At 41.6% G+C, this 576,716-nt stretch overlaps 3 protein-coding genes, 1 non-coding gene and 2 pseudogenes across 4 annotated transcripts; 2 read left to right on the top strand and 4 right to left on the bottom strand.

Annotated features, from left to right (window-relative positions):
• The first annotated feature begins 123,659 nt into the window (after nt 1-123,659).
• LOC124789425 (uncharacterized protein PF3D7_1120000-like) lies at nt 123,660-394,942 on the top strand. Its single transcript, XM_047256770.1, has 3 exons — nt 123,660-123,718; nt 202,183-202,369; nt 393,596-394,942. The coding sequence occupies exons 2-3, from the start codon at nt 202,186-202,188 to the stop codon at nt 394,333-394,335; spliced, it is 924 nt and encodes a 307-aa protein (XP_047112726.1). The 5' UTR covers nt 123,660-123,718; nt 202,183-202,185; the 3' UTR covers nt 394,336-394,942.
• On the bottom strand, nt 180,561-180,634 carry Trnai-uau. Its single transcript has one exon. It is a non-coding gene; the product is annotated as a tRNA-Ile (tRNA).
• On the top strand, nt 280,316-280,433 carry LOC124790530 (annotated as a pseudogene).
• On the bottom strand, nt 394,678-424,507 carry LOC124789426 (2-iminobutanoate/2-iminopropanoate deaminase-like). The gene is made up of 5 exons (XM_047256771.1): nt 424,367-424,507; nt 402,367-402,527; nt 400,727-400,795; nt 398,714-398,769; nt 394,678-394,812 (listed from the first exon to the last, which is right to left on the bottom strand). Exons 1-5 carry the CDS (start codon nt 424,429-424,431, stop codon nt 394,753-394,755), a joined length of 411 nt encoding a protein of 136 aa, XP_047112727.1. The 5' UTR covers nt 424,432-424,507; the 3' UTR covers nt 394,678-394,752.
• Nucleotides 424,508-511,801: 87,294 nt separating this feature from the next.
• LOC124791167 lies at nt 511,802-511,918 on the bottom strand (annotated as a pseudogene).
• Nucleotides 511,919-520,594: 8,676 nt separating this feature from the next.
• LOC124789398 (2-iminobutanoate/2-iminopropanoate deaminase-like) lies at nt 520,595-573,306 on the bottom strand. Its single transcript, XM_047256733.1, has 5 exons — nt 573,138-573,306; nt 552,864-553,024; nt 543,638-543,706; nt 532,409-532,464; nt 520,595-520,724 (listed from the first exon to the last, which is right to left on the bottom strand). The coding sequence occupies exons 1-5, from the start codon at nt 573,287-573,289 to the stop codon at nt 520,665-520,667; spliced, it is 498 nt and encodes a 165-aa protein (XP_047112689.1). The 5' UTR covers nt 573,290-573,306; the 3' UTR covers nt 520,595-520,664.
• Between the last annotated feature and the right edge of the window lie 3,410 nt (nt 573,307-576,716).

Here is a 576,716-nt window from a genome sequence, read left to right as displayed (position 1 = left end):
CACTCACCTATAATGGACTGATGTGTGGAGCATAGAAACTCTTTACAGGAAACAGTATTCACACTATCTTTTGTGTTCTTGGTGTTTTTCTAGTAGAAATACACACATAGAGACGTGCAACCACACAGACATGCAAATGCACATTTCTTGGCCAGGGTGACACTGAATACTGATTACCGATCATTGAAAACAGTTGCCTGGGCTGATGGAGATGGTGGGCAGTAGGAAAGGACGTAATGAGGCGGTGGTGGGAAATAAGCAAGTCTATTGACAAGTAACTCATGGTAACAAGGTGAAAGAAGTACAGAGGATGTAAGGCAAGACAGATATACACTGAAGCACCAATGAAACTAGTATAGGCATGCGTATTCAAATACAGAGATATGTAAAGAGGCAGAATATGGTGCTGTGGTCGGCAAAGCCTATATAAGACAACAAGGGTCTGCCACAGTTGTTAGATTGATTACTGTTGCTAAATGGCAAGTTATCAAGATTTAAGTGAGTTTGAATGTGGTGTTATAGTTGGCGTACAAGTGATGAGGCACAGTATCTCCGAGATAGCGGAGAAGTGATGATTTTCCCATATGACCATTTCATGAGTGTACCGTGAATATCAGGAATCCCATAAAACACCAGATCTCCGATATCGCAGTGGCCAGTAAAATATTCTACAAGAACAAGACCAATGACGACTGAAGAGAATCATTCATGACAGAATTGCTGCAGATTTCAGTGCTGGGCCATCAACAAGTGTCAGCATGTGAACCATTTAACAAAATATCATCTATATGGGCTTTCAGAGCCGAAGTCCCACTCTTGTATCCTTGATGACTGCACAACACAAAGCTTTACGCCTCGCCTGGGCCTGTCAACACCAATGTTGGACTGTTACTGGCTGGAAACATGTTGCCTGGTCAGATGAGTCTCATTTCAAACTGTATCGAGCAGATGGACGCGTACAGGTGTGCATACAACCTCGTCAATCCATGGACCCTGCATGTCAGCAGGGGCTGTTCGAGCTGATGGAGGCTCTGTAATGGTGTGGGGCGTGTGCAGTTCGAGTGATGTGGGACCCCAGATACATCTAGATACTACTGTGCCAGGTGTCACATACATAAGCATCCCGTCTGATCACGTCCATTCATTCACGTCCATTGTGCATACCGATGGACTTGCACAGTTTCAGCAGGACATGCGAAACCCCACGTGTCCGGAATTGCTACAGAGTGGCTCCAGGAACACTCGTCTGAGTTTAAACACTTCCGCTGGCTGCCAAACTCCCCAGACATGAACAATATTGAGCATATCTGGGATGCCTTGCAATGTGCTGTTCAGAAGAGATCTCCACCCCCCTCATACTCTTATGGATTTATCGACAGCACTGCAGGATTCATGGTGTCAGTTCCCTCCAGCACTTCTTCAGACATTAGTAGAGTCCATTTTGTGGCACTTCTGCATGATCGCAGGGGCCCTATTTGGTATTAGGTGGGTTACCAGACTGTGCGGCTGGTCCCGGCGGAGGCTCGAGTCCTCCCTCGGGCATGGGTGTCTGTGTTTGTCCTTAGGATAATTTAGGTTAAGTAGTGTGCAAGCTTAGGGACTGATAACCTTAGCAGTTAAGTCCCATAAGCTTTCACACATATTTGAACATAGGTATACCAGTTTCTGTGGCTCTTCAGTATAGAAAGAGGGAAAGGGAGGAATTGGAAGAAAAGAGGTGGATATGAAGAGAGAGACAGGAAGGGGAAAGAAATAAGGGGAGGGTGGAAAAAGGGGGTGATATATATATAAAACAAAGATGATGTGACTTACCAAATGAAGCGCTGGCAGGTCGATAGACACACAAACTAACACAAACAAACACACAAAATTCAAGCTTTCGCAACAAACTGTTTCCTCATCAGGAAAGAGGGAAGGAGAGGGAAAGACGAAAGGATGTGGGTTTTAAGGAAGAGGGTAAGGAGTCATTCCAATCCCGGGAGCGGAAAGACTTACCTTAGGGGGGAAAAAAGGACAGGTATACACTCGCACACACGCACATATCCATCCACACATACAGACACAAGCAGACATTTCAAACTGTATCGAGCAGATGGACGCGTACAGGTGTGCATACAACCTCGTCAATCCATGGACCCTGCATGTCAGCAGGGGCTGTTCGAGCTGGTGTCTGCTTGTGTCTGTATGTGTGGATGGATATGTGCGTGTGTGCGAGTGTATACCTGTCCTTTTTTCCCCCTAAGGTAAGTCTTTCCGCTCCCGGGATTGGAATGACTCCTTACCCTCTCCCTTAAAACCCACTTCCTTTCGTCTTCCCCTCTCCTTCCCTCTTTCCTAATGAGGCAACAGTTTGTTGCAAAAGCTTGAATTTTGTGTGTATGTTTGTGTTTGTTTGTGTGTCTGTCGACCTGCCAGCACTTTCATTTGATAAGTCACATCATCTTTGTTTTTAGATATATTTTTCCTACGTGGAATGTTTCCCTCTATTACACACACACACACACACACACACACACACATATGATGTGACTTACCAAACAAAAGCGCTGGCAGGTCGATAGACACACAAACATACACACAAAATTCAAGCTTTCGCATACCAACAATTAAAGGGAACAGCCATGGGTACCAGGATGGCCCCCTCGTACGCCAACCTATTCATGGGTCCATACACACAAAATTATAGCTTTCGCAACCAATGGTTGCTTCATCAGGAAAGAGGGAAGGAGAGGGAAAGACAAAAGGATGTGGGTTTTAAGGGAGAGGGTAAGGAGTCATTCCAATCCCAGGAGCGGAAAAACTTACCGTAGGGGGGAAAAAAAGGACAGGTATACACTCGCACTGTGTATGTGTGGTTGGATATGGGTGTGTGTGCGAGTGTATACCTGTCCTTTTTTCCACCTAAGGTAAGTCTTTCCGCTCCCAGGATTGGAATGACTCCTTACCCTCTCCCTTAAAACCCACATCCTTTCGTCTTTCCCTCTCCTTCCCTCATTCCTGATGAAGCAACCGTTGGTTGTGAAAGCTATAATTTTGTGTGTATGATTGTGTTTGTTTGAGTGTCTATCGACCTGCCAGCGCTTTCGTATGGTAAGTCACATCATCTTACCCACATGAGGAAGAGGAGGAGGGGAGGAAGAAGGATAAGAAAAAGGCAGTGCACAGTCTGGATGGGAAAGGAGAAGACAGAAGGGAAATGGTAAGGTGAGGCTTTGGGAACGGGTTAGCCAGAGGTTTAGGTGAGGGGGATTGTGAGAGCACAGGATACACTGGAGAGACAGTTCCCACCTGCATGCTTCAGAGAAACTTGTGTTGGAAGTGAGTATCCAAATGGTCCTCTTAATGAGTGGCTGTTGAAACCATTTGTGTTGCGGTGTGCAACATGAGTGACAACTGGATGGTCAAGCTGGCAGTTTGTCACAGTTTGATGGTGGCCATTCGTGTGAGTAGACAGTTAATTACTTGCAATGCCCACATAGAATGCTGTACATTAATTTCAGCATAGCTGATATATAACATGGCTGATTCCATACATGGCTCTGCCTTTTATTGGATATGAAATGCCTATCACTGGACTGTGGCAGAAGGTGGTGGGTGGGTGTATGTATGTATGGGTGTATGGGACAGGCCTTGCACCTGGGACGGTCACTAGGGAATGACTCATGGGATGCGTGATTGGGAGCAGGATTGGAATAGGGATGGAGGTCAAACCTCTATAGTTGAGTGGTTATTTTTTATTAAAAATTATGATTCAACATTTGCTAGTTAGTATTTTCATTTGATAAAACACAGGCAAAGAGGGCATTCCTCACTAAATGAATCTGCTTGTATTGAACATAGGCCCCAATATGAGGAAGAAATTTCTGGGGATGTATGTCTGAAGTACAACATTGTATGGAAATGAATCAAGGACTGTTGAGGAAATGGATAAGAAGATAATTGAAGCATTTGAGATGTGGTGTTATAGAAGGATGCCGAAAATTAAGTGGACTAATAAAAAAAATGGGGTGATTCTATGCATAATCGATGAGAAAAGTAATACTAAGAAAACTCAGACTAGAAGAAGGGACATGTTTTGTGACATCATGAAATAGCTTCCATGCTACCAGAGGCAACCACGGAGGACAAAAACTAAAGATGAAGAGACATATCAAAAATGTCAATTAAATAATCGCAAACATTAGTTATAAAATCTACTCCATGATGAAGAGGTTGGCACAAGAAAGAATGTTGAGATGGTCTGCATCAAGCTGTCAGAATACTGATGAGCAAATGGAACAAAAAAAAAAAAAATTAATGCAGAAATGTTTATTAGGAGATTTCCATGCAGTCAGCCCTCCTAGGCAGCTCTAGGCAAATGGTGAAGTGGTGACCCACCTACAGTGATCGTCAGGCTCAACTCTTCAAAACAGAGCCACCTGAGAAGCAGGGCTCCTACAACTGTCTCCTTGCTCAAGGAAGAATGGCCCATTTGCGAGACTTGTGCTGACACTATTTAGGACATGGTCAGCTTTCCTCAGTGATATCAAGGTGGTTGTGTATAGCTGTTACGGCTACAGCTTGGTTGAATCTGGTGATCTGAGCTTTCAGGATATGAAATGTGTCCTCATTTTTTATTTACTTTGTCTCCAGGTTCCATATCTGTAAAGAAAGTACATTTTTACATAAATGCAACATAGAAATATATTGGTTACAAGTTAACTCTGGGGTATGACTGAACATTGTGCCTTGTATTTGGGCAGTGCAATAGTCACTGTAGATGAGTAGCTATGATTGGTTGTCAGTGTAGGTGAACTTGTGCTCAAAGTGAGAAGGTGAAGTTTCTGGATGCTAGCTGTAGTCACACATGCTCACGAGGTAGGAGATGGTGCAGGAAATAGTTCTAATCTCAAAGTATTTTGGTGTGTGACTAAAAAATTGCATACCCTGTTGTAAGGGCAATTACAACTGCAGCACAGGAAGAGATAGCAAGTGTGGTGCCATAGCAAAGAGCCAAGCACATACTCAGGATATGTGCTGGGGATGGGGGGAGGGGTGGGGGTGAAGAGGGGGGGGAGTGGGGGGGGGGATGTGGCACTTCAAATCATTTTGCAGCAAAAGGCAGAAAAGCTTTGAGATATCATGAGAAATTGCTCTGGGTACACTTCCTACATGCCAGTATCTGTTACCATTTCTGGCTTTCCTCAAAATGATACTGAATTTGAATGTCTCCCTGTGTGGCAGAGCATAATGTGAGTTGTGTTTGCAAAGATCAGATTTTCCCACCTCTTTTTCTTTTGTTTGGTTAAGGGGGAGGGCATGGGGTGATACATAGTACAGCTGTTCTCCCATCTCCCACTCATTGGGTATGCCCTCCTCTGTTATCTCTCACAATACTGATGTTCTGTGCTGATGCGGTCTTTTTGTGATACAGTCAGCTTATAAGCTGAGTGGAGAGAAGTCTGCAGTAGAGTTTAGCTAGGTAATGTTTTGTATTGAGATGATTTGGTGAGGGAAGTCAAGTAGAAAGATTAGAGATATAGAAAGGTTCAGTATGGAGGTACCTGTGGCAGTAGCAATTAATCAAATAGTTGGCCAAGAGATTTCACACTGCTTCTGTAGCCCAGTATTTCCAGTGGCATCCATATAGTGTGCTATGGTATGGTTTGTGTTCCTTGTGAGCATAATGTGTGTGAATTAAGAGTGTGAAACCACATATGGAGTCACAATGTTAGTCTTGCAAGACTTGCTGTCTTTTGGTTTAGGGCCTGTAGGTTACAAGGGTGAGCATGATTCGGGGTTTCTTCAAAGGGCTGGATCTGGAACATACTCACAGAGATGGCTCTTGTGAACAGATGGAATTTAATGTTTACAAGGGAAGTTCTTTTTATGAAATGGTGAAGCCTTTAAACTTTGGAATTGTGTCTTCCCCTTTGCTATATATGAATTATTTAATAACACCCATGGGTTGGTGTCATATTGCAGAGGGACTACTTTCCAATTAAGTACAGCCACTTGCCACTCCATACCTTTGATATTGTTTTAAAACTATTTCCAGATAAATTTCAGCCACTTCACAAATGCAGGAAACATCAGTTTGTGGTGGGGGTTGTTCCAGTATGTATGGAGTTAGCAAATTGTCTGTGCAAAACTGCATCAGTGTTTGAATTTTACATTGTGACCATGTATGGAAGAAGCTTCTCTCATTCGTGCCTGTTTTCCACGTAATGGTTCAACATTATCCCAGTTGCCAAGTGTGTGTGTTCTATCCGTCCAGTGCCTGTGAGATGCATGGCACTGTTACAGATTTTCCATATATTCATAAAGCTGTACAGCTGACCTATCAACTCTGATATAAAGTGGGCACCCTTATCTGTGATAAGAATTCTAGTTGTGCTAAAAATTAAGTAATTACAGTGTCCTCATTGCTTGCATCGCAGTATTGGGTAACTGATCTGGAATATCTGTCATAGCCAAGTACAAAGAAACACAGTCTATGATGGTCAGTCATATTTATTTTGTGCCAGAATCTTGCCAAAAATACCATACATGTCTGAGCTGACCAGCCTCCAGTAATTTTCTCAGTGATGCTTGTAGCTGATTGCACTCTGTTTGCCAAGGGTATTGTATGCAGTCTCCAATATGCTGGGCTATGTCACGACTGTGCTATTGTTGGCAATCTGTCCCACATGCCCCATCATCATTCAGTAATGAGCTTGCCTGAGCACCTTCTTACACAAGCTGACTGGCACTACAATTTGCTCGTTTGCCATTGTCTTGACAATACAGAATTCTGTTGTCCAAAACAGTCTACCTCCAGAATGTTTACTGCTGGCAATCTGTGTCATAGTTCTGGTTGCTATTCCATTCTTTGCATGTAATTCTAATTTGTTTGTTTGCACAGACACTGTGACTCAGTTCATCTGCATTCCTGTGGGCCTTAAGAGATCAATGTATAGAAGTTGCATAATCGCATTGCCAGTCATGTTAGGTGGTTGCTGAGATAGCACAGGCCAAGTGTCCATTTAAGAGCAGTGTGGTCTGAACCATTTTGAAACAACACCTGTAGAGTTATCAGTGGAAATATGTTGTGCTGCATTTTAGAGCAGCAAACATCTTTCTGAAATGGTGTGATTTCTCTTGGTTTGTTTTAACTGCCAGGATACATTGGGTACCATATGTTATTCTCTTCCGCCACCTCTTAGCATACACTCCAGTGCATAAGACCTTGTGCTCCACAGAAGATTAATGTGTTTTGGTAGTTGAGATATATCAGGTGCTTTACATCAGAAGATTCATGTTATAATTCCCAACCCCCGCCCCCCATGCCCTCTTCAGCAGGTGTGTCATTTGTTTTGTGAACTATATGAAACTGGCCAAAAATCTTTGGTAATAATTGAACAGGCCAAAGAAGAACTGCAATTCCTTTTCTGTTTGGGGATGGGGATCTTCGCACTGCTTCGAGTAGCTGAGGGTCTAGTCAGATTAACTACTGGCTGATAAAATGCCCTAGGTACCAGACTTCATTTAGTGCAAGGTTTCATTTCACTAAGCTCATTGTCAGATGTGCATCTGTAAGGTGCTCTAGTACTTTTGCAAATGGGTGATATGTTCCCCAATATTTCTAGAAAACGCTATTACATCATCCAGTTACACCACACATGTACTAGGGTTCAATCTGTGGAAATGTAGTGGGTGCCTTCCTCAACCCAAAAGGAATTCTGGATATTGGTAATGCCACGAAGGGACACTGAAAGTGGTTTTAGGTTAGTGTTCTAGTGCTACGTCTACTGATGGTATCCATAATGATGCAGTATTGACACTGCTGCAGGTTTTCTAAGATCTCCATTATGTTGGGGAGAGGCTACACATGACCTGTTGTGTGATGGCTTGAGTGATGGTAATCACAGTAGAACCAATAAGTTCCAGATGTTTTTGCACCATTTTTAGTTAGCAGTGCTATTGGTGAAGCCCATAGACTGCTTTCCTCTGTGATACTGATGATTGATGCTGTTCTCCACCACTAGTTTAAAGTTGACTGTAAGTCAATACAGCATCTGATAAACAGGCAGTGCATTCCCAGTCAGTATACAGTGCTGCATAATTGGAATTCCAAATTCAACAGCTCAGCACATTCTGTTAACATCTCCACAAATTGTTCTCTCTCCATTTCCTGTAAATGCATTGTTTTTGGTATAGTGAAGTGTCATGGGCAGATTTCCCAGTGGCATTTCCTCCTCTTCTAGTCCATCCATTTCCTTTGTCTCCATAATGGCCAGTATAGTACTACATGATAACTTTACTTCCTAAAGAGCCAAGATTCTGTTTGTATGGCATAGGACATGCTTGGTTACATGAAACATGTGCTCTTGCCCAGTTTCTCATTCTCTTGTAGGAGCTCTACAACAAATAATACGTTTAGTGGCAGTCCGATTCCTGCAGACATCCAAAGTATCATCCCCATTACCTGTAGAATCGTTTCTGGGGAGTCGATCTTCAGGAACCATGCATGCAGTTTAATTGGTTTCCCAGTGCCTTTGGAAATGTTTTTTAACAGTGTAGAACTCAGCTGTAGTGACTAGATGAAATTCCTGTCTATCCCATGAAACAAGATATCATATTAATCAACTATGCCCTGATTTGGTACAAGGAAATCTAGAGAACTACTTTTTCTCCATGCCAGTAATGTATTCCTAAGTCTACCAATACAGAACCCATTGTACTCATTTTACTGCCATTCTCTCCACTTTTCTCACACCCAGCTAGGTCCCATGACTGTTTATAGATACCTGTGATTCTTTAGTGAATGAAAATATGCACACCTTCCTCGGTGGTCAAACAACGTTCTGCCACTTTCACTTTGTATTGTTTGATAGCGGTTGTATTCTCTTGAAGTGCTGCCCAGTTGGCAGAGTGCCTCCCTCCCAATCCTCCCTCTGAACATGTCCCATTTATCCACACCTATAGCATGCCATTCCAGTATGGAAAATATTTCACCTTTAACAAGGCAGTGTGGCAGAATCAGCCTGTACCAAAGCTGTGGTGGTCACTACAGCTTCTTTTAATGATTATAGGACTTCTGCCCTACTTTGTGTGATATATCCACTAGTAGCTCTCTCAGAAATGCATATACTTCACATTGTGGATAATGGCCTCATTCACACTTTTGTTATTTGTTTGTTCAAAGATCATGGCATTTACTTTTATTCTACTTACCTATTTTATGAACTCCCCAAAACTGTCACTGTTGTTCTGCTATTATTTTCAACTGTTTCCTATATTACTGCCTTCCCTCCCAAAGTACATAAATGGTGCCTGCCTCCCTCAAGTTCTCATAATGTCCTGCTAATCGGTTTATGACTTTGCTATTCATAACATATCTTTCTCACTCAATGTTCCCAAAGCTGCTGCTACCTTTGAAAACATTGCAGCATATTGATAGGACTTTCTGGAAAGTGGTATAACCACTTTAATGCTTCTACAATTCAATGGTAAGGCTTGCAGAACCGATCTCTTTAGAACTTCCATCTTTTTGTAAAGCTAAATTATTACTAGGCATGTGTACTACTTTATTAGTGAATGCTGTACCATGTCATGGGTACTAAACCACTCTGTTGCAGCACCTGCTGTCATTATTAGTAATTGTTTCTAATGTATCTAAGACCACAGAAAATACAATACATAAGCACAAACACTGTGCTGCGATATTTACTTGTGCTATGTTGCATATACTGTTGGCAATGTTTGCAGAAGCTTTGGATTTGACAGCTGATCTCACTTCGTAAGTCAGATTATAATGATCCAGCTTGCTGCAGATGCAGTCAGTGTAGCCAACTGACCTCAATTGAGTGTGTGGCAGCTGTGTGACGGATCAGTAGAGCACTGGTGTAGGGCTGGTGCCAGCAGACAGAGCCTGACAATCAGAGCACAGGTAGACGAAATCAATTTGTTTATTGATAGACATATATGCGTCAGGAGGCATAGTTCGTCCACTTGTCTCTCATAGGCAGAGCCATGTGAACAGTGGGGCAGCGGTGCATTTAGAGAGATTCTAATGTCTCAGTTCATCAAGCTGGAGCTGCCCCAGAAAACGGGCTATCATGATTTGGCCAGAGCGGAAGAATCTATTTATCAGCTGTGTGCTGGCTTCAGTTGTGATGTGGCCAGTTTTCCATGGTGGCACTGGAAAGTAAAGTAAAGTCAAGTCATATGGCATAATTGGCCTGGCCCCGAGGGTCAGTTCAGCCACATGAACTGTAAGGTGTTTTCTATACTCAGGCACCTTTCCCTTGCAAAGCATGCACCTTGTGTGGTTAAGTGGAACTGTTCTCTCTCTCTCTCTCTCTCTCTCTCTCTCTCTCTCTCCCCCCTCTCTCTCTCTCTCTCTCTCTCTCTCTCTGTGTGTGTGTGTGTGTGTGTGTGTGTGTGTGTGTGTGTGTGTGTGTGTGTGTGTGTGTGTGTGTGTGTGCGCTGAGCTTAATGTCCCACTCCAACAGAGGACATTGGTGCAAAGACTACTGATCAGGACTTTGATTTCACACCGCTACCCCTATCCCCCCCCCCCTCCCCCCTCCCTCCAGAGGTCTCAGGTCTTTCAGGAAAAGTTATCTCCATAAGGACACCGCTACGGTGTGGCTAATGGCTGTATAGTACTTTAGTAGAGCTGTCCATGATGTTTCCTTTGTTGATGCTGCTGAGTCTGCGTTGTCCATGTGGCTTCTTGTTGTCTAGGCGATGATTCCTTTGCTGCTCTGGGTCCAAGAAAAGGTGTGGGTTTTTTAATTATTACTGGACTATAGAAAAATGACGCAGTATTCCACGGTTTCTTTGTATCAAAAACACATTTATTGCCAAAACTATATACACAATTACACTCAACCGCGGCCAACACTCAAGTGGCCGAAAACCCGTTGTAGACCAAAGATCACGGTCATAAGCTATAAAGAACATAAAATTCCAATATCGATTATAGATCGCAACACCTAACTTAGTATTATCTTAAGCAAAAGCTTTTTTTTTAACATGACTTTAGTGTGTAATATAACAAAATGATGTCTATTTGTCAGTTCCATTACAATAGCCCCCCAAGAATTTTGTAAGTATGAAAATGCGAACCAAATTCTGACACCAGAATAATGGAACTGCCAAGAACATGATTTTAAATAAATTAAAATTTTTAATAGGACTGTTTCCTTTGAATAATGCTAACACTGAAATTGTTATACTAAGTAAAGGAAAACATACAATTTTTAACCTTAGAGTAAATGAAATATAAAAGAAGATTCACAATTTTCACTTAAAAGAGTCCATAATGTTGTAGCACTTCACATGAAACCATTGAAAGACTGTAACTTTTAACTGCAGGCTTGTTTTATTTACTTTTGTTGTCCATTTTTCACACTACTCACAGTCTGTCCCACATTGTCCATCTGCACATAGGTGACTTCCGTTAAAGGGTCTGATTTCTGCTTGTCCTGCAGTGCATCTGTTTCCAAAGCTTAGCTGTTTGTATCACTTCATTGACTATAATGCCATGTTATCTAAAAATCACATACAGAGATCACCTTTGGCTACATAATGTTTATAGGTAAGTACATGGTTAGGATACATAGTTAACCTTTTGGTAATGTTTATCTAGTGGGAGAAGTTTACAGTATCTGTCTGAGTAATACTACACAGATATGAACTGGTCCAAAAAAGATCCTTTAAATAATAATAAATTCAATAAACATGTAGTACAAATGCATTAACATATTGGGTGTAAAATGTCTTATCACAAAGACATTACTCCAAGGATAAAAAAATTAAATTGTTTTCAAAAGTAGAGTTACAGGCAGTTTGTTACAAGGGTTCATATTCACAGTAAAAGTGCAAAGGTAGAATCATGGATGAAATTTTAGGAATGGTATGTATTTATCAAAATTAAAAAATATTGCTGCCTTTGCATTTGCAGTGGTTGAGAGAGAAATATACAGTAATTCATGTGGTTTACTGAAAATGATTGTCTCCTTGTAGAGTTGGACATTTCAAGCACTTAAGTGTGTAGTAATTAGGACTCTGCCTTTAAGAGTAAAAAATTTAAAGAACTTAATTGTTGCAAGACAGATTTAGTGCTGATTAGTGGCTTGCATTTTAAATGACGTCTCAACAAGTGTGGTGTGTGAGTTACACAAACTAAAATTACACAAATTATCAAACATCAATCAAATTGCATAAACATACAGAAATATCAAAAACTAACATGGCTAGCATATTACACAGAAAATTCATTGCAAACACTTCATACAGTGAATACATATTAAACAAGTAATAAACATTTTCAAGGGCACAAAACTGTATCAAAATCAGACAATTTTTTATATACAAAATTTCTAGTGAAAAACTTTTGTTTGCGTCACCTTTTAACTTTCTCAGACTAGTGTTATCCATTTTGTTTATACAATTTCAATGAAACAATGTTCCTTAGCCCGAGAACTTTCCTGGATTTAGGATACACCAACCGGTATGCATTTGGGTGTGGATGCTCTACAATCTCGAATGGACCCATGTATATATCAAAGAATTTCTTTATTTCAGAAGTTAGAATTTTTGATTTCTCATGTGATTTTACTAAAACATAATCTCCAACTTTAAACTTGGATGCTTTGATCTTACCATCATGTCGTCTTTTTCTCATTTCCCCCTGTTTTATCATGGTTTCTTTGACTATGGCTTCACATTCATGCATAGTCATCATTGTGCACGGTGGAAATTATACAAGTTCAGTGATAATGTTGTCTGGTTTTAGATGAAACATAATTTCATGAGGTGAAAATCCTGTGGAAGTGTGCTGCAAGCTATTCATAACATCTTCAAAGTCTTGTACATGGTCATACCATGTAGGAGGTTTATGACTGCAATATGTATGACATAAACGACCAATCTCGCACATATACCTCTCAGCTGGGTTTGACGACAGATTATATACAGATATTTGAACATGTTTGATTCCTGATTTATCAACAAAGGCTTTCCAAACTTTAGACAAAAACTGAGGACCGTTATCCGACAAGATTGCTTTTGGTTTCCCCACGTTTAAGAAATAGTCTTTTTCAACTTCTGTAACTATCTGTGTGAGCTCATCAAAGGTTTTATTCAAATGTACAAGTTTCTTCAATTGATTTTTACAAAACTGTTTCATAGTCCCCTGTGTTTCTCTATAATTTGGTCCATTCAGGAACTCGCTCTTTATCCTGGCTTGTTCAGTTTCAGACCAGAACCGTTTTAAGAACTCAATTTCAAATTCTGCATAAGACATTTCAATAGAAAAATTTTGATTGGCCCATGATAAAGATTCCCTCTCCAAAATTTTTTTAACAAACTTAATTTTGAAACTTTCACTCATATTGGGGAAAAAAATTGTCTCTACAACTCTGCAGAAAGTCAACAGGATGCAAACTACACTCATTAGAAAAGTTTTTAACTGGAATATTGGATAATAAGGTACATGTGTTCATAGAAAAATTTTTGCTAGCTACATCATTGCTAAATATTTCAAACTTCTGGTTTAACTCTGATGCTGTACTTTTTAGTTCACTAACGTTTGTCTTAGTTTCAATATCGTGGAGTTTTACTGTGTTACTGACTGTTTCCATTTTATCATTCACAACATTTAGTTTCGAATCTACTCTACTTTCAAGATCTACCGCCATAGCTTTTACATTTACACAAACTGTATCTATTTGACTATTAACATTAACAAAACACTTTGCATTTTTCTCTCTGTCAGTGACCAGTTCATTTTTTACAGACTGAATTTTGTTACTTCTCCCACATTAGATTCTACCGCCAAAATCTTTGTTTCTGCTTTGCTAAGTTTCTTGTCTATCTTTGATATATCGCTGTGAAGTATATTACCCCAAAGTAAGACATTATCAATTTTTTTGTTCATTGCTCCCTCTAGACGCGACACTTTCTGATTTATAACCCGAAAACCATCCGCGACCCTCTGACTCATGTTTTGCAATTGTTCTTCATTAGCTCGTTAGCGGGCTGCAACAGTCTGATTTAAAGCTAACGATTTTTCCATCATTTGTAACAGTGATTTAATGTCCGACGTCTCACGTTCTGATGAATTAAGACTCTGATCCGCTTCTTTGACTGACTCATCTTCCGTTTTTATTGGCATGTCTACGTCCCCAAACACTAACAAATTTTCACAATCCTGCTCGGATTCAGCACCACTTTCCTCTTTCACAATGGTCATTTTCGTGAAATTTCACACACAAAATAATAAAAGGAATAAACAGCACTAAACAAATGTACTTATCTTTTCAGTCTGGGACCTCACTCGTGTGGTTAGTCCATTTTACTGTTTCGTTTCGTCTCTCTTTACTTCCATGTATAGCACTTCTTCGTAGGACATGGTCATTAGACTCCTGCAAAACAGATTTCGTCAATCCATTACATATAAATGTCTTAATCCCGGCAAAGAGCCCCCAGTTGTCATGAACCCGCTCTACTGTGCAGGAAAAGTTATCTCCATAAGGACACCGTTACGGTGTGGCTAATGGCTGTATAGTACTTTAGTAGAGCTGTCCATGATGTCTCCTTTGTTGATGCTGCTGAGTCTGCGTTGTCCATGTGGCTTCTCGTTGCCTAGGCGATGATTCCTTTGCTGCTCTGGGTCCAAGAAAAGGTGCGGGTTTTTTAATTATTACTGGACTATCGAAAAATGACGCAGTATTCCATGGTTTCTTTGTATCAAAAACACATTTATTGCCAAAACTATATACACAGCTACACTCAACCACGGCCAACACTCAACTGGCCGAAAACCCGTTGTAGACCAAAGATCACAGTCATAAGCTACAAAGAACATACAATTCCAATATCGATTATAGATTGCAACACCTAACTTAGTATTATCTTAGGCAAAAGCTTTTTTTTTTTTTTTTTTTTTTTTTTTTTTTTTTTTTTTTAACACGACTTTAGTGTGTAATATAACAAAATGATGTCTATTTGTCAGTTCCATAACAGCGTACACTGGACCCTGAGCTATTGCAGCCGATTCTTCCTTCCCTGGCTGTATTTCCTTCACCCTGCCCTCCCTCTCTATCCTCATTCCTTCCCCATTCCCCTCTCTCGGTTTTCCGATTTATATCAACCTGACTATCTACCTGGTTCCCTGTATGGCTTGCAATTTTGTTCCTTCTGCCTGTTCTTTCATCTTTTTTGGCATTTAGGTCCCCACTTGAGGTTTGACCTCCACTTCTGAATTTTCTGTTTTTAGTGTGAGCCAGTTGGGGAAGAACTCCCTCCCTAGCACATACTGTGTGGATTCCTCTCCCCCCTTCCTCTTCCTTCCCCTCTTAAGTCCCCACTGTAGCCCCCCTCCACCCTGCTAAGTTAACAGCATGTGTAGCCAGTCTGTGTGGTGGGGCTGTTGCGTACCCATCCGGCTGAGCCCCCCAACAACACAGGAATCGCACTACAGATACCTGAGCTGTTCCCTCCCCATGTATGCCAAGGAGTGGTTGCTTGTCTTCTTGGGGCATCAGAACTCCCGGCTATGGCCGCTGTGCCAGGTGGCCCTTGCTGTGACTGGGTGGCGCCCATGGGGGGAGCCCCTGATCAGAGTGGTTGGTATCAGGCTGAATGCTTAGTGCTTGAAGTGTATCAAGGTGCAAAAATCTGACAGCCATCTCTTCGAATGGTGAAGGATCATTGAATGCTGCTTTGTGTGACCTGGCAGCTTTCCCTTCCCTGGCTACACCATGAGAGGAGAGCCATGCTTTTCATCTTGGGATGAAACACTTTCCCCGCTACCTCATCTGTACTAGGATGGATGCGGACACATTCACCATCACAAAGCCATTGTTTTTTGTGGAAAATATCTAGGGCAATTTTGATGAAGTGGAATCTCTCAGTAAGATGCGGTCGGGCTCCCTGTTGATCAAAGCATCTTGTGCCACCCAATCTGCAGCTCTTTGTGCTTGTGATCATCTCGGCAATGTCACAGTGTCTGTTACCCAACTCCAATCTCTGACTATGGTCCCAGAAGTCATTTTTCATAGGGATCTCATCCTGAAAACTGATGAGGAACTGCAGGCTAGTCTGGAGCGACACAGTGTTGATTTTGTTCGACGTGTGCTGAAGGATCACAAAGAAAGCTGCACCAACACTGGCACTGTCATTCTGGCTTTTGAGGGGAATACCCTCCCAGAGGAGGTCAAGATTATGTTTTACAGACGTGACACGAAGCCGTATGTCCCGCCATCCACTGACATGCTTTTGGTGCTTACATTTTGGGCATACGTCTTCCCACTGTACTGCGGATCCCCTATGTGGTGATTATGGACACCCACACCATGAGATAAGTCCCTGTGTGTGGCAATTGTCATGACTGCCACACCCCTTGAACGCTGGATTGCCCAGCTTACAAGAGAGAAAAAAATATCTAAGAGTACAAGTCCCAGGATTGCCTTTCTTATGCTGAGACTCGCCAGAAATATGAGAGACTCCATCCAGTGTCACTTTTTTCAACTTTCCTCTCTGTTACATCCTTTTGCCCCTCTTACTCTTTCCTTACCCTCGTCCCGTCCCCATCTCCCATCCCTCTCCCCCTCCTGTGCAATCCCAACGACCTTCCGTCTGGGAGCCGCTCCCCTTCTCCGGCCAAAGAAGTGTTCTCCTTTTTTGGCACCTGCCCGTGATGGAGCTCCGCTCCAGAACACCTCTTCCTGGCATCTCTCAGGCTGGTAGCCTTCTACCACAACTCAGCATGAGACACACAATCTGTACACACCCCAACATTGCCTGCTCTCTTTCAGTTACAGATCTTCCACATGCCTGTATTCCCCCTGTGCCCTGCCCTCCTCCAAAGAGAAGAAGAAGAAACTTAAGTCCCAAGACAAGCCTTCCCACGGGGCCCCTGGAGGTGCCATCTCCCCCCTCGCAATCTGAGTCTGATGTCCTATTTGTGGATGTCGCCCCACCTGTGTCGGTGACGGCCACTGCCCGAGTGACATGACCTCCTCTTGACTTCTTTATGTCTAACCTGGACTCTCGCCACATCATTATCCAGTGGAACTGCAACAGATACTATTGTCACCTACCTGAAATACATCATCTTGTTTCCTCGTATTCTGCATTTTGTCTTTCTCTTCAGGAAATACACTTCCGTGATGACCACTCACCAACATTTCATGGTATCGGGTTCTGTCAGAACTGTGCTGGCCCCACGGTAGTATCTTGCAGGGTCTGCACTTTGGTTCACTCCGATGTCATAAATAATGACCGGATCCCCCATTGTACCAACCTGGGAGCAATAGTGGTTAGACTGCAAACGACTCCGGCAATCACCATTTGCAATATCTACTTCCCTCCAGGTGGGCCACTTCCTTATGTTGAACTGTCTGTCTTCACAAGCAACTCCTGCCCCCATTTCTCCTCCTTGGAGGCTTCAATGCCCACCACCCACAGTGGGGGAGTGCCACTTCAAAGGGTAGGGGGTCTCCTAATTAACCAACTTATTACAGACTTCTTTGTGTCAATGATGGTTCTCCTACCCACTTCGCTGCGGCTCTTGGCACCTTTACTGCTATTGATCTCACGACTCACGATCTCTTCCCCTGCTCCCATAGCTTCCTTACATTGGTCATCCCATGATGATCTTTGTGATAGTGACCACTTTCCAGTGATTCTATTGTTCCCCTGCCGCTGTCAGGCCCCCACACTGGGCATTCTTAACAACCAGTTTGCCTTTATATATGTCTGCTGTGCACTTCGACACCTACCTCTTGAACTGCATTGATGTGGTTTTGCAAGAAGTCTTTACCGCTGTTCTTCATGCTGCTGGAACTGCTGTCTCACTGTCCAGGACCGCTGACGGGTGCTGCAGAGATTTAAACGACACGCTTCACAGACCAACCTCTTCACTTTTAAGTGTCTCCATGCTAAGGCTTGTTACCTTATTAAGCAGAGTAAAAAGGAATTTCTGGGAGCAGTATGTTTCCTCCCTGGAGACATATGCCTCTTCACCACAGGTTTGGTCCAAGCTCCGTAGACTTCGGGTTCACCAGTGACAATCAGCTGTCCAGGGTCTTAACCTCCAAGGTGCCCAGTGCACTGGTCCATTGGTTCTTGCAGAACACCTTGCGACAAACTTTGCAACGATGTCAGCGTCCTCTTCCTATCCTGCTACCTTTCTCCGGCAGAAATGTCATGTTGAACAGACCCTCCTCTGTTTCAAGCTGCACCGTGCTGAACCCTATAATGAACCCTTCACTGAATGGGAATTCTTGCAGGCTCATACCTCTTCATGAGACATGGCCTGAGGACTGGATTCCATCCACAACTGGATGATCCAACACTTGGATGTTCCCCAGAGGCAACATCTCCTCAGGGTCTTCAGTGGCATTTGGCTCACAAGAGCTATCCCGTTCCAATGGTGAGACAGTATAGTTATCCCAATACTTGAGCCCAGGAAGAACCCAACATCTCTCGATGGCTACCACCCAATTAGCCTCACGAATGTACTTTGTGAACTGCACGAGAGGATGGTTCGCTTCAGATTATGTTGGGTACTCGAATCTCGGGGCCTTTTGTACCTGTATCAGTGTGACTTCCAGAAAGGATGACTTCCAACTGACCATGTACTCATATTGGAAACAGCAATCTGAAAGGCTTTTACTAACCACTGGGACCTTTTCACGGTCTTCTTTGACCTATATAAGGCATATGACATGGCTTGGTGCCATCACATTTTAGTTAACCTCCATGACTGGGACTTCTGTGGTCTCCTTCCAATTTTTGTCTGTGAGTTTTCATCTCGCTGGATCTTCTGGGTTCGTACTGGGACTTCATTCAGCGCCCCTTGGATACAGGAGAACAGTATCCCACAGGGTTCTGTGTTAAGTGTCACACTTTTCCTCATAGCCATCAATAGGCTTGTAACCTCTGCTTTTGTGCCTGTGGTTACCCTGGCATTGTACATCGATGATTTTTGCATCTGGTGGAGCTCGTGCTCAGTAACACTTGTTGAGTGCCAGCTCCAAGGTGCCATCTGACGGGCCTCTACATCGTCCATCTCCTGTGTCTTCCAGTTTTCTCCATCCAAAATGCAGGTTATACATATTTGTCACTGACCCACAGTACATCCTGATCCAGAACTTTATTTAGGTGACCGGCCTTGTTTTTGATAAAAACCTGACATAGTTGCCTCATATTCACCACCTAAAGACTTCATGCGTGCGTAAGCTTAATGATCTCTGCCTGCTGACCCACACATCTTGGGGTGCAGACCGTACCACTCTTCTCCATCTTTACCATGCTTTGGCGTTATCTAGACTAGATTATGGTAGTCAGGTTTATTGCTCAGGGGCTCCTTCCCCTCTACAAATTATTGACGCTATATGCCGTTGTGGGGTGCATTTGGTTATGGGTGCCTTTTTCACTAGTCCCGTTGATGGTCTTCTCACAGAAGCTGGGAGTCCCCCTCTACAAATATGATGGAACCAACTCCTGGTTTCTTATGCAATCGCCATTCGCCAATTCCCTGACCATCCCGTGTACCCTGTCCTCTTTGCAAACAAGGGATGTCTCCTTCCTGACAACCACACACAGGTCGGATTGCCAGTTGATATGTGTCCTACTTCCCTCTGTTGGGATCTCCATCGCCACTCACTGGAATGTGCCCCATGTATTTCCTCCCTCACCACCTCCCGGCCTCCCCTTGGATGGTGCCTAGACCACAGATTGGGACCGACCTCTTCCAGGGTCGTAAGGTCTCTTGCCACCTCTGTTTTTCTGGTGTCGTGCACGTGTCATACTTGCAGATTTCCGGGATGTCACCATCTTCTACACTGATGGTCCTAAGACAATAGATAGGGTGGGATAATTTATTGCTGGGATCATGTAGTGTGTTGCAGCAGAGCTTCTAGTGATTCACAGAGCTCTCCATTTTTTTTCTCAGGCCTCCTTCCACAGTGTTTTAATTTATAATGACTCAATGAACAGCCTGCAGGTTATCAACTGATGCTTCTTTTGTCGCCTTTTGGTCCCTGCTATCCATGACCTTCTCCCTGCCCTTGGTCGTGCTGCCTGCTCAGTTGTCTTTCTCTGGGTGCCAAGTCATGAAGGCTTCTCAGGGAATGAACTAGCTGACCATTTGGCTAGAGATGCAGACACTTGCCTCTCATTCCCAATTATGATTCCAGCTGCAGATATGCAGATCTCCATCAAATCTCTCTTTGCCTAAAAGTGGAATGACACCTGGTGTTTATGCCGTCAATGCATCGGTCATACCAGTCTCACCAATTGTTTCCTCCTGTGTAATCAACCATCTCCACAATGTGCTTTTGGAGCCAGATGAATGGTATTCCATGTATTGGTGGACTGTCCCCTTCTTTTGGCCCTTCATGCTAAGTATAGTCTTCCAGATTCCTTAATTTCAATATTAGCAGATGATTCACAGATGGTTGATCTGGTCCTCAGTTTCCTGCATAAAAGTGGTTTTTATTTCCAGATATAAGGTTTTACTCTATTCCTGGAGATAAGGTTTTGCTTTACTCCTAGAGCAGGGGCATGGTGGTTGTGGTTGGGATCTCTCTTCATGTGCTTTCAGTCTGGGACACCAAGACCACTCCCCTTGGAAAGGCAGCTCTTTTTTTCCAGATCTTATATTTGATCTCAACTTTTATGCCTTTCACTGTGTGTGTGTGTGTGTGTGTGTTTTAACTTCATTATTTTATAATTTGACCGCCCTGACTGGATCTGTCCACTTTTAGTGGACCCTCTTTCTTCTGCGAGTAACTTCAGAATTGCAAGACTGATGACCTCACTATTTGGTCTCATAAACTCTCAATTAATCAACCAGTCAATTGTCTCCTCTACCATGGAGGCAAACAGAAAACTGTCAGTAGCACACAGCACACCCAGACAGTCACCCACCCAAGTACTGGCCATGCCTGGTGCTGCTTAACTTTGGTGACCTGACGGGTATGCACCCATGGGGTGGCCTGTGTCAGGTAATACCAGTGAGGTCGCATATTGGGTCCCTGTCAGATACTAAACCAAATTAGTAGCTGAGTTAGCTCCAATTTTAACAGTGATATATACCCCAGAGCTCTACAATAATGTGTCTTGTGATTGGAAAACAGCACTAGTCACATCTGTCTGCATGAATTAGAAAAGAAATGATCCACAAAACTACCGAGCTGTCTAAGTGATGTCTGTCTATTGTAGAATTCTAGAATACATTCTGAGCTCAAGCATAATGAGGTGTCTCAAACAGAATGACCTCCTCCATGCTAGCCAGCATGGGATCCAATAATATGTGTCGTGCAAAACCCAACTTTCATTTTTCTGACTTGACATTATGAAAGCTGTGAACCGAGGCAGTTAGTTATGTGATGTGTTTCTTGATTTCCAAAAGACATTTGACTTGTTACCACACCAATATTTAATAACAAAAGTATGATTAGGTGGGGTATCAGACAAAATATGTGACTGTGTAAAACATTATTTGGGTTGGGTATAACACATTATCTGGGTTGGAGAGAGACTATCAGATGTAGGAGTAACTTCAGGCATACCGAGGGAATTGTGTCGGGACCCTTGTTGTTCATGTTGTATATTAATGACCTGGAAGACAATATTAACAGCAAACTCAGGCTTTTTGTGGATGATGTAGCTATCTAAAATGCAATATTATCTGAAAAAAGTTGTAGAAATATTCAGTCATATCTTGATAAGATTTTGAAGTAATGCTCTTTAAATGTACAGAAACGTAAAATTATGTCCTTAAAAAAACATATCTTCTGATTACAATGTCAGTGATTCATTGATTCGTATTTAAAATCACTCAACACATACAAATACTGAGATGTAACAATTTTTAGGGGTATGAAATTGAGTAATAACATAGATTCAGTTGCATGTAATACAGGTGGCAGACAGACTTTAGTTCATTGGTAAGATACTGGGAACATGAACAGTTTACAAAGGGAACTGCTTACAAATCACTTTTGCATACCATTTTGAATTTTGTCCAAGTGTGTGTGACCCATACTGAGAGGACCAACAGGAGATATTGACTGCGTACAAAGAAGGGCAACAGAAATGGTCAAAGGTTTTTTGACTTGTGAGAGACTGTCATAGAAATTATGAAAAGCCTGACTAGGCATATGCTTGAAGATAGAGACCAATTATTCCATGAAAGCCTACTTACATTGATTCAGGAGTCAGTATTAAGTGAAGATTCTAGAGATATTGTTCACTACCTATGTACAATGAGGTGACAAAAGTTTTGAGATACCTCTTAACATCACTTTGGATCTCCTTTTGCCTGACGTAGTGCTGTGACTTGATGTGGTATGGACACAAGAAGTTGTTGGAAGTCCCCAGCAGAAATATTGAGCTATGCTGCCTTTGTAACTGTCCATAATTGCAAAAGTGTTGCTGGTGCAGGATTTTGTGGACAAACCGATGCCCCATAAATGTTCAAGGGGACTCATGTAGGGTGATCTGCGTGGCAAATTCATTCGCTTGAATTGCCCAGAATTCAAAACAGTCACAAACAGTTGTAGGCTGTTGATATGGCACATTGTCATCCATAAAAATTGCATCGTTGTTTGGCAAAATGAAGTTTATGAATGGCTGCAAAGGATCTCCAAGATGTTCAGTTGGACCAGAGAACCTGGTCCATTCTATGTAAAGATAGCCCACACCATTATGGAGTGCAGAAAGAATGAATGCTTAAATGCCGTTGTGCATGCTGTAATTAGTCTAACCTTATCTTCTTGGTCCCTGTGGGACAGTACACTGAGGTGACAAAGGTCATGAGATAACGATGTTCACATACAGATGGTAGTAGTATCATGTACACAGCTTGCACAGTGCCTTGTTGGCAACTTGGACCCATGGCTTCACGGGGTTTGTGTCACACTCAGATTCTACCATCAGCTCTTACCAACTGAAATTGGGCCTCCTCTAACCAGACCACAGTTTTCCAGTTGTCTGTGGTCCAGCTGATGTGGTCGCGACACCAGGAGAGAGCTGCAGGCAATGTCATGCTGCGTTCACATCGTCATCTGCTGCCATAGCCCATTAACGATAAATTTCAATGCACTGTCCTTATGGACACATTTTTCATATTTCCAACATTGATTGCTGTGGTTACTACATGCAGTGTTGCTTGTCTGTTTGCACTGACAATTCTATGCAAATGCTGCTGCTCTTGGCCATTAAGTGAAGGCCGTCGGCCACTGCGTTGACGCTGGTGAGAGGTAATGCCTGAAATTTGGTATCCTTGGCACACTCTTGGCACTGTGATTCTCAGAGTATTGGATTCCCTAATAATTTCTGAAATGGAATGCCCCATGCATCTAGCTCAAACTACCATTCTGCATTCAAAGACTGTTAATTTCTGCCGTGCAGCCAAACAGCCGTAATCACGTCAAAAGCCTTTCATGAATCGCCTTAGTAAAAATGACAGCTCCGCCAATGCTTTACCCTTTTATATCTTGTGTAAGCAATACTACCATCATCTGTATATGTGCATATCGCTATCCCATGACTTTTGTCACCATAGTGTATCATCCCATAAGGACCAAGAAGACAAGATTATCCTAATTACAGCATGCACAGAGACATTTAAGCGTACATTCTCCCTGCACTCCACATGCAATTGGAACAATGGGAAACCCTAATATGTAACCTCTCTCATGCAATTCACAATGGTTCCTAGATTATTTGTGCAGACACTGACGATATAGATGCAGGTGGCATGAAGTATGGTTGGCGTGGATGCAGCTGGTCCTGGTTTGGTGGTGTGACTTGTAGGCTGTGAAGGGTTATTACAACATTGGCTGGCCCCTGGCATAGTCCTGTAGTGGGACTAACATCTTCATGGAAAAGTAATAGTAGTTATTAATTGCTAGGCATTGTTGTTGCTCTACAGACAATAAGTAATGCAATTAAAAATTGACATGTAGTAGACTGACAAATATACAAAGTAAAATAAATTTTGTAATTATTTGGTTGGTAGGGATCATCCAAATTGTGTATAATCTCCTATTATTGACAGATAGAAGGAAAGTTTCCACAGAAAATAATGTTTAATAAAAAAATTGTACATATTATTCAGAACCAAATCATCAGAGAACCACTTTAGACTTTAACAACATCAAACAGTCCTCATACTTGCTACAGTATTGTTATTGTGAATATGAAGGACATTATTGCACTGGAGGTACAGTGACAACAATGTCAGTTACATAAGAGATATTATCACAGCTTTAATACTTAAAAAAAAAACGACAAGAAGGTACACAAAATGAAATCTAAAGAAGCATGCAACAAAATACTGTGTTACATCAAATGAAAATTAAAGATGGAGTCTAATGTTTATATCGATACACACTGTTCCTCCAAAAGATGTTTCAGAGTTGAAAGATCATCCTTAAATTATGTCTCATCTCCTCATGTTGTTTTATTTATTAATCTGTTTCTTAACAATAATGTTGCTACTGAATAATGTCCTAACACTTTTAACAGATTTTATTTAACTGCTGTATGTTTAATAAAGAGTTTAAAATGGAAAGAAATGGGAAGTTAACCTATAGAGAGAGGGGGAGGGGGGCAGGGGGAAGGAGAGGTAGAGACAGAGAGAAAATGATAACAACTTCTACCACCCATATTCTTAAGAACAGAGAAGGCCTTGTGCCAACGCCCACACATGGTGCATCATCCCAACTACCCCTCCCTGCCCCAAAACCAATGCCCCACCTGTCCCACCCCACCACATACACATACACACACATTATGCTTAGTTCAGTCATATTCCAAAACCAATCCCCCACCTGTCCCACCCCACCACATACACATACACACACATTATACTTAGTTCAGTCAGATTCCATGTATACCTGTACAGTAACCACCTATACAAACTTTTAAACAATTCCTTGCAGTGAACTAATTTTTGTAATTCTTTTTGAAAGCTAGAAAATGATTTCTTCGTTCTCTTGCTGGATGTCTTAATTTAGAATTTGTGTGTGTGAACGTATCTATTGAGATTCTTGATTAAGTTTCCTTGGCAGATAGAATATTCCATTGTTTTTTGGGCCTGCATCTGAGTCATCAACATTTCCTCTTTCAATATTTTTATTGTGAACCTTACATCCATATTCAAGCATAGTTGCCAACTAATATTTGAGTGTACAAGCATGCCTATTTATATGCTGATAACAGACATATTTGGGCACTTGGAACCCAGTCACCAGCTTACCTTGAAGATAGCTCTAAGGGTCAACCAAAATATCACAAGAAGTGTTGATTTGTGGATGCATGCCCACAATATGATTAAATAAACATGTATGTCTGTAGAAGGTATGATTTAGTAGACACTGATCTGAGAACAAAACAGTGAGCACTTTCCCCCGTGCTGGCTGTTTTGAGTGTGTAGCCAACTTTAGTTGCAAGACTGCAGTTTTTCTTAGAAAGTTACATCATATTTGCAGTTAATGCAGTTTTCCTTTGTACTCCTACTTACCATAGCTATGTCTCATTTTCTCTCCATCGTGAATTTTGTAGTTATGGTATCCTTTGTGCTAAAGATTACTTTCTAATATACAGCAAAATGTAAATTTAACTTGACTTTTCTACTAGGTTGCCTTGTTTTTTAGTCATCAATGTATCTTGCTGCTATTACCAAAGAGAGTTGTATCTTCAAGTACACACTTTCAGCAGTTACTCATAGATGGATATATTAAATTAATTTTGGCCCCAGTGTGATCCTTTGAGGAAGTGTCATGTTCTAGCATTTTGTATTTGATAGGTGTTTCACTGACAGTTGAACTTTACCACAGGTCCATGATATTTGCCCTCATCTTACCATATTTATTAGGATTAATAGAAACCACTTAGTTGCCCTTCTTATTCATCACGTATTTCATGATGTTTTGTGGTGAGCTGTGACACAGAATTGATGTTCTTTAAAATATAGTTTGTATCCAAATATTCACACTGAATCATGCAAGCACAACTCTCTCTTTAAAAAGAAAAGAACTACTGTATCAGATCTTGTATTTCTGATTTTATGAAATCAAACAGTGATTCACTAATATGAATACAGAAAAATGATTAAACTATTTCTCATGACTGTTTTTGTTGTTTTTATGAATGACTGCTGAACAGAAAGTGGTTTGCAATTTTTTGCATCTGTTTTGATTTGGGCACAATACTTGTGCACTTCGAATACCCATGAAAGTCTCCAACACCAAGCAGTTTACCTACAAACTCTGTAAAAAAAAGGGTCCACAAGCAGAAATTGCAATCAAAAGATGATGAAGAAAACTACTATTAACAGAATAAAGCAACACAAGAAGAAACAATGACAAAACCATCAACTCCTGGAACTAGAAATTATTTGTTCTGTAAAAAGATAGGAAATAATTAGAAGAATGGTTAGTTTAAACATCATGTTTGTGCTGGGATCATTAGGAACAGAGTACAGTTTCAAGTTAGACAAGTATGGGGAAGGAAGTCAGCCACAGCTTTGTTTAATGGGCCATTCCATCATTCACCTTATAAGTTTATTGCCCTTAACTGTGATAGTGAAAGTTCATTTTAATACTACTGTGAATTTATACTTGTCCTTGCATGCTAACTGAAATTACTCCTTCTGACCAACAATCTGGTTTGTTATCGATTTGAACAGTTATATCCAGAATCTTTTCCAATGTGGTAAACGGTAGACTGTCTTGTAGTCACTCACTCCATGTCCAGCATTCTGAATAGACTTATGTACTCTTGGTGATAAAATCTTCAATAAGCTCCTGTCTAACATGAAACAACAATTGCTACCGATTCAAAAGAAAATTCAAACAAACCTCATTAGACACATTTCCTTGTTGGTTTGAGTGGTTGGATTCAGGAACTAAAAGGTTCTTGTAGCCATATGGCAATTAGCAATGTTTTTTTATAAAGCTGTATGACAGATAATAATATACTATAAATAGATGAAGTGTGGTGGATGTGGTTTTAGTATGATGTGTTCCACTCCATGTGCGATCTGTCATCAGGTTGATATAAGTGCCCATTTTTGTCTTATAGATATCTTGCAGTCACCTTTCTTGAAGTTATTCACTGTTCTGGACCTGTTATTCAGTGATGCTAGACCTTGTCATCAAACTTCTTCACATTTTGCAGTGGGTGGGTGCTGAAGGAAAGCTACAATATAATCAAGCTAATAAAATGACATCATCACTTTTGCAATAACTCTTCAGTATCATAATCATAATGTTTCCACTATACAGCTTCATTTACAATTGAGGGTGGAACAGATTTCTCTTAAATAATGGCTCAACATTGATCACAATAGGTATTCATGTATTTATTTCACATTAGGAAATGGTAGTTTTTATATCTTCTTCTACTGTCCTGACAATGCCATCACCTGCACCCTGTGCTTGGTGACTTCCAAGGTACTGCCGAGCCGAAGCATAAGAGCCTCTCCACAACAGGTGGAGATGCTCACTCGCTGTTGCACTTTGTTGATGTTCTGAGTTGGTACCTTTTACACTAAATCCACACTGAACAACTACCTAAACAAAGTATCCAGTTTCCATGAATATCTTTTGTTGGTTTGAGTGGTTAGAAGTGGAACATGTTATTCTGCAGAATTGACATGTTACACCACATAAGATTTAGCATTTATTCAGGGTGTTACAAAAAGGTATGGCCAAACTTTCAGGAAACATTCCTCACACACAAATAAAGAAAAGATGTTACGTGGACATGTGTCCGGAAACGCTTAATTTCCATGTTCGAGCTCATTTTAGTTTCGTCAGTATGTACTGTACTTCCTCGATTCACCACCAGTTGGCCCAATTGAAGGAAGGCAATGTTGACTTCGATGCTTGTGTTGAGATGTGGCTCATTGCTCTACAGTACTAACATCAAGCACATCAGTACGTAGCATCAACAGGTTAGTGTTCATCACGAACGTGGCTTTGCAGTCAGTGCAATGTTTACAAATGCAGAGTTGGCAGATGCCCATTTGATGTAGCCGTGGCGCGGTACGTTTGTATCGAGACAGATTTCCAGAACGAAGGTGCCCCGACAGGAAGATGTTCGAAGCAATTGATCGGCGTCTTAGGGAGCACGGAACATTCCAGCCTATGACTCACAACTGGGGAAGACCTAGAATGACGAGGACACCTGCAATGGACGAGGCAATTCTTCGTGCAGTTGACGATAATCCTAATGTCAGCATCAGAGCAGTTGCTGCTGTACAAGGTAACATTGACCACGTCACTGCATGGAGAGTGCTACGGGAGAACCATGTACAGCATATGCAGGCACTATCAGCAGCTGATTGGCCTCCACAGGTACACTTCTGCGAATGGTTCATCCAACAATGTGTCAATCCTCATTTCAGTGCAAATGTTCTCTTTACGGATGAGGCTTCATTCCAACGTGATCAAATTGTAAATTTTCACAATCAACATGTGTGGGCTGACGAGAATCCGCATGCAATTGTGCAATCACGTCATCAACACAGATTTTCTGTGAACATTTGGGCAGGCATTGTTGGTGATATCTTGATTGGCCCCCATGTTCTTCCACCTATGCTCAATCGAGCACGTTACCATGATTTCATATGGGATACTCTACCTGTGCTGCTAGAACATGTGCCTTTACAAGTACGACACAACATGTGGTTCACGCACGATGGAGCTCCTGCACATTTCAATCGAGGTGTTCGTACGCTTCTCAACAACAGATTCGGTGACCGATGGATTGGTAGAAGCGGACCAATTCCATGGCCTCCACGCTCTCCTGACCTCAACCCTCTTGACTTTCATTTATGGGGGCATTTGAAAGCTCTTGTCTACGCAACCCTGATACCAAATGTAGAGACTCTTCGTGCTCGTATTGTGGACGGCTGTGATACAATACGCCATTCTCCAGGGCTGTATCAGCGCATCAGGGATTCCATGCGACAGAGGGTGGATGCATGTATCCTCGCTAACGGAGGACATTTTGAACATTTCCTGTAACAAAGTGTTTGAAGTCACGCTGGTACGTTCTGTTGCTGTGTGTTTCCATTCCATGATTAATGTGATTTGAAGAGAAGTAATAAAATGAGCTCTAACATGGAAAGTAAGCGTTTCCGGACACATGTCCACATAACATATTTTCTTTCTTTGTGTGTGAGCAATGTTTCCTGAAAGTTTGGCCGTACCTTTTTGTAACACCCTGTAGATGTAAAAAAAATTTTCCTTCGAAAAAACCATCGTAATCAAGCAAATATTAAGGTACTATTAGCAAATAAATAGCAACTATTTAGTAGAACTAAAGAAGCAGCAGCTTTTTTCAAAGTAACAGCTTCTTTACTGATTTTCTTGACTAAATTTATATGGTGTAAGTGCAAATAGCATTTAGCAGTACAGAGAGAGTTTATTGTTAATGCAGTATACAGATTAAATTTCAATGTTATCTTTATCTTACATTAATGTGTACCTTGACTCATTCCATATTCTGTAACGTTCTCCTTCTTGATGGGATCTGTGGATGAAGATGAATGAATGAATAAATACAGCTGACAGTTTACAGCATTGTCATTCATTCAGTAATATCTTGATTAGAGTAGTCTGTCTTGGAGTATACGATGCAACAGCTCAGCTGGTGCTCCGGCCATTGTGACCCTGGATTACTACAGCAAATAACTTCTTTTCTGGATAACTACAAATTTTTGTTGGTATTCGTATCTTGTAATTTTGATTTATTGTTGGTATCTCTTCATCATCACTTCCTGTGTTTGATAAGCACTTATTTTATAATATTTTGCAGCTGACTTACTTCTAATATTCATATACTCATATGGATATTCTTGTATTAAAAATACCTACACTCCTGGAAATGGAAAAAAGAACACATTGACACCGGTGTGTCAGACCCACCATACTTGCTCCGGACACTGCGAGAGGGCTGTACAAGCAATGATCACACGCACGGCACAGCGGACACACCAGGAACCGCGGTGTTGGCCGTCGAATGGCGCTAGCTGCGCAGCATTTGTGCACCCCCGCCGTCAGTGTCAGCCAGTTTGCCGTGGCATACGGAGCTCCATCGCAGTCTTTAACACTGGTAGCATGCCGCGACAGCGTGGACGTGAACCGTATGTGCAGTTGACGGACTTTGAGCGAGGGCGTATAGTGGGCATGCGGGAGGCCGGGTGGATGTACCGCCGAATTGCTCAACACGTGGGGCGTGAGGTCTCCACAGTACATCGATGTTGTCGCCAGTGGTCGGCGGAAGGTGCACGTGCCTGTCGACCTGGGACTGGACCGCAGCGACGCACGGATGCACGCCAAGACCGTAGGATCCTACGCAGTGCCATAGGGGACCGCACCGCCACTTCCCAGCAAATTAGGGACACTGTTGCTCCTGGGGTATCGGCGAGGACCATTCGCAACCGTCTCCATGAAGCTGGGCTACGGTCCCGCACACTGTTAGGCCGTCTTCCGCTCACGCCCCAACATCGTGCAGCCCGCCTCCAGTGGTGTCGCGACAGGCGTGAATGGAGGGACGAATGGAGACATGTCGTCTTCAGCGATGAGAGTCGCTTCTGCCTTGGTGCCAATGATGGTCGTATGCGTGTTTGGCGCCGTGCAGGTGAGCGCCACAATCAGGACTGCATACGACCGAGGCACACAGTGCCAACACCCGGCATCATGGTGTGGGGAGCGATCTCCTACACTGGCCGTATACCACTGGTGGTCGTCGAGGGGACACTGAATAGTGCACGGTACATCCAAACCGTCATCGAACCCATCGTTCTACCATTCCTAGACTGGCAAGGGAACTTGCTGTTCCAACAGGACAATGCACGTCCGCATGTATCCCGTGCCACCCAATGAGCTCTAGAAGGTGTAAGTCAACTACCCTGGCCAGCAAGATCTCCGGATCTGTCCCTCATTGAGCATGTTTGGGACTGGATGAAGCATCGTCTCACGCGGTCTGCACGTCCAGCACGAACGCTGGTCCAACTGAGGCGCCAGGTGGAAATGGCATGGCAAGCCGTTCCACAGGACTACATCCAGCATGTCTACGATCGTCTCCATGGGAGAATAGCAGCCTGCATTGCTGCGAAAGGTGGATATACACTGTACTAGTGCCGACATTGTGCATGCTCTGTTGCCTGTGTCTATGTGCCTGTGGTTCTGTCAGTGTGATCATGTGATGTATCTGACCCCAGGAATGTGTCAATAAAGTTTCCCCTTCCTGGGACAATGAATTCACGGTGTTCTTATTTCAATTTCCAGGAGTGTATTTTATTAGCCATGCTGTATCACAAGAATAAATGATTTGTGGAAACCACAAAAAACATAAATCAGGATGATCAAATGGATATTTAAATCCCAGTTTTCCAGAATGTGTGTTTGCTGTCTTGACAGCTGTACTTCCTTGCTCAGCAGAAAGCATGGAAGGAAACTGAACTCTGTAGACATTAAGTATAACCTGCCAAAGACCACAGATCAAGGAGCTATGAATGTGAAATACTTTTTATAATATTTAAGAGACTGAGATGATTTTCTGGTACCTATGAATCTTCGATTGTTTCCTTTATTTGTTTCTACATACATGAGGTGCGACAATAAAGTAATGAGACTGATGTGAAAAAAATGTTGCTTACCGTTTTAGTCACGTTTAGTGTTGTCTCCTTCAAAGTAGTTCCCTTCTGATGGTACACACTTTTTCCAGCATATCTGCCCTTGATGGTAACATTTCTGGAACTCATCTTCTGTAATATCCTCCAAGGCCCTCGTCACAGCTTTTTGGACATCTTGTGTTGTTTGAAAATGGTGCCCCCTTGACCGCCGTTTTGACTCGTGGAAATAGAAAAAAAGTCGCACAGAGAAATATCAGGTGAATAAGGTGGCTGTGGTAGTACTGAAATTTGTTTTGAGGTTAAAAATTGCTGTACTGACAGAGCAGTATGGGATGGCGCATTATTGTGATGCAGAATCCAATTATCAGCAACGTTGGCACGGACACGAAGAACTCTTTTACAAAGTCTTTCTAAAATTTATTTGCAGTAATATTAGTTAACTGCTTGTCCAGGAGGCACCCACTCTTTATGAACAATTCCCTTGGAATCAAAGCACACAAGCATGCATTTCACGTTTGACTTTGACATCCGAGCCTTTTTTGGTCTGGGTGATCCCTTTGAGCACCATTACGAACTTTGGCGTTTTGTCTCTGGATCATACTGAAAAAACCAACTTTCATCACCAGTGATAACATAGCTCAACAATTCTGGATTGATTTCCGTTTGCTCTAACAGATCGGCTGCCACATGTTTCTGTGTTTCTTGCTGTTGTGGTGTGAGATTTTTGGGAACCATTTTTACACAAATCTTTCTCACACCAAGATCTTCAGTTATTATTAGACGAACCATTTCTCGATTGATGTTCAGTTCTTCTGCAATCATTTTCATGGATAATCTTCAATCAGATTGTATGAGTTCACGCACCCTGGCCAAGTTGGCATCCATTCGTGAGGTTGATAGTCGTCTACTGTGGTCTTCATCTTCAACATTCGTTCTACCTTCACTGAACATTTTATGCCAATGAAAAACTTGAGCTCTTGACATAACCACCTCTCCAAAAGCTTTCTGAAGCTTACTGTAAGTTGTCATCGCATTTTCACCCAATTTAATGCAAAAAGAAATGGCATATCGTTGCTCAATATTATGCGGTTCCATTTCCATGACGAGAGACACAAACACGTGTTAACTTATTATAGAACATCTCACGACTGAGCAGTTTCATCAATGTGCTGCTTGGACTAGAAGCATCTTATAGACCAAGGTCAAAGATATTGTGCCTATGCAAGCCTGCAGGGTTGCCACATCTTGCAAAGAAAATCAATCTCATTGCTTTATTGTCTTAGCTTGTACAGTAGTTTCTGCAAACCACCGTAAAGTTCATGACAGATGTTACTTCAAACCATTATTAATCACTTTTTTTTTCTATTCTATGAAGGGTGATCAGAAACTAAATTTACAAGGCTGATATTACCATAGTTTTGTCTGTTATAGAGAAATTATTAGTGTGCGGTAATTCTGATATATGCGGTTGACTACTGTTCAGTGTTTAAGATGCCCGCAACCCACAGTACAAGTTGCAGATAAACACAAATGAAGACTCATTTGGAAAACTGACCTCGTGAAGAAATCAACTCAGTTACTCAATTTATATTTGCAATACATGTAATCATAGCTTAAATTCACAGGCTGCTGGTAGAGCAGAGAGACCATAATTTCTCATCATCACATTGCAAAATGTTCTCAAACATTTGTGGCCAGTAGAGAAAATGTCACTGATAAGGATCACATCGGTCAGTCCAACACAGCATCAGCAGATCTGAACACAGCTCATGTGGAGGAGTTGTTTCAGGGCAACAGGAAGATCACATGATGGCATGTGATGGGAGAATTGGATATGTCATTCAGAACTGTTTGTCATGTGTTCTGCAAAATCTGACCAACTGACACAAGGAGAAGCACGTGGGGGCAAGTCCAACTTTTACAATGGTTCTTCACAGAAGGGAACAGTTTTTTTCACAGCCTTGTCAAGGGTAATGAATCATGAATCCACCAGAACACCCCCAGCAGTAAGTGATCTTTGGGGGGTGGAAACACTCCTCCAAAGACAAAGAAGTCGGAGGTGCCCCTGCCAGGAAGGTGATGCCACAATGTTTTGGGACAGCGCAGGTGTCATACTTGTGAGTGTTTGGAAAGAGGGAAGGTAGTGACATGATTGCATGAAGCAATCGGGCGGAAACGGCCAGTACTTCTCACAAAGGGAGTCATCTTCCTTCACACCGACATGTGACCTTTTACAGTCAAGAAGACCACCATGCTGTTGAAGGTGCTGCTGTTGTGCTGTTGAAGCTGTTTTGCTGGGACATCATTCCTCCCTACAGCCTAGACCTCACCCCAGATAACTTTCACCTTTTTCCTCTGTTGAAGGATCACACAGCAGGCCAACGATATGTGTCAGATGAGGTGGTGAAACACTTCGTGACAACATGTTGAACAGGCAAGGACAGGATTTTTACCAGGAGGGCACATTCAAACTCATCCTATGAAGTGACAGGCACCTAAACCCATATGGATACTGTGTCCAAAAATAACCTAATGTATGTACGATCAGTTGTTATGTCAGTTGTTTGAAGTAAAATGTACAGTTTTCACTGCAGGCTTTGTAACCTTATGTTTTGAGCACCCCTCATATGTATGCATGAAATGAAGGAAAGAATAGTTATCTGTGTGCATCTCTACATGCCCTAATTGCAGTTAACTCTCTGATATCTCAGGTTTTCTCTCTGATATCTCAGGTTTTCTCAACATGATTGTTAAATAGTGTACTTCTAGAGGTAGATCCAAGTTATTGTTTGCATTTTATGCACAACATTTTAGTGACTCAGTCATCTTCTTCAGGTGCTGTGCATGGCACTGTTGTGTAGACTCCATCCTTGAACTCCACAACAGTGTAACATGCAGCATCTGAAAAAGACAGGTGAGTTGGTTGTCAAAATATTGTATATAAAATGGAAACAACTACTCAGAGATGAACAGGCAGAAGTACGCCATTATTGTCTTAACTTTGTACCCATGATCCTATTATTAGGTATATGACTGTAGGAGGAAGGCAATGGCAGACCACCTCCGCCAGGACCTTGCCTAATGCAGTGGTGTGGGTCTCCCACATCGTCCCCTATGCTCTGTCAAGGGGTATGGGACTTCATCATCGTCATGACTGAGGCAATAGAACTGTTGGACAGTATACCTTGAATAGCAGTTCTCTGAGCAGGATTTCACTTGATCAACATTCACTTTCTTATGCACATTTGCATTTACATTCATATAGTACATCTGTTACACTTTTGTATGCAGCCTGCTTAACCTGGTACCCTCCTAGCAGTGTGCCTCATATGTTCTCCACCTTTATAAGGACTGTGAATATTGGGGCACTATACTAGATAAGTCGCAGTAGAGTCTTGTGTGCAGTTCTTTTAAAGATGCACTACACTTTGCCAGGATTCTCATACTCAATCTAACTCCACCAATCACCTTTCCTATTATTAATTTCATTTTAGTTCATTTCATAATATCATTCATAGAAAAATGATTTACCACTAGTACTATGACCAGATTCTGTCAGGTTATTTAACCTGCCATTTAACACAGCACCAGTAAATACTGTCTCAAGTCATTTTGCATTTCCTTACAATAACTTATGTATGAAACTCTCCTGTCTATGTGTGTAGCAGTGTCATCAGAGACCAGTCTGATAATGATATTTACAATATGTGATTAGTCTTTTTATGAATACTGAGAAAATTTGCAGTCATATTGAGCTACTCAGCAAATGAAGTTCTTTACATAAGACTGAAGCCCACAGTAATTATATATAGACACACACACACACACACACACACACACACACACACACACACACACACACACACACACCACAAGGCACTGAGGAAAATGTAGTAAAGCTGAAAGTGAAAAAATACCATCAGTAGATGTGCATATAAAAAAATTAAAGATTTTTTGTATTGGAAAACTTAATAATATAACTTCTTATTAAGTTTTCCAATACAAAAAAATCTTTAATTTTTTTATACGCACATCTATTGATGGTATTTTTTCACTTTCAGCTTTAGTCAGTGATTTACATTTTCCTCAGTGCCTCGTGTTGTATGTCTGTCTGTAGAATAATTTTCCGTGCTTTCACCAAATTTGTAGAACTGCCCCAAGTGGTGAAAGTGGTAGACGTTTACAATATATTTTTATGAAAATACAGATAGAAAAGATTTTTATTGAGAAATTGTTGGCAGACACAAGCCCAAACAGTCACACAAAGGGTTTTCTTCATCTAAGTATTGAAACAACATGGTTGTAAGAAAAGGGACTAACTAGGAGTTAAGTGGCAAAATCATCAAGATCCTGAAATTCACATCAGGGCAGTATAAGAAGAAATAAACTATGTAATTTTAGCAACAGATGATATTCAAGAATGTGAGCAGTTACTAAGAATTAAGGTGTCATTGAGTAAAAAAATAAGAACCAATACCACTGAAAATAAACATGTGGTTGTGGAAAACAGGGCAGCAGCAAAGATAAAGGAGAGGAGACACTTAACGGGAAGATGTATCAAAGGCAAGAGTAGCTTCAAAACACAGAATATAAATGAGAAAGGAAAATTAGATAAAACTAATAGAGGGTAGGAGAAAAAGAGGACAACCTAGAAAATGAGAGGAGCCATTAACATAACATGTGTGTGGGGCGGTAGGAACTAAATTTGGTGGGAACCTAGCTCATGCTGCAGAGTAAGTTATCATCTGAGATACTAGTGTTTGATGAAAGTGATTTAGCCTCATGATGCAGCACACTCCAGATTCCAATGTTGCAGAGCATATTGTGTGATAGAATTTAGTCTGCTACCAATATAAATATTCTGTTTGTGTCCATCCAGTCTCACCAATAGCTTAGAGGTATGAGGCTAACATAGCAAACTAAACAGTGATTACTAATCAGTTGCTATTCAACATGATTGTGTCATATTCTGAAAATTCTCTTGTGTTTTCTTACTGTGGCTACTTTTCCTTCTGCTATTTGCAGATTCTTTCCCACTTGTCATACCTGTGCTTCTATTATCCATCTGCCATTTCACCCTCGATTAGTCAAGTGCTTCCACTTCTGAATTTCAAGTTCTTGTTTGTTTCAAGTAATTTGTTGTTGAATTCTCCCACATTGTCTTGTTGGACACTGACTGCATCTCTCCTGTTAAATTTTCTATGTATGTTTATGAAAATAAGGAATTTTAAATTTTGGTGTAGGGCTGAAAAGACAGATTTATTTGTTGTTGTTGTATTTAGTCCAAAGGCTGGATTGATGCAGCTCTCCACAATAGTCTATTATGTGCAAGCCTCTTCATGCATGAATAATTACTGCAACCCAAATCAATTTAAATCTGCTTACCATATTCATCCCTTGGTCTCCCTACATAATTTTTACACTCCACACTTCCCTTGAATTACTTGAAGCTTCAGAATAAGTCACTGTCAGTCATGTTGTGCCATCAATTTCATTTTTCCTCAGTCCATTTAAGTACCTCTTTATTAATTACCTAAGCTGCCCATCTAATCTTCTGCATTCTTCTGTAGTACCAGTTTTCAGATACTTCCTGCCCTTCATTTCTGAATTGCGTGTCATCCACATTTCATTCTGTATGAAACTACACTCCAGACACACAACTTCAGAAAAGACTTCTTAAAAGTTAATGTTATGTTAGATGTTTAAAAAATTCCTCTTTTTCAGAAATACTTTCTATGCTGTAGCCAGTCCACTTTTTGTATCCTCTCTACATTGGCCATCATTAGCTTTGTTGCCACTTAAATAGCAAAACTCATCTACTGCTTTTAGTATTTAATTTCCTAATCCAATTCCTCAGCATCACCAGATTTGATTCGTATATATTCCATTGCTCTTGTTTTACTTTTCTTTAAATTTATCTTATAACCTCTTTTCAAGACACTAAGCCATTCAGTTCAACTGGTCTCCAAAGTACTATGCTGTCTTTGATGGAATTACAGGGTCATCGGAAAATCTCTTTTCTGTAGACTATTATTCCATTTCTCACTTTCTCCTTGCTTTCCTTTATTACTTGCTCAGTGCACACATTTAATAACATCAGGGATAGGTTGCAACCCAGTCTCACTCCCTTCTCAATGTCTGCAACCCTTTCAAGTCCTTCGACTCTTACAACAGCTGTCTGGTTTCTGTATAAGTTGTAAATAAACTTTCACTTCCTGTATTTTATCCCTGCTATTTTTAGAATTTCAAAGAGTATTCCATACATCACTGTCACAAGTTTTCTCTACATATGCAAAAGCTGCAAACATGGGTTTGCCTTTCCTCTCTTCTAAGCAAGTCAAAGGGTCAGCATGGTATTGCATGTTCCTACAGTTCTCCAGAACCCAAACTAATCTTCCCCCATGTCAGCCTGTACCAGTTTTCTATTCTTAGGATGCATGGTATTTTTTATGATACAAAACACCAATTGTAAACAATGCTTCTTTCTAATATTTTGTCCTGCTGCCAAACATTTTCAGCATTGTATTTGGTAATTTGCTCTGACAGTGGCTATTTATGAGACAGTTGTTGTTTACCACTAGCTTGTATATGCTTGTTATCTTTATTATGGGGAGGAAGTCACAAAAAAATAGAACAGGGAGACAGCCGGGTAGAGGGTGTGAGTGCATTGAGGCCAGGGTGATTACAAGAGTGAAGGATATGTTGCAAGGATAACTCCTTAGTTAAGAAAAGCTATGCTGGCACTGGCTGTGAAGCAGCCATTGAATTCGAGCACAATCTACTTCACAGCGTTTTCTGCCAGTGGGTGGTCAACCGTACTCTTTGAAACAGTTTGTCGACAGCCATTCATTCTGGTAGACAGCTGGTTGGTAGTCATGCCACATAAAATGTTGTGCAGGAATTTCAGCAGAGCAGTTACATGAGATGGCTGCTGTCGCACATGGCCCTGCCTGTGACAGGACAAGTCTTGGTATATGAATGGTATATAATATGAATATGAATGTATATAATAATTTGTTTCCCAGTTGTAACTACATATGGAATAAATAGTAATATAGATAGTAAAGTAGTATATTACAAACTGAACCATACAAAGATAGAAACTTCTCACGGGATTTACCAGACACTGCATTACATGTATTAGAGATTAGCTTATAAAATCATTTTCATGATCTTCAAGATCTTCAGTTACTGAGTAGCAACATTTATGAATTAAAAGTGCTCTAAGTTCTAATTTAAAATTTAATAACCCTTTAAGTCTGAAATGTACTGAGACAATGCATTGCAGAGCCTAATACCCAAAAAACTTTATGCTTCTTGTGTCGAGATCATTGGTATTCCTTGTGTTATAGTTGTGACAGTCAGAATTTGTGTGGAGATTGTTTAGATTTGCTTTGGTTAAGAGTACATTTTCAATATATAGAGTAATGGTAGAGTAAGTGTTCCTAATTTCCTGAAAAAAGGTCTGCAGTGAGCTTTTATAGGACTATTTGAACAGCCTGTTTTCGTAAGATAAAAATTTCTTTTAATTTAAGAATAAGAATAAGAATCTTTATTAGCCGTTCAGTATTTTCTTATACAATGGGCTTCATCAATAAGTTCAATTACAGTATAAAGATGGTTATACTCTCATAACAGTGTACGTATAAATCATATGAATGTTAGTGTAGTACAATAACACACATTTGGAATTTTGTATAGTGTTAATTTCACAATAAAAAAGAAAACATTATACAAATTTATATTAAGCAGGCCGTATTCATGTTGTTGACACGATGTCATTATCCTAAGATATTGATACCAATATAGAGCACTCAAAATAGGTCTATGCCTATGTGTTAGATATTGTTTTTCCAAATTTAGGTCCTACTACAGGCAGAGGTACCTTTCTCTATGTTAAAACAGCAAATCTTCTGTATTACAATCTTTATATTCATCAACTGAGTAAAATGTTTTACCTTTGAGCCATTGACCCAAATTTATTTTTAGATACTGTTTGTACAATTTTAGGGAACATATTAAACAGTTTGAGGCCTATATATTTATAACTGTTATGTATCTTGGACAATCTAGACTATGGCAGATCAATTGTGGGATTTCGTGTTGTATTATGGGTGTGGACAGATGACCGAAGGGGATATTGAGCTATGTTTTCTTTTACATGTAATAAGCAACAATAGATGTACAAACAAGGAACTGTCATTATGTTAAGTTTTTTGAAATGGTCACTGCATGTATCCTTAGGAGATAAACCCACTATACATCGAAGAGCTTTTTTTTTGCCATCTAAAAATTGATACTGAATTGGGATAATTTCCCCAGAGCAGAATAACATATGAAAGATGGGGGTGGATATAAGCAAAACATGAATACAGCAGTAAGTTTTGGCTGACATTATTCCTAAGCTTATAAAGTAGGAACATAGCACGTGCTAGTTTAGAACAGACATATGTGATATGTTTATCCCAGCTAAGTTTCTGGTCAGTCATCATTCCTAACATGTGAATTTTAAAATTTTCCCGGCGAATTGACTGTTCAAACAAATTTCGGGCTTGCAGCCGGTCATTGTTTATACTTTGCACGATATTTCAACTGTGCACCTGCCAGTCATCTTCAGTTGAGCCATCGCAGCCTGGCGAAAATGTCCTCTGTCCCGCAATATATAGCGTACTGTAATTATTCTGCACATGTGTCGAAAACTTGATAGATGAACCACACTGCCTGCCGGCAGCGCCCTCACTGGTGGAATAGCAGACCCCCCCCACGATATCTTGTAAATTGGGGCCTTTCGTAGTAACAGATTGTCCTTAACGGATCCCACAAGGTCCGCAATCTTCGATGGTGGGCGGAAAACCACTTTTACCTGAAATTTTCGGAGGATTCTTGCTATTTTAAATGAAGTGTTGCCAACGAAAGGAAGAAAAGCTAAATATTGTTCCAGCATGTTCTCCTCTTTATTCACTTCCTGCTTCTTAGTTTTAACTGTTAGTGCCCTGTTAATCTGTCAGATGGAATACCCATTTTTGCTGAATACTGTCTTTAGGTGGGCGAGTTCTTGAGGTAAGCTATCTAGATCTGAGACAATATGAGCTCTATGAACAAGTGTTTTAAGCAAACTCATAGTTTGCGATGGGTGATGGCAACTCGATGTTTGCAGGTACAAATCAGTATGAGTGGGTTTCCGGTAAACTGAATGCCCTAGAGAACCATCATTCTTCCTTCAAACCAGGAAATCCAAGAAAGGCAAACAACCATCTTTCTCTATTTCCATGGTGAACCGGATGTTGATATGAATGGAGTTGAGGTGATGTAGAAACTCCATTAATTTATCTTCTCCATGAGGCCACACTATGAAAGTGTCATCCACATACCACCAAAAAATTGTTGGTTTCAGGGTAGCTGATTCAAGCGCTCTCTCTTCAAAATCCTCCATAAAAAGGTTGGCCACCAAAGGAGACAGGGGGCTACCCATGGCGACACCGTCAGTCTGTTCAAAATATTCTTGATTAAACATAAAATAAGTTGAGGTCAAACCACACGCACCGTGAAAGAACGCTGCACTGAACATAAACGTTATACCCGCCTTTTGCAGCCAAGCAAGTCTGCTATTGATGGACATTGTATTTCTACTGGACATTCAATGGAATATGAGAAAACAATGATTTTGTCCACAGCAACGTTTTTCTGGGACTCCATTATTAAAGAATCTGTAGAAATACGACTGGCAGAAAATCTGTTAAACCATGACAGCGGCTACCAGCTGGACAGTGCATGGAATCCCATCATCTCCATGATTTTCTCAAATCGAAGACGACAGAGTGCGTTGACGGCCGTGGCAAACAGCAATGCAGAGGGCGACTGAGTTCCGCTATTCTACCAGCGAGGGCGCTGCCAGCGGGCAGTGTGGTTCATCTATCAAGTTTTCAACATATGCGCAGAATAGTTACAGTATGCTATATATTGCGGAATGGAGGACGTTTTCGCCACTCTGCGACGGCTCACCTGAAGATGACTGGCAGGTGCCCAATTGAAATATCGAGCAAAGGATTGAACGACGACCGGCTGCAAGCCCGAAATTTGTTTGAACAATCATTCATAACAGTTTAACATACTTATTTTCTTTGTCTGATACCTTCAAATTAAAGAATATTTCCTCAGTTTTTGTTTCATTTATGTATAGGGAGTTTGCACTAAACCCATGAACCGATTTTTCAAATATTATATTATTTTTTTCTTGTACAGATTCAAGAGTCTGTCCTGAATTGATAAAAGTTGTATCGTCCGGATAGAGAACTGTTTTACAGGGTAAATACTGTGGCATATCATTAACATACACTACAAACAGGAAGGGCCCAAGCATGGAGCCCTGTGGCACACCTCTTTTTATTGTTTGTGGGTTTGACAGCTGCCCATTTACACTAACAAATTGTACTCAGTTCCTTAAGTAGGATCCTAATAATTTCAGGGTGTCCTCTTCCGTGCCGCAGTGTCTAAATTTCATGATCAAAGTACTATGAGATACAGTGTCAAATGCTTTACTTAGGTCTAGGAGCCATCATATATATCACTAACAATATTTCCAACCGCTTTAATTGTGGTCAGTCCAGACCTGAATTCATACTGTGAGTTACTTAACGAGTTACTCCTCTCAAAATAGTGATTCATTTGTTGGTGGGCACAGTCTTCGATTATTTTAGATGTTATTGGGATTAATGAGATAGGGCAATAGTTACTTGGATTTGATTTATGTCCTTTCTTAAATATAGGAATAGTTACTGCTATTTTCAAACAGTCAGGGAAAATCCCTTGCTGTAATATACGGTTAATGAGAGTGGTTAGAGGAGACAGAAGATCACTTAATATCTTCTTTATTACAAAGTTTGACAGACCATAGAAGTCCTCTGCTCTGGAACTACTTGGTTTGTCTAATGCTTTGCTAACATCATTTTCAGTTACTGTTGCCCAGCAGAATTTATGAACTGTGGTTAGCACACTGGACTCGCATTCGGGAGGACGACGGTTCAATCCCGTCTCAGGCCATCCTGATTTAGGTTTTCCGTGATTTCCCTGAATCGTTTCAGGCGAATGCCGAGATGGTTCCTTTGAAAGGGCACGGCCGATTTCCTTCCCAATCCTTCCCTAACCCGAGCTTGCGCTCTGTCTCTACTGACCTCGTTGTCGACGGGATGTTAAACACTAACCACCACCACCACCACCACCATAATCCTGATGCTGTTGAGGTATGGTGTGAACCAATTATTTAGTCTCTGTGGTTTATGAGCTTGGTTATTATTCTGTTTTTTCACTAATCTGGGACAACACTCGTCAAGTATTCTTGCAATTTCCTCTATAAATAATTTGCTTGTGTTATTCACACACACATCTTTGTATAAGATGTCATTCCAGTTAACTGACCTTAATTTAGTTCTAAACTCTCTTATGTTGCATTCGTTCATAGGTCGAACAGTTTTGTGTTGTTCATCTGGAATGCTGACTGGGACTGTAATCCATAGGCCATCATGATCAGCTGGGCCTAACTTGACTACTGCAATTTCAACTTTATTTTCATGGATATTACCTATTATATTGTCTAAACATGCATTATATCTAGTAGGCTTATCATTTAGACAATAGCAATCAAAACCTCTTAAGCTATCCAAGAATTCCAATATGATATGACTCTGTTCCCTGATATCCATATTAATATCACCAAAAATTAAGATTCTTTGGTATTTAGGCTTAGTTAGTAAGACTAACAGTTTTTCTTTAAATTTACTATAAGTTCATATTCACTAGAAGATGGTGTGCGATATACAGCTGCAACAATAGTATTATATTTAGGTACATGTACAACTGCAGCCTCAAAGGTGGTGTCTATACACAGGTCTGTGACATCCATAGTAAAGTATTGTAGATTTAGTCCATTATTAATATTTATTGCAACACCCCCATGTCCAATTGTTGATCTGCAGTAACTACTAGCTAAGGAGTAACCAAATGGAATATTGAGGTCAATTTCTGATGAATATAGCCAGTGCTCATTTACACTAAGTATTCCACAGTTGGAAGTTTCTAACCAGTACTGCAATTTTCCCAACTTCTTTCTTAAAGACTGTATATTAATATGTAAAAACAGAAGACTATTTTTGCTAACCCTGGGCAGTGAAGAAGAGGGTTCAGATTGTCTTCTTAAGGGCACTTCTACATAGCTGATATCTTGAGTTGTTTGTATGTCTACTGCTGGTAGCAAGGCCCCATTTTGACAACGTTCGGATACATCTAGTTTTCTGGGCTCAGAGTGAATGAATTGAAGACTATTTTGATCCTGCTGGAACATATCTGTTAATATTTTGCCAGACAGACCAGCAGGCTTTACAGGTTTCCCTGGTCCAGCAGTTTTGGTAATCAGTTCCGAGATTAATGAATTAGGTTTTGAGCTCACCCAGAATGATAATCCATAAATCATTATAATCCCTGAATCATTTTACCAAACTGTGTGTAATTTGTTTTCTTTGCATTCAGTGTAAGTGTATTTCCACTGAACCAAGTCTCAATATTTTTTAGGATTTTATCAGTTGTGGAATGTAATGACTTTTTAAAGTCACTCACTGTTATACTTGTGTTATTGGCATGTAATGCAGTTTTGGATGTATCATGTTGTAACTGTAAGTAATTCACATGTATAAGAAAGAGTAGTGGCCCTAAGATTCTGCCCTGGGGTACTCCAAAAGGAATTTCTTTTGCTTTTGAAACTAACCTTATTCTTTTATTTAAACTAACAGTGGTGAGCTCTACAATATGAGACCAATTTTTGAGATATGCCTGAAACCACATTTTAGCTCTTCTCCTAATACCTAGTGCTTCCAGCTTATCGAGAAGAATTTCATGGCAGATGATACTGAAAATTTCAGACAGATTTAAATTGATTCCTGCTACACTTTGGCTTTCCTCCAACTTTTTAATTATTTCTTAGGTGTAGTTTATGATGTTCTTTGCTCTGTTTTGCAAAAAAAAAAAAAAAAAAAAAAATCATGTTGATTACTATTCCAAAGTACATTGTTGTTTAGGTAAATAGTGATACTTGATTTTTTTCAGTTTCTCTAATGTTTTGGAGAAAACAGCAAAAAATGATATTTAATGGTACTTTTCTATTTTATGTCTGTCTCCATTTTTGAGTAGTGGTCTCACTTTTGAGACCTTAAGCTCTGAGGAAATACAGCTTCACTAAAGGATAAATTTGCAGCAAGTGCCACAAGTTTTGCAGTCTGCCAGCCTTATGTGCACATTCCATTTCATATCACTTTGCAGCATTATACCTGGATATTTACTTCATGTTACTGCATCAATCAGAACACTACTAATACTATACTCAAATAATATAGTATAATTTTTCCTACTCGTCTGCATTAACTTGCATTTTTCTACATTAGAGCAACCTGCTAACCATCACATCACATAGAAATTCTGTCTAAGCCATCCTATATTCTCCTTCAGTCACTCATTACTGATACTTTCCCATACACTACAGCAGCTTACAGTCACAGATTATTAGTCACCCTATTTGTCAGATTGTTTATGTATATAGAGAACAAGAGTGATGATATCACACTTCCCTTGGGCCCTGCTGACAATATCCTTGTCTCTGATGAAATCATACTTTCCAGGACAATGTACTGGCCCTTTACTTTGAGGAAGTTGTATGTGAGCAGAACAAAGAAGTAGTGAGTTCAAAATGTGTACTGAATATGTCTCAAGATACAGAAAAGGTGAATGAAGTAACAGTGGGCCAATAGCCAAGTTTATTGTGCGAGAGTGCTAATAATGAGCTGCAGTAATAATCAGTTTATCAGATGTGAGAGATGGATTTGGAAGAAATTGCAAAATGCACATGGAACTAAACAAGGGGGTGGGGGGATAGCATAAAAATAAAGAGGGCTAGAAAGAATAAAGGATGTAAACAGGAGAGGGGAGGAAAGAATGTTGTAGAACAGAAATGGAAATGATTGTATGGCATTGTTGGCCGGGAGGCCCCATTCCGGGGAGTTCGGGCTCCGTATTGCAAGTCCTTTTTAGTTGACGCCACTTCGGCCACTTGCAAGTCAATAATGATGAAAATGATGATGACCCTGGCCCCCTGTGTGGTAGGTGGTAATGCTACTGCTACGCTATGGAGACAGACTGTAGAACAGAATTAAGAAACTAAGGGAAGTGTTAATTTGATAAATTCATAGTTTAATTTGAAAATGGGCTGTTTCTACCAAAAACAAGAAAATTATTTTTTCTGTAGTTTGTGGACTATTAGGAATTGTTTGAACTGTTTGGAAAATGAACCATTTATTTTACTGTGATATTATTCAGTACATATCCTTCACAAGCACATGTTAATCGATATCCACCTTTACCAACTAAAAATGATTGCATTTTCCCCGAAAACATGTTTCATCTAATCATATCAGGAATCTTTAGTTATTAATACAATACTTGTTGTCACCCAGCCCTGCAGCCAGGCAACTAGCGCGAGTTTTGGTGTTCTCGTAAAGATAAGTGATTTTAGATTATAAAACATATAGTTTAGTACTGATTACATGGTGAATAGGTATATTAGTGTGCCTTTATGTGTACCATTAAAGATTTCATTCTTATTTATGTAATATAGCCGAAATCGCGAAAAGATCGTACAGTCGTATTTTCTGTTTACATTTTGCTGCAGCAAATGTATAGAATTTCATTTAGTTGTTCTTTGCTCTCTCCAGCAATTTAGCTTGGATGCTGTAGTAGCATGGGAATAGGGGAATAGGGGAAGTAAATGAGACTCATCAGTGGTTTTGTAGGATTTGTAGTAGAGATAGGAAGATACTAGAACAGGAGGGGAAAATTGCCGCCCTTCAGTCTGAGTTAGACAAAGCCAGGGGAGATCTTGACAGGATTTATTATTAATATTATTGTTATTGTTATTATTATTTCTTTCCTTTCTCAGACGTTATGTCTGGTTAAAAATGGAAAGTGACGTGGACCTTGATCAAGCATGACTTCCTTTTAACTGTACAGTATATGTTACATTGCATTTAGGAACTTTCAGGTAATTGAACATATATCAATAATTACAGATTTCTGTAGTTGTATATATACATCTTTGTTTTTAGATATATTTTTCCCACGTGGAATGTTTCACCTTCTGTGTGTGTGTGTGTGTGTGTGTGTGTGTGTGTGTGTGTGTGTGTGTGTGTGTGTGTGTGTGTATATAACTTCTGCACAATTTCACTGCAGTAATGTGTTCATTGTAAATAAGTATTATAGTAGTTGTATGACACGTTTATTACCTTATAAGTAAATAAAAAACTTTTATTTTAAATTCAGTGCATTAGTATTTGTAAAATGACTCTTTCATATAGTGTTCATTAAAAAAATGACGATCATTCCACTTGGGACCTGAGGAATGGTACATTAGCTTATTTGTTTTAGTTGTAAATATTTGTCATGTATCGTTGTTTTTGTGACATGTTCTACATCCTGGAGGACCTACTCACTACAGATCAAATGGAATGAAAGTAAATCTAATCTAATATAATCCCCCAACTCTGCAAAATAAATCTTCATGCCTCACTGATTTGATGACAGTTTGTCTTTTCTATGTGCATGTATTTCTATTCTCACAAATACAATAATTTTAACTTAATGGACCCTGCTAAACAAGTCATGTCATATAGTTCTGTCCATTATTTAACCCAAACATAGTTTATTTTAGTATCCACTGCATGTTTCACATACAAATTCTCAAAGTACAAATGTGTGCTGTTGTATGTTTGTGTGGAATTAAACTGAAATTTCTTGCTTAGTTTCTCAGATAATTTGTACAATTATTTGTGAGTGTTTATTGGTAACACGGTGGAAAAGCTGCTCACAGACCATAATACTTTAGTCTGAATTGTAGGTAATAACCAGGCTGTGCTCTAGAATTGCTAATTCTTTATCTTGTTGCACCAACTCATTCCACCACACCATTGCAGGGTAATTTCTGGTTTACACACAAATCAGGAACAAAGAATGCAATACAAGTCCTTCAAGTGTATGCCTAGGAGCTCTTTGATTTCCTTGCCTAATTCTATGATGATCTTTACAAAGAATTATTATTTATCATGGACCAATGGCCTTGCTGCAATGGTAAAACTGGTTCCCATCAGATCACCAAGGTCCACTCAGCCTTTGTGAGGTAAACTGTGGAGCTACACTCTCTCTCTCTCTCTCTCTCTCTCTCTCTCTCTCTCCTCTCTCTCTCTCTCTCTCTCTCTCTCTCTCTCTATATATATATATATATATATATATATATATATATATATATATATATAGGGAAACATTCCACGTGAGAAAATATATCTAAAAACATGATCACTTTACTTTTAGCCACTTCCCACAGGTTTTAACGTCATTATTTCTTCGTCAGACAATTGTTAGCCTCATTTTCACAGTCTGCCAACACAAAACCACTCCTTTTAATACATTTACACGCAGTTTTTTTGATGTTTTCCCGAATTGCTCCACCCTTTAACGTGTTTTGGTGGCAACACAACCACCTAACCTTTGTGTACATCGTTGTCTACCAACCCAAGTTCACCACAGGACATAGCCCAGCTTTAACCAACACTTTTTCGCCTTTTTTCACACCAGATCTCCAGTTGCTTTCTAGTTCACATTTATCTCTCCCCATATATTTTTATTTTCATTTTCATTTTAGCCTCATGTTACACTTTCCACCTTCTAATACCATGTCACCCTCACAACATCCCCACAAAGACCCCATTAAGTTTTATTTACATTCCTTCCACAAACATGCCTTCGCCCTAGCCAGATTACACGCCCATATTTTATTTTCTCAGGCTTGACTGACATTTGGCATTACCCCCAAAGGCCTCACACTTAAAGTTCCCATCTCTGGCTGTAACCCTTCTTTCCATCAGTCCCTATACCAGTTCCAAACTGAACAATCCATTGCCCTCACCCACCTAATCCTTCATAAAAGTCCTCAATCTTGTCTGCTTGTGTCTGTGTATGTGCGGATGGATATGTGTGTGTGTGTGCGAGTGTACACCCGTCCTTTTTTCCCCATAAGGTAAGTCTTTCCGCTCCCAGGATTGGAATGACTCCTTACCCTCTCCCTTAAAACCCACATCCTTTCGTCTTTCCCTCTCCTTCCCTCTTTCCTGACGAAGCAACCGTTGGTTGCGAAAGCTAGAATTTTGTGTGTATGTTTGTGTTTGTTTGTGTGTCTATCGACCTGCCAGCGCTTTTGTTTGGTAAGTCTCATCATCTTTGTTTTTAGATATATTTTTCCCACGTGGAATGTTTCCCTCTATTATATTATATATTTTTTTTTTTGCATGTGTAGTTAGTAATATGCCAATCTCTCAAGGTATCTTGATTGTTCCAGGTGGAAGTCAATCTCTTGCCAGCTGTGAAGATCTAAGTTCGAGCAGCTTCAGTTCAGCAAGCAGAGCATCTCTTGATGCTCGCTGTTCTCCATCTCCATCATGTGGAGGAGAAACTGCTCTTGTCTTCCCTGGAGATTCTAGTGGCTCTGTATAATCTCTGTTTATTGCTTATACATTGCTTTTACAAACCATTCTCTATTAGCAAGAATTGTGGTTAAAGGTCAATCAACAAAAGGCACAAAAAAAAACATTCCTTCTTTTTGCTCCATAGTTAGCTATTAGTCACAGGTATACCAAAGGGACTTATTACCTTCTTTTCAAGAAATTATGAGTGGAGACCTAAGGAAAATTGTATTTCATGCAGAATTATCTGTTAGTGGAAATGTTTTAAATGTTTAGCTAACCAAAGAGACTTGTGCTTCTTTGCAAGGAATCATAAATGTAAAAGGACATAAATACAAATCGTGCAAAATCATTTGCCATTGAAATTTGTTTTTACATGCCATGTATCTTTTCAGAAGGCTGTTTGATATGTTTGACACATTATCCTGTTGATAACTTACAACGCAAACCTGCCAGATCTTATCAAGGTGAATAAAGTATTTTACTTTTGAAATAAGTAAAGAAACACAATAATGAAATATCTCAAGACAATTCGATAATACTCATCTGTGTTCTTCTTGCTTTTTATAAGGAAAAGGTGTTACAAAGATGTTGTAACATGAAAGTTAATGAAGACATTACGAAACTTTGTTTCTGCCATTAATGGAAGTGGTGGTAATTATCGCTTTTCAGCACCACCAAGTGGAGACAAAATTATAAATTTATAATTGATATATTCATAAACAACAAAAGTAGGAACTCACTGACTGACATCATCATTCACGTCTAGACCTCAGTCATCTTTCATGTCTAGACCCACTGCATGAAAGAAAAAATGATAATGTTCTTCCAGAGTATATCTGACAAGACTATCAGACATTTCCACAATTCATCCACATTAATTTGTTCATCAAATGTGCCTGACTTTTATGTATTCATTTTCCATCTTGAATATCAGATCAATGTCCTTCCCTGATAGCAATTTTCATTGCATCCTATATTTTGAGCGTTGCAGCTTGACTTTTTATTCCTGTATTTTATATAAAAGTTACTTTGTTAATTAGGGCAGTAGAGTAACTAATTTCACAACTCTGTATTTCTTGTGTAATTACATTCATATGAACAAAAACATTATTTACTCTCTAACAGCTCTTTGTTAGTAATGACTATTTCTGTACACTAACACTTCTTCAGATATTATGTCTGCTGCTAAGAGATGACTGAGATGTCTTATCTGATGATTTTGGCTTAAGTGGTGGTGAGTGGATAACTGAGTGGAGAAAGTTTATGATTTGGTTACTCACAATAGAAGTGTTGTGACACATTAGTGGTCGAAGAGAGTCAAAACTAATTGAACATATCTACAGTGTGCATTCACAAACCAGGAGAGATGAAATATATAAACAACAAAACATGAAATAAAAAAATTAAAAGTAAGAGTCATAGATGAGTGTGAAATACTTCTCTAACAGAGCAATAGCAATCTCCTCAGGCACCAGTTTATGCAAAATTCTTTAGTGTATCGTACATTTAGTCCAATTTGCTGTTATTTTTTGTAGTTAATCATTATACATTGCTGTTTCTTTTTTTTTCATTTTTTCACTATTATTTTCACACTTACGTGTACTGGTTCTTCTTTTATTTATTTTGATTTTAGTTTATGATGCTCTTCTCCTGTATTTTAGTTCATGTTTCTGTATTCTTTTTGCATTCCTTTTCCCTCTTCTTAACTAGTTTCTCTTGGTTTCATGGGGGGTAGACTGTGCCAACTAGTTTATCTACATTCTCTGTAGCTTTCTTCTGTATTGTCCCATATGAAGCACAGGGTTTTAATTTTTTTTTTCAGGCTGGTTTTTTCCTGTCACATTCACAGCTTTGGAAAATATTGCTAAAATTTAAATCTCACATAACTATTTATTTTATGAACAACAACTTTTGAAAGATACAGTGGTATGCATTGTAAATATAAAAGCTTGCCCATAAAATGGTTTCCATTTTAGAATTCTAACTGATCAAAAATTTTGTTGTCACTCGTGAAACAAATACAGATTTCATGCAAAGGAGCTTGTGTCAGTAAAATATTTCTGCATATTGTCATGCAGTAAACTATCAACAGTCTTAGCAGAAGTTGGTCTTTGATGACAAAATTGTTAAAATATCTAGGAATGCATGCATATATACATGTTGAAATTGGTCATATTTTAGCTCCTAGTGTTTTGTGAGAATTATGAAATAAGTGCCATTGATTGAAGTAGTTGCATAACAGTGGTCTGATCAAAGTAAAGTTGCCCTGCACCACTGTGAAGTAACTGTGGATGTTGTTCATTTTTAAGATGTTTCGTATTGCAATAACAAAAATGATATTTCATTCATTATTTGTTTCTTGTAAGACACTGGCATTAATAATGTCTTCATTCCATATAATATTCCAGACTAAAAATATTACTGATTTGTGGAAACTGTAGTTCCTGATGACTGATTATGTTTCCTTTAGGATTTAATAACAGATGTTTAGTCTTGTGAAACAAGTTTCGTTTACTCTGTAAGCATTTTTGAATGACTGAAGATATTAAGCAGATATTATATGTTTTTCATGTTAAATAAATTCACGATTAAAATAAAAAATGAGGAATATATTGTAAATTAAAGCGTACATCACATATACAAGTGCTGTGGACTGATAGTTCTTAGAATTTTTTAGTCATTTGACCTATCAGACTGTTTGCTGTGTTATTAATTTTTAACTTGTAATATATTTATCATAAGATTTTTGCATTGTATATAATTCCTCAGTTAGTTTGAAACCATTGCTACCTGTCAGTTTTGGGTAGAATCTTTATTACATTTATCAACATATCACAGAATTCGTTAAATGTAGAAAATGGGTAATTTAAATGAATATTATGTTTGCCAACAGCAATGAAAAATTAAGGCATGTGAACACATTGTGGAAGTTGCAGGTAGGTTTGTATCAAGCTGATTAATGGAACCTATGTACGCCAAAATTTAATTTTTAAATGGTTTATAAACATGTAATCTAAAGTGGAACAATATTTTTGATATATAAAAATGTTTTTAAAAACCTTTTTGTACATTAGAATGATTTTTGTCTTATATTGCACCAAAATACAAAATGTGATTTGCCATATTTTGTATTATATCACTTGATTTAAATTTTGTTTCACAGTTTAGCAGACAAACAATTCTTTAGCAGATGGAATTAGTTTGTCCAGTGTGGTACATGAAATAGCAGAAGTTTGAAATTATAGAATGTATTGTACTCATAGTACAAACACATCTGTTTCAGAACTTTTGAATTAAGATATGTATAGACAGACTGTCAGCAGAGGCCTAGACCACAAGGAGAGCAGTACGGTGTCAAGTCACTACTCTAGAGTAACTCTTACTGGCATGCTCATGGCTATTACAAATTTCACAAGTTTAACTAAAGTTGATTGAAATTAAAGTAAACAACAGAAGTGTTTACATATATTTTAACATTTTACAGCCATGGATTTGTAATGTTTTTCACCTGTTTATGTGATTTTTGTTGTTGCTTAGTTAGTGTTTATTGATATTATTAGTAACTGAAACAGATGCACTGTCTGAAGTGTTCCATGAGAGTAACCTCTCTTAATTAATTGATTTTTAGTTGTGATGATGTTTCTTGGCCCTTTTTTTGTGTCTTTATTCATGCTCTGTCAGTGGAGGATGTTTGCTATTAATATGTTGAAGTTGAATATAGTAAGAAAGTTCCAATTAAATAATATAGGACTAAAGGAGACCACTTACTGAAAAGCAGAAAGCAGAAGTGTGTGGTGTGTGTGTGTGAGGGGGGGGGGGGGGGGGGGTGGTTCAATGTTTCTGCTGTTCGGTGAGTGGTCTCATTTACCTCTGAATTATTTATCTGTCAAAGGTGAGACATTCTTCGCACAGAATAAAGTGGAATTTTCGATTCCCATCACTTGCATTAGATGTTTGAATGAAACTGTTATTTATTCACTGTGCAGTCAAAAGATTTTTCCTATCTTGGCTGGATGTCCTGTTCTGCATGTCTACTGATGATTTCTTTTTTTTTTTAAATGGGAAATCTAAGGCTGTGAGTGAAATAGATGAGTGAAATTGTACTGAGCATAAACGTAGTGTATCCATCAATTGATTCACACCATTAAATTTACCATAAAATTAAATTGCACCATGGTGTATGCCCCATAATAAAATATGTAATGTCTCTTTAGTGCCCACTTTTTTTACAAGTTTTCAGACTACATTTGATCCAGCATAATTAGTAGCATGTGTCCCAAGTGATAAAGAATTATTTTATAGCCCTGATTATCAGTTTTTAATGCCTATCAACTTCATCCCTTGGCTTACTGGATATCCACTCCTGGCTCACCCATTTTGCAAAAAAATTTTTGTATATACAGGATATTTCAGTTTTTTATTGTTATTATTATTATTATTATTATTATTATTATTATTATTATTATTATTATTATTATTAATGATACAAAAACAGCTACAAAGGAAGCAAATGAGATCACTACACTGGATTTCATGATGTATCAACAGATAATGCACACAGATCTCAGACTTGTGGTTATTATAGTTGGCAGATGGATATTTTATCACTGTCAATGCTAATACTGAGATCTTTTGCCCCTGTATCTAGTGTGGCAAGAACCCCTGGCATCACTTTTGCTAGTTCATGCCTGAACCATTAAAGTTTGATTTTCAGGTCTCAGTATCTTGTAACATTTTCCAGCTGTTTTTCATGAAGTCTGCTGTATGTCAACAATCCACACTGTATTTTCTTTCCTTGATTGTAATGTCTGGCATATTAATCTGAAATCAGGACTCCCATAGTCATCTGGATTGTTCATTTTCATCCCTTTCTTCTGGCTTATGATCCCATCAGTCCCTTGCCAATGAGATATGCCCCAATGTTGTGATTTCATTTGTAGTATGTATGTGTAAACATTCATATCAGGATGTTGTTGATTCTTTCATCAGATTCTTTGCAAAGTCTGCTTATTTCTCAGTTCTGGCTTTGATAGCATTTGTTCTGATAGGTTACACATGGGTTGCCAGAATCAGCTCTTCTGTTGCCTTTTTCAGGGTTCCATTGGTCTGCCATAGCCAGATCTTTCCCTTCTTTACTTTGTTTTTGATCTTCTAAAACTGTGTATACAACACGTCATTGCACAAGTTGTTCATCTGCATTTGCAGACCTGTTTTCTAGTAGGCATTCTTGTTGCACTTTCCAGATATTGGCTTCCATCAGAGCACTTTCCTCACTTAGACTGCTATCTGCTTAACTTGCAGAAGTCCTCTGATACATACACAATGGACTCTCTCTCTCAAATAAACTGCTTAGCCAGCTATGGGCAATATAGATTGCCTTGCAGTTTGTATCAGATTTAATGTCTTCATCATTGAAGGGACATTAAAACTAATTTTCTTGTTGAAAACAAGCATTGAACAAAGATTAGATGCCCAAAACTCACTAAATTGCTGTTAGGACATGCTGCTTAAACAATATTTTTATGTGCTCGCATTCCACTTATGCTCATGAAATGACCTCCTTTACATGCTGCGATAAAACTCTAACCATACCCTGTTTATTTTTTCATGAGGCCCATAAAAATTTTTTTTAAAAAAACACCTAATGATCAGTTTTGAGTGCCTTCAATTTTAACCAAAGATTTGACTTTAGATACATAAAGATCTCACTTATCACAGAATATAATTTACCTGAAAACTTATTCTGTAGTTTTGTATCTGCAAAACCAAAGATATTAATAGCACTCTCAAAATAATTAATGAAATATAATGTGAAAGTAAACCACTTTCACCTATCTCGGCAAACGTATAAAAGAACATTCATTATTGTAAGAGGAACAGCAAGTAGTTGGTGGTACAATGAGGAAAATGTCAGCTGGTGGGAAGGGCCACAATAATACAATTAATATAGCTAGAAAGTCAGTTGTTGCATGTGTCATAGTGAGGCCCATAAATCTAGACATCATTTGCCAACTTTTCATAATCTCTTATTATTTAAAGCTTTAATAACAATCCTTGTAATACATTTTGAGACAGCTGTCAGGATAAGAATGCTTTTGAATAAATTTTTGTATGTTAACACATTGTATAGCTGTAATGTGTGGGATGGTCTAGAGGAGGCTTTATCTAGCAGTTGAGATCTGATAGCTAATAATAATAATAATAATAATAATAATAATAATAATAATAATAATAAAGTGGTGGTGGTGGTGGTGACGATGATATTACATGTTATCTAAGTGAAATATCAATTTCCAAAAATTAAAAAGAAATTGAAAGATCACTTATTAACAGTTGGTACAAGAGAGGAAAAAATATTTGAAGGTGGATAGTTAGCTTCCGGTTTGTGAATAGTAAAGAACCTGAGTAATTGATGTAGATGAAACAAAAAAAGATACTTTCTACATTGATCAATATGTCCCAACTGGAGGAACATCATAATCAAACAGTCTTTCTCACCTATAATGGAACAGATGGACACTCCATTGCGAAGGTATCAATGAAAAGAAGCCTGTCAAAAATGTAAAGTAATGAACTGCTAATTTCCCAGTTTCTGAATGATCCTTCTGTGCTTTGGATACCCAATGTGACTTACTGAAGCCTCTGTACCTACTCACTTTCCTTATAACCTTATGAAGTGCTTATGTTTATTTAATAATGTGGGATGTTTATTCATTTATTTTCGTGTGGCTTCATTAGTTCCACCATCTCAACAAACACACCTTCCTATATCTGAGAGAGTTTTTTGGTTAATCTTCTTGTATTTTCTGTGTATTACATAGTTTGATTTCATAATTTACATTTTTCAATTGTAATTAACTGTTAAAAGATGCTTGTAGCATTTTGGCAACTTCTTATATTTTCCTCTTCTGAGTCATCTATAAACCATTCTCTGGAGTTTCACTGAATTTTAAATGAGAGGCAGAGGTGTTTAACATAAAACTTTCACATTCTCATGGTGCAGTTTAATTGTAGTTTTAAGTTAGCTAGCAGAGATTTAATATGTCCAACACAACTATTTTGAGCCTTTCTCCCCTTTTATTACCATGTATTCAAAAATGTAACATTCCACAGCTTTAAAGCAGATTTGTTTTAAATAAAATGGGCATATACATCAGTATTTGGTGGTATATTTGTAAGATACTAATAAAATTCAACTACTTACAAAAGGTGAAAAAGAAAAGACATTGAAGCTAGAGAGGGTAGACTATCATCATGATGTATAGTTCCTATTCCATCAATTACTAATCCAACTACTTCATCAGGAACTTCATGATATTCTGCAGAAAAATGTCATTGAGGTATTGTTGCCCTATGGCACGAGTTACTAATCCAACTACTTCATCAATAACTTCACTTTTTTCTGCAGAAAAAGTTCACGTTCTTTGTACAAACCCTCCAGTCTACTGTATGTTTCACTAAATCCTATCTGAAACTTAAAACATCAACAGTTTTGATCTCTTTATCATGATCCCCTCCTCCTCCCCTTTTTTTCCTCCCTGTCATTCTTGCATTACTTTCAGAAACGTCTGTTCCAGTGAAATGTTGCACCAGAGAAGTGACATGAGTGAAATATTGTGTGACTGCAACAACCTCTTTCAGGTGATTTGTCACAATACATTGCATTGTGTATTTTTTGTCTCTCAATACTTCTGTAAGATACACATTGCTCCTTTGTTGTTAGAACTTTGACTTGCAGGAAATGCAGAATGAATAGTGATTTTGGTTTTTACTATCTCAGGTCCAATGTTGCACTTGGATACAGACTCCTCTGTGATGCACAATATCAACAGCAAAGAGTACTCTCAGAAGCACTGTTTTGGCTTTTTCTTTCAGTTGTGTACTGTATTTTGTGTTCGTAGTTTCCCATAACACATTCCTTTTATTTCGCTTATTAAGTCATTAGTAATACTTTTAAAGTTAATAACAGCCATCATAAACAAATGTTTTGAGTTTTGTAAACAATTGGATCATTGTTGCATTATACTCAATATATTTAGTATGTTCCATCACTCTGTTATTCCATTCTTCCTTTGGCTATAAGTTTCAGTCAAAGATTCATTACCCTCTTTACTGTATGGCTGCCTGCAACATAATAATCTTCCATTTGCTTGATGAATGCAACCATTTTGATTACTTTACAGTTTTTGTTTTTTATTGCCATGGTACAATCTATAACATAACACCTCTAATACTTAAACCAACTTTTATGTCCTTGTGTTCTCAGTTAATATTAATTTCAAATGTGATCAGCAAATGAGACACTGCCACAGATTTTAAAAATATAATCATAGTGTTTTGTGGAGTAAATGGCTAAAAAAGATCTTGATTTATAATCTAAGATCAGATTCTCCTAAATCTTTGTAATATGTTACAACTTCATAACAGCTGTAATTACTGCTTCATCTAGCGATGACACATTTACATTCAACTGAAATAGTTGGTTTTATAGAAGATATTTATTTTTATTTTCTGATTAACAATATTGAATTGTAAGTTTTCTCTGAGGCTGTAATAGAATTCTCAATTTGCATTTTTATTGATAAACAGGCTTGGTAAATAGTGTATTGTTTAACATTCCATAGAGTTTCATTTTCAGTGTGTTATGTATGTGGTTATATCAATAACTTATCAAGGCAGCAAGAGTTTGTTATATTCTTTAGTTTTAATGATTAATCTTTCATTGCATGAATTTTTTTACAGTAAGACTAATATAAATTTCTGAAAAAACAGAAGAACATTATTCTGTAGCTTGTCTGATTCAGTGTGCACCAATCTTGTGTGCTTGATTCCTGAAAGTTTTGTTAAGATTTCATAAATATTTTTGTTTGAGTGCAATAGAAGGGTTCTACATTATGAGGAACATATAGGCTTCAGTAATTGGTTGTCAGTGGTATTTTTATTTCCCACAATGTTTCAACAAAAAATTTTGACAATCACTTTACACTGATAAGAAACCATAAAAGAACTAGAATAATTTGCATGCAGCTGTTCTGCAATTTATCATGGTAGATGTTACTGGGAATCTATAGAGTGCCTACTGATGAAGTCTCCTCTTGTGAGTTTATTATTGACCATTGGTTTTGCTAAATTTCTCAGCATATCAGAGTTTATTTAGATTAAATAATCATGACATAATTGTATCAAAAGCAGACTTCACCTGAGAAAACTATAAAATTACAGTTGTGACATAGTTTTGATAAAGCAGGAGAGTCTCTTCATTACATGCAAGAAATATAAATTACTTTTCCATCAGGCACAATATTAAATACCAATAGCTGCATAAATGGAGTTAAAATGTCAGTGGGAACATAGTGCTTACTTTCCATGTTTGAACAAAGAATCTGTTCCTTCCTTGTTCATTGTGGAGTGTCCTTTACATACATGGTTGTGAATCAGTACACACACATCAGATGGACAACTTTATTTTCAGCGAGATTTTTGTTGATACCATTGGAGGCAGTCAAGTAAAAAATTGAGGAAAGCCAAATCATAGTGAGCAGTTGCGAAAAGGAGGGGTTGGAGGATATGAGTTATGATTATCTGCAGTTCATTAGATGCTAATGGCGTACTTAAAGACTCTTCACGATACAACTTTTTAACAGCTTAATCATGGGTTTGGGAAAAGAATGCTATGTTTAAGTGCTCCACCACATTTTGAAATTAGTTAGTTCAAAAATAAAAAGTTATGAGGATGTCAGTGTTTTATTCAGCTAAAGCAGTGTCATGTATGCCAGTGGCTGGTGGTACATATTTGCTGTGTCGTTAAAACTAGGTAGCTTTCATTTTAAAAATTACTAAAATTGTCACATTTACTTTTCAGAAATTCAGACTGAAGCATTTCTTACATTCCTAAGCAACAAATGAGTTCATTACTATCAAACATTTCCCTCCATTTTTAAAATGTGTCTGACTAAGCGGACTGATTCACTAACAGAGAGGAAATATGAGATGACTCAAAGTCTTTGGCCTGTTTCTCTTCTTTTTCTTCTTCTTCTTCTTCTTATAATTATCATTATCATTATCATCATCATCATCATTTACAATTATTAAATTTGTCTTCAGAGAAAACTTTAGAACACCTGAGATTGATATACAAGCTTGTGACGTGAATGTCAGCAAAGAAAAGAAATCTTTGTCACTAGTAGTAGTTCTTCTAGAGGTAAGGTTTTTGGAGGGTATGTTGCAAAACTTTTCATTGTTATTCAGGCATACTATTATTACTGCTTATTAAATATTGATGATACGAATTCGTTTCTGTATTGTATTTCTCAAAAGAATTGTTTGATAGAAAATGCTGTATGCTGTAAGTATCTCTGCTACTGTCAGCATGGTCACAGCTGTCACTTTTATGATATGCAGTTACTAATATTTGAAGCTTATGTTCCTTACTCAGTGTGTGCGTGCTCAAACATTCATGATGCACACTATTCTCCCTTCGCTCCCACCCACCCACAAACATATTTAAAATTTCCTGCAATAATTAAATAAAATACTGCATACATGGTCAGCTTTCATAGCATAGATCATATGCTTTGCAGGTGTGTGTGTGTGTGTGTGTGTGTGTGTGTGTGTGTGTGTGTGTGTGTACATGCGCATGCTCGCATGCATCCCCCCTCCCACGGTTGTTGTTTGTACTAAGAAAACTGAATATGTGTGCAGTTATTTTATTAAATTATTGGAGAAATTTTTAAACATATTTTACATTTTTTGTAATTATAATAATAAGCTTAATCATCATTAATATCACTAATATCAATGTGTAAATAATGTGGATGGTTTCTCATAGTAACAAAGTGTTTGACTGGGGATCAGGGTTTATTGGACATAAACTAGAATCAAACCTGTAAGAAACCTTAACCCTAATATTACTTTTTTGGAATGTGCACACATCAGGAAATGACATAGTACTGAAACTATTTTAGAGGTAAAATACTGATAGTTTACTTATATTACAATGGTAAAATTACCAAACACGCTTATAAATGATAAAAATTCTTTTGATCATGTTAAGACCTCAGATCTCCCTGTCAGAAGTACCGTATGAGCTTTACTGTCTTTCAGTATCTATGTTATATATTCTAAATAGCTGGTTGATAAAAACAGTTTTGATTGTAATCTGTAAGCTTAAAATTCACATTTAAGTACCTTTAATAAAGAATTACTAGAGCATAATGTGCAAATGGAATTATTTTCTACAGCCATGTTGAGTGTGTGTAGTGTTGGTAATGTGATAGGGAGACAGATATTTCTGCCATGAATGTCTTTCATTACCATACATCACGTCCTTTTCTTTATTAATTTCTTTAGAAAAAAATTTATAGGTTTGTTTTTATTATGCTGGGGGTGGTACTTGTAGCTGATCATTTTATTTTGTGGGTGAATGACAATAGATGTATCACAATACATGTACCATATCTGCATCAAATATTTTAGATTTGCTCTCTAAACATTTGCCTTTGTTAGCTAATAGCGGAAAATGCCCATGAATTCTATGATTGTTTATGGATAAATGTCTGCAGTACTATACTTAAAATGTTAGTATCTCTGTTTTCCAGGAAATGATTGGATGCATGTGAACTGGCTTCCATGTTTTTGTTGATCTCTTTACATAAAATAATTATACGTAATTATTGCTTAAGTCCTCATGTAATATGAAAAGGCTTTAGTGTTCTTCTTTTTCATGGTATTGGAAAGAAAACAGTCTGTGAAACTGTACCTGTTTAAACAAGATTCAGTAAAAGAAAAATGCTTCAAGTAGAATCTTTCTGTAAGAGAAAGAAACATTTTCTAATAAGACTTCAGTAATCATTAAAGATGTAAATACTTACATGAATTATTCATAGAATTATGTCTTTCTTTTTTTAACTTTTGTGCTTATTTTAAAATCCACATTCTTTCAAACTGAACATTTATAAATAAAGTGATATTTTAAGAACAAAATATGTATTGCTTGAATGTAACAAAGTATGAAGAGCTCACTTTGGTAGTAAATATTGCATATCTTGTCTAGTTGTTTCGAGTGCATTGCAAGGTACAAAGACTGTGTGATTATTATGAACGGTTGTGTTTATGTGTGTGTGTGTGTGTGTGTGTGTGTGCACAAGCGTGCGCACATGCATATGTGTGCAGACATGCCTCCTCAGTCGTAGAAGTCGTAGATGTGTACAGGCATGTTTGTGAACAAATGCGGACATGTGAGTGACTGAGAAAGAAAGAGAATTGTATGTATCATTATACACTGATTTCAGTATATACTATTTTTTAATATCTGTAGTACTTGTGAACGAATTTTATGATTTTATACCCAATAGATAAATTTGATACAAGTGAAGTGTTGGAAATGAGAAAAATGAGATAGTTTGCTAGAATATTTTTCCCCTCTCTTGTATATTTTGCTATAAATGTAAGCTCTGTATTGCATTAGAAGCATATTTAATAAAGATTCTTATATGACAATAAATTTTAATTTCATTGTGACCTTTTTTAGCCTTTTTAAGCAATTCTATTTGTCAAATTGAAGGTTATATTTCACTTTGTCACATCTCAATCACAATAAAACAGTTCAGCAGGTGGTGTTAATTGAGCGGTTCTGGCCTCATTAACATGGACAGAATGTAAATACTTTTCCCCAAGAATGACTTAGTGTGTGTGTAAACCCTTACTCAGAACCTCATAGTTAATGTTACAGATGAGCCTGTGGGGTTTCATAAAACTACATTTCCATGTTTTATTTAATACATGTTTACTTAGAATGGACAGCCATTGCTTGGTTACTGTTTTTTTTCTTTTTATCCACTTCTTCACACACTTATATTTGAATACATTCTCCATATCCATGTAGGCTTTTGAGAAAGATGTACACATACATCAATATCACACATTTGCACAACCCCCCCCCCCCCCCCCCCCCAGTGGCGTGTGAGTGCCAGTTGAGGGAGGGGGGAAGGGGATGGGGTGTTAAGCATCACATTCTTTCGTGTTTCTCATGAATAACTCGAAAACCTAGTCTCCTAGCAAAAATCTTTCCCACTTTCCCAGTACAAAATTAAACACTATTAAATTTTCTACAAAAAAAGGTCCTATTCATATTTTCCTCTAGGATTATATTTTCTGCACTGCAGGAGATGTAAAAAGTCAGAGATTATTGAAAATAGTGGTTTAATGGTATAAAATTAAATGGAGTGGTTTAAAGACAAATACTAAATGTGTATACCACATGTAATCCCCGTAGACCCATATTAAGCGATAAATTGTGTTCCAGGGGTGTGCCGTAGACCCATATTAAGGAATACATTGTGTTCCAGGGGTGTAACAGGGTGGAGGGGACTGGGTATGAAGGGTGGAAGCATGAAGGGAAGTAGGTCACCAAATTGTGGTCATGTAGTTCCCGCCTTCATAGATCTGCAAAATGAAGAATGAACAGAAAATTCACACTCACTCTATCCCACTACCTCACAAGAAGCAATCACAGGGTGTTTCACAAAGGTACACCGACATTCCTTAGTGTGCTGTAGGAATCACTGGCAACATAGTGCGCAGCATGTCTGGGGAGTCTTCATTTTCCTCAAAGAGTGTTAACACTAAATGGAATAGTAATTCAAGAAATGTATATGGACAAAATGTACGCAAACCTCTGTGCACTATTCTACAATGCTGGAGGAGAAATTGATTCTTATTCGTTTCGTGCTGCAGCAGCAATGTTCTTCCAAGAAAGACAACTTCCCCCACCATGAAAGCTCTTGATTTTCACCCTGTAGTTGCTTCTTGTGACATAGTGGGATATAGAGAGCAAGAAATCACCTACACAATACAATTTGTAGATTTATGAAAGAGGGAAGTGCATGACTACAATCCAGTGACTTACCTTGTCTCACACGTATTCCTTCCACCCTTCTCCCCTTCCTCCACACTGTTACAGCCCCAGAAAACAATTTAAACAATTTAACCATTAATACAACTCTACTGCTCTTAGACATGGCACACACATTTAATATTTGTTGTTAACACACATTATTTGACAGTAAACTAATTTTATAGCATTAAAACACTATTTTTATTAATTGTGATTTTCCATCCCCTGTAACACAGGAACTATTTTCCTAGAGTGAAAAATTTTCTAGGAAATTTAATGTTGTTTAAGTTTGCACTGTGAAACATTTTCACTGGAAGTTGCAGTATTGGAGCTTACACAAGCAACACATAAAAAAAGTTACCTTTTACGGCAAACCCCCCCCACACACACACAGCCTCACACTCACACCCCACCAGTTGGGATTTTTAGTATGTTGTTTATGACACACCCTGGGCAAAACTTTGTGGCTATATAATGTTTTGCCCTAATTTTACTTCATTGACAGGACTATCATAACTGTAAGACAACCAGATATCCATCATGTTGTGCAAACTGCACTGAAGTGTATGGTAGAGGACATTCCATTGTACCAGTTACAAGGACTTCTTCATGTTCCATTGCTTTATGGAACCTAAAAAGAATGGTGGGCTTAAATTCCTCTGTGCACTCTGTAATTGGTTTAATATTGTCTTTAAGATTCACGTGGGAGTAATACATAGTGGCTGTTGTATATTCCTAAATTCTTAACTTAAAGCTGGTTCTTGAAAATATCGAAATGAACCTAAAGAGGATAGTTTTCATTCTCCTTCAAGCATCTGACTGTTCAGTTAATTCAGCATAAATATAGTGTTGTCCCATGGATCAAACAAATCTGCAGTCATTTGTACTGCCATTCTCTGTATACATTCAGTATTCACTGTCAGTCCTGGTACAGGTCCCACACACTTGAATAGTATTCTAGAATGGGTTGTGTTTGTGTTTTAGAAGCAGTCTCCTTTGTAGCCTGACTGCATTTTCCTAGTGTTCTTGCACTGAACCAGTCTGCCACTCCCTTTACCTGTTACTGAGCCTATGTGATTACTCCATTCCAAATCCCTACAAACTTTCACACTCAGGTATTTGCGTGAGCTGATCAATTCCAGTAGTGACTCACTGATATTATAGTAACAGAACACTGTTTTTTTTATTTATTTATTTTAATGGACAGTTGAATGCTTTTGAACATTTAAAGCAAGTCTGAGAATCTCTGCACCATTTTAAAATTTTATCAAGATCTGACTGAATATTTGTGCAGCTTTTACAAACAGTACATCGCTACTGGTAACTGCAGCATATGCAAAAAGTCTGAGGCTACAATGAATGTTGTCTGCTGTTTCATTAATACCAACATGACCAACAAGGGCCCCAACACACTTCCCTGGGGCACACCTGAAATTACTTCTACATCTGTCAATGATTGGCTTGTGTATGCAACATGTGGATATTTTCCATTAATACTTACCATTAATACATGAATGATATACAGGATCAATAGTATTCTTACGTCCCACACTTAATAATTGCTCTTAAAACTTTGTAAGTAGGATTTCAAGGGGTTTTTCACCACTGGTCTCATTATTTTATTTATATCAAATTTGAGAGGTTACATAAGGAAAAAAACCCACATGCATTTTATGAAGTTGTATTGAATTTCATATGTTATTTGACTTTTTACTATTTGTAATTAAATTTTCAAGGACAAGGGGCAGGCTTGGAAAGCCCAAGTCAAACCTCAATAAATAATTATGAGAATGAAGTTATTCACAGTCAGAATGTTATTTGTCGTACAGACATGGAAAATGTGAATTGAAACTTCACGCACATACACTTTTTTCATTATATTACCTCTCAAATGTCATATAAATAAAATAATGAGACCAGGGATATAGATTACAAAATTAATGTTTGCAGGATTCGAATGAACCATCACCTCATCCATGACCCTCTTGCCAGTAGTGAACGCTAACCACTTGACAATGAAGACTTCTTAGGCCAGTTCCTTTGCATTGATAAATCTGCAGTCATTTGTACTGCCATTCTCTGTATACATTCAATATTCACTGTCAGTCCTGGTACAGGTCCCACACACTTGAATAGTATTCTAGAATGGGTTGTGTTTGTGTTTTAGAAGCAGTCTCCTTTGTAGCCTGACTGCATTTTCCTAGTGTTCTTGCACTGAACCAGTCTGCCACTCCCTTTAACTGTTACTGAGCCTATGTGATTACTCCATTCCAAATCCCTACAAACTTTCACACTCAGGTATTTGCGTGAGCTGATCAATTCCAGTAGTGACTCACTGATATTATAGTAACAGAACACTGTTTTTTTTATTTATTTATTTTAATGGACAGTTGAATGCTTTTGAACATTTAAAGCAAGTCTGAGAATCTCTGCACCATTTTAAAATTTTATCACGATCTGCAGCTTTTTACAAACAGTACATCGCTACTGGTAACTGCAGCATATGCAAAAAGTCTGAGTCTACAATGAATGTTGTCTGCTGTTTCATTAATACCAACATGACCAACAAGGGCCCCAACACACTTCCCTGGGGCACACCTGAAATTACTTCTACATCTGTCAATGATGGGCTTGTGTATGCAACATGCAGATATTTTTCATTAATACTTACCATTAATACATGAATGATATACAGGATCAATAGTATTCTTACATCCCACACTTAATAATTGCTCTTAAAACTTTGTAAGTAGGATTTCTAGGGGTTTTTCATCACTAGTCTCATTATTTTATTTATATCAAATTTGAGAGGTTACATAACGAAAAAAAAACCACATGCATTTTATGAAGTTGTATTGAATTTCATATGTTATTTGACTTTTTACTATTTGTAATTAAATTTTCAAGGACAAGGGACAGGCTTGGAAAGCCCAAGTCAAACCTCAATAAATAATTATGAGAATGAAGTTATTCACAGTCAGAATGTTATTTGTCGTACAGACATGGAAAATGTGAATTGAAACTTCACGCACATACACTTTTTTCATTATATTACCTCTCAAATGTCATATAAATAAAATAATGAGACCAGGGATATAGATTACAAAATTAATGTTTGCAGGATTCGAACGAACCATCACCTCATCCATGACCCTCTTGCCAGTAGTGAACGCTAACCACTTGACAATGAAGACTTCTTAGGCCAGTTCCTTTGCATTGATAAATCTGCAGTCATTTGTACTGCCTTTCTCTGTATACATTCAATATTCACTGTCAGTTCTGGTACAGGTCCCACACACTTGAATAGTATTCAAGCATTTACATAATATATGCATAAAACTTCTCTTGCGATTTTCTCAGAATTGCCAGAGTAGTCATCTTACTACTTAACATTATGTGGTTTTAATGTTATAATAAAGGTGTACAAAGATTGAAGTAAATCCGTGATCCCAATTTTGTGGGCTCCCCTTGTTGGATTTTACATAGATAAGTGTAATTGATATAGGTCAATAGTTCTGTGGATCAGTTCTTCTACCCTTGTAGATGGGTTTAATCTTTGCTTTCTTCCAAGCACTATCAACAGTTCGTTTTTCAAGGACTATGTGGTATATTATGGCTAAAATAGGGGCTAACTCAGGCATGAACTTTGTATAGAATCTGATACGGATTCCATCAGTTCCTGAAAATCAGCTGCTTCTCAACACTTCTGATAGTAACATTGAAATCACTCATCTTTTCAGTGGTGCAAAAATAAACTAGGGCAATTCTGCTGTATGCTCATTTTTATAGGAACATTTGAAAGTGGAGTTCATCATTTCTGCTTTTACTTTGTTACCCTCAATTGTTTACCACTAATATTGGTGACTCTGATGTCCTTTACATATGACTAGATTTTCGTTCCGTTTTGTAAGGGATCTTTAGATAAGACTCTAGTGTTGTGGTTGTTGAAGACTCCATTCTTTGCTCTTCTGATAGCCAAATATATTTTATTTTGCACATATCTGTAGCCCTACACTTTGTTTTACATATATTATGCAGTAGTCTCCATTTCTTTAGAAGTTTCTTTGTGGAGGTTATATACTATGGAGAGCTGCCACCTCATGAACTGTTCTACATTCACAAGTATCCAAGACTACAGGTCAACTGTATTTCTGAACTTGAACTATAGTTCCTGTTCATGCTCATTCCCAGAGCTAAAGTTTTTTTTAGTTGTTCCCTGAGAAACGCCACTACTGCCTGTATCTAGTCTAGTAAACATATAAATATCTAGGAAAGTTCTGGCAGAATGTGAATATTTAGGAGTAAAGGAGACCTTTCACCAAATAGAGGTGTCAAGTAAGTCATCGAGAGGCACACAAAAAAGAGAAAAAAACTTAGCCAGCTTTCGAAAGAAACCCTTTGATGAGCTAGAGTACAAATAATGTGTGTGTGAATGATCTCACTTACTCCTAAATACCTACTAAGTGAACATTGTTTTAGTTGTCATTCTTCATCTAGTAATTATTGTTACAACAACTGCCTCAAGTCTGCTGATACCAGTGGCAATCTGGATATCCTTAAAGAGGTCAGGTCTGTTTGTTGCTATTACCTCTAATATGTTTTTGCCATGAGTTACCTGTTGCAAGTATTTCTCAGAGAAAGCAGTTAGTCTTGTTTTGCACTATGTCTTATTATGCATGCCACTTATGAAACTTCTAACTATCCCAATCAGTTTTTGAATGATTAAAGTATCCTCCATTGATGAGCACACACACCAGCTAACTGAGTTTTTCTTTAAAATTTTCAGTTACCATAACAAACAATGGAAATATTAAGACTTCTTATTGTACTTGCTTTACAAAATTTTATTTCATCTACACACATCAAAAAACGTTTTGCATCACCTCGGTTCTGAGAGTTCCAGAACTTGTACAGAAAATTGGAATTGAGATCAACATAAATATAATTTCCACCCTTTTTATTGGTCATGAAAACCACACATTGCATGTTGTACCACCATACAGCAAGACCTTCAGAGGTGGTGGTCCAGATTGCTAATAACCAGTAGCACGTCTTCTTGTATTGATGCATGCCTGTATTCGCCATGGCATACTATCCATAAGTTAATCAAGGCACTCTTGGTCCAGATTGTCCCACTCCTCAACGGCTATTCAGCGTAGATCCCTCAGAGTGGTTGGTGAGTCACGTCGTCCATAAACAGTCCTTTTCAATCAATCCCAGGCATGTTCGATAGGGTTCATGTCTGGAGAACATGCTGGCCACTTTAGTCAAGCGATGTCATTATCCTGAAGGAAGTCATTCACAAGATGTGCATGATGGTGGTGCAAATTGTTGTCCATGAAGACAAATGCCTCGCCAATAATGTTTGCACTATCAGTCGGAGGATGGCATTCATGTATCGTACAGCCGTTACGGTGCCTTCCATGACCACCAGTGGCATACATCAGCCCCATTCACTCCAAAACAGCAGGGAACCTCCAACTTGCTGTAGTCGCTGGACAGTGTGTCTAAGGCGTTCAGCCTGACCGGGTTGCCTCTAAATGTGTCTCAGACGATTGTCTGGTTGAAGACATATGCGACACTCATCAGTGAAGAGAACATGATACCAATTCTGAGCGATCCATTCGGCATGTTGCTGATCCCATCTGTATCATACTGCATGGTGATGTGGTTGCAAACATGGATCTTCCCATGGATGTCAGGAGTGAAGTTGCACATCATGCAGCCTACTGTGCACAATTTGAGTCATAACACAACATCCGGAGGCTGCAAGAAAAGCATTATCCAACATGGTGGCATTGCTGTCAGGGTTCCTCCAAGCTATAATCCATAGGTAGCACTCGTCCACTGTGGTAGTAGCCCTTTGGTGGCCTGAGTGAGGCATGTCATTGACAGTTCCTGTCTCTCTGTATCTCCTCCACGTCCAAACAACATTGCTGTGGCTCACTCCGAGACACCTGGACACTTCCCTTGTTGAGAGCCCTTCCTGGCACAAAGTGACAATGCGGACATGATCGAACTGTGGTATTGGCCATCTAGGCATGGTTGAACTACAGATAACATGAGCCATGTACCTCCTGCCTGGTGGAATGACTGGAACTGATCAGCTGTCGGCTCCCCTCCATCTAATAGGTGCTGCTCATGCATGGTTGTTTATATCTTTAGGCGGGTTTAGTGACATCTCTGAACAGTCAAAGGGACTGTGTCTGTGATACAGTATCCACAGCCAATGTCTATCTTTAGGAATTCTGGGAACTGGGGTGACGCAAGCCTTTTTTGAAGTGTGTATGAAAGAAGTGTTTGTTTAAATTTGCACAAAGGATAAACTAATTTCATTAAACTATAGAGGAATTACAGTGCAGGATCTAAGTCTTGAGTATATATGTCACAATAATACTGTTATAAATCTGCTGTAAATATCTACAACACTCATGTCTGATTGACCTTTAGGCTAGTATTAATCAATATTTTTAATTATATTATAATCTTTCGAATTGGAATGTCTATGTGCATGTGACATTTACTATTTTTGACTAGAGTAGTCATTCCACCAACTAATCACACAAGTTTGTAAGTTTTGTAGAAGTTGTAATTCTTGTTCCTTAATTTTTGATGAGGCTGTGGATAAGTCTCAGTCATGAGGGCCGTGACCACCCTATGGAATGTAGATAATTTTTTAATTTGTGTTTCTGCTGGGAGAAGATGTTCGTCTTCAATTTTAGCCTGGATTATTTGCTGTTTTCAAGGAGTTCATTTTGTGATTTGGTTTGAGATTTTTTTGCTGAAGTTAGATGTTAATGTGTTAGTAGTGAAAAGAATAGCCTTCCCAATAAGCAGGGTGTTATCCACCACAGTTTGTGCACTTACATGAGTTGCCTTTTTTCCTGCAGCCACCTTACGCAGTCTTTTTATGCATGCCAAGACCTCTTGCAGCTAAATTATTGTGTTGATTCATTTGTTCTATTTATAGCTCCCCACCTTGATTTTAAGGTAGATAGGATTTGTTATTGTGTATATAGGCTGTGACTTTTTGGAGTTGGTTTGAAAGATTATTGATATGCCATGATGTTGCACCTGCAAGACCAACAACACATCATACATCCCAGCACTGGTGGTTGCCCACTTGCCACAAAGCCACTTTTTGCTGAAAAATAGATTTCCCAGATTTTCATTAGGCAGCTCTAGCAGTGCCTCCAGAGGCTGTGGGAACCTATTTGCTTCATCAACACATGTGACTGATAATAGATCCCAAGATAACCTTCTGCCAGACTGTATTAAGGCCACTCCATTACCATCCATTGACAGTTGACTCTGAGTCAGGATTCCAGTTCAGACATCCAGCCCACTCTGAAACCACCATCTCTGCCACTATGAATAATGCCCTGGCTTGCTGTGTTGCTGCTGACTGATCTGTCTTCATTGCTGTGTATGTCTGAAAACTTGGCTCAAATTATTCTTGTAGAACATGGACTGTAGACTGTTCCAAGAGAAATTTAACTCCATGCATTGATGGAAGAACTAAATGTTTAGTTGAACTTTGCTTCAAGACAGTCTCAATGAGACCTAGCATATTCCTTTTGTATTATGGCCTTCACTTAGTGACATTCACTTGTCAGTTTTGTATCATTGTTTGTTGGAGTAGACAAACAGTGTTTATTGGTTTTGTTAATGAACTTTTTGAAAAATATTTGACATTGTTTGTGTTGCCTATGGCGGATGCTTCAACTATAAATGAGGGTATCCTCAGTCATGGTCTGTCGTTCATCAGTTCTTGGTCATTTTCTGATTGATTTTTTCCTGCTTTTGTGAGCTGGTGCTTGACTATAATTGGGAGCATTATGAGTAGAAAGTTTATATTATTTCAGCAATGATGAACTCAAAATGACTGCTTTTCTCATTTTCTTGTTGTTATTGTTGTTGTTGTTGTTGTTAGAGAAATGAAATTCCAGTTTTCCTATAATCACTCTAGTTTCTGAAGTATGTAATGTTGTTGTTGTTGTTGTTGTTGTTAGAGGAATGAAACTCCAGTTTTCCTGTAATCACTCTACTTTCTGAAGCACGTAATATACAATACAGGACAACTATTATTTGAGATTACAGTAACCAGAGTTTGGCACTACCAGGATACAGTGGTAGACTGGCTGAGGCTGTCGATGGTGAGTTGTCAGAAACCATTGAAATCAACAAAAGTGACGTATCAACAACAAAGACAACATGACAGAATGACAAGTCTGCAGAGTGAACCAAATTGAAAGATTACATGTAGCAATATCAGAAACCAAGAAACACTGAGCACAATGAACAATACGAAAGTGCATTGGAACAAGAGTGAGATCTGGGCCCTGCATTGCTAGCCTTAGATCTTTGCCATGGGTATCTATAGCCCAGCATTTCGGGCATGACCCAAGCTGTGTTTGGGCGGCAACAACAGTGTTCACAAATATAAGGAGTGTCACTAGGTCCATGCATTCTGTTGGGCTTTCGAACTCATCAGGCTGGGATACCAGAGAGATGATTGTCAATTTATGCAGCATTTACTACAACATTTGACTTATAAGTTTAATATAACCTCAGTTTCACAAGCTTATATTAGGAGCATCCTATGTTGAATTCACTTTTTTTATTATCACTATGTAGAGTGTCATACACTATGTGATCAAAGGTATCCGGACACCTGGCTGAAAATGACTTACAAGTTTGTGGCACCCTCCATCAGTAATGCTGGAATTCAATATGGTGTTGGCCCACCCTTAGCCTTGATGACAACTTACACTCTCACAGGCACATGTTCAATCAGGTGCTGGAAGGTTTCTTGGGGAATGGCAGCCTATTCTTCATAGTGTGCTGCACTGAGGACAGGTATTGATGCCGGTCGGTGAAGCCTGGCACAAAGTCAGCGTTCTAAAACATCCCAAAGATGTTCTATAGGATTCAGGTTAGGACACTGTTCAGGGAAGTCCATTACAGTGGTGTTATTGTTGTGTAACAACTCCGCCACAGGCCACACATTACGAACAGGTGCTCGATCATGTTGAAAGATGCAATCGCCATCACTGAATCACTCTTCAACGGTGGGAACCAAGAAGTTGGGTAAAACGTCAGTGCAGTGTAGGCCTGTGCTGTGATAGTACCACACAAAACAACAAGGGGTGCAAGACCCCTCCAAGAAAAACATGACCACAACATAACACAACGACCTCCAAATTTTACTGTTGGCATTACACACACTGGCAGATGACGTTCACCGGGCATTCGCCATACTCACACCCTGCCATCAGATCACCACATTGTGTACCACGATTCTTCACTCCACCCAACATTTTTCCACTGTTCAATTGTCCAATGTTTATGCTCCTTAAACCAAGCGAGGTGTCGTTTGGCATTTACCGGCATGATGTGTGGGTTATCAACAGCCGCTCGACCATGAAATCCAAGTTTTCTCACCTCCTGCCTAACTGTCATAGTACTTGCAGTGGATCCTGATGCAGTTTGGAATTCCTGTGTGATGGTCTGCACAGATGTGTGCCTGTTACACATTATGTCGCTCTTCAACTGTCGGCAGTTTCTGTCAGTCAACAGATGAGGTCGGCCCATACGCTTTCGTGCTGTAAATGTCCCTTCATGTTTCCACATCAGAAACAGTGGACCTAGGGATGTTTAGGAGTGTGTAAATCTCACGTACAGACGTATGACACAAGTGACACCCAATCACCTGATGACGTTCGAATTCCACGAGTTCCGCGGAGTGCCCCATTCGGCTCTCTCACAATGTCTAATGACTACTGAGGTCACTGATACGGAGTACTTGGCAGTAGGTGGCATCACAATGCACCTAATATGAAAAACATATGTTCTTGGGGGTCTGGATACTTTTGATCACACAATTGGTGTAAGTAGCCTAAACTAAAAACTCTGTCCAAACAGGCCAGGAAGTCCCAATTGTACTGAATGGCTGCTGTGTCATCCTCAACCCACAAGCATCACTGGGTGTGGATATGTAGGGGCATGTGGTCAGCACACCACTCTCCTGGCCGTACATCAGTTTACAAGACCGGAGCCACTACTTATCAATCAGGTAGCTCCTCAGTTTGCCTCACAAGGGCTGAATGCACCCCACTTGCCAACAGAGCTTGGTAGACAGGATGGTCACACATCCAAGTGTCCAGACTGACAGTGCTTAACTACGGTGACCTAATGGGAACCGGTGTTACCACTGCAGCAAGGCTGTTGGCCTGTCATATGTAGAGTGTCATTCATATCTGTTGCACACCAGTATCTTCATACATACTCTACAAACCACTGATAAATGTGTGGCAAAGGCTGAATCACATTGTGCCAGATATTAGGGTTTCTTCTCATTTCATACAGTGTACCAGGAAGGAGGATTGCTAAATGCCCCTGTGGCTGCTATAATTACTGTAATTTATTTATTTATTTATTTATTTTGTGGCCCCTGCAGAGAAATTCATAGGTTGCTGTGTATATTTGTACATTTTTTACTTCATACTTATACCTGAAACATTGTAAGAAGGCTTTTGGGATATGCAGTAGAACTCTCATTGCTTTGAGGTAAAATAAATTTGTACACTATGACTAAAATTGTTGATTTTGTTTGACTGTTGTTACAGCATACAGTAAACTGTATGTTTAGTTGCTGAGAATTTTTCCAGGTTGAATGGGATTGAAGAGTTCCATGGACCACGGCCATACAATCTGGAAAAATTCTCAGCAGCTGAAACATCTGGTCGTGAAACCCTTGATTTTATGTTTATTTATTGTACTAAGAATAATTTGTAGCTAATGTATTAAAAAACAAAATCTTCCAGTGACAATTAATAAAGAATTACATTGTCATACATGCAATACATACATTGTTGTGTTTGTGGTGCCTGTCATTCAGTGCAGCCTACATCAGTCTGCATCGTAACCTTAATGCATACACTGCTTTGTCAATGTTTGTCCCATCTTCAGTGTCTTTTATTTTGTTTTCTTTTGTGCATGTTTGAATTTACTGTGCAGAATACGTTTTAGAAAAGGAAATACATAGTCTTATCATTGGCAGAAAAAATAAAAGTCCTTGAACAATTAGGCAAATGTGTGAGTGGTAAGCAGTTGGCTGAATGTTTAGCTTGGGAACATCAACAGTTTCAGACATAAAGTAAAATGGGTATTCACTTTGATACTTTTTGTCTGTCCTTAAGAATGAAGATGAGAGTTCATTGAGAAAAGTGATGAAAACAACAGAAAGCAAAGAGCTTGAAGAGGACGTATGTAAGTGGTTCTTGCAGAAGCAAGCACTGGGAAGCCCTCTTTGAGGGGTGACTGCAAAAAAGCAAAACTTTTAGCTGAGAAAATAGACAGTTTGTCTTTATTTAAAGTGAGAAGTGGCTGGCTATGGAATTACAAGGCAGGCCACAGTATTCATGAGTTGGATTTAAGTGGTGAAAAACTATCAGCAGTCCTAAAAGCAGCAGAAAATTTTATTAAAAAATTCAAAATTGAAGCAGAACTGTATAACCCTGAATTTTTATACAGCTCAGATGAGATAGGCCTTATTTGGAAAGCCTTGCCTGAAACAATTTTAGCTTCTAAAACAGAAACTAGTGCTCCAGGGCATAACGTTACCAAAGACCATATTACCATGCTGAACTGTGCCTACTCTATGGGAAACAACGAATTGCGCCTTCTGTTAATAGGAAAACTGAAAAAAACACAGCTTTTCAGAAATTAAAGAAAAAAAATCCCATCTGTTACAAGAATCAACCAAAGGCCTGGATAAGTGCTACTTTTTTATGAATAGTACAATTCAGTTTTCGTACCTGAATTAAACAATACCAAAAGGCAATGGGGAAGGAGAGCACTAAGGTCATGTTAATTCTGGACAGTGCACACACCACCTTACAAAAAGCTTTCTTGATAGAGAAGATGGACATTTCAAAATCCTATACCTGCCACCAAACACAATGAGTTTGTGGCAGCTGGTGAACCAATCAGTTATCAGAACTATGAAACAACATCACAGAAGACAACTGTTGAGGAAGCATTTGATAGAAGATGGAAATGAAGAAGGCATTGTGTCTCATCACCAAAAAGTGAATTTAAAAGACTGGTCTTATGTGGAGGCGAAAGTATGAAATTTGGTGAAGACTGACACATTAAGAAGCGCGTGAGATAAATTGAAGGGAATTTCAACCAAAGATGAGGTACAGAAAGATGAAGGTGAGAGGAAGAAGTGTGAAAAGGGAGAAAGAGAAAGAGAAGTGGCAGAGGACAAAATGTCACTGCTGCACAGAGTGGGCGTGCGTTTTGAGGCACCATATCATAGATTGCGCAGCCCCTCCCGCTGGAGGTTTGAGTCCTCCCTCAGGCATGGGAGTGTGTGTTGTTCTAGCATAAGTTAGTTTAAGTAGTGTGTAAGTCTAGGGACCAATGACATTAGCAGTTTGGTTCCTTAGGATTTCACTCATTCGAAGTGTCACTTGACGTCACAAGTAATTTTTATTATTATTATTTCCTGGATTTTCTGACTGCAGTGCAGAGGATGAAGGAGAGTGGTGTGCTTGTGAGACTTTGGATCCTGTATTTTAAATTCTCAGTGATGATAAAATCATTCAGAATGTAAGAGAAGGAGCTGATGGCCATGCCAATAACATTGTCACTGATCCAGACACTGGACCATCAGCTAGTAAGCTGTTTGTGTATCTTGACACTGCACTAATACAGATGGAGTGGCAGCCTGAGTGACCATATACAGCTGCTCACTATCAAGCAGAGGTGAGACTCGACTGCACAAAAATGATTGAAGACAGAAAAACAACTGACTCTGACATGTTCAAGAACTGATATTGTATGTAAAATCTAAATAACATTGTTTTGTAGCAATTAAATTAATATTACAGTAGTATGTATACACAAATTTAGTTTTTCTCTTCTTTTTAAAGAAAGGATCTATTTTCATGATTTATCCTATTATGCAGATATATTATTATCCATGTCAGGTCTTATCTTATGTCATTTGGATGATTGGATTTCTGCTGCATTTGACATCTGTCTATAAGTATCTGATTAATGATTTTCAACATTTCTGTGTTGCTTTCCTAGGGGTCAAATAAACCTGTGAGCATTCTAGTTTCCTTTCTCTGTATGTATCAATATCTCATGTTAGTTCTGTTTGGCATGGGTCCCTCATGTTTGCAAAACTGTATTTGATGGGAGTGTTCTGTAAGCAGTCTCATCTGTAGAGTGACTGCATATTTTCAGTTTCCTGCCAATAAACTGAAGTTGGTGACCTCCTTTACCTATATTCAGCCTACATGATCATCACATTTCATATTTTCAGATACACACTTGTATGAGCTGACTGATTACAATTACTACTCATTGATATTTTAATCATAGATTACTATATTTTTCAATTTTGAGAAGAGCATAATTTCACATTTCTGAACATTTGCGGTAAGTTACCTATTTTTGCACTGCTTTGTTATCAACATTTGACTGGACATTTGCGCTACATTTTCAGATAATATTTCAATATTACTGTGTATTATCTCCAAAAAGTGTGAGGTTACTATTAATATTGCCTGTCAGGCCATTTACATACAACGTGAAAAACAAGGCTCCCTGTAGTAACCAAGCAATACATGAAACTGATCCAAGTAACACAAATATGACTTTATTCATAAACCTCTGAACAACAACAGAAATAAGCCTCTTACAACTTCACATGTAACAAGACAAAAGAATCATGCAGAAGGAGCCACATAAGTGATACACAGAACTCTGATTGACTGGTGCAAACTAAAAAAATATAATGGGAGTGGGTTAGTTCTGCTCTAAGCATATATGGGCACGAGTCACTGGTAGGTGACAAGGCAGAGACCAACCCATCTGCATGCTTCCTAAAGGTGGCCTCTAGTGGCCAGCCCGCACTGATACAGTTTGTAATGGGATACCCTCCTCTAATGTCAATTATTTTTTATAGAAATAACCGATACCATTTATACCATCGATTCTTGTACAGGCGATCATTATCTCAGGTGTTTAACTGAATGAACTTCATATGATTTTGTATATGATGTGTTATGTTTCAGGCTAAAATATGTAAAAATAAATCAAGTTTGTAGTACTCTGTATGTACAGTTAAAATTATTCTTCTTTTATAAATATTTGAAATTACAAAATTTCTGGTATTGTTAAAATTCTTATTATTTAATTGCACAATCTGATGATAATTATGAAATTTATTTCTGGACTCATGTATAAAATAATGATATGACTTAGTGATGATTCTTCTTTCGCCGAGAAAGTTTGTAAACTATTTGGAATATTGTGAGTACTGCAAAATGTAGTAGTAGTGGGAATGCCTCTGATGGAAGTAGACGTTTCTCTAAGTTTGTCAACAACAATGTATTTTTTGAAAGTGGAAATTGTAAAAATGGTGTGATATTTAATAATGTGACAAAGAATAAAATTCAAGAAATATACAGGCAAATCTTCATCAATTGTTCAGTTCAACAACAACCCACGTTGTGTACAAAAATGTACCCCTAGACACAAGAATAGGAGCCAACAACAAGAAGAGAAGATGAAGAGAAGTAAAAAAGTTTTTCTTTTGTATATCTTACACCTCTAAAAGCTTTTGAAAATAACGAAGCGACTAAGAGAATTTTAATAGTGATGTGTGGAAGGGTAAGATTACAAGTTGGCAGTTGATTTAAGCATACATGGATGGTGGCACTACTTGGTGCAATCACACTCACATGCACTAGTAGCAGGATACAGCACATATCTCCCTCATGTGAAGAGGGCACCCAGTTGACAGAGGAGACACCAGTGGCCCGAAAGACACACATCCATTGGATCAGGGTGGTGGCATGGTGGCAGTCAGCGCTGGCAGGGTCTGCAGGATGATGTGCCAGGCAGGCACTAGAGCATAGGGCCAGAATGCATGAAACACTAGCATGCCCGAGGGGGTAGGCCCATGTGGCACCTGAGGACAGCACTGAGGAGGAGGGTGCCATAGCCCTCTCTGTGTTATCATCAGCAGGTAGGTCCCAGTGTGGATGATACAGGTCTGGATGCACTGGGTATAATGGCTAAGGGATAGCGAGAGAGCCGGTGGAGATGCCGCAACCAGAACAGCAGGCTGTGGCAATGGACCCGAGACTTGAGATGGATCGGTGCCGGCACCCGGTGCCCAGCACTGGAAAGCTGGAACCTCAGGACCCTGCATGTGGAGGAGGCAGCCAATGGGATGGGAGCACCTCCACAGTGTAATAAAACTGGTTATGAAGAGGTAAACGTACTAAGCAATCTTGGATTAGATGTAATGACCGATACCATATTGAAGAAAAAAAAAATCCAGTACTACATAGCTCTGGGACAATATTGAATGTCAACGTTTATAAACACTTAATGCGATTACAACAATGGTTATGGACTTCTCAAACAAGATAAACAATTATTTGTATTTAACTTATGAACTGTATGTTCCAAAGATGATTTTGTATAAATAGATAGTAAATTTGTTTGCGGTATATCTTTGTTTTTTAGTGTAGTTGGTTGTACACATTTGAAATGCGAATATGGAGAACAAGTTGTCTGTGTTTTTTTTTTTTTTATTTGTACTGTAAAGTGAAATAACTGAAAATTTATGTGTAATTCGCCAGAAAGTTGAAGAATTGTCTGATGAAGTAGTTGATCGAAATTTTGTTAACAATGTTGGTACCATGTTTTGCAACATTCCAATAAAACACTTTTCAGGTGTAGTTTACATCCTATAAATCTTCTGCAGCATTGCAGAGAGAATTTTGTGTCTAATATGACTGTATTACGTAAATCAAGTCTCTTAAGAAGTTTCTGGAAAGTGAAGCATTATGTTGGACAAATCAGTATACTAATGATGACACAACCTATGCCGACTTTTAGAAAGAATTTTTAGGTAGATTTTGGTTAGACTTGGAAAAAATGAGGGAAATACAACTACAATAGACACACACATTTTGAAAGAGGTAGTAACCAAAATTAACATAGTAATAATAACAACACAAGGGAACATAGTAATCACAATGGTAGCAATTATCATCAGAAGGAAATAAGACAGAATAGACACACACACACACACACACACACACACACACACACACACACACACACACACCAAATTGCAGAAACAAAATGTTTGCTGTCATATATAATAAACTATGTAGTTTTAGTTTTTCATACATTTTTGTTCAAACAATCTAAATATGGTAACTTATTATTTTTGCTTGTGCTGTGGTGTTTTTCTACTGGTTGTAAATAAGTTATTATTTGTATTTTATTATGTTCTTTCATGAGAAGTAATTAGCTTCTTTTTACAGTGTTATTTGTCAATTTTTAGAGTAATATTTTAACTAACTAATTATTTGAAAAGCTGACGCTTTAAGTGCAAGTCTCAATCAGTTCCCAAGCAATTATTCAGTTCTTAATATAACTAATTTTTGGGGATGGTGTGTGGTTAGCATCACACCATTCCTTGCAAAATAACTGCAATTCCTTGTGATGTATATAATTTACTTGTGTTTACTATGATACATTTTTTTATGTTTAATATTATTTTGTATGTGTATTTAACTTTCATGTTAGCTCATTGAATCAGTGTACCTTATAAAAGAGCAAAAGAAGTATTTTAAATGTAACAGTGACAAATAGTTAATGAACAGCACATTAGTGCAGATTTCAGTGTTGTTCGTAGTTTTGGCATAATTACTGGCCAATATTTTTTTTTTTTTACATAAGTAACTAAATAATTCAGTTGTCAAGAAAAGATGTAATAATGAGGTAGTTGTTTCATCCTGTATTATAATTAGAAAGGCTTGAAAAGCAATTTTTCATATGCTATTGTATAATCTATTATGTGATATGAAACTAATGAATGCAAAATGTTTGTAACAATAAGAGACCAAAGAACAAAACAAGTGATAAAATTGATAATGTTGAACATGGACTAGGTAGGGGTCTGCTGACTTTGATAGACACACCACGTGGCGAGTGGTGCCTTCCCTAGCTGGGTGTATCCATTATTAGTTTCTGGTGCACTCTACTTGAACTCTTTCCTATCCGGGTTCTGTTCCCACTGTACTCTTCAATTCTTTTTACTCTTTTCTATCCAAGGTCCATCCTACTTTCTGTCACCTCAACTTCTGTGGATGAAATGATATGACGGTTCTACACTTAAAACACCTGCCATTTTGGGCACAAAAAGGAAAAATTATTGCAAAATAGGGCAAGAAATAATTTTTGTTGTAGCATATTTTTATATGCTGAGGATTAAATGTTCTGTATGAAAGGTAAATTTGGAAGTAAGACATAGTAAAATGTTGTTACAAAAACATTTCATTTGATTTACGGAAAAGAGGAATCACTTCCAAGCTAAGTATATTAATTTTGTCCTGTGGTCTGAAGTATTTGGCTATATTTTCTTTAAAGCACTTCAAATAACTCTATATGGACTAAGACTTTTTCTTTTGGTCATAGGACATTACCAGTCAATGATATTTCATGTACAGAAGACAGATTTATAAATGTTGGTATACTGACGTTTTCATGAAGTACTATTTCTACTGTCATACCAATATGATAAAATCACTGTTATTTGTACCATCTTTTGCTTATCTTATATATATTATATGATATTTTGTAATAATTTGAGAGCTACAGAATAGGTAAAAGGTCAGACTTTGAAAATGTTTTGAAAATTTTAGAAGAAAAGAATTTTGTAAAGTGAATTTTGCTCTTAATCTCATTTGAATGAAGCATTGATCCTAAGATAGTCGAAATGCTATATATGATGTAATGGAGAACTGATGAATATTGATTTGTTACACTCCAAATTATATCATGTAATGGAGAACTGATGAATATTGATTTGTTACACTCCAAAACTTGTTGGCATAACTATTTTTATTATTTTGCATCAAAATTTTTCTCGCATTTTATGCTTTTGAAATTTTGGGGCCAGTTGCATAAAACTGGTTATGATGAGACAAGTATACTAACTGATCTTGGATCATGTGAAATGACTGATACTGTATTGAAGACAAAGAAACCGAAAACCCACAACATGTATACCACTGATGTATATATGTGAAGTCCCATGCTTTTTGACAGAGCGTAGGGGAATGAGACCCGCTCAGCCATACTAGGCAAGGTCCTAATGGAGGTGGTTTGCCATTGCCTTCCTCCAACTGTAAAGGGGATAAATGATGATGATGAAGATGACACAACAACACCCAGTCATCTCGGGGCAGGTGAAAATCCCTGACCCCCCCGGGAATCAAACCCAGGACCCCACGCTCGAGAAGCAAGAACTCTACCGTGAGACCACGAGCTGCAGACTCCACTACTATATAGCTATGCAAAAATGTTGAAATGTCAACTTTTATAAACACTTAATGTACAGGGTGACAATTATTGAACTACATGAAATAAAATCGTCATAACTTTTGAACAGTTTGCATTAGGATGTTCAGACTACACGCTTGGCTGTGGGAATGATGGGAGTTAGTATGCACACGCTCACACAACTAGCTGTTGTCAGCCATTTGCAAGTGAAAATGTCATGGTACAGGGCAAAATTGTAATATTTGGGGGACTGATAATCCACATTTTGCAAACAAGAAGTCACTTCACCCTCAACAAGTGACTGTGTGGTGTGATTTGTCTAGTCACGGAATAATCGGTGTGGTATTCCTTGATGGCACGGGGGCTGCCAAATGGTACGTGACAGTTTTGGGAGATGATTTCACCCACATTATCCAAGGTGACCCTGATATCTACAGGATGTGGTTCATGCAAGATGGACTCGACCTGAGTGTTTGATGTCCTGATGTCCTGGAGGAGCAGTCTCGAGACTGCATTCTGACTCTTGGGTACCCAGAGGCCACTGCCATGGGCCCTGATTGACTGCCATATTCTCCACATCTGAACACATGCAACTCTTTTTTTGTGGTGCTATATTAAAAACAAGGTGTACAGGAATAACTCCAAAATCATTGCTGAGTTGAATACAGTCATTCAGGAAGTCATCAACAGCATCCATGTTTCAATACATTAGTTGGTCATTGAGAATTTTGCTATTTGTCTGCTCTACATCATCTCCAATGACGGCAGGGATATCAAACATGTCATAACCTAAATCTGAATATCTGTAGTGACATTTACATGTCAAATAAAGTGTGTGCACACCACAGTTTGTAACTAATTTGCATTTTTTTCATATAGTTCAAGAATTGTCACCCTGTAATTACAACAATGATTATGGTCTTCTCAAAAAAGACAAACAATTATTTGTATTTTATTTATGAAATGCATGTTCAAAAGATGATTTTACAGAAATAGATCAATATATGACGATAATTTCTTTGCTACATGTCGCTAGAGGTAAATCTTCATTTTTTAGTGCAGTTGGCTCTACGACTTTGAAGTGTGAGGATGGAGAACAAGTTATGTGTGTTTTAGCAGTTAGTTTTGTGAAATGAAATTATTGAAAATAAATGTGTGTTTTGCCAGAAAGTCCACCAGTTTTCACATAATTTTTGTAGAAGCAACCCAATCATCCTCTAGATGATAGTGGCAATTTATCTGGCCACCCCTGTTGAACAAACTGAACCACCTGGCAGAGAACCAGTTTTGCAGCAACAGCAGCTGCTGTGTATGAGCTTGTAATTGGGAAACTCTCAACCATACCCTGCATTTCAGTATCAAGAAGGAAGGAAAGCCATTCCTCATGATCAAAGTTGGGATCAGGATTCACATGAAGGCAGGACAAGGTGTCTGCATTGGCATATTAGTCATAGGTTAAAAATGGATTTAATAATTGTAATGAGACAAGACAGGAGCAAACATTGTAGGTGATGTGCTGCCTTGTCAGGTAAGGAAATGTAGGTGAAACTTAGAGCAATAAAAAAAGAATGAAATTTATGGAGAGCATAGACTAAGGCGAGAGAATCTTTTTCCACCTAAAAGTAACACTGCTGGGCTGGAGTGAGAGATTTAGAAGCGAAAGCAACAGGCTGTTCAGAGCTGTCAGCATATCAGTGTGCTAGGATGGTGCTGAGGCCCTACTGTGATCGATCCATTGCCAAAACTATATCCTGGTCCAGAGAGGACATAGCTATACATGAAGCCAAGAATAGTTTAGAGTTAAACACTTGAAAAGCACGTTTGCAATCCAGGCTGCAGCAACAAGGCACATTCTTGCATCACAAGGCATGCAACAGATGGCCCAAGTGGCCACTACTGGCAGGAATTTATGGAAGAAGGTTATCTTCCCTAAGAAGGCCTGAAGTTTCTTCGTAGATGAGGGGTGAGACATAACAGCAAAGATGTGGTTTGGCAGAGGGTGAACCCCAACCCGCAAGACCTTGATACACCTTAGGTGGGATCCACAAGAGGAATACGGCTTTGCACAAATTTGAGTCTGTCACACCAAAAGCCAGAAAATGCTGTCTGAGGCTTTTTTCATAAGCTTCCCATACTCGGCTGAATCAACATATGGAGGAAAAGTGGGTGAGCAGATCAGTGGAGTGGTACTCTGTCTGTTAATGAAAGCTGACAAAGTGATCGCTGTTGAAGTAAGCTGTTCAATCAGGGTCAGTGGCACAGTGTCCATAATGACTAAACCTGATGAAAACCCACTTAAAGACTGGACACATGGGAAATGTCCCATACTCATCGCCAGTTGTGTAGTTACCGAGTAATACATCAAACCAATCCAAGTAACCCAAATATGGCTTTATTCATGAACCTCTGAACATAATGAAAGTAAACCTCTCGAGACTCCACATGTAACAAGAAAAAATAACCTGACAAAAGATGCAACATAAGAGATACATAGAACACTGGATGTGAGTAGCTCAAACTAAAGGAACATAATGAGGGTGAGTCAGCACTGCTCTGCACATATAGAGCTGTGAGTCACCAGTAGATGGCATGGCAGAGATTGTGCCATCTGCATGCTTCCTACAGGTGGCCTCTAGTGGCTGGCACATACTGGTACATTTGGCAGTTGATTTAAATACACATGTGGTGACACTACACTCAGCACATTCATACTCACATGTGATAGTAGCTGGATACAGCAAATTCTCTATAGGATCTGAGAGGGATTCTGTCAGAGTCTGGAGCCTTCATTTAATTTTGGTGATCGAAGTTGTTTCCTAACACCATTTACTCAAAAATTTGTATCACACAGCAAGCTAGCCAGTCTGTGTTGACGCCTCAAAAATCTTGTACATCTTTTACCATCACTATCCTTCTGATGATTATTAAGCGTTTTAAATAGTTAATAATGACTCAGTTCAACACTGCTAAGTTTGTTTTCCATTTCATTAACATTTATTATTCTTAAACACTTGACTGTCAGCTTGCAAGCACTAACTTAGACACACATTATAATGCAGGTCGGCAGTGCATATGGGCTCTAAATTGCCTGTTGAAGATTAGCAAGTGGCCATCCACAACATAACAACTAGATGAATATCTTATGTTTCATGGTAACAATGATTATAACTAAATATTTGGCTAGTAAACTGAATGTATGAACATTCTGACTGACATGGAAGTTTACACAATGATTCCTGGGCACAGACACACTAAGATGTAAGTTTACATAATAATTACTTATTGCAGACTGACTTTGAACCTGATCAACATGGTAATTTCACTCTTTGAATGCTAGCTGTCGACTGTCTCTGCCTTTTCATTCTTCCTTTGTAAAGAAATATCTGTAAATGGAATTCAGCATTTTCATTGCTACCCCCCATTTCAATTCCTGTGTCATCTGTGAGTGACTGGACAGTAAATTTGGTGCCACTGATAGTGTTTAAATATGGCTAGAATTTCCACTGGTTTTGTGAGAGATCATCATATAAGATTTTGCTGTGGTAGCTACTGATGGCCTCATCAAAATGTGTTTCATTCAGCATCTCCCTCTTTATAGCCCTAAGCTTTGTCTTACAGCTGTTGCACAGTAACTGCTCTTTAGAGGTTTCCTTACAGTGAATGTGGATGGTCTGCCCCATTGTAAACTATTCTATGCAGTGCTTCATCAACTTTTCTTCTAAACCTGAGTCACAAGTTGTTATGAATGCTCATACACAAAACTAAATGTTTTGATTTCCTCCTTGAGATACGACACTACTGCATCTTTATCAAGCATGCTGAAGATGTAAAGGTTTCTACTTCCTTTATCTGCCCTTAGTAATATGTTAATCATTGTTGCTACAACTGCCCTGTGATCACTGATATCAGCTTCAATGAGGAAATCCTTGAAGATGTCAGGTCTGTTTGTTCCTATTAGTGGGTTTCTGAACTATCTATTCTAGGTGGTTTTCAGACAGTATTTCATATTATTTCACAGACTTTTTTGTTATGGCCTCCACTTACAAAACTGTAATTATTCCAATTGAGTGTTAAATGGTTTAAGTCTCCTCTGATGGTGGCAGTGTGATAGGGAACCATGTGTATCAGTGAAATAAGATTCTCTTTATAGTTTTAGGTTAGATCTGTGGGTGAGTATGAATGTCAATGAAATGCCTAAATTGTAAGTTTATTTCCATTTTGATACTGGGTCTTGCCCAAGCAATCTATATGCAGCTTCAATGTCTATCTGCTACAATCAAGACATGACATAGATTTTCCATTAGCTCTGTCTGCACACAGAATGACCCTGAAAATCTCACTGCTCTCTATTTTGGTTTTTAGCCTGCTTTCTGTACCTAGTATTATGTGTGCTTCGCTGCTTTTCAGAGATGTTTCAAACTCTGGGACTTTGTTATATATGCTTTGGCAGCTGACCACTGGAATTTTAATAGTCTCATCTGTGGTTAACATTTATTTTGGACTTACACTATTATCTGGACTATGGAAAGATGTCTAATTTAAAAATAACTTTTTTTACCTCCATCACAGTCAACTACTGTGGGGACACATTAGTTCTGAGGAGAATATTGCAAGTTGTAAGCTTAATTGAAATTTCATGAGCAAAGATGATCATCTCCACCTTCTCTGCCAGTTGCTGGAAAGATCCACTGATGACCTTCAAATGCAGATGACAGGCACGTTCCAATGTGGCACTCAGTATCTGCACTATATGGTAAGTACCAACTTTCCTTCTCATAATATTGTAACTGTAATGTTTGCATTCTGTTCCTTCAAAAACTGGTGGAATATACCTTTCAGCTTTAATGAGATCATCAGGTAGTCATACTGAGTGCTCAAGGTGATCCTTCACATCCCTTGCTGCAGTTTTCCTAAGTGAAAGCTGTATGCTAGTCTTCTGTTCTTTCAGTTTTACAAGTTTATAGTCCTAGGGGTATTTTTATTAAGAATGGTGAGTCAATCAGCAATTTCTGGGTACTATTATCTCAAGAGGTATTTACACTGCTATCAACAGAGATACAGTGTGCAAGATTTGTTATGTCTAGCTCACAAGCTGGGAGATGTGTATCTGTGAGTACAGTATGTTTGAGACTTGTTCATCACCTGTCAGATAGTTATTGTCAGTGACCAGTTGATTTATCTGTTGATAGTTGTAGAACTGTCTTTTTGATTAAATATTTTGGTAATGAGGACAAAATTTTTTAGGCTTCCATTGTCCCATCCTGGCCATCACAGTGATCTACTGGCATGGAATGAAAACAAACACAACCAAGAAGAACACCAGATGCACTTGGGTGGCACTGTTAGGGTTTTGATCAGGTCTAGTCCCTTAAACTTTTGCTACTTGGGAGGGTCTGCATGTAAAATGAGTAGTCACAGGACAGAGAAACTTTGTGGAAAGATTTGTAAGGAGGAAAAGAAATAGCAAATATACCAGTGAAAGAAACACTTTTAATTTCGACAGGAGACGGTAACATTGTTAATTGCATTCCATGTTTACATTCCAGTTTACAAAAGTTGCTCATTGTGACAACCATCTGTATCCATCACAGCCTGGAATCACACTTGATATAGCTCTATTGCTGCCTGAAGCATCTCAGGTGGGATGTTGGCTACCTCCCTCACTATTCTCATTTTCAACCTCCATCATGTGTTAGTGTCCTGTTGATAAATCCTGTCTTCAGGTAACCCCACAGCCAGAAATTACATTGGTTCAAAACTGATGATCTTTGTGGCATTATAGTTAGGAACAATTGGCCAGTGGTTTGATTTTCTCCGAATATGATACAGAGTGACCATGTGACCTCACAAGCAATGTGAGGTGGTGCCCCATTGTGCATTGAAACAGTTAAGTCCAAAGGATCTCTCTCCCAAAGTGCAAGGCTCACACAATTGCCAAGCAGTAGTGTGTGCAGTTCATACTGCTTTTCCTTGGCCCTTGAGATCCAAAATCTTCCTACATAGCCATAACAGTACCAGCACCTAACATAAGTCATGACACTAACACTACTAACAATATAACTCCTGCAACAGACTGTCTGAACATCATTACTTTAAAGTACTGTACAGTAAACTATTTAGTTTCCTGTCTACATTGGCTCAAGTAGCAAAAGTTTTATTACAAACACCCAGTACATGGATTACCATGCTGTATAATGAACACCAACATTGAAATTTTCTGAGGCTACAGTGCACCCAACATAAAGCAATTTGCAATAAAGTTGTCAGTGGACTCGACTTTGATTTACAGATGTTCAGATTGACACAAAAAAAGAAAAGTTATATGTAAGTTCCAAAATAACAATGAGAGATAGTGTTCTATCTTTCTAATGGAATTCTATCTAATAGCAAAATTTCAAGCTTGCTTCTATCCTTTGCATCAGTCTTAAAAACTCTTTTTGCATCTAATAGTAGTGAGACTGATTGATAAATCATAATAAAACTTGTAATTTCTTGCATTTGTAATGTGATCCAAACAATGTGACTCAAAAGTTTAGTGCCTAAAAACCATTATTATTATTATTAACATGTACACAATGCTGTAAAGAATGTAGTGGGTGTATGTGACAGTTTCTGATGAATGAAGATCATGTTCTATCATTTAAGGACTATAAATATCATATCAATAGACACTGTAAGAGCTGATGGAGAGATTATGGGTGCAGAATGGCTGAATTATTCACCAAAAAATGGAAACAAAATCAACACAGTCCACCATTATTCAGATCAAAATAAGTAAAATATACGGGTAATTGAAGTACTCTAAAATGGAGATTGAGCAAGGTGATGCAGTGGTTAGCACACTGGACTTGCATTTGGGAAGATGATGGTTCAAACCCATGTCTGACCGTCCTGAGTTAGGTTTTCCATGATTTCCCTAAATCACTTCAGGCATGTACCAGGATGGTTCCTTTGAAGGGGCATGGCCTACTTCCTGCCCCATCCCCACCTAACGTGATGGGACTGATGACTTTCCTGTTTGGTCCCCTCCCCCCAATTCAAGCAACTGACCAAAAATGGAGAGAAAAAGATCAGAATTATCAAAGAATATTTTGTTGTTGAAATGATTAAGAGGTAAATATGGCTACTGAAATTTTATGATACAATTGAGCTATTTCCAACAAATACTCTAATGATTGCAAGAGTAGAAAGAATACCAGAGAAAGAGTTGGAGGGAAGAGGTTGCAGGACACTACCACCTGGATTATATTATAATTAGACAAATACACTCCTGGATATTGAAATAAGAACACCATGAATTCATTGTCCCAGGAAGGGGAAACTTTATTGACACATTCCTGGGGTCAGATACATCACATGATCACACTGACAGAACCACAGGCACATAGACACAGGCAACAGAGCATGCACAATGTCGGCACTAGTACAGTGTATATCCACCTTTCGCAGCAATGCAGGCTGCTATTCTCCCATGGAGACGATCGTAGAGATGCTGGATGTAGTCCTGTGGAACGGCTTGCCATGCCATTTCCACCTGGCGCCTCAGTTGGACCAGCGTTCGTACTGGACGTGCAGACCGCGTGAGACGACGCTTCATCCAGTCCCAAACATGCACAATGGGGGACAGATCCGGAGATCTTGCTGGCCAGGGTAGTTGACTTACACCTTCTAGAGCACGTTGGGTGGCACGGGATACATGCGGACGTGCATTGTCCTGTTGGAACAGCAATTCCCTTGCCGGTCTAGGAATGATAGAATGATGGGTTCGATGACGGTTTGGATGTACCGTGCACTATTCAGTGTCCCCTCGATGATCACCAGTGGTGTACGGCCAGTGTAGGAGATCGCTCCCCACACCATGATGCCGGGTGTTGGCCCTGTGTGCCTCGGTCGTATGCAGTCCTGATTGTGGCGCTCACCTGCACGACGCCAAACACGCATACGACCATCATTGGCACCAAGGCAGAAGCGACTCTCATCGCTGAAGACGACACGTCTCCATTCGTCCCTCCATTCACGCCTGTCGCGACACCACTGGAGGCGGGCTGCACGATGTTGGGGCATGAGCGGAAGACGGCCTAACGGTGTGCGGGACCGTAGCCCAGCTTCATGGAGACGGTTGCAAATGGTCCTCGCCGATACCCCAGGAGCAACAGTGTCCCTAATTTGCTGGGAAGTGGCGGTGCGGTCCCCTACGGCACTGCGTAGGATCCTACGGTCTTGGCGTGCAGCCTTGCGTCGCTGCGGTCCGGTCCCAGGTCGACGGGCACGTGCACCTTCCGCCGACCTCTGGCGACAACATCGATGTACTGTGGAGACCTCACGCCCCACGTGTTGAGCAATTCGGCGGTACGTCCACCCGGCCTCCCGCATGCCCACTATACGCCCTCGCTCAAAGTCCGTCAACTGCACATACGGTTCACGTCCACGCTGTCGCGGCATGCTACCAGTGTTAAAGACTGCGATGGAGCTCCGTATGCCACGGCAAACTGGCTGACACTGGCGGCGGCGGTGCACAAATGCTGCGCAGCTAGCGCCATTCGACGGCCAACACCGCGGTTCCTGGTGTGTCCACTGTGCCGTGCGTGTGATCATTGCTTGTACAGCCCTCTCGCAGTGTCCGGAGCAAGTATGTCAATGTGTTCTTTTTTCCATTTCCAGGAGTGTATTATGCATTAAATGTTGGATTCAGATAGGAATTTCATAATCATAGCTGTTCAGACAAAGAAAAGTAGTGTAAGAAAAAAAGACATCATATGAAGACATGTGCGGTAACACCAAGAAACTGACAAATTGGGAGATTATTTCCAATTTCTCATACACTATCCTTGCAATTGTTGAGAAAAGAATTGGGGATATGGTAATAGAAGAGAAAAAGATCACAGAGAAGCTGGAAATACATTACTACCCATTACAATTACAACACCATGGAGATGGTATGCAACAAATAAGAAATGCCAAGTTGGTGCAAGTTGTACTATAAACTTGGATAAGCAAATGATTAGCAAGCAAAGTGGGCAGAGTGCACTCAAAATACCAACAGTAGTGACAGGGACTTAATTGTGAATGGCTACAGCACAATGGGGGAGGTGCAATTCAACAGCTGAAGCCTACACACAAACATATATCTCATGTAACTTGTAAGCTACAGCTAGCAAATCTGCAAATGACTCATAATTTAATGAATATAGATGTACAAAGTCAACAGTTACTTACTAATGTACCAAAAAAGCACTAATCACATAAACTAAGGGTCAACCAAAGCAAAACATGTCTGAACACATGCTGCCAGAAGGAATCTCATAAAACAAAAAAGGATGAAAGATGTAGCATAGCGGACAACCTTGATTACTATGATACTGACAGTCAAAATAAAGAACATGTCTCATGTGGAAATTATGTGTCAATTCCCTGAGACAACCTGTTAATTGATGTTACCTACATATAACAGTTTCTTCTCTTCCTCCTATGGCTTTACTGAGTAGTGAAACCTTGGCAGATAGTTTTCTTTTTCTGCTCATTGTGTGATACAAATAGCTTGTGGTTCACACAACCCTTACAAGTACACTTTTTAAGGAGAATTTGGCTTTCTCATTTGCCTCTTCTGTAATAAATTTAATGGCATTTCACATCATCATAAGTGCCTGATTATGAAGAACTTTCACTGCACCTGTGGTGTGTCAAGCATGTAGTGCTGTGCCCTGTGCCACATAGTAAAGATATAACAACGAGAATAACCAATGCCAGGTTTGGCAGGTGACAGATAACTGAGGCCCCTTGAAAACATAAAAGGATGGAGCCATCCAGCACTCAGAAGGAGAATGCATTTCTGCACATGGGCCAAATCATTTTGTATGACCTCTAGGAGTAACACCTTCAACATTCTATACTAACAAAATGTCATGCAACAGATTTCTCATTCTGATATCACTTTTTAATGTTGATTGTTTATGAGAAGAGCGTGTTACCAGAGTCATTGCAATTCAATGAGTCTACTTGCAGTGGCCCTCAGGGCAGCACTTCAATAGCTGCCCTGGAACTGTATGCCAACTTTGGACAGTGATTCAATATATAAGACAATCTGTCACCTGTTACACTCATCTTGTACTCTATTTGCCATTCTCTGCTCACTAGGAGCTAGCAATAGTTCCCCTTGGTTTGTGCATTTGTTAATTAAGAACCAGTTTGTCCCTTAGTGGACTACAGTAACGGAACATCCACTGTATATGAGAGCTGGTATAATATCATAAGTCCATTCATAGATTGTTTGAGTTGGACCCTACTGTTCAAGTGTGTCTCACTAGTAATTCCTTTTAGTTACAATTGAAAGGTAGCTTACAAGGAAAGATTCATATACAAAGTTTCACATGGAATATTAAGATTTTGATAGTGAATAATTCATCCATGCCTATCAGTTTAGTTTGCGATTTCATCCAGAGAATTTGATTGTTGATAGATTGGGCTCATCAGAAATTTTTTTATATCTTGTTCTTTTAAAAATTTTCCTTTTGTAATCATAAGGCACAAAGAACAGTAAATAATGTTGTAGATGATGTAGAAGAAACTTTGGGCAGTCTGTCTGAGAAATAAGCAAACCAGTTGTCTGAGTCCTTGATGAGTTTCCTGAAGTTTTATCAAGTAGCCTCTGTATGTCCATCTTTTTAGAGATGGTTGTGGGACACAGCTGTCGAATAGAGGATGTCAAATTAAATACCTTTCAGCTGTCAAATTTTCAACCTTGTTTTCTTTGGCAACTAGTTTCATTGTTATACTGCACCATCTTCAAGCCCCCGATTGACATGAAGGAAGAATCTACCCCCAGTTGTAAACAAAACAGGGGCCAGCAATACTGCTATTAGTAGATATTTGCTACAGTGATTACTTCAACCATCACCTGCCAACTATTTATTAGTTAAAAGAGAATGCCAAATTCAACATATTTCAGCTGTCAAATTTCCAACCTTATTTTATTTGGCAACCAGTTTCAGCATTATACTGCACCATCTTCAGGCCCCTGACCATCATGTAGGAAGACTCCATCTCGGTTGTGACCAAGACAGGGGCCAGCAATACTGCTATTAGTATTAATTTGTTACAGTGATTACTTCAACCATCACCTGCCAACTACCACATTGTGTTTTAGATCTTTTATTGGGTTCTCTTATTATCCTGTGAACTTTGAATAGAGTTGGTTATTCTTTTAATTGACTCAAAACTTTACTCCAACAGTGTTTATCTGAAGTGCGTTAACACCTTGAGATCTGAGATGCTTTCCTATATTTTTGAACCAAAGCCGACAGTTCAGAACTATGAAACTTTGTTTTCTCCTTCCAAGGGTTGAAAGACAGTTTGTGCTTAACCAACTGAGTTGAGTTTGTTTTGCAATTCCAAAGATTTGTCAGTACTAAATAGAACTGTGTTTATGTCTATTCGCATTTGTTTGTACCTGGGCTGTTTACATGTGTACTGCCTACGGCAGACACTTCACTGGCTCTCATTGAAAAGATCAAGAAGGGGTTCATGCTAGCTAATGTTATTGAGTCAGTAATGGGGGCAGGATTCATTCACCACCAAAGACTAGAAAAAATGTTCAAATGTGAGTGAATTCCTATGGGACCAAACTGCTGAGGTCATCGGTCCCCAGTCTTACACACTACTTAAACTAACTTATGCTAAGAACAACACAAACAACCAAGCCTGAGGGAGGACTTGAACCTCCAGCAGAAGGGGCTGTGCAATCAGTGACATGGCACCTCTACTCTGACTGTGCGGCACCAAAGACTAGAAATCAGTTTCAGTACAGAGGAGATTTAAGATACGCAATGAGTTGGTCACATATACTATGAGCCATCACCTCACCCTGTAGTTCAGTTGTACCAGAGACCAGACAGATGGATGCCAACCACTTAGGTAAGGTACTGCATTCCACAGTGCACCATATAAAAACAACACCCAGACAACCAGACTTTCAATAGCCATGGAGTTTAGCACCTGTTTGGTGTTTTTATTTTTACAGCAAAGGCAGAATTTGAAGAAATGTTGTAAGTGAGCATCATATGCAGATCTGACAGCCCATTAGCATTATATTCAGTGAAAAAGAAAGATGGCAATGGCACCTGAAGGCCCAGTGGAGATTACTACACTTCAAATGAATGGACCATTCCCAGCTGTCACTCAGTCCCCATTATAACAGATTTCCTGAATGTGTTAGCCAGAGCTACAATATCCGGTGTGATTTACTGTAAAAAGGCATATAATCAGATCTCTGTGGCAGAAGGAGTCATCTCCAAGACACATTTTGGCCTTTTTGATTACCTACACATGCAATTTGGTCTAAAAAGTGCAACCCAGTATTTTGTTTATGGCATGCTAAGAGAGATACATTTCTGTTTCTTCTGTCTCAATGATAATTTGATATTTTCCCAAATAGCTGCATTGTGTGAAAAACACTTTAGTGCAGTGTTTGACTGTATGCATAAATAGCAGCTGACAACACACTGAGGTCACAAAACTCATGGGGTAGCGATAACATACAGATGGTAGTAGTATCATGTACACAAGGTATAAAAGGGCAGTGCATTGGTGGGGTTGTCATAGGTACTCAGATGACTCGTGTGAAAAGGTTTCCAATGTGATAATGGCCACACAATACGAATTACCAAACTTTGAACACAGAATGGTAGTTGGAGCTAGATGCGTGGGACACTCCATTTTGGAAATCATTAGGGAATTCAATATTCCAAGGTCCACAGTGTTGAGTGTGTCAGGAATACCAGATTTCAGGCATTACCTGTCAACGCGGACAACGCAGTGGTCGACGGCCTTCACTTAATGAGTGAGAAGAGCGACATTTTCGTAGAGTTGTTAATGCTAACAAACAAGCAGTGGTGGGTAATATAACCAAAGAAATCAAGGTGGACATACAACGAAAGTATCCGTCAGGACAGTGCAGCGAAATTTGGTGTTAATTGGCTATGGCAGCAGATGACCGACACAAGTACCTTTGCAAACAGCATGGCATCATCTGCAGCGCCTCTCCTGGGCTTGTGAACATATTAGTTGGACCCTAGACGACTGGAAAACTGTGGTCTGGTCAGATGAGTCCCAGCACTACTTCGAACTGAAGAGGGGGGTACAGTCTGTTGTAGCCCTGTTGCTGTATGCTTTGGTGGCATGGGAGGCCAGCAACTGTGGTGTCACCTCTCTAGGTTTATGTTACATTAGTTGTCCTGTGTGGAGTGAATATGGATAAACTCTAAACTTGAACAACGACTGATGTAACGCTTTTGACTGATAACATCATTACTTGCAGGAGTTTTCATTTTCAGGGAGATGTGAAACTGAACGACATGAAATTTTGAAGAAAGGACGTCTAACACCAGCGTTACACCTTTTTCAGAAAGGTAAGTTCAAAATGTGTGCACTTAAAAGTTCATGATATGAGCAGCACAAGTACACTACTGGCCATTAAAACTGCTACACCAAGAAGAAATGCAGATGATAAACGGGTATTCATTGGACAAATATATTAAACTAGAATTGACATGTGATTACATTTTCACGCAATTTGGGTGCAATGATCCTCAGAAATCAGTACCCAGAACAACCACCTCTGGCGTGTACAGGTACAGCTGCCCATGCAGCTTCAACATGATACCACAGTTCATCAAGAGTAGTGACTGGCGAATTGTGACGAGCCAGTTGCTCGGCCACCATTGACCAGACGTTTTCAATTGGTGAGAGATCTAGAGAATGTGCTGGCCAGGGCAGCAGTCGAACATTTCTGTATTCGCAAAGGCCCGTACAGGACCTGCAACATGCGGTCGTGCATTATCCTGCTGAAATGTAGGGTTTCGCAGGGATCAAATGAAGCATAGAGCCATGGGTCGTAACACATCTGAAATGTAACGTCCACTGTTCAAAGTGCCGTCAATGTCAACAAGAGGTGACCGAGATGTGTAACCAATGGCACCCCGTGCCATCACGCAGGGTTATACAGCAGTATGGTGATGACGAATACACGCTTCCAATGTGCGTTCACCACAATGTCGCCAAACACGGATGCGACCATCATGATGCTGTAAACAGAACCTGAATTCATCCGAAAAAATTACGTTTTGCCATTCGTGCACCCAGGTTCGTCGTTGAGTACACCATCGCAGGCGCTCCTGTCTGTGATGCAGCGTCAAGGGTAACTGCAGCCATGGTCTCCGAGCTGACAGTCCATGCTGCTGAAAATATCGTCGAACTGTTCGTGCAGATGGTTGTTGTCTTGCAAACGTCCCCATCTGCTGACTTTGGGATTGAGACATGGCTGCACAATCCGTTACAGCCATGCGGATAAGATGCCTGTCATTTCGACTGCTAGTGATACGAGGCCATTGGGATCCAGCACGGCCTTCCGTATTATCCTCCCGAACCCACCGATTCCATATTCTGCTGACAGTCATTGGATCTCGACCAACGCGAGCAGCAATGTCGCGATATGATAAACCGCAATCGCGATAGGCTACAATCCGACCTTTATCAAAGTCAGAAATGTGATGGTACGCATTTCTCCTCCTTACATGAGGCATCACAACAACGTTTCAGCAGGCAACGCCTGTCAACTGCTGTTTGTGTATGAGAAATCGGTTGGAAACTTTCCTCATGTCAGTACGTTGTAGGTGTCGCCACTGGCGCCAACCTTGTGTGAATGCTCTGAAAAGCTGACCATTTGCATATCTCAGCATCTTCTTGCTGTCGGTTAAATTTTGCGTCTGTAGCACGTCATCTTCGTGGTGTAACAATTTTAATGGCCAGTAGTGTAGTTATGTGCTAACCCTACAAAACTAAACCTATTCTGCTTGCCATGTTTGCCCTTGAGCACAAGAGCTGACGATTTCGACCATCGGAAGAATCTGTCTAGAAGTTTAGCACAGCGTGTTTCTTCTGAAGATAATCTAAGTAGTGTTTTTGAGATAAAGAAAATATAAACAACTGTTTAGTATTTCAGAGCTACTTAATGAACATCACAACAGAGACATCATGAAAATTGTAACTGATGTCACAGTTCTTTTTTGCAAGCAGGAGCATACCACTTTTAGAGGTAATGACGAGACGGAAGATTCCCTGAATCCCGGAAATTTCGGAGCCGTTTTTAAACTAGTGCTAAATGGAAAAGAGGATTTCAAAGCAAACTGGAAGAAAACGGGCTATTTACAGGGATTTTCAAAAATTATACGGAACGAACTGATTGAATCTATAAACGAGGAGCTTTGTGAATATATACATTCAAGCTTGGATAGAACCTCGTTTTATGTAGACATTGTGGACGAAGGAACAGACGTTTCAGACAAGTCACAGTGCTCTAGTAATGTTAGACTAGTGGATTCCAACGGCGTCATTCAAGGCCTTTTTCTTGGTTCATATGATGTTAGTCAAGCTAGAACTGCTGCTGTTTATTCATTGTGTTAAGTGTCGTGTTTCGTAATTATGATATGAAGAACAAAACGGTAGCCCAAATTTACGATGCTGCTTCCGGTCTGGCAGGAGAATTAAATGGTCTGCAAACAGAGGCCCGTGGAATTGCATCCCAAGTTCTTTTTACTCACTGTTTGGAACATCGTTTAAATTAGGATATGATACGAGCGTCTAGGGATTTTCTGACGACGCCTCAGAGTATTCCCACTTTCTTCCACCGGCCTTCCAAACGCACAGCAATTCTCGACAGTATTGTTGGTAAATGTATTCCTTTGAACAATGAAACAAAATAGAACTGTGATGTCAGAATAATAACTAACATTCCCGAAACTGTCCGAGACTAATCAAGGCTTTAAATAAGTAACTGACAGTCTAGTGCAACGACTACAAGAAAAGTCTGGTTTTTTTTTTAAAAGCTTCCTAGACTTTGACTGTTTTTCTTCTCTCTGTTTTTCAAAGTATTTTGAAAAACTGAACTGTCATCCAACATTCTTAAGGGAAAAAACCAACGATGCACAGATTTGTAACAATGTTTTCTCGGAATGCATAGCCCACATAAAAACTTAAGAAATGAAGGTAAATTGATCGACTTTTTAAGTTCAACGAAACGCCCGATTAAATCGAACCTGAAGCTTCCGTGAATAGAGCTGAAATAATGGAGGAATGCACTGACAATCTATTGATGTCAAAATACAAACCGCTGGCGGCGGATTTGCATATAGGCCTACGTGGCATGGACTAGGGTCGGCACCTTATGGGAGGCGGCATTTTATGCTCCGTACTCTTTCCAACCTTTTACGTTTTAAAATAACTGCGCTTGCAAACGTCAAAATTTTTTAATATTGTTAACCCTTATGCGGTCGCGCGGCTTTTCGTAACGTTAAATAGTCGCGCAGGCTGTTGCTAACACCCCAAATAAAAGTGGCTATAATGACATTGCTGTGCAGTGTATCACTGATATGAATATGTTTACTTCACAAATGGCTATTTAGAATGCTATCTCCCGGCACATTATCGTTTTATTTAATATTTCTTCAGTGTTAAATTGGGTTATTTGAAGCATGCAGTCATTCTCATTTTCTTACAATATTTTGTTTAATTATTTATTTTTGTTATTCTTCAAACTGTATTACAGGTATAAGACATTATACATATAATTAAACATTTGTTCAGTCAACTCATACAAACATTTTACGAAATCAGTCACTATCACTGACTGCAAGGGGTGTGTTATCGTAACACTTTTCACACACATTTCTCATGTGCTTTACACACATAACTTTCAAACATCTAGCACAGTGCGGCTTAACTTTTATACCTTTACTCTGAGGACAAACTGTGCAGCGCCTGGCATTTAGTACTCTTTGTTCAGAAGGTGGTGCATTGTTGCTGTCTTCAATTCCCGCCATTTTAGCGGCTTTCTGTCTAACTTGTTTAGGCAGGGAGAGAGTGGCTGCTCTGTTGAACACTATGGGTTTCACTACTGACCTTCCGACATCACTTAAATACATTCTTAGGGAAATCTTCCCATTGTTATTATTTGCGTATATGATGAAGACGTTAATGCAAGAAGTATCAGTCATTCGGAAAAATAGGGCATGTGGCCAGCGTCTAGTTTTTCTTGAGGTTGAATAAGTAGCGCATATTTCATCTATTGAGTCCACACCTGTTTTGGTCTTATTGTACATTGTTATAATTTCTGTTTCCTTTCCTCCGCAGTATTTGTGTCAATGGCACCGTCATGATGTAATGATGAAATGAGAATAACGTTTTTCCCCTTCTTTAGCACATAGAAACTATGGTGATATCCTTTCTGTATCCGAAAAGACTGCTTCTAAGTTCACGACCTCTCGTGCAAATAAAGTCTGGAGGGAGCTCCCTCTTATTCTTTCTAAGAGTTCCTACTTCTGTAAGTTTCTTTTTCAGGAGCTCTTCAGCCATGGTATAGAACAAAACCAGTTGTCTAGTGTCACATTGCGTCCTGTACCTTCGATAGGCCATACAAGTCTATTTACTATCTCCTTAGGTGGGTCTGACAGTGCAAAGGGACTCTCTGGCTGTTTCCCAACATACACTACTGGCCATTAAAATTGCTACACAACGAAGGTGACGTGCTACAGACGCGAAATTTAACCGACAGGAAGAAGATGCTGTGATATGCAAATGATTAGCTTTTCAGAGCATTCACACAAGGTTGGCGCCGGTGGTAACACCTACAACGTGCTGACATGAGGAAAGTTTCCAACTGATTTCTCATACACAAACAGCAGTTGACCGGCGTTGCCTGGTGAAACGATGTTGTGATGCCTCGTGTAATGAGGTAAAATGCGTACTATCACGTTTCCGACTTTAACAAAGGTCGGATTGTAGCCTATCGCGATTGCGGTTTACCGTATCGCGACATTGCTGCTCGCGTTGGTCGAGATCCAATGATTGTTAGCAGAATATGGAACCGGTGGGTTCAGGAGGGTAATATGGAACGCCGTGCTGGATCCCAACGGCCTCGTATCACTAGCAGCGAGATGACAGGCACCTTATCCGCATGGCTGTAACGGATGGGGGCGTTTGCAAGACAACAACCATCTGCACGAACCGTTCTACGACATTTGCTGCAGCATGGACTATCAGCTCGGAGACCATGGCTGCGGTTGCCCTTGACGCTGCATCACAGGCAGGAGCGCCAGCGATGGTGTACTCAACGACGAACCTGGGTGCACGAATGGCAAAACGTCATTTTTTCGGATGAATCCAGGTTCTGTTTACAGCATCATGATGGTCGCATCCGTGTTTGGCGACATCACGGTGAAAGCACTTTGGAAGCTTGTATTCGTCATCGGTATACTGGCATATCACCCGGCGTGATGGTATGGGGTGCCATTGGTTACACGTCTCGGTCATCTCTTGTTCGCTTTGACGGCACTTTGAACAGTGGACGTTACATTTCAGATGTGTTACGACCCGTGGGTCTACCCTTCATTCGATCCCTGCGAAACCCTACATTTCAGAAGGATAATGCGCGACCGCATGCTGCAGGTCCTGTACGGGTCTTTCTGGATACAGAAAATATTCGACTGCTGCCCTGGCCAGCACATTCTCGAGATCTCTCACCAACTGAAAATGTCTGGTCAGTGGTGGCCGAGCAACTGGCTCGTCACAATACGCCAGTCACCACTCTTGAATAACCGTGGTATCGTGTTGAAGCTGCATGGGCAGTTGTACCTGTACACGCCATGCAAGCTCTGTTTGACTCAATGCCCAGGCGTATCTAGGCCGTTATCTTGGCCAGAGGTGGTTGTTCTGGGTACTGATTTCTCAGGATCTATGCACTCAAATTGCGTGAAAATGTAATCACATGTCTGTTGTAGTACAATATATTTGTCCAACGAATACGCGTTTATCATCTGCATTTCTTCTTGGTGTAGCAGTTATAATGGCCAGTAGTGTATGTTTGAAACATTATTCCGAGAATGTTGTCGGCTTCTACTTAATCCTAGCACATTTTCTCCGTGAAAATGCCAGGATCCCCGAAAAGCTGTGATAAACTAATCAGCAGTTTCTTAGATACTGTAACATGTGTGGACCTCAGGTATCAAGTCAACCCTCCATTACCGTAATTAACATGAAAGGTCTGTGGTCTTCAATATCTGAGCTTTGATTTAATGACACCCGCTTAACAAAACATGCTGATACTGGGAATGTTTTACATTTTTAAACACGTATTTATACAAACAGAACAGAAGCAGCTTATCTAATAATGTGTGAAATACATATCGCAACAGTTTGAAAATTTTATTTATTTATTTACTTTGTTATTTTTTTTGTCGAAACAAGAAAATGAAACCAACTTTTCTCCCATTTATTGTGCTGCAGCCTGCACGATATCAAAGTTCCCACACTGTGCAATCGAATAGTACGTGGCACTGCAAATTTTATGTTAAACTTCTTAACTAAACTTTTTTTCTTCTAGGAAAGGTTATTTTTATTTTATGTTGGAACAAAAGGTGAATTTGCGTGTAGACATGACAGCAGTGTTCACAAAAATGACAACACACTACTTCAACTGCCAACAAGACTACTTAAACTTTGTAGTCTATCTTCTCTGCCCACAGAAACCGCTAAAATGTTATAAGAGTAAGTGGGATAAGAGTCAATCCAGCACACCTCACTGCAAGAAACTACAAAAATTATTTGCTTTTTAAATTAGAAAGACAGTGTCAAGAATATTCAGAACGTATTTGCGTCCCAGCTAAAATTCCGGCGACGTAGGAAACACAAGCAAAAAAAAGGGACTGTCCCGTTTTCTTTATGAGACGAACTCCAATTTCCAGCCAGCAGGTGTGGTTCCACTGTTCACTGACAACGGGGAAACAGACAACAATGAAATTAAATTATTCTACATTGTCGTTCTTTCATAGCACAGTTACGTCGAATAATACGAGTTGGTCATTTCATCGCTCCGTGTTTAAAGGAAAAATCTATGTGCTCGTGCGCCGTGTTTAAAGTAAAAATCTTTGTGCTCATGTGCGGTGTAGTACGATTGGAACTGGTTACAGTCTTTTTTTCTTTCCTTTTACATATTTTTTTTCTTTCGTTTTGACTGTCGTAAGTGCCTTAACATGAATAACAACGAAAAAAGCAAACGTGCAAAATTAAGTGGGGCGGCATTTCGGAATTTATTGAAGGGAAGGCGAGAACGAGAAGCCAATGCTCTAAAAACGCTTGACAGAGTAGATAAATTTTTCGCAAAAAATGTTGCTGGTTCGACTTCGAGTTCAAGTAGTGCGGATGTATTTCTGGCACTGCAGCTGTTGTAGAAGTAAATACAGACGAAAGAAAAGCTAAAAACGAAGAAAAGCAAATTGTTCCTGATTTCGAGTTCCACAAAAAACTAAGTGTCGAGTCAGACATAACGAAAAGAAATAACCTCGTTAGTGAAGATCCAGCAGAATAGTGTGTCAATGAATCAACAATCGACATTCTCTTACAACGTAGCGTTAATCAAAATTGTAACGGTGACTTTTCTAATTCAAGATCAATAGCCGATGAAACCAGATATTTGAAAAAATGTATTTTACCGTGAAATTTTAAATGGTGAATCACGATTCCATTCATTACATAATGGTCAATTTATGATGTCTCTTGAACTTATAGCCGAGTTTGATCCTTTTCTCGCAGAACATATTGAACGATATGGAAATCCAGGGCAGGGACATACAAGTTATCTTTCTTCATCATTCTTTCTGAACGAATAAAAAGAACTACCGTTATAATAGTAATATAAAACAGGCCAAATATTTCTCTATAATAGTAATTTCTAATGCGGACATTTCACATATTGATCAATTACCTTTCATATTAAGATATGTAAACGAGAATGGTGTACCTTTTGAACGTTTCCATCTATTTTTACCAAACCCGGGACGCAAGTCCGAAAACTTAGCTGAGGCCGTACTAAAAGTCCTGCCTACAAATTCCAGTGATATTATTGACTGTAGAGGCCAGTCATGTGACAACCCGAGCAATATGTCAGGAACCTACACTGGTCTGCAGGCACGCATTAAAGAACGAAATACGAAAGCAAATTATGTGCCTTGTGCAGCACATTCTTTGAATTTAGTTGGCACTAGTGCTGCAAGCTGTTGTCGGGAGCATGTTAATTTTTCAAAATCTTTATAATTTTTTCTTTGCTGCTACATAGCGCTGGGATAAACGTCTTTCTTTCTCGAAACCAGGAAGCAAAACGGTAAAAAGCTTATCAAAAACACGTTGGTCAGCAAGAGAGGAAGCATGTATAAGTCTATATGAAAACTGAGAGGGTGTTATCAATGCCCTCACACATATTGCCAATAATACATTTGAAAAACCACTTGTACGAAATGAGGCTTCAGCTTTATTGGATCATCTCAGCAGACTAGCAACAGTATTCATGATGACAGTTTGGAAGGACATACTCCAGAGATTTAATAGAGTAAATCTGAAATAGCAAAGTGTAAATATTGATACCAAAATAGTGTATGAATTATATGAATCACTTGTAGGATTTATTGCATCTATTCGCGGCATGTACGACTATCACTAAAATAAATCCATGGAGATTGTGGCTGATATAGACTATCAATGCACCTATAAAAGATCACGAAAACGCAAACTTCATGATGACGAAGAAGCGGACTCTGAAGAAGTTTTTCTGACTGGAAGGGAAAAATTTAGAGTCGAAACCTTTCTCCCAGTACTCGACAACGCCGAATTAGTGAGGAGGAAAGAAAGCTATAGAACACTATTGGACTCATTCACAGTTTTCAGTAACCTTAAGAACAGTTAACCTGACGATATTGCTGAATGTGCAGCAAAACTCCAAGCGTCATATGACACAGATTTACTCCTAGAAATCTTTTAAGATTAGTGATATATCAGTCGAAATAAGTAAATTTTTACGAAAAGAGCTGTTACAGTCCGTCTTTCCGAATGTTGAATTTGCTCTTAGAATATTTTTATGTATGCACTTACAAATTGTTGAGCACAACTCTAGTTTTCGGCTCTTAAAAGACGGAAATCGCACCTACGTTCTACTTTGTCTGTGGAGAGATTGAGCACTTTCCCCTTTCTGCACATCGACGCCGATTTCCTGACTGATAACCGTCTGAAACTATGGGATCAACGAGTTTTCTGCCGTCAACGCCAGACGCAAACTTTGCTGGCTGGTGAGCTTGTTTATTCACATTAATTTTAAAAATTTAATATTATCATGTGATTTTATTATAACTCAGAGCACATTTATTGGATTTACAAACTAAGTATTATCTGTTTATTTTACAATTGCCGATGGCAGAATGCGGAATTAAACCTCGTTTACGTGCAGACGTGACCAAAGGCGCCTGACAAAACTTAACAATACCCGAATGACCCAGGCCGCTCGGCGCTGCACTGTCAAATCATACTGATACTGTAGTATGTTGACAACTGATGCGTATTCTTGGCGTCTGCTAAAATGTATAGTTAATGCGGAAATATACGTTAACGGAGAGTACGCTCAGATGAAATAGTGTTAATAAATACACTCCTGGAAATGGAAAAAAGAACACATTGACACCGGTGTGTCAGACCCACCATACTTGCTCCGGACACTGCGAGAGGGCTGTACAAGCAATGATCACACGCACGGCACAGCGGACACACCAGGAACCGCGGTGTTGGCCGTCGAATGGCGCTAGCTGCGCAGCATTTGTGCACCCCCGCCGTCAGTGTCAGCCAGTTTGCCGTGGCATACGGAGCTCCATCGCAGTCTTTAACACTGGTAGCATGCCGCGACAGCGTGGACGTGAACCGTATGTGCAGTTGACGGACTTTGAGCGAGGGCGTATAGTGGGCATGCGGGAGGCCGGGTGGACGTACCGCCGAATTGCTCAACACGTGGGGCGTGAGGTCTCCACAGTACATCGATGTTGTCGCCAGTGGTCGGCGGAAGGTGCACGTGCCCGTCGACCTGGGACCGGACCGCAGCGACACACGGGTGCACGCCAAGACCGTAGGATCCTACGCAGTGCCGTAGGGGACCGCACCGCCACTTCCCAGCAAATTAGGGACACTGTTGCTCCTGGGGTATCGGCGAGGACCATTCGCAACCGTCTCCATGAAGCTGGGCTACGGTCCCGCACACCGTTAGGCCGTCTTCCGCTCACGCCCCAACATCGTGCAGCCCGCCTCCAGTGGTGTCCCGATAGGCGTGAATGGAGGGACGAATGGAGACGTGTCGTCTTCAGCGATGAGAGTCGCTTCCGCCTTGGTGCCAATGATGGTCGTATGCGTGTTTGGCGCCGTGCAGGTGAGCGCCACAATCAGGACTGCATACGACCGAGGCACACAGGGCCAACACCCGGCATCATGGTGTGGGGAGCGATCTCCTACACTGGCCGTACACCACTGGTGATCGTCGAGGGGACACTGAATAGTGCACGGTACATCCAAACCGTCATCGAACCCATCGTTCTACCATTCCTAGACCGGCAAGGGAACTTGCTGTTCCAACAGGACAATGCACGTCCGCATGTATCCCGTGTCACCCAACGTGCTCTAGAAGGTGTAAGTCAACTACCCTGGCCAGCAAGATCTCCGGATCTGTCCCCCATTGAGCATGTTTGGGACTGGATGAAGCATCGTCTCACGCGGTCTGCACGTCCAGCACGAACGCTGGTCCAACTGAGGCGCCAGGTGGAAATGGCATGGCAAGCCGTTCCACAGGACTACATCCAGCATCTCTCCGATCGTCTCCATGGGAGAATAGCAGCCTGCATTGCTGCGAAAGGTGGATATACACTGTACTAGTGCCGACATTGTGCATGCTCTGTTGCCTGTGTCTATGTGCCTGTGGTTCTGTCAGTGTGATCATGTGATGTATCTGACCCCAGGAATGTGTCAATAAAGTTTCCCCTTCCTGGGACAATGAATTCACGGTGTTCTTATTTCAATTTCCAGGAGTGTAACGTGTTCAGTTCTGTCGATAAATACGTAAAAGCTTTGCTAATGCAGTTAGAAAGAGCTATGGTGAGAGCAGTAGCTGCAATACAAAACTGTTCACCCCTTACGTGGATTAAAAGTATTGTGTACACTTACGCAGCATCTAGCTACACAGACCCTAATGCTTTACACGTTAACTATTAGATTATAAAACAAATTTGATTTTTCCACACTAGTCTGTAGAATTATGTAATAGCAAAACCAGTTCTGTGTTTGTTCGTCTGTATTTAGTTATTAGTTTTCTTTCATCTGCTACACATTCAAGTTATTAGATCGTAAAACTACAGTTAATTTTGAACTCATTTCCGTAAAAGCACTTATTAATTTCTAATGTATGACACGTTCGCTTCAATTTTTAGATCGTAACACAACCTTTTTATTTTAATTTTCAACGAGTTCGTGTAAAAGAACATATTGAAAGTGAATGTATAACAATAATCCGTTGTCTCGTACACGCTCTTCTGAATTTTTAGGCCGTAAAGGAAAAGTTATTTTCCTTGTGTTCGTTTCTGTTGTCTTTCGACAGAAGAATGTGTTAACACAATGCAGTTTTAAGTTTGTTTTATCCGCTGCCGTACACCAAGTACAGTTCAGGAACCATATTACATTTTGACTCAGCTTGACTAGACTGCTGACGCGTCCTTCATAACAACGAACAGCAGAGTACGGAAACAGCTCATAACGCTCCCACCCAAAACGGCAATTGTGAAATGATCTGGTAATAGTTATTATTTAAAACGGGTTTTTTTGGGAAGGGGGTGCGCATATAATATGGTATGCCTAGGGGCGCAAAATGTTTAAATCCGCCATTGCAAACAGGTGTACTTCGAGGTATTGCATAATATTGCAACACAGCTGGAAAGAAGATTTTCACACCCTGGTAAACTGTTCCTTCATAAATTAGGCGATGCTACTGAATTCACTGTGCCCAACGCTCCTATGTAGATTGGATTCATTATGACGCGTTCTTCAGTCGCTCGCGTTTACGTGTGCAACTGGAGACGGCATTTTCTTCACAGCATAAAGAAACATTTCACTCTACCCTCCTCCGACTACAGCGACTGGGGAAGGTTGTAGCTTTCTGCTGGGTTCCGGGGCATGTCGGCATTGCTGGGAATGAAAGGGCAGATCTCGCAGCCAAGGAGGCGTGTCTCGCCCCACAAGTATCTCAGTGTACTATCCCCTTGCACGCACTCACCTCGCTGTTGAGCTCACGGGTCATGCGTCGGTGGGAGGATGAGTGGCTGGAAGTGACTGACAATAAGCTCCGTATAGTCAAGCCCACAACGCGTGTGTGGTGTCCTTCCTTTCAGCCCCATCGACGGGACGAGGTTCTCCTCACTCGGCTTCGAATAGGCCACAGCCCTATGACGCATGGCTTCCTGCTCCGGCGAGAGGACCCTCCAATGTGTGGTGCTTGCGGCGTCCAGGTTTACTGTGCGCCACGTTTTATTGGATTGCGTTTTATTTTCTGACTAGCGGGTCGCGGCTGACTTGCCAGTGGACCTGCCATCTCTTTTAGGCAACACTCGGACGAATGTGGTTAAAGTTTTAAAGTTCTGTGCCCTGTTAAATGTTTTTACAAAGATTTTAGGGAGAGGATTTTAATTTGCTCACTGTGTGACAAGCTCGCCCATATTTTATGTAAGTGGCCAGCCAATAACAATTTCCTGTGACATTCTTGTTGCTATGTTTCCACTTTCCTTAGGTTTTACTTTCTTATGTAGCATTTTCCTTCTTTTCCTGCTTTCTTTGAGTGTGTGCTTTAGTTTTCTTAGGTCTGTCCACATTCGTTCCTTTTAATGTGTGTCAGGGCGCTGATGACCTCGATGTTGAGCGCCCATAAGCCCCAACACCCCACCACCACCACCATCACTCTGTCAGCTCCGGGACATTAGCAAAAGAATGACAGAATGAAATGAACCAAATTCTTCCAAAATCTTTCAAACTATTTTGTCTAGCTGCACCATTCCTGGAACAAGTGTTTCACTTGAAAGGAGTATTTCTTGTATTATACGCGTAAAAACATGTTTGATGAACAACATGGTCCAAGATCGCATATCCGCCCATGCTTGTACCTCAATTGGAAAGCCAGTACTGCGAACTCTTGAAGGTCGAGACACGTGATATGGCGATGTCATCGAAAGATTCGGGAAGGCGGAGGATCATCAAGTTAACTTGCTCTAGAAGTAACAACGCTCAAATTCCCAATCAGTTCGTTCGTAAATAAAAATGAGTGCCATTATTATTATTATTATTATTATTATTATCATTATTATTATTAGTAGTAGTAGTATGAGGAGGAGGAGGAGGAGGAGGAGTGGTAGTCGTCGCCATCTAGAGCCGAAGAATCTGGCACACCTGCCTAATATCTTGTAGGTCCCCCACGAGCACGCAGAAGAGCCGCAACACGACGTGGCATGGACTCGACTAATGTCTGAAGTAGTGCTGGAGAGATCTGACACCATGAATCCTGCAGGGCTGTCCATCAGTCCGTAATAGTACGAGGAGGTGGAGATCTCTTCTGAACAGCAAATTGTAAAGCATCCCATATATGCTCACTAATGTTCATGTCTGGGGAGTCGGTTGTCAGAAGTGTTTAAACTCAGAATAGTGGTCCTAGAGGCACTCTGTAGCAATTATTTACGTGTTGGGTGTCGCACTGTCTCCTGCTGGTTTTGCCCAGGTCCTTCGGAATGCACAATGGACATGAATGGGTGTAGGTAATCAGACAGGATGCTTACGTACGTGTCACCTGTCAGAGTCGTACCTAGGCGTGTCAGGGGTCCCATATCGCTCCAACTGCACACGACCCTCACCATTAGAGAACCTCCATCAGCTTGAACAGCCCCTGCTGACATGCAGGAAGATCTGCAGCGGATAGGCACTTGGTGCAGGGAGTGGCAACTGACCCTTAACATAGACAAATGTAATGTATTGCGAATACATAGAAAGAAGGATCCTTTATTGTATGATTATATGATAGCGGAACAAACACTGGTAGCAGTTACTTCTGTAAAATATCTGGGAGTATGCGTGCGGAACGATTTGAAGTGGAATGATCATATAAAATTAATTGTTGGTAAGGCGGGTACCAGGTTGAGATTCATTGGGAGAGTCCTTAGAAAATGTAGTCCATCAACAAAGGAGGTGGCTTACAAAACACTCGTTCGACCTATACTTGAGTATTGCTCATCAGTGTGGGATCCGTACCAGATCGGTCTGACGGAGGAGATAGAGAAGATCCAAAGAAGAGCGGCGCGTTTCGTCACAGGGTTATTTGGTAACCGTGATAGCGTTACGGAGATGTTTAATAAACTCAAGTGGCAGACTCTGCAAGAGAGGTGCTCTGCATCGCGGTGTAGCTTGCTGTCCAGGTTTCGAGAGGGTGCGTTTCTGGATGAGGTATCGAATATATTGCTTCCCCCTACTTATACCTCCCGAGGAGATCACGAATGTAAAATAAGAGAGATTAGAGCGCGCACGGAGGCTTACAGACAGTCGTTCTTCCCGCGAACCATACGCGACTGGAACAGGAAAGGGAGGTAATGACAGTGGCACGTAAAGTGCCCTCCGCCACACTCCGTTGGGTGGCTTGCGGAGTATAAATGTAGATGTAGATGTAGAAGGGTCCATGGATTCATGAGGTTGTCTCCATACTCATACCCGTCCATCCGCTCGATACTGTTTGAAATGAGACTCATCCGACAAGACAACAGGATTCCAGTTATCAACAGTCCAGTGTCGCTGTTGACAGGCCGAGGTGAGGCGTAAAGCTTTGTGTCACGGTCGTCAAGGGTACACGAGTGGGCCTTTGGCTTCCAAAGCCACTATCGACGATGTTTCGTTGAATTGTTCTCATGCTAACACTTGTTGATGGCCTAGCTTTGAAATCTACAGCAATTTGCGGAAGGGTTGCACTTGTCTCACCTTGAACGATTCTCTTCACTCGTCGTTGGTCCTGTTCTTGGAGGATCTTTTTCCGGCCGCAGCGATGACAGAGATTTGGTGTTTTACCAGATTCCTGATATTCATGGTATACTCGTGAAGTGGTCATACGGGAAATTCCCCACTTCATCGCTGCCTCTGAGATGCTGTATCCCATCGCTCGTGCGGCGACTATGACACCACTCTCAAACTCTCTTAAATCTTGATAGCCTGCCATTGTAGCAGCAGTAACCGATCTAACATCTGCGCCAGACACTTGTTGTCTTATATAGTTATATAGGTTCGCGCGGCTTCCCCCGTCTCAGGTTCGAATCCTCCCTCGTGTATGGGTGCGTGTGTTGTCCTTAACGTAAGTTAGTTTAATGTAGATTAAGTAGTGTGTAAGCTTAGGGACCTATGGCCTCAGCAGTTTGTTTCCATAGGAACTTACCACAAATTTCCATATTCTTTTATATAGGCCTTGCCAACCGCAGCGCCGTATTCTGCCTGTTTACAGATCTCTGTATTTGTATACGCATACTGAGCCGTGCTCCCCTTCCTCAGGTACATCTGCCAGAGGGGGTTACGGAGCTTAGCGTGCGATCGCTGGTAGCTTTCGGAGAGAGAGGACGAACGAGTATACGGGCAGTTGGTGGAAGGCGGCCCGCATGGACGGCCGCATTTCGCGAGCGGGATTGTATCGTACTGTGAGCTGTTTGGAGGTGGGAAGCCACGCCTAGTCGCGATTTGTGTTGCGACTAGTCCAGAAGGGCGGTGAGGAGATGTGCTTGGAGGCATGATGTTCCGCCGTTTGTATTATCGAGTTCCCAGCTTCTTGTGGTAAGATTGCTCTTTCCTTGTGCACTGCACACCCCTTGAAAAGGACGTGGTGGTTTAAACTGTGACCATTAGTCTGCGAAACCTTGGCCGTTGGTATTCGAAGCTGTCCTCACGCATACTAGACTTGGTTGCTAGTACGTGCCGGTTGTTTGCTATTTATTTTGCTGCCTCCAAGGTTGCACCGGCGGGATAGCCTCCTGGTAGAGCGACGCTCACTATTTGAATCTGCCTATGGTCGCGTGTGTGTGTTCACCGTTAAATGGTAGATGGTCAGCCTTATCTGCAAGTTTGCACTTGCAGATTCGTGTCGTGGCTTTCTTGTAGTGTTCCCCGAATTTTCCTGTTGTTGTTGTTACAAACGTGCACTGTTGAATGACAATTAGTTTAGCGCTAAGCAACAAGAGGAGCCTTTCGACAGAGCGACGTTGTTTGTTCAATGAGTCTACAGTTGAAATTACTGTTATAACCAAATACGTCGTTGCTCTCTGATTATTAATAACTTGGCAGAGCGCTGTTGATATTTCCTGTTGTTATTAACGTGCGCTGCTGAATGACAATTTGTTTAACGGCAAGCAACAAGAATAGCTTTTCGACAGAGCGCCGTTGAGTTCTCAATCAGCGTACAGTTGAAAATACTGTTATTACCAAATGTTTTACAGCCACTAGCAGTTGTACTCTGGGCTTGTGACTTGGTTGATTACATAGTTTTAGTTTTATATATATATGTATGTTGCTGTTTAAGCCCCTTTTATGTATGTGTCGCAGCAGGTCTGGCGACTGATTATTAGCGTTGCCAGCGAGTTAACATAGTTCTAGTTTTATATATATACTGCTGTTTACACTTCCTTATTTTTAATGTATGTGTATGCTGGGTCACAGAAGGTCTGGCGACTAAGTATTACTGTTGTCAGTAACACTTGTTACTTGTTGCTTCAACGATTATCTTGTTGTAGTCCTTTATCTATGTTAATATTTAAAGGGTAAAATAATTATGGGCATTTAATAGTCTTACCTGCAGCAGGTTTACCTGGTAGCTTACCGCCATCAGCTGTAGTATTCTGAGCTTGTTGCTTGCTTGTTTACATTTTTCTAGTTTTATGTACATACGTGCTGTTTAATTGTGTGTGTGTGTGTGTGTGTGTGTGTGTGTGTGTGTGTGTGTGTGTGTGTGTGTGTGTGTTTGGTTGCAACAGGCTTGAGAATTCACCTATCATTATTGAGAATTGTGCCCCAGTTGTTGGTTTGATTGCGTAGTGACCATAATTTTGGTATACCCTTTTATATACATTCTTCCGACTTAAGGTTTGGGAAGACAAGAAACGTCTGTATTTATGATCATTGCAGGGCCGACATTGGTTTCCATGTTCCGCACCCAATCCTGATCCTGTACACTGTACCTTGGGCACGTATTTGGGTTGAGGGAGTTGCCTATTCTGAAGCGCGCCACTCGCTGTCTCTGTCGGAGCCTGTATTTCTCGATCCCCCGGAACGTGGCCTAAGCCCTTGCGCTCCCACACCTACTTAACGATAAATCCAGACTTGAGTAGGACCATATCAAGTGTAGCAGAGCATGGTTATTTCCGGGTTACGAGCGGAGCGTTTGGGTTTCATATGAGCATGGCCACCAGGAGCTGTCCAGGGTTGTCATACTTAAAAATTGACCAACTGCGTTATGAGCTCGCCATTCGTCAACAGTCAACCCAGGGGCCATAACCAAGTTAGTAAATAGGCTACAACCTTTATTACACGAGCCAGTAGTCATTTCTGCTGACATCCTATGGAAGGTTGACGAAGTTATACCTATGATTGAGGAGGCTGTTGACCTGCTCGAGCAGAACTTTAATTTTTGGAGAGTACTCAAGTCACTCCGGAACAAAGGGCAAGAATTCAGGCCCAACTTTGTCACTGGCAGGCCAGATCAGGTGATTTTAGCTCTGTACAAACCGATAAACGGCCCAAGGAAGAGATAGACGAATTAGCTAGCAGAATTACTCAGTTGGAAGCCAAAGCCAGTACTATTGCTATAGAGGAAGAATTCGAAGTTATGCATAACCAAATACTCCAGCCAGGCAGTCCCCAACAGCAAGGTGCTGGTGTACCGGAGGAAGAAGTGACGGTACAGTTTGCCAGATTGCCGAACCCAGTCATGCATTTGCTCTGAGATGTCACCCAGCTCGCCATTGACAATATTGACCGAATTAAGCATTTTCTCTGCTTGGTCGTGCGTCTCCAGCTGCATACTGAGGCGTTGGGGGTGCTGGAAGCTACCATTTTGCGTTTGTCATATCCGCTCAGTGTGGGGACCCCGTCTGGGATCTTCTTGGAAGTACTGCGAGAACGACCTACCCTCGCCTACCTCCAACGGACTACTATTACATCTAAGCTTTCACCTCATTCCCGCAACGAATTGGAGCGCCGGTACTGTTGGCGCATTCAGAGACCATCAGAACCATTAGTACAAGCAGAGAGGCCTTATTAGTGCCACGACCAGGGCACCTGAATTTTCATCTGAGCTACCACAATTGCCTCATCTGTTAACTGAGCAGAGGTGTTTCAGGTGTGGATCTGACACCCATCTCGTCAGGAGTTGCCCCAAGCAATGTATGTATATGTTTGGTCGCGACAGGAATGACAATTAACCTATCATTATTGAGAATTGTGCCCCAGTTGTTGGTTTGATTGCGAAGTGACCATAATTTTGGTATATCCTTTTATATACATTCTTCCGACTTAAGGTTTGGGAAGACAAGAAACGTCTGTATTTATGAACACTGCAGGGCCGACATTGGTTTCCGATGTTCCGCATCCAACCATGATCCTGTACCCTGTACCTTGGGCGCGTATTTGGGTCGAGAGAGCTGCCTATTCTGAGGCGCGCCACTCGCTATATCTGTTGGAGCCTGAACTGCTCCATCCCCCGGAACTTGGGCTAACCCTCACACTCCCACTCCTACTTAGCGATAAATCCAGACTTGAGTATTGCTCATCAGTGTGGGATCCGTACCAGGTCGGGTTGACGGAGGAGATAGAGAAGATCCAAAGAAGGGCGGTGGGTTTTGTCACAGGGTTACTTGGTAAGCGTGATAGCGCTAAGGCGATGTTTAGCAAACTCAAGTGGCAGACTCTGCAAGAGAGGCGCTCTGCATCGCGGTGTAGCTTGCTGTCGAGGTTTCGAGAGGGTGCGTTTCTGGATGAGGTATCGAATATATTGCTTCCCCTATTTATACCTCCCGAGGAGATCACGAATGTAAAATTAGAGAGATTCGAGCGCGCACGGAGGCTTTCCGGCAGTCGTTCTTTCCGCGAACCATACGCGACTGGAACGGGAAAGTGCCCTCCGCCACACACCGTTGGGTGACTTGCGAAGTATAAATGTAGATGTAGAGTAGAACCGCATCATATACCAGTTTATTTGGCGCTTCAGTGTAGTAGTGCTGCTCGGTAGGAACGGTAGGTGTGCGTACATTAAAAGGGAAGGAAAGGGGATTTTCCAGTACGTTTCCTGGCCTCCTCATAATTTAACCCCATGATCCACCACTGAAGAATCTGAAAAAGTGCTCGCACGTGATGTTCAGGGACGGTGCAGCGCTCCCACCATTACAACCGATACTCCGGACCTTTCCAGGTACTAAAACGTGATGAACATACGGTGCAAATAATGTGCAACGACGATACACTGAAGCTGTCACTGGAACGGGTAAAACCGGCGTATTTGCTGATATCCCCACATAGGAATGGGAAACCGAGGATGCGATTTTAAGTCAACCCAGTGATGGAACTGTTCATGCACTTCTAGGAGCGCCCTCCCGCAGGGAGCACCAAGGAAGCCGACAGTTACTCAAGATCAGGCCGATTGGTGCGCTATACTGTAAACACCCGCAGATGCCGGGAGCTCTGCGCTAACGAGGGGGAGCTATGTGTGAAGCGTCGAATTCGAATAACGATTCAAAGTGTATATTGTTCTTTGGTCTACCCATTATCTTTTCCCTTTGTTTTGAAGTTTGACAGTCGCGTTTTTACTTACTATTTTCAAATTGTATTTAGTTAATCTTGAGCATCAAACCAGTTGGTTGCAGTATGTATGTATCCCTGAATTGTTACTGCTTGGGTGATGGAAGAATCCTACGATTTTTGTTAAGTTTCCATATATTCAATAAAATCTTATACTTCAGGGAATCGTCAATCTCCTCTGTTTTTCAGTGTGATTTGCCACACTGAAAATACTGGCAAGGAGACTACTATCGCCGGCCGCTGTGGCAGAGCGGTTCTAGGCGCTTCAGTGCGGAACCGCGCGACTGCTACGGTCGCAGGTTTGAATCCTGCCTCGGGCATGGATGTGTGTGAAGTCCTTAGGTTAGTTCGGTTTTAGTAGTTCTAACTTCCAGAGGACTGATGACCTCAGATGTTGAGTCCCATAGTGATCAGAGCCATTTGATTTTTTGAGACTACTATCCTTTTCATCAAAGTGCATGAAGCCATCAGAAGTACTGCAGTGGCGCCCTTACGGTAGATCGTAGGGGGAGGGGGGCTAGACGTGGAGGTATGGTATATTTTTAATATTTTGGAAGACGAATAGCGACTTGTAAGTAGCCATAAAAATTTTCAGATCCGACCACGTTAAAAACCAGTATAACATCGACTTTCAAACCGTCTTCTTGAAAGAAAAACACCTGAGTACACTATATTTTGTCCTTTCCTTGAGAACTGGGAGAGGGGGAGGGGAGTGGGGCGTCACTCTTGCCCCTAGGTATGGGCGCACTTGGTACTAGCCAGTCTACAGTCTACGTTTTCTTCGTCAGCACAAATACTGGGATTTTTAATAGTTACACTAAAAAAAGAGCTCCACAAATTGAGCAAACCAATAATGTGTTGGTCCACCTCTGCCCCTGCTCTTATACAAGCAGTTATTCGGCTTGGCATTGATTGATAAAATTATTGGTTGTCCTTCTGGGAGATAGCGTGCCAAATTTTGCCCAACTGGCGCTTTAGATTCCCAAAATTCCGAGATGGTTGGAGCGCCCTGCCCATAATGCCCCAAACGTTCTCGATTGGGGAAAGATGTGGGGATCTTACTGGCCAAGATAGGGTTTGGCCAGCACGAAGAAAAGCAGAAGAAACTCTCGATGTGTGCAGGCGGGCATTATCTTGTTGAAATGTAAGCCCAGGATGGCTTGCCATGAAGAGGGAAAAAACAGTTAATAGAATATTGTCGACGTACTACTATGCTGTAAGGGTGCTGCAGCTGACAACCAGTGGGATCCTGCTATAAAAATAAATGACACCCCACACCATCATTCCTGGCTGTTGGGCCTTATGGAGGGCCACGCTCAGGTTGGTATCCCACCACTACCTGGGACGTCTCCAGACATGTCTTCATCCAGAAATCTCTTTGACTGGAGCAGAACTGTATTCAGTAGTAAGTCCGTCTTCAAATCGAACCCCAGCGGCCAGCGAGACGTGTCCAGAGACAGGCCGGAAAGCAGTGGGTACCAATCTCACTATTGCGTACCACATGACACGATAACCAGGAGTGTTGGACTGGGGTGCCATTTCTTGTAGGACAACTTTGGTTGTAACCGATTGCACGCTTACAGCACAGCGGTACATCGACGATATTCTATGCCCCATTTTGTTCCCCTTCATGGCAAGCAATCCTGGGCTTACATTTCAAAAAGATAATGCTCGCCCACACACGGCGAGAGTTTCTTCTGTTTGTCTTCCTGCTGGCCCAAAACCTACCTCGGCCAGCAAGGTCCCTGGATCTCTTCCCAGTTGAGAACGTTTCGAGAATTGCGGGCAGGGCCCTCCAAGCACGTTTGTAGTTGGGCAGGTGTGTACTGACTCTGGCGGCGTGATATACTTGTGCCATGCGAAGTATTTAGCCTTCAACACTCGCCACGTCTCCACACAAGGGAAAAACACTTTATACTTTTAATGTAACACAAGCATTATTATAGTAATATCTTTAAATTAATTATACGCAGTACCAATTGGACAGAATTGGGTACGGTATCCCTGAAGAGGACATCCAACAATTCTATCAATCAGTGCCAAGCCGAATAACTGCTTGCATAGGGGGCAGAGGTCGACCAACGCGTTACTGACTTTCTCGATTTCTGAAGCTTTTTCTCTTGTATCAAACAATTTTTCTGAAATTGTAATTTGTTTGTTTGTACATGTACATTATGTGTACTAATTTCCATCCCATTCGGATAATTCCTTAATGGAGCATCGATTTTATTTATTTTTTTATTTTTTGTCTTAGAATGTATGCGCTGATGTAGAAAAATCGTAGGATACTTCCTAATATCGTGTCGGATCTCTTACCTGGCATTGTGCAGCTACACGACATGGCATGGACTCAACAAGTCGTTGGAAATCCTATGGAGAAATATTGAACCTTGCTGCCTCTATATTTCTCCATAATCGCGGAAGTACTGCCAGTGTAGGATTCTGTGCACGAACTGACCTCTCGATTATGCCCCATAACTGTTTGACAGGATTCATGTCGGGCGATTTGGGTCGCCGAATCATTCGCTCAAATTGGCCAGAATGTTCTTCAAGCCAGTCGCAAACAATGTGTCCCGGTGACATGTTTGGGAACATTAATGATATGTCTGCGTAAGCAGAAGAAACTAACGATCAAAGTCCGAAAACAATTTATTGGACTGTTCAGTTAACCAAAACAAATTCTCCAAGCATAACACCAACACAAAACAGTGATCCGTCTTCGAATCACAACTACATACAAGAATAATACAGAAAACAACTGAAATAATTTCCTACTAGTCTCCGCCAGAGACTTCTCCGATATACCAAGCCTAATCCAGAGATCAGCGAGTAGATCCAAGCCAGGCTGCCGGGGCGGCAGCTATGCACGTCTGCTGGCGGTCGATGAACTGCCATGTGCGGCCGAGCGCCGGCCTTTATAGCGCCTCGGTGGATGAGTAATTCGGAACTATTTTCCATCATGTGGTTTGACGTGTGAAAATACACTCCTGGAAATTGAAATAAGAACACCGTGAATTCATTGTCCCAGGAAGGGGAAACTTTATTGACACATTCCTGGGGTCAGATACATCACATGATCACACTGACAGAACCACAGGCACATAGACACAGGCAACAGAGCATGCACAATGTCGGCACTAGTACAGTGTATATCCACCTTTCGCAGCAATGCAGGCTGCTATTCTCCCATGGAGACGATCGTAGAGATGCTGGATGTAGTCCTGTGGAACGGCTTGCCATGCCATTTCCACCTGGCGTCTCAGTTGGGCCAGCGTTCGTGCTGGACGTGCAGACCGCGTGAGACGACGCTTCATCCAGTCCCAAACATGCTCAATGGGGGACAGATCCGGAGATCTTGCTGGCCAGGGTAGTTGACTTACACCTTCTAGAGCACGTTGGGTGGCACGGGATACATGCGGACGTGCATTGTCCTGTTGGAACAGCAAGTTCCCTTGCCGGTCTAGGAATGGTAGAACGATGGGTTCGATGACGGTTTGGATGTACCGTGCACTATTCAGTGTCCCCTCGACGATCACCAGTGGTGTACGGCCAGTGTAGGAGATCGCTCCCCACACCATGATGCCGGGTGTTGGCCCTGTGTGCCTCGGTCGTATGCAGTCCTGATTGTGGCGCTCACCTGCACGGCGCCAAACACGCATACGACCATCATTGGCACCAAGGCAGAAGCGACTCTCATCGCTGAAGACGACACGTCTCCATTCGTCCCTCCATTCACGCCTGTCGCGACACCACTGGAGGCGGGCTGCACGATGTTGGGGCGTGAGCGGAAGACGGCCTAACGGTGTGCGGGACCGTAGCCCAGCTTCATGGAGACGGTTGCGAATGGTCCTCGCCGATACCCCAGGAGCAACAGTGTCCCTAATTTGCTGGGAAGTGGCGGTGCGGTCCCCTACGGCACTGCGTAGGATCCTACGGTCTTGGCGTGCATCCGTGCGTCGCTGCGGTCCGGTCCCAGGTCGACAGGCACGTGCACCTTCCGCCGACCACTGGCGACAACATCGATGTACTGTGGAGACCTCACGCCCCACGTGTTGAGCAATTCGGCGGTACGTCCACCCGGCCTCCCGCATGCCAACTATCCGCCCTCGCTCAAAGTCCGTCAACTGCACATACGATTCACGTCTACGCTGTCGCGGCATGCTACCAGTGTTAAAGACTGCGATGGAGCTCCGTATGCCACGGCAAACTGACTGACACTGACGGCGGCGGTGCACAAATGCTGCGCAGCTAGCGCCATTCGACGGCCAACACCGCGGTTCCTGGTGTGTCCACTGTGCCGTGCGTGTGATCATTGCTTGTACAGCCCTCTCGCAGTGTCCGGAGCAAGTATGGTGGGTCTGACACACCGGTGTCAATGTGTTCTTTTTTCCATTTCCAGGAGTGTATTTCCGCCGCAGTGGCCGTGCGGTTCCGGGCGCTGCAGTCTGGAACCGAGCAACCGCTACGGTCGCAGGTTCGAATCCTGCCTCGGGCATGGATGTGTGTGATGTCCTTAGGTTAGTTAGGTTTAATTAGTTCTAAGTTCTAGGCGACTGATGACCTTAGAAGTTAAGCCGCATAGTGCTCAGAGCCATTTTTGAACTTAACTTCTGAGGTCATCAGTCGCCTAGAACTTCGAACTAATTAAACCTAACTAACCTAAGGACATCACACACATCCATGTACGCAATACCACAGCCATTGTATATGAGCGTATCACCAACCCCTAACGTTTGTCGCCTCAGTGTATTTCAATTTGACTGACGCTTTTCATGTGATATTCAACAGAGGGCAGTATATTTTTCGATGCCTTCTTTTTCATTTTCGGTTTTCATTCATTTATGAGGTGCGAAAAACACGAATATCGGTCATTCAGTTTTCAAATCGTTCAATAAGTCATTACTCCTTGCAGTGGACAAAATTGCAAGGAAACCCACGGTCATATACCACTGTTCACGTACTACAAGTTGTTGTTGAGCACTAAAAGTCTAGAGATAACTTTGTTCACTGCCGACAACACTCTCGCCCCGCACCGTAACAGCGCATTATGGACACGTTCATGTCCAACCGTGGTGCTTATTTGCACCAGTGAATGGCTCACATGTCTTTGAGTACGAGTTTTTCCAACTTGTTCTCTATGGAGAGACCCACATTTGTGAGTATTACAGTTGTAATCAACAGGGTTCCCTACAAGAACTTAATTTGACAATGCAAATGAGGCAGGGGAAAAAAAAGTTGAAGAATAATTAACAACAACGAAAAAAAATTATAGACAGGTTCACCTTATTTATTATGTATATATTGTAGCCATACGTTACGAGTTTTTGAATCACAAGAATAGCTATACATACAGGGTGCTACAAAAAGGTACGGCCAAACTTTCAGGAAACATTCCTCACACACAAATAAAGAAAAGATGTTACGTGGACATGTGTCCGGAAACGCTTACTTTCCATGTTAGAGCTCATTTTATTACTTCTCTTCAAATCACATTGGCAGGCCATTTTGGTCAAGCGGTTCTAGGCACTTCAGTCCGGAACCACGCGGCTGCTACGGTCGCAGGTTCGAATCCTGCCTCGGGCATGGGTGTGTGTGATGTCCTTAGGTTAGTTAGGTTTAAGTAGTTCTAAGTCTAGGGGACTGATGACCTCAGATGTTAAGTCCCATAGTGCTTAGAGCCATTTCAAATCACATTAAACATGAAATGGAAACACACAGCAACAGAACGTACCAGCGTGACTTCAAACACTTTGTTACAGGAAATGTTCAAAATGTCCTCCGTTAGCGAGGATACATGCATCCACCCTCTGTCGCATGGAATCCCTGATGCGCTGATGCAGCCCTGGAGAATGGCGTATTCTATCATAGCCGTCCACAATAACGAGCACGAAGAGTCTCTACATTTGGTATCAGGGTTGCGTATACAAGAGCTTTCAAATGGCCCCATAAATGAAAGTCAAGACATTGAGGTCAGGAGAGCGTGGAGGCCATGGAATTGGTCCGCCTCTACCAATCCATCGGTCACCGAATCTGTTGTTGAGAAGCGTACGAACACTTCGACTGAAATGTGCAGAAGCTCCATCGTGCATGAACCACGTGTTGTACTTGTAAAGACACATGTTCTAGCAGCACAGGTAGAGTATCCCGTATGAAATCATGATAACGTGATCCATTGAGCGTAGGTGGAAGAACATGGGGCCCAATCAAGACATCACCAACAATGCCTGCCCAAACGTTCACAGAAAATCTGTGTTGATGACGTGATTGCACAATTGCGTGCGGATTCTCGTCAGCCCGCACATGTTGATTGTGAAAATTTACAATTTGATCACGTTGGAATGAAGCCTCATCCACATAAGAAATTTTCTGTCGTTCCTCACTGCAGTCAGAAGATGATGATGAAGAATTGCCACACTTGTGGAGAATGTTGCACATCTTCCATGGCCCGTTCGCGTGTGATTCAGGGTAGCCCAAATTGCCCGAGGCTGGTGGTTTCTTCTGGATACAAAGCAGTTTCAGGCAATTTTATTGCCAGCAGGGGTTCCATTCTACATCTACATCTACATAGTTACTCTGCAATTCACACTTAAGTGTCTGGCAGAGGGTTCATCGAACCATTTTCATACTACTTCTCTACCATTCCACTCTCTAATGGCGCGTGGGAAGAAGGAACACCTAAATCTTTCCGTTCGAGGTCTGATTTCTCTTATTTTATTATGATGATCATTTCTCCCTACGTAGGTGGATGTTGACAAAATATTTTCGCATTCGGAAGAGAAAGTTGGCGATTGAAATCTAGTAAATAGATCTCGCCGCAAAGAAAACCGCCTTTGTTTCAGTGACTGCCACCCCAACTCGCGTATCATATCAGTGACACTCTCACCCCTATTGCGCGATAACACGGAACGGGCTGCCCTTCTTTGTACTTTTTCGATGTCCTCCGTCAATCCTATCTGGTAAGGATTCCACACCGCGCAGCAATATTCCAGCAGAGGACGGACAAGTGTAATGTAGGCTGTCTCTTTAGTGGGTTTGTCGCATCTTCTACGTGTTCTGCCAACAAACCGCAGTCTTTGTTTCGGCTTCCCCACAATATTATCTATGTGGTCTTTCCAATTTAAGTTGCTCGTGATTGTAATTCCTAGGTATTCAGTCGAATTGACAGCCCTTAGATTTATGCGATTTAATGTATACCCAAAACTTATCGGATTCCTTTTAACACCCATGTGGATGACCTCGCACTTTTCTTCGTTTAGAGCCAATTGCCACTTTTCGCACGATACAGAAATTCTCTCTAGATCATATTGTAATGGGAATTGATCGTCTCATGATTTTACTAGACGTAAATTACAGCGTCATCTGCAAACAATCTAAGGGGGCTGCTCAGATTACCACTTAGATCGTTTATATTAATCAGGAACAGCAGAGAGCCTATGACACAACCTTGCGGAACGCCAGATATCACTTCTGTTCTACTCGATGATTTACCGTCTATCACTATGAACTGTGACCTCTCTGAGAGGAAATCACGAATCAAGTCACACAACTGAGACGATACTCCATATGCACGCAATTTGATTAATAGTCACTTGTGAGGAACGGTATCAAAAGCCTTCTGGAAGTCTTGGAATATGGAATCGATCTGCGATCCCTTGTCGACAGCACTCATTACTTCATGGTAATTAAGAGTTAGCTGCGTTGCACAAGAACGATATTTTCTGAATCCGTGTTGGTTATGTATCAATGAGTCATTTTCTTCAAGGTGATTCATAATGTTCGAGTACAGTATATGCTCCAAAATCTTACTGCAAATTGAGGTTAGTGATATGGGTCTGTAATTCAATGGGTTACTCCTATTTCCTTTCTTGAATATTGGTGTGACCTGTGCTACTTTCCAGTCTTTAGGAACAGACCTTTCGTCAAGTGAGCGGTTGTGAATGATTGCTAAGAAAGGCGCTATTGTGTCTGCATACTCTGAAAGGATCCTGATTGGTGTACCATCTGGACCAGAAGACTTGCCTTTCTTAAGTGATATGAGTTGTTTCGCAACACCTAAGATATCTACTTTTATGTCACTCATGCTAACAGCTGTTCTGGTTTCGAATTCTGGAATATTTACTTCGTCTTCTTTCGTGAAGGAATTACGGAAAACTGTATTTAATAACTCTGCTTTAGTGGCACCATCATCGGTAACATTTCCATCGCTATCGCGCAGTGACGGTATTGACTGTTTTTTGCTACTGGTGTACTTTACATACGACCAGAAGCTCTTTGTGTTTTCTACCATACTTTGAGACAATGTTTCATTGTGGAAACTATTAAAACCATCTCGCATTGACGTCCGCACTAAATTTCGAGCTTCCGTGAAACTTAGCCAGTCTTGTGGATTTTGCGTTCTTCTGAATTTGGCATGCTTTTTTCGTTGCTTCTGCAACAGTATTCTGACGTGTTTTGTGTACCATGGTGGATCAGTCCTGTCTCTTATTATGCGGTATGAATCTATCTATTGCTGTCGATACTGTATTTTTGAATTTGAGCCACAAGCAGATACAGGCAGCTGATCAGTTACTTTCTATTTTTGTTGTATACTATGACTGAAATGCTGTTAAATTTTAATTTATTGCTGTTACCGTAATTTCATTCCTCATTTATTATTTCACGCAAATCGCAGACAAATCTTTAATCTTTTAAAGCAGATGAAGCATTGTATTTCTTTGTAACGTCACTTCGTAAAAACATTTCCGGGCTAGGGCTGGTGCCATTCTGCTCCTCAGTGGATGTCCGACAACGACAGCGACAAACTACCATATAGAACCGGATGGGACATGTCTTGGGCAGTGCACTCACACGGCACATAGCAAAAGGGACAGTATCGCCTCAGCAGTGCTGTATCAGTTCTTATGCCATTTGTTTGCTGCTCGTTTCTGTCGATACTGATAGTAAAATAACACTGATCACTTTTCCCATTTTCTGTAATAATGATATATTTCAAACCTAAGCAAATTTTACAAACAATAATTTCTCCTTTTTTTAAAGAAAAAAGTTTACTTGAAAACGAAAAAAATCTTAGTACTGCTGCTGTGGCTAATTGATATTTCGGATTTTTTGCTCGGTTATTACAAAAAAATAAAATGTTGCTATAATCGAGACCAAACGAACACCAAAAAATACTGGTTATTCAGAACTAAAGCACCGGTATCTGTTTTCACCGGTCGGTTTTTCCATCCCTAAAATGCTCTCTGCCATGCACTTCATAGTCGTTTACAGTGTGTGTGTAGACATAGACGTAGAACTAAGGTAGCGGAGACAGCGCAGGCGCAGAATGTAGCGCTCACCGTCCAGGTCGGCTAGAATCGATGTGCGCGCATTTCTGCCGGGGCGTGCGCTGCGACCACCACGAGCCGGAGACTCTTCTGAGCCTGCGAATGTAAGTCCGCGCGTCGCCGCTTGGCGGCGCAGCTGCGCCCGCAACTCTATACAAGCGCCACTGATGTAAGTTACTCTGTCTGCTCTGATCTTTTTTGTCTCTGTACTCCTCGAGCAACTACTGTGTCCCATTTAGTGATGGGCTGAATCGAGAACTCTGCTCTCGATAGTCAAAAAGAACGAAATAACCACATGACAATCTAGATTTTTTACGAATACAGTTAGATGCTAGAGGAGACCCACGCTTCAGCCTCGCAGCCGGTAGTATCTGAAAAGTTCTCGGTTCCCGGATGTTTGTTTATCTTGCCTGCGTCTGTAATGTGTGATTCATCAACTGCGCCTCTAATAGCAACAGTGGCTACTCCTGTCAAACCGAAACAATGAAATGAATGGAAAACTAGATAATAAAGAGCGCTGTAGTATTAATAGCATTCTTAATACGCCAATGAACATATCGAAGCCACAGCTTCATCATCAGGTTTTCTGTTGTCATGTAACCTTCACTGCGCTGTCAACATGCCAGAAACGCGTATCTGTGAATTTTGTTGATTTCTTTTGTTTCACATCACAATGCAGCAACTCCCATATGGTCAAGTTTTCGAAATGTAGATTAGCATAGTTAAAATGCTACAAAGACCCCAGACGGATTTTCTTATTAAATTTTCCGAAATAGTTTTAGTAAATGAAGGAAAGCTACATCCCTTTGTGAAGTTAGTTTTCCACGTAACACTTAACTCTTCGCACGAAAATAATTTAATTACTGTAAAAAAGTGATTTTTTTCGCCTATTATAGTCTCATTTTTCACTAGATGATGTATTGCTTATCCTTTCATTACCGGTCACCCCGTCACGTACTAATCTGCGATGTAGTATGTGGATAGCCCCGTTTCATACGCATTTATACACTGGGAAAACAACCATATCATTTGTTTTCTTTTGCAGCGTAGGTTAAATAAGTTTTCATAACTTACTTCTAGGGTTACATTGAAACCAGGGAGATCCGTGCGAAACTTTCGCACTACTGTAGTTTCAGATAATGGCAGCATTTGGAATATGTGTAGGCATTGTTACAAAGGTAGTTGTGGGAATGAAAAAGTGTTCAAAAATGAACCGAATAATGTGAAATTATGATCATGAATGTATGATACATCCTTGCATATATATTTCCATGAGCTCAAAAATGTGTTTTGCATTCGGAATGTTTGTCTCAGCTTGTATGACAGGCAGAGATCATGGACTGTCTCTAAGCTACATAATCTATAACTTTAACTCTACAAACATTTTCAGTTACAGTTAGGCACGTTAGGCCGTAGCAGTAATAGGCGAATCACAATTCAAGGCAACAATGACAAAGATCTTTGTGCTTTCGGAAAGTGTAATCGTTTAGAAAACTCAACTCGCACGACGGGCAGAGATAATGGACTGGCGCAGTGGTCACCGTTATTGTGTGACAATGCTGTCTACAAATTATTCAGTTAACAAGTACTTTAAAACATTTAAAATGGTATTCGTATTAAAATAGTATGACAAGCGAGTCTCTTATCCGTAATTAACAAGTTAACTTCGTAAAATATAGGTATGAAGCACGGTATCCATGATGCCCTTTCGTCTATGCTAGTTACAAGTCTCTTATGTTCTAAAATTTTCCACAAACAGTAAGTTTTAGCCCAAAATATTATGTGATATCGAGATCTGGTTAAAATCATTTCTAATGCTACCTCATTCATCATCGCACATTTAGTATGTGTAGACGAAAAGGGATGTTTACTTGGAGAATAATACATATGGATCATATTAAGCGACTTTGGAACTATTTTTCCTAATATTTTATCCTTTCTCTATTTTCATGATAATTTTCGGAAAATGAATATAACAGATATTTTCAGAGTCTATGAGGTTGTGTTGATGCAAGTACAAAGTATGCATGATCCAATATTTTTAACACATCCTTCAATGTAATGTTCCCATCTCTGTAACAAGTGAACAAGTGGAAGCCGTTGGCCGAACTTCAGTAGAGGCAATATTTTGCTTTTCTCTAGATCATGCGAAAACCTAGAATTTCGATTGTTGGATTGTCCAACAGCAGTACGGTGCCGCAGCTAAAGATAGTGAAGCACCCACACTAATCGCTGTTCCTCATTGAAGAACTGCCAATTAATGTTTCCTTATATCAAGCGTATTTCATCAGTGCGGTCTTCTTCGTTGGGTTTTTCTCCGGTAGCTGTTCTTATACCGTTTCAGCGGGAGGAGTCCGAATTGTTCCGAAACATCGCACAACAGTATTAGTCTTCTAATTTATCAGTTTCGTACATCAAAGGTGATGATAGAGGGCTTGGAACAGTGTTTCCAGACAACTTAACTTCCGTCAAACGACATTACCGTTTCATTCTGCGCGTGGAACTGAAATTTTCTTCAGGAATGCTAACCCTGCAAGGTACACAGGAGAACTTCTATGTAGTTCGGAAAGTAGGAGGGAGATACTAGCGGAAGTAGGGCTGTGAGATCATCGGTTTTTGTACTACAATGATTTGCATTGACAGCTATAACGTCTTTCTCTTCGAGGCGATCAAGTTCCAGTTTCATGACACAAAAAGGTATATTGCGTACTTTACAGAATTTTGGCGCAGCAATCGGCTTCAACGTGATGGGTGCCTTGTAGCTTTTAAGGCTACTTGTTGCTTCGCAAAAAAAGTTATCTACTTTTTTAATATTTCGAAACAGTCTTTGAAATTTTTAGTTTGCAACATAAGTATGAATTTGATTCGCTCCTTCATGTATTGTGACGTGTATTGTATAAATCAAGACCCAAGACATTTCTTCCACTACAAATCTGGCCTGTTTGGTTAATTACTCCGTTATAAATTGACATTTGTCTGGTATCCGTTGGTCGCTGTAGTTAAATAGCGAACTCTGGCATTCAGTTAACTTCGGCGATCTTAATTTCTTGTGCACCTGTAAATTAATTACAGAGATTGACGAACCTGTGTCAGTTCGAAATTTCAGTGGCACATAATGTACACTTACAATCGCAGATAGAACCTTGTCATTCTCGGAAAAGGTAGCATTCATTTTATGTTTTATCCGTGAAAGTTGATTGAATTGCTCGTGTTCATTCAGAACACGATTTGAATTTTTAATACGAATCAATATTGTGTGCCTGAGTGTCATATTGCGTTGCCTGATTTGCTTAAAGTAGCACAATCCGGATTTGTGACCTGTCTACTTACAGTTAACGAAACGTGCGTTTTCAAAAAAACAATCATTGTTATTGTGGTTAAGACCTTCACGTGATCAAGAACGTAATTTTCCTCTAGTTAATTTCTCATGACTTGTTGGTTCCATCGCGGTTTCATGCCCTTTGACTTCCATGAACAGCCGCGCTCACGGCTTTCCCGGGAGGGCTGCTTTTGTGTATAAACACACTAGCGTCTTCGTACTGAAGCTCGTCAACTCATACTAGCGCCGGCCGAAGTGGCCGTGCGGTTAAAGGCGCTGCAGTCTGGAACCGCAAGACCGCTACGGTCGCAGGTTCGAATCCTACCTCGGGCATGGATGTTTGTGATGTCCTTAGGTTAGTTAGGTTTAACTAGTTCTAAGTTCTAGGGGACTAATGACCTCAGCAGTTGAGTCCCATAGTGCTCAGAGCCATTTGAGCCAACTCATACTAGCGTTTGTTCACATGCCCTGATTAAAGGCAAACAGTCCTGCAATGTCGGATTAGACAAATTCAAAAGGGCTTTCTAAAACTCATTATCGGGAAGTGCACACTATGCACGTCACGAATGAGATAATCAGTTTAAGTGTATCGTCATGTCCACATAGAAATTCTCATTCTCTAGTTAAGTCCTGTAACTGTACTGTTCTCTCTTTGTAAACCTGAGCCTTTTCCTGCTTTACATTTTCAAGTTTTATGTCATTATGTTGTGCCTTTACTTTTATCTTTTTGTTATAAAGTTAATCAGCAACTGAAGAGCTATAACCATTTGCGCTAGAAACGTGCTTAAGTGTGTTGGGTTCATCAACAATATTATTTTTTAATCAGGAGAATCTCTAAGAATACTATCAGTCACAGTATGGAAAAATGCATCTTGTATTTGTAAGGGGGGCGTGAAGTGCCATGAATGATTACAATTCTTGTTGTGAGCTTTCTAAAAATATTAAAGTAATCTTTTCCATTACTGGCAGATATTTTCAAATCCAGAAGGTTGATTCATCCGTTTTTCTTTGAATTAAATGGTAAACTTAATACTAGCGAGCAAAAGATTAAACTGATCATATGGTTTATTTACGTTAAGTAGAATGATTGTGTCAGCAACATATCTCCTGTAGTAGACTACGTTCTTAACTAACGCTATTGTTCAACAAGGAATTTATTCTGTGTGTTGTTGTTGTTGCAGTCTTCAGTCCGAAGACTGGTTTGATGTAGCTAACCATGCTACTCTATCCTAGGCGAACCTCTTCATCTCCCATACATCGCTACACTCCATACTCATACTTTCAGAAAAAGAGTTCCTAACACTTAAATCTACATTATTGTTAACAGCATTCTTTTCTACAGAAAGCCTGCTCTTGTCATTGCCAGTCTACATTTTACATCCTCTCTACTTTGGCCATTACGAGTTATTTTGCTGCTACTTTAAGTGTCTCGTTTCCTAATCTAATCCCCTCAGTATCATCTGATTTAATTCGACTACGTTCCATTATCGTTGTTTTGCTTTTGTTGATGTTCATCTTATATCCTCGTTTCAAGATACTGTCCATTCCGTTTTATTGCTCTTCCAAGGCCTCTGCTATCTCTGACAGAATTACAGTGTCATTAGCAAACCTCGAAGTTTTATTTGCTACTCCAAGTTTTTTTTTGGTTTCCTTTACTACTTGCTCAATGTACAGATTGAAAAACATTGGAGATAGGCTACAACTCTCTCACTCTCCCTTCTCAACCATGGACTCCTTTTCATGCCCCTCGACTCTTATACCTACCATACGACTTCTGTACAAGTTGTAAATAGTCTTTCGTTCCCTGTATTTCACCACTGCTGTATGCTACGCCATATGGTTCATGAAAATGTTTAAGTTTCAGCAAAAGTATGTTAAACCATTTACTTGACAGTAATAATTACGACTGAAACATAAGTAATTTTGAGGAATACAACTGTCAGATCAATAATTCAATGATTTCTAGATGACACAGTTTTCTACACTTTAGGAAGTTATTCCTAGTCAAATCAATAGTTTCTTTGCAGGCACATTAGTGTACGAATTTGTCTACCAAGAGACTTAAGCTAAGCCCCTACTGCGATATCCCCACTTCAGTATCTGCACTGGCGTGGCAGCGTTGCCACGTTGCACTGTACTTAACTGGTCGACGGTGTCACGATAATAGCCCATGAGAGGAAAGAAAAACTCGCCATGTGAGTCAATCTGTCAGAAGCAGGGAGTTCAAATCAGCTAAGAAATGTGCAGGGATTAATCCAGCATGCAGTTGCCACGGGCGGCTGTCAACTGATTACAAGTCAACAACACTTGGAATGATATGCAAGGCATTAAGTACTTGAACTCAGCGTAAGCACTGGCCCACCCTGCTTACTACCGCCTACAGGTAAATACACTACTGGCCATTAAAATTGCTACACCACGAAGATGACGTGTTAAAGACGCGAAATTTAACCGACAGGAAGAAGATGCTGTGATATGCAAATGATTAGCTTTTCAGAGCATTCACACTAGGTTGGCGGCGGTGGCGATACCTACAACGTACTGACATGAGGAAAGTTTCAAACCGATTTCTCATACTCAAACAGCAGTTGACCGACGTTACCTGGTGAAACGTTGTTGTGATGCCTCGTGTAAGGAGGAGAAATGCGTACCATCACGTTTCCGACTTTGATAAAGGTCGGATTGTAGCCTATCGCGATTGCCGTTTGTCGTATCGCGACATTGCTGCTCGTGTTGGTCGAGATCCAATGACTGTTAGCAGAATATGGAATCGGTGGCTTCAGGAGGGTAATACGGAACGCCGTGCTGGATCCCAACGGCCTCGTATCACTAGCAGTCGAGATGACAGGCATCTTATCCGCATGGGTGTAACGGATCGTACAGCCGCGTCTCGATCCCTGAGTCAACAGATGGGGACGTCTGCAAGACGACAACCATCTGCACGAACAGTTCGACGACGTTTGCAGCAGCATGGACTATCAGCTCGGAGACCATGGCTGTGGTTACCCTTGACGCTGCATCATAGACAGGAGCGCCTTCGATGGTGTACTCAACGACGAACCTGGGTGCACGAATAGCAAAACGTCATTTTTTCGGATGAATCCAGGTTCTGTTTACAGCATCATGATGATCGCATCCGTGTTTGGCGACATCGCGGTGAACGCACATTGGAAGTGTGTATTCGTCGTCGCCATACTGGCGTATCACCCGGCGTGATGGTATGGGGTGCCATTGGTTACGCGTCTCGGTCACCTCTTGTTCGCATTGACGGCACTTTGAACACTGGTCTCTACATTTCAGATGTGTTAATGTCTGTGGCTCTATCCTTCATTCGATCCCTGCGAAACCCTACATTTCAGCAGGATAATTCACGACTGCATGTTGCAGGTCTTGTACGGGCTTTTCTGGATACAGAAAATGTTCGACTGCTGCTCTGGCCAGCACATTGTCCAGATCTCTCACCAACTGAAAACGTCTGGTCAATGGTGGCCGAGCAACTGGCTCGTCACAATACGCCAGTCACTACTCTTGATGAACTGTGGTATCGTGTTGAAGCTGCATCGGCAGCTGTACCTATACACGCCATCCAAGCTCTGTTTGACTCAATGCTCAAGCGTATCAAGGCCGTTATTACGGCCTGAGGTGGTTGTTCTGGGTACTGATTTCTCAGGATCTATGCACCCAAATTGCGTGAAAATGTAATCACATGTCAGTTCTAGTATAATACATTTGTCCAATGAATACCCGTTTATCATCTGCATTTCTTCTTGGTGTAGCAATTTTAATGGCCAGTAGTGTACGTCCGTCAGTGTGTCTGGCAATGCTACGCATTTGCGCGACCTCTTTGGTAGGTTTCCACAGAATTCCTCAGTGCTACCTACAGAAACTCATCTGCCTCCATCACGATGTCCGCTGGCGGGTATACTAAATCACTGCCCCCCCCCCCCTGCAATGGCCAAACAGGTCTCTGGCGATAACCAGAGAAGCTGCAACGACCTTGGTACTGAATGAGCCACTGCAGTAGGCAACGCCGATGCTGCTGACTCCACCGGCCGGCAGAAGGGCATGGATGATAAGCCGAAGCTGTCGGCAGGGGTGGGGGGTGGGGGGGGGGCGAGGGGCTTATATCTCGTCAGCAGTGGAGATGAGGCTACCTTCATTGGCGACAGGGGGAGGAGATAGGAGGTAGACGAGGCGTACTGATCAAAATCCGTGGGCTCCAGATTAGCAGGCATAGCTACATGTCTCACTGGGGCCCGAGACTTCAAGTGAGGAGGACAGTGGATTGACTGCATGGAGGGAGCGGCAATGGGGAAGCACACCACTGGAAGAGGGAGCCCGCACCTGGAACAACCCTACCACTTGGCTGACTAGAAGACAGTGGCCGTGATGTCCCAACAGGGCAGGATGCAACTGATTTGAATGACACATCAGCCGCTCTACATCGACATTCGCCACAAACAATTTCTGAGGTTTGTGGCCCACCATGGCAGCTTCAGCAGGAAAACTGGTGGGCCGTGGTGCACCATGGCATGCGACTCAGGGTGCATCAAATCCAGGAAACCCCGCAGCTTGTGTACATCCAAATGTTCTGCCCGACTGTACCCACTGACTGGAGTTGCCCAGTATGTAGCCAGAAAACTTGACAATGGATCACCACGGAAAGTGACAGTTACTGACTTCTTCATCAGGGTCTTGAATACATACGCAAAGCACTCCAGCTCCAAGTTAGAAGCCAGGTGAAATGGGGCAGCAGTCAGACGCCAGATACTGTAATGAATTCAAATACTCAAGACAGATTGGTCCTGGGGGAACCCTCAGTGGTAAAAATAACTGACAACATACAAACAGTGGCAGTCGATGATGCAGAGGACGCTTGGCTATGTAAGGGAAATTGGACAATGCATCGACCACCAATAACCACATGCTGCACAAAAACGGATCCACAAAATCAGTGTACACTCTATCGCAAGGGTGCTCCAGGACTGGCCAAGGAGAGAAATGGCACAGCATTACAGCTTGGTTCTGTGCGTGGGCGTGCAAGTCCATGCCATATGTTCAATTTCATCATCGATTGCCAGCCAGCAGATGTTTTATTGGGCCACTGTGTCCATATAAGTCATACTACAGAGTGATGCATGCAGCAATTGGAGTATGTGTGGGTGCAACCAAAGGAGGGGGGGGGGGTGGAGGCGACCTCTCAACAGCATTGCTCCTCTACGGCTAGCATGAGGACCACCTGGGCAATGTTGATTTGATCACGTACCAGAAAAAATTTACGCCATGCTGGATCAGCACTTGAAGAGACACGCTCTGCCTAACCTATCTAGACCAGTGTAAGGATTTTCTGGAAAAATAGGTCAGCAGCTATGGCGGTCACGACCTCTTGTGCTGTCAATGAAAGATCCGATAGGGTTTGCCGAATGGCATCATCTGACACAAACACAAGAGCCTCCTAGCGATTGAACTGCAGATCGGACCCACCCTTAGCCATGGTACCACTGCTTTTCTGGGCAGCGGAGTAGTAATGAATGTTGTAGCCATAGGTACTGAGAAGGAGGACCCATCTCTGCAGTCGGTAGGCATTCCTATTGGGCACTATGGAACGAGGGCCAAATAATGGAAGCAATCGCTTGGGGGCAGTGATGAGGAAGAGCCTTTAACTCTGAAAATAATAGCTAGTGTCTCCTTTTCCAGCTATGACTAATCACGCTGCATTGCAGAAAGTGTCTTCACTGCACAAGCGATGGGCTGTTGGTTACCATCTGGATTCTAATGGGGTAGGACTGCACCAGTGCCATAGTGGCGCATGTCACAGGCCAGCGTTAAAGGTTCACCTGGCGTAAAAGAAACAAAGAAAGCACAAACACTGCTTGAGGGACTGAAAAGCCCATTGACAATCTGCAGACCAGACAAACTTAACGACTTTCTGTTGAAGCCAGTTCACAATACGGCAGATGTGCACTGCTCGGAGAAAGAAATGAGCGTAATACGAAATGTTACCTAAACAAGACTGCAACTCCTTCAGGTATTTAACGGCTGGCAGGTTTACAATGGCCCTGATCTGGTTGTATGCCAGGACATCCGGATTGCGCGGCTGTCGTTCTCAGCATAAGTTAGTTGAAGTAGTATATGAGTCCAGGGACCGATGATCTAAGCAGTTTGGGCCCTTAGGAATTCACAGTCATTTTTATGTCAGGACAAGGACATCTTTGCTAATAAGATGTTCCAAAAATGCACCGTTGGGGAGAAAAAACTGCACTTTTCCAGCTTGCAACGAAGGCCACTCTTTAGGAGGCATTGGGAAACCGACTGAAGGCTTCGTAAATGCTCATCTCTGGTAGGGCCCATTACCCATATGTCATCAAGGTAACTGCCACAACAGGGAATGCCCAAAATTAACTGCTCCAAATACCGTTGATTAATTCCAGGCACAGATGGGATTCTAAAAGGGAAGCGATTAAAAAGCCCAAAGGTGGTGCTGAGGACCAAGAAAGTCTGAGAGAATACGTCCAATGGCAACTACAGGTAAGCATAGCACACGAAGGAAGAGGAGCAGGAGGAGATTGGTCGTTAACATCCAGTCGATAATGAGGTCATTAGAGACGGAGCACAAGCTCGGATTAGGCAAGGATGGAGAAGGAAAGCGACTGTGCCCTTTCGAAGGACCCATCCTAGAATTTGCCTTAAGCAGTTTAAGGGAATCACAGAAAACGTAAATCCACAGCTTTGGATATGGATATGAATCCGCAACAAGTTTCGCGTTGACTGTCTGTGAAAATCGCCGCAAAGGCTCTCGGCGCACGTGAAGATTGGCAGCGCGGGATTAGCCGAGCGGTCTGGGGCGCTGCAGTCATAGACTGTGAGGCTGGTCCCGGCGGAGGTTCGAGTCCTCCCTCGGGCATGGGTGTGTGTGTTTGTCCTTAGGATAATTTAGGTTAAGTAGTGTGTAAGCTTAGGGACTGATAACCTCAGCAGTTAAGTCCCATAAGATTTCTCACACATTTGAACATTTTTTTTTGAAGATTGACAGCGCTGCGATGGCACTGCGCCGGAATCGTCAAAGGTGTGAACATAAGGCAACTCGGCAGAGCGGAAGCCACCTGGGGTACCCCACGGAACGCCAGGGACTGTCTGTCACACACACCTAATTGCACCATTCACTTCCGTGGCAAATGTTGCTAATGCACGCTTGTGCGTTGGCGCTCGACCCGGGGGTAAGCCACTTCGAATCCTGGTGGTGGCGCAAAGTTCGTGATCACCAGTCTAGGCGCCAGTCTACCCAGCGTTCTGGTTTAAATACCAAACCACTCCACAGTGTTTCATGAAGTGAGAACATGTGACACTGTTGATGGTGATCCATCTCTCGGATGAGGACATCAAGCTTGGCGGTCTCCTTGATGCTGTTCATCAGGAACAGACTATGTGCCGGCACCAGGTTTCGGCCTCTCTCTTGTCTCATCATCATCTTCGTCATCACGCAAAATAGGCATTACACTCACGCAGTACATATACAGGGTGTTACAAAAAGGTACGGCCAAACTTTCAGGAAACATTCCTCACACACAAAGAAAGAAAATATGTTATGTGGACATGTGTCCGGAAACGCTTACTTTCCATGTTAGAGCTCATTTTATTACTTCTCTTCAAATCACATTAACCATGGAATGGAAACAACAGCAACAGAACGTACCAGCGTGACTTCAAACACTTTGTTACAGGAAATGTTCAAAATGTCCTCCGTTAGCGAGGATACATCCACCCTCCGTCGCATGGAATCCCTGATGCGCTGATGCAGCCCTGGAGAATGGCGTATTGTGTCACAGCCGTCCACAATACGAGCACGAAGAGTCTCTACATTTGGTACCGGTGTTGCGTAGACAAGAGTTTTCAAATGCCCCCATAAATGAAAGTCAAGAGGGTTGAGGTCAGGAGAGCGTGGACGCCATGGAACTGGTCCGCCTCTACCAATCCATCGGTCACCGAATCTGTTGTTGAGAAGCGTACGAACACTTCGACTGAAATGTGCAGGAGCTCCATGGTGCATAACCACATATTGTGTCGTACTTGTAAAGGCACATGTTCTAGAAGCACAGGTAGAGTATCCCGTATGAAATCATGATAACGTGCTCCATTGAGCGTAGGTGGAAGAACATGGGGCCCAATCAAGACATCACCAACAATGCCTGCCCAAACGTTCACAGAAAATCTGTGTTGATGACGTGATTGCACAATTGCGTGCGGATTCTCGTCAGCCCACACATGTTGATTGTGAAAATTTACAATTTGATCACGTTGGAATGAAGCCTCATCCGTAAAGAGAACATTTGCACTGAAATGGGGATTGACACATTGTTGGATGAACGATTCGCAGAAGTGTACCCGTGGAGGCCAATCAGCTGCTGATAGTGCCTGCACACGCTGTACTTGGTTCGGAAACAACTGGTTCTCCCGAAGCACTCTCCATACAGTGACGTGGTCAACGTTAACTTGTACAGCAGCAACTTCTCTGACGCTGACATTAGAGCACGAAGAATTGCCTCGTCCATTACAGGTGTCCTCGTCGTTCTAGGTCTTTCCCCGTCGCGAGTCATAGGCTGGAATCTTCCGTGCTCCCTAAGATGCCGATCAATTGCTTCGAACGTCTTACTGTCAGGACACCTCCGTTCTGGAAATCTGCCTCGATACAAACGTACCGCGCCACGGCTATTGCCCCTTGCTAATTCATACATCAAATGGGCATCTGCCAATTCCGCATTTGTAAACATTGCACAGACTGCAAAACCACGTTCGTGATGAACACTAACCCGTTGATGCTACGTACTGATGTGCTTGATGCTAGTACTGTAGAGCAATGAGTCGCATGTCAACACAAGCACCGAAGTCAACATTGCCTTCCTTCAACTGGGCCAACTGGCGGTGAATCGAGGAAGTACAGTACATACTGACGAAACTAAAATGAGCTCTAACATGGAAATTAAGCCTTTCCGGACACATGTCCACATAACATCATTTCTTTATTTGTGTGTGAGGAATGTTTCCTGAAAGTTTGGCCGTACCTTTTTGTAACAGCCTGTATGTAGTATTACAAATTTTGTAATGGAGCATGTTGCATAAAAGTAAACAAAAACCAATGACCAGAAATGACCTCCCTTGCCGCCGTCATCAGCTCATGCAATTCCGCGGCCTGGGCAACATCGACTAAAGAAGTGTGAGGCAAGGTAAACGCCCTGGTCTGAATCTCTGAGTCAGGCGCTGAGCGGACAGTCACGTCCTGAACTAATAAGTCTGCGAAGAGGCAGCATATGTGGGATACTCAGAACGGCACTTGCACGAGAGACCCTGCAAATCGGCGATCCAGGCCGTGTATGACTGACTGCCCCGCCACTCGTGGTACTGCTTAAACTGCAACCATGCCGCCACCACATGTGTTTGATGTCTGAAATACTGCGTCAGCAACCGACAAAGCTCGTCAAAGGGAAGTTTCTCGAGATCAATGGAGAGCTTCAAATTCTGGACAACTTCGTATAAGCCCGTGCTGCTGGAAAAGAACAAGGCAGCCTTATCAAATGGAATCTGGCAGTGCAGCAAGAACGGGCACAGGTCATTCTCCCACCTTTCCGTAGACTCATCGAAACTAGAAAATGGCGTTGGGGGTGGTAGGGGCAGAGAAGGAGACTGCAGAATGAGTGCATAGCCCACTGCTAGCCATTGAGTGATGCATCTCTGCATTCTGTTTCATCAGCCCCAGCATCTGCACCTGCTGTTACTTTTGTAGATGCAACTGTACCTGCCAGCGTTGCAGAAATGCCAGGTCCATGGTGGCTCAAAATTAACTCCAGGAGAAGGGGGAAAAATAGGCGAATCACATCACTTTAGTATCTACACTGACATGACAACTGCTACATTATGCTGTCGGTGCAAGTACTTCACTAGCCGACAGTGGCTCAAAAATAACCATGGAACTAAAATCCATGAGAGGAAACCAATTGTTGCTATGTGAGTCAATCTATGGGAAAGAGAATGTCTATAGAGACGTACATGGGAAAACTCAGCATGCGGCTGGTATAGGTGGTTGTCAACTGAATGCTAGGCAACAACTCTCAGCATGGCGGGCAAGGCGAGGTCCACAGTAGTTGAACTCAACTTAAGCTCTGGCCCACCCATCAAACTTCCTTCCACAGGTGAACACCTCCATCAGTGGCTCTGCACATATTACACATCATGTGTGCCCTCTGTGGCAGGTTTCTGCACTATTCTGCCGCGCTACCAATACCGGCTCTTCTGTCGCCATCGCCATCTGTGCTTGTGGGCGTAATACACACCTGTAGGTAATTTAATTAATTTTGCGGCTCTTTTAATCATCAAATTTTTGGAAAAAATGTAGATTCAATAATAATTTTATTCACCTTCTTGCTAATTAAATAACGTGGACTGCCAGTGTAGTTCACAATAGGTCCTATTGGGTGCCCTGTTACGTGTGTTTACGATTGACAGCATTTGTGTCAGCATTCCAAGTGAAGCAGCACAATTAGGAGACTCGAATGTGGAAGGGTGGCAGTTCAAACCCCTTTGCGACCATCCAGTTTCAGGTTTTTTTTATGTCTCCTCCCCCTCCCCCCCCCCCACCTCCCCAAATACAAAGGTGGTTCCCTCACAAAGGACATTGCCGATTTCCATCTCCATTCTTCCCGTATCCGAGTTTGTGCTCTATCGCTAATGACCTCGTCATCGTTGTAGCTTTGACTCCTAAATTCCTTCCTTTGTTTCTGACGGCGCTGTCTCTAAGATATACACTCCTGGAAATTGAAATAAGAACACCGTGAATTCATTGTCCCAGGAAGGGGAAACTTTATTGACACATTCCTGGGGTCAGATACATCACATGATCACACTGACAGAACCACAGGCACATAGACACAGGCAACAGAGCATGCACAATGTCGGCACTAGTACAGTGTATATCCACCTTTCGCAGCAATGCAGGCTGCTATTCTCCCATGGAGACGATCGTAGAGATGCTGGATGTAGTCCTGTGGAACGGCTTGCCATGCCATTTCCACCTGGCGCCTCAGTTGGACCAGCGTTCGTGCTGGACGTGCAGACCGCGTGAGACGACGCTTCATCCAGTTCCAAACATGCACAATGGGGGACAGATCCGGAGATCTTGCTGGCCAGGGTAGTTGACTTACACCTTCTAGAGCACGTTGGGTGGCACGGGATACATGCGGACGTGCATTGTCCTGTTGGAACAGCAAGTTCCCTTGCCGGTCTAGGAATGGTAGAACGATGGGTTCGATGACGGTTTGGATGTACCGTGCACTATTCAGTGTCCCCTCGACGATCACCAGTGGTGTACGGCCAGTGTAGGAGATCGCTCCCCACACCATGATGCCGGGTGTTGGCCCTGTGTGCCTCGGTCGTATGCAGTCCTGATTGTGGCGCTCACCTGCACGGCGCCAAACACACATACGACCATCATTGGCACCAAGGCAGAAGCGACTCTCATCGCTGAAGACAACACGTCTCCATTCGTCCCTCCATTCACGCCTGTCGCGACACCACTGGAGGCGGGCTGCACGATGTTGGGGCGTGAGCGGAAGACGGCCTAATGGTGTGCGGGACCGTAGCCCAGCTTCATGGAGACGGTTGCGAATGGTCCTCGCCGATACCCCAGGAGCAACAGTGTCCCTAATTTGCTGGGAAGTGGCGGTGCGGTCCCCTACGGCACTGCGTAGGATCCTACGGTCTTGGCGTGCATCCGTGCGTCGCTGCGGTCCGGTCCCAGGTCGACGGGCACGTGCACCTTCCGCCGACCACTGGCGACAACATCGATGTACTGTGGAGACCTCACGCCCCACGTGTTGAGCAATTCGGCGGTACGTCCACCCGGCCTCCCGCATGCCCACTATACGCCCTCACTCAAAGTCCGTCAACTGCACATACGGTTCACGTCCACGCTGTCGCGGCATGCTACCAGTGTTAAAGACTGCGATGGAGCTCCGTATGCCACGGCAAACTGGCTGACACTGACGGCGGCGGTGCACAAATGCTGCGCAGCTAGCGCCATTCGACGGCCAACACCGCGGTTCCTGGTGTGTCCGCTGTGCCGTGCGTGTGATCATTGCTTGTACAGCCCTCTCGCAGTGTCCGGAGCAAGTATGGTGGGTCTGACACACCGGTGTCAATGTGTTCTTTTTTCCATTTCCAGGAGTGTATTTAGCTACAAACTCCATACTTTGATTGCATTCACAAGGTACTATATTTATTATTTCTATTACTTTATACTGAATCTTTAAAGGGTTACAATGTTGTATGTTTCAAAGACAATCTTAAAATAAGAGCTACACTTTGTACTTTACATTTCTTTCTATTCGCACTCAACATAGGTAGCGCAGCGGTTAGCCCACTGGACTCAAATTCGGGAGGATGACGGTTCAAATCTGCATCCAGCCATCCTCATTTAGGTTTTTCGTGATTTCCCTAAATCGCTTCAGGCAAATTCCAAGATGTTTCCTTTGTAAGGGGACGGCCAAATTCCTTCCCCATCCTTCCGCAATCCAATGGGACCGATGACCTCACTGCTTGGTCCCTCCCACTCCCCCCCCCCCCTCCCCGAATCAACCAACAAAACCAACCAACCTTACTACTCGCAAATGTTTGACAGATCGTTGAAAAATTCAGTTTACCCGTTCATTATAGCATGCAACTGGCCAAAATAATTGTACATGGCCGGCCGAGGTGGCTGAGCGGTTCTAGGCGCTTCAGTGCGCAACCGCGCGACTGCTACGGTCGCAGGTTCGAATCCTGCCTAGGGCATGGATGTGTGTGATGTCTTTAGGTTAGTTAGGTTTAAGTAGTTCTAAGTTCTAGGGGACTGATGACCTCAGATGTTAAGTCCCATAGTGCTCAGAGCCAATTGTAGATGTTTTCAACTCTCGACTGAAATCCAGAGTTGTTTCTTGATTAACCTTTTTGCCTCTACAGTGTCTTTTTGGACTATAATTAAATTGTGACCTGATTCTTTTTTGCAAAACTTGTGCACATCACTATTTGGTAAACGAGTCATCCACTGTTCATCACGGTTTATCCGAAGCATTTTTTACTAGAGACTCATGCATTTTATAAATCTTCTAAGTACAAGAATTTCAGAATTATGCATTCTGCTACGAAATGTCCCCCCCCCCCTCCCCCGTTAGCTGAGTGGTCAGCGCGGCGGAATGCCACGCCAAAGGGCCCGGGTTTGATTCCCGGCTGGAGCAGGAGATTTTCTCCGCTCAGGGACTGGGTGTTTTGTTGTCCTCATCATTTCATCCCCATCTCCGACGCGCAAGTCGCCGAATGCAATAAGTACTTGCCCTCGGCGGCCGAACTTCCCTGAATGGGCGGCTCCCAGCCCACAGAGCCGTAAGCTCATTTCCATTTCACTACGAAATTTCCGTGCCAAGTGCAGTTAAGCATTCGCTCGTCTATATGATGTTCGACAAGTCGAGTATATCACCATGGTATCTTGCAAAAATCAAACATCATCAGAAATAATGTACTTATATAAGAATTTCTCATGCATTATAGACAAATTTCATGTATTAAGCTGTATTTTGTCGAAAAACTAATTTACGTAGCAAATTGTTGGCTTTTTTAATGGAGGATAATATGATTCAGAATTTTTGATTCTGCTGTCGTATAACTAAACAAGGTAGGTCAGTGTAATCAGCTTCATACCAGTGCAGTCCCTATCCTCTATCTCAACACAGAGGGCCTACGTATTATTGGCTTCTCGTCTGCCTAGCACTGAATCAGTAAAGGTCGCTGAAATTGGAGGTACTAATATGTTGATTCCTCTTACTGCAAACTTTGGTGATCAAATCATACCGTCCGCCATAGATGTGACATTGGGGTCGCTACTGCTTAATGCTCTGCTGCACTTAGGTGACAAGTACAAGGGTCACTCCAAAATAAATGCACAGTATTTTTTTTAAATCCATCTTTTACTCTACATGTTTAAAAGTTTTACAGTGTGTAGATACATCCTTTAGGAACAATAATTTCATTTCTCTACATAATTTCCATCCGTCTGAACTGTCTTACGCCATTTTGGAACCAGCGCCTTCATACCCGCACGGTAAAATTCTGGACCAACCTGTTGGAGCCACTGTTTGGCAGCGTGCACAAGGGAGTCATCATCTTCAAACCTTGTTTCACGAAGAGAGTCTTCCAGTTTCCCAAAGAGAGAACAGTCACATTGAGCCAGATCAGGACTATAAGGCAGGTGTTTCAGTGTTGTCCATCCGAGTTTTGTGATCGCTTCCATGGTTTTTCGACTGACATTTGGTCGTGCATTATCGTGCAACAGCAAAACATCCTGCTTTTGCCGATGTGGTTGAACCCGACTCAGTCGAGCTTGAAGTTTCTTCAGTGTCGTCACATATACATCAGAATTTATAGTGATTCCACTTGGCATGATGTCCTCAAGCAAGAGTCCTTCGGAATCGAAAAACACCGTAGCCATAACTTTTCCAGCAGAAGGTATGGTTTTTTTTTTTTTTTTTCATGGGTGAATTTGCACGATTCCACTCCATTGATTGCCTTTTCATCTCTGGTGAAAAATTATGGAGCCATGTTTCATCACCTGTCACAATTCCTCCAATAAATTCATTTCCACCATTCTCGTACTGTTCCAAAAGTTCGCTGCATCCCGTTTTTCTTGTTTCTTTGTGAGCCACTGTCAACATCCTGGGAACCCACCAGGCACAAACCTTTTTTAACGCCAACACTTTCAGTATTCTGCAAACACTTTCTTTCCCTATCCCAACGTAGAGTGACAATTCGTTCACTGTGATTCGTTTGTCAGCAGTCACCAGTTCGTTAACTCTCTGCACATTGTCTGGAGTGTGTGCAGTACGAGGCCTGCCGCTGCGAGGACAATCCTCAATATTGCTGTGCCCGCTTTCATCACGTAACCTGCTTGCCCACCGACTAACTGTACTGCCATCGACAGCAGCATCTCCATACACCTTTTTCAACCTCTTGTGGATGTTTCCCACTGTCTCGTTTTCACAGCACAGGAATTCTATGACAGCACGTTGCTTCTGACGAACGTCAAGTGTAGCAACCATCTTGAAGACATGCTGTGACGGCGCCACTCACGGGAACAGGTTGAACTAAGTTTGAAAACAAGCGGGAAGGATGTATCTACATACTTAGAACTTTCTCACATGCAGAATGAAAACTGCATTTTTACGAAAATAGTGTGCATTTCTTTTGGAGTGACCCTCGTAATTTACAGGAGTAAGTATCATTTATACATGACCTCTTAGGCCAAAGTGTTCCCCTTGGTCTGACACATGAAGCAGTCCCGCCGATGACGAGCCACACACACTAGCGACATATTACTAGCAATCTCAGTAGGGCGCCTACAGTGAGTCGCTATCTTCGATCTTGCTACACATCAGCGATTTACCAAGCAATTCGAAGGAATATTTTGAACACCACTCTGCCGGGAAGCTCTGTTACATGAATATTATCAGCTATGTTTAACGACATAGCATACAGGGTGTTAGGGTGTAAGTGCAGATATTTTTACCAGTGGCTCAGGACAGTGTAGTGAACAACATTAAATAAGTATTTGCTTCATTTTCAGACTAACAATTGTACCTATTAGGAGCAGTATGTTTTTAGATTGGTTAGTAACTCTAAGTACATATGGCAGGAGAAAGCCATTAAACTTATTTTCCTCTGGTCAGGTGTTGAAGTTCAGGTTAAAAGACGCAAAACGGAGAGTCTATACTGACAGGCGTAGTCGACTTAGGGGTGCATTTACGACCATGCATAAACAGGGCATGTATCTCATATGAACAGAAATGTATTGATCAGTAAAATTTATTTAGTGTACTTATGTGAAATTGAAATAACGTATAACTAATTTTACATCTCGGACCAGATTGTATGTGAAAAAAAAATTTCCATGTTCTTTAGTGCTACAAGATGAGATTCCCAGCTACAACATGGGATTCCCAGATGATAACGGAGACACTTTGCAGTATATTTCTCCATCCTACGCCACTTTATAAATTACATTTTCACCTAACACTGTATTGTACATGCAATTTTACGTGTACAGAAAGGGTAGCTTTCAATATCTGTACTGCCTGCCAGCTTTTGGCCTGTCGGCGCTTACAGAATAGAGGCACGTGCCCTGAAATCTTTCAAAAACGATTTGACAAGAAACTATTCGGTAAAAAAATTTAACTTTTGCTTTACCTGTAGCTTTATGTCTCAAGTTCATTGTGATGTGCCCATCATTTCGTTAAAGATCATATGTACGTAGAAGTAAGACATTGCGCGAAATTCGAAAAAGTTTGTAATGATAAATAGGGGTCACTATGATTTTGCATTTACTCGATATTGCATAATATACTGCTGTATATGAAATGTAGCTAACATATTGAATCTTTCTTGAGACTCGGGTGGAGATTTCTATCTGACACCAGTCTTGAGAAAATTGATGTGATGTAGCACACTTATTTGCTGTCGTGCCAAGCCAGCGATAAAGCCAGAGTGAAAAATCTGCAACATTCCTCATATTTTATAAACGGTTTCAGATATCGAATGAGATTTTGGCAAATGAGAGCACGCAAAGACGACAGTATTTTGCCATATGATTATTATGCAAAACTTCATTATCTGCCATGTTAGTCCACTAACTACAGACTTTTTCGATGCACGAATGTAATTTTTAAGGACTATCGATAGCTGTTGAAATGAGAAATGCTATTGGTTTTGAAACATCATAAGTGAAGACATTATATGTTTATTTTGTGACGAGAATGTACTTTTCATAAGATACTGACTTACTTTTCCTCAGTTTCTCACTTAATGAACCACTGTTTCCGAACTCTCTTGCACTTTTGTCTGCACAACAGGTTAGTGAGTTGAGACTGTGTAAACTCTTGTGTGTTTTGGCAAAAGAAGCAAATTTTAATATGGCAACAAGAGAAATGTGTAGGTTTTACTCAAAATACGCCACTCGTGACACTTCTTTGAAAGTTAGAGTTGTTTAACAAGCCAGGCGAAAATGAATCGGAGCATTTTCGGCAGAATTCTTTTTAGATATTAATCAAAGCAGAGGTGGTAGATCTTTTTGAATGGTCACCATGCAAGAGTGGACATCGAGGGGCCGCGCTTAATATTTACAAAAAATGTGAGTGTTGGCTTCAGCTTAAAACGGCACTTCCCCTCCTGCTCTCGGCATTTCCCCCTCAGCAGCTACCAATAACCCCCACCACTACCTCTCTCCCCACGTTTGCCCTGCGGTCTGTGCATCTACCGGCCACAGTATTCTGTGTGGACACTACCAAGGATTTTTCCTTGGTGGGAGGACTGGTACAGGCCGTACTCAGCCTCATGAAATCAATAGAGCAGCTACGTGATCGAGTAGTAGTAGCTTCAGGCCTCCAAAACTGACAACTGATGAGACAGAAGTGTGCTGACCACATACTCCTACATACGACTATATGTCTGTGACTCGTGTAAATTCACACCTGTGTGTTATGATATAGACTGTGACAAAATCCCTAGTAGTCTTATATGTGTTGTAGAGGGGACTTAGTAAACAAAGTTTTGATGAGGAACCCTCATCAGGAAAAGTGCCATTTGGGTGTAAAATAAGTTCGAAGAAAGGATTCTTCGCAGTACACCATAACGGAGATAGTGAGCTCCTATCCGTGTGGTCTACAGAAGGTAATGCCGTGTGCAATGTTTCGAGTATTTGTCGTCTGGTTCTTTTCTATGTGATGAAGAACATCCTCTCAAAAGTCGAGAGTACGATGTGTCCGTGGAGCACCACAGTCGACCCTCCTAGTTCGAACATATCAGCTTCTCGCAGTCCTTGTTGCAGTTGGAGAAAATTACTATGAGGTGGACTGAGACGATCCATAAAATGTTTTCAAGACATGCATTGTGCAGCTCTACCTCTATGTCCAGCTTCACAGTAAATTATCAGCATCTCTGTGCACTCTTCAAACGTGTATTCCGCCACCCTGTAGTGTCTCAGTCGTCGCTACTGCTCAATTGTGGACTGACAAGTGAGCAGAACGCTGAAGCAGTGATCGTAAAGAGATGGTACGTTACGTCAGGTGATGGACGATGACGCCCTCCTCTTAAGTTTGTGTGGTACCATGAAACGAAACATTTGAAAGTGATCCTATTTTCAAACAACTTATTTTTATACCTAAATGGTACATTTCTGGACGTGGATTTCATACCAAAACTTTTAACAGCCACCTTACAACTCCTAGAGGTCTGTGAAACACAATGTATAATGCCGGTAAGTACGAGTAACGGAACGGGTTTAAAAGTGAAACACATTAGCTAGAACACGTCGTAAAGCAGGTAATTTTAAATTTTATTGAGAACTGTATGACTTGTACAACCTTACTGCAAACATTGATGTTGCAGTGGTGCATACTGTTATCAATCTCAGCACCTAGAATTCCGCCATCTGAGATTTCAGTAAATGTAGAAATAAAATTTTCACTATTTAATTATCTTCTACCATTTCTAAAGAAGTATTTAGATTAATATACACGTCGTCATCACTGAGTGCGGAATAGGGCTGTGAAGGGGCATTGTGTCTAAAGTTCCCTTCCTGAATCCCAAATCCCCTGGACATTACAGGCGTCATGCGTGAGGGTACACCATTGTGAACCAAGAAAATGCCAGCCCTTAGGTTTGAATGTCACCTCTCCGAATGCCAAATCTCAATTTTCGAAGTCTTTGGTAGTACACGTAAGATGTTATTTATGTTCCTGGTCCCATGGGACCCATCAATAGCACACTTATTTGATACGAAAACCGATTAATCGCGATATTTTGTCGTTGTGTCCGTCATGTAACCTATGACTGCTGTGACACAGTCCTGTCATATGAGATCAATCTTCTTTATTTCAGTGTCGCTGCTACAACACACACATCGTGGTGCTGTGGTTTATATACTAATATTAGTGAACCCAACAACACTACACAGTTGCTAAATATTCCCGTGAATTGTATTTAGATCCTAACCTCCTTCCGCCCCATCACTCTTGACCATCTCCTCCCCTCCCCCTCTCTTTGCCCATATCGACCTCTTCCCACCTCTCTTTGTCCATCTTCCTCTCCTTCCCTCTCAAGCTGTCCATCTCTTCCTCCTCCCCCACAATCTCTCTCTATCTAGTCCTCACACCTCTCTCTCTCCATCTCCTTTTCCCCTGCTGTATCTGTGAAGATAATATCTTCAATGACAGTATTTTCAACAATTTTAATTTGTGAACGTGTAGGAACTCCAAAGTGTCGAATAATTCAGATTTCATAGTATATTCTAATCATAAGCTGATAAGTCATAAATACAACATTCCTCTTTTCTCTTAAAACTCACTGGGATCAAGAAAACAAATCAATATGCTGTTTCATATACAATTTTTGTTTCAAATTGTATATAAGGCCAAAGAATATTTGAGGACGAAACAATTTGTTTAATAGTTTACCTGCCATGATATTTAAATCAAAACTAACTTAGAGGAAGAAAACGAAACAGCACATTTTCAAAGTACAACATTTTCTTCCTTGCATTCGGTTGTAGCAGAAACTCTGTTCATTGTTGTTTTAAAAATATACATCCAATGTCCATCAGAATGTTACTAGAGTATCGAGTAACAATTTCAACTAAAACGGTAAAGAACTTTTAGTTTGTTAACAATGTTTCCTCTTTAAGTATAATATCTATATTTGTATATTACACATATTTAAAGCTATACAGCCAGTATCTGTCTAAACGTACATTAGAGCATCATGTAAAAATTTGAAAGAAATTGGTCAATAACTTATCAAGATTTCTGAGAACAACGTTTCCCATTTATTTCTTACATATATTGTATAGTCTGCCTCATTAGTTGAGTGGGCAATGCGCCTGACTGCCATGTAGCAGGCCTGCATTCGATTCCGGCCGGCTCGCAGATTTTTTCCCCTCGGGGACAGGGTGTTGTCGCCATCAGCATTTCATCATCACTGATATTCAAGTCGACGAATGTGATGTCAACTGAAAAGATTTGCAACCCGGCGGCCGAATGTCCCCAAATGGGGACTCCTGGCCATCAACACCATAACATCATTTCATTTTTCATTTCATTACACACATATTTATGTACCATATCTAGTTAAAATATGTATCCTATGTCTGTCCTGCAGTTTATTAGAGTGTCATGTAAAAATAAGAAAGAAATCTATCAAGGACTTTAAGGGACTTTTACTAACAACATTTCTCTATTTATGTATTAGATACACATATTTGTGCCACATGTCTTTAAAAAACCTGTAGCCTACATCCATCTGAGCGTATTATGTACACATTTAATTAATCTTTCCGAGATTTTTGCTACACAATATTTTTTCCTTTCATGCATGGCTCATATATTTATGTAGCATTAATATTAAAAACATACAGTTTATGTCTGTCTGAACGTTTATTATAGCACACATTGCCCAAGTATTTCTGAGATTTTCAGTATCAACATTAATCAAAGTTGTAGTTTATCATTGTTATCAAAAATTTCGAAAAGTTCTTGACCAATTTACTCCAAATATTTACACAATGGTCTAATAAACGTTCAGACTCACACAGGCTAAAGAGCATTTTTGTGGTATATACATACATACATACACACACACACACACACACACACACACACACACACACACACACACACACACACACACACGTATATATATACAGGGTGATTCAAAAAGAATACAACAACTTTAAAAATGTGTATTTAATGATAGAAACATAATATAACCTTCTGTTATACATCATTACAAAGAGTATTTAAAAAGGTTTTTTTTCACTCAAAAACAAGTTCAGAGATGTTCAATATGGCCCCCTCCAGACACTCGAGCAATATCAACTCGATACTCCAACTCGTTCCACACTCTCTGTAGCATATCAGGCGTAACAGTTTGGATAGCTGCTGTTATTTCTCGATTCAAATCATCAATGGTGGCTGGGAGAGGTGGCCGAAACACCATATCCTTAACATACCTCCATAAGAAAAAATCGCAGGGGCTAAGATCAGGGCTTCTTGGAGGCCAGTGATGAAGTGCTCTGTCACGGGCTGCCTGGCGGCTGATCCATCGCCTCGGGTGGTGGCGCTCCATCCTGCTGCACCTTCGAAGAAAATGGGACCAAAAACTTTATTGGCTGAAATGGCACAGAAAACGTTCACCTTAGGCGAGTCACGTTCATACTGAGTTGCTTCCCGCGGATTCTCAGTGCCCCATATACAGACATTGCGACGGTTGACTTTCCCGTTAGTGTAGAAAGTTGCTTCATCACTAAACACAATCTTTGAAACGAAAGATTCATCTGTTTCCATTTGAGCAAGGATAAAATCACAGAAATCGATTCTTTTAATCTTATCAGCTGCAGACAGTGCTTGAACCAATTTCAGACGATAAGGTTTCATAACCTTTTTCGTAGGACTCTCCATACAGTTGATTGTGGAATTTGCAGCTCTCTGCTAGCTCTGCGAGTGGATTATCCTGGGCTGCGAACAAATGCTTGCTGGATGCATGCTACATTTTCATCACTCGTTCTCGGCCGTCCAGAACTTTTCCCTTTGCACAAACACCCATTCTCTGTAAACTGTTTATACCAACAATTAATACACCACCTATCAGGAGGTTTAACACCATACTTCGTTCGAAATGCACGCTGAACAACTGTCGTCGATTCACTTCTGCCGTACTCAATAACACAAAAAGCTTTCTGTTGAGCGGTCGCCATCTTAGCATCAACTGACGCTGACGCCTAGTCAACAGCGCCTCAAGCGAACAAATGTACAACTAAATGAAACTTTATAGCTCCCTTAATTCGCCGACAGATAGTGCTTAGCTCTGCCTTTTGTCGTTGCAGAGTTTTAAATTCCTAAAGTTGTGGTATTCTTTTTTGAATCACCTTGTATATTATATATATATATATATATATATATATATATATATATATATATATATACAAGGTGATTCAAAAAAGAATATATATATATATATATATATATATATATATAATAGAACGCCAAAAATGTTGGAAAGTTCTTGACCGATTTACTTCAGATTTTTGCATGATGCTCAAGCGTTCGGACAGACACAGGCTCCACATTTTTAAATATATGTGGTATATAAGTATATACACAATATATGTATGGGAAGGGTTGTTAATAAAAATCTCGAAACGTTCTTGAAGAAATTACTTCAGATTTTTACACAGTGCTCTAATAAACGTTTGGAGAGACATATGCTACATATTTTTTAAAACATACAGTATTTGAAAGTAAACTATTATATGCTGATAAGTCATCGATTTATTTCAGTTTTTACATGGAGCCCTAATAAACATTCCCCTTTATATATATATATATATATATATATATATATATATATATATATATATAATCTGAAATAAATAATAAATAGATGAAGAACTTTTCAAGATTTTTGGTAAAAACTTGGTAAAAGTATATTTACTTATATACGATATGGCTATCTCCTAACCATTTGCAAGTTATTTTAACGTCCATCGACTGTTATAGATGCAGTCTACTTTCCATACGAGTTGTGAATAGGATTTGGGTCCTTGTATTTTAGACCCACTATCTTCAGAATTTCGAAGAGTATAGTTCAGTCAACAGCGTCAAAAGCTTCCTCTGAATCTGCAAGTGCTGTAAACGTTGGTTTGTCTTTCATTGGCCTGTCTTCTAAGGCATGTCGATGGGTCACTATTGCCTCAAATGTTCGTACATTTCTCCAGAACCCAAACTGATTTTCCCTCACGTTGGCCTCTACCAGTTTCTCATTCTTCTATAGAGATGCACACAAAGATACTTACAAATATATACTTATACGAAATAAAGAATTGGGAGAGAAACGGAAGGGGTGGGTGGGAATTCGTTGCTTCCAACCGCACAGGGCATTGCGGGAATGCAATGGCGAAAACTGAAAATTTGTGCCGGACCAGGACTCGAAACTGGACTTGCCACTTCTCGCTGTAACCACTAGTTGCTTTAACCACTTCTGCCATCCGGACATAATCCATGGCTGACTCATTTTCCAAGTTATTGCACGCTGCAGTGCAGCATTCAAAAATGGCTCTGAGCACTATGGGACTTAACTTCTGAGGTCATGAGTCCCCTAGAACTGAGAACTACTTAAACCTAACTAACCTAAGGACACCACACACATCCATGCCCGAGGCAGGATTCGAACCTGCGACCGTAGCGGTCGCGCGCTTCCAGACTGTAGCGCCTAGAACCGCTCGGCCACACTGGCCGGCAGTGCAGCGTCCTTCGTCCATTAACTCTCTATAGGCAAATTATTGATTCCTTGAGTATGATAATAGTGCATCCGCCCTGAAACAAATGGCAAGGAGCCGTCGAGTTCTTACAGAAATGTATATATTTCGATGGCGACTTTTCCGCTAGACATGTCCGACAGAATAGACCCACTCAAATAACAGAATGTTATAAATTTTTATTTGTGGGACATCTACAACTGTTCTGCAACATGTTCATGGTAAACAAATCCGTCACAGATCTATGAAAGAGAAACCAAAGTTCATAGCACAGTTACACTGAAGCTCTATAAACTAGAAACATACAAGAAAACAAATACACAGGGCTGCAATGACATCCAAAGCAGCTGGGAAAAAATAAAAACTGGTATTTTAGAAGCAGCAGAAGAAGTAATAGGAAAAGAAAAGACAGAGAAAAGGAAGGAATGGATCACTAATGACCTCCTAAATATGATGGAAGAAAGAAGGAAATTAAAAAATTCTGTGAAGAAGGAAGACCAAGAGAAATACAAGAGTCTGAAAAACAGAATCAACAGAGAGGCAAAACAAGCAAGAGAAAAATACCTTGATGATCTCTGTATTTCAGTTGAGGACAACATGAGCAAGGGAAATATCGACAAGGCCTATAAATGTGTGAGACATTGCTTTGGAAACAGAAGAAACAAATGTAGGGCTGTGATGGATGAAAATGGCAATATGTTGGATGACGATGATGAAGTTGCAAGAAGATGGAAACAATATATAGGAAAACTGTACAGCGGACAAGACCTGTCTGAAAACATCATGGAAGAAGAAACAGAAGTAGATGCACACAACATAGGTGAACCTATATTAAAGGTAGAGTTTGAACTGGCTCTGAAAAAATTCAAAAACAACAAATCGCCTGGTATAGACAATATCCCAGCCGAACTTCTGAAATCTGGAGGAGCAAAACTGAATCAGGAGTTGTATAATCTTGTTTTCAACATGTACGAGCAGGGTAAAATTCCTACAGACTTTGAGAAAAACATAATGGTCCCCATTCCAAAGAAGACAAATGCTACACTCAGCCTAGTTACTCACGCCTCTAAAATATTAACCTCAATTATCCTAAAACGCATAGAACAAAAAGTCGAAGCTACGCTCTCCGAAGACCAGTTTGGATTCCGGAAAGATAGAGGAACCAGAGAAGCAATATTTGCTCTAAAACTAATAATAGAGAAACGACTAGATAAGAACCTGAAAACATACATAGCTTTTGTAGATGTAGAGAAAGCCTTTGATAATGTTAAATGGGATAAGATGTTTGAGGTACTCAAAAAAGTAGGAATAGACCATAAAGATAGAAAAATGATATGGAACCTGTACAAAAACGAGACAGCAGTTATCCGTGGACGGATAAAACAAGAAGAGGTGCAGATACGGAAAGGTGTCCGGCAAGGTTGCGCACTATCCCCTGTTATCTTTAACGTATACATTGAAGAGGCGCTAAAAAAAGTAAGGGAAAATTTACAGACAGGTGTAGTAATTCATGGCCAACGAATAGATATGATAAGATATCCTGATGATATAGCTGTCCTGGCTGAAAGTGAAGAAGATCTTGTAGTCCTACTGAATAGAATGGATAAAGTTATGGGTAAAGAATATAATATGAGAATTAATAAAGCAAAAACAAAAGTAATGGCATGCGACAAAGAAGATCAAGTGAAAGTCCAAGTTCATGTAGGCAATGAACTGCTTGAACAAGTTGTTAAATTTACTTATCTGGGCAGTAATATTACCAGGGATGAAAGGAGCAAGGCAGAAGTGAGAAGTAGAATAGCTCAAGCAAAGGCTGCTTTTAACAAGAAGAAAAACATATTAACATCTAAGAGCATCAGGCTTGAAACCAGGAAAAGATTTTTGAAATCATATGTGTGGAGTGTGGCATGCTATGGGTGTGAAACATGGACTCTCGGGACAGAGGAACAGCAGAGGCTAAATTCTTTTGAAATGTGGTCCTGTAGATGCATGCTCAAAATAAAATGGATCGACAAGGTCACAAACGAAGTGGTTCTGGAAAGAGCAGGTGAGAAGAGAAGCTTCTGGAGTGTCATTGTTAAAAGAAGAGTGCAATTTACAGGCCATCTATTAAGACATAAAGGACTCCTGAACACAATCATAGAGGGATATGTCGAGGGAAAAAGACCAAGAGGAAGATCACGACTGAGGTACATGGATCAAATCGTGAAAGATGTGGGATGTAACACCTATAAAGAAATGAAGAGAAAAGCTGAAAGACGCACAGAATGGAGACAAGTTGCCATTGTAGCTGTTGCAAACCAATCCTTGGATTGACCACTACAGAAGAAGACTACTGCTAGGTAGGCCATTGTTCAATCATTTTATTTGTTTTTTAGTTTCTAAACGCCACTCTTAATTTTTTTTTAATTTTCTAATTACTTAATGGAGATGTCGTTTTATTTTAAATTTCAGATAAACCTGAAGACGGGGCTAAGACCACGAAACCATGGTACTGTATAATGACTTCTGTCATGAAAGACATCGGTCTAAAAAGTATTGTACAATTATGGTGGATTTTTTTACCAAGAGCAAATAGCATGTCCTCAGCATGTGATACCCTTGAAGTCCCGTCATCAGTAGTAAAATCTGGTACTGGTTAGTTACATACTATTCCTATATCCACTCAGCATTTAGCTACGGAATTCTTTTCTACAGAAGAATTGCATGAAATATGAACATATTTACCAAATTACAAAATGGGACAATTAGAGGAACAATGGAAAACAGTTATTAGGCTCAATGTAGGGATATGTTCAAAACGTTGGAGATGGTTAAGAAGTACTTATAAGTGTTTGGTAAAAAATGTGAAACACATAAGCTGCAATAGAATTAGCTCTCCCATTTCACAACACACTTACTGAGAGACAAACTGGAAAACGAACTTCACTATCATGGTGCTAATGTTAGCTGATAGTGCGTGTAATGTGTACAGCGACTGAAGTAAGAATGAATTAAGAGCATAACGCTAGTATTTTGTATTATAAAGTAACTTGTTTGCAAGAATGTTTAAACAAAGCAGCGCTTTGCTAAGTCAAATGAACAAGGCCATGCTGTTTTTCACTGACAAGGCTATGCTTTGGAGGATAGAAGCTCTCGTACCCGTCCGGCCATCATAATTTAGTTTTTCCAGTGCTTCACCAAATTAATACAGGCAAATGCCATGATAGTTTTTCCAGTAAGGCGACAGCCATCTACCTTAACTAGTCTTGTAAGTATGTAAATGCCTGTGTATCTGAATTAGGATTTCTGTTTGTGAACTATACTAACACATAATGTCTAAACTCCTCATAAAAGAGATCTACAGTTAATAACTGTACTATTACTATCTGTTCGATTTCCGAAGTAGATTGCATTGAAACTAGGTTATCTGTACTACTATATGAAGACAAGCTGCCATTTAACATTGTTATCGAAAATCTCGAAAAGTTCTTGACTGATCTACTTAAATATTTACACGGTACCCTAATGAAAGTTCAGACAGACATTAGTAAATATTTCGAAAATTCTATTTAAATATTTACACGGTATCCTAATGAAAGTTCGGACAGACATTAGTAAATATTTCGAAAATTCCTTGAACGATGAACTTGCGAATGGACATAGGCTACATACTATTTAAACATGTATGGTGTATAGATACAAGTATATATGTAATACATAAAGGGCAAACGGTATTAACAAAAATTTAGAAAAGATCTTGACCAGTTTATTTAAAATGTTTACATGGTGCTCTAATAAAAGTTCGGACTGACATAGGCTGTAATTTTTTAAATACATATAAGATACAAATATATATGTAATATATGAAGATGAAACGCAAGTTAGCAAAAATCTCGAAAAGTTCTTTACCCATTTAGTTCAAATGTTTACATCGTACTCTAATAAGCGTTCGAATTGACATAGGCTACACATTTTGTAAATATATATAGTATATAGATGCATCTATTGTAAATAAAGGGAGCTGAAAGTTCAATAAGTTCTTGGCCAATTATTTCAAATTTTGAAATGATGCTCTAATAAGCATTCTGAAGGACTTCTGCTGTATATTTTCTAATGATATGTAGTGTACAAATATGTATTTAATATATAAAGGGAAAAGTTGTTGACAAGAATCTAGACAACTTCTTGATCGTTTTAGTTTAAATTGTTGCATGATACTCAGCTGGCACTCAGATAGACATTGGTTACATATTTTTTTAAACAATAATGGACAGATTTTGTGTTAAAATCAAATCTGCAAAAGAAAGTGCTGTGCTGTGAAAATGTGTGGTTTTGTTTCTTTTTCACAGTCCTTTTATCATGGCATGGGAACTATCAGACAACCTGTTTCTTCCATACATATTCTTTTTTTGGAGAAAATTTTAAACAAACCCTTATAGACAAGAGTGTGTTATTTTATTCTGTTGGTTGCAGTCAGCTTTAAAAGGAAATAGAAGTGTAATTATGGCTTATCGCCTTATGATTATAGTACTACTATACCATGCAGTATGAATCATCTGAAACTTTGCAATCCTATATCCGTTCTGAGATTAAAACTATGAGAAATATTGTCATTGAAGCTTGTAAAGTTGATGCATTAAGTTGTTCTGAAAGTGGTGCTGATATTCAAGATAATAAAAGCAGATTAAAAGCTGTGAGCTATCTGGGGAAGTTATCCTTGCAATACTGAGCAACTGTTTCACTGGGTATCCAGTGTAGTTTACCAAATTGCCAACAAGACTAACATTAATTATAATCTTTCAATAGTCACATTACGACAACTGGTGATATATGTACAAAAAGAGAATTTAAATAAAAAGAAATAAATCAGTTTATATTTGGACATTTATTTTAACATTGATCATTGTTCCATTAAAATTTCAGCATATTAAACTTGATTCATAAATAAACTGGTGCATTATTTAGGATTGTGAAAATGTGAGTTTGTAGTCTTACGGAACACATCAAATATGGAGCCAAGATTGGCAGACAGGACACAACACTGCATTCATAAAATAACACATGAAGAAGGTTGAAACATATGCAAGAGGAAATTAACCACAACCAACTGATTCAATTTTCACCCAAAGAAGTTACAGTCATAGCGCAATCCTGTCTGTCATGAAATTACCACAGACTGATATACTAAATTCATACAAATTGTCTGTGAAATCTTCTTGAAAAGAATATCCGAGGGCTACTTTGATGATTACACCACTTGCTTCACGTGGTCAACTTGGTTTACACAGATACATCGAAATGCAATTTACAAAATAAAAACCTCAAACTGGTTACTATCATCATACTATTAACCTGATGGGTCAAGCAATAATAGAAGCACGTAGTGCTGCTCTCACAAAGTACACCCGATGTGGGTTGAACATAAAGAAAAGTTACTATATTGATAAATATTATCAAGACAAGACGTTATAATCTCATGCACATTCGCATTTAAGATTGACAATCGGAAGTGACCAGAGAGGCAGCTTCCTATACCAACATGACAAGGGATGGACATGACCATACCAAGAATATAAACCTCTTTGCTTTTAGAAAGCGTAGCTACCTGTTCCGATATTGGTCCTACTGCTTTCTAGCAGACAGGCTTGTCCGCTACCATCAAGCATGCAACTAGAAATGAATTTCCTCATCTCATTCATCCTTTCACATATAAGGGAAGGGGGATGACAGCATCTTGTCAGATACACTATATAAAAGAAAGCGGATGTAGGTTCTATATGAGACTGTGTGACATGAATTACATATAAACTGTGTTTTAAAGTGTAATAGTGTGACAGATCGTTTTTGTTTATGTGTAAAAGTAATACATTCCACTGCTCAGTCTCCTCCCAGATAGAATAAGAAACACCAAAGTAAATTTAGAAGTGGAATGAATGCCGTAAATGACAACAGAGTTAAGAAATTAACATGAAAGGAATCCAACAGAGACCTTTCGAGCTACCATCCTCACAGATCCAGCAGTTGGAGAGGTCACTCTTCTATCCCCTATACTAATGGTCTCAGCCGATTTAGCCATTCATTTTAAGTGATTTCCCAATCTAGGTTTTGTTTGCAATAACACACGACATGACACACATGCCATCATGTCATCCAACATGGCATTCATCATGTCATGCAAAATGAAACAGCGAATCAACAAAGTTTAGGATGCACACATCCCCACTCTTGGATACTTCATATTATAGGTGCATCCCATTCTCGGATACTTCCAATTTTTGTAGATGCATTGTGCTCCCTAGAGGTACATAAATTTTCGTCTATTGTTCATACACCTCTCATTATAGGGCTAACAGGGGGTGGGTTTGGAGGAGAAATGGTCCCTTCGGGGGGGGGGGGGGGGGAATCAGCCCACCACCGACCAGAAATAAAAAAATTATTTTAGCATCCCCTCAGAAATAAATCCACCCTCAGAAACTTAATCCCCCAAGAAAAACTTATTTAGCTATTGCATGTATACTCTTCAGCCATATGACATTATAAAAATGTTTATTTTAACTTGAGACAATTAAATGCCTAGAAAACGACGCATCGTACGAAAAAAATGATCTAGATGAAAGTTTGATATTAGTAAAGGGGACTTCTGCCTGCATTATAACTGGCCACCTCCTAACGACCCCTCCTGCGTGGGCGCGGTCCACTTTATGTTTTCAAATGGTTGTTGTTGTTGTGGTCTTCAGTCCTGAGACTGGTTTGATGCAGCTCTCCACACTACTCTATCCTGTGCAAGCTTCTTCGTCTCCTGGTACCTACTGCAAGCTACATCCTTCTGAATCTGTTTAGTGTATTCATCTCTTCGTCTCTCTCTACCATTTTTACCCTCCACGCTGCCCTCCAATGCTAAATTGGTGATCCCTCGATGTCTTAGAACATGTCCTACCAACCAATCCCTTCTTCTAGTCAAGTTGTGCCACAAACTCCTCTTTTCCCCATTTCTATTCAATACCTCCTCATTAGTTATGTGATCTACCCATCTAATCTTCAGCATTCTTCTGTAGCACCACATTTTGAATGCTTCTATTCTCTTCTTGTCCATACTATTTATCGTCCATGTTTCACTTCCATACATGGCTACACTCCATACAAATACTTTCAGAAATGACTTCCTGACACTTAAATCTATACTCGATGTTAACAAATTTCTCAAACGCTTTCCTTGCCATTGCCAGTCTACATTTTATATCCTCTCTACTTCGACCATCATCAGTTATTTTGCTCCCCAAATAGCAAAACTCCTTTACTACTTTAAGTGCCTTATTTCCTAATCTAATTCCCTCAGCATGACCCGATTTAATTTGACTACATTCCATTATCCTCATTTTGCTTTTGTTGATGTTCATCTTATACCCTCCTTTCAAGACACTGTCCATTCCGTTCAACTTCTCTTCCAAGTCCTTTGCTGTCTCTGACAGAATTACAATGTCATCGGCAAACCTCAAAGTTTTTATTTCTTCTCCACGGATTTTAATACCTACTCCGAACTTTTCTTTTGTTTCCTTTATTGCATGCTCAATATACAGATTGAATAACATCAGGGAGAGGCTACAACCCTGTCTCACTCCCTTCCCAACCACTGCTTCCCTTTCATACCCCTCGACTCTAATAACTGCCATCTGGTTTCTGTACAAATTGTAAATAGCCTTTCGCTCCCTGTATTTTACCCCTGCCACCTTCAAAATTTGAAAGAGTATTCCACTCAACATTGTCAAAAGCTTTCTCTAAGTCTACAAATGCTAGAAACGTAGGTTTGCCTTTCCTTAATCTTTCTTCTAACAAGGGAAACTCCCCATCGCACCCCCCTCAGATTTAGTTATAGGTTGGCACAGTGGATAGACCTTGAAAAACTGAACACAGATCAATCGAGAAAACAGGAGGAAGTTTTGTGGAACTATGAAAAAAATTAGTAAAATATACAAACTGAGTAGTCCATGCCAAGATAGGCAACATCAAGGACAATGGGAGTCAAGTTGCGCCGTGGTCCCGTGGTTAGCGAGAGCAGCTACGGAACGACAGGTCCTAGGTTCAAGTCTTCCTTCGAGTGAAAAATTTAATTTTTTATTTTCAGTTTATGTGACAAACTCTTGTGTTTTCATCACTGTTTTGGGAGTGATTATCACATCTACAAGAAAACCTAAATCGGGCAAGGTAGAAGAATCTTTTTACCGATTCGCTAAGTGTACAAGTTAGGTTGGTCGACAACAATATTTCTGTCATGTGACGCACATGCCGTCACCAGTGTCGTATAGAATATATCAGACGTGTTTTCCCGTGGAGGAATCGGTTGACCTATGACCTTGCGATCAAATGTTTTCGGTTCCCATTGGAGAGGCACGTCCTTTCGTCTACTAATCGCACGGTTTTGCGGTGCGGTCGCAAAACACAGACACTAAACTTATTGCAGTGAACAGAAACGTCAATGGACGAACGGACAGACCATAACTTTGCGAAAATAAAGAAAGTAAAATTTTCAGTCGAGGGAAGACTTGAATCAAGGACCTCTCATTCTGCAACTACTCACGCTAACCACGGGACCACGGCGCTGCTGAGCTCGCATTCTGCTTGATGTTGCCTATCTTGCATATGGACTACTCAGTTTGTACATTTTACTAATTTTTTTCACGGTTCCACACAACTTCTTCCTGTTTTCTCGATTGATCTGTGTTCAGTTTTTCAAGGCCTATCCACTGTGCCAACTTATAACTAAATCTGAGGGGGTGCGATGGGGAGGTTCCCTTGTAAGATAAGTCGTAGGGTCAGTATTGCCTCACGTGTTCCAACATTTCTATGGAATCCAAACTGATCTTCCCCAAGGTCGGCTTCTACCAGTTTTTCCATTTGTCTGTAAAGAATTCGCGTTAGTATTTTGCAGCTGTGACTTATTAAGCTGATAGTTCGGTAATTTTCACATCTGTCAACATCTGCTTTCTTTGGGATTGGAATTGTTATATTCTTCTTGAAGTCTGAGGGTATTTCACCTGTCTCATAAATCTTGCTCACCAGATAGTAGAGTTTTGTCAGGACTGGCTCTCCCAAGGCTGTCAGTAGTTCTAATGGAATGTTGTCTACTCCGAGGGCCTTGTTTAGACTCAGGTACTTCAGTGCTCTGTCAAACTCTTCACGCAGTATCATATCTCCCATTTCATCTTCATTTACATCCTCTTCAATTTCCATAATATTGCCCTCAAGTACATCGCCCCTGTATAGACCCTCTATATACTCCTTCCACCTTTCTGCTTTCCCTTTCTTGCTTAGAACTGGGTTTCCATCAAAGCTCTTGATATTCATGCAAGTGGTTCTCCTTTCTCCAAAGGTCTCATTAATTTTCCTGTAGGCAGTATCTATCTTGCCCCTAGTGAGATAAGCCTCTACATCCTTACATTTGTCCTCCAGCCATCCCTACTTAGCCATTTTGCACATCCTGTCAATATCATTTTTGAGACGTTTGTATTCCTTTTTGCCTGCTTCATTTACTGCATTTTTATATTTTCTCCTTTCATCAATTAAATTCAATATTTCTTCTGTTACCCAAGGATTTCTACTAGCCCTCGTCTTTTTAGCTATTTGATCCTCTGCTGCCTTCACTATTTCATCCCTCATAGCTACCCATTCTTCTTCTACTGTATTTCTTTCCCCATTCCTGTCAATTGTTCCCTTATGCTCTCCCTGACACTCTGTACAACCCCTGGTTCTTTCAGTTTATCCAGGTCCCATCTCCTTAAATTCCCACCTTTTTGCAGTTTCTTCACTTTTAATCTACAGTTCATAACCCATGGTAACCCACCATTTTTATTGCATATTTCGACTCGGTGCCAAAAAATAAGTACAATTTACTCAAACCTTTGTTTTCTATTGGTTGGAGATGGGGCTGTAATCTACAAATATCAAGAGTGCCCAGTTTTGCAATTAAGAACTGACGCATTTGATACTACATTTCATTTACGATGTAAACCTAAACCTCTGTGTACTTAAGATGGATATTTATGTTCGAAATTTAGTTTAGAGTAGCAAACTCGATTGTACAGTACAATATGGCTATCCATTTCACTGTCTGGTTAGAAACTACGTTTAGTGTGACTCAGGAACAACTATGTGGATAGAATAGTTTTCTGTTCCGCTTGGGATGCTTGGTTTCGGTGAGTAACCCCTCCTCTCACCACTGGGGTGCTTGATTTCTCTGAGTATCCATGGATGGTGCCCCTGTCACTACCACTTCATGGTCATTTTACTTTACTGCACTGGTTGTGGTTTGTATTCTGCTGGTTGCCGTGTAGCCGCCAGCGAAATAGTTACGCCGAGTGGATGTTAACACACACGAAAATCAATCAACCTGATGGTGGGGGTCGAGGACAGCCACCGAAATCAAGCATTCTGATGGTTTGGGGACTCACCACAATCAACCCAGTAGGGAACAGAAAAGTGGGTAGCTTATTTACCGGAAATGTCAATGTCTTAGTCATATTGTTTGTACTGTACGTTTGTAACACTCAAAAAACGTCTGAGCATAAATATCAACCGTTAGCACACAAAGTTTTACATTTAAATCGCAAATGAAATGCAGAATCATATGTATCCGTTATTTATTGCAGAAACAGGCACTATTCATCGATAACAGCGCCATCTGCTACGAATGGAAAACAATGTTCTGCGTAAACGGTGCGTATTTTTTTAATAGAAACCGAATAAGCAATAAAAATGGGGGCCTCCCACTTGAAAATAAAAAATTGACCCCACCCACGCAGAGGGGGGGGGGGGGGGGTACATTAGGAGGTGACCAGTTGTAGCACAGATTTACGCTTTACTAACATTAACTTTTTTTGCCTACAACATTTTTTTGTGCCATGCGTCGTTTTCAAGATATTTGGGTTTCTCGAGCTAAAACAAAGACCCTGTACACTGTTTATTATGACTGGCGAATCTTCTACTTTTTTTAAGCACAGGACAGGGTCTTTAGCCTATAAATTGCAACATGCAGGAGTGCCAACATCTTGCAGCTAAGAGAGCACACTACACTGGAGAAGTAGGCTTAACTCGTAAAAAAGCGAGAATATGTCAAGAGGTTTTGTTTTAAACGTCCTGGAAGGTGCCAAATAAGTCGGAAAGCTAGCTCCCTTCTTTTACAACTCTAACTCTGCCCACGAAATATCACCTTTTTTGTGCTATGATAGGAGCATTTTTCAAGCTAGTTCCCAACTCTCACTCTACCGTAGTTTTGACATTAGACTGATATAGCTCGGCAACCGATGCAGATTTTTTGACTCTGGTGACGACTGATAGGTATAGATTGTTTTTAATTGCCTTTCGAACCCCGTTGCTTGAGATAAGCACCGTCAGTCTGGCTCCTTTAGGTTACCTGCCTAGTGTCGTTGAAATTGTCCGGTATAGTCTGCTGTGTCCTTGGAGAACACAAGCCTGACCACAACGTCTAGGTCACATGTCTGTGGCAGGTTTTTGGTGTTGTATTTTTTAATTTTTCATATTTTTATTATTTTGTTATCTTGTTTTATATTTTTTAAGTTTTGTTTAATTTTTATTGTTTTTATGGACTTGGAAAAGCAGTTGAACGGAATGGATAGTGTCTTGAAAGGAGGATATAAGATGAACATCAACAAAAGCAAAACGAGGATAATGGAATGTAGTCGAATTAAGTCGGGTGATGCTGAGGGAATTAGATTAGGAAATGAGACACTTAAAGTAGTAAAGAAGTTTTGCTATTTTGGGAGCAAAATAACTGATGATGGTCGAAGTAGAGAGGATATAAAATGTAGACTGGCAATGGCAAGGAAAGCCTTTCTGAAGAAGAGAAATTTGTTAACATCGAGTATAGATTTAAGTGCCAGGAAGTCGTTTCTAAAAGTATTTGTATGGAATGTAGCCATGTATGGAAGTGAAACATGGACGATAACTAGTTTGCACAAGAAGAGAATAGAAGCTTTTGAAATGTGGTGCTACAGAAGAATGCTGAAGATTAGATGGGTAGATCACATAGCTAATGAGGAGGTATTGAATAGGATTGGGGAGAAGAGGAGTTTGTGGCACAACTTGACCAGAAGAAGGGATTGGTTAGTAGGACATGTTCTGAGGCATCGAGGGATCACAAATTTAGTATTGGGGGGAAGCGTGTATGGTAAAAATCGTAGAGGGAGACCAAGAGATGAATTCACTAAACAGATTGAGAAGGATGTAGGTTGCAGTAGGTACTGGGAGATGAAAAAGCTTGCACAGGATAGAGTAGCATGGAGAGCTGCATCAAACCAGTCTCAGTACTGAAGACCACAACAACAACAACATGGCTACTCATTTTATTCATAAACGCATGACACTGTATATGAAAAGTAACCATAAATACTTAATACAGACAAACACCGTCCGAACAGTCCTTTAAGGCAAGCCGCCGTGTCATCCTGTGCCCTTTGGCTTAACCGGATGCGAAGTCCGCCCCTGGTAGCTGAGTGATCAGCTTGACAGAATGTCAATCCTAAGGGCCCGGGTTCGATTCCCGGCTGGGTCGGAGATTTTGTCACAATCATCATCATTTCATCCCCATCGACGCGCAAGTCGCCGAAGTCGCGTCAAATCGAAAGACATGCACCCGATGGGAGGCCCTAGTCACACGACATTTACATTTACCGGATACGATTGTGGAGTGGCATGCGGTCAGCACACCGCTCTTCCAACCGTTGTGTTTCGTGACCGGTGTCGCTAGTTCTTAGTCAATTAGCTCCTCAATTTTCCTCACAAGGACTGATTGCACGTCGCTTGCCGACAGCACTTGTCAGACCCAGATGGTGACCCATCTAAGTGCTAGCCAAGCCTGACGAAGCTTAACTCCGGTGATCTGAGGGGAGCAGGTGTTACCACTAGGACAAGGCTGTTGCACTTATTACAGTGCACAAAAAAAGGCTTACATAAATGCGATACCGAAATAAATATTAAATTTTGTGTGAAGTTTATAATAATAACGTTTGTAAATAATTTATATTATATAAACTTACGGTACGACCATATTACATAGAGAAACTTACTTAAAAGCTTACATGCCGAAAGCTGAACGATTCGTAAAAAAATAATAAACTACTGAAAAGCATACATCTTGTTATGATCTCTGATCTGAACATTCTTGCAATTGTTTATTTAAAGTATGCAATAATAAAACTGTAAATTAAGCGAACAGCCTTAGAGAGCATCGGACTCTTTCTGGTAGATCATTTATATACACTGAAGCACCAAAGAAACTGGTATAGGCATGCGTATTTAAGTACAGAGATATGCAAACAGGCAGAATACGGCGCTGCGGTCGGCAACGCCTATATAAGACAATAAGTGTCTGGCGCAGTTGTTAGAGCTGCTACTGCTGCTAGAATGGCGAGGTTATCCAGATTTAAGATGGATTGAACTTGGTGTTTTATTCGGCGCACGAGCGATGGAGCACAATACTGAGGCAGCTATGGTACACTTATCGATACAATGTTGGTCAAAAGCAAAAATTTTCTCACAGTCCATAAAGACAGTCCTGATCATTCATCATAGTATTAATTACAATTTTATGCACAAAGTCTGAGCAGTAAAAGAAAATGCACACGGAAGTAGTGGATTTCCATGCAGTCTTCAAGAAGTAGTGTTGTCCTTCCAACATAAAGATAATGCTGACTCTTAATATGCAGACAGGTAATGGTCCACAACAAAGCAAACCCACAGCAGAGTCAGTCGAAGTTAAAGAATATTGGTAGGTAGTTCATCACAGGGCAGACACACTGTAGTCTTGGTAGAGAATATGGTATTGTTGGGCTATAAAAGGTACGGACCCACTGCAGTCCTTGTAGAGACGGCCAGCAGCCACCTTTGCGACTGTGCAGGTGCACAATCACCATCAAAGAGTCTTGCGGACAATATAGAAAGTCCATAAACCACCAATTGTGCACTCACAAAGTTTTTGGAATTGTCCTTAGAACCAGCAATGCTGTTAACCAGTCCCTTGCTGAATTATTAACACATGTGCAAACAATAACAGTCTCAACTTCTCACATATTGTGCATATACTATGACCAACAGAAACGTGTGCAGTGAAATGAAACTTAATTTGAAGAACTGACGTCTATACAATTATAAATTTACAACATAAGAATACAATTACAAAGTTACAAAATACATCATTAAAGAACATAAAAGTACAAATAACATTTGTAGTAATATGGGCTTTACAAAAGAATAGAAATAAACTTGTACATCAATGTTACAGGAATTATGACATAAATAAATGAATAAAATAATGAGAATAGTTTTCGAAATATTAATTTCACACATGAGCATTAAAACAGAACAGAATAAATAACATCTAAACATCTTTACAAAGTAAATAACACATTATTAGAAAAATTCTAAAACATAACTCTTATCAGATAAACACATAAAGAACACAAATACACAAGGGTACACAAACACATAGCGGAATAACACTAAAGGAAAAGGTTTGCTTTCAGTGTTTTGCAATCAAAACTTTCCTTACTTCTTGGAGATCTCCCTTCGTTCATCATTATTCCCAAAAAGTCCTATCTACACCTGTTGTCCCTAAACCGTACTGTTTTCTTCATATCCACTTTCAAAGTAATTATTATTCATTGCACACTACTCATTTTGGCCCAAATCTTTTTCATATAACTTCTCAATGCATTTCTTCCAATTCATCATAACTCATTCTCTTATATAGCTTACTCCCTCTTACGCTAACTTAAATCTACTGAGCTCAGATGCATAAACTAAGGGATGAGGCAATGAAGCAACACAAAACAATTAACACAAACAGCAATGACAAAAAATGCAAATTGGCAAAGCAAGCAGCAGTATATCTAAATTAGCAAAGCAAGTGCAACATTACAACTAATATGAGCCAATGTGCAGCAACAAGAAAAATAAATCGGTAGTAAAACTGGCTTAACAGAGTCATACAAACTGAAATTCAGTAGCACTATGCCTGGCAAACAGCAACAGCAAATGCAATAACTTACACCTAAATATGACATAGCTCTAGCAGAAAAAATAGTACACTAAAGACAACAATGCAGATAGGGGAAACGTCTAGTCACATCTTAGTGTCTATGTCATTAAAGTGGTGCACCACAACAACTTATTCTTGCAAAAAAATTACCAAGTAGTTGAAAAGAAAATTATGTATGCAGTTACTGTTATTAGTCCCTTCTTATTGTTCTTTCCTTTCCAAGTGCCCCTTTCTCAAAAAATGTGGATCATAAAATTATTATTTAATAGATCAGGTGACAGAAAGTGTTCACATTAGCAAATGCATTTAATTTTATTTTATAAAACCAATGCTGCAACACAGCTGGAAACCAGATATCAAATGAAATAAGCAACTATGTAAAGCAAAGCATAAAAACATCATGGTATTTCATAAGTCAGTAGAAATTCTCTCAACTCTCGTTGAAAGACACTTGTCATAATCAGGTGTGCAGATGTAAGAATATTTCCCATCAATTCATAATCATTTCAGTAAGTAGCACAAACTATGTGCCCCACAGTATAATCATATGTTTCCAAGTAATAGCGTGTCATATTTGCGATGCTTTCTACAAAGGAATGTCAATAGCAAGTTTAAAGGCCTCTTTTTTTTTACCTAATGGCTTTTTCTCCAGGCAACTGGCGCATAGCAGGGCGCTCACAATGCATTACGTCAAGGTCACTTAGCTTTCTTACCGAAATATTTACGACAGCAGTTTGCACTACAGTGACAGTCTCATATAAAAAAAATTTCACAGATCGAAAAATTACAGTAGAAATGCGTAGAAACGAAATGTTATGAATAGCAGTGTTGTGATACATTCACACATGTACACACAAGTCATAACTCTTAAAGTATGATTCTTGGTTTCCAACATCCTTTTTCACAAACCAGAGTCCCTAACCACTACTCATCATTCCTTACCTTATTACACATATACATATTCGTTGACACTTCTTCAATATTTCATCATAATAAATACCTAGCATAATCAAATTCCTCGTATAGCATCAGCTTATTGATCATAAACATATCTCAACAGCATAATACATATCTTCATCGTAATAATATCGTACTACCTCAGCCAAATCTCAAAAACATCGTAGCTTTCTGCAATAATTTCAAAACCTAAAAAAAAATTCTCTGCTCATTTCGATAGTGTCATCTGCCTCAAACCCACTTTAAAAATCATGATCCCATACCAAATACATAATTCAAAGCTCTCATAGTATCACAATGGTTCCAAAAAAATATGAGCAGTTCACAAAGTACATACAAAATACAATTTCATAAGTGTGACGTTATCCAACTGTGTGATTACGTAAACATTTGTCACTGATGTAGTAAAAAAAAATGTTTGTCTCTCTCAGTTAAATGATCAGATAGCTGTGTAATTTATGTGTTAGAGAAATATGGTACTCATGTGTAAAGTTGTATAAGCTCCTAGCGCTCGCTACACACTTAGTACAGAAAGTAGGCGTGCACCCCCCTGAGGATTAATGTAATTATACCCTCAGGTGTTACAGATTGCAGCAATGGAATGAAATGTATCACGGAAAACCTTTGTATCTTTGTGATTCAAAAATCTTTAAAAATAAATGTTTTAGGTATAAAATTAATCACTCAAATACGTATACTGTAGCGCTAAACTAGTTTGTGGCACAACTTGTCAAGAAGAAGGGACCGGTTGGTAGGACATGTTCTGAGGCATCAAGGGATCACAAATTTAGCATTGGAGGACAGCGTGGAGGGTAAAATCGTAGAGGGATGTAGGTTGCAGTAAGTACTGGGAGATGAAGAAGCTTGCACAGGATAGAGTGGCATGGAGAGCTGCATCAAACCAGTCTCAGGACTGAAGACAACAACAACAGCGATAAACTGTGTGTCTTGTTGTAAGATAATCCCTGTCATTACTTTAGGGTAAAAAAATGTGCCAAGTGTCGTAATTATCGTCGTCTGTAAGCAAAATTCTGTAGAAGTCAACGTACTTACGTCATAATAAACTAAAGCGAAATGCCATGCGTATAGATATCGTAGTTACTACGTACAGTACCGTGATCAAGAAAGTACTATGCTGCAACGTATTGTTGTGCTACGAAAAAGGCTGTCTCATTGTAGCTATACCACAAAAGTTACTACTAAAACATGTTTTCCTTTCCAGAAGAATTCAGAGAAACTGTGCAGATATAAAACAGATACATCGCAAAAGCAACAATGTAAATTGTGTCACACATTAGTAGCGTCGTGATATAATCGTGTGGCTGTCAAATAAACTAACCACTGTGTCATCTGGTATCTCTCAGAAAGTTCTTTAAATCCAGAATGTATTTTCAAGTAAACCAAAATGTTGCATTAAAATCTCATTAGCAGTACCGGTATGTGTTCTAAGTATGTAAGCCTTATAGTCGTTATGTAATCGTGCAACTAACAAGCAGTAATGTACACACACAATGACACTGTGTCGTCTGTTCACTATAACAATGCATTCGTAATTACTGTTTAAATAGGTTCCCTAGGTTCTAGACTGGATAGTTAACTTCAAAACATTGTTGCATGTTAACAGTTTCTAAGTGTGACAAAGCGTACTAGTAACGTGAAGTGAAAAATTTTAAGGCAAAGGCTAAGGTAAAAAGCAGATTATCTCTCAATAAAGGGTTTTACATGTGAAATGTGGTGCAATCTTTTACCCTTTCTAGTGTGCAGAGTTTGAACTTCAAAGCAATTATCATGTTGTATACATCGGTAAGGAATGCTAAAATTTTTCTCAAGGTTAGCGTCTATGTTATTTTTCTCTGAGCCAGCCGGCGCACGTGGCTGCCTATGGTGCGAGTCATTGTCTGTCTCTTTGCTGGCGCGCGTCATTATTGGGACTTGGAGATCTAACTTCTACAAATTCACCTTGTCGAGAGGGCCCTGCCCTGTTTGAATCCCGCCAGTTCTGATGAAATTCAGGTCTGTCGTTACGATTATATCCTCTGTCGTCATGTTGGTAGGTTCCATAATTTCTCTTTTGTCGGTCACGTGGTGGAGAATTTCTCCCTGAATCGTAACTGCGCGATGCGTCTGAAGTTATTCTGTCTCCCTTGATAATAATTATTTTCGTTCCCATATTGTCTGTTTCTATGGTTATCTCTGTCATATTCATTACTACGGAAATGCGATCTTTCTCTGTAACTATTATTCTGCCAACGGTTGCCATATGGGCGGTGTCTGTTTTGGTGACGATTTGCGCTGTAAGAATGGCCTTGTCGCGTCCAGTTATTTCTATCATCGCGGAATTGTGACGGATGTGACCTGTAATTGTTGTGTTTCTGTTTTCGCGTCCCGTGATTGTCAGTGTCAATATCCAATTCTTGTAACAATCCCTGAAAAGCTTCAATGTCGTCTTTGCAACGTCCTGCCAAAATAATATGTCGTAAATGTTCAAGCAATTTGATTAAGCAAATGCGGATGAGTTCTGAGGGGCTGTGGGTTTGACAGATACCGATTCTTATGCAACATGTTTTCAAAATATTTCACAAGACTGGAAAATTCAGATTGTTCGAAGTATCTCAGCATTATGATGCTATGTTTTACTTGGTCTTGTTTAGCTTGAGACCAATATGCTGAGAGGAAGGCATGACAAAATTCTCCTTCCCTCTGACAATCGTGAATGACCGATCGCATTCTTATAGCTGTTTCATTCTCTAATTAGCCACACATAAGTTCTAACTTGTGCTCCAATGACCAGTTGGGAGGAAAACAATGAGAGAATTGATGAAGCCACGCTTGTGGATGAATGTCTTTGCCGGAATTCTTAAATGTTTTGAATTTACGTGTAGTAATGAACAGCTTATAGTCAAAATCATCGTGTCGGCGAGTCGCATATCGGTCATTGTTACGTCCTGTCGGCGGTTCCATCTTAAAATTCGGGGTATCTTGCCAATTTCTTTCATAATTTTCGAAATGCCCTGTGTTATTATTTTGCGGCTTTTCCGTGTTTCTAAGTCCCTCTTCTCGTGTAGGAGCGCGAGTCTCTTCTGAAATATGTAATTCTTTTATTACTTGTGCCAACTGATCTTGTACTTCCCGGATTCCTCTTTTGTACTGTGTATTGATTTGATTTTGATTTTGTTTGAATTTTCTGATTTGTTCATACTCTTCTGTGTCAGTGAAGGCTACGGGTTTTGTGTCATTCAGATCATCATCATCTACCTTTGTAGATAAGTTAGTGAACTGATCCGAAAGTTCGGCTACTTTCTCCGATAATTAACTGATTTCCCCAGTGTGTTTATCTGAACTAAGTTTCAGAGTGTCCATTTGTGTTGAAAGCGTATCTACCATGTCCTTTACGTTTCGTTGAGTTTTTGCTAGTTGCGTAACCGAATCGGTAGAAGCAACTGAGTCAGTTTTAGCTTGCAAGGTGTCGTGATTTTCATGAACAATAATTTGCAGTTCTTTTATGGCAGCTTCGTGATTCTGTAATGCATTTTCTTGACGCGAAAAAATAGGTTGGAAATGCTCACAAATTTGTGTTTTTACGTCATTACAGACTTTTTGACATTTCGCTTCGATTTTAAGTAACTCATCAGTTAAATCTTTACGAGTTTGTTCAATCGTTTGCTCAATTGTGTTTAACTTTTCAAGATTTTGTTCCATTGTGTCTAACTTGTGTAGCGTTGCTGTGTTCATTCCTGATTTTGTTCCATTCGTTGCATGAATTGCAATAACAATGTATTAGTGTCTGGAACTTGTTCCTTTGTGCTTTTCGGCAGTGTATAACAGGCAGCATTCGCATTTTGAAAGGCAGAAAATGTGTCTTGACTTGATTGAGAAACGGGTAATGACGCAAAACCTGAATCTGCAGCATTTGCAAAATTTTGTCCTGTCATTTCGGATTCCTGAGGCGAGCTGTTGCCGACCGATCGATCGACAATGTTTCCCTGTTCACTAATTGTTTCACTGTCTACACCATTATTTGCCACCTGGTCCATTTCCGTATGCACAATTACCAAATTATTACTTTGAATGTCCGTTAATTCATTACACAGTGGTGCTGATAAGCTACGCTCGTCGTCACTTTAATTTCTCAATTTACTTTGGACCCTAATGTTACGTTTTTCACACGCCATAATTATCACGTATTTCACACGATAACGTGAAAAGCACAATTTGAAGAGCAAAAATAAGAAAACACATTAACATAGCATTGAAAATAATATCTAGTTAATCGCAAGCGCAGCTGCGAAATACTTGGTGCAAATCTACATGTATGCCAGAACTGTTTTACTGTACAACAATGAAAAACTAGAACTACAAAGGAGATTCTCTCTGCAATTACGCGCCAGCAATAAACAAAAGCTACACTAATTACACAAACTACAAGAAAAAATCAGAAGATTCCAGTGAGGTATCCTCGGCTAAGGGTCGACATATGAAACGTCCCCTTAGAAAAATTTTTGAATGATTGTGCTGATAAACCCCTTACGTTATATGATTTTCAAATTGCTGAGCATAACTGAACGTACTCAGACATTTCTCTCTTTACTTGTTCTGATCAACACTAAACTGAAACACAATATTTTAGCGCAACGCAGTCTGACTTTCAATAATCTCTACAAAAGAATGGCCCTGACTAACGACAACCTATACCTTTCATGAATCGCTTACCTGACAAAAATCTTCGTTACTCGAACTACTCAATACAGCGAGCGCCAATACTGCAAGCTGAATAAAAGATTCTAACTACTGAAGGCACTAACTACTGATAGGCATAGTTAGCAAATGAAAGATTTTGATAGAGAACAAACAATGTATTTACCTTAATAATATTCAAAAGTCATCATATTTATATCAGTTCATGATATACAGTATTACAAATTTACTGTCTCTGATGGACACACGTCCAGATCATCCGCTCTCAAAACTCTGCCATCTGTCTCCCCACACCCACCACTGCTGGCGGCTCACCTCCAACTGCGCAACGCTACGCGCTGTTCACATCCAACTGCCCATCACTATAATAGCGAATATTACAACAATGCCAACCAGCCACAGACTGCACATAGCACAGCCAGTGATTTTCATACATAGCGCTACGTGGCTTTACCAATATAAAAACCTAAACAGCCTACTTACACGCTGGCTACCAAAGTCCCCAGATGTGAACATTATTGAGCATATCTGGAAATCCTTGCAATGTGCTGTTCAGAAGAGATCTCCGCCCCGTCGTACTCTTACGGATTTATGGAGAACCCTACAGATTCATGGAGTCAGTTCCCTCCAGCACTACTTCAGACATTAGTCGAGTCCATGCCGCGTCGTTTAGCGGCACTTCTGCGTGCTCGCGGGGGCCCTACAAGATATTACGCAGGTGTACCAGTTTCTCTGGTTCTTCAGTGTATATTGTAGACAGTAACGGTCCTATCACACTTCCTTTGGGTACTCCGGAAATTACTTTCACATCTGTCGATTTTGTTCCATTAAGAGCGACGTGTTGTGTCTGTAAGGAAGTGTTGAATCCAGTCGCAAATCTGCTCCATGCTCGATAAGCTCGTATTTTTTTCACTAAACGGCAGTGCGGGACGGTGTCAAATGCCTTTCTGAAGTCAAGCAACACTGCATAAACCTGAGCGCCGTTGTCCGCTGCGCTGTGGATCTCATGGAGGTCCAGAGCGAGCTGAGTTTCGCAGGATCTCTGTTTGCGGAATCCATGTTGATTTTTATAGACGAGATTTTCCTTCTCCAAAAACGTCGTAATTCCTGAGCATAAAACATGTGCCATAATTCTACAATAGATTGACGTCAACGATGTAGATCTCTAATTGTGTGCATCTGTCCTATGGCCCTTCTTAAAAACGGGAATGACCTGCGATTTCTTCCTGTCGCTAGGTATCCTTCGTTGCTCAAGCGAGCTACGATAAATGACCGCTAGAAAGAGAGCAAGTTCTTTCACATACTCTTCGTAGATTCTTATAGGCATCTCATCTAATCCTGACGCCTTTCCACTACTAAGCGATTGTAGTTCTTTTTCTGTTCCGAGATCGGTTATCTCAATGTCTACCATTTCGACGTTCCTACGACGATTGAAAGGAGGTTACGAGCTTCCGCGGTGAAACAATTTCGGAAGACCGAATTCAGTATTCCGACTTTCTCTCTGTTATCGTCCCCTTCGGTGATAGTTTGGTCACTGAGTGAATGAACAGATAATTTTGACACTCTTACTGATTTTACATACGACCAAAACCTTGTAGGGTTTTTACTCAGATCAGTTGACAAAGTTATACTCTCAAAGTCATTGAACGCTTCTCTCATTGCTCCCCTTACGCTCATTTTTGCTTCGTTCAGCTTTTGTTTGTCAGCTAGGTTTCTGCTTCTCTTGAATCTTAGATGAAGTTCTCTTTGTTTACGTAGAAATTTTCTAACACAGCTGTTAAACCATGGTGGGTCTTTCCCATCCCTTAATCCCTTACACGGAACATACTTATCGAGGACATATTGCACGATTGCTTTGAATTTTTTCTATTTGTTTTCCACATCTTCGTCCTGATCGCCGAATATTTGATGTTCACTGCCCAGATACTCTGAAATTTGTATCCTGTCACTCTTGCTGAGCAAAAATATCTTCCTACCTTTCTTAACATTATATGTCAGACTTATTGTTATAGATGCTATCATAGCCTAATGAGCACTAATACTGTGGTGTCACCGCCAGACACCACACTTGCTGGGTGGTAGCCTTTAAATCGGCCGCGGTCCGTTAGTATACGTCGGACCCGCGTGTCGCCACTATCAGTGATTGCAGACCGAGCGCCGCCACACGGCAGATCTAGTCTAGAGAGACTCCCTAGCACTCGCCCCAGTTGTACAGCCGAGTTTGCTAGAGATGGTTCACTGTCTGCATACGCTCTCATTTGCAGAGACGACAGTTTGGCATAGCCTTCAGCTACGTCGTTTGCTACGAACTAGCAAGGTGCCATATTTAGTTACTATAATTACTATCTTCAAGAATGTATTCTGAACAGATAATATTGTGAATCATGTACCGTCAAGAGCGATGTTCATCATTAATGGATTAAAGTCAAGTATCAAACTAATTACGTCCGTTTTCTGAATTCTCATTCCTTGTCATGTTCCAGACCTCACGTCAGTGTAGTTGTTCTCTCCTCACCCCAGCCTGCGTGAGCTAAAACGCGTGCATTTCGGCCTCCATTCGTGACACGGTGATGGCTCTTCTGCTAACACAGAAGATGCCTTCCTCTGCGTTAAGTAATTTGATAAGGTCAAGTCTGTTTGTTGCCAGGAGGTCTAAGACGTTTTGCTCACGAGTTGGTTCTCTATCTGCTCAAAGTAATTTTAGGACAAGACATTCTGCGTCCTTGTATGTTATCTCTCATGCGACAGCGTTGGTCTGTCATTTTTCAGCAGGACAATGCTCCTCCACATGACACATGTCTCTATAAACAATATCTATGTGAGCAAGATTCCCAGATCTGTTCCCGATAGAACATGTGCGAGACCAGCATTCCCCAAGACCCACTATCCAGGATATTAAGGACCAGTTACAACTACTGTGGGCCAGTTTGCCTTAGGAGAGGACGTAACAGCTTTGTGGCACCCTTCCCAAAGGAATCAGTGTAAGTATCCAGACCAGAGGTAGTGCACTGTGATACTGGTAAGTGGCCTCATACTGCCAATTCTTAGTAAATTTGACTCCATATTGTAATCATTGAATTAACATCACATACCCTCTCAAGTCTGACAGCGTTTCCTACTACCGTTCTGGGTGCCCCAGTTTTTTGTCAGGCAGTGTGTATTATACACTCATGCTCATAAATTAAGGATAATTGCAGAATGTGGTGCCACACAACATGGCATTACACAAAACTGACGCTACTAGCATAGGCACTTAGGGAACACACACGACACAGATCTGTAAGTCCACGGCATTGGTGATAAGTTGAGAAAACAGTCACGAAACACATGTGCTACAAAACGCCACTGTTTCTTGTGCATGTACCACGACATCAATATAGGATATGATCACAATGCACAGGTACACAGGCCGCACAACGGGTTGGCATACTCTGGATTAGGTGGTCGAGCAGCTGCTGGGTTATAGCCTCCCATTCTTACACCAGTGCCTGTCGGAGCTCCTGAAGTGTTGTAGGGGTTTGAAGACGTGCAGCGATACATCGAAAGAAAGCATCCCAGACGTGCTTGATGGGGTTTAGTTCTGGAGAACAGGCAGGCCACTCCATTCGCCTGATATCTTCTGTTTCAAGGTACTAGTCCACGATGGCAGCTCGGTGGGGCCGTGCGTTATCACCCATCAAGAAGAAGGTGGGACCTTCTGCACCCTTGAAGAGGCGAACATACTGGTGCAAAATGACGTCCCGATACATCCGGCCTTTTATAGTTCCTCTGTCAAAGACATGCAGGGGTGTATGTGCACTCCACACCATCAAACCACGACCTCCATACAAGTCCCTTTCAAGGACATTGCCGCGCGGGATTAGCCGAGCGGTCTAAGGCGCTGCAGTCATGGACTGTGCGGCTGATCCCGGCGGAGGTTCGAGTCCTCCCTCAGGCATGAGTGTGAGTGTTTGTCCTTAGGATAGTTTAGGTTAAGTAGTATGTAAGCTTAGGGACTGATGACCTTAGCAGTTAAGTCCTATAAGATTTCACACACACTTTTTTTTTTTCAAGGACATTAAGGGGTTGGTATCTGATTCCTGGTTCACGCCAGATGAAAACCCAGCGAGAATCACTGTTCAGAATATACCTGAACTTGTCTGTGAACATAACCTGGGACCACCGTTCCAATGACCATGTACTGTGTTCTTGACACCAGGCTTTACGGGCCTTCCTGTGACCAGGATCAGTGGAATGCTCCTTGCACGTCTCCGGGCAAATAAACCATGTCTGTTCAGTCGTCTGCAGACTGTGTGTGTGGAGACAACTGTTCCAGTGGCTGCGGTAAGGTCCCTAGCAAGGCTACCTGCGGTACTCCGTGGCCGTCTACGGGCACTGATGGTGAGATATCGGTCTTCTTGTGGTGTTGTACACTGTGGATGTCCCGTACTTTAGCGCCTGGACACGTTTCCTGTCTGCTGGAATCGTTGCCATAATCCTGAGATCACACTTTGTGGCACACGGAGAGCCCGTGCTACGACCTGCTGTGTTTGACCAGCCTCCAGTCGCCCTAGTATTCTATCCCTCATAACGTAATCAATGTGTGTTCTTTGAGCCATTTTCAACACACAACCACCATTAGCACGTCTGGAAACGTCTCCACACTCGCTGCACCGTACTCTGACATGCACCAACACACCTCTGCCTATGTGGAATGCTGCCAGCGCCACCGTGCGACGACCGCAGGTCAAATGGACCCCATGGCCATACCCCGAGGTGATTGGAACCCGCAAACCGCCCACCTGAGGTATGAGCATTATCCTTAATTTATGAGCATGAGTGTATTTTTACGGTCGGGCAGTGTCTGTTTTTTACAGAGTCTGTACAGTTCAATGTAAAGTTGCTTCGGACGTGCGTGCATGTCCGGAGGAACATTGCATCGAACTATACCGACTCTGTAAAATACAGACATTGCCCTACTGTATTTCATGTCAAAGCAAGGCAGTCTGACGAGCAAAAACAAGGTCTCTCCCTTTGCGGGAATCATATGATTTGTAAGTAAGCACAATGGGTCGTAGACAGTAGGACATTTCGAAATCTGGGTGTGGCCGTGAGTCATGCAAGAATAGCGAAGGCGGTTAAGGCGACCACTCTCGTAAACTAGGAAATCCGGGGTTCGAGTCCCGGTTTGGCATAAATTTTGGTCTGCTGCTGGTAAATCGTATAGCTGGTGAAGAGCCGTATTCGCAATTTGCGAATACATTTGATAATATTATATTTATGTTTTTTGTCAGTATGGCCAGAAATGTGTCAGTTTCATACCGTAAAAACAAAAATTATCTATAAGATATTGGTTTCTCTACGCCCCGCTTGAGACACACAATCGAAATGTTAAAAAACTTCCTGGATGTGCTGTGAATTCTCGTGTGTGATGGGTGCTAATTTCTGCGACAGTGCTGAAATACGTAAGTACGGTGTACTTCTCAGCTTTGCCGTCCATGTGAGTCAGGCTTCGTGACACTAACAGAATTGAAAATTACCGGGTCAGTTGACAGCTGGAATGTGTTCTGGCAACTGTAGCACAGGACGTCATTGCTGTGGAGCGGCTCAATCGATCGCAGCTGTTTTGTGTACATCGCAGTAGGCGGTTGACGGCCAGGAGCGATTACTATCGAGCTCTGGTCCGTCACTCCACCGCAAGGCTACCAATTCCACGAGTTTTCCCTAAACAATTCCCACCTGTCACAGCAAGCACTGAGATCACTATTAGAAAACGATGAAAAATGACAACTGGGCACTCGTCCTTCAGTACTTGCTGCAATCTGTGTCCAGCACTTTGTAACAGTAAATTGAAGGTCGAAACAAAGAGCTTATGCATGGAAGAAAAAGTGCTTTTTAAGCCAGAAGTTCGCATGTAGATGCAATTTTTGCTTTGAAACAGCTTCTGGAAAAATGTAAAATGTATAACACAGAGTTTCGCATGACATTTGTAGACTTCCAAAAAGCTTTTCATAATGTAACAAAAAATTATTTTTAGGCAGCGGGGAAAGAGAAACCATATCTTCTACCCCAATAGCAACACGTTAAAGTCTCTACCGTAACAAATCGACACTACGAGCTCTGTGTTGTCACCTACCAACAGCTTCTACAGCTAGCAAGAGATATGGGCAGTTTTACTATAGGGCTAAATATTATTTTATGCGGCAACAGATATTATTGATTTTATTTTATCTGCTTATGGCTACACCAATACATTCAGTTGAGACTTCCAGGCCTAAGTTTACACAAATAGCTGAGATTTCACTGACAGTTTCTAAACAAGCAAAATAAAGACACACACACACACACACACACACACACACACACACACACACACACATACTGAACAACAATATTTTAATGCCACCTATACTACTTGATAAATAAAATTAAGACCCCAGAAAGGGAAGAGGAAACAAAATGAAACTTCACAAGCTGAGGTGGTATGTAATGTTATTTTGGTGATTAAAAAATCGAGTGAAATTTACAAAGAACATGGCATTATGAACCTACTTATCAGAATGACGTTGCACCCCTTCTGGCCAGGATGCACGCAGTGATAAGCGTGAGAAGGCTGTCAGAAAACCGTTATTTCCTCTCTTGAGGCAGAATGGACCACAGCTGTTGTAACTGGCCCCTAGTATCATCGATATTGCCACAGGGATAGAATTGACTTCGGAGCAAGATCCACACATACTCTACCAGGCACAGACATGGGGATCTTACTGGCCACTGCAATATCTCAATAGCAAGCAGACAGTTCAGAGAGGCACATATCCTGCATAGATGAGCACTGTCCTGTTGAAAAATGGTTCCACGATAATGTCGCACGGGAGGTAACACATAAGGGCTCAGGACGTCCATGAAGTAACATTGTGTCGTCAGAGATCCCACCGTCACTAACGCCTGTGGCGTGAAGTCCTACCCAATGACTCATCACGCCAGGATACCAGGAGTAATATCGCTGTGTCTCTCCATAACAGTTGCAGAAAGGGACCTCTTCACTGGTCGGCGCCATAGTCGCCGACGATGGTCGTCTGGGGTAACGCAAAACCGCGATCCATTGCTGAACGCAGCCTATCAACATTCCTCGTTCCTGGTCACGGCACCACTCCAAACGCAATTGTGGTGTAGATGAATTACAATGAAGCGCCAAAGAAAGTCGTACAGCTATGCGTATTCAAATACGGAGATATGTAAACAGGCAGAATACGGCGCTGCGGTCAGCAACGCCTATGACAGAAGTGCAACTCCTCCGCAAATTGCTGCAGACTTCAGTGCTGGGCACCAACAGGTATCAGCGTGCGAACCATTCAACGAAACATCATCGATATGGGCTTTCTGAATCGAAGGCCCAAACGTGTACCTTGAGGACTGCACGACACAAAGCTTTACGCCTCGCCTGGGTCTGTCAACACCGACGTTGGAGTGTTGATGTCTGGGAGCATGTTGCCTGTTCGGACGAGACTCGTTTCAAATTGTATCGAGCGGATGGACTTGTACGAGTATGGAGACAACCTCATGAATCCAAGGACCCTTCATGTCAGCAGGGGACCGTTCAAGATGGTGGAGGCTCTGTAATGGTGCGGGGCGTGTGCAGTTGGAGTGATATGGGGCTCCTGATACGTCTAGATTGACAGGTGACATGTACGAAGCATGCTGTTTGATCACCTGTATCTATTCATGCCCATTGTGCATTCTGACGGGCAATTCCAGCAATGCGACACCCCACACATGCAGAATTGCTACAGAGTGTCTCCAGGAACACTCTTCTGAGTTTAAGCACTTCCGATGGCCACAAAACTCCCAGACATGAACATTACTGAGCATATCTGGGATGCCTTGAAACGTGCTGTTCAGAAGAATCTCCATCCCCTCGTACTCTTATGGATTTATGGACAGCCTTGCAGGATTCATGGTGTCAATTCCCTACAGCACTACGTCAGACATTAGTCGAGTCCATGGCACTTTTGCGTGCTCGCGGGGGTGCTACACGATATTAGGAAGGTGTGCCAGTTTCTTTGGCTCTTCAGTATATGTCTGATCTTGCGGTCAATGGAGGAAATGAGGTGTTCCTCCAGTTTCTTGTCTGTTCTGATTCTCTGAGCGTCCTACACTCTCTCCAAAGTTTGTACCCAGCAGATAAAGTACTCCATAATATCCAGTACGCTCTCCTGCAACTGCAACGTCTGGGGAAGGAGGTGTCATTCTGCTGGGTACCAGGGCACATGGGTATTGCAAGGAACTAAAGGGCGAATCTAGCTGCCAATGAGTCGTCTAATGATCCTCAGTTATTTCAGTGTACCATCCCCCCGCATGCTACGACCTCGCTGTTGAAGTGCAGAGTCATACGTCAATGAGAAACGAGTGGGTGGAAGTGACCTACAGTTAGGTCCGTGTAGTGAAGCCAACAACTCAGCCGTGGTCTACCTCCTTCCAGTCAAGTCTTCGGGACGAGGTCCTACTTACTCGTCTTCGCATTGGCCACAGCCCTGTGACGCATGGCTTCTTACTTCGGCGAGAGGACCCTTAAAAGTGTGATGCTTCTGACGTGCAGATCACTGTGCGCCACATTTTATTAGTGTGATATTTTCCGACCAGGGGCCGCGGAAGATTTGCCGACGGATCTTCTCTCTATTTGTACTAACGCTCAAACGAATGTGGTTCGAGTTTTGAAGTTTTGTGCACTGTCCAACATCTTTCCAAAGATTTTAGGGAGATGGTTTTAATGCGTGAACCCAAGTTTTTCTAAGTGGTCAGCCAGTCACAGTTCCCTACGCTTTTCTTTTAGCTCATGTATGTTTTGTTTTCTCTGTCTTTTAATTTCATGCATATCTACTTTCCCTCTTTCTTAGCTGTTTTAGCGCATGTGAGATAGAGTGATTGTGTGGTCGTTTCGAATGCATGATTGTGCAGCAATTTTAGAGTTTACCTCCACTTTCGTTTGTTGTAATGAGTGTAAGGGTGCTGATGACCTCGCCGTTGAACGCCCGTAAGATCCAAACAGACACACACCCTGTGCTGTTAACTGCAGACCACGCATGGGACGGTGGTGGCCAGGCATGGTCGAGTCGGAACTTGACGACGTGTGTGCCCACCCTCAGATCCCAACGCAGTCCAACATCGGCACAATGTCGTATCCGAAAGCTCCACGAACCTGTATGTTGCCCGATTTGACGAACCGGGCAAATGGAAACCACAATGAGGCCCTTTCCAAATTCTGTCAGATGTTGATAACGCTGTCTCACCCGCGCACGCGGTATCTCCGTGTCCTTCACAATAATCTCTCAATATCTGTCACTGTTTACGCCCCTTACATATCCTATCTGGCCTATTTATTCTAAATACGGACAACAGTAGTGCTGTCTGGTGGTGGTATTACCAGCCACAGAGAATTGCAACTCGAATCATTTACATATATGCTGACAGTGGGTTAGTGAACGAATTTACAATGACATCTGACAATGTTGATTGGGTGCTTAACTTTTTCGGCAGTAGTGTTCGAGTATTAACTGGTGTACCACGATCAAGTTATGATTGAAATTGCAATGAAATGAACACCCTTAGCTGCTTACAGGCGTTGACATACGTCAACGGGGACAGCTGAAAATGTATGCCCCGACCGGGACTCGAACCCAGGATCTCCTGCTTATATGGCAGACGCTCTATCCACCTGAGCCACCGAGGACACAGAGGATAGCGCGACTGCAGGGATTTATCTCTGGCACGCCTCCCGCAAACCCACATTCTCAACGTATTGTCCCGCACTACATTCTTAGTGCCCCCGCCCATTATACTCATTACTCGCGGCGCGTTGCCGATTCCCGTAAGAGTTCGGGCACTGTTTGTGCATTCGCACTGAAGAAGAAGACGGTCAAGTGGCCAGTGAGCCTTACCATCTTAGTATATATATAGTTAGGGCTCACCGGCCACTTGAGCGTCTTCTTCTTCAGTGTGAATGCACAAACAGTGTCCGAACTCTTACGGGAATCGGCAACGCGCCGCGAGTAATGTATAATGGGCGGGGGCACTAAGAATGTAGTGCGGGACAATACGTTGAGAATGTGGGTTTGCGGGAGGCGTGCCAGAGATAAATCCCTGCAGTCGCGCTATCCTCTGTGTCCTCGGTGGCTCAGATGGATGCCGGCACGGTAGCTCAGCGTGTTCGGTCAGGGGGTTAGCTGCCCTCTGTAATAAAAAAAACTGAGTTAACGGATCAACAACGAACTTAAACGGATGTCTTACGACGTCCGCCACGAGCAGATGCAACGAGCAAAAGTGAACAAAATGAGACTCAACAAAAAAAAAAAGAAGAGATGGATAGAGCGTCTGCCATGTAAGCAGGAGATCCCGGGTTCGAGTCCCGGTCGGGGCACACATTTTCATCTGTCCCCGTTGACGTATGTCAACGCCTTTAAGCAGCTACGGATGTTCATTTCATTGTAATTTCATTCTAATCAGCTGCATGGTCACCGATGGTATCTGTCCGAAAGAACAGATACCATCGTAGTATATACAAGTTATGATTACCTACGATCGCGCGCTGAAAATAATGCCCTCCGAATTTTTTATGCGAACACTCAAAGCTTTTCAAATAAAACGAACGGTGTTAATATTATACACCATTATTCTTCATGTCCACATATTTATTTCCGAACATAGTTACCCTTGCGACGAACAGATTTCCCCCAACGACAGAACAGTTTGTTGATACCGTCACTGTAGAATGTTTGACTTTGTTCATGGAGCCACAACATCACATCTGTTTGCATCGCTTTATCACTGTCAAAGTGAAGTCCTCGAAGATGTTTTTTAAGTTTTGGACACATGAAAATCGGATAGGGCCAAGTAGGGACTGTATAGAGGATAATCGATGACAGTGAACGCCAGGCTTTGGATTCTTGCAGATGTCGCGGCGCTCGTGTGTTGTCAGACATTGTCATGATGAAGGAGAGGGTGGTCCATGTATGGACGAATTCTTCGAATTCGTACTTCCCGTTTTGTGGGGGTGTACCACGCTGTTTGTCACGCGCCGACGTACTTTCATTACACACTGTTATGGTAAACGTTACATTTCGGATCCCTCTGGCGGCAAAGGGTTGCAACTTGCGTCAGCGAAGCGCAGAAGTCGACGGAGTAATATGACATGTAAAACCTCAACCGATATTTAGAACAGAATAGAAAAATACGGAGGCGTTACTTTTGAGCACGCCCTCGTACATTCACAGTTGTCTTGAGTAGCGACACAACAGAGATAATGAAATTACAATGAAATCCAGACCATTAGCTGCTTACAGGCGTTGATAAATATCAACGGGGACAGTTGAAAATGTGTGCTCCGACCGGGACTCGAACCCGTGATCTCCTGCTTGCATGGTGACGCTCTATCCGACTGACCCATCTTTTTTTTATGGTTCAAATGGCTCTTTTTTATTATTGTTATTTTTAATCTCATTTTGTTCGTTTTTGTTCGTTGTATCTACTCTGGGCGGACGTCGAAACACACCCGTTTCAGTTCGTTGTTGATCCATTAACTCAGTTTTTTTTGTTACAGAGGGTAGCTAACCCTCTGACCGAACACGCTGAGCTACCGTGCCGGCGTGGAGCCATCGACGACACAAAGTATAGAGCGACTGCAGGGACATATCTCTGGTACACTCCCTGTGAGACCCACATTTCCAACTTGCTGTCCGAAAGAACAGATACCATCTTCATACAAATAAGGCTTACCGGCCAGTGATCTTCTTCAGTGCGGATGCACTCACATTGCTCAAAAATCTTACGGGAATCGGTAGATTGAATGCCGCGAGTAGTGAGACGCTTGCAGCAACCGCAAATTAAAATTCACGCTTTGTGCTTAAATTAATTTCCTTATGTATTTATGTTAAATCGCGAGTGCTGACCAGTGTATGACTTACTTTCTTTTTACTCTTCATGGCTTTGTATGAACCAGTTTCACTGGGGTCGGTAGACAGATACAGAGAACTCTAGGCCTTTGTCTCTGACGTCATTCTGTTGTAGAATTTTAGAATGTGTTTTATGCTCGCATAATATGACATCTCGGGAGAACGATTATCTCCTTTGTAGGAATCAACATGAGTTATGAAAATACCGATCGTGTGAAACGTAGCTCGCCCCGGTCGTCCATGCCGAAAGCAGTAGACACTGGTGTTCCTTGACTTCCGGAAGGCATCCGATACCCTTCCACATTGCTAACTGATGAACAGAATATGTGCCTACGGAATATCAGACCAGCTGTGCGATTGCATTGAAGCGTTTCTAGCAAACAGTACCTGCCATTCTTGGAGGAGAGACATCTTCAGACGTAAAAGTAGCCTCGGACATACACCAAGGCAATGTTAGAGGACCATGACTTTTCACAACATGACCTAGTGGGCAATGTCAGAAGTTCTGGGAGGCTTTTCGCGGATAACGCTGTTGTATACGGAAAAGTCGAAACGCTAGAAAATTGTACCGAAATGCAAAAATCTCTGCAGAGGACCGACGCATGGTACAGGGATTGACAAGTGACCCACAACACAAACATATGTAACGTATTGCGCATGATAATACGATTGTAGAACAAAAACTAGAAACAATAACAGCCACAAAACTATCTAGAAGTATGCGTACTGAGCAACTTAAATTGAAGCGACCACATAGAACTAATCACAGGTAAGACTGATGCTAGAAATTCATTGTAAGAATCCTCAGGAAGTGTAATCCACTCACAAAGAAGGTACCTTACGAAACACACGTTCGAGGAATATCTTATATCGCTCGTCAGTCTGAAATTCGTACAACATAGGATTCATAGAGGAAATAGTGAAGATCCAAACATGAGTAGCGCGTTTCGTCACAGGTAAATTTAGCAAACACGAAAGCGGCACTGAGATGCTCAGCCAACTCAAGTGGCAGACGCTGCAAGGGATGTCTTCTGCACCAAGAAGTGGTTTTACTGTTAAAATTCCGAGAAGCGCACTTTCCGTGAAAGGTCAGTGAGTATACTGCTTCCACTCACGTAGTATAATCTCACGAAAGAACCACTGAAGTGAAAGGAGGGAGATTAGAGCTCATGTGAACGGTTACCAACAACAGTTCTTCTCGAAAACATTCGCGATTTTAAAGAGGAAAGAGGAGAATGCTAGTGGTGCGCAAAGTACCTCCCGCCACAGACTGCATGATTGCGGAGTATAGATGTAGATGTATATGAAAAGATATGGCTACGGACTGTGGCTGTTGCTGGATCGTGATGGAGAAGGTGACAGTTGTTTGCGAAGTGCTGTTAAGTTGCGCTGGTAAACTGTCGACAGTCTTCTTGTTGCCGCTGCGAATTTCACCGATGAAGAAGGGTCAAGGATGATAGAGGAAGATAGCGGAGGAAGTAAGATTAGAAAGTACTATGTGGAACCGTCAAAAGTAAGGGTGCAACAATGATGGACAAATTTGGGACAGAGATTGATAATAAAGAGACTCTTAAGATAGTGTGGAAGGAATACTTCGGGCACGTGCTAACTCAGAACGGATTTGGAAATGAGGATAATAGGCTAAAGCAGGCAGAAGTAAACTCTGAGGGGAAAAGGACTTTACATGGAAAGAAATGGAAATGGCGCTGGACAAGATGAACGGCACGAGGTATGAACGAAGTAAGCGTCGAAATGGCAGCATAGAGGTTGAAAAACGGTGGGTGTATCGTCTGATGACCGTGTTGTCGATTGAGAAGAAGATTGGAAGAGGGCACTAATTGTCCCTATATTCAAGAAAGAGAACAGGAAGGATTGTAGAACCTACAGGAGAATCACACTATATCTTACTGTGCCAAGGTATATGAAAAGATCGTGGAGCATAGAATCTGAACAAGGTCCGAGAAAAACAGAGAGGAACAGCATAGTCTCAGATCTTGGAGACCTCATATTTGCAGCGAGCGCCACTATGAATTTGGGGAAGACCTTGTCATGGTCTTTCTCGATATAGAACAGGCATTTGATAGCCTCTGTAGAATAATGGTCTGGAAGGTACTAGGAAAGAAAGGAGCGGAAAAAGAGAGAGCAAGCAGAGTGGAGGAGATGTACTGTGGAATTCTGAGTTTTAGAAAGTGGGAAATGAAGAGACGGATTGGTTCCAGCAAACAAGTGTTGTGAAGCAGAGCAGTGCATTGTGAAATTTAAAATTTTCCCGGCGAATTAAATATACGAAAAGATTTCGGGATTGCTGCTGGTCGTGAACTTCACTCCACGATATTTCAACTGGACACCTGCCGGTCACCTACAGGTCAGCCATCGATGATTGATGAAGACGCTCTTCGCTCCACCTTATATAACGTGCTGATAGTATTGCCGTGCATGCGTCCTCTTATTATATTCTTATGCCCCCCTTTTTTATCGCTTTTTATGTGTGTCTCTTCATCTTTTTATGAGAACTGTCGTTCGGCTGAAGAGCGGCTGCGCATATGGGGCTATGGGTCTGGGGAATGAAATCACAATAAAGAAAAAAAAAGCGTCTTCGTCAGTGCTCGAACACTCACCTGAAGATGACTGGCAGGTGTACAGTTGAAATATAATGGGCTGTAGTTTACGATGACCGGCTGCAATTCCAAAATCTCTTTGAACAGGGTATCTCCACTTTATTGTCGTCTTTGATGAATAATGAGTAAGGTGGCAGAAAAAAACTGGAGAAGACAAGACGAAAGCAATGGTGTTCGCATATGACTTAATGATCTGAGGAAACAGAGATTCAGGAACAGCTGCGTGCTTGTGAAGAAACTGTGAGACAGTATGACATGAAATTTAATGTAAACAAATCTGAGATCCTCATTACTATTAGAAAGAAAGATAAACCAACTAGCGGAATAAGGGTTGTAGGTGAACAGTTGAAAGAGGTGGAAAGTGTCTAGTACTTGGGAAATGTGATAGAGGAAAATGGAAGCAATGAGAAAGAAATCAGCGAGCGTGACCGACAGGCAGAAGAATTCCTGTGAATTGTTAACAGCCTGCTTTGGAACAAAGATGTCCCACAAAAAGCAAAGAAGTAACATTTGGAAGTTACTACAATCGCATTGCTGACCTATGTGTCTGAACTATGGGTAATGAAGAAAAAGATGCTTGAAGACAGACGCAAACCAGTCCCCGCATTTGCTTCATGGCCAGTTCTAATAATTGCTTTATGTCAAGTTAGTTTTTCTCCTGGGGTGGTGGAGGGGGCGGAGGGCACTATAGTTTGATAACCACAAAAATGTCCGTTTCTATTGTTCTTGTGTACAGAGCACACCAGAACAATCCAGAACGAGTTTGCAAGTCTCTCGCTGCAGCGCAGTTCGAGGAACCTACAGCTGCCCTCTTCGCACAGCTGACGAAGAGTGTAGTTTAGGCCCTCCATTCGGCTCCAGACCAGAAGGCCCCGATCAGTTCTCGGAGTTCTTATCGACAGCTACACTGAGCCCCGAGGAGTGAGGCTAGCTGTAAACTCCCATTAATCTCCAACAAGACGCTAGAGTGGTGTCAGATACCAAGCGACAAATTCAGTTGGCGCCGACGTGAGCAACCAATTGCAGATTACAGACAAATGAAATGAAGTTCCTCAGAAGTAGGTGGGAGTAAGAAGGAGAGTCAAAGTGAGGAATGAAGGGTAAGGGAATTAATGAAAGGGGAACCCTTGCAGAGCATGATAGCAAACATCAAGTCTAAGATGGTATGGGCACTTAAAGAGAATGGAAAACAATAGAATTCCCAAGAAGATACATGAAATGGAGATACGAAGGAGAGGAAGACCATGGGATGGACGGCTGAAACGTGAGAAGACCAAGGGATAGACGGCTGAAACGTGAGGAGGAATGTGTTGAAAAAACCTTCGAGGACTAGATAAGAATGAATATAAAAAGACTGTGGAAAAAAGGACGATATGGCGAGGCTTATGTTCCAGATAGACCCAGCTTGGGCCTGGAAACTATTCAAGATGATGATGATGACGGAGTGGAAGGGCGGTCTTGTAAACACGCCGCGAAGCTTACCTGCAAGACCTGTTGCTGACGTGACTATCCATCCCAAGCTGTCACCCATTGTTGACTACTGGGTCGCAGCTGCTGAGCGGAGAAGTCTTTATTTATGTGGCAAATGTGCGAATGGCTAGCCCCTGGGACTGAGGCACTGCCTTTCTCTTATAATGAGGCAGATACAGCGGTCCTTGGAACGAAAGGACTAGGAGGAGGAGGATATTGGTGTTTAACGTCCCGTCGACAACGAGGTCATTAGAGACAGAGCACAAGCTCGGATTAGGGAAGGATGGGAAAGGAAGTCGGCCGTGCCCTTTCAAAGGAACCATCCCGGCATTTGCCTGGAGTGATCTAGGGAAATCACGGAAAACCTAAATCAGGATGGCCGGACGCGGGATTGAACCGTCGTCCTCCCGAATGCGAGTCCAGTGTGCTAACCACTGCGCCACCTCGCTCGGTGAAAGGACTAGTTGTTGGAAGTAGTTCGAATGTTGGACTCATGATGACCCGCCCTTAAAGAACCAAATTTCCACTCGGTGTGTACTCTGGGAGGAAATATCCACCAGGGGCAAGCGGCTTTCGCGGGAGCAATTGAGAGAGCACCTTACATTCAGCTGCAATTGGTTGCTCACGTCGGCACCAATTGCGTTTGTCGCCTGGTATCTGACACCACTCTCGCTTCTTTCTGGAGACTAAAGGTAATAGTCAAGACAGCTAGCCTCACTCCTCGGAGCTCAGTGTAGCTGTCGATAAGAACTCCGAGAACTGATCGGGGCCTTCTGGTCTGGAGCCGAATGGAGGGCCTAAACTATACTCTTCGTCAGCTGTGCCAAGAGGGCGGCTGTAGGTTCCTCGAACTGCGCTGCAGCGAGAAACTTGTAAACTCGTTCTGGATTGCTCAGGAGTCCTCTGTACACAAGAACACTAGAAACGGTCATTTTTGTGGTTATCGAAACTGTAGGGCTCTCCGCCCCCATCCGCCTACTCCCCCAACCCAGGAGAAAAACTAACGTCACATAAAGCAATTACTAGAACTGGCCATGAAGCAAATGCGGGGAGTGGATTGCGTCTGTCTTCAAACATTTACCAACTCAGTTCTCTCAGCATCTCTGTGATGTTCTTTCACGAGTCAAACAATCTTGTGACGTTTCGTGCAGCTTGTCTCTGTGTCTGTAAGCTATCCCGTGTTACTCCTATCTGGTACAGGTCTCACACACTTGAGTATTATTGTAGTCGGATCGCACGAGTGTTTTGTACGCAGTCGTCTTTCTAGACCGATTGCATTTCTAGTACTCTACCAAAGAACTGAAGTCTGCCACCTGTCTTAACTTCGACTGACAAGGTGAATCTATCTGACCGTTCCACTTGGGTGTTACACCCACATATTTGAATGACTTGACTGATTCCAACTGTTTCTCGCTCATTTTGTAGTTATTTTGTGATGTGAAAAATTTTACATTTCTGAAAGTTTAATGCAAGGAAGTTGCCAACTTCTGCAACGTTCTGAAATCTACTAAGATATGACTTAATATATGTGCAGCTCTTTTTAGACAGTAGTTCATTATATATAAATGTATCATTTGCAAAAAGTCTAAAGCTACGGTTGATAGCGTCTGCAAATCATTAATACACAACGTGTATAGCAAGGGTCCAACACACTTCCCTAGGGCACATCTACTGTTATTTCTACATCTGTCGATGGTTCTCCATCTAAGATGACATGCTGCATGCACCTTCTCAAGAAATCCTCAAGTCAGTCACAGAATTCGTTTGATACCCAATCCGATTGTATTTTTGATAATAAGCTTAGGTGTGGTACTGAATCAAATCCTTTTCGGAAGTCAAGAAATACTGCATCTGCCTGACTGCCTCCAACCGTGGCATCCAGGATGTAATTTGAGAGAAATACGAGTTGGGCCTCACACGGTCGATGTGTTAGGAATCCATGCTGTTTGACATGTAGGAAGTCATTCTGTTCGATGTATCTTATTACATTTGATTTTAGAGTATATTCTAAGACTTTGCAACAAAAGGTTGTCGAAAATATTGGACGATGGTTCTGTGGATCATTTCTGTTGCCCCTCTTGTACAGAGGTGTGACATGCTCACAGTTTTTTGTTCTAGGGATCTGTAGTACCTAATGGTTAAAAGAGGGAATAACTCAGCTGCAAATTTAGTATACAATATGGGATTCCATCGGGGAGGTTTGCTTAGTTGCTACGGTTTCAGCTGTTTCTCGTTGTCGCTGTCGCTAGTATGTGTTTCACTCATCTTTGTGCGGTGCATGTTTCTAGCAGCTGTTCACGTAGATGATGGTATGTATGGACGTGATCAACTATCTAGTGTAACAAGGAACATGACTCATCTGACCAGGCGACAATTTTCCATTGAACCAAGATCCAATGTCGATGATCCCACGCGCATTGAAAAAAAATTTAGTCGATGATGCCATTGTGTCCACAAGGGAACACTTAGGGTCTTCTGCCGTGGAGCTCAATTTTCAACAATGTGCGCTGAACGTAGCGCTTCGGAACACTTGTGTCTGCACCAGTGTTGTACTCTAGCGTCGCGTCTGTCAGAGACCGCCGCTTGTCCTGTTTCACAGACCGGGCAGACCTCCGACCCCCATATTCTGAGATGTGGCGTGAATTTCTGACACCTTGTCGCCTACTCGTAGACGCTCACAACAGTAGCATGCAGACAACCTACCAATTTCGGAGGCTCCGTAATACCCGTTTGCAGCGCCGGACAATAACGATCTGTCCTTTGCCCAATTCGCTTATGTCAGTGAATTTCCCGTTTTGTGGCCCATGTCATCCTTAGTGACGTGTCGATAGTTGAGGTGGCCAATAAAGACAGACAGACATCTACAAAAGGATAACACATTAATGAGGTTATTTACAATATGTACACTTAATAATTAAGATACGTGTAACTTGAAGTACTGTAGGTCCTTTTACAGAGTTCTGTACAATAAGAGCAATGTTCTTGATAGTAACATATAGTCTTCAATGCTGATACAATCACATAAGTCACTAGTAACTAATATTGCTTAGTAGCATCATGCTGTATCGATATATTTTCCTCAGTGCAGTCTTCCGCACTACACTTAATGTGTCTGTAGATTGACAGTTTGGGGCGTGAAGGTGGCTGTGGCTGTTTAAAAAAACGCGCCAACTTAAAGTCGCAGTCAGTGGCATCACGTGACTTTAGCGTCCTCTGGCGGTATGTCGATTCCATTTTAGGATATAGCCATCTGGAAGATTCATATTGTAATTAGCAAACAATGTTTCTATAACCTGATTTGGAAACAATATCTTAGAGTACCATCTACTGAAATATTTAAAGTGTTAAAATTTCTTACGAGTGACTAGTTGAAAGACTCGCACCAGGCCATTGAGCCACACAAAATTACTGTTATTTATTAGCCTTTTACAAATGACAATATCATCATGTTAAAGAGTTACTGCAGTTGTTGATTATTATATGTGAAGATTGTGTGTTCCAGAGGTACTATCACATGTTCCTGAGCCGAATCAGATTTTATGTTCTCTCCTGAGGACGAGGTTTTGTCCGGAAAGCCGTACTGAATCCTGCCAGGTACATGTCTTCGATCTAGTCATATGTTTGATCTGAAATTCTGTAAGAGTACACTGTATTAATTAATCGATAGCGTAGGCTGTATCAAAAGCGTTCTGTGATGGAAAATAGGATAAACAAATGGCGAGAAAATTGCATCTGGTACCCGCAGAAGAGCTACATGAATTTAAAGCGTAATCGCTCAGATGTCGTAATGGTTTGGATAGGGATTCTAACTCACGCGAGGTCGTCAGCGCCGCTATTATTTCAAGTCCATCCTAATATTCACAAACCTCTCTCGAAATTTTCGGAGATCCATACTTATACGTTTACAGCAAGAAGTTAGCAGCTTAATCTGCTGCTGAAGGGATCGACGTATTGAAATATTTTGTTAAGAGTTATGAGACTGTAAATATTTTTTTCTAGCGCCAAAGATATGAGCGATGTGAATTTTCTTTCCACTGTTCTTGTATCGACAGCGTATTATTTAGACGAAAACGTTATTACATAGCCCAAACAAGAATGAAATTTTTACGAGGTGACACTTGATTCATCCAGGCTCGTGCATAAAATCTTTATTCATTTATGAAAAAGTTATTGTTATCGATTATTTACGCTGGTGTCCAAAAATAAAGAAACAAACGGAAATTTTGCAAGGTTGCTTTTATATTTCAGCAAAACGGTAAAAACAGGTGATAGTAAAGTAGAAACAATATAAATAATACAGAACGTAACCAACTGTCACATGCAGAACGTTAGACAGAAATGTTCTTTTTTTCCAACGTAACGGATTTGAATACACATTCCGACAACTCACGAATGTTTTTCCATCTTAACGGATTTGCTCACACATTCCAACAATTGGTTAATGTGTTCAGTATGTGGTGCGAGCACCTCTGGCACCAATACAGGCCTGACAACGATGGGGCATGCTGTGAATGATGTCATCAGTCTCATGTTGAGGCAATAACGCTCATTCTTCCTGTAGAGCTGCTCGAAGTTTTGGAAAGTGGTTGGCCGATGCTGACATGATGCAAGCCATCTCCGCATCCCAGACATGCTCTGTGGGATTCAAATCGGGAGAGGGAGCAGGCCACGCCATGCCCGCAGTACCTTCCATTTCCAAGGAAACAACAACCACCTATGCTCTATGAGGTTGGCCATTATCGTCCATCAATACGAAGTCTGTGGTCAAATCACGTGGCAACAACCACAAATGAGGTCCCAAGATCTCGTCACGATACCTGATAGCAGTTAAAGCTTGCCAATTCACCCATGTCATTTCATGACGAGGGGTTCGAGTGGTCAAACTAATCCCTGACGACACCACTGGGGATCCTCCTCGATATCGGTCTCTTTCCACAAGTTTGGGTCCCGAAATCGTGCTCCACGTTCCCTCCACATGCGAATGCTTGGAGAATCACTCACCAGATGAAATCGGGACTTATCTGTAAAAGCAACATTGCCCACTGTTCGATCGCCCAGGTGGCATGTTGATGACTCTACTTTAGACGTTCCCTTCTTGAAAACGCCGCAGAGGCAGACATACGGCAGGTATCCGACAATAAAGGCTACTCGGTGGTGGTAAGTTCCTACGGGACCAAACTGCTGAGGTCATCGGTACATAGGCTCACACACTACTTACGCTAAGGGCAGCACACACACCCATGCCCGAGGGAGGACAGGACCTCCGACGTGGGAGCCGCGCGAAGCGTGGCAAGGCGCTTGACTGCGCGGCTACCCTGCGCGGCCTTCCGCACACCGTTTGCCTCGATACAACACGTCCAGTGGTGCTGCGAGCTCAGATGTCAGTTGCTGTGCAAATACTAAGACGGTACTGTCTTGCTCTTAAAGCCAAATAACGCTCCTTTCTTTCTCTTGTTACACGTGATCGGCCCTGTCCTGGTCTTCTGGATACACTTTCTGTAAACTGTCGCTACATCCGAGAAACAACAGAACGGCTTACATTAAGCCATCGGGGCAGTTTACGACTGTCCTGCCTCCTTTCTTTCTATGGTCCACACCGCAGAGTGTCTGCTAGGCGTCTTCACTGTGCCATACCGTCCGTGACTGTACACAGCAATTGTGGACGTGGGGCTCTCCGGCAAACACTACCTCGCTTCGTAGGTGACTTGACGTCTTCGTTGGCATGGTTGTCCGCCAACCAGAACGCCATCTTCCGTGCAGAACACGATCGAACCGACATCTCGTGTACTGTTTGTATGATTACAATCCTGAATTAAACACGAGACGGGAAAACAGGGGTTTATTGCTTTAATTTTGGACACCAGTGTATTTAGAATGGTTCACGGCAATTAATCTAGACTTTTAGTTAACCGTTGCAGTAGACATGGAGCTCAGAATTGTCTTTCTGACTTTTTTTAAGTATAGAGTAAAGCTCCAAAGATTACTTATCTCATACAGGTCCAGAATACATGAGGCTAATTGAACGGAAAATCTGGGATAGTCAACTACAGACAAATCGGAAAGAAGTGTCTGCTTGTCACTTCTATTCAGGAGTGCTGTGTACTGATTGTCCAGAATTTAAGAGAGTTACGACGAAGGAACGTTGGTGAACAGGACTATTCACGTATATTGACCAATGCTGTTAACGTCAGAGAAAGCCTTCCCTCAAAACCATGTCATGTGGAATAACTTTCTGGAACAGTACCACAACTAGACACTAAACAGCTAACCCGATCATTGTTTTCAACTCCAGTTGCAGGTTGCCTATTTAACGGCTTCCAGGCGCAATAAAAATTTGATTTTTTTACATTTAATTTTATTACTGGCTGAATTAAAATTTTAAATTTCTGTTATAATGTGGGCATTAGGAGGTATAATCTTACGTTAAATTTTTGACACAGTAAGACAAGTACACTACTGGCCATTAAAATTGCTACACCAAGAAGAAATGCATATGATAAACGGGTATTCATTGGACAAATATATTATACTAGAACTGACATGTGATTACATTTTCACGCAATTTGGGGGCATAGATCCTGAGAAATCAGTACCCAGAACAACCACCTCTGCCTGTAATAACGGCCTTGATACGCCTGAGCATTGAGTCAAACAGAGCTTGGATGGCGTGTACAGGTATAGCTGCCCATGCAGCTTTAACACGATACCACACTTCATCAAGAGTAGTGACTGGCGTATTGTGACGAGCCAGTTGCTCGGCCACCATTGACCAGACGTTTTCAGTTGGTGAGAGATATGGAGAATGTGCTGACCAGGGTAGCAGTCGAATATTTTCTGTATCCAGAAAGGCCCTTACAGGACCTGCAACATGCGGTCGTGCATTATCCTGCTGAAATGTAGGGTTTCGCAGGGATCGAAAGAAGGGTAGAGCCACGGGTCGTAACACATCTGAAATGTAACGTCCACTGTTCAAAGTGCCGTCAATGCGAACAACTGATGACCGAGACGTGCAACCAATGGCACCCCATACCATAACGCCGCGTGATACGTCAGTATGGCGATGACGAAAACACGTTTCCAATGTGCAATGTGCGTTCACCGCGATGTCGCCAAACACGGATGCGACCATCATGATGCTGTAAACAGAACCTGGATTCATCTGAAAAAATTACGTTTTGCCACTCGTGCACCCAGGTTCGTCGTTGAGTATACCATCGCAGGCGCTCCTGTCTGTGATGCAGCGTCAAGGGTAACCGCAGCCACGGTCTCCGAGCTGATAGTCCGTGCTGCTGCAAACGTCGTCGAACTGTTCGTGCAGATGTTTGTTGTCTTGGAAACGTCCCCATCTGTTGACTCAGGGATCGAGACGTGGCTGCATGATCCGTGATAGCCATGCTTATAAGATGCCTGTCATTTCGACTGCTAGTGATACGAGACCGTTGGGATCCAGCACGGCGTGCCCTATTACCCTCCTGAACCCACCGATTCCATATTCTGCTAACAGTCATTGGATCTCGACCAACGCGAGCAGTAATGTCACGATACGATTAACCGCAATCGCGATAGGCTACAATCCGACCTTTATCAAAATCGGAAACGTGATGATACGCATTTCTCCTCCTTACACGAGGCATCACAACAACGTTTCACCAGGCAACGCCAGTCAACTGCTGTTTGTGTATGAGAAATCGGTTGGAAACTTTCCTCATGTCAGCACGTTGTAGTTGTCGCCACCGGCGCCAACCTTGTGTGAATGCTCTGAAACACTAATCATTTGCATATCACAGCATCTTCTTCCTGTCGGTTAAATTTAGGGTCTGTAGTACGTCATCATCGTGGTGTAGCAATTTTAATGGCCAGTAGTGTATTACAATTAGAAACTGTATTGGCCTAAAGGCAGCGTAACTCGCAGCGCACATTTCGTTTTTGAGTCATTAGTTTTCTAATTGGTTTGTTGCGGCTGACCACGAATTCCTCGAATGTTTCTGCCGTCCGAAACTTTCCATCTTTGGGCAGCTCTTGCTATCATCGTACTTAGTTATTCGCTGTATGTATAACTATACAATTTTTACCCTTTACAGCTCCCTCTAGTTCAATGGTCGTCTAACTGCGTCCCGTGGGCCGCAGGCAGCCCGAATCAATTGTTCGTGCGTCCCGCGGTTCTCGGGCGTAATTTATAGTGATACGAAACAAACATCTAACATCCGAATCGAAAAGCGTCAACTACTGTTAAGAGCTTCTTAAGAGTACTCAGAAACAAACAAAAAAACTTACAGAGACAGTAGTATTTTAAGATGTGCTTAATTTTAACTGACGTCGATGAATTCGGCCATGCGATAAGTAAAATTGACCACTTACCACAGTGGCAGAAGAGCAAGCAGCGCGGCAACTACGGGATTGAAGGACGTGGCAGGAGGAATATTTTACTGTCGGTCTTCCAGACTGACAACTTACTGGCATGTGTGTGCCTCGTACCGACAGCTGTTATGGCACAAATTTCAAAAGGAATGACCATAGATTGATGAATGCGCATTAGAGACGGTCATCTTCAAATGCGGTACGTATATACAGCAATAAATCCGAAATTAAATCAAGATTTTTTTTAATACAGTGCAATAAGTGGAAGAACAATGGTATTGAGAGCTTTTAGTAAACATCAGTGGTCGTGTCTCGTATTTAAACGCATTGTGCAATGAAGTATAATTACTATTATTGATCAGTTAGTCACCGAAACAAAACAACAATAATTCGTCAGGAAACATCAGTCTCACAATTTTTGGGTCCCTGAGCGTGGCAGCAATCTGAAATAGAGAAAAGTCGACGCGAAGTGTTCCGAATGGTGCCGGCTTTTAACGATTAGTACTGTACTTGGGCCTGTGGTCCGGCGGCCAACTTATAACGCCCTTACAATGCCTAGTCTATTGGGGGCTCACAACATATTAATATATGTAGTTTACCATTAGTAATAACATCGGTACATATGCGGCCAGAGGTGCGTGCCACAATGTCAGTATTGGCTCCCGAGTAAAAAACTTTGACGATCGGTGCTCTAGTACCGTGGAAGTTATTCCCCGATGTCTTAACAGATGTCCTATCATCCTGTCCCTTTTCCTTGTCAGTGCTTTCCATATACTTCTTTCCTCGCCGATTCTACGGAGAATCTCCTCATTCCCTAGCTTCACTATCCATGTAACTTTCAACATTCTTCTGTAGCACTACATCTCAAACGCCTCGATTCTCTTTCGTTCCTGTCCTACTGTCCGTATTTCACTACCAGATAACACTGTGCTCCAAAAGTACATTCTCAGAAATTTCTTCTTCAAAGTAAGGCCTATGATTCATACTAGTAGACCTTTCTTTGCTAGGAATGCCACTTTTGCCAGTGCTAGGCTGTTTATGTCCTCCTTGCGCCGTCCATCATGCATTATTTTGCTGCCTAGGTAACAGAAATCCTTGACTTGACTTCTTCGTGATCCCCAATTCTGATGTTAAGTTTCTCGCTGTTCTCATTTCTGCTGCTTCGCGCTACTGTTGTATTTCTTCTTTTTACTTGAATTACTCATTAGACCATTCCATTCAACAGATCCTGTAATTCGTCATTTTCACTGAGGATAGCAATGCCACCAACGAGTCTTATCACTGATATCCTTTCATCCTGAATTTTAAGCCCACTTTTGTATCTGTCTTTTACGTCTGTCAATGCTTCTTCGATATATAGATTGAACAAAAGGGGTGAAACACTACATCCCTGCCTTATACCCTTTTTAATCCGAGCACTTCGTCTTTGATCGTCCAGTCTTATGGTTCTCTCTTGGTTCTTGTACATATTGTATCTTATCCATTTTTCCCTGTAGCTTCTCCCTATTATTCTCAGAATTTCAGATATCTTGCGCCATTTTACACTGTCGAACGCTTTTTCCAGGTCAACAAATCCAATGAATGGGTCTTTGTTTTTCTTCAGTCTTGTGTTCGTTATCAACGAAATGTCAGAACTGCTTCTCTCGTTCCTTTGCCTTTCCTAAAGCCAAACTGATCGTCATGTAACAGACTATATTCATGCCGTATTTGATAATGAGAGCGCTTAGTCACTTCCAACAAACTGCATACATGATTTGAACCCTTTACAAATAATTTCTCTCTCACACCCCCACAAAATAATTAAAGAAAAAAATATTAATTGCTTACTACATTTTAGATTTTCATGGAGTAAAACTTAAGCATCAGCCACGATGTTTCAATATAGTAATTTTTACAATTAACTCCATTCGCAAGAAATTCTGCACTCAGTGCCCACGTATTACCACTGAATGTACCTGCAAAATTACGTTATTGCACGCCACATAGTTCAGGAGATATGACGTCATAAACACTGAGATTCATGATAACTTTTGCCTGAAATGGAGCACAAATTACCCAGAATGTACTCATCCACTGTTTGATAGTAAGAATACCTACCGACTTCAAACAAATTTGAAATGCAATTTCAAACCTTTTCTGAACTTTTTCGAGCTTACCTGCTTAAAATGAAATATTTAACACATGAACGTAATTGTAAAGTAATCAGACGTTTGAAGTTGTCTTATAAATGGCAATCCGATTCCTTAAAAACGTGGGGTTGGGATTACTGCTTGCACAGAAACATTCTGTAACGAGATTATCTGGTGTCTATCCTCGAATTTCATGTAGGCAACTGTTTAAAAAGCTAGGCATGCTAACAAATATCTTACAATATATTTACACTCTTGTGGAGTTTGTTCTGAAGAATCAGTCCAAAACTGAAAATCATAGCAGCAAGCACGAGTGTACGCGCGCGCGCGCGCACACGCACACACACGCGCACACACACACACACACACACACACACACACACACACACACACACACACACGAGCTGTTGCGCAGATAGTAGCGAAGTGGAAATATTTGACATCCGCCCTTGTGAATTAAAAATGCTGACAGATAATGAAAACAGTTTTAAAAAATTGAAATCAATTTCACTCGTCAGCAGCTTTCGCTCATTGTACGACTTTCTGAATAGATAATATCCGTTTTTGGCTGAGCTGCAGTTATTAAATTTTGTTGTAGAATAAGATTAAAATAAAAATACTGTTAGTTAAATAGCCAGCATGTAGTATATTTTCGATACTAAATTGTATAATAATAGCAAAATTACGGTAAAGACTCGTTTCACAGGATACAGGCCCGAATACGAAACACGGACCCTTGAAATAACTAAACTAAACTAAATCACCAGGGCATCTCGCATATTTCAGCAGACGAAGTGCTTTACTGTGCAGAGGATTAGTAATTGGATGGTTTGTGACTATTTATTAAGAGAATAGATGGGTACCTTCTATCACAGGCGGTTTAACAGTACAGACACTGTCTGTGTCATTTTATGTGTTTATTTGGATTAGCGGATTCGACCTTTGTCACTCGTCATCTTGTAATCCAATCTCTAATTATCACATAGAACAGATAGTCAGCTGGGTGAAGAGTTAGTTTTAACGGTGGGCTTCGCAAATTCGCATCATACCATTGCGACTAAAATGAGTGGGAGGGTACCTGTTTCCTAGCGATGCCGATTCTACACGAAGCTATCAACGCTTCTGACGTGTGCTCGCATTTCCGGAGCGTTTCGGGAACTTCCAGACCGACAAAATTTTAATTTTTTTCTTCTATGATGAAATTTATTCAGGTTTTAAGGGGTTAAAACTACAGAAGTTAATTATAAGGAACGTTGTACAAATATTGGCACGTGGCTAACAAGATATTCCAGCGCACTCAAACAGTAATTGTACAATATTTTCATAGTATATAATCAGTTATAACTTGAAAGCAACAGTTAAAACAATGATTACAAGTTATATACGCAAGGAGTTAACGATCTCCTGGTATACAGAAGAACAAACGAAGATAGTCACAAGAGGGCTCCACCTGTAGTAGGATGAACATCTAGCATTGCACTAATGTGTGTTAATAATTTTACAGGCTTCAACAACCCAGTCGCGCAAACGATAAAAAATAGATATAAGGCCTCCTAGATTTTGCAAAGAAAATAAAGTTCACACCCATAGTAAAAATGGGGTCTAGACGAGACATCACACATTATGTCTTTAATTGTGTCTGACATCGTTCAGAGAAAGGTATTGTCCCAGACGCAGTTTAATATCCCGAAATACACTAAAGTAGTTGCACCGAGGAAGGTTGCTCTATGCCACTGTTCTACTCACCGCCCACTTTAGTATCTCTGTTAGCAGCAAAATTTTCTAATTTCCAACCAGTCCCACAATAACGGTGTTTTATGAAGTAGGGAAGACCTTTACTAAATAAAATTATAAATCAGAGACAGAGCAAGTTAAATCATATAGTAATAATGAAATAATTTGTTTCATAATTTTATGAAAACATAGTTGAAATGTTTTTAAAATCATTACCGCTTACTGGCCACCATAAACGCTGGAGTGCCCACCGACCACCAGTGGTAGACATTGGATACACCTTTGGCAGTAGGAAGAATCGGATCTCCATACAACCAAACACATTATTGTGGTCTCTCTTTTGAAAGAGCACTGGTGATTTTCTTCTTTATCCTTCCCTGATCCGACTTAAATGACCTCCTCGAAACGCCAAAAAAATAAGGGAAAATGAAGGAAGATTGTGGTTTAGCATCCCGTCGACACTGAGGTCATTAGAGACTGTGCACAAGCTCGTAATGTTTTAAGGGCGGTGGAGGAAATCGGCCCTGCTCTTTTCTAAGGAACCATTCCAGCATTTCCCTGGAAGGATTTAGGGAAATCACGGAAAATCTAGATCAGGATGGCAAGACACAGATCTGAACCGTCATCCTCCCGAATGAGAGTCCAGTGTGCTAACCACTGTGCCATCTCGACGCCTATGCGTTATGGATTGAGTGAGATTGGTGCTGAGTTGCTGAGGCATTCTGCCAATCCTAAAGAAGGGTAACCGTCATCTCCGGCACTGTCATGGGAGGCACTGGACAACACTGCCCAAGCATATTAATCTGAGACCACTCTTCCATTTGTTCACAACGTCCTAAACGAAAGTTACCTGAGTCTGAAGCGGCAGAAGTAGGTCGAATTAGAGACACAAATGTTTTGTGTCTGGCTATTGCTGACAGAATAATACAGTAGCTGTGTTTGCAGTAGCCATTACAAAGTGATTCTCGTGGTGTGTCATGCCGGATAAGAAAGCATATGTATAGTGCCAGCACTGTGTCAGAAAAGCGCAGCGTGTTCCCCCTGCAGCCCAACTTATCCCATGCTCTGCGTTTGTGCTGGAAGTCAGTAGACGGAGCTTGCTTCCTCCGCTCTCCACACACACACACACACACACACACACACACACACACACACACACACACACACACACACACACACACATATATATATATATATATATATATATATAGTTTCGTCAGTATGTACTGTACTTCGTCGATTCACCGCCATGATTTCATACGGGATACTCTACTTGTGCTGCTAGAACATGTGCCTTTACAAGTACAACATGTGGTTCATGCACGATGGAGCTCCTGCACATTTCAGTCGAAGTGTTCGTACGCTTCTCAACAAGTTTGGCCTTAACTTTTTGTAACACCCTATATATATATATATATATATATATATATATATATATATATATATATGTCTTAGTGTCGTACCAGGGGATGTACCCACCTTCTGATGAACCCAGGCTCGGACGGATTCCCTCCTAGCCTTCAAGCCAGCCATCTACTACGGCAGGCCGTGTCAGTCTGCCACAACAGCATTATGTAGCTCGCCCGCCGGATGGGGATGCTGACTACACAAGGTCGGGCTGTGCCAACACCGACTCAAAGCAAAGCCTCGGCGCTTGTTCGTGACGTCACGTCAGCTAGGCACGGCGAACGCCAGGTCTGTTGCAGGCATACTCATAATGGTGGTGTCTCCGTCTCTCACAGGAAAATGTGAAACTCTTGGCGGTAGTTGAGCAACACACATTGTTCTGAGAGATTTCTGCAATCAATTAATTGTGCAATTCATTACACTTCTTAACAAATAGTGTACTTCTGAACTTAAATTTCCACCTGTTTTAAGGATTGACATACTAAAACAACTTTATCCTCCAGCAGCAACAGAATTCGTGCTTCTTTACCTTATTTGTAAATCTGAAGAAGTTACGTTTGTACTGGGTTGCTTTTTCAAGAATCTGTGAACATATTGATGCTGTTCTTTAGGTATCTTGGTTGACTATGGGGTGAGGGGCACTGAATGTTAATGAAATATCTTGCGATTGTACACGGTGGGGGAGGGGCTGGGGGACAGAAGAAGAGGCAAAAGAGAGATACTTGTTTTATCAAATAAAATTTTTTATCTTATAAAGTTTCTGCTTTCAGTTGCAAGAGGGGAATATTTATCTTTTCTAATGTGCATGTTTAAAAAAGTTTAAGCTCAGCAGTATTTTCGATGTATGAAGCTATTTTGTTTCCTGTTTTCCTTTCGTTGAAAACGACTGTAATCTAATGACTGGCAACAACTGGACATTTACACACGTAAATTAGTTCACATTTCCAGTGACGATGTCAAATGAAAATAAATAAAAGAAACGAGTTCATTGTAAGGGGGTTGGGGTAAATTTCGATAACAAAATGGATCAAGTAAATATAGTTACTTGAATGTAAAATTTCCGAAGCTTGCAGTGGGGCAAAGCATCTTCTCATATTGATCTACGTTTGTTTCGACAGGATTCAGTAATACAGAACTATGATCTTCATTTGCAACTTTACGATAGTAAGGAAATCTTTCATCTAAATGAAACTGCAGAATCCAAAACAATACCAAACATTTTGCCCAAAAATATGAGATTTATAGTGATAAACACGCCCAGGCGTCTCTGCCTGCAACAGACCTGGCGTTCGCCGTGCCTAGCTGACGTGACGTCACCAACAAGCGCCGAGGCCTTCCTTCGAGTCGGTATTGGCTGTGCCCGGGCCGTGCTGAGCGTAGCAGTTGCCGGTGACCCACTAAAATGCTTTCCCGCCACGTCCGTGGGTCGAATTTCACCTTTCAAGTCCGCCAGATGTGGGTTTGAACTGGTCGTAGGAACTATTGGAGTAATAAAGGAATCGCACTGCCTTCAGATGGTTTCTGACTCACCCCGGCCCACCATCCTCCAGCGGAGCACACTCGCACCCCATAAGCTAGGTTGTCAGCTAAATAGTGGTGGTGGTGGTGTTGCAGGCCATGGGGTGCGCGAGCAGCGCTCCGTTTCTGGCGGCCCGCTCGCAGAACGGCGCAGGTGTTGGCGTTGGTGGTGATGGAGCTGACGGGTCCGCCCCCGACGCGGGGGCGGGCGGACTGGACCTCACCAAGACGGTCGGCGGCGCCGCACAAGGACTCACGCAGGGCGCCGTGGCCAAGCTGCAAGGTAGGAGGACAAGCCTCACGCTTCATCGCCACTCTCATCTGCCGTGGGCATCATCCTACCACTGTGCACTGCAAAGGCACAAACTGGCAAACCGACAGTGAGAGAGGGGTGATCAAATACAGTAGTAATCATCGATGTATTCTGCAAAGGTGATGCTTTACAGCACGTTTCTTTTCTTTTCTTTTTTCCTGAGGCATCAATGTTCCGACTGATTTGATGCGGCCCCAACGAGTTCATCTCTTGCGCCAACCTCTTCGTCTCAGAGTCGCACTTGAAACCTACATCCTCATTTACTTGCTGGATATATTCACATCTTTATCTTTCCCTGCAGTTTGGCTCTACCCTTCATTCGATCCCTGCGAAACCCTACGTTTCAGTAGGATAATGCACGACCGCATGTTGCAGGTCCTGTACGGGCCTTTCTGGATACAGAAAATGTTCGACTGCTGCCCTGGCCAGCACATTCTCCATATCTCTCACCAATTGAAAACGTCTCGTCAATGGTGGCCAAGCAACTGGCTCATCACAATACGCCAGTCACTAGTCTTGATGAACTGTGATATCGTGTTGAAGCTGCATGGGCAGCTGTACCTGTACACGCCATGCAAGCTCTATTTGACTCAATGCCCAGGCGTATCAAGACCGTTATTACGGCCAGAGCTGGTTATTCTGGGTACTGATTTCTCAGGATCTATGCACCCAAATTGCGTAAAAATGTAATCACATGTCAGTTCTAGTATAATATATTTGTCCAAGAAATCCCCTTTTATCATCTGCATTTCTTCTTGGTGTAGCAATTATAATGGCCAGTAGTGTAAAAACCAGTTGTAATAAATATAAATTTATTAGCAGCTCTTGCCTGTTGAACTGTTACTTCTTTTCTTTGTGAACGGGGCCACAGCCACTGCAAGTTCCTTGAAAGAAGACATTGACCTACGTAGGCTCTTTCTATTTATGATATAGGCTCTTTATTTAATGCCTTTCCGCTACTAACAACTTTCGTCCCTTGAGAATTTTCAATCTACTTCCGAGAAAGTGAAAAACTTTAATCACATAATCACGTATCCTGTCTTCCATAAATTATTGTGGATGAAGCCCCATCTAATGATACATCTAATAAAGTTACGTATGAACGTGGTGGTAACGGGCACAACTTACACAGCTGTAAATTCCGTACGGAGAATGATAAAATCAACTCTTAGGCGGGTCTTTGTCGCGCAAACCACATTAAAATCCGTTAGTTCACTTTTCGGATATAACTGCACAAGATATGCTCAACGTCTAAAAATCACAATATGACTAGAGAAACGTGGAGACTATAAAATATATCTTGTGAAAGATATATATTACATCAGGGAGATAATGACAGTAGGCGATAATTAGACGTTGACCATGTCATGTGCAGTTTCATTTGAAATATGGACTGATGCCTTTTAATGTGGCTTGCGCTGAAAAAATGACAAAGACCCGCATAAGAGTTGCATTTGGTCATTTTTACATACGTAATTCACATCACTTACCATAAGTGAGACGTATTAGGGACATCGTTAGTTGGAACTTCCTCCACACTACTGTGTGGAAGACAACGTATGCTTTCACTGTGACAGAGATAGTTTGAAAATGACTAAGGGGGCAAAATTAGCTAATGGCGAAAATACGAGGGATATCAAGACATCACCCGCAATCGGTCATTCAAATAAATTCAGTGGTGGGAGCTGACAATTTGTGCCGGATCGAGACTCGAACCCAGATTTCCCGCTTAACGCGAACGGTTGCCTCCACGCTTCACGGCCGATCTAAATTCTCCACTTGTGAGAAGCTAGTAGCGTCCCTGTCCCTTATCCTCATTTCTCGTAGCCGTATCTGTATTCCTGCAAGAGTTCGGACGTGGTGTCCATTTGCGATGAGGGTATCAAGAGGCGTCTTCACTCATATTACTATAATAGCGTAAAAACGTGAAATACAGAGTTTACTAAAAAAAATAAAAACAGCCTACGCAGAACAAGACTTCCCTCATGTTATGATGTGTTTAATTATCACCTCGAGAAAATCAAGCAGGAAGCATAAGAAGATGATGATGATAGTCCGTTTCTACGTATGCCCTCGCCAATGCGACACATTTTTTCTAGCGTGGATAACTTGGGTGAGAGATATCTCGTCTTGGAAGCCTGCATTTCGGCTGTTCAAGAAATGTTCCACATTGAAAGTTACTAAGAGGTTCTTCTTGAAATTCATGTCATGCAGTGGTTTCTTCAACCGAGTAAGTAGGAAGAAGTCTCTTAATGCCATATCCGGAAGATACGTGGGGTGAGGCAAAATTTGGTAACCCAAAGATGCAGTTTGTATGGCTGTCTGTGGGGTGTTTTCGTGGAGCAAAAGCACCCTCTTTGACAGCTCCCCGTGACGCTTCGTCCTGACACCCTTGTTTAAGCACGTCAGATTTTAGTAGTATGCTCTTGTGACGGTTTGTCTCTTACACACATTATCTGTTAGTCCCGAAAGACGCTCGCTGTCACCTCGGCCGATGGTGGCTGTGTCTATACCTTTTTCGGCGGTGTTGAATCCACATTTTCCTCTGCGTGCTTTGCTCCTTTGTATCGATGCCATTGTCATACATACAACACTCATCTATGGTGATTAGAAGGCTAAAAGCTTATCTATAGTGGTCTGACCCAATTGCCACATTTCCGCTGCTGCCTTAGTCCGACAAACTTCTTAAATTGCCGTGGGCAGTAGCGGAACCCAGAGACCGGCGCCTTTATCGTCTGCAAAATATCATACAAGATAATGGAAACTGACCGACGACAAATTTTCACTTTTTCCGTACTGCCTTGGTAGCCATTCGCCAGTCTTGGCGCACGCCGTCTTCTCTACAATTGTAAGTCTCGGTTCTTCGCAGAGAGATGTTCTGTATTTCGTACGTCGTCACTTAAAATTATCTAATCACACTGGAAGCGTCCACATCACCCCACCATTTTGTTATATAGCACTATTCGTTTTCAAAGTTCTATATTTTTCAAAGTGTGATTGATGCATTTTCTTTGCGGCCGGGCACGCAGCGTAGAATACAGCATAATATGACATTTTATAATGTTGGTAACCTGCCAACAGTTTAATTAGTAATGTTTCTTCTTCACTACAAGATTCTTTCGGCCATAGTGCCATTCTCAAGAAAACCTGTACATGTGACATTTGATGAGTCTACTTACGTTCATAAAAGTTGTACAAATAGAGGTCAGTTGACATTCACAGGGTGACTTGAAAACCGTGCGCAAGATTTTCAAGTTCTCTCGATCTCTACGCATAAACTTTTAGCCGTACAAAAAAAATGAAAATGTCTTTTGAGTTGAAAATTTAATGTAGTTACATTTTGTACCCGGATACGTTTTCGCTAGAGACCGTAGTTTTCGAGTTATTCAAGAAAAACGTAAAAAAAGCCCTTCAAACGCACCCACTCTCCCACACTTGGTTCTCACCGGTCAGAATTTGTAAACTGTTGCTTATGGCTATCCCTCCTACCACTGTACAGGGATTTGCGACTGCACGAATTAATTCCCACATCAGACCTTTTTTGGTCTTCACTGACTGGCCTTATTACGCCACCGGCTTAGTTGAGCACTTACAAACTGTAAAACTGACGTTTGTGTATAAATTTCATCCAACAGTTTTGTGAATTTTATCAACATAAAATAAACACTTTGTTGTATTTGTCAGGCCTTCTGACTACGAAACTACTGTACTTGTAATGGTTAAGTTTTGATCGAATTACCAGCGTAATTAGTTTTAACGTAACTTTTACAAAAGTCATTTCTCTTTTATTACCCTCACGATTGCGTTTAAATTAATATTATTAACGAAATAGGCGATTATGCTGGTGGCGTAATAGCCCAATCAGTAGAGACTAAAAAAGTCGAATATTGAAAGTATTTAGTGTAGTCGGAAATTTTTGCACAATAGTAGGTGGAAGTGCTACGAACGACGCACTAGAAATCCTGGATGGTGAGGGATGAGTGTGGGGCTAAAGTTGCGTTTGAAGGGCCATTTTGTACCTTTTTCTTGAATAACTCTAAACCCGAGACCTCCAGCGAAAAGGTATCCCAGTTCAAGAGTTAACTGCATTAAATTTTCTTCAAAAAAGACCCTGTTTATTTTTTCTGTAGGGCTATTGGTTTGCGCATAGCGTGCGAGAGAATATGAAAATCTCCCGGGTGGTTTCTGAAGGTCACATAGAACATTGCGGGTTGCATAAAACAACAGTGGTAGGGGCAACTGAATCGCACCGCGTTCCAGCTAGTTGTAACAGATGTCGATATTGCACCAGTGAGTAAACAGTTAACTGTCTGTATATTGCTCGATTGTTACAATTATGGAAGTTCTATTTGTATAGAATATTTTCGTGAAATACTTTTGATAGCTAGTTTGACAGTTTATTCTCGTTAATAGAAACAAATACGCACACAGAAAATCATCCAAACGGTATCCTTAACGAACAAATCGATCTCAAACGTAAAAGTTAGCTACAAAATTTTATTAACTTTTGGAAACGAGATTGGATTAAAGAAAGACAGTAAATAAAAAACAAAAGACAACCTCAGACACAAATCAGAAAATTATAATTTCAGTGAAACACTACTAACATCGCTGATGAATAAAGATTACACTGCAAACACAAAACTGCAACGAGGATAAACTGTCAAACTAGCTACCAAAATATTTCAGAAAAATATTCTATACAAATAGAACTTACATAATTATAGCAATCTAGCAACAAATAGACAGCCGAAAGTGCAATATGGGCATCTGCTCCAAATAGATGTAAGATATATTAAGTAAAATGACCTGTCTATAACTTTTATGAAAGACTCACCAAGTGCAACATCTGCAGGTTTATCTGAGAACGGCGCCATAGCCGAAACAAGCTTATACTAAAGAAGAAACAATATTAATTAAACTACGCTACCCAATACTTGGTGTTACGAGTGCAATGCATTGACAAAATGGCGAGAAAAAAAAAAAAAAGAGTTTTTGTGTGTTGGAATATGAGGGATGTTTATCTATTACAACCGTGCATTACACATTCAGAAGGAATTGGGGAAAGAAACGCCATGTAAACAGAGCATTGTGCTTTAGTGTCGACAGTTTCGGTGTAGTGTCCTGCGGTCGGCAAGAAAGAACCAACAGTTAACTGGAACACACTTTATTATAATTAAAGAAAAACGCTTTCTTGGCATACACTAAGTTTTTAACGCAAGAACAACATTCAAAACCACACAACTCTTGTGGTGGCAAACTAGATAAGGAAACAAGACAATAGAAGAAAATACTGACCAAAATCTACTCTAAAACTACAAAGTGCTACTACAATTGTACGGTTAGTGAATACCATGCTGGGGCCGGCGTTAAGTACTTGTCGGAGCTGTTCCTAGCGGCTGATAAACACTGCTGGTCTGACGGTCTAGGCGTGCTTCTAACGCCATGTCGGCGGAGTGCTACATGAGTCATATGAGTTCCGATTGGTGGAACACTGTCACATGTTGTCTGTTTTTGTTTCTGTCACATGTCGCCTGTTTTTGTTTCTGTCCGCTGGCGATGTTTGTCTCCGCGCTCCTGAAAGAGGGTCGGCAACCCATCTTGCGTGTCAGTTGTGCGGGCCTTCTAATAATAAGGGGCCGTTACGATATTCGGGACACTGGTTGTGTCTGTAAACTGAAAAGTATTGGTCGACCAAGTGTGCCAGACGCTACCGTGAAGGCAAAGTTTCATACGCAGTCTATAACATTCGACGAAGGTTAATGTTTTGTGTGCTGTGTCTCAGACAAAGCTGCAGGGGTAGTTTTTCTTCTGTGAGAAGACTGTGATGCGCTCTTCTTACCTTGATATACTGCTGACTCCGAGAATTTCATCTTCCAAGACGTTGCATCTCCTCACTGGAGCCGGCCGCTGTGGTAGAGCGGTTCTAGGCGCTTCAGTCCGGAACCGCACTGCTGCTCCAATCGCAGGTTAGAATCCTGCCTCGGGCATGGATGTGTGTGATGTCCTTAGGTTAGTTAGGTTTAAGTAGTTCTAAGTCTAGGGGACTGATGACCTCAGATGTTAGGTCCCATAGTGCTTAGAGCCATTCGAACCTCACTGGAGCATCGATGTTTGTCGCTAGCTAATCGACGAACTTCCGAATCACTGGACTGGGCTTAGTGCCCCTTACGTCTCCTGATCTAACACCCTGTGACTTTTTCTTGTGGGGCCGTGTTTACGTACTACCACTTACAAGAACACTGAACCAACTCAGAGAATGCATCAATGCTGTTGTGATAAACAATAACAGGATGCTGCTACCTAAGGTATGGTATGAACTACAGTGACACTTTGACGTGTGATTTATGACCGGAGAGGCACTCATGGATAGGGTTGCCATATCTAGCTGGGACTTCATCGGGACACCGAGATGGGGGTGTAGAAATGAAGTAAAAATTTATTTAATATAATTACTTGTTATTTATAACACAGTTTTACGGAAATTTTTGCGGCAGAAGTAGTTGGAATATTTTTTGGAAGGTTTCACATTTTTCAGCAAGTCTTTTTTCGTTTTTACGTATTTATAAAACTCCATGCAAGTCAGCTTGTAGTTAAACTGGCACTGTGGTTCCATTGTCCCTCGCAGCAGTCTGTTTCTTTCATTATGAAGACATGAGCGAAAATATTCTTTCCACAGTGGTATTGTGTGGGGGAATAGAAGACAAATACATAATTTTAGCAGCTGGCATTCGCGTTCAGGATTTTCGGTTGCCAGGGGAAAGTAAATCGACCTTTCTTCCGAGTCATGCTTAGTTCCTAAAAATCTCTTCAGATACATATATTCCTGAAAAGGACTTGGAAGAGCAGATGAACGGAATGGACAGTGTCTTGAAAGGAGGATATAAGATGAACATCAACAAAAGCAAAACGAGGATAATGGAATGTAGTCGAGTTAACTCTGGTGATGCTGAGGAAATTAGATTAGGAAATGAGACACTTAAAGTAGTAAAGAAGTTTTGCTATTTGGGGAGAAAAATAATTGATGATGGTCGAAGTAGAGAGGATATAAAATTTAAACTGGCAATGGCAAGGCGATCGTTTCTGAAGAAGAGAAATTTGTTAACATTTAAGTGTCAGGAAGTCGTTTCTGAAAGTGTTTGTATGGAGTGTAGCCATGTATGGAAGTGAAACATGGGCGATAAATAGTTTGGACAAGAAGGGAATACAAGCTTTCGAAATGCGGTGCTACAGAAGAATGTTGAAGATTAGATGGGTAGATCACATAACTAATGAGGAGGTATTGAATAGAATTGGGGAGAAGAGGAGTTTGTGGCACAACTTGACTAGACGAAGGGATCAGTTGGGAGATGAAGCAGCTTGCACAGGATAGAGTGGCATGGAGAGCTGCATCAAACCAGTCTCAGGACTGCAGACCACAACAACAACATTCCTGAAAACAATTGCTACCTGAACTGTTCACACCATTTCTAGTCAGGTATATAATAGTGTTTTCAATCAGCTCCCGATCTGAGGTTTCAGGTCTCTTTCCTTCCTTAGGCATTTTCGTAAGCTACGATGAGTTCATTAGCCAGTAAACAGTCGAGAATAACACTTCAGTCATCGAAGTGTGTCACTATACACATCACGGTATATATACCCGCAGTAAACACATCAAACAGTACTAACTTGCAGTCGTTGTTCGTATTACGTTGAGGAAGAATCGTCTTTTCTGATCGCTGTTCAAATGAGTACTGCCACATTCCTCCTCGTGGCGCTCGTTAAATAGTTGCAGCCCCGTACTACCGGAGAAGTCTCGTACTTTCTTGAATGATGGAGGTAGATATAGAAGGCGCTTGCATCGTCAATACGGGATACGCAACATGCAGTCTCCCCTGTGAGACGACCTTATCAACATAAATTTGTTGACATAAATAAAACTAACTGTTGCACTAAAAGAAAAGCCGCGTGGGGTAGCCGAACGGTCTGAGGGCACCTTGCACGGTTCGCGCAGCTCTCCCCATCGGAGGTTCGAGTCCTCCCTCGGGCATGGTCTGTGTGTTGGGAAGTAGTGTGTAAGCCTAGGGACCGATGACCTTAGCAGTTTGGTCCCATAGGAACTTATCACATATTTGCAAAATATCCGCTAACAGATATCGTTACTTCAGTACTTGAGCCAAGCTTGTAAAAGTATTTTTCAAAATCGTGACAAAATTGGACCTTGTCGGCACAAGAAGGTCGATAACGGTGACGCTGCCGATGTATCGGGACGAATGGCAACCCTGTTCATAGAGAATTTATAGAGTGCAAAACGCAGACTTAGTGAATTTACGGTACTATTCATGTATCAACCATATTTGTACATGCAATACTTTGAAAAATATACAGCTTTTAAAACAAACGTATCACTTCCAGTAGCCATGTATGGTGGTGCATTGCTCACGTATGCTTGCTCCAAGTGAGTATGGGCTGTTGCAGCGCTGTTCCTCTGCGAATATAAAAAAAGGAAACAATTATCGGACGATTTTGTCTTTCGTCTATGGGCCACGTCATTTTGGTTTGCCTCATCTAACGGCATACTACGGTACTGGGTCGCAGGGCTTTCAATGTGTATCAGGAAATAAACAACTTTATTTTATGAGGGCGCTAATTACAAATTTATTTCTGCCCTTTGCATTCAGGCTTTCCAAAACTTCGTTACCTTTCACTGCAGCATTTATTTCAGCCCCATGAAAAGACTGGCTTTCAACATCTCATCTGTGAGTGGTAGAAAAATTGAGGAGATGTAATTGAAGCAATCGCCATCCTTATCCATTGTCGAAACACAATTATCTATTATTGCTTAAGCATTTATAGAAAAGGATACATGAAATAGAAATTAAAACAGCAACACCAGCAAAGACAGAAAGCAAATCTGGTACTCTGATATCAAAGGACGTAAGATGACTCACATACCCGATATGGCAGCATGTCATATTACAACTGAGTAATAAATCATCTATTAATCAGTATTTATATGAAATTGATGACTTACGCATGTCGCCATAGAGGGTGTATGAAGCACGTTGCTTCCTTTGACATATATTCTGAACCTGAGTTTACCCGAAACGCCTATACCTAAATAAAATAGAGCTGTTGAATATCAAGTAACTAAACATTTTTTTCCAGCATCATAACAGCAGTGTCTCAGGCCTCTTACGCGACTGCATGTCACACCTCAAATTTAAGACATTCTAGATGTTTCGACGTAGATGGTTTCCAAACAGTAATGCATTGGAACTGACGCATTATGATGAAGTAAAGCCTTCGAAACAAGTTGTAAATAAAAAATGTTATATTTTAATGATTGCTTGTTCTTGTTGTTTTGAATCCGAAGGCTACGGCCTCACGAGCGCGTTTTTCACTCTCCGTTTATGTTAGGAATGGGAAAAACTGACCGGTTACTACCGATACCAGTATTTTAGTTCTGAATAACAGGTATTTCTCTGTATTTGTTTGGTCTCGGTTATAGCAGGTGTTTTTTTATTATTTTACTAATAACCAGGTTAAAAAACCGAAATATCAATTAGCCATAGCAGCAGTGCTACATTTCTTCGTTTTTCAATAAACCGATTTCAAAGAACGAGTAATTTTTATTTGTAAATTTGCATTGCTTTGAAACATTGCGTTATTATAGAAATCGTGAAAAATAATGACAATGCCGGCAGAGACGATCAACAAGCACATGGCATAAGAATTGGAACAGTATTGCTGAGACAATAATGTACCTGTTACCATGTGGTGTGGCCCTGTTAGGCCGTATGCGTGTTCATGCAATGTGTAAGACTTGTCTCATCTGGTCTAAACCATAGTTTCTCATTGTTGTCGTCGGGCATCAGTTGTCTTACAGAGTGGCACCATCCATAGTCTAGATGCAACTTTACGGAATGCGATGTCAGTGAAGTACAACGCTTCATTTGCTTAAAAGGTTACTAACATGAAGAGCCACAACCAACTTGTGACACAATAAAACGTAAAACTTAATACTTCGTCCATAGTTTACAGTAAAAATAAAGCAGTTGATCTATTGCTTGTGTCTACATAACATGCGTTTATCTGCTTGCAGCCCTTGAAAACGGACAAAGTAAGACGAGAAATAAAGTTCTTCAATCTCAGTTTTCACCCTTTAGCACTGACTATTCATAATATCCAGATAGTGGTATGATTACAACATGTTTTTTGAGCAAAATTTAAAAAAAAATCAGAAACAGTGGGATAATACTGGTGATGTTTTGTAGTAGTCAATCACTTATCACTTTTTGAGAAAAGTAGCGAACGGTGGACGGACTAAGTTTTTTTATTTGACTATTTAATTAAATATTTTGTTTCTATGTATCACGAAACGGAGGGAGTCAAATTTTTTGAATCTTTGTTCCATTTGTACGTTTATTACAGGAAGTAATAGGAAAAAAAAACTGAAAACCGGTTATTTTGAACGGTTTTGATAGTCCGGTTGAACTGGCTTTGAAAAACCGATATTACCGCGAAACGGTTGTTTCAGCGATAACCGACATCCCTAGTTTATGCTGGAATTCACGCAACACGCGCGGCTCTGTTTACGCTGGCCACACGTGCGCTTTCCTCACGCAAAGTGAAGCCCAGGAAAATCCCACCAGCAGTGCGTCGGTGTAAGCTGCGGTAACATTTACAGCGCGCACTCGTTAATATCAGCTTCGAGCGGAATGTCGTTAAATAAGAAAGCCGTCCTTACGTTACGTGCCGTGATTGTTGCCCGCTGGCGTCGGTTGAGCTATAAAACATGAGTAAATTTTGATTAATGATCAGTCTTCACACAGAGTTTGAGGGCTAACTCTATAGAAATATCGATAATTATTAAAATTTGCGCGTATTGCTATGCATTACAGCAACTCACACACCGAAAACACAGCACACAGGAAACGCACTTGAAAACGGGGAGAATTTCCCGAAAAGTATCGTGCAAAATACAAGTAAAAAGAAAATCCGCAAGAGTTCACTAATCATTTCTAATGGATCAAATCAAATTTGATAGGTGTCTAGGGACTGAGAATTCGATGCATTCTCTACATTTTCCGTTTCTTCTCTGTCGATCTACAACTGCCGCCGTTTAGAGACATATGCACGTTTATATGGAAGATGCTAAAGGAGTATGACAAGACCGCAAACTTCCCTCATTATGTGGAATATAAATGGAAAACACGTAACAGTTGTTAAAATATGAAGATCAGTCAGTGAATATTATAATAAAATAAAATAATTTCTTTTTGTACTAATGACCATATCAGACAGCAATTACTGTTTCAGATTCATAGACGTAGGGGCATATGTTCGTCAAGGAGACTGTAATGTATTCAAAGCAACAGAATTAGGTAAAACGTTTACACCCAAACTTTGTATTGCCAGATGCAGCTCCTCTCCCAAATGATCCTCGTGGACTCAAAAACCCTTACGTGTTTGTGGCTGACAAGGCTTTTGCAGTAAGTGACATCTTAATGGGACCACACGCCACACAAAAATTGACCAATAAACAAAAAAATTTCAACTACAGACTATCATAAACACAGCGTTATGTAGAACATGCATTTGAAATTCATATAAAAATGGAGAATTTTCCATCGTCCAATCGATGTCAATGTTGATGAAGTAGATGCTGTTATACAAGAATGTTGTGTACTTCACAGTTTTGTGAGACAACATGACAGCTGCAATTTTGGAGATACACTGACATGCATAATGGAAAGTATTCCTGCGCATGGGACACTTGGGACGAAAGGAAGTAATGGCGGCAAAAGCATCAGAGATCATTCTGCTGGTTATTATCAGAAATCGTTTTGTTGATCACTCGTAGTATCAGAGATCATTTTTGTGCTTACCTCTGTGCCCGTCAATGACTTTTATGACCTTTTATTTTATTTTATTTAGTTTCTTTTTATCACTATGGGACCTAACTTCTGAGGTCATCAGTCCCCTAGAACGTAGAACTAATTAAACCTAACTAAACTAAGGACATCACACACATCCATGCCCGAGGCAGGATTCGAACCTGCGACCGTAGCGGTCGCGCGGATCCAGACTGTAGCGGCTAGAATCGCTCAGCCACTCTGGCCGGCGTCAAGGATCTATATCATAGTAAGAGCGTTACGCTAACATCCTCGAATGTAGACTGGATATTTTTAGTCTAAAGTTGGCTAGTTAATATTTTATTCCTGAATAAATTTCAGTGTATACTGTTTATAAATATTAATAACATATTTACTGTCAGTGCTCACCAATATCTGACTTTTGCTTGTCATCCATTCCATCCCATTTTTCTCCCTAATCGGCCCTGTAACTGATGGCCACGATTCTCTCTTTTCATCTGTTTTGTACTCTTTTTTACCCGTGTGGTGCACAGCCATAGATGTTTCTGCTCTTCCACACTGTGCAGACTCCCCATTTTGACCATTTATAGAATACAGATGACAGCTACAATGACAATAATGCGAGAATGGTATAGTCTGTCTGCAAACTGAACAGGTAGCTTCCGAGTTCCCACTCCCTCTGCCCAGCTACGTTGTACGTAACACCTGCACACTGTTCCACAAAGCTATACCGACACTTCCGCAGTGGGCTTGTCAAATCAGCGGCCACAAATTGCGCAGACGCGTTAATTTTTGATTAAATGCGGCACACTATACGAAATACAGTAATTAGTAACTAATGTGAATAACGCAAGAAACATACACTAGCAGAATTTAAGTAACTCACCAATCAGTTCACTGCGCTTCGGTATATGTAATACACTACTGACCATTAAAATTGCTACACCTAGAAGAAATGCAGATGATAAACGGATATTCATTGGACAAATATATTATACTGGAACTGACATGTGATTACATTTTCACGCAATTTGGCTGCATAGATCCTGAGAAATCATAACCCAGAACAACCACTTCTGGCTGTAATAACGCCCATGACACGCCTGGGCATTGAGTCAAACAGAGCTTGGATGGCGTGTACAGGTACAGCTGCCCATGCAGCTTCAACACGATACCACAGTTCATCAAGAGTAGTGACTGGCGTATTGTGATGAGCCAGTTGCTCGGCCACCATTGACCAGACGTTTCCAATTGATGAGAGATCTGGAGAATGTGCTGGCCAGGGCAACAGTCGAATATCTTCTGTATCTAGAAAGGCCCATACAGGACCTGCAACATGCGGTCGTGCATTATCCTGCTGAAATGTAGGGTTTCGCAGGAATCGAATGACGGGTAGAGGTACGGGTCGTAACACATATGAAATCTAACGTCCACTGTTCAAAGTGCCGTCAATGCGAACAAGAGGTGATCGAGACGTGTAACCAATGTCACCCCATTCCATCACGCCGGGTGATACGCCAGTATGGCGATGATGAATACACGCTTCCGATGTGCGTTCACCGCGATGTCGCCAAACACGGATGCGACCATCGCAGGCGCTCCTGTCTGTGATGCAGCGTCAAGGGTAACCGCAGCCACGGTCTCCGAGCTGATAGTCCATGCTGCTGCAAACGTCGTCGAACTGTTCGTGCATCTGTTGACTCAGGGATCGAGACGTGGCTGCACGATCCGTTACAGCCATACGGATAAGGTGCCTGTCATCTCGACTGATAGTGATACGAGGCCGTTGAGTTCCAGCACGCTGTTCCGTATTACCCTCCTGAACACACCAATTCCATATTCTGCTAACAGTTATTGGATCTCGACCAACGCGAGCAGCAATGTCGCGATACCATAAACCGCAATCGCGATAGGCTACAATTCGACCTTTATCAAAGTCGGAAACGTGATGGTACGCATTTCTCCTCCTTACACGAGGCATCACCAGGCAACACCGGTCAACTGCTGTTTGTGTATGAGAAAACGGTTGGAAACTTTGCTCATGTCAGCACGTTGTAGGTGTCGCCGCCGGCGCTAACCTTGTGTGAATGCTCTGAAAAGCTAATCATTTGCATATCACAGCATCATCTTCCTGTCGGTTAAATTTCGCGACTGTAGCACGTCATCTTCGTGGTGTAGCAATTTTAATGGCCAGTAGTGTAGATTAGTAGCCGCCGGACGTCCTGGAAGGCCGCTTCCCCCAGACGGCTCATAAAAACGCATCACATTTCCCGCACGTGTAGGCAGAGCCCAGCGAGAAAAACACGCAGAACGAATGCACCCCAGCGCTTGTGCCCCGCGTAAACGCAGAATACGGCGTGGCCAGTCCTATTCAACAAACAGCGATCTGCACTGAAGTGAGCTTGCTGTTCAGCTTACCGGCAGACTATACCACTCTCGCATTACTGTCATGCCTACTAATATCGATTCTGACCTTTTGCCCGGCGTAGTGCAGCAAGACAACGTGGCATGGAAGTCGTTAGAAGTCTCCCGCAGCGATAGTGAGCCATGCTGCGTGTATAGCCGTCCATAATTGGGAAAGTGTTGCCGGTGTAGGATTTTGTGCACGTCTCCATAATGTCCCATACATGTACAATAAGAGTGATGTCGGGCGATTTGGGTGGCCAAATCATTCGCTGGAATTGTCCAGAATGTCTTTAAAACCAATAGCGAACCATTGTGGCCCGGTGACTAGGCGCGTTGTCAACCCTGAATATTCCATCGTTGTTTGGGAACATGAAGTCCATGAATGGCTGCAAATGGTCGCCAAGTAGCCGAACATAACCATTTCCAGTCAATGATCAGTTCAGCTGGACCACAGGATCCAGTCCATGCCACGTAACCCCAGGCCACACCATGAAGCCCGGTTTACACGACGACATTGGGTTGCACCACTCGTTGCGTGGAATGAGCTGCACACAAGTGGTTTCATATATGACTGTAGACACGGCGACACCAGAATACACTTCAGTTTCGTCGTTTTGTGGGTCCCTGAGTCGTGCCTGAAGTGAAAGTTTTGGCAGCTGCACGTCGCACGAGTAGTGACGGAGTTAAAGCTTGTTGCGTGGAATCGCTGCATAAGAAAAAAGTAAGAAATGTGTTTCGATTCGTGACAGGATGAAGAAAAGACGTCGGCTCGGTTGCTCAGCATCCTTGCTGAAATAATTTATAACGGAAGATCCAAGAAGTTCTTTTAATTATATTAGAATGTCACCAGAACTGTTCACGTTTCTTCTAAATATAGTTAATTATGCGATAAGTAATAAAGGTACTGTAATGCATGAAGCACTGTCGCCAGACCTGAAATTACATATCATACTGCGTGCATTACAATCGAGAACACTCGGCATGCTATAAGATGCGGTTTTAGTTGGTAATGACGCTTTTCAATAACACCAAAAATTTTTATCATTAACAGCACTAATTATTCTAAGCAGACTGCATTAAGAAGAGAATGGTTTGCAAACTACTCTCTTGAAGATGGATCTGAACAGTGGCAATATTTCAAAATTCTAACATGTATGAACAGGGAGGACTGCAGCGACGTTTTAAATAGATTAATATTGACTAAGGAATGCAGCTTCTTGAATTTGTATAGCCTTCCCTCCTGTCAGCAATACTGTTTAACAAAGAGTTGGCCAAATCTAGCGATGGGATTTCAGTCTTGTAGACGCGAGCATTGCCACAGCTAGAATTACAATTGCTTGTATTTTTCTTAATTCAGTTGTATATGAGCTCCTAACTCAATAAATTTTGCCCTGAAACTCAGATATTGTCAGACCATCTATGTTATGATCGCACATGACGGTCTCAGCAATATGTTGCTTATTTTTGTAATCAGGATCACTGAAATCTCACAAGCACCTACGCAAAACGTAGGTATCCGAAAAGCGAACATTATTCTCCGTTCCCAACTTCATATTTCAGTTTGTCTACACTCTACAAACACACAGAACCTCAAAAACTCATGCAACTAGTGTCACCAAAGTTGGAACACGCCGAAAATGTTAAGTTTCACTAACGAGTTGATCAAACGCGCGGCGCGCATGCGCAGTGGCCGGTGGGGCAGTGCGCTGCAACCTAGTGTCGTCGTGTAAACTAGGCTTTATAGAGCCAGCATCAGCTTGCACAGTGCCTTGTTGACAACCTGGGTTTATGGTTTCATAAGGTCTGAACCACACTCTAACCCTACTGTCTGCTCTTAACAACTGAAATCGAGATTCATCAGACCAGGTCACGTTTTTCCAGTCGTCTAGGGTCCAACCGATAAAGGTGACGAGCCCAGGAGAAGCGCTGCAGGCGATGTCGTGCTGTTAGCAAGGGCACTCGCGTCGGTTGTCTGCTGCCATAGCCCTCTAACACTAGATTTCGCCATGTTTTCCTAGCAGATACTTTCGCCGTACATCCAACACTGATTTCTGCGGTTATTTCACGCAGTATTGCGTGTTTGTTATCACTGATAAGGGAACCTCCCCATCGCACCCCCCTCAGATTTAGTTATAAGTTGGCACATTGGATAGGCCTTGATAAACTGAACACAGATCAATTGAGAAAACAGGAAGAAGTTGTGTGGAACTGTGAAAAAATAAGCAAAATATACAAACCGAGTAGTCCATGGGCCACATAGGCAACATCGTGGAGACCGGTAGCTCAGGAGCGCCGTGGTCCCGTGGTAGCGTGAGCAGCTGCAGTAGGAAAGGTCCTTGGTTCAAGTCTACCCTCGAGCGAAAATTTTACTTTAGGAGCGCCGTGGTCCCGTGGTAGCGTGAGCAGCTGCAGAAGGAAAGGTCCTTGGTTAAAGTCTACCCTCGAGCGAAAATTTTACTTTCTTTATTTTTGCATTTTTATTATCGGTCCGTTCGTTCATTGACGTCTCTGGTCACTGTAATAAGTTTAGTGTCTGTGTTTTGCGACCGCATCGCAAAACCGTGCGATTAGTAGACGAAAGGACGTGCCTCTCCAATGGGAACCGAAAACATTTGATCGCAAGGTCATAGGTCAACCGATTCCTCCACAGGAAAACACATCTGATATATTCTATACGACACTGGTGACGGCATGTGCGTCACATGACAGGAATGTGTTGTCGACCAACCTAACTTGTACACTTGGCGAATTGGTAAAAAGATTCTTCTACCTTGCCCGATTTAGGTTTTCTTGTGGATGTGATAATCACTCCCAAAAAAGTGATGAAAACATAAGAGTTTGTCACATAAACCGAAAATAAAAAATTAAACTCTTTACTCTATGGAAGATTTGAACCATGGACCTTACGTTCCGCAGCTGCTCACGTTACCACGAGACCACGACGCTCCTGCGCGTCTAATGTCCTTCATGTTGCCTATCTATCCATAAACTACTCAGTTTGTATATTTTTTCACAGTTCCACACAACTTCTTCCTGTTTTCTCGAATGATCTGTGTTCAGTTTTTCAAGACCTATCCACTGTGCCAACTTATAACTAAATCTGAGGGGGGTGCGATGGGGAGGTTCCCTTGTGAGAAGTGTACGCAAACGCCGCTGTTCTTGGTCGTTAAGTGGAGACCGACGCCACTGTGTTGTCAGTGGTGAGAGTTAATGTCTGAAATTTGGTATTCTTGGCACATTCTTACATTGTGCATCTCAGAATACTGAATTTCCGAACGGTTTGCGAAATCGAATGTCCCATGCGTCTAGCTCCAACTACCATTCCGCGTTCAAAGTCCGCTATTTCCCGTCGTGCGGCCACAATCACGCCGGAAATCTCTTTACATGAATCACCTGAGTATAAATGACAGCTTCGCCAATACACTGCCCTTTTGCGAAATATGTATGCGATACTACCGGCATCCGTATATGTGCATATCGCTCGCTATTCCATGACAGAAGTGTATAATATCGGTGAATTTCTGTACAGGCGCGAGTGAAAAAGACGCTCGTGTGGTCGCACTTGAAGACTGGTTTGATGCAGCTCTGCATACTACTCTAGAGTATTATTTGCAAGCCTCTTGTCTGCATAAGTAGCGCATCTGTCCATTGGAACCTGCTTACTATATTCAAGCCTTGGTTTCCTCTTTTCCCCTTCCCCTCTTCCCTCCCTCTTTCTCAGTCCCTTTCATTACCAAATATTAAATTCTTTGGTGCCTCGGTATGTGCCTATCAATCGTGCCATAAATTACTTTTTTCCCATTTCGATTCAGTACCTCATTTGCTAGTGGATCTATCCATCTAATCTTCAGCATTTTACTATAGCACCACATTACGAAATCTTTCATTTATTTCTTGTTTGAATTGCCTCTCACCCACATTTAACTTCTATATAAGACCACATTCCAGACAAATACTTTCAGAAAATAGTCCTAACTGTTAAATTTATAATAGATGTTGACAAATTCCTCTTCTTCAGAAATGCTGTTCTTGCTACTGTCAGTCTGCGTTTTATGTCTTCCCTCCTTTGCCCATCGTCAAATTTGCTGCCCAACAACAAAATTCATTAATAATTTTAGTGCCTCATTCCCTAATCTAAATCTTTCAGCACTGACTGATGTACTTCTACATTCTATTGCCCTTGTTATGCCTTTGTTGGTGTTCATCTTATAAACTCTTTTCAAGACGCTATCCATTTCGTTCAAATACTCTTCCATGTACTTAGCCGTCTCTGACAGATTTATAGTTTCTGGTTACTTCGTGTTTTTGTTCATACACACGTCAAAAAAAATTTTGCATCACTCAAGTTCCCAGAACTCCTGAAGTTAGACGTTGACTGTGGATATTGTATCATAGACACAGTCCCTTTGACTGTTCAGAGATGTCACTAAACCCGCCCAAATATGTAGACAACCATGCATGAGGAGCGCCTGTCAGACCGAGGGGGTCCGACAGCCGATCAGTTCCAGTCATTCCACCAGGAAGGAGGTACACGGCTCGTGTTGTCTGTGGTTCAACCATACCTAGACTGTCAATACCGCTGTTCGATCGCGTCCGCATTGTTACCTTGTGCCAGGAAGGGCTCTCAACAAGGGAAGTGTCCAGTCGTCTCAGAGTGAACCAAAGCGATGTTGTTCGGACATGGAGGAGATACAGAGAGACAGGAATTGTCGATGGCATGTCTCGCTCAGCCCGCCCAAGGGCAACTATTGCAGTAGATGACCGCTACCTACGGATTATGGCTCGAAGGAATCCTGACAGCAACGCCACCATGTTTAATAATGCTTTTCGTGCAGCCACAGGACGTCGTCTTACGACTCAAACTGTTGGCAATAGGCTCTATGATGCGCTACTTCACTTCCAACGTCCTTGACGAGGTCCATCTTTGCAACCACCACACCATGCAGCGTGGTACAGATGGGCCCAACAACATGCCGAATGGACCGCTCAGGATTGGTATCACGTTCTCTTCACCGATGAGTGTCGCACATGCCTTCAACCAGGCAATAGTCGGAGACGTGTTTTGAGGCAACCTGGTCAGGCTGAATGGCTTAGACAAACTGTCCAGCGAGTCCTGCTGTTCTGATGTGGCATTATGTGGGGCCACTGTACCCCGCTGGTGGTCATGAAAGACGCTGTAACGGCTGTACGATACGTGAATGCCATCCTCCTACCGATAATGCAACCATATAGGCAGCATATTGGCGAGGCATTCGTCTTCATGGACGACAATTCGCGCCCCCATCGTGCCCATTTTGTGAATTACCTCCTTCAGGATAACGACATAGCTCCAATAGAGTAGCCAGCATGTTCTCCAGACATGAACCCTATCGAACATGCCTAGGATAGATTGAAATGTGCTGTAAGGACGACGTGACCCACCAACCACACTCAGGGATTTACACCGAATCACCGTTGAGGAGTGGGACAATATGGACCAACAGTGCCTTGATGAACTTGTGGATAGTATGCCACGACGAATTTATGCATGCATCAATGCAAGAGGACGTGCTGCTGGGTATTAGAGGTACCGGCGTGTTCAGCAGTCTGGACAACCTCTGAAGGTCTCGCTGAAAAGGCGGAAATTATGTTGATCTCTGCTCCTATTTTCTGTGCAGGTTCCGGAACACTCGGAACCGAGGTGATGAAAAACTTTTTTTGATGCGTGTATTTTAAAAAAAGGCCACGAAAAAAGTCTCCTACACATTATTTATGTGTGAACAGAAAGTAGGTTCGATCGGTTATCAGGGCTGCAGTATGACTTTTCACTCGGCGATCCGTGTAGCGGTTTTGCTCACATTGCAGTGACGCCGTTTGCCCGCCGTTGCAGCTACAGTGCACTATCTAGGATCTGCTTCATTACTCTTATCGACCGAGTAGGCGCTTCGAGTGCGAAACGGCGGTCTGCGCCGCGGCGCGACGTCCCTGGCTTGTATTAATCACCAGGGGGGACTGACCGCCGCACAAAAGACCGCCTCCGCCTTGACGGCGCCCTGCCACTCTCTTCAAAGAGCCCCACTCGTATTTATTGATGGCTCTCCTCCCTCCCGCACATAGTTCCCCTTTTTTATCATCTCATGCATTTTACACCGTCTTTGTCTTTTGCACACACAATGAGTTGTATCACGGAAGCACAATTTTGCTGACATAACAGAGAATGCGAAGTACCGTCTTTCGCAAAAGAAACTACAAGACCTGCGCTGCTTACATGCTCACTAACAATCGTTTAAAATCTCCCCATACGTATAAATAATTTGTTTACTCTTCTTGGCTCACGTCTTATATTTTGAACGTTGTATCAGTTCTGTTATTGACGCTACAAAAAATTAATGCAAGTCACAGGTTATAAGGGGACTTCTTCCTTTAACTACTCATTTCTATTTATACTTTATCAGATGAAACTGAAAAAAATCCGTAAATAACCACAAACAATACAGAGTGCATAGCAGTAGTAACTGACCAGTAAAAACTAACAGGAAGCATATAAAAGTGCAACATGAAAACATACCAAGGTTTTGGTGAACACGTCATACATAGGTCTTATCGATAAGACAATGCAAAACTGAAGCATTAAGGCGGCTGCGCCGTTCGTGAAGACAAGTAGGCCACCAGGTGGTAGAACTGATGAGCATCGATATTTAAAATTTAAATACAATTATTATAATCCCATAAAAATGACGAAGATACAACCCAGAGGCCGTGTATAATTACAAAACAAATATACGTCATATCAAGCACCATAAAATAACAACTGTTCTTTCTTTCGCTTACGCCATAGTCCCGCAGCGATCGCAGGGTCGGCGTGGTTACAACGGATTTGGCAATGTTAATCTTAGTGATGGCCGGATGCCATCCTGCCGCCACCAAGTACGCCTCAGGACGGAATCAGTGTACCCCAACTGTCTGCGTCTAGTGTAAATTTTGAAATAGTGCGGACGTGTTTCAAATGTCTGCTACGCGTGTAACTGAGGCGGAACGCAGGGACCAGCCCGGTATTCACCTAGCGGGATGTGGAAAACCGCCTAAAAACCACATCCAGGCTGGCCGCTACACCGGCCGTCGCCGTTAATCCGCCGGGCGGATTCGATCCGGGACCGGCGCACTTACCCGAGTGCAGGAAGCAGCGCGTTACCGCGCTCGGCTACCCTGGCAGGTCCATAAAATAACAACTGTCTCATGTTGTAGAGGAGCGGAGCCAATAGGGAAGCAGCAGGTGAGGGTGCAAGGAAACAGTCCGTGGGTCCGCGCGAAGAATAAACTAATTATGACAAAACACTTATGATTAAAGTAGATATACTGAAACATACTTATATTAAACGTCTGTACACATCATGGAATTAATGTTTTTTTTATATAGTTCTCTCTTTTTATATATGGTTTCCCAAGTTACTTAAAATTAAAAACGTTGAAGGACGTACACAAACGACAAACAAAGTAAAACCTAAAGATAATAACAAACGTACAACTGAAGACATTTGTACCGTCAAATGTAGAAACTTAGAGGTAATTGTTGCCTTGTGTTGCTGGGTGCGGGAACTATCATTGACATTGGTCTCACCCCTAAATATCAGTTAGGATGAGACTAATGTCAATTTTGATTGTTCCCGTACCCAGCAACAGATAGCAACACTTATCTCTAACAAAAATGGTTCAAATGGCTCTGAGCACTATGGGAATTAACTTCTGAGGTCATCAGTCCCCTAGAACTTAGAACTACTTAAACCTAAATAACCTAAGGACATCACACACATCCATTCCCGAGGCTGGATTCGAACCTGCGACCGTCGCGGTCACGCGGTTCCAGACTGTAGCGCCTAGAACCGCACGGCCACTCCGGCCAGCTTATCTCTAACATTTTACACTTCAGGGTTAGTCTGTTTTTCCTCACGCCTTCAGTTCCAGTATCTTGACTATAATGACATTTACAGTAAGGAACCACGTGGCGCACAGAACAATGAGTTAAATAATTGCTTTAAAATAGTACCACGTAGGCTTCATAGGCAACATTGGTCAGTAGCGTAAAATAACATTATAATGAAACGAGTTACTGCATACAATAGCAATGACACAAAATGAACGTACACTCTACATCTTTTTAGCAAATAATGGACCTGTTCCCAATGTCTATTTGTATCTTTCCAGCTCTGCTCGCGTTTACGTAAGTATTGCAGGGACTGCAGCATGAAAAATCTTTCTCAGATAGGGTGTGGCACCGTGTTACCCTCTCCCCCATCACATTACATTAGCTGGGCCCATGTATTGGCACGCGGAATGACGAAGGACGTTGGGCGTGGTGCCGAATAAAGTAGAAAAGCCAGGTAAACTGTTTTACTCTCGAGGGTAATCGTAATACAGATTATAGCCTCACCAGTTTTCCTTGTTTTGTCGGATGTTTCAACGTGATTGCATAGTCACGCTGCTACAATATTCATAAGTGAATCACGTCACCTAGGGAGACATGTGATTCTTACTGTATTAAATTTACGTGTAGCGTTTAGGAACATTATTACGTATTATGATGAAGTTAAAATTATTTAAGGATATGATGAAGTTAAAATTATTTAAGGAAGTCGTGAAGAAAGAAACATTTATGTGATACAGATAGAAGCCATACTTGTTACGCTATATGGTACGTAACTTAATACTGTCAACAAAATTACTGCATTGGCATACAACACAAGGATTCAGTCATGAAGAGAACAAATGACTGCTAAAAGAATCAATAGATGCACAGAAATGCTTTTAGGCGTAGTCTGTTAATCCACTTCACAATGACCGACAATAATTTACATACCTCGTTAGGCTAAAAAACACAGAGCTAACACGCATAGACTCTTCTGTTCTGAAACTACACTCCCGCAAAGCATTTGACTCATAACGGGTCCACCAGATCAGTTAATCACGTATTTTGATAAAGAGGGATCCGTCTTGAGCAGCTGGTTAGCGAATTTCCATGTGATGGACAACAGTTTCCGAGGAAGTCGATGTAGAAGTTTCATGCGTAGCTCCTATAACAGTAGCGTTATTCCTGCTTCGACCAACCGAAACGTTAGTCGTACAGGTCCAAATATAGCCTGTGCATTTTTCTTTTTTTTAGTTTCGTTGTACAGAATATCCTTAAATAGTATACGTCATGCAAAATCATATAATCATTTTCACCATAGTAACGTTATTAATAAATCAATCATTACAGGAAACTTTCTTAGAATGTGTATTCCGTTTGTTACAGAATCGTCCTACTCGCTACTGCTTACATAGCTTGCTGTGCCAAAACAGAACTCCGGAAAGTATTTGTCATAGAAGCAACCGAAACACAAATGCGTAGAGCACCACGCACATTTAATGAAAGTTGCAGCCATACGGATTTTTCAGAAACGATATCGGAAAACAAAGTTCGTTTAAATTAAAAAAAAAAAGTTGTTCTGCTTCGATCAACTTCGATGCGAACCACTGACTTTTGTGAAAGCAGGTACACTAAATTGACGGCTAATCAAAGAATGTACACTACTCGACATTAAAATTGCTACACCAAGAAGAAATGCAGATGATAAACGGGTATTCATTGGACAAAAATATTATACTAAAACTGACATGTGATTACATTTTCACGCAATATTGGTGCATAGATCCTGAGAAATCAGTACCCAGAACCACCACCTCTGCCCGTAATGACGGCCTTGATACGCCTGGGCATTGAGTCAAACAGAGCTTGGATGGCGTGTACAGGTACAGCTGCCCATGCAGCTTCAACACGATACCACAGTTCATCAAGAGTAGTGACTGGCGTATTGCGACGAGCCAGTTGCTCGGTCACCATTGACCACACGTTTTCAATTGGTGAGAGATCTGGAGAATGTGCTGGCCAGGGCATCAGTCGCACATTTTCTGTATCCAGAAAGGCCCGTACAGGACCTGCAACATGCAGTCGTGAATTATCCTGCTGAAATGTAGGGTTTCGCAGGGATCGAATGAAGGGTAGAGCCACGAGTCGTAACACACCTGAAATGTAACGTCAACTGTTCAAAGTGCCGTCAATGCGAACAAGAGGTGACCGAGACGTATAAGCAATGGCACCCCATACCATCACGCCGTGTCAGACGCCAGTATGGCGATGACGAATACACGCTTCCAATGTGCGTTCACTGCGATGTCGCCAAACACGGATGCGACCATCATGATGCTGTAAACAGAACCTGGATTCATCCGAAAAAATGACGTTTTGCCATTCGTGCACCCAGGTTCGTCGTTGAGTACACCATTGCAGGCGCTCCTGTTTGTGATGCAGAGCCAAGGGTAACCGCAGCCATCGTCTGCTAGCGGATAGTCCACGCTGCTGCAGACGTCGTCGAACTATTCGTGAAGATGGTTGTTGTCTTGCAAACGTCCCCATCTGTTGACTCAGGGATCGAGACGTGGCTACACAATCCGTTACAGCCATGCGTATAAGGTGCCTGTCATCTCAATTGCTAGTGATACGAGGCCGTTGGGATCCAGCACGGCGTTCCGTATTACCCTCCTGAACCCACCGATCCCATATTCTGCTAACAGTCATTGGATCTCGACAACGCGAGGAGCAATGTCGCGATACGATAAACAGCAATCGCGATAGGGTACAATCCGACCTTTATCAAAGTCGGAAATGTGATGGTACGCATTTCTCCTCCTTACACGAGGCATCACAACAACGTTTCACCAGGCAACGCCGGTCGACTACTGTTTGTTTATGAGAAATCTGTTGGAAATCTTGCTCATGTTAGCACGTTGTAGGTGTCGCCGCCGACGCCAACCTTGTGTGAATGCTCTGAAAAGCTAATCATTTGCATATCACAGCATATTGTTCCTGTCGATTAAATTTCGCGTCTATAGCACGTCATCTTCGTGGTGTAGCAATTTTAATGGCCAGTTGTGTATTTTTATGGAATCTTCCCTCGATTCGATTTCTCTGTTAGTCTGTAGCAAGTTCGAAGTATTTTGAACCTTTTTCATGAAAATGTTAACCAGCTTGTAATAAAGAAACTTTTCAGGGTTGGCAAAGGAGAGTACGTTTGGGGGAGATAATGTTTACGGCACAGGTGCGTGCTTTTCTTTCTCCTACAAATATTTGATCGTTGGGCAATCGGCCCTCCCCACGTATCAAGTGAACGTTGTCCAAATATCTAGACATTTAACTACGAACTACAAACAGAATACACATTAGAACGAAGTCTGCTGTAATGATTGATTTTGCCGCGCGGATAGAGGCGCCATGTCACGGATTGCGCGGCCTCTCCCGACGGAGGCTCGATTCCTCCGTCGGGAATGAGTGTCAGTGTTATCTTTAGCGTTAAGTTAGTTTAAGTAGAGGGTAAGTATAGGGCCCGATGACCTCAGGAGTTTGGTCCCTTAGGAATTCACACACACATTTGAACATTTAAATGATTGATTCATTCGCGAAATTACTGCAGCGAAAATGATAATTTTTGAATAATTTTGCGTAACTTATAATATTTAATGAGATTTTGTACGATGAAACTGAAACTAGTGCACGGGCAGGATTTGAAGCTGTACCACCAGCGTGAGAGCCGTGAACCTTAGCTGCTGCGCCACTTTCGCTTGGCTAAAACTGGGTTAACGTTACAAATACAGGTAGGATGCATTAAACTTTAAATCGATTTGCTCGGAAGCCAGGGCTATCGTATGGAAAGCTGCTAGCCAGGTACTCGAAACGGGCCTCTTTACAACAGATCTAAGACTGATCAACATCCATGATTAACAGGTCTATTGGTGCCCTTGTTAGTACCACGCCAATGCTGATTAACGAAAGTGAGATCACTGATATCACTGATATTTGGTCCTCGATTGAGGATTACTTGCTAGGAAGGACATGGCGTATTAGCTTGTATGGAACATCACCGACAGATGTAGAAGTAACCTCACGAAACCCCCGTGGAACTGTGTTGGGACCATTGCTACTCATGTTGTATATTAACGACCCTACAGACAGTATTATCAACAACCTAAGGCTTTTCACAGATAATGCAGTTACAATGACGTAAAGTTTGAAAGAACGCTGCACAAATGTTCAGTCATATCTTGGTAAGGTTTCAGGGAAGTGCAAAAATATGCAACACGCTTTATTAGTTCAGAAATGTAAAACTGCTCCTTTCATAAAATGAAAATACATGTAGTATCTAATAACTAGAGAATCAGTGAGTCATAAATGGTATCAGTCAATTTTTACAAATAGTTGGGCGTTACAGTTCGCAAGGAAACGAATGAAACGGTCATAGGGGCTCAGTCGTAGAAAACGCAGGTGGTAGACTTGGGAAAACTGAATCAGTCTACGAAGGTGATAGTTTACAAAATACCTCTGGGATCCAGCCTAGAACATTGTTCAAGAGTGTGGGACCCGTACCAAAGAGGCCTAACAAGGGATATTGAACGTTTTCAAAGAAGATCATCACGGGTAGTCACAGGTTTGTTTTGGCCATGGGAGGAGAGTCACGGAGATGCCGAAAGATTTGAACTTTCGGACACTTCAAGACAGGATGAAATTGTCCCGCAAAAGCCTACTTACAAAGTTTCACGAACGAATTTCAAACGAGGGATGTAGGAATTCTAGGTGACCCGCGTGAATAATTCATACCTGGTCAATAAAAAAAGGGGACAATGGCTCTATGGGACTTAACATCTGAGGTCGTCAGTCCCCTAGACTTAGAACTACATAAACCTCACTAACCTAAGGACATCACACACATCCATGCCCGAAGCAGGATTCGAACCTGCGACCGTAGCAGTCGCGCGGTTCCGGACTGAAGCGCCTGGTCAATACTATGAATAGGACTCACAAATATTAGCCTCATTTTAAAATACTGGTATAATTATATAAATCATGAAAAACGTATAAAAAGAAGCTTTGTCCCTTAAAATTCTATCGACAACGCTTGTTTGGGAACTACTGAAATTTATTCCGAAATGCTGAAACCAGAGTCATGAAGAAGTTGTGCATCCTTGGGGGGGAGCGTGAATCGATGAGACCGACGTGTTGAAGATGGGTAGAGGTAGTTTGAAAATCGACTGTGGTATGTGTTCGCCTGGTAGGAGATTGGCAGCAATGTCTGTCCACACAACTGCAAAACAACCTTGTTTTAGCCTCACAAAATGTGACAGAAAGTTTTGTTGACAAATGCTTTACCGGAGCCCCCTCCCCCCCTTCCATCAATAAAGTAACAACTGGGAAACATATTTCTTACGGAATATAAGACTTATTCAGCTATTGCCTTCAGTCCTTCGTTTAGCTTTTCGTAAGCTGTCTTAACGTTCGTAAATATTCTTTTTCTACATTGGAGGCCTTTAGTTGTGTTTTGTGCGGCTATCCCAACAGGGGTCGGCAGGTTGATTTGTTGGCGTGATTTGCCATGATATTTAAAAACATTCTCCAATTCTAGCGGTGTGAGGTTGTACGCGTGATGTGGCATGTGCTGTCTCTGAAACTATTCTGAAAGTGCGTCCTGAAATGTTGTAATAAAGCATTAAGTTATAAAAAAATAACTATTCGGATTAATGATACTGAGGTTAGGAAAATCGTAATGTAACATTTCAAACCCTTTAAAGTAATTGACGAATTAAAAGTTAAATAAATTGAGCCAAAAATTAAGTTATAAAAGTAAACGCTACTTAACGTATGATGATGAACGTTGACGTAATTCAGTTTATTTGCGCAGTACACAATGCTTGCTTGAAAAAGGTAAAAACTCCAACTGCTATTGCGAATAATAGTAAAATTAGTTTATCAGTAAATGGTGCCTTTAAATTCTTTATTTAGATTGAAGTGTATGACCGAAACTGCGTGATACACTACGCTTGCGTGTAGACTCCAAACAACTGGAACACCTACCGTGCTTTTTAGTTGAATAGGTTGTCAATAGATGGCACCTCCTACACTGTTTAAGTTTCTTCACGAAAACAATAACTTTATTTGTTTATTTTTCGTCGTTTTGGGTGAAATAAATCTTGAAAATGATGTCTCAGTTATTAATTTTGATTAAGCAATATGGGAGATATCGTATTAAAAAAAAAAAAAAAAAACACCACTGAGAGGCAATAAATATGATACTGCAACCCCTTCGTATCGCTTCAGTAGATGTCGCGAGGACTAGACTAAACTAATTAGAGCGCACACAGAGGGGTTTAAACAATCGTCTTCCCTCGTTCCATACGCGAATGGAACGCCAAGAGGCCTTAATAGTAGGTGGAATTAGATGTATTCCTCTGCTATGAGCATCACAGTGGTTTCGAAAAGGATAGATGCAGATCTAGATGGAAACTTCACACCTCCACCCTATTCAAACAATATGTTTCCAACAGGGATTCTTATTTATTTTGTTTCTCTTTTTGGACACACACACACACACACACACACACACACACGCACACACAGGAACTTATTCTCCTTAAAGATGTACTAGAGCACTGAACTGATACAGACAACTACTGGTATTTCTTGTGGTTTCATTTAGCTGGGTGCCAGTCTTAGTTGCACGTTCACACCTTTCCCATAGAGGAACGGAAAATTCTACGGGAGAACAGAGAAGCACAAATGCTGATCCGCATAGCGGTGAAAGCCATCTGTTAGAAAAGTCATTACTATCATTTACTACTACGTGAGCTGCAAATCACAAACATGGCTCAGAGACTATCTATTCAATGGTTTCGTCTGCGAGAGAATTCACATCTCTGGTTGTATAGTGAAGCATATCTGCATGCTGTACTTTGAGGGAATTCACATCTCTGGTTGTATAGTGAAGCATATCTGCATGCTGTACTTTGAGGGAATTCACATCTCTGGTTGTATAGTGAAGCATATCTGCATGCTGTACTTTGAAGGCATGGCCTTGCCAACCAATCATGTGGTTACGCAATTAGGTTTTGAGTTCACATGCTCCATGTGGACATGCAACAAAGCACTCTTACTCTGATACCGGTCTGTCTTACGTTAGATCATGCCTCAGTTTTTCACACAGCTGTAGCACCTAAGTTGTTCTACGTGTTCATACTTTAGTGTCTTGCGTACTATTTTTTTCTTTATTGCTATTTTAAACCTTTACAAACGATAGGCCGTCAGCGGCCTATCCACGCCGCTCTTCGGCCACAGAAAAAAAAACATACAAGAAACATGAAGACATAAAAACAGATGTACATGCAGGATAAGAACAGGAGACAGACAAATGAAAAAGATATGAAGTTGTTCACGGAAGGCACTGGTCGCACAGGGAAGTTCAGCTCAGTGCACAAACGTAGACAGACGGCTGAATATGTGAACGTAGGAGCACTGACGAAGAAACACCGTTGCACAAAGATGAAGAGAAACGCTAACACAATGATGGCGATCTTCGGCGCAGTATAAACACACTGTTGCACGAAAAAAGGGGGGGGGGGCTGCCACAGAGAAATACTGGAAGGTAGAGGGGAAGGGGGGGGGAAGGATGCCAGGTGGAGAGAAGATGGGAGGGAGTGGGGAGAGGGTATGGGGTGGGTGTGGAAGCCTGGGGACGGTGGAGGAGAGGGAGAGAGGAGGGAGGAAGTGAGGAGGGAGAGAATGGAAAGAGGGTGCCCTGGAGGAAAAACACAAGAGGAGGAAGGGGAGGGTTAAATCTTGTAGGAGGGGTAGATGGAGGGGACGAGGGCATCATCCGGGAGAGGGAGTTGGCGGAAGCCACCTTGGGCAAGGGTATGGTGTGTGGTGAGATGGAGATTGTGTACTACTGAGATGGGCATTTCTAAGCTGCAGTATCCACACGATTTCTGGTGAGAGCATTGACTGCTTGCATTGCAGTGGCGATATTCTTAAGAAGCATTCAATAAGTAATGCAACACATTTTTTCTCCGTCAGTTTCGGTTAAAAATATCGGAATTTATTGTGGGACATCATGGAATAATCCCGCTTCAGCCCCTGTAGTTTCATGAGGTTCCGATAGGTGGTAGCGCTATACGTAGCCTTTGAAACAGTGTCTGTAAAGGAAGTGCGTACCAGGCAGATAGCTATCATTCAGTGTCTTTTGCCGAAAAAGCATAGCGTCGCAGATATTCATAGGCGCCTGAAGGATATCTACGGAGATCTGACAGTGAACAAAAGCACGGTGAGCCGTGGGACACGAGGCGTCTGTCAACAAGGTTGCACAAACCTGATGATCTCCCGCGTGCTGACCGGCTGCGATGTTGGAACGTGCAGACACTCTCATTCGAGGTGATCGACAAATCACCAACACCTCGCTACACAACTATAAGTCTCTGTTAGTAGTGCTGATACACTCTTCCTCCAGTTGGGATACTCAAAACTGTGTGCCCGCTGGGTTCCTCGTCGCCTAACAGAAGACCATAAACAGCAACGAAGGACAATCTGTGCAGAGTTGCTTGCGCGTTATGAGGCTGATCTCAAAAATTTTTGATGCAGCAAGACGTTGGCTCCGACATCGACCAGCAGAGTGGTACTATGTTGACATACAGGCCTTCCCAATAAGGTGACGTAAGGCAGGCGCATTGAACGGCGATTATGTTGAAAAATAGGATTTTGTAGCTTAAAAAGTGGGGAATAATATTCTCGTATCCGGACACAGGTGGGAGAGGGAAACAAGGGCGCACTGGTCAGTCTGCGCTCCCGAGCGGTACAGAGCAGAAGGCAGAAGGACAATCCACAGTGAAGGCATTTGATTGCTTGCTTCTATGTGAGCCAACACTGGTACAGGCCTTTACTAGAAATGCAGGTGGTGAGACTCGGCAGGGAACTCATTGTGGAGACTCTTGGCTCTGAGCACTATGGGACTCAACTGCTGAGGTCATTAGTCCCCTAGAACTTAGAACTAGTTAAACCTAACTAACCTAAGGACATCACAAACATCCATGCCCGAGGCAGGATTCGAACCTGCGACCGTAGCGGTCTTGCGGTTCCAGACTGCAGCGCCTTTAACCGCACGGCCACTTCGGCCGGCGGAGACTCTTGGACAAACAGTGTTTTGAAATAGTTGTTTATTCCAGACAGGACTAACTAATACACTGGTGGCTAGTTCTAGGGTTAGAAAAAGCATGAATAGCACAGTTACAACATAAGGCAGTGCAAAAGTCCCAGGAGTGGATGCTAACCACAGTAGCAAACTCTAGCAGCATCTTAAGGCACCAAAGTTGCAAAACAGAACATACTGAATGAGACACTATTCACAGAGGGACTGAGAGAGAAGACTTTCGCGGAGCTGGACCGAGGCTGGAGTCGACGGACGCGGATTCGGCGCGCAGATCGTCTGACTGAGAATTCCACCAAAATGTGGAATCTAGGGGTTTTAAAGAGTCGCGTGGGGGCACTGTTTTTCCCACTTAAAGCCACCCAGCCAATCACGCAGGTCTCTTGCAGGTGCCTGCCAACCACGATTTATTTAGGTCCCTTCTACGGCTCCTAAGGTGGGGATGTTAATGCAATTGTACTAAGTCCGCATTTGGTTCAAATGGCTCTGAGCTCTATGGGACTTCTGAGGTCATCAGTCCCCTAGAACTTAGAACTACTTAAACCTAACTAACCTAAGGACATCACACACATCCACGCCCGAGGCAGGATTCGAACCTGCGACCGTAGCGGTCGCGCGGTTCCAGACTGTAGCGCCTAGAACCGCTCGGCCACTCCGGCCGACCCGTATTTAGTTTCAAAATATTTCAGCTGAAAGTTAAACGTAACTGCTCTGCCAAATAAGGCTTGCAACATTATTGTTATACGTCATTTAGCCCCGCCCCTCGGGCTCCCCGGAGTAGGGACTGATAGGCAACAGTTTTTGGCGTTTTCGCTCTCTTTCTAACCCTTGTGAGCCTACTGGCATTGCTGTTCTCAGTGCTGGCATCAAGCTGGCTTTATACGCTAGTACGTGCCTGTTGGTTACAAAGTTCTACGGTGGCAACCTACTATAGTGTCTAGACGAGATATGAAGTTACATGTTAATTCCTTGAAGAGTAACTAGCGCCCTGGGACCGCGTCTGGGGGCGTCTGCATTTTCGCAAGGCTCTCCCCTTACGGTTTACTTCATGTAAAAATATCTCTCCTAGTTTCGCCTGCCCTCAGCATCGTCTCTGCTTCCGCGCCATGGAACGCATGTCCTCCTTTCTCACGGCTTGAAGATAACACTACAGTAGCAAGGAATAATCAATATATTACAATATAGTATATTGGAATCCAGAATAAAACTAACCTGCTTTCAGAAAAAAGGTGTTACATTAATGATTGAACTCCTCTCGTATATTACATGACATTTCATCTTGCAGGTGTGTTATCATGACACCAGAGGTTAGATCTCATTGTTCCGATCGAAGTTTTATCGACTTTACAAGGACCAATATCGATATTTCATTAAGTCATCCAAGTATGTGTTTCACGCCACTTCATATAATAGTATTACGTGGATATGAGACTATATAGATTTATTTCGTACAGCATTTTTGAGAATAAGTGGTATTGTATTCCTACGTAGTCTCTTGGAGGACGTATCTATCATTTACGAACTTTCACGCATACTTATTGAATAAAACTGGAATTAGCCTCAGATGTATCTCTTTTTTATTTTCCGTCCTGCAATCATTTATAAACTTAACGACTTTTGTGCTCAATCCTCGTTTAATTGTTTATCTTTTGTTCACGTTTGTAGCTGATGCTGTATTGTAGAACGACAAACTGTTTTCGTCGGATACAGTATTTGCATGCAAATTCCAGACAGGTTTGAGCTACAGGCATCTTCGAGACACGCGCAACAGTACCGAACATATAGAGAGTTGGTTCTTTTTTGGTTAACGCTTCTTGGCTCAGATATTAGCCAAGGTAAGGTGCAGCTTACAGTCTACAGGAGGAAACGCAGCTACACTTATAGGCTGTGTTAGAATGATTGAATGTCTTGGTTTTAATTACTGTAACACATGTCGAAGGCCCCTTTATATATGCCGTTGCGCTATGAAAGTGTGCCCACTACATAATATTTATTAATAGAAATCAGATCACGTTGTTGTTCACTGATGGGTCAAGATTTTGTGTGAGAAGGGGAATATTTCCAGTGCATTAGTATCAGTACACTCAGATTAAAGGCGAACAGGTATTGGTTGCTCTCAGTGTATCTACACTATGTGATCAAAAGTATCCGGAGACCCCAAAAACATACGTTTTTCATATTAGGTGCATTTTGCTGTCACCTACTGCCAGGTACTTCATATCAGCGACATCGTGAGAGAGCAGGATGGGACTCACCGCGGAAGTCACGGACTTCGAACGTGGTCAGGTGGTTTGGTGGTCACTTGTGTCCTACGTCTGTAAGCGAGATTTCCACACTCCTAAAGAGCCCTAGGTCCATGTTTCCGGTGTGTTAGTGAAGTGGAAGCGTGAAAGGACACATGCAGCACAAAAGTGTACAGGCCGACCTCGTCTCTTGACTGACAGAGACCGCCGACAGTTAAATATTGTCGTAATGTGTAATAGGCAGACATCTATCCACATCATCACACACCAATTCCAAACTACATCAGGATATACTGCAAGTACTACGCCAGTTAGGCAGGAGGTGAGAAAATTTGGATTGCGTGGTCGAGATGCTGCTCACAAGCCACACATCACTCCGGTAAGTGCCAAACGACGCCTCGCTTGGTGTAAGAAGCGTAAACATTGGACGATTGAACTGTGGAAAAACGTTGTGTGGAGTGATGAATCACGGTACACAGTGTGGCGATTCGGTGGCAGGTTGTGGGTATGGCGAATGCCCGGTGAACGCCATCTACCAGCGTGTGTAATGGCAACAGTAAAATTCGGAGGCGGTGGTGTTATGGTGTGTTTTTCACGGATGGGTCTTACACCCTTTGCTGTTTTGCGTAGCACTATCACAGCAAAGGCCTGCATTGATGTTTTAAGCACCTTCTTGCTTCCCACTGTTGAAGAGCAATTCGGTGATGGCGACTGCAGCTTTCAACACGATCGAGCACCTGTGCATAACGCACGGCCTGTGGCGGAGTGGTTACACGACAGTAGCACCCTGTAATGGACTGGCTTGCACAGAGTCTTGACCTAAATCCTTTAGAACACCTTTGGGATGTTTCGGAACGCCAGGCCTCACCGACCGACATCGATACCTTTCCTCAGTGCAGCACTCCGTGAAGAATGGGCTACAATTCCCCAAGAAACCTTCCAGAACCTGATTGAACTCTTGCCTGCGAGAGTGGAAGCTGTCATCAAGACAAAAGGTGGTCCAACACCATACTGAATTCCAGCATTACCGATGGAGGGTGCCATGAACATGTAAGTCATTTTCAGCCAGGTGTTCGGATTATTTTGATCACATACTGTACTTATGACCCTCAGTTGCTGTTCGTGAAGGAGCGTTATAGTGCCTAAAGCTTAAACAAACTTTTCGTCCTTGTTTGATTTATTATTAACCCGTGATTAAGTTAAAAATAATAAGGGTAGCACTACTGGACTGTGTTGCCAAATACAATGCTCTTCGTCCTTTGAGAAAGTAGGGCATACCAGGAATGGAGTGACACCGGTTGTCAGGCACGAAACGAAAGCTTCCGTGAGGCAGAGAAACCGCCGGCGCCCCAGTTGCATACCGATCATTGCAGCCACCTCACCGGTTGACCGGACGTAGCAAGTACATAAATGGTCTGTTCTAAAGCAGTAAGGCTTGAGCATTCGAGCACATTTCATAATGCAACTGATCTCTTCATGAACACGGTAAAATAGCGAGGCAATGATTCCAGTGTTAACGCCCTTGGTGCTTTAATCCGAGGAGGACTTCAACGACATCTGCAATTTTGTGTCTCGAAGAGCAGTGAATTAGTGCAGGCGAAGGGATTCAATAGAAAGTCTTTACTCTCCAGCCAGCCACCAAGTTGCAAGAAAATCAGACCGTTTTCGTTTCTACGTATATTATTTTGAATATTATCGTGAAATACACTGAAGAACCAAAGAAACTAGTACACCTGCCTAATATCGTGTAGTGCCCCCGCGAGCACGCAGAAGTGCCGCAACACGACGTCGCATGGACTCGATTAATGTCTGAAGTAGTGATGATGGGAACTGACAACGTGAATCCTGCAGGGCTATCCATAAATCGGTAAGATTACGAGGGGATGGAGGTCTCTTCTGAACAGCACGTTGCAAGGTATCCCAGATATGCTCTATAATATTCATGTCTGGGGAGTCTGGTGGCCAGCGGAAGTGTTTAAACTCAGAAGAGTGTTTCTGGAGCCAATCCGTAGCAATTGCTCAAGTCCGTCGGAATGCACAATGGTCATGAATGGATGTAGGTTTTCAAAAAAATGGTTCAAATGGCTCTGAGCACTATGGGACAACATCTATGGTCATCAGTCCCCTAGAACCTAGAACTACTTAAACCTAACTAACCTAAGGACAGCACACAACACCCAGCCATCACGAGGCAGAGAAAATCCCTGACCCCGCCGGGAATCGAACCCGGGAACCCGGGCGTGGGAAGCGAGAACGCTACCGCACGACCACGAGATGCGGGCTGTAGGTTTTCAGACAGGATGCTTACGTACGTGTCACCTGTCAGAGTCGTGGTTCAAATGGCTCTGAGCTCTATGGGACTTAACTTCTGAGGTCATCAGTCCCCTAGACTTAGAGCTAATTAAACCTAACTAACCTTAGGACATCACACACATCCATGTCCGAGGCAGGATTCGAACCAGCGACCGTAGCGGTCGCGCGTTTCCAGACTGCAGCGCCTAGAACCGCTCGGCCACTCCGGCCGGCGTCAGAGTCGTACCTAGACGTACCAGGGGTCCCATATCACTGCGACTGCACACGCCCCATATCATTACAGAGCCTCCACCAGCTTGAACAGCCCGTGCTGACATGTAGGGTCCATAGATTGATGAGGTTGTCTCCATATCCGTACACGTCCATCTGCTCGATACAATTTGAAACGAGATTCGTCCGACCAGGCAACATGTTTTCAGTCATCAACAGTTCAATGTCGGTGTTGACGGGTCCAGGCGAGGCGTAAAGCTTTGTGTCCAGGCGAGGCGTAAAGCTTTGTGTCGTGCAGTTCTCAAGGGTACACGGGTGGGCCTTCGGCTTCGAAAGCCCATATCAATTATGTTTCGAAGAATGGTTCGCACGCTGAAGTTTGTCGATGGCCCAGCACTGAAATCTGCACCAATATGCGAAAGGGTTGCACTTCCGTCACGTCGAACGATTCTCTTCAGTCGTCATTGGTCTCGTTCTTGTAGCATCTTTTTTCGGCCGCAGCGATGTCGGAGATTTGACGTTCTACCGGATTCCTGATATTCACGGTACACGCGTGAAATGGTCGTATGGGAAAATTCCCGCTTTATGGCTATCTCGGAGATGCTGTGTCCCATCGCTCGTTCAAACTAACTTGAATCCTGATAACATGCCACTGTAGTAGATGTAAGCGATCTTACAACTGCGCCAGTCACTTGTCTTATATGGGCGCTGCCGACCGCTGCGCCGTATTCTACCTATGTACATATCTCTGTGTTTGAATAAGCATGCCTATACCACTTATCTTGGCACTTCAGTGTGTATTTAACTAGCTGCAGTGCCCGATGTTTCCCGGGATGTTAAATGTCTGCCACACAAAGTGACTGGCCTTGTGCCTTGTTGATACTCATACCGAATGCAAGCCACATGGAAAACTGCCACCACTTTAAACCGAAATTCATACTTGAATCACTGAGTGTCAACGGAATGACACAAATGAATATTTCACCTGTATGAAAAGATGATTAGTTGCGCCATCTGTTGAAACATTTTGCCATCAGTATCTCATTGTATTTTTAGAGAGTTCGTCCTCTATTGTTTCAGGTTTTCACTGTTTCAAGTAGGTCTGTATCTGAGCACTACTCGAACTGTTCGAACAGTTTACGTTTCAGATATCCACACAAACTGATGGCGGTGTCCTATTTTCGAGGTTTCCTTGCGTTACCTTTCAACATGATAACGGACCGTGCTGTCCTCACTAATTTCGATACAGAGAATATTCGACTGTTGCCTTAGCACGTTCTCGATATCTGTCACTCACTAAGATTCCGAGACGCTGACACGCAACTGTTCACTAGCAACTACAACTGATGAACTATGGCATATGGCGTGGATGACATATTTGTGATTGACTCCATGTCAAGCCGAGTTAGCGCCATTGTTGCTGCCAGAGATGGCAGATCCGCTTATTAAGTTTAGCACTATGAATACCCCCAAATACGAACAATTTAATCATGTTTTGCTCTTATTATATTTTTTTAGGCATAATAAATAAAATTTCATTCTTAGTTACTCTTCCTGATGTTCTAATTTTAAAGGCCAATAGTGTACGTAGCGCAACAGTCCTGTGTAGATCACCAATATTTTATGTCGAGTCATCTCTCTTTACGCGTTCAGCCACTGGTAACCTTCAACGGACTGTACAACACGAAGAACAGAATATCAGAAAACAGTTGCACATGTACTATCTTAATCTTTGGGGTGCTGAACATGTGAAAACACACACACTGCGAAAAATCAGGAAGCGCTCTGATTCGCGGAGAAACAAACTTGATTGACAGCTCTGGGGAAAGAATATTACGAGGACCGTTGTAAGTAATGCAACACATTTGTTTTCTGAAAGCAGATTGGTTTTATTTAGAATTCCAATACACCATATTATTCCCCACTCTTTTGGCTACAAAATCCTATCTCCGTTCAGTGCGACGGCGTAACGCCACCTTACTGCGAGGGCCTACGACCCGTCGAATGGTCGACGTCGGAGGCAACGTCTTGCTGCACCAATAACCTCCCTATTATCGCTGTACTGCCTTCTATGGAGTGGATCCTCCATTGGAGCAAACAAATGAAAGTCGGAATGTATGAGATCTGGGCTGTTGAGAGGACGAGGAAGAACAGTCCAATGAAGTTTTGCAGATTTGTATGAAGCCTTGCATTGTCATGAAGAATGAGAAGTTTGTTTGCATTTTTGTAGCGCCAACACGCTGAAGTTCCTTTAATTTCCTGAGAGTAGCACAGTACACTTCAGAGTTGATCATTGCATCATGAGCGAGAACATCAAACGTAATAATCCGTTCCGAGACTTAACAGTGCGTGCCTCGAAGGCGGTGCTGAGCTAGAAGCGGTTGTCGAATTAGCAGCCGTGCACGGGACACGCACGGTTGCTCGATGAGCAGCCTGTCATTCGCGCGTGCAGCTCCCGACACTCGCGAAGTACGCTCCTTGTTCCTGTCAGTTTTGCAGCGAGAAGTTTGATTGCGATCCGTCTGTCACCTCGAGTGAGAGAGTCCGTACGTTCCAATATTGCAGGAGTGACAGCTGTGTGCGGTCGGCCGGTACGCGGGAGATTGGACACGTTTGCGCGACCTCGTTGCGATGATGACAGACGCTTCGCCCAACGACATACCGTGCTTTTGATCAGTGCCAGTCCCCGCAGACATTCTGCAAGCGCCTAAGAACATCTGAAATGCTCTGGTTTTTCGCCTAAAGTTACAATTCTCTGCTTGGAACGGACCTCCGTTGTAGTCGCCATTTTGAAGGCTATGTACAGCACTGCCATCTATCGGTACTTCATGAAACTACAGGGCTGAAGCGGGAAGATTCCACGATGTCTCACAACAAAATCTGCATTTTTTCAGTAGAAATTGGATGAGAAAAAAATGTGTTGCATTACATGTTGAACGCCCCTCGTAAATTTCTGGTAATATATTCTTGCTGTCGTACACTCTCTTCAAGATGGCCGGTGGCTGAAGTGCCAAAAGAGAAGCGATTTGTATCTGTTTTCTGGAATAGCTGCAAATGGTTGTGTTCTAACCTGGACAGTTGTGTTATATAATTGCTATAATTATCATGTTCACCAAGCAAAGCCGTGACCGCACAACAAAAGGCATGCCACAGTATGATAACCCACCTACATAATCCCGCAAAGTGCTTGGACAGGAGTCCTATTGAAGATACTTAATTCCACACACAACATCATGCCAAACGTCAGGGTCTTAACGCAAGTAATATGATTGATCTGTGCAAGTTGTACTGGCAGGAGCAGTTGGGTACTGAAGTCTGCTTGTATTCAGAACCTTGTCCAATTCATTCCACAGCAGATCAGATGTCAGCAAGCTGGATGTGACAATGATAACTAATGAATTTTACTTTTCTCATGAGTGCCAATAAGCACCTATTACGTTCAGTACATAAGCGGGATAGTTCTGCAGAGCCCAAGAGACTAATGTCAATTCTCTGGATTCTTAATCGGAGAACAGAGGATCGAAACGCCACTCTCGTTTTGATTTAAAGACATCACTTCATACGACTTTGGATCTCACGCAGCGTGACTTAAGATTACATCTTCGATTCTTCCTACACCCGACCAAACTGTTTCCAGTCGAGAGAAATTACAGTATACTTGCGCCCAGATGGGTTTAAAAAACACGGTTTCAGTTGGCTTCCGAAACAGTGTTCTATGGAGCTACCGCTATAGTTCTTTCAAACTTATCGGGAGGCTGTAGATGAAAAGTGAAACCCTGCGGGTTTACAGGCACAGACATGTAGGTATCGATAAATCCCGCTGCTGTACTTTTGGTGGGTTACGGAATTACTAGGCGCGGCGAAGTGCTATGGTATGCTTGCAGTATTGACTAGTTCCCACGCGCCGGCGCACATTAGGCTAGTAAACGATCACTGCCGTTGCACTGACGGCTGATAGATACTCGGCTACGACCCGGGGAATATGAGTTCCCCTTAAATAATAACTCATTAACCTAAATGAAGCTTTCAGCTACTTAGCCTTAATTATCTGTGCAATACGGTTTCGCTAGTGAACAATTTTACACCGGGATTCAAGTCAGGCCTGCAGCGCTTTCTTGCTAGAACTAATAACCGTATTGATCCAATGTCGACGTTTTTGCCTTCCTGTGACTCACAAAATAGGCTTCCGCAGGCCTGACATTTTTCAGCCTCTCCCCGCAGAGAAAGCTACACAAGAATCTTTAAAAATATAGCATGTACCAGGGATATGGCAGTAATTAAAAATTTAAATGTACGTCTACTTCGGGTTATTAGGCAGCGGCTAGGAGCAACGAAGACGTCACCAACTAATGTCCTCCTCGTTAAAAAGTTCCTGCTTCAAAGATCCGTACTAATTAGCTGTCCCGTCATTGGCCAGAATGAAATCTTTACTCTGCCGCGGAGTGTGCGCTGATATGAAACTTCCTGGCAGATTAAAACTGTGTGCTGGGCCGAGACTCGAACTCGGGACCTTTGCATTTCGCGGGCAAGTGCTCTACCAACTGAGCTACCCAAGCACGACTCACGCCCCGTCCTCACAGCTTTAATTCCGCCAGTACCTCGTCTCCTACCTTCCAAACGAGGTACTGGCGGAATTAAAGCTGTGAGGACGGGGCGTGAGTCGTGCTTGGGTGGCTCAGCTGGTAGAGCACTTGCCCGCGAAATGCAAAGCTCCGGAGTTCGAGTCTCGGCCCGGCACACAGTTTTTATCTGCCAGGAAGTTTCTTGTCCCGTCATTGTTAAAGCTAAACGACTGGCATATAGAGGCTATCTAGGAGAGGGTAACCGAACACCATTGTGAGTAAAGGGTTTCAGGTGTCTCAGATTTGGCACGGAATGACCTAATGTTATTCGCGTTCAACAATAAATGTCACACCACTTTCTGACAACCTGAACTCTTTAATCTACCAGACAGGTTGCGTAAAGAGTTTACAGTTAACAGTGCTGTAACAAATTACCTGGACATCAAATGGCCACATTTTTTTTGCCTATATATACTGACGGATCTAAAAGAAATGAGGGAGATGGTTGCGCTTATTATTGCCCTAGGTTGCAGATAGCTAAAAAGGTCTTATTACCACCGTTAAGTAGCATTTGCATGATAAGAGTAATAATATTTACAGAAGCAATGAAGTTTGGAACTGAATAATGGAACAAAATATTAATTCTGTGTGCTATGGTGCAATTAAAACATCGGAAGTTGGAAGGTCATAACAGTTATATTTAACATGTGATACAACTAATAACGAATGCTAGCTAAGAAAATTAATCCGTTCATCAAGGAGACCCAGATTTTCGGCGTAGTGGAGTAGTGGATGGTCTTATTAAAGAAAGTATCAAATAAGGGAACCCACTATTTACACAGCTTCCAGGCTGGCCGGTGTGGCCGAGCGGTTCTAGGCGCTTCAGTCTGGAACCGCGCGACCACTACGGTCGCAGGTTCGAATTCTGCTTCTGGCATGGATGTGTGTGATGTCCTTAGGTTAGTTAGATTTAAGTAGTTCTAAGCCCTAGGGGACTGATGACTTCAGATGTTAAGTCCCATAGTGCTTAGAGCCATTTGAACCATATTTGCACATATCAGAAGAAGAGGCTTACGATCAATGGGAAACTCAGTGGCAAACATCGCAGCAGAAAAAGCGCTTTTCGTTCGCTTGAGCTCAGCGTCCTATACCAACAGTATCTCCCAAGAAAATATGTGACATCTTTTATTAGAATAAGGCTGAAACACACCTGTTACCCTGGCCATCTGTACCGTACTGGAGTGGCAGTCTCTACCACCCGTAGTGAACATCCAAAAGACTAGGGAGATCCCGATCATATCATATTAGGATGCTCCAAACATATTGGACATCAGTCTGTGAGAAAATCTCATAAAAATGAGGATTCACGTGCCAATTAATATTAAAACATCAACAAGTGAGAACAACCTCAAAATTAACAGTTTAATAGTTCATTACTGCAAAAAGCCGATATATGGCATATCAAAGAGTGAATTTTTATTTTTATGCATGTAGAAAGTAGCAGTGTCTTTAAAATTTGATTGTAGTCACTAACGCAAGCAACTGCAATGACTGTACTGTTTTCCGCAAAAATCCAGAAAATTTAACTAAAGAGAAAAGTGCACTATGTGATCAAAAGTATCCGGACACCTGGTTGAAAATGACTTACAAGTTCGTGGCGCCCTCCAGCGGTAATGCTTAAATTCAGTATTGTGTTGGCCCACCCTTAGCCTTGTGGCCAGCTTCCACTCTCGCAGGCATGTCCAATCAGGTGCTGGAAGGTTTCTTGGGAAATGGCAGCCCATTCTTCACGGAGTGCTGCACTGAGAAGAGGTATCGATGTCGGTCGGTGAGGCTAAGCACAAAGTCGGCGTTCCAAAACATCCCAACGGTGTTCTATAGAATTCAGGTGAGGACTCTGTGCAGGCGTACATTACAGGGATGTTACTGCCGTGTAACCACTGCGCCACAGGCCGTGAATTATGAACAGGTGCTCGATCGTGTTGAGAGATGCAATCGCTATCCCCGATTCTCTCTTCAACAGTGGGATGCAAGAAGGTGCTTAAAACATCAGTGTAGGCCTGTGCTGTGATAGTGCCACGCAAAACAACAAGGGGTGCAAGCCCCCTTCATGAAAAACACGACCAAACCATAACACCACCGTCTCCGAATTTTACTGTTGGCACTACACACGCTGGCAGATGACGTTTCCCGAGCATTCTCCATACTCACACCCTGCCATCGGATCGCCACATTGTGTGCCGTGATTCGTCACTCCACACAACGTTTTACCACTATTCAATCGTCCAATGTTTACGCTCCTTACACCATGTGAGGCGTCGTTTGGCATTTACCGGCGTGATGTGTGTCTTATGACCATGAAATCCGAGTTTTCTCACGTCCCGCCTAACTGTCATAGTACTTGCAGTGGATCCTGAAACAGATTGGAATTCCTGTATGATGGTCTGGATAGATGTCTGGCTATTACACATTACGACCCTCTTCAACTGTCGGCGGTCTCTGTCAGTCTACAGACGAGGTCGGCCTGTACACTTTTGTGCTGTACGTGTCCTTTCACGATTCCACTTCACTATCACATCGCAAACAGTGGACCTAGGCGTGTTTAGTAGTGTGGAAATCTCGCGTACAGACTATGACACAAGTGACACCCAATCACCTGACCACGTTCGAAGTCCGTGAGTTCCACGGAGCGCCCCAATCTGCTTTCTCACGATGTCTAATGACTGCTGAGGTCGCTGACATGGAGTACCTGGCAGTAGGCGGCAGCACGATGCACCTAATATGAAAAACGTATATTTTGGGGGGGGGGGGTGTCCGGATACTTTTGATCACTTAGTGTCGATCTCAGTCCTTCCGCCATTAAACTAGCATGCTGAACGCGCAGTAGTCCACGGTGGGTTGTGAATGAAGCAGTGCGAAGCGTATCACAGAGAAGCATCGGTAAACTGTGTTTCCACACGCGCAGGCTAGAATGCCATACATGTGCGCTAATGAAGCGTATGCAGTTAAGGTGTATGTTTACGGCGTCTGCAATGGTATCACTCCCGCAGCTATCGAAGAATACCGTCGGCGCTTCGCGATATGTCATGTTCCTGATCGTGGCGTGTTTACCAGAGTTTATCGCACACTGGTTTAAACGTGTATTCCTCCAAGCTCCTATTTTTCTTCTGAACGGGTAGTTCAACAGCCCGTCCAGGAACAGCAACACGTTGTTGAAATAGAGCAGTGTAGTCCTACCACCAGCACACGGCGACTTTCTGCACGAATCGATGCCCCACAGACATGTCTATGGCGAACATTACATGCGGAAAAGTATCCATTTCACCTACAGCGTGTCCACAATTTTCCTGTTGGCGACAGTTTCACACGATTTGAATTTTGTCGCTGTTTAAATGACAATCGTCGTATCCTTCCATCAATGTGTCAGTTAGACCGTCAGCGAGAGCGCACCTCTAGTTCCTGCTACTAATAAGGCGAGTACACCGTTCGTTTGTTGCATATTCTTACGAGCTTCAAACAGGAGCGACTTATTTTCAATTATCTGTGCAGTTAGTAGTTTATTTTTGTAATTTATTGCGTGTTAGAGTGTTTACTAGGCACAACCTTTTATTTCAATAACAGTGCAGTGTAGAGTACCGCCGTTGTAATCGACCGTTGTATCGACTCTCGTATCGTGCAGGATTTTGTTCGTTTGGTTAGAACAGCTCAGTGTCAGCTAGACCGTCAGCGAGAGCGCGCCGCTAGTACCTGCTACTAATAAGGCGAGTACACCGTTCGCTTGTTACATATTTTTACGAGCTTCAAACAGGAGCGACTGCAGTAATGGATAGGAAGTGTGATTGTTGTGTACAGATGCGAGCAGAGCTAGCGACCCTTCGCTCACAGCTTCAGGCTGCGTTGGCTTCCGTCACACAGCTTGAGGCGGCTGCCAAGGGGCGTCACTGTGGGGGATCGGACGCGGGGATGCGAGGGACGTCGAGCACGTCCCACGTGTCCTCCGATCGGTCCACTGCTGTGACCTACGCGGGTACTGCCTGCACTGAGGTTGACCCCTCATTTGTGGTTGAGTGGGAGATCATTCCAAAGTCTGGCAGGCAGCGAAAAATTTTCCGAGGGGGCAATCGTAGGGCCTCCCCGGTTTGTTTGAAGAACAGACTTCGGGGGTTATCTGTGGCTGACGATGTCTCTGAGCCGGATGCAGTCGTCCACCCTGTTCCAAAGGAAGCTTCTCGGCCCGCAAGGTCTGGGCATTCACAGAGGGTGGGTTTGCTGGTAGTTGGGAGCTCCAACTTTAGGCGCGTAATGGGACCCCTTAGGAACATGGCTGCCAAGGAGGGGAAGGAAGCCAGTGTGCACTCCGTGTGCATTCCGGGGGGAGTCATTCCGGATGTGGAAAGGGTGCTTCCGGGTGCCATGAAGAGAACAGGGTGCAGCCAACTGCAGGATGTGCCCCATGTCGGTACCAATGATGTGTCGCTTTGGATCGCAGCAGATTCTGTGTTTACACAGAATGGAGTCAAGAACTCACGTAATAATCATCGTCGAGGCAGAAAAATCCACACGCTACAGCGGAAACAAATCTCCAAGTTCGTTTTTCGATCAATTTTCGGTGCGCCTTGATAGGTAGCATGTTGATAATTCCAGTCATTTTAGAAGAGCGAATGACAGGTGAGAATAACTTTCATTTTTTGAGAAAATTCCTTTATTGAACACATTGAGGACGTTCGTCTCGCCACGCGCATGACGGCTCTAAAATACACTCCTGGAAATGGAAAAAAGAACACATTGACACCGGTGTGTCAGACCCACCATACTTGCTCCGGACACTGCGAGAGGGCTGTACAAGCAATGATCACACGCACGGCACAGCGGACACACCAGGAACCGCGGTGTTGGCCGTCGAATGGCGCTAGCTGCGCAGCATTTGTGCGCCGCCGCCGTCAGTTCAGCCAGTTTGCCGTGGCATACGGAGCTCCATCGCAGTCTTTAACACTGGTAGCATGCCGCGACAGCGGGGACGTGAACCGTACGTGCAGTTGACGGACTTTGAGCGAGGGCGTATAGTGGGCATGCGGGAGGCCGGGTGGACGTACCGCCGAATTGCTCAACACGTGGGGCGTGAGGTCTCCACAGTACATCGATGTTGTCGCCAGTGGTCGGCGGAAGGTGCACGTGCCCGTCGACCTGGGACCGGACCGCAGCGACGCACGGATGCACGCCAAGACCGTAGGATCCTACGCAGTGCCGTAGGGGACCGCACCGCCACTTCCCAGCAAATTAGGGACACTGTTGCTCCTGGGGTATCGGCGAGGACCATTTGCAACCGTCTCCATGAAGCTGGGCTACGGTCCCGCACACCGTTAGGCCGTCTTCCGCTCACGCCCCAACATCGTGCAGCCCGCCTCCAGTGGTGTCGCGACAGGCGTGAATGGAGGGACGAATGGAGACTTGTCGTCTTCAGCGATGAGAGTCGCTTCTGCCTTGGTGCCAATGATGGTCGTATGCGTGTTTGGCGCCGTGCAGGTGAGCGCCACAATCAGGACTGCATACGACCGAGGCACACAGGGCCAACACCCGGCATCATGGTGTGGGGAGCGATCTCCTACACTGGCCGTACACCACTGGTGATCGTCGAGGGGACACTGAATAGTGCACGGTACATCCAAACCGTCATCGAACCCATCGTTCTACCATTCCTAGACCGGCAAGGGAACTTGCTGTTCCAACAGGACAATGCACGTCCGCATGTATCCCGTGCCACCCAACGTGCTCTAGAAGGTGTAAGTCAACTACCCTGGCTAGCAAGATATCCGGATCTGTCCCCCATTGAGCATGTTTGGGACTGGATGAAGCGTCGTCTCACGCGGTCTGCACGTCCAGCACGAACGCTGGTCCAACTGCGGCGCCAGGTGGAAATGGCATGGCAAGCGGTTCCACAGGACTACATCCAGCATCTCTACGATCGTCTCCATGGGAGAATAGCAGCCTGCATTGCTGCGAAAGGTGGATATACACTGTACTAGTGGCGACATTGTGCATGCTCTGTTGCCTGTGTCTATGTGCCTGTGGTTCTGTCAGTGTGATCATGTGATGTATCTGACCCCAGGAATGTGTCAATAAAGTTTCCCCTTCCTGGGACAATGAATTCACGGTGTTCTTATTTCAATTTCCAGGAGTGTAGTTCAAATCGCTCTGAGCATTATGGGACTTAACATCTGAGGTCATTAGTCCCCTAGACATAGAACTACGTAAACCTAACTAACCTAAGGACATCACACACCACACTGGACTCGCATTCGGGAGGACGACGGTTCAATCCCGTCTCCAGCCATCCTGATTTAGGTTTTCCGTGATTTCCCTAAATCGTTTCAGACAAATGCCGGGATGGTTCCTTTGAGAGGGCACGGCCGATTTCTTTCCCAATCCTTCCCCAACCCGAGCATGCGCTCCGTCTCTAATGACCTCGTTGTCGACGGGACGTTAAACACTAACCACCACCACCACATCACACACGTCCATGCCCAAGGCAGGATTCGAACCTGCGACTTTAGCAGCAGCGCGGTTTCGGACTGAAGCGCCTAGAACGGCTCGATCACAGCGGCCGGCGCGTATGACGGCGCTCATCCACATTTTACTAGACGTGTGAGAGAACATCTCAACCGCACTTACCCTAATCGCTGGATTCGTCGTGGTAGTGCAACTAACTGACCACTAAAATCGTCAGAGTTTACGTCATAAATATTTTTTTTACAGAACTGTATGAAGCCTGTGGTGTACAAACTAAAGACGAATACGAGAGACACTCTGTTCGGTCTCATCGTGGACGCTTCTGCCCTCATCAGTGAGCGGGTAGAGGAACTCGGACAGGCAACACAACATGTTCTCCCTAGAGTGCACAAATGCACTGAAGCTGACGGTGGGGTATTCGAACATTTTTTGTGAACTTTACAACTGTAACGTGACGTGTACCATAATGCTTTGACGTGAATGTGATAAGGACACATATTGTTCAAAAATGGTTCAAATGGCTCTAAACACTGTGGAAGTTAACATCAGAGGTCATCAGTCCCCTAGACTTAGGACTACTTAAAGCTAACTAACCTAAGAACATCACACACATCCATGACCGAGGCAGGATTCTAGCCTGCGACCGTAGCAGCAGCGTGGTTCCAGATTGAAGCGCCTAGAACCGCTCGGTCACAGTCATATTGTTCAATTAATACTTGTAAGGCGCATGCCGTAATGGTTCAAAGAGCTCTGACAAGGGATCCTCCACATCGCGCCCCCATCAGATTTAGTTATAAGTTGGCACAGTGGATAGGCCTTGAAAAACTGAACACAGATCATTCGAGGAAACAGGAAGAAGTTGTGTGGCATATGAAAAAAATAAGCAAAATATACAAACTGAGTAGTCCATGTGCAAGATAGGCAACATCAAGGATAGTGTCAGCTCAGGAGCGCCGTGGTCCCGTGGTTAGCGTGAGCAGCTGCGGAACGAGAGGTCCTTGTTTTTCAAGCCTTTCCTCGAATGAAAAGTTTAATTTTTTATTTTCAGTTGATGTGACAAACTCTTATGTTTTCATCACTTTTTTGGGAGTGATTATCACATCCACAAGAAAACCAAAATCGGGCAAGGTAGAAGAATCTTGCTACCCATTCGCCAAGTGTACAAGTTAGGTGGGTCGACAACATATTCCTGTCATGGGACGCACATGCCGTCACCAGTGTCGTATAGAATATATCAGACGTGTTTTCCTGTGGAGGAATCGGTTGACGTATGACCTTGCGATCAAATGTTTTCGGTTCCCATTTGAGAGGCACGTCCTTTCGTCTACTAACGGTTTTGCGGTGCGGTCGCAAAACGCAAACGCTAAACTTAATACAGTGAACAGAGACGTCAGTGAACGAACGGACAGATCATAACTTTGCGAAAATAAAGAAAGTAAACTTTTCACTCGAGGGAAGACTTGAATCAAGGATCTCCCGTTCCGCAGCTGCTCACGCTAACCACGGGACCACGGCGCCCCTGAGTTCACACTATCCTTGATGTTGCCTATCTTGCACATGGACTACTCAGTTTGTATATTTTGCTTATTTTTTTCATATGCCACACAACTTCTTCCTGTTTTGTCGATTGATCTGTGTTCAGTTTTTCAAGGCCTATCCACTGTGCCAACTTATAACTAAATCTGAGGGGGGTGCGATGGGGAGGTTCCCTTGTGAGCACTATGGGACTTAACATCTGAGGTCATCACTCCCCTAGAACTTAGAACTACTTAACCCTAACTAACCTAACGACATCACACACATCCATGCCCGAGGCAGGATTCGAACCTGCAACCGTAGCGGTCGCACGGTTCCAGACTGAAGCGCCTAGAACCGCTCGGCCACACCAGCCGGCCATGCCGTAATGTTTACTAACTGTTGTACATGCGTATGTGTGTAAATCTGACAATGTATTGAATAATATAAAAATAAATAACGATGTACGTTAAATGTGTAATATCTCGGAAACAATTCGGGGTAGGGCATATGTCCATTTTAAGTTTTGTGCTTCAAATTATCGTTCCTGTAATGTCCCTTAAAATGACCATTCTTTCTGTGATGCCCTGTATGTCTACTGGACACTAAATAATCGATTTGTGTCATATGTAGAAACTTCATCTGTTCTAAAAGTACTTACACCTCTTCTACATCTACGTTTACATCCATACTCTCCAAACCACTGTGAAGTGCATGACACAGGTTACATTCTATTATACCAGGGATTAGGCTGTCTTCCCGTTCCTTTACCCTGTTTAATGATGCCACAAATCTGACTTGTGGATTTCATCGATAATATACAGGAAGTGGACAAAAATAGGAAAACGCTGCGAGATATACATGCTTGAACATAAATGCAAATGTTAGCCAAGCTTGCAAATTCGAGTGATGTATCTGACTACGAAAAGCACTTGTGACATCTCCTCGATACGACGTAAGTGGCAGTTGTGGTCAAGCAATTATCTGTGTGGTTGTGAGTGCATTACGTCGGAGCTAAGTGAGTTCGAGCACGGGCATCTTTTTGGTGCTCGGATGGTGGGTGCTTCTGTAATACGGGAGAGGAAGTGCCTGTCGAAGAAGCGTGTATCGAAGATTTACACCGCATGCAGGGAAAGCAGGAAAACATCGTCCACTAAGTCACAACATGGACGAGAGTGTGCGCTGAGTGATCATGACGAACGGTTCAAAATGGTTCAAATGGATCTAAGCACCATGGGACTTAACATCTGAGGTCATCAGTCCCCTAATCGTAGAACTACTTAAACCTAACTAACCTAAGGACATCACACATATCCACACCTGAGGCAGGATTCGAACCTCCGACCGTAGCAGCAGCGCGGTTCCGGACTGAAGCGCCTAGAACCGCTCAGCCACATCGGCCGGCCCACCATGTTGAATAATGCTTTTCGTGCAGCCACATGTCGTGTTACGACTCAAACTGTGCGCAATAGGCTGCATGATGCGCAGCTTCACTCCCGACGTCCATGGCGAGGTCCACCTTTGCAACCACGACACCATGCAGTGCGGTGAAGATGGGCCCAACAACATGCCGAATGGACCGCTCTGGATTGGCATCAAATTTCTTCACCGATGAGTGTCGCATACGCCTTCAACCAGACAATCGTCGGAGGCAACCCGGTCAGGCTGAACGCCTGAGACACACTTTCCAGCGAGTGCTGCAAGGTGGAGGATCCCTGCTGTTTTGGGGTGGCATTATGTGGGGTCGACGTACGCCGCTGGTGGTCATGGAAGGCGCCGTAACGGCTGTACGATACGTGAATGCCATCCTACGACCGATAATACAACCATATCGGTAGCATATTGGCGAGGCATTTGTCTTCATGGAGGACAATTCGCGCCCCCATCGTGCACATCTTGCGAACGACTTCCTTCAGGGTAACAACATCGCTCCACTAGAGTGGCCAGCATGTTCTCCAGACATGAACCCTATCAAACATGCCTTGGATCGATTGAAAAGGGCTGTTTATTGACGACGTGACCCACCAACCACTCTGAGGATCTACGCTGAATCGCCGTTGATGAGTGGGGCAATCTGGACCAACAAGTGCCTTGATGAACTTGTGGATAGCATGCCATGACGAATACAGGCATGCACCAATGCAAGAGGACGTGCTACAGGGTATTAGAGGTATCGGTGTGTACAGCAATCTGGACCACCACCTCTGAATTTCTCGCTATATGGTGCTACAACATGCAATTTGTGGTTTTCATGAGCACTAAAAATGGCGGAAATGATGTTTATGTTGATCTCTGCTTCAATTTTCTGTAGAGGTTCCGGAACTCTCGGAACCGAGGCGATTCAAAACTTTTTTGATGTGTGTATATTGCTATTAGCTTTAAAAAGTTCTCCTTTGCGTACTAAATCAGTTGAAATGTGTATTAATGTGTTGGCAATCATGCTTGATTCCACTATCCTTTCTACAACCCATTGTGATATCTTAGCAAAATAAAATAAATGTATTATTTGTGAAATTTAAAATAAAGCGAGTTGATGTACGTATCATCTTAAAGCAATAATTGTTGTGATTCCAAAACTGGTCTTGGATTTGCTAATTTATAATATTTCCGAAGTTATGGAGAATTTAATGCTACGATTAATATTTTTGTAATATTAATTTAGCTGATGTCTTTTGGATCCTCAATTCATGGTTGCAAAATCTGGAGTGATGAATTCAACTTGTTTCAACATTCTAAGTACGGATTTCTTACAGAAATCTTAAAATAAATTTTTCAAAGGATTGTATGATGTTTATGGAATCAAAAAGCAATCAGCAATGTCGTGTTATTGTTATAAATAGGTCTTACGTATAAAAAAAATGGAATTTGCATGATATCAATTTAAATTAGGATCTCCTGTCGGTCAAACCAATCAACATTCATGCTCTTGTTCTTTGTGAATGCTCAATATCCCCTGTTACTCCTACTTGATACGGATTTCATACACTAGAGCATTAGCCTAGGAAAATTCACACTAGTACTTTGTAAGAAATCTCCTTTGTAGATTGACCACATTTTCCCAGTACCCTGCCACGTCTGCCATCTGATTTACCTATAACTCAGCATACGTTCCTTCTCATATCCACTCTGACAGTTTACACCCATGTAACTGTTGTAAAATATCAACGTGTACCCATCTCGTTCTTATACCACTCGTATAGCCATTATTTTTTTTCTTTTTATGGTTTGTTTTCAATAGTAATGCGTAGGCCATGAGCATGTGACATGTCAAATTCTTATTCCAACATTATTTCAATAAAAATCATTATTTACATTATAGTTTACCGACAGCTGACGACAATAGTACATTTAGTTCATACGAAACCATTTTAATTGAATAAATATTCATAATTGTCAATACCTAAAGACTATATGCACGTAAAAATTCAATACTACTAAAAACAGTTTTTTAAAATACACTCCTGGAAATGGAAAAAAGAACACATTGACACCGGTGTGTCAGACCCACCATACTTGCTCCGGACACTGCGAGAGGGCTGTACAAGCAATGATCACATGCACGGCACAGCGGACACACCAGGAACCGCGGTGTTGGCCGTCGAATGGCGCTAGCTGCGCAGCATATGTGCACCGCCGCCGTCAGTGTCAGCCAGTTTGCCGTGGCATACGGAGCTCCATCGCAGTCTTTAACACTGGTAGCATGCCGCGACAGCGTGGACGTGAACCGTATGTGCAGTTGACGGACTTTGAGCGAGGGCATATAGTGGGCATGCGGGAGGCCGGGTGGACGTACCGCCGAATTGCTCAACACGTGGGGCGTGAGGTCTCCACAGTACATCGATGTTGTCGCCAGTGGTCGGCGGAAGGTGCACGTGCCCGTCGACCTGGGACCGGACCGCAGCGACGCACGGATGCACGCCAAGACCGTAGGATCCTACGCAGTGCCGTAGGGGACCGCACCGCCACTTCCCAGCAAATTAGGGACACTGTTGCTCCTGGGGTATCGGCGAGGAGCATTCGTAACCGTCTCCATGAAGCTGGGCTACGGTCCCGCACACCGTTAGGCCGTCTTCCGCTCACGCCCCAACATCGTGCAGCCCGCCTCCAGTGGTATCGCGACAGGCGTGAATGGAGGGACGAATGGAGACGTGTCGTCTTCAGCGATGAGAGTCGCTTCTGCCTTGGTGCCAATGATGGTCGTATGCGTGTTTGGCGCCGTGCAGGTGAGCGCCACAATCAGGACTGCATGCGACCGAGACACACAGGGCCAACACCCGGCATCATGGTGTGGGGAGCGATCTCCTACACTGGCCGTACACCACTGGTGATCGTCGAGGGGACACTGAATAGTGCACGGTACATCCAAACCGTCATCGAACCCATCGTTCTACCATTCCTAGACCGGCAAGGGAACTTGCTGTTCCAACAGGACAATGCACGTCCGCATGTATCCCGTGCCACCCAACGTGCTCTAGAAGGAGTAAGTCAACTACCCTGGCTAGCAAGATATCCGGATCTGTCCCCCATTGAGCATGTTTGGGACTGGATGAAGCGTCGTCTCACGCGGTCTGCACGTCCAGCACGAACGCTGGTCCAACTGCGGCGCCAGGTGGAAATGGCATGGCAAGCGGTTCCACAGGACTACATCCAGCATCTCTACGATCGTCTCCATGGGAGAATAGCAGCCTGCATTGCTGCGAAAGGTGGATATACACTGTACTAGTGGCGACATTGTGCATGCTCTGTTGCCTGTGTCTATGTGCCTGTGGTTCTGTCAGTGTGATCATGTGATGTATCTGACCCCAGGAATGTGTCAATAAAGTTTCCCCTTCCTGGGACAATGAATTCACGGTGTTCTTATTTCAATTTCCAGGAGTGTAGCTTGTTTGAACGGCCCTCATTAAACTTCAAGTAAATATTTTACGAGAGGCCTTCAATAACTAAAACACCTTTTTTCTCTGAAATCAGGTTGGTTTTATTCAGGATTCCAATACACCACATTATTTCCCACTCTTTTGGCTGCAAACCTTATTTTTCAGCACAGTCTCCTTTCAGTGCAACGGTCTTACGCCACCTTATGTCGGAAGGGGCGAGATCCGGGCTGTAGGATGGATGAGGAAGAGCAGTCCAATGAAGTTTTGTGAGCTCCTCTTTGGTGCACAAAGTTGTGTGAGGCCTTGCGGTCTAGGGCGCCTTGCCACGGTTCGCGCGGCTCCCCCCGTGGGAGGTTCGAGTCGTCCCTCGGGAGTGGGTGTATTTTTTGTCCTTAGCGTAAGTTAGTTTAAGTAGTATGTAAGCCTAGGAACTGATGACCTCAGCAGTTTGGTCCCATAGGAACTTATCATCACCACCGCCTTGCATTGTCATGGAGAAGGAAAGTTCGTTTGTTCTTTTGCGGCGACGAACAAGGTGACGTCGTTTCTTCTATTTCCTGAGTGTAGCACAAGAAACTTCAAAATTGATCATTGCCCTATGAGGAAGAACATCAAACAGAATAATCCCTTCAGAGTACCAGATGATGTCGCTATGGCTTAACCAGCTGAGGGTACTGCTTCGAACTTTTTCTTCAGAGGATATATGATGTGGCCCACTCCATGGATTGCCGTTTTATTTCCGGTTCGAAATGACGAACGCGCGTTTCATCGCGTTTGCCAATGTTCGATAAAAAATTGTCACGATCAACCTCATGACGCGCAAGCAACTCCGCGCAGATGGTCCTTTGTGGCTCTTTATGGTTTTCTGTTAGAGGCAAGAAATCAAGCATCTTTGATTGCCCCAACTGGTGGACGAGTGTGTCGCTACTAGCAACAGAGATGTCCAGATGTGAAGCGAGGTGTTTGATTGTGATCCGTAGATCACCTCGGATGGTAGTGTCTGCACGTTCCGACATTGCAGGAGTCGCAGCTGTATGCCGTCGACGGACACGAGGCTTATCAGACAGGTTTGGACTACCTTATTGCGATGAAAGACGCCTCGCTCAACGACTCACCGTGCTTTTGTTCACTGCCATGTCTCCGTAGACATTCTACGAGCGCCTATGAATATCGACGATGCTCTTGTTTTGCGGCAAAAGAAACTCAATAACAGCTTTCTGCTTGAAACGCACCTCCTCTACAGACGCTATTTTGAAGGCCATGTATAGTGCCGCCACCTATTGGAACTTCATGAAAGTATAGGGGCTGAAGCGGGAATGTCCCACAATCTCCCACAACAAATCTGCTTTTTTTCAACTGAAACTGTCATAGAAAAAAATTTGTTACATTAATAATTGAACGTTCGTCGTATTTTTTTCTAAGCACTTGATATTTCAAAAGTTACTCTTATTCAAAAACTACGTGCTCTACATGTTCCAAGGTATAAAAGATGTTATTTTCAAAATTCAGTGCCATAGTTCTGTACTACCAACTTTTAAATTCCCAAGAACATGTATTTCCACTAAAACAGTATGTTAAATTGTTAACTAGTGAAACTACAAGATTTAACTCTCTCGAAAATTCTTGGCGAACATTGGGAACCCTTTGCACATTAAAGTTCCCATCCTATAGAATTTTGTCATTTTCTAATTATACAGGATTTAGTTAAACAAATTTACCGTACTTCATTGCATATTATACCGCTATAGTTTTATTTTCTTACAAGTTACTATATAAAATGTAATAGTCGTGTATTTTACAATTTTATGGTTTCTGTAATACGAGCGTCTTTAGATAGACGTCGGGCACAAAGCAAGCCAGACAGCGCCCGGTAACTGGAATAGGAACTTCTGTGTCAGTTGGACATCATTTAGTTTTCATCAGTCTGGGTTCCACAATCATTAGGTAAAGTTCGTAATGTATCTGTAATAAGTATCCAATATTGGCAGTTATTTTGTTGATCAATGTTACTTATGGAAGGTCTGAAAGTTTTCCGACCTGGTGTACTTTAATAACATGTGTTAAGATATAAACGCTCAAATGTTCTAAAAGAGCTTATTATCTAACTGAACTGTGTGTTAATAAATGTGAAGGAATATGTAAGACAAGTTCTGCAATGTTGTATACAATATTTAATAACGTTTCACCACAATAACAAACCACAGGAAGAAGATTAAAGCAAAAATTCGATGAAGCAGAGGGATGCGAAGCACGTCACTAAGTTACACTGTAACTCGTTGATGTAGCTTACATCACTTCTGGCCAGGCAACTAAGGCAACTAAATAATGGCCAGGGGCAACTCATCTTTCTGAAAGAAAGTTTTCATTACACGATAGCATTACACCAAAATATCATTTTCTGCTAACGCCTTTAAAATATTAGCTATTCTTAGAACTTTTTTCGGGCACAACGTTACAGGAATAATAATGTTGATAGTTACAAGACTATACCAAACAATATCTTCACTACTCTTCATTAAAGTTGACATCGATTCAAAACGGATGAGTTATCTTTGGGGAATACTTTTTATCATTGTTTAATGATGTAATATTCTGTAGATGTGTAAAGGGTGGTATTGAAAACTAAGTGAACATATTTCACCCAGAGAACTCATATCACATGTAGAACAATAAATTATCCTCTGTGAACAAACGATTAATCCGCATAGTGGCTGTTGCATCGCGTAGACAACAGGCAAATGAATGAAGTCTTTCTCTGTAGGATAAGCTCTCCTCTTAAAATTACTATCAACTGAAATAACAACAAATTTTCATCAAATGTAAACAAATATAGTATGACAAAAAGTAGGCTTGATTGTGGTGAATGAGACACTTTCTGCTCTGTAGCCAAATAATCATGACAAAATCTACAACACAGTATAGCTAATCAAATTAAACACTAGCTGTTGTTAAAATAACTTGTGGTTGACAGCCTCTGCTGTCGTAACTGAAGAAGCAACTATCACGTACCACTTAAATAAACTCTGATGCATAGCCTATAACTGTGAAAAGAGATTAAAAATGCTTACATGTCAGTTAGATGAAATTCTAGTATTCCCGAAACCCACTGACAAAAGGAACACTAAACTTTGTTTGTGCCTACTATTTTTTAGTCTCAAGTAATACTGCTATCGAATCACATTGAAAAATCACGAATTATTTTTTTAAATTCCATATCCATGAGTGCAGGGCAAACTGTTGTAGAATTTCCCTTTCTGTCTGCCAAATTCTAGCAAGCGAGAAGTGGAACAAATGCCCTCTTAATTGGGAATCGTGTTCTCTCTATGTCGAACTACTATGATTACAGTATTTTGTCTGTCATTAATTCGAAATCTGAATATCTGAGAAATCTTTTTTAATCTTTTTTCGGATCATTAGAGAGCCTCGGGCCTTTTTAGCCTAATACCAGGCGGTAATAAATGGGAATGGATGATCACTTCTGGCATTTTTCTTACAACATGGGTCAACCTCTGGTCGAAACCAGAAGAATGGAACTATTGCTAACTTATTTCTGGGACACTGATGAAATTCTCACAATATCTAAATACAGTTCTAAACAGCAGTTATGTTGCGAGCAAGAGCATCAAAATGTACAATGTTTAATTACGGAAGGTTGTGCTTACAGCTACTTATCGACGATAGACTTTGCCCTGGTGTTTAGACTCTGCCATCCACAGTTTATTAACAGAGTTCCAGCTCCGTTCTTCTGACGTAGTACAATATTCGAGCTGTTTACTATACCACGCAGCCAATGATTTTTTGCATTGTTAAGTTCAGATGTCTGGTGCAATATTCATCTTCGACATCTGGATGCGGGACGCAAACAGCCGCTATTACAACACTGGTCTCAGCTTCTTTGTAACACTTGGTTAATCGTGCTTTTTTGTAACACTTGGTTAATCGTGTAGTAAACTGTAGCACCAACAAAATTTTTACTGTCAGAGAGGATTAGTCAAATATAGCAGGCCCTAGAAAGTTGCGTAACAATCAATAATCAATACGCCGACTCAACACCATTTATTTATTAAAAACCAAAAATAAACTTTGAAATTACTGAAGCGGAAATGCGACTTTCTACTAACATAACTGCTCACAGTTTTTATCTTGGTTTACAATAAAATCCAGATCATAGTAATAGGTGTGCAGCTGAAACTATAATGCATCAACAAATCCTGTACAAAGCGTCTGCTATTATGTTCATTATACTGCTTACCTGTAAATTAAATACTCATCTTAATTATACAGTGTTCTGGTAGTGCTGACGCAAATTTCCACTTTTCTGATGATTTAATGGTGCGTGTTTCGTCTTGATGAAAAAGGAGCTGACACAGTCACCTACTGTTTCCTGCTCTCTTGCTTGTTGCACAGAGATTAGTATCACTACAGCTAACTGCTTTTGGATGTAGGTATCTCTATTTTACATTCATTTAAGGGAAATTATTACGCTGCTGTAGTGGATTACGTTAACGCAGATGGGAAGCTAATATACAGTACGTGGTGGATTACGAGGGCTATTCGGAAAGTAAGGTGTGATAGGTCGCCAAATGGAAACGATAGTGAAAATTCGATTAAGCTTTGCGCAGATGTGTTGGGTAGTGTCTCCAGTATGCCTGTAGACCTCGTCACTTTGTACTGTTCCTTTCTGAGCACACAGTGAGCATGTATAGATGGCTAGACAACAGTGTCTCTCGCGAAGTATGGGCGCCAGCTACGAGGTAGGGTCTGATTTCATGCAACCCCACACAACGTAACCGTAATGCATTTCCTTGCATGTACAATGAGGACGCCCTTGCAGCGGTTCTCGATGGGAAGTGTTTGATCACCCACCTTACAACCCAGACTTGGCTCACTCTGATGTTCTTCATCTCTGCTCGCATGAAGACAACATTTTGGCACAGACAACGAACTGCAGACCAGCGTAGAGAAATGGCGGAAAGTACAGACGGCTGCCTTCTATGAGGAGGGTATTGGAAAGTTGGTACAACGCTACGACAAATGTCTAAGTCGGAGCTACGAATACTTAGAGAAGTAGCTGGAAGGTGTAGCAAACTGTTGCAAATAACACATTTTTTATTTTCACAGTGGTTTCCATTTCGAGACTGATGAGACCTTACTTTCCGAATAGCCTTTGTATTATAGTACCCATATTGACAAGATACTTTGCATTAGTTACAATTGTCGCTAATTAATATCGTAGATGTCCAGAAATGTAATTGAAGTGCATTATACTTTTTATATCCAGAAAATTTATTTTATACATCCGTTTTTGCGTGGAGCTTCTAAAAATTTTGTAATGTAGAACGTGGTCCGCAGTAGGCTGTATGTACAAAATTTGTTTCCGTTAGGGCTGCAATTACATACCAAAGCAAAAGAAACATTAATTTGCCCGTTATATTAATAAGAACGTTAGGGTCCCTTTTCTGAGTGTTATATGTAGGAAATTTCTCGTTTGAATGTAAAGAAAGACTGTGCTGGTAAACTTCTGCGTTATTTGATACTTAAAGAGCTAAGTGAAACTGAACGAACTCAGACTGTTTTCTCTTTACTTATTCTGATCATTTTTAAACTGACACACAATATTTTAGCACAACGCAATCTGACTTTTAATAATCCTTATAAAAGAATAGCCCTGACTAACAATAACCTATCCTTCATGAATCACTTACCTCACCAAAATCTTCGTTACTCGAACTACTGGAATACAGCTAGCGCCAATACTGCCAGCTAAATAAAAGATTCTAACTACTGAAGCCGCTAACTACTGATAGGCATATAACAGATGCTGTGACTTACCAAACGGGAAAGCGCTAGTAGATAGACACACTAAAATAAAAAACACACACACAAATATCAAACTTTCGCAACCCACTGTTGCTTTATCAGGAAAGAGGGAAGGAGAGGGAAAGACGAAAGGATGTGGGTTTTAAGGGAGAGGGTAAGGAGTCATTCCAGTCCCGGGAGCGGAAAGACTTATCTTAGGGGGAAACAGGGACAGGTATAGACAGGTATACATACACACACACACACACAGATTATATATATATATATATATATATATATATATATATATATATATATATATATATATATATATATATATATATATAGTGTTACAAAAAGGTACGGCCAAACTTTCAGGAAACATTCCTCACACACAAAGAAAGAAAATATGTTATGTGGACATGTGTCCGGAAACGCTTACTTTCCATGTTAGAGCTCATTTTATTACTTCTCTTCAAACCACTTTAATCATGGAATGGAAACACACAGCAACAGAACGTACCAGCATGACTTCAAACACTTTGTTACAGGAAATGTTCAAAATGTCCTCCGTTAGCGAGGATACATGCATCCACCCTACGTCGCGTGGAATCCCTGATGCGCTGATGCAGCCCTGCAGAATGGCGTATTGTATCACAGCCGTCCACAATACGAGCACGAAGAGTGTCTACATTTGGTGCCGGGGTTGCGTAGACAAGAGCTTTCAAATGCCCCCATAAATGAAAGTCAAGAGGGTTGAGGTCAGGAGAGCGTGGAGGCCATGGAATTGGTCCACCTCTACCAATCCATCGGTCACCGAATCTGTTGTTGAGAGGCGTACGAACACTTCGACTGAAATGTGCAGGAGCTCCATCGTGCATGAACCACATGTTGTGTCGTACTTGTAAAGGCACAAGCTCTAGCAGCACAGGTAGAGTATCCCGTATGAAATCATGATAACGTGCTCCATTGAGCGTAGGTGGAAGAACGAAACTAAAATGAGCTCTAACATGGAAATTAAGCCATTTCCGGACACATGTCCACATAACATCTTTTCTTTATTTGTGTATGAGGAATGTTTCCTGAAAGTTTGGCTCTACCTTTTTGTAACACCCTATCTCCTCCAACAGCCCAATACTACGCGCTGTTCACATCCAACTGCCCAACACTATACTGGAGAATATCTTCCAAGAATAAGTGCAACCAGCCACAGACTGCACACAGCGCAGTCAGCGATTTTAATACAAAGCGCTACGTGGCGTCGCCAACATAAAATCCTAAATAGCCTATTTACATATGTGACAGCAAGCTCCCGATTATCCAGCTTAATATACACAGAGACTGCAAGGACGACCGAAATTCACGGATAATACAAAATAGACGTGTTGTACCGAAAACAGCTATTCATTGTATTTACAGAACATGCTAACTCTCACAGCTGAAAGACCACTGCATTACTTTATCGTTACACGTAGGAAGTAACTGGTTGAAAATTTCGCCCTTTTGCTCTTAGGGAAAGAGCTAGGTAAACGTACAGACAGGAAATTGCCTGCGAATATGTTACAAGGGTAGAGTCCCCGCATTTACGTAATGATGGAAATGGGAGACATAGGAAAAATGTTTCATGGGTGTACAATGGTGGGACGGGGACTGCATCGTACTGCATCGGTTAAACGTAAGTCACATGCACACGGGCGTCCCCAATAACTTATCCAAGAGGCGGCAAGCTTCTGAAATTGTCATTTTTTATACAACTGATTCTGAGAAGTTGAAAATGTGCCGTGCCTCAAGCTGCAAGCACTAATTTTGACGTGAAGTATACAAGGCTAATATTATTTCAAACGACTGATAATTATTAGCTTAGTACTTTGAAGGTGCTGTGATACCTTAGCAGTATGCATGTTTTAAAATAGTACACAATACAATATTTTGGTATTATAACATGAATATGGATGTTACATCTTTTATTCGATAATTTGAAATTATACCTTCATATATTTACATAGGCATAATTATGAGTTATGAAATATTTGTAGAAAGTATATATGAAAATTTATATATTCTAGTAATGTTGTGCCCACACTAAAAATCTGAAATAAAATGCGGAATGACAGAGAAAATCCTTTTGGATTTCAACGAAAATAATCAATAAAAATTCACTTCAGTGCTCCATAAAGTGGCGAAACGGAGAAGGAACTAAAAAAAAAACTTATTCAACTTTGACGACATTTATAACACCTCACATGCTTACAAATTTTGTCACATTATCACGTAACTGGATTTATTGCATTAATTCCATGTTTTCTATTTTTAATGTTGAGTGGCGCAAACGAAGTTGAAAAAAGTGTTTTGAAGCTACATTTCCTAGCTTGGTTGAAAAAGGTGTAACCCAGGGCCATTATTCGACTCGATGAATCTGGAAAATCTCCTAAAACCAACCTCTAACTGGCCAGTAGAACTGACTTGTAACAACCAGGACTGAACCACGGTAATCCTCGTCTCTTCAGAAAATGTTCAAATGTGTGTGAAATCTTATGGGACTTAACTGCTAAGGTCATCAGTCCCGAAACTTACACACTACTTAACCTAAACTATCCTAAGGACAAACACACACACCCATGCCCCAGGGAGGACTCGAAGCCCCGCCGGAACCAGCTGCACAGTCAATGACTGCAGCGCCCAAGACCGCTCGGCTAATCCCGCGCAGCTCATCTCTTCAGGTTGTCACATTATTGTGCAGTCAAACCAAGTGAATTTCATAATTCTTAGCTCACTGTCTGCAATTGGCGCTTTGTGTTGCACCCCATATAGTTTGAAAAGGCCTCAGTCAAATGGTTCAAATGGTTCAGAGCACTATGAGATTTAACTTCTGAGGTCATCAGTCCCCTAGAACTTAGAACTACTTAAACCTAACTAACCTAAGGACATCACACACATTCATGCCCGAGGCAGGATTCGAACCTGCGACGGTAGCGGCCGTGCAGCTCCGGACTGTAGCCCCTAGAACCGCTCGGCCACTTCGGCCGGCAGGCCTCAGTCTCTGGAGAGGACGTCTTTTCGGCCATAAATTGTCACACCTTTTTTTCCTCTCTTGTAACAATCAAAACAGTAGTATCTCGTGACTCCTCGCATTCACCTGGGGTACTACATGACGCTATATCTCATGGGTGAATAGCCCGATGTCAGTGTCCAAAATATCGGCAAGTGAGCACTTTGTCATCTTCAGATGCGCTGATGAACTGACCGCTTGGGGGCCGGCGCAGCACTTTTATCTCTCCCCCTCCCTCACCCTACCTCTCCTACCGTCGTCCGATTTATCAGCCATCGGCGCCCAGCACCTCCTCCCCACACCGCCGCGCCGGCACCTAGTGATGGCTATGTGGTCGCTTGTCGAGATATTGTGCCCGTAAGACACTGACATCTGAACATTCATCCGTGAACTATTTAGTTAATATATTCTTGTTTAGACTGATGTTCTTAGGCCCCCGAGAGGAAGTATAGATGTGTACATGTTCAGTACAGCATAGATGTATTCTTCACGGAGCACTACAGTAGCTCTGCCACGTAAAACTGAATGTATTTCTGCATACCGGTACAAACTCAGGTAACAAAAGTAATGGGATACCTCCTAATATCTTGTTGGCACTCCTTTTGCCCAGCGTAGTGCAGCAACCTCCACGTAGCATGGACTCAACAAGTCGTCGGAAGTCCCCTGCAGAAATACTGAGCCATGCTGAATCTACAGCCGACTCGAAAACATCCCATAAGTGTTCGATGAGATTCATGTTGGACGATTTGGTTGGCAAAATCATTGACTCGAACTGCCCAGAAAGTTCTTCAAACCAATCGCAAACAACTGTGGCCCAGTGACAACACTGATTGGTAACGTGAAGTCCACAAATGCAAATGGTTTCCAAGTAGCCGAACGTAACTATTTCCAGTACATGATCAGTTCAGTTGGACTTGAGTAGGGTTGATTTGGGGAAAGAGACCAAACAGCGAGGTCATCGGTCTCATCGGATTAGGGAAGGATGGGGAAGGAAGTCGGCCGTGCCCTGTCACAGGAACCATCACAGCATTTGCCTGAAGCGAATTAGGGAAATCACGGAAAACCTAAATCAGGATGGCTGGACGCGGGATCGAACCGTCGTCCTCCCGAATACGAGTGCAGTGTGTTAACCACTGCACCACCTCGCTCGGTCAGTTTAGTTGGACCAGAGGACCCAGTCCATATCCATTACAGAGCCACTACCATCTTGCACAGTGCCAACTTGGATCCATGGTTTCGTGTGGTCTGAAATCGGGTCTCATCTTACCAGGTTTTCCAGTTTGTCTTGGGTCCAACCGATACAGTCACACACCCGGAGAGGGGCTTCAGGTGATGTCGCGCTCTAGGAAGGCACTAATGTCGGCCGTCTGCTGCTGTAGCCCATTAATACCAAATTTGCCTGCACTGTCCTAACGAATACATTCGTCTACGTCGCACATTTATTTCTGCAAGTATTTCACGCAGTGTTTCTTGCGTATTAGCACTGACAGCTCTACGCAAACACAGCTGCTCTCGGTAGTTAAGTGAGGGCCATCGGCCACAGCACTGTCTGTGGTGAGATGTAATGCTTGAAATTCGGTATTCTCTGCACTTGACATTGTGGATCTCGAAATATTGAGTTCTCTAACGATTTCCGAAATGTAATGTCCCGTACATGTAGCTCCAACTACCACTCCAAAGTTCAAAGTCTGTTAATGTCTGTTGTGCGGCCATAATCGGTTGGAAACCTTTTCGTGTGAATCACCTGAGTATAAATGACAGCTCCGCCAACGCTCTGCCCTTTTATAGCTTGTGTACGCTGTACTACCGCCATCTGGATACGTGCATATAGCTATCTCATTACTTTTGTCACCATAGCATAGTATCGCACGCGAACACTAAAATTCTTTTTGAAGTTCTTCAGAGGTGACATGAGAAGTAAGGTGCCTGAGACAATGACCAGCTAACCACCAGCTGGGAGAAAATGCTGAGCACATCGAAGTGAACATGGAAGCGATTGTGGCAAGCGGGACTCGCTGTATGCCCCTGTAGCGGCACCACCGTTTAAGATAGGCAAGTTAGATTCCGTGCGATATTTCTGAGCGCACAAGTTACAGCCAGGTGCGGGCCTGTTGACAGCAAGTTACGCTGACCAGCGGTTGTGAAGTACAGGGTTATTACAAATGATTGAAGCGATTTCACAACTCTACAATAACTTTATTATTTGAGATATTTTCACAATGCTTTGCACACACACACAAAAACTCAAAAAGTTTTTTTAGGCATTCACAAATGTTCGTTATGTGCCCCTTTAGTGATTCGGCAGACATCAAGCCGATAATCAAGTTCCTCCCACACTCGGCGCAGCATGTCCCCATCAATGAGTTCGAAAGCATTGTTGATGCGAGCTCGCAGTTCTGGCACGTTTCTTGGTAGAGGAGGTTTAAACACTGAATCTTTCACATCACTATGCGTGAAACTTGCCCGCACGCATTCAACCGTTTCTTCGCTCACTGCAGGCCGCCCCGTTGATTTCCCCTTACAGAGGCACCCAGAAACTTTAAACTGCGCGTACCATCGCCGAATGGAGTTAGCAGTTGGTGGATCTTTGTTGAACTTCGTCTTGAAGTGTCGTTGCACTGTTATGACTGACCGATGTTAGTGCATTTCAAGCACGACATACGCTTTCTCGGCTTCTGTCGCCATTTTGTCTCACTGCGCTCTCGAGCACTCTGGCGGCAGAAACCTGAAGTGCGGCTTCAGCCGAACAAAACTTTATGAGTTTTTCTACGTATCTGTAGTGTGTCGTGACCATATGTCAATGAATGGAGCTACAGTGAATTTATGAAATCGCTTCAATCATTTGTAATAGCCCTGTAGAATGGAGGCCACAGGACCGTCGAACCTCTGAAAAGAGTAAATGCAGCGGTTTGCATGGCGCAAGTTGCAGGCCGAAGGGGCCCACTTTCCCAACCTAGGTATTATGAGTACATGACTCGAAGTGGCGCGTTAGCAAAATGGAGGCGCACAGCCACTTATAAATAGGCGCCAGTTCACTAACAGGGCTTTAAAGTGTGACAGCCCTCCTGGACGGCGGGGCGTCTCACACCACCAGCTACACGCAGCAGCAGATGGGGTGCCAGCGCTACAGTCCATGGCGGGTCGCTGGTTCGACCCTCTGAGGTCAAAGTGGGGTCTGCAGCCAGCCAGCCACAGCTCGCTACTGCGGGCAGTCTTGTTGGCTCCCAACACACGCCGGAGGCATCCCGAGGCGAGGGCTGCAGATTCGAACGTCGGACCGCTTGCGCTTGTTGTTGCCGTGAACCTAACCACGACGGCAAAGAAGCATGCAGAGGACCACCCTGCGAGCGGCGCTGAGGCAATGGGGACACAGTCTGCTGAGTTGGCTGCTGGCGGAGCCTGACGCTGCCACAACTCCGTGGCTATACACCATAGGGTATTGCACAGGTCGCTGAGGCAGCCATTCCGCACTGAGCGAAGTGGTGTCCTCAGCATTTGGGACCCAGTGACACAGACCCAGAGGAACGGGGGCACTGTAGCTGGAAATAATAAATCACTTGGGAAACTGACGGCTTTTAATATGGCGCATTCTGGCAGTTTCCATCCTCGTCCAACATCCCCTCTATACCTCTGTCCACAAACGAAGCCCACATCTTGACAACAGACGTACTGGTGACAGAGCAGAGTGTCACAAGAAAGCCCGGTTATGAGGAAACAGTAAGCATGCAGCCACTGACGCAGCAAAGAGAGCATCTGGAAGACGTAGTTACGAAAATCTGGATTGAGTAGAAAATCTGACCACACGAGAAAACTAGTACACTTGATGTCAGTGCAACAAATAGTGCAGCAGAGCGCAATGGGACAGCCAGTATCAATACTACACCTTTCTCTCAGTTGCAGATGTCCAGCAGTACAGGGGAGGCTCTTTCAGTTGATACTCTGCGTGCCTAATCGTCTACAATCTTCTAGGAATCGTGAGTCTGGCCAGAAGGACTCTGCCACTGTAAGGTGCAGCACCAACTTCCCACTAGCCACTGATGTGGTGCAGGGACCGCTGTCATTCTACTGGCCTACTTGAGATTTGACCAGCAGGTATAAGAAGCTGTACGTCATCCGCTTGTGACATAATGTCTATCACGTGAGCCTTCCACAAGCAACAGAACTGATAAGAGACATGCACATGCTGCTGCTGGCCCGTCTGAGTTACCAGCGCCTGGGGAAGACAGTTCCGTATTTCTGATCAATAAATGTTTCACTGTGAATATTCTTGACGCTATCGAGCACGAACAGATTCCCGTCATCGCATCCTTCTCGGTACAATCGTGACAACCGTAGGTGTTGGACTGCACCCCTATGGTGCATTCAGCAAGCCATTACAGGTCTTCTTGGTCCACATAAAGCGGAAAACTACTGTTGTGTCTCCTTTGCATACTAAAGGTGGGGGTGGAGGAGGTATCCTTATAGGAATTGGGTAACGTATGATGAGCACATACTGCAGTTTTATAAGGGCTGTATGAGGAAGTGTCAGAGAAAAGATTGGGTGCACTATTTCGGCACTGTTCTGTAATGTTCCACATACATTTTGACTGCAGAAGTGTCGAAATCTCCACCGTACTATCGACATAATTTCCAATGAACAGCACGATAACAATAAAAAAAATTCAAGATGTGTACTGATCGTTTAAGTTACAGTATTTCCCGTCTGACTCAGCAGTGTTAAAACGACAATTGAGGAGTGTTGCTGGTAATCATTGCTAGAAAAATGCAGAGCCCTGTATAAGTTGCCAGTACCTATATTCGAGGTTAGACAAATGAAACTTTTATTTGGGTGCGTTAGTGAATTTGAGCTCCTGGTTTGTCACGATAAAAGTTGTAACATTGAAGTTACATACGTATGACTTCTCTTCTCGTTGCGACATGTTGCTTATGTGAAGACAGCAGAGTATTCTATTTAGCAACCACTTTCAAACTGTGACTGAGAAACTTGGTACAGTCAGGATTAAGGAAAAAGCATTGAAGTGTATGCAACAATTAGTATCAGAAGTACTCAATCAGCTTGATGTCTTCTCAACTATTTACAGAGAAATCACGAAAATGAACATCCCTTTTAACAGCCGACAACATTTCAGGCAAAATGTTAAGAGCATGTTGTTCTCATTTAGCTACTGTACCCAATCATATATTTAATGCATTACTTTCACCAGGTTTCTTTCCAGACAGTAGTGCAGAAAATGTTTCCTTACTAGTTTTCTTCTCAAACGATATAGAAAAAGTAATGTTTTTAAAAATATTTGAGCACATAAGCAGATATACTGCCAGAAAAAATGCACCTTGAAAGACAACGTTGATTTTCCAGATTGAGATGTTCACTCTGCAGCGGAGTGTGCGCTGATATGAAACTTTCTCGCAGATTAAGACTGTGTGCCGGACCGAGACGCAAACTCGGGACCTTTGCCTTTCGCGGGCAAGTGCTCTACCATCTGAGCTACCCAAGCACGACTCACGACCCTTCCTCACACCTTCAATTCAACCAGTACCTCGACTCCTACCTTCCAAACTTCACAGAAGCTCTTCTGCATACCTTGAAAAGGTATGCAGAAGAAGTTTGTATGGCAGGAAGTTTCATATCAGCGCACACTCCGCTGCAGAGTGAAAATCTCATTCGGGAAACATCCCCCAGGCTGTGGCTAAGCCATGTCTCCGCAGTATCCTTTCTTCCAGGAGTGCTAGTTCTGCAAGGTATGCAGAAGAGCTTCTGTGAAGTTTTTAAGGTAGGAGACGAGGTACTCGCAGAAATGAAGCTGTGAGGACGGGTCGTGAGTCGTGCTTGGGTAGCTCAGATGGTAGAGCATTTGCCCGCGAAAGGTAAAGGTCCTGAGTTCGAGTCTCGGTCAGGCACAAAGTTTTAACCTGTCAGGAAGTTTCAACGTCGATTTTGATCCGATAATGATACCTGCCACCTAGAGGATAATAGATGTACTGATAATGGTGTCAACGTCTTCCACCAACATATAGTGTAGTGGCATATGTACCAGAGCACCATCTGTGTCTACCCTTTAGTAGGGCATGCTCACTGCCAGAAGGCTCAGTGTGGTGCAAAAGTGTGAACCATGCAGCCAACCATGCTACGGAGACGCACTCGTGCTTCCTGCAGCCACCAAACGAGTTTGAAAGGGGTCAAATTGTGGCCTTCCGAATGACGGGATGATCCTTTCGGAGAACTGCCACACAAGCTCAACGTGCTGAGTCAGTTGTGCAATGATGATGGTATCAGCGGTCACCTGAATATTCTCACACCTGTAGACGAGGTTCCGGACGTCCACTAAGCACAGATGCCTGCTAGGATCGTCGTATTGTAACGGCAGCAGTGGCAGAGAGTACAGCTGCCGCATCACAGGTAAGAGGGCTTGTGAGCCGACACGTGTCAACATGAACTGTTGCGAACCGGTTATTAACGGTGGTACTACAGGCACGAACACCTCTAGCACGTCTTCCACTCACGCCACAGTATAGACGAGCATGGCTCGACTGGTGCCGTTAGAGGATCACTTGTAAAAAGGAATGGTGCGCCGTGGTCTTCAGCGATGAAAGCAGATTCTGCCTGCACGCAGGCGATGGTCGTTTGCGTGTATAGCGTACACCTTGTGATCGCTGTCTGGTAGAGTTCTTTCGTCCAAGACACCCTGGCTCCACCCCAAGCCTTATGGTCCGGGGTGCGATAAGCTACAATTCTCGTTCACCTTCGGTGTTTCTGGAGGGGACGCAAACTAGCGCTCGTACGTGCTGACTGTTGTCAGCCCCGTTCTTTCGCCGTTCTGGCAAAGGAAGGTGGTGTGTTGTTCCAACAGGATAATGCTCGCCCACACACTGCCCTTGAAACTCAACGTGCTCTGCAAGACGTACAGCAACTTTCCTGGCCAACACAATCTCCCTACTTGTCTCTAATCGAGCACGTGTGGGATTCGATGGGACGAGAAGTGACTCTTGCGACTCGTCGAACAGCAGCTCTTACAGAACAACGTGAACAGTTCGAACAGGCGTGGCGTAACGTATCGTATCCCAGGACGGTATTCGCTATCTGTACGATCGACTGAAAACTCCATTACCACCCGTGAAGGTTATACCACATACTGTATAGGTGTTTCAGCATTGAACCTGGTACCTCTGAACCGCTGGCGCTATTGATTTGTACATGTTATCACTTCATGTACTCCATATGCACTGTTGCAACAATCAATCTTGAGAGAATTTGAAGCCTCTGAAAGGGTGTACTATTTTTTCCAGTAGCGTATAAAGATATAAGGTTGTCGCAATTTGAATTTCAGAAGCACCTCTCCACCAAACATGCCATCCACCACTTCATTGAACGCATATTAAAACATGCGAATCACAAGATTTCACGTATCAGGATTTTTTGCCATCTCTATACGGCGTTTGACTGTGCAAATCACAATATTCTTCTGAAGAAACTTAAAGGTTTTGGCGGTCGAGATATAATGAGTAAATGTTTCATTTCACAAGTACCGATAGAAAACAAAATGTCATGTGAGAGCTCATGTAGCTCTCATAACGAATCTTCTTCTAAGAGCGGAGAAATTATTACTGGCTATATACAGGGCGCCACTCCTAAGAGTCGTCAGGAGAATTTTCTGTGGTGTTTCGGCAGACATTTGCAATTTCTTTTATGCGATGTATAGCTCGAGTCAGCCCAAAAAATACTTCCAGAATGATATTTTCACTCTGCAGCGGAGTGTGCGTTGATATGAAACTTCATAGCAGATTAAAACTGTGTGCCGAACCGAAACTCGAACTCAGGACCTTTACCATTCGCGGGCAAGTGCTCTTCCAACTGAGCTACCCAAGCACGACTCACGACCGGTCCTCACAGATTCAGTTCTGCCAGTACCTCGTCTCCTACCTTCCAAACTTCACAGAAGCTCTTCTGCATACCTTGCAGAACCAGCACTCCTGGAAGAAAGGATATTGCGGAGACATGGCTTAGCCACTGCCTGGGGGATGTTTCCAGACTGAGGTTTTCACTCTGCAGTGGAGTGTGCGCTGATATAAAACTTCCTGGCAGATTAAAGCAAGAAAAAATGGTTCAAATGGCTCGAAGCACTATGGGACTTAACATCTGAGGTCATCAGTCCCCTAGAACTTAGAACTACTTAAACTAACTAACCTTAGGAGATCCCACACATCCATGCCCGAGGCAGGATTCGAAACTGCGACCGTAGGGGTCGCGCGGGTCCAGACTGAAGCGCCTAGAACCGCTCGGCCACACCGGCCGGCTTAAAAGAAGAGCTTCTGTGAAGTTTGGAAGGTAGGAGACGAGATACTGGCAGAATTGAAGCTGTGGGGATGGGTCGTGAGTCGTGCTTGGGTAGCTCAGTTGGTAGAACACTTGCCCGTGAAAGGCAAAGGTCCCGAGTTCGAGTCTTGGTCCGGCCCACAGTTTTAATCTGCCAGGAAGTTTCAAAAAATACTATTCACCACGTCTTTCATGTGACGCCCAGTATCTACAGCAAGCATCGGTTCGTTCCTTTTACAAGCAAAATGATTTTTAAGGTCCGCTCCTGGTAGCTGAGTGGTCAGCGCGACGGAATGTCATACCTAACGGCCCGGGTTCGATTCCCGGCTGGGTCGGAGATTTTCTCTGCTCGGGGGCTGGGTGTTGTGTAGTCCTTATTATCATCATTTCATCCCCATCGACACGCAAGTCGCCGAAGTGCCGTCAACTCGAAAGACTTGCACCAGGCGAACGGTCTACCCGACGGGAGGCCCTAGCCACACGGCATTTCCATTTTCAAAAGCCTAATTTCACGTGCCCATTCGATAGCGCGGTCTCAAATTATCCTAGTTCTTTATGGACGTTTATGAACAAGGACAGTAAAACACGAAGAACAATGAGTACTCCAGCAACGACAGCAACGTCCCGGCCCGTTCTGACTGCTACCACTGTAGCAACTGCACTCAGTCGCTGGTGATTCTAAGCGAAACTCCCCATCGCGTCCCCCTCATATTTAGTGGTGTGGTAAGATGGCCCGTTGAATTGCCCGTCAAAAACTGAACATGTATCAAGCATGAAAACAGAAAGAAGACGTTCTGATCTGCGGAAAAAAGAAGCAAAATAGGAACAGCGAGCGTTCCAACGTAACATGTGCAACATCGAGCCTCTTTTAATGACTGTGGCGTCGTGGTCATAGCGTCACAGAGTTGGATTGCGAAGGGGACGGTCCGCATTTTAACCTCCATCATGCCACACTTCTTTTTCCACAAAATTACGAGGGCTTTCCACAAAGTACGTTACGTTTTGGAATTAAAAATAAATAAAGTATTGGAAATTTTTTTTATTATATACAGATGAAAGCCACACTTAAATACTACTTTTCTACATAGTTTCCATTTAAATTAAGGCACTTATCGTAGCGATGGACGAGCTTGGAAATTCCTTCGTCGTAAAATTCGGCCGCCTGCGCCTTCAACCACGTGGTTACCTCTTCTTGAAGCTGTGCATCGTCATCAAAACGCTGCATAGCCAACCACTTCTTCATTGCTGGGAATAAATGGAAGACGCTCGGTGCTCGGGACTGTACGGCGGATGAGGAAACAACTGCCACTTAAAAGATTCGAGAACTTCACGAGTGGCATTTGCCGTGTGGGCCCGGGCGTTGTCGTGAATCAGCAAGATCTTTGAGCCCAACTTTCCCCTGCGCTTGTTTTGTATTGCTCTTCTGAGGTTGTGCAGAGTTTGGCAATACCTTTGAGAATTTATTGTAGTGCCTCTTTCAAGGAAATCCAAAAAAATCACACCTTTTCTGTCCCAAAAGAGGTAACCACGTGGTTGAAGGCGCAGGCGGCCGAATATTACGACGAAGGAATTTCCAAGCTCGTCCATCGCTATGATAAGTGCCTTAATTTAAATGGCAACTGTGTAGAAAAGTAGTATTTAAGTGTGGCTTTCATCTGTATACAATAAAAAAATTTTCCAATACTTTATTTATTTTTAATTCCAAAACGTAATGTACTTTGTGGATAGCCCTCGTATGAAGTGTCTGTCGGGTCATTGAAGTATTTGTTCACTATATTCAAATTTTTCTCTGTATCGTGGTGTAACTTCCATTTGCAACAGCCACGTGTAACGAAGGGATCTCCAGACATACGTACCTCCTATTTGTCCCACACAAGTACCACATGTTATGCCTCGTGCGGTCTGTTTTGGAAGTTTTGACTCTTGAATTCCTTCCTTGTAACATAGTTCACACCCTTGTTGTTTTTATTTCTGTGAGGGGTTTATGAGGTATCTTGCCTGCTCTCACTATTTATCACATTTATTTGAGACTGTAATATATTATTATCAAAAAAAGTGTTCAAATGTGTGTGAAATCTTATGTGACTTAACTGCTAAGGTCATCAGTCCCTAAGCTTACACACTACTTGACCTAAATTATCCTAAGGACAAACACACACACCCATGCCCGAGGGAGGACTCGAACCTCCACCGGGGCCAGCTATTATCACATGACTTATATCCTATAATGAGTTTATTGCATGACAAATGCCAAGACTGCGAAAGGAGAACAATCTCGTCAATGTCCGGTCGAATAGTTTATAAATTTGTGGGGAAAAAAAATGAACGCGAGGAAGATCTGAACACGTATCTCCCACTTTGCAGTCCAACACAGTGACCAAATAACCATTCCACTGCGGTTCTTGCGAGTCGCTCGATGTTGCACATCTTGAGCTTGGACCGTTCACTGTCTCTATTTTGCTTCTTTTTTCACAGTTCAGAACACCTTCTTCATCTTCTCACTTTTGATGCTTGATCCGTGTTCAGTTTCTGATGGGCTATCCACAGGACCATTTTACCATTAAATTTGAGGGGAGTGCGATGGGGAGTTTCCTTGTTAGGAGGGGCACCCAGTATAAATGACATTTCTTCTTATATTGATAAAGCAGAGCTAATGCTCTTCACTGATGATGCTAGCTACAACAACAAAACAAGCAATACTTGAAATATTAAAATGTGTTATTGATTGGTTCTCGGTGGATGATCACTTAACGTAGAAAACCACATTTCATTTAATTCGTACAATGCAAAATTGTTTGCCTCATCATCAGTAATAATACAGCTTGAGACAACAAAAACTTGAAAAACTTATTGTTCAAAATTTGTGGAGTGCATCTTGATCAGAACTTAAATTATAAATCATGTATTAGAGAGCTTCTCAAATGCTTGAGCTAAGCAACATGTGACCTAAGTGTAATTGTCGATTTTGATAAGGAATATATTATAAAATTACCTTCAAAAAAAAAATGGTTCAAATGGCTATGAGCACTATGGGACTTAACATCTGAGGTCATCAGGCCCCTAGAACTTAGAACTACTTAAACCTAACTAACGTAAGGACATCACACACCTCCATGCCCGAGGCAGGATTCGAACCTGCAACCGTGGCAGACGCGCGGTTCCGGACTGAAGCGCCTACAACCGCTCGGCCACAACGGCCGGCTAAAATTACCTTACTTAGCTCTTTTCTGTTCTTCGATGTCATGTGCAATAATTTTCTAGGTCAATTCCACATATAGACTCAAAGCATTCTTTACACAACAACTTACTGTAAGGTTAATACAAGATGTCCATCCACGAACTTCATATCGACAAGTCCGTGAAAAAATTAAAATTATTAAGAGCCTTGCAATGGAGTTACTCTCTTATGAAATTTGTTGTCAATAAACGGATGCACTTTTAAAGTAGTAGTATCATTCATAAGTATAGCACTAGGAACACAAAGAGCCTGCGCTTTATGCGAGTTGCCCCTACTCTCGCACAGAAAGGAGCGAAGTATGCAGCCTTAAAGTATTTGACCACTTCCCGGCAGACAATGAAAGTTCTCAAAACAAAGTGAAATCATTACCTCACAACTCATTCTGCTCCTTAGATGAATTTCTGAACAGCCAGTCTCATTATGTGGCTTGGTTTATTAAATTTTGATGTGTAGTCAAAAAAATACAGTTATGAAAATGGGCAGCATGTAGCCATGATTTTGTAGAGCAAATGAACATTATTTGTAGCTCTGCTGGCACATTCCACATCATGGCGATTTGTCGCGAATGTAATCCACAGAGCGCTCATAAACTTTTACTAAAGTAAACTTGGTAAAACGCTTTGCGTAAATTTCGAGGTGGCATCTTCAAGATCACCGCCAATTCCCTCTCCTGTGCTCCTGAACTGTGCTTCAGTTCCGTCACCACTGAGATGAAAGTCGGTGGGAACGTCACAGCCTCCTTTCCTACTGCAGCCCTCACAAGACGCTGCATGATGTGTCGTCACCCTCGCTTCCAACATAGAGATTATGAAAGTAATTATGCGGTAAGAGTATTATCTGAACAACTGAGGAGTGTCTCTGGAAACCAGCTTGCAAATAACTCCTGAGTGGTCCCGTAGTTCAATATTTCTGTATGCTTCTTTCCACTAGGCGTTGCTGTTTGTATACGCAGACAGACAGACAGAACGCTTGACTCGATCGATAGACGTGGAGTACAGTCGCAACCCGTGAGATATGTCAGGTGCTTGTGGTTTATTTTGGCACACCGCTGTCTCGCGTAATTATAGGAACATGTGAGCCCTGTGGCTGACAGAATCAATGAGCTCCTACGTAAGATCACAGAGTTTATGGGTAACTCACAAAGGCATTCTGGGAAAATGCCATAGGCTGCACACTTAAAACACCTTTATTTGGAGCAAACGAATTCCACCTTCTTCTGAGTACAGAAAACTATGCAAGGTGATTCTAATTAAACTTTCGCTACTTGAGCTAGTATTGACGGAAAACTATACGGACGGAAAAAAATCGCAAAACTAAAAAATAATTAATGTAAAGTAATTAAATTTCGGAAATTTAGCACACAGAAATGGTTATAGTCCTACACTAATTGACAACGGATTCCGTAAAGGATAACATCACTCCTTTACCCACCTCAGACAGCACAAGGCAGGACTGATAACAAATGCACCCCATGCTACCTTTGGGCAGGACTTCACAGTTTCTTTCCAGGAAACTAAAATCCAGGAAATATATTGCAGATTTTTACACTGGGAACACTAGTCTGACTGAGGATGAAAGGAGTTGGAGACCGAAAAGAAAAGCTTTTACTTTTGCTGAACATGCTGTGAATGAGTGTCATTCATATGATGTGAAATGTGATGTTCTTCATACAGGAACTAAGGGCAGAAAACTAACATTACTTGAAATTCTGGCCATTAATAAACACCAATCGAAGAATCCTGACCTGGTCCTAATGACCAAATACAGATCCATCACTCACCTTTATTAAAGTGGTAGCAAAAAGCTATTATTTCTCTCACCATTAGATAGTAAGCTTGTTATAACTGTTCCACACCCATATTCCATAGAGATTTCTCCCCCCCCCCTCTCTTTTTCTCCACCTGTTCGTCACACTCGCCAGTTAGTCCATATGACAGAGTAGCCTGTGCCATTACTCACTTGTACAGCATTTTTGTCTTATGTGTTCATATAGTATTTACATTGAATGTACCGCAAAATAAAATCTATTTGTTCAGAGTCTTTTTGGGTATTACATTATGCTTGTGTTTTCTATCGATATAATCATAAAATGTCACATATCTTTGAACAGAAATCTTTGTACAGTTATGAATTCTCACCGTAGTTGTGTGGACTATCTGTTCAGTATTAAGTTATCTGACGATGGACTAAGAAGCCGAAAGTCGGTTCAAAACGAACTATTAAATAAATGTTATTGTAGAACATTAGTAGTGTGTATACAAGTTATAAAATAAACTTCAAAAAACTGCCTATTAAAACGTGCGTCGGTTTTGATTCGCGTAGTACATTTTTGTTTGTTGGTTTATCCCATTGTTGTATATCATTTACGTTTCGATAAAGATTCTGATTGTTGTTTCAGTCTTTTATTTCTTCATTTTGTATAATAAAATATATTAGAACTATCAGTTAGAATAATTAAAGATGATAAAAGCAAATCTAACTTTGTGTCTAACAGTGGAGCTGTTTACTACAGGGCTATATTGCGTTTGTCACTTGTTTGGTGAACTTATCAATCTGGGTGTCAACTTAAAAAAGCAGGAGCAATGCATCTTTGCTAGTGCGAGAGTGCGATGATCTTTTCTGAGATGGTAAGACAATCTGCAGTGTGGTTGTAATTAAACTGTCTCTACTTGTGCCAGTGTAAATGGAAAACTTTTTGCCATATGGGTACCCAACTTTATAGGAATGGTGTTCAGACTGTGTGCTGCAGGATTTGCGTTGTTAGTAGTGTTAGTGCCTTGCCTTGCGGCTAGTATGGCGACGCAGGCCTGAATCACAAGCGTTAGTGTGCGATACAGTTGCAGACAGTCAACATGAGTCTGGGAAGGGTGAGCAAGGCTTTACACGTAAAGCCGTCTTAACTGGCAATTTGGGAACTGCCCATGGGAGAGGCTGACGGCCAATTGCGCAACATATTATTAAAGAAGCTGCTGTTACCAAATCTTAGATTGCTGGACGTAATGTGCGATGTACTGGTAGTGCATGACAGCTAAACATTCCGTGGTCCACCGTTCGAGAATTGATGTTTCGGGCAGCAGTAGAGCAGCCTTTCGTAGATGCAGATGGTCGTTACATTGAACAACGTTTGCAACCTGCAACGTACACATGGTACGCAACTAACAAATGTTACCCTGAAATTTTCAGTTAAATCAATACAATGAAATAAATACCCTTAGCTGCATACAGGCAGTGGTATAGGTCAACGGGGACAGTTGGAAATGTGTGCCCCGACCGGGACTCGAACCTGGGGTCTCCTGCTTACATGGCAGACGCTCCAACCATCTGAGCCACTGAGGGCACAGAGGATAGTGCGACTGCAGGGACTTATCTCTGGCACGCCTCCCGCAAACCCACATTCCCAACTTATTGTCCCGCACTACATTAATAGTGCCCCTGCCCATTACACGCATTACTCGCAGCAGACAATCTTACCGAGTACCCTAAGAGTTCGGGCAATGCGTATGCATCCAGCACAGAAGAAGAAGGTCAATGGCCAGTTAGCCTTAACTATATGAAGACGGTATCTGTTCTTTCGGACATGTCCGAAGAATAAAATGGTTCAAATGGCTCTGAGCACTATGCGACTTAACTTCTGAGGTCATCAGTCGCCTAGAACTTAGAACTAATTAAACCTAACTAACCTAAGGACATCACACACATCCATGCCCGAGGCAGGATTCGAACCTGCGACCGTAGCAGTCGCGCGGTTCCGGACTGAGCGCCTAGAACCGCTAGACCACCGCGGCCGGCATGTCCGAAGAAACAAATACCATATTCATATCTGTAATAAGGGGTGGCCACCCTACCCCACGGCGTCTGAACGTGATTTCACCTTGGTTTTGTCATATGTTGAAGACACTTACCACAGCACTCCTCAAACAATCGACAAGTCGTTCAGTTTCTGATGCTCGTGCAGAGCCTCCGGGCCATTTCAATCTGCTCTCGGTTAAACTCAGACTGTCAATGGCCTTGCCGCAGTGGATACACCGGTTCCCGTCAGATCACCGAAGTTAAGCGCTGTTGGGCGTGGTCGGCACTTGGATGGGCGACCGTCCGGGCGACCATGCGCTGTTGCCATTTTTCGGGGTGTACTCAGCCTCGTGATGCCAATTGAGGAGCTACTCGACCGAATAGTAGCGGCTTCGGTCACAGAAAACCATCATAACGACCGGGAGAACGGTGTGCTGTCCACATGCCCCCCCCCCCCCCCCCCCACCTATCTGCATCCTTACCTGAGGATGACACGGCGGTCGGATGGTCCCGATGGGCCACTTGTGGCCTGAAGGCGGAGTGCTCTAAACTCAGACTGATCGCGCGCGTTCCGCATTCTACACACGGACAGCGCGCTCACTGATATCACATGCACTGTGCGTGTGTCTGAGTAGGAGTCGTTTCTCGCCAGGTGATGCTGCTATCGCCTGGACTGGTTTATATCGATAGTAGGTCGTTGGTCACAATTACCTGGCTGATTAGTTTACATCCAGAGCGATGCTGTATGCAGAACTGGGACAAGTCTGAAAAGAGGACGTGGTGCCACATCTGTGTAACGGAGTCATCGCAGGGCGCACCACGCGAAGGGAGGCCTCAACAATGGTCCCCGAGCCGACAGTAATGCCCCAGGCGTCGCCGCACTGTCCACGTGAATATTTCTCTTGCTGAAAGCGAGCCCATTTCCTAATTCAAGATGCGCAACGCGGGTGTATTGTCCTGTCCGGCAGAGTGAACAATACGCCTGTGTTCTTGGGCGCTTGTCGGGTGGTGCTCCTGATACTTCTTGATGCTGAGTATGACATTTGCATGTCAGCTGCGGGAGCTGGGCCAACGCAAGCAGCAATATCGTTGATCAGTAGATCTCATTCTCGATAGATTACAACCCTGCCGCTGTCGAATTCCGACACGTGGTTCTTATACAAGGTATAACACGAGCTTATCCGAAAGAAATAACGTTTAAATGCAATTTATGAATGAAAAACGAAGTGTGTAATCTTTCTTTGTATACAGAAGATGCCATTACTACTGCCTCCTTTGCGAGGTTGCCCTCAAATACTAATCACTTAACATTTTCAGGCAAGTAGTAAACGTCATCAGTACTCATACTCTGCAAACAACTGCGAAGTGCTTGCCAAAGGCTACTACACATTGCACCAGTTATTTAGTGCTACTTGCTCTTCCATTGACATATCTAGCACGGGAAGAATTATTTCTTAAACCATCTAATTAGTCTAATGTTGTCACTGCGGTCCCTACGACAACGATACGTAGGGGGTTGTACAGGGTGAGTCAAAAAGAACTTTACAACTTCGTAATGATACAGAAAGTCTTAATATAACTTACAGTATCGGTACATGTGTCATTTTGTAGCAAATAACCTCAAGTTTGAGTCACGTAGTGCATCAGTACCCCATTCCACCATCTTTTTTTTTGTATTTGGTCGTAGCGGACATCACATGACATCCGTTGAAGTTCGTTGTTGATCCTTTCATTCAGTTTTTTTTTTTATTACAGAGCGAACCAGCCCTCTGACCGAACACGCTGAGCTACCGTCGAAAGCGCCAGCATAATGCACAGTTAGTATGGCTACTTTCACTGGTGCGGTGCGTTCTCGCTGTGTCTTTCGGTTTCATGAAAAGGATACTGTAACAACTGTTCGGCGTAAATTTCGCACCGAATACGCTAGAGAACCTCCAGGAAGGCCTATAATTTACTCTTGGCCCAGTAACTTCATAGAGACGCGTTATTCAATGAAATACACTACTGGCCATTAAAATTGCTACACTAAGAAGAAATGCAGATGATAAACGGGTATTCATTGGACAAATATATTATACTGGAACTGACATGTGATTACATTTTCACGCAGTTTGGGTGCATAGATCCTGAGAAATCAGTACCCAGAACAACCACCTCTGGCCGTAATAACGGCCTTGATACGCCTGGGCATTGAGTCAAACAGAGCTTGGATGGTGTGTACAGGTACAGCTGCCCATGCAGCTTCAACACGATACCACAGTTCATCAAGAGTAGTGACTGGCGTATTGTGACGAGCCAGTTGCTCGGCCACCATTGACCAGACGTTTTCAGTTGGTGAGAGATCTGGAGAATGTGCTGGCCACGGCAGCAGTCGAACATTTTCTGTATCCAGAAAGGCCGGTACAGGAACTGCAACATTCGGTCGTGCATTATCCTGGTGAAATGTAGGGTTTCGCAGGGATCGAATGAAGGGTAGAGCCACGGGTCGTAACACATCTGAAATATAACGTCCACTGTTCAAAGTGCCGTCAGTGCGAATAAGAGGTGACCGAGACCTGTAATCAATGGCACCCTATTCCATCACGCCGGGTGATGCGCCAGTATGGCGATGACGAATACACGCTTCCAATGTGCGTTCACCGCGATGTCGCCAAACACGGATGCGATCATCCTGATGCTGTAAACAGAACCTGGATTCATCAGAGAAAATGACGTTTTGCCATTCGTGCACCCAGGTTCGTCGTTGAGTACACCATCGCAGGCGTTCCAGTCTGTGATGCAGCGTCACGGGTAACCGCAGCCATGGTCTCCGACCTGATAGTCCATGCTGCTGCAAACGTCGTCGAGTGTTCGTGCAGATGGTTGTTGTCTTGCAAACGTCCCCATCTGTTGACTCACGGATCGAGACGTGGCTGCACGATCCGTTACAGCCATACGGATAAGATGCCTGTCATCTCGACTTCTAGTGATACGAGGCCGTTGGGATCCAGCACGCCGTTCCGTTTTACCCTCCTGAACCCACCGATTCCATATTCTGCTAACAGTCACTGGATCTCGACCAACGCGAGCAACAATGTCGCGATACGATAAACTGCAATCGCGATAGGCTACAATCTGACCTTTATCAAAGTCGGAAACGTGATGGTACGCATTTCTCCTCCTTACACGAGGCATCACTACAACGTTTCACCAGGCAACGTCGGTCAACTGCTGTTTGTGTATGAGAAATCGGTTGGAAACTTTCCTCATGTCAGCACGTTGTGGGTGTCGCCACCGGCGCCAACCTTGTGTGAATGCTCTGAAAAGCTAATCATTTGCATATCACAGCATCTTCTTCCTGTCGGCTAAATTTCGCGTCAGTAGGACGTCATCTGCGTGGTGTAGCAATTTTAATGGCCAGTATTGCTTAAAAGTTTACACTTGAAACCATACGGATTGACAACAGCACAGCACATTAGTGATGCATTTAAGTTTGCTCGTGGGGGATTCTGTGCGGTAATGCTGGATCAGATAGAGTATGACGAGACATTCCTAAACTCAATAATTTTCAGCAATGAGACAACATATCAGTGGCTTGGTGAACACACATAACTGCAGAATGTGGGACAGAGAAAATCCACATGAAATCCTGGAACACGTTCGTGACAGCCCCAAAGTTAATGTGTTTTGTGCCAACACCAAACTGAAAGTGTACGGTCCTTCCTTCTTCTGGAGATAAGTGTCACTGGTATTGTGAATCTGGGTATGCTTGAAAACTTTTTAGTTCCACAGATGGATGAAGATGACCGTTTTGAGATGGTTTACCATCAGCTAGTTGCTGCACCCCCCCGTTTCCTCTCGGAAGTTCGAGGTTTCCTCGATGATCGCTTTCCAGGCCGGTGGATTGGCCGTGAAGGACCAATCGCATGGCCACCTCGCCCCCCAAACTCGACACAACCGGATTTCTTCCTTAGGTGTTTCATTAAAGACCGCGTGTGTGTTCCTCCCCTACCAAACAATTTAGCCGACCTGGAAAACCAAGTCTGGGCTGCCGTTGTACAAGTTACCCCCGATTTGCTGCAGCAAGTATGGGACGAAACTGATTACTGGTGGGATGTTTGCTGCATCACAAATGGCAGTCACATGGAACCAAAATGACACTTGACACTTTTAAGTGAAACTTGAGGTTTTTGGCTACAAAATGACACATCTATCGATTTTGTAAGTTATCTGAATAAACTTCTATATCATTCCAAAATTATTAATTCGTTTTCGATTCACCTTATAGTATATTCCTAGCTTCACCACTTACAGTTGGTACTTCAAACCTCGTAAGTAGGCTTGCACGAGATAGTTAGCGTCTACCTTCAACCATTATCGCTGAAACAAATCTGTGACGATTCATGTTGTCCTTCTTTGTATACGTTGAATATTCCCAGTTAGTTCTATCTGGTACAGGTCCCACACATTTAAGCAATATTCGAGGATGGGGTCGGACGAGTGATCTGTAAGCAATCTCCTTTGCAGACCGAAGTGTATCCGCGACTGAACCTATGTGATCGTGTAAGTGTTAAAACCAGGTATCTGTAGGAGTTTAACGGTTCCAACTGTGACTCAGTGATATTACTTTAACATAACACTATTTTTTTCTTTTTGTGAAGTGCACGGTTTTACATTTCTGAAAATTTAAAACAAGATTCCGATGTGTGCACCACTTTGAAATCTTATCAAGGTCTGGCTGAATATTTGTGCAGGTTCTCAGACTGTACTTCGTTGTAGATAACTGCATCATTTGCAAAAAGTCTGAGGTGACTATTAATATTGCGTGCAAGACCATTAATATGCAACATGAACAGCAGGGGACCCAATACCCTTGCCTGGAGTACACCCGAAGTTACTTCTACATCTATCGATATCTATCCATCCAAGATAACACGCTCCCTCCACGTCAAGAAACGCTCAATTCAGTCACAAATTTCGTTGGATACATCGTACGATCGTACTTTTGATAATAATCATAGGTGTGGTACTGCGACAAATACTTTCCAGTAATTGTGGAATACTTGATCTACCTGACTGCCTTGGTCCTTGGCTTTCAGGATGTCTTGTGAGGAAAGTGCGAGTTGCGTCCACATGATATGTGTTTTCGAAATCCATGCTGGTTGGCATAGAGTAGGTCATTCTGTTCCAGAAACATCTTTGTATTTGAGCTCAGAATATGTTATAAGATTCGGCAACAAATGGATGTCAAGGATAGTCGACGGTAGTTTTGTGGGTCATTTCTGCTACCCTTCTTGTAGACATGTGTGACCTGCGATTTCTTCCAGTTACTGGGCACGGTTTTTTGTTCAAAGGATCTACGACAGATTATAGTAGAAGAGCAATTGCACGAGTGTTTTGGAAGCAAAAATCCTCTGCATACCGATTGCATTTCCCCAATTAATCAAAGTTTGCCGCCTGCTTTACCCATGGCTGGGTGTATGTGATCGCTCCATTTCATGTGTCTACAAATTGCTGCACTCAGGTATTTGCAGTAGCTGACCGATTCCAACCGTGTCTCACTGATATTGTAATCCTGAGACACTACGTTTTTCCTGTTCGTAAAACGCACAGTTCTACATTTATGAACATTATGCAAGTTGTCAATCTTTGCACCATTTTGAAGTCTTGTCAAGACCTGATTATATTTAATCAGCTTTTGTCAGACATGTCTTCGTTACAGATAACTGCGTTATCTGCAAATAGTCTGAATTCACTATTAATATTGTCTGCTAGGTCATTAATAAAACATGAACAGCAAAAAATCCTACACATTTCCTTGGTGCACATCTGAAGTAACTTCTGCATCTCTCGATGAATACATACAAGATAATATACTGCGTCCTCCCTACGAAGAATTCCTTAATCCAGCCACAAATTTCTCTTGATACACCATACGATCCTATTTTCAACAATAAGCTTAGGTGTGGTGTGACATCACACACTTTCCGGAAGACAAGAAACACTGCGTGAACCCGACTACGTTGATCCACAGCTTTCAGAATGTTATCAGAGAAAAGCGCGAATTGAGTTTCACACGATTTACGAGTTCAGAATCCTTGCTGATTAGCATGGAGAATGTAATTCCGCTCGAGAAATATCGTTACATTTGAACTTATGATATTTTCTAGTATTATACAGCAAATGAATGTCAAGAATACTGGACAGCAATTTTGAGTTTTGCTGCCTTTCTCATGGGTGGGTGTGACTTTCGCTTTCATCAATCCACTGGAGAAAGTGATTCGTTCGAGGAATCAGCGATGTTTTATGGTTAAAAGAGGTGTTAACTCATCCACGGGTTACTTACTATAACTCAGTCTGGTTAAATGAAAAAGAAAGAAAAGAGAAAGCTCACGTTTCTAATATGTATGGGAATCTCATTCTCCTCCCTGCCTCTCCATCGCCTTCTCTTCTTCTCTTTGTCGGTCTTCTCCCCCTTTCCCCTTTCTTAGTCCATCCTCTCTCCCTCTATCTCAGTCCATCACTTTCTCCCACCTTTTCCCGTCCATCTTCTTCTCTCTCTCTCTCTCTCTCTCTCTCTCCACCTCATTCCTTCCCCTCTCTCTCTCTCTCTCTCGTCTCTCCTTGTATCACTCCTCCCCCTTTCTATCTCCGTCTTCTCCTCCGTCTCTCTCACCATCTCTTGCCTCTCTCTGTCCATCTCCTCCTTCCTGCTTTGAATATCCATTTCCTCCCACCCCTCTGCCAATCTCCTCTACCCTCTGTTTCTGACCTTGATCTTTTTTATTGTTATTTTTGAAAATTAAGATTCTGTTGTAGTACTCTAATCATAAGCCGATAACCCATAAATACAACTTCACTGTTTGCTGATAACTTCACTGTTATAATATATTTTATATTTCTATAATATGTGTATTAAAAATACGTAGCCTATGCCCGTTCGAATTTCTAAAGAGCATTGTGTAAAAATTTGAAGGAAGTTGCTCAAGAACTCTTCGAGATATTTGGTAATAACATTCCTCCTTTATATATTATGTATTTGTTTATTTATTATATATATCAACACATATACAAAAATACATGCATATTAGAAAGCATCGTTGTGTAAAAATTTCGGAGAAATAGGTGAAAACCTTTCGGAGATTTAAGATTTTGAACAACGAACATTTACATTTTTATTTAGATTTCACTTGCAATTACTACATATATATTTGTATGTTATATTTGGTGCTCAATGCGTACTTACAGTTTGCAACATGTCACCTGATTATATAAACGAGTATGAAATTTAAGCTGTATAAACTTGACACTATCGGATTTGTATACCACCTGAAATATTTATTCCATCGCATGTTGTATTCAGCACCTCAAAGATCTCCACAATCCTTTAAAACTTATTCCGAAATAATAATGTTATTATGATGTATATTCTTTGTAATTTGTGATAATGTTTCTTTTTTCTGTATATTCTTTGCACCTAACAGTTTCCAGACGCCATCTTTGTTTACAAAATATGACAGCTTACATATGACGTATTACAATAGTGAAAGGAGCCTGTGACCACTGCAGGGATTCTGTTTTACTTGTATCATTTTCACTGTTAGATACACGTTTAGTTTTTAGTCAAAAAGCCCCCAAGGCCATGTTCTGAAATAGACAGTGCTACAAGTTCCCCCAAAATCGTAACACAACACACACATATTTCGTACTAATAAATGTAAATTCACTTGATAGTGGAGGTTTAAACCTTCGAAACGCGTCGTGACTGCTAACAGTAAACTTGTTGTTTCATTGAATGAAGAAATCGAATGTGAGCATGCGCTTCAAACTGAGCAGGAGACTCCGAATATTCTTCTAGGCATCTCTACGAGTTCCCTGTGCGCTCAGAACTGAAAGGTTCGTCGCGACGCGATCGACGAGCATTCTAGACGCATTGCGCAACACACCTGCGAAAGCTTCGTCGAATTTTCCCCGTGTTTTTAATTTCGCGACCGATCGCACCTTGAAACAAAAAAAAAAGGAAAAATACCCCTCGTATGTTGGCCATCAAGATTAATATTTCAGTCCAGTAGATAATTTAATGTGTACAGTGGCACGTGCCCTCACTCGATAAAGCACTACAGGGAGATTTCGGATTTTTCACATCTGTGGTGCAATCTGGTGATCTCCTCTACTCATCGGCCAGTCTCTTGTATCATCAGTATTCGAGCTGACGGCCTCCGAATCGACCGCCGCGGCACATAGTGACTTCGTCTCTAGAGAAGGGCGGCGCTTTTTATAGACGGCGATATACATGTGTGGGCTGCCTTTTTTTGGAAACATTCCTATAGAAGCCAGGCGCCCTGATATTGAATCCGCCCGATCGCGTGACCGGCATCGGCTGCGCGCAAAAGTCTTGACGTTTAATATCCCTTCCACAGCAGACAGCACTTCTTCTGCCCGCGTTTCCTGAGTAATTAAGAAGCCGTCTCAGTTTCTCTCGAGAGATTTAAACGGATCGCGGACAGAATCTGATATCAAGCTATTGCTTCACATGTTTAACCTAATTAAGAACCATTTACGTACAAATGTTTACAAACAAGAAAGAAAATACGCTGACGTCGATTCATTATCTTCGGAGAGGACGGGCGTTGTTGTGCAGCAAGCACATTCCTCTTGTCAGCATTCACCTCCATTTGTTTTGAATGCTCCTTTTGACTTGTTTCGGGGTCTTGCAATATCGCTGTGCATTGGTGGTTTCCCCCTGAGGAAATTCGACCAAAATGATGCCTTCTTGGAAACATTTATTGAGGCCACATGTTTTTTGCCTTAAATTGTGGTTTTGAATTTTTTGGCAGTTGGGGAATTGGTGTGACGGCACTGTAAAGGGTGTCTTTCTACATCAGGCGTGTAATGAGCCACCCACATTTTATCTCCACTCACAACAGAGCTCAGAAAATCCTCATCCTCCAGTTGAAGTCACTGAAGAAACTCACCGGCATTTTTGGCCCGATTTTTCTTGTGCTGCTCTGTCAGCTGTTTTGGGACCCATTTTGTGCACTGTTTCCGGTATCCCAGCGTTTCTGTGTGTGTCTCGTATAAGGGAGTTCTAGAGAGCTGTGGAAACATAGCAGATATTTCATCCACTGTCTTCGCGAACAGTTTCCTTGATTTTTCGCGCCAACTGTTCAGTCAAAATGGAAAGTTTTTCACACCTCTCCCCGTCACGAACATTTGTTCTGCTTCCCCTAAACTCCTTACACCATTTAAACAGATTCGTTCTGTTCATACCTTCGCCGTAAAGCGCTGCGATTCGCGAAAAATTTCGGAAGGTGTTTTCCTTTCGCGACTAGGAAGCGGATCACACAATGTAGCTCACACTATGCAGGATTTCTTACCATATCTTTCACGCAGCTGGACACTGAGTTTGCGTACTACCGTGATCCTGCGATGCTCGCGCTGGTCAGGGGATGCCCCCACCTCTACACAAAGTGTTGCCAACCCTCAAAAATCAAAAAGCCACAACCTGTTATGGTCACAGTATACTTACTCTCTGAATAAGCATCGTATTCGACAACCGCCGATATTTCGACCGGTGACCACCCCGTCATTCTCAACACACAAATACTACGAAAGAGCGCTGTACAAGGAAATTTACTCACAGGAGGAGCCACGCCGACCAAGAATCATAGCAAAGCACATGCAGAAAGACAACACACCCACTATAGACAACTAGTGCCACCCCAGAACGAAAGGTGAGAAACGTAGGAAGTTATCGCTAGAGTGAACATTAATTAAACTCTGTATACAAAGGAATTATAAAAATCAATTAAATAAAGTAAAAGGAAAAATCGAAGTTCAATGTCGAGGTACTCGGACCATTAAATTGCCTTAGGCCTAGCTCGATGCAGTTGTTCCAGGGATCCGGCGAAAGTTCTTATGAGGGAGTCCTGAACGATACGTGGCAACGTCTGCTGCAGTCAGAGCTTGGAGATTCTGGCCACGCCCAACTGTAGAGAGTAGCAGTTGTTGTGCCTTTACCCCGTCTGATTCGATTCAGTTAGCACCAGGTGACACAAAGAACAATGAAGCCTAATAACTGGGTTTTCGACTTGCTGGGGTGAATATGTGTTGTTGTTGTGGTCTTCAGTCCTGAGACTGGTTTGATGCAGCTCTCCATGCTACTCTATCCTGTGCAAGCTTTTTCGTCTCCCAGTACCTACTGCAACCTACATCCTTCTGAATCTGCTTAGTGTATTCATCTCTTGGTCTCCCTCTACGATTTTTACCCTCCACGCTGCCCTCCAATACTAAATTGGTGATCCCTTGATGCCTCAGAACATGTCCTACCAACCGATCCCTTCTTCTGGTCAAGTTGTGCCACAAACTTCTCCCCAATCCTATTCAATACTTCCTCATTAGTTATGTGATCTACCCATCTAATCTTCAGCATTCTTCTGTAGCACCACATTTCGTAAGCTTCTATTCTCTTCTTGTCCAAACTATTTATCGTCCATGTTTCACTTCCATACATGGCTACACTCCATACGAATACTTTCAGAAATGACTTCCTGACACTTAAATCAATACTGGATGTTAACAAATTTCTCTTCTTCAGAAACGCTTTCCTTGCCATTGCCAGCCTACATTTTATATCCTCTCTACTTCGACCATCATCAGTTATTTTGCTTCCCAAATAGCAAAACTCCTTTACTACTTTAAGTGCCTCATTTCCTAATCTAATTCCCTCAGCATCATCCGACTTAATTCGACTACTTCCATTATCCTTGTTTTGCTTTTGTTGATGTTCATCTTATATCCTCCTTTCAAGACACTGTCCATTCCATTCATCTGCTCTTCCAAGTCCTTTGCTGTCTCTGACAGAATTACAATGTCATCGGCGAACCTCAAAGTTTTTATTTCTTCTCCATGAATTTTAATACCTACTCCGAATTTTTCTTTTGTTTCCTTTACTGCTTGCTCAATATACAGATTGAACAACATCGGGGAGAGGCTACAACCCTGTCTTACTCCCTTCCCAACCACTGCTTCCCTTTCATGTCCCTCGACTCTTATAACTCCCATCTGGTTTCTGTACAAATTGTAAATAGCCTTTCGCTCCCTGTATTTTACCCCTGCCACCTTTAGAATTTGAAAGAGAGTATTCCAGTCAACATTGTCAAAAGCTTTCTCTAAGTCTACAAATGCTAGAAACGTAGGTTTGCCTTTCCTTAATCTTTCTTCTAAGATAAGTCGTAAGCTCAGTATTGCCTCACGTGTTCCAGTGTTTCTACGGAATCCAAACTGATCTTCCCCGAGGTTGGCTTCTACTAGTTTTTCCATTCGTCTGTAAAGAATTCGTGTTAGTATTTTGCAGCTGTGACTTATTAAACTGATAGTTCGGTAATTTTCACATCTGTCAACACCTGCTTTCTTTGGGATTGGAATTATTATATTCTTCTTGAAGTCTGAGGGTATTTCGTCTGTTTCATACATCTTGCTCACCAGATGGTAGAGTTTTGTCAGGACTGGCTCTCCCACGGCCGTCAGTAGTTCCAATGGAATATTATCTACTCCGGGGGCCTTGTTTCGACTCAGGTCTTTCAGTGCTCTGTCAAACTCTTCACGCAGTATCATATATCCCATTTCATCTTCATCTACATCCTCTTCCATTTCTATAATATTGTCCTCAAGTACATCGCCCTTGTATAGACCCTCTATATACTCCTTCCACCTTTCTGCTTTCCCTTCTTTGCTTAGAACTGGGTTTCCATCTGAGCTCTTGATATTCATACATGTCGTTCTCTTATCTCCAAATGTCTCTTTAATTTTCCTGTAGGCGGTATCTATCTTACCCCTAGTGAGATAGGCCTCTACTTCCTTACATTTGTCCTCTAGCCATCCCTGCTTAGCCATTTTGCACTTCCTGTCGATCTCATTTTTGAGACGTTTGTATTCCTTTTTGCCTGTTTCACTTACTGCATTTTTATATTTTTTCCTTTCATCAATTAAATTCAATATTTCTTCTGTTACCCAAGGATTTCTACTAGCTCTCGTCTTTTTACCTACTTGATCCTCTGCTGCCTTCACTACTTCATCCCTCAAAGCTACCCATTCTTCTTCTACTGTATTTATTTCCCCCATTCCTGTCAATTGCTCCCTTATGCTCTCCCTGAATCTCTGTACAACCTCTGGTTCTTTTAGTTTATCCAGGTCCCATCTCCTTAAATTCCCACCTTTTTGCAGTTTCTTCAGTTTTAATCTACAGGTCATAACCAATAGATTGTGGTCAGAGTCCACATCTGCCCCTGGAAATGTCTTACAATTTAAAACCTGGTTCCTAAATCTCTGTCTTACCATTATATAATCTATCTGATACCTTTCAGTATCTCCAGGGTTCTTCCATGTATACAACCTTCTTTCATGATTCTTAAACCAAATGTTAGTTATGATTATGTTGTGCTCTGTGCAAAATTCTACCAGGCGGCTTCCTCTTTCATTTCTGTCCCCCCAATCCATATTCACCTACTATGTTTCCTTCTCTCCCTTTTCCTACACTCGAATTCCAATCACCCATGACTATTAAATTTTCGTCTCCCTTCACTACCTGAATAATTTCTTTTATTTCATCATACATTTCTTCAATTTCTTCGTCATCTGCAGAGCTAGTTGGCATATAAACTTGTACTACTGTAGTAGGCGTGGGCTTCGTATCTATCTTGGCCACAATAATGCGTTCACTATGCTGTTTGTAGTAGCTTACCCGCATTCCTATTTTCCTATTCATTATTAAACCTACTCCTGCATTACCCCTTGTGTTTATAACTCTGTAGTCACCTGACCAGAAGTCTTGTTCCTCCTGCCACCGAACTTCGCTAATTCCCACTATATCTAACTTCAACCTATCCATTTCCCTTTTTAAATTTTCTAACCTACCTGCCCGATTAAGGGATCTGACATTCCACGCTCCGATCCGTAGAACGCCAGTTTTCTTTCTCCTGATAACGACATCCTCTTGAGTAGTCCCCGCCCGGAGATCCGAATGGGGGACTATTTTACCTCCGGAATATTTTACCCAAGAGGACGCCATCATCATGTAATCATACAGTAAAGCTGCATGCCCTCGGGAAAAATTACGGCTGTAGTTTCCCCTTGCTTTCAGCCGTTCGCAGTACCAGCACAGCAAGGCCGTTTTGGTTATTGTTACAAGGCCAGATCAGTCAATCATCCAGACTGTTGCCCTTGCAACTACTGAAAAGGCTGCTGCCCCTCTTCAGGAACCACACGTTTGTCTGGCCTCTTAACAGATACCCCTCCATTGTGGTTGCACCTACGGTACGGCTATCTGTATCACTGAGGCACGCAAGCCTCCCCACCAACGGCAAGGTCCATGGTTCATGGGGTGGGGGGGGGGGGGGGATGAATATAACCACTCAAATTTCTAGGTATCCGTAGGATTGAAAGCGTCGGCTAGCAGGATTACGGTGGTTCTCCTTGTCACTTGGCGAGATCAATCCTATTGCAGAACTTTGCTGAATGGTGGGAGAAAACTGATTCTTGTTTATTGTTGTCGATAACCGATCGAGAGTTTGCTCTCTTCCTACATGAGGTGGTGATATTGGTTGACACGGGGAGTCAACAAACATGCGCAGGCGGAAGCGTATCAGACCCAATGCGCACGGGCTGACGAAGCTGAACGTTCAGTAGGTGGGCGTGTCAACTGTTGTGTCGCACAGCTGTGCTGTTTTGAACTGATGAAAAACAGGAAGCCAGCGCTGTTGTTCGAGTGTTTGCGTCACCTTCTCAGGAACTTTCAGTTAGGTTTCGCAAAAAACGTTATTGCTGCTCTTCACGTTTACAGTTGTTTTCGAATCGGCCCCTGTAAGCAAGTGGCCCATCCAAGGTGTCGTAGAGGTACTTTGGATTCCGTTTCACTGTAACACACGGTCCTTGAATATTGACTGCGGGCAGTAATTTGCATATTCTTTGCTCAGATGGAGTGCTACAACTTCTGTCATCAGTAGGTTTGGTTTTAAATTTCACTTCCTGAAATACTGATCTAACACGCGAAGGTTCTAGGTCACTGTTTCTTCTACCTCTGAGAGACTGATCCGCTGGGTCAATAGAAAGGTGTCATGGGTGTAGATAAATTGCGGAGACAGTTTCGGCATGTCATGGATATACACACTCATGCTCATAAATTATAATACTGATACATGGTGAAACAACGCTCTGGATGGCGGTTTTCGGGTTTAAATCACCTCGGGGTATGACCATGCGGTGCATTTGACCTGCGGGCGTCGCACGGTGGCGCTGGCAGCAGTCCACATACGCAGAGGTGTGTTGGTGCATGTCAGAGTAAGTGCAGCGAGTAAGTGCGCAAACGTTTCCAGACGTGCTAATGGAGACTGTGTGTTGAAAATGACTCAAGGAACACATACTGATGACGTTATGTGGGGTAGAATACTAGGGCGACTGGAGGCTGGTCAAACACAGCAGGTCGTAGCACGAGCACTCCATGTGCCGCAGAGTGTGATCTCAAGATTATGGCAACGGTTCCAGCAGACACGAAACGTGTCCAGGCGCTACAGTGCGGGACGTCCACAGTGTACAACACCACAAGAAGACCGATATCTCACCATCAGTGCCCGCAGACGGCCACGGAGTACTGCAGGTAGCCTTGCTCGGGACCTTACCGCAACCACTGGAATAGTTGTCTCCAGACACACAGTCTACAGACGACTGAGCAGACATGGCTTATTCGCCTGCTGACCTGCAACGTGCATTCCAATGACCCCTGGTCACAGGAAATCCCCTAAAGCCTGGTGTCAACAACACAGTACATGGTCATTGCAACAGTGGTCCCAGGTTATGTTCACGGACGAGTCCAGGTATAGTCTGAACAGTGATTCTCGCCGGGTTTTCATCTGGCGTGAACCAGGAACCAGATACCAACCCCTTAATGTCCTTGAAAGGGACATGTATGGAAGTCGTGGTTTGATGGTGTGGGCTGAGATTATGATTGGTGTACGTATACCCCCGCATGTCTTTGACAGAGGCACTGTAAGAGGTCATGTGCATCGAGAAGTCAATTTGCACCAGCATGTCCGCCTTTTCAGGGGTGCAGTGGGTCCCACCTCCCTCCTGATGGTTCATAACGCACGCCCCGCCGAGCTGCCATCGTGGAGAGTACCTTGAAACATAAGATATCAGGCAAATGGAGTGGCCTGCCTGTTCTCCAGACCTAAACCCCATTTGGGATGCTCTCGGTCGACGTATCGCTGTACGTCTTCAAACCCCTAGGCCACTGCAGGAGCTCCGACAGGCACTGGTGCAAGAATGGGAGGCTATAAACCAGCAGCTGCTCGACCACCTGATCCAGAGAATGCCAACACGCTGTGCGGCCTGTGTACGTGTGCATGGTGATCATATCCCATATTGATGTCGGGGTATATGCGCACGAAACAGTGGCGTTTTGTAGCACATGTGTTTCGAGACGGTTTTCTCAACTTATCACCAATACCGTGGACTTACAGATCTGTGTCGTGTATGTTCTCTATGTGCCTATGGTATTAGCGCCATCTTTATGTAGTGCCACGTTCTGTGGCACCACATTCTGGAATTATCTTTAATTTATGAGCGTGAGTGTGGATTGAACAGTGTAGGGGAGAGAACTTAACCTTGAGTCTGGCAATCTTTCTATGTTGCGGAATTTACTCTGCATGTTTGCTCTTGGAATGAACAACAGACAAAGTGAAGAAGAAACAGGATGACGCACTGGGATGGTAAAGTCGAGAGAACGTCGATGATGCAGTCGATGATGGTATAACTGGCGATGGTGTTGATTGTTAGTGGAAGACCCTAAGCAGCTTGTTAATTGCGGTGCCACAGTACGAAGACACTTGTATCAAGTGGCAGTCTGACATAACTTTATCGCACAGCCGCGATGATTCTAAATGTTTGTTCAAGTAATTATCGAGTTTAGCGTGAGGGAGAAGGGGATGTGGTGCGGGGGCTGCAGGTGCAATCGAAATCAAAACATTATGGCGGCAGTGTTCTCTTTAAATATTTTTAATGTATGTAAAGCCCCTTTCGCCCTGTATTTTACAGCTACTTATTTCAGGAGCTTCGAAGTTTACAATGAAAAAGTTATAGATGTTTCTTCTTGAGATATATTGTTTGATTATGCTCCAAATCAGTTTGACTTGATTTAATCGCGGTTGCAGAGGAGTAATAGCAAAACAGAAAACCTGTTTCCTTCAAAACTATGTTTACGATGTACACCTGCTTAGTTTAACTACCTTAAAACTTTTTAACAGTTCGCTCATGGTCATACATTTTGTCCCTCATGTTCATAGTAATAGAAATTCTTCCAATCCATCTGTGGCATGAATCACCAAACCAGTGTTTAATAGTATTAGTTGGAAACAGTCTTGGTTGCAACTTTAGTTTTTTTATTTATCAACTACGTGTTAACCTTATTTAGGCATCTTCAGGCTGATCTTAATTTGGTATTTCTTAGAACGATTCTTTAGACAGTGTAGCTAAAGGGCATCGTCGAATACATCAGGCCAACATCGCCTTCGTTAACCACAGTAAATACTTTGTAGATGGACGTGAGTGGCCTGCACAACCCGTACACGTTCACAGGACCAAAAAACAGAATAAGACGGGGCTAAAGTAGTTAGCATAATGCACCACAGCGTCGTGTTCTAGTACACTCAGTTGAATTGATGATTTGAACATTCGCCATTAGAAACTCGATGGAAACTCAGCGTAATTGGTCACGTTAACGGAAAACACAATACTGACGAGTGATAATGAAATACTCTGTACTGTCCTATTTTCTGTGCTTTGTGGTCCAATGAAAAATTGATTTAAACTAAACTAAATAAAAGTAGCCTGCAGAATGGAAAAATTAAATAACTGCAACTTAATCCTAATAAGGGAGTAGAATAAGGATTTGAGCGCATGGTGAACTGAATTCACTTCTACTGTCTTCATTGTTGACAGTAACAACGAGGAGCTTCGGAAATTCTTTGCTTGTAATTATTAATGTACTTGTGATTGTCCAAATGCATCAAAAGCTAAATAAATAAATTCCTGGAACAAAATGATACATAATATACGCTGTCTGATCAAAGGTATCCAGGCATCTGTTAGTGGACATTAATATGGGGTATGTCCAGTCTTCGTCATTTTAACGGCCTGAACTTCGATGGCGAAACTTTCAGTGAGATGCCTGAATTTTTGTGGAGGTATGGCAGCCATTTCTTCCTCAAGACCCCAAGCCAGAGAAGGCATTGGGATTTGGAACGAACTCGAAGTCCTTCCCGGCCTCGGTGGCCGAGCGGTTCTAGGCGCTTCAGTCTGGAACTGCGCGACCGCTACGGTCGCAGGTTCGAATCCTGCCTCGGGCATGGATGTGTGTGATGTCCTTAGGTTAGTTAGGTTTAAGTAGTTCTAAGTCTAGGGGACTGATGACCTCAGATGTTAAGTCCCATAGTGCTCAGGGCCATTTGAACCATTTTCGAAGTCCTGACTCATTCGGAAGGTGTTCCTTTTGGTTCAGGAAATTATTGTCCACAATGCATTGCCTGAAATATCATGGTTTAGGACAGGGTACATTGTCTTGCTGATACAGACCATCATCGTATGGCAACTCTTCCTCCAAGCGTTTTCTTAAGCACGATAAGTAGACCTCTCCCTAACCATGAAAAATACCCCAATAGCGTAACACTATCTCATCCGTATTTACAATGAAATGAACACCCGTAGCTGCTTACAGTCGTTGACATACGTCAGCGGGGACAGATGAAAATGTGTGCCCCGACCGGGACTCGAACCCGGGACTCCTGCTTACATGGCAGACGCTCTATCCATCTTTTTTTTTTAAATCTCATTTTGTTCCTTTTTGTTCGTTGTATCTGCTCTGGGCGGACGTCGAAAGACACCCGTTTAAGTTCCTTGTTGATCCATTTACTCAGTTTTTTTTTTTTAATTACAGAGGGCAACTAGCCCTCTGACCGAACACGCTGAGCTACCGTGCCGGATTGAGCCACCGATGACACAGACGTATGTCAACGCCTGTCAGCAGCTACGGGTGTTCATTTCATTGTAATTTCATTCTAACGAGCTGCAGGGTCACCGATGATATCTGTTCTTTCGGATACCATCTTAGTATATCATCCATATTTCACTGTTCAACATAGTTCAAATTGCTCTGAGCACTATGGGACTTAACTTCTGAGGTCATCAGTCCCCTAGGACTTAGAACTCCTTAAACCTAACTAACCTAAGGACATTACACACATCCATGCCTGAGGCGGCATTCCAACCTGCGACCGTAGTGGTCCCTCGGTTCCAGATTGTAGCGCCTAGAACCGCTCGGTCACTCCGGCCGGCTATTTCACTGTTGCTACTACACATGACAGGTACCGTTCTCCAGGCATTCGCCAAACCCAAACCCAAACCCTTCCATCATTCCAAATCCCTCGTTTCCGATCATCGCCTGTCCATTAACGTTGCTCTTTACGCTACCTCAAGCGTCGTTTGGCACAGATTATTTAAAGATGTGGCTAAAGAGGAAGTATTCGACCATTGCATCCTATTCTTTTTAATCCCATTTTGTTAGCTGGACTGCTGGCAGGACTTTGGAAATCACGAGTGATTCCTTTCGCTGATCTCATACGTTTTTTTTAAAGCCACCCTTCACAACGCTCGTTTGGCGCTGTCCGTCAGTATATGAGATCTGTCTGGTGTTGGTTTAACTGTGATTCTTCCTCCGTGTTTCCATTTCAGTCACATCACCAACAGTCGGATTGGGCAGTTTTAGAAGGGTTGAAATGTCCCTGGTGAATTTGTTAGACAGGCAACATACAATCACAAGTCCACATTCGAAACCACTGAGCTCCCGTGACCGACCCACTTTGCTGTTACTGCTACTCTACCGACAACATAGTACTCCCCGCCTCCTGTTATACTGGCGGTTGCACTTTCCGTGACATACAATGGTCAATTATGCATTACATAGGTGTGTCCAGATACTTTGAATCAAATTATGTATAGGTTAATCGCAGACATCGCAATGCATGCTACGAGGGGCGTCTGAAAAGTCCGAGCAAACACAAAACTTACTTACGTGTTTGGGGTAAGCCTTTTTTATTTTTCGACATAGTCTCCTTTTAGACTTATACATTTCGTCCAACGCTGTTCTAATTTGTTGATCCCTTCCGAATAATAGGAATTGTCCAAGTCTGCAAAATAGCTATTAATTGCTGCAATCACCTCCTCGTTTTAATAAAATCTTTGTCCCGCCAGCCATTTCTTCAAATTGGGGAACAAATAGTAGTTAGAGGGAGCCAAGTCTTGATAATAGGTGGGATGTGAAACAAGTTGGAATCCTATTTGCATTAATTTTGCGACCAAAACTGCTGAGATGTGTGCTGGTACATTGTCGTGATGGAAAACGACTTTTTTGCGGCCCAATCACCGGCGTTTTTCTTGCAGATTGGTTTTCAAACGGTCCAATAACGATGAATAATATGCACCTGTAATAGTTTTACTCTTTTCCAGATAGTCGATGAAGATTATCCCTTGAAAATATCAAAAGACAGTCGCCATAACCTTTCCGGCCGAAGGACTGGTCTTCGCCTTTTTTGGTGCAGATTCTCCCTTGGTAACTCATGGTTCAGATTGTTGCTTAGTCTCAGGAGTATAGTAATGTATCCATGTTTCATCCACAGTGACGAAACGATGCTTAATATCCTGCGGATTCTTCCTGAACAGCTGCAAACCATCCTTGCAACACATCACACGATTCCGGTTTTGGTCAAGCGAGAGCAATCGCGAAACCCATCTTCCGGATAGCTTTCTCATGTCCAAATGTTTATGCAAAATGTTATGTACCCGTTCATTGGAGATGCCCATAGCACTAGCAATCTCACACACCTTAAACCTTCTGTCATCCATCACCATATCATGGATTTTATCAATGATTTCTGGAGTTGTACCCTCCATAGGGCGTCCAGAACGTTCATCATTTGTGCCCATATGGCCACTCCGAAAAATTTGAAACCACTTACAAACTGTTCCAATCGCAGGTGCAGAGTCTCCATAATGTGTATCAAATGGTTCAAATGGCTCTGAGCACTATGGGACTTAACATCTGTGGTCATCAGTCCCCTAGAACTTAGAACTACTTAAACCTAACTAACCTAAGGACATCACACACATCCATGCCCGAGGCAGGATTCGAACCTCCGACCGTAGCAGTCGCGCGGTAATGTGTATCAAGCTTCCCTTTAGTCTCCTGAGGCGTTTTGCCTTTCATAAAGTAATGTTTAAGCATCACACTAAATTCTTCTTCGTCCATTTTTTGACAATCACTCGACTTCCTTGATTTACACGAATGACAAACACAGAGAAATCGACAAATATGGCTGAAACTTGGTATACGTTCTTTCCAAAGATGCTACTAACTAAACATAACCTCGATAAGCGCCGGTGGTGCCACCTCTCGGACTTTGCACAGACTTTTCAAACGCCACTCTTATATCTCTGTTAATGGACAATTCGGTTTGGCCATCATAACTTAGGTTGACGCCGTATCTTTGTAGTACAACCCCACTCTCTCAGCTCGAGAAAAAGACACACTCACGAGACAACTTCATTTGTTTCAACATAGGATTATACAGCTAACCAGTTGGAAATAACTGTTTGGTACATTGACCTAGGTTTTGACACCTACTAAGGGAATGAAATTTTGAGAACCGTAAATTTACGCTGCGAAAAAACTATGGTCAAAATTTAGAGCAGCTATGCTCACGCCAGAACGCTGAGCCGTGGCTGGTCCATGTTATGCGTTGGGTTAAACCTTGTCTCCCGCGGTTATCGCTATTATGCTGTTATCCTCGCTCTCCGCGAGTGGCAGCAGCGGTATTCGCACCTTGTTCTATCTTTGACCTGACGCTTATAGTTTCCGGCTGTGTTGTGTGCGAGCAGTTGGTCGGTTAGCGTGGAGCAGCGACTCGTGGTTTGGCCGGGGCCGCTGGCGGCATCCACGCGCGGTCGGAGTGTGTGGTGCTGTTCCCAATGCTACGAGGTCTGTGGCTCACCGACTCTGGACACGAAAGTTGAGTTTTGACTTAATCTACCAGCAACTCACGACTGTTCACATTGTGTCGTTTGGATTTCGTTGTCGGCTGTTTGGGACATTCCCGCGAGCAACAACGTGTGTTTGCAAGTTGGCAAATTTCAGCCACCCTCCTGTAGAGTTTAACTGTACTTGGTTATTTTGAATTGAAGTGTACCAGCGGAATCTTCTGCCTTGCGGCCGTTAACGTTCCGGTTACCTGCCCTGGCCGTTGACGTAAATTCAGGCAGTGCATTTTCCTCATCGTGTTGTCGCTGTCCAGCACGGTGTGTAGTTTGACAGCTCAATGTATAATAGGTTGTGGGCGCCAATACCTTCTACGTTGCTCCATTGAACTCCCTGTTGTGTGCTGGTTGGGTGGAGCGGAAGTTATCTTGTCGGTGGGCCCATTGACTGTCTGTCGGCTGGGTTGTCGTCGGATCGAGAATGGTTGGGCCGACTGCCTGTCTCATCTAAGCGAACGTTAGTGTCTGAATTACGGGCTGACCCTCGGAAACTTCTGAGCGCCGTTGGGTGTGCTGCCTTTTCTTATTTGTTCTTGTTGTTTCTATTTGTATGGTTTCTCGTCGATTTTTAAATTAAGGTTGTTTTGCCCTTAAGGCGTACGATTGTTTGGGCCTTCAGCCTAATTAAAGAGCTGTTTTAAGATAAGGCCTTTTAGCCTTTTAAAAATTTATTTTCGTTTGAGTCTTAAAGTGATGGGCTTTCAGCCGATTTTTAAATTAAAGTTGTTTTGCTCTTAAGGTGCCAGATTGTTTGGGCCTTCTGATTAATTAAAGAACTGTTTTAAGATAAGGCCTTTTGCCTTTAAAATTTTAATTTTGGTTTGATTCTTAAGAGCTGGGCCTTCAGCCAACTTTTTTAAAATTAAAGTTGTTTTGCCCTTAAGCCATGAGATTGTATGGCGCGTTCAGCCGGTAATTAAGTTCCAAAAATTAGTGCTGTGTTTTTTTTTAAACTTTCTTGGCTCTTGCAATGTTTGGTCAAATGAATAAAGTTGTATGTTCGAGTGTAACTGACAGCCGCTTATTTTGGCCCCTTTCCACAATTTAAACTGTCTGTCCTGTCGTGCGGGTTTAGTAGGGCGTCATAATACCTTCTCTAAATTTGACCTTTGCTTTTTCTCAATGTAATTTTACGGTTCTCAAAATTTCATTCTGATGAAGTCACTCTTAGTAGGTGTCGAAACCTACGTCAATGTACCAAACAGTTATTTCCAACCAGTTGGCTATATAACCCTGCGTTGAAACTAGCATACGGTTGCTGAGTAACAGCCATGCTTAAAACTGAAAGCTTCATTGGTGTTATTTGGCGCTCTGGTTCCTCAGCTGCCTGCAAGCTACGGTTTCACGAAGAGGCATCTGACGGCATTTGAACGGCAGCGCGCAACCTATTCGTCCTTCCACCGCTGTTCGCGCATTGACCGAGAATGGTTACTCACTCATTTATTCATGGGACGCGTGTGCGGCCGAGGTCACTGAACTCATCGATCAAAGGCTGGCCTGCTTGTTTTCGATTTGCCGGTATCCTTGAAGGAGGGTAGCCACGGCTCATCGCTCGGACAGTGATGTTACTAAAAACTGACTTGGACCCTACCTGACTTTTTCTGGGCTCAACGTAATTTTTTTACAGTTAGTGGAACTAAACTGAATTATGGGACATCAGGTCCGTCTATTATGCAGACTGTTTTTTTTTTTTTAATACACAAGCTTGTTTCGGCACCATTGTGCCATGGTCAGTGGATAAAACCGTTCAGTTGTGTATTAAGAACACTTGTTTTAAGTAATAATAACTGAAGCGAAATCAGGCCAAAATATTTTATGCCTATTGTGATTATTACCTAATTATCTACGACGTTAGATACTGTTGGACCATCTTTACGTTATCGAACAGCTTGCCCTCTGCAAACGAAATGATATTATTGTGAATTTGTTTGGTAGGTCAACGATCTCGTAAAGAAGGTCTTACAGAATCAAACTTCTAAAAAATAAGGTAATAATCATAACATGGCATAAAATGTTCTAGGTCTAATATTCAGCCGGCCGCAGTGGCCGTGCGGTTCTAAACGCTACAGTCTGCAGCCCAGCCACCGGTACGGTCGCAGGTTCGAATCCTGCCTCGGGCATGGATGTGTGTGATGTCCTTAGGTTAGTTTAATTAGTTCTAAGTTCTAGGCGACTGATGACCTCAGAAGTTAAGTCGCATAGTGCTCAGAGCCATTTGAACCACTTGAACTAATATTCATTTCAATCGTTACTGCCTAAAACTTGTTTGCATTACACATAACTGAATAAAAGCACTTACTGATGATGGTACAAAGGCGCTGAAACATGTTGGACATTAAAAAGAATATATGTCTGTAACAAGTGGACCCAAATTCCCATAATTTAGGAGGAGGTGGGGGGGAGAGAGATAAGATCTTGATTTAATTTAGTAATATTTGTAATAATGATATAATTAGTATATTTATTTGTATAAAAATTTTACCTTGTAAACTTATGATAAGGAACTAGGCAAAACTGATTTCCGCCTGTTTATCAAATACATGTCCTCTTGAAAATATTTTGAGGTCTGGCCTGCTCACTGAGCGAATTTTTAAAGAGCCGCGGTATTTTGACCGTGCAAAGGTAACATAATCATTAGTCTCTTAATTAATTGGTGGAATGAATGGCTTGCCGAGAAATCAACTGTCTCTTAATAAATTTTTGAATTTAACTTTTAAGTCAAAAGTCTTAAATTTATCTTTAGGACGAGAAGACCCTATAGAGCTTAACATTTTACTTTTATATAGTTTTTTGCTGTTCTTTCTACATTTAAGATAATGTTTTGTTGGGGTGACATGAAGAATAAATAAACTCTTCATTATTATATCATTGATTTATGTTTGTTGTTTTGATCCATAATTTATGATCATAAGATTAAGTTACCTAAGGGATAACAGCATAATTGTTTTCGAGAGCTCATATCGACAAAGCAGATTGCGACCTCGATGTCGGATTAAGAAAAATTTTGGGTGCGGGAGCCCAATGATTAGGTCTGTTCGACCATTAAATTCTTTTATTATTATTATACTATGGAATACAGAAACCAGATGGCAGTTATAAGAGTCCAGGGGCATGAAAGGGAAGTAGTGTTGGTAAGGGAGTGAGACAGGGTTATAGCCTCTCCCCAATGCTATTCAATCTGTATACTGAAGAAGCAGTAAAGTAAACAAAAGAAAAATTCGGAGTAGGTATTAAAATCCATGGAGAAGAAATAAAAGCTTTGAGGTTCGCCGATTACATTGTAATTGTGTCAGAGACAGCAAAGGACATGGAAGAGCAGTTGAACGGAATGGACAGTGTCTTGAAAGGAAGATATAAGATGAACATCAACAAAAGCAAAACGAGGATAATGGAATGTTGTCGAATTAAGTCGAGTGATGCTGAGGGAATTAGATTAGGAAATGAGACACAAGGTAGTAAAGGAGTTTTGCTATTTGGGGAGCAAAATAACTGATGATGGTCGAAGTAGACAGGATATAAAATGTAGACTGGCAATGGCAAGGAAAGCGTTTCTGAAGAAGAGAAATTTGTTAACATCGAGTATAGATTTAAGTGTCAGGAAGTCGTTTTTGAAAGTATTTGTATGGAGTGTAGCCATGTATGGAAGTGAAACGTGGACGATAAATAGTTTGGACAAGAAGAGAATAGAAGCTTTCGAAATGTGGTGCTACAGAAGAATGCTGAAGATGAGATGGGTAGATCACATAACTAATGAGGAGGCACTGAAAAGAATTGGGGAGACGATTAGTTTGTGGGACAACTTGAATGGAAAAAGAGATCGGTTGGTAATACATGTTCTGAGGCATCAAAGGATCACCAATTTACTACTGGAAGGCAGCGTGGAGGGTAAAAATCGTAGAGGGAGACCAAGAGATGAATACACTAAGCAGATTCAGAAGGATGTAGGCTGCAGTACATACTGGGAGATGAAGCAGCTTGCACAGGATAGAGTAGCGTGGAGAGTTGCATCAAACCAGTCTCAGGACTGAAGACCACAACAACAACAAACTACGGGACTACCCTGCTCGGTCCCATAATTTAGTCCACAAGCGTGGCTGCTCTCAGAGCTTCAAAACCAAATGGAGCTAAACTAGATGCTTTATTATTAATTCAATACGATAATGCACACATTTCTGCATCTTTCTATTTAAGTTCATATTTATAATTTGCGTAATGTCAATGATACTCGACAGAAGTTACTTGGTTGGCCTGATAATGGAGGGGAATGATTTACCACTCACTTTGGTTAAATGTGAGACAACTCTCCGGTTGATCCTAGAATTTTTTTTTCTTGCTCTTCAAGCGAATCATTTGTAGAAATACTTTGCAGATGTGAAAAACGGAAAGCTCTGTCTTCGTAGGAATTTCACGTTAATCTGTAGGTCCATATCTTGTAGGAAGATCAGATGCTCACACTGAAGAAAGGTAAGGATACGCAGTGTACATTAGAGCCTTGCGTAGAAAAGCATTGTCCTGTTGAAACTATCTTTCGACTTATGAGATGATTCACATTTTACTACTGGATGGCAGTTTGCTAAGTAAATCGAGATACAGGCTGACTGTATTGTTCTGGAAGCAATACTATGTTACCCGTTAAATTAGATTCGTTTCTACGGCGTTTTGCTAATTGTCTGTGGAATTTCAACTTTATTTATCATTACAGTACTATAAATAAAAACGCTACTTAACCAGTCCCTAAACGTTTAAGTTTTGATTTACATTATGTTTCAGAGGCGATGTTCCATTATGAGGTAACAATTCTGGTGTTTATCTGAAGAGCAGTGTTCGCAGAAAAATCAACAATGTCGAAAATCTCAAATATTTTAGGTTACTCTTTTTCGTGTTATAGACTTTTTTTTTTGTCTTGAGGCGTGCAAAGATTATTACATCAGTAAATATTGTTTTTACACATTTATACATGATTTCTACACCAATAAAGTCACGCGTACTTTATTTTATGCCTATGTTAAAACTACATAGAGTTCTTAGAATTCTGAGTTTTATTAGGTAAATTAATTTAAAAGTAAAGTACACTATTGTATGTACAACAAGAGGATTTGTAATGAATAAAATTAAATATGATCAATTGCAGATGATGTGGTTTCTGGCAAGAGGCTTATCCCTCTAAAGTTATTTATTACTTTCGTATGTTGATTGTCACCATCTTCATTCGGAATTACACCTGGTTGTAGCTTTTAGTTTCTGTAGACTTCTATTGGCTTCTACGTATTTAACTTTATGTCATTTGATTGTGCATGTAAATTAATCGGTACTTTATTTATGTCTGTTATTTTTGACTTATTGCAATCCTTTAGTAGAAGGAATGTCAATTTTTCACAAAATCAAAAAAATATCAAAGGTCCTCTCTGTCTGCCCACTGTTAAATCTTCCACAAATACGCTGTATCTTATACACTTTTCTTAAATTTATCTTGTTTCTTTGCTGTGTATGGTAAAGTTATTCCTGACTTTTTTTGTTTAGAAGCTTATATTGATCCCGTGTTTCTCCACGGTTCATGCAATATTCTATGAGACAATACCGATAATAGCTACACCTGTTGAAAGAAACAACGCCTCCTCCAATTCATCTAAAGCCCTTTCTGAATCACTCTGCTTAGAGGTTTGAAACCAACAGGCTGCTTCTTTAACTTGTTTTTCCCCCATTTTTAATCATAATTTTACTTCGCCGTTCTGACGCAATAGGGAGCCTGACATTCAGAAGTGATTGCTCTGATTGAACGATGCAAGCAACCACCACCTGCTGACGATACAGCCAAGTACCTACGAAGTCGTGCACTGAAATCTACACTGAAAGGTTGAATGATTGTATATAATTGGGCTGAACATTTAAGCTTCGCCGCAAAACGAGTGGAGACATACGAGAAGAACTGGGAGCTGAAAGCATCATCCTTAAAATGCTGAAATACAGAATCAGTTGGTTACAGAACCCAAAGGGTACGCCTGAATCTAGGATAGCCAAGACGGCTAGGTCACATAAACCAGTAGGTCGATGAAGACAAAGACGTCCCTAGAAAAGATGACTGGAACTAGTCTACATCTAGATTTATACTCCGCAAGCCACCCAACGGTGTGTGGCGGAGGGCACTTTACGTGCCACTGTTATTACCTCCCTTTCCTGTTCCAGTCGCGCATGGTTCGCGAGAAAAACGACAGCCGGAAAGCCTCCGTGCGCGCTCGAATCTCTCTAATTTTACATTCGTGATCTCCTCGGGAGGTATAAGTAGGGGGAAACAATATATTCGATACCTCATCCAGAAACGCACCCTCTCGAAACCTGGCGAGCAAGCTACACCGCGATGCAGATCGCCTCTTTTGCAGAGTCTGCCACTTGAGTTTGCTAAACATCTCACGCTTACCAAATAACCATAAGCTTTGACGATGATGATGATGATCACGATCACATTCACGATCATGATAAAGATTATATTATAGCCGTCATTTGCTTCACCGTCTCTTCAGCATTTCGCCGAAATTATATTCGGAGTGTAAACGCTGAGTTTTCTAAGTCTATCACGGGTTGGCGCTTTAACTTGTCACAAAATATTACGTTACAACCATCCACCGCGCGGATTGCAGTCCGTTGTATGGAACGTCAGAGACTTATGGTACGGGGGAAGCTCTTGGCGTGGCTCAGAGAGGGCATTGATATCACTACAATTTCGTTTTTGTTGTGATGGTAAATGTTGCACAAAAAGGCAAGTCGAGCGTTAACCTGATCTGCGCAGTGGTGTTGTTAAAATAGCTTTTTTAAACAGTCTCGTAGTGTAGGTCTACGCTACGTTCACTGAAATAAGATGTCTTCATATATATATATATATTTTTTTTTTTTTTTTTTTTTTTTTTTTTCTTGTGCGGTTCACCGCCAACGGAACTTGTTGGTAAAGGTTAGCGAGTCATTTTCATGAGTTGGTGGCACATTATTAAAACCCACACGAAAGACGCCCAAGAACTGTAACCAAAATTGAAAACGAGGAAGTCGGGACTGGACGATTCGCGATTGGAGGGGTATGAAATAAACGACTGCTTAGGCTTGTGAGAAGAACAGTATGGTACAGCTTGGAAGTAGAATTTACTATGATAAAGTTTTGGGTAGTACTGGTGCCTCACTTGCTGAGTGGAACCAAAGAAAGCCACGAAAACGAAATTTTGTACAATCTTGGGACGGTTCTAAAATGAATCTAACAGATTTTATACTCCATTCTGCTATATCGGAAGAGGCATGAGTACACCACTTAACCCTAGGAATGAAATAGCACTCAAAACACTGTGTGAAAAACGGTGGCCCTACGACAAGCCAGTGACTCTGGTATCGTTTTGGCCAGTGTTCTGCGAAATAGACTCTTCTTATTGATTGCCTTGGGGAAGGTAAGACAATAAACACTGCGTTAAGTCTCGAGACCCAACTGGATAAAAAAAAAAAAAAATCACGAAACTGAAGTATATGTTGTCGGTGCATCATCCGCATTCACCAGATTTAACATCCTCTGGTTTCCCCATCAGCAGAAATTTGTGTCTGCCTAATGACTGGACTCCACTGAAGATGCTATGACAGTTGCAGGTGGGTATTTTGAACCCTTTCCACAGTCTACCTTCAGGATCGAACTTACTCACTCGAAAAAATATTGGACAAATTATATTTATCTAAAAGTGAAGTATATGAATGTGTTTTGTTAAATCTATGAAACATAGTTCCACTGTCATACCGATAACATTTCATCTTTCTCATGTGTATGGAGGCAGAGTTGCAGGGAACACATAATCTTCCTCAATAGCTCGTACACGTTACCTCTCGGCTTTCCATGTTTGTTTTCAAGCAGTACTATACGAGACAAGCAGAAAAAATTTGTGTAACGCTCTCACATGAATTAATATTAATCTTGGTACACGTATTCCAGAATTTGTTTTATCGTTTCTTCCGAATGTTGTAAAGATGATTGCTTTCTGCATACTGACTAACTGTGCATTAAATTTTTATTTCTGTTCCATACTGACTGCATTAAATTATTATTTCTGTTCAGCTGACAAAAAGATGTTAAACAAGGAAGATGAGAAAAATAGGAGGCTTTTGGGACGTGAATATGGAGGGAGGTGCTAAGGTAATCTGGACATAAAGAGTTAGAAATAAAGAAGTGTTTAAAAGGCTTGCCAAAAAAGACACATAGTAGTGGATATTTTAAAAAGCAAAAAGAACTTGTTAGGATGCTGTCTGAGAAGACAGTCCTTATCTACAGATACTTTAGAAAGAATTATGAAAGGAAAAAGAAGAAGAGGGAAGAAAAGATACCAGTTGATACATCAGATAAAAGTACAAAACAGCTATCTAATGACAAAAAATGGCAGACGACAGAGAGAGTTTGATAGCCAATATTATTTAAAGACTTATCTAACTGTCAGAGCGCTAAAATAAAAAGCAGTGAACAATTCTAGCGACATGAAATATCCATATATCTCCATTCAGTTTCGTATGGCCACATCTGTTCCGCTCGCTATAAAATAATTTAGTCAAATTGGCTGTTTTACACATGTGCAGAAGGGGTAAGAAGGTCTAACACAGTAGTAAATGCAACCACAACCCTATTTTTGCATGGTAATTCGACAGCCATCAAATTAATGTTTGGTTCAATAGCCAGTTACTGACAATAATTTACTTTTAACAGCCTCAGCACCAGCACTGGACAGAGAGACTCTTCAAATTGAAAATTTTTCCATAATATGAATGACACTTTGAACTGAAACTGTGGATGCTGTGAGAAATGTTTAAGGTCATGTTTATGATAGTGGTTTAATATGTCATCGTCATGTTCACATTATGCGCAGATGAATGGTGGAAGGAATGCGTAGAACGGATACACAAGGGAAATGAAGGCAATATTACAAAAAGGAAAGAAGAAACAGATGAAGATGAATTGGGAGATACGATACTGCGAGAACAATTTGACAAAGCACTCAAAGACCTAAGTCGAAACAAGACCTCGAGAGTAGACGACATTCCTCTGAATTGTTGGGATTCTTGACCTGGCGTGCAAGATACATGAGACAGGCGAAGTACTATCAGACTTCAAGAAGAGCGCAATAGTTGCAGTTCCAAAGAAGGCAGGTTCTGATAGATGTGAAAATTACCGCACTGTCAGTTTAATAAGCCAGATTTCAAAATATTGACTCGAAGTATTCGTAGAAGCCGACCTCGGAGGAGGCTAGTTTGGGATCCGGAGAAAAGTAGGAACACGCGAAGCGACAGTGACTTTACGACTTATGTTACAAGATAGGTTAAAAGAAAGATAAAGATAGGTTTATAAAATTTTTAAATTTAGAAAAACCTTTGACAATGTTGAAATTATGAAGATTGCAGGGATAAAATACAAGGAACGAAATGTTATTTGCGATTTATATAGTAACCTGACCGCACTGATAAGAGCCGAAGGACATGAAAGGGAAGCAGTGGTTGAGAAGGGAATGAGACAGGGCTGTAGCCTATTAGCGATGTTATTCAGTCTGTACACTGAGCAGGCAGTAAAGGAAATCAAAGAGAAATTTGGAAAGGAAATTAATGTTCAGTGAGAACAAATAGTAACTTGGTGGTTTACCTATGACACTGTAATTCTGTAAGCGACAGCAAATGACGTAGAAGAGCCGTTGAATTAAGGGACAGTGTCTTGAAAGGAAGTTACAAGACGAACATCAATAGAAGCAAAGCAAGAGTCATGGAATGTAGTTGAGTTAAATCAGATGCTTCTGAAGGAATTAGATTAGAATACGAGACACTAAAAGCAGTACATGAATTTTGCTATTCTTGTAGCAAAATGATGATCGTAGAAGAGAAGATATAAAAGCTGACTAACAACACAACGAAAAGCCGTTTTGAAAAAGAGAAATTTTTTAATATCTAACTAGGCATGTACGGAAGTGAAATGAACTACTTCGGATATGACTGAAAGAGCAGGCATCACACATATAATTAAGGCGATGACGGCCAATGATCCGTTCAGTGCAGACGCGCACCAAATTCAAAAAACAACTTTGTTTTAATGATTTCCAGCCCAAATCCTGGAACATTTCAATGACACGCTCTCCCATATTTCGAAATAATACAAAACGTGCTGCCCTTATTTGAACGTTTTCAATGTACTCCATCAGTCCTATCTGGTAAGGATCCCACACCGCGCAGCAGTATTCTAAAACACACAAGCGTAGTGTAGGCAGTCTCCTTAGTAGGTCTGTTACATTTTCGAAGTGTCCTGCCAATGAAACTCAGTCTTTGGTCAGCCTTCTCCACAACATTTTCTGTGTGGTCCTTCCAATTTAAGCTGTTCGTAATTGTAATTCCTAGGTATTTAGTTGAATTTACGGCCTTTAGATCTGACTGATTTATCGTGTAACCGAAGTTTAAAGGATTTCTTTTAGCACTCCTGTCGATGACCTCACACTTTTCGTTATTTAGGGTCAACTGCCAATTTTCGCACCATTCAGATATCTTTTCTAAATTGTTTTGCAATTTGTCTTGATCTTCTGATGACTTTATTAGTCGATAAACGACAGCGTCATCTACAAACAACCGAAGACGGCTGCACAGATTGTCTCCCAAATCGTTTATATAGATGAGGATCAGCAAAGAGCCTATAACACTACCTTGAGGAACGCCAGAAATCACTTCTCTTTTACTCGATGACTTTCCGTCAATTACTACGAATTGTGACCTCTCTGACACAAAATCACAAATTCAGTCACATAACTAAGACGATATTCTATAAGCACGCAATTTCACTACAAACCGCTTGTGTGTTACAGTGTCAAAAGCCTTCCGGAAATCCAGAAATACGGAATCAATCTGAAATCCGTTGTCAACAGCAGCGAATAAAGAGCTAGTTGTGTTTCACAAGAACGATGTTTTCTACATCCATGTTGACTGTGCGTCAATAGACTGTTTTCTTCGAGGTAATTCATAATGTTCGAACACAATATATGTTCCAAAATCCTGCTGGATATCGACGTTAACGATATGGACCGGTAATTTAGTGGATTACTCCTACTACCTTTCTTGAATATTGGTGTGACCTGTGCAATTTTCCAGTCTTTGAATACGGATCTTTCGTCGAGCGCACGGTTGTGTATGATTGTTAAGTATGGAGCTAATGCATCAGCATACTCCAAAAGGGACTTAATTGGTATACAGTCAGGACTAGAAGACTTGCTTTTATTAAGTGATAAGTTGCTTCATTACTCCGAGGATATTTACTTCTACGTTACTCATGTTGACAGCTGTTCTCGATTGGAATTCCGGAATATTTACTTTGTCTCCTTTCGTGAAGGCAATTCGGATGGCTGTGTTTAGTAACTCTGCTTTGGCTGCACTCTCTTCGATAGTATCTCGATTGCTATCGCGCAGAGAAGGCATTGATTGTTCCTTGCCGCTAATATACTTCGCATACGACGAGGATATTTTTGGATTTTCTGCCAGGTTTCGAGACAAAGTCTCGTTGTGGAAGTTATTGTAAGCATCTCGCATTCAAGTCCGCGCAAAATTTCGAGCTTCTGTGAAAGATCGCCAATCTTGGAGATTTTGCATCTGTTTAAATTTGGCATGTTTGTTTCGTTGTAAAGGATCCAATGATTATTTTATTCCGGTTGCCAACAATGACCTCTGCCTATACTAACTCACAGGAACTATCTACTTTAGTTTCGCGACAAGATAAACTACTTCTAACAGCAACAAACCCGCCACCGCCAACCGTGTTTAGCCTATCCTTTCGGAACACCGTTAGATTCTTCGCAAAAATTTCGGCTGAGCTTATCTCCTGCTTTAGCCAGCTTTCAGTGCCTATAACGATGTGAGAAGCAGTGCTTTCTAATAACGCTTGGAGCTCTGGTACTGTCCCAACACAACTACGACTGTCTTGATTCATAATGGCTGCAGGATCAAAATGGCGTCTGTTCTTTCGGATGTGTTACAAAAAACAGACAACATATATGTATGATTCGAACTGGTTGTTACTGCATCTAATGTTACTGTGTGACGTCGATTTACCCCTGTGAAGGAGATTACTTCACTGCAGTCTAGATGAAATAAAAAGGAATTATTATGAAGTGACCTGCGAATATTTTGCACAGCTAAATGAAGTTCAGCATTGCGGTTACGAAGTATCCATGCTCGGATAGCGTTCCTGTATCTCCTTGACGCCAATAGAATGAGCGTTGAAGGTTCCTAGCAGGAGAAACTTTCTTAATCCCGTTCTTCTGTAGGAATTCGCCTGAAGGTAATGAACACCAGCTATACGTTTTACGTGTTCTGGAACTTTTTCTGATTAGATTATTTCCATTTCTCGCTCGCTTTATCACACCTCGGGCTTTTAACGGATTGTTGCTAGGTATGGCGTGATATCGTACACGGTAGTTTGAACGCGCCAACTTTAGCGGCTAAAATCGCACGACATCCCATATATAATACAATTAGAGCATGCTGATAAAAGAACCTACTGGCAGGGATGGAAACTGGAGTGTCGTAGTTAAAGACTCAATCGCTGATCCATGGTAAATAGATTTCGAAATACTGTTGGAAGGCAAAGTAGCTTTTCTTGAGCAGTCTCTTATAAGGCACTTCTGTTAGAAAGGCATTCCGCGTCTCAGAACACGCCATTGAGGTGGAGGAAAACTGGAATATGATGAAAATATGAGAGAGAACATGTGGAAGAAAAAAATTACGATAATGAACAGAATTATGAGCCGCGATAAAAATAAGTTTCAATTCAAGTTCGGACTGCGTTAACAGACTTTTAATCGAATCTGTGCTTGTAGAAATAACATTTGTATGAATTTCATCTTTGTCACTATTTAAACTATCGAATTCCCATACGTAAAACAACTTGAAACGTCCGATTTCTTCACAAATGAATAAATGTAAATATTTGACATTAAGTACGTAAGCGAGAAAAAATTTTAAAGGTCTGAAATTATCTGTATAGTTTTTTCTGGGAGTCGCTAAGTGCTGGCTTTCTCAAACACAAATAGTCGACGTAATTTGAGCATAGTAAGCTATGGTGCCTCAAGACATACACATAGTTTCTAACTGCAATACCTGTGTTACTGTGTTAATCATTTAACATAATACTATATCTCTTAACGAGTGGAGTATGACAACATTTTGAATTCAGTCACTAATTACGTGAAATATTGAAAATAAAAATCTTGTTGCCACTGGAAGCCATTAGATAAGCAACCTGGAAATCTGACCTTGAACCATGAACATTGAATCATCAGACGGATTAGTCTGTTAGTAATATAGATTGTGGGGATTTATACGAAATATAGTTGTCCTTTTAAGGAGAAATTGCGCCAAGTTTTTCAAAAACCATTTTAAAATCGTTATTTGACCACAACTACCTACTACACGATACTGAAGCTATTTGATCTAATCGGTTGGAAGAGATTTTCATATCTGAACAGTATCAGGACAAGGAATAATCTTTCTGACTTGGCACAGAGACGTCGATGATTGCTGTGAAATCTTGCTTTTGTCATGCTGGTATATAGTGCTCAATAATGTAAAAGAAATGTCAACTTGTGTATACATTTAAAATAGAATATTGTACATCACGAATTTTTTAATATTCTTATCGCCAACAAAATTTTATCTTTGGTGATTTTTAATAAGGGTTTAACTTCTCAATTTTTAGTAATGAAATAATGGGCAGCGTGATTCTACATGACCGTACTGAATGGAACAACATGCAAGTGAAGGTCGTTCAAAAAGGTTCAAATGGCTCTGAGCACTATGGGACTTAACTTCTGAGGCCATCAGTCCCCTAGAACTTAGAACTACTTAAACCTAACTAACCTAAGGACATCACACACATCCATGCCGCAGGCAGGATTCGAACCTGTGACCGTAGCGGTCGCGCGTTTCCAGACTGTAGCGCCTAGAACCGCTCGGCCACCCCGGCCGGCAGTGAAGGTCGTCCTAAAATCCCCACCATAGAAGAAAACGTAAACAAAGTTCATAATGTAGTACTGTTTGACGATTACACGTGTATGATATAACTGAGGTCAGACGCACATTACGAGCAAATGTGTGGTAGATTCTACATGAACCGTTTTTTTGTGTCAAGGCTTTCTGCGAGATAGTGGCTGATTTATTGAATGTTCATAACAATAAATAAGAAATAATTTTATATTCTGATAATCTGATAATTTTATAATCTGGTTAGTTATTGTGGATTAGGCACAGAGCCAACGTTTTACATTCAAGAACGGAACAGCGATCGGGCCAGGGGACTACAACGCTTCTGAAGACAAGTTGATTACGCCTGCTTGAAGCGTTGTGGCCAGTTTCTGGAAAGCAAAGCGGAGTCTTGTTATTGATTACCTTGAAAAGTTCGTAGTAACAACTGGAGATTACTACGTAAGCAGTATGGACTAACCGGGTGTAAAAACTGCAGAGAAGAAAAACACATTAAGTGACAGCACGCATTGCGTTTAGTGGGAAAGCCAGGACAGCCACAAGTTGCACCCAATACATTTTACTGGCCTGTTTCGTTCAATTTAACAAGAGTGTCGTCAGAAACTGTGCAATTAACAGCTAAAAGTAATCAGCCAACTACTTTAAACTGTAAATTCCACAGTTTCTGGCGATGTTCTTGTCAAACTGAGCGAAAACGCTCAATAAAATACACTCCTGGAAATGGAAAAAAGAACACATTGACACCGGTGTGTCAGACCCACCATACTTGCTCCGGACACTGCGAGAGGGCTGTACAAGCAATGATCACACGCACGGCGCAGCGGACACACCAGGAACCGCGGTGTTGGCCGTCGAATGGCGCTAGCTGCGCAGCATTTGTGCACCGCCGCCGTCAGTGTCAGCCAGTTTGCCGTGGCATACGGAGCTCCATCGCAGCCTTTAACACTGGTAGCATGCCGCGACAGCGTGGACGTGAACCGTATGTGCAACTGACGGACTTTGAGCGAGGGCGTATAGTGGGCATGCGGGAGGCCGGGTGGACGTACCGCCGAATTGCTCAACGCGTGGGGCATGAGGTCTCCACAGTACATCGATGTTGTCGCCAGTGGTCGGCGGAAGGTGCACGTGCCCGTCGACCTGGGACCGGACCGCAGCGACGCACGGATGCACGCCAAGACCGCAGTGCCGTAGGGGACCGCACCGCCACTTCCCAGCAAATTAGGGACACTGTTGCTCCTGGGGTATCGGCGAGGACCATTCGCAACCGTCTCCATGAAGCTGGGCTACGGTCCCGCACACCGTTAGGCCGTCTTCCGCTCACGCCCCAACATCGTGCAGCCCGCCTCCAGTGGTGTCGCGACAGGCGTGAATGGAGGGACGAATGGAGACGTGTCGTCTTCTGCGATGAGAGTCGCTTCTGCCTTGGTGCCAATGATGGTCGTATGCGTGTTTGGCGCCGTGCAGGTGAGCGCCACAATCACGACTGCATACGACCGAGGCACACAGGGCCAACACCCGGCATCATGGTGTGGGGAGCGATCTCCTACACTGGCCGTACACCACTGGTGATCGTCGAGGGGACACTGAATAGTGCACGGTACATCCAAACCGTCATCGAACCCATCGTTCTACCATTCCTAGACCGGCAAGGGAACTTGCTGCTCCAACAGGACAATGCACGTCCGCATGTATCCCGTGCCACTCAACGTGCTCTAGAAGGTGTAAGTAAACTACCCTGGCCAGCAAGATCTCCGGATCTGTCCCCCATTGAGCATGTTTGGGACTGGATGAAGCGTCGTCTCACGCGGTCTGCACGCCCAGCACGAACGCTGGTCCAACTGAGGCGCCAGGTGGAAATGGCATGGCAAGCCGTTCCACAGGACTACATCCAGCATCTCTACGATCGTCTCCATGGGAGAATTGCAGCCTGCATTGCTGCAAAAGGTGGATATACACTGTACTAGTGCCGACATTGTGCATGCTCTGTTGCCTGTGTCTATGGGCCTGTGGTTCTGTCAGTGTGATCATGTGATGTATCTGACCCAGGAATGTGTCAATAAAGTTTCCCCTTCCTGGTACAATGAATTCACGGTGTTCTTATTTCAATTTCCAGCGGTGTATATTGAGTGCGATAGGTGGCTGTCCTGAAAAACTTCAACTCCTTCATTCTCACTAGATTTACTACCCTCACTTGTAGTCAACACCACGCTAAAAATCTTTGTGACTGGGATTCCTTTTTGAGACCATGGCGAAGTTGTTGCAGCCGGTGATAAGCATTTAGCAAATCTTGCATAATCTCACTTAGATGTGGAAGGTACTCACTGGAATGACACTGGACAAAGTGCACTGACATTATTGCATACTACATAAAAAATAAGTGTATTTGTGACCTAAGAAACAGGTGATAAAATTTTATTGTTTTCGTCGTAAATAGCAGCTTTCCACGCCGCACAATATGGAGTTTCCTTGCCTACATACACAGTCTGGGAGTCACCTTGAAATGCGTGGCGAAGCATACTTAGCATGGCATAAAGTGTTAGTTTTCTTGTATTCTATGCACGTATGGGGCGCGGGAAGAATAACTACTCGAATTCATCAGTGCGCGTTATGAGTCTAATCTAAATTCAAAACGAATATAAGCATTAAAACTGGCTGTAACTATTAAACGTATAGTGATACACAGATAAAAATTACAGAAAATGTAAAGGAATGTCCAAAATTAAGATCGTAGCATCAGTGCAGTGGACTGAAAACTAGCACATGCACTGAAATGTTTAAGTGAAAAAGCTCGTATCGTTAACTGAAAATAACGGATCCTGCACAGAAGGCATTCTGCACGTTGGAATTTGAATATTACCGTTCTGTCAGCTCGATTCGGATTTCACGGATCACATCTTTAAACAAGATGGAGCACCACTACATTGGAGTATAGAGGTTCGCACAGTTTTTGAATCAGCGTCCTCCAAACTGTTATATCGGTAGCACTTGACATGATAATGGCGTGTTATGCTTCTTTGTCTGCTAGATCATTGACCTTACTTCAAAGGATTTATTTTTATTGTGATACGTCTAAGACTTTGTTTGTGTACTTCCTTTGCCGCAAATAAAATGGTTCAAATGGCTCTGAGCACTATGGGACTTAACATCTGAGGTCATCAGTCCCCTAGAACTTAGAACTACTTAAACGTAACTAACCTAAGGACATCACACACATCCATGCCCGTGGCAGAATTCGATCCTGCGACCATAGCGGTCGCGCGGTTCCAGACTGAAGCGCCTAGAACCGCACGGCCACACCGGCCGGCGCCGCAAATAATTCAAGAACTCATACTGCTTCAGGATGTACGACGTGACATAGGTTGTCGCCTGGATGTTGTCAGTGTGACCAAGGGGAATCATGTAGAACACCTATAAAGTAACTAAAGAAAATGTTAACTGTCTCTTATGCACCACGAAGGAATTATCCGAATGGGATAAAATTCCGTAGATATTATGAACATGTTATAATGTTACATATCCCACACTATCAAAATGTTCGTAGTTGTATAGAGAGTAAATATCCTACGTTGAATTAACTATTCTAGTGTTATCAACGTTTACATAATTTCATAAGGGAAGAAACGTTATATTTGCAGATAAATGTTACTCATCTTGCTATGGCTGTTAACATTGTCTAGGGTGTCGGTTCCTGTTGATGCTTTTCAATTAACAGACCCAAGGTATTTTGTTTCAGTAAAAGTCGCTGGAATATTGTGACTTTTTTACATCATCAATAGTTATTCATAAATTCTTCACATTTTATTCAGCACCTTTTTCAAGTAAATGTATTGTGCACCATTTCAACAAAAAATGGCTCTGAGCACTATGGGACTTAACCTCTGAGGTCATCAGTCGCCTAGAACTTAGAACAAATTAAACCTAACTAACCTAAGGACATCACACACATCCATGCCCGAGGCAGGATTCGAACCTGCGACCGTAGCGGTCGCTCGGCTCCAGACTGTAGCGCCTAGAACCGCACAGCCACTCCAGCCGACAATTTCTATAAGTAGTACGTACATAGCTTCCAGATCCTTCTAGAAGAGAATGTAATTTAAATGGATTTTATTATAACTTTCTTAATTGAAATTACCTTACAGGTATAATTTACATAATGGTTCAAATGGTTCAAATGGCTCTGATCACTATGGGACTTAACAGCTGTGGTCATCAGTCCCCTAGAACTTAGAACTACTTAAACCTAACTAACCTAAGGACATCACACACATCCATGCCCGAGACAGGATGTGAACCTGCGACCGTAGCGGTCGCGCGGTTCCGGACTGCGCGCCTAGAACCGCGAGACCACCGCGGCCGGCATTTACATAATGTCTTCTGGAAATAATTTTTTATATAAAGATTTATACGCCTAATAGTTAATAATGACGATTGCAAATTTTGACTGTATAAAAACTATCAGCTTCCTGTCTTTGTGTAATTGTCGATTAAATTATCGATAAAAAATTAGAAAAATTAAAAATGAAAACACAAATTATGTTTGCATGAAAACTGAAGCTTAATAATAGTGGCTTCACCGTAAAGTTGTTATTGACTCATTTCAGTTAACAATTGTGATTACTCTTCGCTCAATGTTGCAAGTGACCTTCTTCAGGTTGTTTTTGTTTACTCATCAATGAGGCGGGCCGAAAGCGGCCTACATAGGTCGCTCTTTGGCCAAGAGACACAACAGATAGACATAGACGACAGAGAAACACATAAAAAGCATGGTAATACATGATGAACATATTCACAATATATTAGAAGTTGTTCGACAGAAGGCACTGTACATAAAGGGTGTCACCACGTGAACAGACGAAGACATCCAGTTCGAGACGCAAACCTAGGAGAACACTGATGAAAACATTGTAGCACACAACAGAGAAACACTGATGCACTGGTGACGATCATCGGCGAAGCACTCGCAAACACACTGATGAAAAAGGGGGGGGGGGGTGCCTCCAGGTGGAGGGGAGAGGTAGGAGGGCGGGAAGGAGAGGGTTGGAGCCAGTGGGAGAGAAGAAGGAAGGGGGAGGGAAGAGGGTAGGGGGTGTGTGGAAGCCCGGGGAGGGGAGGGAGGGGGGAGGAAGGGAGGAGGGAGAGAAGGGAAAGAGGGTGCCCTGGAGGAAAAACACAGGAGGAGGAAGGGAAGGATCAAAGGTGGTAGGAGGGGTAGATGGAGGGCACGAGGGCATCATCAGGGAGGGGGAGTTCGCGGAAGCCACCTTGGGCAAGGATATGGAGTGTGGTAAGATGGAGAGCGGGTGGGATGCAGGTATACAGGCGCGGCAGTGGACGGGAGTGGGAGAGGATGGGAAAGACAAGTGTGTGAGGGGGATCAAGTTTACAGGAGGTGTAAAGGATCTGTATCCATTCAAGGAAGAGGAGGAGGTGTGGGAAAGGAATTAAGTCGTAGAGGATCCGCATGGGGGAAGGGAGGTGGATGCGATAGGCGAGGTGGAGGTCATGGCGTTCCAGGATTTGAAGGGACTTGTAGAAGGTAGGAGGGGCAGAGATCCAGGCGGGATGGCCATAACAGAGGATGGGGCGGATGAGGTGAGGAGGATTGTGGAGGGGTCCAGACTCCATGTGCGGCCAGAAAGGAACTTAAGGAGGCGGAGTCGGGGGTGTGCTGTGGCTTGGATCGTCCGGAGATGGGCTGAATGAGAAAACTTTGTTTCTTATATACCTGCAGACGTGGCTGTTCTCTAATTCTGACAGGTTGTTAAGGATAAAAGGGAGGGATGTTAGAAGCTCTTTATTGGTGTTTTTATTATTTGTTTTCATAGGCGGAAATCCGATGATTTGATTGGTATTTGTATTACTGCTTGTGATTGGTGGAAATCGGCGAATGGAAAACCAGGCGGCAGTTGTGACGACGCGTTGCTTTCTTGGTTTATAGCGCCGGCTGAGACGCGCCAGTACTCTTTATGTACCTGCGGCCGCTGCGGTTATTGCTTCACGTGAGCTGTCGTACCGTAACGCTGTTACTGCTGGCAGACAAGACATCGGATGTCGGTACCCGTCTTCTCTGTTTATATTGGCGGGTCGTTTGGCTATTTCTGTTTCCTCTCTAATCTTCCTCTTGAAAATAAGAGACTACATCGCTAGTGCGCGAGTTTCAACAAAATCAATCTGTTTGCCGCACTCATCCTGGTGTTCTGCCGCTGCTGACTTGGTGTGTTGTCTTAGTCGGATATATCTTTCATGTTCAGATATCTGCGTGCTGACGGGTCGACCCGTCTCGCACACAGACACTAATCCACATTCGCACCTGATGTCTTAAAATCCAGCAGCATGTAATTTGCAAATGCATCTTTCGTTGTGGGAAGAACATCTTTTATTCTGTTGCTGCTTCGGAAAATCGGCTTGATGCCTGCTCAGCAGAGAATTTTGCCCAGCCGTTCAGTGCCACGTTGAACATATGGTAATAGAGCGATGTTTCGAGCTTCCTTCTGCTCTCCTCTATTGCCTTCATTCTTTGTCGCTATAGTAATAAAAACACAGATAGAGAACTTCTAACATCCCTTCCCTTCATCCTTCACAACCTCTCATAATCAGATAACAGCCAGGTCTGCAGGTATATAAGAAACAAACTTTTCTCATTCAGAAGTAAACAAAAACACCCTAAAGAAGGTCACTTGCAACAGTGACCGAAACGTTGGTAGTTTTACATATTGGCAATGCGGTCACAGACCCACAAAATTTTTATTGACCGTGAAAATGGCCGCAAAAGCCTACGTTTATAATTGTGATTTTAAGGTTCAAGATCGATGTTGCTAAATGAATCGATATGAAAAATAAAATTATATTATCAGAAAAAGTGTTTTGGCGATAAAATACACGCAAAATTATCTTTAGATGTCGAATATACAGGGTGGTCCATTGATCGTGACCGGGCCAAATATCTCACGAAATAAGCGTCAAACGAAAAAACTACAGAAAACGAAACTTGTCTAGCTTGAAGGGGGAAACCAGATGGTGCTATGGTTGGCACGCTAGACGGCGCTGCCATAGGTCAAACGTATATCAACTGCGTTTTCTTACATAGGAGCCCCCATTTTTTATTACATTTTCGTGTAGTACATAAAGAAATGTGAATGTTTTAGTTGGACCAATTTGTTTCCCTTTGTGATAGATGGCGCTGTAATAATCACAAACACATGGCTCACAATTTTAGACGAACAGTTGGTAACAGGTAGGTTTTTTTAGATTAAAATACAGACCATAGGTACGTTTGAACATTTTATTTCGGTTGTTCCAATGTGATACATGTACCTTTGTGAACTTATCATTTCTGAGAACGCATGCTGTTACAGCGTGATTACCTGTAAATAACTCATTAATGCAATAAATGCTCAAAATGATGCCCGTCATCCTCAATGCATTTGGCAATACGTGTAACGACATTCCCCTCAACAGCGAGTAGTTCGCCTTCCGTAATGTTCGCACATGCATTAACAATGCGCTGACGCATGTTGTCAGGCGTTGTCGGTGGGTCACGATAGCAAATATTCTTCAAATTTCCCCACAGAAAGAAATCCGGGGACGTCAGATCCGGTGAACGTGCGGGCCATGGTATGGTGCTTCGACGACCAATCCACCTGTCATGAAATTTGCTATTCAATACCGCTTAAACCGCACGCGAGCTATGTGCCGGACATCTGTCATGTTGGAAGTACATCGCCATTCTGTCATGCAGTGAAACAACTTGTAGTAACATTACGTAGGAAATCACCACACATTGCACCATTTACACTGCCATTGACAAAATGGGGGCCAATTATCATTCCTACCATAATGCCGCACCATACATTAACCCGCCAGGGTCGCTGATGTTCCACTTGTCGCAGCCATCGTGGATTTTTCGTTGCCCAATAGTGCATATTATGCCGTTTTACATTACCGCTGTTGGTGAATGACGCTTCGCCGCTAAATATATAGCGTGCAAAAAATCTGTCATCATCCTGTAATATCTATTGTGCCCAGTGGCAGAACTGTACACGACGTTCCAATTCGTCGCCATTCAATTCCTGGTGCATAGAAATACGGTACAGGTGCAATCGATATTGATGTAGCATTCTCAACACCGACGTTTCTGAGATTCCCGATTCTCGCACAATTTGTCTGCTACTGATGTGCGAATTAGCCGGGACAGCAGCTAAAACACCTACTTGGGCATCATCATTTGTTGCAGGTCGTGGCTGACGTTTCACATGTGGCTTAACACTTCCCGTTTCCTTAAATAACGTAACTATCCGGCGAACGGTCCGGACACTTGGATGATGTCCAGGATACCGAGCAGCATACATAGCACACGCCCGTTGGGCATTTTGATCACAATAACCATACATCAACACGATATCGACCTTTTCCGCGATTGGTAAACGGTCCATTTTAACACGGGTAATGTATCACGACGCAAATACCGTCCGCGCTGGTGGAATGTTACGTGATACCACGTACTTATACGTTTGTGACTATTACAGCGCCATCTGTCACAACGCGCAAAAAGTGGTCCAACTAAAACATTCATATTTCTTTACGTACTACAAGGATGTGTAATAAAAATGGGGGTTGTTATTGCAAAAAACGCACTTGACATCCGTTTGACATATGGCGGCGCCATCTAGCGGTCCAACAATAGCGCCATCTGGTTTCCCCCCTTCAAGCTAGACGAGTTTCGTTCTTTGTAGTTTTTTCGTTTGATACTTATTTCGTGAGATATTTGGCCCGGTCACCATCAATGGACCACCCTGTATAATTTAAGTACAAAAATTGCCTCAAGTCAGGCCGAAATTTATGAGGACTAGAACATTTCAATTGATGTACGAAAGTTCTGAGAAGGCAAGAGTCATTTCAATGCACAAACAAATGTTCGCTTTGTTTTATTTCTTCCAGACGCAAGTCGCCTTTTATTTTAAGGCATCTTCAGTGGGATTTAGAATTTTATAGTTTTGTTTTGCTATGTGATAACGGTAGATTATATAACAGCTAATGTCTCGTTTTCCACTGAATATGTGATTTCTTACAATCCTTCGCGTTTTTAGTTGGCATCTGTGATTTGTCTCATCTGGTCACTTTAACTTCACTAACGGAAGACAAGTAAGTTTTCATGTTCCCAATTTTTTTCTTCACTGTTCTCATATTGTAAGTCCTTGTTGCTGTGGAACACTATTAGTCATCTGTTACTAGTTGTAGATATGGCAGACAAATGATTACAATTTCGGGCACATTAGATGATTTACTCAATAGTAAGAGCCTTAGAAATTGAGCAGGCCAAAACGCATTGGTCTACCTCTGGCCCTTATACAAGCATTTTATCGACTTGGAATTGATTGACAGAGTCGTTGTATGTCCTCCTGAGGAATATCGCGCCAAATTCTCTCCAATTTGTGCGATAGGTCGTTAAAATCCCAAGCTGGGTGGAAGGTCCTACACACAATGTTCCAAAAGGTCTCTTTTCGGGGCAAGGTCTAGCTTGCTTGCCTGGGTAGGGTTTGGCGTGCACGAACACAAGCAGTAGAAAGTTTCGCAGTGTGGGGGCAGGCATTATCTTGCTGAAATATAAGCGCACGATGGCTTGCCTTTAAGGGCAAGAAAAGTGGCTTAGAATATCGTTAACGTACTGCTGTGCTGTAAAGTGCCGCTGATGACTCCACAGGGATCGTGGTATGAAAAGAAATGGCACCCCAGACCAGCACTCCTGGTTAGCGGACTTATGGCGGGCGACTGTCAGGTTGGTATCCCATCGCTATACTGTGCGTCTCCATAAACGTCTTCGAACTGGAATCTCATTGACTGGAGTAGAATTGTCTTCAGTGATGAGTCCCGCTCCGAACTGAGCCCCGATGACCAACGAAGGCGTGTCTGGAGACACACGGGATAACGATGGGATACCAGACTGACCGTTCCCTCCATACGGCCCGACTACCAGAAGTGATAATCTGGAGTGCCATTTCTTTTCATAACAGGACCCCTTTGGCTGTAGTCTACGGCACCCCCTACAACACAGCGGTATGTGAAGGTGGGATTCAACGGCCCGTGGCCATAATATTTTGGCTCCCTGAATCACTGTGTATGAAATGGAAAGTGAAGCTGCAACTGGTCAAATTTAGGAACATCAGGAGGCTTGAGTGCGAAGGAGAGTTATCGAAGGCTGCAGGTTGTTCAACACGGGGTATTTATTCGCAGCCGGCGGACGATGGCTCCACAGAGGCAGCCAGGGCTGCGCAGCCGGTGGCAGCGATGGGCGGCCAGATACGCCCGCTGGGAGTCTTATTACGGCGCGGATTTGCATACGGCGCGCTTGCGCAGACGCCGCCGGAAGCGTGGCGCTGCAGTCGCTCACGCGACGCCACCGCCTCTGGCGGCTGGCCGCGAACCTTAATGGCTCGCCGATTTCGTGGCAGCTACAGCTCCTAAAGTAACAGTTGTTTATTGGGGGAATACCCTATTGCGCATGTTGCGCGGCTCTTCTGGGCTTCAGAAGCAGTAAATCCCGCAAGGCCTTGCCTTTGCTACTACACTGGGCTAATAAGGTCTTTAAAAATCTTCTGACTCGACACTTGAATAATTTCGATGTAGTTTCAACCAGTTCAATCGGTATTCGGTAATCATAAAATCTTTTCTTCTCGACTTCCATCGAACGCCCTCAACTTTAGTTCCTACGCATCCTTGCTCTCTCTTGGTCCTCAAATCGAAAAATGCAATCACTACTGCAAGCGCCATATTCGCACCCACTTCCGTATCTACAAGTCTTCTATCCGCATGTGAGGATATTAAAAATTCGAAAACTATGTTTACCCTTACGACAAGCCAAATTTCCGACGAAGGATTGTCCCTGTACCACAGTTTCATCTGCTGAAGTTGGACCTAGCAATTTACAATACACTGGCTAAATATTTACCGCACAATACTAAGTACTGTACAGCAATACTGAACCTCTGTGAGCGATGTTGGCGGTTTGCGCAATATACTGAAGGAGAACATTGGGTTTTAAAAACACTGACGCTCACTGTATATATTGTGCAATACATCGTACAGCGCAATAAACGGCAGTTCGTGCCGAGACCGAGAGGAACTCAGTTCGAACAAGTTTCCTAGAAGAACTGAAGAAAGTGAACGACAAAAGATTGGGGAGTACGCTGGAGGATATATATTAAGGGATCTGGCGATACTTTGAGGAATGAAATTCCTGACTAAAGAAACGCCAGAACATAACTGCGTAGGCTTGCGCTGGCAGAGTCAGTTGACACCAAAGCTTTCGTGCTTTAGCTGTGTTCACTTTTTTAATTTGTTAATTAGTTGTTAATACGGTTTACAAATCAATGCTGGAGTGAATGATTTATGCCAGTTCTACATCGTCGAGCGCCGAAAGGTTTGATGCGATGGCAGCTAAGTTTTATCTGACGCGTCCCGTGCATAAATACACTGCAGTGACCAAAGTCATCGGACAGCGATATGCACATATACAAATGGTGGAAGCATCACACAGGCAAGCTATAAAAGAGCAGTGCATTGACGGAGCTGTCATTTGTACTCAGTTGATTCATATGAAAGGTTTATTCATATGAAAGGTTTCCGACGTGATTATGACCGCACGATGGAAACTAACAGACTTCGAACGCGATTTTGGAAGTCAGACTAGACGCATGGGACTTCAGTTTATGAAATCGTTAGAGAATTCAGTATTGACTGCCACGGTGTCAAGAGTGCGCTGAGAATACCAAATTTCAGGCATTACCTCTCACCACGGACAACGCAGTGGCCGAAGGCCTTCACTTAACGACCGAGGACAGCGGCGTTTGTTGCTTGTCTGTTAGCACTGACAAATTTCCGCAAACGCCGCTATCAAACTTCCGCCCCTGGTAGCTGAGTGGTCAGCGATACGGAAAGGCATACCTAACGGCCCAGGTTTGATTCCCAGCTTGATCGGAAATTTTCTTCACGCAGGGAATGGATGTGTCCCACATTGATTGTTGCTTGTCTGTTAGCACTGACAAGTTTCAATGTGGGACACACGACAAAGGAAAGTGCTGCGATTTAATGAGAAATAGCAGCATACGATCGACGTAAGTGCGTTGCTAATACTATGACATCGCCTGCAGCGCCTCACCTTGGCTTGTCACAATATCGCCGGCCGGTGTGGCCGTGCGGTTAAAGGCGCTTCAGTCTGGAACCGCGTGGCCGCTACGGTCGCAGGTTCGTATCCTGCCTCGGGCATGGATGTGTGTGATGTCCTTAGGTTAGTTAGGTTTAATTAGTTCTAAGTTCTAGGCGACTGATGACCTCAGAAGTTAAGTCGCATAGTGCTCAGAGCCATTTGAACCATTTTTTTTGTCACAGTATCGGGTGGACCCTAAACTACTGGGAAACCGAGGCGTGGTCAGGTGAGCCCGATTTCAGTTGCTAAGAGCTGATGGTAGAGTTCGAGTGTGGCCCAGACCCCACAAAACCACGGACGCAAGTTGCCGACAATACACTGTGCAAGCTGGTGGTGGTTCCATAATGGTGAGGGCTGTGTTTGCATGGATTGAACCGATGGTTGACGAAATGTTTGTGTTTAGCTATTTGAAGACCAAGTTCCCCAACTATGACGGAATTTTTGTGGATAACAATGCGTCACGTCACCGGACCACAACTATTCGCGAATGGTTTGAAGAACTTTCTGGACAGTTCGAGCGAATTGTTTGGCCATCCAGATCGCACGACATGGCTCCCATCGAACATTTACGGATCATAATCGAGAGGCCAGTTTGCGCACCGGCAACACATTCGCAATTATGGACGTCTATCGAAGCAACATGGGTCAATATTTCTGCAGGAGACTTCCAACGACTTGAGTCCATGCTACGTCGAGTTGCTGGACTACGTCAGGCAAAAGGAGGTCCGACACGGGTTTAGAAGGTATCCCATGACTCTTGTCGCCTCAGTGTATTGCACAATATGTTGTACCGTGTATAGGTAGTAACGCGGAATAAATGGCGTTCCTGCCGAAACCGAGAGGAATTCAAGTGACTCAGAACGAATTTCCGCAATGAACTGAATGAAGAAAGTGACAGAAGATCGAAGAGTGTGCTGGAGGATGCGTATTAAAGCACTCTGCGATATTTTGATGCATGACTAAGCGAGACACCAAAAACTTATTTGTGCACAATAGCAAAGGCAACTGAAGGCCGTAACAATAAGCAATAAATATTTATTTTACTTACAGTATTTCTCAGAATTTACAAATGAGGTCAGGTCAGCTGCCCAGAGAACATACATGGGTCTCCTGCGTGCTGGGGCAAGGCGCTGACCAATACGCCATCCAGACGCAGTGGTCACCATAACCATATGGACCTCCCTAACATGGCTCCTGTCAAACCCAAATTCTCAACTTATACCAAACATTGCTGATGTAGTGCCCGTGCTCATTAGCCTCGTTACTAAGGCATCTCGCCGATTCCCAGTCCACTACAAATTTTCATCTTGCCCCATTGATATAAATCAATGCCCATTGGCAGCTAACGTCTTTAATTTCTTTGCGTCTTGATTCATAGTGGCTGCAGGATCAACATGCCCGAAAGAAGAGACATCACATATACAGGGTGGTCCATTGATAGTGACCGGGCCAAATATCTCACGAAATAAGCATCAAACGCAAAAACTACAAAGAACGAAACTCGTCTAGCTTGAAGGGGGAAACCAGATGGCGCTATGGTTGGCCCGCTAGATGGCACTGCCATGGGTCAAACGGATATCAACTGCGTTTTTCTTTAAATAGGAGCCCCCATTTTTATTGCATATTCGTGTAGTACGTAAAGAAATATTAATGTTTTATTTGGACCACTTTTTTCGCGTTGTTATAGATGGCGCTGTAATAGTCACAAACGTATAAGCACGTGGTATCACGTAACATTCCGTCAGTGCGGACGGTATTTGCACATTACCCGTGTTAAAATGGGCCGTTTACCAATTTGCGAAAAGGTCGATATCGTGTTGATGTATGGCTATTGTGATCAAAATGCCCAACCGGCGTGTGCTATGTATGCTGCTCGGTATCTTTGGCGACATCATCCAAGTGTCCGGACCCTTCGCCGGATAGTTACGTTATTTAAGGAAACAGGAAGTGTTCAGCCACATGTGAAACGTCAACCACAACCTGCAACAAATGATGATACCCAAGTAGGTGTTTTAGCTGCTGTCGCGGCTAATCCGCACATCAGTAGCAGACAAATTGCGCGAGTTCGGGGATCTCAAAAATGATTCAAATGGCTCTGAGAACTATGGGACTTAACTTCTAAGATAATCAGTCCCCTAACTAACCTAAGGACATCACACACATCCATGCCCGAGGCAGGATTCGAACCTGCGACCGTAGCGGTCCCGCGGTTCCAGACTGTAGCGCCTAGAACCGCTCGGCCACGGGAATCTCAAAAACGTCGGTGTTGAGGATGCTACATCAACATCGATTGCACCCGTACCATATTTCTATGCTCCAGGAATTGCATGGCGACGACTCTGAACGTCGTGTACAGTTCTGCCAGTGGGCACAAGAGAAATTACGGGACGATGACACATTTTTTTGCACGCGTTCTATTTAGCGCCAAAGCGTCATTCACCAACAGCGATAACGTAAAATGGCTTAATATGCACTGTTGGGCAACGGAAAATCCACGATGGCTGCGACAAGTGGAACATCAGCGACCTTGGCGGGTTAATGTATGGTGCGGCATTATGGGAGGAAGGATAATTGGCCCCCATTGTATAGATGGCAATCTAAATGGTGCAATGTATGCTGATTTCGTACGTAATGTTCTACCGATGTTACTACAAGATGTTTCACTGCATGACAGAATGGCGATGTACTTCCAACATGATGGATGTCCGGCACATAGCTTGCGTGCGGTTGAAGAGGTATTGAATAGCATATTTCATGACAGGTGGATTGGTCGTCGAAGTACCATACCATGGCCCGGACGTTCACCGGATCTGACGTCCCCGGATTTCTCTCTGTGGGGAAAGTTGAAGGATATTTGCCATCGTGATCCACCGAAAACGCCTGACAACGTGCGACAGCGCATTGTCAATGCATGTGCGAACGTTACGGAAGGCGAACTACTCGCTGTTGAGAGGAATGTCGTTACACGTATTGCCAAATGCATTGACGTTGACGGTCATGATTTTGAGCATTTATTGCGTTAATGTGGTATTTACAGGTAATCACGCTGTAACAGCATGCGTTCTCAGAAATGATAAGTTCACAAAGCTACATGTATCACATTGGAACAACCGAAATAAAATGTTCAAACGTACCTACGTTCTGTATTTTAATTTCAAAAACCTACCTGTTACCAACTGTTCGCCAAAAATTGTGAGCCGTATGTTTGTGACTATTACAGCGCCATCTATCAGAAAGCTAAAGAAATGATCCAACAAAAACATTCATATTTCCTTACGTACTACACGAATATGTAATAAAAAATGGGGATTCCTATTTAAAAGAACGCAGTTGATATCCGTTTGACCTTTGGCAGCGCCATCTAGCGGGCGAATCATAGCGCCATCTGGTTTCACGCTTCAAGCTAGACAAGTTTCGTTCTTTGTAGTTTTTTCGTTTGACACTTATTTCGTGAGATATTTGGCCCGGTCACAATCAATGGACCACTATGTATAACCTATCGCCTGTTCGTGGCTTTACCATCCTTCAAACATTTTCCACAGATGTTTTCGGCAGAAGTTCATGTCCAGCTGCCAAGTTACGCCGTTTGTGAGATACTCGTTCCCAGGTGATAACATACTGGCTTTTGTTAAAGTCCTTTGTATCAGTGGATTCCGTATTTACAGCTCGTGTCGTCGCTAGAATGATTCCCACCGACCGACCGCGGTGTGTGGAAGGGGACAACACACTGTAGGTTCAAGGCCCAGGGCATTACGATCCTTTCCCTTTGTCGAAGACTAGAGATATGGGAGAGGGAATGGAGCGTTTGAAGATGGACGAATTTTATTCGACGGCCTTGCATTACGTGTCATGGATTTTGTCAATGGTTTTCTTTGTGGTGACCTCAACTGAACGATCGGTGCTTGTCCGACCACACGTAAATTCATTGATCCAAAAGTAAATGCTCCTCAACGATGGTGCAGAGTCCACGTGAACTTCATTCGGTTCTGCTTTGGTCTGTGTGGCAGACCGAACGTTCAAATAGAAACATTTAATAGTAGCACGAAACTTGGTTTGGCCGGTATTGCACTATCAAATTTTCGTTGACAAAACTTCATTGTAAAGTAAAGTTGATAGTGTAACAAGAAACTTTTTCAAAGCTAGGCCTTGGTCAAAGTTTCTTTAATGAAATCTGGCGAGTCGCCTTAGATTTGATCAAAGAAAACATTCATCTTCTCTTTACTGCGCGGAGAAATATAGCCGCTTGGAGCGCTAGTATTGGAGCAGCTGTCACACATCTAATGTTTATCAACTGACTTCGAAATTTACAATTTACGTCGCTTCTTCAACTAAACTGACAGAAATGGATGAGGCAGATGATTCAGTGTATAACGTGTAGAATACCGAATAGAAAAAGAGGATATGAAGCAAGAGCTATGAAAAATTGCGGAGACCATTATCTATAAAGTAGGAGAGGATGTAGCCCTTAGGATATAATAAAGGAGGAAGTCTACAACTTTTATGGAAATAAAAGTATGTATTAATGGCTATAGTACATACTAACCAGTTATTTGACTTCAGATATTCCTCCTTCAGTGCTTTATAAATAGCTTCACATGTTTCTGATATTATTTTCGTCAATGTGCACTGCAGCATTCGAGTGCTATACTGAAATAGAGTAGCTTTCTCCTGATGCAAATGTCGCAGAGTTACGGTAAGTTTGTCTTTTGTAGATATAGCATTTCTGAGGTGAGTGCTCTGCTTCGTAGAAGTCCGCACAGAATACTGTGGCCGGTACATGTGCAGACTGCAGGACACTTTGTGGACAGAGCGGCAGGTGCTGTAGGGGAAAGGCCGAGGACTGGAGGAGAAGTGCCGTTCTAAACTGAAGCCTACACTCACATTTTTTGTAAATATTAAGTGGGGCCGCTCCACACCCACACTTACACTGTGACCATTCAAAAAGAAAAAATGTGTGAAATCTTATGGGACTTACCTGCTAAGGTCATCAGTCCCTAAGCTTACACACTACTTAACCTAAATTATCTTAAGGACAAACACACACACACACATGCCCGAGGGAGGACTCGAACCTCCGCCGGGACCAACCGCACAGTCCATGACTGCAGCGCCTTTGTCCGCTCGGCTAATCCCGCGCGGCCATTCAAAAAGATCTGTCACTTCTGCTTTGGTTGGTATGTAAAAGGAATTACATTGAAAACGACGCGATTTATTTTCTCCTGGCTTGTTAATAATTCGTAATTTTCAGAGAAGTGTCATGACTAGCGAATTTTGAGTAAAACCTACACATTTCTCTTGTTAACATGTTAAAAATTTTCTTCTTTTGCCAAAACACAACAGAAATTACACAGTCTCACCTCACTAACATGTGCGCACACAATTTCGAGAGAATTCTGAAACGGTGGTTTATTATCAAGTGAGGAACTGATGAGAAGTAACGTCAGTATCTTATTAAGAAGCACATTCCCGGTGCAAAATAAACGTGTAATGTCTTCACTTAAGCCGTTGCAAAACCCACAACATTTCTCGTTTCACCAGCTATCAACAGCCCTTAAAAATTACATTCTTTCATCGAAAATGTCTTAAGTTAGTGGAATAATACGGTAGTTAATGAAATTTTGCACAATAGTCATACAGCGAAATACTCTTTTCTTTGGATGCTATCATATGCCAATATCTCATTTCGATGTCTCTAACTGTTTATGAAATATGAGGAATGTTGTGTATATTTCACTTTGGCTTCATCGCTGACACGGCGCGATCGCAAATTAGTGTGCTACGTCCAATCAATTTTCTTGAGATTGGTGACAGATAGACACCTCAACCCGAATCTAAAGAAAAATTCAGTATGTTAGCTAAATTTCATACGCAGCAATATATTATGTAATGCGCACCAAACGCAAAATCATAGCGACTGCTATTTTTTTTATTGCAATTTTTTTCGAATTTCGCGCAGAGTCTCACTTCCACGTAAATACCACAATAACTGTAACCATTAGCGAAACGATAGGCATATCATAACGAGCATTAGGTATAAAGCTACAAGTTAATTGAATACTATTCTTTTTTTACTGAATAGTTTGTATAAAATCGTTTGAGCAAGATTGCAGGGCGTGCGCCTCAATTCTGTCATCGAGGCAGACAATGTCGCCATCCCCTTCCGAGCAAACTATGGAACTGCTCAGCACTTTGGATGAACATTGGTCACTGTGCAATGGCCGCCATATCATGCGCAGACTCTAATATGAGGGACCAGGTTTCGGAGCACATACTGAAACGTCTCTCGTCCATTCACAAGTAATTTTCATATGACTTTACGTCCTCAGCTTGCAACTCCCATAACAGATTCTGATGGTTGCTTTTATTGTCTTGCTGAAACCTCACGGCTTCACCCAAGAACGTTTCCTTTTTTCTTTTTTTCTTCTGCTCCTCTTGCAAATGTAAACACATAAACACAATGCAGCTGTTGTGCTTGCAACTGCAGAGCAGAGTAATAAGTCTTCGTTGGCTATTCTGAAAGAACTACGCCGTCAGAGATCTTTGTCAAAGAAAATTTGATGGAAGTGTAATACTCTTATTTGCGCCACATCAGATATCTTTGTCAAAGATTTCTACGTTTACCATCAGTCGACACACTGACCACTTTAGATGGCTAACAATGAACTTTACTCTGTAGACTGTTGAATTTCCTTATACGATCCCTGGAATAAGAAGCTTACCAACCATGAAGGAGCAAGAAAAATGTTCAGTTCTTTCATGAAAATTTAACAGACCTATCAAACGTCCGCCCCTGGTAGCTGAGTGGTCAGCGCGACGGAATGTCATACCTAACGGCCCGGGTTTAATTCCCAGCTTGGTCGGAAATTTTCTTCACTCAGGGAATGAGTGTTGTGTTGTCCTTATCATCATCATTTCATCCCCATCGACACGCAAGTCGCCGAAGAGGCATCTCGAAAGACTTGCACCAGGCGAACGGTCTACGCGACGGGAGGCCCTAGCCATACGGCATTTTAGACCTATCAAACAACCCTCATAAAGGTAAATGTGTGAAAGGAACGAAGAAGCAGGAGAGTAAGTGTTCGAGTGTTAGAAATGAAATTGGCGAGTAGTGAGCGTGCGTGGTAAGTCAGGTGGGATTGTACCTAAGGCTTGGATGAGTGCGTGAGGAGAATTTGCGGAATATTTGTAAAAGGTGATGGCTTCCTGTTGGATCATGCGCCGAATTTTGAGAAGATGGGGAGCGTTGTAAATTTGTGTGTTCGGGTGGAAACGGGGTGGATCCGCTGCTATTCGAAAGAACAAGTTCTGACGCAGTTGAATTTTCTTGACATTAGAGTCCGCAAATAACGCAAAAATCACTGAATCTCTGACCAGGAAGAAGAGTGTGGTCAACAGCTGGATCTTCATCCTGACTGAGAGGCCATTTCCCTGGAGAAGCGGATATACGACAAAAGTCATGTGAAACCTCCTAATATCGTGTCGGATCTCCTTTCGCCTGGCGTAGTACAGCAACTCGACATGACTTGGACTCAGCAAGTCGTTGGAAGTCCCCTGCAGAAATACTGAGCCATGCTGTCTCTGTAGCCTGCATAATTTCTAAAGTGTTACCGTGCAGGACTTTGTGCACAAACTGACCTCTCGACTATGTCACATAAATGTTCAGTGGGATTCATGTTGGGCGATCTGGGTGGCCAAATCATTCCCTCGGACTGTGCAGAATATTCTTCAAAACATTCGCGAACAATTGTGGTCCAGTGACATGGAGCATCGTCATCTATAAAAATGCCATCCTTATTTGGGAACATGAAGTCCATGAATAGCTGCAGCTGTTCTCCAAATAGCCGGACATAACCATTTCCAGTCAACGATCGGTTCAGCTGGCCCAGAGGACCCACTACATTCCATGTAAACACAGTTCCGCCATTATTTAACCACTACCAGCTTGCAGAGTGCCTTCTACATCTGCATCTACATTCATACTCCGCAAGCCACCCAACGGTATGTGGCGGAGGGCACTCTACGTGCCACTGTCATTACCTCCCTTTCCTGTTCCAGTCGCGTATGGTTTGCGGGAAGAACGACTGTCTGAAAGCCTCCGTGCGCGCTCTAATCTCTCTAATTTTACATTCGTGATCTCCTCTGGAGGTATAAGTAGGGGGGAAGCAATATATTCGATACCTCATCCAGAAACGCACCCTCTCGAAACCTGGCGAACAAGCTACACCGCGATGCAGAGCGCCTCTCTTGCAGAGTCTGCCACTTGAGTTTGTTAAACATCTCCGTAACGCTATCACGCTTACCAAATAACCCTGTGACGAAACGCGCCGCTCTTCTTTGGATCTTCTCTATCTCCTCCGTCAACCCGATCTGGTACGGATCCCACACTGATGAGCAATACTCAAGTATAGGTCGAACGAGTGTTTTGTAAGCCACCTCCTTTGTTGATGGACTACATTTTCTAAGGACTCTCCCAATGAATCTCAACCTGGTACCCGCCTTACCAACAATTAATTTTATATGATCATTCCACTTCAAATCGTTCCGCACGCATACTCCCAGATATTTTACAGAAGTAACTGCTACCAGTGTTTGTTCTGCTATCATATAATCATACAATAAAGAATCCATCTTTCTATGTATTCGCAATACATTACATTTGTCTATGTTAAGGGTCAGTTGCCACTCCCTGCACCAAGTGCCTATCCGCTGCAGATCTTCCTGCATTTCGCTACAATTTTCTAACGCTGCAACTTCTCTGTATACTACAGCATCATCCGCGAAAAGCCGCATGGAACTTCCGACACTATCTACTAGGTCATTTATATATATTGTGAAAAGCAATGGTCCCATAACACTCCCCTGTGGCACGCCAGAGGTTACTTTGACGTCTGTAGACGTTTCTCCATTGATAACAACATGCTGTGTTCTGTTTGCTAAAAACTCTTCAATCCAACCACACAGCTGGTCTGATATTCCGTAGGCTCTTACTTTGTTTATCAGGCGACAGTGCGGAACTGTATCGAACGCCTTCCGGAAGTCAAAGAAAATAGCATCTACCCGGGAGCCTGTATCTAATATTTTCTGGGTCTCATGAACAAATAAAGCGAGTTGGGTCTCACACGATCGCTGTTTCCAGAATCCATGTTGATTCCTACATGGTAGATTCTGGGTATCCAAAAACGACATGATACTCGAGCAAAAAACATGTTCTAAAATTCTACAACAGATCGACGTCAGAGATATAGGTCTATAGTTTTGCGCATCTGCTCGACGACCCTTCTTGAAGACTGGGACTACCTGTGCTCTTTTCCAATCATTTGGAACCTCCCGTTCCTCTAGAGACTTGCGGTACACGGCTGTTAGAAGGGGGGCAAGTTCTTTCGCGTACTCTGTGTAGAATCGAATTGGTATCCCGTCAGGTCCAGTGGACTTTCCTCTGTTGAGTGATTCCAGTTGCTTTTCTATTCCTTGGACACTTATTTCGATGTCTTCTTGAAACCTGGGACCATGGTTGCGGCGTCTTCGCCACACTCGAACCCTACCATCAGCTCTTAACAGCTGACCAGTCGTCTACGGTCCACGAGCCCAGGAGACGCGCTGCAGGATATGGCGTGCTGTTAGCAAGGCACTCGCGTCGGTCATCTGCTACCATAGCCCATTAACACTAAGTTACGCCACACTCTCGTAACGGGTACGTTCGTCGTATGCCCCACATTGATTTCTGTGGTTATTTCACTCAGTGTTGCTTGTCTGTTAGCACTCTACACAAACGCTGCTGCTCTCGGTCGTTAAGTGAAGGCCGTCGGCCACTGTGTTGTCCGTGTTGAAAATTAATGCCTGAAATTTGATATTCTCGGCACACTCTTGACATTGTGGATCTCGGAATATTGAATTCCCCAACGTTTTCGACATGGAACGTCCTGCATCTAGCTGTGTCTACCATTCCGCGTTCAAAGTATGTTAATTCAAACGTGCGGCTATAATTACATCGGATACCTTTTCACGTGCGTATTAATGTCAGCTCCGCCAATGCACAGCCGTTTTATACTCTGCATACGTGATACTACCGCCGTCTGGATATGTGCATATCGCTCTCCCATGACTTTAGACACCTCATTGTAAATGTGTGTGTTCGGAAGAAAGTGAGGTGGATTCGTTGGTGTTCGAAAGAATCCGTTCTTACGGACTCGAATCTTCTAGACGTTGGAGTTGGCAGCCGCGCGGACCGTGACAAGACGTCCAAGACCGCGCGGCTACCCCGCGCGACTCTCTGACGGACAAGAGGAGTGTAGTCAACAGTCTGATCTTCATTCTGACTGAGAGGTCATTTTCCTTTAGAAGTGGTTACAGGCTAGTTGTTAAAGCAGTTCTAAACCTTTGTTACAGACGGACTCAACGTGTTGTCGGAACGTTAGACGGAAGTCAAGGATAATACCGAGATACTTGATGGTGGCCTACGATGGGGTGTCTGTTCCTTTCGCCGGCAGTCTAGGATTGCAATGCAAAGAGGATAGCCTGATCTTCGGGCCTACGGCAAACGACTCGCCATTCGTGTCTACTCCAAGTATATTCTTGCTGCACCACAACATTCAGTCTCGCGATGGGCAGTGGTCACCGTGTTTTGGCTCATCAGTGTATGTGACTAACTTCAGACAACATGGAATTTGTGACGACAACTTGTAACTCGTCGTCGTTTGACTTCCCAATGCCGCAGATACGTTCTTTAGAAAATTAATGACGACAGAAAGAAGTAACGTACGGAACGTGTCAAGAATATGACAGGCGATGCTGTATTAAAATGTGCTTATGATCGACCTGTGCATTCTTAAGGAGGCCTCAGGCACTCGGTATTTGTTGCGAAATAATATTGTCATTTTTTTTTAAGACATCAGTCTTTTGGCTTGTTTGATGCGGCCCGCCATGAATTCCTCTCCTGTGCCAACTCATCTCAGAGTACCACTTGCAACCTTCATCCTCAACGATTTGCCCGATGTATCCCAGTCTCTCTTTCTCTACCGTTTTTACCCTCTACAGCTCCCTCTAGAACCATCGAAGTTATTCCCTGATCTCCTAATAGATCATCCTGTCCCTTCTTGTCACTGTTTTCCACATATTCCTTTCCTCCCCGATTCCGCGGAGAAGCTCCTCATTCCTTACCTCATCAGTATACCTAATTTTCACCGTTATTCTGTAGTAGGACACCTCAAATGCTTCTATTCTGTTCTCTTCCGTTCCATGTCTCACTGCCATGCATTGCTGTGCTCCAAACGAACACTCTCAGAAATTTCTTCCTCAAGTTAATACCTATGTTTGATACTAGTAGACTTCTCTTGGCCAGGAATGTCCCTTTTCCCAGTGCTACTCTCCTTTTTATATCCTTCTTGCTACGTCCGTCATTTTTCCTGCCTAGGCAGCAGAATTCCTGAACTTCATCTATTTTGTGATCATCAATTATGATGTTGAGATTCTCGCTATCGTCATTTCTGCTGCTTCTCATTACTTTCGCCTTTCTTCTGCTTACTCCCAGTCCACATTCTGTAGGCATTAGACTGTTTAATCCATTCAACAAATACTGTAATTCTTCCTCATTTTCACTGAGGATAGCAATGTCATCATCGAAACTCAACATTGATCTCCTTTCACCTTTAATTTTAATTCCACTCTTGAACTGCAATTTTTCTTATTTGCGGATGATACGAACATTGCAATAAATAGTAAATCAAATATAAATTTAGAAAGGGCAAATAATCAAATTTTTACTGATTAATTAATAAGTGGTTCATAGCCAATTCACTGTTATTAAACTTTATAAAGGCCCACTATATGCAATTCAGAATTTCCAAGAGATTTCCTTCTAGTGTGTGTATTAAATATGATGATATGGAAATAGGAGAAGTTGAGAGTGTAAAAGTCTTGGGATTACAACTTATAATAAATTCAGTTGAGAGCGACATACTAACGAACTGGTAAAGCGCCTAAACAAGTCTGAGTTTGCAATGCGATTGGTGTCGGAGTTAGGAGATATAAATATAAAAAAAAACTGGCATATTTTGCTTATTTTCACTTAATTATGCCATATTGTATCATATTTTGGAGTAACTCCACAAACCAAGAAAAAATTTTTAGAGTACAGAAGCGTATAATAAGAGTAATGTGTAATATAAACCCAAGAACACCATGACGAAACCTATTCAAAGAATTGGGCATACTAACCACAGTTTCTCAGTATACTTATTCCTTCATGAAGTTTGTTGTAAATAATACATCTCTAACTGCTTAGTACACAGTATCAATATTATGAATAAGAACAATATACACTCCTGGAAATGGAAAAAAGAACACATTGACACCGGTGTGTCAGACCCACCATACTTGCTCCGGACACTGCGAGAGGGCTGTACAAGCAATGATCACACGCACGGCACAGCGGACACACCAGGAACCGCGGTGTTGGCCGTCGAATGGCGCTAGCTGCGCAGCATTTGTGCACCGCCGCCGTCAGTGTCAGCCAGTTTGCCGTGGCATACGGAGCTCCATCGCAGTCTTTAACACTGGTAGCATGCCGCGACAGCGTGGACGTGAACCGTATGTGCAGTTGACGGACTTTGAGCGAGGGCGTATAGTGGGCATGCGGAAGGCCGGGTGGACGTACCGCCGAATTGCTCAACACGTGGGGCGTGAGGTCTCCACAGTACATCGATGTTGTCGCCAGTGGTCGGCGGAAGGTGCACGTGCCCGTCGACCTGGGACCGGACCGCAGCGACGCACGGATGCACGCCAAGACCGTAGGATCCTACGCAGTGCCGTAGGGGACCGCACCGCCACTTCCCAGCAAATTAGGGACACTGTTGCTCCTGGGTATCGGCGAGGACCATTCGCAACCGTCTCCATGAAGCTGGGCTACGGTCCCGCACACCGTTAGGCCGTCTTCCGCTCACGCCCCAACATCGTGCAGCCCGCCTCCAGTGGTGTCGCGACAGGCATGAATGGAGGGACGAATGGAGGCGTGTCGTCTTCAGCGATGAGAGTCGCTTCTGCCTTGGTGCCAATGATGGTCGTATGCGTGTTTGGCGCCGTGCAGGTGAGCGCCACAATCAGGACTGCATACGACCGAGGCACACAGGGCCAACACCCGGCATCATGGTGTGGGGAGCGATCTCCTACACTGGCCGTACACCACTGGTGATCGTCGAGGGGACACTGAATAGTGCACGGTACATCCAAACCGTCATCGAACCCATCGTTCTACCATTCCTACACCGGCAAGGGAACTTGCTGTTCCAACAGGACAATGCACGTCCGCATGTATCCCGTGCTACCCAACGTGCTCTAGAAGGTGTAAGTCAACTACTCTGGCCAGCAAGATCTCCGGATCTGTCCCCCATTGAGCATGTTTGGGACTGGATGAAGCGTCGTCTCACGCGGTCTGCACGTCCAGCACGAACGCTGGTCCAACTGAGGCGCCAGGTGGAAATGGCATGGCAAGCCGTTCCACAGGACTACATCCAGCATCTCTACGATCATCTCCATGGGAGAATAGCAGCCTGCATTGCTGCGGAAGGTGGATATACACTGTACTAGTGCCGACATTGTGCATGCTCTGTTGCCTGTGTCTATGTGCCTGTGGTTCTGTCAGTGTGATCATGTGATGTATCTGACCCCAGGAATGTGTCAATAAAGTTTCCCCTTCCTGGGACAATGAATTCACGGTGTTCTTATTTCAATTTCCAGGAGTGTACATATGGATTTAAAATCACTTAGTCTTGCCCAGAAAGGAGTCCAGTATTCAGCAACGCATATTTTCAATAAGTTACCAGCAACCATTAAGAGTTTAGTTTCGGACAAGGCACAATTTAAAAATAATTTAAAAGACTTTTTGGTGGCCAACTCCTTCTATTCCATCCATGAATTTCTCAAGTGCAGTCGACCATTTTAATGAAAATTTATTATACCTTAACTTTTGACAATACTTGGTTGTAACAGCCAAGTAACTACCTACTGTGTGAATGATGGGTGTATGGAAAGCAGATGTATGTCTTAAGTCTGTAAATAGTGGAAGTTTAATTTTAAATCTTGTACATAATTTGACTGTTCTTAACTGATGATCATTGAAATGAATAATTTAGTTTAAGTTTTGACAATACTTGGTTGTAATAGCCAAGTTGCTAGCTACTGTGTGAATGATGGATTTAATGAAAGCAGATGTTAGTATTAAACCCGTAAACATTAGAAGTTTAATTTTAATTCATGTACATAATTTTACTGTTTATTTACTGAGGATCATTAAAATTAATGAAACTCAAGTTTTTCTAATTACATTTTTGTAATGTGGTTAACTGACATGTTTCACACACAGGAGGATCCCCTCTTTTGTGGGTCTGTGGAATGAATAATTAATCTAATCTAATATAAATCTATCTTTCTTTTATTTGCGTCATTGCTTCTTCGACGTGTAGGTTGAACAGTAGGGGCTGAAGACTATTCCTGTCTTACATCCATTTTACTCTGAACACTTCGTGCTTGGCCTCCTACTCTTATTGCTTCCTCTTCGTTCTTGCACTTTTTGTATGTAACCATCTTTCATTATAGCTAACCCCTATTTTTCTCAGGATTTCGAACATGTTGCACCATTTGACATTGTCGAATGCTTTTCCAGGTCGACAAGTCCTATGAATATGTCTTGATTCATTTTCAGTCTTGCTTCCATTATCAAGTGCAACGTCAGAAATGCGTCTCTGGTGCCTTTGCCTTTCCTAAAACCTAACTGATCGTCGTCTAACAGAACTTCAGTCTTTTTCCATTCTTCTGTATATTATTTTTGTCAGCAACTTGGAAGCATGTGCTGATTTCTCCATAAAATGTCTGATTGTCGAGGATGTTCTGAAGGAGCAGCAAACATTGCATTTTTTTCTAGTAACTCACTACAATGGGCGCTTAATTGTTCGTGTCAAGCCGGCCGGAGTGGCCGTGCGGTTCTAGGCGCTACAGTCTGGAGCCGAGCGGCCGCTCCGGTCGCAGGTTCGAATCCTGCCTCGGGCATGGATGTGTGTGATGTCCTTAGGTTAGTTAGGTTTAATTAGTTCTAACAAGGGAACCTCCCCATCGCACCCCCCTCAGATTTAGTTACAAGTTGGCACAGTGGATAGGCCTTGTAAAACTGAACACAGGTCAATCGAGAAAACAGGAAGAAGTTGTGTGGAACTATGAAAAAATAAGCATAATATACTAACTGAGTAGTCCATGCGCAAGATATACAGTATCAAGGGACAAGTAAGATTAGGAGTGCCGTGGTCCTGTGGTTAGCGTGAGCAGGGTCCATGGTTCAAGCCTTCCCTCGGGTGAAAAATTTTAACATTTTTTTCAGTTTATGTAACAAACGCTTATGTTTTTATCACTTTTTTGGGAGTGATTATCACATCCACAAGAAAACCTAAATCGGGCAAGATAGAAGAATCTTTTTACCCATTCGCCAAGTGTACAAGTTAGGTGGGTTGACAACATATTCCTGTCATGTGGCGTACATCCGTCACCAGTGTTGTATAGAATATATGAGACGTGTTTTCCTGTGGAGGAATCGGTTGACCTATGACCTTGCGATCAAATGTTTTCGGTTCCCATTGGAGAGGCACGTCTACTAATCGCACAGTTTTGCGGTGCGGTCGCAAAACACAGACACTAAACTTATTACAGTGAACAGAGATGTCAATGAACGAACGGACAGATCATAACTTTGCAAAAATAGAGAAAGTAAACATTTCACCCGAGGGAAGACTTGAACCGAGAACCTCACATTCTGCAGCTGCTCACGCTAACCACGGGACCACGGCGCTCCTGGGCTCACATGCTCCTTGATGTTGCCTATCTTGCACATGGACCACTCAGTTTGAATATTTTGCTTATTTTTTCACAGTTCCACACAACTTCTTCCTGTTTTCTCGATTGATTTGTGTTTAGTTTTTCAAGGCCTATCTACTGTGCCAACTTATAACTAAATCTGAGGGAGTTGCGATGGGGAGGATCCCTTGTAAGTTCTAGGCGACTGATGACCTCAGAAGTTTAAGTCGCATAGTGCTCAGAGCCATTTTAACCAGTTCGTGTCAAGAGTTTACCCAACAAACACGTGAGGTGTGCTGTCAATGTACCAACAAACCTCCGCAAATTCGTTTGCGGTGTGTATCAGTGTACGGTATGCGGTCGGTGTGTCAGTCTTTCGTGACTGGGCAAACCGGCTTCAGAGTCCAGAAACTCATGAAAGAATCATTAGCGTCCTGCAGCTTCTCAGAATGTGACACAGCTCTGATTCAGAGAGTCGTGGGATCGATGCATACAGCTCTGTTCGCAGAACTACTGCGCCGCGACGTGGCGCATTGGATACGGGGAGAAGTAGACGACGTTCTGAGGAATTCTCCTAGCTTTAGTGGCTTTAGAACTAGAAATGTATCTAGTAGGATTCTGATAGTCAGTTTATCCAAAGATGAACAGGATACAATATTCATCGTTTTAGCGGATGACTGCTTCAAATCTTTTTATGCAGTAAATAACGATGGGAAATGAAATTTCCCGTATGCAGTTACTCTGTGTCTCCCACTGTACGATTAGTCTTATTCTCCCCTAAAAACACGTACCTTATTTGAAAAATATATTATCACAAACTGCATGTGCAATGATTGCAAGACTTCAGCTTCATAAACCAATACAGGAATCTTTTCACTGTTGGTTGTTACTTCTGTACCTTACGAGGTCCACGTTCTGCAAAACGCGTTTCATTTCTTGTGATCGCTCGATCACTCACTGCTCACTTTATTCGTTTTATTATATCTTATGACCTGTCGTAATGTTCTGTTAGACAAAAATACGAATTAAATGTTTCCACGTCATAAACTACAGTCATGCTCATAAATTAAGGATAATTGCAGAATGTGGTGCCACACAACGTGGCACTACACAAAACTGGCGCTAATAGAATAGGCACATAGGGAATTCACACGACACAGATCTGTAAGTCCACGATATTGGTGATAAGTTGAGAAAACCATCCCGAAACACATGTACTACAAAACGCCACTGTTTTCTGCGCATGTACGCCGACATCAATATGGAATATATTCACCATGCACACGTACACAGGCCGCACAACGGGTTGGCATTCTCTGGATCAGGTGGTCGAGCAGCTGCTGCGGTATAGCCTCCCATTCTTGCACCAGTGCGTGTCGGAGCTCCTGAAGTGTCGTAGCGGTTTGAAGACGTGGAGCGATACGTCGACCGAGAGCATCCCAGACGTGCTCGATGGGGTTTAGGTCTGGAGAACAGGCAGGCCACTCCATTCGTTTGATATCTTCTGTTTCAAATTACTCCTCCACGATGGAAGCTCGGTGGGACCGTGCGTTATCATCCATCAGGAGGAAGGTGGGACCCACTGCACCCTTGAAAAGGTGGACATACTGAGGCAAAATGACGTCCCGATACACCTGACATTTTACAGTTCCTCTGCCAAAGACATGCAGGAGTGTGCGTGCACCAATCACAATCCCACACCCCACCATCAAACCACGACCTCCATACAGGTCCCTTTCAAGGACATTAAGGGGTTGGTATCTTGTTCCTGGTTCACGCCAGATGAAAACCCACCGAGAATCACTGTTCAGACTCGTCCGTGAACATAACCTGGGACCACTGTTGCAATGACCATGTACTGTGTTCTTGACACAAGGCTTTATGGGCTCTCCTGTGACCAGGGGTCAGTGGAATGCACCTTGCAGGTCTCCGGGCAAATAAGCCATGTCTACTCAATCGTCTGTAGACTGTGGGTCTGGAGAAAACTGTTCCAGTGGCTGCGGTAAGGTCCAAAGCAAGGCTACCTGCAGTACTCCATGGCCATCTGCGGGCACTGATGGTGAGATATTGGTCTTCCTGACATGCACCAATACACCTCTGCGTATGTGAACTGCTGCCAGCGCCTCCGTGCGACCACCTCAGATCAAATGCACCGCATGGTCATACCCCGAGGTGATTTAAACCCGTAAACCGCCCACCAGTGTGCTGTTTCGCCATGTATCAGCATTATCCTTAATTTATGAGCATGAGTGTACAAACCTACTTTATTTATAGATATTTTCAATTAACACTTCAGTAAACAAATAGAAATTGAAATCTTTTAGCATAATATTAACTTAACGTCAAACTTAGTTACATACAACATTTCAGTTTCTCCACCAGACACAAGAACAAACTTTGAGTGAACAAAATCACATATATGTATGTTTTATATGTTCTAGCAATATTCTGGAACACTACCTACTCTACCTGTATATAATGCACACCTTCTTCTATCCCTGACATAAAAGCATGTGTATGCATGCACACTGCCTGACAGAATTTAAGAAGGGGGGAGGGGGCACTGAAACTCATGGGAGTACTTTTTTAGGCTAAGATCAGTATCCAGTCATCCTACATTGATTGAAATTAAGCTTAATGAAAAGTTCAGGCAGACAGGTCTAGTGATGTGAAAATATCACAAGATTCTCACAACAGTACAGTGAAAAATAATGTTAGTATGTCACAAGATTCACATAAAAGCACAGTAAAAAATAATGTTAATATATTGTACCAGAATATCAGGGGATTAAAAAACAAAGTAGATGAGCTTCTTGTTTGTACAGAAGATTTAGAAATTGGGGGTGGAATAGATGTACTATGCCTGTCTGAACATCGTATAGTCACAGGTATGGAAATGCTAAATGTAGGTGAATATAAGCTTTCAGCACATGTAAGTAGAGACACTATGGAGAGAGGAGGAGTTGCCATATATGTTAAAATCAGTCATAGTGTGAAAAATTTGGAAACTAAAAATTTTTGCATGGAGCAACACATAGAAGCATGTGCATGTGAGCTTAAACTAAATAAAGGCACTTTTATAATTGTAGCTGTGTATAGGTCCTCATTGGAAAATTTTCAACTATTTTTGAAAAACTTGGATTCTTTGTTGTGCTACCTGTCAGACAAAGGAAAGCAAATTGTTGTTTGTGGGGATTTCAACGTAGATTTTCTTAAAGAGTCAGATAGAAAGCTTGACCTTGAAGTATTACTTGGTTCTTTCAATTTGACATCAGTTATTGATTTTCCTACTCTGGTGGCACAGGAAAGCAGCACACTGATAGATAACGTTTTGATAGACCAAGATAAATTCAATCAAATAAAAACTTTTCCTGTTAAAAATGGTCTATCTGATCACGATGCACAGCTAGTTACAGTACATGATATAGCTCCATACAGTCCTCCAAAATAGTGCTTTCCATTAACGACTTAACACTTCAAAATTTTAGGGAAAGCTTGCAACAGTTAGACTGGAATGAGGTGCACACTGAACATGATGTTAATTTAAAATTTAACCTATTTCATGATACCTTTGTCAGTATATTTGAAAACAGTTTCCCTAAGAAAACAGTGAAATGTAACTGTAAAAACCATATAAAAAGCCATGGCTTACTAAAGGGATAAAAATATCTTGTAAACAGAAAAGGGAAAGGTATCTTATAGCTAGGAGGAGTAATGATCCCAAAACAATCAAACATTATAAAAACTACTGCACTGTATTAAGAAAAGTTATTAAAAAGTCCAGAAATATGTGCATTATGTCTGAGATTAGTACATCTGATGAAAATTAAAACAATTTGGATTACTGTAAAAAGGGAAACAGGGCAACCAAGAGCACAAGAAGACTGTTTTTCTATCAAACACAATGAAAAGTTTGTTAACAAGAAGTCAGAAGTAGAAAAAATTTTAATAATCATTTTTTAAGTGTTGTAGAGAAAATAGGTTCCCGCTATTAATTAGAAAATACAAGGCAGTATATGGAAGAGGCAGTACCTATGCAATTTGATAAAATTGAAATTCAACCCACCTCTCCTACTGAAATTAGGAAAATAATAAATTCACTCAAAAGTAAAAGCTCACATGGAATTGATGACATTTCCAACAGAGTACTAAAAACTTGCTCCCAACAAATAAATAGGATTCTCAGCCACATATGTAGTAGCTCACTGAAACAGGGAATTTTTCCAGATACTGAAATATGCTATTGTTAAACCATTGCATAAAAAAGGGGATAGATCTGACGTTAACAACTAGCACCCAATCTCACTTCTGACAGCTTTATCCAAAATTCTTGAAAAAGTAATGTATTCAAGAGTAGCATCACATATTTGTAAAAATGAAGCACCAACAAAATGTCAGTTTGGTTTTCAGAAAGGCTTTTCAACAGAAAATGCTATATATGCTTTCACTGATCAAATATTAAATGCAATGAATTACCGAACATCACCCATTGAGATATTTTGTGATCTCTCAAAGGCTTTTGATTGTGTGAATCATGAAATTCTTCTAGATAAGCTTAAGTATTGTGGTATGAGTGGAACAGTGCACAAATGGTTTAATTCATACTTAACTGGACAAATGCAGAAGGTTGAAATTAACAGTGCAGATAGTCTACAAAAACCAGCAGAGTTCTCTAACTGGGGAGTCATGAAGAAGCAAAGTTAGTTCTTTTTGCTGATGATACAAGTATAGTAATCACACCCAAGAAGCAAGAATCAGCTGAGGAAATTGCAAATAATGTCTTTCAGAAAATTATTAAGTGGTTCTCTGCAAATGGACTCTCACTAAATGTTGAGAAAACAATTCTGTACAGTAAATGGTATAACACCATTGATAAATATAGACTATGAACAGGAGTCTGTTGCTAAGGTAGAATACTCAAAATTTATGGGTGTGTGCATTGATGAGAAATTGAATTGGAAGAAACACAGCGATGATCTGCTGAAACGGTTAGGTTCAGCTACTTATACTATTAGGATTTTTGCAGATTTTGGAGATAAACATGTCAGTAAATTAGCCTACTATGCCTATTTTCATTCACTGCTTTCATATGGCATCATATTTTGGGGCAAGTTTGGAAGGTAGGGGACGAGGTACTGGCAGAATTGAAGCTGTGAGGACGGGTCGTTAGTCGTGCTTGGGTAGCTCAGATGGTAGATCACTTGCCCACGAAAGGCAAAAGTCCCGAGTTCGAGTCTCGGTCTGGCACACAGTTTTAATTTTCCAGGAAGTTTCAGTCGAGGCAGTGTTTACATGGAATGGACTGGGTCATCTGTTCCAAATGAACCGATCACTGACGGGAAATAGTTATATTCCGCTACTTGGAGACCATTTGCAGCTACACTCCTGGAAATTGAAATAAGAACACCGTGAATTCATTGTCCCGGGAAGGGGAAACTTTATTGACACATTCCTGGGGTCAGATACATCACATGATCACACTGACAGAACCACAGGCACATAGACACAGGCAACAGAGCATGCACAATGTCGGCACTAGTTCAGTGTATATCCACCTTTCGCAGCAATGCAGGCTGCTATTCTCCCATGGAGACGATCGTAGAGATGCTGGATGTAGTCCTGTGGAACGGCTTGCCATGCCATTTCCACCTGGCGCCTCAGTTGGACCAGCGTTCGTGCTGGACGTGCAGACCGCGTGAGACGACGCTTCATCCAGTCCCAAACATGCTCAATGGGGGACAGATCCGGAGATCTTGCTGGCCAGGGTAGTTGACTTACACCTTCTAGAGCACGTTGGGTGGCACGGGATACATGCGGACGTGCATTGTCCTGTTGGAACAGCAAGTTCCCTTGCCGGTCTAGGAATGGTAGAACGATGGGTTCGATGACGGTTTGGATGTACTGTGCACTATTCAGTGTCCCCTCGACGATCACCAGTGGTGTACAGCCAGTGTAGGAGATCGCTCCCCACACCATGATGCCGGGTGTTGGCCCTGTGTGCCTCGGTCGTATGCAGTCCTGATTGTGGCGCTCACCTGCATGGCGCCAAACACGCATACGACCATCATTGGCACCAAGGCAGAAGCGACTCTCATCGCTGAAGACGACCACGTCTCCATTCGTCCCTCCATTCACGCCTGTCGCGACACCACTGGAGGCGGGCTGCACGATGTTGGGGCGTGAGCGGAAGACGGCCTAACGGTGTGCGGGACCGTAGCCCAGCTTCATGGAGACGGTTGCGAATGGTCCTCGCCGATACCCCAGGAGCAACAGTGTCCCTAATTTGCTGGGAAGTGGCGGTGCGGTCCCCTACGGCACTGCGTAGGATCCTACGGTCTTGGCGTGCATCCGTGCGTCGCTGCGGTCCGGTCCCAGGTCGACGGGCACGTGCACCTTCCGCCGACCACTGGCGACAACATCGATGTACTGTGGAGACCTCACGCCCCACGTGTTGAGCAATTCGGCGGTACGTCCACCCGGCCTCCCGCATGCCCACTATACGCCCTCGCTCAAAGTCTGTCAACTGCACATACGGTTCACGTCCACGCTGTCGCAGCATGCTACCAGTGTTAAAGACTGCGATGGAGCTCCGTATGCCACGGCAAACTGGCTGACACTGACGGCGGCGGTGCACAAATGCTGCGCAGCTAGCGCCATTCGACGGCCAACACCGCGGTTCCTGGTGTGTCCGCTGTGCCGTGCGTGTGATCATTGCTTGTACAGCCCTCTCGCAGTGTCCGGAGCAAGTATGGTGGGTCTGACACACCGGTGTCAATGTGTTCTTTTTTCCATTTCCAGGAGTGTATTTATTGACTTCATGTTCCCAAACAAAGATGGTATTCTCATGGATGACAGTGCATCCTGTGACATTTATGGGACATAATTCGTAGTTCAAAACGTGCACAAAATCCTGCACAAGCAACAGGTTTGCAATTATTGACGGCTATAGAGGAAGCATGGCTCAGTGTTTCAGGAGGGGACTTCCAGCGACTTTTTGAGTCCATGCCACGTTGAGATGCTGCACTACGCAGGGAAAAATGAGGTCCGACACGGTATTAGGAGGTATCCCATGCCACCTCAGTGTGTGTACAATAGCTATGTGTCGTTCATGGGATGAACAGTCTATCTGTCGCTCAAATCTCGGATCGCTTCTGTGATGGAGTCCATATTGCAACCATACACAGAGAATCTCAACAGTCTAAAGCTGGTCATAGGACAATGGTTGAGAGTTCAAAATAAAGTTCGTCATTTAAAATTTTTTTTAGTCAAATTAGAACCGTATTCTCTAGATAACAATGGGCCATATTTGTCTGGCGGTGATACTCAACAGCAGACTTCGAATAATAACCAGCCGCCGTCTGACGACTGGCAAATGACCTTCTCTCGACGCTGAGAAGTCTTTATATACGGGGTTAGTCATAAAGTTTTAATTATTACCTAGAAAAAAATGAAGATTCGTGATTTTTATATACAGGGTGTTAGGAGTATTAATAGCACGTAGTTTGATCATTGGTACCTTAATACGCCCCCACCTCAGTATGCTAGTTCTTTGAGTCCAACAGTATTCCCGCAAAGACGTCACATAATTTACTACCTGATATTTTCTGCGCAGTCGTAACTGCTTGACTGCACCTGCCAGTGTCCATATTTCAACAACTGACCTGCTGCCCATGGAAAAATAAGCATTAATGGCTTGACCTCGCCACATCTTCTTGGAGATACTAACCAACCTAAAAACATACTTCTCCTAATAGCGATAATTATGACGTCGATTTCCAGCAGGGTTTTGGAACATTATGAACTACCTCGAAGGAAACTATTTATTGACATATATTCAGCACGGTTTCAGAAAATATTGTTCTTGTGAAACACAATTAGCTCTATATACTCATGAAGTAATAAGTGCTATTGACAGGGGATGTCAAATTGATTCCATATTTTTAGATTTCCAGAAGGATTTCGACACCGTTCCCGACAAGCGTCTTCTAACCAAACTGCGTGTCTACGGAGTATCGCTTCAGTTGTGCGACTGGATTCGTGATTTCTTGTCAGAAAGGTGACAGTTCGTAGTAATAGCCGGAAAGTCATCGAGTAAAACAGAATTAATATCCAGTGCTCCCCAAGGAAGTGTTATAGGCCCTCTATTGTTCCTGATCTTTATTAACGACATAGGAGACAATCTGAGTAGCCGTCTTAGATTGTTTGCAGATGATGCTGTGTCATTTACCGTCTTGTAAAATCATCAGATGATCAAAACGACTTGCAAAATGATTTAGATAAGATATGCGTATGGTGTGAAAAGTGGCAATTGACCCTGAATAAGGAAAAGCGTGAAGTTATTCACATGAGTACTAAAAGAAATCAGCTAAATTTCGATTACGCGATAAGTCACACAAATGTGAAGGCTGTAAATTCAACTAAATATTTAGGGATTACAATTACAAATAACCTAAATTGGAACGATCACATAGATAATATTGTGGGTAGAGCAAACCAAAGGCTGCGATTCATTGGTAGAACACTTAGAAGGTGCAACAGATCTACTAAAGAGACTGCTTACACCACCCTTGTCCGCCCTATTCCGGAGTATTGCTGTCCGGTGTGGGATCCGCATCAGATGGGACTGACGGATGACATCGAAAAAGTACAAAGAAGGGCAGCTCGTTTTGTATTATCGCGAAATAGGGGAGATAGTGTCGCAGACATGATACGTGAATTGGAGTGGCAATCATTAAAACAAAGGCGTTTTTCGTTGCGACGGGATCTTCTCATGAAATTTCAAACACCAGTTTTCTCCTCCGACTGCGAAAACACCTACATAGGGAGAAACACCTACATAGCGAGAAATGATCATCACGATAAAATAAGAGAAATCGGGGCTCGCACAGAAAAATTTACGTGCTCGTTTTTCCCACGTGCCGTTCGAGAGTAGAACGGTAGAGAGACACCTTGAAGGTGGTTCATTGAACCCTCTCCAAGGCACTTTATTGTGAATAGCAGAGTAATCACCCAAGTGTAGATGTAGATGTGTCCTCAGTCACCAATAAAAATACCTGCGATTACGCCCCTAACACCCTACATTTATATACAGGGTATCTGCAAGTAAGGTTCTAGTTTCAAAACTCTGTAGTAAAGCTCTTTTACAAGAACGGTGACCATCGTGCCAGTAGCCCTGCAGAAGTTCTGGACGCTCAAAGGGTACGAAAAATGGCATTGGTCCGATGTCTGCTAAGGGTCTAGAAAAAATAATTACAACATTCAAAGAAACAGGTTGAAGTGAAATGTGGCAGAGGGACGTGTGTCGAAGATGTGGCCACAGCATTCCAGGAGGCGTCGAGAGGTGGTGTGTATACATGCAGCTCAATGGGAACGTTGGACATGCCAGCAAGCAAGGTACATAAAATCTTACAAGACATCCTGCATTGCTATTCACACAAAAATAGCCCATGTTTAGGAGTTGCTTCCCTCTGATCCGCCAGCAAGACACACGCTTGCTCTGGAATTTCTTGCCCCCATGGAAACTGACAATGAATGACCATGAAACATTCTGTGTACAGATGAAGCCCATTTACCATCTCCAAAAACAAGTCAATACGTAGAATTGCAGAATATGGAGAACGGTAGCCTTTCATTCTGTAAAGGTGACTGTGTGGGACGTTTTGACGGCTTCGTTTATCGTAGGGCCGTATTTTTTCGAGGAAATGAGTCCTTTTGTCCTGCTACCTGTAGCATAACTGGTAAACGCTATGAGAGTCTTTTGCGCACCTACGTCATTCCAAGCCTTCAACAGCTCGAATGTGTGGGTAGGAAAATTTTTATGCAAAATGAAGCTTCTCCGCACACTGCACAGCCAATGAAGCATTTCTACGTCTACATGTCTACGTTTACATCAATACTCTGCAAATCACATTTAAGTGCCTGGCAGAGGGTTCATCGAACCACCTTCACAATTCTCTATTATTCCAATCTCGTATAGCGCGCGGGAAGAACGAACACCTATATCTTTCCGTACGAGCTCTGATTTCCCTTATTTTATCGTGGTGATCGTTCCTCCCTATGTAAGTGGGTGTCAACAAAATATTTTCGCATTCCTCGCAATGAAAAACGCCTTTCTTATATTGATACCCAGCCCAAATCCTGTATCATTTCTGTGACACTCTCTCCCATATTTCGCGATGATACAAAACGTGCTGCTTTTCATTGAACTTTTTCGATGTACTCCGTCAGTCCTATCTGGTAAGAATCCCACACCGCGCAGCAGTATTCTAAAAGAGGACGGACAAGTGTAGTGTAGGCAGTCTCCTTGGTAGGCCTGTTACATTTCTTAAGTGTCCTGCCAATAAAACGCATTTTCTGTATGTTCCTTCCAATTTAAGTTGTTCGTAATTGTAATACCTAGGTATTTAGTTGAATTTACGGCATTTAGATTAGACTGATTTATCGTGTAACCGAAGTTTAACGAGTTCCTTCTAGCACTCATGTGGATGACCTCACACTTTTCGTTAATTAGGGTCAACTGCCACTTTTCGCACCATTCAGATATCTTTTCTAAATCATTTTGCAGTTTGTTTTGATCTTCTGATGACTTTATTAGTCGATAAACGACAGCGTTATCTGCAAACAACCAAAGACGGCTGCTCAGATTGTCTCCCAAATGGTTTATATAGATAAGGAACAGCAAAGGGCGTATAACACTATCTTGGGGAACGCCTGAAATCACTTCTGTTTTACTCGATGACTTTCCGTCAGTTACTACGAACTGTGACCTCTCTGACAGGAAATCTCAAATCCAGTCACATAACTGAGACGATATCCCATAAGCACGCAATTTTACTTGGAGCCGCTTGTGTGGTACAGTGTCAAAAGCCTTCCGGAAATCGAGGCATACGGAATCGATCTGAAATCCCTTGCCAATAGCACTCAGCACTTCATGTGAATAAAGAGCTAGTTGTGTTTCACAGGAACGATGTTTTCTAAACCCATGTTGACTGTGTGTCAATAGACCGTTTTCTTCGCAGTAATTCATAATGTTCGAACACAATATATGTTCCAAAATCCTGCTGCATATCGACGTTAACGATATGGGCCTGCAATTTAGTGGATTACTCCTACCATCTTTCGTGGATATTGGTGTGACCTGTGCAACTTTCCAGTCTTTGGGCACGGATCTTTCGTCGAGCGAACGATTGTATATGATTGTTAAGTATGGAGCCAATGCATCAGTATGCTCCGAAAGGAACCTAATTGGCATACAGTCTGGACCAGAAGACTTGCTTTTATTAAGTGATTTGAGTTGCTTCACTACTCCGAGGATATTTACTTCTACGCTACTCATGTTGGCAGCTGTTCTCGATTCGAATTCTGGAATATTTCGAAAAGGCTGGAATTATCAGCCGTCATTTTCCTACAAACTGGCCGTCCAGATCACCTGAACTTAATCTATATGGCTTCTGGCTGTGATTTTATCTGAAAGATGTGTTTGAAGACTGAGAGTCTACCAATTAAAAACACGTAACTTTCACCTTAATCCGCGCATTCGCAGACACGAATGCACTCATCAACACTCCACAGTAGAGGGCTAAGCAGCGCCCGTCGTGTTCATCTGGACGCCTTTGACCTTGGGTGTTAGTGGCTCTGCGTCGGATAAATTATTCAGGCGCCTTGCTAAAGCGTCGGATTTCACTTGCAAATGGCGCGCACGCGTGCCGATAAATACGAGCGCCGGTGGCCAGGACGGCCGTCCCACCTGCAAGGGCTGAAAAGCGTGCATGCAATCTCTCTCCTGCCCCCCTTCCTCCCTCTACCACCTCTTTCCTTTTCTCAAACAATCCCTACACTGATATCTATTCAGATAGCTACACGCACTCTGTATGTATGTCAGCCCTCAAGCCGTTAATTGTGGGCTTTCTACATCTCATGAAGTTCCCAGTCGACTACGTGGCTCGTTGTTAAAGGTACGCCCTTAAGAACTTACCCGGCATCACTTTTAAACTGTATAGTGTCAGTCTAAATGTTCTGGGAATATGATCAGTGAACAGCGCATACAGTAGAAAAAAACAAAAACCCTTCATTTATCTTCAGCACGATCTGCACTGACTGTAAGACACACGACAACGTATGTGAGCCTTGCACAGCTCGCGTTTATCCCATTTGTTGTTTGTCATCTTCTATTACGGTACTGCCGCCTCGTTTTCTTATTCCATTTACTGGCGTCACTAACTTCCTGCCTTATTTGCCCGTGAGCGGTAGCAGCAGCGCGTATCGATATTAGCCCTGCCGTTTTATCTTTACTGGACGGCTATTACTTCCCGGTCGTCGTGGGGGGAGATCGGACCTGGAGCGGTTTGAATTGTAACGCGGCAGAAGTGCAGTCGGGACGTAGCAGCAGTTGGGACGTAGCAGCAGTTGGGAACAGACAGCTAGGGAGGCGTGGACAGCCAGTACTCGCCGACCGCTCGCGACACGGGATGAACTGTCCGACGGACAGATGGCAGCGGGGTCGACCGTTGGTCGGTTGTTCAGTTGTTCGTCTCTTTGGGCAACTTGTGTTTGGTCTTTTAACCGTTTCTGGGCCTCGTCACTGGGTCATCTTGCTGGATGTGGCTCGGTTCCTTCTTGTGCGGAGACGTCGTGGCCAATGGGCAAGAGTTATCTCTGCATGACAGGGTCCGAGCCAGTGTGCCCGGATCGCCGTGTCTCCCAGTTCCCGACGGACATCGGGTAGAGTCGGGTTGGAGCTGCAGTGAGCTCCGGATAGGCAAGACCGTTGCTGACACACATGGTTTGAGTGCCAACAACCTTTGTTGGTTGTTGGTCGGTCGTCTGGTCAGACGACGTGTGTTTCGTCATCGACCGTCCTTCGGTTTTGTGTGTGCGTCTCCGCCTATGATTTGTTCTGGTTGTTCATCAGAGATTCGTTTTACGACTGTTCGAGTTTCTGTGGCAATGTTGGGTATGAAAAAAAATGGGTGTAAAACCTTATGGGACTTAACTTCTAAGGTCATCAGTCCCTAAGCTTACACACTACTTAACCTAAATTATCCTAAGGACAAACACACGTACCCATGCCCGAGGGAAGACTCGAACCTCCTCCGGGGCCAGCCACTGTGGGAGTGTTTCGTGCAACAGTGTGTACCCTACATCAGTTCGACTGAGCAACGCTTTAAATGACAAACTGCCTATTGGCTTCTGTCTCGGGTTCTTCGGCCGACGTTCATCTAATGATTTTTCTGACGTTTCGCCAGCACGAGTGGCTGGCATTGTCAAAGCTTCACCCTCCATTGCCGGTGGTGAACTGAAGCCGAGCTAATATTATTATTAGAGATGGGGCCCCTCCACGCCCGCACCAACGTGGTGACCAAACCAAAAGTTCTACTCTTACCTCCGTAAACATGTTAGTTGTCTAGTAAGTGGATCACAGGATGCTGGGCTGTGATGTTGTCCGTGCGTCTGGGTAAGGCTACGCATTAACACGGTCCATCAGGTGATAGATAGTGGACGAAACGCGAGTGAGGGTAGCGATTTGAAGAGCACAGGGAAAAAAGTGCCATGGCTCGTGCCGTGGGAAAAAATCCTCTGCGACAGTGGGATGGGTAGTAAGAGCAGTAGTGGCTTACTAGCTGCGATAGCTCATGCAAGGTTGGATTTGTAAGTATAGGTATCACGCATCATTACCGTGACAAGCGATGGCGATGTGTCCCAGTTACTGCAGCTGCTACATTCCTGGAACAATCAAGATCGTTATACAGTAGTGGGAGATCGGCCATAGATCATCTCACTGTGTGGGGATGTGTGGAGTTTGTTTGCATGCAGTGTACGGTACGGCTTCCCTGTGTGGTGCCAGTTATTCGACAGTGTATTTCAGCTGGATATCCAGTAATGGCGTCTGATTAACAGGGGCTCGCCTGTGCCGTTATGTTTGCGTATGCTTGGCCATAGATGTTATGTCCTTACAAGTATGTCTTTTGGTATTTTATGTTTCCATCTATGGTTGTGGTCGTAGTTCCCCAGATTCAGAATAAACGGGTTCTGCGAATGTCTGGAGTTTCTGTATAGTCTTGTGGTGAGTTTGTGGATTACCTCCGTGAGAGTCTCAAGTCGGTATTCCCTGTGAAGGTCCGCGATGCGTGTGTAGCGTGGAGCATTGCTTATGATTTTGAGTACTTTGTTTTGTATGAGCTGCAGACGGCGCAGGCGTGTAGGCGCAGCGTATCCCCAGACAGGAGCTGCGTACGTCATCAGGGGTCTGATAAGTGTCATGTACATGGACCTTGACACCCTTCTGTTCAGTGTGCTACGCCTGTTGAGCATAGGATAGAGCTGTTTGAGCCTCGCGCTAGCTCGGTTGGTCATGTGTTGTATGTGGTCCCCCCAGAGTAATTTCCGGTCCAGCCAGACACCGAGGTATTTGACTTTCTCGCGGAAGCGTATTGGACGTGCATGTAGAGTTATTGGTCTGCAGTAGCGGTGTTTGCGCAGTTGCTTCGGTCTTCTAGTGAACAGAACGGCTTCGCACTTGTCGACGTTTACTCTAACACGCCATTTCTCCAACCAAGGCTAGGCCACTCTGAGTGCAGTCTGTAGGCGTGACGTAATGTTTGATGGTTTCCAATCTTGCGCAAGGATGGTTGTGTCATCCGCGTAGATTGCCATCATTGTGTTGTGTGTGGTTGGGAGATCGTTGACGTAGAGGTTAAACAGTAGGGGCCCTAGGATGCTTCCCTGGAGTACTCCCGCGTGTATACCGTGTCGTGTTGACTGTTTTCCCTGCACGTTAGTGTTGAAACTCCTGTCTGTGAGGTATGAGTGTATTAGACGCAGCAGCCCGTCGGGGAATCCCGCGTCGCTGAGTTTGCGGATGAGGCCGTTGTGCCATAGACGGTCGAAAGACTTTTCGATATCCAGGAACACTGCCCCTGTAGCTTTGTTTATGTTGAAGCCATGTGTTATATGTTCAACGACCCGTAGGAGTTGTTGTGTTGTGGAGTGGTGATTCCTGAAGCCGAATTGCTCCGGTCTCAGGATGTCATTTGTTATGCAGTGCCTAGTGATGCGTTTGAGAATCACCTTCTCAACACTCTTACTGAGCGAGCTCAGAAGGCTGATGGGTCGGTAATTTTGTGGGAGGCTGTGGTCTTTCCCCGGCTTCCTGAACATCAGGACCTTGGCCGCCTTCTAAAAGGCGGGGAAGTGTTGGTGTTTTAGTATGGCATTCGTTATGTGTGTTAGGTACTCAGTTGCTTTGTCCGTGAACTCCTGGAGGACACGGTTTTGAATGCCATCATGACCAGGGGCTTTCCTAGCAGCGGAATGCATTATAGCCCAGGAGACTTCGGCTGTGCTAGCATGTCGAATGTCGTCGCGCGATGGTTGGGCTAGAATGCGTGTAACCTCTTGGTCAGTAGCAAGTGTGAACACTGGATCTGATGGTACCAGGTTCGGTGTGAATGACGCTGCGAGTGAAGCCGAGCTCGCGGCCGCAGACTATATGTACCTGGCGCGCCAACGTCCGAGGGCTTCTCCGCGGTCATTTCCGGTGCGGTTCTCCTCTTGCTACCTGCGACGGTCGTTCGCTGCAGTACGGGAAGCCAGGATCCATTTGCCTTGTTGAAACTGTTCGCGTGTTTATGTATTTCTACATCTTCTCTGAACAAGCGCGTGTGATAGTGCGTCTCTACAGCCACAACTTCCGTGTCGGCGAATTTTATTACGTGGTCGGTCTCATTGAGTGCGTGCTCTGCCACGGCCGATTTCTCCACCCGCCCCAACCTACAATGTCGCTTATGCTCTTTGATCCTGGTGTTAATTGATCGTCCAGTCATTCCGACATAAACTTTCCCACATGTGCATGGCATACGGTATATTCGCGACATTGCAAGTGGGTCTCTTTTCTCCTTCGCCGATTTAAGACACTCTTTGATCTTCCTTGTCGGTTTGAAAATCCTCTTTACGCCATGTTTGCGCAATATATGGCCGATTCTGTCCGTCACTCTGGGAATGTATGGCAGAAAGGCTGTACCCGACATTTCTTTTTCTGGTTCCTTACTTCGCCGAGTGTTTGGCTGTAATGCTGGCTGCGTACTGTAGTAGCCAGTTGGTCGGCTGCGCGAGGGCAGCGAGTGACTGTTTTCTTACCGTGTTGATGCTGTCCACCACTGCGTGTAGTTCCACAGCCGTTGCGATGTTGGCTTATTAACACACCAATATTTGAAGACGAGTGTTACTGGTCTCTTCGCCTCGCTGTCATTTTGGTTGTAGTGTTTTTGGTCTGGTGACCGGAATCAGGTAGTTGGTTGGTTCGGCGGCTGTTTGTCGGTCGGGTTGCCTTCCGATTTAGAGATTGTTGGTCAGGCTGCCTGCCTTGCCTAAACGGGCATTAGTGTTACCATTCCAGGCCGACCCTTGGAAACTTCTGAGCGCCGTTCCGTGTCTGTAACATAGTAACTTCCCTGTTTGAGTTTTAGTTATTTGGTTGATGTGTGGCCTTCAGCCGAGTTTTAATATATCCTGAATTAATGTTCCTGTCTTGCCCTTTTGGCATAAGATTGTTATTCCTTATATGAAGCTGTCAGCCGAATTTTACATCAAATCTTTTAAGGCCTTAAGCCGTTAAATTATTGTGTTGATGTGTGGCCTTCAGCCAAGTTTCAATATCTCTTAAATTAATGTGGTTGTCTTGCTCTTAAGGCATAAGATTGTGATGCATTTGTATGGGCCATCAGCCGAATTTTACATAAAATGTTTTAATATAAGGCCTTCTACCTTTTGATTGAAACTCTTCTTATTGCTTAATGTGCGGCCTCCAGCCAAGTTCCATTAAAATTAAATTGCTAAGCCCTTCAGCCTGTTTAGATTAAAGATTTAGAAAATATTTTTCGCTAAAACCTCCAGAAGAACCTTGTATTTCATTTTCTAGCTTGGGCCTTGTGTCTTGGATTTTCAGTGTGACTTACAGCCGATCTAAAGTTAATCAAGGGAGGTCGATTAAGATTTTGAGTGTTTTGCATCCTTGTTGTAATACTGTATGTCGATAAATAAAGTTTTTATGTTGAGTGCAACTGACAGGAACTTACTTTGGCCCCTTTCCACAACCTAATCCGCTCTGTCCTGCTCGCTCAGGCATTTCAGTAAGGTTTGCTGGAAACTACCAGTGAAGACTTTTTGTGGAAGGATGACGGTAGCCACTAGGGGTAGTCAGATATCTACATCTATACTCCAGAAGCAGAACACCTCTCTTGAAGCGTCTGCCATTGGAGTTGGCTGAGCATCTTCATGAGGCTTTCGCCCCTACTATATGAAGCTGTAGCGAAACGCGCTGCTCTTCTTTGGATCTTCTCTGTTTCCTCTATAAAACCTCTGTCGTCCGGATCCCAGAATAACGAGCAATATTCAATTATTGGTCGAACGACAGCTTTCTAAGCTCTCTTCTTCGTGGATGGACTGCATTTCCTGAGGATTCTTCTAGCGAATCTCAGCCTGGCATTTGCATTACTTGCGATTAGTTTTTTGATCATTGCTTTCGGAAATCATGTCCAGAAACGTCATAATACACGAGTGTAAGATACGTTGCAAAATTCTGCTTTGGGCAGGCTGCATTGGAAATTATTTGCGATTTTTTTACAATCACAAGGGGCGCTTCCCTCGTCTATCGACTTACGGTACACTGCTGTTAGAAGAGGATCTTTTCTTTCGTTGGACAGGTATCCCATCAGGTCGTTCCTCTGTTGACTGATTTCATTTGCTTTTCTATCCTGTGGTCACTTGTTTCGATGTCTATCATAACGACATCTATTCGACGATTTAAAGGAGGAACTACAGCGTTATCTTCCTCCGTGAAACGGTGTTGGAGAAATACATTTATTATTTACACTTTCTCTCCTGTCATCCTTCGATTAGATGCCATTATGGTCACAGAGTGTCTGCATAAGTAATTTCTATCCGTTTACTGGCTTAACCATCGCGATAACCCCTTTCAAAAAATTGGAATGTATTCATGGAGTTTATATTTTAATTATTTTTTAAAAATGTTTATTGTTTCTAACGTTTCTTCTACGAGATTCCGTAATTGTTCTAAATTTTTCAGTAAAACGTAATCCAAAAATTTAAGCCTTAGTAGTGGATGTGACTATTCAGAACCAATGTCGTATTTATATTTTCAGGTTTGGGGACCTTCTTACACATCAATATATGTTTAAATGGTATATTGTGAATAAACGTCAACAAAAATAATGAAATTTGTATTTTTTAAATCTTTTTGTGGTGACGGTAAAGTACTACGCCCCTCCCCCTTTTGCCCTCGTTGGTGGCACACATTACGGAAAATTCGTTGGCATTGCTAAGATTATGGTAAAAGATGTTTTCAATTTCTGGAACCTACATATACATCAGCACCTAATTAAGAAGTACGCTGTTAATAAAAGTTAACTACTATCAACGAATTTTTTAAATGTTGTGAGCTCTCTGTAAAAAAGCTGTCTGTATGTGAGAAAACTGAATATATTGATTCCAAAAGCTTTCCCTTCGTGTAACGTGTACTTAGGCTACCGTATTCAATTGCTGAGCAAAACTGACCTTTGGTTGGCCCTGTGTTGCGCATGTGAACAGTGCCGTGAACTAAAATTTTAAATTTTATGAAATGCAAAATTTGAAATAAAGAAAATGAATCTAATTAAATGCCAAAGGAAACTAATCATGTGCATGTATAGATGAAAACTATAAAACTAAAACTCACTACTGAAGTACATTATAAACGTGCGTGACACGAAGTGCAATGTTTGACTTGGTATACCCATAAAAATGAGTTACTGTTCTACTCCGAAGAAAATATCTCTTTGAAATTACCAGTACTGTTCATTGAAAATTAATCTGTCTTCTAGCACAACTGACAACTTTGGGCACACCCTGTTTGCTCAAGAAGGCAAGATGAGCACAATAAAAAGTACAAATAAATAGTATAAAAGGAAAACAACAATTATTTTCACTTCCTGAAAAATTACGAAATTGTAATATATAACCTTCTTTCAGGGTTATCTTTAATTCCGTCTTCCAATATGGCAGGAACGGAGTTCATAGGGCAGCACGACTGTGTTCCTGGTGTGATGAACACTCAGGTACCCAATCATGCCTCGAATAAACCGCTAAATTATTCCATTTTATTGTCATACAAAATATCTAGAGCTACACTCATGCTCATAAATTAAGGATAATTGCAGAATGTGGAGCCACACAACGTGGTACTACACAAAACTGGCGCTAATAGCATAGAGACATAAGCAACACACACGACACATATCTGTAAGTCCACGGTAGTCGTGATAACTTGAGAAACCCGTCCCGAAACACATGTGCTACAAAATGCCATTAGTTGCTGCGCATGTACCCCGATATCAATATGGAATATGATCACCATCACGTACACAGGCCGCACAACGGTTTGGCATACTCTGGATCAGGTGGTCGACCAGCTGATGGGGCATAGCCTCCCATTCTTGCACCATTGCCTGTCGGAGCTCCTGAAGTGTCGTAGTGGTTTGAAGACATGCTGCGATACGTCGACCGAGAGCGTCCCAGACGTGCTCGATGGGGTTTAGGTCTGGAGAACAGGCAGGCCACTCCATTCGCCTGATATCTTCTGTTTCAAGGTACTCCTAGACGATGGCAGCTCGGTGGGGCCGTGCTTCATCATCCATAAGAAGGAACGCGTGACCCACTGCACCCCTGAAAAGGTGGACATACTGGTACAAAATGACGTCCCGATACACCTGACCTGTTACAGTTACTCTGTCAAAGACATGCAGGGGTGTACGTGCACCAATCATAATCCCACACCACACCATCAAACCACGACCTCCATACAGGTCCCTTTCAAGGTGTTGGTATCTGGTTCCTGGTTCACGTCAGATGAAAACCCGGCGATCACTGCTCAGACTATACCTGGACTTGTCCATGAACATAACCTGGGACCTCAGTTCCAATGACCATGTACTGTGTTCTTGACACCAAACGTTATGGGGTCTCCTGTGACCAGGGGTAAGTGGAATGCACCTTGCAGGTCTCCGGGTGAATAAACCCTGTCTGTTCAGTCGTTTGTAGACTGTGTGTCTGGAGATAACTGAGACACTGGCTGCGGTGAGGTCCAGAGCAAGGCTACCTGCAGTACTCCGTGGGCGTCTGCAGGCACTGATGGTGAGTTATCGGTGTTCTTGTGGTGTTGTTCGCTGTGGACGCGCCTGGACACATTTCCTGTCTGCTGCAATCGTTGCCATAATCTTGAGATCACACTTTGTGGCACACGGAGGACCCGTGCCACGATCTGCTGTGTTTGACCAGCGTCCAGTCGCCCTAGTATTCTACCCCTCATATCGTCATCAATATGTGTTCTTTGAGCCATTTTCAACACACAGTCACAATTAGCACATCTGGAAACGTCTGCACACTACACCGTACTCCGACATGCACCAACACACCTCTGCGTATGTGGACTGCTGCCAGCGCCACCGTGCGACGACCGCAGGTCAAATGCACCGCATGGTCATACCCCGAGGTGATTTAAACCCGTAAACCGCCCACCAGAGCGTTGTTTCACCGTGTAACAGCATCATCCTTAATTTATGAGCGTGTTTGTATTCGTTATAGCCGGTGAAACGTGGCAGCCAATCTTCTCGCAATTTTGAAGCACTGCAAAATCTAACCCTCGCCGAACTTAGGACATTATCAAGGTAGCGTAGACGATGTGAACTGTGACTGGCTAGTGTTTCGTCCGGACTCACGTATACAGTTTTTAAATTTTTGAATGGGACAATGGACAAAACTGTCTCACAAATAAATTAAAAATAGTCCCCATCCTTCAGTTATGACCAAGATTTTAGGGATGTTTCCAGTAGTAATCAGACGCTTACCGGAAATCTAAATCTCCTTCAAAATATTCGTAACTGAGAACCCTTTCCGAGCTCCCTCCATGTTGGAAGTTTGGCTGAAGAGAACCAAAGTTCTGAGTTATCCCGCCCTGCCCTGATTGGTAGGGAATGCGAGTTGTAAAAAAACAAAAAAATGCAGCATTGGTCTCGCAAGTCCTTGTTTTTCTCTGTGACATATCACCTCAAGAACAAATTAAAAATTGTACATATCCAGACTGAAGCAACAAATGAAAATTTGTACCGAGGTGGGGATTCGAACCCAGGCCACCTGTTGACTAGGCAGATGCGCTAACCACTACGCACCGCCAGCACGGTCACTTTGCACAGCTGCACTGACTAACCTAGCACACCTGCCTCCTCAATACTAGTTTCTATTCTCTACTCAGTCCACTAGCTATTCCGCTAGACTCAAATAGCACTGAAGAGGCGCTCTAACTGTACTGGAGTAGGTTCTCAGCATTGAATGAAACGGGTGATCCTGCCTGAAATCCTGGCATGGGTTCTTTAATCAAATGAAACTAGTCCATACAGTTGTGCAAAACCAATGTGCCAGGGTGGCGTAGTGGTTGGTGCACCTGCGTACTGAGTAGGAGACCTGGGTTCGAATCCTGGCCTGGGTGCAAATTTTCATTCGTCACTACAGTCTGCATCATATACATCATAAATTAAAAATAGCTACAATCACCTACTTCCGACCAAGCTTTTAGGGAAGTATCCCTTAGGCGTAAGACGGATGTAGAGCTGATAGGTGGGTAAAATAACACTTGCCGGGAAAAAGTTTATAATACTGTTGCAGAATTCACCCTTGTTAATGAACAGAACTGCTCATCGCAGAAAACGCTGAAAACCTTGAGTGCGGTGCACCAGCCAGTAGCTGTCACATGTCTGTGCACGCACTTCTCTTGCAAGCTGTGACCCGAGTGCTTCGTATTATTACATTTGAGTGAGTGAGAGGATATGCCTTTAGTGACTAGTTTAATGCAACACAATATGATGCCCACGATAAATCAGCGCGTGTTGATTGTCGAGTGGTATGCGAAGCACAGTTCGTGAAAAACGTGTGCAGAACAATATCCGCAAGAGATTAAGACAGAAAATGTTTTGGGAAAACCTCTAGAAAACTCTGCAACGCAAAACGTGCGGCAAAATGTCGCGAAACGGGCTCTGTAGCGAATAAAATCCCGAACTATTCGAAAAGACTTAGAACACCAGAAAACATTGCGCGGGTGAAGGAGAACCTGGAACAAAATCTGACCAAATCTCAGCGCAATTAGGATCTGAGAGACTGTTCTGTCGAAACATTATCAAACACGGCCTTCATCTTTATTCTTACAAATTTTCTGCCGTGCGTAAGTTAAAGCCTCCAGACTAACTTTCGCGTTCTGAGGTCTGCCGATGATTTCTGAGCGAGTAGAATCTGGAACCTCAATTCTTTTGAATTATTTCTTTAGGTGAGTGTGGTGTGCGTACTGTAAGACCTTCGGTACACACAGCATCAGATTATTTGACTTGTCGCTCTAACGAAGTAGGCGAGTGTCAGCAATATGTCTCGTGGTCTTATCGTGGCGTCTTTATCTTCTGCCGTTAGGTCAGGCGATAGAAAGACCACTTGCGCGCTTAGAGTAGCAGATTGACGGTGACCAACTTTAAACAGAATTTGATTAATTTTCACACACGTTTATTAAAATAATAAAAGCATAGACATTACGTAACTTGATTCTGGATCCTGTTTACAATTGACACTCTGAAGTTCCTTTGGTCTTGGTACGTTAATCTTATTCTCACGTGTCTCTGATACTTGACAAAGTGTGTATCCATTTATCTTCATGGCTATGTACAGGAATATGGTAATCTTATTAGTGTCAGCAATATGTCTCGTGGTCTTATCGTGGCGTGTTTATCTTCTGCCGTTAGGTCAGACGATAGAAATGCCACTTGCACGCTTAGAGTAGCAGATTGACGGTGACCAACTTTAAACAGAACTTGATTAATTTTCACACACATTTATTAAAATAATAAAAGCATAGACATTATGTAACGTGATTCTGGATGCTGTTTACAATTGACACTCTGAAGTTCCTTTGGTCTTGCTACGTTAATCTTATTCTCATATGTCTCTGATACTTGACAAAGTGTCTATTCATTTATCTTCATGGCTATGTACAGGAATATGGTAATCTTATTAGGCACAGACTGAAACTTGACTATAGACTGGTACAGACTAATGCAGACTGGTACAGACTGGTGCAGACTAATGCAGACTGACTAATTGGAGGTCTGTACACTCGTTATAATACCTCGCGTGTTCAGGTATCACTGCACGAGTGTGATCCGTGAGAAAAAAAGGTTCTACATTAACAGCAATCTCACTGACTGCGTTACATATTAATACGCGGATCGGCGGAAGCTGAATTTGGTCCGTCTCTAAGGCAGCGCCATCTCGTAGTGCGGAGACGGACGAGCACTGCGCCTGCATTGTTATGGTTAGCAGGGCGCGCTATAGTGGGAAAGTTGTGTACGCGCTGACTACGCGGAACTATGTACACAACAGTGAGGCTTGCTTCAGTTTGTCAAGGAACGTGAACTCAAAGAACATGCACCATTGTGCATCAGTTAATCACCATCAGCACTCTGTAGCACAGCTAAATAATCTCAAGGTTGGTGTTTGGTGTGCCACATCTGCTGTCCTCATAGTAACACGATTATTTCACCGAACTGTTAATCCTAAGTGGACTGTCTAGTAACTGTATGATCTGTATGTGGTTGAAGTCATAGAAGACGAACGAATGTATGATTGCTTTCAGCAAATGGGAGCAACAGCACATTCTGCCTTGACAACGTTGGGACTTGTGCATGAGGCGTTCGTTGAGGAAAGAACACACAACCATGGTAGTGCAGTCCGTTGGCCACCTCGATCGCCTGATCTCTCTCCTACGATTTTTACCTGCTGTGCAAACTGAATGGTAGGGTCCAGAGTTCGAATCGCGGTCCGGCACACAGTTTTAATCTGCCAAGAAGTTTCGTATCAGTGTACACTCCACTGCAGAGTGAAAATCTCATTCTGAATGGTAGGGCGTTCTCAAATAATCCTTATATACTGGAAGAACTGCAGCAGAACATAAAAAACGCTATTGCTGCTGTCCTTCAGGCAGAGCTGCTAAGCGTGTATCACAACTTGATAAATCGAGCACAGCGCTACAGTTACGTTAACGGTGACCATTTCCACCATTTTTTGCGATAATCATTAACAAGGGTCAATCTCGTGTCAGTCCTATTTTAAATATTTTCCACCCCAATTTTATGTTGCTCATCCTGTGTATTCCGCAAAGAGAGATGAATACTCCAGTACGAGCTCACTGTAATCTGGGTAAAAAGACCTGACCACTTAAACTGTCTGTAGTCTCGAACAGCCCCCTTGTCTACAATGTTAAGGAATGAAACTGTAAACTTTACTTACTCAATTAAGAAATGTGTGTGCATGTGGGCCTGAAGATGGTCAGGACACGAAAGGGGTTAAATCAAACTACGTGGTTCCAGAGACTTGTTCAAGTGAGCCGTGTGTGGCTCGCGATGGCGAGCTTGGTAGGTTGGCATCGTGTAATAGAGATTGTGGCGTCTCGTTTTCTTCTTGTGTTTACTGGCGCCATTACGTTTGCTAGCTTTGTCTGTCCGCGAGTGGCAGCAGCAGCGTTTATCAATATCTAGTACCGCGGTACTATCTTTGGAAGAATGTCAAGTGTTTTCTGGGAAGGTAGTGTGTCGGGGAGTTCGGTTGGGACAGAGCAGCAGTGAGCTCCGGCAGCGCGAGGACATGCCGGGACCGCTGTGGCATGCAGGCACTGCGAGATGGAGGGGCTGCAGTTGTGAGGGCCACAACCTTGTTGTCCATCGGACTCAGGACGTTTGAGTTGAATAAACATTAACTATTTAGAGATCACGCCGTTTGTTCGCACTTTGCTGCTCGCAGGGTCACTGAGACGAAGAGCAACGAGTGGAGTGTTTGGACTTGGTGAGATTAGTTAGCCGTCCTCCACTTCTTATTATTAATCATTGAATTCCTTGTGTTTATTGGTGAAGTTCAACCAGAGCCCCAGTTACCTGCCCTGGAGGTTAGCGTATTTTCGCGGCAGTGTACCTTTCCTCGCCTTGCTGCTGCTATCCGGTAAGGCATGTAGTTCTACAGTCTCCTTGACTGTGGTCCGGATACGTCTTTCTTTTGGACTACTTTAGTCGTAGTGCTTCCTTCTGCTTCTGGATGTTCTAAACATCGGATTCTGAAGATTCAGTACTGTCCGCCAGTTCCGCCTTGCCTAGGTTATTCCATTGTTGTATTGGTTATCAGATGTTAGGTAGATTTTGCAAGAGTGTTTGTCTGCGTTTAAACTGTCACTAGTTTGAGTTGCCATCCAGTTAAGTGAATACAACTCTTGGCTGCCTGTCTTATTGGTTACGGAGCTGAGCGACCTTCCCAGGCTGATCCTTGCAGCACTGTCTGAAGGCCACTTCTCTCTTGATTTGGTCAGATTGTGATAATTGTCAATAAGGCCTTCAGTCGTGAATGCATTTTGTCTTAAGAATTTTAATTAGATATGGTCTCTTAATATGATTGTCCTTTTGTATAATATTTTAGTAAGAATTTGCTATCTAGGCCTTCAGCCGTCAAATTTTTTTTTGAGTTGTTACTATTGGGGCCTTCAGCCGAGAAATAATTTGAATTTCTGGTCAATAAGGCCTTCAGCCGTGAACGCAATTTGTCTGAAGAATTTTTAATTAGGTATTGTCTTAACACTCAAATTTGATAATTGTTCCTTATTGTCAACCTTATATACAATTGGTTGCAAATAAAGTGTATGTGACTTTTAAAAAACTGAGCAACCAACGGTAACTGAGTAAGGCCCCATCCACACCGAAATCTGCCTTTCCCTAAGTACCACGTCTCATCAAGTGTCAAACATCTATTATGTATATTTGCAGACTGTAGCAGCGAATTAAAGCTTGTACCACGCACAGGATTCAAACGTGGGTCTTCTGCTCGCTAGGCAGAAGAGTAACCACTTCGCCACCCTGGCACAGTGGCTTTGCATAACTGTTCAGACTACCCTAGCATGCCTCCCTCCTCACTCCAAATTCCCATTCACACCTCAGCCCAAACGCTATTCCCCAGCATTGAGGGGTGATTGGACTGAGGTGGGAGGTATGCTAGATAGAGTACTCGTTGCTGTCGTTCAAAGCAGGTGTACCAGTAGTAGTACGTAGTGCATCTGTCTAGTGAGCAGAAGACCCGGATTCGAATTCTGGCTTTCAAACATTCATCCGTCGTTTCAGTCTTCATATATACATCATTCATGTATGAAACTTGAAAAGGTCTCTGGAACCATGTAGTTTCATCTGATTAAAGCACCTACGCCTGGGTTTCAGGTGGGAACCTACGTTTCGTTCGATGCTTAGGTGCTATTCCAAACTACACACATCGAAAAAAAATTTACATCACCCCAGTTCCCAAAACTCTTGAAGATAGATGTTGACGGTGGATATAGTATCACAGACACAGTCCCTTTAACTGGTCAGAGATGTCACTAAACCCGCCCAAAGATGAAAACAACCATGCATGAGCAGTGCCTACTACACGGAGGGGGTCCGACAGCCGATCAGTTCCAGTCATCCCACCCAGAAGGAAGTACATGGCTCGTGCTGCCTGTAGTTCAACCATGCCTAGACCGTCAATACCGCGGTTAGATCGCGTCCGCATTGTTACCTTGTGCCAGGAAGGAAGTGTCCAGGCGTCTCGGAGTGAACCAAAGCGATGTTGTTCGGACATGGAGGAGATAAAGAGAGACAAGAACTGTCGATGGCCTCACTCCGGCCGCCCAAGGGCTACTACTGCAGTGGATGACCGCTACCTACCGATTATGGCTCGGAGGAACCCTGACAGCAACGCCATCATGTTGAATAATGCTTTTCGTGCAGCCATAGGACGTCGTGTTACGATTCATACTGTTGACAATAGGCTACATGATGCGCAACTTCACTCCCGACGTCCATGGTGAGGTCCATGTTTCCAGCCACAACACCATGCAGCGCGGTACAGATGGGCCCAACAACATGCCAAATGAACCACTCAGGATTGGCACCACGTTCTCTTCACTGATAAGTGCCGCATATACCTTCAACCAGACAATCGTCGGAGACGTGTTTGGAGGCAACCGGGTCAGGCTGAACGCCTTAGACACACTATCCAGCGAGTGCAGCAAGGTGGGGGTTCCCTGCTGTTTTGGGGTGGCATTATGTGGGGCCGATGTACGCCGCTGGTGGTCATGGAAGGCGCCATGACGGCTGTACGATACATATTGAAAAGGGCTGTTTACGGACGACGTGACCCACCAACCACTCTGAGGATCTACGCCGAATCGACTTCGAGGAGTGGGACAATCTGGACCAACAGTGCCTTGATGAACTTGTGGATAGGATGCCACGGCGAATACAGGCATGCATCAATGCAAGATGACGTGTTACTGAATATTAGAGGTACCGGTGTGTACAGCAATCTGGACCACCACCTCTGAAGGTCTCGCTGTATGGTGGTACAACACGCAATGTTTGGTTTTCATGAGCAATAAAAAGGGCAGAAATGATGTTTACGTTGATCTCTATTCCAATTTTCTGTACAGTATCCGGAACTCTGGGAACCAAGGTAATGCAAAACGTTTTTTGATGTGTGTAGTGGGAGAGCCTTTTATGCTGTCCGAGTTGAGGGGAAATACAAAGATGGCTGAGGCGTCAATCGGAATTAGTACTGAGGAGGGAGGCATGATAGGGTAGTCTGTGCAGCTATGCAAACCGTCGTGCCAGTGTGTTGCAGTGGTTAGCGCAACCGCCCAGTGAACAGGACATATAGATTCGAATGCTGGCCCTGGCACAGGTTTTCAGCCGTCGCTTCAGTCTGCATATATATGAAAGAGGCTGTTACAGATACGAATAATTTTTATTTATACAAAAATCCTTTGAGCACGCTTTAAACTTCGGATATATGATCATTCAGTAGCGACAAAAAGTGAAAATGATGATCTTTGCTTTTCTAGACAGAATATTAATAATGTAAGGTCTGAAATTCTCTTAAAGGAGAAATGATCGGGCTTGGCGAGCCAGCAATGACTGGCTTCGGCTACCCACGTCGTAGGATTTATTAATGCGCCGTGTCCGTTTTACGCATACGCCTTGGACGTAACTGCAAGACCGACCACACTGCCGCTCTGGAAGGCAAAAACGCAAATCTGATATGTCTAGCGGGTTGCCGCTCGCCGTAGTCCTAGGTGCTCGTTGTTGACTGGGCTAAAGCGAACGTGCGAGGGCTATACGGAAAGCAAGTACCGATCGGTCGCGAAATGAAAACTACTGTGAAAATCAAAAATGTTTTATTTGCAATAGTTAGCTACAGTTTATAGCTACTTGTCAACATGGTCAATCCTGAGAAAAATAGGGGTAAGTTAAAGGGAAAGACGGGTAATATACAATATGTACAAGAACCAAGAGAAACTAATAAGACTAGAAGGCCAAGAACGAAGTGCCCAGATTAAAAAGCAAGAAGACAGGGAAAGACAGGGATATTGTCTTCCGCTCCTACTGTTCAATCTATACGTCGAATAAGAAATGAGGGAAATAAAAGAAGGGTTCAAGATTGGATTTAAAATTGAAGGTGAAAGGATATTAATGATAAGATTCGCTAATGACATTGCTATCCTCAGTGAAATTGAAGAACTAGTACAGGAATTGCTGAATGGAATGTACAGTCCAAGGAGTACCGAAAATGAATTGAGAGAAAATCGAAGAAAGACAAAAGTAATGCGAAGCAGAGGATAATTCTGATGTTAAGTTTCTCGGTGTTAAGGAATTCTGCTACCTAGGCAGCAAAATAACTCATGAGGGAAGGAGCAACGAGGACATAAAAAACAGACTAGCATGGCCAAGAGAAGTCTACTAATATCAAACATACGTCTCAACTTGAGGAAGACATTTCTGAGAAGGTACGGTTGGAGCACAGCATTGTATGGTAGTGAATCATTGACTGCGCGGAAACCGGAAAAGAAGAGAATCGAAGCATTTGAGATGTGGTGCTGCAGCAGAATATTGAAAATTAAGTGGACTGGTAAAGTACAGAATGAAGATTTTCTCTGGAGAATCGGCGAGGAAAGGAATGTGTGCAAAACACTAACAAGAAGGAACAGAATGTTAAGACACCAGGGAATAACTTTTCATGGCACTGGAGGGAACTGTTCAAAAATGGTCCAAATGGGTCTGAGCACTATGGGACTTAACATCTGAGATCATCAGTCCCCTAGAACTTAGAACTACTTAAGCCTAACTAACCTAAGGATATTTCACACATCCATGCCCGAGGCAGGATTCGAACCTGAGCCATAGCAGTCGCGCGGTTCCGGACTGAAGCGCATGGAACCGCTCGGCCACAGCGGCCGGCAAACTATACCTCTGCTGTAAACATTACCGACTCAAGCCCTCACCAGTAGGAAACTTGTTTGTTGACAAATCTCAATGTATACCAAATATAGGGCAATCAAATATCTGTCTCGTAATGATTTTTGTAGACAGAACCATAATTTATCACCACAGCATTATAGAATACCACGAAAATCACAACTTTCCAGAAATAGTAATGTCAGTGGTAAGCAGAAGATTGATCAAACACGAGGGACAAATATTGACTGACAGAACAATGATGGGGAGCAATAGAGAGATAGGAAAGGTGTGGGAGGGGGAAGAGGGGAAGGAGACCGAAGGCTCCCTTAACCTAAGCCAGCGAGAATTTCCAAGGCTTGGTTTACTGTAGGGATTGTCCCGGTATTTTGTTAAACTTGAGAAGAATGAATGAGGCATGCGGACACGGAGATATGTGGACAGCATTTGTCGGTACTAGGTAGTTTTGGCACCGACCCTTCGGGAAGAGAGAAGCTGCTGGTGTCCACAAATCTCCACTTTCAAGCCTTCATATCTGCGTATTTTCTAACAGTGCAGCCAGTTATCATGTGGTAGGTAGGTAGGTGGTAAGTTCCCATGGGACCAAACTGTTGAGGTCATCGGTCCCTATGCGTACACACTGCGTAATCTAACTTAAACTAACTTACGCTAAGGACAACACACACAGCTATGCCCGAGGGAGGACTCGAGCACCAGACGGGGGGAGCCGCAGTTATCATGTGCTAATGTGCTACATCACACTGTAATATCGCACTAAAATTATGCCATTTCTCTTCGAATGTGAGCCAGAAATCACACTAAGATTACACCACTTGTCTTCGAATGCAAGCCGAAAACTGCACCAAAATTACGCCATTTCTCTTCTAATGCGCCTTGGACTGCAAATGAAACAGATGAAAACATGTTTTGTAGTGCTCTGTCCACGATAACAAGAAAACAGTGCCGAATCCTGAAATGACGGTCAGCCGCACTACGATCAGCTCAGAGAAGGGACGCAGCTGTCTGTTTTCGACTGCACATACACTGATGTGCCGCCATCCCATATGGCACTATGAATGTAACGTTGTTCATAGCAGCCCGCAGCAGGTCGGCATTTTTCTTTGAATCTGTGCGCAGTGCATTGTGCAAGCATATAGTGTGAGGGCTTTCTGAAGAGCTGTTTTTGTAATGGCACTTGCGTGGACTGTTAACACGTCAACGAAAGTTCGCTTCCCGCTGTCACAACCTTCTTTTTTCATTTCGTTTTATTCCTCGCATTGCAAAAACATTTATTACAGAATGTAAATATAAACAGTTCAGTTTATGTATGTAAAATTAATACATTGAATTTAGATACGATTATTACCTCTGTGAGCCAAAAGACTATAGGCCACCACACTGTAGCTGACTGATAAAATATTGCACGTGTTGCCACTATTTCCCAACACCACCAAAAGAATGACACGTACTCCGTGTTAATTTGCTCACTGAAATCCATTGTCCCTAGTGACTTATGAAAAATTTATTAATGATGTCACAGGACAGAGTGGAGAAAGAAAACATTGTAATTAGAGAGGAAATTGCAGTTGAAAAAAGGGTGAAGATTAACTGAAATTACTGGTGACAAGAAGGTAATTTAAGTGATATTTAGTGCTATCCCACCATACAGCGAGACCTTCAGAGCTGGTGGTCCAGATTGTTATACACACCGGTACCTCTAATACCCAGTAGCACGTCCTGTTGCATTGATGCATGCCTGTATTCGTCGTGGCATACTATCCACAAGTTCATCAAGGCACTGTTGGCCCAGATTGTCCCACTCCTCAACGGCGATTCGGCGTACATCCCTCAGAGTGGTTGGTGCGTCACGTCGTCCATAAACAGCCCTTTTCAATCTATCCCATGCCTGTATTCGTCGTGGCATACTATCCACAAGTTCATCAAGGAAACTGTTGGCCCAGATTGTCCCACTCCTCAACGGCGATTCGGCGTACATCCCTCAGAGTGGCTGGTGGGTCACGTCGTCCATAAACAGCTCTTTTCAATCTATCCCAGGCATGTTCGATAGGGTTCATGTCTGCAGAACATGCTGGCCACTCTAGTCAAGCGATGTCGTTGTTCTGAAGGAAGTCATTCACAAGATGTGCACGATGGGGGCGCGAATTGTCGTACATGAACACGAATGCCTCGCCAATATGCTGCCGATATGGTTGCACTATCAGTCGGAGGATGGCATTACTTATAGTTCAGCCGTTACGGGGCCTTCCAGGACTATCAACAACGTACGTCGGCCCCACATAATGCCATCCCAAAACAGCAGGGTACCTGCACCTTGCTGCACTCGCTGGATAGTGTGTCTAAGGCGTTCAGCCTGACCGGGTTGCCTCCAAACACGTCTCCCACGATTGTCTGGTTGAAGGCATATGCGACACTCATCGGCGAAGAGAACGTGATGCCAATCCTGAGCGGTCCATTCGGCTTGTTGTTAGGCCCATCTGTACCTCGCTGCATGACGTCATGGTTGCAAACATGAACCTCGCCGTAGACGTCGGGAGTGAAGTTACGCATCATGCAGCCAATTGCGCACAGTTTGAGTCGTAACATGACGTCCTGTGGCTGCACGAAAAGCAATACTCAACATGGTGGCGTTGCTACCAGGGTTCCTCCGAGCCATGATCCGTAGGTAGCGGTCATCCACTGCAGTAGTAGCCTTTGGCTGGCCTGAGCGAGGCATCTCATTGACTTTTCCGGTCTCTCTGTATCTCCTCCATGTCCGAACAACATCGCCTTGGTTCACTCAGAGACGCTTGGACACTTCCCTTGTTGAGAGCCATTCCTGGCACCATATCAGGCCAGGGTCACCAGTTTGTTGCTATTTACGTTCATTAAGGACTCACTTCAACTAGATCTTTCAATTTATTTTCTTATCGCACACACAAAGAAACTTTAACTATAGCATACGTGGAATAATAAACTTCTTTTTTTTATTTTATTCCAAATAATATGCCAACAATATCACGGAAAACACATTAAAAATATAAATAATAATTTGTCATGTTACCACAATTTCGTATGGCATGAAAATCAATGCTACTATGGTATAACATGCAGATGTAAACAAATAGGAATAAGCCTTAAATACATACATATTTAGATTTTGATCAGCATGTAACTAAGTGTTGCTACATCTGTATGTCCAGATTCCTCAATCATCTGTGATAATTTCGTGAGACTGACACCTATTTTACAGACTACCAGTTATTGCGTAAGTGTTCGAAGTGGAAGCACTTTTCCACAGTTGCAGTGTGGAATACTGCTGTGATTTACTGTAATTCGACGGGGTAACACTGGGCTCTTAATATTTAATATGAAAGATTTGTCCCAGAGAATCATTTATAAGCCACATTCCGGAATACGATATAGCAGTGACAATGCTGCTTAGAAGCACGATGCATCGTACTTCTTGATGACAGAGGTACTGTAATATCGTATTTATCCGCCGATACCAGGCAGCGATTTTAACTAAAATGTCATCCCCTCTGTACGAGAATTAAGTAATGTGTACGAGTGCAGATTGTCACGCGTGAACGACGACATATGGAAGTTTGGCCGTGCACGGATAACCAAAGCGTTTCAGGTGGCCGTTCGGGTAAAGCGAGAAATGCGGCTTCGTAACCCTGTCCGGCAAAAATTTTCATTGTTGCCATTCTGTTATATAGATGACTACAGGTACATTTCATGTATTTTAAGTCATACGTTCCAAAGCGTTAAATATAATCATTATCGCATAAACGTATGCTACTAAGAATTTTGTAGTGTAATGTCGTATGACTGGTGCAAGTCTTTCGATTTGACGCCACTTCGTCGACTTGCGCGTCGATGGAGATGAAATGATGATGATTAGGACAACACAACACCCAGTCCCTGAGAAGAGAAAACCTCCGACCCAGCCAGGAATCGAACCCGGGCCCTTAGGTTTGACATTCTGTCGCGCTGACCACTCAGCATCCGGGGGCGGACAAGAATTTTGTATTACAATACTATTCCAGAAATTGAACCTGAGGAATTAGGTTTTTGCTTCGTTTTAAATTTCTTTATTATGGGACCTGCAGCACATATTATGTCACAGTAGGATATTATCCAGAGAGTTAGTAGATGGTATGTTGCCTGAGAGTTTATTTTTTTTATATATTAGCTGATTTCGGTTTTATTGCCTTCATCAGTACATGTCCTGACGTTGTAGATAGACATATGTCAACTTTCAGTGAACTATTACTGCTGTTCATATTTGTTGGATATAATATTATATCAGAAACGTTTTAAAGTTTTCGATGATTTGATGTTACACGTATATTATAGTATGTTTTCTATTGTTCTGACAGTTGTAGAAAACAACTAGTCGTCAAACTTGAATTTTTACGACTGTCAAAATAATAAAAATGTATTTTAATGTAATTGCAACGTCAAACCATCGAATAATTTTTAAACGTTACTGAAGAAATATTACATCCAACAAATATGGACAAAAATGGTTCAAATGGCTATGAGCACTATGGGACTTAACTTCTCAGGTCATCAGTCCCCTAGAGCTTAGAACTACTTAAACCTAACCAACCTAAGGACATCACACACATCCATGCCCGAGGCAGGATTCGAACCTACGATCGTAGCGGTCGCTCGGCTCCAGACTGTAGCGCCTAGAACCGCACGGCCACTCCGGCCGGCCTAGGTTTAAGTAGTTCTAAGTCTAGGGGACTAATGACCTCAGATGTCATCCCATAGTGCTTAGAGCCATTTGAACCTTTGAACTTACTTTTTTAAGTTCCTCTCGACAGAAAGATACGAATCGATTTGATTTCTTCTTTTCCTTTTTTTATCTTCCTACCTCGCATCTTTTCCGCAATACCGCGTCTTGAAAAAGATGGACGGGTGTGAGTGCGATTCGCTCTGCTATTAATATTGGTACTGACCAGATAACTATCCAGGGAATATTTTAAGTTTGAAGTCGGATAAGAAATGACAAAAGAAAATTCTTTTCCTATGGTATAATTTAGAATTAGCAATTCTCTCATTTTTCCTCCTTACTTGCACTGTGAAACATTGTTTCCTGCCAAATTTCATGATACTAGGTCAACGGGAAACGCCCTACATGTTTTAATCAGCGAATTTGCAAATATCAAATGTGACATAAATGCCAGTGTGTTTCGATTGCACTGACTTAGAATCTTACTTTTTTCACACCGTCAAGGGGCTGTAGCCCTTAGTATGTGATATAAATTTCAACTTGGTACGTCTACTCATTCCTGAGAAAATGGGAGCCGGCCGATGTGGCCGAGCGGTTCTAGGCTCCACGGTCTGGAACCGCGCGACCGCTATGGTCGCAGATTCGAATCCTGGCTCGGGCATGGATGTGTGTGATGTCCTTATGTTAGTTAGGTTTAAGTAGTTCTAAGTTCTAGGGGACTGATGACCTCAGAAGTTAAGTCCCATAGTGCTCAGAGCCATTTGAACCATTTTGAGAAAATGAGTTCTTAATAGACGGATAGACAGTCGGACAACGAATGAAAAATATTTTTTTTCGTGTGATATAGTTACAAATTCACAATTTTTGTATTTTTTCCTTCACTTATACTGTGAAGCCTTGCTCCGTGCCAAATGTCAGAATCCATACCAACGGGTTTGATAAGTGACTTTGCGAGTGTTAAAATATTTGGCGAAAATGGCCATATCTATTACTGCATTTACTTAGAAGCTTACGTTTATTACACTACCAAGGGACCATGCGCCTTAATATGTGACATGAATTTCAACTTGATACAACTGTCCGTTCCTGAAATGATCGTATCTCAAAAGACGGACGGACAGACAGACAATCAGATAACAAATGTCTAAAAAAATCGTATGCTATAATTACAAATTCACAATTTTCGAACTTTTTCCTTTACTTGTACTGTGAAACCTTGCTTCTTGCCAAATGTCGTGGTTCTTCGTCAATGGAGGGTACCCTATAGGTTTTGATGCCTCAGTTTTCGAGTATCAAAATATGTGACATAAACGGCGGTGTCGTTTGATTACATAGTCTTAGAAGCCTCAGTACGTGACATAAATTTCAACTTGTTACATATACCCATTCCTGAGAAAAAGAGTTTTTAAGTCGAAAAGACATACGGACAGATAGAAAACAGAGCGATCGTATAAGGGTGAAACCTCCCCTTAGAAAATTTGTGAATGACAGTGCTGGTAAACCTCTTACGTTATTTGATTTTCAAACAGCTGAGCAAAACTGAACGTACTCAGGCAGTTCTCTCTTTACTTATTCTGATCAACAGTAAACTGACATACAATATTTTTTTTTTTTAGCGCAACGCAGTCTGACTTTCAATAATCCCTACAAAAGAGTGGCCCTGACTAACAATAACCTACACCTTTCATGAATCACTTACCTCACAAAAATCTTCGTTAAACTACTGAAATACAGCGTGCGCCAATACTGCCAGCTAAATAAAAGATTCCAACTACTGATAGGCATTGTTAGCAAATGAAAGATTTTGTTGGAGAATAAACAATGTACACTCCTGGAAATTGAAATAAGAACACCGTGAATTCATTGTCCCAGGAAGGGGAAACTTTATTGACACATTCCTGGGGTCAGATACATCACATGATCACACTGACAGAACCACAGGCACATAGACGCAGGCAACAGAGCATGCACAATGTCGGCACTAGTACAGTGTATATCCACCTTTCGCAGCAATGCAGGCTGCTATTCTCCCATGGAAACGATCGTAGAGACGCTGGATGTAGTCCTGTGGAACGGCTTGCCATGCCATTTCCACCTGGCGCCTCAGTTGGACCAGCGTTCGTGCTGGACGTGCAGACCGCGTGAGACGACGCTTCATCCAGTCCCAAACATGCTCAATGGGGGACAGATCCGGAGATCTTGCTGGCCACGGTAGTTGACTTACACCTTCTAGAGCACGTTGGGTGGCACGGGATACATGCGGACGTGCATTGTCCTGTTGGAACAGCAAGTTCCCTTGCCGGTCTAGGAATGGTAGAACGATGGGTTCGATGACGGTTTGGATGTACCGTGCACTATTCAGTGTCCCCTCGACGATCACCAGTGGTGTACGGCCAGTGTAGGAGATCGCTCCCCACACCATGATGCCGGGTGTTGGCCCTGTGTGCCTCGGTCGTATGCAGTCCTGATTGTGGCGCTCACCTGCACGGCGCCAAACACGCATACGACCATCATTGGCACCAAGGCAGAAGCGACTCTCATCGCTGAAGACGACACGTCTCCATTCGTCCCTCCATTCACGCCTGTCGCGACACCACTGGAGGCGGGCTGCACGATGTTGGGGCGTGAGCGGAAGACGGCCTAACGGTGTGCGGGACCGTAGCCCAGCTTCATGGAGACGGTTGCGAATGGTCCTCGCCGATACCCCAGGAGCAACAGTGTCCCTAATTTGCTGGGAAATGGCGGTGCGGTCCCCTACGGCACTGCGTAGGATCCTACGGTCTTGGCGTGCATCCGTGCGTCGCTGCGGTCCGGTCCCAGGTCGACGGGCACGTGCACCTTCCGCCGACCACTGGCGACAACATCGATGTACTGTGGAGACCTCACGCCCCACATGTTGAGCAATTCGGCGGTACGTCCACCCGGCCTCCCGCATGCCCACTATACGCCCTCGCTCAAAGTCCGTCAACTGCACATACGGTACACGTCCACGCTGTCGCGGCATGCTACCAGTGTTAAAGACTGCGATGGAGCTCCGTATGCCACGGCAAACTGGCTGACACTGACGGCGGCGGTGCACAAATGCTGCGCAGCTAGCGCCATTCGACGGCCAACACCGCGGTTCCTGGTGTGTCCGCTGTGCCGTGCGTGTGATCATTGCTTGTACAGCCCTCTCGCAGTGTCCGGAGCAAGTATGGTGGGTCTGACACACCGGTGTCAATGTGTTCTTTTTTCCATTTCCAGGAGTGTATTTACCTTAATAGTGTTGAAAAGTCGTTATATAATGTATTTACCTTAATAGTGTTGTCGACTGAATTATCCCTAGCAAATTTAGAAATATTAAAAATGAAAACAGAAATTTTGTTTACATGAAAACTAAAGCGTAATAATATTATTTTCACCGTAAAATGGTTTTTGATTCATTTACGTTAACAGTTACGATTATTAATTTTCGTGGTTCAAGATCGATATTGATAAATGAATGGATAGGAAAAATAATTTTATATTATAGAAAAGTAGAATTTTGGTGATCAGGTAGATGCAAAATGATCTTCAGATATGAAATATATAATTTATATGTCAGGCCGAAATTTATTCGGAAACGTACATTTCAATTGAAGTGCGAAAGTTGTGAGAAGGCAAGATTCATTACAGCAAGCAGCTGTAGTAGACGCAATATTGGCCAGTTGCAAGAGAACTGCTTAACATATTCTGCCTTGTAGCGTGTTTATATCGGTGGAAACACCCCCGGTTGGTCGTGTGGGTGCAGCCCTGCAAGTGATATAGCGAGCATCGACCCTGGCCTAAGGCGGTGCCTCCGGTGGCGATAGCGCTGGGCGTGACTCAGGGGGGAGCCCCCAGCCGTGTGTCCGGCACAGACTGGGCTGGACTGCCCACTGATCGATGTCTAGTGGACGGCGGCCGCGCCGTTATCTCACGCAAGTGCAGCGCCGTGACGTCAGCTGGCGCCAGTGAAGGCCGGTCATCGCCGCAGTCGCCAGTCTCTGGTTGCTGGCGCCAAGGCCGCTGTCCGTCCGTCCGTGTGCAAATGACGCGCCTGCCGCGTCTCATCTTACATCCGGCTTCCCCAGACTTCTTTGCGGTTTTGGTCGAACGCACGAACGAAGCGGAAACGAGACTCCCTGAAAATTACACAAGGGTCTAGGGCCGGTATACGGTTTTAATCTACCAAGAAGTTTCATATCAGCGCACACTCAGCTGCAGAGAAAAAGATTCATTCTGGAAACATCCCCCTGCCATATCTCCACAATATCCTTTCTTCCAGGAGAACTAGTCTTACAAGTTTCGCAGGAGATCTTCTGTGAAATTTACAAGGTAGGAGACGAGGTGCTGGCATAAGGTAACCGGTCAGGACAGGTCGTTAGTCGTGCTGGGGTAGCTCAGCCAGTAGAGCACTTGCCCGTGAAAGGTGAAGGTCCTGAGTTCAAGTCTCATACCGGCACACAGTTTTAATCTGCCAGGAAGTCCCATATCAGCGCACACTGCGCTCTCTCTCTCTCTCTCTCTCCGACCGAACAAGCCTGTGAAGGTCCAACGGACCGACCGGCCGCCGTGTCATCTTCACTCCATAGGCGTCACTGGATGCGGGACAGCTCTTAACTTCGGTGATCTTACGGGAACCGGTGTTACCACTGCGGCAAGGCCGGTGGCTACTCACTGCGCTGTAGAGTGAAAATTTCCTTCTGTATATACAAAAGATTTTTGTCCAAACTTTCACAGCCAGAAGAATAGTAACGAATGGGCACACGGAGTATCAAACTGACAAGCGTGAGGTCAAATTTTCCAAAAAAGATTTGAAATGCTTGAAAGTGATTATGAACTTAACCCTCCTACTACCAGGCCTGGATTTTTTTGTTTCAATGAAGATCACTGGGGTCACACAGGCTCAACGTAATTTACAACGGATCCGCCTCCTTATCTGTGACCTTATTTATGTCATTTCATTGTAGCCATTTTTGTTACTGTTTTTGGTGAATTAAAAAGATGACGTGAAAAAAAAAAGCTGAGTGATCAGCGCGTCTGACTGCCATGCAGGAGACCCGGGTTCGATTCCCGGCTGTGTCGTACATTTTTCTCCGCTCTGGGCCTGGGTGTTGCGTTGTGTTCATAATCATCGACACGCAAATCGCCCGATGTCACATCAGCTAAAAACACTTGCAAGTCGGCGGCCAAACTTACCCAGGTAAGGACTTCCAGCCATCAGTGCCATATGATCATTTCATTTCAGTTTACGACAGGTATATTGGCAGTATTTTGATGAACTAACATAAAAACATACATTACCTTGGTACAATGAAACGGTAATCATTCTATTTTTATAAATATTACACTCAAGAAGATAAAAGAAATTCATATTAGGGTCATACTGGCCCAAGTGGCACTCAGTGCCAAAAAAAGCATGAGTAAATTATAATGTGTTGTAAATATAAAACTGAACAAAACATCGTTGAGTACAATTGACTCAGAGAGAGAAAGTCGTATATTTTGATAAACAAATGTCTGAAAACAAGGGAGATATGATTTTCTAATGAGCTTTAGGGTCATATTGACCCTAGTTAGGACCGTTACTAGGTATTCTGCCGCCCTAGGGGAGAGCCGAAAAATGACGCTCCCTCTCTTTTTTACTACGGCCTCCCCGGTACACCCCCCCCACCCCCCCCCCCCCCCCCGCCTTCGCCCTTCGCCACCACCAACAATAATAGATAGTCAATGGCAGAACAAAACAAATCTCTTTACACAGACAGACTACAACTCATTTTTATGTATGGTTATGATGGACTGCACCTACCTTTTACTCCTTTTAGATATGTTGCAAGAGAAGTACAAAACCTAATTTGTGAATACGTGATCGATTACCCACAGGAAATAATAGTAGAACTAAAATCATCAACAGAACCACTCAACTCAAATGACGCTTGACAAATGATCTGCAGAGACAAAAACAAAACGGGGTCTGAAGAGAGTATGATCGGAAGCCCCTGCACGTGTCCGACTCCAGCGCTCGACAGAGATGAATCAAGGTGTTGCTTGTTTCCATTTTGTACTCAGCAGCGGTTGCTTTAGATTTGAGGGAGGTAGAGGCAATGTGTTTACTTTCATAAAAGTAAGTAAAGACTTCTTAAGCAACTGTACCATATGTTTTTAAAAACAATTCAGTGTTTTAATATTTCCACTTCATCATATTTCCTCCTCAATTTTTTCGCTGTGTGATTTGTAATTAATTTTTTCTGCCCTTTGCGGCCGGCTAGTCTCGCCTATTGATAGGAACTAGACTTGGCCACTGTTTCTATGTTTCTATACGGTGTATCGATACATGGAACTGTTTCGGTGTTTCGGAACGGCTGTGGTTCACTGTTTCGAAACAGTGGTGTTTCATTCCGCCCCTGTCTCGGATAACCACACCAGATTCGATCTCGAGCCAGACACAGAAACTGTATCGTTGTTCAATACTATCTTTACTACCAGTAAAAGTAATTGTGAAAATGAGTGCAGCAGAAATATCCCAAATAGAGACTTGTAGGTAACAAGAACTAACACTACATGGAAATTTGCTGTGGAAGCATAATAACACTTGGATGATTTATGAAACGTAGTGAATGGTACAAAACTCACTGAGCAAAATTACTCAAATAAGGACCGGAAGGCAAGATCAAAGTTGATATTTTTTATTGGTCCAATGAACTATGTGCGCTCGGAGAAAGCAGTGACGGAAAAAGAAGTCTGGGACAAGTCACGGAGCGCATATAAATCGGGTGGCCCTACAAGTAACGTCAGAATGTTCCATGAACTTATAGCCATTCGACTGGATAACTGCAAGAACATTGGCGAGTATGTCAACAACATACACTCCTGGAAATTGAAATAAGAACACCGTGAATTCATTGTCCCAGGAAGGGGAAACTTTATTGACACATTCCTGGGGTCAGATACATCACATGATCACACTGACAGAACCACAGGCACATAGACACAGGCAACAGAGCATGCACAATGTCCGCACTAGTACAGTGTATATCCACCTTTCACAGCAATGCAGGCTGCTATTCTCCCATGGAGACGATCGTAGAGATGCTGGATGTAGTCCTGTGGAACGGCTTGCCATGCCATTTCCACCTGGCGCCTCAGTTGGACCAGCGTTCGTGCTGGACGTGCAGACCGCGTGAGACGACGCTTCATCCAGTCCCAAACATGCTCAATGGGGGACAGATCCGGAGATCTTGCTGGCCAGGGTAGTTGACTTACACCTTCTAGAGCACGTTGGGTGGCACGGGATACATGCGGACGTGCATTGTCCTGTTGGAACAGCAAGTTCTCTTGCCGGTCTAGGAATGGTAGAACGATGGGTTTGATGACGGTTTGGATGTACCGTGCACTATTCAGTGTCCCCTCGACGATCACCAGTGGTGTACGGCCAGTGTAGGAGATCGCTCCCCACACCATGATGCCGGGTGTTGGCCCTGTGTGCCTCGGTCGTATGCAGTCCTGATTGTGGCGCTCACCTGCACGGCGCCAAACACGCATACGACCATCATTAGCACCAAGGCAGAAGCAACTCTCATCGCTGAAGACGACACGTCTCCATTCGTCCCTCCATTCATGCCTGTCGCAACACCACTGGAGGCGGGCTGCACGATGTTGGGGCGTGAGCGGAAGACGGCCTAACGGTGTGCGGGACCGTAGCCCAGCTTCATGGAGACGGTTGCGAATGGTCCTCGCCGATACCCCAGGAGCAACAGTGTCCCTAATTTGCTGGGAAGTGGCGGTGCGGTCCCCTACGGCACTGCGTAGGATCCTACGGTCTTGGCGTGCATCCGTGCATCGCTGCGGTCCGGTTCCAGGTCGACGGGCACGTGCACCTTCCGCCGACCACTGGCGACAACATCGATGTACTGTGGAGACCTCACACCCCACGTGTTGAGCAATTCGGCGGTACGCCCACCCGGCCTCCCGCATGCCCACTATACGCCCTCGCTCAAAGTCCGTCAACTGCACATGCGGTTCACGTCCACGCTGTCGCGGCATGCTACCAGTGTTAAAGACTGCGATGGAGCTCCGTATGCCACGGCAAACTGGCTGACACTGACGGCGGTGGTGCACAAATGCTGCGCAGCTAGCGCCATACGACGGCCAACACCGCGGTTCCTGGTGTGTCCGCTGTGCCATGCGTGTGATCATTGCTTGTACAGCCCTCTCGCAGTGTCCGGAGCAAGTATGGTGGGTCTGACACACCGGTGTCAATGTGTTCTTTTTTCCATTTCCAGGAGTGTAATATTCACTTCAAAATGACTAAGGAACATTGCGTTAGAGATTGCAGATGAATGGGTAGGCACATTCTTGCTAGCAGGACTCCCCAAAAAATATGCACCCATGGTTATGGGGTTAGAAGGCTCAGGCATACCGATTACGGGAGACGGCATGAAACTGAAGGTCCTTCAGTATGTGAAAAGTGTGTCAGTACTGTTATGTGCCATGAACACCGTGGGAAAGAATACAGTGTAGTATTCATTGTAGTATCAATGCAAACAGCCTCCGAATGTCATCTTGATGAATTTATTGTCATGCCTAAACACATGTAGTGCCAATTCATGAAGACTGCTCGCTGGAGTTGGTATGTAAGTGTGTCTCCCCATCAGGTCCACAGTCATTTTTATTTTATTTTATTTATACGTCAACCTCTGTAGGACCAAATTGAGGAGCAAATCTCCAAGATTATGGAACGTGCCAGCACATGAAATTACAACATAAAAGTTTATAACAGATAAAAATAAATGCTTATAAACACAAAAAAATCAGTTCATAAGCTTAAGTAAATGTGATCAATAATACAACAAGAATCAGCTTAATTTTTCAAGGAACTCCTCAGCAAAATAGAAGGAGAGACCCACGAGGAAACGCTTCAGTTACAACTTGAAAGTGCGCGGATCACTGCTGTGATTCTTGAATTTGAGTGGTGGCTTATTGAAAATGGATGCAGCAGCATACTCCACACCTTTCTACACAAAACTTAAGGAAGTCTAATCCAAATGCAGGTTTGATTTCTGCCGAGTATTAACTGAGTGAAAGCTGTTTATTCTTGGGAATAAGCTAATATTGTTAGCAATAAATTCCCAAGTGGTGAAAAATCGGAGGATCAGACAGATCACCAAGGGTCCATACATTCCTCACATTTATGCTGTGAACTGCAGTGTGGGGTCTTGATTCATCCTGCTGGAATATGCCATTTGGTACCCAATTCATGAAAGGTATGACAATACGGTTTACCATTCTCGCCACATTCTGGCAAGCATTCAACTTCCTTTCATCAACTTCCACACCAGTCTTGTTGCTATATACAATAGCTCCCTCACCATGATTCCAAGAGTTGGAGAGGTGCTTCCTGTGATCTTTCCACAGGTCAACAATATACACACTGTCATCAATGTGACCATTGCAAACAGAAGCAAACCTCATCACTGAACATTACAGAATGTCATTCACTGCCCCAGTTGACTAGGTTCTACACAGTGCAAGTATCTGTTGTCTGTGGTATGATGTCAGTGATAAATGATCTACAGCAATGGTATCAACCCAGTTTCCAGTAATCTGTTGCTAACAGTTTGTGGAGACACTGCCTCTAACTTCCGCCTTCTTCTGGTGGTGTAGTCTTTCTGGAAAAACTGGTGCCTATTCATCTGTTGTCCTGAATCCATCTCATAACCACTCATTTGCAGTTGTTGCACTACAGCCAAGTGTCTGTGCAATTTATCTGTTTGTTACTTCAGTGTTCCTCATGCCAACCATTTGAACTTTCTCAGAGTCCAAAATATAGTGATAAGTTGTATGCACATGTTCTCTGGGAATACTGTGTTGGGAACTCCATGTAGAAAGTTCCAGTAACATTAGATGCACCCATTCCTCATCTGAAGTTAAGGCTTTTTTCCCTGCTGAAAATACACTTGCATAAGGTTAGAATTTTTGTCAACTTATACCACAGACATGAAAATATTGGAGTATATCAGTTTGGTGGTGATGTGTAAAGAAGTGACGGTGTACCATTTTCCATTTCTGTCTGTACATGGACTTCCACATAGCCCAAAAATAAGAGAAAATATTTAAAATGTAGAATTTTAAAAGTGTTGCCAGTAACAATATGTTTATAATTCCCATATTTTTCATCCACAACTTCTCCTTGTGTCAATAGTCTGTGTACCGTGGCAATAAAGATCATATTCACAAATGTTGAATATGATGGTCATCAGCAAAGAATACAGCCATAAGATGAAGCACACATCTGTGCACAGCACTGTAAATATTTTCAATTCTTGGTACTGATCACTGATACTGAGTAGCTTCTTTTTGTAGAGGTAGCAGACAACAACTGTAGACTTTCACAAGATCATTGAAGATCTTGAAGAGCTCACAAAACAGTCAAGTGGCTCATTTTTATAATGCATATCAACCAGAATTTCATTACTAAAATGATATATGGATTTTCCTCTGTAGTCCTGAAACCAAACCTGATACATAATTAAACTTATCTACTCAGAAAAGGGGGTCGTATTTTACTAGAACACTCTCCCCATAAAATTTTGAAAAGACTGGATGGAGTGAACTGAATCTGTATCCATAGGTAATCTGTTTACCTTAATTTTTAAAGATGAATGTTACTACACTTACTGTACGTTGCAACTTGTGAGGAAATGTGAACTGAGTTGTGGAATGATTACAAAGACAACATTCCATGGAGAAACATTAGTCAGCTCAATAATTTAGAGTTCTATTATAAATGCTATCCAAAGTCATATAAATTACTGCTTCACAACAATTTAATTATTTTGTAATTTCTTTAATGTTTATGTGCTCAAATGTATGGTTCCTTAGAACTTAGTAACTCAATTGTTTGCTCTAGATCCTGAATTTTCTGTCACTGTTGTGAAGAGCACATTAAACTTATCATATTTTTTTAAAATGTATTGTCATTGCTGTAATAGTTCCTGCCCAGCAAACTGATCTAATCTGGGATGTTGTTTTCATTTATCATTTCATAATGCATAAGCTTACTGTGCTCACTTGAACAAATAGAAGAACCAGTCATAACTTAAACTTTATCTATGCAAAGACAAATTTTGAACTTGAAGTCGTCTTCAGTTAGCTTAATACAGTTATCTCTTGTCATTTGTTTTAATGCTGCAATTGTATTTCATGCTACTATCAGTAGCTGATTATTTAAGTGCTAACAGTATAGAGACTGAAGAATGTAAAGGTGTTATAATATGTGCATAATACTAGAATAACCAGCCACAGACTGCGGGATGAAAGACAGCTGCTATAGGTACTAAAAAGTAGATGACAAATCAGTAATAAATATGTAATGGTTTTAAACTAACCAAAAATCGGTGAAAGTCTCAAACTCACTAAAATGTGGTCGTATTGCCCATTATCTGAAAGAAAATAACGTTACATTTTTGCGCTTTGAATCTCTTTCTTTGAATATATTATTGTTTGCTTTTTATATAAGAGAGTGGAAATTTTTGCTTCAGAAGACCTTCAACACAAAATTTGTTGTCTTTAGAATCAATATCCATTGTTTGCAAATGTATTTGTAACATAGTTAAATTTTTCAACTCTAGCATTTATTTCATGCATTTCTTCCATTATTCTTGCACTGCATTCTTTCTAAACATTGTGACTGACACTTTTAATTCTAATTATTGTCCTTGACCAAGGTCTCTATAGGACTGCAGAAGACCACTGTATAATTTGGGTTTTTCTCTTCTTACACCGAGCGAGGTGGCGCAGTGGTTAGCACACTGGACTCGCATTCGGGAGGACGACGGTTCAATCCCGTCTCCGGCCATCCTGATTTAGGTTTTCCGTGATTTCCCTAAATCGCTTCAGGCAAATGCCGGGATGGTTCCTTTGAAAGGGCACGGCCGATTTCCTTCCCCATCCTTCCCTCATCCGAGCTTGCGCTCCGTCTCTAATGACCTCGTTGTCGACGGGCCGTTAAACACTAATATCCTCCTCCTCCTCTCTTCTTACAGAAATTTCTTCATCCTTTCCCTCTTTCTATCATACCATTTTTCTCAGATCTTTAGTATTCTTTTTTCATGGCTCACTCATTAATGAGTACAATTTTCCTGTATTCATCTCCTGTCACTGATATGCCAACAACTACATAGTTATTTCCCTCTGTCTCAAATCTCCTTCTCCTTTAATGTCATATCTGCCTAATCATTGTTGAGTTCTTCTATTTTTTACTCTCTCTGCCCATTGTCTTCTGTGGTCTTCTAGTCACTCCATTCATGTAGTTCTCAGTACATGGTCTACAAATGTTGCCATTTCCAATTATATTACTTCTGATATTCTTCCCTTGCTTTGGTAGCATCCTAAATTTGCTTCTTGATTTCATCTTTAACCTTCTCATACACACATCAAAAAAAGTTTGGCATCACCCCGGTTCCGATAACTCCTGAAGATAGGCATTGACTGTGGATATTGCATCACAGACACAGTCCCTTTGACTGTTCAGAGATGTCACTAAACCCACCCAAAAATGTAAACAACCATGCATGAACAGTGCGTTAGTCGGAGGGGGTCCGAAAGCTGATCAGTTCCAGTCATTCCCCCAGAAAGGAGGTACATGGCTTGTGTTGTCTGTAGTTCAACCATGCCTAGATGGTCAATACTGCGGTTCAACCGTGTCTGCATTGTTACTTTGTGCCAGTAAGGGCTCTCAACAAGGGAAGTGTTCAGGTGTCAGGGAGTGAACCAAAGCAATGTTGTCTAGACATGGACGAGATACAGAGAGAGACAGGAACTGTTGCTGACATGCCTCGCTTAGTCCGCCCAAGTGCTACTACTGCAGTCGATGATCACTACCTACTGATCATGGCTGGAGGAACCCTGACAGCAATGTCACCACGTTGAATAATGCTTTTCATGTTATGGCTCAAACTGTGTGCAATAGGCTGCATGATGCGCAGCTCCACTACCGATGTTCATGGTGAGATCCATCTTTGCAACCACAACACCATGCAGCGCGGTACAGTTGAGCCCAACAACATGCCAAATGAACCACTCAGGATTGGCACCATGTTCTCTTCACTGATGAGTGTCGCACATGCCTTCTACCAGACAATCGTTGGAGATGAGTTTGGAGGCAACCCAGTCAGACCGAACGCCTTACACGCATTGTCCAGCGAGTGCAGCAAGGTGGAGGTTCCCTGATGTTTTGGGGTGGCATTATGCGGGGCTGACATATGCTGTTGGTGGTCGTGGGAGGTGCCGTAACTCCAATCGTGCATGTCTTGTGAATGACTTCCTTCAGGATAACAACATCGCTTGACTAGAGTGGCCAGCATGTTCTCCAGACATGACCCCTATTGAACAAACCCGGGATAGATTGAAAAGTGCTGTTTATGGACGACGTGACCCATCAATGAGGGATCTGTGCCAAATCGCTGTTGAGGAGTGGGATAATCTGGACCAACAGTGCCTTGATGAACTTGTGGATAGTATGCCACAATGAATACAGACATGCATCAACGCAAGAGGATGTGCTACTGAGTATTAGAGGTACCGGTGTGTACAGCAATCTGAACCACCACCTCTGAAGGTCTTGCTGTATGGTGGTACTAGATGCAATATGTGGTTTTCATGAGCAATAAAAAGGGCAGAAATGATGTTTATGTTGATCTTTATTCCAGTTCTCTGTACAGGTTCCAGAACCGAGGTGATGGAAAACTTTTTTTGGTGTGTGTATTACCTAGGAGATTTTTCTGTGATTGTTTTCAATTATGTTTTTCTTGAGTTATCTCAGCAACATTCGCTTTGTGTCTCAGCTTTATGTCTATTGACATATTCATTTTGTTTTGTATCATTCTTGTTTCCTTTTGTTATGATCTGTCATCCTGCTATTCATTGATTTTTCCTCCCCAGCTGTGTTTTGTCTGTTGGTGAAGCTGCAGGCAGGATTTAGCTCTCTCACTCTGACTCTTTTGCTCAATTTATCAAGTTCTTTTTTCACATATGCTTTTACTTACTGTAATTAATCTAGGCAATGACATTTTATCACAGTTCCTTTTTCATCAGTTTTGCAGCAGTTGTCAGACACATATTCTCTTGTGTTTCAGTAGATACATACAATTTTGTCAGTCTGACCAAATACACCTCTTCATAAGTTTCACAATGCAAACAGAGAACATTGCTTTATTTCTTATCGTAAACAAAAAAATTTTAAAGTGTAATTTTAAGAGTGCATTTGTTAGTTTGAGCCCAAATTAGTCTAGTATGATATTTGGAGTAACAGATATTTCATATCAGCACACACTCCACTGCAGAGTGAAAATCTCATTCTGGAAACATCCCCCGGGCTGTGGCTAAGCCATGTCTCCGCAATATCCTTTCTTTCAGGAGTGCTAGTTCTGCAAGGTTCGCAGGAGAGCTTCTGTAAAGTTTGGAAGGTAGGAGACGAGGTACTGGCAGAAGTAAAGCTGTGAGTACTGGGCGCGAGTCGTGCTTCGGTAGCTCAGTTGGTAGAGCACTTGCCCGCGAAAGGCAAAGGTCCCGAGTTCGAGTCTCGGTGGGGCACACAGTTTTAATCTGCCAGGAAGTTTCATATCAGCGCACACTCCGCTGCAGAGTGAAAATCTCATTCTGGAAACATCCCCCAGGCTGTGGCTAAGCCATGTCTCCGCAATATCCTTTCTTTCAGGAGTGCTAGTCCTGCAAGGTTCGCAGGAGAGCTTCTGTAAAGTTTGGAAGGTAGGAGACGAGATACTGGCAGAAGTAAAGCTGTGAGGACCGGGCGTGAGTCGTGCTTCGGTAGCTCAGATGGTAGAGCACTTGCCCGCGAAAGGCAAAGGTCCCGAGTTCGAGTCTCGGTCGGGCACACAGTTTTAATCTGCCAGGAAGTTTCATATCAGCACACACTCCGCTGCAGAGTGAAAATCTCATTCTGGAAACGTCCCCCAGGCTGTGGCTAAGCCATGTCTCCGCAATATCCTTTCTTTCAGGAGTGCTAGTCCTGCAAGGTTCGCAGGAGAGCTTCTGTAAAGTTTGGAAGGTAGGAGACGAGATACTGGCAGAAGTAAAGCTGTGAGGACCGGGCGTGAGTCGTGCTTCGGTAGCTCAGATGGTAGAGCACTTGCCCGCAAAAGGCAAAGGTCCCGAGTTCGAGTCTCGGTCGGGCACACAGTTTTAATCTGCCAGGAAGTTTCTTATCAGCGCACACTCCGCTGCAGAGTGAAAATCTCATTCTGGAAACGTCCCCCAGGCTGTGGCTAAGCCATGTCTCCGCAATATCCTTTCTTTCAGGAGTGCTAGTCCTGCAAGGTTCGCAGGAGAGCTTCTGTAAAGTTTGGAAGGTAGGAGACGAGATACTGGCAGAAGTAAAGCTGTGAGGACCGGGCGTGAGTCGTGCTTCGGTAGCTCAGATGGTAGAGCACTTGCCCGCGAAAGGCAAAGGTCCCGAGTTCGAGTCTCGGTCGGGCACACAGTTTTAATCTGCCAGGAAGTTTCATATCAGCGCACACTCCGCTGCAGAGTGAAAATCTCATTCTGGAAACATTTCTAGTTATATATCCAGGAGCTATGAGGTATAAATTCTTGGGTGACCCCACCATTGAACAAGCAACATAAAGCTGTCCATGATAAAAACATGAAATGTCAAATCCACCCGACAGTATTTACCAGACAACCCTTGTGACTTGTTAATTGTAATAGCAAGTGCAAGTCTCAATGGAAACTGCAGTCTCTTGAAGTAAAATGGGAGATCTGTCGGAGTAAGGAGTATCTCTTTATATATGTGTTGTACAGTAATATATTTGAGCAGGCACATTCAGCTGTGTATGTAGATACTGTCTGCAAAATACGTTGACAATAGAGATAATAGTGAAGAAGTAAAAAATTTAAATGTTATGCATAATGCAGTCATCTCATTATTTATGACATCATATCTCCTGAACTATGGTGGGTAGGTAGTCCTTATGCTAACAGCAATAGCAATTGTTGCCTGACAGTCGAGGATGTGTGTACCTATTTTGGGTGAAATTGGGTCAGTGGTCTAGGACATGTGGAACACATACATAGATCTGTTTCTATGAGAGAGAGAGAGGTATTGATTTTCTTTGCTGGATCAAATTCTTTGGATATGAAATATGCTGGTGTACTAATACCACTGTATTATTCATTTCAGATGTTGGTGAGGCAGCAAAACACAAAGCTGAAGCTGTTGCTGAAACTGTTGAAACTAAGGCAGTAGAAGTAAAAGAGCAAGTAGAAGAGAAAGTAAAAGCAGTCACAGAACAGGTGAAGGAGAAGGTTGAAAATTTTATACCAATCAAGAAAGAAGATGGGGAAGACCTGACAAAAGTAGGAGATGATGCTCTTAAGAATGTTACTACAAAGGTTGGAAATGAACTGGAGAATGTCAGTGAACAGGTTACTGACAAAGTGCATGATGCTGTAGAGAAAACCAGTGAAGAAGTGGGAAATGTAACAGAGAAGGCAGGTGCAGAATTTCAGAACATAAGTGAAAAGGTTAACACTGAATTGGAACAATCAGTCAACAGAGCCAGTTCTGAAGTTGAAGAGATAACGACAGAAATTGGGACTGCTGCTGAAAACCTACATATGTCAATAGATAAAGCTGATATTGATATGGTTGATGAAGAATTGAGAGCTATTGAAGAAATGGAGGCAACTGAAAAGATGGTGAAAGAAGAGGGATCCATGCATGAAAATATGGTTGTGTCAGCAGCATCCACAGCTGAAAATGAAATTGGTGAGAAGCATGAAACAGAAGATGCAAAGGAAAGCCGAAGTAAACATGCCACTCCTGATTTGGACAAGAATGTTACTGAAGATGCTGAAAAATCTGGAAATGGTAGTCCAGTAACTAATGAAAGTGATGAGAAGACTAATCCAAGTGCATAATTGTGACAGAATTTTTGGTTTGTGTGTGTTGAATGGTTTAATGAATACAGAACAGAAAATATATGTTATTTTGTAAAATTAATGTGCTATTTTGAAAATATTCTTGTAAAAAACCAAATGGACATACAAGATGCAAAATATGGTTGTGCAGGACACAGTAAAAGAAGTTATATTACATTCTATGTGTAAAAATGGTGTTGACTGTTACTATAAGTTTAGAAATACTTAATCCAACAGCACCCTCAACTTTCTCCATTATTCCACACTCCTGCTGCAGTGTAGGAGCACATGCACACACAAACACACAGAATACACTAACCAATGAGACATAATTTGATAAGATTGTTTTTATATAAAAAGAAAATTTAAAAAATCTTTATTTCATTTATTGTACAAAAATTATTAACATTAAGTTAATCACTGAATGGTCTGGACTTCTCCTATAACTGCAATTGCATCAATCTCCACTTTTAAACCCTGGAACAGTGCATAAAAATGACATTAATAGTTAACTTGTGTACAAAAATTGGCATACACACAAAATATTTGCTACTAATGACTAGTCCTGTATACACACTGATTTTCATAAGATGTATTGATTCTACCAAGATATAAGTCATCATTCATAACACTGATCATACATAATCTTTTGAATACTTTTTTGAATAAAAAATAATTGAAATTACCAAATACATTTTAGGAGATCATCACTGAAAATATTCATTAGTAGTTGCAATTAAAACTGTATGATCATTCATTTTTTTAGTAAGTTGGTCTCAAACAAAAGTAATGTTGCCTAAGTAATTTTATAATTCAGTGATATAACCTGTACTTTACACCTATAACTGTAACTTCAATATGAATCAATCTCTCTGCAGTGTTTGAAGTGCGTAATTCATTTTTAATCCCAGACTAGGCTTACCATGCACTTTTCCTTGACACAGTGTTAATACTGTTTCCAAGATTATATTACTTACATATAGTTCCGATGCAGTATTTAATAAGTAATTATTTGAAGATCTTAATTAGTAATTATAAATGTAGTGAGTTTTGATGAAAAAGAAGGTACTGAAGTACTGCAGTTTTTTTAAGCAAACAGTGTTGCGAAAATAAAAAATGTAAGCAAAATCTTTCATTTACACACATCAATTCATGTACTGTTTTACTTATAATAATTTACACAGTCAAGATGTAACCTCTGCTGACAGTGAAGTGTTTGTTCTAATTTCGCAACATCAACAAAAGTTAAATTACATGCGTGACTGTTAGCTTATAGATTTGTAACAGCATAATGGTGTCTGATCATGAAAAAGTTTGATGTGTACTAAATGCACACACTTCATTAAGACAGTTGCAGTGAGAAACCAGCACTTTAGTTTGTAATTTACAGAACAATACCACTTATAACATGCATTACTTTAGTACTGATGGACCAGGTAGAAAAATCAGTAGGACAGAATGAAATGGGCATTTACAAGAAGCTGCCAACAAAATTGTGGTTGACGCAACTTAGCTAAAAATCTTGACTCACTTGCATTTCATTGCAAATGTCTAGCTCACACTGCCATGTGACTATTAGACTATGATTTAGCACATGACATTCTGCACAGTATTGGAATAACTCTCATTTCCCCCACAACCATTCATCTCTCTTTCTCCAGATGAAGAACCCTAGAGAGAAAGAGTGAGTCCGTGCAAACCTGATACCAGTTGATAGCAGAAGTTATTTTCAGCCTTCATATGGTTCCAATATCCTCCATATGTTTGATAACCAGTTGATTACTTATTTTTCTGTACTATGTTAACATGGAGCTATATCAGAACTAATTGTGCTCATATAGACATAAGAAAAAATGTGTATGATAACAGAATGAGGAACCTAAGAGATGAATAATCAACAAAAGGATAATGCTCTATGAGCTGGAGCATGGAATATCAGAAGCTTGAATGTGGTAGGGAAACTAGAAAAACCTGAAAATGGAAATGCAGAGGCTCAATCTAGATATAGTAGGGGCCAGCGAAGTGAAGTGGAAAGAAGACAAGGATTTCTGGTCAGATGAGGATAGGGTAATATCATCAACAGCAGCAGCAAATCGTATAATGGGAGTAGGATTCATTATGAATAGGAAGGTAGGGCAGAGAGTTTGTTAGTGTGAACAGTTCAGTGACAGGATGGTTCTTATCAGACAGCAAATCATCACTGACGATGTTAGTTCAGGTATATATGCTGACGTCGCAAGCTGAAGATGAAGAGACAAAGTGTATGAGGATATTGAAAGGGTAATGCAGTATGTAAAGGGGGATGAAAATCTAATAGTCATGGGGGACTGGAATGCAGTTGTAGGAGAAGGGGTAGAAGAAAAGGTTACAGTAGAATATAGGCTTGGGACAGGGAATGAGAGAGGAGAAAGACTAATTGAGTTCTGTAACAAATTTCAGCTAGTTATAGTGAATACTCTGTTCAAGAATCACAAGAGGGGGAGGTATACTTGAAAAAGGCCGGGTGATATGGGAAGATTTCAATTAGATTACATCATGGTCAGGCAGAGATTCTGAAATCAGATACTGGATTGTAAGGCATATCCATTAGCAGATATAGACGCAGATCACAAAATAGTAGTGATGAAGAGTAGGCTGAAGTTTAAGACATTAGTCAGGAAGAATCAATACACAAAGAAGTGGGATACCGAAATACTAAGGAATGACGAGATACGATTGAAGTTCTCTAAACCTACAGATACAGCAATAAGAAATAGCTCAGTAGGCAGTACAGTTGAAGAGGACCAGATGTCTTTAAAAAGAGCCATCACAGAAGTTGGAAAGAGAAACATAGGTACAAAGAAGGCAACTGTGAAGAAACCATGGGTAACAGAAGAAATACTTCATTTGATCAATGAAAGGAGGAAGTACAAAAATGTTCTGGGGAAACTCAGGAATACAGAAATACAAGTCGCTGAGGAATGAAATAAATAGCAAATGAAGGGAAGCTAAGATGAAATGCCTGGAGGAAAAATGTGAAGAAATCAAAAAAGAAATGATTGTCAGGAGGACACATTCAGCATACAGGAAAGTCAAAACAATCTCCGGTGACATTAACAGTAAGTGTGGTAGCATTAAGAGTGCAGTGGGAATTCCACTGCTAAATGCAGAGGGAAGAGTGGATAGGTGGAAAGAATACATTGAAAGCCTCCATGAGGGGGAAGATTTGTATGATGTGATAGAAGAGGATACAGGAGTCGATTTAGAAGAGATAGGGGATCCAGAATTAGAATCAGAATTTAAAAGAGCTTTGGAGGTCTTAAGATCAAATAAGGCAGAAGGGATAGATAACATTCCATCAGAATTTCTAAAATAATTTGGGGAGGTGTTAACAAAATGACTATTCAAGTCCGTGTGTAGAATGTATTAGTCTGGCGACATACAATCTGAATTTTGGAAAAATATCATCCACACAATTCTGAAGACTGCAAGAACTGACAAGTGCGAGAATTATTGCACAATCAGCTTAACAGCTCATGCATCCAAGTTGATGACAAGAATAATATACAGAAGATTGGAAAAGAACATTGAAAATGTGCTAGATGATGATCAGTTTGTGTATAGAAAAGGTAAAGGCATGAGAGAGGCAATTTTGATGTTGTGGTTGATAATGGAAGCAAGACTAAAGAAAAATCATGACAAATTCATAGGATTTGTCAACCTGGAAAAAGCCTTTGACAATGTAAACTGGTGCAAGATGTTTGAAATTCTCAGAAAAATAGGGATAAGCTACAGGGAGAGACGCGTAATATACAATACGTACAAGGGCCAAGAGGGAATAATAAGAGTGAACAACCAAGAACGAAGTGCTCGGATTAAAGAGGGTGTAAGGCAGGGATGTAGTGAAGAAGAATTACATGATCTGCTGAATAGAATGGACAGTCTAATGAGTACACAGTATGGGCTGAGAGTAAATCGAAGAAAGGCGAAGATAATGAGATATCTGCTTGTGTCTGTATATGCGCGGATGGATATGTGTGTGTGTGTGTGTGTGTGTGTGTGTGTGTGTGTGTGTGCGCGAGTGTATACCTGTCCCTTTTTTCCCCCCAAGGTAAGTCTTTCTGCTCCCAGGATTGGAATGATTCCTTAACCCTCTCCCTTAAAACCCACATCCTTTCATTTTTCCCTTTCCTTCCCTCTTTCCTGATGAAGCAACCGTGGATTGCAAAAGCTTGAAATTTGTGTGTGTGTGTGTGTGTGTGTGTGTGTGTGTGTGTGTGTGTGTGTGTGTGTGTTATGGTCTCATCATATTGAATAGGGGTGGGGATGTCCTGCTAAGATTACTATAAATGGAAATATATGGCACACAAAACATAATGTGTGTGTAATAGATACATACCAATGGTAACTTTCCAGCTTGAAATGATATACGGGCAGGATATGGCTCCTTAAAAACTGGAATATTCACAAAGATAATGAATTAGTTAAAGCATTAAAGTAATGTTTATTGTTGCTCTACACATAACTAAATTTCTGAGACAGATTTCACTGCTCAAAATGTGCTTTGAATGATAGCAGCTGTTTTTTTACTAAAATACTAAAACATATCATCTACATACTTAAGTGTCAAAACAGTTACAAAGTTAATAGCAACATGAAGCTAAAATACATTCCTGTATACGTGATGAGTTTCGATATTCCATAGAATTTGTGCCATAATATGTTGTCATGGACATCAGGTTTAGAACAGTTGCTGCACATTAGTGGGTAAATGCCTTTAATTCATCCTGAAAAGACTGTCTTCCAAGAACTTTTTGGTGTGATTGTTTTTTTAACAAAGCAGGAGCACACTATACTGCTGTGATGTACAATAATCTCAGTGTGAAGGTCTTGCTCTTATTGCCTGTCAGTGAGTCTGAGGGAAGTCTGAGGAACGCTCCCAAATGCAACTTCTGAGATGCGATCATAAAAGAAACTATTGTATTAAAACAACAGATAACACCCTCAATATAAAAATGAACCCCTGTAACTGATTATAATGTTGAATACTGCTCTAAAATTACTCTCTGATAAAACTTATTAAGTGGAAGCTATTGTAACCAGATACTATATCAATTCAACATTATATTTTCTGTCAGGTTCACTCATGAGACATTTTTTGGTACCATTAAATTAGTATGTTAAAATAATCATACATCAAATGATGACTTTTGAATGGGACATAATGGGGAATCCCAAGTGAAGTAACACCTGTTCCAAATGGATTACTGGAGTATATCATGTTGGCCTTGCTCTCAGTCATTGAATGAAATTAATTCTTGTTGTAAAGCAGACTTCCCTCAGATTTATTGACAGGCAATAGGAGCAAGACCTTAGTTTGTCTCCAGTTCTTGGCTGAGCAACTTCATCAGCTAAGTCTTGAGAGCTGGTTTACCTATAGTCACATCTGCAAGACACATGTGACTATAGGTCACTCCCATTTCATCACCCCCCCCCCCCCCCTCCCTATCCCTCAAAATCTGGACTTCAGGATTTTAATTCATTGCAGAATTCTCATACAGTTCAATTTTTTGAGATATTGTAAGATTTTTGTGTCTCCTATAAAATTTAGTTCTTGTGACATGACACATTTCGAAATTGACCAAAGAGAAGTTATTACAATCTTCCAACAGACAGTGTGCAAACTATAAGTCATGTGCAGGCACTGAATTCCTTCTGCCACCTATTACATGGTTCCACATTATACTCATATTTGATGTTTTGAATAGATGAGATATTAGAAGTAACTGGCTAACTAATTTGACTAGACCCTGCCATTAACATAATTTTAGCATACTTACACTTCCTTTGTATCCAGTTACAAACTATAACTAAACATCTTACTCATAACACTAATTTCATCCAAACAGCAGATTGTAAAAATGCAAGCTGAATGAAAATAATGTCTCAGGTGCAGATGCATATATTTGAATCACACATATATATTTCAGATGCATACAAAAACTTATTTTATGAAGCATAATGCCACTTCTCTTTGAATTATACTTAATATTATAATACTGCATCAGTATGCAAATTGTATAAAACTTCTGGCAATTGAAATACGAGTACTAAATAAAGACTCAAACAGCTGTCTTTTTACAGTGGCACTGAGTAATGTCAAGTGGCTAAGTGCATGTCACAGATTGTTGCCCCTACTTCTTTTAATAAGGAATGACAGACAAAAGTTCTGAAGTGACCGTAGAGCAGTGTTTGCAAAAGAAAAAAATTATGATGAACCTCACCTAATACATGGTTTCAGTTTATTTTTAATGAACACATTAACCCACAATTTTGAACATTCTTTATTTTTAAAATTTGGGATGAGTGATTCTTGAATTTTATGGAAATTATTTATGAGAACACTACTTACATTCTTTGTAAACTTCATTCACTGCTTGGAAATCACTTACGTCATGAAGTAGAATTGTGACTTTCACAACTGAAAAAGATAAGGCAAATTTAAGATAAAAGCTGATGTAAAAATGGTGAAGGTAACATTAAAAAGATTTATTATTGATGAGGGAGAGGGTGTATTTGTGTGTGTGCGTGGTTTTTGTGTGTGTGTGTGTGTGTGTGTGTGTGTGTGTGTGTGTGTGTGTGTGGGCATGCACGCTTTTGCTAGAGAAAGAACAAGAGATTGAAAGCTGGTGTGAATACTGTTTTCTGTTGTTTCTAAGCACCACACGTCATTCTGCTGTTGTATAGGTGAGTGGTTGCCTTTCCATTATTTTACGTCTTATTCCATCCAGGAATTTCCATTGTTGATAGACATAGTTTTTTTGTTTGACAGTCCTATAGTATATTATGGTTAAAAGAGGGGCTAACTCAGCTGTAGATTCCATCAGACCCTGTCGCCTTGTTCATTTTTGAGGATTTTAGCCGCATCTCAGTTCCACTAATAGCTATATCACTTATCTCTGTAGTGGTATAAGAATTAAACTGGTGCAGTTACTCCTGAGTTCTCATTTGTCAGGAACATTTCAAAATGGAGTTCAGAATTTCTGCTTTAACTTTGCAAATGAGTCATGGGCCCAAAGGGCTGAGGTGATGTGGACTGATGTGGAGTGTACCAGTTCACTGAGTAACATTTAAGAAAGATGTTTTGCTCTTTCAGAAAGCTTTGAAAGAGTTCACAAGTGTGTCCCTTTTTGTAGGCATAGAATTTTTCTTAAGCTGCCAGTTTTCTGGGTGAGTATTGCAGTTTAGTGAGGATGTACAAGCTCAGTAGAAAGAGGTCACATAGCAGAGCATGCTGAAGGTATCAGATAACTGGAGATGGAGTTTAATGTATGAAGCAAACTTGGCAAGACCCTGTTGAAGACAATAAATCCAATTTGTTCCCATGGAAACTTGAGATCTGGTGTTGCTGTGTAGTTCTCCTTTTTGACTATGAACTGTTTTTCAGTCTTATTTATTGAAGAGATTATGAGCAGAAGTGGCAAGAAACCATGTGGATAGGTGTAGCTCATGAGCTAAAACGAGGTTGGCAACTGTTTGTTGGTTTGATTTTTTAGAGAAGAAGTGCAGAGGATGAATCAGAGTCTGCCTATAAATTTTTCCAAGAAAATCTGCAGAACAATGCGTTGTGTAATTTGTTTTAGGCGACCCACACCACAAAGAGTGTGCAGACTCTGACTGTAGCTGTGGGTAAATCTTTGCACAATGACACAGAAATTCTGAGGATGAGAAGGAGGAACATTTCAAGTTAACATTGTTTATTACTGTATGCCATAAATTTATTGGACATTACCTAGCATAAAAGACTTTACTCAATTAAAAATTTAGATTTGCCAGTCATCTGAACACTCTGAATATACAAAATGCAAATTATCTGAAGAAATATTTCTTATGGTTATGCAAGATGCCATTATTTTAGCTGAAGAGCTCCATAGAACAGTGAGGTGGGAGTATGGTAGAGGACATTAGTTCCATGTAACTGAAAAAAATAAGGGTTTGGGAAACATTTACAGCCAATGAAGACAATATTAACAGGCATATAATATTACTTACCATTGTTGAGTGATGAACCAGCTGCTTCAAGAATGCCTCTAAGATTTTCAAAACACTTTCTTGCTTGACCCACCACTCCACCTTCTGCAGCCTTATTGGTGTTTTTATCAAATCCCACAGTACCAGCTACATACACCATATTGTTCACACAAATTGCTTGGCTGTAACATTTAACATAAACAGATGTATTTACATAAATAAATTAATAATCACATACAATCACAATTTCTCTCACCTATTCACTTTAAATGATAAATCTTGAAACTTGACTCACATATTGGCAATGAAATATTATGGATGGTATATGAACAATTCAGTTCAATTCAATTCAGTCCAATTCAATCTCTTTATTAATCCATTAACAATATACATTGTATGGATATAGTCAATTACAATATAGTTTCTTATATTTAATTTGTTTCAAACACTTGGATAATAAATACAAATATTTTAAATCATTGTATATAAATAATATTACTTTTCCATAAACAGATATTCTTCAATCTTATAAAAACTATGTGTTAATAAAAATTGTTTAAAATATATCTAAAAACACAGATGATGTGACTTACCGAACGAAAGTGCTGGCGGGTTGATAGACACACAAACAAACACATGAAATTCAAGCTTTCGCAACAAACTGTTGCCTCATCAGGAAAGAGGGAAGGAGAGGGAAAGACGAAAGGATGTGGGTTTTAAGGGAGAGGGTAAGGAGTCATTCCAATCCCGGGAGCGGAAAGACTTACCTTAGGGGGAAAGAAGGGGTATACACTCGCACACATACAGCTTGTGTCTGTGTATGTGCGGATGGATATGTGTTGTGTGTGTGCGAGTGTATACCCCTTCGTTCCCCCTAAGGTAAGTCTTTCCGCTCCCGGGATTGGAATGACTCCTTACCCTCTCCCTTAAAACCCACATCCTTTCGTCTTTCCCTCTCCTTCCCTTTTTCCTGATGAGGCATCAGTTTGTTGCGAAAGCTTAAATTTCATGTGTATGTTTGTGTTTGTTTGTGTGTCTATCGACCCGCCAGCACTTTCGTTCGGTAAGTCACATCATCTGTGTTTTTAGATATATTTTTCCCACGTGGAATGTTTCCCTCTATTATATTCATAAAAATTGTTTAAGATATACCATGAATTTATGAAATTCTTTAATTTTCTTTGCTGTAGAAGGCAATGCACTAAGAAGTATTTTGGGCTGGTAGTTTACACTTATTTGGTAGAGTGCTCCTTTGTGGGTGTCCCTGTGAAAATCATCACTGTTCCTTGTTTCATGGTTATGAACCTGATTATTTAATGTTGAAAATTCCCAGTGAGTTTTCAGAAAGCATACACATTCATGGAATTATAAGCTAGGAAAAGTCATTATTTTAAATTCTTTAAATATTTTTCTGCATGATACTCTGCAGATGACGAAGAAATTGAAGAAATGTATGATGAGGTAAAAGAAATTATTCATGTAGTGAAGGGAGACGAAAATTTAATAGTCATGGGTAACTGGAATTCGACAGTAGGAGAAGGAAGAGAAGGAAACATAGTAGGTGAATATGGACTGGGGCTGAGAAATGAAAGAGAAAGCCGTATGGTAGAATTTTGCACAGAGCATAACTTAATCATAGCTAACACTTGGTTCAAGAGTCATAAAAGAAGGTTGTATACATGGAAGAATTCTGGAGATACTAAAAGGTATCAGATAGATTATATAATGGTAAGACAGAGATTTAGGAACCAGGTTTTAAATTGTAGGACATTTCCAGGGGCAGATGTGGACTCTGACCACAATCTATTGGTTATGAACTGTAGATTGAAACTGAAGAAATTGCAAAAAGGTGGGAATTTAAGGAGATGGGACTTGGATAAACTGAAATAACCAGAGGTTATACAGAGTTTCAGGGACAGCATAAGGGAACAATTGACAGAAATGGGGGAAAGAAACACAGTAGAAGACGAATGGGTAGCTCTGAGGGATGAAGTAGTGAAGGCAGCAGAGGATCAAGTAGGTAAAAAGACGAGGGCTAGTAGAAATCCTTGGGTAACAGAAGAAATATTGAATTTAATTGATGAAAGGAGAAAATATAAAAATGCAGTAAATAAAACAGGCAAAAAGGAATACAAACGTCTCAAAAATGAGATCGACAGGAAGAGCAAAATGGCTAACCAGGCATGGCTAGAGGATGAATGTAAGGATGTAGAGGCTTATATCACTAGGGGTAAGATAGATATAGCCTACAGGAAAATTAAAGAGACTTTTGGAGAAAAGAGAACCACTTGCATGAATATCAAGAGCTCATATGGAAACCCAGTTCTAAGCAAAGAGGGGAAAGCAGAAAGGTGGAAGGAGTATATAGAGGGTCTATACAAGGGTGATGTACTTGAGGACAATATTATGGAAATGGAAGAGGATGTAGATGAAGATGAAATGGAAGATACGATACTGCTTGAAGAGTTTGACAGAGCACTGAAAGACCTGAGTCAAAACAAGGCCCCGGGAGTAGACAACATTCCATTAGAACTACTGACGGCCTTGGGAGAGCCAGTCCTGACAAAACTCTACCATCTGGTGAGCAAGATGTACGAGACAGCCGAAATACCCTCAGACTTCAAGAAGAATATAATAATTCCAATCCCAAAGAAAGCAGGTGTTGACAGATGTGAAAATTACCGAATTATCAGTTTAATAAGCCACAGCTGCAAAATACTAACGCGAATTATTTACAGACGAATGGAAAAACTGGTACAAGCCGACCTCGGGGAAGATCAGTTTGGATTCTGTAGAAATGTTGGAACACATGAGGCAATACTGACCTTACGACTTATCTTAGAAGAAAGATTAAGGAAAGGCAAACCTACGTTTCTAGCATTTGTAGTCTTAGAGAAAGCTTTTGACAATGTTGGCTGGAATACTCTCTTTCAAATTCTAAAGGTGGCAGGGGTAAAATACAGGGAGTGAAAGGCTATTTACAATTTGTACAGAATCCAGATGGCAGTTATAAGAGTCGAGGGGCATGAAAGGGAAGCAGTGGTTGGGAAGGGAGTTAGACAGGGTTGTAGCCTCTCCCCAATGTTATTCAATCTGTATATTGAGCAAGCAGTAAAGGAAACAAAAGAAAAATGTGGAGTAGGTATTAAAATCCAGGGAGAAGAAATAAAAACTTTGAGGTTCACCGATGACATTGTAATTCTGTCAGAGACAACAAAGGACTTGGAACAGCAGTTGAACAGAATGGACAGTGTCTTGATAGGAGGATATAAGATGAACATCAACAAAAGTAAAATGAGGATAATGGAATGTAGTCAAATTAAGTCGGGTGATGCTGAGGGAATTAGGTTAGGAAGTGAGTCACTTAAAGTAGTAAAGGAGTTTTGCTATTTGGGGAGCAAAATAACTGATGATGGTCGAAGTAGAGAGGATATAAAATGTAGACTGGCAATGGCAAGGAAAACGTTTCTGAAGAAGAGAAACTTGTTAACATCGAGTATAGATTCAAGTGTCAGGAAGTCGTTTCTGAAAGTATTTGTATGGAGTGTAGCCACGTATGTAAGTGAAACATGGACAATAAATAGTTTGGACAAGAAGAGAATAGAATCTTTCGAAATGTGGTGCTACAGAAGAATGTTGAAGATTAGGTGGGTAGATCACGTAACTGATGAGGAGGTATTGAATTGGATTGGGGGGAAGAGAAGTTTGTGGCACAACTTGACTAGAAGAAGGGATCGGTTGGTAGGACATGTCCTGAGGCATCAAGGGATCACAAATTTAGCATTGGAGGGCAGCGTGGAGGGTAAAATTCGTAGAGGGAGACCAAGAGATGAATACACTAAACAGATTCAGAAGGATGTAGGTTGCAGAAGGTAGTGGGAGATGAAGGAGCTTGCACTGGATAGATTAGCATGGAGAGCTGCATCAAACCAGTCTCAGGACTGAAGACCACAACAACAACAAGAACTCTGCAGGGAGCCCCTTTCATTATTCTAATACCCCTTTTTTGAAGTTTGAAAGCCTGTTCTGCTATACCTGTATTTCCCCAGAAGATCACAACATCTAAGCAAACTGTTTATGTAAGCATAATAGGCACACACAAATGATTCAGTGTTGCAACATTCCCAAAGCATTCTTAGCCCATAGCAGCATTTACTTAATTTTTTACTCAAAACTTCTAGATGCTTTTCCCATCTCAAGTGCTCATCCACCCATATACCTAGGAATTTTTGTATGGAGCTGGTGAATTACATAGTTCTCTAACTCAGCTTTTACTCTTCTTCTAGCTTTCATTTTATTATTACTGAAATTCATCAATACTATTTTATCCTTATTTATGATCAAAGCATTATTGCTAAACCATTTTCCTGTCTCAGTTATTGTCCTAGAGACACTCTGCTGTAGATTACCCTCAGTGTATCCTTTTATTAAAATGCTAGTGTCATCAGTTAACATCACCTTTTCTATAACTGTCAGATGGTCTGGCAAATCATTTATGCACACCAAGAACAACAGAGGGCTTAACACAGAACCCTGGGGCACTCCATAGCTAGTTTTTTTGAAATCTGAAAGATACTTGTTGCCTTCATGACATATTTGTTCTTTCTGTTGTCTGTCAGAGAGATAAGACTTGAACCATTTGAAGGCAGGTCCCTGGATCCCATAAAATTCTAGTTTCATAAGCAATAAGTCATGGCTGATTAGATCAAATGCTTTAGATAAATCTACGAATATCCTGTAGCTTAATTCGTTCTTATCCAAGGCGTAGAACTATTTTCATGAATTGGAAGACTGCTGTTTCTATGGAGCTATCCTTCCAAACCCATTCTATCAGTTTACCCTCACTTTTAATTTTGAAATTATGGGTCTTGGTTTTACATTTTTCTATGCTATTGTTTAAAACCTATTGTCTAAAACCGTTGATTTATTGCTTCCCTTATTAATGTATGAATCATTGCTTAGCTTTTTGCTGCCTGTAAAATTTTCCTATAGACCCTGCTACATATCCTATAGTCTGGTTTTATTGTTGTATTTATTTTAGCATGTTTGCTTAGATTTCTAAGGGTGGTTCTGATTTTTTAATCCCTTGTGTTACCCATGTGTTTTTGTCTTCTCACAATAGAGTGAGAAAGATAACCTTGCATCCTGTAATAAAAGCATTGAGTGAGAGGTATGTACATAGTGAGAAATTAAATATTACAGTTCATCTTTAACACTTATGTTCTTTTACAGAGCAAAAAATGAGGAACACAAGCATCTACTTTTGTCTTGCTTGTGGGTGTGATGGTGAACACGGCAAAGATAAGGGGAAACAATCAGCACCACAAGATCTGCCCAGGAGTCTAGAGATTGTAAATATGGTCCTGCCTGGGCTATCAAATTTTGTTTCCACTCCCTCCCTCCCCTACACACATTGCTCATATTCTCCTAACAATGCACCCAATGACTTCCTCCAGATGGCTGTATTTTGGACCTAAAGACCACTGCGGTGCTGGGCTTAACGGGGAAAGTACTGTGATAATTAAACCACAAAAACAGCATCTTAGAACAGCTTTTGAGTCAAATGCATGTATGGCAGCATTTAAGTTTCATTATTTAACAGCATAAAGTTTTACCATATGATTTGTAATTTAATGAACTGATGTGATTAGAAACTGGTAAGAGTTGATACCATTAAGTTGTTCAAGATCATTGCTAACATCACTATGAACAGCTGCATTTTTTCTTTTTTTTTTCAAAAATAAAAAAAAAAGGTACAAGTTTCCTGTACATTCAAAACTCAATACTTAAATTTTAAGTATAACATATAGCAGCTATAAGCAAACATGTTAATTACAAAAATGCAAAATAACACAAGGAATGCAACAACCAAACAAAATTTACCTGTGTTTACTTCTAGTAGAATAATTGTGCTTCCTGGTATTATACATTGACTGACAAAAAAAGTGAAACACCCAGACAATACTGCTGGATGTCAATGTAACTTCATACATGTACACACCATCGGTGAGTGTGTAAATGATTAGAGTTGCAATTCTCTGTGACAGGTAGAATGGCCACCAGAATGTATTACTCTTGTTCATGTTTAGTGCTGTTGTCAGGCCTGGTAGGATATATAATGTGAGTGCACACCATGAGATGTTGAGTGATCACTGTGAAGGACATAGATGATGCTGCATATCAAGTGAAACAGTGTTATCAGCACTTGACAGAAAGGGGCTTCATTGTGGCTCACTGGTCATATTGTGCAATACCCAGATTTATGGGGCATTCAGATGTGGCCTGATGATGGACTGAACAGGGATGTAAGGGCAAGCATGCTCATCATCAAGGTGTAAGTCAACCACATATGGCCACCACAAGAGTAGATAACTGTATTGTGCATTAAGCACATTGTATCCCTTTCACGTTAGTGTTTGACATCCAAAAACAAGTAACTCCCTGCAACAACTGTGCTGTGCCATCCAGCACCATTAGTCAGAGACTATCAACGGGCATATGCAGTTATCACCAAAACACATACAGCTCCACTTGGAGAACGGTGATCATAAAGCATGGACTGCTGATGAGTGGTGTCATATTGTATTCAGTGGTGAATTATGGCTCTGCACTATCCCAGACGATAATCATCAGCAAGTATGGTGGTGATCTGGGGAGAGATCCCATGCTTCCAATGTTCTGGAGAGACATCATGCTGTCACAGCTGGCTCTATAGTATGAGGAGCCAACGGCTATAACTTCAGGACACAGCTAGTAGTGAATGAGGGAGCTCTGATGGACAATTGTATGTCACAGACCTCCTGAATCCACATGTGTTACCTCTAATGTGACACTATCGTGATGATATTTTTCAACAGGACAGTGCTCATTAGCACATGGCACATGGCTCTATGAACTGTCTGTGTGATGTTGAGACACTCCTGTGGGCTACAAGTTTCCCAGTGCTGAGCCCAATAGAACACTTGTGGGACCAGCTCTGACATTAACGTATCCCAGTGCCAATACCCAGGATAGGAAGGACAAGTTACAATAGTTGTGGCCAACCTGCCTCAGGAAAGGTTACAACAGCATTATGACATCCTTCCCAACTAAATCAGTGCATGAACGTAGGCCAAAAGAGGTGCAGTGTCATACTAATAAGTGGACTCATACTGATAGTTCTCTGTAAATTTGGTCCAGTTTTGTAATCACTCAAGTAACATAAAATACACTCACAACCAATTAAGTTTATTTTCTCCTGCGATTCTGGCTGCTTCACTTGTTTATTTGGTAGTACAGAAAAGAAAAAAAATCCATATTTTGCTACTAAATGTTTTATTTGTGTCTACCAGTGCCAGGCCTCATCACTGGTCTATAATATAAAGAAAATTATTTAAGTGTATATATATTTTTGTAGGAGATTTGTAGTAATATTTGGCAGTTCATTTGTGTTATCTAAATACACTGGTGTGCAAATCTTAAGGAGTAATGATCTTCAACATGACATTTCACTGCCAAGTAACACAATTTGATGAAACTTAGACTATATATAGAAAGAAGAGCTTCATTATAGTGCAGAAGGTAACTGAAAGAAATACGCAATGAGAGAAACAGAAATGTCACTTTCATTCAAAGACAATAGTTATAATGAAGTCATGACGACCCCGTGGACTTTAAAAAAAGCTAGGACAGTGTTCTTAATAGGGTGTGTAATCCCTACAGACAACAATGTATGCTCAGCAAAATATATTTCCATGCTGGATACAAGGTTGGTAAGGACTTGTGGTAGGACATTCCATTCCTCCACCAGTGAGGTTACAAACAGCTGGGTGATCATTGGTGCTTGTGGATGTGCTGCAGTACATCTCCCCAATGCATGCCACACATGCGCAATGGGATTTAATTATGGGGAACAGGCAGGGAAGTACATTCACTGAAGATCCTTTTGTTTCAAAAGCTCCTCCACCAGTGCTGTTTGATGCGGTTGTGGATTTTACATTCATAAAAATGAGGTCAGAGCTAATGCACCCCTAGAAAAAACGCACATGGCAAAGGAGTACAGTGTCACAATAACATTGACCAGTGAGCGTATTGTTCAAGTATTTGAAGATCAATGTGCTCATGCAACATTATGCCTGTACACACCACAACACCTGGACCACCAAAATGGTCATGTTTGGCAATTTTCCTGGGTGCATTACATGTTCTAGCCATGTGAGGGTACAGCTAGAATCACTACTCAGACTGAGTATGCTCCCATCAGAGAAAAGCAGGTGAACCCACTCCTCACGGGTCCAGTCCCTATGCTCTTGGCACCATCCCAATCAGTTCTGCTGATGTGCAGGTGTCAACAGAACACAGCATACTGGTTGTTGGACAAAGAGATCACTCCTGTGCAGTTTCTGAACCAATATAAAGAATAAGATTGTTTGCTTTGTAGTTGCCCTTTGGGCAACAGTGCCTGTGGTTCAAAAAACACCCCATGCATGTGAAACAATGGTGTGAGCAATACCAAACTCCAGGGCTTCACTTGTCATACTTTGTCCCTCTTCCAGTTCCACAATAATTCTTCCCTGTATGAAAATAAGCAGATGTTGTCTCTGGGCCATGTGGTAATGAACAACAACAACACCACAGAACACCATAACTGCTTTCTTATTGACACAACTGTCCTATTCCTTCAATTGTCTTGTGACGCTACAGTCATGCTGTTCTTATGCCATGTGACATCCATCTTTCTGTGCATGATTGGGATACCTCTGACAATATCCTCCAATACTTTCATTCATTTCTGTTATGTTGTTACGTTACTTAATCTGTCTCATCCTTAAGTTTTGCTGAGCAGTTTATTTACAAATATAGGATTCTGTTTCTTTTACACTGACATTCATTTGATGTTCTTTTCATGTATTCATGTGGTCTTCTGTATGTACTAGATACACATAGTATGGGTGTTTGACTGATAAGTCACATTCAAACATTGCACTAGACACAACCTATCCTGTTGCACACTGCACATTTTCCTGCTCACAGGCTGTAGGGCTGACTGGTAGGGTGAACATTCCCTTTCTTTTGTTGTTATGGCATAAGACTGCAATCTCTGTTTATATCCAGGCAAGATGGTAATTTTCTTTTATTTTATGTTCTGCATATGTGGAGTGGGTAAACCCACTCTTCAGTGACCTTATATATTCTTTGTGCCTGATATTAACATTTGTTGCAGTCATCCCAATGCATGTAGGGTTGCAGCTGTTATGTGAAAATTCACACATTCTGAACTGCTGTACTTATCTTTCTCCTCTGACACAATTTTTAATTTTGAAGATATCACTAATACTTTTTGTCATTCGGTTTTGGTATGTTATGATGGAACATTTACACACACACACACACACACACACACACACAAAGTGCCCAAAACACCCACCCTTCCTCCATACCGACTCCAACAACCCATTTTCCTCTCATTCTCTGCAGCTCCCATGATTCTTGTCAACCCTATAGCACATAAGGAAGACCATGTGCAGTTGCAACAGGATAAATTATATGCTGTGAATGTATAAATGGGACCAATCAGTTGGAAACCTGTACTATTTGCATCTAGTACATACAGAAGAACATGTACTACATGAGAAGGTTATAAAATGAATGTAAGCATATAAAAAACAGAAGCATCTATGTGTAAATAGTTAGATAACTTAAATGAACTGCCAAGAATAACAACAGATCTCCTACCAAAATCTGTATAGTTAAATAATTTTCTTGGTGTTATGCAGATAAGTGAAATATGATTGGTACACCCAAACAAAATTTCAGTTCCAAAAGATGAAATTTTTTCTTATCCTTTTGATACAGCACAACTTTCAAATGCTGAAGGTGGCAGGGGTAAAATACAGGGAGAGAAAGGCTATTTACAATTTGTACAGAAACCAGATGGCAGTTATAAGAGTCGAGGGACATGAAAGGGAAGCAGTGATTGGGAAGGGAGTGAGACAGGGTTGTAGTCTCTCCCCGATGTTATCCAATCTGTATATTGAGCAAGCAGTGAAGGAAACAAAAGAAAAATTTGGAGCAGGTATTAAAATCCGTGGAGAAGAAATAAAAACTTTGAGGTTCGCCGATGACATCGTAATTCTGTCAGAGACAACAAAGGACTTGGAAGAGCAGTTGAACGAAATGGACAGTATCTTGAAAGGAGGATATAAGATGAACATCAACAAAAGCAAAATGAGGATAATGGAATGTAGTCGAATTAAGTCAGGTGATGCTGAGGGAATTAGATTAGGAAATGAGACACTTAAAGTAGTAAAGGAGTTTTGCTATTTGGGGAGCAAAATAACTGATGACGGTCGAAGTAGAGAGGATATAAAATGAAGACTCACAATGGCAAGGAAAGTGTTTTTGAAGAAGAGAAATTTGTTAACATAGAGTATAGATTCAAGTGTCAGGAAGTCATTTCTGAAAGTATTTGTATGGAGTGTAGCCATGTATGGAAGTGAAACATGGACGATAAATAGTTTGGACAAGAGGAGAATAGAAGCTTTCGAAATGTGGTGCTACAGAAGAATGCTCAAGATTAGATGGGTAGATCACATAACTAATGAGGAAGTATTGAATACGATTGGGGAGAAGAGAAGTTTGTGGCACAACTTGACCAGAAGAAGGGATTGGTTGGTGGGACATGTTCTGAGGCATCAAGGGATCACCAATTTAGTATTGGAGGGCAGCATGGAGGGTAAAAATCATAGAGGGAGACCAAGAGATGAATACACTAAGCAGATTCAGAAGGATGTAGGTTGCAGTAGGTTACTGGGAGATGAAGAAGCTTGCACAGGATAGAGTAGCATGGAGAGCTGCATCAAACCAGTCTCAGGACTGAAGACCACAACAACAACATCAACTGAAGGAGCAACTGAGAAAAAATGGCAGTATTATATATTATCAATATCAAACAATCTAAGTTAAGTGAACGTTTCAAATAATGGTATAGACTAATTGTTTTGAATCTTCATTTTAATAAATGCACTACCTGTAATATTTCAAACTTCCAGAATTTCATTAAAAATTCTTTTAAAAGTGTTAATGATTTTGCCAGCTGAGCTCTGAAAGGTTCCTCTGGGAATTTGAACAAAGGGAGCACACTATGTAAAAAGTAAATTATAACTTAAATTTCATGTCAGCTGTCCACTGACACATTCAGTAAAATAAGTTCATGAAAAATGATAACATCTACAACTTTTATAACTGTAAGAGGGCCACCACATTCATTATACATTTTTGTGGTGCGAGCTCCTGTGGCACAGCCTAATTGCAGTCCCATTCCTCATCTTTCCCTGGATGAAGAAATCATAGTGTGGCAGTAATTTCTAGAACAACAGTTTCAAGGTGAAATGTTTTCTGTATAGCCAAAATGCAGAGTTCTGCATCCAAGGCCTCCATCAAATCATCCATTGCTGGGAAAAATTCATCACAGTGAAGGCTGGACTTGTAGGGAAGGAGTAACACCATCATCAAGCTTCATGGTTGTAGCTTGATTCTTTCAAGGTGATGATTAAGACCTTATGCCTAACTTTCAAATGAGTATGACAGTGATGTCAAGAGCTCAGTAGAGCATCATGTCAGATCATGCACTACCTGGAATTAACCTAGTCTGACAAGGTAAATAAGAAAGGAAGAACTGAAATGGTGAAATTTGAAATGTTAGGTGTCCTATGAGATATGCAGACACTTCTCATTTACAAATATCTAGGAAAGATTTTGCAACTTTTAGAATCTCAAAAGTATGGCCATCCAGTGGTATTCCTGCACTTAAATACTTGTATTTTGCAGTCTTCTTAAGCACAGATCGTGGTAACATAGCATGATTCGTATGCAATAAATAAATTTCTGTATCTGGCAGGAAAATTATTTGGACATCTAAAACAGTTACTGGTATTCAGAGAGCTTAGTTTCAGGGCCCAACATGATTGAAATATTGATTGAAATATTGTGGGACAAACATGTCCAGCAGGTCCAGTTTGAGAGCATTCCAGTCACCATTGTCAAAAGCTTTCTCTAAGTCTACAAATGCTAGAAACGTAGGTTTGCTTTTCCTTAATCTTTCTTCTAAGATAAGTCGTAAGGTCAGTATTGCCTCACGTGTTCGACGTTTCTGCGGAATCCAAACTGATCTTCCCCGAGATCGGCTTCTACCAGTTTCTCCATTCGTCTGTAAAGAATTCACGTTAGTATTTTGCAGCTGTGACTTATTAAACTGATAGTTGGGTAATTTACACATCTGTTAACACTTGCTTTCTTTGGGATTGGAATTATTATATTCTTCTTGAAGTCTGAGGGTATTTTGTCTGTCTCATACATCTTGCTCACCAGATGGTAGAGTTTTGTCAGGACTGGCTCTCCCAAGGCCATCAGTAGTTCTAATGGAATGTTGTCTACTCCTGGGGCCTTGACTTTAACAATACTTGATTGAATACTGCTCATTAGTCTGGGATCTGCACCAGATGGGACTGATAGAGGAAATACAGATGATCCAGAGAAGAGCTTCATTTCTTTTTTTTTCTGTCACCTGTCCAGCGTTCCGTTTAAAGCAGATTTCCTCGGTCTTTTTGATAATGGCGAATCAGGTGGCTGGTGATACTTTAACAATACTTGATTGAATACTGCTCATTAGTCCGGGATCCGCACGAGATGGGACAGATAGAGGAAATACAGAAGATCCAAAGAAGAGCAGCACATTTGGTTACAAGTTCATTTCATAAGGGCGAAAGCCTCACGGAGATGCACAATCAACTTCAGTGGCAGTCGTTGCAACAGAGGCGCTCTGCATTATGGTATGGCCTACTGTTAAAATTCCGATAGGGTACGTTCCTTGTTCCTGTCTCCAACAGAGCACATACGGGACATCATCAGATGACGACTCCAGCGTCATCCTCAACTGGCATTAACCGTCCCGGCATTGACCAGCCAGGTGTAACATGCATGGAACTCCATTCCACAAACTAACATCCTGCAGCTATATGACATAATTACAATCAATATTCTGGCAGCTACACTGGTTATTAACGTACCAGCATTTCACATTTGCAATAGCTCATCTCGTGCTTATATTAACCTGTGAACTTTCAATGCTAATCACCTAAATATATTACCTAAACAAATGTATTCCCTAAATTTCATTACCCTACATTAATAATTTTGTGGTGCTGTGATTTTTTCCCATCAGGGTAATTCCCTGATTTCAGATTTCATGTTTAGCTGATAACACATGAATACTTATTCATCAAATGCCGCCATATGTATGAACCATATGCATGTTAATAGCAGGGACCAATGGCCTTTGTAGTCTGGTCCACAGTCCAACCAACCATGTTAATAGCATTTTATTAAGCTCAGAAGTAGATATACTGAAAATAATTAAACTTGTTTTCTGTCAAGCATTTCTCTTCTCTATTGCAGCAGCTGAAGATGGCCTTTGAAAGCCGAAACCGGTTATGATGTTACCGTAAAAAAGTGATTGAGTTTCAGCCAGGCGTCGGGATACTTTTGATCACACAGTGCAAATACTTGTTGTTAAGCACGTCTGCCGTATTCAGTGAAACAGGAAAAATGGAAATGGAAATGTCGTGTGGCTAGGGCCTCCCGTCGGGTAGACCTTTCGCCTGGTGCAGGTCTTTCGATTTGACGCCACTTCGGCGACCTGCGCGTCGATGGGGATGAAATGATGATGATTAGGACAACACAACACCCAGTCCCTGAGCAGAGAAAATCTCCGACCCAGCCAGGAATCGAACCCGGGCCCTTAGGATTGACAGTCTGTCACGCTGACCACTCAGCTACCGGGGCGGACAGTGAAACAGGAATTTTAAGATGTATTTACGAAATACAGATTGGAAATACGTTTACAACATACTTGACATCAATAAAAAATGTAAGGCGCGATATTCCTTAAGATAGGCTGCAGTTTTGAAGAAAGGTGTTCCAAAAATAAGTTCCCATCTTTTTGTCAATCTTAGCAGGCATGACGGCTGACCACTTTGCATAGCAGCGCCTCAGAGCACAGTGGCGTTCGCAACAATGGCTGAAATCGCTTGTCTGTAGGGGGATCGAAGCCGGCTACCTATTTCAGGCAATGTCGTCAGCGATCCGGCGCTCGTGATGGGAGTACTTCGTGTCCAGTGATTTGAACACCTGGCTGTAAACTATGGTGGCCGGCCGGTGTGACCGAGCGGTTCTACGCGCTTCAGTCTGGAACCGCACGAGTGCTACGGTCGCAGGTTCTAATTCTGCCTCGGGCATGGATGTGTGTGATGTCCTTAGGTTAGTTAGGTTTAAGTAGTTCTGAGTTCTAGGGTACTGATGACCTCAGATGTTAAGTCCCATAGTGCTCAGAGCCATTTGAACCACTTGTAAACGATGGTAGAGCAGAGTCGATGAGAAACAGACTTATTGCTTGTAAACATGGTACGTGAAGTGCTTTATTCATATTACCTGATAGTTTCACGACAACTCGAGAAACGGCAGCTCTGTCTCTTAATTTCAGATTCTCAATAATGGCAATTCTGTCAGGGTGTGTTAATCTAAACAGTGGTAAGTGCCAAAAATTTTGTCGCCATAGTACTAACGTGTGTAGTGTTCGTGCCAAGGAAATGTTTTCCAGGGACGATTTGCACAAATCTGAGGATGGTGTGGATAACGACGATTCAGATAAAGATCTTGAATGTGTTCCTGAGCGCAAATTGCTAATTGGGTAAACGTAAATAATTATTTAAGCAAAGTATCGGTAAACAACGTTATGTCCCTTATCATAGTTTACGTGAATTTTCTTGACAGTGTGATGGCAGAAATATTAAGGACCATCCTTAACTTTGTTTACGTGCTGTAGCAAGGCGACAGTAAAATTAATTTTAATTTTATTCTGTACTGACTCATAGATTAATTTTTGGAGTTGTTATACTTTATTGTTGCAGAAATTGGTATCGAAAATCTTGATATTATGAACTGAAACAATTCGGACCATTTGCATTTCCCCCCTAAAGGTTCACATTAATGTTCAAAATGTTCAAACGTGTGTGAATTCATAAGGGACCAAACTGCTGAGGTCATCAGTCCCTGGACTTGCACACTACTTAAACTAACTTATGCTAAGAACAACACTCACACCGATGTCCGAGGGAGGACTCGAACATCTGGCGGGAGGGGCCGCGCAATCCGTGACATTGCGCCTCTAACCGCTCGGCCTCTAATTATGTTTCGTTAACTCGCCCAATACGGTAACAGTAGTAAGTCAACGTTAATCTATATTAAGTGCACTCAATTTGCAATTAAACAACGCTAGATACGCACTGACATATTTTTAAGAATAAATTTTGGATGGAATGTACGGTTTTAAAAATATGTCGTTACTCTAAGTGTATTTGAAAACAATGACTAACCTGAATAAAAAGAATAGCAATGTGTGAACTTGAAACAACATTAAATCTACTCCTATTATATTTGAACAAATTTACAATACATCCAGATCTATACCTATACTCCGCAAGCCACATGGTGGTATGTGGAGGAAGGTATTTCGTGTAACTATGCCACATCCCCTTCACCTGTTCCTGTCGCTTACAGTTCATGGGAAGAACGACTGGTGGTAAACCTCCATGTGGGCTCGAATGTCTCTAATTTTACTTTCGTGGAATGTACGTAGGTGGAAGCAATATATCGGTAGCCTCCACAAGGAACGTACCATATCGGAATTCTAACAGTAGGCCATACCATAATGCAGAGCGCCTCTGTTGCAACGTCTGCCACTGAAGTTGATTGCGCATCTCCGTGAGGCTTTCGCCCTTACTAAATGAACCTGTAACCAAACGTGTTGCTCTTCTTTGAATCTTCTATGTTTCCTCTGTAAGTCCCATCTGCTGCGGATCCCGGACTAATGAGCAGTATTCAATCATTGTTAAAGTATCGCCAGCCACCTGATTCGCCATTATCGAAAAGATCAAGGAAATCTGCTTTAAACGGAAAGCAGGGGGAGGTGACGGAAAAAAAGCAATGAAGCGAGTAGCGTGCGCCGGGAATAATTTTCGGACATAAAGAGAAGGCACATTGGCAGTAATACCTCGCACGGACAACCTGCAGTACACCGTACACATCCGACAGCACTGAAAGGGCGGTCGTTCTACTAGCAATATCACGCAAGAGTCCTCGTGAGGGCTATCATCTGAAAACTTAAGGACATCCTTAAGCACATAAATAGAAACATAAAGGTAGCCAAACTAGCACTCCTCGTGCACACACGAAAATAAGTACAATACTGGCCATTAAAATTGCTACACCACGAAGATGACGTGCTACAGACGCTAAATTTAACCAACAGGAAGAAGATGCAGTGATATGCAAATGATTAGCTTTTCAGAGAATTCACACAAGGCTGGCGCCGGTGGCGACACCTACAACGTGCTGACATGAGGAAAGTTTCCAACCGATTTCTCAAACACAAACAGCAGTTGACCGGCGTTGCCTGGTGAAACGTTGTGGTGATGCCTCGTGTAAGGAGGAGAAATGCGTACCATTACGTTCCCGACTTCGATAAAGGTCGCAATTGCGGTTTATAGTATCGCGACATTGCTGCTCGCGTTGGTCGAGATCCAATGACCGTTAGCAGAATATGGAATCGGTGGATTGAGGAGGGTAATATGGAACGCCGTGCTGGAACTCAACGGCCTCTTATCACTAGCAGTCGAGATGACAGGCATCTTATCTGCATGGCTGTAACGGATTGTGCAGCCACGTCTCGATCCCTGAGTCAACAGATGGGGACGTTTGCAAGACAACAATTATCTGCACGAACAGTTCGACGACGTTTGCAGCAGCGTGTACTATCAGCTCGGAGACCATGGTGGCAGTTACCCTTGACGCTGCATCACAGACAGGAGCGCCTGCGACGGTGTACTCAACGACGAACCTGGGTGCACGAATGGCGAAACGTCATTTTTTCGGATGAATCCAGGTTGTGTTTACAGCATCATGATGGTCCCATCCGTGTTTGGCGACGTCGAAGTGAACGCACATTGGAAGCGTGTATTCGTCATCGCCATTCTGGCGTATCACCCGGCGTGATGGTATGGGGTGTCATTGGTTACACGTCTCGGTCACCTCTTGTTCGCACTGACGGCACTTTGAACAGTGGACGTTACATTTCAGATGTGTTACGACCCGTGGCTCTACCCTTCATTCGATCCCTGCGAAACCCCACATTTCAGCAGGATAATGCACGATCGCATGTTGCAGGTCCTGTACGGGCCTTTCTGGACTGGAAAATGTTCGACTGCTGCCCTGGTCAGCACATTCTCCAGATCTCTCACCAACTGAAAACGTCTGGTCAATGGTGGCCGAGCAACAGGTTCGTCACAATACGCCAGTCACTAGTCTTGATGAACTGTGGTATCGTGTTGAAGTTGCATGGGCAGCTGTACCTGTACACCGCATGCAAGCTCTGTTTGACTCAATGCCCAGGCATATCAAGGCCGTTATTGCGTCCAGAGGTGGTTGTTCTGGGTACTGATTTCTCAGGATCTATGCACCCAAACTGCGTGAAATGTAATCACATATCTGTTCTAGTATAATATATTTGTCCAATGAATACCCATTTATCATCTGCATTTCTTCTTGGTGTAGCAATTTTAATGGCCAGTAGTGTAATATCCTATGGTTACAATGAATTGCAGATTAAATCGGTTGACCCAAACAATGCCTGAATGTAACAGTTTGTGAGGAAATGAAATGGTACGATCACACAGTGTCAGCTGTATGTAAAGGAGTTGGCAGAATTTTGGAAATTTGTGGTAGGATCCTATGGGACCAAATTGCCGAGGTCATCAGTCCCTAGGCATACACACTACTTAATCGAACTTAAACTGACTTATGCTAAGGACAACACACACGACATGCCCGATGGAGGAGTCGAAACCCCTACGGGGAGGCCACGCGGACCCAGGGGAGACGCTAAAAAAGAACTGAAATAACAAGAACCTGAAAATATATGCAAACTATCCCGTAAAGCACACTTACGAAATTTCAAGAACTATCTTTAATGGTAGAGTTAGGAATATACCACAACCTACTCCGTATCGTTGCCTAAGGGACCGAAAGAGAAGATCACACTAATTAGAGGTGTACAAGCTATTATTCTTTCCGCCCTCGTATGTGGATGGAACGGGAAGAAGCAGTTATATCTGTTATGGTGTGTATACAGCATTGCTAGTCGCTAGTGCGGCTGTAGTTTGCCCCACGCGGAAGTAGTGGCGTCCAGTGTGAATAGAGGTTGGGGAAGAGTCATGCAACCTACACGCATGTCTCTCCTTGTGTGTGGGGCAAGCACAGCTGCACGACCACTAGGCGCAAGGCACACAGGTGTAAACGCACCTTTATGAGATATACCCTCGGTCATGTACTTCACAGTGGTTTGCCAAGTAAGGATGTCGATGTAAACGTAGGTGCTCAAAACTCAGACACCATTCAATATAAAGACTGACAGGCTCGGTAACTCGAAAACATCGTCAAGTGAAGGACACACAGCAATTATATTATGTCTTATAAATTTTAATTGTCTTTTATATATTGTGTTAAAAACATTAAAAAGTTTAATACATGCAAATAACACAACTACACCTGCTACCACAAACTAAACAGACAGCACAAAGAGGGCACTTGAGTGTGTGTGTGAAATCTTAAGGGTATACGGTATGAGTTTTTCGATGAAAAAAATCGATTTTTGGGTAAATGCATTATGGAAAAATTTAGACTCTCCCGTTTAATACAATGTATAAAATATTTGGATGACGTAATAGAACTATTTTAAATAATTTTTTAAAATAATTTCGACACACGATGTTCCGCACCCTGTATATGAGACGCGAAATATAGCTGATATAGACAGCCTTGCCAGAGATATAATTGAGCACAAGAGAGTTAGCTTTTCTGTTGGCTACACTGCTAGACAGTTGACAATAGATTCTGCACCATTTGTATTGTTTCCTTTGTGAGTACATCCATGTCATTGTTGTGAAAGTCGTATGTGGAGAAGTCATTGAGTTTTCTTTCCTTCAGCATGCTAAGAACTAGTCTGAAGGTATTTAGAAAGCGTGTACATTGGCGCAAGAAAGTAAAGTGTACGAAAAATTCGTCTGATTCATCTTCATCAGTATCTGATGTCCCAGTAGCGACTAACCTCAACACTGGTAGTGATACATTGAGTGATGCTGCTGCCACTACACCGGAAAGTGCTTCAAGAAGAAAACTAGCTGGAATTGAAGAAGAATACAAGAAACTAAATGCTGGGACTACCAAATATGAGGTAATTAACGTCTCCTTATTATCAGACGTTTGGAGAACAACGTGTGCTGCAAACAATGTGGAAAATGTGGTGTTTCATTGAAAACAAACTTACATGTAGGGCTTGCTTGTGAATTAGAGTTGATGTGCAGTTATTGCAAACACAGTGTTACTTTCTTCAATTCCTCACATGTTACTGCAGATACATGTAAACTATATGATATAAACATTAGACTGGTTTATGGATTACAGTGTACAGGAAAGGGCGGGGCTGCAGGTGCCATGTTGTGTGGTGTGGTGAACCTCCCTCCTCCACCTTCAAAATTTAACAAACACATAATTGCAATAGGCTCTGCTGTAGAAGATGTGGCACAGGAAAACATGAAAGATGCTGTTGAGGAAGCAGTTGTTGAAAATAATAATAGCAGATACTTGTCCATAGCTTTTGATGGAAGCTGGCAGAAGAGAGGCCACACATCTCTAAATGGTGTAGTAACAGCTACAAGTGTGGACACTGGTAAGGTAGTTGATGTGGCAATACTTTCCAAGCATTGCAGATGCAAGGAGAAAATGAAAAATAAACATGAAGAGGAGTGCATGGCAAATTACTATGGGTCAAGTGGTGGTATGGAAGTTGCTGGTGTAAGAAGTATTTATCAACGCTCAATAAAATGGTACAACGTTAGATACATAAATTATATTGGAGATGGTGACTAAAAGGCTTTCAAAGAAATTGAGGAACTGAGACCCTATGGTAACGATGAGAAAATTTCCAAACTGGAGTGTGTTGGCCATGTTCAGAAAAGGATGGGATCAAGACTTCGACAGCTCAAGGCTAGCATGAAAGGCAAGAAATTGAGCGATGGAAAAACTTTAGATGGGAAAAATAGACTGACAGATGCTACAATAGATCATATTCAGAAGTGCTATGGCCTAGCAATAAGACAGAATACAGCAGATGCAGAATTAATGAGAAGAGCAGTCTGGGCTCTGTTTTTTCATACAGCTTCAAACAATGGGAATCCCCAACATGGGCTATGTTCAAAAGGAGACGATAGCTGGTGCAAGTACAACAGAGGCAAGGTAACTAAGAAACAATACAATCACCCTCATCACCTGCCACCTGCCATAATGGATGAAATAAAACCAATATTCCGAGACCTCGCAGATATTAGTCTACTAAAGAAATGTCTTCATGGCTGGACTCAAAATCCAAATGAGTGTGTGAACCATGTGATATGGAATAGTCTACCTAAAACTGTGTTTGTGGGTATAAACACACTTCACTTTGGCGTTTATGATGCTGTTTCATCATTCAATCAGGGCAATATAACAAAGTGCAAAGTTCTGCAGAAGTTGGGGCTCTGTGTAGGACCACGAACTGCTGCAGCTATGCTTTGTATGGACAAGGAACGGCTCAGGTCTTCAGATAATGCCATAAAAGTATATTCAAAGGTGGCTAGACAGCATAGCAGAGCCATCAAGAGGAAGCTGTTGGACGATTCTGATGATACAAGCTATGGAGCAGGCTTGTACTGAAGTAAAAACTTTGAAGCTAATTTCCCGTAACTTAAGTTTTTTTGTGTATAAGGTACATTTTCTCAGGGCCTATTTACAGTAGAAAGATGAAATTTTCTGTAGTTGTTCCTTAAGACCTTCTAATATATCTGAATTAAAAGATATGTGGATAAATTTTGTATTAATGGACGTAAATTTTAAAATACTTGTTAAAATGTATAACTTTTTTTAACATTTACAAAAAATTAAATATCTGAAAAACTATACATTATTTTTTCAAAATTAATAATTCAGCATAAAAGCAGAACATATCTCTGCGTTCTGTGAAAAAATCAAGAGTATCGTCCAAATAACAAATGAGAAAATGTTCCTAACTTTTAGCTCAATTTAACATTGTAAGCATAGGGTGTTCCGTATACCCTTAAGGGACTTAACTGCTAAGCTCATCAGTCCCTAAGCTTACACACTACTTAACCTAAATTATCCTAAGGACAAACGCACACACCCATGCCCGAGGGAGGACTCGAACCTCCGCCGGGACTGGCCGCACAGTCTTTGACTGCAGCGCCCGAGACCGCTCGGCTAGTCTGGCACGGCAGAGGGCACTTGAGATCATTCTCATGCTCTTCAACTTCAAATCCAGAAATCGGGAGTTCGAGGTGATATCAGTCCTCCACTAACAGAAACGTAAACACATACACTAAGACGTTTAGAAAATCTCCCTAGCCGTCCGCTGTGGCCGAGCGGTTCTAAGCGATTCAGTCCGGAACCGCACTGCTGCTACGGTCGCAGGTTCGAATCCTCCCTCAGACATGGATGTGTGTGATGTCCTTAGGTTAGTCAGGTTTAAGTAGTCTAGGGGACTGACGACCTCAGCTGTTAAGTCCCATAGTGTTTAGGGCCATTTGAACCATTTTTGAAAAACTCCGTAACCCTGTACTACATGAAACATTACTGAGGCGTTCACATCAGACGAATTAGCCTACTTGGTCTGATTTGAACAGTAATGGCCCAGCTGCAATACAGACAGCAAAAACGTCTAAGACTACCGATACCAACACCTCACCAGTCTTCGAAATATTGCAGAGAAAATTGAAATTGTTAAGCGAGGGAAATACATCAGTCCCGGTGGCACACTCCCGTAACGCCGCTTGTTTTTGAGGCATACTGCCTCAGTAAGTTCTGAGTAAACAATCCTCACCTGTAGGCCGAAATGGGCGCTGCAGCCTTGTCGGTGCTGATGATTTTCTTGATGGTTTTGGACATTGCGACGGTTAGTACGTACTACGAGCAGGCGGACGGCACTGACAGTGCCGCTGCTAACCCGACTGTATAAATACTTCCTTGGCCCCCCGGTTATGATCAAGGTCACCTAGAAGGCGGTTATCGTGCAGTTCTCCTCCGGCGTCTCATCGGCGCTTATCGCCAGGCAGGATGATCAACAAACGGTCGCGATGACACAGCTACTCGCAGGCGTGCTTGTCATTCCTGCGTACGAGAAAAAGTCAGACTCGCTTATTCATGCCACCATACAGCTTTTCAGCACGTTTTGCAGCAGTGTGTGCTCTACTACTGCATACATAGGAAAGTTAAAATGCCAGGAAACAGTGGCGAGATAATGGAAAAGCTGTAGAAGATCGATGCTCGTACAACTGATCCTCAACGTTGATACTCGAACATGAAAAAAAAAAATAAAGAAAAAAGACTGTGCAGACCGAACTCACATCATGCCACACCACAGAGACAGTAACATCAGCTCAGTATCAGCTCGACAGAAAATAGAACATGTAATAGACAGTGACTAGTAACAAGTGTACTCAGGACCATTTGGCGAGAAGTCTCAAAACTGTTTCCTCATTCCTTCAGCCTGAATTTATTATGAGTTGCTCTCCTGTCCCCTGCTTCCTTTCCACCGTCCATCCCCCTACCATCACCCACCTCCCCTGCTCTTGGTACTGAAGTAAGACCCATTACTTGACGGTGTGTGGCGGAGAGTACCTTGAGTACCTCTATCGGTTCTCCCTTCTATTTCACTCTCGTATTGTTTGTGGAAAGAAGGACTGTCGGTATGCCTCTGTGTGGGCTCTAATCTCTCTGATTTTATCCTCATGGTCTCTTCGAGAGATATACGTAGGAGGGAGCAATATACTGCTTGACTCCTCGGTGAAGGTATGTTCTCGAAACTTCAGCAAAAGCCCCTACCGAGCTACTGAGCGTCTCTCCTGCAGAGTCTTCCGCTGGAGTTTATCTATCATCTCCGTAACGCTTTCGCGACTACTAGATGATCCTGTAACGAAGCGCGCTGCTCTCCGTTGGTACGGATCCCACACTGGTGAGCAGTATTCAAGCAGTGGGCGAACAGATGTACTGTAACCTACTTCCTTATTTTTTGGATTGCATTTCCTTAGGATTCTTCCAACGAATCTCAGTCTGGCATCTGCTTTGCCGACGATCAACTTTACATGATCATTCCATTTTAAATCACTGCTAATGCGTACTCCCAGATAATTTATGGAATTAACTGCTTCCAGTTGCTGACCTGCTATATTGCAGCTAAATGATAACGGATCTTTCTTTCAATGTATTCGCAGTACATTACACTTGTCTACATTGAGATTGAACTGCCATTCCCTAGACCATGCGTCAACGTTCGGAGCGCCGGCCGGAGTGGCCGTGCGGTTCTAGGCGCTACAGTCTGGAGCCGAGCGACCATTACGGTCGCAGGTTCGAATCCTGCCTCGGGCATGGATGTGTGTGATGTCCTTAGGTTAGTTAGTTTTAATTAGTTCTAAGTTCTAGGCGACTGATGACCTCAGAAGTTAAGTCGCATAGTGCTCAGAGCCATTTGAACCATTTTGAACGTTTGGAGCATTATGAGCAGGACCCTCCAACCATCTCGGTATTTTGAGAATGTAACGCCCCAGTTGGACAGAATTTCGCACGATATCCCTCAGCAGTACACGCAACGACTCTGCCAGTTAATGGCAAATAACTGCTTACAGAAGGGCAATAGGTGGGCGAAGGGGGTGGGGGTGTAACAGGGTCTCGACAGGAAGGGCATGCAACCACCCCTTAAACTAACCATGCGTAATTCACTAGTAAACTTGCCGACCTTACGCCAATGCTGGACCAAGGTACAAGAAAATGAAGAAGAAGGAAAATATTAGCATGGTTTAGCTTTAAAGAGAGTTATATTGTGACATGTTTAAAATTTCAAATACAAAGTTAATGTCAGCCGACTCTTAATGTAGAAAAATGTAAGTTAAAGTGGGTGAATAGGAAAAACAAACGAGCAACGTTCGGATACAGCTTTAGTAGTGTCCTGCTTTACACAGTAAAGGAGGCGAAACGTTACGAAGCGATATGAAATAGAACGAGCATGTGAAGCTTGTGTTAGGGAAGGCGAATGGCCCACTTCGGTTTATTGGAAGACTATTAGGAAAGTGTAGTTCATCTGTAAGGGAGACAACATATAGGAGGCTAGTGCGACCCATTCTAGAGTACTGCTCGAGCATTTGGGAGCCGCACCAGGTTGGAATGAAAGGAGACGTCGAAGCAATTCAGAGGCGAACTGCTAGATTGGTTACCGGTAGGTTCGAACAGCAAGCAACTGTTACGGATATGCTTCGGGATCTCACGTGGGAATCCCTGGAGCGAAGAAGACATTCATTTCGAAGAACACTGCTGAGAAAGCTTAGCGAACCGGCATTTGAAACTGATTACAGAACGATCCTACTGCCGCCAACACACATTTCGCGTAGGGACCACGAAGATAAGATACGGGAAATTAGGTCTCATACGAAGGCATATAGATAGTTGTTTTTCCCTCGCTCTGACTGCGTGTGGAACAGGAAACGAACAGGAATAGGAAAGCTATGGTACAGCGCACCCTCCGCCAGGCACCGTACAGTGGCTTGCGAAGTATGTATGTAGATGTAGATTTAAATAAGTCAGTAACTGCACCAGTTGTCCTTTCCAGTCGTTGTCCGTTGCAGCCAGCCCAACTTTTTTAATTATAGAACACTGCTTTTGAATCCGTATTCGTAGAACTAACGAACGACCTGAGCAGTGAAAGAAAAGAAACAAACTCCATGTATAATCAATCCTGCTGGAAGAATATCCGCAGCTGAGCGATATAGTAGAGGTTGAAAATACCGCTTCAGTTGTAAGGTTCTTTTCTATTTTACAATGCTTTAACCACGATCTGCTTCATCAGGTGTGATACTGAAAATAAACGACAAATCTTTCATTTTCTTTAGCAGCGAGATGTTTTTTTAAAAAAAGAGTTTTGTTCTTAGTGCTTGTTCTTTTACCTTATGACTGCGGCACATTGTTCCACATCGCCATATGCGTCCCCACTAAATTAGAAATTTGGACGCCACTCATGGAAAAAGGGGGAAAATTTCATTGCGTTTTACAGTTTATACATAAGTTTTGAGTCGCCGGCTTCCAGTTATGAGCTTTACAACATTTCTGTACTACCTTGGTTCAATATGTTCCTTCACCATTCATAATGTACTCTTGACGCTTTTCATGCAACTTTCTTGTAATGTCGTTGTTTCTTCCTGTTGCATGTAAATCACTAATTGAAACAGTGAACGGCCCGCGTTGTTCTTCCCGTCAACAAATGGCAGTACATTTGCCAATGTGGTTTACCAGTTTGCTCCCTCCTTCGTGTACGCTACTCCGCGCTCTGCGCTCGCTGCTGGTACTCCGCGTCCTGTGCTCGTCCATCGTGGCGCTCGAGGTCACGCCACAAGGTGTAAGTGTCCTGGTGTTCATTGCATATGTCCGCATTCGGGCAGTCGTCCATAGCACTTTGTGGTGTCGCTTTGGCATTTACTTAGGTTTTACCGCTGTTTTCTAAAATGTTATACGGAACTTCTTTTTTTGTTTTCTCCTATGTACTACTGCATTTAAAAATTATTAGCTTCGGTATCTTGTTTATTTTCAGTATCACACGGGACACTGGGTATGTATGAGTCCGAAACCGGTCGTGGTTTTAGCATTGTAAAATAAAAAGAATCCTACAACTGAAGCGGTATTTTCAACCTCTGTCATATATAATTTTTTATTTATTTATTTATTCCATCTTCCGTAGATCCTGGAAGCGAGTGAATCGTAAGGATATGGAACGTGTCAAATTATACATAGTTCAAGCATTACTTGCATAAATACATACAATAAAGATGCAATGTAACTAAAATCTATAGACAACAGCATAATCAATAAACAGAAAATTATTTTTCACCTATTAAGGATAAGCAATATATATATATGATATGGAATGTGTCTGATTGTACACACCTGAAATATATCTTACATAAATGCAACAAAAAGATACAATGTAAATAAGATACCAACTAAATAACAGCACATTCAATTAAGAGAAAGTTTTAGTTTCACATGTTAAGGGTGACTAATATATACAGGAATCAAGATAAGTTCACTATTACAAGGGAAATACAGAAACACCAACAAACAATTTTCATATCCCTTTTCAAAACAAAATTAATTACACTATTTATACAACACTTGCAAGTTTAGTGATTATATACATTTCCTTTCACATATTCATCAATTGTACAAAAAGTTTCTCTATCAGGTACTCATTGAGAGTTTGTTTGAGTGCTGGCAATCTATTGTTAAGGCATTTGATATGTGGTGGGAGAGCATTAAACAGCTTAATACTGGAGCAGTAAGCCCCTTTTTGAACCATAGTGAGACTTTTCAATTCAATGTGCAGACTGTTTTTGGTCCTTGTGTTATAGTCATGACATTGGCTGTTATCTTTGTAGATAGAAGGGTTATTACAGACAAAGAAAAGATACACTGTGAGGCGGTGGTAAGGATCCCCATCTTTCGAAACAAGCATCTACAAGAGTGTCTGTGATGGACACCACACATTATTCTGATGACTTTTTTTGTGTAGTGAAAATTTTCTTTGTGAGAGGTTAGTTCTCCCTGAATATAATAGTATATGACATTAATGAATGAAAATAGCCGAAGTAAGAAGCCTTAATGTTATCTACGTCAGCCACAGAAGCAATTACCCGTAGTGCAAATACTGCTGAGCTAAGTGTTTTGTAAAGATGAAGAATGTGTGTCGACCAATTACGTTTGCTATCGATATAAGCACCCAGGAATTTTGTAACCTCAGCTTTTTCTATTGCTTGATCTCTACACTTAATGTTAATTTCTTCCAGTTTTCTTTGCGAAGTATGGAATCTCATATAAAGGGTTTTATCTGTATTGAGAGACTATATCATTGAAAACTTTGTTTGTAGTTTGTTCAAGATTGTAAAATCATCAATTAGAATTAGAATCATTCAATGCACTGATTTGCATTCAGTTCTTTTGGTTTCGTATGAAGTCATTCCATCGCAAAGCTCCTGTTTCATTTCCATGGTAATTTCTAACTTGCAGCTACAGATAAGACCAGATACTGTTATACATCGAGCGATTTATTATGAGTCTGCACATACAGTAGAAGTCTGTGCGCTAAGAGAGAGAGAGAGAGAGAGAGAGAGAGAGAGAGAGAGAGAGAGCATACAATGTTTTCATTCAGTCAGGGCACCATGACAGAGCAAACACAGCGAGAGAGAAAGACGTACTGTCAGAGAAAGACAGATGCATAGACAGACATCCAGTGCAGGGATGACACAGCATGACGGAACCAAAATAGTCTTGGACAAGCATTGTAGTGCAACTCTTGCCTTGTAACGGAATGGTATGATAAGCGCCGCGACCTCCGTTGTTTGCTTTGCTCCTCTTGAAGTGCAAGCTCTCAGGGTCGCTCCAGCTTGTTACGTAACAGCGTGCTTTTCCGCGCGCGACCTCACTGAGGAACTATCCGTAGACTTGGCATCATAAAACCTGACCGGTACCAACAAACGTTTTATCTACATCTACAGTCCGCAATACACCTTATGGTGTGTGGCGGTGGGTACTTCAGGTAGCCCTATCTACTCCCTTCTTCCTTGTTCCTTTCGCGAATAGTGCGTGAAATTATGATTATTGGTAAATCCCTATACAAGCTCTAATTTATCTGGTTTTCTCGTCGTGATCATTTCACGAGACTTGTATTGAAAGAAGTAATATGTGGCAGACTCTTCTTCGAATGTATGCTCTCGGAAATTCAACAGAAAAGCTGGATCAAAAATGGTTCAAATGACTCTGAGCACTATGGGTCTTAACTGCTGTGGTCATCAGACCCCTAGAACTTAGAACTACTTAAACCTAACTAACCTAAGAACATCACACAATCCATGCCCGAGGCAAGATTCGAACCTGCGACTGTAGCGGTAGCGCGGTTCCAGGCTGTAGCGCCTAGAACCGCTCAGCCACTCCGGCAGGCAACAGAAAAGCTGTTTGAGATGTATAATGCCTCTCCTATAATGTCTGCCATTGGTGTTTGTTGAGCATCTCCGTAACGTTCCTTCCAATGACAGCTTGTGCAAAACTTTACCAAAATGCTACTACACTGAAGAGCCAAAGAATCTGGTACACCTCACTAATATCGTGTGGGACCCCCGCGAGCAAGCAGAAGTGAAACAACATGATGTTGCATGGAATCAACTGATGTCTGAAGTAGTGCTGGAGGGAGCTGACACCATGAATCCTGCAGGACTGCCCATAAATGCGTAAGAGTACGAAGGGGTGGAGATCTCTTCTGAACAGCACGTTGCAAGGCATCTCAGATATTCTCAATAATGTTCATGTCTGGGGAATTTGGTGGCCAGCAGAAGTGTTTAAACTCAGAAGAGTATTCCTAGAGACACTCTGTAGCAATTCTGGACGTCTGGGGTGTCGCATTGTCCTGCTGGAATTGCCAAAGTCCTTCGGAATGGACAATGGACATGAATGGATTCAGGTGACCAGACAGGATGCTTACGTACGTGTCACCCATCAGAGTTGTATCTAGACGTATCAGAGGTCCCATACCACTCCAACTGCACACGCCCCACGCGATTACAGAGCCTCCATCAGCTTGAACAGTCCCCTGCTGACATGCAGGGTCCATGGATTCATGAGGTTGTCTCCATACCCGTACACGTCCATCTGCTAGATAAAGTCTGAAACGAGACTCGTCCGACCAGGCAACATGTTTCCAATCATCAACAGTCCAATACCGGTGTTGGCGGGCCCAGGCGAGGCGTAAAGCTTTGCGTCGTGCAGTCATCAAGGGTACACCAGTGGGCCTTCGGCTCTGAAAGCCCATATCGATTATGTTTGGTTGAATAGTTCGCACGCTGACACTTGTTGACGACCTAGCATTGAAATCTGCAGCAGTTTGCGGAAAGGTTCTTGCAGGATCTTTTTCCGGCCGCAGCGATGTCGGAGATTTGATGTTTTACCGGATTCCTGATATTCACGGCACACTCATGAAATGGTCGTACGTGAAAATCCCCGCTTTATCGCTGCCTCGGAGATGCTGTGTCCGATCGCTGGTGCACCGACTGTAAAACCACGTTCAAACTCACTTAAATCTTGATAATACGCCTTTGTAGTAGCAGTAACGACTGCACCAGACAGTTATCTTATGTAGGCGTTCCCGACACAGCGCCATATTCTGCCTGTTTAGGTTCTTTGTATTTGAATACGCATGCCTATAGCAGTTTCATTGGCGCTTCAGTGTAAATAATAAAAAGAAAAGGAAAAAAAATTGACAGAAAGTATATTAAACTGAAAAGTGGTACTCCCTTAGTAACTAAAACAGAAGTCCACACGTCACTGTTTTCTGCTGTAGAATTTATGTATAACTTTGGAGTTGAAACCCTCAACGTTAGTTCCCATATGCTTCTCAATGGAGTGCACCATAGTGGAATCTATGATGATACGCATTGCTGAAACAAGCGACAGCGAATCTGAAGACACGGAGCCAGAAGCTCCTTCAGTTTAGTTAAGTGCTATCTATGTAAAAAGTTGACTTGATTCAAATGTTTGTCTATTCATTTCAGTTATAGAGGACATACTGCGAATGTTTTTCCCTTGCTGTAGACGTCTGATAAATTTATCACAAGTGGTGGAGATTAGTTTACTCGACAGTAACTGTCAATTAAAATAAGATTGCCAATCTGCATTAATCAACAACAGTTTTTCCTAAAAACCTGTATCGAATGTCTTTACATTCGGATATAATCTTACTGCATTCGGTTTACTTTACATTCGAAATTTAACTCATTTTTTTAATAGAAGGATTTACTGGCTCTTTCGTAGTAAGGGTAATGCAGTTCATAAAATGACAAAACGTTGTGGTGCTTCTGTATCGACTGTATATACAGGGTGTTACAAAAAGGTACGGCCAAACTTCCAGGAAACATTCCTCACACACAAATAAAGAGAAGATGTTATGTGGACATGTGTCCGGAAACGCTTAATTTCCATGTTAGAGCTCATTTTAGTGTCGTCAGTATGCACTGTACTTCCTCGATTCACCGCCAGTTGGCCCAATTGAAGGAAGGTAATGTTGACTTCGGTGCTTGTGTTGCCATGCGACAGATTTTCTATGAACGTTTGGGCAGGCATTGTTGGTGATGTCTTGATTGGGCCCCATGTTCTTCCACGTACGCTCAATGAAGCACGTTATCATGATTTCATACGGGATACTCTACCTGTGCTGCTAGAACATGTGCCTTTACATGTACGACACAACATGTGGTTCATGCACGATGGAGCTCCTGCACATTTCAGTCAAAGTGTTCGTACGCTTCTCAACAACAGATTCGGTGACCGATGGATTGGTAGAGGCGGACCAATTCCGTGGCTTCCGCGCTCTTCTGACCTCAACCCTCTTGACTTTCATTTATGGGGGCATTTGAAAGCTCTTGTCTACGCAACCCCGGTACCAAATGTAGAGACTCTTCGTGCTCGTATTGTGGACGGCTGTGATACAAGACGCCATTCTCCAGGGCTGCATCAGCGCATCAGGGATTCCATGCGACGGATGGTGGATGCATGTATCCTCGCTAACGGAGGACATTTTGTACATTTACTGTATCAAAGTGTTTGAAGTCACGCTGGTACGTTCTGTTTCTGCGTATTTCCATTCCATGATTAATGTGATTTGAAGAGAAGTAATAAAATGAGCTCTAACATGGAAAGTAAGCGTTTCCGGACACATGTCCACATAACATATTTTCTTTCTTTGTGTGTGAGGAATGTTTCCTGAAAGTTTGGCCGTACCTTTTTGTAACACCCTGTATAAACAGTGCAGTAACATCAGAACAGCCCCAGCACCTATTGTGATTCTCCGAGAAGAGCATAGAAATCTATTATATTTGACGACTTTTACAAAAATCTATAACGTAGAATTGTATTACTTTTATGACAGAGGATAGTAGCCGATGGGCAGAGAAATACAGGGTAATGTCCGTGATAAAATTGATTATTCTGTCCAGTCTCTTCAATGCACTGTCTTCTCCGCCCACTTGGTTTTTAATTCAGAAACTGTAATGATGGACGAAATTTGTAACACAGGACACGGACATTGCAGTAGTAAGAACGAGGTTTTTGTGTACCAGGCTCGTATTGCATACTGAGAATAGTAGGCTTACAGCAAATTTAGATAAAACTTGGGTTTCACAAAACCTTTCGAACAAATATTTTGCTCGACTTCAGTGAAAACATTGACTTCAAAATAACTACAATTACTTTTGCGCAGCGTATATTGGCGTTTTGAGTGATGAATGCTTTGACGAAGGATATGTATTAGCAGCCAGCAAAACATTTTCTGGAAGCAGGGAATATTCTCGGTTATACTAAAGCGAGCCGTCCGAACAAAACTCTTGGCGACGGCCTACGACTCACGCGCTGCTGCGCACGAAATATCGCAGAATTAATTTACCTCTGTACGTGATACGATACAATAATGATGTCAGAAATGTTATCAAAAATAATTTTGTAGTTTTCTTAACAACTTTCGCGCGGGAAGTTTCTTCGCTGTCTTGCAGAACGAAAATTCATCAGCGACTACATTTTTGGCTACGCAGTCGACACAGTTACACACCTCTTTTAATATTTTATTTTTTATCTCAGAATACTTTTATGTCTCCGAAATAAAATACGCAGCATATGCATCTGTAAACTTTGAGGATGTTCATTTCTTTCAGTCCAATTACATTACTGATTCTGTTACTACCACAGGTTGAAGTAAAAAATTATTTTCCTCCAAAATTTCTTGTAACGTTAGTTTTCATTTATTTTTCCTAGCAGCTAGTGAGAATTTTCTTTTGGAAAGTACTCCATCATATTCCAGACTAAAAATAGAGTTATCCAATATTTTTGAATGTTTACGAACATTTGAATTTATCACTATAAAAAAACTGGCAATGCTGTAAGACGGCGAGATGACCTTGAAGCCGTAGTTTCGTGCCGGCCACTACAGGCAGTTTTTGGCTAAAAATGGCATGGTTCCGCTGCCTCACCACCTTACTCCTCTACCTGGCTCCATGCGATTTTTTCTTATTTCCATGCATGAAAAAGGCCTTAGAGGACACCGATTTGAAAACAATGAAGAACTACAGAAAAAAATGAGGGAGAGAAGCATCGTTGAGACAAATGCATTAGTTGTAGTGAACAGTATTTTGAAGGGGATAACGTTGTTTTGTAAACTCTGTTTCTTTTTTCTTTTTTTTCCTTCTTTTACCCCCTCGTAACGTCGCCTTAGTTCATGTTTCCACATTTACTACACACATATCGGAGAAACACAATGCCACACTAAACACTTGCCACCACGTCGGAGCTTAGGTACTCGCATCTGAATCATGCTGGGTTTCATACATGTTGCAGAAACGCCCTCAAACGGTAACTCTTAAGTACTGATCGCTAAAAGTCGGCATCATTCGGAACCCTTCGGGTCGACCGTTGGCTGTTTCACATTGCAGTCGCCCAGAGCGACCCCGGAGTTGCGACACTGCAACTGCCTAATGAAATGCTCATTTGTTCTCGGTATGAGCAGATAATTAACTGATTATGGCTCTGAGCACTATGGGACTCAGCATCTTAGGTCATAAGTCCCATAGAACTTAGAACTACTTAAACCTAACTAAACTAAGGACATCACACACACCCATGCCCGAGGCAGGATTCGAACCTGCGACCGTAGCAGTCCCGCGGTTCCGGACTGCAGCGCCAGAACCGCACGGCCACCGCGGCCGGCAATTAACTGATTAATTACAGTAAATGTGCTTATACAGTATTGAAATGCATTACGGTATGCTGTTCAGTACGAGACAGGACCAAAAACGCTTACTAAATATTTCGAATGTCCTTTTTCTTTAGCTCGCTGTATTGTAGTACTTTAGCCTTAATAAGATTAAAAACAGCCGACCAGTTGCAATGGATAAAGTAATCTTTACCTAGGTTTCGACAGATTTAAATCTATGTTCTTACAAAATAAATACAAGAGCTTTCTAATATGTGTTAAACTCTATTCTTGACTTATGCTTCACACCTTTTAATATAAATTACGATGTTCATTGTCCTCAGGCCGTCTTCTGAAGAAGATAGATTTAAATCTATCGAAACCTAGGTAAAGATTACTTTATCCATTGCAACTGGTCGGCTGTTTTTAATCTTATTACGTGGAACCGTTGCTGTTGCGCAGCTATGTTTAAAATACTTTAGCCTTAATTACCTGAACGTTCCTTGCTACAAATAAGTACCGCATTTGAAGATGACCATCTCTGAAATCGCATACACGAATACTTGTTACTTCTGTGTCAAAATTTATACCACAGCAGCTGATCGGTATGAGTCACGCAGGCCCCTCGAAGACAAACAATAAAACATTCCCACTCACATTTTCTGATCCCACAGTGGCTGTGCTACTTACCCCTCTGCCCTGTGGTAAGCGGCCAACTTTACTAAGGTGAGGGTCGAATCCACCAACGTCAATTAAAATTAAGCACATCTTAAAATACTTTTCTATGTTATCATCTCTGTAAGTGTTCTTGTTTGATACTCAGCAGAAAAAGTACACCCTTGAGAAACTTCTAACATTAAGTGACGTTTTTCGGTGAACCTGTTAGTTGATACACGCATATTATTATAAAATACGGCTGAGAACCTCGGGCCACAGAAGATCCTGGTTGTATGCACCACGCGGCCCGGCAGTTTAACAACCGCTGACGTAGACCACTGAAATTTTTGGAACGCATTTGTCTAGGTAACATATTTAATTGATTAACATTGAAATATCACAGGTTAATGTGAGCGCGAGATGCAAATGTGAAATGCTGGTACACTAATAACCGGTGTAACTGCCAGAATGTTGAATGCAAGCATCCAAAAGTGCATACATTGTGTTTGAAATGGGACTACCTTCCCATTATCTGAAATTCCTTCCTCATGTCAACATGCTTTGAAGATGTCAATTTAGCTCGAATTTCTAATTTTCTGGACTTTTACTGTTACGTCTATGCCTAGTTCCAGTAGCAAACTGCCCTTTAAAAAGTTAGTACAAATGAGTTTACTATGTCAGATTAAATTTCACATTATATACTACCTGTTTTATATTTCAAACTAAGGGGAATAATCTGTTCAGTAATAAGCCAACTTTGAAATTTCGTGATACGAACTGTGCAGTCATTTTGCGCTCAGTATTCTTGAAAATATACTTCTCCCCTATTTCTGAAAAGCTTGGATTTTAATTCATTAATTTTTTTTTAAATGATAGCTCCACTTGAGAACAAACCAAAATACTGTTAACAATATTTTATTCAAAGTGTTTTGCTTATAATTAACTAAAATGTAATTTAAATTGTTGTTCTGTAAAATTCATTGAAATTGTATAAGACATTAAGTAAACTTTTCCAAGCTGAATATCAGAACATGTAGGGCAAATATGTGGCCCGTTTTTTATGTAAGTATTTAAAATCATCTAATGACTTTTAATTGTTATTTTCTAAATCTTACATTTAACAATGTATTCGATTGTTTAGTTTTATAAAAAGGAACTGACGCATGAGCTATGAAGTCAGTTTCCATTATTGTCTTTCGAAAGCTGTTTGAGTGAGATTCTTTCGGAGGCTGTCAGACGGCCAGTGTGTATTCCACCAATGTACATGATAGTCATAATATAAAACAAGAAAAGTGATATACTCTTTGTTTTATTTAAAAATTAGTGCAACAGCGAAGCCGAATTCTGGGACTTTCTGAAGCAACAACCCCCAAGGACATCAAAGTTGAGTATCTCATCATATGGAGCAGCTAATTTATTATGTGGACTTTCATTAACTAAAACTGAAATTTTCTGGTTTTCACTTGTCTTCTTACTGATTAATAGTGGAGACCCAAACCATTAAGTTGCTCTGATGGTATGATAGACAGTTTACTATTACCATTGTCCAACTGTAGACAGAACTAGAGAAACTGTATATTTTTTCTCACTCAGTGTCAGTAGTAATTAAAATACTTCCCTCCTCTCACACATTTAAGGGTGGTATTTTATGTTGTACAGGTGCCGGATGTCAGTTTGTGGGTTGGAGTTCCACGCCTATTGCACTTGGTCAGTCAATACAGGAACAGTTAACGCTGTTTGTGGACGCCTCTACGGGGAGGAAATGTCAACTAGGGTACGATGACTGGAGAACCTACGCAAGAAGAAAGATCAACAACTTTGCTCACTCACTTTTCTGCTACGCTGTCGTGATACCGGTATAGTTCCCAATTTTTTAAAAGTGAGAAGAATGTTTCATTCGGTACAAGCTAACCGTATTTATTCTCGTATGGAACTGGCATTACTACGTGAGCGGATACATCAGACACGACGAGGACTGGCGGTATGTGATAGTCAACTGCTAAATCTTAATTTACTTATTAGCAATACTATGCAGTTTTGTCATTGGAACAAAGTGGACAGTTTAACATTTAGATCTATGGAGATTAGTGCAGAAGTGTCTTCCAATAGGCAGAAGGAGAAGTTTGATCGTCTACAAGAGGGTCGACAGGAAACACCAATTCCAAATAATTCCCAAACGGTTATTAATTTATCGAAAAAAGAATTGTCTAAGGGAGAACTTTCTGTTCTGTCTAAAGGAGGGAATTTTGCAATCACTCCATCCAAGGTTCCTATGGAGGACATTATTGCTAATATAGAGGCAGGAATTCGTCAGTCACCATCATATTCTGCTGATGAAATTAGGATGGAAACCTCCAGGATATTACGTAAAGCTAAGCCACCCAGCAGCAATCTATCTCAAGGGGAAAGGAAGGCATTGCGGGAGATCAATGCAGACAAGAATGTTATTATAGTTGCCGCTGACAAGGGAAATGTTACTGTTTTAATGAATACTGAGGATTATCACAAGAAGATCAGTGATCTCCTGGAACCCAGCACATAGAAGAAGTTGAAAAAGGATCCCACAACGAATGTGCTGAATGCCACCAATCGTCTGATAAAACAGTCTCCCATTCCTACAGAAGTTAAAAAGTATCTTTGTAAAACGGAGGCTTATCCTCCGAGATTATATGGATTACCAAAGATACATAAGCCTGATGTTACTTTGAGACCGATAGTCAGCGCAATTGGAGCTCCTACCCAAGAACTAGCCAGACACCTTGCCTCTTTGTTACAACTTTACATAGGCAAAACTAAGAGTCATATTAAAAACTCTCTACATTTCATTGAGAAATTGAGGGAAATTACTGTCGGTCCTAATGACATCCTTGTCAGTTTTGATATAGTGTCTTTGTTCACTATGGTTCCAGTTGATGAAGCTCTCTCTCATATAGCCGATATGTTCCCTACTGATATAGTGGCCTTGTTCCAACACTGTCTATCCTCGACCTATTTTCAGTACAATGGTGAATTTTATGAACAGATTGATGGGGTAGCCATGGGAAGCCCCCTAAGCCCCGCAATTGCGAATTTATTCATGGAATATTTTGAAAATCAAGCACTGCAGTCGGCCAAACAAAGCCCCTCGAAGTGGTATCGGTATATGGATGATACCTTTGTAATATGGAATCATGAGGAAGAAGACTTGAATGATGTTCAACCCAAAGATCAAATTTACTATGGAGAAAGAGAAGAATGGACAACTTAACTTTTTGGATGTATCAGTTATCAAACGGGCGGATGGGACCTTAGGCCATAAGGTCTACAGGAAAGGTACACATACTGATCGCTACCTCCATAAGAACTCAAACCACCACCTTAGGCATAAAAACACTAGTAGATAGGGCCAATAATATTTGTGAACCAGGCTACTTACAAGAAGAACTAAATCATTTACGAATGGCTTTTGCGAAAAATGGTTATACGAAAAACGAGATTAACCGAGCACTTCATCCAAGTAGAAAAATGCCTAAAAATAGAAGACAGCAACAACCATCAGCTGGAAAAGTATTTCTTCCGTTCATCCATAACATCACGGATCGCATTGAGAAAGTACTAGCCAAGTTTCAGGTGGAGACTATTTTCAGACCTACTAAGAAAATAAGTGAATGCATAAGATCAACAAAAGATGCTCGTCATCCCCTAGCCACCCCAGGGGTGTATAAAATTCCGTGTAGTTGTGGCAGGGTTTACATAGTAACTACAAAAAGAAGCATCAATACACGGTTGACGGAGCACAAAAGAAACTGTCGCTTGGGACATATCGACAAATCGGCAGTAGTGGAACATGTTTTTAAGGATGGAGATCACGAAATAAAATTTGGTGGGACAAGCGTGCTAGCGAGGACGTCGCATTATTATACACGTATGTATAAAGAGGCCATTGAAATCCACAAACATCAATACAATTTTAATCGTAAAGAAGAAGGATTAAAATTGGACAAGATATGGCGGTCGACGTTGCATCAATCACGTCACAATCGATTGCCTGCAATCGAGAGAACAGACGATAGCACATCGACGCCACGTGACGTATGGTGGCGCCCTCTACGATCTCCATATAAGCGGCGGCCCCAGCTCCTAGCAGCCAGTCGTCGACTCACCTCGGAAGATGTTCTCCGTAGTTGAGAACGAAATGTCAGGGAGAAGAAGTTCTACAGACCGACCACGGCAACTTAGCTCGGAAGTGTTTACTGATGAAGACGCCGGCAGTGAAAGCCTACATGGGATGATTTGACTTGTAACAGTTCGTTGTATCACTGCGGTGCCAACTGCTACTCAAATTGGTGCTGCAGATGCAGTACGTTACGCCACAGCCATACACCGAATACGATTGTCATCTCTCTCGGTAGTGCCATGAGGTCACCCCGTGAGGCTGGTCTTCTTGTGACCGTACATTCTTGAGACCACCACTGCCATCAATCAGGTAGAGTGGCTACATTCCAGCCAAGTATTCCTGCAGCATCGCAGGCGGAACGTACAGTTTCTCGTTAAACGATCTCACTGAAACTGAGTGAGGTATTGATATAGAGGCCGGCCGGTGTGGCGGAGCGGTTCTAGGCGCTACAGTCTTGATCCGCGCGACCGCTACGGTCGCAGGTTCGAATCCTGCCTCGGGCATGGATGTGTGTGATGTCCTTAGGTTTAAGTAGTTCTAAGTTCTAGGGGACTGATGACCTCAAAAGTTAAGTCCCATAGTGCTCAGAGCCATTTGAACCATTTTTATTGATATAGGCGTCTTTATCATCTTCCGCAATTCGCGGTCGCGTTCTCGCTTCCCGAGCACAGGGTCTCGAGTTCGATTCCCGGTTGGATCAGGGATTTTCACCTGCCTCGAGATGACTGGGTGTTTGTGTTGTCATCACCATTCACCAAGATGGCGAGTTTGGACTGAGCACAGGTTGGGAATTTGTACAGGCGCTGATAACCGCGCAGTTGAGCGCCCCACAAACCAAACATTATCATCTTTATCATCTTAAAGGCATTCTTGACTAACATCAACTCACCACGTTCAATCTCAAAGAGAACTAACGATCACGACTGCTAGATTGTTTATTTAAAGCAAACCTGATTTACATCGTCATAGTGACGCTACTAACGCCACTCTTACGCGACTGGCGCGAAATTTGAATAGATATGTTCTTTCAGATGTAGAAACACGCCTATAAAGTTTCCTTTGTGTCAAATGGTTCAAATGGCTCTGAGCACTATGAGTCTTAACATCTGAGGTCATCAGTCCCCTCGAACTTAGAACTACTTAAACCTGACTAACCTAAGGACATCAAACACATCCATGCCCGGGGCAGGATTCGAACCTGCGACCGTAGCGGTCACGCGGTTCCAGACTGAAGCGCCTAGAACCGCTCGGGCACCTCGGCCGGCTCCTTTGCGTCGCACAACTCCTTCTTGGTGTTGTGATTTCTTTCTGTCAGTATATTTTAAGACATGCTTCACCTTAATTGACGTTTATATATTCGGCCGTGAACCATGTAACGTTGGTGGATTACCTCAAGGGTAAGAGGGGTCATAGGATGTGAGAGGAACTATGTTTCACTGTATCTTCCAGTAAAGACAACTCACAGACTTGTGCGGCTTGTACTGCTCAGCTGTTGTGGTATAAATTTTGACATGGAAGTAACATGGATTCGTGAGTACGCATTATGGGGACGATCGTCTTAAAATGCAATGCATTTTTGTTGCAAGAAATATGAAATTAAATTAACGCTGTTTTAATACAACACAATGAGTAGAAGAAAAATTATGTTCAAAACATTTAGTAAACATTTATGGTCGTGCCTGATATTGCTAAATGCATTTAAATATAAGTTCAAATATCGTTGTTAATCAATAATGTACTCAAACAGACAACACAACATTTCCTCAGGCAGTCATAGCCACAACAGAACAATCGATAGGAAGTGTTTCGAATAGTGGCGACTTTTAACGACCCGTACTTGGAGGTCGGCGTCAAACATTTCGCACTCTTGCTTCAGCTAGTCTGTTGGGAGCTCATAACGTACCAGTTCAAGTAGGTTACCAGTTAATAATAGTATCAGTATACGTGCGGCCAGAACTGCCGCCGCACATGGTGAAACATCCCCTTAGAAAAATTTTATAAATGACAGTGCTGGAAAACATCTACGTTATTTGATTTTCAAACAGCTGAGCAAAACTGAACGTACTCAGACATTCACTAAACTGACACACAATATTTTTAGCGCAATGCAATGTGACTTTCAATAATCCCTACAAAAGAATGGCCCTGACTAATAATAACCTCCACCTTTCATGAACCACTTACCTTACAAAAATCTTCGTTACTCGAACTACCGCAATACAGCGAGCGCCAATACTGCCAGCTAAATAAAATATTCTAACTACTGAAGGCACTAACTACTGATAGGCATAGTTGGCAAATGAAAGATTTTGATAGAGAACAAACAATGTATTTACCTCAATAATATTCAAAAGTCATCATATGTATATCAGTTCATGATATACAGTATTACAAATTTACTCTTTCTGATGGACACACGTCCAGATCGTCCGCTCTCAGAATTCTGCCATCTCTCTCCCCACATCCACCACTGCTGGCGGCTCACCTCCAACTGCGCAACGCTACGTGCTGTTCACATCCAACTGCCCAACACTACAATAGCAAATATTCCAACAATTCAAACCAGCCACAGACTGCACACAGCACAGTCAGTGATTTTCATACAGAGCGCACGTGTCGTTACCAACATAGAAACCTAAACAGCCTACTTACATAGCCCCCATGCTCCCCACAAAAATTTTACAAATGGTTTTGGGCAGTGGCCAATACATATTTCTTAAAATTTTTCATAATTACCATAACGAAGATATCAAATGCACACACTTATTGATACACTGTTGGTCAAAAGCAAAGATTTTCTCACAGTCCATAATGACAGTCCTGATCATTCATCACAGTATTAATTACAATTTTATGTACAGAGTCTGAGCAGTAAAAGAAAATGCACATGGAAGTAGTGGATTTCCATGCAGTCTTGAAGAAGTAGTGTTGTCCTTCCAACAGAAAGACAATGCTGACTCTTGACATGCAGACAGGTAATGGCCCTCAACAGAACAAACCCATAGCAGAGTCAGTCGACGTTTTGGAGAATATTGGTAGGTAGGTCATCACAGAGCAGACCCACTGTAGTCCTGATAGAGAGTATGGTATTGGTGGGCCATCAAAGGTGCAGACCCACTGCAATAATTGTAGAGATGGCCAGCAGCCAACTGTTGCGACTGTGCAGGTGCACAATCACCATCGAAGAGTCTTGCGGACAATATAGCAAGTCCATAAACCAGTACTTGTGCACTCACAAATTTTTTGGAATTGTCCTTAGAACCAGCAATGCTGTTAACCAGTCCATTGCTGAATTATTAATACCCGTGCAAATGCTAACAGTCCCTTTTTTTCACATATTGTGCATGTACTATGACCAACAAAAACGTGAGCTGTGAAATGAAACTTAATTTGAAAAACTGGTGCCTATACAATTATAAATTTACGACATGGGAATACAATTACAAAGTTACACAATACAGGTAACATTTGTAGTAATACGGGCTTTACAAAAGAATCGAAATAACATATACAGCAGTGTTACAGGAATTGAGACATACGTAAATACATAAAAGATCAGAATAACTTTCGAAACATCAACTTCACACTTGAGCATTAAAACAGAACAGAATAAATAATGTCTAAACATCTTTACAAAGTAAATAACATAGTATTAGAAAAATTCTACAACATAACTCTTATTATATAAACATATAAAGACAGCAAGAACACAAGTACACAAGGGTATACAAACACATAACGGAATAACACTAAAGGAATGGACAGGGTTTTAAAAAAGAAATCCTATCTACACCTGTTGTCACTAAACCCTACCGTTTTGTTCACACCCTCTTTCAAAATAAATATTTCTCATTGTGCAATACTCATTTTTGCCCAAATCTTTTTCATATAACTTCTCAATGCATTCTTTCCCTATTCTTCATAGTCAGTTTTATATATAGTCTACCTCCTCTTAAGCTAATTTAAATCTACTGAGCTCAGGTACATAAACTAAGGGACGATGCAATGCAGCAGCACAAAACAATTAACACAAACAGCAATGACAAAAAAATGCAAATTGGCAAAGCAAGCAGCAGTATATCTAAATTTGCAAAGCAAATGCAACATTACAACTGATATGAGCCAATGTGCAGCAACAAGAAAAATAAATCAGTAGTAAAACTGGGTTAACAGAGTAATACAAAGTGAAATTCAGTAGCACTATGCCTGGCAAACAGCAGCAGCAAATGCAGTAATTTATATCTAAACATGACAAACCAACAAGCAGAAAAAATAGTACACTAAAGCCAACAACGCAGATAAGGGAAATGTCTATTCATATCTTAATGTCTGTGTTATTAAAGTGGTGCACCACAACAACTTATTCTACAAAAAAAATTACCAAGTACTTGAAAAGAAAATTATGTATGCAGTTACTGTTATTAGTCCCTTCTTATTGGTCTTTTCTTTCCAAGTGCTCCTGTTTTGAAGAATGTGGATCATAAAAGTATTATTTAACAGATCTGTTGACAGAAAGTGTACACATTAGCAAATGCATTTAATTTAATTTTATAAATTTCCCATCAATTCATAAGCATTTCAGTAAGTAGCACAAAGTACGAGTTCCACAGTATAATCATATGTTTCCAAGTAATGAGCGTGTCGTATTTACGATGCTTTCTACAAAGGAATGTCAATAGCGAGGTTAATGGCCTCTTTTTTCTCCACCTAATGGCTTTTTCTCCAGGCGACTGGCGCAGCTGGGCACCCACAATGCATTACATCGAAATCAGTTAGCTTCCTTACCCAAAAATTTACGACAGCAGTTTCCGCTACAGTGACAAGCCTCATATAAAAAAATTTCACAGGTCAAGAATTTGCATTACAAATGTGTAGAAACACAATCCTATGAATATAACAGTGTCCAAAAAATTTTCACCGGCATTGTGATACACTCACGCATATATACACATTTCATAACTCAAAGTACAATTCTTGGTTTCCAACATCTTTTTTTCACAAATCGGAGTCACTAACCACTACTCATTATTCATATACATATAAACACGTAATCACATTCCTCATATATGGTAGCATCAACTTATTGATCATAAACATACCTCAACAGCATAATACATATCGTCATCGTAATAATAACATCATAACAGACCAATCACATCTCCAAATCGTCGCAGTTTCTTTCAATAATTTCAAAAACTTCAATAAAGTCATCTACCTCAAACACTTCAAAAATCATGACTCCTTACCAAATACGACATTCAAAGCTCTCATAGTATCAAATGATTTCGAAAAAATATGAAAAGTTCACAAAGTACAGACAAAATACAATTCATAAGTTTGAATTTATCCAGCTCTGGGATTGTGTAAAAATGTGTCACTGATGTAGTAAAAAAAAAATGTTTATCTCTCACAGTTAAATGATCAGATAGCTGTGTAATTCTATGTTACAGAAATATGGTACCGATGTGTAAAGTTGTATAAGCAAATACCATATTAGCTAGGGCTCCTAGCCTCATCATAAACAAAAGTGAAATGCTTTGCGTATAGAAATCGTAGTTATTACGCTTATTGCCGTGATGAAGAAAGTACTGTACTGTAACGTATTGTTGTGCTATGGAAAAGGCTGTCTCATTGTAGCTGTACCATAAAAGTTACTACCAAAACATGATTTACTTTCCAGAATAATACAGAAAAACTGTGCAGAAGTAAAACAGATACACCGCAAAAGCAACAGTGTAAACTGTATCACACATTAGTAGTGTCGTGATATAATCATGTAGCTGTCGAAGAAACCAAATACAAAGTCATATTTGATCTCACAGAAAGTACTTCAAATAAAGAATGTCTTTTCAAGTAAATCAAAACGTTGCATTAAAATCTCATTAGCAGTATATGTTCAAAGTAAGTAAGTATGTAAGCCTTATAATCGTTACATAATCATGCAACTAACAAGCAAGAATGTACAAACAACAACACTGTGTCGTCTGTTCACTATAACAATGCATTCGTAATTACTATTTAAATATGTTCGTTTGGTTTTTGACTGGATAGTTAACTTCAAAAATTGTTGCATGTTAACAGTTTCTAAGTGTGACAAAGCATACTAGTAACGTGAAGTGAAAAATTTTATGGCAAAGACTAAGTTAAAAAGCAGATTATCTTTTAATAAACGGTTTTACATGTGAAATGTGGTGTAAACCTTTACTCTTCCTAGTACGCAGAGTTTCAACTTCAACGCAATTATCATGTGGTGTACGTCGGATTCTGTAAGGTCCATTGTAAACCAGAAAGAATTTGTGACTCAAGTGTTTCTTCTTATGTGACAATGAATGAGCTTTAATGAGAACTTGCTGACCAATATATAGTTTCTTTGCATTTGCTTTACCGTGTAGCTTTCTCCTTTTGTCTGCAGCAGAATTTATATTTTTAAAAGTCAAATCAATTATGTTTTTGTGTCGAAGTTTACGTGTATTCGGAAAAGGTACAAGCTCTCTGATTCTGTTTGGTGCTTCTTCATTCTTCAGTACAAAATAGGTGATTACGCAGTGGAGTCATGAGGCATTTCATTCAGCACATTTTTTACCGTGTAGCTTTCTCCTTTTGTCTGCACCAGAATTTATATTTTTAATAGTCAAATCAATTATGTTTTTGTGTCGAAGTTTACGTGTATTCGGAAAAGGTACAAGCTGTCTGATTCTGTTTGGTGCTTCTTCATTCTTCAGCACAAGAATAGGTGATAACGCAGTGGAGTCATGAGGCATTTCATTCAGCACATTTTGAAATAAGTATAAATATATGTCCCAATACTGATGCTTTCTGTGACAATAAAGTCTGCAAAGCTTATTGATTTCTTTCATAATCCGTTCAGACGGGTTACAATGTGGTGAGTACAATGAAATAAAAACAGGTTTGATTGTATGTTTCCGAAGCATGCGTGACCAAACAGCAGATCTGAATTGTGGTCGGTTGCCTGAAATGACTTTACTAACGTGTCCAGCTTCATGTAAGAAATTTTTAATAAAGGCGTTGGATACAGACCATCCAGTGGCTTTACGTAACGGTGTAAAAGAAACAAATTTTGAAGTATGTTCAATAGCGACTAAAACGTACGAAAATCCATTCGATGTTCTGACAAGGGGTCCCAAGAGATCAACAGCAGCAAATTCTTTTAATTTAGAAGGAATGACAGGAAACAACGGAGCACGATGTGTAATAGTAGATGCTTTAGCCTTTTGATAAAGTTTACAAATAGACAAGACTCTTCGAATTCTCTTTTCCATATTGTTAAAATAACAAGTCGTCCAAAGAATATGATAACATTTTCGCGGACCAAATTGTGCGTAGCTGAAATGAATGTACCGAATGAGCTTATTAACAAAATCGTCAGGAATGCAAAGTACCCATAGCTTCTCATCAAGAGTGCAGCGTTTGAAGAGTATGTTGTTTCTAACCAGATAATAATGCCAAATCTGTGTGTGTGTCTTTTCATGCCATTTACTTTTGATGTCTTTCAAAATCGGATCTTTATCTTGTTCATGAGCAATGTCCTTTAAAGATGTGGTGATGAAGTTTTCAAAGGCGACTTTCTGAATGTAAAGAAAACTGAATTTTTTTTCGAGATTGCCGCCCTGTGTGTTACTTTTCTCAATCCCAGCCGGTACGCGTGACAGTGCGTCCACAACAATGTTCTCATTCCCGGGAATGTAGACTATTGTGACGTGAAATTCTTGCAGAAACAATGCCCAACGTTTTAACCTGTTTAATTTTTAAGACATAAGAAATTGTAATGCACGATGATTACTGTATACTTTTACGTACTTACCAGGAAGAAAGAAACGGAATTTGCTAAATGCCCAAACGATAGCTAAAGCTTCTGATTCAGTAGCACTCGGCTATCAAAAGCAATGGTTTTCTGAGCAGTACTGTCATTTTCTATGGCTTCTTGAAATAAATGGGCACCAAGACGACTTTAGAAGAAACCATGCTAAGGCAGAAATCTTGTGACAGATCTAGATGAGCTAGTGTTGGCGTGTTAAGCAGCGCTTCTATCAAAGAATTGAATTCCAACTGTGCCTGTTCGTCCCAGTTCCAGATAGTATTTTTTTCCAGTGAGTGGTGTAACTAGAGCTTTCATATTCAGAAAACGACGGTAAAAATTTACGAGACCTAGGAAACTGCGGACTTGTTTTTTTGTTGATGGAACTAGAATGGCTCTGATTGCTTCTAACTTTTCAGGATCCGGCCGAATGCCTTCAGAAGAAATAATATGTCCCAAAAACTTCACCTTTGACCTACCGAATTAAGACTTTTCCAAGTTAACTGTAATACCAGATTCTGCAAAAATACGTAACAAACTGTTGAGAATGCGGTTATGTTGTTCTCATGAGGCTTCTGCTATTAGAATATCGTCCACATATAAGGTGATGTGACGTTTTAAGAACTCAGGTAGTATGGAATTTAGCCCGTGAATGAATGCTGCGGAAGAAATGTTGAAACCAAAAGGAAGTTTCCGAAATTGATAACAAATGCCAAAACAAAGAAAAGCTGTGTATTTTCTACATTCTGGATGAAGTCCGATCTGATAAAAGCTGGAGTTGAGATCAATGGAAGACAATACTTTTACACCATTAAAATTTTGAAGTTCTTCCAACGTTTGCGGCCTGCTGTTTCAGGAATGATGATAGTACAGATTTGTCTCGAATCTAAGACAAGCCTGATCGATCCATTTTTCTTCTCAACAACATGTAATGGATTGTTGTATGAGCTTACTGCAAGCTCAATAATGCCCTCGTCAAGCATAGATTGTATTTCTGTTCTAACACGGTCCCTATAATGTGCCGGAATTGCGTATGGTCTAACACAAAATTTAGTATGCTCACGAACGCAAAATTGGTATTGAAATCCCTTGATTGTTCCTGTTTTGTGAGTAAAAACTGTGGAATGTGCTTGTAAAATCTCAAAAAGATCCCACCTATCAGTGTCATTATAATTCTCAACTGTTTGAATTTTATTCTGAACTAACTCATTATAATCAAATACGCCGTCGATTCATCCGTCTCAATACTTGCAGAGTGATTGTTAGTGTCAAGTTCCATCGAAAGTTCCGAACTGTTGTCTAACAGGAGATAAAGCCGATTAATTTCCTCGTCATGGTTTGAGAGCCAATCTTCAAATTTCAAAATTATTGACTTACCTTCTTTCTCTAAACTTATTTCAGCATCGTGAAAGTTTAAGATTGGCTCTGAGCATTATGGGACTTAACTTCTGAGGTCATCAGTCCCCTAGAACTTAGAACTGCTTAAACCTAGCTAACCTAAGGACATCACACACATCCATGCCCGATGCAGGATTCGTACCTGCGACCGTAGCGGTCGCACGGTTCCAGACTGTAGGGCCTAGAACCGCTCGGCCACCCCGGCCGGCAAAGTTTAAGATTGCTTTGTATTCATTCAAAAAGTCTACTCCCAATATAATTTCTGTTGACAATAATGGAACGATAAGGAAGTTCATAGAGAAGCTATGGCTTTGACAAAAGAATTCTAAGTTGGTTTGGTGGCGTACATCTACAATTTTTCCAAAGATTGCACCTTGTAATTTAATCTTACGTAACGGAAGTGTGGGGCAATCGTTCGATTTGTTGTATTTGCTAAAGGCTGTTTCACTAATTACTGAAATGGGACTGCCAGAGTCAAGTACTGCCGTAAATTTTACGTCATGCACTGCAATGTGAATTACAGGATATGCAATGTTGTTATGTTTTACGTCGTCTTCCTGGAGTAAGATGTCCCTAATGTTTTCCATTTTTACGTTGTTACACGGCAGCTACATCGTCAGCTTTATAAGTACGTTTCGTGGCTGCCAGTGGTGTGAGTCATTGCCTACTGTCTCTTTGTTGGCACGTCGTTATTGGGATTAGGAGACCTAACTTCTATAAATTCACCTTGCCGAGGGGGCCCTGCCCTGTTTGAACCCCGCCAGTTCTGATGAAATTCAGGTCTGTCGTTATGTTTATATCGTCTGTCGTCATGTTGGTAATTTCTTTCTTGTCGGTCACGTGGTGGAGAACTTCTCCTTGAGTCGTAACTGCATGGTGGACCGATGTGTCTGAAGTTATTCTGTCTCCCTCGATAATAATTATTTTGGTTCCCATATTGTCTGTTTCTCTGATTGTCTCTGTCATAGTCATTACCACGGAGAGGTGATCTTTCCCTGTGATTATTATTACTCTGCCAGTGGTTGTCATATGGGTGGTCTCTGTTTTGCTCACGATTTGCGTTGTAAGAATAGCCTTGTCGTGTCCAGGTATTGTTTCTGTCGTCACAGAATTGTGACGGATGTGACTTGTAATGATTGTTTTCTTGTTTTCGTATCCCACGACTGCCTGTGTCAATTTCTAATTCTTGTAAGAGTCCCTGAAAAGCTTCAATGTCGTCTATGCAACGTCCTGACAAAATAATATGTTTTAAATATTCAGGCAATTTGGTTAAGCAAATGCGGATGAGTTCTGAGGGGCTGTATGGGTTTCTTGTGCAACATCTCTTCAAAATATTTCACAAGACTGAAAAATTCAGATTGTTCGAAATGTTTCATCACTATGATGCTATGTTTTACTCGGTCTTGTGTAGCTTGAGGCCAATATGCTCGGAGGAAGGCATGATAAAATTCTCCTTCACTGTGACAATCGTGAATGACCGATCGCATTCTTACAGCTGGTTCATTCTCTAAATAGCCACACATAAATTCTAATATGTGCTCTAATGACCAGTTGGGAGGAAAACAATTAGAGAATTGATAAAGCCACGCTTGTGGATGAATGTCTTTGCCAGAATTCTTAAATGTTTTGAATTTACGTGTAGTAATGAACAGCTTATAGTCAAAGTCATCGTGTCGGCGAGTCGTATATCGGTCATTGTTACGTCGTGTGCGGTTCCATCTCAAAATTTGGTGCACCTTGCTAATTTCTTTCATAATTTCTGAAATGCCTTGTGTTATTATTTTGTGGCCTTTCCGTATTTCTAAGTCCCTCTTCCGGTGTTGGAGCGCGAGTCTCCTCTGAAATATGTAATTCTTGTATTACTTGTGCCAACTGATCTTGTACTTCCCGGATTTCTCTTTTATGTTGTATATTAATTTGATTCTGATTTTGTTTGAATTTCTTAACTTGTTCATATGCTTCTGTGTCAGGGAAGGCTATGGGTCTTGTGTCATTCAGATCATCATCTACCTTTGTAGATAAGTTAGTGAACTGATCCGAAAGTTCGGCTACTTTCTCCGATAATGAACTGATTTCTTCAGTGTGTTTTTCTGAACCAAGTTTCAGAGTGTCCATTTGTGTTGAAAACGCATTTACTGTGTCATTTAAGTTTTCATGAGTTTTTGCAAGTCGCGTAACCGAATCGGTAGATGCAACTGAGTCAATTTCAGCTTGCAAGGTGTCGTGATTTTCATGAACAATAGTTTGCATTTCCTTTATGGCTGCTTCGTGATTCTGTAATGAATTTTCATGACGCGAAGAAATAGGTTGGAAATGCTCACAAATTTGTGTTTTTACGTCATTACAGACTTTTTGACATTTCGATTCGATTTTAAGTAACTCAGCAGTTAAACCTTCACGTGTTTGTTCAAGTGTGGTGTCTAACATTTGAAGCTGTTGCTGTGTTTGTATCTGGTGTTGTTCCATTGTGTGTAACTTTTGAAGATTTTGTTCCATCGTGTCTACCTTTCGAAGATTTTGTTCCATTGTGTCTAACTTCCGAAGATTTTGTTCCATTGTGTCTAACGTTTGAAGCTTTTGTCCCATTTGTTGCATTAATTCTAATACCAATGCACTGGTGTCTGAAACATGTTCCTCAGTGCTATTCGGCAGTGCATTTCAACCGACAATATTCGCATTCTGATAAGCAGAAAATGTGTCTTGACTTATTTGAGAAAACGTTGAGGACGTAAAACCTGAATCTACAGTATTTGCAAGATTGTGTCCTATCATTTCGGAATCCTGAGGCGAGCTGTTGCCGACCGATTGATCGATAATGCTTCCCTGTTCACTAATTGTTTCACTGTCTACGCCATTTTTTGGCGCCCGCTCCATTTTCCTATGCACAATTACCAAATTACTACTTTGAATGTCTGTTAATACATTACACGTTGGTGCTGATAAGCTACGCTCGTCGTCAGTATCATTTCTCAATTTACTTTGGAGCCTAGTGTTACGTTTTTCACACGCCATAATTATCACGTATTTCACACGATAACAAGAAAAGCACAATCTGAAGAGCCAAAATAAGAAAACACATTAACATAGCACTGAGAATAGTATCTAGTTAATTGCAAGCGCAGCTGCGAAATATTTGGTGCAAATCTACATGCATGCCAAAACTGTTTTACTGTACAACAATGAAAAACTACAACTACAAAGGAAATTCTCTCTACAATTACGCTCTAGCAATAAACAATACCTACACTAATTACACAAACTAGAAGAAAACATCAGAAGATTCCAGTGAGGTATTCTGGGCCAAGAGTCGACATATGAAACATCCCCTTAGAAAATTTTTATAAATGACAGTGCTGGAAAACATCTACGTTATTTGATTTTCAAACAGCTGAGCAAAACTGAACGTACTCAGACATTCACTAAACTGACACACAATTTTTTTAGCGCAACGCAATCTGACTTTCAATAATCCCTACAAAAGAATGGCCCTGACTAACAATAACCTATACCTTTCATGAATCACTTACCTCACAAAAATCTTCGTTACTCTAACTACTGCAATACAGCGAGTGCCAATACTGCCAGCTAAATAAAAGATTCTAACTACTGAAGGCACTAACTACTGATAGGCATAGTTAGCAAATGAAAGATTTTGATAGAGAACAAACAGTGTATTTACCTTAATAATATTCAAAACTCATCATATGTATATCAGTTCATGATATACAGTATTACAAATTTACTCTTTCTGATGGACACGCGTCCAGGTCGTCCGCTCTCAAAATTCTGCCATCTCTCTCCCCACATCCACCACTGCTGGCGGCTCACTTCCAACTGAGCAAGGCTATACGTGCTGTTAACATCCAACTGCCCAACACTACAATAGAAAATATTCCAACAATTCAAACCAGCCACAGACTGCACACAGCACAGTCAGTGATTTTTCATACAGAGCGCAACGTGGCGTTACCAACATAAAAACCTAAACAGCCTACTTACAAATGTCAGTATTTGCTCTAGAGTAAAAAAGGTTGACGACCACTGGTCTTGATAACCTATGGCTTGGAAACGATCGTGGGCCTTTTTGTTAATCCTATAAAGACCTTTTGCATCGGAACAATGGTACAGACTAATTTTCTGGCGCTTGCGGTGAGAGGTGGCTGTTGCTAAGATCGTGGTTTTCCTTTTAGGAATAATGCTAGTCAAAAGACGAATTCTTCGCCTTGCTGAGCGGTTCTAAGCGATTCAGTCCGGAGCCGCGCTGCTGCTACGGTCGCAGGTTCGAATCCTGCCTCGGGCATGGATGCCTGTGATGTCCTTAGGTTAGTTAGGTTTAAGTAGTTCTAGGGGACTGATGACCTCAGATGTTAAGTCCCATAATGCTTAGAGCCATTTGAACCATTTTTTTTCTTTCTTCGTCTTGTATAATGAGGCGTAGTCAAGGTGTTTGACTATAACTTTGGTTAGATGGTGATTTCTCCAACGCCGATAAACATTCCTCCAGCAAGGATTTATTTTCGTACAGTCCTCTCCCTCAACTGAATAATCAGCGCGTCTGACTGCCATGCGGCGGGTCTAAGTTCGATCCCTGGCTGAGATTTTCCATGCTTGGTGATGGAGTGTTGTGTTGCCCTCATCACTTCAGCGTCATCGTCACACAGCTGGCCCAATGTGGCGTCAAATGAAAAGATAGCATCTCGGTGGCCGAAATTCTGCAGGGAGGGGGGGGGGGAGGGGGGGAGGGGGGGGGGAGTCCCCGGCCACCACCGCTATATGATCTTTTAATTTCGTACGCTACATTTACGGTCCTGATATAAAATTCAGTCTGGTTGTGGGCCATTAGAACTCCTTTGCGCCGGCTGTGCCTCTAATGCTGAAATTCATCTCGACGACCTTGAATGGGAGGCTAAAAAAACTGACAAATTTAGAAAGAACACCAACACCGACTGATTTTACGAAACAGCGTTTTCCATTGTTAAATTAAATTAATGTGCATAACAATGCACATAATGACCATTAGGATAAACTGTTTTAATTTCTGTCTGAAAGTCACATTTACAACCATTCGTTACAGCTACATCATCGTATGTAAGTGCGATAATTTTGTGCGGTATATTTTTTAACCATGGACCTTGTCGTTGGTGGTGAGGCTTGCGTGCCTCAGCGACACAGGTAGCCGTACCGTAGTTAGGTAGACCACAACGGAGGGGTATCTGTCGAGAGGCCAGACAAACGTGTGGTTCCTGAAGAGGGGCAGCAGCTTTTTCAGTAGTTGCAGGGGCAACAGTCTGGATGATTGACTGATCTGGCCTTGTAACACTAACCAAAACGGCCTTGCTGTGCTGGTACTGCGAACGGCTGAAAGCAAGAGGAAACTACAGCCGTAATTTTTCCCGAGGGCATGCAGCATTACTGTAAGCATGGAGAGCTGCATCCGAACAGTCTCTGGACTGAAGACCACAACAATAAACATCTTTGAGCAAAGGATCACAACATTAAAAAAACGTGTTGTTAGAGCATCTACATTACGTCCCCGAAGTGAAAAACCCTCTGAACCTTTCATATGGACGCTATTTTTTTTCATAGCACAGAACTAGTGCTAACTATGTGTTTTTGGAAACACGTTGTTTCATCTGTCGTTAGAGCAGCAAGCTCAGTCTGCTTTATTTCTTCCGACATAACTTCGTGGAAAGTTTCCAACATATAGTCCAGCAGCTCGTTGTCGATGGGTCTTGAAAGCCCCTTAAAAACCTGAACATCTTCTATATATTTCTAACTGCACTGTCTACATCAGAAATTAAATCTAGAATGAGATTTTCAATCTGCAACGGAGTGTGCGCTCATATGAAACTTCCTGGCCGATTAAAACTGTTTTAATCTGCCAGGAAGTTTCAGAAATTAAATCTGTTAAACCGTAAAAGACAGCTGGCTATTTTAGTGTTTCTGTCTCGTCAAATCCTCTCACAGCCAGTTGGAAAGCACCACAGAATTTTATACAATCAATAACTCTAGACAGTTAGATATAGTGGGAATTAGTGAAGTTCGCTGGCAGGAGGAATAAGACTTTTTGTCAGGCGAATACAGGGTTATAAATACAAAATCATATAGGGGTAATGCAGGAGTCGGTTTAATAATTAATAAAAAAAATAGGAGTGCGGTTAAGCTACTACAAACAGCATAGTGAACGCATTATTGTGGCCAAGATAGACAGTAAGCCCGCGCCTACAACAGTAGTACAAGTTTATATGCCAACTAGCTCTGCAGATGACGAAGAAATTGAAGAAATATATGATGAAATAAAAGAAATTATTCAGATAGTGAAGGGAGACGAAAATCTGATAGTCATGGGTGACTGGAATTCGGTAGTAGGAAAAGGGAGAGAAGGAAACGTAGTAGGTGAATATGGATTCGGGCTAAGAAATGAAAGAGGAAGCTGCACAGAGCACAACTTAATCATAGCTAACACTTGGTTCAAGAATCATAAAAGAAGGTTGTATACATGGAAGAACCCTGGAGATACTAAAAGGTTTCAGATAGATTATATAATGGTAAGACAGAGATTAAGGAACCAGATTTTAAATTGTAAGACATTTCCAGGGGCAGATGTGGACTTTGACCACAATCTATTGGTTGTGAACTGTAGATTAAAACCGAAGAAACTGCAGAAAGGTGGGAATTTAAGGAGATGGGACCTGGATAAACTGACTAAACCAGAGGTTGTACAGAGTTTCAGGGAGAGCGTAAGGGAACAATCGACAGGAATGGGGGAAATAAATACAGTAGAAGAAGAATGGGTAGCTTTGAGAGATGAAGTAGTGAAGGCAGCAGAGGATCTAGTAGGTAAAAAGACGGGGGCTAGTAGAAATCCTTGGGTAACAGAAGAAATATTGAATTTAATTGATGAAAGGAGAAAATATAAAAATGCAGTAAATGAAGCAGGCAAAAAGAAATACAAACGTCTCAAAAATGAGATCGACAGGAAGTGCAAAATGGCTAAGCACGGATGGCTAGAGGACAAATGTAAGGATGTAGGGGCTTATCTCACTAGGGGTAAGATAGATACTGCCTACTGGAAAATTAGAGAGACCTTTGGAGAAAAGAGAACCACTTGTACGAATATCAAGAGCTCAGATGGAAACCCAGTTCTAAGCAAAGAAGGGAAAGCAGAAAGGTGGAACGAGTATATAGAGGGTCTATACAAAGGCGATGTGCTTGATATGGAAATGGAAGAGGACGTAGATGAAGATGAAATGGGAGATCTGATACTGCGTGAAGAGTTTGACAGAGCACTGAAAGACCTGAGTCGAAACAAGGCCCCGGGAGTAGACAACATTCCATTAGAGCTACTGACGGCCTAGGGAGAGCCAGTCCTGACAAAACTCTACCATCTGATGATCAAGATGTATGAGACAGGCGAAATACCCACAGACTTCAAGAAGAATATAATAATTCCAATCCCAAAGAAAGCAGGTGCTGACAGATGTAAAAATTACCGAACTTCTTTACATACGAATGGAAAAACTGGTAGAAGCCGACCTCGGGGAAGATCAGTTCGGATTCCGTAGAAATGTTGGGACACGTGAGGCAATACTGACCCTACGACTTATCTTAGAAGCTAGATTAAGGAAAGGCAAACCTACATTTCTAGCATTTGTACACTTAGAGAAAGCTTTTGACAATGTTGACTGGAATACTCTCTTTCAGATTCTGAAGGTGGCAGGGGTAAAATACAGGGAGTGAAAGGCTATTTACAATTTGTACAGAATCCAGATGGCAGTTATAAGAGTCGAGGGGCATGAAAGGGAAGCAGTGGTTGGGAAGGGAGTGGGACAGGGTTGTAGCCTATCCCTGATGTTATTCCATCTGTATATTGAGCAAGCAGTGAAGGAAACAAAAGAAAAATTCGGAGTAGGTATTAAAATCCATGGAGAAGAAATAAAAACTTTGAGGTTCGCCGATGACATTGTAATTCTGTCAGAGACTGCAAAGGACTTGGAAGAGCAGTTGAACGGAATGGACAGTGTCTTGAAAGGAGGGTATAAGATGAACGTCAACAAAAGCAAAACGAGGATAATGGAATGTAGTCGAATTAAGTCGGGTGATGCCGAGAGAATTGGATTAGGGAATGAGACACTTAAAGCAGTAAAGGAGTTTTGCTATTTGGGGACCAAAATAACTGATGATGGCCGAAGTAGAGAGGATATCAAATGTATACTTGCAATGCCAATGAAAGTGTTTCTGAAGAAGAGAAATTTGTTAACATCGTGTATAGATTTAAGTGTCAGGAAGTTGTTTCTGAAAGTATTTAAATGGAGCGTAGTCATGTATGGAAGTGAAACATGGACAATAAATAGTTTGGACAAGAAGAGAATAGAAGCTTTCGAAATGTGGTGCTACAGAAGAATGCTCAAGATTAGATGGGTAGATCATATAACTAATGAGGCGGTATTGAATAGGATTGGGGAGAAGAGACGTTTGTGGCACAACTTGACTAGAAGAAGGGATCGGTTGGTAGGACATGTTCTGAGGCATCAAGGGATCACCAATTTAGTATTGGAGGGCAGCGTGGAGGGTAAAAATCGTAGAGGGAGACCAAGAGATGAATACACTAAGCAGATTCAGAAGGATGTAAGTTGCAGTAGGTACTGGGAGATGAAGAAGCTTGCACAGGATAGAGTAGCATGAAGAGCTGCATCAAAACAGTCTTAGGACTGAAGACCACAACAACAACAACTCTAGAAAAGACATGCCTGTTTTTCTCTACCTTCCTACTGTGTTTCACTATGTCGGCATGGTATTTGCGACTTAATATTGTTCTGATATTAGCTTTACCTATGATCAAGTAAGTTTTTTATATGTTTACGATTTCTGCTTTTTTTAAGTAATGCATTAATATGTCCTAAATCTTAATGCCCCCTCTACTGCAACCATCGCTATTCCCAAATAGCGACATGGAAACCCGCATATCCAACTGCTCTCATACACTGTCATACTAAATTTCTTCGCATTTAGTAAGCTGGGGTTACTTTTCTCCCTTTGGGAGTGACGTTGGCTCACTGTTTAGAAAAAGTTTCAAATGTTTTACCGTTAAAATTACATCATTAATATGGACTAAACAAGACAGTCAGCATTTACAATGTGTGAAGAATGAAACAGAAGGCTGAGGGATCCATGAAAAAATACCGCATTGGCAGCAACGGACTCTATGTTGATCATAACTACGTTAGTAGTTACTTCTTCCTGAAATGTTCACACCAGTTAAGCTAAAAATACAGTGAATGTAGTTTTGTATTTTGTCAGTATTAGAGCAATAAGGCGAGAATTTCTCATTTGTGTGAAGTATAGTATAAATAATGTAATTAACAATTCTTTAAAATGGTGCATATTTTTGCAAAATATGGGGTTACTTTGGACTGGATCAAAGTAATCCCAAAATGGAGATGAAGTGGTCCCAGAATTTTATGGCGATTCTGAAAGTTTTTATGACGTGCAAGATGATGCCCAGCAGCACAAAATGTTGGAAGGTAAATCAGCAGTTGGGCTGTATGCTACAGTTTTGCTACAGTTTTACACAACGAATATTCCAGAATTGCGACCGAGGTGAGTAGTGAGGCTGCTAAAGTAAACTGAATGTGAAACAAAAAGTCCCACTGCAAATGCAAGAGCAAAAAGATAAACTGTTGTACCCCTGGGAGGATTTGAAAATATCTTTCACCCTTTGCTAATAGTTATCATTTTGTAACACGTAACTTGAAAATGCGTTCGTCATTTGGTGAAATATGCTACACTTATATATTTGCTGCATCACTTTCTGAATAAAGCTCAATACTCCCTGCTCTTGCCTTGAACGTGGTCCTGAACGTCTACTCTAGAGATAGTCATTGAGTTTACTTTTATCCAACATTATATTACAACTTTTTCGTGAAAAAATGACTGAGTGGGTCAAAATAGCCCCGAGCGCAGTAAACGTTAGCGTACTTTTTTATGGTACCACAGCAACAAACGTGATATATTTTGTTTAATAGCTTTTTAACTTATAGTACAAATCTTTGACAATACTAGGAAATTGTATTTGAAATTCTCTCCTTTGTTTTCTTACGAAATATAAAAATACAATAACTCTACCAAAGTAACGCTGGTTTAAAGTGGTAGCTTTCTTGAATACCATCTATAGCCTTTTGAGTTAAATTTAAGTTTGTAGTAGATCCACCTAACTCTTTATTTCTCACTTCCTCCTCCAAAGATCTCAAAGATCTACTGAAGAAGGGCCTCTTTAGCAGATCATATACAGAAGTCGCCATGTCGCTTGCACGATACTCTACGTGCACGTACACCATAAGACACTTCTTCAGCGAACCGATAACACTCCACAGCAGAACTCTACTCAAGTGTTGCTGCAATTTTAATGTGATATTTACTGTGTGCTGTGGCACATTACCACAACATAGCCGGCCGCCTTTGGTTCTGTCGCCAGCTAAGCGACCTAGTACAGTTTAATTTATTACCATGCTTTGCATCTCTTACGTGATATAGGAACTGTCATAATTCCACACAGCATTTGAACAGCACAGTTCTATAAATTTATAGAATAAATATAAAATCAACATTTTACAGTGTATTAAAAGTGATACAATGAACTAATGCAATCGTCTAATAGATGCTATCTGAACAAGTATATAATGATTTGACATACATGCAGTACATTTTGAGAAACGTGTTTACCACATCATATACAGTTAAAGTAATACACAAATAAAATGTTAAATTTACAATGAGAACAGCACAAATAAAATGACAATTAAGGAAATATTAATATTTGTTAGTGAGTCAGGCATTCAAAATATTCCCCTATGTTATAAAAAACATTCATTTAGCAGGTATTTTTTTAAACTTTGACTTAAATTTTCACTCTTCTTCGATTCCCTTCATGCAAACTGGGAGAGCATTATACAGATTTATTTCATAATGTCTCACATAATGTCTGACATGTGTATTTTAGTTATGGAAATTTGAATTTATATGTAAACTACTCAAGTAAGTTCTTATATATAGTACACTTTTGAATATGTACGAAGATGGTACTGTGTTTTTAAGTGTATGAATAAGGGCCTGCAGTGTGTTTATGGAGAGAATTTGTAATAATTCTAATGGTTCTTTTCTGTAATTTAAAAATGTTTCTCAAGCGAGATTTTGTTACACTCCAGCACATTATTCCATAAGATACAATACAATGGGTACAAGAAAAATGTACTTATCTTGCACATTCTCTGCTACAAAATCTAGACATTATTCTTAGTGCAAAAATGCAGAATTGAGTTTTTAGGATATGTATATGACGTGGTATTACCAGCTTAAGTCATGATCAATGCACATGTCCAAGAATTTTGTAGACTGTACAGTCTCTATTTCCTGGTCACTCAATAATAAATGGTCATTAGTCTCATTTACTTTATTGTACTGTACATAACTTGCTTTAGTTAAATTAAGTGTTAAATTATTAGCATCAAAGCACTGTTGCACACACTTCAGAACTTTTTCAGTTGAAGTGGACAAGTATTTTCTGTCATTACTTATACTTATGCTTACATCAATCTGCAAGTAATATAATTATGGAGAACTGTTGAGGCTTTTGACGTCACTTATTTAGATCAAAAATACGTAATAGGGGACCAAGAATACTACCCTGTGGGACATCTGCTCCATTTTCCAAGGATTTGATACCCGCTTTAAGTTTTACTTGTTTTGAGATGAATTCCACAGCTTGTGTTCTACTTTGGAGATAGGATTCAAACAGTTTCCTCCCAATTTCTCTAATGCTCTTGGTCGAATTTTCTATGTCTCTTCAAATGATCGTACCTGATACGGGTCCTTTGTCCTTGTCCCGTTCCTGCAACATTTAAAGGCGCGAGTAATTCAAAAGTTTTTGATACACATTTTGCCGTGTCATGCAAGCACATTCCAACGGCGAAGGAATTTCATCTCGTTGTTTGCGTAGTTGCCGATAAAAGAAATGAAAAAGATAGGCAAGCGACATCTTAGAACGCACTAACTAATATCTGCATTACAATTCCTTGACGTTACATAACTGAGTAGTACTAGGTAATGTCCATACATATTTTTATGATTTTTTTAAATAAATAGAAAAGCAACGTCATACACCCTTTTCGTCATCATTAACACATCATTATGATATTCCTTATTATAATCAGCTTCTTATCCTCCAATACCTCTACCTTCTTCTTTCATAAACAAATTGGCTTGAACACCTTCGTCTTGGTCTGTGTTCATTCGGAATATTTGCAGCAGTTGAGAAACGGGATTAAATACTTTTTCCAGCACATACCCAACTTGAACCTTTCTCCTTTTGTAGCTCCGACGGGTTTTTCGTCGAGATTTCAACACCCGACTTTTAAGACTAATCTTACATTCAGCAGAGTTGAAAGACATGTTGACAGGTGCAGTATTCAATAACAACTGAACCGACTATACGCAAATGTCCCATTTTATACTACTGTTCACGCAGGTAAACGGTTGAATAATTAAATGTTTTAGTAGCTGAACAGCTAAACAAAGGGTTCAAATGGCTCTGAGCACTATGGGACTCCACTTCTGAGGTCATTAGTCCCCTAGAACTTAGAACTACTTAAACCTAACTAACCTAAGGACATCACACACATCTATGCCCGAGGCAGGATTCGAACCTGCGACCGTAGCGGTCTCGCGGTTCTAGACTGCAGCGCCTAGAACCGCAAGGCCAAACAGTTAAACACTTGAATGGTTAAGTGGTAGAATGGTTGAAAGTAGAATGGTTGAACAGTGGAATGGTTGAACAGTAAATGGTACCATTTACCACGCACCATTACTGTTTTCCGCTTACTGATCACCAATTCACCCATTTCTGCTTGCAGTGTACCTCGTCCATTAATATAAAGGAGATCGTGTGTAGAACACTAGTGCAACCCATTCTTGAGTGCTGCTTGGGTGTTTGGGATCGCCACTAGTTCAAATTAAAAGAAGACATCGAAGCAATGCAGGGAAAGCTGCTACATTTGTTACTGGTGGGTTCGATCAACACGCGGCTATTACGGAGATGGTTAGTGAACTCGAATGGAAATCCCTGGAAGGAAGATAACACTCTTTTCGACAAACACTATTAAGAAAATTTGGAGAACCGGCACATTTATAATTTGTTAATTACGTTGCGTAAATGAAGGCTGCGTTCAAACTATTTATGGAGAGTATATTTTATACTCGTTCTCATATAAGAGAAACACGGATATCACAAATTGTATTACATACTTGTGGTGGCAGATTCCAGAACATATAGGTTTGCAAGCAATAATAGCTTTCGCCATTTACCTTGCATGATGGATAGCCACGGTGCACGAAATCATACTTCAACAAGAGAGATCTGAAAATACAACACAACTCTTCCTCTCAGGTCTGCTGTTCTCTAAAAATATCTGGAACAAAATCGATGCACTAAGACCCAGCGACTTGATGGCTCTGAGCACTATGCGACTCAACTTCTGAGGTCATCAGTCGCCTAGAACTTAGAACTAATTAAACCTAACTAACCTAAGGACATCACACACATCCATGCCCGAGGCAGGATTCGAACCTGCGACCGTAGCGGTCACGCGGTTCCAGACTGAAGCGCCTTTAACCGCACGGCCACACCGGCCGGCCCCAGCGACTTGATCCATGTTGTCATGGCTACCGCATATTATTAATGTAAGAAATGGCATGACTGCGAGGAAAGGAGAGAGACATTATTAAGACTATAATGTTTAAGACAACATTCAAGACATGGTTCCAGACGGACATCAGAAACGGGCAACAGCGCTCCGTATGAAATCAGACTTGTTGAGAACTTGCTGAGGAAGCGGCGATCTGTAATGGATAGGCGAGGACAACATCCTCAGGCACCACGGCGACCACCAGACGCTGGCAACCAGTGAACAGGATCAAGTGTCAATACTGTGAGTCACAAGGCAATGATCACAAGGAGGCAGGTAGAACTTTGATGCCGAAGCAGTAAAAACTACAAGTCCGTGCACATTCGAGGGAGGGTAATTCAGTTTCTGATAAGTATTCAGCAAAATTTATTATCCTGAGTTTTCTGCCAGTTGGTAATAAACAAGTTCTACAGAGTTTGTTTCTAGTAAGACAGCAATAGTTGATATTTTCTGCGTGAAATTATACAGGGTGGTCCATTGATAGTGACCGGGCCAAATAAGCATCAAACGAAAAAACTACAAAGAACAAAACTCGTCTAGCTTGAAGGGGGAAACCAGATGGCACTATGGTTGGCCCGCTAGATGGCGCTGCCATAGGTCAAACGGATATCAACTGCGTTTCTTTAAATAGGAACCCGCATTTTTATTACATATTCATGTAGTACGTAATGAAATATGAATGTTTTAGTTGGACTACTTTTTTCGCTGTAATAGTCACAAACGTATAAGTACGTGGTATCACGTAACATTCCGCCAGTGCGGACGGTATTTGCTTCGTGATACGTTACCCGTGTTAAAATGGACCGTTTACCAATTGCGGAAAAGGTCGATATCGCGCTGATGTATGGCTATTGTGATGAAAATACCCAACGGGCGTGTGCTATGCATGCTGCTTGGTATCCTGCACGACATCATCCAGGTGTCCGGACCGTTTGCCGGATAGTTACGCTATTTAAGGAAACAGGAAGTGTTCAGCCACATGTGAAACGTCAACTACGACCTGCAACAAATGATGATGCCCAAGTAGGTGTTTTAGCCGCTGTCGCGGCTAATCCGCACATCAGTAGCAGACAAATTGCGCGAAAATCGGGTACCTCAAAAACGTCGGTGTTGAGAATGCTACATCAACATCGATTGCACCCATACCAAATTTCTATTCACCAGGAATTGCATGGCGACGACTTTGAACGACGTGTACAGTTCTGCCACTGGGTACAAGAGAAATTACGGGACGATGACAGATTTTTTGCACGCGTTCTATTTAGCGACGAAGCGTCATTCTCCAATAGCGGTAATGTAAACCGGCATAGTATGCACTATTGGGCAACGGAAAATCTACGATGACTGCCACAACTGGAACACCAGCGACCTTGGCGGGTTAATGTATGGTGCGGCATTATGGGAGGAAGGATAATTGGTTCCCATTTTATAGATGGCAATCTAAATGGTCCAATGTATTTTGATTTCCTACGTAAAGTTCTACCGATGTTACTACAAGATGTTTCACTGCGTGACATAATGGCGAAGTACTTCCAACATGATGGATGTTCGGCACATAGCTCGCGTGCGGACGAAGCGGTATTGAATAGCATATTTCATGACATGTGGATTGGTCGTCGAAGCACCATACCATGGCCCGCACGTTCACCGGATCTGACGTCCCCGGATTTCTTTCTGTGGGGAAAGTTGAAGGATATTTGCTATCGGCCGGTCGGGGTGGCCGAGCGGTTCTAGGCGCTACAGTCTTGAATCGCGTGACCGCTACGGTCGCAGGTTCGAATCCTGCCTCGGGCATGGATGTGTGTGATGTCCTTAGGTTAATTAGGTTTAAGTAGTTCTAAGTTATAGGGGACAGATGACCTCAGAAGTTAAGTCCCATAGTGCTCAGAGCCATTTGAACCATTTTTGATATTTGCTATCGCGATCCACCGACAACGCCTGACAACATGGGTCAGCGCATTGTCAATGCATGTGCGAACATTATGGAAGGCGAACTATTCGCTGTTGATAGGAATGTCGTTACACGTATTGCCAAATTCACTGAGGTTGACGGACATGATTTTGAGCATTTATTGCATTATTGTGGTATGCTGTAACAGCATGCGTTCTCAGAAATAACAAGTTCCCAAAGGTAAATGTATCACATTGGAACAACCGAAATAAAATGTTCAAACTATCCTACGTTCTGTATTTTAATTTAAAAAACGTACCTGTTACCAACTGTTCGTCTAAAATTGTGAGCCATTTGTTTGTAACTATTACAGCGCTATCACAAAGCGAAAAAACTGGTCCAACTAAAACATTCATGTTTCTTTGCGTACTACACGAATATGTAATAAAAAAGGGGGTTTTTATTTACAAAAACGCAGTTGATATCCGTTTGACCTATGGCAGCGCCAACCATAGCGCCATCTGGTTTCCCCCTTCAAGCTAGACAAGTTTCGTTCTGTGTAGTTTTTTCGTTTGACGCTTATTTCGTGAGATATTTGGCCCAGTCACGATCAGTGGTTCAAATGGTTCAAATGGCTCTGAGCACTATGGCACTTAACATCTGAGGTCATCAGTCCCCTAGAAGTTAGAACTACTTAAACCTAACTAACCTAAGGACATCACACACATCCATTCCCGAGGCAAGATTCGAACCTGCGACCGTAACGGTCGCGCGGTTCCAGACTGAAGCGCCTAGAAACGCTCGGCCACCAGCGGCCGGCCACGATCAGTGGACCACTCTGTATAAAAAGGAACAATTGCTACCTCACACTTAACTCCTACTGCGAATAATTATATGCAGTCGCAGTGAGTAGCCGTTGATTTTCTGCGTGTCGGTATATAAAGAGGAACGAGCACTGGCTTGCACTTGTCTTCTATTGCAGTTAAAGTACTTGGCTGCGCATTTTCGGAACGAGTTGCAAGCAGAGCACTCATCTCTGATAGCGAAAGGTGGACTCAGGAACTGGGAGCTGCTAGAAAGGATTAACAGATGGGGATGGTAAGGTGTGTTCCTGCAAAGATACAAAGCCATAGTAAGGCACGTCTCCAAATCAGGCTGGCAAGTGGGAAATAATTTGTTCTTAAATGGAATCCTAAAGTGTTTGCCCCTTTATTCATTACCTAAGATGCCAACAACTTCACCTCTCCAATCCAAAATCACTTGTGCTAAGCATCCTAGAGACTTCCTCCCTGTCACTCTGTAAAAAGTAACTTAGTAGCCCTCAGATCACATTGTTGTCAACGTACTTACTGCACTATGTAGACCACATCTTCGTCCAAAGCTTGTGATAGTACCTGGGCCAGAATGCAACATAAAATATCTGGTGTCAGAAATGTAGGGTGTGTTGTGTCGAGGTATTCCAAACTAGGGAATATCGGAAGAGACATAGGGAGACTATCAGAATCAGTCCCTCACACTCTATACGGCATAGATAAGCCTGTGGAACAGGTGAAAAGAAGCAGAAGCCATCCCAAGAGCCCAGCAAAAACTTGGTGAACTTGTCCAGGGCAGGCAATTTGCAGGAGAGACCGGCAGAGGAAGAAATACTTCTAGAGGAAAGGCCAAAGAGAACCAACAGAACTGCAGTACCATCAACATAAAGAGTTCGGGCAACCAGCAACAGCAATAGTTTTAAGACTCTATGTATAAAATTGAATTAACATGACATCAGCCAGTAGTCCACATGTTAGAAATATCAGTGCGATGAATGTTCGTGTATTATTTAATAAGTCATTTGGTGCGACAAAGTCAGAACTTTTCATTGAGAATGTGAAGGCGGCATTCAAAGTAGTGTCAATGGATGACAGACCACTGCTGTTTCAGTATATCAAGTCCAAAATTATGGGAGAAGACAGGGCGAAATTAAGTGTTAAGAATGGAGTTAATAATTGGGGTCAAGTGAAAGTGAACCTGGAAGAAAGTTATGCTGAATAGTTTAAGGTAATCTCGGAAGAAAATTATTCATATGGGTGCTCCATAGACTATTATGCCTGTAGGATGCTTCGGGCCAGACAACATACATGGGAAGCTATTGCATCATTGGCAAAAACTCAAACAGGTGAATTGTCAAAATTATTCAGAGCAGTGGTCACCAGAGCGACAGGGGTGGCATAAGATGTGTCAGAACTGGTATGCGCGCTGGGAAGGGCTTGCTTCATACCGAGCCTAGCAAGCGACAGGATTGCGACAATTATATGACGCCGGTGTGAACAAATTAGCTTAGTTAACGCACTAGACAGAGTTACAAGAGGAAAGAGCACTATTGTCCATGACAGAAAACTATCGGATCACAAGAATGGTTCATAAGGAAATTGAAATTTCAGGTAATCAGGAGAAATATGTTATTATTGTGAGCAAAAGGGTCACATGATTAGAGACTGTAGAATGCCGAAGAGGAGCACTAAGGTACAGTGAGTAGCGACACATGTGATGAAGGAAGAAGCGACGAGTTTCCACAATGTCTGTTGTCATTGTGATAAAGAGGGACACGCAGAAGTCGAATGTAAAAGAATAATCATTTGTGAAAATTGCAGAAAACATGGTCACAGGCAGAGGATTGCAAAGCACCTAGATGTTACAGGTGCAACAGATTTGACCACATTAGACCCCAGTTCAATGAGAAATGAGGGACATATCAACAAGTAAAGAAGAAAACTAAGAGTGTGGAAAAAAAGCAGTCGCGCGTTACCGCGAAGAAATGGCCAAAAGTTATAGTAACAGGCTACTAACCAAAGGAAAAAATGATAACGGAATATTGATATAAATTGGGAAGGCAGTTACGGTTACTAATAGATAACAGGGCAAATATAAGTCTTATGAAGGAACAGAGGTCACAAAAGAAGCAGTAATTAGCTGGGAAGATATTCATAGGCTGAAGGGTGTGACTCATGGTACGGAAGATACATTGGGAACCACACATATGCGGTTAAGAGTAATAAGAGATAAAGTTTAAGTGAAGCAGGACTCCAGTATCTCAGGGTCAGGCCTGGATATTCTTTATGATGGTCTAGTAGGAAGCGACTTCCTTAACAAGCTAAAGGTTGAGATTAATAATGGTGAGAAGGCGATTAGGATATGGGGTCAAGGTATACCGCTGGTAACAGTGCCAGAGATGGAAGCAACGCTGCAAGCTTTTAGGAAAAATATGCGCCAGGTAGCAACCACGTTTAATGAAACACGAATAATAGACAACCCAAAAAAGAGTTACGTAATGAAAGAAAGAATGTTTCGTGATAGTCTGTCAATCAGAATGAAAAGGAAATGTAAATGAAAGGAAATACTAGATGGATGCTAGATAGGAAAAAGGATTACGAATAAGAGGGTAAAATGCATACGAAATAGAGCCAAGATGATCAGTGTTCGTCACAGGATGGCGAAGGAAAAAAATAAGATGTGCAAATCAAAGCAAGTCATGAGATAAAAGTGACAAGTTACCTTTAAGACAAAATGGCATGATACCAGGCAGTGATATGAAAATAGGTCGCTTTTTAGAGTACTGAGTATTGAGTTTGAGCTAGTAAGTGCTATGATACACACACACAAAAAGGGATCCTATCGCAAGATATCGTGAAATCAGTATAGATAGTAAAATATTTCAGGTTAATTCTAGATGATCTTAGAAATGTTCAGTTTCCTGTTCATTTACAAGAGGCATATGGACGCATGTTTCTAAAAATTTGCAGGGATATAAAGCCGTTGTAAGATCTCTCTCCAAAAAACGTTGAAATACTGGGAAAAAATTCTTAGATTGAATCCCTAAGTGTTTGTTCCCTTATTCACATCCTATTAAGTCGACAGCTTCTCCGCCTTACTCTGTGAAAGGTAACTTAGTAAACCTCAACTTGCATTGTTGTCATGTCCCGATTGATCCACGCAGGTCACACCTCTTCAAAGCTCGTAATAGGACCAGAGCTGCGATGTGACAATGTATTCTGTACTGAACTCTAACAGCGATTCTCGATTAAGGATTCCGATTTTTTTCAAATTTGGTTAGTGAGTCATGTGTTTCTACAACTCATCTTTTCTCCAAAAACACTATCATACATTTAATGTATGCAAGGGAAGTACAAGAGATCTTTTTTAAAGTCAAAGCACATGCATAGCCTGTATTTAATGTTGTTGTGTCAAACACTTCATTCAGCAATAATTTTGTTTCTTCTTTTCCGCAATAAGCTCAGTTCCTGAAACACTATTTTTTTTTCAATTTATTAGGGTTCAGGCCGTGCCCATGTAGACATCCCAAAAGTAATGTCGATTATGACGATTCGTATAGTCATAATCGATACGAATATAAGGACAACACAACACCCGATCCCCAAGCGAATGTCCGAAACACGCGTAAAATTACGAGTAGGGAGTGAGTAGTGAGGGGCAAATTTCTGACGTAAGCGGACTGTAGGCTGTAATGCCTGAGTGTGTTTTGCAATGGAACATGCGTGTCACATTTTGCTGACTGGATGTCAACAAGACAAGACTTGTAACAAACAAAACTGTCTGTCAGCGAGTTCAGTGTTGCCAGTTCCTTGCTACCTGCCTTCTGAAACTTTACAGCACTTTATACAGGGTGTTACAAAAAAGGTACGGCCAAACTTTCAGGAAACATTCCTCACACACAAAGAAAGAAAATATGATATGTGGACATGTGTCCGGAAACGCTTACTTTCCATGTTAGAGCTCATTTTATTACTTCTCTTCAAATCACATTAATCATGGAATGGAAACACGCAGCAACATTTGCACTGAAATGAGGATTGACACATTGTTGGATGAACCATTCGCAGAAGTGTACCCGTGGAGGTCAATCAGCTGCTGATAGTGCCTGCATACGCTGTACATGGTACGGAAACAACTGGTTCTCTTCATACAGTGACGTGGTCAACGTTACCTTGTACAGCAGCAACTTCTCTGACGCTGACATTAGGGTTATCGTCAACTGCACGAAGAATTGCCTCGTCCATTGCAGGTGTCCTCGTCGTTCTAGGTCTTCCCCAGTCGCGAGTTATAGGCTGCAATGTTCCGTGCTCCCTAAGACGCCGATCAATTGCCTCGAACGTCTTCCTGTCAGGACACCTTCGGTCTGGAAATCTGTCTCGATACAAACGTACCGCGCCACGGCTATTGCCCCGTGCTAATCCATACATCAAATGGGCATCTGCCAACTCCGCATTTGTAAACATTGCACTGACTGCAAAACCACGTTCGTAATGAACACTAACCTGTTGATGCTACGTACTGATGTGCTTGATGCTAGTACTCTAGAGCAATGAGTCGCATGTCAACACAAGCACCGAAGTCAACATCACCTTTCTTCAATTGGGCCAACTGGCGGTGAATCGAGGAAGTAGAGTACATACTGACGAAACTAAAATGAGCTCTAACATGGAAATTAAGCGTTTCCGGACACATGTCCACGTAACATCTTTTCTTTATTTGTGTGTGAGGAATGTTTCCTGGAAGTTTGGCCGTACATTTTTGTAACATCCTGTACGTGGAAAATAATTTGAAACTCGGTTCGAACGTTGCACATGGGCAAGTGTACTTTACGTAATTTTTTGGATAAATGCTTTTGAATATGGCACAAAACAGGGCGTTCGGATGCTTTTGAGCATTCTGTAAAGTACTTTCAAATACTGCGACTTACACTACTTACATAATTTTTGGTTGAATATGGCGCAAGAAGGAGCGTTCGAAAACTTTAGAGCAAACTGTTAAGTACTTTGAAATATTCTAAGTACACCCTTTACATAATTTCTGGTTGAATTTGGCGCACAAAACAGCGTTTGGATACTTTTGAGCATTCTATACAGTACTTTAAAATTTGAAATTTGCACTCTTTATTTAATTTTTTGGTAAATATGGCGCAAAAAGAAGCGTATGGATACTGTAAAATGCTTTGAAATACTGTTGGGCTGGGCTGTTTCGAGGAGGAGACCATACAGCGAGGTCATCGGTCTAATCGAATTGGGGAAGGAAGTCGGCCGTGCCCTTTCTAAGGAACCATCCCGGCATTTGCCTAGAGCGATTTAGGGAAATCACGGGAAACCTAAATCAGGATGGCCGGACGCGGGATTGAACCGTCGTCCTCCTGAAATACTGTAATTTGTATCCTTTATGCAAGTTTTTGGATAAAAACGTCACTAAAAAGAGAGTTTTGATACTTTTTAGGTCTCTGTAAATAGAGAGAGAGAAAGAGAAACGGATTTTTTTTAGAAAATTAACGAATACCATCATCTTGCACTGTGAGTGGCTGAATCTTCAATCTTTCAAATTTACCATTACCTACTGTCTTTACTTTTTTAATTTCCACCATCTTTAATTGTTTATTTTACCACCATATTTAATTCTTTTTAAATTTCTCTCTCACTATCATTATTAATATTTAAATTTGCCACATCTTTAATATTTAAATTTCTCCTCAATTTTCAAAGTTGCGAACATCTGCCTTCTTGATGATGTCATGCAGTCAAGGTCATTGATGACGTCATACGAGATACAATTCTAACAAGGTCAATGACCTCCCTTGATGGCATTATGCTTACAGATGCAAACAAAACAAAACTTTTTGACTAAGTGTGCCAAATCGTATATTGCCATACTACTACTGCCTTTCCACTGTCGAACGATTTCAGTTGTCATCAGGGGCGTAGATATGGAGGGTCCAACCCCCCCCCCCCCCCCAGAGCCATGGAGTCTTATTTTGTTAAAATATGACAGTTATTAGTTTAATGAATAGGAGATTAAATTTTGGCTGGTGAATACTTACAGTGACTGTTAGATTGTAAGGTTTGGCAGCAGTGAGAAGTGGCTCGATGTCTATGAGTTGTCGACGCTAAGTTGAGCTTCGGCTCCCTACTTGTTATATGTACATGCCAATACACTTCGTGTCAACTTCTCATGTTTACGACTGCAACCAACTTCAGTTATCTAACAGCAGTGGCACTATAGTAGCGCACAGAAATCGTGTTGTGTGTCAACTGAAAAATAAATAGCGTACTGGTAAGGAGTGTTTGAACACGAAGAACTCTTAAGATGTGCGTTCAATAACCATGCTACTTTGGTGTGATTTATACTATAGCTGCTGGTTATCTGCCTACAGTTGCATCATTTTATAGGAGACAGATAATATTTCCCCTCTTACGTCCCTTCTCAACGTGTCAACACAGTTCTCCTATCTACTTTCCCCTTACCTCATGCCCCACTGACGTCGAAACTCATCTTAGCACCTAAAAACTAATACCGAATTCTGTCGGCGTCTATAGAGTGAAACTATTCGTCGGAGATCACTAAAACTTGAAATAAAAGAAACTTGGCTGAAACAACATAGTGATTACCAAAAACGTGAGGACTTTTAATTGCCTGTTCTTCTGCTGATAATGTGTTCTGAAATTTCAATGCAAGCTGTTCTTTTCCATCCTTTAAAAATCAAATAAGACTTTTTGAAATCGATAATTGCGTCGTGTTGTAACAAAAAATTCGTGCCTAAAATAACGTCTGTTGTCAATAAAGGATCAATCTAAAAGTCTGTGTGAAACGTATGACCTGCAGCAAACAATGATAAGTTTGTCTGTAGTTTTACATCTACTCCTTTACTGGATACTACACCTCTTACTTTAGTTTTGCCTAGTGGTAACGTAGGATAATTGCTTTCGTTGTTACATTTGTTGAAAGTCTCTTCATTTATGATCCAGAAACGATTACTGCTGAAAATGTGAATTATCCAATTTCTACTTAAATAAGAGGGTAGGAAATAGTTTTATGTATAACTGGTTTTTCATGTAAAAGCATATCTCGGATAGCGTCAAAAGGTATTGCATTTTCGTGAACAAAATCTTGTGTATCAAAGGCGTTGCTCACCTTGCTGGAAGATGCAACCGCTACTGTATCTAGTCAAACTCTTCCTGGCGTGCTGCTATTTGCGGGAGAATGCTGTGGCATTTCAACTATCTGTGCTGTTCTGTTACTTCGTCCTGACGTACTAGGTTGAGGATGATATCGACTGTGCCGGCCGCGGTGGCCGTGCGGTTCTAGGCGCTGCAGTCCGGAACCGCGTGACCGCTACGGTCGCAGGTTCGAATCCTGCCTCGGGCATGGATGTGTGTGATGTCCTTAGGTTAGTTAGGTTTAAGTAGTTCTAAGTTCTAGGGGACTGATGACCTAAGATGTTAAGTCCCATAGTGCTCAGAGCCATTTGAACCATTTTTTTTATATCGACTGTATGGTTCATTCGTGATAATCTGTAGCTGATTCTGCTGCTGACAAAACCTACTGTTGTTAAATATGCGTTGAAAACTGTGCTCATTGCATTTACGTTTGTCATGATAGTTGCCATTATACGGCGCGTTGCGATGAGAGTTGAAATAATGGCTTTTCTGCACGTATTGGTTTCCTTGTTGCTGAGCGTTACTGCTCGGCGGAGCCGATGCTACACCTGCAGGCGGCGTAACATCAAAGTTTGGCTGACCTTGGAAATTGCATTGTTGGTTAGGTATGCCAACCAGCTGGGTTCTGTTACTGTTGTGGGTAAAAGCCTCGATTGTTGCTAAAATGTGTCTGCGGTTGCTGATAATTTTTGTGCATACTGCTGATTAATGCTTTAGACTTTGGAGTGTTTGAGAGTTTAGCAATACATAAATTAGATCTATTTCCATCGGCGTACCGACACCCAGTGGCCGTGTCTTAGGGTCACTGACCAAACACTGAGTTTGCGTTTGCTTAGCTGATGGTTAAACGACAAATAGAGACTGTGGAAGTTTTTAGCGTTTCGTCACGATGACAGCAAGACGGTGGAGTACTTAACGTGACTGAGATTATGTTGTTTGTCCAGTTCACCTGAAGTGATATTTTGGGGTAAGTATTTTTATTTATGTTTTGGAACAATGAAGTGTTATTAAATAATTGTGTTCATTTAATCACGCTAACCTTACATGACAATAAATGTAACTTTGTATCATTCATTCCATATTAAGATTAAGGCGTTACCATTTAAATAAACCATAAATAGTTTGTTTCAAAAAAATGGTTCAAATGACTCTGAGCACTATGGGACTCAACTGCTGAGGTCATTAGTCCCCTAGAACTTAGAACTAGTTAAACCTAACTAACCTAAGGACATCACAAACATCCATGCCCGAGGCAGGAGTCGAACCTGCGACCGTAGCGGTCTTGCGGTTCCAGACTGCAGCGCCTTTAACCGCACGGCCACTTCGGCCGGCTAGTTTGTTTCTAGCGGCCTTTTAAATGCATTAACAATAAAGGTAATGCCCCATAAGACAAACCTGTTAGGGTTCAAATGGTTCAAATGGCTGTGAGCACTATGGGACTTAACATCTGTGGTCATCAGTCCCTTAGAACTACTTAAACCTAACTAACATCACACACATCCAAGCCCGAGGCAGGATTCGAACCTGCGACCGTAGCGGTCACGCGGTTCCAGACAAGCGCCTAGAACCGCACGGGCACACCGGCCGGCTACCTGTTAGGGATAAAAAAACACTTGAAGCTTGGAATTGTGACTTGAGAAAGCAACAATGTGACTGAGAGAAGTTATGAAAGCAGACGAGGACACTGCAGCAGAACTGCAAGTTTTGAGGTCTGATGCTACAAAAACTTTCGGGACTGCTTTTGAGAGAGCAACCGAAATTTCCGAACAGCCGGACGTCTTGCTTTCCCGCGCGGTTAAGATACAAGAGAGCAGGCCAAACTACCTGGTGCGTAGCCCTCAACAGTACTACTGAGGGGCGAGTTTTATTCTGTTTTCATATTGTTTTATAACAGAGTTAAAGTTTACAGAACATGAGAAAGTGCCGACTGTATTTTCTTCACTGTTTCCGGTTTCAGCCAGTGAAGTATTCCAAATAGTGAAGAATGAAGAGAGTTCAAGATCCTAATTGAACTCTATATTGAAGATATGGAATGTGGAGTTCAAGACGTTCTCGCTGAATTACATTTACAGAGAATAAAATCTATAAATGGAGATTCCAGACCTTCGTGAGCCACTGAAACATTGTAATTACACCAAAGATGTATATGCAAATATCAGCAACCTGTAGACATTGGCCTCACTTCCTGTAATTATAGCCACAGCAGAGAGGTCATCTCCACTTTAAAGAATCAAGATATTAATATTTACAAGTTCTAAAAATAAATATATATGCTCCTGTATCGGTTGGATTAAGTTGATAATTGTGTTTTACCCCTTCAGAGAAGTCTTAATGGATTAGCCCTCTTGTCCATTCATCGTTCAATATTTATTACACCATTGGAAGTGACAGACAACCTCGCCAAGAGAAAGGAAAAACTGGATATGTCGTTATAGAAAAGATGAGTATTATATCTTGGTACCTTTATTTTACTTTTAAGCAGAATTTATTTATTTATTCATTCGCAGAACAACATATTTAGTATGGATGTTGTCAGTACTTCGCACAGTGCTTCTTACATTTAGTCCTAAAATACTTTCCAGAAACACTAATCCTCAGACAGACTAATTATAGCCCATGTTTTCGGATGGGTGCCACGTTTTGTAAAGTGCTTTCTTTCCAGATCACCTATGCTGAGAAAGAAAGCATTTGAAGTGAACTTCCGCATAACATGCAGTTTATAAACGGGAACACGCGCGGTTTATGTCAACATCAAGACACGTCGGTATTTTTTTACTACAGTCCTTATCATCTCCATTCATTTTTATCTCTCACTGTTCTGTCCTATCTCGGCCCCGAGCTGTTTTGAACGGTTGTGGCGCGTCCTGCGCGCGTCGCCACAGAAGTACACACACTGGTCCCAGCTACTGACAAGGGAACCTCCCCATCGCACCCCCCTCAGATTTAGTTATAAGTTGGCACAGGGATAGGCCTTGAAAAACTGAACACAGATCAATCGAGAAAACAGGAAGAAGTTGTGTGGAACTATGAAAAAAATAAGCAAAATATACAAACTGTGTAGTCCATGAGCAAGGTAGGCAACATCAAGGAGAATCTGAGCTTACGAGCGCCGTGGTCCCGTGGTTAGCGTGAGCAGCTGCGGAACGAGAGGTCCTTGGCTCAAGTCTTCTCTCGAGTGAAAAGTTTAATTTTTTATTTTCAGACAATTATCAAAGTTCAGGCACTCACACGTAATCAACTTCGCTCTCCAAAATTCCAGGACATGTTCAGATTTGCTTGGACATATGCAGCATTTGACGGTCTACACACGGAAAAATTTGGAAACGTTAGAAACATATGTTTTGACAGAGCACAGGGAAAACTGTACGACTGTGAAACTGTTGCAATCATTTGTTGCAGTTTATGTGACACTTACGTTTTCATCACTTTTTTGGGAGTGATTATCACATCCACAAGAAAACCTAAATCGGGGAAGGTAGAAGAATATTTTTACCCATTCGCCAAGTGTGCAAGTTAGGTGGGTCGACAACATATTCCTGTCATGTGACGCACATGCCGTCACCAGTGTCGTATAGAATATATCAGACGTGTTTTCTTGTCGAGGAATCGGTTGACCTGTGACCTTGCGATCAAATGTTTTTGGTTCCTATTGAAGAGGCACGTCCTTTTGTCTACTAATCGCACGGTTTTGCGGTGCGGTCGCAAAACACAGACACTAAAATTATTACAGTGAACAGAGACGTCAATGAATGAACGGATAGATCGTAACTTTGCGAAAATAAAGAAAATAAAATTTTCACTCGAGGCAAGACTCGAACCAAGGACCTCTCGTTCCGCAGCTGCCCACTCTGACCACGGGTCCATGACGCTCCGCAGCTCACAATGTCCTTGATGTTTCATATCTTTCACATGGACTACTCAGTTTGTACATTTTGCTTATTTTTTCATAGTTCCACACAACTTCTTCCTGTTTTCTCGATTGATCTGTGTTCAGTTTTTCAAGGCCTATCCACTGTGTCAATTTATAACTAAATCTGAGCGGGGTGCGATGGGGAGGTTCCCTTGTGAGAGTGCTCTCCGGGGCACTTTTCGGCGGAGCGGCTTTTAGAGCGTTTCTCCCCTATTGAGCCGTCAGAAAGAAGACATCGTCTATCGTCACAACGGTGGACCATGGGTTGAATATGCCATGTACTTCGACCTGCCGACAAGTTGTACTTACCAAAAGGGTTTACGACCGACATATTAACATGGGTGGGTGTCGGCTCTGTCTGGTTTGTATGAAATGGCGCTCAAGTGCATTGATTCCTGTATGACAGTGCCAGATGCCTACATGTTCCAAAAACTCACGCGCCAAGATGCGATTTTTGAGGGGTTTATATCTCTGGTTCTATTCATCACAGAGATAAGGGGTCAAGTATTTTGGATGGCCTTTGGTCTAGCGACCGTTTGTACGAGGTCTGTTCAGAAAATTTCGGAACATTTGTAATTTAGCGCCAATGGTGTATTGCAGCGAAACGCCGTTGGCATTCCTGCACACGTCTATGTTTAATGTGTAACTGCCGGAAGTTTCATTGTTGTATGTCTGTTATTGTTCAATGGTATATTAACTAGAGGTTATGTCACACAGTATGCGAATTTCGAGATAGCAGAGTTAGAGGAACGACGCGTCTGCATTATATTTGGCGAACGAGATTTTCCTTAAGGGAATCAGAACTGGTGATGAGACGTGGGTCTACAGTTATGGTGTTGAGACCAGGGTTCAGTCCTCACAGTGCGTCGGTAAAGGTTCTCCAAGACCAAAAAAACTCGTCAGGTCAGGTCAAATGTCAAAGTCATGCTGATAGTTTTCTTTGCCTTTGAAGGATTAGTTCATCATGAATTCGTGCCATAGGCACAAAATGTTAATCGATGGTATTGTCGAGCAATTCTGCGACACCTGCGAGAAAATGTGAGAAGGTAACGGCCTGAAATGTGGCGAGAGAGTCCATCGCTCTCTTATCACGACAACGCATCCACACATTCATCCCCGCTGGTACGTGGCTACTGCACAAAAAAACTAAATCACTGTGCTGCCTCCCCTCCGTACTCTCCATCTGGCCCCGGCGGAATTTTTTTTTTTTATTTTCAAAGTAGAAAACCCCGTTGAAAGGACGAAGATTTGCAACGCTAGACGAGATAAAAGAAAATTCACAGACGACGCTTCCAGTGATCCAGCAAGAGGCGTACAGCAAGACTGCTCCCAGAAGTGGAAACGGCGTTGGGAGCGGTGAATCAATTGTGGAGGAAAGTAGTTCGAAGGAGACCATGCACAATAAATAAAAGGTAACCGCAGAAAAACTTTGTGGACAAAGTTCCGGAATTTTTTGAACTCACCGCGTATATATATCGGAAGAGCGATCTGGGTCAAAATTTAAACATTACACACTTTCTACAGCCCAGGCAGATTGAGTAAATCGGTTGGTTGTTTTGCATTAGGTGTGGTCTAGGACGGACATTAGGCCGCTTATAAAAGAGCCATTTGCTCATCGGTGGTGCTCGAGAAAACACCGACAAATCATTATTTTTGTGTACGGAAAGCGCCAACTGTGGGAATGGCCACTTCTATTTCTCAGGGAACTTCGAAATGTTTTCGTTATCATTATCCGTTACCGATATCCAGAGACACAAAGTTACCGTACTTCTGCAGAAAACCACAAAAACCGGTTTTTAGCAGTTTTTGCACCGTGGGCCGCAATGAGCTAATAACTAAACATAACAAATCGCTGAAACTTTAATTGTAATTCTTTATACATCATCTAGAAACGCCATTTTCCCGTTTTGGAAAAATCTGTACCCGTTATCGAGGTACAAACGAAAAACCAAGATTTTTGCCTACCAAAAGTACCACATAAAAAAATGTTCAAATGTGTGTGGATTCCTAAGGGACCCAACTGCTGTCATCGGTCATTGGACTTACACACTACTTAAACTAACTTATGCTAAGAACAACACACATACCCAAACCCGGGGGAGGACTATAACCTACAGCGGGAGGGGCCGCGCAATCCGTGACAGGACGCCTCAAATCGCGCGGAACTCCACGCGGCCACCACTTCCGAGGATGGCAACTCCTATAGCTTCTATTCACGGTAAATCGTTGAAATTTTTACCATATCTTTTTAAAATGATGTTCTCTAGGAACTCTGAAACTTTTTACTACATCATATCCATTACCGATATCCGTAGGTTCAAAATCAAATGGTTCTAAGCACAATGGAACTTAACATCTGAGGCATCGGTCCCCTAGACTTAGAACTACTTAAACCGAACTAACCTAAGGACACCACACACATCCATGTCCGAGGCAGGATTCAAACCTGCGACCGTAGCAGCAGCGCGGTTCCGGACTGAAGCGCCTAGAACCGCTCGGCCACCGCGGCCGGCTCCGTAGGTTCAAAGTTACTTAAGCACTTAAAATATGCACGTAATATCCGGTCTGAGGCGTAAATGTGGTTTTAACTGACGTAGCGAACATATGATAAGGGTTGCACATCATGGAATCTGAGATCGCTCAACTACATTTTTAGCCATAACTTTGTTACTAAAAATTTCATGACGTGCTTTCTCCATATAAAGGCCTCTTTACACCTATACAAATATGACTGAAGTCGTGCTGCAGTGGCAAAAAAATGGACTATAAAGGATCGTAATATGCCTGAAAAAAGTTAAAATGATTGCCAGAAATTATGTAAAATTAGAAAGACTGAAAATTTAATATAATGTTTCTAATAACACTTTCACTCTTTTAAGACACAAGTTATAAACTGGGTTTTTTCGATGAACTGCGATCGATGAGCAAAGTATCCAGAAAAAATGTGAAACAAACGATTTTGTGTTAATCTTATTTTATACATAGTTATTTGTTGTTTATATGTGTCAGAGTATGTAAATAAACTGTCAAAACTATACTGACCTACAGAATTAGTTTTATATAAACAGTGAAAAGAAGAGAACTAGCGGGAAAAAAGGCGAGTATGCTCCTCTTTAAAAGACTCTGAAAGGTGTGTGTGGAACCAGTCGCATCACTCCCACATTCCGCCTTCCCCACCAAAAATTTTGGCATCCGAACATATTCGCACTTGCATGTGCTGAAAGAGAGTAGCAAAGAGACAGGGACAGTGGAAGAGAGAGGATACACTGCTCATGAAACAGAAAGAGAGAGGAGACAGTGGTGGCGGGAGAGACAAAAGTGAAAGAGAAAGGGAGATGGATGAAGACAACAGCCAAGGAGTGGGGAGATATTGATGGTCAATGACAGACAGCGGTAGTAAAAGAGGTGGATGGGGGTAGAAGCAGTTGGATCAAGAGAGAGATGAGACAATGGTTTGGATCCTCCCAGACTGGCGAACTTTATCCTGTAGGTGTAGGGGAGGCCGAATTTTGGACTGAAATTTTTAACATGTGGTTATAGTGGAAAATATAGGTTGGACCCCCTAGAACAAAGGCAGTGGAAAAGTAAGACAAAATGAGACAGTGCAACAGAGAGGAGACATTGGCAGTGATTGTAGGAGGGAGATGCTGAGTATAAAGACTTAACTACAAAGAGGGATTAAGTAATAGTATTTATAAAAAAAAAATTGAATGTTCTGTGTTGATAGAGCCGAAATTTTTGGTGAGGAAGGCGAATGAGGATCGAGGCAGCTGGTTCCCCACTTATCTGTCAAAGTCTTTTAAAGAGGAACATATTCACCTTTTCTGTGCTCCGACAGGTGCCAAAGGTTCGCTAGGAATTTGTTGGGTGTCAAGGACACTCGGTTACGAACGTACTATAAACTTCGCTATTGACAAGTAAGGTGACTGTGTTTTTTATTTGTACAAATGTTTTCTACTCATTACTGACTTGATGGCAGTTCCATGTTAAGTTGCCATTTGAACGGCAGTAGTTGTTATTTCCTGAGCCCATTTGTGATAATAGGTACCCATTCTTATTCCTAATGTTCTGAGTACCAAGTACACTCCTGGAAATTGAAATAAGAACACCGTGAATTCATTGTCCCAGGAAGGGGAAACTTTATTGACACATTCCTGGGGTCAGATACATCACATGATCACACTGACAGAACCACAGGCACACAGACACAGGCAACAGAGCGTGCACAATGTCGGCACTAGTACAGTGTATATCCACCTTTCGCAGCAATGCAGGCTGCTATTCTCCCATGGAGACGATCGTAGAGATGCTGGATGTAGTCCTGTGGAACGGCTTGCCATGCCATTTCCACCTGGCGCCTCAGTTGGACCAGCGTTCGTGCTGGACGTGCAGACCGCGTGAGACGACGCTTCATCCAGTCCCAAACATGCTCAATGGGGGACAGATCCGGAGATCTTGCTGGCCAGGGTAGTTGACTTACACCTTCTAGAGCACGTTGGGTGGCACGGGATACATGCGGACGTGCATTGTCCTGTTGGAACAGCAAGTTCCCTTGCCGGTCTAGGAATGGTAGAACGATGGGTTCGATGACGGTTTGGATGTACCGTGCACTATTCAGTGTCCCCTCGACGATCACCAGTGGTGTACGGCCAGTGTAGGAGATCGCTCCCCACACCATGATGCCGGGTGTTGGCCCTGTGTGCCTCGGTCGTATGCAGTCCTGATTGTGGCGCTCACCTGCACGGCGCCAAACACGCATACGACCATCATTGGCACCAAGGCAGAAGCGACTCTCATCGCTGAAGACGACACGTCTCCATTCGTCCCTCCATTCACGCCTGTCGCGACACCACTGGAGGCGGGCTGCACGATGTTGGGGCGTGAGCGGAAGACGGCCTAACGGTGTGCGGGACCGTAGCCCAGCTTCATGGAGACGGTTGCGAATGGTCCTCGCCGATACCCCAGGAGCAACAGTGTCCCTAATTTGCTGGGAAGTGGCGGTGCGGTCCCCTACGGCACTGCGTAGGATCCTACGGTCTTGGCGTGCATCCGTGCGTCGCTGCGGTCCGGTCCCAGGTCGACGGGCACGTGCACCTTCCGCCGACCACTGGCGACAACATCGATGTACTGTGGAGACCTCACGCCCCACGTGTTGAGCAATTCGGCGGTACGTCCACCCGGCCTCCCGCATGCCCACTATACGCCCTCGCTCAAAGCCCGTCAACTGCACATACGGTTCACGTCCACGCTGTCGCGGCATGCTACCAGTGTTAAAGACTGCGATGGAGCTCCGTATGCCACGGCAAACTGGCTGACACTGACGGCGGCGGTGCACAAATGCTGCGCAGCTAGCGCCATTCGACGGCCAACACCGCGGTTCCTGGTGTGTCCGCTGTGCCGTGCGTGTGATCATTGCTTGTACAGCCCTCTCGCAGTGTCCGGAGCAAGTATGGTGGGTCTGACACACCGGTGTCAATGTGTTCTTTTTTCCATTTCCAGGAGTGTATTTTGACTAGGCCAGTGGCCTTGCAGCAGTGATAACACTGGTTGCCATCAGACCACCGAAATTAAGCGCTGTCGGGCTTGGCTAGCACTTGAATGGGCGGCGTTTCATGTCTGTTGGCAAGTGGGGTCCAGTCAGCCACTGTGAGGCAAACTGAGGGGCTACTTGGCTGTGAAGTACGGCTACGGACACGAAAGCTGTCGGCGACAAGGAGAGCGATGCACTGCCCACATGCCACTCCAAATCCGCACCCCGTGGCGCCTTCTGTTGAGGTTGACACGGCGATCCGTCAGAATCATTGGGCCTTCCTAGGCCTGTTCGGACGAAGAGAGAGAGAGAGAGAGAGAGAGAGAGAGAGAGAGAGAGAGAGGGAGAGTGTTAATTTGATTATACTGTGTCTTTTAAAAACTCTGGTGGTTATTATTTGAAATGTTCTTTTCAAGCACCTGCCTGTATTTAAAAGTAATAATGTACATTATGTAACTGTTTGAAAAAGACGAATGTAAATGGCCCCACACATCTAAAATTTTAGGGAGTATTAACTTTTTAATTGTGGTATCCTCAACTGGCCACCGTGAGAATTCAGTTTGATACATTTCTGTGTAAGTAATTCTGTTCTGAACATTCTTTTAACGGCCATATTTCGACGTCACTACAAGCAGTATATTGTATTGTGTGGCTGACTGTGAGGGGAGTATCTTGATTTTGATTTGTCAGTTCAAATTTTACGTGATTAATTAAAAAAATTCCTGAATATTGTACGCCTCTGAAGCCGGACCACCACTCACCAACATAGTAACAGAATTTTCAGTAGTCGCAACCTGTGTTGCAATTCTAAACACTGAAACCGTTTATGACAGTTCAGCTGCTGATATTTTGCGACACTGATCTGACTGAACATCTTGTACTTGAACAGAGCTGAACCCACCCAGAAGAAAAAATTATCTACACCCCTCTCGATGACTGTGGCCTTTTTTCATTTTATCATTTTAATAATTATGTGAAAAAATCGTGTGGAGATATTTGCAGCCATTTCGTTAATGTTAATGACCATAAACTGGCCGTTATCAGGCACTACTTAAGGCTACGTTCACAGTGGCACCGACAACGGTCATCAGACACCGCAGCCGCCGCCAGAGATCGCCCGAAAACATCGGCCGACAGCTTGGTCACAATGCATCCGATTGCCTTTGTCAGTTTTTGGCGGGGTCAAGAGTGTTACTTTAGGGTAGGACCTAGTCTACGTGTGAACTAGGTTAGATTTTTAACCTTTAAGAATGGGACGCGTCTGTGCTACAGTGCGGCGTTTGCTGTTAGAAAGATGCCGAATGGATGTGAATGAGCTATATCTGTCTCGAAAAGAACGTGCCGAGTATTGTAGTTACACTCTGTCCTCAGTTATTCGAATTACGAGACAAGTTTTTCGAGTATACGAGGGTCGTCCACAAAGTAAGCCCCGTTTCTGTTTATATTATCCGCGGCAGCGTTACGACCGCAGTTCCGAGGATGCGCAGCAGTTACTCTGACTCAAGGAGAAGACCTGTACGCCATTTTCAGATCGCTGCTGCCGACGTGTGCTTTGTAGTGCTTCTTTATGATGTCAGCCGTAATTGAAAATGCCGCCGCCTGTCAGATCAGATCTGTGATTCGTTTTCTAAATGCAAAGAAAGTTAAACCAAAGGAAATTCGTCAGCAAATCTGCGAGATTTACGGGCAAAATGCTATGAGTGATTCAATGGTTATAAGATGGGTCAGACATTCAATGAACAACGTGATCAAGCGGTCCATGAGAAACGAAGTGGACGCCCGTCTGTGGTTACTGATGAACTGGTTCACACAACTGAACAGAAGATTAAGCACAACCATATGTTTACACGTAGTGTCCTTGCTATGGAAGTTCCGAAAATCTCACGATCACTAATTCATGAAATTGTTACTGAAAAACTGAAATTTCGAAAACTTTGCTCATGTTGGGTACCCAAAATTCTTATAGAACAACACAAAAAACAACGGATGGGCAGTGCACTTCAGTTTTTGGCACGCTTCAATGAAGAACGCGATGGTTTTCTTTCTCGGATAGTCACGGGGGGTGGGGGGTGAAACTTGGGTATCGTACGACACCCCTGAAACAAAACGGCAATCAATGGAATGGAGTCACACTTCATCCCCAACGAAAATTAAGCCTAAGCAAATCTTGACACCTCGAAAAGTCATGTGCACCGTTTTTTTGGACAGAAAAGGCATTTACCTGACTGATTTCTTACCACGAGGCCAAACAATCATTGCACAGGATAATGCCCGACCTCACACTGCGAATGTGACTAAACAACTCTTACGGGAATTTCACTGGGACGCGTTTGATCATCCTCCGTGCAGCCCGGACCTCGCTCCTAGCGACTTCCATCTCTTCTTACACCTAAAATCTGTCCTTGGTGGTCAACGCTTCAACGATGCTGACGAGCTGAAAGAACATGTTACCACATGGTTGAATACACAGGCGGCAACCTTCTATGAAGAAGGCATACAAAAACTTGTGCCACGCTATGGCAAGTGCCTACAAAATATCGGAAGCTATTTAGAAAAGTAGTTTAACCGTTGTAGATTTTTGTACAGTAAATATTTTTTCTGTGTCTGTACACGTTTGTTTCATATAACCAAGCGGAACTTTCTTTGTGGATGTACCTCGTATGAGATGAAGGGAGAAACTTCAGATGATTCGTAGTGTTCTTGAAAAGCAAGTACTAACACTCTTTGCTGAATTTATTTGAAGTTGTGCAGCCATACGTTAGTTAACCTTCAATGACCGTCTTTCACCATATGTCTGAAAGACAAAGTTCAGAATAAAACACTCTGAACATCTAAAGCAGCGAAAACTGGAAACACATACACCACATTTGCAAACCACTTCATGTAACAGAATCACTTCGCTACTGGCATAAAAAAAGGTTGCAAGCACAAATAATAATTTGTAGACAACTAACGTCCACCTTCCACAATACAAAAAAGATCTCCTACACTAAATTTGAGCATAAGATACACCATCCTTCTCACTAGACAAATATTATTTTTTGACGTTAAAATGTGCGCCTAACATTTCCGATAAAGATTTTGCCTACTTGCGATTTCCAATAAATGTGCGCTTTCAGTCCATATATTCCAAACTATATCGCGATTTTGACATTTTTCATTCTCAGGATGTCACAAACTCCTTCTCTGTCTAAACTCATCAGTTTCTCGAAGTCCATGTTTCGTGTTGTGTCTACCAATATGACCGAAGAAAACAAATTGTTCTGAATTTCACTGACTGTCGTCCTAAGGATGTACAGGAGATAGGCAAAATAATGTGGACAGTGGTAGTATGGGATGGTTGTGACCGGCCGGTGTGGCCGAGCGGTTCTAGGCGCTTCAGTCTCGAACCGTGCGACCGCTACGGTCGCAGGTTCGAATCCTGTCTCGGGCACGGATATGTGTGATGTCCTTAGGTTAGTTGGGTTTAAGTAGTTCTGAGTTCTAAGGGACTGATGACCTCAGATGTTAAGTCCCATAGTGCTCAGAGCCATTTGAACCATTTGATGGTTGTGTTTGAGTGTCAACAACGCAAGTAAGGCATGTTTCATGCTGGACTGTGCTTGTTCAGTACGAACTAGGCATCAGTGCAGGTTGTTTACGAGGAGTGCACATTTCGTATTTGCATTCAGAGGCCGAGGTCGACTTGCAATGAAAGACCTAACAGAGTTCCAGAGAGGGAAGATTGTGGGGACCCAATCAGCTGGAGTGTCAATAACCAAAACAGCCAACTTACTGAATGTTTCAAGCGCAACTGTTTCAACAGTCATGACAACCTACACAAAACATGGAAAGACATCATCGTGTAAGCGTAATAGTGGCTCCAAATCAAAACTAAATGACAGAGATCGTCGTACGCTACCACGAATTGCGTCAAAACAACACAAAACTATGGCTGCTAAAGTGACTGCAGAGCTCAATAGCCATCTTCGAGACCCTGTATCTATCGACAATGTCCGCTGAGAACTCTATAAAGCGAATATTCATGGACGAGCTGCTATACCGAAACCATTAGTGACGACAATCAATGCAAAGAAGCGTAAAGCATCGTGTCAGGAGCATAAATCCTGGCTGGCTGATCAGTGGAAACACGACACACGGTCCGACAAGTCAACGTTTTCATTTCCAACATCAGGCTGGGTTTACGTCAGGAGAACGCCAAACGAAGCCTACAATCCTGATTGCTTGATTCCAACGGTTAAGCACGGAGGTGGGAGTCTGGTAGTGTGGGCGGCCATATCATGGTATTCCGCTGGTCCCATCATTACTCTCAAAGGCCATGTTACAGCCAACGATTATGCAAGCATTTTAGGTGATCAGGTGCACCCAACAATGATGCCATATTTCAGGACGATAATGCACCCATTCACACAGCCAGGACAGTACGATCGTGGTATGAGGAGTATGCAGCTGAATTGCAGCGTCTTCCCTGGCACAGTCCCCGGACTTGAACATTATCGTACCCTTGTGGGCGGTTCTGGAGCGCAGACTTCGGAGCAGATTTCCGCCTTCCTCGTCACTACAGGAGTTAGAGGAGGTTCTGATCGAAGAGTGACATAACATTGCACTGGAGACTACATAATCGTTATATGTCAGTATTCCAAGAACAATCGCAGCTATATTACGAACAAATGGGGGTCCAACCCGTTATTAATAAGTCATTCCCAAGTAAGAACAGGTGTTCACATTATTTTGCTTATCCCCTGTGCGTTGGTGAAATAAGCTCGGCTATATTGTGACCCGCGCACGTAGTGGCGTTACTGATTTGGAAAGATCGGCCGCTCCCCCACCCCTCCTTTCAGGGAAAGGGAAAAATATACTATAGTCTGTTTTTCGTTCAAGAAATTGATTTAAAAGCTTCTATTACGTGCAAATAGCTCAAGACTAAAATATTTTTATGTAGTGTTTTTTTTACGTGGGAACTTCATTTTTTATATGCGTTCAAGCGTGTACAGCGAGAAACAGCGCAAGCGCAACGCTCTTAACAAGTCACCCCTCTCCCCTGTCCTACCCAAGCCAATGCGGTAACACAACAATGCGTACGTTCACTATTAAACTGTCAAAACCCAGATTTTTCATTATAGGGCTATAGTTCCCAACGTCTGGTCTGGGCTTAGTTTAATGTATTTCGCAAGTGGAAATTACTTTTAAATTTGTGTGAATAAATCGACAAAAAATGTAAATATAAAAACATTTTGATTATTCTGTAATGTTCCTTAGTTTTCCTGTTTCGTTGGATCGACACGTTTTCAGGTGAGTATACCTAATGTGACCCTTTATTTTTCTTTCTTGTCAGAGCTGGGAGCTTGTAAAATTTTCACAAAAGAAATATTTAACATTTATAATTTATTCAAAAACAAGGACACGATAGCAATGCGCGCAATTAGAGTCGCCATGTCACGGGTTGGGCGGTCCCTCCAGCCGGATGTTCGCGTGGTCCTTCGGACATGGGTGTGTGTGTTGTTAGTTTCAGTTAGTTTAAGTAGTGTGTAAGTAGGGACCGATGACATCAGCAGATTGATCCCTTAGGAATTCACACACGTTCGAACATCTTAACAGTGTATTAATTATAAACAATTTGAATTAATCATTAGTTTACAGTTGCAGATGTATTTGTTTTATAATTATATTTTATAATTATTGTCAGAGGAAATCAGTTTCAAAATATTGGGTCTAGTTTTCAAGTAGGAATGGAATCCGTCACATGATTTGTTGATGTTAGTCTTGCTAATCAAAATGATTTTCAAAGCTTATATTATCTTGTAACTTGCCTATAACTTATTCATTAGAGAAAAAATTCTTTTGGCAGATGCGTTACACCCAGGCAAACAAAACGAATTCGATAATTATACCAAATTTCGCACAATTCAGATTGTTGTCATGGAAATGTGTAAACAATTCCACCCAACGTCCTTCAGTAGCAACATTATTGATATTTTTTATCTGTGACGTAATGGAAATAAGCGAAAACACATCGAATACTTGCATATCTTTGCCGCTGCTAAGAAATCGTTGTGTCCTCAGCAGATCCGTCACATTCTGTATTTCTTCCACGTAGGTACTTTTGTCAAAGGTGCCCATTCAAACACTTCTAAGTCTGCATTGAACTGACACCTCTGATCCAAGTATTCTTAGCTGTTCTTATAAAATTCAGGTGCCGCAGTTTCTATACCCAGGACAACAGCGCCAGTTTCTCGTAATTTTTTTGTTATCCTGGAACGCCGCCTGTCATACTTTCTACAAAAAACGCTTCAAATCCTGGAACCCTATGCACTCCACCTTGCCTATCGCATCCACCTCCTCTCCCCCATGCAGATCCTCTACGACTTAATTCCGTTCCCACACCACCTCGTTTTCCTCGAATGGATACAGACCCTTTACACCTCGCACAAACCTGATCCCCCTCACCCGCTTGTCCCTCCTATCCTTTCCCACCCCCGTCTGCTGCCCCACCTGTACTCCCACGTCCCACATGCTCTCCATCTCTCCACACTCCATACCCTCTCCCAAGGTGGCTTCCGCCAACTCCCCCTCCCTGATGATACCCTCATCCCCTCCATCTATCCCTCCTACCAAATTTGATCCTCCCCTTCCTCCCCCTGTGTTTTTCCTCCAGGGCACCCTCTTTCCCTTCTCTTCCTCTTCTCTTCCTCCCTCCCTCCTTCCCCTCCACCCAGGCTTCCAGAACCCCCCTAACCTCTCCCCTCCCCCTCCCTTCTCCTCTCCTACTGGCATCAACACCCTCCCCCTCTCCCTCCTACCCACACCCATTCCCTTTGGCAGGTCCCCAGTTTTGTGCATGAACAGTGCATCTTCTTGCGCCGGAGATCGTCGCCAGTGTTTGTGTGTGTCTTCGCGTCAGTGCTTCAGTGTCTCTCCGTTTGTGCTCCTCTGTTCACGTGTGTAAACTCGTTCTTCTCCGTTGTGTACAGTGATGAACGTTTTTTATCCAAACAGTGCGCCCGTGAGCAGCTTCGTTTATTTTACTATGTCTGTCTCCCGTTTTTGTCCACCATGTTTGTTTTTTTTGTCTCTCTAATTTCCTGTATGTGTTTACTGTGTCCGAAGAGCGGCGTAAATAGACCGTTGCCGGACTACCTTTATTGTAAAGGTATTAAAATAACAATAAAGAAAAAAAAAGAAAAGCTCAGCCAGACAGTCTAATCTTGCGTGCATCTCTGAACATATCGCCTTGCCTTAGACAGCGTATTTACTTTCTTGTTTATGTACGAGTGGACGTGGTTTTTTTGTGGTTCTGTTGTTTCGATCTGGTTGTTCGTTTTGTCCTTCGTCTGTCGTGTCCGTCCTCTCCCGTTTGTGTTGTTCGCGGGCCGCTCCGTGGGTCCTGCCGCGCTTTCCGTCACGTCAACCCCGCGACCTTTCTGGTCGCAGTTTCGACAACAATTATCTTATTTAATTCATTGCACTGTAATACCTCCTTCAAATAGTCGACAACAATATCCGATGTTCCACCAGGCTGCTATCGAAACTCTAAAATCTTGATCTTCTCAGCTCAATAAAAAAATAAAAAAATAAAAAAAAATATCGAATCAAAACGAAATAATTTTACTGAGCCATGATTTGAAGCATCCGCAAAAGATATGCAATGGGATTCACAAAGATGCTCTTTCGGTTCATCCATCACCATAGGTGCCAGCACATTTACGACAATAGCGTAGGATTTTGTACGAGCATATCTAAATTTGTTCTAATAACATGTTTGAATGAAATCAGAGGCACAGTCATTTGAGGGAAAGGTTTGGTTTTCTTAACCGAGTGATGCGCCCATGCACCGCTGCAGCTTCATCCAAATCCTTCGAAATCGGCAAATCGGTTCTTTCGAAAAAAAGCGAGCATTGATGAGATGGAAGCAGCAGCTTGGTCGGAGAGCCTGTGTTTCTCCGATCTGAAATATTTCTCAGTACCGCTGGCACCACCATGACCAACACTAAAATCAGTACGACACTTTTCACACACAACATCTCAAGAACCACTCCTTTGTTTTATAAATGGATACTTATTTTGCAAAGTAATATTAAAGGTACGCTTGCGTTTAGGCATTTTTCTACTGTTACAAACACAAAAACATTGAATGAACTGCTTGATTTTGAACGTGCGCCCGAACGTTCGAATACGAACTACAACTAAACAATGTTGTCGCACGTCAAGTACGCACTCGCGCGATGTGATTCTTGGCTGAGTTCTGCGGCAGCATTTGTCTCGCTGTCGTATATTACTCGCTCTCGCTTCTCAATGCCGCCCGCGCTGCCGCGTCACCCGCACATTTCGAATTAAATGGATGTAGTCAATCTGCGTATTGAGCAAGCAATAAAGGAAACAAAAGAAAAGTTTGGAGTAGGTATTAAAATCCATGGAGAAGAAATAAAAACTTTGAGGTTCGCCGATGACATTGTAATTCTGTCAGAGACAGCAAAGGACTTGGAAGAGCAGTTGAACAGAATGGACAGTGTCTTGAAAGGAGGATATAAGATGAACATCAACAAAAGCAAAACGAGTATAATGGAATGTAGTCTAATTAAGTCGGGTGACGCTGAGGGAATTAGATTAGGAAATGAGACACTTAAAGTAGTAAAGGAGTTTGATATTTGGGGAGCAAAATAACTGATGGTCGAAGTAGAGAGGATATAAAATGTAGACTGGCAATGGCAAGGAAATCGTTTCTGAAGAAGAGAAATTTGTTAACATTGAGTATTGATTTAAATGTCAGGAAGTCGTTTCTGAAAATATTTGTAAGGAGTGTAGCCATGTATAGAAGTGAAACATGGATGATAAATAGTTTGGACAAGAAGAGAATATAAGCTTTCGAAATGTGGTGCTACAGAAGAATGCTGTAGATTAGATGGGTAGATCACATAACTAATGAGGAGGTATTGAATAGAATTGGGGAGAAGAGGAGTTTGTGGCACAACTTGACAAGAAGAAGGGACCGGTTGGTAGGACATGTTCTGAGGCATCAAGGGATCACAAATTTAGTATTGGAGGGCAGCGTGGAGGGTAAACATCGAAGAGGGAGACCAAGAGATGAATACACTAAGCAGATTCAGAAGGATGTAGGCTGCAGTAGGTACTGGGAGATGAAGAAGCCTGCACAGGATAGAGTAGCATGGAGAGCTGCATCAAACCAGTCTCAGGACTGAAGACCACAACAACAACAGGCAGGTATGGGGTACATCTAATCAGTTACTGTTTGATCTGTTTGCAAAAGCGGGACATTTTTGCTCTAGCTGCGGACAACGGGACAGACAACGTGAAAGCGAAACTGCCCCGTTAGAAGCATTCCCCTTATGAATAATGCATGTTATCGTTTCCAATAAAACAACACTAAATTCTTATACCGGTTTGCAAAGGCACGTTAGAGACCCTCTGAAGGGGATTACTATTAGTTTATTCTGAAGTTAAGTTCCCTTGTATTTATTTCATAGATGGATCAGGAATTTATTTCGAAAGAAAGGTGTTTCTGTTACATATAGACAAGGAACCTGCATGACTCATGAAAATTTCCGGGTCCAATAACTTCGAAAGTGAGTCCACAACAATTTCCAGTTTATTATCAATACAAGCCTCTAACTTCAGGTTATTGGTTAAGAAGAATCGCCACCACTGCCAGTCATCAAAAGTTTCATTACAATAATGTTCTCCCACCATTAGTATTGCTTCTGATATCATTACTCTTGACGCTACTGAGTGGGGTGACGTCAACTCATCAATTTCAGTTTATATTGTCACCAAGTCGTGAGAGCTACATTCATTAGCAGTTAATCACTACTTTGATAAACCATTCAGTGCCAGACAAAGCCAAGTATCTGTTGCTAACAAATCCACGTGCTCTAAATTTATCTCATCATTTCATAAACGACACTGATGATAAAATCTATACAAATGCCTTTTCAAAAAAAACTTGGCAAGAAAAGTACTCATGGGTAGTATACACGCCCAAGTTGAAGGGAGGGCTTTGTAAGTTTTGTACTCTTTTCAAACCTGTTTTAAAAAGAGGAATATTCGGTGCTTTTGTGATAGAGCCGGCCGAAGTGGCCGTGCAGTTAAAGGCGCTGCAGTCTGGAACCGCAAGACCGCTACGGTCGCAGGTTCGAATCCTGCCTCGGGCATGGATGTTTGTGATGTCCTTAGGTTAGTTAGGTTTAACTAGTTCTAAGTTCTAGTGGACTAATGACCTCAGCAGTTGAGTCCCATAGTGCTCAGAGCCATTTGAACTTTTTTTTTTTTTTTTTTTTTTTTTTGTGGTAGAGGCTTGCCAAAATTACAAACACTTAAATGACAATGCTCGAGGACATGAAGAGAACAGCTGGCATCTCGAATCTACAACTAAAGCCATAGGATTTGTGAGTACGTAGAAATGAGAAAGAGAAACGTGATCGAAGAGTTAGACAGTGGGATCACAGAGCTTTTAAATACCAACAGAAAAAACTGAAATCAATTCTTACTACTTTAATATTTCGTAGCGCTCAAGACATAGCCATTAGAGGAAAGAATTCGAGTGGCGGAAATTTTCAAGATACACTTTTGTTTAGAATAAGTGCGGGCTGGAAAGTGTTGGAGGATCATTTACAAAATCGCAGAGGAGAAGTAAAATATACATCGCACAGCGTTCACACCAGTTCATAATAAGGACATGCGGCTTTGTTTTAAAACAGGAGATTGTTGGTGAGGTTAACAGATCAGCAGCGTTTTCATTACTGGGTGAGGAAACAGCGTACATAGCGGGAAACAACAACTATCGGTGGGAGTACAATTTGTCGTTAAATTGAACTTGGCAGTAAAAGAAGAATTTTTAGAGTTTGCAGAGCTAACTACATTGGATGCTGAGAGAATTTCTTCATCTATTATAAAATTTATCGCAAATATGGGCCTTGATATGAATAAGTTAATTAGTTTGGGCTTTGATGGCTGTTCGACAATGGCAGGCCATGAAACAGAAGCACAGACTAGGATCAGTGAAAAGTATCCTTCAGCTGTTTATTTCCATTGTCCATCGCACAGATTTATCTCCATTCGTCTTCGACAATATTAACAACTAGCGCCCTCTCCGACTTCGCATGGGCAGCGCTAATTGTGAACATACACGGCCGGATGACTTGTCTGGTGTGACCACTGCGTAGAGCTGTGTATAAAATTCAGAGAACGTTAGGAAAGTGAAAATAATCACTCTCATATAACTGAAACATTTTATGCAATGCACGACAGTAAAGTTCTCAGGAGTCATGAATATTATCTTTTCCATATGTTAAGTGGCGCTTGGAGTGACATCTCGTGCAATGATGGGAACACATCACGATTGAATTAATACCTGTATGTTGGAACGCATGTAATAACTCTATGTGATTAATGGTTGTATATGTATGTAAGTGAATACGTCTTAATTTGTAGCGTATCACACACTCCTGGAAATTGAAATAAGAACACCGTGAATTCATTGTCCCAGGAAGGGGAAACTTTATTGACACATTCCTGGGGTCAGATACATCACATGATCACACTGACAGAACCACAGGCACATAGACACAGGCAACAGAGCATGCACAATGTCGGCACTAGTACAGTGTATATCCACCTTTCGCAGCAATGCAGGCTGCTATTCTCCCATGGAGACGATCGTAGAGATGCTGGATGTAGTCCTGTGGAACGGCTTGCCATGCCATTTCCACCTGGCGCCTCAGTTGGACCAGCGGTCGTGCTGGACGTGCAGACCGCGTGAGACGACGCTTCATCCAGTCCCAAACATGCTCAATGGGGGACAGATCCGGAGATCTTGCTGGCCAGGGTAGTTGACTTACACCTTCTAGAGCACGTTGGGTGGCACGGGATACATGCGGACGTGCATTGTCCTGTTGGAACAGCAAGTTCCCTTGCCGGTCTAGGTATGGTAGAACGATGGGTTCGATGACGGTTTGGATGTACCGTGCACTATTCAGTGTCCCCTCGACGATCACCAGTGGTGTACGGCCAGTGTAGGAGATCGCTCCCCACACCATGATGCCGGGTGTTGGCCCTGTGTGCCTCGGTCGTATGCAGTCCTGATTGTGGCGCTCACCTGCACGGCGCCAAACACGCATACGACCATCATTGGCACCAAGGTAGGAGCGACTCTCATCGCTGAAGACGACACGTCTCCATTCGTCCCTCCATTCACGTCTGTCGCGACACCACTGGAGGCGGGCTGCACGATGTTGGGGCGTGAGCGGAAGACGGTCCGCCCCAGTAGCTGAGTGGTCAGCGTGACGGATTGCCGTCCTCTGGGCCCGGGTTCGATTCCCGGCTGGGTCGGAGATTTTCTCCGCTCAGGGACTGGGTGTTGTGTTGTGTTCATCATCATTTCATCCCCATCCGGCGTGCAGGTCGCCCAATGTGGCGCCGAATGTAATAAGACCTGCGATATGGCGGCCGGACCTGCCCCGCGAGGGGCCTCCCGGCCAATGACGCCAAACGCTCATCATCATCATCAGCGGAAGACAGCCTAACGGTGTGCGGGACCGTAGCCCAGCTTCATGGAGACGGTTGCGAATGGTCCTCGCCGATACCCCAGGAGCAACAGTGTCCCTAATTTGCTGGGAAGTGGCGGTGCGGTCCCCTACGGCACTGCGTAGGATCCTACGGTCTTGGCGTGCATCCGTGCGTCGCTGCGGTCCGGTCCCAGGTCGACGGGCACGTGCACCTTCAGCCGACCACTGGCGACAACATCGATGTACTGTGGAGACCTCACGCCCCACGTGTTGAGCAATTCGGCGGTACGTCCACCCGGCCTCCCGCATGCCCACTATACGCCCTCGCTCAAAGTCCGTCAACTGCACATACGGTTCACGTCCACGCTGTCGCGGCGTGCTACCAGTGTTAAAGACTGCGATGGAGCTCCGTATGCCACGGCAAACTGGCTGACACTGACGGCGGCGGTGCACAAATGCTGCGCAGCTAGCGCCATTCGACGGCCAACACCGCGGTTCCTGGTGTGTCCGCTGTGCCGTGCGTGTGATCATTGCTTGTACAGCCCTCTCGCAGTGTCCGGAGCAAGTATGGTGGGTCTGACACACCGGTGTGAATGTGTTCTTTTTTCCATTTCCAGGAGTGTATATCGGAGTCCAGTGGCGGATTTACATATAGGGCCACTAGGCACGGGCCTAGGGGTGGCTCCTTAAGGGGGGCGGCTTTTTTTGCTCTGTACTCATTTTAACTTTTTACGTTTTAAAATAACTGCGCTTAAAAAGGACAAAATTTTTTAATATTGTTAAACAACAAGCTAGTTTAAATAGGCCTGAAGAACGAAGTTCGAAATTACAAGCTTGGAAATCTACATAGTTTACTTGATGACTGAATGGAAATTTAACATTGAGTTTCTGTCTGGTATCATCTTCATGATTGTTCAAAATATTTTGAAGTAAGTTGTCAGGACGGCAATCTACAATACAATATTTGAAACGTTATTATTCCGAGAATGTTGTCGCTTCTACTTAACCCTACCATATTTTCCCCACGAAAATACCAGGACCTCTGATAAGCTGTGATAAACTAATCAGCAGTTTCTTAAATACTGTAATATGTACAGGCCTCAGTATGCAAAACATGACTCTACTTAAATTTCTTGTAGCTTTATTTATTATTTAGCTAGCGTATGGCTAATACAGACATATATATATATATATATATATATATATATATATATATATATATAATAGAGGGAAACATTCCACGTGGGAAAAATATATCTAAAAACAAAGACGATGAGACTTACCAAACAAAAGCGCTGGCAGGTCGATAGACACACAAACATACACACAAAATTCTATTTTTCACAACCAACGGTTGCTTCGTCAGGAAAGAGGGAAGGAGAGGGAAAGACGAAAGGATGTGGGTTTTAAGGGAGAGGGTAAGGAGTCATTCCAATCCCGGGAGCAGAAAGACTTACCTTAGGGGGAAAAAAGGATGGGTATACACTCGCACACACACACACACATATCCATCCGCACATACACAGACACAAGCAGACATTCCAATCCGCTCCCGGGATTGGAATGACTCCTTACCCTCTCCCTTAAAATCCACATCCTTTCGTCTTTCCCTCTCCTTCCCTCTTTCCTGACGAAGCAACCGTTGGTTGCGAAAGCTAGAATTTTGTGTGTATGTTTGTGTGTCTATCGACCTGCCAGCGCTTTTGTTTGGTAAGTCTCATCATCTTTGTTTATATATATATATATATATATATATATATATATATATATATATATATATAAGTTTGATAAGTTTGGCTTTATAATTGAATATCCAGTCCTCCAAACCAGCGCATTGCATCTGGAATTGCTAGCAGGAAGTCTTCTTCAGCACCGTGATAGGCTCGAATCCTGCATTCACTGACTATGTGGTGAACAGTCTGGTATGGAGCCCTGCAGTCACAGGCTGGATTAGGCAGCTTCTTCCACTTGATACTTCCCCGTAATTTCTACAAGGAATCAACTAAATAGCAGATTTCTTGTAGAAATAACGGGGAAGTATCAAGTCAACCCTCCATTACTGTAATTAATGTGAAAGCTCTGTGGTCTTCAATATCTGAGCTTTGATTTAATGACACCCATTTAACAAAACATGTTGATACTGGGAATGTTTTACATTTTTAAACACATGTTTATACGAAAAGAACATAAACAGAATATCTACCAATGTGTGAAATACACTGCAGCTGTTGTAAAAGAAGTAAGTACAAAAGTTAAAAATGAAGAAAGGCAAATTGTTCCTAATTTCGAGTTTCACGAAAAACTAAGTGAAGAGTCCGACATTACAAAAAGAAATAACCTTGTTAGTGATGATCCTGCAGAATCGTGTGTCAATGAATCAACAATCGACATTCTCTTACAATGTGGCATTAATCAAAATTGTAACGGTGTTTTTTCTAATTCAAGAAGATCAATAGGCGATAAAATCAGATATTTGAACAAAAATCTATTTTACCATAAACTTTTAAATGGTGAATCAACTATGTGTGGTTTTCTAGTATACTCCTGCATCACTGGTGCTGTTTTTTGCGCACCACGTAAATTGTGCAGAGGTCAGGCCGCGATTGCTACCAACGGTATTGCAGGTTCGAAAAGTATTTCTAATATGTTATCTCATCACGAGAATTCACTTGAACACAAAAATTCTAGGTTATCATTCTTAACAAGAAAAAAGGTCATTTGGAACAATAGATAACCATTTCGAAAAATGGTTCAAATGGCTCTGAGCACTATGGGACTTAACTTCTGAGGTCATCAGTCCCCTAGAACTTAGAACTACTTAAACCTAATAACCTAAGGACGTCACACACATCCATGCCCGAGGCAGGATTCATACCTGCGACCGTAGTGGTCGCTTACGAGTTATCTTTCTTCAACAATCTGTGATGAAATAATAGAGCTTCTTTCTGAACGAATAAAAAGAATTATCATAGCAAAATAAAACAGGCCCAATATTTCTCTATAATAGTAGATTCTACTGCGGACATTTCACATATTGATCAATTATCTTTCGTATTAAGATATGTGAACGAGACTGGTGAACTTGTTGAACGTTTCCTTCTGTTTTTATCAAACCCAGGACACAAGTCCAAAAACTTAGCTGAGGCTGTACTAAAAGTCCTGTGTACAAATTCCATTAATATTACTGACTGTAGAGGCCAGTCATATGACAACGCAAGCAAACGTCAAGAACCTGGCCTACACCTAAACGGGACTGGGAAGGGAAGATTGATACAGCTGATTCATGAAAGTATAGGGGGTGGATCTCGAGGCACATGTGGTCAAATACCTGTTGCCATAGGTAGGAAAAGGAGGTCGTTTTTAGGATAAATCCAGACAACAAGTTCCCCTGCCCAAAGAGTATCTCCAACAGTTTAAAAAATACTGAAACAATCACTCACAAGACAGATTTTAACACTTCAAATATCACTCATACCAGATGTCACAGAGGAAAACAAACCATTGGAAAGAGTAACATGGGACATTTCACAGACTTAACAATCCTCCATCAAAATATGCAATCAATAAAAAATAAAATGCAACTATTAGAAGTTGAGCTCCAATCTTTGAATTGCACAGAAGTTTGTATTACTGAGCATTGGTGTAGAGACACAGAAATCCAACATGTAGTATTATCATTGTATGAAAGCGCGAACTCTTACTGCAGAACTACTTCAAGGGGTGAAGGATCATGCATCTATATGAGAAAAGGAACACAGTTCAAATCAAGACATGACCTCAGTACAGCATGTGAAGGCAAACACTTTGAAATATCAGCTATTGAATTAACAGGGCCTGATATCACCAAGAAATTAATCATTTTGTGTGTGCATAGATTTCCCGGTGGTAGTGTGGACACTTTTTTCAACAAATTAACAGAAGTTCTAGATAAAGTGTCAAGTACAAAGATCAACATAATTCTGTGTTGGGACATTAACATCAACACTAATATCATAAATGAATCCAGAAGCACCTTCATAAACATCCTTCAAAGTTTTGGCATGTCCCTATTGGTCAATAGTGCAAAAAGGTTACTACAATGACTGCAACAGTAATTGACTATGTGGCCACAGATATGGACAGACCAAATGTGTCAAATAACAACAGTAAAATCAGGCATTGAGTCATTCCCTAAACTATAAGCCTACAATCGACATCTATCAGAAATTAAAATAAAAATTTTTTCAAAAGAACTAGAAAAACAAAGCTGGGATGAAGTGTAAAAGGAAACCAATGTGAATATGAAATTCTCTAAATTCACCACACTGTTTAAATTGAACTTTGAAAAGGCATTTCCAAAAGTATGCATGTCTGTATCAACATCTTACAAAAACAGCAGGTATTAAGAAGTCCTCCAAAATACTTAAACACTCCATTAAAAAGATTCACAATGATCCAGAATTCTTAAATTTCTATCACAGATACATAAAGATCTATAGGAAGGTGCTGATTGCTGCAAAAAAGTTATTTAATGACAAAATAATATATAATGCAGAGAATAAAAGCAAAGCAGTCTGGGATGTTATAAAAAAGGAAACAGGGACAGGCAAACAAACTCAGAATAACATACTGCTAAGGGAGGGGGATAAGGTAATAAAAGATCCACAACACTTGGCAAATGATGTAAAGAAGCATTTTTCAAGTATTGCAGAGAAATTACAGCAAAAATTCCCCAAAACAAATATAACATCTGTAAATAATGTTGCACTAAATACAATGATGTTACTTCCAACCACAGAGAATGAAGTCAACAAAACTGTTCAAAAACTAAAAAATAAAAAGTCAGTAGGCTCAGATGAAGTACCAATGTGTGTACTGAAACAATGCAGAGGGATTGTACAAGGCCCCTTAACAAATATAATAAATGTATCCTTCACATCAGGGACATTTTCAGAGCAGTTAAAACAGGCAAGAGTTGTACCTTTGCTTAAGAAAGTTAATGCAGAAGACATAGAAAATTACCAGCCCATTTCCCTGCTGTCAGCATTCTCAAAAATAATAGAAGCAATTATGAAAGACAGATTAATGAATTACCAGAATAAATACAATCTTTTAAGTGAATCACTGTTGGCTTTCTAAAGTGGCAAACATGCGGAGTCAGCCATAGTAGAATTCAAAAAAATTGTACTTGATGCTCTTGATAAAGATGAGTGTGTCGCAGGCATATTTTTGGATCTTTCTAAGACGTTTGATACAGTTGACCACAACATTCTATTAAACAAATTAGAAGTATTAGGGATAGTAGCGGTAGCTAATGACTGGTTTTGATCATACCTAGCAGATAGGGCACAAAGAGTAGAGTAACACATACTTCAAATAGATCTAAACAGCCAGTAAAGCACTTATTAGAACCAAAAGACATTAATATAGGGGTTCTGCAAGGTAGCATATTAGGACCAATACTATACCTGATACACATCAATGACTTTCCCAGTAGTGTTACTCATGGTGAAAATATTCTCTTCGCTGATGACAGCAGTATTATAGTCACTGAGGAAACAAGAGAACTCCTTGCTGAGAAAGTAAATGAAACTCTCAAGGACACATATGATTGGTCAATAAGAAATAAAGTGACATTGAACATAAAGAACACTAATGTCATGAATTTCAGTTTGATGAGGAAAAATGACGATCTTAAATTAAATGTAGATGATGCCTCTACAGACTGTGTAACAAATGCAAAATTTCTAGGAATGATTATTGATTCTCAGTTGAAGTGGTGTGAACACACAAAGGTGCTTGCAAATAGAATGTCATCAGCATGTTATGCCCTTAGAATGCTATCATCAGTGTGTAACATGCACTGTCTCTTAGTTAGATATTATTCATATGTACACTCAATTCTTAGCTATGGCATTCTTTTTTGGGGAACAAATGCACAAAATATGAACAAAATTTTCAAACTCCAGAAAAGAGCCATAATAATAATAACCAAAAATACTAGGTGAGCTCCATGTGAATACATTTGCAAGTCAGCTGTGCACATCAAAAATAATATTGGTAATTACTGCACAAACAGCTCTGTCTATGACCATGCAACAAGAGATAGACTCACCTTACATTTACCAAGAAAAAATAAACATAAAACTCAAAACAGCATTTTCTACCAAGGAATAAAACTGTACAATAAATTACCGAAAGAGATTAAAGAAATTTCAAAAAGACACTTATTTAAAAGGGCAGCTAAAAAGAACCTGTTATGCCATACATTTTATACACTGAAGGATTACTTAGATAAAACAGAGTAGGGGTTTGAGAAAAAAATGTTATACAAATAAATAATAATAATAATAATGATTATAAAACATCTAACCTTCCACGTAACACCTTCACTTTTTCCTTTCTAGAAATACTTACCCCCAAGCTATGTATAGGACAATACTACACCTCTTTGCCTTTCTGAGCTCAGCATCTCACTCATTATGGAAGGATGCTGACTCAGTTTTTCAGGATAGCAAATGGGAAGTTGCGGTACAGAAAGTGGCCCAGAGATCACCAGTGTGTGTGTGTGTGTGTGTGTGTGTGTGTGTGTGTGTGTGTAATGTTATGAAACAATGTGTGTATAGTGTGTGCAGTGACTGATAGTGAGATATCAGTGAACAGTGTGGCATTACATTATTTAGTAAGTTATTTGTAAAAAAAGTATTGTGTAGCAGGAGTAATTCTAATGATTGTCTCTAACTAGAAGTCTGTAAGTATATATGTATACGAATTAGCTTATTTTAAATTGGTCTAAACATGTAAATAGTTTGACTTGTACTATATCCTTGTAAAAAGAGATCTACAGATGAATAAAGCTGCTAGTGCTGCTGCTACTACTACTACTACTACTACTACTACTACCTACACTGGTTTGCAGGCACGCATTACAGAACGAAATCCGAAAGCGCATTATGTGCCTTGTGCAGCAGATTCTTTGAATTTAGTTGGCACTAGTGCTGCAAGCTGTTGTCGGGAAGGATGCTCATTTTTCAATGTAGTGCAAAACCCTTATAAATTTTTCTCTGCTTCTACACAGCGCTGGGATAAACTTCTTTCTTCATGAAACCAGGAAGCAAAATGGAAAAAAGTTTTATCAAAAACGCGTTGGTCAGCAAGAGAGGAAGTGTGTGTAAGTCTATGTGAAAATTGACAGGGCGTTATCAATGACCTCACACATATTACCAATAATACGTTTGAAAAACCATTTGCGCGAAATGAGGCTTCAGCTTTATTGAATCCACTCAACAGACTAGAAACGGTATTCATTATGACAGTTTGGAAGGACATACTCCAGAGATTTAATAGTGTAAATCTGAAATTGCGAAGTGTAAATATTGATACTAAAAGAGAGCATGAATGATATGAATCACTTGCATCTATTCGTGGCATATTCGACTACTATGAAAATAAATCCATGGAGATTGCGACTGATATAGACTATGAATGCACCTATAAAAGATCACGAAAACGCAAGCTTCATGATGACGAAGAAGCGGACTCTAAAGAAGTTTTTCTGACACGAAGGGAAAAATTTAGAGTCGAAACATCTCTCCCAGTACTGGACAACTTGTACGCCGAATTAGTGAGGAGGAAGGAAAGCTACACAACACTGTTTGACTCCTTCACAATTTTCAGTAACCTTAAGAACAGTTCACCTGACGATATTGCTGAACGTGCAACAAAACTCCAAGCGTCATATGACACAGATTTAGAGCCTTCCTTCCCTACTGAAGGTGTACATTTCGCGTAACTTTTGAGATTAGTGATATACCAGTCGAAATTAATAAATTTTTGTCCGTGTTTCCGAATGTTGACATTGCTCTATGTATGGCACTTCTAAGTTGTTCGGCAGAACGCTCGTTTTCGGCTTTTAAAAGACTGAAATCGTACCTACGTTCTCCGTTGTCTGAGGAGAGATTGAACGCCTTGTCCATTCTTCACATCGAAGCCGACCTCGTGACTGATAATCGTCTGAACTATGAAGATATGATCAACGAGTTTTCTGCCGTCAAAGCCGCACGCATATTAGTTTTAAAAATTTAAGATTATAATGTGATTTTTATTATATTTTAGAGCACATTCATTGGATTTACAAACTACGTATTACCTGTTTATTTTACAATTGCCGATGTCAGAACGCGGAACTAAACATCGTTGCGTGCAGACGTGAGCAAAGGCGCCCGACAATACTAAACAATACCCGAATGACCCAGGCCGCTCGGCGCTGTACAGCCAAGTCATACTGATACTGTAGTATGTTACAACTGATGCGTATTCTTGGCGTCTGCTGAAATGTATTCTTATCGCGGATATATACGTCATTGGAGAGTACGCTCAGATGAAAAAGTGTTAATAAATAACGTACCGTAGTTCAGTTCTGTCGATAAATAGGTAAAAGCTTTGCTAATAACATTAGGAAGAGCTGTGGTGAGAGCAGTAGCTGCAGTACAAAACTGTTCACCCCTTACATGGATTACAGGTATTGTGTATACTTATTAAGCAGCATCTAGCTACACAGACCCTAACGCTTTATACGTTAACTATTATATTACAAAACAAATTTGATTTTTCCACCCTAGTCTGTAAAATAATGTAACAGCAAATCCAGTTCTGTGTTTGTTCGTCTGTATTTAGTTATTAGTTCGGGCACCGAAATCTCTCTTTCATTTTCATTTCTTATGCTTTCGTATAGATTCACGTATTAATACCGAACGTGTTATTTTTATCTGCTACACAGTAAAGCTATTAGATCGTAAACCGACAGTTTAATTTTAATTTTGAACGCATCTCTGTAAAATTACGTGTTACTTTCTAATATATGTCACGTTCGCTTCAATTTTTAGATCGTAACACAACTTTTTTTTTTATTTTCGTTTTCAACGATTTCGTGTAAAAGAACGTATTAAAAGCGAATGTATAACAATAATCCGTTGTCTCGTACAAACTCTGCTGAATTTTTAGGCCATGAAAGAAAAGTTATTTTCCCTGTGTTCGTTGCTGTTGTCTTTCGACAGAAGAATTTGCTAACACAATGCAATTTTAAGTTTTATCAGTTCAGTTTTTACAGTTCAGGAACCATATTACATTTTGATTGAGCGCGACTACACCGCTGACGCGTCCTTCAGAACAACGAATAGCAGAATACGGAAACAGCTCACAGCGCTCCCACCTAAAACGGCAATTGTGAAGTGATCGGGTGATAGTTATTATTTAAAAAGTGTTTTTTTTTGGGGGGGAGGGGGAGGGGGCGTACATAATATGGTGTGCCTAGGGGCGCCAAATTTTTAAATCCGCCACTGTCGGAGGCTGGCTGAATGGATCATTTCTGAAGGCCTCAAATAAAATGAAACAGAAAAGGAAAAAAAAAAAAAATACGCATAACGTAGATATGTAGCCCATGACAGCAGTCCAGTTGTAAAAACTTAGTAAAAACTGATTCAATGTTCAGTCTCTGTGTCTGGAATTTGAGCCATGTGGTGCACTACCGGAATAACCTTTGTACATAATCTAAGCAGAGCTGCATCCCCTTCTGAAGTAGCTTTTCGGAAAACGTTTTACTTTTTGTTGAAAAAAATGAATTACAAATTTTGAATCGCAAGAGTTTTTGCTATGGAATCATTCTCAATCGATTACAGGGTAACTATTCGGTAAAGATACTTGATTCTTCCATATTTTTTGTCTCACATCGCAGCTTCATGATGAAGTAGTTATCACTACGATAATTCGAAGATTACTTCCCATTGTTCGAAGAATTTGCAGTGAAAATTATGTGTCAATTGCGATTGCTGATCTGAGGGGAACAGAAGCAGTCAGTCCAGAATTATCTGTTTTTCGAAATGTGTCCCCAACCACCTGCAAAGTCTTCCAGAATCTTCAGTACCCATTGGCAGGAAATTTTTAGATCCCATTCCACATTGTATTTTTAACGTGCCGAGAAGATCATGTACGTTTCCATAATTTTAAACTGCCCTAAAAGAATATATCTGAATATTTTAAGGCACGTCCAAATTGACTAAATACGTGTAAACGCTCGGCTTTCTTTGATGTAGTGACAACACGCGGATAGTATTCGGCGCCGCACTCTGAGAGAGAGAGAGAGAGAGAGAGAGAGAGAGAGAACGAACTACTAATACTACTAAGAGGCCTAACTTGGGGATTACATACCTCTACTATTCTCCACACCTACAAAATCCTGATCAGACCTATCCTTTGCTATGCCAACGTTGCATGGATATCTGTCCCACCAAAGTTCTATGAGTCCCTACAGATCCTCGAACACCATGCACTCCATCTCGCATTTAACATTCGTTTATCTTCCACCCACATGGATCCTCTACCATCTTTTCAAATTTCCACCCCTCCTCACCTACATCGAACACCTTCGGTTCTCCTATACTATCTGTACTAGATTCGAATAACCCCATTCTCTACCTCTGATCGCCAACCCTGGTATGCTGCTGCGCCTTCACATACATATCCCTCCATACCAACACCTACAAACACTTCATATATCATATCTCAACACAGCATCAGCCAACCCCTTCTCCAAGACAGTGAGATCCGACCCAATATGTTTCCCTCCTACCAACTTCAACCTGTCCCCAATCCCATTCCAAATCAGGGCTCTTCTCTCCTCTTCCCTCCATATCCACCCCTATCCCAATCTTCTTGTACCACTATACTCCCTACACATCATTATTCCTCCTAACCCTCTGCCCTTCCCTAATCTGTATTCCCACTATCTGCTTTATCTCCTGCCTGTCATCTACATAGTCCCCCCTCCTGACAGAGCTCTATCTCATTACCCACACCCCTCAATTTCTATGGAACATCATTATTCTCTCCTCCCACATTTTTCGCCTTGTGCAGGTCCTCCAGATGTTAGGTGAAAGTGCAATGCTCCAATGCTTTTTTCACAGAAGAGTATCACCTCATCACAACTGTGATTTTTTAAAAAAATTGTATGTTTGTTTTGTCCTTTTAGTTATCTGTCATTAATCTTTTTAATTTAAAACATAAGCAGTCCATTTTTTTTTTATTTTCTGTCATCTTTGTTATGAATGCTTTTGGCTGAATAGTGGAGTATTGTACCACCGACTGCACACCCAGCATCAACAACATGGGGTGTGAAGGATGAAATAACAACTAAGGATATATATGTTATAGTGGAAGTGGAAGATTAGGGAAGGTAAACCTTCCCTAGTGGATGAACACTAAAATGATCTCTGAGAGCTTACCACAAAATGAAAAAAAACACATCCACTACTGAAGGTGAACCATCACTGTACTCGGCTAGAGAAAGTGTAGAGTAGCATATTGTCCACTAGTGAAAGTATACCAACACTGCTCCCAGGTTATTAATGGCGCATCCAACAATGCTACCATACATCAGCATGAATGTAATTGTCATCAGCTTGTTATTGTAACAGCAACGCAGTTATGGATGACAGTAGTGCAGTTACAGTTTACATCAGTGCACCTACAGTTGAATCAGTGAAGTGCTACGAACATCTTAAAGTGGAACAGGGAAATCTCACTTATAATTCTGTCTTCATGGACAGAGAAAAGTACGAGTCACTTATCAGCAAGGCTAAATCACTAAAATCTGGACGAAAGGGGGATGGCAATGACTACAAGTTTTTGAAGAAATATGAAGTGCTGGAAGTGAATGGAGTAACCAAATTAATACAACCTGTAACTGAAGAAGGTAAGATTAAATAATATGTTTATGATGAAGAACTGTATGATATTCTGCATTGATGCTCATATAATGACTGACCACGGTGGACGCAACCGAATGATTAATTGCTTGAAGTCAAAGTCTGTAATATAACATACAGAGATGTCCAGATTTACCATAGTTTGTGTGAGCCTTGTTCACAAAAGAAAAAAGGTCAGAAAAAACAGTATTGAAGCCAGTGCTGTTCAAGGAGCTATATTCCAGACGTCAAGTTGATCTCATCAACTTCCAATTGCAACCAAATAGAGATTACAAATTTGCAATGGTTTATCAGGACCACCTCACTAAATATGTTGTTCTCAGTCCACTGAAGCCCAAAACAGCTGAGGAGATATGCAATAACATATTTTCACGTTGTTTGTCACTCCCTGAGTACTGCAGTCTGACAATGGTAGAGAGTTCATTAACAAAGTAATGAGCAGCTTAACTGAACTATGGCCCAATTTTAAGACTGTCCATGGTAAACCTAGACATAGTCAGAGCCAAGGCAGTGTAGAGTGAGCAAATCAAGCCATAGAAAATATGCTAACTACATGGATGCAGGAGCACAACACTGTGGAGTGGAGCTGTGCATTAACATTTGTGAAGCTAATGAAGAATAGCGCTGTACATTTTGGAATTAAAGGATCTCCGCACAAAGCGATGTTTGTCTGCCGTCCTAAACATGGTTTGTCTTCAACAAGTTTACCTGCTGAAGCATTGATGAACATTCACTCCGAGGATGGCCTTGAAAATATAATTAGTCATGTGAGTGTTATCAATGAGACAGGGACTGAAACTTTGCAGGATAATGATCAAAGTAAATCTCCATTGCAAGAGGATAACATACCAACAGGAATAGAAGTTGAGAACAAAGATAAAGAAAGTATTTCTGACAATAATGACTACTGTCTGACTTATTTAGATGAGTCTACTCGTGCTAATAAAAAACACTGAACTGAAGCGTAAAAGTGCTTTGAAGAACAAGCGCAAATGATGTGTCAGTGATCAGATTGCTGCTTTCCAACGGTGGAAAAGGGCTGTAATGTGAGAGTTCCAGTTCCCGACTTCGGTAGAGGAAGAGGAGATGCTAGGTCGATCTTTGGTCTCGTCCTCGAGACAACGGCCAATGGCTTCTACTGAATTGGGATGAGAGATGGTGTGCTGAGCCAACTATGCACAGAGTAGTAAATTGTCCGTTTTTAAATAATTATGAAAGGGATGGTATGATATGCCACTGCGGCTACAACAACAACATTTTGTTTCAGGTCCCAGTTCAATACTTGCCCTTTAAGAATAATCTCAGAGGAGTAAGTTCCAACAGAAAAAGCTGTTGCCCTCAGGGCAGTTGTGATGTCCCAGTCAATGGGAAGCAGCAAGGAATTCTTCAAATGCAACTGACAGCAAAAATGACAGACTCTGAGATGCTTTTGCAAAAACAAAAATGTTTTGTGCAACTCAAAGTGCCATGGTGCACGTCCTTTCTGAAATAAATGAATTTTACATAATATGACTATGTTTTCAAACCACAGGTGATAAATCAAGTTTCTAAGTACGACTGGTTTGTTTTTTCAGTCATGGTTTACATTCACTGTCTCTAGTCAATGCGTATTGTTTGACAGAATTGGAATCAGTAATCCATTTTCACTAAATGGGCCTGTGAAGGTGCACTATCACCAGTGCTGTTATACTTTCCCTGAAACTTCCACTTCCCTATACACCTTCCCCAACGCCCATGCAAATTATGATATGGGTACCTTTGGGCTGAATGCACCGATATTGGTGCTACTGTGACCACAGCATAAGGCATTATGTCCTACCACCACTAGATTCTTTTTCCTTAAAATTGTGATTTAATGAAATTTTAATTCTTGTGTGACAGAATTCACATTAAAATCATTAAAAATTTCAGATCTGACCATGAAATGCCAATTAATGAAAATGGGAAAGATCGAAAAAATGAACCCGAATACGGAAAATACATGTGAACCCGATCGGGAATCAGGCACTGAAGATCAGTGGATTTCTGATTACGGAGGAGGAAGTATAGTTTCTGCCATGAACAGTGAAAAAAAACTGGTGGAACCAGAGGAAATGGTTGAATAACCTTCTCCCTTATCAGGTCCACTCACTGATTTGCTTACAGGTTTAGCCACAGTGCTAAAACAAAATTTTTTTGCAACTGGCAAAACAACAAACGGTGGATATGAATAAAAATTTTGAACATTTAGCTAATTAGCAAACAGAGCACATGAACCAAAGTCTTGAACAGATTGCTAATGAGCAAACTATTCACATGCACGAACATCTTGAGCATCTAGCTAATGAGGAGACAGTGAACGTAAAATAGAATTTTGACCATTTGACCTAGCTCTCTAAACTAAATTAAAATCTTGAAACAATCACAACGCAATTAGATAGTTTGGAACTCACATGTAAAGGTTTACCCGAATCTGTAACCCAATAACAATATGGGGTAAAGGAATTAAGACATTCAAAGTGAGGTACAAAATACAGTACAACATTTAACATCGCAGAGTAGATCCATAAATGATGAATTTGTTAGTTGGCTACTAAAGGAAGAGGAACAGGTTACTGAACCTTTCACTGACCAAAGTAATAAGACTAAAAAAAGAATTTATTATTTGGGTATATCGAAAGAGTAGGCAAGTGAATGAATCTTTTAGGAATTAGTTAAAAAATGTAGTCCAAAACGTGAATGTAGAGGTTATAGCAAACCATCTGCAAATGAATGATGATCTGAAAACAGAATTAGGTAAGATTAAATCTGTTGTTATGAAAGAAATTGCGAAATGGAAAGAAAGTGTCAGGGCTCTTGTAAGTAAGCTATAGCAGGAGTTATCAGTGGCGCGTAATAACGTAAGTGAGATTCTGGCTGTAGCAACAATCAGTTTCTTGCTTCGCCACAACATGACAGAAATTATCGCAATGAAAGGAATCATATTAGGCCAAATACAAATTATTCATCTTGCAAAACACTAGCTATGACTACTCGAATATTTTATCATCAGCACTAATGCAAGAAATTCTATTAGAACACCAACAGTACAAGATTTTTCTTCCTGATAAGAAAGGAAAACCTCACCCAGTCATGTTTAGAAAAAGTTTTCATGGTGCTTTTCCTAAATCATGGACAGACACATAAAATATACAGTTTATCATATCACACATACAAGGTGATGGAGCCCTACAGGCATTGACAATAATTTAGCATTGTGATTGTCACAAACTACTTGAGAGAGCCTTCCTGGCACAGTATTGGTCACATAAGAAAAGTGATGCATAGCCCAGAATACAATAGCAAACAAGAAATGCTGCATAGGTATGTCAAGAAATACATAAAGTGGGATGATACAACTTCAACTAGAGATTGTATAAGACTTCTGAAAGCAAAATGGGCGTTGCACTTGAGGGAAAAGTTGTTACATGCCTCAGAAACTGACATGTAACAGTTCATGTCACTGTAGATTTGATAGATCTACTCCATGAGGACACAAAACCTTGTAATCATGGCAATGGGAATAATTAAATTGAAGAAAAAGAACATTATAATAGGCATAACAATTGTCGTAACCGTAACCATAGTGGCAATGGAAAGGAGGGTCGTCACCGCAACAAAAAATTTTAGGCAAAACAATGAATGATGTAATAACAGACCACTGTTCAGTACAAAGAGAAAGCATGACAATAAGTATATTCTATGAAATAATAATCATAACAACAGTGTAGGTTATTGGCACAGTCAGCAAGAGCTTAACTGGCAACAGAATCCCATGCCACAGAATATGAATCAACAAAATCCTAACTATGGTCAAAGTACTAGCAAAAGTGATTCTCAAAACTGGAGATCACCAAACCAACTAGCTTGATTAACTGAAGTAATTTAAAGTAATCTGCTAATTGCAACCATTCGACAAACTAATGTTGACCACGCTGTGACCTGAGGCAATGGTCAAGGAAGCTGTAGGGGGCAACACACTGAAACACATTAAGTTAATAAGGTGCAGTGACAACTGATATACATGAGTTACTAGCAACTTCAAACACTTGTCTTGAATGGAGCAATACAGTAGTTCATCCACTCTGCCTTTGCTGCAATGGTAGGTAAAGTACTTATTATCATAATTATTGACATAGATGCTCTGGCAAACATGGTTTCCCTGAATTTTTATAAACAAGTGTGTGAGAATAAAAGACTTCCCATTTTGCCAGTTCAAAATTGTCATGTAGAAGGTGCTATTGGTGCTAAGTCCAAGAATGTTGGTTGGGGAGTGACTGTCTGCAAAAGGTGGATGCGAGAATTGACCTCTCTGTAAGGAAATGTTTTGTAAAGGCAGGCAGAAAAGAACTGGTACTGGATTTTATTAAAACAGAAACTAAAAAATGGCAAATATTGTCAGAAAGTGAAGATTAGCTTTACAGTGATTGAGGTGCCACACACAGGTAGCCCAGCTGAAGGTATCCAAATCTAAGTGAATAGCATTGACACGCAAGAATTAGAAACTGTACTGCAAGGTAAAGTAATTGAGTCTTAGTGTCTAAATGAGGATCAACAAAACGAACTCAGTACCTTGCTATGTAAGTACTTAAGAGTATTTTCTGAGAAACCTGGTATGGAAAAAAGTTAGAATGTGAAGGTACTTGGAATTCACTCATACAATACTGATATTTACCTATAAAAAGTTATTCTACTTTCGTTTCAGTTAAATTAAGTCCCCAGTATGTGCTCTTACATACTCTTCAAATATAAAATTATATTTGTTTTCTTCAATTATGAGACTGAATTGCTGGCCAATACTTGTTTTCAGGCAGTGAATGTGCAGTACTAGCAACAGGCACTGAAATAGCCTAATAGCTCTCTTTGAGAGCACCAATATTCTGTTAAGATGCACATAGCAAGCACATCCCCACAGTTCTATCCCACACTTTTTAAAAGCACTCCATCTTCAGGCCACGAGTGGCCTACCGGGACCACCTGACCGCCGTGTCATCCTCAGAGGAGGATGCGGATAGGAGGGGTGTGGGGTCAGCACACCACTCTCCCGGTCGTTATGATGGTATTCTTGACCGAAGCCGCTACTATTCGGTCGAGTAGCTCATCAATTGGCATCACGAGGCTGAGTGAACCCCGAAAAATGACAACAGCGCATGGCGGCCCAGACGGTCACCATCCAAGTGCCGACCACGCCCGACAGCGCTTAACTTCGGTGATCTCACGGGAACCGGTGTATCCACTGTGGCAAGGCCGTTGCCCCACACTTTATAAATGGGAACATTATACCATAGTATATTATTTTCATATTTTATTAGATACTGTTTTGGATAATTTGCTATAATAACGTGCTACTTGGTTTCCTCTGAGCAAAATTTTCAATGTTTACCCAACAAACATTTTGATCCAAGCACAGACCAACATTGTCTGTACATGACATTCTCCATATATTGTCTTTTACTCTGTAAAATGAGGCTAAGCTGCAGGCAGGCACAATCAAGAGACACTTAACATGTAAGCTTTCAGACATAGCCTTCATCAGAGAAAGAGAAATGTAAACAATTTATTCATACAAGCAAGCACACCTCTTACACACATGGCTGCCTACTTCAGCAGCTATAAGTTTTTGCTTTTGGCCATAGCCTTCATTGGGAAGAGAGATAAACACACCATTCATTCACACAAGCACCTCTCTCTCTCTCTCTCTCTCTCTCTCTCTCTCTCTCTTACTTGCGTGAATTTCTCTTTCTCTGATGAAGGCTGTGGGTGAAAGTTTATGTATGTCTTAATTGTGGCTGCCTGCAACTGTAAGATAAGTTGCTTGCCTTGAACTCTAGTAAGTATGATTTTATGACATTCTGTAGTGCCCCCAGAATTTTACGAAAGTCTGGAGACACTTGTGTTCCAGCCATTTCGAACACGCGTTATTTTAAAGCAGGGCATAAAGGTGAGCATGGGATACTGCACCCATTTATTGTTTGTGCAGGTGAAACTGGAAGGCAGATAATTCATCGGCGCTGGCAAGTGTTCAGTGCGACTTGCCAAGGATAATCAAATACGGCCCGGAAGCTCCGTGGCTGGCTGCAAAGACTAATGTAGCTTTGTATTGTTGAAAAACAAATGGAGTGACTCGAAATAGGGACTGTTTATTATACATTGAACTGCTGTTGAGAGTATGTGGGCTGGATGTGGATAGTCAGCCATGATAAAAGCTTATGTATTAATTGTGCTCAAAAATGTGTAATTAACTGATTCTGGGTGCCCGGTAATGTGTGGGCTTATGTCAAATAGTTTAGTTGTTTTTTTGTACAAAGTGGAAATAAATATGTGCTGGTGCATTGAATGATATTCCAAGAGTAGCGTATTTTTTAAATAAGAAGAGAGAGAGTGAGAGAGTGAAAATTTCCCCTTCCTAGCAGTGAAATCCTCGGAGAAGCGTCTGGTGCTAGCAGAAGACATCGGTGCTGCAAGAAAGCAGAACCAGCATTCTTCAACAAGTAAGTCCACGAAAATGCTTAACATTACACCGGGCCACCGCAATTCACTTTTAGACCCTAATTAATGAAATATTTAGTCACTTCTGACGTCCCATGTGTAGAAAAACGTGTTATCTCCTCCTCATTACCACCACCATAAAACAGTAGAAAAACATTTTAGATGTCACAGGAGGATTTGATCTATTGTCCCATGCATTGCACTAGGAAAAACAGAGCATGCAACATCAGCACACACAACTTGAACTGCTGCCTATGTACCTAATAAATCATAAACATTAAAAAAGGCATATTCATTCATTGAATTTTTGTTATCTTTTACAGAAACCAACAACCAATAGAGAGTCTTCTTCACTGATCAGAAAATAGCAATCTGAATTTTAAGGTCATCCATATTACAAGTAAATGTTTATGAATAAATCCCTTCCAAGGCATAGAAGTGATCACTATAACATCACAGAACATATCTTTCATAATGGGTCACTTGTTGATAACTGTTCACTGAACAAAATGAAAGACATTTCATGAGGTTTCAGAATTACAGCCAGATGACACTGACATCTTGTCACAATATTTTGGCTGACAACCAGGCAGGCATCATCAGGTGATTTTTATCTGGAGGTTGCTGGTGCATGTTGCTATGTTAATAACAAAAACATTGCTCTATTTGAAATGCATAGGCGTGTGCACAACAGTGATATTTTATTTTATTCTGTGTGCTGTTTACTGTAAGCCCACACATATGGACCTATATATGAAAGAGCCTAGCTGCCATCACACTTTACGAACTATTGGCATCCTTCAAATCCTGATGCTCTGGGCACACATTGTGGCTGATAGAGGCAGACTTGCAAAGGAGTTGGAACAGCTACAATCAATGTTCAAAGCTGGTTGGTAATCTTCGCATCAGATATTAATGAAATGTAAGCAGGCTTAGTCTCAAGATTGTAACATCTTGCCTTCAGGTTATCAGGACAAGAGGGTATGATTAAGCTGCAATGTCATGTCAAACTTTCCTAAAAGCCAAACATGTATGGCATGACTGAAGTGTTTTCTTCACACTGAAAAGGTTGTTCCACTTAAAGTCTGGTGAACAGCAAGAGGGATGCCAATGTGTAACAAACATCTGCTCACATTTGAGCGAAGTACAGCAATTCCCTTAACAAACAGGCAGGTTGGTCTTTGGGTTGCTGCTTCCTTGATAACTCAGAAATGCAGACAAACACTTGAAGCAATGCCTAGCAGTGTAATTTGCTGGGGAATCACTATAAGTAGAAAATGCTGACAGGTGCCACAAAAAGGGACCAGCGTGAGATTGATGTGGGAGTTCCTGGATTACACATCAGCTGCCACAAGAGTGGAAATTTTCACCCGGTACAAAGACAGGGATGTGTGGTTACACTGGCTCGATTGTTCATTGAATGGGATTGGATGTTGAGCCCACCAATGACAGAAACAATGCAATGGGAAATTCAGTATCCTGGAGGACAGAGTGGAGGACTATTTAACATAACTGCCAAGCAAGAGCAGCTTTGGGTTATCAGTGGTCAATCAGTGAGCGAGACATTGTGTGACCAGTCAGTGTAGTAAGTCAGAGATTGATCAGTCAGTGAGTCATTAATGCAGAGGGAGAGAATCTGACAGGAGGGCAGTGTCAGTGTGTTTGCCTTTAGGGAGCTTGTAAACCTATTGCAGACTCAATTTTCAGACTTGGGGTCAGATTCCTGCATTCATTCTGATATCTATCGTCACTTTGTGACACACTCATTTTCTGCTCCATGTCAAAGAGATCTTCCATATGATCCCATGCTCACACCTTTAAGCAACCAGCCACATTTCCTTGTCCAACGCCAGCCTCTAAATATTATCATCACACTGCTTCTGCAAGGTAATCTCTGCAGCTTACAGACACCGAGAGCTAAACAGTAATACAGCATTGGCCACTGAGCAACACTATATCTGAAAGGATTAACACTGGAGGTCAGGCAGCATGGAAGAGGGAAGGAGTTAGCTACACAAGGTGTTCCCTCACAGCTACAGAACATGGAAGACTAACATTGCCAACTGTCAACCCACAGCTGCAGAGACACTTAGGGGTGATCGATGTGTTGCACTGACATCGCCTCTGCTGCAACATGCCTACAGGTAAAACTGACACTTTTGAATTGTGAGAGGACATCACTCACTCCCCCTACCCTCCCCCTCACCCCATTACCGAGTCATGTCTATGCTCAGTCAAATTTGCCTCGAGTTTATATTTGTATTGTTAATCCAATTAAAAAAAAAAAAAATTTTTCCATGGACTAATTGTTCAATCAATTTGTTTTCCCTAAGACCTCATTTTCAGTTACACAGTTAAATTCAGTTTAGTTTATAAAATTTTCATATCAGTACCAGTTCACAAGATAAAAAGGAGAAAGAGTTGTTAAAGCCCAGTATTTGTCTATTCAGACCAGGAAGTCTTCTAATAGAACACTATGTTAAAGTAACCTTGCACTCTCAAGGATCTTTACTCATCTCAGCTCAGCTCAGTAAAGAATGATCTCTGTCTGTGAAAGGCTGGAGTTTATAGAACACGATGTCAATTTGCAGTACCTACATTGGTCAGACCATGTGCACAATACAAGGTAACAATGAGGTTCTTCCTGGAATACAATTGTTGAGGAATCTGTGGAAATATGATTGGCAGAATATATTATTAATCGTGATGGTGGACTTCAGTCTGATAACACATAGAACCCAGCGATTTCATTAATATCTTGACAGAGAGAAAATTTTACACCTAATGCCACATCCAGTGGAAATTAATTTTATATTTTGAGCACAGAATTCTAACTCTGCAACCCCTTAACTGAACAGTTGACAACATGTAATATCAACATTATGTATGCACCTGCTTGCCTTACATGAGAAATATTTGACTGAAGACACAAACTTAATGAAGGACATTCATGCAGCAGTAACCCATAAACAATATCAGCACCAAACTTTTGTATAAATGAAGTGACATGAACCAGCAATATCCAGTGTAAATATCACCTGAAAATGTCTGCTTGACTGTTACCCAAAATATCGTGACAAGGCACTGACACCATAAGGCTGCAATCCCAAAACTTCATGGATTTATTCATCATGCTCGAAAAACTTCAAAACTCACAAGAAAATATCACAGCACTAAGTCCAAACCTGACATGTGATGTAAACTAAGAAATCTCAGCCTCCTGTAGAAAATATACAATTATTTTCCATCATATGTTAATTTTACTAGTGTACAACTTGTCCTCAATAAGAAGATAATTGGCACCAGTGCTTCTGGTACTTCTACTGCGCAACCCATTTTATGGTGTATGGCAAAGGATACTTCATTTACCACTGTCTTTTCCTATTTGCTGTTCCAGTTGCAGATGGTACACACAAATAAAGACTGTTGGTAAATCTCTTTGTGAACTTAAATCTCTCTGATTTTATGTTCATAATCTTTTTTGCAAAATATTATGGACGAAGCAAATACTGGTTGACTTTTACAAATATACACACACTAAAATTTTAGGGTGAACTTTACCATGATGCACATCATCTCTTGCTGTGACTGCCACTGAGTTCAATGAAATGATGAACATCTCTGTGACACTTTTATGCTTGCCAAACAAACACGTTCTGTGAATTTTCTCTTACCTCTGTCAGTACATTTTTAGAACCACAGAAGGGGAAATACCCAAGTAACAGTCAAACAATGGTTTTGTAAGCTGCTTGTTTCAAGGGTTGACTACACATCCTGAAACTTCTTCCAGTCAGTTTCAGTCTGACAGCTGCCTTTCCTACAGTTTATTCAAAAGTGGTTGTTCCATCTCAAATCTTTCTCTGTTCTTGCTTCCAAGAGTTTAATACATTGACTGCCATGCAGCCACAGCAAGCAGTTCTGCAGCACCACCAGCAGCCTAATGACAGTCTGTGTGTTAATGGATGTGACTGCTTTCAGTGGTTGTTCAGCATTCATGTATTCAAACAATGAAGGGTCTTTTCACCTGTTTGCATAATATAGTACATTTGTGCATACTGAGGGATAACTGCCAATCCCTCCTCCCCAAGTCTAGCTTAATATAGAAAGGCATGCAGAGGATACACTTCTTTACTTCTCCACAAAGTACAGTATCATTGCAAACAGCGTCACAGAGCTCCTGAGGATATTCAGTAGGGCATTTATATAGACCTAAACGGATGTACTGGAAACAGTAATAGTTTGCTAACAAACCTAAAGCTACTTTTACATCTGAAGAGTCATCCTCATTAAAAGTGATACCGGTATGCTTTGTGCATTTTGCAATAAACTTCTGTATCCAGTCACAAAGTTGTTCTGATATTCTGAACACACTAATTCTGTTAATTAGGCAACAGTGTGGAACAGGGCATCAATTTGAGTGATTATATCTACTGTCTCCTTGGACAAACAAAGACCTGAAAATGAATGTTGGAAACTAATGTACACTCCACTGCAGGGCTAAAGATTCATCCTTGAAAGTGACATGGATTTCACTGATTGCTAACTGTGGAATGTATATGAATTCAGGAAAAGGTATTTGTTTTAGTCTGTAGTAGTAACATTTTTATTTTTGCTACTGCTACCAGTTTTTGTATATAGTAGTATCACAAGGTTACCCTGTGAAAAATTTACAGTACATAGTTAAAATAATAAGGTAAGTAATATTTACAACATATTTTCTTCATATAATAGCAAACATATGGTGCAGACTGGAACCTTGGAATATAGAGTTAGCCCCGTATGCCTGGCATGCAGCTGTCTTGCTTGCTTCCCCAGTCAGTTTGTCAAAAATTAAAAGTAAAAGCCAATACTAATGTTTAAACAGATGCAAGTTGTAGCCAGCAGTTAGTAAAACAGAGCATAAAAGAGTTTCCACTGTAATGAAACATTAAAAGCATAAGAGCAAATCTGTGTGTATGGTCGATCTGAATATAAAATACTGATATGACCATGAATTGTATAGTTGAGAAAGCATTGTCATTACACACTGTATTATGAACTTAAAATTACTTTTATCATAAAGATATGCTGCATTCAGGGGGGGGCAGTGCAGCACAGCTAAATATGATTCCAGCTAAATATGATTTCCAGCTTTGTGTTTATCCCAGCAGTGTCTAGTGTCCATGATTATGCTAGAGCTTTCTGAGGTGCTACATCATGTTTCCTCCATGCCTTGTCACAGTTCAACAATCCTTTGCGGCCATGAGAACCATTTCTCATATGCACTATGCAGTTGTGAGAAGGTGTGTTCATGAGCTTTGGTATTAAGAGAAGGCCGCAACATTAATTCATACAATTGTGTTGTGCTGTATATGTTACCTTATCGTGACACTTTGACCCAATACTTACTGGATTAAAGTGCCACAATAGGATAACATTCACAGCATGACACCCCACCGAGGCAACTCCTCACAACTGCACAGTACATACAAGGAGTGGTTGCCACGGCCATGGTGGGTTGATGAACTGTGACACAGCATAGAGGAAACACATTACAGTGTCATTGAGAGCACAAGCACACACATGGACAATGATGAGATAAACGTTTAACTGGAAATTTGGCCGAAGATCATCAGCTAAGAGTTACAGAGTAATACTTAAATGTACTGTGCCACTATTCCCCCTGTATGCTGGATAACATTTCAATAAAAATAATTTTGGCTTTTCAATGTGTAATGCCATTATTATGACTCCACTATCTTGATTGTAGGGTTCACAATCATATAATAATGATGATGATTGGTTTGTGGGATGTTCAACTGTGCAGTCATCATCGCCCTTTCAATGTCTCAATCTTTGCATGGTCCAATTTTAGCCATATTCACAAATGATGATGATGAAATGATGAGGAAAACACAAACACCCAGTCTCCAGGCAGAGAAAAATCTTCAACCTGACCAGGAATTGAAGCCGAGACCCTGAGATACAGAGGCAGTGACATTAGCCACTAGACCATGAGCTGCACATATAATCATATAATGTTTTATAGTGGAACCATATACAAACACGGAATGCAGATATGGCTGTCTAGATTTGCTATTCTGCTTTTAAGATTTCATTACAGTGGGGACTGGTTTCTTTGTTTTATTGTGTGATGTTGTAAATTTAATATTTTATTCTGTTTTTATTCTTCAGGACAAACAGAGCAATCCAACAGGATAAATCACTATGAGAGAAGTGTGACATACATGGGTAGTACCTATTCAATTGCCTCCTGAACAATATCAGCAAAATAAATAACATTAATATCTTTAAGGACACAGAAATACTGGGAAAAAATCCATTTTATTGCATAAATGAATTAAATGATTACTGCAAAGAAAAATAAAAGATGTGATAAGAAGTAACCATCAGTCAAGTCAAAGAACAATAAAAATGTATGCACAGAAATTTAAATGAAATGGAAATATTCATATACTGTGAAAAAGAACTAAGTACACTGTACAATATCATAAACGCATTATGCTGTAATCTATGCTATAAATGCTCTAAGTTGTAGAAAATAGTTATTGTATAATCAGAATGTCAAGGCCTGCATGTAACAATAAAAATGTATCACCTTAAATACATCAGATGGATAAATAATTAAATAACTACATAGATATTTTTTGGCAGTGACTCTTAATAAGGAAAAAACTGTTCAGGCGGGGCACTTATTACCAGCCACAATTTACAACTGTTTAAAGCTTGTCATTGACCTTCACTTTTATTTTTTGACATTTCTACATGGATAGTGAGTGTGATGGCTGTATGAAAGTTCTACTCCGTACTTTTGCTATTGTTGAGAAAATATTTTGTAAAGATTTCTTAAATTATTATTGTTATTGTTGTTGTTGTTAGTATATACTGTGCTTTTTTTTTATCTTAAGATAACCTGAGGATGGTATTGTGTATCGGAACTGGTAGCCAGTAGGCAAAATAAAAAGAAAATTGTCACTATAGACTATAACAATTAAATTTTTCTGCCCATCTTGGTTGTTGTTCTAACAGGGAGTATGTTGTTAATCTTGTGTGTGGACTCCTTTCGAGGAGATATTCCATCACTAGGAAGGTGATAAGAGTGTAAAACATGTTCAAAATTTCTAAAACAGATTGACATCAGTGATATGAGGTTATAGTTGTATGGAATGTAACGATACCAGAGAAGAAAAGTTTCTACTACTAGCGGAGATGCTGAGTCGCAATAGGCACAATAAAAAAATGATACAATTAAAGCTTTCAGCCATTAAGGCCTTTGTCAGCAGTAGACACACACACACACACACACACACACACACACACACACACACACACACACACACCTGCAGTCTCAGAGCTGAGACCACAGCTCTCTGAGACTGCAGATGTGTATGCAAGTTGTATTTGCGCATGTATTTATATTAACTTTTGTGTTGGGAATAAAATAAATAATAAAGATATTTTTATTTTGTTATACATAGTATTTTATTTGCATCATAGTTTACTGTCATATAGTCATTGGATTGTTTCCATATCTCCTGCCACAGCAATTGCATCGACTTCTATTTTAGCCGCCTGAAACATTTAAGAAAAACAATGAGAAAACACACACACACACACACACACACACACACACACACACACACACACTTTGACAAAGAGGTGAAATGAAACAGTTTTCACTGATCATTTACTCTGTACCTTCATCTCTCGTACAGAGAATGAAAAGATCCTTTTCTTAAAATATTTAGAAAGTACAGAAAGTGTCAATCCACTAGCAGAAGTACTACAAAATGTATGTCAACAACATATCTAATCAATAAATCTGTTTGCACAATTCTGAATCTATTGTCTACTATCTTTTAGATTAAATTTAACTACTTCCAATGCTGCTGCCAAAAACACAGCCAAATTACTCAATTTTGATGAGGTTCAGTACATACAGTTGAGTACTAACAGAATTTCACAAGCTATAAAAATTGTCTGCTCAGTCAAATACAAGAAGCAGATAGCATGAAGTTGTTGATACTACTGATATATCATAGCTATAACTTTAAAGCTCACATCTTGGAACTAATGAATTGCCTTCATTCAACTACATTTTTGGTATGCATAATCAGTAGGTGATTTAAAAATGAAGAAACTAGTTTAGTCTGCATAATTCTATTTCTTAATGACATATGGAAACTATTTTTAGGATATCCAACAGGATACAGGATAACATTTTCAGAATACAAATGTGTGATAAGAATTAAATATGGTATTAGTTCTAGAAAATCTTCCAGATACCTCTTCAACGTAATTTGAAAAGAACTGCTGTTCTACTGGCATCAATTGAGTGCATTTCATATCCATTGTCCTAGTAATAAAGTATTAAATAATAAAATAACATTGGTATTTTCTGTTGCCTACCTAAGGCATTTGATTGTGTGACTCGGTATTATCCTAGATAAATTGAAGTTTTATGGGATTGATGGTACAGCCAACCAATGGATAGTGTCATATCTGACCAAAAGATGCATGAAGATTTACTTAGTAATTCAACCAATATAGTCTGGGGACTTTTTTTCAGATGACACTAGTATTGTAATGAATCCAAGCTTGCATACAGAAACTGAAGACGTTGTGTAAACAATGTTCTTAAAAGTATAATTCACTGGTTTTCTGCAAATGGTCTCACTCTGAATTTTAACAAGATAGCATATTCATTTCTGTACATCTATAGATACCATACCACACCAATGGTAAGTGTAAGAGTGAGGAAATAATAAACAGGGAAGCACTTCAAAAATTTTTGGTGTCCATGCTGATGAGAATTTAAACTGGAAAGAGCATGTTTTGGAGCTCCTAAAACAACTAGTTCAGCCACATTTGCACTTAGAATCATTGCAAATCTTGGGGAGAAACAAATCAGTAAGTTGACATATTTTGTATTGAGTATTTTCATTCAGTAATGTCATATGGAATAATGTTCAGGGATAACTCATCTTTCAAAAAGTCGTCATTGTTCAAAAATGTGCTGACAATGTGTGGCACTCATCCATGATCATTTTGTACACATCTGCTTAAGGAGTTGGGCTTTCTGACTTCTGCTTTGCAGTATACGAAGTTTTTTGTAAATAATCCACTGCAGTTCAAAAGAAAGAATGATGTACATAGTTACAGTATCAGAAGGAAAAATGACATTCATTACTACAGACTATGAATGTCAAGTACAAAAAGCAGTGCACAATTCTGCAACTGCAATTTTTGTTCATTTACCACATAATATAAAATTTCAGATAGCAAAGTAAAGTTAGAATACAAACTGGGAAATTTTCTTCTTGATAATTCCTATTCCACAGAAGAATTTCTTATTGTAATGTGTAAAAGGTGGTGGGTAGGGATTACTGTCTTTTTTTATATCAAAAAAATTGAACATGAAACTAGCTAGTTAACTATGTGTAAAGGTCTCATATAGGTGATTGTAATGACTGTGTGTACAACAGAGAGTTGTGTTGTGCTGTATGATGAACCAGTGGAAATGGTGAAACCTGGTGCTGGCACATAGCCTACTCCTCACAAATAGCACCAAAGAGTTCACCAAGCTTAATGTCCCTATCTATCAGAAGGCATCACCAACACTGCAACACACCCTCCCTCCACAAGACACTGGGCCTAGGTTTGGAACTTAATACAGGACACTGGCACAAAGTCTGGTGATCAGAGACTCCATGCCACCACCTCTTATCTTTCTGGTGATTTTTTTTTTTTTTTTACCTGTATGATTCAAATAGCTATAACTGATTTGAGCACCACTGCACTGATGTCCATTAGCAACCTTAACTACAGAGGCAGATAAAATAACATAAATATAACACTAGTATCAAAAATAACCTGTACAGAAACTCAAGGGCTTCATATTAGTACAAACAGGAGATACATGGTACATATGTATTTGACAATGTTTAAAGCCATCTTAAATGTAACATGGCTGAAGTAGTGGAGTCTAAGACTTAATTCCAGGAACTCTTGCTCTACTGAATAGTATTCATAGACATCCATAAAATGAACATTATAAATTATTTTATAGTTAATATCAGCCTTGTACTAACATTATGAAAAATTACTTTAAGTAAATTCATTGTCTGGCATTTAGAATGTATACTCTTTATTTCTTTCCACAGCTAAGACAAATGGCATTTGGGTTGCAACATATGATGTGCCATAAACAAAAGACACATCATTTCTTGGATCATATAGTAGGCAGCAGCCTTTTCAGTAGTTGCAGGGGCAACAATCTGGAAGATTGATCTGGTAACATTAGCCAACATTGCCTTGCGATGTGAGTCCTGCAAACAACTGAAAGCAAGGAGAAACTACCACTTCATTTCCTAGGGACCTGTAGCTCTACCATAATGTATAATTATGATGACATCCTCCTGCATAAAATATTCCGGAGGTAAAATAATCCTCTATTCAGATCTTTGAGTTGTGACTAAACAAGATAATATTGTCATCAGGAGAAACAAAACAGGTGTTTTATGAGTCAGAGTGTAATGTTAGATCCCTTAATCGAATAAGTAAGTTAGAGAATTTAAAAAGGGAAACTGATAGGTTGAAGTCATGAAGTGGAAATGAGTAAAGTGAAGTAGTTATCAGCACACTATCAAATAGGTGAATGCAGGAATAGGTATAACCATGAAAAAGAAAACAGGAATGCAGATAAACTACTATGAACAGCACAGTGTATGCATTGTAGTAACCAAGACAGATTGAAGCCAACACTCACTACAGCATTACAAGTTTCTTTGATGACTAGTTCTGTAAATAAGACTGAAAGAATGTACAATGAGAAACGAAATTATTCATATAGTTACAGGGAACACAAAATTGTGATGGAGTATCAGAGTTTGATAGCAGGAGCACGGAGAGAAGCAGAAGTACCAGAAGAATATGAACTAGAAAGAGAAATGAAAGGGAAAGCCAACTGACAGAATTTTGCACAAATTTAGTAATTGCTAATATTTGGTTTAATAATAATGGCAGAAGACTACACATGGGAGATACCTGGAGACACCAAATGGTTTTCTATTATGTAATGGTAAGGCGGATTTAAAAGCCAGTTTTAATCTGCAAAACATTTCAAGAGGGACAGATGTGGACTCTGACCATAATTTATTGATTATGAGCTGAAGATTAGAACTGGAAAGGTGCAGGAAGATAGGAAATTGAGAAGATGGGATCTGGATAAATCAAAAGATCCAAAGGTTGTTGAGGGTTCCAAACACAGCATTGAGCAACAACTGAATAAAATGGGGCAAATAAATACAATAGAAAAAGAATGCATAGCTTTCAGAGGTGAAGTTGTGAAGGCAACAGAAGATGAAACAGACAAAAAGACGAAGTTCATAAGAAATTCCAGGATAACATGTGATTCTCTGAATCTGACTGACAAAAGGATATATATATATATATATATTCGGTAAGTCACCTCATCTTTGTTTTTATATATAATTTTTCCCACGTGGAATGTTTCCTTCCATTACCGAACAAAAGCGCTGGCAGGTCGATAGACACACAAACAAACACAAACATACATACAAAATTCAAGCTTTCGCAACAAACTGTTGCCTCATCAGGAAAGAGGGAAGGAGAGGGGAAGACGAAAGGAAGTGGGTATTAAGGGAGAGGGTAAGGAGTCATTCCAATCCCGGGAGCGGAAAGACTTACCTTAGGGGGAAAAAAGGACAGGTATACACTCGCACACACGCACATATCCATCCACACATACAGACACAAGCAGACCATGTTTGTTTGTTGCGAAAGCTTGAATTTTGTATGTATGTTTGTGTTTGTTTGTGTGTCTATCGACCTGCCAGCGCTTTTGTTCGGTAAGTCACCTCATCTTTGTTTTTTTTATATATATATATATATATATATATATATATATATATATATTAAAACTCAGTAAGTGGATGGGCAAAAGGAATCCAGAAATTTAAATAGTGATATTGAAAACAAATGCAAAATGGCAAAGCAGGAGTGGCTAAACAAGAAATCCAAGGCTGTAGAGGAATGAATCAGTGGGGAAAAGATAGACACCACCTGCAGGACAATTAAAGATGACTCTGGAGATGAGACACACATCTGTATGAATATTAAGAGCTCAGATGGCAATTTCATTCTAAGCAAAGCTGGGATGGCTGAAGAATGGAAGGAATATATAGTGAGTCTGTACTAGGGAAACAAATTTGGAGTCAATATTATAGGATGAGAAGACATGTAGTTATGAGACAGGATACTGTGAGAGAATTTGATAGAGCACTGAAAAACTTAACAAAATGAGAGCCCTGGAAATGATAACCCCCAGAATTATTGAGATCCTTGAGAGAGTTAGCCATGACCAGAGTCATCCAAAGTGATACTGCATCCTTGGCAGAACTGCCAAAGCTGTGCCTCATATTCAGCAGTCTCTCCTACCAGCCTCCCCACCATGCTTGACTTTGTAATGGCAAAACTGCTTTGGATAGGGATAGAATTATAAACCTCTTTGGGTTTGGTTGTGTATTTCTGCAGACTTTCTTCCCATAATGTTTAATATCTTTCACCAAACCAGACAGAAAACTTGATGCTACATCAAGGGTAGCACTCTTTCCTCTCAGCAATTTGTTAGTATAGTCCAGCTGCTTCGCTTTATGCTAGAAACTTTATGAGACACACATGAGTAGGTGTTCTGGAATCTCATACCAATGAGATGCAATACTTACTGTGTACCACACTAGCCCAAATACAATCTCCAAACTATTAACTGTTTCATAGAAAACACATGACTTTATAATAATCTTTTAACGTATTTTTCTGGGCAGATCTCTTACAAACATTATTAAAATTGCTTTACTTACTCTTTAGGCATTTCCACATGCAGCATAATTTTATAGGCAGGTATGTATTTGTAAACTCCTGAGGGACCAAACTGCTGAGATCATCAGTCCCTTTATAGGCAGGTTAAAGTGTAAATGTACAGATTGCAGTTGCAGGCACACCCATGTGATAAGCCTTGGTTTACATTCTCAGAATTGTATTTCAAATAAAAAGTTGCACACAACATCTAAAGACTGAACTGACCATGTTTACCAAAATTTTACAGCATAGAAACTGAACAGAACAAAACCTGAAAATAATGCCGAGTACAGATGTCTTCAAAAGAATGCATTATATTCATTTGTGAAAGAGTGGTAACATTTTGTTTTCTATGTGAGCTTGTATGGTTCCAATACATTGTTTAGTGGGTCTAATACATTACACTAGCACAAGGTCTTATGTGTGGGTAATAACAGTTGCACAGTAATAAATATTACCCAGCAAAGCAATCTTTAGATCTGATCAGGTTGGCAGCATCATCATAGTTTTATAGGAGAAAGAGAGATAAAAAGATAGTAACAGTGTATTATACACTTTGACTCTTGTAATCATACAAGTTGGCAATGGTGCTGTGGCAGAAGCCTGTTCAGCAAGCCACCAGCACTGTATAGTTACTGCCTTGAGAATGAGCACTCTGCAGTGAAACGGGGCAGGCAGTCGTGTGTGTGGTGCAGCTGTTGCACAAGCTCTGTGATGTCTGCCAAGGAATGACTATGTCATGACTGTAAACATTCTCTCTATATATATTAATGACAATTTTGTAACAAAATATCACTATTAGATGCCTATAGGAATTTTTCTCACCCTAAATTTCAATATCTTTACTTGTTTGAAAACACAATTTTGTCTCTCTCTCTCTCTCTCTCTCTCTCTCTCTCTCTCTCTCTCTGTGTGTGTGTGTGTGTGTGTGTGTATGTGTGTGTGTGTGTGTGTGTGCACTTGCATCAGATTTTGTATGGAACAATGAAGAGAACTTTCAGAATAGCAGACACTAGACAGTTCTAAAATTTTACAAAGTAACATTGCTTTATGGAAGTGTGTGCTGGATGGACACTAATGCAACAAGAAGCCAGAAGAATAGAAGTGTGGTGGGCTCTACATCACTGAATAGGGGGAGACATGACGACATTAGAAGAGAACTGAGGACGTTTAACCTCAATAAAGAAACTATAAAGCACAAGAAGAAGTGAAAGGAACATTTGTTAAGAGGCCAAAATACTGAAGACATTGCTCAACCATAAGCAGAAGAATGCAAGACGCAATGCTGAACAAATGATGAGAAGACATGGCTAGACCAACACTTTTGAGGACAGAATAAAAGAACATTTTAATTCTAGATCATGATGATGCTTCACATCTGTTCTATTGTGTGCACAGAGTTTGAACTGTTGAGCATGACATACCCTTACAGGTTATGCAACTCATTCTAGCTTGGAAATATGCCATTGACACCCCAGCCAAGTAGGCGGCAGCTGTATAAACATTAACCATGTTAGCAATAGATGAGTGTTGGGCAGCAATTTTTTTATGATACCAATTGGATGAAATGACATGGGAGAAATGACTGTGACAACAGTGTGCATTTACAGTTGCAGGAGAAGAAAAAATGCTTTTGTAAGCAGAAGGTAGGAAAACAAGTGGTATGAGAATCCATGTACCTCTCCTGGTTCATTCTTAAAATATCTTTCTTTGCTTCTTGTTTCTACCTCTCCCTTGCCCACATTAGTTTCTCCACCCCCTCTCTGCCGGCAACCTTGGCTGGAACCTATCTCACCATGCCCCTTGGTACAGTCCTGGCCATTACAGAACAATTCCACCTGGTGTGCAAGAAATATAAGTCAGGCAAATATCTGTCAGTGTTCAAGGAGGAGGTAATAACTGCTATTTCAAAGAAGGCAGCTGTTGACAGTTTTGAATACTACAGAACTGTCAGTTTAATACGTCATGGTTAGAAAACACTAACATGAATTATTTGTATAAGAATGTGAAGACCGGCAGAAGCCAACCTCTGACAAGATCACTTCTGTAAAAGTATTGTGATACAAACATTAATACTCATCCTATGAATTACCATCGGAGATAGATAAACTTACATTTATAGCATTTGTAGATTTAGAGAAAGCTTTCGAGAATGTTGACTGGAATACATTCTTTCAAATTCTGAAAGTATCAGGGATGAAATGCAGAGAGCAAAAAATTATCAGCAACTTGTACAGAAACTCTACTACTTATAAGAGTTGAAGGACATGAAAGGGAATCAATAGTAGAGAAGGGAATTAGGCTAGGTTGTAGCCTATCCTTAATGTTATTTAACCCATACATTGCGCAAGCAATGACAGAAACTTAGGAGAAATTTGGGAAGGGAATCACAGTTCAGGGAGAAGAAAACTGAGGTTTTTCAATGACATTATAATCCCATCAGATATAACAAAAGACTTTGAAGAACTGATGCATGGAATCAGTAGTACAAGGTGTCCCACATAAAACCAGTACACCTCACATACTGGTTAGTCATCTCTAGTTGAAGTGGTTGTGAAGTGGCAAAATTGTCTCTAAAGTTGACTACGCTGCATTTTATCAGAAAGTTGAGTGCTGCTGTATGTTTGTGCATCAATTGTTGTGATAAGCTCACGTTGTTGAGTTGTTACAGAAATGAGGCAGTTTGCATTAGAACTGTGAATTGATATTGTGGAATGTTACATAGAGACATGCTTCATCAAACAATGTAAAGAAATGTTTCATGTGAAGTACCCTGGTAAGAAGCTCTCCACAACCAGCACTGATGAAGATCTGTACAAAAAATGAAGGGCTGTAGGATCTGTCCAGAATGTGCAGAGGAATAGGTGACCAATAGCGAAGACCCCTGAACCTATAAATGGAATTTATATGGACAACCTATAAATGGAATTTGTATGGACATTGCGAGAAGTCCCTGCAATTCGGTAAGCAGGTTATTGCTGCAGGCTGGTGTACCTCATATTCTGTCATTAAGCACTAAAAGATGTGAAATGAAAAGCTCGTCACATGAGTGTGGTGCAAGAGTTGAAATTTGAAAGCCAGGAAGAGAGTTCCTTATTGTAACTGGCTGTTAACATCAACTGCTAGCTGATACTTGAACCCCTTACTCAGATGAGACCTGATTCCATTTGTCAGGTTACATAAACACTTAGAATTTCAGAGACTGGTCACAGAACAATTCACATATTTTGCGTGAAGAACCTCTCCACTCAGAGAAGATAAGCATTTAGTGTGTGTTGTCTGGCATACGCACTAATGGCTCCATATTTTCCAATTACACCTTAAACATTGCCAGATATGTATTAATCTTTGACTCTTTCTAATCACCATTAACTGCTACAGAGAAGTTGTATACAGGATTCCAAAAAGATGGAGCAACTGCTCACACATCCAACCAAAGCATGGCCCACATCATCAGTGTGTTCCCTGAAGACATACTTGTCAGTAGAGGCCTCTGGCCCCCAGGTCCTTAGATTTAACATCGTGTGATTTTTATTTATAGGACACACTAAAAATCAAAGTATATGTTGACAATCCTCACACAATAGATGATCTTAAATGGAACATTACTATAGAAACTACATCATGCCGGCAGAATTACAGTGTGTTGCTGGTAATGTCATCACACAAAGTCAGCGATACCTGGGTGGTGATGGCCACCACATCCAGCATGTCTTATAAACTGGTTACCACATGGTTTTCTTTTTAACATTATTGTTATTTGTTATTTTTTAGTTAGTTCACTGTTACTTGAATCTCTGGCATGAGGTGTGTCAGTTTTAAGTGGAACACCCAGTACTATGAAAACAAGCTGAGAAATGAATATCAACAAAAGTAAAACAAAGGTGCTGGAATGTAGTCTAATTAAATACGGTGATGCAAAGGGAATTAGATTAGGAAATGAGACATTAAAAGAGGTAAATGAGTTCTGCTATTTAGACAGTAAAATGACTGATTATTGTTAAGTAGAGAGGATATAAAATGCAGATTAGCAATAGCAAGAAAAGCATTTCTGTAAAGAAGAATTTTTTAACCTCTAATATAAATTTAAGTGTTAGAAAGTCTTTTCCGGTGTTATTTGTCTGGAGTGTAGCTTTTCATAGAAGTGAAATGTGAACAATAAACTATTTAGATAAGAAGAGAATGGAAGCTTTTGAAATGTGGTGAAACAGAAGAATGCTGAAATTTATATGGGCGAAGATCAAATAATGAAGAGGTAATGGACTAATAGACTAAATTGGGAAAAAAATAAATTTATGGCACAACCTGACTATACATATATATAAAAAAAAAAAGATTGGTTGATGGGAAAGATCCTGAGGCATGAAGAAGTAATCAATTTGGTTTTATTATTTATTGCAATATGTATTCCATTGTTCCATTTTTGCATGGTAATGCATGGATGTGGTACGACTCAAAACATTTAATTCATTATTATGTTTGTTTCCATCAGGACAATAAATAAAGATTAAGAATACAAACTGAAAGTGATAAAGTAACACAATCAGGAATTCTAATTACACTCACAGACAGAGGTTAAGATACAATTTCCAGATAGCTGAACAATTTTTACAGAGTAAACATACAGATCACCAATTAACCTAATTAAAGCAGCAAGATATAATGAATCAGGAGTACAGAATAATACATGGCAAATAAACTTAGCTATCTCTTCTATAGTATTCTTCTAGAGAATAGAAACTTTTTTCAACCAAGAGCTCCTTTAGCTTACTTTTAAGTAGTACATTATTACATCATAGACACTTAATATTACTTGGAAGTGCATTGAAGACTTTTGTGCTTGTGTATTTTACACCTTTTTGCACCATAAACAAATTTTTCAGGTCATAGTGTATGTCACATCATCTTCTTGTGTTATGATGACAGTTTAAGTTTCATTCATTTCATATTGAGGAGGGTTGTGAAGTATGAATCTCATGATTGGAAAGAGAGATACTGAAGTAGTGGTTAGTATTTGTAATTAGTTTTTCTGAGGTTTATTGATAGAGAATTTACTGTGAGCCAATTCAGAAGATCCTCAAGTAATTGGTTGGCATTTAATTATTGTCTATCACAATATTTGTGTCATCTGCAAACATTGTAAAGTTGCCTGCTTTGTTTGACAACAATGATAGGTCATTGATACATGAGAAATAGTGGGGGACCAAGGACAAAAACTTGTGAAACTGCATAATTTTCTGTTCCCCAGTTGGACTCTACCCCTCCTACCTGCCTAATGTCACCAGCTAACTTTTCTGTTGTCTCCCTGTAGACAGGATTTGAGCCAGTTGCCCATTTGTCTTTTGGGTCCATAATGGCATGCATTCTCTATAAGTATTCTATGGTTGACACAGTCGAAGGCTTCAGACAGATCACAAAATATGCCCACAGCCAATGTCTTCTTGTCATGGCATTCCAAAATGCTATTGGTAAATGAAAATATAGCTTTAGTTGTGGAGATATCTTCACTGAATCCAAACTGGGCTTTACTAATTATTTCAGAGTTTTATAGGCAACTGACTATCTTGGTATATATTAATTTTTTGAAAACTTTAGGAAACTTAGTCAAAAGAGGGATATGATGATAGTAACATCTGAGGCATAGCCTTTTTGTATTGGGGCTTTACAATAGCATACTTCATTCTGTTGTGGAAGATACCTTGTTTCAGAGAGGCATTGAATATCTGAGCTAGGACTTCACTGAACTGATTTTGCATCAAGCTTTTAGCAGTTTGCTGGACAGACAGAAAGGTCTGATCTACCTCTGGAATTTGTTTGAGAAAGTTCACACTAAATTCCCCAAGCACTATCATCTCTTTTCTGTTTGAATAAATATATTAGGAGAGCGTCTAACTCCAAAAATAGACTGAATGTGCTCTGTGCACTGTAACTACTGATATGTGTTATTCAAAGACAATTATATGGCACACTCTCCCAAATGTTGTTCTAAACAATAATTCTGCACATCAATTGCTCAACACTTGACACCATTTTAAACGTAAATGGCAACACCACCTCTTTCTTTACTCACTCTACAAAATGATGTTGCTAAAAAATAATTATTTATCACAAGTTCCCGAAAGCACAGAAGGTGGGCATAACCTATACCTCGTGGCTCATGGATATGAGAAAAGTGTGAGGGGCTAAAACTGTACTGGAAGACCTAGGCATAAGTGCAGTAAACATGTTCAAATATACATGTCACATAAAAAAAAAACAGAATTTAAATACTGTTATTACTGAAATTAATTAACCGCTAGTTCTATCACTATCATTATTTCTCCACTGTGAACAAAGCATTAAATAGAAATGCAATTTAATATCTCAGAAATACATACCAATGGTAACTTTGCAGCTTGATACGAAATACGGGCTGGGTATGGTTCCTTGAAAACTGTAAAAATTGAGAAATTTCTTAGCATTTGGTGAGAAATTAGTGCTTATTATTGATCTAGAAAACACATCATTATGAAGATCTCTTTACTGCCATTAAAACTGTGCAAAGGCAAAATTCTAAATGTTGCATTATCTTTGACATAAAATTTAACTGTATGTCAAAGAGTTTAACTAACAATACAAAAAGTTGTAGTGACTTAAAATTTTTGTTGTTCTAAATTGTTAAAAGTGAGTAAAGGTTAGTTACATAAAACAAACCACAGTATCATCAAGTATTGTTTTGCAACTTTTAGTACATAATACTGAAGACTTTACATATAACCTTCAATATATACTTCACTGGAACCTGCAACAATTTGAGCACTATGTATTGGATGTCTGCTTGTTCAGAAGATAGTAAATCTCTTGGAGCTGGTACTACAACTATTTTATGGCATACAGTAATATTCAATAGACTCTTCAATCTCAATAACAATGCGTGCACGTGTGTTTCATAGGAGACAGTAAAGACTACTTCATTGAGGACATATTGCTGACTGATTTTTACTGGCTGATGTATTATCTGCCATCTGGACTGTTCCTTTTTTGTTCCTTTTCCTTTCACAAGGAATCCACTAATTAACAGTCGTTGTTGTCTTTAGTTCGAAGACTGGTCTGACACAGCTCTCCATGCTAATCTATTCTGTATGAACCTCTTATCTATGAATAATTACTCCAATCTACATCCTTCTGAATCTGCTAATGGAATTCATCTTTTGGTCTTCCTCTACAATTTTTAGTCCCTCACATTTCCCTCCAATACTAAAATGGTGATCCCTTGATGTTCCACAATGTGTTCTATGAGTATCTTTTGGTCAAGTTGTGCCATAAATTTCTTGTCTCCCCAGTTCTATTAAGTACCTCTTAATTATTTATGTGATCTACTAATCTAATCTTCAACATTCTTCTGTAGCACCACGATTTGAAAGCTTCTATTCTCTTTTGTCTAAACTGTTTATTGTCAATGTTTCACACTCCAGACAAATACTTTCAGAAAAGACTTCCTAACACTTGGATCTATAATCACTGTTAAATTCCTATTCTTCAGAAATACTTTTCTTGCCATTGCCAGTCTACATTTTATATCCTCTCTATTTCAGCCATCATCAGTTACTCATCTACTACTTTAAGTGTCTCATTTCCTAAGCTAGTTCCCTTAGCGTCATCCGATTAATTTGACTGCCTTCCATTATCCTTGTTTTGCTTTTGCTGATGTTCATTTTACATCCTCCTTTCAAGACGTTGTCCATTGTTTTCAGTTGCCCTTCCAAGTTCTTTCCTGTCTGGCAGAAGTACAATGTCATCAGCAAACCTCAAAGTTTCTATTTCTTCTCATTTTATTTCATCTCAAATCTCATCTTTATCTGCATCCACTTCCCTTTCTATAATATTGCTTCAAGTTTACTCCCTTGTATAGACCCCATATGTACTTCTACCTTTCAGCTTTTCCACCCTGTTACAGCATAAAGTCAAGTGCCAGTCTGAAACGAGAGAGCAGACAGGGCTGTGAAGTAGACGTCAACCAATCGGCATGCTGACCGACTCCTCTCCAGGAAAACAATGTGAACGGCAGCACCCTCCATGCGAAGAGGACACTAGCACCATGCTGACTGGTTGTGCCCCACTTCTACAGCAGCATCGAGATTAGGCACTTCAAGATCAGCAACTTAGGAATTGTATGTACTGAAGGACATTGTTTATTTTGTCTGTCGCTCTTTGCTCACGACATCTGTTTAACACAAAGTTAAGCCTTGTAATCATTTCCTTTTGTAATAAAATTCATTAATACCACTTGCTTGAATTGTTGTCTAGCGATCCAAGAAAGCAGGTTTCTTAGGCACCTCATATTTGATGAGTAGGATCCAACACATCTGAGCTCTTGATATTCATACAGCTGCTTCTATTTTCCCCAAAGACCTCTTTAATTTTCCTGTAGGCAGTATCTGCTTTTCTGCTAGTGAAATATGCTTCTAAATTCTTATATTTGTCCTTTAGCCATTCCTGCTTAGCCATTTTGCACGTCATGTCAATCTCATGTTTTAAACATATTTATCCCTTGCACCTGCTTCATTTACTACATTTTTATATTTTTGCCTTTCATCTGTTAAATTCAATATATCTTTTGTTATCCAAGGATTTCCACTAAGTCTTGGCTTTTTACTTATTTGGTCCTCCGCTGCATTCGCTATTTCATCTTTTAAAGCTACCTGTTTTTCATCTCCTATATTCCTTTCCCTCCACTCTAGTCAACTGCTGCCTAATGTGCCCTCAAACTCTCAGTTGATAACCAATAAGTTATTGTCAGAGTCCACATCTGCCCCTGAAGATGTCTTACAATTTAAAATCTATTTCCTAAATCTTTGTCTTACCATTATATAATCAATCTGGAATCATTCAGTGTCTCCAGTTCTTTTCCTTGTGTACAATCTTCTGTTATTCTTAAATAAAGAGTTTTACAGTGTTGCAGAATACTTATGCCATTAAATTTGTATATATTGTTATTCATTATCAATGATGTAAAAATGTAAGCTAAAGGTGTAGAAAAATAAGTGATAATGAATGCTAATACTTTGACATGTCCTATACTAAATGAACATTTACTGTACACAATGTAACCTTACAGGATCAAATAAAATTCAATTCAAAATTCAATTCAATTGAGCAATGATTAAATTATGCTCTGTGCAAAATTCTACCAGGAGACACACTCATTCCTTTCCCCCAGTCCAAATTCACCTACTATTTTGCCTTCTCTTCCTTTTCCTACTATCAAATACAAGTCCCCTATCACAAATTTTGATCTCCTTTACTTATCTGAGTAGTTTGCTTTATCTCATCATACATTTCTTCAATCTCTCCATCATCTGTAGAGTTAGTTGGTATATAAACTTTTACTACTGTGGTAGGTAAGGGCTTCTTGTCTACCTTGGCTACGATAATGCATTTACTATGGTGTTCATACTATCTTACCTGTATTCCTATTTTCTTATTACTATACCCACTCCTGCATTACTGCTATTTACCTGTATTCACCTGACAGTAAGTCCCATTCCATCTACGGGCGAACGTCACTAGTTCCCACTATATGTAACTTCAACCCATCCATTTCCCTTTTTAAATTTTCTAACCTATGTGTCCAATTAAGAGATCTAACATTCCGCACTCCAATCCATAGAACACCAGTTTTGTTTCTCCTCATGACATCGTCGTCCTGAGTAATTTCCTACTAGACATCCAAATGGGAGACTATTTTACTTCCAGGACATTTGACTCAAGAGGATGCCATCATTTGACCTTATAGCAGAGCTGCATGCCCTTGGGAAAAATTACAACTATAGTTTCCCCTTGCTTTCAGCCATTCACAGCATCAGCACAGCAAGGACATTTTGGTTATGTCACAAGGCCAGATCAGTAAGTCATCCAGACTGTTGCCCCTTAAACTGCTGAAAAGGCTGCTGCCCCTCTTCATAAGCGATATGTTCATCTGACCTCTCAAAAGATACCCCTCCATTAAGGGTGCGCCTACAGTACGTGCCTATCTACCACCCGAGGCAAGCAAGCCACCTCACTGACGGCAAGGTCCATAGTTCATGGGAGGTATCCAATCATTTTTGTAACAACAGCAGAGAGATGAATTGACATAGCTAAGTGAGGGTGGAATACTGGGACAAAGTGCACAGATAAAGGTTCTCCCATAGTGTGAGCTCAGGCAGAAGACTAATCTTACAATGCCTAAAAAGAAATCTGGAAATTTCTTGAAAAGGATATCAGAAGATAAAATAATTAATTTAGGTAAGGAAAACAAATGAAAACATGAAGAGAATTTAGAAAGCAAATTATACTGGGTAGACATTACACTTCACCAATTAACATGCCAAATAATGCATCAACAAATAAGACAACTGTACAAATATGAATGTAGGCTCTCCTGGTGCAGGTATATACTGCTGGTGAAAAGCTCTCTGATTTCTAGCCATGTGGCATTGTTAAAATACTGAAAAGTTTCAATGGGTGTCATACTCACTACCTTCTGGTGAGATATGTGAATGCTGTAATATTTGTACAAGTGGTGTGCCACTTCCACCTGGCTACAGGCAACCAGGCAGTGTCCAGTCAGTGGGTGGGGAGGCAGCTGAGGCTGCAGTGGTGGGAGTAGTAAGTGCTTTGTCTGCATCTACATATGGGCATTCCGGCCACATCTTGCTTGTTGGACAGTGCTGGCTATGCTCTCATTGTACTGCTGCTAATGCAGTATTCCATGCCACATTTTACTGGTGTCATTCATTTCTGTTGACCAAATTCTACTGAAGCTGTACTTCAATTGATTCCTTTATAACTGTCTCAACAGCAGGTTGCTTGGTGAAGCACCTTGGTGTTCTGAAAGGAAAAGATGTGGTCTTCATCGATGATTCACTCTATTGCCACCGATTCTCCATCTCTCCCAGTCACACATGCCTGAAATGCTCCATACAACATTTCAAAATATGTGTTTTCCTAATGTACGGTTACACGCACACGCACATGCACACACACGAAAAAAACTGAAATTGCAACTGACAAGTTGCTATTCCAACACTGGAGAAGGAACAGAAAACAGAAAAACCTTCCACAAATAAGGATCATTGTATGGGACTCTGTACAGTAAGTGTGATACTGTTTATGACTATGGCAATGAAGGTAACACTTAAAAAAGTGCCCTGAGAAACACCATTCTCCTGTTCAAAACAAGCCCTGTTGACCATCCATTTCAGTGGCTTTCATTCAAGCATTTCTCCTTCCAGTAGGTGTATCCACAGTGGGAAGTGGTCAGTGGAATGAATATCAGTTGAGTCTCACTGTGCTGAGCGTGCAAGGGCCAAAGAGCAGAAAGAGGGGTCAAAGGCTGCGGGTGACGCAGTAGCAGCCAAGAAATGAGGATGCATGGCTGCCTGTGTTGAGGATGCATGGCTTCTGAGATGTCATGGGGTTCGCCAAGACTTGACCCCTGAAGCAAGTGCAGCTCAAACCCATAATTCATATGGGCACTCATTAGGAGAAATGGGCAGGGAAGTTCTGCAATCAGATCCGCAAGAGCCCCAGAGTCTATTGTATCTTGCAGAGGTAAACAGAGGGAGCAAATGGTGAGCGTCTGGCCCACATGAAGAACAATGGCTACTGCTTGTAGGTTAGTAAGCAAGCAGAGATCAGGGGAGTGGTGTGTGTTATTAACAAACATAAAATCCCTTCTTTCGCTCTGTCCTCAATTAGGTCATCCTTTGGTGAAGGGTATAGCCCCATACTGCACGGGTGTCAATGGCTTTAAAATGTGCTTCTTGTAAGCACAAGCACATGAGACATGCCAATGCCAGGGGGTTTCAATTCCTCTATATGTGGACAAGTTCAGTGGACACTGTTTTGGAGAAAAATTCATGCCCTAGGCCAACATCAAGCTCTGTTGGCTACAAAGAAGGATCATGATAAACATGGTCTCAGTCAGTGGCTGAGTCTTTGCCTTTGTCTTTTATTTTTTTGCCCTGGGTAGGCTTTGGAGACAACCACAGCAGTGGTAGTGGTCATACTGGACAGTGGACTACACAAACTTTGGAGGAGCAGGGAGCTCTGCAAAGTTGGCTGCCACGCCTTTCCTGATGTTCTGGAAGGAATCATAGGCTTCAAGGTAACTGCAGCAGCACAAGTGCACTGATGAATGCAGGTACTAGTGCTGACACTAGCAGCCTCAGGTCATTAAGCAACATTGATTTTCTGAATTGGCTGTTTAACAACCAAAGCAAAGGAGGTAGTGAATGTGGGAGTCTGCATGGCTTTATACATCTTTTTGGCTGGAGAATGGATAGGGAAGGATGCACAGGTCAAGGAGATGGTAGCAGGATAGTAACAGTTGACTCAGCACCTGCACAGTAAGATGCAAGGAGTTCAGAGGGTAGGGCATAAAGGGGTAGAGTAACAAAATGGGGGGGGGGGGGGAGTTGAAGGGGGGAGGTAAGGTTAGTGTAGATTTAGGCCAGGAGGATTGAGAGAGTGCAGAATAAGCTGTACAAATAGATGCGTAATTCTGGGAAACTAACACTGGAGGGGGTAACCAAATGGCTTTGATAGTGAAGCAGCTGTTTAAGTCAGCAGCTGGATGGTGAAGTTTGCAATTTGCAACAGTTTGGTGGTGGCCATTCATGTGAGTAGACCGTTTGTTACTTGTCATGCCCACATAGAATGCTACACAGTAATTTCAGCATAACTGATATATTACATGGCTACTATTAAGTGTGGCCCTGTCTTTTAAAGGATAGGAAATGCCTGTAACTGGACTGCAGTAGGAAGTGGTGGCAACTGTGTTTTTGGGACAGGTCTTGCACTTGTGTTGACCACAAGGGAATGACGCATGGTGTGCGAGACTGGGAGCGGGACTGGAATAGGAAGACTAGGATATTCTGTGGATTGAATGAGTGGCAGTGCTTAATGCTGGATGACGTGTGTGAGGTATCCCTCATCTCAATGCATGACAAGAGGTAGCTGAAGACGTGACTGAGCTTTTCAAGGCTAGTGCACTACTAGGTGATCAGAAGTCTGCTACCTCTCATCGTGCCTTGAGATGAAGGAAATCTCACTCTAAATCCTACACATATTTTCCAGTGGTGTGTTCCACCTCCTACACTGTGGGTATTCACATGTACTATTGAAAGTAGCTGCAAAAATATAGCATTTTATGACACATATTTCAGGAGAAGTGTTGTGAAATGCAGGTGTGCAAAAAACTGCTGCATCATGTGTGATGTTTTAATTTATCACTTTTTACCATTAATTCTGTTCACAACACATCTGGCATACAGCATCCACATACAGCAATTCATGTACCTGCAAAATTATATCATTGTATGGCACATTGTTCAGGAGATATGAAGTCACAAACATTGAGCAATGTGGAAACTAAACTACAGGGTGAAATTTGCTAGAGATACAGGTGAAATGGGTACAGATATGCGTGAAATATAGTAAATATTTGTGAAATACACTGACTGCATAAAAAATTGCAACACCAAGATGGAAATGTGTGACTATCTAAAGTTGTTAGGTGTGTCTCTACATCTGAAAGATGTCTATTCACATGTTATGCCAGTTGCATAAGAATGGTGCTAGTAGCGCCACTATGAAGACATAAATTAGTTTTGTTTTATGTACACACTGTAATAGTTGTGAGCTTTAGTTACCTTTGAGACTGGACATGGTGAGGCGATGCTAGAATGTCGTTAATGTGACAAAGACACCATTATCAACACCTGACAGAGTTTGAATGAGGTCATGTAATAGGGCTACAAGAAGCTGGATTATCCTTCTGCAGCACTGCACAAAGATTTGGCAGGAATGTAGCCACTGGCAGTGGTGGTCACGAGAACGTAGTCACAAGAAGATGGCTCCGGACGGTCATGGGGCACTACTGAGAAGGAAGACAATTGTGTTCGGCTTATGGCTCTGGTGTGTTGTACTGCATCTGCAGCAGCAATCTGAACAGCAGTTGGCACCACAGTGATACAATGAACTGTTAAAAATTGGTTACTTCAAGGACAACTCCAAGCCAGATGCCCTGTAGTGTGCATTCCACTGACCGCAAACCACCACCATCTGCGACTTCAGTGGCGTCAAGCAAGAGCTCACTGGAGAGCAGGGTGGAGGTCTGTTGTGTTTTCTGATGAATGCTGGTTCTACCTCATTACCAGTTCAAATGGTTCAAATGGCTCTGAGCACTATGGGACTCAACTGCTGAGGTCATTAGTCCCCTAGAACTCAGAACTAGTTAAACCTAACTAACCTAAGGACATCACAAACATCCATGCCTGAGGCAGGATTCGAACCTGCGACCGTAACGGTCTTGCGGTTCCAGACTGCAGCGCCTTTAACCGCACGGGCACTTTGGCTGGCTCATTGCCAGTGATGGCTGTGTGTTTGTTAGAGGAAGGCCAGCTAATGACCTACAACCAACCTGTCTGCATACTGGACACACTGTACCTACACCTGGAATTATGTTCTGGGATGCATTTTCATTTGACAGCAGGAGCACTCTTGTGGTTATCCCATGCACCCTGACTTACAAGCTGTACGTCAGCCAGGTGATTCAACCTGTTGTGCTACCGTTCATGAACAGCATTCCAGGGGGTGTTTCCCAACAGGATAACACTCGCCCACATACCACTGTTTTAACCCAACATGATCTACAAAGTGTTGACATATTGGCTTGGTCTGCTTGATCACCACATCTGTCTCCAATCAAGCATACATGGAACATCATTGGACACCACCTCCAGCATTATCCAGAAACAGCACCAAACTTCCATGCATTTACTAACCAAGTGCAACAGACATGGAACTCCATCCCATAAACTGACATCCAGCACATGTCTAATGCAATGCATTAATGTTTGTATGCTTGCATTCAACATTCTGTGGTTACACTGGTTATTAATGTACCAGCATTTCACATTTGCAATGGCTTATATCGCACTTACATTAACTTGTGATCTTGCCATGTTAATCACTTAACTATGTTACCTACACAAATGTATCCCCAAAACTTCATTACTCAACATTACTTATTTTTTGGTTTTGCAATTTTTCCATCAGTGTACAGGGGAAGACTGCTGGATTGTTTTCAACCAACGTTTGTACATATTTTTAATTATTATCTGGAAAGAAATGCTGTGGGGATAAGCAGCAGCAACATCCTATTGCAGTGGGTGGTGCTGATGGGAAGAGAGAAAGAGGAAGAGGAGATGGAAAGGGAGAGCAGAGAAGGAGATGGACTAACAGAAAATTGAAATAAATAGATAGACCTGGGCAGTGCCAGGTACTCAGATAGTAACATTATAAAATAGAACAACTTCACAATAGATATTGTGTAACTCAGTATTTAAATAAGAATTAGGCAAGAAGATTTGATATAAACAAGTCTCATCTCAGTAGTCCTAGAGGACTCAGTATTTAAATAAGAATTAGGTAAGAAGATTTGATATAAACAAGTCTCATCTCAGCAGTCCTAGAGGAAGTTTTCTGATTTTTTAAAATTGCAAAAATGTTCTTTTCTAAAGAAATTGTACTGTTTGCCTGTAGTTCAGATTCAGTAACTAATGGAAAAATAAAGAGAAAGTTTGAAAGTAGCCCTCAAAATCAGTTACAAGTAAGGCTTTAATCAATACAACAGCTGATTGAAATGCCACATTGCTCTACTAAGAATGACCCTATTTGAGGAGATATGCCATTCTATTCCTCCAACCTTTGAACTTACTTAGCCAGTTATAGGGGACTTACAATTTAACACTGACTCTGAAGCACAGTACAACTCTGCATTTTTCACATTAAGAAACACTGCCAGAGGTGAATGAAGTGTTAAGTGAGATTAAAATCCTGTGAGTGAACAGGGTTGAAACCCTGACCTTCGTATTTGAAGTCTGGCACTTTACGACTCTGGCATCAAGAGACACTAAATTATAACACTAAAAATGTACAATCAAAAAGTACAGATTAACAAAGAAGCCATAGGACAAGTTGGTGAGTTTCTGTATTTAATGGCAATTATAATCAATGACTGGATGGGCAGCAAGGGAAAAACCCACAGGAGTAAAATGGCCTGTAACATTGATAAACTGACGAGTTTTCAAAATTGAAATTTCAATGTGACTGGAAAAGAAAGTTTTATCATTAGTTTGTACTTACAGCAGTAAGACAAGAATTATTAATTCATAAATAGGTCGTTGAAAATTACTACAGAAGACAGGAATACAAACAAATGGACCAAAAAACTGGAGCATAAGAAGTGAATTCATGTTCAGAAAAAAAAAAGAACACCTTGAATGACTAAAGAGAGGACGTTCATATTCACAGGCTACGTACATTAGTATGTTCTGCAGAAATGATTGGCATTTCAGTCACCTCAGTTCAGCATGTGTCCTGTTGCCTCGTAGTCACCGGGTCCACACTATGGGCCCTGATAACTTGTTCCATATGTGATGGGATCGATGTGCATAAGGCGCAAATGGTATCCTGTGGTACAGCCATGCATGCTGCATTCATTTGGTTCCAATGTTCATCTGTGGTGGTTGACAATGGGCCACAGAGATGCACCCATCGTTTCATCATATTCCAACATTTTCATTTGGCGACAAGTCTGGTGATCTGATGGGCCAGGGCAAAGGCTGACATCCTGTAACCTCAAGAAGGCACATCTTCATGCAGCATCATGTGGTCGTGCATTGTCTTCCTGAAAAATGGCATCTGGGGTGTAGTGTAGAAAATTTATCAGTATGGGTTGCAGGATGTCATTCACATAGGTCACACTGGTCACAGTGCCCTGGACATACACAAACTGTGATTTGTGGTTGTACCCAATAGCACACCACATCATAAAGCCTCGAGTTGGCCCAGTATGTTTTGTGCGAATGCAGTCACTGTGGTGCCACCCCGTCAGTGGCGAACCAAAATGCAACCACCATTTTCAAGCAAACAGAACCTGGATTCATCCAAAAACAATATATGATGCCATTTCTGTTGCCACTATGTTGTTCCATACACCATTGCCTTCTAGCATGTTTTTGCACATTTGTCAAAGATAGGCAGATACTTGGATGACAGGAGATGCAGCCAGGTGAACAGATGGTAGAGGGACCAAGATAGTTATTTGATGTGTTCCATAAAATAATAAAACATTAAGGCAGTGACCTAAAGGATGGTGCATAGACAAAATGAGAAATTATGCTGGAGCAGTATGGATGCACATTGCACAAGTTTGTGATACATGGAGAAGTCTGGAGGAGACTACTTCAGCAGTGGATTAGCAGACGGTAATAATGATGATTAATATATTATTTCCATGTGCATATGTATCCTGCCCTCTGTTCAACTGTGAGTGTACACACATTCTACTTTTCTTGTGTAATTACTAATTAATACTTTGTTAGAATTTCCGCTTACACTAAGAAGTATTAACTGTTTTCTTAACATGACTGCACAATTATACAACCAAAAGCTTCATCATTATGGCTAAAGTACCAATTTTAAAAGACATTAAACAAAACATAATGCCCGTTTTTGGTGTTTTACAACAATGTTTTTAAAAGTTATAAAAAGTACAGTGTGGAGCTACTACTTACACTCTTTATAAACGTCACCCACTGCAGCAAAATCATTTATATCATCAAGAAGAATTGTAACTTTCACAACTGAAACATAAATCAAACTGTCAGTAACATTATACCAAATACTTGGAAACTTATGTTAAGCTGTAACAATGCACATAAATTATAATTTTTAATAAGCAAGTATATGTATTAACAAAAATTAAGATCAAATAAGGATCCATTACTTAAAATGAGGATATGTCATTGTCAAGAAATAAAATGAGAAAGAGATGGTAATACAGAGCTGAAAATACATCAAATGGTTAGTTTAAGGAACCATTCTTATATTCACCTGATATGATAGGAAACTTGAACCAGTAGAGAGAAAAACTATCCCTTGAATCCTATCCTCCCAGATAAGAGTCTACAACTGCATTATCTTCCTCAGTGAGTATATTCATTGTTATATTCACTAACACACTAATCACATTTGGAGGATATATCCACCTACGGAAGTTCGGCCTGTTATTTGAGAAGTGTACTATATCAACCCAATTGTTAGTCACAGAATCAAACAAATTTCACAGTCGTACAGATCTGAGAAAGAACTAACATGAAACTGACAGCTGCCAACAAGTTCTACAGCAGTGATGAACTGATGAATCATCAGCATTACATTAAACATAATCCATACTTTCTACCTTCATGAAAGTGTTGCACACATTACCCTGAGGTCAATATCCCATGACTACTGAATAATGATGCTGTGCTGGACTTAAGACTTTAAGAATGACTTCACAGTAAAATATATTCACTGAACATAGCAAGAGAAGGGAATATTAAGTGACATACAATACCATGGTGTCAGTGATAGCACAGTGTGACTAATGACAGTGACAATTATATTTTGAATGCCTTTTGTACAATATGTATTAGATATGGGAATCTTCAGCATGGAAAATATTATGCTGAGAGTCAATATAAGAAGAGTCATGTGGAATACTGTGGTCTTGGTGATAAGATTGGAAAATATTTCTGGCTGCATCTAACCTGACATTGACAAGATTGGGGGAAAAATGGGAAGGTAATCATAGAAACCCCATGTGTAGCTGAAAACATGTGTGCATTCAAGTAGTATTGTATTTCCTCACCAATCTGAAAAAATACCTATTAAATTTTACTCACACAGGAATGTGGTGTGTGACCATTTCCAGTAGAGACAAATTTTGTAGAATACAAATCAACATCAGGTGTATTTTTGCAGTCCCTGGATTATGAGGTTAAGATTATAAGGAAATTAGTTATTTGCTCCAGTAATTTCCTGTGTATCTAACAGTTACAATTCAAAGTCAGACTAGATCCTCCCCTGAATTTTAGAATGGGAAAATTATTGCTTCTCTCCATAAAAATGGATACTCTATGGAACCACATAACATTGAAGAGATTTGATCCTGTGGAAATAATGCTCCTCTGCATGGGATAATCCTTTTGGCTTATTTCTCATTACTTTGTACTTCACTAGAGTAGTTATTGCACATTTTTTATTGTTCACAGATTTTGTTCTCTCTATCCTCGATGTCCTATTGGGCTTTACACATTACTAATTGAAAGGCTGCTTTGCTGAATAACCACTTCTGTCTGACTCAGCTCTATCTTTGAGTTTTCAGCAGGTAAGAAAATGGTAACTGGACTACAGGTTATATCACTTTCCACTGAGCTGCACCTGGAATGGCTGGAGAGCAGAATGTGGGCTATATGGGTGAGAAAATCTTGAAAACTGGGTTCAAGTTTGTCACTTGCTGTATAATGAGAAGGTATGCTTTTCTGAGTATGAGGATCATCAGTCACTGAATCCCTACAAAAAAGTGCTATGCCCCAATTGCTTACTGTGTGCAATGAAATCTTCTGTAGGAATAATGGATAGGGGGACTGGTCCGGCAGCTCCATGATTGAATGATTGTCTAAGTGGTGCTGCATTGAATACATTACAATTAAGTATGGCATATTCAGTCCAACAACACCCACTTCTAGTTTATTAGGATAACATGTGAAGACTGGACTGTGTCACTTATAAACTCTGCTGCAACACCTTTGATCCTTTTCCCCACTTAGCTTACCATTCTTGTTAGAGGTGAGAGCCCTTTAGTACAAGAGGATCACATACCTTACAATTTAAGAATATCTCTTGCAAGTATATTTACATGGGTCTACATTATTTCCTCCACAGGGGCTCTTATGAAGGAGCCACTGGCTCTGTAAGCTTGTCTAATTACAACCCTCTTATGTGTGTGTTCCACTGTCACTTGGCGAGTAGATTTTTTATCTATACAATTACATTATTTTGTCAAAAATCGATTGTTTTCGTTGTTACAATAGTTTTGGAGTTATTTAACTGTCTGAGAGTCTGTCAGTGGCTGAGATAGATGACGCTTTCTGCAATATATGGTTCAAAAATGGCTCTGAGCACTATGGGACTTAACATCTGTGGTCATCAGTCCCCTAGAACTTAGGACTACTTGAACCTAACTAACCTAAGGACATCACACACATCCATGCCCGAGGCAGGATTCGAACCTGCGACCATAGCAGTCGCGTGGTTCCGGACTGCAATATATGTATTCTCCCCACGGAACTAGCTGTAAAAGGGAATAGTAATATCCACAATTACAATACTATAAAACAGAGAAGTGTTTTCAGTGCAGCCAACTGAATTTCTGCAGTGGTTAATAAACTGAATTTTCATTTGGGAGGAGCACATTTTTAATTCTCATGTGACCATCCTAATTTATGTTTTCAATAGTTTTCATCAAATTGATTAACATGACTGTGAGGATAGTTCCTTTGAAAATGGAACTGCCAATTTTCAAACTCATCATTGTCAGTGGCTTGTGCTGTGTGTTTAATGACTTCTTACAAGAAGGTTTTCAATAAGATACTAAAAGCTGAAGAAAAGTGTTTGTTGGAAACATCAAACGAAGTCAGGAGCACGTGGAAGATAATTAACAGAGAAACAGGAAAATCAGACAGTATTAGCAAAAGCCTGAAGCTCAAAGTAAACAATGGAATAACAGAAAATCCTGTAGTTGTTGGCAATAGTTTCAACAAATACTTTACAGACATATGCCAAAGAATTACACAGAATAAAAAATATGACCCTCTGCAAACTGTATAGCTGCTTAAAAGTAAGAAAGACTCCACCATTAACTCCATATTATTTGTATTCAACAACAGAGCAAGAGATTTTGAAAGTGATAAAGGAAACACATGAAACAGCCAAACTGCTTTGCCACTTAATTCATGCCTGAAGAAAGGTAATTTTCCAGATACAATGAAAATAGCTAGAATCTTGCCATTGTACAAGAGAAGTGGTCTAACGAGCTTTGACAATGTCAGACCAGTTAGTCTATCCATTTCCCCAAAAGTGCTTGGGGAAAAAATCGTATATATGAGATTCATCATATTTCAAAAGGAATGGCACCATAAATTGTAGACAGTCTGGATTTCAGAAAGTAAAATCAACAGTTTCAGCTGCATTTGAATGTATAAATATAATCTCAGTGGGATTAGATTAAGGCCAAAACCTCTTAGTATATTTTATGACTTATGTGACACTTTTGACCTAGTTGACCATGATATTTTTAAAAGGAAACTTCACCACTATGCTATTAGAGAAACAGCTCTTAGTACCATTAAATAATATCTGCAAAATAGAAAACAAGCAGCAAAAATACAATCATAAAAAAGAAATATTTATTTCAATAAATGAGTCACAGTATACCACAGGGTGGCATACCGGAACCTCTGTTCCTGTTATGTATAAATGATTTACCTCTAAACACTGAAAGTGAAATGATTATTTCTGCAGATGATACCACTAACATAACCACTGACAAATTTACAGAAAGTTGTTGTTGTGGTCTTCAGCCCAGAGACTGGTTTGATGCAGCCCTCCATGCTACTCTATCTTGTGCAATTTTCTTCATCTACAAGTAACTACTCCACCTACATCCTTCTGAATCTGCTTAGCGTATTCATGTCTTGGTCTCCCTCTACGATTTTTACCCTCCACACTTTCCTCCAGTACTAAATGGGTGATCCCTTGATGCCGCAGAATGTGTCCTATCAACAGATCCCTTCTTCTAGTCAAGTTGTGCCAAAATTCCTCTTCTAACCAATTCTGTTCAGTACCTCCTTATTATTTACATGATCTACCCATCTAATCTTCAGCATTCTTCTGTAGCACCACATTTTGAAAGCTTCTGTTCTCTTCTTGTCTATACTATTTATTGCCCGTGTCTCTCTTCCACACATGGCTACACTCCATACAAATACTTTCAGAAAAGACTTCCTGACAATTAATTCTACACTCAATGTTAAATTTCTCTTCTTCAAAACCACTTTCCTTGCTATAGCCAGTCTACATTTTATATCGTCTCTACTTTGATCATTGTCAGTAATTTTGCTCCCCAAATAGCAAAACTCATCTACTACTTCAAGTGTCATTTCCTAATCTAATTCACTCAGCATCACCTGATTTAATTCAACAACATTCCATTATCCTCATTTTACTCTTGTCGATGTTAATCTTAAATAATCCTTTCAAGACACTGTCCATTCCATTCAACTGTTCTTCCAAGTCCTTTGCTGCCTCGTCTGACAAAATTACAATGTCACTGGCAAACCTCAAAGTCTTTATTTCTTCTCCATGAATTTTAATTCCTATGCCAAATTTCCTTTTTGTTTCCTTTACTGCTTGCTCAGTATACAGATTGAATAACATCATGGATAGGCTACAGCCCACACCTCTCACCCTTCTCAACTACTGCTTCCCTTTAATACCCGTCAATTTTTATAACTGCCATCTGCTTTCTGTACAGATTGTAAATAGCCTTTCACTCCCTGCATTTTACTTCTGCAGTCTTCAGAATTTGAAAGAGATATTCCAGTCAACACAGTCAAAAGCTTTCTCTGAGTCTACAAATGCTAGAAATGTAGGTTTGCCTTTCCTTAACCTATCTTCTAAGATATGTCGTAGGGTCAGTATTGCCTCACGTGTTCCAACATTTCCACGGAATCCAAACTGATCTTCCCCAAGGTCGGCTTCTACCAGTTTCTCCATTCGTTTATAAAGAATTTGTGTCAGTATTTTGCCACTGTGACTTATTAAACTGACAGTTCAGTAATTTTCACACCTGTCAACACCTGCTTTCTTTGGGATTGGAATTATTATATTCTTTTTTAAGTCTGGGGATATTACACTCATCTCATACATCTTGCTAACCAGACTGAACAGTTTTGTCACTACTGGCTCTCCCGAGCCTATCAGTAGTTCTAATGGAATGTTGTCTACTCCCAGGGCCTTGTTATGACTTAGGTCATTCAGTGCTCTGTCGAATTCTTCACGCTGTATCATATCTCCCATTTCATTTTCATCTACATCCTCTTCCATTTCCATAATATTGTCCTCAAGTACCTAGCCCTTTTATAGACCCTCTATACACATACTCCTTCCACCTTTCTGCTTTCCCTTCTTTGCTTAGGACTGGTTTTCCAACTGAACTCTCAATATTCATACAAGTGGTTCTCTTTTCTCCAAAGGTCTCTAACTTTCCTGTAGGCAGTGTCTATCTTGTCCCTAGAAATATGTGCCTCTACACCCTTGCTTTTATCCTCTAGCCAGCCCTGCTTAGCCATTTTGCACTTTCTGTCAATCACATTTTTTAGATGAAACTTACTGGCAGATTAAAACTGTGTGCCAGACCGAGACTCAAACTCGAGACCTTTGCCTTTCGCAGGCAAGTGCTCTACCTACCATCTGAGCTACCCAAGCACGACTCACGCCCCGTCCTCACAGCCTCACTTCTGCCAGTATCTCGCCTCCTACCTTTCAAACTTTACAGCTTCTGTAAAGTTTGAAAGGTAGGAGGCGAGATACTGGCAGAAGTGAGCCTGTGAGGACGGGGCGCGAGTTGTGCTCAGCTAGCTCAGATGGTAGAGCACTTGCCCGTGAAAGGCAAAGGCAAGTTCGAGTCTCGGTCCGGCACACAGTTTTAATCTGTCAGGAAGTTTCATATCAGCACACACTCCGCTGCTGAGTGAAAATTTCATACATTTTTTAGATGTTTGTATTCCTTTTCTCCTGCTTCATTTATTGCATTTTTATATTTTCTCCTTTCATCAATTAAATTCAATATCTCTTCTGTTACCCAAGGATTTCTACTAGCCCTCGCCTTTTTACCTACTTGAACCTCTGCTGCCCTCAGTATTTCATTTCTCAAAGCTACCCATTCTTCTTCTACTGTATTTCTTTCCCTGTTCTTGTCAGTTGTTCCCTAATGATCTCTCTGAAACTCTCTACAACCTCTGGTTCTTTCAGTTTATCCAGGTCTCACCTTTTTGCAGTTTCTTCACTTTTAATCTATAATTCATAACCAATAAATGTTGTCAGTGGCGATATCTGCCCCTGGAAATGTCTTACAATTTAAAACCTGGTTCCTAAATCTCTGTCTTACCATCATATAATGTATCAGAAACCTTCCAGTGTCTCCAGGCCTCTTCCATGTATGCAGTCTTCTTTCATGATTCTTAAACCAAGGTTATGCTCTGTGCACAGTTCTACCAATTACCCCCATTCCATATTCATCTACTACTTTTCCATCTCTTCCTTTTCCTACTGTTGAATTCCAGTCCCCCATGACTTAAATTTTCATCTCCCTTCACTATAAGAATAATTTATTTTATCTCGTCATACATTTCTTCAATCTCTTGCCCATCTACAGCGCTAGTTGACATGTAAACTTGTTCTACTGTGGTAAGTGTGGGCTCTGTGTCTATCTTGATTACAATAATGCGTTCACTACACTGTTCATAGTAGCTTATCCGCATTCCTATTTTTTATTTATTATTAAACCTACTCCTGCTTTACCCCTATTTGACTTTGTATTATAACCCTGTATTCATTTGACCAGAAGTCTTGTTCCTCCTGCCACCAAACTTCACTCATTCCCACTATAACAATAACCTATCCATTTCCTTTTTTAAATTTTTCTAACCTACCTGCCCAATTAAAGGATTTGGCATTCCATGCTCCAATCCACAGGACGTCAATTTTCTTTCTACTGGTAACGATGTCCTCCTGAGTAGTCCCCAGATATCACAACAGAAAGCAAATTGATCCTCATGTATCATTCAGTGGCTTGAAACCAATAGACTCATTCTCAATAATTAGAAAACTAAAGCAATACTGTCCAGGAACAATAATAGAAGAAAAAGATGTAAATGTAGTTCAAAACAAAATTCTTAGGGCTAACTTTAGATTACTGTTTACTGTGGGAAGACTACATTGCTATCATGACTAGCAAACTAAGTGCTGCCATATTTGTTCTCTGAAATATTAAAAACACTATAGCTGGAGTCACAAATGACGGTGGTCAAATTTAGGCTCATTCTGCATACCTATGACAAGCATTTTCTGACACCCAATGAGCTTTCAGTAATGTTTTGAGCCATCAGCTGTGAATGTCGCACCCAACACTAACATTTATCGTGACCGCAGAGAGTTCTTTAGTGATTTTTATTCCGTTTGTTGCAAGGTATTTTAGTTGATGGTTGCGCTAAGCAACAAATTCTACACAAGCAAGTGAGAGACGTAATTTACAGGATACACATTTACATCAAGCACAGAGGACATGTGTACACATACCGCAACTGTTGCTTGGAACCCGCAACAATGTAGTCCCCGGCCATTTCTCAGTCTGCACAAACTGCTGTCATTTGTGAATCTGACTATAGTGGCAGATGACATTATGCAAATGGTATATTTCTCATACTTTAATGCTATTATGACCTATGGCAAAGAAATATGGGATCAGTCGAGTGATGATTAACTGAAAAAAGTAGCAATCAGAGTAATGGCTAATGCAAGAACAGTAGACAGCTGCAGCTTAAAATTCTAACCATCTACAAAATGCATGTATACAAATTACTACTTTGTGTCTGGGAAAATAAGAACAAATTCATTAAAAATGAAGTCATACATTGTCAAGTTACCAGAAACAGTATGAAGTTTAGTGTTCCTGAACACAACACAGCTACACATGATAAACATTGCATGTATGGCAATAAAATGTTAAACCGTTGACTACTGCATATTTCAAACATCAGCTTGAATGATAAATTTAAACAAACAATAAAACTATTCCTTGTAGAAAGTCCTTTCCACTCAGTCAGTGAATTCATGCTAAAAGCAGAAAATTGAGAATTGGCATACAGTGTAACAGAAGTAAAATGAGTATACGCAGAATAATAGTAAATTCAAAATGTGTACTTATGTATCGTGTAGTAGAATTAAACTGTGTGTACATAGATTGTACAGTAATCCAAAATGTGCAATTCTGTATTGCTATTACTGTATTTAAAAATGAGTTTCTGATAAGTAGTGAATGAGAATTATTTTGTAAAACAAACATTGCAAATATATCCTTGAATCTGGTCCTTACAAGTGCATCCAAACCAGCTCAATTAAAAAAAATGTTAACAGGGCATTAAACCTTAATTTTCCTTGTTCTTTGAAAACTGATCATTAGAGTTCATTTGAAAGTTGCTGCAAGAAAAATGTACGTTTCAAGAAAAATGTACGTTTTGTTACTCAGTGAAGTAAAAATCACTCACAGATAGCAAACTAATTTTAAAAATCAATTGGAAATATTTCTGCTGATATACTGAAACAAATTTACTGTAGCTGTTATCATATTTTTCATCATTTAATACGCTGATGCAAATGAGCAGCATAAACATACTTTAGAAGAAGGCATTTTGGCTGAAGGGTCAAACGTATAGCAGTCTTTTTCTTGTGTCCATCTGCAACTCAATGTCTCCTTTATATGGTGAGCAGCAAACTATCCTTTTTGTAATATTGTCATTATTCCATCCTGGATTTTCCATTGTTGATTTTTATACATAAATATTGATTATATTTCATATCTTGTAAGCTGGCCTCCTCAATAGAATTTATGAAATTACTGACTATATAACAATCAATCAACTTCTCAGTTTCAAAAAATTCTGATGTGTATATGACCACTGCATGATGGGATGCCTCACCCTGAAGAATTTTACTGAAATGGACCCTGCCCACAGAAACCTACACTATTACAGAACTTTTGTGTTTATGCTGTGTTCACCTTATTTAATTTATTACAGACTAGGTACATTATACAATTCAATAAGTCTTCTCATTTTAATTTATGTTACCAAGTACCTTTTCCAAAGGATGAACCAGCTGCTTCAAGAATATTTCCCAGATTAGTAAATGCTGCTCTTGCTTGACCCACTACTCCATTATCTGCAAGTTTCTTTGTGTCTTTGTCAACTCCAATGGTGCCAGATACATAGACCATATTATCCACACATACTGCCTGACTGCAACAAACAAAGCAAAAATATGAGCGCATTTGAAAATCACAGACATACACAAGGTGCCTTAACTTGTAGGATCAAAAATATACCTCTGGTGGACGATCACAAACTGAATACAAATGCAGGTTCCTATAATGAGTCATTCTCCATCTTAAATAACCATCACGTACTGGCAAAAGTGATAAACTCTGTCATGGGGATATCACAGTGATTTTGTATTGTTTTTCAAATTAGGAACATAGTGTTGATGAAATTCTCAGCTATCTTATGATATGTAAGCCTCATATGCATTGAGCAAGACCTTATACAAACCAAAATATTAATATTCAGTTACTGTTTCCTAATCTCTCTGCCATCTGTACTGAATTTTGGCTCTTAAGGTCTGGGACACCCTACACTATTACAGGTCCAATTAGGTATTGAGAATGGAACATTTGTTACTATTGTTATCTGTGTACTGAATGATGACAAATTTTCCAGGCTATACTAATTAGAAATGTATCATGAGTAACAATTTGTTGAAAAATATACTTGATGTGATAACTGCTCCTCTTTTGAAATTATGAGAAATTATTTGCTGATAAGCTGTTCCTTTGAATAAATGGATTTTGTTTTGGAAAATGCTGCTTGCTGGTTCAACTACAAAAACCTAAGTCAGTAAGCATACATTTATGTTCTACAATGTCCAGAATATGTATGATGGCCTGAAAATTTTGACTGCCCCTTTCTTTCATTACGGGAACAAGTTAGCCTTCTGGTAAAATGCTGGATATAATTGTTTTTGCATCTCATGTAATCAACCTGTAAATTTCAGGCTATTCATTTGACACACAACAACTGCAACATTTACCAGATGTTTATTTAATCCTTTAGGATAGTTTTGCAGGTATACTTATTTATTTTCAAACAGATAAATGAATGATTTTTTAGGTGCAAGGATCTTACAGGGCCCCTATAGTCAAAAGAATATTGGAAAATTCATTCATTTAATTCATTCTCTGATGCTACCCTAAATTAAAGAAGTTCTTTTTATAGCATTCCAATATTTACTAGATTCAAACAATGCATTTAATAAATGTAATGGTACAAACTCAAATATACAGAGAATGAAGTTGGATTTTGAAAGCATCATTATCAAATTTTAACCACGGGTAAAATAAGGTCAACAGATATGCAGACAAATCAGGAAGTTCAGTTTGATGTGCTGACTCAAAGACAAGAGTGCTGGCATCTTTCTTATATCTTTACTCTTTAGCTGTCGTATGGAATTATCTCCTGGAGCAGTGCACAAGAGAAACTACCAGATTACTGCTAACAGAGACTTCACACCAGCAGTCGAAATATGCAGTGTGGCAGGCAGAAAACAGTGCCTCCATCTCATCTTAAGGTTTTTTTAAGCTCCAACATGAAGATTTGATTTGATTTATTTCATGTTCCATAGGTCCAACTGTGTTGGGTTCACAAGGATGTGGAATGAGTCAGTTTTTACAAATACATTATGATAATCTTATAGCATATACAGACATTTGAGTACATAATTATATAAAAATTTATACAGTGAAATCTTTGAGCAGCAATACAGTAAAAAGAAAATACATTAAAGCACTAAAGAAAACTGATACAGAGCACACACATACAGAGCTCAAGTTAAATAACATTCTTAGTGGCATTATGTCAACATGTACTATATAATATTAAAATTTTACAATTTATTTAGTTAAAAATTCATCTAGACTGTAAAAAGCTTTTTCTAGCAGAAATATTTTTAGTGCTTTCTTAAACTTACTCTTGTTATGGATCTCTGTCTTTATTTCAGAAGGAAGAGCAATGAAGAGTTTTGTTCCAGTGCAGTGGACACCCTTTTACACCAAGCTCAAATCTCTATGGTTGCTGTGTATGTCATTCTTCCTCCGTGTGTTATGCTCATGATAATTACTGTTTGGTTGAAATTTCTCTCTATTTTTACAAACAATACACATGAGAGAAAAAATATATTGGCATGTAGTTGTGTGTATTTTAAGTTTTTGAAAGCTGTTTCCACATGAGTCTCTTGGGCGCAATCCACATGTAATTCTTAAAGCTCGCTTCTGTGCAATGGACACTTTCCTTGCTAATGGCTGGTTGTCCCAAAAAATAATTCCTTACTCAATGAGAGAATGAAAATAGCCATATTATGCCACTTTTGCAGTGTTAGGTTCAACACATGTAGTGACAACCCATAAAGCAAAGGTAGCAGAGCTAAGCCTCTTACAGATATCAATAATATGTGAAGAGCAGTTCATTTTCTTGTCAATGTGCACTCCAAAAAATGTTGTTGTTTCCATTCTTTCTATTGGTTGATTACCACATGTCACACTTACCTCTCTCTCTTTTTCTGTTTTTGTACAGAATTGAATAAAGCTGGTCTTACTGGAATTTAATGAGAGACCATTCACTTTTAACCAATTAACCACATCTGAGAGTATGTGATTAATGAGTTCCTAAAGAATGTTGTCTGTTCTACTGCTCACAAAAATTGTGGTATCATCAGCAAATAACGTAAATTTACAAGGCAGGCTTGTACATGATGGTAGATCATTTATAAAAATTAGGAATAATAGTGGCCCAAGAATTGAGCCCTGAGGCACTCCACATGTAATTGAACTCCATTCAGAATCTGAAGTAGCGTCACATACCCCACTCGAGATATTCAAGACAACTTTTTGTATTCTGTCTTGGAGGTGCGACTGTAGCCAATTGCCTGCAACACCACTTATTCCTACCAATTTTGCTTTTTGCAAGAGAATCTGGTGATCAACACAGTCAAATGCTTTGTATAAATCACAGAAGACACCAAGTGCTAGCATTTTTTCATTAAGAGTTTCTAGGACTTCATTTGCAAGTGCATAGACTGCATCTTCTGTTGAATGGCCCTTTTGAAAGCAAAATTGGCTCTTGCTGAGAACTCCATTCTCATGAGATGATCAGTAATTCTTACATGTATTCACTTTTCTAGAATTTTGGAGGAAGCTGCCAGTAAAGAGATAGGTTGATAGTTAGTTCAGCTTTATCACCCTTTTTGTACAGGGGCTTCACAATTGCATACTTAAGTCTACTGGGAACAACACCTTTCTGAAGGGAAGCATTGAAAATATGACAGAGAATGTCCCTTATCCACACACAAGAATATTTCAATAAATTACTAGATATATTATCAACCCCTGCAGAGTTCTTACTTTTTAGAGACATGATGATTTTTTGAATTTCTTCTACAGTTACAAGATTAAGGTGCATTTCTGAAATTGTGTTTCAATATACACCTTGACAAAGAGTACACCTTCATCAACATTGGGCTTGCAACCAATCTGTTAAGTTACTGATAGGAAGTGTTTATTAAAAATCTCAGTCACCGTTTTGGGGTTATCTACTAGGGTACCTTCGTATCTGATTTTATTTACATCTTCTTTGCTTATTGTATCTCTTCCTGTTTCTTTTTTTACAACGCTCCAAATTGTTTTTATTTTATTATTAGAATTATCTGTTTTCTTCTCATAATAAAGTGCTTTTGATTTCTGTATTAGTTTCTTCAAAATTTTACAGTATCATCTTTAGTGTTTCCATTTTTCCACATCTTTACAGAATCTTATTGCAGCATAAGTTTCCCTTTTGGTTTACATGACTGTTTTATACCTTTTGTAATCCAAGGCTTACTTACAGCATTGGAAGCACTGTTCCTGACCCATTTCTTGGGAAATATTTCTTCAAAAAAGAGCACAGAATTCATTTATAAAACAGTTAAATTTAGTATCAACATCATCATGGCTATATACTAAAGACCAATCCATTTGCTGCAACCTGTGGTTGAAAGTTCCTTTTGCCTCTTCATTCATTACTCTTATGAATTTCCATTGAGGAAATTCTTTTTTGAACAGATTAACGTCATAAAGAGTGAGAATTTGTCCATCATGATCTGAAAGCCCACTTATAACCTGCCTGACAGTATAATTCTGATGTCTACTTACATCTAAAAAAATGTTGTCTATCATAGTTTGTCACTCGGATGTAATTCTTGTTGGGAAGTTTTACTGGTGTCAGATTAAGTAAGGTCATCACAATCTCAAAGTCAATTTTATTCTTATTTTCTGTCAAAGTTTATATTGAAATCACCGAAAACTACAATATCCTTTGCTTTTGAAAGTAACCCTGACAGAAGGAGTTCCAGTGAATGCAGAAAAGTTTTTATGTCACCTGAAGGAGCCCTGTAGATAGCCAACACTATTATTGTGTAGAATTTAGTTATTATTTCTGTGGCACATGCCACAAATTGTTCCACACAATATTTCTTAATATCTATAGCTTTGTATACTACACTATCCTTAACATAAATTGCTACTCCATCTTTGTCTTTACTTTCCCTACAGTAGTATGTTACTAAACTATAACTTACTATGGATGGCAAGGCACATTTATCAGTAACATGGTGCTCAGTTAAGCACAAAATCTGAGCATTATTTATACTGTCCTTTCTACTAATGTTAATAAGAAGTTGATCTGTTTTGTTTATGAGGCCCCTTATATTTTGAGGAAAGAAAAAGATGCCTTCCTCTTGGTTTTTCATTCTATGAATCCACTGTAGTCTGTCTTGAGACAGGGGAGAGGGAACACTTGACACTACCTACTGTTGTCCCTTCTTTTTCTTCAGGCCCACACATAAAAAATCGTTGAGATGAGAAGGAGGCTCAGCATTTCTTCTGCCCAACAGCCTTCTATTTGTTGTTGTCAATGGTGATGCTGTTTCTGACTCTTCAAACGTTGGTTCTGCCACTACTACTGTTTTTCCTTGTGAACTTTGAGTCTTCTCATTTTTCTTGTTTTTGTCTAAAATAATATTTGGATGATGAGGAACTGTAGTTCTTTTGTCGTTGATATCGATGTCCACTTTTCTTTCTGTTAAAATTTCATCTTTTTTTACATGTTTTGCTGGTGCTGATGATGGTTCTAATGCTTTTACCTTTCTTTGAAGTGTTTTCGTTATAGAGTCAAGCGATGGCGATGCAATTATCATTTTGGTTTTGAATTTATTTTGGTGGTTTTTTATTACCTTGGTTATGAGGTTTGCCAGATATTCTTTCCCCAAGCCATTGAGGTGAAGCCATGTTGCGTATGGAATCTACGTCTGATACTGCTTATATCAATGCATTTCACGTTTTTAAAATGTCTGCAGATTTTTGCAAACTGATTGTTGGCTTTTTTTTTATTTCCCTGTTAACACATGACCAACTTACAAGATCATAGTGATGTGGAATATTGACCAGTATTATGTTAGTGTGAGTGAGGTTCCTCAGACTCTGTTTAAGATCGCGCGTTGCACTCACCGTTTCATTTTTGTAGACATTGTTTGCGCCTCCCAGAAGTACAACGAAGTCTTTATCATGCAGATTTTTTGCCTCTGCAGGTACAGTCATTTTTTTAATTTTGATAAGTGAGGTTCCCGGTTGAAAGCTAACACACAAATTGAAAGCTAACACACTAATCTATGGGAATTTAAATATCAATACAATGAATTCAAATATTGTCACCAGTACTTACTTGAACGTACTGATCAATTAGCCCTATACTTGTTCAAAATCCAGACCTATCAGATCATCTCCTACAGAAGCAGATATTTACATAGAATAGCTGGCAACATTAAATGCATATAAAATGGTCTATTCAGAACCAAACCTATATAAATTTGCAGTTCAGTTACAATACCAAAATTTGGAGGAAGTGTATCCCAAAACAAATACCATATTTGCATGAATATAGGCTGTGTGTGAACATAGGCCACACCTAAACTTTTGGCATCAGATTGGAAAGTATTACCATGCACAGTGCCAGGACTATAGCAAACAGCCTGCATTGTGGCAAGCCACACCTGCTACCATTCCTGACAGCCACTATGCATATCTTCAACTTATTGTGGACCAGCAGTACATGATACAGCCACAAAATTATGCTGGCAGCCTTACATAACTGAGCAGAGCAAAGCAACAATATTATGCTTTGTACTTTGGGCACAACAGTACAGGTTTTGCATACTGAGAGATCTGGTGATGTGATTAATTTAAGAGAGGTAGGAACTTCAGAGTTTAGGGCATGAGAAAAACTGATCATTTGGTTTGTGAGTGGTGACGGGAAAGGAGAATTCTAGTTACACAGTGTAATTTAAAGTTCAAGTTATCAGAAAGCACAAAACTGGACAAAATTTTGATTTCAATGAAAAACACGTTCATCAGTGATGTGCAAGTGAAAACTCTTACATAGTTTGAAAAGTTGGAGTTCATTTAGAAAGCAAAAGTGCAGATATCAACCAAAGAAAAAGTCTTGGTTGATTTTGTAGCTGAAGACAGAAAATTTGGATATGCCATTACAACTGAAATGAAGGCTGCAAATTAGCACATAAAAACATTTCCCCAATGAAATTTAAAGTTTCATAAGGGTGAGTCTGGCAGTTTATGCAATTAAATAATCTTCCTGTTCACTGCAGAGCTCCAGTTGTGCAAAAACTGCTTCAAGCTTATGAAAACAGTTTGATATCTTTTCAGCATCATGTGCTCTGGCTTCAACGCAAAAATTTATTTACATTACCAAATAGGTAATTCAGACCAAACACCAGTCTATGTTGATATGCCAAACTGCACTATAGTAAATAATATTAAATAATGCAGGGGAATGTAGTGTGCACTGTGGTAACTAATGTAGCAGAATGTAGTGTGCAAATAGGTACATGTGGTAGTGAAAAGCAACAGTGCATAATGATGTTGAGCATTACAGCTGATGTGAAAATTGCCACTGTATTTGGTTTTTAATTTGAAACTCTTCCCCATGGGAGCAAGCTTCCCAGCTGCTATTATTCTAAGAGCTCATGATGGTGGGTGGATACAGAGGAACTGGTCCTACATTGGATTTCAGTGGTGTGGAATAAGTGGTCAGGAGTTCTTTGCTCAGGACAATGTTTGGATAGGTTTTGTGGGCACACTGGTGATCAAGTGAAACAAATATTGAAAGAAGGAAATAGTGACCTACTGATTATCCCTGGTGGCATGTCAAGTGTGCTGCAGCCTTTGGATGTGTGCATCAATCATCAAGTTAGCATAAGACAATTATATAGAAATTATATCATGAACAAAGCAACTTTGACAGCAGGAGGCCATTTGGAATGTGCATTTGTCAGAAGTATGCTGTTAAATTGTAGCAGCTTGGTGGTCCATATCAGAAGAACTTTTCCTGATAAGTTTCAAAAAAATTGGAATTTCCAATACTGTTGATGGGACTGAATATGGCCTTTGTGATAAGAGACTGAGCAGCATTCTGGCTCATCTATGAAGGGTGAAGAATCAGACACTGGTGATGCTGAGATGATGGAAAGTGATTGTGGTCGATTTGGGTACCAGTAGGTACAAATAAGCTGTCACAGTTTTGCTTAACAAAGGTTGCTATCCTTTTTCAAAAAAGCTAATGTATTTGCAAACAAGATATAAGTTTTTCTCCTCTTTTCTTCTTAAATCTCTGATGGGTTACAAAAGTAACTGCAACAAATTGTAATGGTATTAATTTCAACCAAAAAGATATGTGTATATGTCTTGACAGTTAATGATCAAAGAGGGAAAATCTCTATTATAGGCCATACCATGATTTTTCAAGTGAATTTTAGGAAAAAGTGTGGCCTATATTTGAGCAGAAATGGTGTTAACAAAATGCTTCATAAATTCATGGTACTATTTACATTATGCTATGAAGAAGCATTTTCCAAAAATGTGTACTCCTCAGATAAAAACATTTGGGTGACAAATGGTGTCAAAAGATTTGAACCTCAGGTATTTGGCATACATTTAAAATGAACCAGGTTTTTTGGAATTTTCCACAAAACTGGAAAATTTGTGGAAAGGTACTCCTAGCCAGAAAAAAAATTACGAACACAAAACTGCTGAAGGCAGAAAACAAAAGCAGTGCAGCCTGGAACATTAATCCTACTCCCAACATCACCACTGCTGAAGCCCAAGCTATCTGTGATCTGAAGGCTGACTGATCCATCATCATTCTTCCGGCGGACAAAGGTTCCACGACCGTGGTACTTGATCGTCGGGAGTATGTGGCTGAGGGACTGCGTCAGCTTTCAGACAACACTACATACAAAGTTTGCCAAGGTAATCCCATTCCTGATGTCCAGGCGGAGCTTCAAGGAATCCTCAGAACCTTAGGCCCCCCTACAAAACCTTTCACCTGACTCCATCAACCTCCTGACCCCACCGACACCCCGCACCCCTACCTTCTACCTACTTCCTAAAATTCACAAACCCAATCATCCCAGCCACTCCATTGTAGCTGGCTACCAACCCCCCACAGAACGTATCTCTGCCTACGTAGATCAACACCTTCAACCCATTACATGCAGTCTCCCATCCTTCATCAAAGACACCAACCACTTTCTCAAACACCTGGAATCCTTACCCAATCTGTTACCCCCAGAAACCATCCTTGTAACCATTGACGCCACTTCCTTATACACAAATATTCCACACGTCCAGGGCCTCACTGCGATGGGGCACTTCCTTTCACACCGATCACCTGCCACCCTACCTAAAACCTCTTTCCTCATTACCTTAGCCAGCTTCATCCTGACTCACAACTTCTTCACTTTCGAAGGCCAGACATACCAACACTTAAAGGGAACAGCCATGGGTACCAGGATGGCCCCCTCATACGCCAACCTATTTATGGGTCGCTTAGAGGAAGCCTTCTTGGTTACCCAGGCCTGCCAACCCACAGTTTGGTACAGATTTATTGATGACATCTTCATGATCTTGACTCACAGTGAAGAAGAACTCCAGAATTTCCTCTCCAACCTCAACTCCTTTGGTTCCATCAGATTCACCTGGTCCTACTCCAAATCCCATGCCACTTTCCTTGACGTTGATCTCCATCTGTTCAATGGCCAGCTTCACACATCCATCCACATCAAACCCACCAACAAGCAACAGTACCTCCACTATGACAGCTGCCATCCATTCCACATCAAACGGTCCCTTCCCTACAGCCTAGGTCTTCATGGCAAACGAATCTGGTCCCGTCCGGAATCCCTGAACCATTACACCAACAACCTGAAAACAGCTTTCGCATCCCACAACTACCCTCCCGACCTGGTACAGAAGCAAATTACCAGAGCCACTTCCTCATCCCCTCAAACCCAGAACCTCCCACAGAAGAACCCCAAAAGTGCCCCACTTGTCACAGGATACTTTCCGGGACTGGATCAGACTCTGAATGTGGCTCTCCAGCGGGGATACGACTTCCTCAAATCCTGCCCTGAAATGAGATCCATCCTTCATGAAATCCTCCCCACTCCACCAAGAGTGTCTTTCCACCGTCCACGTAACCTTCGTAACCTCTTAGTTCATCCCTATGAAATCCCCAAACCACCTTCCTTACCCTCTGGCTCCTACCCTTGTAACCACCCCCGGTGTAAAACTTGTCCCATGCACCCTCCCACCACCACCTACTCCAGTCCTGTAACCCGGAAGGTGTACACGATCAAAGGCAGAGCCACGTGTGAAAGCACCCATGTGATTTACCAACTAACCTGCCTACACTGTGAAGCTTTCTATGTGGGAATGACCAGCAACAAACTGTCCATTCGCATGAATGGACACAGGCAGACAGTGTTTGTTCGTAATGAGGATCACCCTGTGGCTAAACATGCCTTGGTGGACGGCCAGCACACCTTGGCACAGTGTTACACCGTCCGGGTTATCTGGATACTTCCCACTAACACCAAACTATCAGAACTCCGGAGATGGGAATTTGCCCTTCAGTATATCCTCTCTTCTCGTTACCCACCAGGCCTCAACCTCCGCTAATGTCAAGTTGCCGCCGCTTATACCTCACCTGTCGTTCAACAACATCTTTGCCTCTGTACTTCCGCCTCGACTGATATCTCTGCCTAAACTCCTTGCCTTTACATATGTCTGCTTGTGTCTGTATATGTGTGGATGGATATGTGTGTGTGTGTGTGTGCGAGTGTATACCCGTCCTTTTTTCCCCCTAAGGTAAGTCTTTCCGCTCCTGGGATTGGAGTGACTCCTTACCCTCTCCCTTAAAACCCACTTCCTTTCGTCTTTCCCTCTCCTTCCCTCTTTCCTGATGAGGGAACAGTTTGTTGCGAAAGCTTGAATTTTGTGTGTATGTATGTGTCTGTTTGTGTTTCTATCGACCTGCCAGCGCTTTCGTATGGTAAGTCATATCATCTTACACACACACACACACACACACACACACACACACACACACACTGCATTGTTTCTTATAGTGAACATCACACTGAAGATATATAATATATGAATTCATAATAATATAAAAACAAGAATACTTTTAAATAATAATGCTGGTCATAAACAGCAGAAATTTATTAACTGACAATAGGTTAGTCTGGAAAGGTAATCAAAACACATAATTTAGTTTGTGAGGGATCACATTCAAGAAAGTCTTGTATGCTGTAGAAGCAATGCTTTATAAGAGTGCACTTAAGTATTTTTTAATTTAGTTGCTTTTGGAATACTTTCTACTTCCTTTAGGAGATGGTGTTCAATTGATTCCCATACATTTAACACTATTACTACACAGTTTAGCAGAATGGGGAAATAGTCGAATTTTTCTGACCTTGTGTTATGGTGTGACTGTCCATATTCCTGTGCAGTCTATTGCTGTTTTGTTTCATAAGACAGAGCAGTTCAAACACATTTTGACCAGGGAGAGGTAGAATGTTTAATTTTTTGAAGAGTGGTTTACATGTTCCTCTTTGCTGTTTGTATAGGAGTACTCTAATTGTTTTCTATTTCTATTGTTTTTTTTTTCAGTCTAAATTGTTTTGCTGAGTCAGTAACATGAACCCAAAAAATAATTTCATAGTATAGTACTGCATGGAAAAAGAGTATAACATATGCATGTCAGTGTGCTGGCATTTTGCTCCTCTCTCACTGAATAGAGCATAAAGCAAACTTTGCTTATACTGGAACTAATCACGTCAATGTGTTTTTTCCACATGAATGTGTCAGTGATGTGAATCCCTAAGACATTTGTCTCATTAACAGATTCTACACTACAAGCATAGGCATTCGCGGCCATCATCACAGCCAAAATTTTTCTGGGTTTGTGACTGTATTGTTAATATGTAAAACTACCGATATTTAGGTCACTGTTGAAAGTGACTTTCTTCAGGGTGTTTTTGTTTACTGCTGAATGAGAAAAATGTTTCTTGTATACCTGCAGATGTCGCTGTTACCTCATTCCGACAGGTTGTTAAGGATGAAGGAGAGGGATGTTAGAAGTTCTTTATTGGTGCTTTTGTTATTTCTTTTCCTTGGTGAAAGCAAGATGTTTTGATTGGTGTTTGCAATGCTACCTGTGATTGGTGGAATCTGCAGTTGTGACAAGGCATTGTTTTCCTGCTTTCTTGTGCTAGCTGAGGCATGCCAGCACTCTGTAAACCTGGGGCCGCTGAGGTCTCCTGCACATGTGTGTGGATTGCTTCACGTGAGCTGTCATCCCGTAATGCTGTTATTCCTGGCAGCCAATATGTTTGAAGTCTGTTCCCATCTTCTCTGTTCATGATGGCAGGTCACTTGGCTATTTCTATTGCCTTTCTAATCTTTCTTCTGTAAGTAAGAGGCTGCTTTGCCAGTACGTGGAGTTTACGAAATCAGGTGCGAACAGGATTAGCGTATATAGGCGAGACAGGGTGACCCATTGATTGTGACCGGGCCAAATATCTCATGAAATAAGCACCAAACGAAAAAACTACAAAGAATGAAACTTGTCTAGCTTTGAAGGGGGAAACCAGACAGCGCTATGGTTGGCCTGCTAGATGGCACTGTCATAGGTCAAACGGATATCAACTGCGTTTTTTAAAATAGGAACCCCCATTTTTTATAACATATTTTTGTATTACATAAAGAAATATGAATGTTTTAGTTGGACCACTTTTTTCACTCTGTGATAGATGGTGCTGTAATAGACACAAACACATGGCTCACAATTTTAAATGAACAGTTGGTAACAGGTAGGTTTTTCAAATTAAAATACAGAACATAGGTATGTTTGAACATTTTATTTCTGTTGTTCCAATGTGATACACGTACCTTTGTGAACTTATAATTTCTGAGAATGCATGCTGTTACTGAGTGATTACCTGTAAATACCACATTAATGCAATAAATGCTCAAAATGATTTCTTGTCAATCTCAATAAATTTGGCAATACGTGTAACGACATTCCTCTCAACAGCGGGTAGTTCGCCTCCCATAATGTTTGCACATGCATTGACAATGCATTGACGCACGTTGTCAGGCGTTGTCGGTGTATCATGAAAGCAAATATCCTTCTACTTTCCCTACAGAAAGAAATCCGGGGATGTCAGATCCAGTGAAAGTGCAGGCCCTGGTATGGTGCTTTGATGACCAATACACCTGTCATGAAATATGCAATTCAATACCACTTCAACCGCATACGAGCTATGTGCCGGACATCCATCATGTCAGAAGTACATCGCTATTCTGTCATCCAGTGAAACATCTTGTAGTGACATCAATAGAACATTACGTAAGAAATCAGCATACATTGCACCATTTAGATTGCCATCAATAAAATGGGGGCCAATTATCCATCCTCCCATAATGCTGCACCATACATTAACCCGCCAAGGTCGCTGATGTTCCACTTGTCGCAGCCATCATAGATTTTCCGTTGCCCAGTAGTGCATATTATGCTGGTTTACGTTACCGCTGTTGGTGAATGATGCTTCGTTGCCAAATAGAACGCATGCAAAAAAAATCTGTCATCATCGCGTAATTTCTCTTGTGCCCAGTGGCAGAACTGTACACGATGTTCAAACTCGTCACCATGCAATTCCTGGTGCATAGAAATTTGGCACGGGTGCAATCGATGTTGATGTAGCATTCTCAACACCGAAGTTTTTGAGATTCCCAATTCTCATGCAATTTGTCTGCTACTGATGTGTGGATTAGCTGCAACAGCAGCTAAAACACCTACTTGGGCATCGTCATTTGTTGCAGGTCGTGGTTGACATTTCATATGTGGCTGAACACTTCCTGTTTCCTTAAATAACGTAACTATCCGGCGAATGGTCTGGACACTTGGATGATGTTGTCCAGGATACCGAGCAGCATACATCGCACACATGCGCCGGGCATTTTGATCACAATAGCCGTACATCAACACGATATTGACCTTTTCTGCAATTGGTAAATGGTCCATTTTAACACGGGTAATGTATCACGAAGCAAATACCATCTGCACTGGCATAATGTTACGTGATACTACGTACTTATACATTTGTGTCTATTACAGCACCATCTATCACAAAGCGAAAAATGTTGTCCAACTGAAACATTCATATTTTTTTACATACTACATGAATATGAAATAAAAAATGGGGGTTCCTATTTTTTTAAAACGCAGTTGATATCCATTTGACCAACGGCAGTGCCATCTAGCTGGCCAACCATAGCGCCATCTGGTTTCCCCCTTCAAGGTGGACGAGTTTCGTTCTTTGCAGTTTTTTCATTTGATGCTTATTTCGTGAGATATTAGACCCAGTCACTATCAATGGACCACCCTGTAGATATCTGTACACTCAAGATATATCTGACTAAGACAACACACCAAGTCAGTGGTGACAGAACACTGGAATGAGTGCGGCAAACACATTGATTTTGCTGAAGCTTGTGCACTGCTGAAGCAGCCTCTTACATTCAGGAGGAAGATTAGAGGGGCAATAGAAATAGCCAAGCAACCCGTCATCATGAATAGAGAAGTCAGGTACCAACTTCCAATGTCTCGGCTGCCAGCAATAACAGCATTAAAGGATGACAATTCACCTGAAGCAATACACACTGATGTACGGGAGACCACAGCAGCTGCAGGTACAAAGAGTAGTGGCACACTTCAGCCAGCACAAGAAGCAACAAAACAATGCCATGCCACAACTGCCACGTGGTTTTCCATTTGCTGATTTTCACCCATTACAAGCAGTAATGCAAACACCAATCAAAATGTTGGGTTTCCACCAATGAAAATAAATAATAAAAACACCAATGAAGAACTTCTACCATCCCTCTCCCTCATCCTTAACAGCCTCTCAGAATTATGTAACAGCAACATCTGCAGGTATATATAAGAAACAGAGTTTTCTCATTCAGCAATAAACAAAAACACCCAGAAGGAGGTCACTTGCATTGGAAACATAACTGAGCAGAAGAAAGATTTTTTTTCAAGTATTTTGCTGAATACAGACAGCACTGTAACTGGATGGCAGTTGCTGGGATCTTCTTTAGATCCCTTTTTTTTGTATGGATACAGCTTCTGTTATTTTAAGTTTTCTTGGGAATATTGCATCTGAAAAGTAAGCATTTATTACATGAGACAGTGGCTTTTATTAATAAGTTTGCTGTATCTGTGGAGCAACAAGCAGGGATTATGTCTTCTGCTGCTGATTTTTTTCTTTATTTTACCACGAATTATCTTTTCTGTCTCTGCATTCAATGTTGGTGATAAAAATATTGTATTGATACAGGTATTGAGGACTGATTGAGGGGGCAATTACTTTTTAAATGTTCTGTTAGTTTTTCTACAGTTGCAATAAAGTAGGAGCTAAATTTCTCAGTTACTTCATCTTGGTTAGTAATTAATGTTACATTTACTTTAAGTTTAATGTTACTAATGCTACTTCTATTCCTACATGTTTTGTATTGATTATTTGCCACATTCATTTGCTTTTATTGTATGAAGATATCAGAAGACTTTTTTTCAGTGAGGTAGTACTTAAATTTTTCACTTTTACCAAGGTTAGTCTTGCTGAGGGAGAAAAGCTATCCCCTGCTGTTTGCTGAGGTTGCTCTGTTGTTACATACATTTTTTTTTGTTTTTAAAGGGGAACAGCAGTTTAAATAGTAACAGAAAATGTTTAAATGTTTCAGATTTTTCGTCTGCTGTTTGCGAGTGGTATACAATATTACTGTTTTCTGTTTGAATATGGTATGGTAAAAAAAAATTAAGGACATTGTTTTGACTAATTATTACACAGAGCAATGTTCTTGAACATTGTGTTACCATCTACAGTTATTTTAAATATTCATTTACAGTTTAACAGCTATTATTTGGTAAATATTTTTTTAGCCTTTGGCTAAAAGTGTGGGGATCATTCACATCTTTTATTTCTTGTGGCAGCCTATGGTACAATTTTATTCCATGGTATAAGACACTATTTTTTTTGGCTTGTTTCTTCTGTTTAGATGGGTTTGGTTCCATGGTCGTGTATTGTTCTGTTTGTGGTGTAGAGATTATGATTTTTCATACATAATTTATGTTGTGACAGATTTATTCACATGGAAGTGTCTGAATTTCTAGCACTTGAGTAATTCTTTACATGTGCTCTGTTACCTGTTACTACTATTTGTACACTTCTTTCTGTATCTTTGCCAAAATTCTCACTTGTTCTGTCCTCTACAATTGACAGTCTACATTCATCCCCAAGAATATGGTATCAGTTAGACAATCTCTTATATCATTGTTTACTTTTAATGTAGTATTATTGGGATTTTTATTTCGTTAGAAGTTTATAAAGTTTGTCTTTTTCACATTTAAAGTTACTCTAATCTTAAATGACCAGTTGTGGATGTCTCTGAAACGTTCATTTGATTTTTCTGTTAACTGTGTCAAATTTTTGTCTGTCATCATTATAATGTTCTCATTACCAAACAGTATTTTTCTCCATACCTGACACTCTGTGGGAAATGATTTATATACATTGCTCAACAAAAGTTTGCAATACTATCATAAAATTTTGCTCTATGATACTAGAGGTCTCACTGACCTGGGCACTTCACGCATTATCCAGCATTAACATTAATGCATTAACCCATATACTGGACAGTACTTACTACTGGCATGCTTTGTGGCCATTTCCAAGTCACGCAAACATGCCGTTGATGCAGCGGCTCACCACAAGCAGTCCAATATCAACATTCAGTTTGTGTTCAGCACTGCAGTAACATGTCACATACAGGCATACAATACTTTAATAGCCAGGATAGTGGCTTTACTTTCAGCAGGTCATACACAGCAGAATCACTCAAAGTGATGTGTCTAAGGTGTGGAGAAAGTACAGAAAGATGAGAAATATGGAAAATGTAGACCTCACAGTGGTCATCCTTGTATGACAACTTTCAATGCTGGATCGTTTCCTCCAACGGTATGCTCACAGATGCCCAACATCAGCTGCCAGAAATATTGAAAATGACAATGCGAGATTGCTCCGTAGTCTAGGAGCGTCTCGGTATCTTCAAAGATGCAATGTCAACCAAATGCATTGGCCAGCACTGTCTCCAGACATGAATGCAACTGAGCATGCATGGGAACTGTTAAAGATGGCCATTGCACAGTGCCCGAATCCAACTGATCTTCAGAACCTCACTGAGACTGTCATTGAGGAGTGGAATCTTATATACCAAGATAAACTTGATGGTATCATCCAGATTATACCTTGCAGAGGACATACTCACTACTAAAGACATAATCGTCATGTGAGAAAGATTTTCACTGTCTTTGTCTTGCAACATGTACACTTAGAGAGCCCACTTTGTTTTACAATGATTTTTTTGTAACTAACCAAAATCATTGTCTTCAGAAGGGATTATTTTTATTTTGATAATAAGATATTGTACAAACCACAGTGTATGTACTATAAGAACTCATTGCAGTAAACTATGATATTCCAAACTTTTGTTGAGGTGTGTATGTAAGGAAGAGGACTGGGCCCAATACACTTTCCTGGAGGATGCCTAGATTAATATATTTTGAATCTGATAAATGTCTTACTACTTTCAGAAATATGAGATTTCAAGTCATTGCACCCAGTTTTCCATATAATTTAAACAAGTTCTTTGCCATACCTCTTATTTCCAGCAGTCCTAATTTGTCTAATACACTGAAGTGCCAAAGAATCTGGTACAGGCCTGCATATTCAAATACACAGGTATGTAAACAGGCAGAATACAGCACTGCAGTTGGCAACGTCTATATAAGACAAGTGTCTGATGCATTAGTTAGATCAGTTACTGCTGCTACAATGGTACTTTATCAAGATTTAAGTGAGTGAACGAGGTGTTATAGTCAGCGCATGAGCAATGGGACACAGCATCTCCGAGGTAGCGATGAAGTGGGGAGCTTCCTGTACAGCCATTTCACAAGTGTACATTGAATGTCAGGAATGCAGTAAAACATCAAGTATCCAACACTGCTGTGGCCGGAAAAAAAGACCTGCAAGAAAGGGACCAACAAAGACTGAAGAGAATTGTTCGCCTTGAACAGAAGTGCAACCTTTCTGCAGATTGCTGCAGATCTCAGTGCTGGGCCATCAACAAATGCCAGCACGTGAACAATTCAACGAAACATCGATACGGGCTTTCAGAGCCAAAGGCCCACTCATGTGCCCTTGATGACTGCACAGTACCAAGCTTTATGCCTTGCCTTGGCCTGTCAGCACTGACATTGGACTATTGATGAGTGAAAACACATTGCATAGTTGGCCGAGTCTTGATTCAAATTGTATCAAGCGGATGGGCGTGTACAGGTATGGAGACAACCTCATGAATCCACAGATCCTGCATGTCAGCAGGGGACTTTTCAGGCTGGCAGAAGCTCTGTAATAGTGTGGGCCGAGTGCAGTTGGAGTGCTTTGGGATCCCTCATATGCCTCTATGCGACTGAAACAGGTGACACATACATAAGCATACTGTCTGATCACCTGCATCCATTCATGTCCATTGTGCATTGAACGTACTTGGGCAATTCCAGCAGAACAATGTGACATCCCCACAAGTGCAAAATTGCTACAGAGTGGCTCCAGGAACACACTTCTGAGTTTGAACACTTCCGCTGACCACCAAACTCCCCAGGCATGAACATTATTTAGCACATCTGGGATGCCTTGCAACGTGCTGGCTGTTCAGAAGAGACTCTTACGGATTTATGGACAGCCCTGCAGGGTTCATGGTGTCAATTCCCTCCAGCACTATTTCAGAAATTACCGAGTTAATGCCGGGTCACGTTGCGGCACTACTGCATGCTTGCGGGGCCCCTGCGTGATATTAGGGTGTATCAGTTTCTTTGGCTCTTCAGTGTAGAAAGTTGGGTAATAAAACCTGTGATCGCTTGTGTGCGTGTTGTGTTCTCGTCCGAGTCTAGAGCTTCAAGTACAACTTCAGTAAACTGTGCTATAGCTGGTTTCGTACTTCTTGTGGGCCTGAAACGAACAGTCCACAGCACAAGAGGTTGTATTTATTCAGTATTTCATTAATCTATTTTCCATATGGTCTTTATTGTTTTGGGAATGCAAGATAACGAAGAAATTGGTCTGTAGCGTTTTACATTTTCTGTATCACCATTTCATTTTTGCATTGGTATTACCGTACTTTTGCTTGTTTCAGATATTCATGAAAGCAGCGCGATGTGAAAGAGTCATTGATTATTATTGTTAATGTCGTTTTTATGTTGTTTATACATTTCTAATCTTTATTTTATGTTAATATACGACACATTATCTCGGCTCCGCTAAAACTGTAGCTCCATTACAACTCAGTGTAGCAGGTAATATACTTCTGTACACCTGACAGGACCAACAGTGGCCTGAATTCAAGAAATTTATGCAAACTTTTCATTGTTGAAGTTCCTGAACATGAGCCGTCAGCGCTCTAAATGCACTGAAATGAACAACACTTAGTGTCTGAATGCGGTTTGTTTTATTTTTTAGACGAAGTAATACAGTCGTGCGACAACATTGACAACAACCGACAAAATGAAAATACGTTTTACCTCAGTGACGAATTATGAATTATATCCGAATAATATTGCATGCGACATTTCTGAATGAAAATGGGTATAGTCAGATTTTTGACATTTTCGTCTACAAAATCAGATAATCGTGACGCAAAATTTTCAGAGCTCAGACGTTTTGTACCGAATTATTGGCAGTATGGCGAGAAAAAGCTGGTAATTTCCAAGAATGATTGCCTATCGAAGTTGCGGTGTCCAAACAATACATATTGAACATGCGATCGTAAATCGATCATGCGACTCTGGTGGCGGGCGTTGTGATCAATTATTTGTGATCGTCATTTTTATCTTTTTCCGTCGTTCCCTTAGTTGGTCTATATTACATACCTGCATTACATATTCGTGAGTTGCTAGGGAATCCCAGACGATTTATGTCGTTAGTGAGTGTGATGTCTGGTGTTCTTGATGTTTCTTCGGCGGATTCTCTCACATGGAAAAATCTAATTCCATGTTTATCCAGCGTAGAAAATTGTTCGACGTTTTGTCACAAATATGGAGTACCACCGGGCGAGGAAAGAAGATGCTATGTAGATTGGGGTAGTGCGAAGTGTGTAGAACTTCGTAAGAACAATTTCGATGCTGAAATAACGTTTACAATTTCATTGCGGACAGTGCGGAAAACGAACGAGTACCAGGAAGAATATATGGTTTGACTCTTCCAAATTATCCATCCAGACCACCGTAATGGACTTTCACATGATGACAACACCGAAGACGAGTAAGGTAAGTCGTCTCCCTTGCAAATACAAGTATTTTTGTAACATTCTTCTTTTGTCGACTGTAGCGACCACCGTAAACATACTCATAACGCCCGCCACCAGAGTTGCATGATCCATTTACGATCGCACGTTCGATATATATCGTTTGGACCCCGCGACTTCGATAGGCAATCATTCTTGGAAATTACAAAAAACCTTAACCATATGTCAAGATCTGAAGCATCTGACTTCCAGTTCAAGTTCTTATCAAAATAAGCACCAAATATTTACGAATTTTCGGTTTCATTTATTGATTTACTCTCATGAATTCGGTGATAGTCCATGGCAGAGAAACCAAGTATTAACTTGCAAGAGAGTATTCATTACACTTTCAGGAATTCAGGTTACTCCATTAGGTAAGGAATGCAGTACCGACGCAATTATGTCTTACATGAAATAAGCATACCAGTCAGTAGACTCGAGCAGTTTACCTGTAGGCGGAAACAGGCGGCGCCGCCTTCGCTGTGCTGATGATCTTCCTGACAGTCTTGGACATGCCGGCAGCGAGTGCTGGTGATCGGCAGGCTAGCAGCTGTGCGACTGCTCCAGTCAACAGTCGGCGGCAGCTCTGCTGGCATAACATTACGTCACAACAGGGACCTGTCGAGGTCACGGACTGCACTGCTATCGCGCCGCTCGTCGCTGTCGTATTGCCAGCACGCGCAGTGATAAACGGGCACCAGCGATGATACAACTACACGCCGCTGCAGTTACACATGCGTTCAACCTAAAAGAGCGACATTTATTTTTATTGTTACAAACTGGCAACAAGCCGAGAGATGTGTCCACAGAGCTTACGAAATGTTTCAACAATTTATAGTCAATCTTATTTTTATTCAATCGTCATGCTGCCAGCAATATATGAAGTTGACTGGTTAGCCAAAATTTTAATGTGATTTATTTATAGAAGTTCTAGTGAAAATATGCAGCTGACATCTGCTCTGCAAGCTGCCTAACGGTGTGTGGCGGTGCGTGATTTTGGTGGTGCTATTTTTCCATTTGCGAACCGTGCGCGAAAAGAATGATTGTGCGTAAATCTCTGTATTAGGTCTAATTTGTCGAATTTCCTCGTCCTGGTCATTTCACGAGGAATATGCTGGAGGAAGTGATATGTTGCGCGACGCTTTCTGGCACCGTACTCTCACAGAATATCAACAGTAACCCACTTGATAATGCACAACGTTCTTTCGTAGCGTTTACCACTGGAGTTCGTTCAGCGTCTCCGTAATGTTACTATCGCTTCTATTCGCCCAGCCTGCTCAGTTCGCTCGGCATTCGTACAAACTATACGAACATCTCGGAGTTGTCTTCTTTGCCGCTGTGACGCGCTGGATAGAGATGAGAATCAAATGCGCAAATGGAGTAAATATCGTGCTTGTTCGTTTACCTGAGTAGATTTGCGGCATTATATTGAGGTGTCGTAAAGAAATTACGTTGGATTTATTCCATTACACGGATGTATGTAAACGCAGTAATTTATTAAGAGAAACCACTACAAAGCTTTCATAAATCCGATGCACATTTCGTGTTTCACATGCCTTCTCTAATTTCCCCTCTCACTGGCACATCTGCTCAAATTAGTTATTTCTTATGATCTTGCCGTGCATTTACATGAACACAGCGATGTTACGTTACAGGTTTCAGTTTACTGACACCAATGGTGTAATGCTGTGTTACTTTTTGAAGGAGCCAACGTGGTAAAGTGAAGGGGGTTTCATTTCACGAATTTTTCAGCCAGTGCGATTCCAGAGTATCATGGCTTAAAGAAATATCTGGAGCAGATTTCGCAACAGTAAACTCTAGATCTTATTCCTGACTATTGATATGTATTGAACACTGAGAAACTGCAGGATGCTGTTGTTCCCTTGGTTTTTCTCTTTTTTATCCAGTTTTATAAAGCCAAACAAGTCAAACAAGAAAGGAGGACTGTTATCAGATCCATGGTCAAACCATTTCTTCATGTGTCTCCCCGCACAGGTATCACGGCAATAATAATAATTACAGTTCTTCCCATTACACAGTGTGGTGTCACCGCCAGACACCACACTTGCTAGGTGGTAGCTTCAAATCGGCCGCAGTCCATTAGTTCATGTCGGACCCGCGTGTCGCCACTGTCAGTGATCGCAGACCGAGCGCCACCACACGGCAGGTCTCGATAGACGTACTAGCACTCGCCCCAGTTGTACAGCCGACGTTGCTAGCCATGGTTCACTGAGAATTACGCTCTCATTTGCCGAGACGATAGTTAGAATAGCCTTCAGCTAAGTCAATGGCTACGACCTAGCAAGGCGCCATTAACAGTTTATAGTCTTGAACGTACCGTTCAGAACGATGTATTCAAATGATGGATTAAAGTTAAGTATTCCAGCAGCTACGTACTTTTCTTTATAGCATTCATTACGTATCCTGTTTTAGACCTCACGCCAGCCTGCTTGAGTTTAACGCGTGCATTTCGGCCTTCTCTAAATATACAACAAGTGGCGACGAGGCTAAAAACAGTCGTCTTTCTATTTGCTTCATTTACTTGTCATGGCTTCGCCACAATCTCCAGATGTACTGTCCGAATTTTATCGCTTGCAGAATCAGCAGACGCAGGCGTTATTGGATGCCCTTGGACAGCTCGTCCAGGGTCAACGTGCAATGCAAACCGATGCGGCAGCCGCCGCTTCACCGCTACCGCAGCCACAACATGCTGTTGCACCCCAGTTTCGCCCATTCGATGCGGAAATGGAAACATGGACGGAGTGGTCACGCCAATTTGGATTCCATCTCGCCGCCTACAGAATTCAAGGTAATGAGCGGCAGCCTCACTTAGTATCGTGTGTCGGCGTCCAGACGTACCGTGTGATAGTGAAATTGTTTCCCCGACGCGACGTAGCAACTCTGTCCTACGAAGAAATTTTGTCGGCATTGGATGCATATTTCAAAGAAACAGTCAATGTCGTTGCAAAAAGGTGTACGTTCTTTCGTACAAAACGTACGGCTGGTCAAACTAATCGGGAGTGGGTTGCAACTTTGCAAGGCCTTACTAGGGATTGTGCTTTTGAGTGTGAATGTGGACTCCCTTATTCAGATACTATGGTGCGTGATGCAAGTGCACAGAACGTTTCTGATGCTCGTATAGGGGAACAAATTTTGAAACTAGTCAATCCCTCCCTTCAACAAGTGATAGACATATTGGATAGGCAAGACACACTTGACTTTGCTCAGGAATCATTTGCAACTTCGCCAGCTGTGTGTCATATTAACCGGCCCGCCGGGCGAGCTGCACGGAACGGTAAACAGCCCTCGCGAACGTCCGCGCAGCCACGTGTACCGCGCAAGCATGCAAATGCAGTGAAATCATGCCCGCGGTGTGTTACTAGACATTCGCGTGAGAATTGCCCGTCACGCCAGGCTATTTGCTTTTTCTGTAATAAAAAAGGACATGTTCAGAGTGTTTGCCAGAAAAAGCTCCGATCGGACATTCACAACCATTCCAGGGCCTTTGCTTCGCGCCGGAATCGAACCACGAATACTCAGGCTCGTGAACCTTCGCCCATGGAAATTCATGTAGTTAATTCCACTCCTCCCAGTACCACTCCTTCTAACAGTGACTGTGTTCGTCCCACAAAAAGTGTGCATCGGCATCGACGGAAATCACGTCAAGTCGCGAGTGATTCTGTACCAGTGTCTGTTCACATTGCACGAGACAGTCACTCTTGTCGTCAGCAGGACAATAAACTTTTTGTAGATTTGGACATTAATGGCAACGTGATCCCATTCCAGCTCGATACCGGAGCTGCAGTTTCATTGATCAATAAAGACACGTACACACAACTGGGCACACCTCCGTTGCGTGCCGCAAATGTTAAGCTAACTAGTTATTCAGGACAGCATCTCCCAGTGTTAGGACAGTGCAGCCTTCTTGCAACATACAAGGGACAAACAAAACTTGTGTCATTTTACGTTCTTCTTCTGCTGTGAATTTGTTTGGTTTAGATTTATTTCAGTTGTTTAACTTGTCTATA

The sequence above is a fragment of the Schistocerca piceifrons genome, chromosome 3 (assembly GCF_021461385.2).
Source record: "Schistocerca piceifrons isolate TAMUIC-IGC-003096 chromosome 3, iqSchPice1.1, whole genome shotgun sequence".
Classification (NCBI taxonomy): Eukaryota; Metazoa; Arthropoda; class Insecta; order Orthoptera; family Acrididae; genus Schistocerca; species Schistocerca piceifrons.
This window is presented reverse-complemented; position numbering and strand designations above follow the sequence as displayed.

What these genes read in the sequence shown, in the direction of transcription:
- LOC124789426 (XM_047256771.1), bottom strand. Translation starts at nt 424,431, where the DNA reads ATGTCCAAAACCATCAAGAAAATCATCAGCACCGACAAGGCTGCAGCG. An exon ending in GCGCCCATTTCGGCCTACAG is followed by an intron (nt 402,528 to 424,366) that starts GTGAGGATTGTT and finishes TAAATGTTACAG; the next exon opens with CCAAGCAATTTGTGTGAACA. An exon ending in AAGCTGGAAAGTTACCATTG is followed by an intron (nt 394,813 to 398,713) that starts GTATGTATCTAT and finishes GCACTGTTCCAG; the next exon opens with GGTTTAAAAGTGGAGATTGA.
- LOC124789425 (XM_047256770.1), top strand. Translation starts at nt 202,186, where the DNA reads ATGGGGTGCGCGAGCAGCGCTCCGTTTCTGGCGGCCCGCTCGCAGAAC. An exon ending in CGCCGTGGCCAAGCTGCAAG is followed by an intron (nt 202,370 to 393,595) that starts GTAGGAGGACAA and finishes TATTCATTTCAG; the next exon opens with ATGTTGGTGAGGCAGCAAAA.
- LOC124789398 (XM_047256733.1), bottom strand. Translation starts at nt 573,289, where the DNA reads ATGTTATGCCAGCAGAGCTGCCGCCGACTGTTGACTGGAGCAGTCGCA. An exon ending in CCGCCTGTTTCCGCCTACAG is followed by an intron (nt 553,025 to 573,137) that starts GTAAACTGCTCG and finishes TGTTTGTTGCAG; the next exon opens with TCAGGCAGTATGTGTGGATA. An exon ending in TGGTTCATCCTTTGGAAAAG is followed by an intron (nt 543,707 to 552,863) that starts GTACTTGGTAAC and finishes TTTATGTTTCAG; the next exon opens with TTGTGAAAGTTACAATTCTT.